The sequence below is a fragment of the Astatotilapia calliptera genome, chromosome 7, assembly GCF_964374335.1.
Source record: "Astatotilapia calliptera chromosome 7, fAstCal68.1, whole genome shotgun sequence".
Lineage (NCBI taxonomy): Eukaryota > Metazoa > Chordata > Actinopteri > Cichliformes > Cichlidae > Astatotilapia > Astatotilapia calliptera.
The window spans coordinates 48175743-48752458 of NC_137428.1; the positions used below are offsets into that span (position 1 = coordinate 48175743).

Consider the following 576716-nt stretch of genomic DNA (forward strand, 5'->3'; position numbering starts at 1 on the left):
CTGGTTAACCAGCCTTCCTGCTTTGGAACACTTCTCAGTTGCAAGATGTTTCAAGCCCAAAGATTTTGGAAATGATGTATTTGCACAACTACATCACTTTGCAGATGCAAGTGAGGATGCATATGGCTCAGTCAGCTACCTACTCATGCGTAACACGAGCAATGAGACACAATGTGCATTTATGATGGGCAAGTCCAGAGTGGCGCCTCTCAGGCCTCCTACCATACCCCGTCTGGAATTGACTGCTGCTACAGTAGCCATTAGGATGGATAGTGTCCTGAGAAGAGAGCTACAACTGAACCTTGCAGAATCAGTTTTTTGGACAGACAGTACGGTGGTGCTCCAGTATCTCCGGAATGAGACCACGCGTTTTCGTACGTTTGTGGCAAACAGAGTTGCAGCTATTCTGAAAGGCTCTGATGTGGAACAGTGGAAACACATCAGCACAGACAAGAATCCTGCTGACTGCGCCTCAAGAGGGCAAAGAGTAGATGAATTTATGAAGAACAGAACGTGGGTGTCTGGGCCAGATTTTCTTCGCAGTCCAGTAGAGTTTTGGCCTAACACTCCATTGAATTGTCCGGAAATCACTTCTGGTGATCCTGAGATCAAGAAGGCCACAGTAAACAAAATAGAGGTGGAAGAAAATGTTGCTCCATTCAAGAGACTGATAAATTACTTCTCATCATGGACAAAGTTGAAAAGAGCGGTGGCGTGGTTCCTGAAACTTAAAGCCTTACTTTGGAGTCTCTGTCAAAAACGTAAAGCGCTATGCGTAACCAGTGTGGAGAATAGCTTTGACAATGATCGACAGCTGAGGCAAAGTCAGATTGACAGTTTCAGGACAAGCTTTAAGCCTACACAAATTTCAGTGGAAGACCTGAATCAAGCAGAGCTCGATATAATCAGATTTTGCCAAAAGGAGAAATTCTCGGAAGAGGTTTCAGCTCTTCACAAGGGACAAAGTGTGAAGCGCAACAGCCATTTATACAAACTGAACCCTGTACTACAGGAAGATCTGTTGAGAGTTGGTGGAAGATTGAGCTGGGCAGCTATGCCGGAAATCGCTAAGCAGCCTATTATCCTGTCTAGAGACTTTCACATTTCTGACTTAGTCCTCCAACAGATACATGAAGAAACTGGGCATGGAGGGCGCAATCACATGCTCTCTGAATTGCGACAGAAGTTTTGGATCCCAAGTGCCAACACAGCCATTAGAAAGATCATCGCAAAGTGTGTGACATGTCGTCGCTTGCATGGGAGAGTTGGGAAACAACTGATGGCTGATCTTCCACAAGAGCGAGTGTTGCCAGATGATCCACCCTTCACCCGGGTTGGTGTAGACTACTTCGGCCCATTCGAAGTAAGACGTGGAAGAACCATCTTAAAAAGATACGGTGTTATATTCACTTGTTTAGCGGTTCGTGCAGTACACATAGAGCTGGCCTCATCATTAGACACAGATTCATGCATAAATGCAATCCGGCGCTTCATAGCACGGAGAGGACAAGTGAGGGCGATTCGCTCAGATAATGGGACAAATTTTGTTGCTGCCAATCGTGAGCTGAAGGAAGCAATCGCTGACTGGAACACTTCACCGTTTCAGCATCTATTTCAACAGCATGGAATTAAGTGGACATTTAACCCTCCCACTGCTTCACATCATGGCGGAGCATGGGAGAGGTTGATAAGATCAATACGAAAAGTGCTGAATTCTACTGTGAGAGAACAAGTTCTGGAAGAAGAATGCCTTCATACAGTCTTATGCGAGGCAGAGTCGATCATCAACAGCCGACCAATCACCAGGGCATCAAGCGACCCAAATGATTTGGAGGCTCTGACACCTAATCATCTTTTGTTGTTGAAAACAAAATCTTCATTGCCTCCAGGATTGTTTGACCAGAATGACCTCTACTCACGACGTAGATGGAAACAGGTGCAATATATGTCCAATCTATTTTGGAAGAGATGGACTAAAGAATACCTACCTCAACTTCAGGAACGTCAGCGGTGGGCCACAGCATCAAGAAACTTTGCAGAAGGAGATGTTGTTCTTCTTGTGGACGACTGTGCACCACGAAATTCATGGATTATGGGAAAGATCATCAAAACAGTTCCAGACAAGAAGGGTCTCGTTCGCCGAGTACGGATAAAGACAAAGACTAATGTTTTGGACAGACCCATCACCAAGATTTGTCTGCTTGTGGAATCTGAATGGGCTAGTGGTAAAGACTAAGCCCCTACGATGAGCCATGTGCTAGCAACCTCTGGCTCTTTCCTTCTTTCTCTCTTTCCTTCTTTTCTTTCTTATTCTTTTTCACCTGTTCTTTGGAAATGGACAGAAACCAGCCTTAATATACTTTGCAAAGCTGATTGGCAAAGTATTGGACAATTCATTTGTCTATAAATAATATTTTGTCATGTGTTTAAACATTGGATATGTCTAAACGTGGTTCATATTAAGTTTGTAAAGTTAAAAAATGTGGTAATTGTTCTAAGGCAATACATTATTAGAACAATTAGGGGCCGGTAATGTAAGCGCCAGACGTCTGCTTTATATTTTATTTACGATTGAGTTCATGTTTGTTTTATTATTCATAGATTCATTACATAAGTGCAGTAGTAGCATGAAACCCTGCGTGAGAGGGAAGGGGAGGAGCATGGACAGAGAGGTTAGGAGTCTCACGGTTTTCTGACCGTGTACACAGCTAGTATTGGATAACTGCTATTTTTTGGAATTTTCATGCCTTTTTTTGGAAGGAGTTCATTGTTACATGCTCAGTTTGTAATAAATAAAACAGTCTTCAAACCATAATGCAACTGGAAGCATTTCTTTTGGAAACCAGGAACACGCGTCAGCCATAGACTCTCCCTTTTTGAACTTGGTTTATTGGAAATTACCCTACAAAAATCTTCCTGCAGGTGGCGGTGTTGTCATGTCCCACCCAGTGTTGCCAATTTAGCGACTTTGTCGCTATATTTAGCGAGTTTTCAGACCATCTTAGCGACTTTTTTTCTGAAACGCGACTAGCGACAAATCTGGCGACTTTTTCTGGCGTTATTAGAGACTTATTTATGACGACTTTTTGGCGTGAAAGCGCGTATCGCTCTTACTCTCAATAAGCAGCGGGTGCTGCGGTGGGCACCTCGCTCGTGCCAAAGCGCTCACAGGCGGAGGATAGTCCTCCCCCAGCTGCTATCAGGGCAGGGCTCCTGCACTGACTGTAACGCAGTCAGTTCTTCTTTTACTGTTATGTTGTTTTGTGGACCACAAAGTTTAAAACCACACACACACACACACACACACACACACACACACACACACACACAATAACTCCACCAGAGTGCCTGCTTCGGGTCACTTTTGCCGGTCCAAGCCCGGATAAAGGAGCAGGGTTGGAATTGTGACATTAAAAAAACAATAATTGCTAAAAGAAATTTAATTTGTAGTTCTAAATAAATTCTAAATGCATTTAAGACGTTTTTTACTGACTTTATGTCTCTTCCACGATGTTATTTCTCTCTCCAACAGCGTAGGTTAGAATTACATTAGCATGACCAATTATGCAAATTAGGCGATGACATCATTTTCGCTAAATGATGTCATCGCCTAATTTGCCTGTCCCATTTGGTTCTTTAGCCGTGAGAATTGTTGTCTGAAGACCAACAAGGATACCCAATGGATTTATTTTGCCAAATGGATCATCGTGGCATTGCCGTATTGGTCCATTTGATCGACCTTTGTTTTTATTATTTATTTTATTTTATTTTCAGCTGTTACAGACGGGACGGACATGAGTGAGGGATAGGAAAGGGAGAAAGAAAGAGGAAGGAAAAGAAAAACAGAAGGGGAGAGGGAAAGTGAGAAAGGGGGGAAAAAATAAATAAATAAATAAAATAAAATAAAATCTCCTGGATCACCTGTTGAGAGAGAAAGAATCGAAAACAAGCACAAAAAAAACCAAAGTAACATACTAAACACAACACCATCGCATTAATCTAGCTAAGTGTAAACAGCAGTAAATACTAAATATTCAATGTTGTTGTGCAGCACGCAGGACAGACAGCGCACAATGTGCTTTGAAGTAGCAGCCAAGAAAGGTGTAATTTAAGTCTACGAATAGTGAACACGCGTGTGCACACCTGTGTGGATCAGCGCGCTTGTATTCAAATGGTTTCCACATGTAATGGTCTGCAAGAGGGTGTAGAGAGCCATAGCCCTGTCCCCCAGGGCATGAAGCAGGCATGGAGGAGATCCAGGCCCCAGACATCCAGAGTGCGAGAGCCCAAGGAGGACCACCGGAGGGGCATCCGTGCCACCTTCATGGGAAGGGCTAAGGATCCCCAGACGAGGCGTCACCCAGTAGCCACCGAGCAGAAGCCAGAGGGGCTGCACCGGCGTGCCCGCCGGCTCTGCCGGCAGCCAGCTGTGCCAGAGTGAACCGAGCCACAGGCCCAGAGGCCGGAGGGCTGAAATCGATTTCCATATACGTCATCAACGTGTGACAGCGGGAGAGCGTAAGGTCATTGACCTCACCTGAGTTTTACTGCGGTTCAGGCTCCTAACGACACAAGGGCTGTATCCCAATTCAGGGTCTGCAGCTTTAAAGTGCGCAGCCTTAACGGTCCACAAGGGCCGCGTACTTAAAGGCCGGAAGTGAGAGGCTTGTGAAATGGGACAGTCTAGCCTCCGTCGCGCTGCCCTGGATGCCTAGCAACCATGATACTAACAGCTGGAAACGTTTCATACAGCTTTGTTTGACAGAAATGAAGGAGAAAATCTTTTGTTTGTTTGTTTGTACATGAGCTTTGATTTGATAAGTATCTGAGGCTGACTGTGAAATCATGATTATTGGGCTTCACGTCTGTACTGAACAGTCATTTAAGATTACCTAGTAAATAACAATTAGCTAATGTTGTTCATGAGACTAAAGTCATCTCACTTTGGTAATGTAAATATAATATGGCCAATATTAAAGTTATAATTTCAATCATTATTAGTTATTACAGCAGTGAATGAACTCTGTTTCAAATACTGAGCTTCAGTAAAGATTCAAGCTGCATTTATTTATATTATTTATATTTCCTGTCACCTTAAATCTTCACTCAAAGACAGGTTTCTTTGACACAGTATATATAACTGTGTTATATATATGAGAGACAAATATTGTTCTTTTAATATGTTGGCATTACTAAATTTGTCTCAGTGCTTAATTTAAATATCCATAAAATCATCACATTCTCTGTAAGATTAAGGTCAACTATTGAACGGCGTATATTTTAAAGTAAAGGCTTTAAAACCAAGTTAGTACAAACATCGCTAATGTCACATAACTTTGCCGACATTTGGCCAACAGTAATGTTTTAATGTTCTTCGTTATTAAACATTCGCACATAAATAAGTAACATAATATTCAGTTGTAACACTTCCAATTTCTCCAATCAGGGCTAAGTTTCAAATGATGTGACTCATCCTGTGCATGCCCAATTCAGTTCTGCTATCACATGTGAAAAATCAGCACATTTTGTCAAACACAGACAATTTAACATGAAAAAAAGTAATTTGTATGCCAAAAAGTAAGTTTTTCTACTTTATTTCAATGTTTAATAGCATTATCTGCTTTGCAGTTAAACTCATCAAATTTAAATTATGTTATTTGTATGTCTATGGGGATATATTCTGTGTAGGTCTTTAGTGCTAATGTTTTAGCCGTTGGCTGTAATGTTAGCTAGTTCATGGCTATAGGAGTCTGGGTCAGTTGTAACAGCAACAGTCTGGGTTAGTTGTAACAATAATGCAGATGTTACAACTTACCACACTATTACTTTAACTTATATTAAACAAGTTGGGGCAACGACATCAGCAGAGAGAGGTTCACTGGTCACTTTTGTATATGCGGTTAATGCCATTGGCAACACAATTCCTCCACTGTTTGTGTTCCCCACACATACATTATGCAGACCACTGTGTCAGAGATGGACCAGTAGGAAGTACTGGTAGTGGAAATAAATCAGGATGGGTGCAAGAAACAGATTTCCTCATCTTTCTGAAGCACTTTGCAAACCACACCAAGGTAAGCCATGATAAAAAGTAATGGAATTGCGATGCTGGTGAACAACTACATTTTTTCAGCTTCATTGTTATGTTCAAAATTGGTGCAAGAGTTGTAGGTTATAATGCCCACTGAGCCAATGAGGCCAAACTCAAGGAAGACCAACCAAAATTAATGAAATATTCAGTTGCAGAAAATTCCATAATTTGTCTTTTTTGGGGGGTTGGAATATGTTCAAAAGCTAGATTTCTGCATTCTGTCACACACACACACACAGCTACATAAATGGCTCTAAGTGCATTCATGTGTTGAATAAACAAAGATTACATGTTAATGTTTTGTTAGTACCCTTATTTCATTGTGTTACATTTCACCCCAGGATATGTTACAACTAACCCAGACTATGGGGTTAATTGTAACATTTCACTCTTTGTGTTTGAGGCCATACCATGCAATGGGTAATTGTGCTGCAGAGAAAATAGCTGCACTATTTAATAGCAGAGACATGTAAATACTTTGCATTACATTTTGAATCCACTACCTTAAACGAGCTCCAATTTACAGACAGAAATGTCAAAAATGTTACAACTATCCCCGGTCTCCCCTACTTTTAAAAGTTTACTCTTCGGTTGCCCGTCTTCCGCCGTTTTTTTCCCCGGCAAAATTATCCACACCCACCGCCGCGCTATGCATTCTGGGATATGTTGGGCCACGAAGTCTACACTGCCACGGCCTTAAAATTCAATGAAATGAAGGACAAATTTGAGGACCGCATTTCGAGCAGCCTTTGAATTGGGACAGCCTTCGTCGTGTCGCTGTGACGTAATTGGCCTTAAAATGCGGCCTTTAAGGCTGCAGACGCAGAATTGGGATACAGCCATGGTAAGTTAATAAACTTATCTTGGCCTGTATAGAGGCCATCCTGCTACACATGAAACACATCAGAGTCATAATTGTTATTTTAGTCACGTGTTTGTTTATTATCCTTATTGTTTTATTGTTTTAAGCAACAACTTCAAGAGGAGAAAAAACATAAACATGAGGCAGAAAATGAGATTGAAAATATGAAGAAAGAATTGTTGGAAACTCAAAAAGTGTTGGAGGAAGAGAAAATTAAAATACAGGAAGCAAAGAAAGAAATGGAAGATACAAAGAGTTACACTCAAAACATGAAGAAGGAACTGATGAAAGTGCAAGAAGAACTTGCAGAAGACAAAATTGAGGTGAAGGCATTCAAGAAAGAAATGACCGGCTCTGCGGTGACCAGGAAAGACTGCAAAGACGCACTTAAAGAAATACGAAAGCACAAAAAGGAAGCTAAAGAGCTCCTCAAACAGAAAGTGAAACTGGCCAAACAGCAGCTGAAAGAAAAATTTAAAGATGCCGAGGAGCAGCTCAACAAAACCTTAAAAGAACTAAAGGCAAAAGAAAAGAAAGCCGAGGACAGGAGGGGATTCTGGAGCAGACTGCTGAGAAAGAACTGACCCAGCAGCATCAAGTTTGAGGAGATCAATAGTTTCTTCCTCCTTCCCCCTCTCTCCACCTTTCTTTCACCCCATCCTTCTTCTTGGGACGTTTGTTTGTTTTTTAAAAACTCTAATCTAAATACATGTACTGAAATACACAAATAAAATTGCCATAACTTGACCTCATGTTGCCTGCTTCTTTTCTTGTGTGTCTGTGGATGTAAAACAGTAACACACTTTCTGCTATCTCTTTAATTGTAAATAAATGCAATATGTTTTCATTTTAAAATGAAGTGCAAAAAACTTCTGCTCTAAATCTTTTTTTTTAGCAGAAAGCTTTTTTTTTTGCCTGTTGTGGAAGTTTTCCATTTAAATAAAGCCTGCAGATGAGCGGTGAGCGGTAGCTAACATTCTTTAATCAAAACACACAAAGAACAGACAACCAAGCTTGATGAAGTCCCTGCATGACCGCGGGACAGACGGTCAGCAGAGTCTCCCTGAGCCTAGCATGGCTCTCAGTTAAATACCTTCTCCAGGAACAAAAGGCAGTACACAGCTGTTTCCCACCTTAACACTAGAATTACTACCCTACTACTAGATTTACTAGCCCTGCGCAAATTTGCGTAAATTCCCCTGGCACTGCGTTGTCTTTACAGTCCCTGGCACAGCAGCTGCAGCAGCTTCAACAGCCTGCGTCTGTGCTAATATTTCCTTGTGCTACATGAATCGGCAACGAAGTTCCTGAGCTAGAAGACTCAGAAACAATCTTCTTTTGCCTGTCCACCCTGTACATGCCTTGTACAAAATGTAGGCATTCACCGCCGCCAGGTCCAGCATATTGTAGAAAACTGCTACTGACCACCTGCGTGTTGCTGCTCTTATGGAATACATCCGCACAAGTTGAGTAAGTTCATGCCAGACTTTATTCACTGTGCCCCATAACGGCGTTTTGCGTTGCAGCAGTCTGTGCGACAGTGACAGTGAAGTAAAGAAATTGTCTGTTGTGACGTTTCTCCCATCATCTAAAAACGGCTCCATCAGTTTCATGACCACGTTCTCTGCCAGCCTCTCTCCCTTCTGACGACTGGGGTCTTTTCCCAAGTAAGGAGATGCACTGCAGACATATTTGGTGTCCAAGTCCATGGCCATCCAGAACTTGATCCCAAATTTGTCTGGCTTGGTTGCGTTATACTGTGTGAATGGACAACGAACCTTGGTAGGGAACAGCTGTTCATCTATGGTCATGTGTTCTCCTGGAGTGAAACTCTTAGCACAGTTCTTGTTGAAGCGTGTCCAGATGTCGGAGATCGCCGCAAATTTATCTGTTTTCACCCGTTCTGCCCGCGTGTCCTTGTCATCAAATCGAAGGTGTTGCATAATTGAAATGAATCTATCTCGGGGCATTGTCTCTTTGATTACTGGCACCAGAAATCTTTCTGACCAGCAATCCACAATGGCACCAACAGGACACATGATTGCTCTTACAAACAGGATTGAAATGAATGCCATCAGTTCATGAACTGACAAATTCCAGTCCGGCTCTATTCTGTGGGCTTGATGGACCGTACACTCCCTGATGGTCTGCAGCATTCCCACGTCTAACAGGCAAAGGAAGCTTTGGAGCACACTTGTAATCTTACGCTGTCAGAAGATAGACAAATAGAGAATGGTAAATTTACATGGACCTCACTCTAAATGGGTTTATATAAATATCATGTGTAATATGGCAGTGACAAACCTTAGCAGACTCTGTGGGTCCAGCTTGTGTAGTGAAGCACGAGCGATTTGCTACTGCACTGGGCATTTCAATGTCCAATGTTTTTTCTTGAGAACTGAGACCTGACAATTTTTTTGTCTGATACCTGACAAATTTTTTCTTGAGACCTGACGATGTCCTAAAATGTACACCGTAGTGCTCACTTACATCTGGACGAGAATTTCCCTAAAATTTGAACAACATTACATCAAAAATGTTATTCTTTCAATACCCTCTATACCGCATATTTATATTTGGTGTCCACAGCTGTGAGTTGTTTTGGTAGAGAATTCATGTTCCCCTTAACTTAGTTTTTTTTCCCCAGAACCATCAATTATTCAATTATTTGTACTTTTTGCCAGTAAACTGGCCAGCATAGCTACATACATTCATTAACGAATTTGTACTTGCTGTTTCTTGTTTTGATTTCTATTATTATGTCTTATAGCTCATAAACGGCTTATAGCCACACTTTGTGTAAATATTTGAATATAGAATATATGAAAGTTTATCATTCTGAATTAAATGACCAAAAAAACCCTTTTTTCCCCCCTATTTTTTTGTGATGCCGTAGTACTTAATATACAGAGTGTATTAAAAAAGAATGGTCCAATTTCAAAGTATAATTGAAAGTGTTTTACAAACAATGACATTACCTGCTTAGAATTATCAACCATTTTACAGGGAGTGCAGAATTATTAGGCAAATGAGTATTTTGTCCACATCATCCTCTTCATGCATGTTGTCTTACTTCAAGCTGTATCGAAAGCCTACTACCAATTAAGCATATTAGGTGATGTGCATCTCTGTAATGAGAAGGGGTGTGGTCTAATGACATCAACACCCTATATCAGGTGTGCATAATTATTAGGCAACGTCCTTTCCTTTGGCAAAATGGGTCAAAAGAAGGACTTGACAGGCTCAGAAAAGTCAAAAATAGTGAGATATCTTGCAGAGGGATGCAGCAGTCTCAAAATTGCAAAGCTTCTGAAGCGTGATCATCGAACAATCAAGCGTTTCATTCAAAATAGTCAACAGGGTCGCAAGAAGCGTGTGGAAAAACCAAGGCGCAAAATAACTGCCGATGAACCGAGAAAAGTCAAGCGTGCAGCTGCCAAGATGCCACTTGCCACCAGTTTGGCCATATTTCAGAGCTGCAACATCACTGGAGTGCCCAAAAGCACAAGATGTGCAATACTCAGAGACATGGCCAAGGTAAGAAAGGCTGAAAGATGACCGCCACTGAACAAGACACACAAGCTGAAACGTCAAGACTGGGCCAAGAAATATCTCAAGACTGGTTTTTCTAAGGTTTTATGGACTGATGAAATGAGAGTGAGTCTTGATGGGCCAGATGGATGGGCCCGTGGCTGGATTGGTAAAGGGCAGAGAGCTCCAGTCCGACTCAGACGCCAGCAAGGTGGAGGTGGAGTACTGGTTTGGGCTGGTATCATCAAAGATGAGCTTGTGGGGCCTTTTCGGGTTGAGGATGGAGTCAAGCTCAACTCCCAGTCCTACTGCCAGTTTCTGGAAGACACCTTCTTCAAGCAGTGGTACAGGAAGAAGTCTGCATCCTTCAAGAAAAACATGATTTTCATGCAGGACAATGCTCCATCACACGCGTCCAAGTACTCCACAGCGTGGCTGGCAAGAAAGGGTATAAAAGAAGAAAAACTAATGACATGGCCTCCTTGTTCACCTGATCTGAACCCCATTGAGAACCTGTGGTCCATCATCAAATGTGAGATTTACAAGGAGGGAAAACAGTACACCTCTCTGAACAGTGTCTGGGAGGCTGTGGTTGCTGCTGCACGCAATGTTGATGGTGAACAGATCAAAACACTGACAGAATCCATGGATGGCAGGCTTTTGAGTGTCCTTGCAAAGAAAGGTGGCTATATTGGTCGCTGATTTGTTTTTGTTTTGTTTTTGAATGTCAGAAATGTATATTTGTGAATGTGGAGATGTTATATTGGTTTCACTGGTAAAAATAAATAATTGAAATGGGTATATATTTGTTTTTTTGTTAAGTTGCCTAATAATTATGCACAGTAATAGTCACCTGCACACACAGATATCCCCCTAAAATAGCTAAAACTAAAAACAAACTAAAAACTACTTCCAAAAACATTCAGCTTTGATATTAATGAGATTTTTGGGTTCATTGAGAACATGGTTGTTGTTCAATAATAAAATTATTCCTCAAAAATACAACTTGCCTAATAATTCTGCACTCCCTGTATGCTCAGTCCTGGTTTTCAGTTAACTGGACATACATTTATTCCTCTGGCTGTGGTATGGGGCCTCTCTTCAAGTGTTCTTGGCTTCGCTAGTTGTTTATTAGAAGTTAATTTTCTTAACCATAGAAATCATTCTGAGATCATCCACTTCCAGGTCTTTTGGTCTTTACTGAGCTGGGCAGCGCATTTATTCTTTTTAAGAAGGAACCAGACTCCATATCCTGAAGTTGTTTTTTTTTTCTATCTCTGTAACAGGTTTATTTTGTTTTTTTCAACCAAATGATGGCCTCCTCATAATTTCATACTGTATTTAGAGTGCCTCTGACATGATACCAAATACACGTTAAACACTTGAACTCTACTCCAGATCTTTTACCTGATTAATTCATCACAGAATGATCAGGGCCTCATCTGGTCAGAAAACTGCTGTCAGTCAATCATGCAATTAGTTTTGTGCCTCTGAAAATGGGGGACTGTGTATAAAAATGTCTCTAAAATAGTTAATCAGATAATAAGACCTTGCTTTACAGCTGAATTGCTTAATTGCTGGAACAAACTGTAGTGGTGCACAGAGACAAAATCACAACAACAACAACAAAAAATCATAAAACATGTGTACAGAAACATACAGCAGATGACATACTGTATGTGGTCTCTCATAATTCAGTTAGATTTTAGTGACATTTTCAAAAAAGAAAAAGAATTAAAAAAAACACACAGGGACCACATTTAGATTTCATATATTTTAATTGATGATCACCAGGCTGTTTCCCTTTTACAATGAATCTGCAGTAGTTCTAGTTTTACCAGTTAGATTTAAAGAGACAGAGAGATATTGAATATTGCGCTGCGGAAGAAACCATAAATTTAATACAATGCAAAAAATAAAAAATAAAAATAAAAATAAGAGAGAGAGACAGAAAGAGAGAGAAAGAAAGAATCAAACAGAACTACCAGTACAGTGTCTTTTTTTACAACATGTTAATAGGGCAAGCAATAAAAGCACAGCCCAGTTTTATATTAGGTCAGTACCAGTTAAGACAATTAGCTTTTTTTTCAAATATACTTCTTTAAAATAGCATTGTATTTTTTTCATTATAATTATTATTGTTATTATTATTTCAATGTTAAACAAGTACATTCAGGATATAACTAAATAAATCACATGCAGAAAGATTAGATGGACAGATGACACCATACGTTGATTGTGATCATTTTAATGCAGGAGATGAAATCGAACTGAAAGATGCACTTTTTTTTCTTTCCATATCTTATCAGCGTTTTGTGTAGCTTCAGCTGTTTTTGATCATCCCGTCACATAAAACTGCCTAAAATAAACAAGATTCGCTTCTTCGTTGTATCTTTCAGATTTGCTCTTTCCAGAGCGATATGTACAAATCTGTGTACAGCACACAAGTGTGCGTGTAGCATTTTATTGAGTTTATCAATTTTATTAATGGTGTTTTGAGTCTGCATGTGTTTCAAGTCATTTTCAGGAAAAGGAAAAAGTTGCAGCTGCAGTTAGTACTATGTTACTGTGTTACTGTTAATATGTTGCTTGTGGGATCTCAGTTTCTTTCTTGAACCTTCCTCTTTCTTTGGAACAGAACTGAGACTGCAGTATCTGCTCGCCTTCTGCACGCCGTTACATTTATTTCTGTCTAAGTTGGTGTGAATGTTTTTTTTGTATTTGCATTTTTTCTTTGTTTTTGTCTATTGTTTTTGATCCAGCAGCATTCATATGGTAGTACCAACTCTACATTCAGAAAAATAGATCTCCTGTATAGTGCATTCAGCTTCTGTATAGCAATACAGTTCAGTATTGAGTGATTCACAGCGTTCTACTTAATGCCTCAGGAAAAAAATCTCAAGGCCGGGTATTTGGAATCTGCCAACTTAAAAACATTATTCAAAGACAGTACAACAAATCAGACCATCCATAAAATCTGATTCGCACATTTAATAAAAAGCTTCTTCCTGCTTTGATCCCAGCTCATACAGCATCGAAAGGAGAAGTGAAAAGGACTTTTTGCTTGCTTGATCGGTTCACAGACATTTAAACATGTCTTCAGGGGAGTCATTTTAAAACCTTCATGCTAGGCTGGATATGTACTTGTGCGTACGCAGATGTTTGATATACAACCTGCATCAAACTCAGAGATTCTCTGCAGGTGTGATTTGTTTTAAAAGAAAGGAAAAACACACAGAAGCCATGTCTGCCTCTGAAACAACACAAGCATGGGATGCATATCAAGGCTTGTACAGTGCATAATGGATGAGGGCTATGATGAAAAGAAAAGGAAAACAACATTCAGTGGCAGCTGTGTGAGTTCGCCATCTTTGATTTTAAAACTAAAGTAGAGCGGGCAGAACAGCGAGGCATTGGAAGATGAGGTATAAAGTAAGGAGTCTTATGAGCAGCAAGATATTGGCACTGGTCCCAGGCTAGCCCGAGGTGATGATGCGGTCTAGCCTTAGTTTCTTCCGTGTATTGAATCCAATTGAGGTAAAGGACTGACTAAAGTTTAGCTGTGAAAGCTTTTAATAGCAACATCCTGACAAAAAGGACTTTTTGGGAATCAAAACCAGCCATGCGTCCTCCATCCTGGCCCTCCTTTTTAGCTTTAAATCAGCCAACAAAAGAAACATAACAAAACAACAAAAAAACCATAAAATATTTCTTGATTTTATATCTCAAACAAAGAGCAAATTAACCTCTGAAAAGTAAATCGGAATTGGATTTGCTTTGCAGCACCAAATTTAAAGGTTAAATTGTGAATATCTTTTAAAAAACGTGCATATAAATTAGGAAATGAAACATGGCCCAATGTGAATATGAGCTGCTCTCGAGTCTGGCTGTAAACAAGCAGAAAGACCTTTCACAGTGAACTCACAGAAAACTCGCCTACAAAACCAAAACCATGCTGCAATTAAAAACAGCTACTCAGAGCGTACTGTATACTCAAGCACACAAAAAACTACTTCTAAAACATTCCTACAGTATATCTGTGACCATAACCCACATTCATGCTCATTCTCTCTCTCTCTCTCTCTATATATATATATATATATATATATATATATATATATATATATATATATATATATATATATTACTGTGACTAACATCAGGCAATTGCTTCATGTTGATCTCGTCCCTCGCTATTAGCAAGCTCAGTCTGGAGGAACGTCCTGTACATAGTTTAATTTATATTATTGAAAACTTCCTCTCTGCTACTACACAAACTCTCTGTGCTTCGACTTCAAACAGCGCCCCATCCCCGCCTCAGAAAAGTGCATTGCTATTTGGTGCAACACGTTGCTCTCAGACATTCATATTGGTTAGAAAGTAGTATTTTGATATGAGGATTTAATGCTTGGCTTGAATTATACGGTTCCAAAGTTTGAGCAGTGGGAGAGTACTATATCGCAGTGCAATTTACAACTTTACTGTATGAAGAGATTGGTCCTCAGTTTTAAAGTTTTCTACTTGGTTTCTTTCTTTTTTTTTTCTGACTCTGCTTCAAAATGGCTGACATGTCCATAAAACATCCTCCGCTCTCTAAAGGCACGTGAAAGAAGCCTCCTGTAACATGTTTTTGTTGTGAAAAGTACCCCCCTCCTTAATAAATAGAAATACTGCAGTTCCCGCTGGCATATCGTTACCACTGAAGGGACGAGCAGGCAAGCTTTCGTTGCTACATTTGCCACAGGTCACTGCTTGCTGTTGTGTTTTTTTCTTTCCCATCCCTTTGTGATACTAACGGAGACGGTACATTGTAGCTAAACAGGAGGAAATGACAAGAATTAAACCCTCTCACTTAAAACGCTGCGTTCGCCTCAGGATCAAATCATCACAAAATATATAATTTATTCAACAGAAACTCTGTGTTGATATGAAACATTAATCTTATATGCATACTGGAGTACACAGAACCAACAAAGACTGTGATAAAGACTTAAAGAAGAACACCCAGCAGAGATGTGATTACTGTAGAAACGTCGTCCCTTTTGCCTGGCGCCTACTGAAATCACTTGAGCGCAGACAGCCAAACAGTGTAGTACTCTATCCACACTATACTGCATTTCACACTTGAAAGGCCGGCTAAAGAAAGGTTTAACCCTACGCAGTTCTCTCCAGAAGAGTCCGAGCTAAAACACAAGCAACATGCACCAGCTAAGCTGTGAGAGCCAGAAGAAGAAAGAGTTTTCCAGGCACCTCCTAAAACTTCACCACAAATCACAAGAAGGAACTTTTTTGTTGTTTTGTTACATAACATCAATTTATGCCGTTATCGAGTTAATCAAAACACTACTGTAGCATGAGCTGAATTGCAAAGGATGCATTTTGCTGTGTACGCCGATGGAAAAGAAAGGTTCGGATTAAGAAACGAAAGCTTTTCTAGTCTTATAAAAACACTTTGCGTATGATCTTAAGAAATAATTGATCACGGATTCGTTTAGACACCATTTTGGAGATGATGAGAATTCCTAGTTCAGTAGTGTTTTGGCACTTGTTTTGACCACTTGGAGGTCTAACTTTGCAATGTAATTTGAGTCACCTTTGTAAGAGCTACACGTGACTAATCTTGATCTTTAACTGTGGCATTATTATTCCTTTGTGGGATAATGATCTATGTTTATCTGTCAGGTGTAAATATGTTTTTGAAAAGTATTTAAATTTGTTCCACAACTGCTAGCGCTTCTATAAGAAATGTGTAAGGGCAGACATTTAACTCACAGAAGAAAACAAATATAAAAAGTACGGTATTATTTGCGAGATAGCCCCACTATCACAAAGCATATACCCAGAATTTTGACTAACAGAATCTAGTGTATTGAGGACTGCAGCAAATGGGTCTGAGACTGGTACCATGAGAGAATGAGAAGCTTTGAAGAAGCAGAGTACTGTTCGCTCTCGCTCTAACGTCATGATGAGGAGGGAGGGGTTGTTGGCGGCGGGAAAAGCGGAGCGGTGCCCTCGAAGCTCAGAACTCGATCTTGCAGGCGGGGAAGGACTCATCCTGCATGACTACGGTGCTGCTGGAGGCCAGAACCATGATGTTCAGGTCCTGCTGCCTCTCGTGCGTCTGCTGATACCATTCCCGGGTCACCTCTGTGTCATGGGTCGGGATCAGAGTAACCTGACAGAGATATAACAAAAGGAAATGAGAGGCGAGCTGGCAGGAAGGGAGTAGGACAGATTGATTTGGAGAGGACTCTGGAGTCAGAATTTGTACAGGTCCAATGGCTAGTGTTTTAACTAACAGTACATAGTCTCCAAACCATTCTCCAGACAGATCTACCTGCCAGAGATGTCTTATATCATCAATGCTGTTCATACGTGCCACAGGGCCACTGACTGTATAAGACAGCGTCCAAACCGAAAGTACTACTATTGATCCACTCAGTTACGCTCTGCACTCTTCTATTTTTGACTGACTGAGCCTCTACCTCTAAAACAGTTCTTATAATTCAATTCAATTCAATTTTAGTGATATAGCGCCAAATCACAACAACAGTCACCTCAAGGCAGACTCTGAAATACAAAAAAGAACAACAGGAAACCCTTTTCTTAGAAATACAATAGACGTGATATAAATTTTATTAGCATATTAAAGATACTCCCTCTATATCACCCTTCTGCCTCTTATGGATGCATCATATATTGCTTAGAATTTGGATGAGAAAAGGTGTCCAAAAAAATGGAGATTTGTACGTGGATAGTAATCTTCTGACAATTAACCAGTAATCTCAGATATATGAGTTTTGTCAAAAATATTTTCAAAAACATGCAATTAAAACATCTGATATCATCAAAATATAGGCAATGTGAGCTGCCATGATGCCATCTTGGGTACTCTATTCTTCACAATAAGAACAGCCTTGTTTGCTGCATAGTGGTGAATCCAGTACTGACATGTGTGACAGAATACAGATGAAAGGGAGCGGGGACGGGGACGCTTTAAAACCAAATACTTAATCTATTCAAACTAGAACGAAACTGTTAACATACAAACTGCTGATGAGGAATTATATTGCACCAGTGAACATTTCTAACACATGTGTCAAATGTTTGAGGGAAAAGCCACTCTCTTTCACTGTGTATGGGACTATCCTAAATTACAACTATGCTCGAAAGCAGTTGTTTAAATTTTATCAACTGTAAATTTAAAGATTCGCTATCAGGCAATAAATGTACATATTTGGTAAATAACCCAAAATTTTTACTGTCTTAATTAATTTTGGACTGCAGTAGAACAGGAGGCCAAAACTGGATTTACCAACAATACATGCATGAGTCAAAGAAATGGCACGGCACTCTGACGGAAAGACTGACTTAGATAACAAGAGGAAGAGCAGGAGACTTTAAAACACTGTGGAAAACTTTAGCTGAATTCCTTGGTCGTCAAGGTGCACAGTTATTTTTAAAGTGCTCTGTTGCCGAGTGTGTGTTTTCTTAAATATGTTTAGTTCATAAACCATGTGAGCCAAAAGCTCAGGCTTCAGATTGCTCTAAATGCTCAATAGCCTTAATAGGGTCATGTTGTGCACACCATAGACAGCGTATAAGGTGGACATGGCTATCATGACATCGCCAATCGGTTTCTTAAGTCCAGTGAGTTGGGAGGAGCAGCTAATCAGAAGAAAGTTGGCTTAAAAGGAAATGAGGTAAAACAGCTTTTTTTAGACAGTAGGTTAATTGAGGGGCTGCACCAATTAACCCCTGAATTTATCTCACACAATTAACTGTGTGAGATAAATAAGGTTTACTTTGAGCTGTGACTCACACAAAGCTACTCTTATAGGAATATAAGAAAGGAGTCGGAAATGAAAATAGCAAACGTTTAATTTTTTTATTACAATTTGATAATTGATAATGTGCTCACTTGAGCTATAGCTGTCTTTTCTTTAGAGACAAGAATGACGTTCTAGTTATATTTGCTGCTGTGGGCCACAAGGTCAAGTAAATGTACACATTAGGTGCTCTGCAGGATACAGTGAAGTCATCAGCCTTATTATGATTATTATCCTTTTAGCTCAGATGTCTACCAACTTTTTTAATAAGAAAGTGTTGATTCCATGATTGGTTTCCCAAAGTAATGAATCTATGCTGTGCACTTCATATATGTAATCCAGCGGTCCCCAACCTTTTTTGCGCCACAGACTGGTTTATGTCCGACAATATTTTCACGGGCCGGCCTTTAAGGTGTTGCGGGTAAATACAGCAAAATAAAACTAGTACCGGTACCAGAAAAAGAACATTTATTCATAACACATGGTAAAAGACCCAGGGAAACAGTTAATGATAAAAACGATTTAAAAAATAACGATAAAAACGATAAAAACCCTGAAAACCATAAATTTCACACCCGAGCCTCAACTCTTGCTGATGTAATCTATCCATATATTATAGAGTACATATATTATAGTCATAGAAAACGTGAGAAAATATCAAAAGAGAACAAGATGCTGAAGCTAAGGCAGCGAGGGGGCAAATACCTGCAAATTGGAGCCCCACTGAGCTTTGCCTTCCAGCAGGGCATCCAGGACTCCACGGCTAGGCTCTCCACTGCTTGGGTCATTCCCACTCACAACGTAGTATGCAGCCCGCACTCTCTTGAAGAATTCCTGGTCCACATTCTTGGCACTGCAGTGGTTGGGCACATAGGCCAGGTCAACATAGACAGGTGGTCCAGGGGGGACAGTCGAACTGGATTTCTGGGCGTTATTACCTGGAAGTGATCAAGGATACAAAATAAGAATTCAAATATTAAAAATGACTTTCCTGAAAATGCACAAAGGAATAAGCGCTTTCATCAAGTGAGATAATTATCTAATTCATTCATATGACGAAATTATTTTTGTTTGGATTTTTAAATGTGATCCGATTGGGACCTGAACATTCTCCATTTTGTTTGAAGTGCTAATGTTATCACCACCTGAGGAGTTATCGCTTGAAGTGATTTTTCTTAGAAAAGCTTTGTAAGTAATGAGTTCTATTGTTATACAATCAACCTTGATGTCACTGTTTTGTGTGCAACAGCCATAGACTTAAAATTCAAGACAAACATAGCCAATAATTTTTCAGCTGTGAAGCCTCAATTTGAGCATTTTTGCCTTTGTCACTTTGGCTTTTTGAAAGCAGATGCTACAGGTCTGACGAAGCTTGCCCTGCTTAATCATTCTTTTTACTCTGATGAAGGCATACAAAATGAAAAATATGAACATCATGTTTCATGGACCCCTTCTGGCCATTATAAATAATACAGGTTAAAGGAACCTTTTCACTGGCATCACTTTTCAGACCCAGAAGCTATTTCCATCAAACAGTAATACAGCAGGTAAATAAGTATTAAAAAAATCATAAATTTTCTAAGAAAAGAGGTGCAGAAAGGCATGGAAAGTCACGACACCTACTGAAATCTATCAGTAATTAGATAATGAGCTCTCTCAAGACCTTAACCTTATTGAAGAGTTGTCCAAGAGCCAAGGAGTACTTGTGGAGCGTTACAGAAAGACCTGGAATCAGCAGGTACAATTGTTTCAAAGAAAACAATAAGTAATGTATTCAACCGCCATGGCCTGTATCATGGCAATGGAGTCACACAAGACTCCATTGCTGAAGAAATGTTAATGCATGTTAAAGCACATTTCAAGTTTGCTGAACAACATTTAGACAAGTCTGTGAAATACTGGAAGGATTCAGTCTGGCTAGATGAGACCAAAACTGAAGTCTTTAGATGCCACGATATATGGAGATCAAAAGTCACTGCATTTCACCAAAAAACATCATACCAACAGTGAAGTCTGGAGGTGGGAGGTGAAATCTGTTTTTTAGCATACAGTACTGCTTCATATAACAGAAGGAAGGATAAATGGGAAAATGTGCCAAGATATTCTAGGTATAAATCTGCTGCCATCTACCAGGATGATGAAGATGAAACAAGTGAGAACATTTTAGCAAGACTGTGCGTGTGTGGATTGGATGGGCTGTTACTGACGTCTGGTGATAATTTTATGTCAATAGCACCTTTAGAAGTTTCTTTACTTGGAAAATTGGTGACTTGTTCGATGCTTATTTTACCTGCTGTAAATGTGCAAAGTTCTTAAAGTGCTCCTTCTGAATATGCATTACACAGTAAAGTGAAGGTCAAATATCTAGGGGCAATAATGATAATAACAGCTCTCCTGATTAAATTTGGTTTTCCAAAAGCTTAGTGTTACCGAATGTTAATGATTAACCTCACCTGAACTGCTCTTGATGCCATTGACCAAGCCTTTCCCAGGGTTGAGGATCTCGCTCCTTGAACCATGGGTTTCAGACATTTTGATGAGCCTGGAGCTTCTGTCTGTGTCCTTCCTCCTGAGGGAGGCTGATCGCGGCGAGGCAGAGTCCTTAGACTGTTTCACTGGAGTAGAAGACCTCTTCCTGACTTCCCCCTTTCGAGCAGGAGAGGCTGACTTGGGTTTCCCCTTTCTCAGGCCCTTGGTGGTCTTGTGCTCCTTCTTGAGAATTTTCTCTGTACTGCTGTGATCATTGAGAAGAGCCTCTGGATCCACCATGCACACATCTGGGTGAGGTGGGTGGGGTAGAGGGTCCTTCATCGGAGCGGGAAGGGGATCGTGAGTCTTCTGAGATGACCGTGGTGATGAAGGATGGTGGCCACCACCAGCTCCAGATAATTTGTCCACCGGCAGATGCTCAGCATCTTCGTCTGAGTCCAGATTTCCCTCTGCCGTTATTGATGGACACTCCTCAGTTTCTGGAGGGACATCAGAGTCGGACGGTGACGGCAATGACTCGCTCACTGATGTCGGTGGTGTCTCCTCACCAGCTAAAGTCACAGCCAAACCAGATGACATTGCACCAGGCAGCTGGCCTTGTCCCTGTCCGGCATCTCCATGGTGACTCTGAGCATGGTGGCGCCTCTGCTTGTGTGACCTCCTTTTCACAGAGTGCTGCTCTTGATCATCCTCACCCCCTTCCTGGGAGTGGCCACTGCCACAATCAACTTCACCCTCATCACTGGAGAGCTGGTGAGGGCTGGGGTTGATGAAGGATGGAGAAAGTTCGCCTTTGCGATGTTTGTATTCACAGGAGGAGTATCCTGGCGGGGATTCAGAGGAGGAAGTTGCTCCAGTGTTCAAATCCGAAGGGCGATCAGTCTTTACATCTCCTTTGCTGGATGTTTCTGTGTGGTACGTGTCTTTTGAGGTACTGTGGGCACTTGCCATCCACTCCATTCCTTCCTCATCATCATCACCATAACCTGGAGGGGGGGCACTTGGAAAGTCGTCCGGCCTTTGTAGAAGCTCCCAATCAGATATACTGCTCTTTCTCCTTACCTCTAATCTCTCAGACGGCATCTCCAATAAGCTTTTCTCCTCCGCTATTTCGGCCTCCCTTTGTTTCCCATCTTCTACCTTTTCACTCAGTTTGGGATCACAAGTTACTTTTTTCTCCTCTGTGATGTCTTTAATGCTCTTTTCCTCTGGTTTCTTTTCTTCTATTACCTGTTTGAATTCAGTGTCTTTCATTTTGTCTGCCTTTTCATCTTTTTCACTTGATTCTTTTTCTGACACCTTGGCATCATCCTTTAGTGGTGCAGTATCCCCAGCACTCTTTTCTTCTTTTACCTGCGATTGTTTCTCTTTCACCTCTTCTGATTTGGGCAGGTCTGTTACGGCACATGAGGTTTTGGTAGTGTCAGTGTCACTCACCGGAGTGACCGATGCTGCCTGTTGAGCTGTTTCCACCGTTGCATCAGGTTTAGACACAGCGGTTGCAGAGGTAATGGCGACTGTCTTTGTTTCTTCAGAGGATGTTGTACTCTGTGCGACACATGATTCAGTTATTAATGAGAAAGTCTGTTTTTGCTCAGCTACTTGGATTTTTTGACATTCGATACGACACGGTAGGGTGCCATCCTCCATTTCAAGGGTATCAGGTTCCTTCTCTTGGGACTGTTTGTCAGAAGAGTCAGCCCTTTGGAGGGGAGAGACATCAAAGCGTGCTTCTGATGTGGATGAACTCTCCTTAACGTCTCCTGTAGTTTGTAAAAATGGTGCTGTTGTGGATGCTTTTAACACAGGTTCAAGCATATGAAAGCTGTCAGTAGAAGATTTTGCATCTGGCTTTACAGAACTACTTTGATCTTCTGGCTGCTTGGCAGTAGTAGACAAGCCTGGAGATGATGGTTTGCTCTCTGCAAACTGACTGGGCAAGGACTCTTTTGTTTCAGGTTTTGTCATTACCTCCATGTACTCGTCTCTTTGAAACCCTCCAAAGCAGGAACTTGTTGACGCTGCCGCAGTTGATGGTTCCTCTTTGGCCAAAGATACTTCAGAGGTTGATAATTTATAAGGTTCATCTTTGCCTCCCAGCTTTTGGCTCAGATGGGTAGACCCTGAATATGAATAACTGTACGATGTTGAGGAGTACGTCGAAGCGGAGTATGTTAAGCTTGTGTATGGGCAAGGTGATGAGGTAGAGTCCTCGTGTTTTTCTGTGATACCAGAAGTACGCCTCACATCTTGACTTCCTTCTTGGACATCTCTTTGGCTTAAATACTTATCCTCACTTTGCTGGGAGGCATCTGAGAGCACAAGGGTGTCTTTCCTGTCATCCTTCAATGCTACTCCATTCTCTTCACTGTAGTAACTCTCATACCTACTATGTCCAATATCAGCATAGCTACCTGTTAGCGGTGAGGATGGACTGGACGTAGGCTTTGACATAGAATCAGTTTGGTCTGTTGCCAAAGAGCTGCCAGTTAAGCTACTCGTGGATGTCGGATGACAGGTTTCCTTTGATGAAAGACTTGACTCTGGTGATGGAGACTCTTTATCTTCAACTCCTTTTTTTGATTCTAGTACATCAGATGAAGAAACACCCTCTGCTGACGACAACCTCCTCTTTGTGGATGGCTCAGGGGACAAATGCTTTTTGTCAGTATCCTCTAATTTTATTTCTTCAGTATGTTTGGGTGTAACTGTTGGAGCAACAGAGCTTTCATCTATTTTCTGCGCACACGTGTCTGTTGATGAAGTTGTTCTGCCTTCGTCTTTACTTGCTGCTTCAGGAGGTTTGGATGTGCTTGTATCTCTAGCAGTGGCCTCCTCTTTAATTGGTTTTGGTTCAGGTGCTTTTTTACTTACATCCTGGACTTCTTTATCCACGGCTTTAAAAGCTGAGGCATCATCAGGTGTCATCTTACATACAGTCTCCTCTTTAGTTGAGTCAGGGACCTGTGACTTTTTATTTGAGTCCTCTACCTCTGCTAACCCAGCACTGTCACCAGAGCTACGTCTGCACATTTCCTTCTCAGACTGTTCTCTCGCACCTTTTTCCATATCTATGTCACTTGACTCTTCCTCTTCTTCATCCTCCTCCTCATCCTCATCTTCATCTTCGTCATCATCAACGTTAAAATCCTCTCCCTCAACAAGTAATCTTTTGTCTATCAGGCTCTCTTTTCCTTCAGCACAACTTAAGGATTTAGATGTAGCAGAACTGCTAACTTCGCTATAATCAGATGCCAAAACATTATCATCAATTTCATGTCCTATAAATGTGGCCGAAGAGGGACTCCTTGAATCACTCGATGCATCCTCTCTCTCTAACACCGATGGCTGCTGAGGTAAAATGTCTTTTTCTGCAGGCGAGTACCGACCAGATGGAGATCCCTCTCTATGGTCGCAGGAGTCAGTTTTGTCTTTGAGTGACTCCTCAGATTTTTCTTTGTCTTTTTCTGTTGCTTCCTTTTCTCTGAATTCTCCAAAAGGTGAAGCAGTACCTGATGCTTGTTCACCAAGATCTGTCTGGCTCCATGAGGGAGAGGGTATTTCTTGTCTTACGCCTGCTGATTGAAGAGCAGCACTGCTGGACTCTAAATCACTTTCTACTGGTGCCTGTGTTTGAAAGGCTGCTGCAGCACCTTCCTTTATGTCATCTTTCTCTTTTTCTGACCTCTCTGGTTTGTCTTCTTTTGGAGTGAAAGAATAGGCCTCAGCAGCTTGAGACATTTTGTTGTCTTGAACCTCTAAAGCTGAAAAGCTTTTGTCAACATATGGTGTGTCTGCCCTTTCTTCTCTCTCACTCTCTTCCTCTTGGCCTTTCTCACGGTCTTCATATCTTGGGGAGTCACTTCGACTGTGGTGGCTGCTTCGCTCGCTCTCTGTGAGGGAAACTGGGCTGTAGTCGACTCTGCTGAATGAGAGAGGTTCTTCTTTGTACTGCTCATCCAGGAGGAACATGGCTCCTCCAGCTTCCGCCTGGCTTGATCTTCTGTTATCATCAATACAGATGTCAGAAGCATGATCAAAACCAAGAGAAACTTCTTGTGAGTCCAAATCGTGATCTCCTGGAATAGGTTTTTCATATGGATCGTACTTAGAGGCGCCAAAGCTGTGCTTCTCGTCTTCAAGCCTTCCACTGACAGTCTCCTCTGTGCTCAGTTTTTCACTTTCCACTTTTGCTGGGCCAGCCGTGCGTCTGACATGTTCAGAATCTTTGTCCAGCATAAAATACGAACAAGGTTGTGATAATCCCGGAGACGCCACCTCTCGTTCTCCTTCCATCTCTCTCTCTGTTTCTTTTACTGGTTTCTCATCCAGTTTTGTCTTCTCTGGAGCACTCTGGATTCCTGAGCTCACCTCAGCTGGCATCTGTTTCTCTTGATGTGGCATTTCCTCCACGCTAGATTGGCTTTCAGTACTTGAAAGTGTGTAGCTCATAGGTTGGCTGTCTGTGCTTGATATTGCTGACAGTGCTGGCTTTTTCTCAGATGAGTCTGACACTGGTTCTGTTTTGGCAGAGGTTGTCTCCTTTGATGTGGGAATATCAAAGGATGGCTCGGGCTTGGCGAGTGGTGCAGGTGTAGCTTCTATTTTTGCAATATTTTTGTCTGCTTCAAGGAAAAGCATGGACTCCTCTTTCCCAAACTCTTTGAAGTCCTCATCCATAGAGGGTTCCTGCATTGTAAGTGTAGGTATAATCACTGTGGGCTGTTGAGATGTAGGTGATTTTGTTTGATCACCCATCTGTACCGTTTGGGTTAAAGGCAAACCTGCAGAAGAGATGTCATGGTCAGATTTTCTAGGCTCCACTGACAAAGGTCTGGAACCTGCTCCTCCCATACAAATGTCTTCATCCTCTTCATCTTCTCTGTCTTCATCAGATGACTGAACCACAAATGCAGGTTTGTACTCTAACTTGGATGCCGATACTTCCTCTCCAGAGAGCACCAGAGCAGGTTGCTTAATGGTTTTGTCCATGTCCTTCTCCTGTAATTCCTCTTTCTCCCATTTCTCCTCTTTGGTGTGGTCTGCATCAGAGACATCTTGTTTTTCCTTCTCTGAGAGCTCATCGGTCTTTACGCTGGCAGAATCCTTTTCTTTAATCATCGTTTCGTCCTCTGCTGTCTCTTTCTTTTCTTCTGTGATGCCTTCAGATTCGTATGTGTATTCTTTTTCTTGCTCTTTTTCCATTTTCTGTTCTTTGCTCAGTTCCGCAACATGTGTATCATCTTTTTCTTTTCCCATCTTGTCTTCAACACCAATAATGACCCCTGATTCTATATCTTTTTCTTTTGTATCCTTTAAAATTTGGTCAGGAGATTTACAAACGTCATCTTTTACTGACGTTGCTGCCAAAGAGTCTGGTTGTTTTTCGACTGATGCAGCTCCAAAAATATCCTTCTTATCTGCTTCAGGAAGCTTATCAGAGGTCACTCCATGTTTATCACTAATATCAAAAACATCATCTTTCTTAGTCTTCTCCTCTTCCAAGGGCTGGGTCTGTGAAAGACCTACTAGTTTTCCATCATCTTTCCTAGATTCTGGCTCAAGAGGGGAATCATCTTTTATTTCCTTCTCTTCTTTAGAAACTGTTGGAGTGTACACCTCCTTCTCCGGTTCCTGTTTGATAGATTCTGCATCACAAATGTGATGTTTGACCGTATCGATTGTTTCATCCTTAATGGTTTCAACTTTAGATGGTTCTGTTTTTTTTGCATCTGTGGGTTGCTCGTCAGTGGTGTCGGCTTCTTTCTCTTTTGTTGCATCACCCTTAACAGTTTCTTTATCCTTCAAATCTTCCAAAATAGCTTTGTGGTCATCAGTATCACTCTTCTCCTGCTCTTTAGGCTCCTGCTTTATTTTTTGTTTCTCAGAAATGTCACTTTTTTCCACAACTTTGTCATCCTCAGTGGGTTGAAAGTTGGTATCATCAGTGTCTTTTTCCTTCATCTCCTTTATGGGTGCCCCTTCAGAAATAATCTGTTCATCCTCTTTTTTAATATCTTTATCACAAGTTTCCTCCTTTGGTATTTCTTTTGCCTCTTCCTGGATGAGTTTTACATCTGATGGAGCATCTCTAAGTTCAGCCTCCTTTACCTCGTCTGTGAGGGACTTGACACCAGCTGTGTCTTTGGTTTCCTGCACTATGGAGGGTTTTGCATCAGAAATTACATCTTTAATAGCGTCTGTATCTTTTTCTTCTTTCTTGGTGGGTTCGATAGCAACACTATGATCCTGGATTGTCTCTTCTTCCTTGGACAGTTTGACAGTCAGCATTTCCTCCTCACGTGTCGTCTTCCTTTTTCCTTCTTCTGTGGCTGATTCCACAGCACAAATATCTTTACCATTTTCTCTGTCTTTTTCGTCCTGCGCTGCTGGTGTAGCACCAGCTACAACAATTTCTGTGCTTGTTTTGACAGGAGGAATCTCTTTGCTCATCATTGCATCCTCTTCCTCCATCTTGGCGGGTATGGCAGAAGGAGTTACGTCTTTACTCAATACTTGTTCCTTTTCTTCTTCTACAACCGGTTCGACGGTCTGAAGTGTTTTCTCTGTGTCTGCTTCAGTTGGTGTAGCTGAGAAACTATCGACTTTAGATACGGTCAGGTGATCTTTTTCCATCTCGGTAAGTTTAATGGTGGCAGCATCTTTACTTTCCTCTTGTTGCTTTTCTTCTTCACCTGCTGGTTTAACACCAGAAATTTCATCTATGCTTGTAAGTTTATCTTTTTCTTCTGCCAAGGTAGGTTTAATAGCAGGAGGAGTCTCATCTTTACATATGCCCTCCTTCTTCTCCTCTTCTACAGTGGGTGTGAAGATGTAAGCGTCGTCCATGTTTGTTGTTATATCTTTAGCCAGTTCCCTGGGAGCTGTGGTGTCATCACTCTCTTTTTTGTCCTTCTCTAGCTTTTCTGTGGCTGGTTTAGCCACAGAGTCATCTTTACACACTGTTGCATCCTTTTCTTCTGACTTGGTAAGGCTTGGTGTAATATCCATACTAATCTCTTGCCCCTTTTCTTCTTTTATAGTAATGGCTGATTCATCTTTTTTGCTAATACTGTCTTCTTCTTTGCTGACTTTAGGAACAGTAATGTCAAAAATCTCTTTTTTCTCCTCTTTCTGCTCAACAGTAAAGGGCTTGGCAGCAGAAGAATCTATCTTATCCATCTCTTTTTCCTCTTTATTATCTTTGAAGACTTGACTAGTATCTAATGTTTCAGTCTCCTTTTTCTTCTCCATGAAAGGGAGATCTTCTTCCTTTCCCTCTTTCCCCATGTCTTCCTTCTCAGGCTTGATATCTGAAAGGTGGATTTCTTTGACTTCTTTTTCTTGAATCTTAAAAGTGCTACTATGAAGGGTGTCACTCTTTTCTGTCTCTTCCTTCTCCTCCATCAAAATCTTGCTATCAGACACATCCTCCTTTTTAACCTGTGTCTCCTTAACCTCACCTGTGGTTTTGAGGTCAAAATCATCTTTTTGTGTTTCGTCTTTCTGTTTCTGTTCATCTGTAAGTTTTTTGTCCTCAGGAGCATCAGTTTCTACCTCTACTTCTTGGGCCACTGGGGTGTAGTCTTTTTCTGGCTCCTTGTATTCATCTTTAATATCAACAGTCAATGTGTCCTTAGCCACTTCCTCTTTGACAGGTCTAGCATCAGAAGTATCATCTATCACTGCCTCTTTCTGTGTGTTCTCATCTGTGACAGATTTAATGGCTGAAATGTCTTCTTGAATGACAGATTCCTGCTTCTGTTCTTCCTTGATTTGTTCAGCATGTAAAGTATCGTCATTTTCCATTTCCCATTCTGCCTTGATGGTTTTAACTGCAGGTTTATCATCATGATCGTCATCATCTTTCTTGTTATCATCATCATCATCGTCCAGGAAACGACTCTCCCTGTCTGGAAATTTACCTGTTTCAGGCACTTTAGGTTCTTTCTCTGTGAGCCTGTCGTCAGATTCCAGTGAATTGCTCCCTAAAACTGGTAGTTGTACATCTGTTACAGGTTGTGCAACAACAGGTAAAGTTTCTGCCTGTTTTCCTTCATCTTTTGGCGCGAATGAAGCGTCTTTTTCTTGGTCTTTGATCACTGGAGCCTCTTTCATGTCTTTTTCAGATAATTTGTCCAAAGATTTTGCAGATTCTACTTCATGCTGATCTGCTTTCTGTTGATCAACCTCTGTCTCAGTTTTTGCATCATCTTTTGCGCCTTTTTTGTCCTCAGTTGTGGTCACTATATCGCCAAATTCCTCTTGCTTTTGCAGCTCCAAATCAGGGAGCTTCATCTTGTCTTCCACTGGTGACTGACGAAGTGGAGAGTGAGCTGCGCTTGAGGGTCCAGACTGCGGAGGAGAGGCCATTTTCACAGTGACATCATCTGGACTGAAGCAACGCTCTTCGCTCTCTGAAGTCACTGAGTCGGATCCGAAAGGTCTAGTAGGCACAACAGATGAAATGTCTTTAGGTGTAACTGCGTCAATATTTTCCTCTTCAACTGGTAGATGGTCAGGTTTGAGGTCTTGTAGAGACTTTTCAGGTGACCCCGAGCTAGCAACTTTTTCAATGTCTTTCTCTTTACCCTGCAACAATTGGGTTGAAGCGTAGCCCTCTTGGAGTTTTTCAAGTGAAATTTCAACATTAGGAGTTTGGTCTTCTTCCTCCTCCTCCTCCTCCTCCTCCTCCTCTTCCTGAGTATCTACAACCTTAGCTGCCATTTGCACTTCTGCAACAGGAAGTTGTAGATCATCAGATGGAGACTTGGACTGTTTGTCTTCTTCCAAAGAAGGTGGTGAAAGAGTTCCTGCAGAAAGTGGCTGCTCTTTGCCTTGAGTAGAGTCAGGCGGAGTGGACAGGGGACCTGGAGTTTTAGGCGGCTCTTCAGATTGAGGTGCTGCAACGGATGCCACCGACTGATCTTCAGCGATAGATGTAGGAAAGGAGGATATTTTGTCGTACTCTGTTATGGATGTTGCAGAAGATACATGCTCTTCTTCTGCCAGAGGAGCAGTGATGATGTTGGTGAACACCGATACTTGCTCTTGCACACCTGGAATAAAACCTTTCTCTGTCATGGCTGCAGCTTGTATCTCCCTCATGCCGTGGATGTTTACAAATGAACCCGTCTGATCTGGAACAGAGATGTCGTAGGCACCGACGTCATACTGAAGATGTGGTATTCTCTCCTCTGCCTCCTCGTGAATCTCCTCATCAGAGATAGTCTGTTCTGTTTCAGAGTAACCAGGAATAGTTTCATCTTGGATGTAGGACATGGGTTCAGCTGCAGCAGCACCTTGAGCTACTGAGGTTATAGGAGCAGTAGCCCCTCCAACATGTGATAGGTAGCCTTCCTCCTCTTCTTCTTCTTCTTCTTCCACTTTGACCTCAGTCAGAATTTCTGTGGTTTTGCTTTCATCCATATGTTCAGGTTTGATCTCTTCATCAGCTATTACATCTAAATCTTCCACCTCCTCCAGTTCAGCCTTCTCCACTGCCTCCTCCTCTTCCCTTGATGGAATCATCTGTTGCTCCTCTTTAGTCACAACCTTGGCTAAGAGAGTTTCTGACTTCTCCATTTCCTCTAGCTCGTGTTTTCTATCAAATGCTTCATCTTTTGCCTCCTTCCATTTTGCCTCATCTTCCTCCTCTCCTATTCCCATGTCTTCTTCCACCTCCTCCTGTATTTTCTTTACAGCAGCTGGGGGCTCTTCCTCTTCTTCCTCATCCTCATCCTGAGTTTGTGCTCCCTCATCTTCAAACCTTTGAGCGTCTTCTAGTTCTCGCTCCTGAGTCACTTCCTTGTCTTCGTCTTTAGCTTCAGCTTTGAGTTCTGCGGCTGGTGCTTCCTTTTCAGGGGACTTTGTTCCAGGTGGGATTTCAGACACTTCTTCGTGTTTTCTTTTCTCTTCCGTTCCTGCTTGCGGCTCAGAAGAGACCTTATTGCTGTCCACCAGCTCTGCTGAAACCGTTTTAACTTGAGTCTTTTTAAGTTCTTCAAACTCCTTGGTGAGGTCTTCAGGTGTGGAGGGAACAGATGTTCCCTCAACAGCTCCATTTTCTACCGGTTCAGGTTGTATAACTTCAGGTTTGGACTCCTCTGCTTTGGGTTCAGCGGGTTCAACCTTCACCGTTTTGCTTTTGCCAGTTTTGGCTTTACTTGACACTTTAGCTTTATGTAATGTCTTCCTTACCTCTGGTGTAAGTGGTTTCAGGTCAGGCTTAGTAATTTTTCTTAGCTCAGGTTTGGATGAGTCCTTCTTCTTGTCATCCTTGAACTTTGCATCCTTCTTGTCATCTTTTTTGGCAGAGTCATCCTTCTTCACTTTCTTGATCTCCTTTTTTTCCTTGTCCTTTTTCTCATCCATCTTTGACACTCTTTCCTTGGAATGTTTTTTCAGTGATTTTTCTTTCATGATTTTTTTCTTCTCTGGCACTTCAGTTTTAGATTTTATAGTCTTAGTGGGCTTTTTCTCCTCTTTTTTCTCTGATATGTTTTCTTTCACAGAGTCACTCTTTGCCTCTGTGGTGGCTGACACATCATCCTGCCCCTCGACTTCTTTCTTTGGGGCCTTTGCAGTGGTCTTCGGAGAGGATTTGAGACTCTCTTTGCTATCCGTTCTTTGTTTTAACTTGGTTTGTTTTATAACAGAGGGAGGAGCTCCTGAGGCAATGTCCTTTTGTGTGGCAACAGGATAGCGCAAGAAGTCAAGGTGCTTTAATTTTTCAAGGCCCTCTAGGATCTTGTTTTGTGGCGCATTCCCGGGGAACAGCACCCTAACAATCTTTTCTGTAGGGCTGGCAGGAAGCCATACAACTAAGGCTGTGACTGAAGTCAGGTAGGGCACAGATATTTCTCCTTCTTTCCCGTTGGGCAGCACAATGCCAGTTTTGGCCTTGCTGTTGCCAGCCCACTTCTGCATTAAAAATTGCATCTCTTTACTGTCTTTGACGGGGTTGAGAATGTACATGTCTAACCGGCCCACTCCCATCTTGTGGAAAAGTGTAATGGGCTCAATGGTGTTGCTGACAACTCGAAAGAGAGGCTCCGGCTTGACGCCGAGTTTGTTAAGGTACTGCAAAGTAAGCGAGGCCTCTTCGATGCTACGTTTCACTTTAAGATTAGATTCTGGCATGCGAAGCTTCTCTGGCACGTTGAAGAACACAACACCTAGTTCAGGAGAAATCAGGTTCTTCATCCAGTCACTATAGTTGGTGGAGCCTTGTGACTGCTCCTCTTCCTGTTCTGCTATCTTCCTTTGAAGAAGCCCATTGATGCCCGGGAGATTGTCAGCGCCGATGTGTGTGAGGAGTATTGAGTCGATGCGGTCTAAGTGGCGGACCAGCTTCCAGAAGCAGGACTTTCGATCGGAGCCTCCATCCACTAAGATGTTGAAGCCATTCACAGCAAAGAGAGCAGAGTCTCCTCTTCCGCCCGGAAAGATGTAGCAGCATGGCTTGGAAAGTTTCAGGAAGCCTCCAGAAGTGGGAGGCTCCAGGAGGTCAAAAGGTGAAGGGACATCGACGGTTTCAGAGACGTACTCTGTGAACTCTGTGACACCCTCCATCTTGGGCAGAACAGGTTCAGGGTTTAGTTTGTATTCAAAGAACTCCCGCAGGGTCTGCTGCTGTCCCAGGGAGCTCCAGCCCACCTCCCCGCGGCAGGACACAGTAAGTGTAGCCTGCTGCTTGGGGGCTGATGTGCCCAGCAATTCACTGACCTGCAAGAAAGGCACACCCAGACATGTCTGAGTCAGTGATCATACGCATAGAAACAACATAAACTCTTATGTCAAGGGAAGAAATGACAAAAATGATATTTCAACTAAACGAACCACCAAAACTGCCTAAATAAATAAATAAATAAATAATACAGAAAATAAAAATAGGCAATTGGGGATTTCAGTTTTTAATTTGATTTTGTATTATTTTTGTGTTGTAATGAGATGCTTAGACAATGACTTGCTTAAAATTATTTAAAACTGAAGGTTCAGCTGTGTGTGCATGTATGCTGCTAATTGAAACAGACGGTAAGTCAGAGCATCCACACGAAAAAGTAAATAGTCCTGACTGACTGCACTATTTTCAGCTAGATTAGCTAAGCGCCGCAGCTCTTCAGCAATCTCCCGACTAAAGGAAGTCATTTCTGCTGTGAGCCTGGCATTGATCAACAAAGGTGACACCATGGCACACTTTGAATGACAAGCCCTCATTTCCATAATGCAGAAATGCAAAAAGTGTAAAAAGAAATAAATAAACATCTAAGGAAGCAAACAGGAAACAAAGTGAAGGGTAAATAATTAGCAAACAAATTAATTATAAAGTATTTTATAATTAAAGTGAACTTATGATAAAACAAAGGCAAATAAATATAGAAGTAAATTATACAGATTTTTTAAATATAAATTAATAGACGACTTTATTTATTTATAGTGCTTTTTATTTAATAATCGATTGACTTATTTCTTCTTCCTCTTCTTTCGGCTGTTCCCTTTACGGGTGTCCTGTCACACTGCATGTCCTCCTTCATTACATCCATGAAGCTCTAAGGTCTTCCTCTTTTCCTTCTACCTGTAAACTTCATCTTCAACATCCTTTGTCTGCACATGTCCAAATTACCGCAGCCTTGTGTCTCTAACTTTGTCTCCAAGCCGCTCAATCTGAAACGTCTCTCTCATTTCTAATCTTGTTCATCCAGGTACTACCCAATGAATATCTTAAGATTTTCAACTGCCACATCCAGCTTGGCCTCCTGTCTTTTCTTCAGTGTCACCATCTCCACACCATGCTTCATAGCAGGTCCCACTATCATCTCAATAAACCTCCCCTCTCACTCTTGCTGCTATCCGTCTGTCACAAATCACCCCTGACACTCGTTTCCACCCATCCAGTACCACAGTTCTTCTCTTGGCACCCTATCGTCTGCTTTCACTAGACCTCTAGTCCTTCTGTCTCCATCACCCTAACTTGCTGCACATCCTTTTCCTCTTCCTTACTGTACAGCCTAACATACAACTCACTACAAGCCTTTCTTTTTGTCACTTCTTTACACCTAGTCTCACTACTTTCTTCATCTCCCTAACTATCCGACTTTATTTTGTTTTTTTGCTAATCTTTTCCTTTAACTTACTTCCTCATTCCACCACCAAGTCTTCTTCCTCTGTCCAGAAGATCATACACAAACACCTTCTTCACCTCTACAGCTGTGTTTTCCCAGTCATCTGGTAACTCGTCCCTACTACCCAGAGCCTGTCTGAACTCCTCTCTGAACTCTGTGCAACACCCTTCTATCTCACTTAATTAACATATTTATTTGTTTAATTTTATTTTGCGAGCTTTGATCTTTTTTAAAAACTGAACGTTTAGAAAGTTGGGACAGGAATACTTTCAATTCTCATCATCTTTTGTGAAATATACAGTTATACATATTGTTTGTCTTTGTAGTCATTTTACAACTGATAAAAATTTGCATTTGTCCTTTGAGAGTAAACAGTTTTTAACCACACACATAACTGTGAATGCAAAATCTGAATGTTGTTATTCGTTTCATTATTACCAAAGAACAGTAGATGGCTTACCCCAGGATCAGTAAAGACACGTGAAAAGGTCTGGGAGGTGAAAACACCAGTTTGAAGGAGGAGGGCACCGTGATCTGAGCTCTGCCCACTCAAGACCAGAAGCTTGTGTCCTGCTGAGTCTGTGACTAAAGACTGGATCTGGGACACACACAGAGGAACAAAGGACAGAGAGGGACAGAGGACAGTTAAAGGGGAGCCAACACAGCCAAGATAGATAGAGAAATACCTGAATTAGTGATAAATAAAGATTCACTTAAACTGTGTCAAGGTTAACAAGATTAAACATTAATGGCCTGATTTTTTTCACGCTTCTTTCCTTTCAAAAGGGACAAAAAGATAATGCCGAATACTTGATTTAAGCAACTGAAATAATTTATTTTGTGTCATAGAAAGTCATAGAAACAACTCAAATTTGTGTGCAATAAAGAGATGAACGTAACTGAGGAAAATGACATGGAATAAAGAATTTGAATTAAGTGTATTCGTGGCCTCACCACTATGCTTTAGCTTTGCCCCAGAACCTTTGTACTTATTCTACCAATTGGGAACTCTAAAGCAGTCATAACCTCGCCAATTCCACACTACATTTGGGTAAACATGTAATATGGCTTAACATCTGTGGAAAGGTCTGCCATTTAAAAGAGGACTTTTAAGAAGAAAACAATCTCCATCTGTTAGCATAGTTTAATTTCAACATAGTTGTTAACATACATCTGCTCAAACATGTCTGAAAACCATCTGAGCACAATGAAAGCAGAAACCTCTGGAGCTGAAAACAAAATGTGACGCTGGTTCCAGAACATAGCTAATCCCCAAAGACTCCCATGTTAAAATGTCCGACTTTACTGCAATAAAAAACTGGCAAGGTTGAAATTTTTTTTAAGCGGAGTAAGGGGAGTGGTTATATTGACACGTGTCAGCAGAACAAGCACAAATGCAAATATCGCTGATTGTGTGTCTGCTAAGCGTCATCTCTGCTAAATGGTGTCGCTGAACTGGAACTCTGTTTTGTGCATTTTTGGAGCCCTTTTAATGGAGTTATCAGACAAATAATGTGGCTTCATAGATGCTGACTGCTAACTAAGTTTGCTTGCACTGGCTGGTAGCTTAGGGCTTCATCTTCTCGTCCATATATAGTAACTTCTGCCTCCAAAAACATGGGGCAGCCAAACTAGTCGGTGAAATCACAGTGGGTACATCCATATTTTACATCACCTATGGTTCTGATAAACTATGGAAGGAATAGTAACAGCTAAAACCTAAACCAGAAGAAGTTAAAAAGTTCATGAATGTCATTATCCTCAAAGAGGTTTTCCATAAAATGGTAAATGGCCTGCATTTGTATAGCGCTTTTCTAGTCCCTAAGGACCCCAAAGCGCTTCACACTACATTCAGTCATTCACCCATTCACACACTGGCGATAGCAAGCTACATTGTAGTGTTACGATTCGATGTTGTCAGTGTTTTGTTTTAGGCGTGACTGTTATGCGTTTCCTGTTTTACTTTGAAGGTCTGTCTTATCTCAGTGTGTTCAGATTACGCTTCGTTGTCTCGTCAGTTCTGATTTGCCCCAGCGAAGACGGACGAAGGCCGGACAGGCCCCTCGGACCCTTCAGCGAAGACAGACGAAGGCTGAAGCGGTCCCTCCCTCGGACCCTCCAGCGAATGGACGAGACCCCATTTATGTTACACCCCAGCCCAGGGAACCGGCATGCGACATAAGGAAAATAAAAATAAGGAAAAATGCCCCCCCACTCCCTGCTCTTAAGGAGGATGAACCAACAAAAAACAGCTACCATGGATTTCACAACAGCCAGTCAGTTTATTGAGTCCCAAAAGGTAGCAGGCATCAGGGTGAGCATGGCCAAAACAACAAACAAAAACCCTAGAAATTAAATGCAGCTGGCTTACCTTCACAGAAAACCCCAAACAAAAATTACAGGTGTCTTACCTGCCTCCCTAACCAAAAACAGGAGAAAAGGTTCCCAAAGAAAAATGGCTTCTCACCCCTACAGCTTCCGAGTAAAAACAGTATAGACAACTATTTACATCTATATACAACAAACTATTTACAACACAGGGGGAAATCACAACCATGACAAACTGAAACACAGGGCTTAAATACATAGAGGGAGCAATCAGGGAATGGACAACAGGAGGGAAACACAGCTGCGGCAAATCAGAACTGACGAGACAAGGAAGCGTAAACTGAACACACTGAGATAAGACAGACCTTCAAAGTAAAACAGGAAACACATAACAGTCATGCCTAAAACAAAACACTGACAACATCGAATCGTAACAGTAGCCATAGCTGCCCTGGGGTGCACTGACAGAGGCGAGGCTGCCGGACACTGGCGCCACCAGTAGGCTTAGGTTAGTATCTTGCCTAAGGATATTTGACATGCAGCCAGGAGGCAGCCTGGGATCAAACCACCGACCTTCTGATTAGTGGCTGACCTGCTCTGCCACCTGAGCTACAGCCACCCCCCCATAGTTATAAAGGAAAGTTAGGTAAAATAATTAGGTAAAATAGGACTGCTAAACACAGATGAACTCACTATAAGCATCTCCTTTTCTCACATCAATAAACGTAAACCAGCAAAGAACAGCAATTCAGAACATGCTGCTCTTACCTCTGATAAAACAGTGCCTTCTGAAGGGTTGACGAGCACTACGGTCTCTAAGACATCACTCCTGTGGTGGAGAGTCCTTTGTCCTGAAAGAGAAGATGGAAAACCTTTTAAAAAATTTTTTTAATGTAACAAATCTGAAGAAAGGTTATGGAGGCCCGAAAGGTCGAATGAGGTAAACGACTTGATCGAAACTGCTGGCAGACATTCAGCCATCTGGTTTGAAGACATCCTGTTTGGATTGCATCCAGACCTGATCTGGAAAACCTCTTTGAGTCAGAGAGATTTACTGTACTGCATTCTCCACTATATGTGGGGCAGTCCCTTTATAGAGACAGGCAACCCACTTGTGCATCAATGCAAGAGCAAAAGTTGGAATAAGAAAGAGGTCACAAATGTCTGTTGGGTGAAGTTTAAAATTAAAGCCTCAAGATTTTATTCGTTGTTTCTCTGCGCTCGTCTTTCCTCCCTTCGTTCTCTCCTCACCACAACCTGGTGAGGGAGATGGCTCCCCTCCCTCAGGCTGGTTTTGCTGGAGGTTTATTCCCATTAAAAGGGAGTTCTCCCCTTTTTTCTGCAAAGTTCTCGATTAAAGGGAACTGCTGGGTCATAAGCTTGCTGTATGCAAGTTGCGCTAGGATGGCTAACACCATTTTATACAGTGCATTACAGAACTTGGGAACAATGTCCGTAAATTGGACATCATTTTTCTCTATTTTTTTGACTGAATAGAAACAGTATTTGGACATGGATTGAAAGTAAACACTAACGCACTTATACATAGAGGACATAAAACAAGCGAAACGCAAGAAAATTGAAAACACTTCCTTACATTTTTTTGTGCATTTAAATTTTTGATATTATGTGTCTCCCCCAAAAGTACACCACAAATTAAAAGTTAGGTTTTATCTCACTTATTAACAGAGAAACAATCAACACTTTAAATTCAAAGATTTAAAACAGCAGCAGCATGTCAGAGTCATGTCATGTTTAGCTAGAAACAAGCCACTACAACAGAGGCTGCTGTCCCATTTTGGAGAGCTCAGCCTAGAGTTTATATTTTAGTTAATGTGCAAAAGTTACATATGGCAAAATTCCTATAGCTGCACAGGGAGTCTATGGAGATGCTGAGATCTCTGTTGCACTGATGTTGATCACAGTCAGCTTGACTATAGTATGAGTTACAAAATCTTTACATGGATGATGAGCAAAATATTGTTTTATATTTGTGCAGATCATTTCATCAAAAGTCTTTGAGTGAATGGGAATGAATGACACAGGGACAGCGGTCAGCTTCCCTGCGTTCTCGTCTAATGTGTTAGGCTGAGGTCTGGCATTTTGTTAGCAACTGACAGCTCTACTCACATGATTGGTAACCAATGTATTGTTTATGTAGTACTAGGTGACCAATCCAGGGCAGGGCTTTTAGAAAGGTCTAGACAGGAGCTAAACGTACAGTATGTAAAAACAAAATGACATTTTAAACATTAACATTTAAAATAAAATAAAAAAACCACTTACCGTATTTTCACGACCATAAGGCGCACTGTGCTAAAAGGCGCAGTCTCAGTTATGTGTGCCCTTACTGTATTTAACACACACATAAGGCGCACTGGACCATAGGGCGCATACAAGTACCGTATGCGTATTTAAAAATAAAGCGGGAGCAAACCTGAATTCGGTACCTTACTCACATTTCTATTGCCGGTAATCGTCATCATCAACAACACACAAGCATACAAGTGTGCCTATTTAAAAATAAAGCAGGAGCAAAACAAAGTTTGGTACTCACATTTTTATCATCAATCAAACCCATCGAAGTCCTCATCCTCTGTGTCCGAATTGAACAGCTGCGCTAAATCTCCATCAAACATGCCAGGTTCACTGTCTTCACCGTCAGAGTCACTTTCCGTGCCGTGCGGCTCCTCGGAAATGATGCCGGCTTTTGCGAAAGCTCGAACAACAGTGCCAGCAGACATGTTAGCCCAAGCATCTACAATCCATTGGCAAATTGTGGCGTAACTCGCCCGGCGCTGCCTTCCACTCTTAGTGAAACTGTGGTCTCCACCGGTCATCCATCGCTCCCAGGCCGCTCGCAGCCTTACTTTGAACGGGCGGTTCACACCGATGTCCAGCGGTTGGAGTTCCTTTGTCAGGCCTCCCGGAATGACAGCAAGCTCACAGTTCATTTGCTTCACAAGTTTTTTCACATCGGCTGTGAGATGGGCACGCATAGTCACAGATCAACAGCGATGGTGATGCGTGGAAAAAACCACCTGGTCTCCTTACATACACCTCCCTCAGCCAGTCTTTCATCATTTCCTCATCCATCCAGCCCTTTTCATTTGCCTTAATGATGATTACTGCTGGAAACTTCTCTTTAGGCAAAGTCTTTCGCTTAAAAAAATCACCATAGGCGGCAGTTTCTGTCCATTAGCATGGCAGCCAAGCACAACAGTAAAAGAAGACTTTTCATACCCCGTTGTGCGTATCGCTACCGTGCTGGTCCCCTTCTTCTCCACAGTGTGACTCACCGGGATGTCAAAAGTGAGCGGGACCTCGTCCATGTTTGTGATGTGGCTGGGCTGGATGTTTTTGTCGCCGATGTGTTTGCTGCAGTAGGAGCGGAAGATGGCCAGCTTTTCCTTATAATCCGCTGGAAGTTGCTGCGCTACCGTAGTCCTGGTCCGGATGGAAAAATGGCACCGTTTACTAAAAAGTGAAAGTGAAACTGCTTTTAGCCGAATGGTGACCGTCGAAACGCTTCTCCCGCTCGCGCTTTGCTCGATGATCCACCGCTCGAGTCTTTCCTCCAACTCGAGCCACCTCGCCTTATGTCCGCGGAAACTCAGCTGCGTTTTCTTGACCTGCCGGAGCTTGTTTTCCAGCTTCCTCCATTTGCGAACCATCGATTCGTTAATCTTAAATTCTCTCGCCGCTGCTCGATTTCCATGTTCCTCCGCGTAGCTGATGGCCTTCAGTTTAAACTGTGCTTCGTAAGCGTGTCTCTTTGCCATTTTCAGGGTTGTTAAAACAACGATGTCCTGCATAATGCACATACCTGTTCTTTTATACAGGTATGTGCGATTGTCCCGGTATATACGATCAACGCCCACACTTCACCCTTTAACGTTCTCATGGTGTTCTCTACTACGTCCTCCTTACAACACATAGGGCGCACCGCGCTATAGGGCGCGCCGCACTTTTTGAAGAAAATCTAAGACTTTTAAGTGCGCCTTATGGTCGTGAAAATACGGTACTTACTAAATGAGCATAAAAATGGGAACTATCATATTTGTTATATTATGTACATTACTCATTTTAGAGGTGGTGTTAAGCTTTTAATTCCCCTTTGTTTCAGTGCAAATTAGATATCTCAGAGCTCTATTAATAGGAGGATCTCAGTGACTCCACCATCCGCCGGGATCTTCAGTGCATCCCCCGAGTTTGCAGAACTTTGCCTTCCTCTTTGCGATCTGTCACGTGTTTTCCATGAAAAGACTAATGTAAATCACTGCCAGCTTAAGATACCATGCTGCAAAAAGAACAGCATTAAGAAAAAACAAAGTACTGTTAAGATGCAGAGGAGTTTGAATGAAACAAGTAATTTAATACATTAAAGAGAAGCTCTGAAATTATTCCACTTGAATATCAATAATGCAATCAGTGTGATATTAAGTCTAGACCATCTGTGATCACAGGAAGAAGCACTCAAATATTATATTGCACACAATAATCACAGACATATTATCTGTTTTCAGCTGATCTGATTCATCCATTTATATCCTTTTTTTTGTACCAAATGATATTAGTATAATTTTGAAAAAAAGAGTGAGCTGAACTGAATCATTTTGTATTCAACCACATTTTTCTCTTTTCTACAAATCATCTGTGACATTTTCAGAAAATGTCAAGAGTTATTTTCTCTCCTCACAGTGATTCTACCTATTCTGAGATCATGAACTCTTTCACACAGGTGATCTTTTTGTGGTGCGTCATAAGAACTAAAAGCTGCATATCACGTTTTCAATAGCAATAACAATGGTTCAACGTAGAGTTAATAAACGTTATATTCTAATTAAGCTCCCACAGTTTTAACACCAAAAACCACAGCATATATACTACTATTATCAAGGAGAAGACAGGCTCTCTGGATATTTACATTAAATTACAGATGTTGGTTGTTACTTCAGGAAGTGAACAATGAACTTTCAGACGGTCTAATTGCTTCTTTTTGATTCAAATGTTGTGGTTCATTAGGAGTTACACAGGGATATGGTTGATGGTTTTTGATATCACCATTTCATAAACACAATATCCTTTTTTTATATTTGATTTATGTCATTTGAGAGTAATAATTGTGTTTAAATTACTGGCACACATACGTCAGCTTAATCTCTCTTCTGAGTGGTCTTGGAAACAAAAGCGTTTGGACTTCTTTAAGATTCTTGAAGATGTTTCCTCTCTCATCCGAGAAGCTTCTTCAGTTCACCTCTGAGTGAATGTTGGAATGTCTGAGGTATTTTTTTTACATGTAATTTATGTGCATAATTTAATAAACGAATACATGCCCATGCTACGATATTGGTTGACCTGTTCTTGGAACTGGATAAATGCAAAAACTGAGTCATTTTAGCCCATTGCTAGGTGGTTGCTAGGGAAAATGATGACATCATGCTATCTGATATAGATGAGACCCTTATAGATACTGTGATTTTTAGTTATCATCTATTTCTATTTTTAGTCATGTTGATATATTAAATTGTGTCAGTGTCCTTATATAGAGCCCTTAAAACTGGCTAGTTTAAAGTAGCTATACAAATAAACAAGACTTCTGCTTGCATTTAGCATTCATTATGTTTTGATTCGTTTTAGCATTTTAAGCTAATTGTTATTGTTCATTAAGCTCTCCTGTTACTGGTGCATTAAACTACAAACAGGAAATGTGAGCTAGCAATACTACTACCATAGTGAAAGACTATTTTCATCCAAAACCTCTTGCATCTTGACTGATTTATCACAACTAAGGATGCAAACAGTTTAAATTATGAAACCCATGTGAACCTATAAAGTGGATTTATTTTCATATTGCAATGTATTCTTCATAAGGCAGCATTCTGCCAGCATCATTCAACCAAATTAGAAGATGTGGCTCCCTCTGTTGATGTTACCATAGGAACACACTGCAGACCAATAGAAAGCAACGATTTCTAATCAACTGACAGCTTCATAGGGTGAGTGGCGATGAGAGGTCACTGAAGGATTTAACTGAAGAACGACACCCCTTGCTGGGACAGCAGTCAGAAGTTCTAACACTCCAGCAGATCTGCCCACAGACGCGTCCGGTTTCACAGCACGATGACTAAGCTGCGAGGGTGAGCCATGATTTGCAAGTTTGCTTTGATACTTTAATCCCTGGCAAGAGCAAAACGCAACACCGAGCAGCCTCGTCGATATGGACAATAGAGACGCTGGAACCACAAAGCTGCAGGATGAATTTGTTAATTTGCTCTCACAAGAACGAGGCCCATACACTTGGTGCTTTCCTTTGACCTCCAGGTGAAGCAGATGAGGAGAGACTCCATTAGCTGCTGCCGATGGCTGCCCGCAAGCTGATTGTTCGCTGACACTGCAGACTGGTACGACAAGATACTACAACAACAAAGACACTCTCTGTCAGTGTGAAATGCTGATGTTTCTCCTCGGGGTCACAGCACATCAACAAGCCTCTCAGAGGGCTCGCTGTCACTGCAGGATGAGATTTCTCAGACCACGTCACCTTTACTCCTAATTACTGCTAATGGGGATAATTCTGTGTAGGTGACAGTGGTGCACTGGCAGGTTAAAAGGCCCTCCAACACTCAACTTTTAGCATTTTGTTATTATGTAATTCAGGTGAAGACCCCTCCCCTCTTATGTTTTAACCCTCTCAGGCCCGAATTAATTTTTTTGCTGCTAATGCACAACCAAGTCCTGCAGTGGTACTTCTGAGTAAAAAAAACTCATAAAATATGTATGTGGGATAATCAGGTTGTTAGGTCTTAACTGTTGCAAATCTGCAACGTCTGCCTGGAGAGGGTTAAGGGGATTTAATTAAAAGAAAATGAATTTCAAACAACATTTATAATCATTTCATATTTGGAGGTATTTTTTTTAAGATGATAAACATTTTTTAAAGCTGTCCATATAAGAAAATGTGCAGCTATTTTTTGTTTTAACTATAAAAAATATAAGATTTGGGTGGTATAAACTGGAAAACCTGCGAATGGGGTACAGCAGCAGAAGACACCAGGTCGCTCCTTTCCGCTGAGAACAAAAAACTGATGCTACAGTTCATAGAGGCTCACCGAAACTTGACAACAGACTGGAACTGGTGCCAGGTCTCATGAGTCTGATTTTTTTTTCTTTATGTTAGAATCAACAACATGAAAGAATAGATCCATCCTTCCTTGTGTCAACAGTTTATGCTGGAGGTGGTATAATGATGTGTGGGATGTTTTCCTGGAACACGGCCTCTTAGTACCAACTCAGTATTGTTTAAGATTACAGCCTGCCTGAGTATTGTCTTCCTTAGTCGTCTTTCAGTGACTGCCTCTGTCACAAAGCTCAAATCAGCTCAAACTAGTTTCTTGAACGTGACAGTGAGATCACTGCTTTAAAATGGCCTCCACTGCCACCAGATATCACTTCAGTAGAGCACCTTTGGGATGTGATGCTGGGAGATTTGGATCATAAATGTAGGGCCAACAAATCTGCAACAGATGTTATCATGTCAACATGAATCAAAGTCTCTGAGGAATGTTTCCACAACCTTGTTGAGTCTATGACATGAAGACATTAAGGTAATCTTAATGCGCTAGACTTAACATACAGACATGCACAAGATAAATGTAAAAAATGTAAAACAAGTAGCAGGCAGAGGAGTTTAGATGGTTGTAGGCAAGTGAAGGTTAGGGCACCGAGTTAGTCATCCCTCCTACTGAGGAGCTGGAACATCAGTAATGAAAATTTCTTGTCCTTTAAAAAGACAAGGTATTACTACTACTGCACTATACCAAGTCACTGTTTTATCATTATCTTTATTTATTTATGTTTTTACTTTTTAACCCAATGTGTCCTAATACATGCTGTTTCTCTGTGAATTATAAAAATTCTCTTCACATACACAGTGAAACAACCGGGTCAGCATCATTATATTCCTGTCTCCAAAATAATGATGTAAGCTACATTATGAGCCAAGGACATAATGTATTTCCATAGTGTCATCTGTATCTGTCTGAACATGGGATACATCAATGCATCAGCAGGACTTCTTCAAATAAGATGAAACTGACCAATGGCAGTGGCCAATTTAGCAATGGATAAATGACTAAATCTGAATGAAACCGTTATAATAACGATTGTTTTGTTTCACAGTAAAAAAAAAAAGAAAAAAGGGTAATACATAAAAACAAAATAAACACACACAAAAAAGAAATATTGTGAATAATGCTGCAGCTTCCACAGCTATCCAGCCTGTAGTTCACTCCAAAACCACAAATACCAGCATGTTGCTGTACATTCAGGGCACACCATTTACCTTCAGGACAATGTTGGTGTTCTTCATCTAACCTCAGTTTTTCTTTGTACACAGGCAGGCTCAGACCCAGACACCTCGACATTCAACACAAAATGTCAGCTTGCTCCTTTATTTTCTATCCTGTCCTAACTTTTAATTCATTGTCCTGTCATGTACTTATTGTTTTACTTTTGTTTCTCCTCTGTGTGCTTGTCCGTGTCTCCTGTTTTGCAGTTTTAAAACCTCCCAAAATGAAGCTTTTACGTTCAGTTGGGTAGATGTGATCTCTTACATTCTGCCTCTATTCCTCCTGGTGATTCAGGCTATTCCTGAAGCTCTATTTTCTCCCACACTTCTGATTTCCCACGCTGTCAGAATCACCTCATTCTCAATTTCAGCATCACTACTCTTGTCCAGCGAACTTTCTGCCTACGCTCTCCGAGCCAATCAGCACCCACTCCCTGTTCTTTAAATTCATTCTGCGGTAACTCTGCCTTTGATCTATTTTGTATCCATTCTCATCTCATCCAGGTTGTTCAGGACATCCATCATTGATTAATGAGCTCTTCTTATAGAAACTGCTGTTGTCAAAAAGACAAAAGTGTTACACTGATCGGCCACGTGGACTACGAATCTGCAGGACAGTGACAAATGACAAAGTCATGTGCAAGTCCTGCCAAAGTTTCTCACTTATCTAATGAACATGATCAGCATAAAGAAAGCTGTCAAATGCTGGTGGATTTTTCAGTGGTTTAAATTAACACACAATTAACACATATATAAATCAAAATATCCAACTTTCAAGAATTTTCAAGCATTTCCATGTATTTAAAGAAACTAAAGGTAAAAAAAAAAAAAGGTTAATGACAAACATCATTGTTCATATCAGCCTTTTAACCCAGTGCCCTGTGATAAATTCCTATTGTAATAAATAATGAGACATTTACTGGAAATTACAGCCCGGTGATGTGAGTCAGCCTTGTGGGTCTCAGTACACCGAGAACCAAACAGTGCGAAGCTAAAGGCTCCTCAGGCAGGCCAGCGTCTGCTCCACAGCTTAAATGTGTTTGTTTAAAGAGCCCTATTGAAGACAGCAATGTTCAGCCAAGTTGCCCTCATCTATTCATCCCTGTGGCTTTCTTTTACTGGCATTGCAGCCAGCGAGGAGGCATCATCCTATCACATAAAGTGACGTCCAAGCAAAGGCAGTGAAATGAAGACTCGCGCTGTTCAGACTGGCTGATTTTCACTTTTTTTTTTTAAATTTTTAAATAACTCATATCTCTGCAGAGGCTTTACTGCTTTTAGAAGGTCCCGGCTTTCCGTCTGAGCTGAATTTGTCTTAAGTACTAATGACATACTCGTATCAAATCAGCGCTCAGGCTTTGTGATGTGTCTGCGATTTTAACATCAAAGCAGTGCATTAGAATATCATTGTCACAGATTTTACTAAGTCCACAACAAAGACTGCAGCCAAAGATAAATCTTCCTATTTGTTAGCAGTCGCTTGGTGAGTGTCGAAACTGCAAAGCACAGTTATTTTTTTTAAACAAGAGCAATTATTTTTTTATCATATATAGTGTAACAACGGTGGCCAAATGTAAAATAATAATAATAATAATGATAAAGTCAAGTAATCCCCATTAACCAAAAGGTTCAGGCTTCAGGCTGCTCTAAACTCAGTTGGTTTTATATAATGATAATGAGAGTGGATACATGTTGTCACCTCTGGCACGCAGAAGCCCCGCCTAACACAGTGGATGAATTGAGAGACTGCTCCAGGGCTATAATTAAGGATTATTATAAACAGTGAGTCATGCAAAGCTACTCAGTCTGAGCATAAAACTATGGAGATGAAAATGAGCAGATATTGAAGGAAATATTCAAGGAAAGCCTTTCTCCTTGGTGGCCGTTCTACTTAATCATCTGTTAAGCTTCTTTTTAGGTAGACAGTTTAGATGATGCCACCATTGTTAAAAAAAATCATCTTAATAATCATTTAAAACAATCAAATACAGATAGACTGACCGATGTTGTTTTTATTTCACATTTTACAATGTTACTATTTTACATTTGACTATTTTACTAAAACTGGCCTATTCTTTAAAACGATATATTAGAAGTATAGCCAGTAATGAACAAGCTTGTACATTTTATTGTATTTGGTGATTTTTTGTGTTGTTTTTTTTTTAATTATACCTTATCTAGCATTGTCTTTTAACTTATTTTGTTTCTATATTTTTACTTTATTATTATTTAATTAAATGTATTTGACACACTAGGCTGCTTTATTTGATGTTTCATCTTTGATTGTTAACTGCTGCACATTATTTGTTTTGTTTCATTACATTTCGCTCCATCTGATTATCCGATTGTCACCGTTAATTGCACTAACCTGCAAGAAAGGTGTTAGACAAAGAGTTTGATTAACTAAATTGAAACTCTGCTCTGAGGTTTTTTTTTTGTTTTTTTGGTTCTTTTAAACAGCAAATACCTCGCAGGGCCAAAGTATTCAAAAATAAAGTTTCCTTTCTTATGAAAACTTTGTGATTACTTGCAGCATCTGGGTACAGTGGTTAATATTCAAATAGGAGCACATTAATTTAGCAACTTCATATTTTTTGACAATGTGTGACAACAGTGTCTCTAAATAAACAATCCATTGAGTGGATTTTGCTTAGAGGGCTCACTGCAAGGTGCAAATCTGTTAAACTTCTGTTTTTCCCTATGTTTGTTCCTTGTTTCACCCTGAACTTCAAAACTGTTACATATAAATTTCATCAGTTCAAAGAAGTACTCGGTAATCCATCGGAGACATTCGTGCTAACACATGTCTGCAGTGGTCCATCTTCTTGACAAAAATAACTCTGGCAGCAGGTTCCATGCTGGGTGTCATCTGTCCTGCTTCCATCGGTTGAGTTTGGGGATCTTGGGAGATGTGAACTCTTCGCTTCCCCTCAGTTTTTGCACGACTCTGCATGTCAGGCCCAGAGGAAGGAAGGTCATTTGTTAGACAGGACTCAGTGTTTCAGCTCTCGACTCTCTCTTCTCAGCTGACCTGCTTGATATAAATATCCACGTCTGAACTCCCAAAATGAGAACGCTCTGTTTAAAGGCGACTAAAACGGAGCACTGATCGACCGAGGCCCAGCCACTGCACTGCTCCATATAGCATGTTCCACATTTACAGCAGCGGGCTGGCGTGAGGGGGGGGGGTTCAAGGAATTTAAAGACAACAGCTTAAAAAAAAAACTTCTAGGGAGATTGGTCTAACAGAGCTTAGAATATTGGGTTTTATTTATAGTGGAAAACAAACTTGAAAAATGGACCACAGCATTGGATCAGAGGCTTTAAAGCATTCATGAGGAAAAGAGTTGAAAGTGATTCGGGAACAAGGATCGCTACTTTTTTATATTTAAAAAATAATCATAAAATATCTACAGGGAGATATTTTTTAATATAAAACCACTGAGTTTGAGAGCGTACCTACAAACCTTGCTTCTGTACCACCTATGCTATTTTTTTACCTCGACCACGTACATTCTTTTAATCAATATGATACATAAAATTTTTACCAATTAATAAATTAACAACTTAATTTCTATTACTTAACATCTTTCATGCCTATGGCGTTAGAAGAAGTAGCCTCAGTTATTAAGAAATATAATAATGTTAATTTAAAAAGAAAGCCATCACATCATGAGAGAGTCACTGCTGGAGTTATTTTACAGGATCTTTAACATCAGATCAAACCTAGCGTGACTGGAGGTGACTAAGATACCGTAAATTTCAGAGCAGCCATCAGAAAGGTGTGAGAAAATCTGGGATATATACTTTATGTGACAAATTAAAATAAATAAATAAATTCAAAAACAGCACTTGAACCCTACAGTGAGGGGATATGGTGGCTCTGTTATGTGGTGTGGGGTGTGGGGTGTTGGCATTGTTTTGATCCCCTTGTTCCCTTAGCTCAGTGTTTCTCAAACTTTTTTTCTGGCATGCCCCAGTTTCCAAGCCTAAAAAAAGTTCATGCCCCACAAGAGTAACAATCATTAAGGATCCATAATGAATTTCATTTTAATGCTTAGCACAATAACACTTCTTATTTTTCACCTGGTTGTTCCTGGTTGCTTAGAAATTGGTACTGCAAATCACTACAGTCACTGTTGGTTCTGAATGATCACCTTTATCATACAATCAAACACAGGAAGGGAGTAGACACTCAAAGTTCTTCTTTGGATGTTGGCTGGCTTCGATAATAATAAGGTCGGGGATCTGGGGAGGCCACTGATCCTGCTTCATTGCGTGTTTTTCTATCCAGGTATGCTTTTGCTGCACTGACAGTATGTTTAGGATCACTGTCTTGCTCAAACATAAACCTTTCACCATCAGACACTTTCCAGATGGTATTGCCTGGTGGATCAAACTCTGTCGGCCATTCTCCGAGTTCATAATACAATTAATGTAGACAGGAGCCCCAAAACCACTCACTGAAATCCAGCCCCAAAGCATCACAGAGCATCTACAGTGTTTTACAGATGCCTGCAGATATCAGTGTTGTGCCTCTCTCCTTACCTTCTCCATGCATATTTATGATGATTTCAACCAAAAAGTTCAAATTCGAATGAGTTCATAAGACCTAGGCTGAAATAAGAATTTTCATTCAGTTCTACAGTAATGTGGCATACTTCAGCTGTTTCTCTCTTTTCCCCTTCCTTAAGAATGGTTTTGTGACAGCTAGCTAGCTAGCTAGCTAGCAACCAGCCAGCCAGCCACATAGATTTCATACTCAAAAAGGTAAAAAACAAGCAGTGGTAGGAAGATTTCAAAATCTGTGACGTGTGTTCATGATTATTTGTACTCCATGAACATCAGCAGAGAGCTGGGTCAAAAAACCAAGCACTGGCAAGAAAGCAGCTGGAGTCTCATTAGCTTAAAATGTTATGCAATTTAAGCAGAAACATTTTTGATTTTTCTGCTAGTTATTTTCTCCACAAACTATCGTTTTCATCTATGAAAAAAAGAAAGATCAGAATTAACAATTTTTCAAAGACCAAGATGACATCTTAAGATGCATGATTTTCTCAAACCAACAGATAGAAGATACTGAGTTTATTATCGTGGAAGATGAAAGAAATCAGCAGAAATTAGCATTTAAAAAGAGTCAGTTCATTTTTGACACTTCTGATGAATAAACGTCTTAAATACTTTGTCATGACAGGCCAGGACTTCTTGCAGCTGTAGGCCTGGACATGATTTCTCCCGAGGAAAATAAAGTTAAAAAATCAACGAGTTAATGAGGAAGAACCGATGCTTTGGGCTTCATCTTTATATCCCTGTCAGGACAGCAGAGGTTGACTGAAGCAACATCACAAAGTCATTACCCTGCTTTTAATCTCATTTGCCTAATGTGAGCTTATTCCTTCCCTAGGACCGAGTACTATTGTCTGTACTTATAGATAAAGAGGTGTGAAGTGGGCTGGAAAATTAAAGAAGTCAATACAGACATTGCTTTTCCCTGCTCATTTCAGGACTGTGTCGGCTTTGAGCAGTAAAGCCATGCATCAACACTACAAGGCCAATCGTCTGTTTTTATCTAAAAGCAACGAGTGACTGCTGAGTCAATGTTGCAGTCTGCAATCCACTGAAACAGAGCTGCTATAGCTGTTTAAGTTTTAGTAGGTTTTCATCATTTCTAAAGAGCGCTAACTGAATGACAGAAATGAAAATTATGGGATGAATACTGATGAGAATAATTAGCTTCACACACACAGATTTGTCCTGTTCTTTGAATCTAATAGCTCAAATCAATGTCATATTTCTACACTGCCGCTTACCGTGTTTAAGCTGACTGTGTAGTTATGACTGCCTCATCCACTGTAATTAGCCCTAACCTCAGCTGCTTTGGGTTGTTCTTGTTAATATTTTCAAGGACATCCAGGCATCAAAGCTAAGGTATCAAACCAGCTCCTCGAACTATAGTCATTATCATCAGTTTACAACAGCCACAGAAAGCCACAGTCTTAGTTTCTGATGCTAATCCAGGTTCTGTGATTTAACATCTGAATGTTTAGGATGATAAGCCAGATAAGTGTCTGTCAGTGACTGCTGGGTGTCAGTGTTGGGGATTCACTGTATTTAATTTGGACAAAATCATAGATATTTTCCACAACTTGCACATTAATGTCTTTAGGTCAGTGGATTAGGTTCTGTTATAGTAATTGTTAATCTTCCTGGAGTCACCACTTTAAAAATGACTAAATAGAAAATAACAAATGAAAATATAGACAAAACTGAACTAACAAAAATTAAACACAGCTAATGTCATATAAAACACATAATATAAAATGCAATATTGTGTCCAGGGGCAAAACAGTGTGCTTGAGCATCAGAGCTCAAACTGATGGCTGGACATTCTCCTTCAGGATTTTCTGGTACAGATCAGAATTCATGGTTTCATCAATTGAGACAAGTAGGGATGGGTATCGTTTAGGTTTTATCCGATACCGGTGCCAAATCGGTACTTTTGAAACGGTGCCGGTGCTCAAACGGTGCTCAAACCGGTGCTTAAAGAATGGAGAACACAAAATTGGTCCAAAAACCTCTCATGGTCAGCTGGTTTTTTGTAAAAAGATAACAAAGTTAGCCTTTTCTGCAGCTATGGGGCATATATGGTATCACTCTTAGCTGGAAGCAGTGCTTAAACAATGGAAAAAAACACAAACTTTGTCCAAAAGCCTCTCATGTTTAGCTGTTTCCCTCTTTTTCTTTGGTCATTTTAGCCTTTTTGGCCAGGGTGAAGGGAGTATCTGCCATCAAACAAGAAGACAGCCGCATGTAGCTATGATGATGTTTGCTAGTTCACCTTACATGCATTAATGTAATAACGTGGTTAGCCTACTCAACGTAAATTACACACGAACAACATTAGGCTACTCACGCAGAGAAGAACGGCTGCTGCTGCCATCAAATACGGCGCATTTCTCGGCTTTTAAAAAAAAACAAAAAACGCTATGCGTCGCCAGGTGTTTCATCGGATTCGAGGTGTTACTTCCTTTCACAGTATCAGCTTAAAGCACTTGTTGCAGGCTGCTGAGTTTGCATCTTTTGCTGTGAAGTACAGCCAGACTTTTGACCGCTTCGCCTTGGGCATTTTTAATCTGTAGCTCTGCATAAAAGAACTCACGTACCTGGCCCCGCCTACTATCCTCGGAAACGTAAAATGATTGGCTAGAAGTGTATCACAGCTCAGGAAAAAAAAGCACCGAAATAAAGCACCGAAATGTGCGCTGCTTTTCGGTCTGGTTACTACCGTTTATGTCAGAACCGGTGCCATCATGGCACCGGACACCGGTACCCATCCCTAGAGACAAGTCATCCAGGTCCTGAAGCAGCAAAGCAGCCGCAGACCATCACACCACTACCACCATGTTTGACGGCTCGTCTGATATTCTTTTATGAAATGAAAAACTTCCAGAAAGTTTTGCTTTTGTCTTGTCAGTCCACAAAATATTGGATCATGTGCATCATTTTTATGACTTTTGAGACTGTTTATTTTTAGTATTCAGACTATGTTTCATGTATGTGTCCTACACGTGGACTATAAACAGAAACCTAAAATGAACATTTAGCTCTTTGCCAGCAGATTCTTCTCTTGTAGAGAACAAAACTGCAAGAAACAGTACTACAGCACTTAGTAACTGTGGAAACATATTTAAAATGAATGCGGGTGATACTATTTCATATTCTTATATTGTTTGTAGGAGTGGGGTAATGGATACTGAACACAACAGAGTCCACTCAACTTTGACTTGTAATGCAGGAAATCCTTTGCAGCATCTTTTTCGAGTCAGCTGGTTTAATAAGCGGACCGTGTGTGAGCTACCAGATATCCAAATCCCTGCAAACTCTACAGATTTCCCCACAGGGATTCATTAAAGTGTATCTTATCTTTAAAAAAACACTTAAGTCCCACTTGTCACAGCCTAAATATGTGCACAGAAGTGCCAGTATTGGATTGTCTCAAAAGTAATCTTCTACTGAACTCATACCAAGGCCCATTGGTGATGATAAATGGTCTATTATAAAAGTACAAAGCCAGCGCAGTGATGGCTTCAGTAGACTTGGCTTGCTTAAGACTCCAGTCAAACAATAAGCCATGAATGTAGTGAAATGCACCTTTAACACTCTGAAAGTGGTCGAATGCATCACAAATCTGGTTAAAAAAAAGGTTTTGTAACTTCACACGGGAACAATAAATGGCATATGATTACGACAAAATTTTAACTTCAGTTAAAAATATTCACCTGCCTACTGTAACTGTTTTTTCTAAATACCTGCAAATCATTATCACCATATGAGTCACTCCCAAGTCAATAAGGGAGATGAGAACACAAAACATTAGGCCACCAATTGCAAAGTGCTTCACTAACTTTCCCAGTGTTTCTGAAGTGGTGAAGCATTAGCTCACTGTCATTATGTCTGAAACAGTGAAAGGAAGAAATCAGTGGGAAGAACAAGAGGAGACTGAGGTCAAAGAACCATGAAGGAAAGAGACACAGCTCATTGGTGCTTCAGTATGTAAGTATTGCAGCGTTTTGAGTCTAAACGAACTTAGTTTCATACCAGCCTTCCTTTCTGCGCCCTCCTTGAAGGGCCTCTGAGCTGCTTTTGGAAGCCTATCATTCAATCTTTGTTGCTGCAGACTGCCATGGTGATGCCTCGCAGCTCAAACATCCACACACAAACCCAGAGTACCTGCGCCACATGCCTTTATGTGAACACTGGAGTCTGTATACTAAAAGTCTTTTTTTAACTGACATTGCAGATTCACTATCTACAAATACTGTTTTTTATTTAGTAGAATATTGACCATAACACTGGCCTCAAAACAGGCTATACTATTTTATATGCCCAGAATTTCACTTTTTATTCTTGTTACAGAGAAAAGCCTCTGAATGAGGCATTTATAACAATAATTAAATGATGGCTCAAAATAGAAATAATAATAGCAAAGCCCCGAACAATCGCATGCCTAAACAACATACTAAAAATAGCTGTTCAGGGATTAAAGTAAAATGTTTAAATTGTTTACGCAGCAGTGGCACAGCCTGCACAGGCACATGCCAAAACAAACGCTTTAGATTTCAACCTTCAAAGTGAACTGTAGTAATGATGCAGATTATTTAAACCATTTTAATAAGTCTAGCTTGACAAAAGACCTTTAAGGCAGACTTTATAGGACTAACAGAGAGTGAGAAAAACAACCAGGCCAACACGCCGACTGACCACCCTGAAAGTGAGGAGCGGCATGAAAAAGCTGCTGCTAGAAAAGGGCAGCGGGAAGATATTGGCAACGTGTCATCGTCTCTTAGAGTCCAGTCCACAGTGTGCCAACTATGACATCATTGCTACCCCCGGTACTCAGACCATCTAAATGGCCCCAAATAGGTGCTCAAAACAGTAAACGTTCAAACAACATACACACATAAAGAGACACAGACACACACACATGCTGCCAAAAACATCACACCAAAATGTGTCAGTCCATCCTTTTCAGGCCACCACAAACAGTTTCTGTCCAGCAGAGAGGAAGACCCATTCAAACATGTCTGCATTATTTGTCCTAAGTCAGCTTGTGTGGCAGTGTGTATGTTGCAATGCCAAACTCTGGGAATTATAAAATCCAGTTAAATCCAAGCAGCAATCCCAAAGCTGAAGTGATAAAACTGCAGTTCCTACACATGACCACTTGAGGCTGACTCCAAAAGTGAGCCATCATTGACTCCTGTGTTAAAAATGCCAGAATTTAATGCAAAAATGAAAATGTTTGTATCTTGCTACAAAAAGCAGTTCTGATCTGTACAGTGGGCGATTTTTTTTAGGTTTAATGCACTTTGAGTGATATATACCACAATGGGTGGTATATGTCAAAGTAGCATCCACATGGACGGCAGGACCCAAGGTTTCCTAGGAGAACATTGCTCAAAGCATCACTCTGCCTCCGCAGGTTTGCCTTCTTCCCATAGTGCATCCTGGTGCCAGGTGTTCCCCAGGTAAGTGACGTAGATGCAGGCAGCCATCCACGTGATGTAAAAGAAGACATGATTCATCAGACCAGACCACCTTCTCCCATTGCTCTGTGGTCCAGTTCTGATGCTTACGTGCCCGTTGTTGGAGGTTTGGAGGTTGTTGGAGGTGGACGGGGTCAGCAAACTGTGATACTCCATGTATTCTGACACCTTTCTATCAGAACCAGCGTTAAGGCTGGAAGGGTGGACTGAGCTAAGTTGCTAAGTCTGAGTTAAGTAACTGAGACAACCTTTCACTCCCCTCATGCATAAATGAGCCTTAGCTGCACAGTTTGGCCCTCAAACTCGCTCAGACCCTTATACTTGTCCATTTTTCCTGCTTTAAGGGCAAAATGTTCACTTTCACTTTCTCCCTAACATAGCCCATCCACTAACAGGTGCCATGATGAAATCAGTGTTATTCCCTTCACCTGGCAGTGCCTGTCCAACAACTTAATAAACATGCTATTCATTTAATATCATATACTTTGTGATTACAGCAAACATCTGTATTTTTATCGTTTGTTAAAAATACATATTTGCATGGTACTTTCATTCTACTTTTTTCTCTTTGAGCATAGTTAATGGCAGCTTTGCATGTAGTAATTCTTATTACTTTGTATTTCTTTTCAGAACAAAGTGAAATATTTTAAAAACATTTCATTTTTCATTGTGGCATAAAAATATATGCACATTTACGCACAATCTCACATGCTTCTGGCTTGTTTTTTAAAAGGACACTGCTTATTTTTCTCGCTCAGGTGTCAGGAGGTGAGGCGCATTGATAATAAACTAGCTGTCAGCAATATATTGACAAGATAAGGCATCTCATTCATCATGGAGATGGCCACAGGACAGGCTCCCTGGGTCGCATACATCCAGGTGAGTGAGAAGGCAGTTTGGAAAAAAATGTGTGTCAATGCGACCTTACCTCACACAAGGACAGTGTATTTAATCCTCCAAGGTGGGGAAAGACAAAACGAAGGGCACGGGAATGACAAAGCTTTCCTTGTCTGTTTGAGAAGACAGGCCTGAGAGAGAGTAAATGGGAATGGAGAGGTGGGAGAAAAAAGTGTCATTCAGAAGTCACAGGCTGTTAAATTGGCTGCAGATAGACTGCTATTTGTTTGGAGCTCTTTCTGCGGTAGCTCCTCTGTGAGAGGCTTTGGCCCTCAGGGATTTACTCTCAGCTTAAGGTGCTTTTCAAACCACCAGAGCACAGGTTCAAGTTACTGGCTGGTTGCTTGGTAATAACTTGTCGAAAACAACAGCCCTGTGGATAGATGTCTCTGGGTGGAGGATGACTCACATGGTGATCCACTCTAACACACGCAGAAGTTTCTCGAGCTAGAAGTATATACTATGACTCTGTATCTCAGAGCTTTGCCAGGAAAAGCTGATGGAGCTCCAAACTAGATGAGCTTGAAAGAAAACTGGAGCACACAGCTTCTGCTTCCACTGTTATTTATTGCCTCCATTGATTTCAAAGTAATAACGAAAGAAAAAAAGAGGTGTTCCAGTTTCTTTATGGACCCAGAAATTCATGCCTTGAGAGCCTATGAGGAGTAACGCTTGAAGCTCTTTTCTGAACTGTTTTCTATCATATTTCAGGCTTGCTTATAGAACAAAATGACAGAGTATGCCTCAGACGTTAGTGAGAGTGGTCTTTGCCTATGCAGCTATCCTTGGAAATCCCCAGAAACTATTCGTCTTTACTGATATATGTTGAGGTGACAAAACTCGTCACTACAGGGGAGATTGTCAAATGTTGTGTTTATGGGGGGAAAGAGTTAAAAGTCTGGAGAAACTTCAAGATTTAAATTAGAACTGTATCTATTCAGTATATGAAAAATTCAGTCTTCTAGTAAAGACTTAAAGACATCAATTACTCAAGGCCTGTGGACAAATCACCTTCAATTTCAAATGCAACAGAACAGAAAAGTTTGTTTCTGAAGTGAGTATTTTTAATCCTCACCTTTTTTTCCAGGTTAGCTCAGCTTTCTTATGAAACATAATAAACCAGTCAAGCTATTTCACATTACAACAGGGTTAAGTGAAGGACAGGTTGCCATGGACACCTCATTAGTTATTGTCTCCCTCCTCATTTGCATCTCCTCGTTGCAAAGCACATTCAATCCTGCAATGTTCAGCAACATGAAGGTCCTGAGGTTAAGCTTCGTAATTTCTTACTTGCAGCGTTTCTTGTCCTTGCACAGTCTAATGACTCACTGTGTTCACTTCAAGTGCAGGAGCTTCATAAAAGAGAGGCGGTAAAATGCTGCTCTTTGAACCGCTGCACATTTAGTCCAAATTTAAAGAAACAACCTTGGCCACAAATATATCTCCTAACTAAACTTCTCAGTTTATTAAAAATGAATTTGCCAAGTGTGGTAATCTACTTCACTGCTTCTTCCACCAGCCTGCATTTTGTACACCTACTTAAAACAGCATTTCCTCCAACTCCCAAAAAAGCCCTTCAAAGACGTCCAGGAAAAAGCCGACACATTTGAGCTTAGGGTTAATACTACAGGTGGTAGGCAAAGGCTAAGGCCTGGGTGTGTAGGCACTCAGCATCGTAGGAACCTGAGCTAGAGATGGAGTGCTATTGACTAGAGACAGACCTCGAACTCACTGGAGAGATTATCTCTCTCATCTGGCCTGGAAATGCCTCAGGATCCCTCAGCACACAACAAACCCTACTGTTGTGTGCTACATATGAGAAAGGAAAACTGCAGACAAAATTAAGACCTGATTCTTCTAACTTTGTCAGAGTTCATTTATTAAAACTATAGATATAAAAGATGGACGTAGCCATACTGATATCACTGTTTGGACTGTGCATTTTGAAGGCATAAGGTCATGACTGACCGACACTGTTGATTTTTTGGACATTGATGTGACCATATTTGGATGACAGGGTGGATTGCTATGTTATTTGCTAAGAAATTCTATGGATGCACAGCAGAGACACACATTTCTGCTAATTAGTGCTAAGTAGCAGACTAATAAAATACTAGAATGGTACTCATAAATACTAAAGCCGAAACTATTTGGATGGGCTGGACCCAAAGACAGACATATTCATTTAACATGAATAGTAACTACGACAAAGAGGTCCACTTCTGTGAGGTCTAAGCAGCAAGCAACTACACACCATACCTGCCAATCAAATGTTAATGGACTGGTTCTTATATTGTGCTTTTCTAACATACTGGAGCACTCCCAGTGCTTTATACAGCTTGCCTTATTCACCCATTCATACAAGTACTTTTCTCTATACATAAGTGCTTTCCATCTAACATTCACACACAATCATTCTCCAGTACAGAGAGAGCAGCTTGGGGTTCAGTATCTTGCCCAAGGACACTTTGGTCAGGTATTGAACCACCAACTTTTCAATTAATTAGTGGGTGACCTGCTCTACCTCCTGAGCGACAGCTACCACTAATTTTAAGCACAATCCAAATGTATGACTTATAAAAAATAATAACAATGCGTTATGAAGTCTGCAACTATCCTTAAAGCATTTTATCTTTACAACATTTTAACTATCTACAGAGATTAACTCACTTTGGAGCCGGCCACGAGTGACCACTGCAGGAAATGCAGCTTTCGTATTGACTAAATAGTTGATTTAAAGTGATTTAATTATGGCTCAGTACAACTTTACTCTTTTAGATGCCCATCTTTTTTTTTTTCTCAGAGCATGAGATGGAAAAGAGTAGACTGGACAGCACCTTCACTTCACAGCAAGAAGGACCAGTAGGTCCTTGCTATGTTCTTTCTGTTATATGGTTCCTCCCACAGTCCAAAGACACACATGTTAACTTGTACAAATCTCATTTCAAGTTCAGTAAGAAAGATGTTTAATCAAACATCTGTCTACTACCTTTGGTGTTTGGTGGCTAGTCTATGATTTTCATCACTTCCTCTTTCTCATTGCTGACATCATCTGTACCAATCCTCTTTCTGCCCGCCATCTTCAAATCAATTAGCCTACACTCCACGTACTTTAAATCTCACTGCTCACAAATCGTTCTCCCTTTCAGACTCTTTCGCGCAATCCACCTCCTCCCCATTTCCACCTCTTTTACATTCCTCAGAGCTCCATCTCAGCCTCCATCTTTATCAACACCACCAGCATCTACACTCTTGGGGGTCCTGTCTAATTCCTATCACCACTGGAATTTGTGGTGAAAACCCTGCGCTGTGGCCAATCGCTAAATAGCTTGACTGAATTCTGTTTATCAATAAATCGTGTTAAATCCATCCTAACAATCTCTCCTTATTAAACTGTTAGGGTGGACCTTCTTTTTTTCCCCCCAATGCCACATTTTGCAATGAAGTCTGATGAAGCACAAAGCAAATGTGGCTCATTGCAAACTTATCCTGCAACATCTTCCATCTGCAATGCAGCTACATCAAACTAAAAACACTTTTCCAAAAAAGAAAATAAGCCAGACAACAAGAAGCACAAGAAAATGTCTTGTCTTGTTTAGAGGTGTGCTAAAACTCATGGTAAAAAAAAAAAAAAGGTAAAACAATTTATTCAGATTACACGGCTGAGAAACTGGGTGTGTCGGGTGCACTGCACACGTGGAAGCTCTGTCAGCAGTTCAGAGGGGACAAAGAGATGGAGGATGAGGCAAACAACTGCTGAAGGAGGAATCAATGTTTACTGCTGCTCTGCACCATCAGGAGGCAGGGGGAAGGCAGCAGACACCGTGGCATCACCAATATGGCTACCCTCAGCATGAACTGACTGTGGAGTGACAACTTTCCCTTACCCTGCCCTGTTTTTATCATTCAGGTCATTCCCCGTCAGTCTGTTGTTGTCGTTGTTAGTCAGGCCGTCTTTCTGTCAATTTAGAGCTTCTCTCTCTTTTTCTCTCTCTCTCTCTGTTGTGTCATATATTTATTTCTGTCCTCTTCTCCTTCTCCTATCCTTTTGCTTCATCATTCACACTCTTCGGTCTTTGCAGCGTTTTAATGAACCTTCAAGTGACATAAGATTTTCCTATATCTGTTCCTCTCTATTTCTGCTCCACGACCCCCCAGGGTGCATGGAGAAAAAGATGAAAACACTTGGTTGTTAACCCTCTATGTGCCTGAGCTGCTGGCTAGTGGACTGCATGTTTCAGAATGTGGGATGAGGGTTGCACAGGTCCACAAGTATAAAAAAAAAAAATATATATATATATATATATATATATATTTTTTTTTTTAAACAACAGATTTTTTTTAACGCTGGTAAAAAGGCAGGTGGAAAGCTTCTGCAAAAAGCTCGTCAAGCAGAACGAAGCAGAGGTAGAAAATGAACAGAGGGACAGAGACAGTGATCTACATTTTCTTCAGAGCAGAAGACATTTTCGTCTCAGCAGGAGACATCGTGAAGGGTCTGTCGCACATTGGTCTGAGCTGAGGGTCGAAAGGGTCTCTTTTTAGACAAACATAAGACAAACACAGCGAGAAAAATTTCTGCATAACTGTACATTGTCTCTCTGTTTCTGTGTGTGTCACACACTCCAGCAGCAGAGAGAGCTGGCAAAAAAGCAGCAGAGCAAACAGGGAGGTGCAAAAACACTGCAAAGACTGCTCACTGCTGCATTTTCTGAGCCAGAGCCTCCCTTCTTTTCTCTCCATTGTTGTCGATGAGTCCCGAGACTCTCGCCTCAGTACCCCTTCTCTCCGTGCTCCTCCTTTTGTATTACTGAAACAGCGCAGTGTTTTCACAGGCAGAATAAGATACGGATGGCCATTTGTGCTTGGCTGTCATTCAGGTACTGAGCTCTTCTATTTTGGACATGAATGTCATAAAGAGATAGAACTTGTATTTTTTGCTGTGAAAAACAAAGCAGGCCATGCAGCGGTTTAAACAAGAAGAATTTTGACAGTCTTTTAAACATTAACATGTTCTGGAAATGGAAATTTCATGGCCCCAAAAGTACAGTACTTCATGTTCGTTCTGGCACATTGGTTCAAAAATCAGACACTAAAACTGCCCACTCAAACCAGGAAACAAGGCTTAGGCAGGCCAGACACTCCTTAAGTAGAGTGATTTTTCTAAGTCTCTGAAACTGGAAGATTGGAATATTAATCTTTCTCATTTGGTGTCTTGATGCTCCTGTACATGTAGGTATTCATCTGGATCTCAATCTGTGATTCACATCATTATCAACCCCGTCAAACAATTCCTTGACACCGTGTCCTTGTGCCTTATGGGTGGGGTTGTCGTCCTGAAAGAGACCACTTCTGTCAGGGAGAGTCACTTTGTACTGATTAGCAGTGACTATTTCCCCCAAAGGAGACCATCAAAGTGTCCACCAACAGCATACCATAGCCACCAGATGCGTGCATACCTACTAAACAACCATTCATGAATACAAATCTATGCCCTACTGGTTTAACATCACTCTGCACTAAACAGAATCCAAAGAAAATGCTATATATGCAAATGCTGACAGCCAACATCACCGTCAGCAGTTTAAATTTGTTAACTGGTAATAAAACTTTCACAGACAGCTTCAGTGTAAATTATTAAACACCCTAATTTCATATTTATACAGCCATTCATTGGATCTTTGCTAGCCCTCAGACTTACTCTATTCCAAGCAATGTCCACCCAAATCAAAGCCAAACAATGGCTCTGTCACAACAGGACAAAGAGTCTACAGTCACACTAGCAGCGCTGTAAAGTTGTACTTGGGCACAGTGTTGCTTTCAGCTGTATATTCACACTGGCATACTACTAAGACCATAGTAACAATAACACAGTGTTACAGATATTTTTACTACATCCACAATGTTTGTTTAATGTCTGAGCATGCTAGCATTCGAAAACTGGCACCAAGTGGCTGACAGAAATCTAGTTAATGGACCTGATCATGAAAAGTCCGAAACTCACCAGACGTAATCATGGTCCCTTCAGGAACAAATTCTATACGATGACATGAAAACACAATGTAATTCAATGGTAATTCATCATCAAATTGTAAATGGACTGCTACCAGTAGGGCATGTTTCTACTCTATTTGAGCACTCAAAGCACTTTTCACTAAAAGAATCATTCACCCAATCACACACACATGTTCATTCAAGCACTTTTTCCAGACCTTAGCAACTTGTCTAATATTTGTGCTACACTCACACCTCGGGTCAACTCAGGGTTTAGTAACTTGTCCAAGGATATTTTGACATGCAGATTGGAATAGTCAGGGATCGAACGGCTCCCTCTATTACCTGAACCACAGCTGCCCCTCTAAAGTCAAATATTCCCAAAGAACAGTTCAACTGTTATCATCATTACTAAGATATTCCAGTGTTTTATCAAAGTCATGGACTCCCACTTCCACGCTACCATCCTTAGAGCTTCTACCGAGGCTACCTTTGGCGTTTGTCCTGTGTAGTTGCCCCACACAACTGGCACTACCGAACCTACTGTTCATAATTGAAATTTAGTTTAGTTGAGGATAAAAGTTTCTATGTAAAAGCTTTAAAGCATCTGTGAGGCCAATGAAAAAATATCCTGACCCTTAAGTTTTTTAAATTAATCTCTGACATGTTGTGTTTCCATATAGCACCTGATTCCTCATGCATGCTTACAGGGAAACTGACACATCTGGTGTGGAGAAAAATAGGCAATGTATTCTATTTACATTTATTTTTAAATGACCTGCTGGAATATAAGCCAAAAATAACTCTAAAAATAGATTTTTGGACGCATGCTATAACCAATTTTGTAATGGCAGTGAACCAGCAGCATGGTGATGCCAGTTTTCTGGACTGCCCTTTATGATGTCGACACACTTCATCTAACAATGCAACACAGTCCTGGTATTTCTGAACATACTGTTGAGGATAGTGAATGCTCTTATCTGAACTGAGCAGGTAGGGGCTCAGTGTCTGCAGAAATCATGGAAGCCGCCAACAAAGCTGGGACTTTCCTGCTAGACATCTGCCTCTCTAAGAAGTCAGCTGGGCCTGTGGAGAGCAGATAGTAGTAACTGGATGCCTCACTCTGTGAGACAGGAGAGAGGGGAAAACAGAGAAATGTCTGTGCAGGTTTTTTGCAGTAAGTAGAAGTAATAGTAGTGGTTGTAGTAGCCCAATTAGCAGATCAGTGGACTTCGTTACATAACGAAATAAGTGTTTTGTTTTGGGGTTTTTCTAAGAAACAACAGGTCCTTTCTACAACCCAAGAGGATTGTTCAAAGTCCAGTTAGTAAAAGAACAAAAACAAACAGGTTCAAGCTGATTTCAGCTGCACTTACATAATCTGGTTGGTCACTAATTGGAAAGCTATCTAATGTTCCCAACCGAGCATTTACCCAGTGACATAAGACGGCTAATACTTTAATAAGATGGCCCAATGAAGTGTGTCAACGATCACAGTGGTCGCCATCTCGGGCTCTGCCAAGTGGTCCTGCGAGAGTCACGGGGGCTTCGGGGGGCTTCATAATGGCCAGCAGTTAAGCCTTTTAGAGACATTAAATGGGATCAAGGTGGGTGGGTGGGTGCCACATATGAGTGAAGCTCATGTGTGGCACACACATGTATGTGTGGGTGTATGATTTTAATCAATAACATTTATATAAATGAGGTGTTTGGTCTGTCATACGATCTGCCCCAACCCCCACCCCACCCCCCACACGCATTTCCCTCCCCTCTGTGTTAAGCTGGCCAGCAGCTAATCCGTGAGCAAGCACAGCTCATTGTCTCCATCACAATCCCAAATCCTCACAGTTTAACAAGCAAACACCTTCTCTTTCGGCTGAGAGTTAGTGATTTGAAAACATACAGTGAGGTAAGTTGTGTATAATAAGTGAAGTAAGCATAACTGCATTTTAATAAACAAAGATAAACTCGCATTCACAGCTTTGGTCACTTGAGAATCACCAGTTAACCTAACATGGGGGTCTGTGGACTGCAGGAGAAAGCCAGAGTACCCAGAGAGAAGCCACACAGGTGCAGGGAGAACATGCAAACTCCAAATCCAAAGGCCACAGCCAGCCAGTGGATTTCACCCCAAGCGTTCTTACTATGAGGGAACAATACTAACCACTGCATTGACCTTGTGTAGCAACACAAGACTTAATCCCTTTACTTACAATAAATTCAGATAAAACTCTTAAGTCTATTTTTTATGCATGACTCTCAAGCATTCTCAAGCTCCAGCAAACTATGAGAAACTGAGAGAATTTCTGCTTTTCTTCAGCAACCTGAATATCTTTGGAGTTTTTGTCAGAGAAATCAAGCTTGTTGTGATGGACACTATCCCCCCAAAAAACAGAACAAACAAATAATTGATTCTTTAACATAATAAATAGCAAAATAATGGTTTTGGTCCCGGTGCGTAATTGAGCAACATCCATGTTTTTCCTGGGCTATCGATGTCATTGCAAAGACCACTGAAGGTTAAAAAGACTACTTCCTACTTCCTACTTGTTGGTTGCAAATTTGCTTCTGTGATGGCTCAATATAAATAATGGGGAATCACAAAACATGCAATTTTGATCAAACAACTCTGAACAGCAAGATTATAGTTTTGTCATACTTAGTTTTTGACCCCTTTGCTCAGAAACAGCAGCAACTTCTTAAGTGTGTTGAGAAAGCCACACACATGAATAATTATGTGTCCGTGCGTCCTATCAGCAGCTCAGGTGAAGCAGTTGAGAAATGATTCACTTTATCAGACGAAGCTGATGAAACACACCAACTGCTGACTCATTAATTTTTCTTTCCCAACACAGATTAATATCATGCAGTCTGTTCCTCTAACCTGGCGTAGCTCCAACATATTAAACCAGAAGACCAGATTCAGAGCTCTGAATATCGACTTTTTCTTTTACAATTAAAGATTCACACAACCGACCAGCATCTAAGACATCATTTCATTTGACAGCTCATCTAATGATTTGTTTTTCCTTCACAGGTCATCACAGTTTTTAGAGTTCATGTAGAAGCTCTGAAATTATGTAGAGGCATGTGAAGACTGAATCACGTGAAGCAAATGTCACAAAAAGTGATTCAGCACTCTCACCACCGCTACTTACAGTTGATTCACTGGTAGCCAAAGTAGCCAGGACTGTATGCTATTCCTGAACTTCACTGATCAGTGACTGAGAGAAGCTCTGAGGATTTAAACCATGCAGCTTTAAGCATATTTTTCATTGTCACCATTGTATAAGAACATGGATAGAACCAGCAGGAATGTTACTTTAATGTACATTTAACCAGGTACTTTCAGCTACTGAAATACAGGTTTACTGTTCTGTATTTTATTGAACTATTTCTATATTATGCTACTTTCTGATACTAAACAAAGAAAAAATGTAGAACCAGTGGGAAAAACTAGCTAATATTCAGTAGCTTGTAGAACTACATATAGGATCAATAACTTTTTTTGGCCCACTCTTCTTCACTCTTCTTTTGCCAAGCTGTCAGGCAGGTGGTCCCACATTTTACTCTGGTAAACAGAGGAATGCATGATCTGCTCAGTGATTGGAGATCATGATCTGTGTCTGCAAAACAAGCCGCCACCATGCTCTTAGCATAACCGTAATTATAATTGCATCACTAACTGATAAATATAACCCATTCTTATTCATCATAATTAGTGTCTTTACTGTACTCTAACTTTTGCTCTATGAAGATAATTAATTAGGATTAGAAATTTGACTTAAGTGAAAAGTAAAAAGAAAATTTCCACTTTGCAAAAGAATTACTCAGCATAGAATGACGTTTAAACTCTTGTGGAGCACCACTTGAACACAGGGCTGTGCATAAACCTGAAAACCATGCCCAAAGTTTTGTAGATCATTTTCTACACAGATTTTACTCCTGATGAAAAGTTCTGACTTGCTGTTAGAACGTCCTTCCTCTTGCCCCCGCTGATGCGACCTTATTTAAAATCATGCATTATAAATCTCTCTCTTACTCCTCGGCACTACCTAGTCTGTGGATTTTTGTATACTTGGAAAGTTAATCCATGTGCCTCCACTAGAAAGCACTTTGGTTCAACTCCAGCTGTGCTCTCTGCCAAGGAGTGTTATGTGATTGGTTCAGTCTGTCTGTTTGTTTTGTCTTTTAGCAGAATTACTCAAAAAGCTATGGATGGATTTGCATTAAACTTTTTCCAGAGATGGGACTTGTTCCAACTTAGAAGTGATTAATTTTTGGAGTTGATCAGTATGAGCATTTTGATTCAGGAATTCCTTCCCACTGTAAGATGGACATAATTATATTTTTTGAATATTAAAGTAAGTAAAATCAGAGACATTTATTTGATGTTCCACAGAAAATACCACAAACTAATTAGGATGCAGATATCCGGGTGGATCCAGGGATTCAATTTAAGCACGGCATGAAGAGAACTTGGAGCTGCTCTGTTTAAATGTGGTATACATTTATAAAAGTGGCTTTACTTAACTTGACCTGGTAACAGCTGATTGGTTTGGCAGTCACGGCTAAAAGTTTAGAGTAGCCTGGCGATCAAAGCAGTGCGACGGATTCCCAGAAAATTGCAGATTCCTAATTCTGCTTAAGAGAGCATCAAGGTGTCTCAGTGTAAGTTTTGACACAAACTTTGACACACACACACACACTACTGCAGGACAGTACTCATCAGCTAATTACAGCTGTACGTCTAGCTACTCCGAGATAGCAGCTAGTTAACGTCAAGCAGAATATTAAGATATCATCTTCCTATGACTTCATAAGTAATGCAAAAATAAAATATAAAGTAATGCTGCGTTTTACAAAGTCACTAGCTGATGGGCAGCTTGACCAACAAAAATCAAAGCTGCACATCAGAGGAAATGTTTCATGATATATGATTAGAGAATCTGATGGGTCGATTTTACCCGAAAATGAAAGTTGGGATTATTACACTGCAAAGTAATTACAGACACAGCCATGCATGCAGACAATCACAGTTCAGATCGCAGAGCTAAAATCATCCTGCATGCAGACAGACACTCATTTAGATCAGTAACAAACACACACACACACACACAGATACAGATACACACAAAGAGCCTGGGTCGAACCACCTTTGCTGAGTCACTGGAAACATTCAGTACCAAACCTGGTACAGGAAACTGGAGCAGACTATTACATGATGATAACTTAATAGCACAGGATGAAAACTGACTAATGGGGAAAAATAGGAGCTTTTCCATCTGTCATCGTCACAGACAGCCCACAACACACTCGCAGACACACACTCGCAGACACCATAGAGGAGGATGGCTTCAGAGCAACGGCAGTGGCAAAATGCTCGGCATGAATGAATCATCAGAAACACAGTTATCTACCCTAGAGTACAAATGACTGGTTGGTTGTTTTGCCACCGCAACATATAACCCTTACACACACACACACACACACACACACACACACACACACAGTCTCAATCTCCTTTTGTGCTCTCAAGTTTGGTTTTACATGGTCATTTGTCTCGTTCTGGACAAACACGCAGACAACATCAGTCTTCCCAGCATGCCAAATGGAAACCATAGCAATGTCTCAACTAACACAATACAGACTCTTTGTTATGTTTTGATTTTTTTTCCACCCCTCTGGGGGAGGGGGGAGGGAGCAATGGGTTCATCTGCATCACCTGCATGTAAGGTGTCTTTCAGATTTACGCACTTTAACTGGCAGTGACAACACAGGAGAGAGTCATTTCAGGGAATCAAACCTGTGTCCCTGCATACACAGGGCAGCTGCCACATCCACCACATCATCCTTTAAACTCTTACGTTTTGCCTACCGTTCTTTTGATTAGTATTTCACAAAGAAAAGGAGGTCGCTGTGTTGGCTTTTAATGATCTTGTGCCAAACAGACGGTGTATTTTTACGAACAGGTTAAAGGCTCGGCTCTCCTAAACACCTGCATTAATCCCGTCACTTGGCTAAGGAAAGGACTTGCTTAAATCCCCGACTGAACCTTGCGTGCTTCTTCTTATGTCAAGGTAGATTTAAGAGGACCGGCTGGTTAACGAGTTTATGTGCTGTCTCATGCCCTAATTTCTTCCAGACATTTCTCTTTCCCCTGTTACGCACCACCAAAGGTAAAAAAAAAAAAAAAAAAAAAAAGCACTGCGCATAAAAGTAAATATCTGGCTACCGGGTGATGTATGCTGGATCGGAATTATGCAACAAAACCAGACGAAACGAAAAACCAGCTCACAAGCAGTGGTTTGAGAAGAAACGTCACGTCTGTGCGGAGAAGAGGAAAAAAATCTTAGCTGAGGACGGAGGGGGGGAAAAAACAAGCAACATATGCAGCAGTCGCTCCACAGCATCCCACTCAAGCAATCTGTCGCTGTAATCAACTCCGAGAAGAAGAAAACAAGGCAGAAAAACACACAGCATACATCGTTTTTTGGTTTTTCACAAACACTTTACGTACCGTTATGGGTGACGAGCCACTTTAGCGGAGTGTTGTGCGTCTAGAAACCGGAGAGGAGCGTCGGCGGTGCTTGCGTGTGTGTGTTTGTGTGCGTCAGGCGGACACAGGAGGACAGAGGAGGAGATTTGGCACATTTGGAGAGGAACGCAGCCTGGTGGCGGAGCGCAGAGCACCGGGATGCGGCAACATCCGTCTGCAGACGACAGACCAGCGGCGTGCACTCCTACCAGGGAGGGGCGCACCAGGCACACACACACACACACACACACTGCACCAGCAGTAACTCATTCACTGCCAGGGCGGTGTGGGTGGGTGGACTGCTTTTGCAGAGACAGAGAGAGAGAGCAGTTCGCCGTGTCTGTGTGCGAGTGTGTTCATATGCGCCATATGTCACAGCTCTTTATCAAAACACCAGCTCGGTTTAACACTTCTATGACGATATTCGCTGACAATTACAGAAAAAATACTTCTGGACGAAAAAGCAGCAAATTTAAAGTATGACAGTAAAAATCTCATATATGTAAGGAATAAAACAGGACAAGTTCCACATCAGGTCTACAAAAGTGATCTTTTGTTTCTGTAAAAGTTTGAAGTAAGGTTCTGGCTCTATACTTCTACGTAGTCTTTAACAAGTCGAGTGCTGTCTTTGAAAAATAAATGCTTTTTTTTTTTTTGGTGCTACAGGAAAGATCTGAGTCACCCAAACTATTGTAAATCGGGCAAAGAAAGACTATGAAATCCAAATGTCATGCCCACAAGCACAAGAGGGTTACAAACAATTACCAAAAGGATAAAAGCAGCTGAACACACAGAAGAGTCTGGAAACAAAAAAGGAGGCCCCATGCCCCTTCACATTTTTCCTACACTAAACACAGATTAATAGAGAACATGCAGTTTGTAGCACAAACGCCTTTAACTCAATGACTTACTATGAGAGACTGGGTCTTGAGATTGCTTTGAAAGTATACGAAATGCAAAGACATGTTGTTCCTGCCGTTTAATCAAATCGCCACAGTCACCTCAAAGCACTTTAAATTGTAAAGTACAACAATAGAGAGAAAACCCCAATGATAAAATGCCCCCTATGTGTTAGGATGCCTGGGTCGTTGACCCAGGGTGTTTGAGTTTATGTTATTATTTATACTTTCTAGTTTTTGGTTTCTTTGAGTTCCGTCTTATGGCTTATGTCTCCCCTATCACCTGCATCCCCTTGTCTAGTTCGCGTCTATGTGTATCCTAAGTTCCTATATCCCCGTGTTCAGTCAGTGTTTGTGTCTGCCCTGTTCCCACGTCTCTGTTCCCTCTGTAGTGCCTGCATATGAGTCTGTGTCTTTGTTCAGTCTGTGTTATGTGTTTCCTGTTTTACTTTGAAAGTCCATGTCTGATGTTAATGTGTCTGGTTTTGCTTCCTCTTGTCTCATTAGGCCTGATTTGCCCCAGCTGTGTTTCCCTCCTGTTACCCATTCCCTGATTGCTCCCTCTGTGTATTTAAGCCCAGTGTTTCTCTGTGTCTGTGTTGTGATCTACCGTTTTCCTAGCTGTGTGGTCTGTCATTTCTCTAGTTTAAGTTTGTTTTGAGTTTTTTCAGTTATGTTATATTTTTGAGTACCTAATTAAAGCCTTTTTGAGTTCACGTCCGTCTCCGGAGTCTGCACCTTGGGTCCTATTCCTGCCTGCACACAGCCACACCTAACAGAAGATCGCGACCAGAACATGGACCCAGCAGACTCCGTGTGGTATCAGCGACCCGCAGTTTCTGCCTTCCTCAAGGAGATCATGAGGGAGGAAGCTGAGCATGCCCAGGAGCTCCAGTCACCCTTCTATGGGTCATGTTTGGCTTTGGGAGGACCCCGCAGCCTCCAAATGGCTACGGCCGAGCCAGCGTCTATGCCTCGGGCGATCAGGTTGAGCACGTGCTCCTTCTCTCCAGTCGCTACACCTCCGCCTTCACCCCTGGATTACCAGTCCGACAAGAGAGTTAAGCGGCGGAGAAAGAGAGATTATGTGACACCGGACGTTAGACTCACTCCGCTGCAGTCCTTCGCTCTGTTTTTGGGTCTGCCACGTTCTGAGCTTCACAAACTCTCTGCTTCCTCATCGCAGCCCGGTCCTTTGGAGGATTCGCAGCCCAGTTCGCCACTTCCCGGAGGAGGCGACGCTCACACCGTCACCACTCTTTTTCTGCGGAGCAACTCCCGGTGGTGAGTTGTGATTGCTGTCGTTCCTCGGAGCTGGAAACTAATAATCATATGAACACTGCTAAGACTGAGACTATTAAGACTGTTAGACGTGGTGGTGGTAGGAAGTTAAAAAACGTTTTAGAAGAGTCTGTGTTTGCTGAGCCTGCTCCTTCGCACCATTGTGTTCCTGCTCCCAGGGCAGCTCAGGCCCAGCATTCCCCTGCACCTGTTTCAGTGCTTCAGGTGAGGGAGGCTGAGGTCCAGCTGGTCCCTGCTCAGGTGTCTAGGCTGGCTGAGCCTCTGCCTGTCGCTGCACCCGTACCAGCTCCTCGGGTGGGGACTGCAGCTGCCCAGCCGTTGACTGTGCCTGTCCCGGCTCCCAGGGTGAGGATGACCGGGAACCAGTTAGCTCCTGCACCCGTACCTTCTCCTCGGGTGGGAGTGGCTGGTGTCTGGCAGGTACTTGCACCTGTTTCTGACCTCGCTGGAGGCTCAGGTGAGCCCGTCCAGCAGTTTTCTGTAGGATCCGTAGGCTCAGACAACCTAGTCCAACCATCTGCTAATCCACCACCTCACCCACCATTACTGCCATCGTTACAACAGTCAATACAACTTAAACTTCTCTCCATAGCTCAGACATTAGCTCACCTATCGGCTCAGTTACCGCCTCAGTTGTTTGCTCAGTCACCTGTCTCCACTGGAGTGTCCGAGGAACCGCTTCAGCCTCCTGTCTCCGTTGGGGGGGTCCGAGGGGGCCGCTCAGCCACCACCGGCTCCGTCTGGTCCGGCCTCCGAGTCTGCAGCTCCGTCTGGTCCGGCCTCCGAGTCTGCAGCTTCGCTTGGTCCGGATTCAGCCTCAGCCTCTGTTCCTGCTTCGCCTCCGCCTGGTCCGGATTCAGCCTCAGCCTGTGCTACGCCTGGTCCAGCTTCGGCTTCTGCTTCGCCTGGTCCGGCCTCAGCCTCTGCAGCTCCGCCTGGTCCAGTCTCCGAGTGTTCAGCTTCGTCTGCTCCTGAGGTCTCCTGCTGTCTGTTCCTGCCCGGCCTGCCCGTCCTGCTCATCCTGCACGTCCTGTCCGGCCGATGTCTGGACGTCGTTGCCGTTATGGACAGCCCTCGGAACTACGCCGCCGTCATGGACGGCCCCCTGAACTACTCCTCCACCAGTGCCTCCCGCCCGGCCGGCCTCCTGATCTGCTCCGTCGCCACCGGTGCCTTCTGCCTGGCCGGCCTCCTGAACTGTTTTCTGGGCTCTTGGACCATCAGCCTCCGGGCCGCCCCCCTGAACTTTTTTTTTTTTTTTTTTTTTTTGAGACTATTGCCTGGGCCTCTGCGCCTTTCGTGAGCTCTTGTTTGTTTGCTTTTGGACTTTGCCTGGGCCTTGGTGCTGTTGTTTTGGACTTTGTTTCTGTGTTTTGTTCTGTTGCTTTCTGGGCTCCAGTGTTTGCACTTTTTTGTTTTGTTGTTTCTGGCTCCTTGTTTTGTTTCGAGCCCTCCATCCTGTTTCTCCCGCCGCCCACCCTGGTTGGGTTTTTTTTTTTTTTTTTTTTTTTTTTTGATGTTTTGGTTTGGGCTGTCTGGAAGCCAGCCCTTAGGGGGGGGGTACTGTTAGGATGCCTGGGTCGTTGACCCAGGGTGTTTGAGTTTATGTTATTATTTACACTTTCTAGTTTTTGGTTTCTTTGAGTTCCGTCTTATGGCTTAGGTCTCCCCTATCACCTGCATCCCCTTGTCTAGTTCGCGTCTATGTGTATCCTAAGTTCCTATATCCCCGTGTTCAGTCTGTGTTATGTGTTTCCTGTTTTACTTTGAAAGTCCATGTCTGATGTTAATGTGTCTGGTTTTGCTTCCTCTTGTCTCATTAGGCCTGATTTGCCCCAGCTGTGTTTCCCTCCTGTTACCCATTCCCTGATTGCTCCCTCTGTGTATTTAAGCCCAGTGTTTCTCTGTGTCTGTGTCGCGATCTACCGTTTTCCTAGCTGTGTGTTCTGTCATTTCTCTAGTTTAAGTTTGTTTTGAGTTTTTTCAGTTATGTTATATTTTGAGTATTAAATTAAAGCCTTTTTTGAGTTCACGTCTGTCTCCGGAGTCTGCACCTTGGGTCCTATTCCTGCCTGCACACAGCCTTAACCTAACACTATGAGCAAGCACTTGGTGACAGTGGAGAGGAAAAACTCCCTTTCAACGGAAATAAATCTCTGGCAGAACCAGACTCAGGGAGGGGCAGCCGACTGGAGTGACGAGAGGGAGGCGGGACAAAAAGACACACTGTGGATCACATGACTGTTTTTCACAATGCTCAGCTGGCCAATCATGTGCAAGTAGCAAAAGGAAGCAAACTGCACTTAAAGCCATGGATGTTTTCTGAAAGTTACACAGAACTCTTAACTTTGGGGAAAATCGCTTTTTAAAAAACTTAAAGTTGCTTATCAAATTAAATTGGTTAAATTAAATTCGATGTGGAGTTTATGTACTGGTGACTGTTTGAATTACAATTATGATTCCTCTCTATTTATTTAGAGGAGGCTTTTAAAAACCTGCCCTGGAGGCTTTAACATGATGGTTGCTGAGCGGCAGGAGAACCTCTGACAGATTCCAACATCTCATACAAGGACATGCTTTAGAATTAGCTATGAAAAAATGTAATGACTGTGTTTTTCTTGCTCTAGTTGAATAGAAAACTATAATGTACACATAGCCCTGCTGTGGTCTGACCTAAACAGGCATAATCATAATCCTGCATGCATAATGTACACCCACAATACTGATGAGTCTATATTTAGTTGCTGAATACGTATCATGTTGTGTGACAAGCAGGACCGGCCCACCCTCATGTCGTTCACGTTTGCTCTGAGCTTTTACACCTTGCTCTGCCTCTGTGCTGTTTTATTCTTTGCTCCTCTCTTCTATATAGCAAAAATATCTTATAGTTATTTATAAAAGTGATGACAATATTTACACTCCAGTAAAGGGGACTGCAAATGTGTTTGCTTTATAAGCTGGATGAATAATAATGTTTGGATCCTGTTTTAGTGCATGCCACTAGAAGCTGGCCGTTCTTCTGTGTGCTCCTGTACTCTTGCCATAAAAACACGGCACAAACTGCAGTCCAGTTTTATCTCATACTTTAAAGACCCACATGCCATCCTTTTCCAGACCGTATATAAATTTCTCACCAGAGTAAATTCTGTCAGTCGATTAGGTCATATTTCACAAAGCCCATTCGGGAGATGGTGAGACTGCGCCGCTTCACCCGGCATGCCCAGCCAATCGAAAGAAGCTGAGTGGCTGCTGGATACGTCCCTGAATACATATAGGGGAGCAGTTTCGAACAAAGTTTCTCCTTCCTGTTCTTGGCAACAAAGCAGCTTAGTCATGCCCGTAGGTTTGCTGTAGCTCTTCCTAATACCCAAAAGGCTGTAGCCTGTAACTATAAATACGCGTTAGCATTTCCATGATTGTTTTATTTTGTAAGAGGTTGTTTTGCAGTATTGCCACTGAGAAACTGAGAGCTCAAAAAACATAAACACCCAACAAACACACTTAAACACCCCCCCCCCCCCCACACACACACACACACACACACACACACACACACTTAAGCTTTTTAAAACAGACATCAGGGACACTGGCCTGCACGGTAATTAGCTGATGACTTTTCAGTCACAAAACAAAGCCTGCTTCATCGTCCTTTTTGACTACCGACTTAAATTCATGCTGCTTTCAACAAGCCTTAAACCTAGTGACTAAGACCATAAAACTTGCCATGAAAATGTTTACGGAGGTCACAGAGCACACAAAGTGAGGGATATTTTCACAAAGGGTTCTGCACAGCTGGACAACTCTTTGCGCAAACAGAGGAGTCGCCCCCTGCTGGCCATTAGAAATTATATCACATAAGCAACTTCCACGCTGACCCAAAATTTACATCCAATCACAAGTCAAGGAGTTAGAAGATGATACTTTTGTTTTGGGACAAATTTCCAGATCATTTCTTAATAAATATTTTTGTGGGTTTTTTTTTTTAATTACCTAAGCATGTGTTTTTATTATTAGCCATTTGATTGTGTTTATGTGCAGCCACCACTGAATAGAATAGAATAGAATAGAATTCAACTTTATTGTCATTGCACATGCACAGGTACAGGGCAACGAAATGCAGAAGCAGTCTATACATGACAAAAAGAGTGTGGAATAGGATAAAGGGCCCTCTTTAAAATATGATTCATGAGTTTAATTAGTCAACACTGGGTAACACTCTTCTTTATTTTGAATTTGTAGTACTTAAACTCATGCATTCTGCTGCCACAGCGCTAATTCCTTTTCACACTGAGGCAGTACTGCTCCTTTGATCAATCACTATGCAGAGTAAAGCATTAGGACAGCTGGTTGTTGTTCAGCAGTACATCAGTTTCTAACATTTCAGTCTTTAAAGTTAGTGTTTCTCACTTGATGTGGTAAACCCCGACTGAATTTTCCCTGATGAACCTGTCAACCAGGAAAACAGTCCCATGGAGACTGACTCGATGTAGGAGTTGCTCTCTATAAAACCAATGCTGATATAAAAGACTCAGGTTTTACAACATATTCTAAATGGATCATGTGCTAAGACCACCTTACTGTTGGCCCTGTAGGGACACCTTTCATGATATGTGAAGTAAAAAGCTCTTCCCAGAGGGATAACATTTATCCTAAATATTTCTCTCTTTACCTTCTCTTCTAAAGCACTTTCTTTGTTCTCTTAACTTCAAAAGTAACTTTACAACTTTAAGTCTTATCTCTGTTCTTCAAAGCAAACTTCCCCGGTGCTGTTCTCATGCACCATCTTTGTCTTATTTTGTTTTCAGCAGGTTCCCCCACTTTCATCAGTGCAATCTCTCTTACAGTATGCACGTCTCTTTCACTACTGCTAATTTCCTTTAGTTACTTTTTCTCTCTCTTCTTCCCTCTCACTCACTTTCTCTCCATCCCACAGACTGCAGCGATGGCAAGCCCTGGGATCAATATCAAAGCTTTGCATAATTCAGCAGCTGCTTCAATAATGAATGACGCAACGAGCCACTTTGGAAGGAAGGCTCCCTCTCTCGCTCCCTCGTCCTGACTCTGTCAGTGTCTCCCTCTCTCTGTCTCGCCTGGCCTCCCTTAGCCAGATGAAGTCAACCTGCTTTACTGTCTTCATTAATGAAAAATAACGGGCATAGATCTGCTAATGAAAGCTGGAAGGCTGCACGTCTGACTTCCAGATTAAGGAGTTAAAATTTTAACAGTTAAAATTGTTCCTTCTCTTACTTAAATACCAATGACTCAACAAAATGTTATACAACTACAAAAAAAGTGGGTGACTCACTGAGATGTGAATCGTTGTGTTGAACGTTGCCTCAATGCTACAATTAGCAATTTTACAAAGATTATCTTTGAGGGAAAAGAAGGTTTGATTCCAGATTCAAAGTTGTTAGATGAGCTGCAGCTAGGACAATACAGAATAGATGAGTACTTACGTTACCAAAGGTTCACAAATTTCACAAATTTCAAAGTAAGGCAACAATTTTGTTTAACCCGAAGAAAATCTTTATCTTCTTTAGGACAGAAATTTAAGTTGAAAAATACGTCGTAACAACCTCATTTGCGCCCATGTGGGAAGGGTCAGGCTGGTGGCTGAACCACCTAAAAGAGATTAGAGTAGAGCTGTCTGTGATGACGCTGCGCTCTAAGCACTGCTGGATTAGCATTAGTATAAACGCAGTTGTAGATTGACTCCATTCAGCACCCACGGGAGCAGCTTAAAATATATCCTCAAAGATCTGAGCTTTTTAAAAAAAAAAAAATCTTTCTGAGGACTCCTTCAAAGAGTGACCTGTTATCTGCAGTTACTGCGAATCTGTGGATTCATTTGAGCCTGCCAGTCAAAAATCAACCACCACAGCGTGTTTAGAAAGCTACTACGCAGAAGGACTTTGATGCATCCATTAATCACAATGACTCATTTCAGACTGTAGCTTTTTATTACCAATGGTAAATAGCCTCTTACTTTATTCAATGCAATGTGAATTGATTTTTTGTTACAAGTGAAACTTGAGAAGTCCTTATCTTCCTGTGGCTTCCAAGAACTTAATATAACCAAATAAGTAAAGACCCTGACTACCAGGATTTTTGCCAAAGTCTGACAATATATTTTCCATCTTATTCTGTGTTTATCCAAAGAGTTTTTTTTATCCAGTTGCAACGTATAATGTCACCCCCCATTTGAAATGGGATTACAGTTGGCATGGCTGTTTGTGCCACACTGCATTCCTTTGCTTTTTCCCACACTCTGGCTTCCTAGCAAACCAGCAACAAGGATGTTCACTAAAGACATAAAGCAAATTTGACAATTAACCTTGGTTTATGCCTGGTGCTATTAACCCTGCAAACAGCAGTAGACACCAAAAGTGGCTACCGCTGCTAATGTATATCTTGTGTTCATTTCTTTTTAGCTTCTTGTAGAGGTTTCAGTTTCCTGGCCTGGGAATCGTGTTGATGAGTGTTCAATCATGTTGGTTTTCACTATCATTTCAATTATATATCAGTACGGAGCTCAGAGGTTTCCAGGTTACAGAGAGGGAAATGCTGCAACAGTTCAAAAAGATGAGACTTTCTTGAGAAAACTTTAAAAAAGATGATTTCATTGCTTCCTGTTTCAATTTTGTCAATTCAGGAGACAAGTGTGATGACCCTTATAGCAATGCAGTTGGCAGTCGGCGCATTCTGTGGTGACCATGTGAAGGCAACATAACTTACAACACAGGTAGCAAAAAAAAAAAAAACATTAAAAAAAGTATTAGAGAAAGTGTGACTGTTCATTCGTGCTGTTTGTCTATACAGAAAATGAACAACACAGATTTTTGATTTACCAGTAAGTCACGTTACCTAAAATAACCCCCTCCTCCCTCTTCATAGCTCGTGTTCATAGACAGTGAAATGATTTGAAATGTTCCTCAACAGCACTCGTATGGGACTGCATCTGGTGAAACTATTCAGGCGAACCTGCCAAAAACACGAATACAAGAAATAAACATGAAATTTTCATGTTCCACTAAGCGACAGAAGCCTGTGGCACTTACGAACTTTTCACCCTCCTCACCACCTCTGGTCGCTGGGGAGTGTCTTACTAGAAAGCACAAGACAAGACGATGTGCAGAGAGGCAGAAAGAAAAGAGTCGACTCGGCGCAAACAGCCTTTCCACACTGGTTCATCTCAGGGCCAGAGAAACGGAAACCGACAGCTCCTTGGATGCATTTCCAGCGATATGGCTGACTCTGGGAGTATTTGTAGAGCAGATTGTCCTGCAAATCTAAGTGTGTGTGTTTGTGTGCCTGCATGAACATAAGCATATGGTACACACATTGGGACTGCTGCATGAGAAAGAAGCATCTATGTGAGAGTGTGTGTGTGTGTGTGTGTTCCTGTCCAGCTATCTTTGTGAGGACCAAAATCTGCATTCTACTATACTTGTGAGAACCAACAGTCACTTGTGAGGTCCTCACAAGCTTGAAGGCCTTTTTGAGGCTGTTACGTTCCCCCCGAAGGGGTCTAGGCATATGAGTGAGGGGACCAGTAACAAATGAGTCCGGAATCAGAATGAAAAGGAAAACAGACAGAGTTGTTCTGTATTAATAGAACTTTATTACGAAATGGTACAGGTGGATTACAAACGACATTAACATTAACTTAAAGGGCCGGCAACGCCGTCTTACCAACAACGCCAAAGAAACAAAGAAAACGCTCGCAGCCACGAAAGGCAGGAAGACTACCAAACAAACACAATAAAAAAGGCGGCACTTCCCACACTTCCTACCCTACTCCCCACCACGGGGAGACACTCTCAGGGCCCACAAGCCCGTCTGCTCACTGGTCAGAAAGAGGCTGTCTGTCCAACATCTAGCACCGAAATGCGTAGAGCCACCGAGGAAAAAAGCCACCCTGCTCACAGCTCATCCTCAGTTTAAATAGCCTCAGAGGATGATTGCTGACTGGAGTCAGGTGGCAAACGAGGCTAATCAGCAGCAGCTGTGTCCTGGGGAGAGAGGAGAGTGAGAGAGACAGAGAGGGGTAGGAGTGGCAAGAGGGGTGGAGGCGGGGAGAGTGGGCAAACACCCCACCCACACACTCCCACAGCCTCACAGAACGTAACAGAGGCTTAAAATGTGGTTTTAGTGTCAGTGTTACAATTAAGTTATGGTTAGGTGTAAAGAGAGTTTGATTTAGTTCTCTTTTGCTAAAGCTTTTGATGCACAGTCCTAGGGGCTGCTGGATCATCCATACTCTCCTTTAAGGTTCCTGATAAACTTTTCTGCTCCCCTTCTCCTTCCCTTGACGTTCCTCTTTGGTGTATACTGTAGTTGATCCCTTCTGACCATGTATTAAGTTAATGCGGAAATATTCAGCTTTTGAGTAAACAGAAAGAGTGGTATCTTAGGCATTAATTTTTAATGGTTAGGGTAAGGGGCTAGGGAAACCATTATGTCAATGAAGGTCCTCACTAAGATAGCTGAATGGGCTTGTGTGTGTGTGTGTGTGTGTGTGTGTGTGTGGTCGGCAGGTCTTTTTAGGAAGGTTAAAGTGTCCCGGAAGTGAGTCGGCATGCCGCTCTCCTATTAAAGCTGCGACAAGGTGAGAGGACAGAACTGCTGTATCACTGTCAGGACAATGTTACACAGCAGAACTCACTGAGTGTAATTAAAGCCAGCGACACAGCCGGGATATGATGATGAAAATGAAGATGATACTAAATATTATAAATCTTTTTATGTCAGGTTTTACCGGTGTAGTAGACTTCCCAATGACACCATCTGTGATAAAAAATAGAGCACCACCTGTGATTTGGTGATGAAATTCACAGGGGGTTAGCACTTTTTGCTATGTGTCTTCATTCTTCAAGACATTTCACGAGACATTTTGTCTGCTTCCAGTCATTTTCCATATTCAGTTTCTTCTGTTTTGACTGTACTGACCACACAGTTTAGACTGTAGAAGCAACACAAGTCTGCTTTTATTACTTATCGAGCCAAAAAGTTTTACCCTAATCATCCATCCAGTTTTCCAGGCCCTTGTTTTATCACACAGCCACACCACAGTTCATGAACACACTTCATATCTAACAATTCAATGTTCAGATAAAGATAAAAGGAGAAAAGGTTCATATTTAGTGGCTTGACAGTGACATTAATTTTTTTCCCACTCACATCTGGAAGACTGCTGTTTGAGTCCCAGATGGAAATGATGATTTTTATTTTGTATGCTTTAGAAAATAAAACTACTTACTTGGGAAAAAGCTACAATGGTTGCCAGGCACCAGTTTTGCACACTTCCTCTGTTCTCTTTCATCTCTGCTCTACACCCCTGAACTGTTAATTAAAGGCAAAAAGCCTGAAAAAAACACGGTTGCCACTTTTTCAAAGCTCTGATTCGTTGGTTGACAGGATGACACGTCAACTTTGACTCTCAACAACAATAACACGTGCTGCTAACACTGCGCGTACTTCCAACTCTTGTGAAAAAGTGGAGCAATCTGTGTCCATGCACATGAAAAAACACAACACGCTTTGTTGTGGCAACTTTAAGTTTGGTATTAAGACCAGACTGAAAGACCAGAACAAAACCCAGAAGCTGTGCAGTTTACCATTAGCATGAACAGGGAAAGCTTTATATTTCTACTTCTGAGAAGCATAAATAAATAAAAGGTTGACACAAATTTAGATTTTTTAGATTTTTAAAAAAAATAATTGTTAATTAACTTCTGGCGACTTTTCCATATGATCCCCATGTGTAGCTTAAACAAATCCCCAGAACAAGCAGAAAATAAAATCCTGCACTTTGTGTGACTTTGTCCTGCAATAGCAATAAATACATTTAAAGCCACTTATTAGTGGGAAATCTGGGGGTGGTACTGAGGACACTGGAGGGTGAGATGTCAATTGTGTAAAGAAAAACATTGCACTTCTTCTTCATTTAGTTCTCATATAATAAATATCTCTACGCCTACATGTCTGGCCCAAATTCAGAGACTAAGACAGCAAATCACTGTCAAATAATAGCAATTCAATTTTGGTGTTCAGTAAAGATCCAGTTCTGTCTTCCCTTTCTTGTTTAGTTTCTTGGGGGTTTTTTATGTTAAAGTACCAAAAGGCAGACAAAATGCAGATGTGACAACCTTCCATGGTCCTGGGGGAAAAACCCTCTGTGCTTGCTAACCATAACTTCTTCTCCTACCGCGCTCAATCGATTTCTTCAAGGGAATCTAGCAGTGATGAAAATGTCTCCTTTCTACCATCCAGTACACAAGATGAACACAGAGATGGACACAGGAAGAAATATTTCCCACACTGGAGGTGATAGGCGAGGACAGAGCAATGATGCCGTAAAATTTAGAAACAGCTACGTTTTTATAAGTGTTTAGACATCCTCTCACTGTCGTCCTTCAAAAATTGGTACAACATGATGAACATCACACACGTCACTGGCAGAATGAAAGCTCTGACTCCAACAAATCTCAGGACCAATAAGTCAGTGAGAAAGCATGACCTGGATGAAGTTTGGATTGAATTGTAATTAGGCAGTCCACCTTTTCTTCCCTTCCAAGATTTTACCACATACCATAGCTGGCAAATTTAAAAACATAAAACAAACAATGCAACCTGAAATCCCATGCATCCCTGAATAATTGTGTATTTTTTTTTTTTATCAAAATTGCATGGAGGTTTCAAATTTTAGTGCAGAGGTTGTTCTCCTTTTATGCTTCCCTCAAGTATGTAGGAGAAAAAGAACTTGACAGAAACATCAGTATTAGATAGTACAAGATTTCAAAAGCATGGCATGGTCCTTGGCGCAAGACAGGTTGCTGATCTACTGGCATTTTCTGGGATCAACTATCTATAGGGTTTACTGAGAATGGTCTGAAAAAAAGAGAAAATATCCAGTGAGCAGTCGAAGTCATGTCAGAGGTCATAGAGGAATGGCCAGGCTGCCTTAAGCTGATAGGAAAGCAACAGTAACTCAAATATCCATTCATTGCAACAAGGAAGAGCATCTCACAACAACGTGTATGCTCAACACGTCAAACCTTAAAGCAGATGGACAACAGAAGACTGGAAAAAAACTCCTGGTCTAGCTGATTTCTGCAGCCTCATTCAGATGTTAGACTCAGAATTGGGTATAAACAACATGAAAGCATGAACGCACCCTGTCCCTAACAATATTTCAGGCTGGTGTTGTTGTTAGTGGTGGTATAAGAATATGAGGGATATTGTCTTGGCACATTTTGGGCTTCTCATGGCTGCTTCCTGTCATGAACTGGACGGATGGCAGGCAGATAAACCAAAGTAGATTTTAATTCACAGCTTTGTTTACATTGAGAGCTGAACAGGAACTTGAGGCTCAGACACCATCAGGGAGGACACCACAGAGAACAGAGGGAGACACAGACAGTGTATACACAGGGCAGAATGGACACATCTGGGTGCACAGCTGAACAGAATCTAACTAACTAGACAGGGGACAGCACACACAAGACAAGTGACAATCAGAATAAAACACAAAGTAACAAACAGACACAAGACAAAGGACTATCAAAATAAGACACAAAGTAACACACACACACACACAAACACACACAAGATAAGGGACTATCAGAATAAAACACAAAGTAACAAATAGACACAAGACAAAGGACTATCAAAATAAGACACAAAGTAACACACACACACACACAAACACACACAAGACAAGTGACAATCAGAATAAAACACAAAGTAACAAACAGACACAAGACAAAGGACTATCAAAATAAGACACAAAGTAACACACACACACACACACACAAACACACACAAGACAAGGGACTATCAGAATAAAACACAAAGTAACAAGGATCAGAAACACGGAGATAAGACTGATGACCACAAGAGACACTGAGGGCAAGACACAAAGACAAAACTAGGACAGACTGGGCATGAAAGGCCACCAGTGTTGGGACTAACGCGTTATTAAGTAACGCGTTACAGTAACTACATTATTATTGTGGTAACGAGCACGGTAACTAGTTATTATGCCAAAACCAGGAACGCATTACTCGTTACTGGGATTTAGATAGGGTCGTGTCAATGGAAAATTGTATTTAGTAGTCAGTATAATCTTTTAGTGATATAAGTTTGCATATGATAGAATACTGCATGTAGTTATTTGTATTAGGAAATATTCAACCATGTATACTTAGAGGCATATAATCAATTGTGTGTGATCTCTAACAGGCTGCAGGCTTGGTGTGCACTCCAGGAATGCACCCCCACGTCCTGGGAGCATGAGAGTTCGTACCTGGTTTTATTGTTTTATGGCAGGATTAACGTAGCTACGTTTGTTCGAGTCTAAGTGCTTTTTGTTTAGATGAACTGCAGGACTTCCTCACCGTGTTATCTAGGGTGAACCATCTAGGGTGAGGGGGGGTCTACCCTTTTCCTCTCCTAGGATGTTTGCCTTTTGTGCTTTTATGTATATGACCCTTTGATCAGCAGTAACACACACACACACACACACACACACACACACACTGAAGTATAAAATAAAGACCAGGGCAAAGCTCAGCGCGAGTCACTGAGACTGCCCTTGCTAGCAAGAAGTTCTGTGTGTTTCTCTTCTCTGAGTCTTTACTGAAGAAATGTTTTAGAATATTTTCCCTAACAGGTCGTTATTCGTTACTTCGTGTGGTGGCTATCGCGGAGCTTCCACAGATTCAGTAACATTCGCAAGTGGTGGAAGCCAGCAGGTGGATGAAGGAAAAGGGAGGCAAGAGGAGAGACCCGAAGCGGCCGCTGGTCCGAGAGTGTCAGGTGAACTGAACTTCAGGTAAGAAGTTATGACCTGCAGTCCATCTGGGTCCGATATGAACCAAGTTTAGGTGGAGTTTATTTTCGTTATGCTGACTTTTCCGTACTGCGTGCTAGCTAGCATGACGGAGTTTCTATACAGCTGGGTGGGTGCTATGAAGTTAATGACGCTGAACTTTATTTTGTTCATAGGTTAATTATTAGAGTTTCCAACCGTCCCGTAAAAAACGTAATCGTCTGGTATTCAGAGAAAAGACACAAAGCTGGAGTTATTCTGTGTTTACGCTGCACAGCTGCCTCTTCTTCTCTCATCCGCTCACCCTCCCTCTCCTGATTCTACTTCAATCATGAAACTGATCAATGATCAGCTGATCGGCTTTTCTCTCTTGTTTGTTTATCGCCCACTTTGCGCCAGAAAGAGGAAACCAGCGGATGTCGCGCTAAACAACAGCAGCACGTTTAAGCTTGATCAGCTGTTGTTAGAATTTATTTAATATTAATTTCTAGTATCAGCTGAAGTTTGCTGGAGCCACAGCTGTAAACCTGCTGGTCATAAAGGTTTGGTTATGTGATGAGAGGGAAACATGAAGATGAAACCAGGACATGTCCTTACTGAATCATCAGAGCTGTGATGGAGAAACAGGTTTACCTTTTAGTTAACATGAATGAGTTGAAGGGAAGTTGTGAACTGTTTCTGAGAGACAAATAACCCCAGGATCCTTTTTTTATGTAGCTGACAGCTGGTAACTGTGCAGGGGCGGGTCTAGCAAAGTGTTGCCAGGGGTCCATGTAGGGCATTAAAAGGGAAAAGGGGGCACAAAGAAATACTTTCTCATTCTCATTTAAAATGTCTCACTTTTAAAAAAAAAATTATCTGAGTCTTGCAACAAACAATTGATAAATTGATACATATATACTAGGGGTGCAACGATATTCGTATCGATATTGAACCGTTCGATACAGTGCTTTCGGTTCGGTACGCATATGTATCGAACAATACAACATTTGTAATTTATTTTATCAACTTTCCTTCTGACGATGCTGTCTGTGTGGAGCGCTCAGTGAATCTGCGTTCGACTACTCCGCCTAGGCTGCACTGTCGAGCGCAGATCCACTGAGTGCTCCACACAGACAGCATAGTCAGAAGGAAGAGCGCAGGGCACCTCCCCCACCCTCATTCAGATCTGGCGTTTGGAATTATTTTGGTTTTCATGTGACGTATGACCCTGAAGGTAAGCGAGTCATGGACTAAAGTAAAACAGTATGTTGGATGTGCCATGCAATGCTCAATTACATGGGTGGGAGCTAGTGTGTTAGCGCAGTTAGCTCGTTAACGTGTTGGCCGTCTAGCCCCATGCACGGGGCGATCGGCGGTAGCTCGTTAACGGAGATTTGCCGTGTTGTGGTGTTAAGGTCATTTCAACGAGATTAACCTGAAAGCACTAGTGGGAACACAACGAATATGACTGCACATTTACGCTGACATCATCCTAGTGCAAAGACAAAAACAACAAGCATGCTACTAACTTTAGCCGAGTCATTTAGACAGCTGTTAGCACATGATTCTCCTTATGCTGCTGAGAATATAGCCCAGAAGAAGCGGATAGTATAGCTTTTATTTTGGAAAGAGACATTTCTCTGTAATAAACTCTCTTTTCCAAAGATGAGTGATTCCTCAATCAGATACAGGGCTTGCAATATCGCTAGCCTGACATCCTGGGGCTAGCGATTTTTTCAGTCGGGCTACCCTGCCCGTCGGGCTATTGTAGGAAGGAAAAATATATGTCAATGCTTTTGCATTCTTTCAGAAATGTAGCTGGGTAATTATGTCATTGGCATCGGTGAGCCACTGTCAATATGTGACATATTGAAATCGCGTTTGAATTTGCGCTTGTTTTTTTGCTTTCACTTTGCAATCGTGCGAACTGTGTATAGAGAGCGACAGCACTGATCTGTGAGTGATGATAATTTGCGCACCAATTCCTCTGACATCGTCTTATTAATCGTTAGCTTACTATGCAAACATGACAAGTGAAATCTCAGCAGCAAGCTTAAACATGTGAGAGGTTGATCGCGCAGAGAATCGCTGAGCTTATGTGAGTGAGTGTGTAAAAGCATTTCAGTTCTGCTGAGCCAAACAAGACAGGTCAGGGTGAAGAAGTGACAGCCAAAGAAAAGCTTACCACAAAACGGAGAAGTTATGACAAATCAGACTATAAGGCAAAGAGAAAGTGCAGCTTTATGGTTTCATGGACAAAATAATTTCTGTGGCTGCAATATGACGAGCTAAATAACCAGGGCTGCACATAAGTGGTCCGCAGGTGCGCATTCGCTGTCAAAATAAAAAACACGCACAAGGGTTAGGGTTAAATTTAAAAACGGTACTTTTGAGTTAAAATATATATTTATAATTTTATTAAATGACAAATTAAAAATGCATGAACATTTTTTTTGTATCGAAAAAATATCGAACCGTGACACCAAAGTATCGAACCGAACCGAACCGTGAATTTTGTGTATCGTTGCACCCCTAATATATACCATCAGAACAGTGTACATCACTGTCACAACAGAGTTTATTTTCATTCAAAGGCTTTATGATTTTTCCTATAATGGTGGGCCAGTCTCTAGTCAAAATACCCGGGCTAATTTTCTGTCCCAGTCCAGCCCTGTAAGCAGCTCATCTGCAGTCTGGTGTTACCTACATCTTCCTATTCAGAAGGCAGAATTTCCGAGTTCTGAGTACAATCGAAAGCACCACGACTGCAGTTTTTGTGTTGGATGTAAAAAGCAGGCTAGGATAGAATCAGGCGTGGGATTTCTCTTGTGGAAATGTGCACATTATTTTTTCCTTTCTATTGGTAGGTGGCACAGTGCACTTGTGGCAAGTAAGCAAGCTAGAAGACTGGCAATCTTGCTGGGTATCCAGTTACGGAAGCAACACATTAACAAGAGAATTCTGAGTAAAAACAAAGTTACTTTCCCTAATAACTCGTTACTCTGAAAGTAACGAGTAACTTGAAGTAACTGAGTTACTTTTGATAGAAGTAACTAGTAATGTAACTAAGTTACTAATTTAAAGTAACTTATCCAACACTGAAGGCCACTAACATAATTATAAGAGCATAGAGAACAAAACTCAGAAGCACTGGGAAGCAGGGAACAATATAATACTTAACAAGGTAATCAGTTATTATTCAATATGTAAGGGGGCTGGTACTACATTGTTCTGTGGAAACAAAGAAAATAGTAAATCAGAGTGGGTGCAGTTGTAAGCTTAAGATATGTATGAAAAAATGAAATAAAAACAATGGAGTTGATTTGCTAACCTCTTTTTTACTAGAATTACTGCCAATTAACCTCTATTTTACCTTTAAGTTATTTCAAGTAAAGGTGTGACCTAATAAAGTGGTTACTTAAGATAGTTGCACTTAGTCATTGACAGGAGGTAACAGCTTCCCAACCTTTTTATTTACCACTGCAGCAGGGAGTGAAACCACTGGGCCTCAACTCAAATCCTGCTGGATTACATTTTTCTCGTGTCTCCCCCTCACATATTTCCCCGACAGCTCCTGTCTATGAAAAGAAATAAAAAAATATGGGCAGACAAGCAATTTTCCCTTAAAAAAAAAAAGACATCAGAAATGATCAGCAAAACTGTTATTTGATGTTGAGATGTTATTGAGGTAAGAGGTCACGATGCTGACTTTTGGTCAGTGCAGGTTTTTAGTACGCACAAGTGTCAGAGGAAGATGAAAGCTGTGAAGTATGGGCCACAGCTCTGGTGTGATTAGAGCTCTGAAATCTTTGTGGCTTTCCCTCTCACATCCACATTCAAAGTACCGTCTCCAGCATGAATGATCCTAAAGCTCCAACCGTACAAGCAACTAATACCGGACTGATTCTGAATCAAAAAGACCCAGAGCGATGGTATTAGAGGTTAGAGAGAGAAAGAAATAATATGGAAACTGAGGAAAGAGAAAAAGTCTTAATGCAGCAGTTAAAGCCATCACCTGCTTAGATTTTAGGTGTAAAACTATCAATTTAAATCTAAAAGGACAAAATTTGATAAAAAAGGAAGCGAGAGCTCATAAGAGGGTTGCTTTTGCTTTCAGATAAGCATTTTTTAGAGCCATTTAGATTTGAGCCATTTAGATTTGAATTTGGAGAACGTCACAATGGGACGTGAGATAATGCTTCCAAAAATTTAAAGCAGTAAGACTAATAAGACTAATGAAAGGCTGACCACATGATGAACTTTCACATTAGCTTAAAAAATGATGATTAAAAGCTCACAGCTCAAGCTAATACTTCAGAGCAGACTGAGCAATAGCAAAAGGTTAGCATTAACCAAAGTAAGAAGATTGTTTTGAATGAAATAATCAGAGATTCAGAAGGCAAAAAAACTTTAATATCTTTGATTAAATATAGCATCATTAGGAATAAATGACATACGTAACTGCCACATGACAGGGACAATTTTTTGCTGCATAGCCTACTGCAGACCAGAAACAGCCCGACACAGAATCCAACCCACAGTGCGTAAAGAGGACTCTCCATTTACATCAACAAATTGGAGTCTATTAGATAGATATCATTCAAACCACTTCAGCGCATTACATTTAATACCTACAGCATGCTCTAATCACTTTTATAAATATAACAGTCAACGGTATCAAATGCTACTGGTGCATGTGCAACAATATGTCTCAGTTTTTCCAGTTTTGCACAATATGTCCACTATCCCTCCTCTGCATGTCGAAACCATCTCAACAGTGTCGCTTTACAGTGAAGTGTTCAAGGAGGAGAGATGTTGAAGGTACACGAGTTTAAATAACTGGGGTCAACCATCCAAAGCAACAGAGAGGTGAAGAAGAGAGTGCAGGCAGGGTGGAGTGGGTGTCAGGGGTGATTTTTGACAGAAGCATAGCAGCAAAGTGAAAGCGACAATTTACAAGATGGACGAGACCTGCTATGATGTATGGGTTTGGAGGAGGAGGTGCTACCAAAATGAGAGGAGGTGGAGCCGGAGACGGCAGAGCTGAAGATGTTACATTTGCAATGGAAGTGACCAGGATTGAAAAGATGAAAAAGAAGAAGAAGAAGATTTAGTGTGAGTGTGGCCAAAGGTAAAGGGTTTGTCAGTAAGAATGCTGTAAATTGGTTGAATCCAACTACTTGCTCAGATGAGTCAGACTGATGACGTGAATAATTCTGAATAATTTCTAACACAATGCTCTCAAAAATTATGCTCTTCTTCTCTGAGATTTTTTCCCTCTACAAAGGCATCCAGTTCATCAGATGATGATGACAATGAAGCTCATCCAGTTACTATAAGCAACCGTTTTTTTCTCGTCTTCACAATGAAGATTTTTACATAATATGCAAGAATATGTAGAACAATATGTTGTAGATGATCATAAGCACAAAAACACCATGCACTTTTTTTATATATGAATTCATGATTGCCCCAGGATAATTCTATTGACTTTGGTAATTCCCTGAACTGCCATCTTTAATAAATACCAAGTTAAATTTTCACTTACATGAAATATGACTGTAATCGTTTTTTAAGATTTTACGGCAATAACATCCACTCTAGATTAATTTTTAACTTAACCCTTAAATTTTAATTTGGCATCTCTATCAGGTTAAAACAGAATTGCATCCACTTGGTTTGTGACCAGTCCTCTTGACACCACCAGCAGCCTCAGTTGCTCTTTGTGTTTATTGGTAACTATAAAACATTAGAAGACTAAACAAGCTTTGGAATGCCAGCATTTTACATATACTATAGCTTTTGAATGCGGCTTAGCCTGTTTGACTGGAGCTCATTGTTCACATCTTAATTTAAAGGAACATACAGTCCAATGTTTTCCAGATTTGCACAAGTAGACATTAAACTCAAAAATATGCCTATCATTCACAGCGAGGCTTTAAAATTTTCGCACTCATTAATATCACGTTGTACCTGATTACACATTAGTGATTACACATTTTGGAGCTCTTTGAGCTGCAGATTATATCATATTTCTCAAACCAATACCAGCTAAAGTGCATCCTCTTATGGAGCAAGGTCACGCACGGTGCCTCCTTCTTGTGACCTTCAGCACGTGCTCTGCCCATCCTCAACCAGTTTGACTTTAGCCACAGTTAATCGATGAAGGTCATGCAAACCTCTTTAACATTTCATCTTTGACACCTTCAGGGTCATTAGAGCGTTATTCCACTCGGGCCCTGATGGTGAGGTTGCTACAGCAACAGTCATGAAAGGCACATTTTCCTGGGCGCCAGAGCTAATTGGCTCCACCATCAAATATGAATCTTTAATCACCCGCAGCTAACTCTCACCTCGACCACATCTACGTCAGGCGCCACAGAGATGACGCTCCGCCGTGTGTGTGTGTGTGTGTGCATACATACACAGGTCACACACAGGTCGGGCTGAGGGAAACATGTTGGAGGAATTGAATTCTCAAATGATTATGTTTGATTTTTTTTTACTGTATTCATCATAATCATGTTGAATTCATGTATGTATTTATGCATTTTTCATGCTAAGAGGTCACATTTAGATGCAGTCTAAGTCCAGTAATATGACTACCTTCATGAATTAACTGCAGTAGTTGTAAAATGACGTCTATCCTGCAGATAATTTTGGAAGCCTCTTATTAAGGATCGGATCAACTATGTAGTCTATCATGAGCCCCCCTGCCTGGGTAAGCCATCTTACTGAGCTCACCCTGCCTCTGCGTGTATGAACGTGTGTGGGAGGGAGGATCCAGGCGTAACGACTGCATTGAGTTTATTCCCACCGATTCTTTCACTTTTCTCCTTTTTCTCCGCCCACACCTCCCTCAGCAAGATTGAGCAAAGGAGAGAGAGTCAGGAAGAAACGAGGAACGTGATGCTTCACATCTCACTTCAAAGCATCTCTGGACCTTTGGGACGTTCAAACACGTTTCCCGCTAACCCAACGCACAAATTCTCACTACCTTGTTCACTGTGTTTCAGATATGTTCCTGCGTTGATGGACTAAGAGCAGCAATACATGCCGTTAAAGCTGCTCTCATTTTAAGCTACCTTCTAAAGGTGTCTCCTAAGAGTTTTGATGTGCTATTGAAACAAATGTGCCTCTATTTAGACCCTGGGAGACGTACATGCTGCCAGCTAAATAATAAAAACCTGTTTCAAAATGTTCTGATTTGTGATCTAGACACACTGTTCTTTTCCACAGTTTGACTGCGGGCATATGAAATAAGACTGAAATTAAATAATAAATAGACATACTAATCATTACTAGAGTCATATATCTCGCCTTTGCTTCACTTCATTTAGCCTAGCAGCTTTACAATGATTCCTGTTGCACAATGAAGAAAACACTTATTTCATAATCAGGCCCAAACATTAAAAAGATCAGACAGACAGAGCAGTTCAAATAATAAATCAAAGTAAGAGCTCTGATACTCGAAACTCAAACACTACAAATGACACGCACAAGTAAACTAATCAAAGAAATTAGGGACACACGCAGAGATACTTGTTAATTCTAAATAGGAGGGTTAATCAGTTTAAATCGCTCACACAGGATCCTCAGGCTCTCTCACCCGCTCCTCACCTGGGTATCTGTGTGGCAGACCCTTCGTTGTGTGTCTGTGTGTGTTTGTGTGTATGCATACAAGCTACTGCTTCACAGAAAGTGCATCACTTAAGGGCTTTTTGATTTGTCATTGTTTAAAGAGTAGGACCAGAGAAGTAGGCAGCGTCTCTGTGCAGAAATATCAAGTCATCCCTGCAGTACTCCGTTTCAACACTGGGGGGCCACTGTGTAATATTAATAGGCTGCAGAGTGGATATCTTGAGTACAGCCTGTGTTTTATAAACGTCAGCTTATAAAGTGAACCCTCAAACACCTATCATCAAATACATTGCCCTCAGTTTCTGACACGTCGTTCTGCTTTTTCATCGTGACAGGCAGATGTTGTAAAGCACACTCGAGCATCTTTTTAACTGGAAAGGTGATTGTGTTCCCTTAACTGTAAGGCTCTGTATTGAACAGCAGTGTCATCATGCTCCTACTGAATGCACCCATTAAATGAAAAGCGATCACCATGGAAAACCTGATGTAACATTTTATATGTTAGATCAATTTTCTATCTTCCATATTTAACCTCAACTGTATTACAGTAACATAAAACTTCCCAGTATGGCCCTTCAAAGATGTTTCTGAACTTCAAATACAAAAGCACTGCAGTGGGTGTTCCACTTATTTAGCAGTATAGTTGGCCTCTGCTTTCAGGAGATAAAAACAGACCTGAAACATATCTATAGACAAACAGCAGCTGTACTCTGGATACAGTAACTGTATCATGTTATCAGTGGGAATGGGTAAATCTCGTGGGTGAATCCCTTTGCATCCGTATTGTGATGTGACCTTAAGATCAAGATAAAAGGAAGCCACCCTCCTCATTTCACAAGAATGCACAGAGCTTCATAGATGTTTATTACAGAAAACAGAGTACTGTGAAGTGTGAAGACATAATTCCAGCTAGTTTTGAACAGCATGCTGTGTGATTCTAAATAATAACGGTGATTAGAAGTGCTGTACTCTTCCCATTTAATGACACACTAACAAGCAAAGCTTCCAATGCTTTTGTTAGTTCACACTTGGATATGGTTACTAATGCAACAAGGAGGCTTCATATCTAATTGTTGACAGTGCAACCAACCTTGGTTGTGGTAGCACAACCTTGATAGTTAGCAGGATCTGAATAATCCTGCAATGTTTCCGTTTTCTCTGCAGTTACCATGAAGCTCAGAACTGGTTTTGAGGGCAGCTAATCTACGTCTGAAAATATAAGTGACACCTCCATATACTGTTGTCCCAACTAGCTGACAACAGCCCCCTGGAGAAAACCGTGCTTTCATTACTGAGAAGAGACCAGCTGCTAGAGCGTTATAAGATAAATGTCCCCTCACGGTGTTTTACCACCAGAGAGTTTGGATACAAAGAAGAAATCCACCAAAAAACATTGTGCATTTCAATGGGGCTGGCAGCACAAAGGCTTATCTGGAAAGGAAAAATGGTAGTAGAGCTGTAAGTTTCAGAAACAGGCTCACATTGGGCTGCTGACTTTTTAAATGTTCTCTTAATACTTCCTTTGCTTTAAATATTTCCTTAAAAATAAATCAACTTTACGCTATTTCAATTAAGTTCATTTCAATTATATTTATATAATGCCAAATCACAACAGTCCCCCCAAGGCCCTTAATATTGTAAGGTAACAACAATGCAGTAATACAGAAAACCTCAAAAGACGATTCCCCATCAGCAAACACTTGGTGACAGTAGGAAAGAAAAACTGCTTTTTAACAGGAAGAAACCTCCAGCAGAACCAGGCTCAGGGAGGAGCAAAACAGGACGAAAGACACACTGTGGAAGACAGCCAGAGATTGATAATAACTAATGATTAAATACAGAGTGGTGTATAAACACATAGTATTTCAAAAGTCTTGAATCATACATTCCATTATATTTTGAGTTATCTCGACTTATCTTGAGTGGTCTTGATCAACACTTCTCCAGGCTTTCTGAAGGTCTTTCAGAGTTTTTTCTTTGGGCATTAACACTGACCAATGAATCATTCAAGTATAAATTGGCACCTTTCTCAAGGGATGAGCCAGCGTTACTTCTAAACGTAACCAGAAAAAATTAAATTGGGTGGTAATTTTTCATGTTTAACAATTTCATGTTTCTATAGTGAACATAATTAAATCATGTAGGATCTGCATGAAATTCAACAACTTAATTTGTTCTTGTTGAGATGACATGATGCAATCTAGTAAGTGGTCAGTTGCCTGGACAAGATCACCTGAGATTTCAAACCACAGGAAACTCTCCGGGGGAAAGACAACCACAACACAGACAACACAATGCCTGTGTATGCTATTGCTATTTATTGTGGTTTAACTTGTCAAGGACAAAAACGTAAAGAAAAGTTTGTATCAAGTATTGTAACCATAGCTTTCCTACTTTATTTGTCCAAAAACTGGACAAGTGGAGGACAAAAGGAGAAGTGGCAGACCTAAAAAAATGGCCAGAGGCAGAGCTGGAGGAGATGACCTGGTCTGGACATCTCTGTTGAAACTACTGGAAAAGTGATGAACTGAAATTGAACTGTAAACAAAAACATATAAAAATGAATACAAATCAAAACAAAAACTACAAAACCAAACTGAACTATAATTTGTTTGTCCCTGGCACACCTGCAAACAGCAGTCTAATACTTTAACTTAAAAGGACTGCAAGATGACATCTTGACAAAGCAGAATATAATCGATGCACCCTGTTGACCTTCCTACATCTGATCAGAGAAGCGATTGGCCCTCCCTCGCCGTATCAGCTCATTTCCAAGAGCAGCCCACAGGGTAGCACTACTGCCGATTTCCAACAAGGGAAATTTTCCATCAACCCAACGAAATGTGATCTCCACATCTATTTCTGCAGTGCAGCCATTGGATTGCTCTGCATCAAAGTGCTATTGATTTAGCTTGTTGTCCTGCACTGAGGAAAGGATGGTGGGATAATCAGGAGCAGTCAATACTCCCAGTTTCCATCCTCGGCCCTCTGGTCTCGGTGGCCACAGTTTTCAAAAGGGATGAGGGACTTTCAGTGATCTCCCTTATCAGTTGTTTGAAAGCACGCCATTGCTTTTCAGCACAATGTACAGCATGTAAGAATGAATAAATGGTTCTTTTTATAAACGTAGCCCCTAAATACTACAGACAGTCTCACAAGGATCCTGTAGTCAGAATTAAAAATACACTCCCTCTACACATGGTTAAGCATTGAGTTGTATCTGTTGATATCACAAACACATGAATTCATCAACAACAGGGAGTTACACACTTCTCCTTCACCTCATCTCTTTTCCAAACAAGAAAAAAAAACCAGCCATACACTCAGTGTGTTTACATTCTTTCATGCACCGTGTTAGTGATCAGTGCTCACTTTGAGCACATGGTTTACACAGGAGATGGCTTTGCTAGATGTGTGTTATGATCTGTGAAAAGAAAAAGAAATAAGGAGCCTTTCCTCGGCTCCCTTAACAATGCCGTTCCTATAAACAGTCTCTGCAGAGTCCTGAGATTTAGGAGACGGGAGAAAACACAATCTGAAGCTTAAAGGTACAGTATGTATATTTAACAGCTAGATGCTTTTTCCACTGAAGAGATACCATATTACATACATTATTACATGGATTCTTTTTAAAGGAAACCAGGTAGCAATTCGTCTGGTAGGAAAGTCTGAGAAAAACACCATATTGCCAAAAGTATTTGTTCAACTACCTTGACACATATATGAACTTGAGTGCCATCCCGTTCTTAATTAAATTAGGGTTTAATATGAACCTTTGCAGCTAGAACAGCTTTAGCTCTTCTGGGAAGGCTTTCCATACGTTTAGGAGTGTTTATGGGAATTTTTTATCATTCTTCTAAAAGCACATTTGTAAGGCCTGGCTCATAGTCTCCATTCTAATTCATCCCAAAGGTGTTTTGTCAGGTTGAGGTCAGGACTCTGTGCAGGCCAGTCACGTTCTTCTACACCAAACTCACTCATTCAAATCTTCATCTTTAATCTCTGTGAACTGGTGTCATGTTTAAACAAGAAGGGGCCATCCCTAAGCGGTTCCCAAAAATTTAGGAGCATGATATTGTCCAAAATGTCTTGCCTTTCCTTTCACTGGTACTAAGGGATCGAGCCCAACTCCTGAAAAACAATCCCACTCCATAACCCCGCCTCCACCAAACTTTACACTTGGTACAATGCAATGAGACAAGTACTGTTCTCCTGGTAACCACCAAACCCACACTCGTTCTTGAGTAATACCACTTTGTGTATAGTACATTTATATCACTACCAAACTGTTCTCAGTCCAACACGAGAGGGAAAAAAGTAGCGTAGTTTATGACTAAGACCTCTCAGTGAAGGAGAGGTGGTCAATAAATTAAACAACCAATAAATAAAACAAGGATCAAACCTCCGACTGTACCTATGCTTCATCTCTCCTCTCAGAGAACTAGAGGCCTGCTTGGTTTTTTGGGGTTTTTTTCTGGTCCATAAAAAAACATTTTTTTCTATATAATATATTAGCAGTATATAATACTTTATATGTTGCAAGTTAGGATTCGGGGGGATTGGGGTCTTTTGTTTGTTCTGAGTCTAATCCCTAATAATAAGTCATCCTTTATTAGTTTTAGAGAAGTATTAGTTTCTTTTTTTTGTCTTCATAATAAAATTGAAGAATTGAAGTGACTGAAGTTTTGAAATAAAGCTACAAACTCAGGCGTGCTGAGGGTATCACCGTTAGAAAGAGCGCCGGAGCAGGTAGAAAGAATGCCTTCCTTCACATTTCTTTCAGTTTTATGCTAACATTTAAGCCACATCAGACTCTGAACAAAGTCATACTTTTATTTTTTTAAATGTAAAAATACTGAGTGTGAGAAAAAAAATCATTAGTTGGTTCATTTTATCCACTTTGCTTCACAGGTGGGCTCAAATGGTGAAAATGCCATCCATGCTGTATGTTTTTCATTTGAAAAATATTAAAATCACTTGTAAAAACCTAAAGTTTAAATAAAAGCATTTTGTTAAGTCAATGAACAGCCTTATTAAATAATCGAGATTACACTTAATGACTAAAAATACTGGTGATTATGTTTTTTGATGTATTTGAGCACAACTTCTGCTGATTAGTTAGTTGTGGTTTCTAAACTCTTTCACTTCCACTGATTTGTTGCAATGGCAGCATCCTATTACAGCACCACGCTCAAATTAATAGAGCTCTTCAGAACAACCCATTGCTTCACAGTGTTTGGAAAAGCAGACTGCATAGCTAGGTGCTTAACTTTATATACCTGTACCAATTGAACTGAAAACATTGAATTTAAAGATTAACAAGTGTGAACAAGTGTAGCATAGCAACAGCTGTTTTAACATAACTGACACATCACTAAGACTCAGAGCACAATAAGAGGATATTGAGGGTATGCAGTGATAAGATAGTTCAGGTGCAAGGTTTGTGGATAAATTCTGACAATCTCCAAAGAAAACACAACTTACAAACATCCAGTGTGCACACAAAAGGATTCAGCAATGCATCCACGGGGACAATGTCTCTCAAATCAATGACAGTTAGAGTCATAAATCAATACTGCTTCTTTCAATACAATATGACTGCATTCAAGATGCATTCAGTGTCAAAGTAACACTGACATAAATATATCCAAAAAAGTGCTGGGGCTCGCTCGGGCCACTTCGGAGGTGGGGTGCCCCCGGCCTCTCGGCCTGGGGCTCGGTCACTCAGGCACAGCTGGCTGCCGGCGGAGCTCACGGGCGCGTCACTGCAACTCCCCCTGGCTTCTGCTCCGCGGCTGCTGAGTGAGCCCTCATCTGGGACTCTCCTCAGCTCTTACTGGGACAGTGGCGCGGCTGCCCCTCTGTTGGTCTTCCTTGGTCTCTTGTGTTCTGGGGGCCTCTGGATGTCTGGAGTTTTGATCTCCTTGTTACGTCCCTCTGCAGCTTCTAATCGTCTCAGTGTTTTCAGCTGGTGCTAATTGGCCACACCTAGTCAGGTGTGGATAAAAGCATACCTGAGGCAAGCTTTCCGGCAGTGCACTAGTCTTTGTCTTGGTGGCACCAGCCATTTTAGCCAACCTGGTTTTCCATTTTAGGATGAAACCTCTTCTCACCCACACTCTGTTGTTCGTCTCCTTTTTTTTTAATGTTGCGGCTTTTGAGCCGGGTCGTAACATAAGTGGGGGCTTGTCCGGGATAATTGAAAAGGGAGTTCTGTGTTGGATTTGGTTTTTTTTTGATTATCTCGCTTTGGCACCTTTTAGAGATTCATAACTTCCCAGTTAAGGTAGGTGAGTGTCCAGCTGAGCTTAAGTTCCTCCTTCGGGCACTCTTTTGTTATTTTGCCTTTGTTTTTGGAGTAATCCTGGGTGGGGATTAATTCTCTGTCGGGGGTAGGCAATTCAGGGCTCCGGTCGCTGAAGTTCTGCCTTTAAAGTTGCCTCGAGCCCAGCACGCTCCAGAAGATAGGTAGGTAAAGTGTGTGTGTGTGTGTGTGTGTGTGTCTCAGAAGGTAAGTTGGTGGAGAGTCCTTTTGTCCCTCTGTGGGGGGTTTCTCCCACTAGGTTTATATCTGGGACTCTCCACCATTTGACCTTAGAACTGAAGAAGCTTCTCGGATGAAAGGTGAAACGTCTTCAAGTAACTTAAAGAAGTCCAGACGCTTTTCTTTGCAAGCTCCTTTGACAGCAGCTTTAAGCACAAAAATAAGGTGAATCACACCGATTCAAATGAGTGGAGGAGTCGTTCCTTAGAAGAGTAACCCTTTAAGACAGACTGCATAACAGATGGTATGAAAGACAGTAATGTTTACTGTTTCACAGGAATTCCAGTGTTTCCTTTGAATGTGTTCTCTTTGTTTAGCAGTTGTCTTGAAAAACGCTGTGTCACTTTCTGCTGACTGCAGCTCCTGCTTAGCATTTGCCACCTGTGCAGTTTTGCTGGTCTTTCTTCTGCATATTTGTATATGTTTGATCCCTTCAGGCTCTTACCTGGAAGATGATTGAAATAATTCCCAGTTCAGCATCCACTGCATGCTCAGCCTGGGCTCTGAGCCTAAAGTGCTGCATTATATAGATGGGTGAGCAAGCACTCTCTCTCACTCTAACACATGCACACATACATCTAACACCACAGGTCCACAGCTCTCTGCAGAGTCGCTGTGGTGATTATAGTCACCGCACAGCTTTGATGCAATGCAGATAAATTAAATGCCTACATGATCAATAGCTCAAATAATTACAATAAAAATTGATTTCTGTGACAGTAGTAGTAGTTTGATGTGCTTTGTTATCATTTAAAATCCTAATAATGAACTAATCATGGTTAGCAGTAAGGTAAAAACTCTGAAATGATGTAAATTTTTACCAAAAGATCTCAACATATCATTTTTTTAGAATAGAATAGCCTTTATTGTCATTGTACAGAGTACAACGAAATTGGAGTGCCACTCCCTTGGTGCAAGTTTCAATAATAAATATAAATGTAAAATATAAAAAGTACAAAAAAAAAACAAAAACAATCGTAAGTACTCAAACAATAGTATGTACAATATATACAGGGATAGCAGCATTAATATAATCAATGTAATTAAAAATACTTAAGTAAATAGGTTAGGCAGGCAAATAAAGTCATCCAATTCAAGTAAGTGTCACTAAACCTCAAATAAGCCTTAACCTAAATTTATTTTTTTATCAACAAATCTGAAGCAATATTAAAGTGGTCCTGTTATTCTTTTCCTTTTTTGCTACACAGAGGGCTGTGAACCATATTCTTATATTGCTTCACATTATTTTAAATTTTAGACAAGGATAACCTGAGAAAATATAAAATGCAATTTTGAAATGATGACTTTATTCATTAAGGGTAAAACTATGCCATCTCAATCTGATTTAAGTCCAGACTTTAACTAGGCAACTCCAAAACCTTTTGGGGGGTTTTAGCGATTCGGAGGCAGACTTGCTGGTGTGTTTAAGATCATCGCCCTGCTGCAGAACCCAAGTGTGCTTCAGTTTCAGGGCATTAACTGAGTTGTAGATTGTACTTCATGATTTTCTGGTAAAGAGCAGAATTTATGTTTCCATCAATTATGGCAAGTGGTCCAGGTCCTGAAGCAGCAAAGCAGCCCCACATCATCACACTACCTGTTGGTCTCTTTTCATGAAATGCTGTGTTAGTTTTACACCAGATATAACGCGACTCAAACCATCCAAACTGTTCAACTTTTGTCTCGTCAGATCAAACCACCAACCTTCCGATTAGTAGATGACTTGCTCTACCACCTGAGCAATTCCAGTGAGCTCCTTAATGAGCCGACTGTGCGCTCTTGAAATAGTTTTCGTAGCCCACTCCTGGGAAGTTTCACCACTGTTCCAAGTTGCCTTTGGATAATGGCTGTCATTGTGGTTCACAGGAGTCCCAAAGCCTTAGAGATGGCCTTGTAATCCTTTCAGGACTGATAGATGCTAATGACTTGTTTCTCATCTGTTCGTGACACAATGTGTTGCTTTCTGAGATCTTTTAGCCTACTTCACTTTGTCACACAGGTTCTGTTTAAGTGATTTCTTGATTTAACAGGTCTGGCAATAATAAGCGCTGGGTGTGAAATTCAGTGCATTTAAAAAAAAGATTTAATAAGGGGTAGCAATTACTTTTTTTTACTGCACTCACTGTATACTCTCAGTGTATACTGTCAGTAAGTGGACACTTAATTATTGTCCACTTACTGACAAATAATGAGGTCTTCCCATTGTGATTATGATGATTGGGATGAAGCTTTCCATGTCTGCTGGGGGCATGGAGCTAAAACAGCTAATTTCAAAGATGACGGACAGGCCCAGCGTGAGATAAATAACATTATTTTGAAATGTGAATCGTCCAAGGTTACTCTAGCAAAGTCCAAGAATAAAAATATGGAGTTGTTGTTAGTATAACAGACCCCCTTTAATGATCTAGGTGCGTTTGGCAGCTTTGAATGATAGCATCTATTGACCGGATAAAGAAAAAAATCCATAAACTGAAAACTACACACTAGGGCTGGGCCATATCATACCGTTCACGGTAATACCGGTATAATGTTGGGCAACGGCAAGAAAATGAAATATCGCGATAGGATATGGGTAAAACGCGCATGCGCAGTGCCTTTGTTTACATACGCACATGAAAAGGGCACGGCGGCAAAGGGCGAAAGCGGGTCGTTGAATGAAACGGATGAACCAGAATTGGTTTGTAAAAATGCTGCAACTTCAGTGGTGTAGAACTGGTTTTGTCCGTCAGATAGACAACAAAGCACAATTTTTGGTAGAGCATGCTAGTGGACCGTCGTTATTACCGTGTTTTTTGGAAAATACGGCACACTTAAAATCAATCCTTTGATTTTTCTGAAAATCGACAGAATCCTGTGTGCCTTATGTATGAATTCTGGTTGTGTTCACTGACCTCAAAACGATTTTATGTCGTACACGGCGCTCGAAAATCCGTCAAATGTTTTAGTACGACTTTGCTAAGCTACAAACCCGCACCGCTTGATGGATTGTCGGAGCATTATGGCTATATTAGGCAGGAGCCTCGCGGAGTGATACGTACGGTGCTTCAACATAATATTACCGTATTGTGTGTTTATAACCTCTTTTTAAGTTTTGTGGATATTATACATGGTTATGCTGAGGATATGTCGGGAAATTTCCACTGGAAATGCCTTTTGGTTAAACTGTCAGCAAGGAATTTGCATTTGCACTGTTACATTTTTATATAACTTTAATGCAAAAAACAGCTGCTTGTTTAAGTGAAAATGCATTGATGGGTTTTTTGCACTAATAAAATTGTGGAGTTGTAAAGTATTTTGTCTAGTGTCAATTATATTGTCGGTTATATCGTTATCGCAAATTTTCAAATCTATATCGTGATAAATATTTTTGGTCTTATCGCCCTGCTCTACTACACACAGAATGCTCAGTGGTGAACAAATAAACAAAGAAGGTCCCACTTTGTCAGTCACTGCTAGCCTAAAATCCATCCAGAAACACACAGAAACCAAAAAAGATCTTCACTTGATTAAACTGAGCACATCTACAAAATATCACACAGGTCGATAAAACACTAATGATTTATTCTGTATTTTATATCTACTTGCATTCAGTTCAATTCTTGCTAAATGTTGACTTTAAAGACTGGAGCTACATCGTCACGATAATACAAAAATATACAAGATAATAAAAAAAGCTTCATTGTTTAGAATGTTATTCAGAATACGTTGCTGGTTTCTGTCAAGTCATCTCCAGGCTCATAAAGAGCCACATCACACTGACCTCTGACCTCGGAGGAGAAGTGGGCAGAGTGGCGAGTTATAAACAGCTGCAGCTGCTGATCAAGGTCGCAGCACTTGAGGTCGACGTCCCAGGATCGAATTCCTGCCAGGAAGAAAGACAAAGATTGTTCAAGGACAACGTGATGCAGTGAAGCACAGGCATTGGTGAAACTAAGCAAACTTTTCTGAGCCTTTCTTTTATCTGTGTACTTGAGGTAACCTTTTATCAGATGCTGCTGTCGTGTCTTGACTTTCCTCAACTCGCTTTCTGAATTCTGTTTGGGTTTTGGGGAAGGTCAATGACCTGAAACCACTTCATATGTTCAAAATGTCCAGAAACTCAAAGCATCACGTGCTTTTCTCATTTCAGAAATACTAACCTTAAAAACCAGTGAAAGCACATTATATCCACAGCAGTATTACAGCCTGTGATGACTTTTAGTCAGCTAAAGGTTTCTGACATGACATCATGCACACATTGCTTGAAACTTGTCCACTATATTGGATGTAATACATTTTTATGAGAGTGTGAACAGGGTCTTATTCACTTTACCCTAAAAGTGAATAAAATGCCATTGTGTCACATGTCCAAAATGGCAGACGAGTTAATGTCACATGGCTAGTGGTCAGTTCTGTGTGGTAAAGGTAGATGTGGAAGCTAGCTGCTCAATATTGATGGGTCTAGCCTTGATTTTGGTTTTGGGGATTTTATGAAGGTCTTTTGAACAGTTTACACCCTGTTGTATGCTAATCTGCCTCATTTGTCTGGTGAACACTGTAAATTAGTTACACATAAGGTGAAAATAATTCAGAAATCCAATCCGTTCTTAGATTTCTTTAAAGCTCTGAGTGTTTGTAAAACCATCGGTGGGCTTATTAATTGTAATTGGAAGCCACAGGACTTTGCCTAGAGTTGGATATCTGACCAAACTGAGTAGAATAAGAAAAATCCCACGATCGCCAAGCTTTAGACGCCCTCTGAAAAGATGGGGTAACATAACAGAGAAATGAGCATCTCATCACACCTTTTCATTTAGGCTTTCATAGCTGACTAGCTATGACTGCCTACTTAAAATATGGTAAACTATCTTTAAAAGATTCTGAGAGTACAACAAGACAAATAATTGGTCTTCTTCTGTAACCCTTTCTAACTTTTGTTATGACATTTAAGAGTAAGCAGGAGTTCCTGTATTCTCTGGTCTTACAGGTCAAAAAATAAACTGTTCGGGCAGTTTTGTGTTTGTCAGCTATGTGTCTGACAAACACTCACCATTACCTGGCTAATCCCATTCCTACAGTATAGCTTGTGATAGTAGCAACATGTCAGGGGTAGGCTAATCTAAACGAAATCTATATTTGGAAAGAAAGAGAGAGAAAAAAATCCCATTACTCCAGCAATGCATGTGTAAGTCTTTCTTTGTAAGAGCACAAAAATCCAAAAGGGGCCACTTCCATGAGAAAAAACAAAACAAAACAGTATACTGAACATGTATATGTACTGCTTGTCCATTTTTTTCCCATATGGGCAGAGAGGTCCTTGAAGAAAACCTGCTGAGATTGATCCAGTTAAGTTCAAGACTGAATCTTATTGACTCTTCAGTCCTTTGAATTACAAGGCTCCAGTGCATCTGGCTACTAACCATGTGTTAGCTTGTTAATATGTGTAAATGGAGTGTTGATGGCTTATAACAAAAAAAGGCACGCTTCAACAGACAATAGATATCAAGAAGGTACTGAGCAGGTACTGCATTATTATCAGATAATCGGGGCAGCTCTCTCTCTCCCTCTCTCTCCCTCTCTCTCTCGCTCTCTCATCGTCAAACTTCAGAGGGAACTTATGTCAGATCTCATCCAGCAGGACGGAAACCAATGCACACGCCTCTCTCATCTCACCCACTTCTGGATTCCTTTACTCACAGCAAGAAATTAGATTTAAATTTTTTTCCAAATCCATACCCCTCTGCTTAAATGCCCTTAACAGAGTAGAAAATGTTCCATGACTACAGACTGCAGTCTGTGCACAGAGATGCTGTATCACTCTTACTGTTCTGTCTTTCTTTGCACTACCAGATGCATAAAAATGATAACCTTCTAGAGGCACAATATTACATTTTCATCACAATCCCCATGACAACATAACTGTTGGCATCGAGAGAAGACTAAAGGACAGGGCAAATTATGATAATAACAAAGGCCTTCTTATTTTTGATCGACCCATCATAGAGGATGACATCTGTCAGCAAGTTAATAGAGTCAACATTTCAACATGGCGTGAGGAGTTCCAGTCGAGTACATTTTTAGGCGTTTCTAAAGAAACCTCCTTTGTGTCTGTGCAAAAAACAGATGTCTGGATATGACGCTGCAAAATACGTAGGCAAGGAATACGATCTCTGGTACTGGAAGCTTTCTGGGTTTGGCTTCAGTTTGTAGTTCACTTTTAGTTTGTATTTTACTGATCAGCCACGTTTGAACAGGTTTTTGGTTGCATGCAGGTAAAACTGTCAATGTGGAGAACAAAAGAGGAAAACGCTTTTGCAGGAATGCAGTCTCAGAACCATCTGCTGTAAACTGACCAATTTAGCTTTCTAATAGCCTATATTTAATATCTGAGCAGCTGGGGCTGAAAATTGCCTGTTAGGCCTCACCTTGCTGATTGAAGTCACTGAAGTGGGCGTCTCGATCGCGTTTGTGTTACTATTTTGTTTGTTTTAATGGAATTATCTGTCAAACAATAATAACACTGAAAATAATAAGAGATGTTTGTGCTTTAGCACTGGAGAATGAAATTCTACAACATTATTATCTGTTGCTTAGCACTGACTTGTGTATCTGTGCACCGAAACCACTCAGTTTGCCAGCTAACGTCTCAGCACTCCACCCTCTCTTCCAGTGTGAAGAGTTGCTGCTTGTATATCACAATAGATTTGATATTTTTGGGTTTTGGTTTCCCCACATCTTTGTAACAATAAAATAAATCATTAATTTAAAAACCTTAAAAATATTTACTTATTTACATATCTATAAAAAGTAATTCGTTAACTGAACCCATTCACAAGTTCAAATAAGTCACCTAAACTAATGAGAAGCCTGGTTGGACTGACTTTATACATGCAGAAGAAAACCTCTGACTTCTGGTTGTCGGCATCTGCTCAAAGTGAGTCTCTCAGACAGTCCACGTTAATTTCAAATAAATTACTTATTTTTAAAAACGAACAATGCTCTTCATCACATGGATTGTAAGTTAATCGTACCTGTAGTTCCTAATCTTACTGTATGTAAGGTCTTCTTGTGAAACCTCTCCAAGTAAGGCATAGTTTTCATTCCCATGTTTAATGAGTGGCATTAAAATATCCTTAATGAGGCTAAAATTATGAATTAAACAGTTCAGCACACTGCAGAAAATGTGAAATATAAAATAAAGTCATTTGGTTTAGTCTTGTCAATGTGCAGAGTCAGTAGTGGGTTTATGAAAAATTCATGTTCATCTGAATAAGACCTTAAGCAGAGCACGGCCAGTAAAGCTGGCCAACAACCACCCTGTGTACTCTGGGAATGTCCCTATAATACAGTGTTTGGAGCTGCAGCAGGACAGGAGAATGGGAAGGTTGTTAAAGGCTAATAATAGCATAAAAACAACATATAGTTTTTGAATGAGTCATTTACTACACTATGTGTAGAATATTTCCTCTTTCCCCACTTTGAGATACGGAGAAAGGATTATAACTGCTTAATGCTGCAGACTGCCTACAGGTAGGCTTTATAGCAAAGTTTTTCAATAGTGTCTAAATGAATCAAATCCAAAATATGAACTTGCAGTTTTTTTCCAGCTCACAGCACATTTGAAGAAGAAATTATAGAAATGAAAGGATTTAAACAGAAAAGTTGGGCACTGATTCTGATGTAATAATCATTAAGCTGAGCGAGTGGTCAGCTTGTGTTCAATAATAAATACAAGTTGTTTCATGAACTACTGAAAGCCTTAATACTTCAATATCACAGGATATATAATTGTTTTTAAAAGCCAGCCTCAGTGTTAACTTTCAAAGCACCCATGGGCAGACTGGGGGCCAATAACCATCACAATCATACCTAACTAAACACCCCCGCTAAACATTATATTAATAAATCTTGCAGTAAATGGCAGTAATGAGTCTGTACTAGTGTTGATTTAAAAAAAAAAGGCACTACACTTGTCATGACCCTCTGAAACAAACTGTAGATTAAGTATATAGGTGTATGCATTAGTCTATATGTATAACAGAATGTGCACGTAAGAAATGAGTTAGATCTAGGTGATTGTAAAGGCTTATATGACATTTACACTAAGTGGATTGTTTTATCTAAGCAATCTTTTCATTTTTAACATCAGAAGGAGCCAGATACCCTGTAATCTGTAAAAAGGTGAATTTGGTCAATAGCCTCAACCCCAACTGGTGGTGACAGATGGCCCCGCCCCTCCCTGAGCCTGGTTGTGTTGGAGGTTTCTTCCTGTTAAAAGGGAGTTTTTCTTTGCCACTCCTGCCAAGTGACCCCAACAATCAGACAACTCTTGTAGTTTTCTGATTGTCTGGGTTTTCTCTTTTTTATTGTAAGATCTTGTTTTGATGTGATGCTATATAAATAAAATTGAATTGATTAGTAAAATAATCCAGTGTGTCTGCTGCATTAATGGAGTTTTAGAAAAATGCTTTATCTATATCTATATCAATATAATCCTCGGGAAAAATGTTGCCCATCCTTGTTTTAAAGCGCAAATGTCACTTGCTACATGAGCACCATGTTTGCTGATAATATAAATCATAAATGACCAAAGTGCTCAGGGGAAAAAATGGCATAAATGTGACATTTGTCAGTAGTAGGGAGATGTAGATCTCAGTCATTCAGATTTCAGTCAACTGATTTCGCTGTCTTACCCCTCCCAATAATCCTAACTACAGTGGTTACTGTATATATAAAAACAAGTTTTTTTCCATCATGGCTGGCCAGCGTGTTTTCTCCAATAGTTTGGACCAGATCCATATCCCCTGAGATCCCTATCGGTGGAAGACTGTTTACCTCAGCCGCCAATGCTGCATGAGAAGCATTCCCATCTGTTCACATCATTCTGGAAAAGGCTGTAAAATTTTGTGAAAAGAGTCCAGGTATGGAGTCAAAGAACCTCACTTCTGACTGATGACAGCGATACTGAGGTGAGCTGTTAAGGATATCGAGAACTTTTCTGTCAGTAAGCGCAGCTGCTGTTAGCTGCTGTTAGCTGCTGTTAGCCAGTGTAAGTGAAAGTACCTTTGAAGAAAATGTAACTCATATGTTTGTGAGAATGTAATCAAACTCAGAGGGAAAATGTGATTTTTGAGGCAAATAAACCTAACATTAGTTGGTATATTGTTAGTTTATAACCTGCTGTTGTTGGTGTTTACTCAGCTCTTGTTTTGGCACCTGTCTGCAAATCTATCTCCCTTTGCATTTTTGCTTCTTTGATGAAGGGAACTCCTTTGATGATAAAACAGGTATGATGCTTCATATCTTAAATTCTGAAGGTGCAGACAGGAATTGAACTCTCCCTCCACATGGGAATTTCTACAAACTGCAAACCCACTCCTCTGTATTTTAAATGGGTTCAATGTAAGTTCATTGAAACACATCAATTTGTTGGAAGACATAATCATACACTACTCAATGTATGTTTGTCAGTGTATGTCCTTTTTCTATTAAATCACCATAAAAACATAAACCGGCTGTACCTTTAAGATGATCATCTGTTTATCTCATTATTTTCATTCGATCTTTTTTAGTTATTGTTAGTTTAAAAAAAACTGTTAAGGATGTAATCATTTTTCAGTTCCTAACTTTTATTTTTCTTTAGAAAGGTGCCAAGTGTACTATGCACTTGCAAAACTAACCTAATAAAATAAGAATATAAAAGAACCTGTCATTATTTTTAATTTTTCAGTGTTTTCACATCAAATTCATTATCAGAACCTGTCTGATGAGGTTTTCAAGTTAACTGCCTTCATAAAGATCAGCACTGCAATGCCAATTTCTCATTATATTCTGACCTTTTGTATAAGCATTAGCCTGTTGTTTCAAAAGACTTGGGGCACGTCATGTCAACCAAAGGATTAACCAAAATGTGGCCATTTAACCAGCAATGAAATGAACCATCAGCTTTAGCAAAATGAAGATTCTGGCCTTTTGCTTTGATGAAATTACAACACTGCAGTAAGGGTGACTTGTTGCAGGCCTACACGGGGACCCTGCAGCTGAGGTGTAATGTGAGTCGACAGCAGGTCTTTTACTTTGAGTCACGCTTAAAACACCGACCTGGGAAAATCGATGCAGTAATGAGCTGAGTGGGTGTGACACTGAGCTTGTGATCACAAGAGGAGGTCAGACGGGACGCACAGGGGTTGATATGGCGTTGCAACGGGAACAGCTTAGATTGGCAACGGTGGCGCAGAAAATAGCTGACAAGCGTGCTCCTGAAACATCTTTCACACAACAAAGCATTTACTCTCTAAACTTCAGACAGCCCTCAGTGACAAGAACGACTGCAAGCTGCTGCAGTTCCACAGGAGAAGGAAGAGGAGGAGGGTTTCAACTCAGAGTAGCGCTGAGATATTCACCCGAGTAATGATGGCAAAATAATCAGTCCAGCAGGAAACTGAAAACTCTTCCCTCATTGTGTCTGGGAAACAGTTGTGTTCTTGTTGCTGGGCAAAGCCTACAAAGTTTGTGTGTTTACTGATTTGACTTGACATCACTGCAACAAAGAAGGAAAAAAACAAAAAAAACAAAAACACTATAGTGACACTCCAAGCACAAAAACACACTCGGATGCCTGAAAACACAAACTATTTTCTTTTCTTTTTAACTAAAGACTTCCTGTGCAGATTGTGATCTGCTGACATGCTGATTTATGTCTCTTTATCTGGTAAATGGTGAGTGTTTGTAGGTGTTTAGTGCAGTATTTGGAGCTCCAAGAGAGATTTTGGCCAAACTGCTGCACTATTAAATTCCATTCTGCCTCTTATGAGTCTGCAGTTTTTACAGCAACACTCTGTGGGTAAGGAAAATGCGTAGTGTCCCATGGTGCAATGCTGCAGTAACGGCTTCTGCCTATGGATACTATCCCATCATTGCGTCAAAACACGTCTCTCCTGTTGCTGTTCCATGTTTGCTGCACACTGAATCACGGAAGACACACGGGTAATAAAGCGGATGGACGTCCGTCACTCACCCCGCTCTATCTGCGCTCTGGCGGTGTCCAGCTGGTGCTCGGTGCCGATCTCCCCAATCACTAGCAGCATGTAGTAGCTGCCCCGGTTGAACGGCACCCCTCGCCGGCGTCTCCCCGCGCCTCTGCGGTGCCCTAATCGCCCCTCGCACCCCGGCAGCGGCGCGCTGAAGTCCTCGTCTTCCTCCACCACCGGGAGCGCACCTCGCACGGGGATCTCCATGGCAACAACCCCCGGAGCCGACGCCGGGGCTGACTCCATCGCCATGACAACTACCGGTGTGAACGAGGGGAAGAGCCTGGTAGGGTGGGGGCGGGAGTGGAGGATGAGGATGGAGGACGCTGAGAGGTGAGGAAGGGGAGGGAGGTGAAGACAGGTGATAGCAAACGGGCCAGAAATCCAAAAGAAATTTCCGCCTAAACTTTCAAAATAAGAGCGCTTTCGTGAAAGTGCTGTTTTATACATTTAGCAAGCCGGATCCAATCCGTTATTTTAGTTTTGTTACATTTGTGATGTTTTACTTATAAATCATATAAAATTATATTCAAGGTGCGATATGTGGGTGGGGGGGGGGGGGGGGGGAGAGAAAACAAATCTGAGCTGCTGTCAGTGTAATGTTTATCAATTCTGCAAGTCTCAATTTAATTTTATTTATACAGCACCAAATCACAACAACAGTCGCCTCAAGGCGCTTTGTATTGTAAGGTAGACCCTACAATAATACACAAACTTGAACTATGAACTTGAACTAACGTCAGATGAAAAAGAGCAGATGATTCTCTGCTACAGAGTTACGGTGAAGGAAATAATAATTTGATGATTATGATGATTATGATTATTCTGAATTTTCTCACCCTCAAAGAAAGGAACAGTCTACAATGTTAGATTCATTTTAATAGAGGGAGACAAAGTATCAATCAAAAAATTCACATTAAATATAAGGTATTAACTGATTTGTGTGTCACTGAGTGAAATAAGTATTCCTTCCCCTACAATCCAACCAGAAGTCTGGCTCCCACAGATTGGGTGTGTGCCCATGTGATATACGGTTTACAATCAATTAATCACAGATATACTACACTAAATTGGTTTAAAATCTTGAAGCACCTGCAAGGTCCCACTGTTCAAGCAAGCAGCAGTACAGGTCCATCTTAAATCTACCAGTAAGTGCTAAATGATTCAGTGAAGGCTTGGGAGAAAGTGCTGTGGGGGGAGAAGAAGTATAAATTGAGTTATTTTGCATAAACTAGACCCGCAATGATTGGAGAAGACAAATGCTTAGTGTTGTAAAGGTTCACCTTTCAGCACATTCACTTCACTGGATGCACCTTGTTTCTTTTCCTCACCTTTGATTGGGTGTGGTGCTTTCCCTTAATTGCGCTCACCTGCCACTCGTTATATAAGGACTGCACTCACCTACAGCTCATGCTTTCTTCACTCCCACATGGGGCAGCAGCTGAGGTGAGTTTCTGTATTATTTTGAGTTACTTAAAATCTCACTATTTCCTTTCAGAGATAGCATTCCATGTGTGTCTTTCCATTGCTCATTATTCAATAAAATGAAAACCCTGCAAGTGATTGCTGACTGTTCATTCTCATCCTGACCGGATGAGCCCCTGATGGTAACAATCTCCAACCTCCTCTGAACCTTCCTCCAAAACACTTAGTATGACCAAAGCTTCGAGTTACCAAGAAACTTAAAGGATTTAAAGTGTCTAAAAATAGGAGTGAGCCAAAATCCCTCATGAGATGTGTGCAAACCTGGTGGACCAAACATCTCACTGCTGTGCTTGCCAAAAAGGATTTCACCACCAAGTCATATTTTCACTCAGTTACATGCAGTGTTGGTCAAGTTACTTGAAAAAGTAATCAGTAACTAATTACTGATTACTTCCCCAAAAAAGTAATCCTGCTACTCTGATTACTTATTTTCAAAAGTAATTAATTACTTAATTACTTTTTAAAAACTATTTACAACCTGAATAGGTGATAAAGCGATAGATCTTTCAGCCCAATTCTACCATCATACAATGTAATCAAATGGAAAAGTCCCTTTTTAAAACTTGTGTTATTAGTTTTAATCTTTATGCATCAAGCAAAAATTTAATTAAATTTTATATGCAACATTCTCTGACTGGAAGAAATTTGTTTAATATTTAAACCTATTTTCTGCACATTCCAGCACATAAACTAATTTTTTGTGTTTACACTCAGTCTTTCAAATAGATGCAAGTAAAACACAGCAGAAAATAAAGTCAAAGACTCAGCGGTCCTTTTGCTCTATTTTCACCTGTAAAGCAGGAGTTGGGTAGGCGGAGGTTTACCCTGGTGCAGGTGTGCTGCGGTCAGTTGAAGAATCCGCGAGTTTGAGTTTCCCATTACGTCATAGCGTAATGGGAAACTCAAACTCGCGGATTCTTCAACTGACCGCAGCGAGTTTGAGTTTCCCATTACGTCATAGCGCACTTGGTGCTTGCTTGGAAGTTTAGGGGTTTTTTTCGCTGTAAAAAGAAGTTTTCTTCCCACGCACGATGGACGCTAATGTTTTTGTCACTTTTTATGGAATCAAACTCAAAGTAAGGTCAGTACTTCCACGCTTTAAACGCTGCACGCTCATACTCTCTCCCACAATGATATATTATCCATTGTTGATCTGCACACAGCTGTTGTCACAAACATCGCACTCGCTTACGTTTTGACCCTATGCAACCCGGATCCGATCATGGTATGACAGTGTGAACGGCACAAATCCGATATTTTCAAATCCCATCTGGGTCACTTTCGTATGTGGTAGCTACTGAATCCGAAACATATCCGATGTCTTAGAAAGCGACTGCTGTTTGAACAGTCATGTCGCATTAAATCAGTCTTTTACGTCACTGACACAAGACAGACGCCAATTATCAGCGCCGGAGAAGACATCGCAAACGCTTCCTGGCCAATAAGTGTAGATGTTAGTGAAACTGTTGGGAAGACAACAAACGTGAACATTTTATTTGTACTGTATAATCTGCAGATTCTGACAAATCTGCAACTATCCTTTGAAACACCGCTCCTCTAAAACAGCAATAAGGATCATTATTAGGTCATCTACATTATGTAAATAACAAAACTTAAAGCAAAAATTGGGAAACGTAAAGTCCGAAGTCTTTATATTAAGGGCATCAGTCAAACAATATTGTTTGCTCTGGGTCTAAACAGAGCACGTTGTGTGTGACGTTCTTTTGCGCATGCGGGCCGCTTTGAGCGTTCACACTAGAGCGCGTTTGCTGTCGCAATTTATTTGTAGTGTGAACAAGCAGACAAAAAAAAAAAATCTGATTTGATCAAAAAAAATCGGAATTGAGCATTAACACCTGCAGTGTGAACGTAGCCTAAGGAATGTTGACAACGCAACCCGGGAAGAGAGTTACACCTCAGGAAAGATTTTTATAGCCATATAGATATTACACTAGCTACCAAAGCCCACAGGCTCGTTATTAACAGCAGAGGTGAGGCAGATCAGTTTTACAAATCAAAATTAAGAAAAACTAAAAGCATAGAACTGTAAGATCAGAGAAATTCTTAGGGTAGCAGGGCTGAGACTGCAACACTCTTATTTAAAACACTTTATTAACAAACAGTGATTAAAACAGGCTCGCTACCACAGTGCTACCCTAGTAAAATAACTCAATAAAATAACTAAACAAAACGGTGGAGACAGACCAGTTGAGGAGGCAACCTACAGAGAGGAGCGTCCAAGGGTGCCACCAATTACTCACCCGTGTAGTTCCACTGCAAACCTCACTGTCACTCACATTGCACCATTTAGATTTCAATCTACCCATGCCCGGTGTGTACACTCATGCATCGGGGAGGGGATTCCACCTCACGTGCCTAGCCCCTCAACAAGCGGCCGCACCTCCACTAAAGCAACAAAACAAAGCAATAACTAGTTGAACAAATTAGTAAAAGATGAATAAAACAAAGACACCCTAAGTTACAGTTCTTTATAAAAGATTGATTAAAATGTATAAAACAATTTGGAGTAAAAGACCATAAAACCAGGAGTCAGGTGAGGCCACTCCATAAACGTTTGTAAGATGACAACAAAACAGAATAAAACTAAACAATACAGCAGCAGTATGGCACAATCCTGTAACAAAAGAGGGAAACAGTCGTCAAGGTCCACTCTACTACACACAAACACAACACAAAAGTCCCACTGACCACTATCTAAAGGGCAATACTGAAATGAGCAGCTTTCCTGAGATCTGCAGTGCTTAGCTGCCTAACGCTCTCAGCCACCTTGGATGGGAAAAGACTACCAAGTGCCTCCACATGGTTGTGAAGCACAGCTGTTTCTTATAAGGTTGCTAATTATCAGCTGGGAAGGTGTGGATGTTAGTGCTGCATTTGCGGACATTATGTAAAATCCTACCCCAAAATCTACTTCACTACATTTGTAAGTGTGCAATTTTACAGTCACCAGGGGATCAAACAATTACTTCCCCCGACTGTAAATCATATTGTAGAAGGTAACAGCAAGTATCAAAGATTAAAGATGTCTGTCTTTGTGGCATCAGTCTGTTAGAGAAAGTGCTCTACTGCCTGTCCAGTAAGTGGTGAAGAGGGGGGTCAGGATTATCCCTGATGGATAACAGTTTGTTCACAGCTCCAAATGTTTCCATTTTACAGCCAATCACAGAACCAGCCCTCCCAATCAGTTTTTTCAGTCTTTTGGTGTCACCAGCTTCAATGCTCATCAGACCAGAGCAAAGTGTCCTGTCTGCCACAACAGACTGACAGAAAATTCCCCGCATTTTGATTGAGAAGTTGAAGGATCTCAGCTTTATGAAATAGTGCACTGTGTTGGTTTCTTTGTACTCCTCCTACCCTGCACCTATACATCTAACCACTGCAGAGTATTTGTGTAGGTGGCATGGCCTAGACCCAGAGTTGTACTGGAAGTCTTAGATGAACAACATTGACGATTTCTGTAAATATTTGTAAAGTAAGATGAGCTAATGACAGCCAATCACAAGTATTTGCCCTCAGTGTCAAAGTCACATCCACCACTCACTTTTCATGGACTGATTCTGTATATAGCACTTTTCTACTCTACCTGAGCACTCAAAGCGCTTTATACAACTTACCTCATTCACCCATTCAAAGGGATTGAACGATCAACCTTCTGATTAGAATGTGACCTGCTCTACCTCCTGAGCTACAGCTACCCCATGCTTTCAAAACGCCAAGATGCTAACACCGAAAACACTTAGCTCAGAACTTCATAACACGACTTCACTAACCAGTGGATGTCATGTGACCGTCTTCACTTTTTATACCATCTATGGATGCAGCACTTACAACGGTTACACGTTTAATACAATATCAAAAGCATCGAGTGTGTCGTTCACAACATTGTTGTAGATTTTCTCCGGATAACCCTCTCCCCACCCGACACCATCCTTCAATGGTAGCCTGACTCAGCAGAACACTGTGGCTCAACCAAGCCTCCAAATGCTGACCCAGCCTTCCAGCTCCCCGTACTTCAGTCAGATTGAGCATCCATGAGAAGTATGAAGGTCCAGACTGGCAGCACACAAGTCACAAAGTCCTGGTGTCAGAAAGCACACGTTACCCCCAATGTCATGTATCCATGTGCCAACAGGTCAGAGCTTTTAACTGGCACAAAGGGGACCTTACACAGATGGTTTACGTGTAGCATGTTTATGCCCACATGTCTCCTCTTACACTGTATGAATGTTCAATTAGGTTTGTTTTTTGTTTTTTTGTTTGTTTTCTTTGTTTTGTCGTGGGGTTGTTTTTTTGGAGGGGGGGGGGGGGGTTAAAAGCAAAACTCTAGGCTCTAGGCAAGTGAGAGTTATAGAAGTAAAGCTTGATCAGACTGCTCTAAACATCAGTCAGGCACTAATTCTGCCTCCCAGTCTTAACTCTGGATTCAGATGGTGTCTAGTAGAATGGATGCAGTGCAGAGGACTTATTCAAATGATCTGCAGAAAATTCAAGTTTCTTCAGACTTTAAATGTCTTTAGCACACAGTGAGGACAAACTGATGAAAACACAAAAAGAACACAGCATTAAAATAGGCTTCCTTCCTTCCTTCCTTCCTTCCTTCCTTCCTTCCTTCCTTCCTTCCTTCCTTCCTTCCTTCCTTCCTTCCTTTCTTTCTTTCTGCTCACACAAATGATCCTCATTCAGCTTTTTCCTGGTTGACCTTGAGCTTGGCACATTTTGGAGCGTAGTGGAGGGAATCTCAGCATAAACTGTCAGCACCACACTGAGAGGATAACACGAAGGTTTGCATCAACTACTGGCTTTTGTCTCCCTCTACCTACAAACAACCTAATACCTGGCAGGAGCTGGTGGTGAAGGACTGAACATATATGACTGTTTATGCATTTACATCTTTTTTGCTTTTGCTCAATAAGCATCTTTCGATGCCAGTGTTAAAAATAAAAGCAGCACTTGCGCTTCATCATGTTTGGTAAGGTTACTGGATATTACAGTTAGCTGTCTGTAATATCCAGTAACTTTACAGGAGCTCCAGTCAAAAAAGGCAGAAATAAACTGTGTGTAGCATCCCACCCTGTGTGGATACCTCACCACAGGCTTTTGCTGCAAGTCTCTCTGACAGTGAGTCAGCACTTCTAACCACACAGCACCTAACCACAGCCATGCTTCCCTCTAGTGGTAAAACTACAGTCTTTTGTCTCACCACACTTTAGCAGATGATGTAATCCATGTGCAGTTGTATTATGTCAAGGCTGACTCACCTGAATGTACAGTGCTGGCTCTTTTTATAAACTGGAAAGCATTTCTTGGTGTATTTGTTTTTCTCCTCCGATGGAGGAGGAGGAGAAATGCGTCTTTCTTTAAATAAATTGACGATTATTTTATTCACACTGACTTGCTGCTATTCACTTGGGGATCCGATATTCTGATCTGGTCAGTACTTCAGAGAAGTAGCAGAGAAGAACATTTTGATGCACAGTTAAGATTAAAGCAGCTAACGTATAGCAGGGCTCTACCTCGCCATCTTTTGGACAAACTGTGTTTAAAAGCCATTGTTGTCAAACTGATGCTGAAACACTGCATCTCTGTGACACAGCTGATTACTTTTTTATTCTACACACATCAACCTCAACCCCAGAGAACTTTTTAAAACTGGCAGAATTTATATGTGACTCAAATGTTGTGAAACAAGTTGTGAAAAATATCAATTAAGAAGCCTTAAAAGTGCTTTTAGTTAACTGTAAGTACATATATTTTAATAGTTGTGCAAATATTTTTTCTACCTTGGCTGAATTGACTCTTTTCATTGAGAGTACACTGGAATAGCTGCAGGATGTGCACAGCAGTTCCTAGTGGATTACTGTTTCCTTCTGCAGCTTTCACCTTGCGCTGCAGACGTTGATAAAGAGAATCTCTGTCTCCACCTTTAATAACATTAACAGTGCCTGTCTGCTCGGGCAGCCATGCTGTCTGGTCCCGTTGTCGATGGCTTTATTTGATGGAAAGTAGTTTCAGCTATTTTGAGCTCCAGATGGAGGCTGGAGAAAGCACACAGACAGGCAGGCAGATGGTCAAAGGAGAGCGGTCATGGTCTTAGCGCAGACTCTCCACAGACTGTCTGGATCACTGCAGACCCAACCTGGTCACGTAGGTCTCCCTCTCCATCCACCGAGGAGGGGGATCTATTAAAGACCACTGTTGTCTACAGTATGTTGCATTTAGTTAAATGTGCTTGCTAATTAAGATTTTAATTTAAATAATCTTATATCGATTCATTAATTCCTGAAATCAATTTTTAAATATAAAAGTATTTTTCCGAGTATGAAAGAGGTAGCCACCCAGGAGTGAAGTAACCTGGCTGCACATGAACCATCATGGCTACTCCACTGAAGGCGCCACCAAGCCTTCACTGTCTCCAGTGAAAAGCTGGACAAAAGCAAAAGCATATGGAAGATGTGCAAAATGGAGCTGAAATACTGTGGAAGTACCACAAATCTCAGAAGTAAATAAAAAGCTAAATAAAAAGTGCATTATTGTAACTGCTTTAGGATCTGTTCTTAATTTTAAAATTAATATATTTAATTTACAAGCTTTAAAGGGTTCTTTCTACAGCACATTTCCGAGATAAATGATCATAATTATAATATTTCTGGCTGAGTTAAAATTGAATTGAGTCGAATAAAATTGTGAAAGAGAACTGAATTGGTTGTAGAAATCTGTGACAATACCCAGCCATGCTCTGAGGCATGAATGTGAACATGAGTGGTCATTTGCCTCTATGTGATGGTCCTGTGATTGACTGGTGACCTCTCCAAGGTGTACCCTGCCTCTCACCTTATCTCAGCTGCTGTTGGACAACTCAGTAAACAATTTGAGAAATGGATGGATGCCGGTAACACCTCAGAACTCTGATTAAAGCATCCGATGTGATATCCCTGCAGCTCTAGTTCACTCATTGCCCCTCAGCCATAAAAGGCTAATGGGTTATTGGCATGGACACCCAAGTTTGTGAATGCGATAACTTGAGAATCAGACAATGTAGGAGTTTCAAATTGATGCCATAGGTTTAGCCACGGACATCTCCGATAAGTCTGAATCTGTGACCTCAACCTCAAAGTCAAGGTCAGAGGTCAAGCTTTCAGAAAATCTTCTGAATGAGATTGAGAATGAGTTTTCATATCAAAGGTGCATCTACTAGGAGGCTGAGGGGTAGCACTGGTGTCCACAATACAGATAAATTTCTGTTACATATTGTAGCAACTAAGCATCAATATATCAACTTTCTTCCCCCAAATTTTTGATTTGCAACACTAAGCAAAACATTATCTTTGTTCTATCATACTAGTTCAAATTGTTACCCAATTTAAAGGTATGTGACATTTATGGATTAAAATACTTAAGCTTTAATAATATTCAAACTCATATTGATGCAGTACCATTGTCTTCACGTCACTGGTATTATGTCTCCTTTGATCATGTCAGATGTTGGGCTAATGCTAATGTGAACCGATTACTTTTTAGATAACATGTACTTTATTGCGTCCAGATGCAGGAAATTCTTTTGTTCATATCCACCATCCACCCTCCGTACACGTCCAAACCTTCTCAACTGTGTCTCCATATTGCTCAATCGCTAATGTTCTGTAAAACTAAAAAAAGGAAAGTAAGGAAAACAGTTTTAAATTAAAGCAAAGAAATTTTAATAGACGCTAAAATACAAAATCCAGATCTGCATTCAGAAATGTGTGAATTTAAAACCATATTTACTATACATGTGTAAATAAGCTCAAACCTCCAATCAGACTGTTATGCGGTGCAGGAACGTCATAAAAAAACATTCAAATTTGCACTTGTCATTTAGGAACATGTTACATCCAAGCTGATGCTTTGAAACAGTACAATCAATAAACACGCACACACACACACATGTTTTTTAATACATGAAATCAGGTAGAAAATATACACCAGCACACAAATAATTTAGAGCTCAGTGGACAAGTTACAGGAATACAAGGAAGATGTTCCACTATTTCCAATAAGAAATGAAAATACCGCAGCTGTTTACTGAAACTGGATGTGTTCTGAGGAGGATGAAATGTATCATATTCACACTGCTTTGGCACACATCTAATCAGATACATATCTGATTTCTCAGAAATCAGAATACCCGACTTACTTTCTGATTGTTGTTAAATATTCACACCGTTTAAAAAAATCATTGCAAATTTTCTAACATTTCTCCTGCATTAAATGTTAGTAAATTTAAAAAAATACTCTAGCTTGGATGGACTCAGTCCATTAAAGAATCTATATGAAATATTGATCTACTTATTTTAATCAGAAAAATGTTCCATTTTTATATTCAGTACTCGTTTGGTTTCCTTAGAAACATCTCTTAAACAAGGTAGTGAGAAGACATAGCTGAAGCTGCTAAAAAATAAGAAAAAAATGAATGTGATCCTGATAACATTTGTAAATATTACCAGTTCAGCAAGAATATTCAGCTGGAGAAAAACAAACAAACAAAAAAAAAAAAAGGACATCAGAACCTCAGTCTGCCGAATTAGATTAAAAAAAAAAAAATCTGAGTACAAGCATGAAATGATGTGGAGCGATGTGGTTTCCTCTGTGGATGCACTTGGTTATGTAGAAATCATGAGCTAACTACCAAGATCATCTTACTCCAGGTTTAAGTCATTTTGTGCAATAACATCCAAAGAATATCCAAAACTTTAAGGCCACACAGATTACAATTAGCACGATCTGTCAGATCCATTTCTTCCTCATTAGACTGAAAACGTGCAGCAAACAAAAGCAAAGAGATATGCTTCCAGGACAAAATACATGTCAATCAATGACAAACACTTCATCTTATTTATATTACAGGATATTCCATCAGTGTGGAGGACCGCAAGCTCACTGCACCCACATGAAATGTAAAATATTTATATTTTATGTACAAGAAATGCTGAAATAGCACTGAGTCAACTTCATGCTTTACACTCCAGTTTGCACTTTCCCTCCACTGCTTGCCTTTTTGTTTGTTTGTTTTTTTTTTAAAAACACCCACTTCAGACGATATAACTCTGCATAGCACACACTGAAAGTGACAAGCAAAAGGAGATACAGGGAAATGCTGATGGTGAAGGGTGAAGGAGCTTAACCTGGCTCAGGGTCTGTACATTATGAGGTCAAATTCTTATTTCCAGAAATCTGGCCGATGGCTTCAAAAGGCTCATTTGTTCAGCTTTAGTTTAATTAATTATCCAGACCTGATAATGTACAGACATTGACCTGCTAAACAAGCTCAGTTTAGCTAAATCTACCATTAGTTGTTTGCCTGGAAGGCTCCCTGGGCAGCAGAGGAAGCTGTTCCAGCAGCAGCAGTTTGGAAGGTTTTACTGGTGAAGACGCCCTGAGAGAACTCCTGCTGCGCCTTCTGGAAACTGGCCCCAGTACGTCGGTACATGCTGTGGACCTGAGGAGGAAGAAATTGTGAGAAAATTGCTGTTTAAACAGGTAGGTCATCCCTGTATGGGAGGAGACACCAAACGAGCTACAGTGGGGCAAAAAAGTATTTAGTCAGCCACCGATTGTGCAAGTTCCCCCACTTAAAATGATGACAGAGGTCAGTAATTTGCACCAGAGGTACACTTCAACTGTGAGAGACAGAATGTGAAAAAAAAAATCCATGAATTCACATGGTAGGATTTGTAAAGAATTTATTCGTAAATTAGGGTGGAAAATAAGTATTTGGTCACCTCAAACAAGGAAAATCTCTGGCTCTCAGACCTGTAACGTCTTCTGTAAGAAGCTTTTCTGTCCCCCACTCGTTACCTGTATGAATGGCACCTGTTTGAACTCATCATCTGTATAAAAGACACCTGTCCACAGCCTCAAACAGTCAGACTCCAAACTCCGCCATGGCCAAGACCAAAGAGCTTTCAAAGGACACCAGGAAAAGTATTGTAGACCTGCACCAGACTGGGAAGAGTGAATCTACAATAGGCAAGCAGCTTGGTGTGAAAAAATCAACTGTGGGAGCAATCATCAGAAAATGGAAGACATACAAGACCACTGATAATCTCCCACGATCTGGGGCTCCACGCAAGATCTCATCCCGTGGGGTCAAAATGATCATGAGAACGGTGAGCAAAGATCTCAGAACCACACGGGGGGACCTGGTGAATGACCTGCAGAGAGCTGGGACCAAAGTAACAAAGGTCACCATCAGTAACACACTACAACGGCAGGGAATCAAATCCCGCAGTGCCAGACGTGTTCCGCTGCTGAAGCCAGTGCATGTCCAGGCCCGTCTGAAGTTTGCCAGAGAGCACATGGATGATACAGCAGAGGATTGGGAGAATGTCATGTGGTCAGATGAAACCAAAGTAGAACTTTTTGGTATAAACTCAACTCGTCGTGTTTGGAGGAAGAAGAATACTGAGTTGCATCCCAAGAACACCATACCTACTGTGAAGCATGGGGGTGGAAACATCATGCTATGGGGCTGTTTTTCTGCCAAGGGGACAGGACGACTGATCCGTGTTAAGGACAGAATGAATGGGGCCATGTATCGTGAGATTTTGAGCCAAAACCTCCTTCCATCAGTGAGAACTTTGAAGATGAAACGAGGCTGGGTCTTCCAACATGACAATGATCCAAAACACACCGCCCGGGCAACAAAGGAGTGGCTCCGTAAGAAGCATTTGAAAGTCCTGGAGTGGCCTAGCCAGTCTCCAGACCTCAACCCCATAGAAAATCTGTGGCGGGAGTTGAAAGTCCGTGTTGCTCGGCGACAGCCCCAAAACATCGCTGCTCTCGAGAAGATCTGCATGGAGGAATGGGCCAAAATACCAGCTACTGTGTGTGCAAACCTGGTAAAGACCTATAGTAAACGTTTGACCTCTGTTATTGCCAACAAAGGTTATGTTACAAAGTATTGAGTTGTATTTTTGTTATTGACCAAATACTTATTTTCCACCCTGATTTACGAATAAATTCTTTACAAATCCTACCATGTGGATTCATGGATTTTTTTTTCACATTCTGTCTCTCACAGTTGAAGTGTACCTCTGGTGCAAATTACTGACCTCTGTCATCATTTTAGGTGGGGGAACTTGCACAATCGGTGGCTGACTAAATACATTTTTGCCCCACTGTACCTCTGCTGGAAAATAAATCCCGCTTCGGCCTGGTACTGCATGAGGTCTCTTCCTACTAAAAATCATCAAGTACGGCTCATAGGGGATCAACTGATTTTGGCTTCTCTCTAACATAAAGCAATTTGCAATGACAATTTTGATCTGGTGCTATAAAAATGAAGTGGAATTATTATTTTATTTCTAAATTGAATTTAGCAGGCAGCACAACAAGAGGGTTCCTGGTTCAAACATGCTGGCCAGATGGGTTTCTCTCTGGATACACTGGTTTCTTCCCACAGACTAGAGATAAGCATGTCGTATTTCTAAAAATGCCTTAGATGTGAGTGTGAATGACGGTCTTTCTCTCTGTGTTAGCCTTGTGACACAATGGTGACCTGTCCAGGATCTACCTTGCTTCTTGCCCTATTAGAAGCATAGGGCTGGGATAGGCTCCTGAACTGGACACACATGTAAGAATGAATGAATGGCTGGAATTCCATTTCATTGTGATTGGTGCACTTGAAGGATTTGCACTGGTGTTAACCAAAAATCAACCATAACATTACACAGACATCTAGCAACTGTTGATTAGTGAGTCAACAAGTAAAATAACCAGAGATAAAAACTGTGTTCTGAAGAAAATTAAGAAAAAAAGAAAAGAAAAGTGAGGCAACTCTTACCATCTTGAGCAGAATGACAGACATCACAGCGCACAAAGTGAAGAGGATGGCCACTATGATCATGATGATTCCCACTGCACGGTGTTCACTGATGATAGTGAATGCAGAGAGCCAACCACTGCAACAAACAGCAGAGTTTTAGGTGATCTTATGAACAGCATCAGTGAAACTTAAAATTGTATTCAACAGAAGGAAACATACAACATACAGCGTACAACACATGTACGCTGCTATATTCGATTTGAGGAGAAGAGAAGAATGTGTTTTGGAAGCAGCCGGACAAAAACAAATGCCAACCACTGGTTAAATAATTAACGTGAAATAAATGAACATCACTGCCCTCATTTTCTGTTGCTCTTATTCTTCTTTTTACCTTTAAAACTCTGTTTGACTTTAATACATTTATAATTAATTTGATCGTAATATTAAGAAGTTAAAAAAATAGGAAAAAAAACAACAACAAACAAACACAAAGTAAAAAACAGCAGGTTAGTATTTAAAATGGATCACTGGTTAAAGAGCAGAGGTTATGACACCGTATTCTGATGCAGTTTAAGCTGAAACACATTTAGATTGGGAAAAGAGAACAAAGAAATGGTGGGGTAACAGACTGCAAGCAGCAGAAACTTACAGAGTTACCCGCAGACAGAGAGGCAGCAGGCTAGAGGCTGAAGAATGGAAAGTTTCTGTCGTGAGAGATGAAAGATTGCAGAAAATGAAGGAAAGAGAGAGGACGGCAGCTGACAGGCCAAATGACCGGTAATAGTTCTGATTATTTAACGCAACAAATCACAAGCACACAAAACACTTTGTCAGTCAGGGGGACACGATCACAACGTGAATACTCCCGCGAAACCAGTTATTTTATTATCTATTCATAAGCTCTTATGAGATTCATACATACTATGAATTAATATTAATATAAACATAATTATTCTGTCAAAATTATATGTTAAATTATAACATTTGTTCGAACTTGAACTTAAAATATACTTATTGCAATTTCTGGTGTTTAAAAATAGTTTTTTAAACTTCTAAATTTCACTAAAGCCGCCAACAGAATATGAAATAACTGTTACGACTTTATATCCAAAATGTCTGTGGTTTGTGATGAAGATGCACAAACTGAAATTGAAATAGGACTCTGATTTACTTTCATGCAATGCATATATCTACCATAACATGCTGGACTAATATAAGCTTTATTTATAGAGATATGTAATTAAATACAGATTAGAGTTTAAAAAAAATAATTTGAAATTTGCAGAGGGTAATAAAAAAAAAAGCTATCCTATTATATCCTTAACATATTATTTCAAGTATATGCTTAAAAACCATAAACGTAATGCCCACATATTTACTTTTGAAGAAGCCATCTGGAAAACTAAAGTTTTTATTGAAAAATAGGACATACATGACACTCACCTGTTGCCCCAGTGAGGTATGCCTATTGACTGGATGATGAAGATTACCACTTGGCAAAAAAACACAAAGAAGAACAAGAAGAAGCTGAAGGAGCTGTCAGTCCTGAAAAAAAGAGGAAAAAACCATCCATTAAACTTTCAGACTTAGAAAACACATTTATATCAGGAGTACAGTTATATGAATGTAAGTGACATGTGCAAGTGCAAATCTTTACCATGGCAACGCTGTAATATAAATGTAATGTGTGAAATACACACTGTGACAGCACAAAAATTACAAGGGAAAGCGAATACATCTGGCGCAGACGCATTATCGTTGTTACAAAAAGTATCAAAGTTATCAGACATTTTTCTTTTTGTTCACAGCAGTTGATCGAAACTTAAAAATAAACTCACAGGGTTTTTTGTTAAATTTATACACAATACATTTGGGAACAAACATTTCAAAAGCTAATGCATTAATGTACACGTCTGTAAAATCCAGATGAAAAAATGCCTTTTAAGCAGAGTTCTTAAAAACACACATCACTGTCCACACACGGGGTCAAATGATGCATACAGTACCTTTCATGATGGGGGGACTCACCTGAAGGCCTTGTAGACGGGTCGGTACCAGCAGAGGAAGGAGCAGGGAGCAAAGAGGATGAGCCAGAGAATGGAGAGACCAAAGTCCACACCATTGCTTGAAGCCGTGGTGAAGAAAGCCAAACATGCCAGCAGGTTGAGGAACAGAGTCACACAGTTGACTGAGGACGACAGTAGAGAGAGTCAGTGATTGTATTCTAGTCAGAATTTCAGTATCATGTATGTATACAGCAAAGAAGAACAAAAACTAAACAGTACTGGCTGGAGTGTTTTTCCCATCACACCAACCGGTGTTGTTAAGAAGTGATTTTAGGGTACATTTTTACACCGATTCAGAGCTTCAAACCTTCCTGAAAGGTTTTTACTTCTCAGACTTCCAATGTCCGCCCCCCTAAAAATGTAATGTGCTTACACATCCAGAGGTAGTACATCATCTTGCAGACTCTCTGGCACTCTGGGGGGATTTCCTCTGAGAAGTCCTGGTAAAAACATGGTTTGATGGGGAAGAACTTTGGAAGTGGAGGCCAGTTGTTCTCTTTACCTGTCGAGTCAAGAGATAACATCAGCATGGCAAACTATAAATACAAGACAGCAGATATATCATGAGCACGAATAGAGTTTAACAAAAAGCAACCGGTGGTTATTTTTAAAATACTGACACATTCATCTGAGTCATTTACTCAAGTGTGTGGGAGTCAATGTACAGCAGCATTCCTACCTAAGCAGGCTGGATAATGTCACTGCTGTGCCTCTGGAACATAACTGCACTGTTTACATAAACCTATCTAAGCATCTGCTTTTTAAACTAAACTAAAAACTTATCACCGCAAGTTTACATCAGCAGATGCAGCACATGAAGACACATTTCACCAAACATTCAGTCATTCACCAGAGTTGATAATTAACAGATAATGATCTTCATATTATTGTTATAGCTCTTTGCAGACCTATTGATATGAATATCAGAGCCAAAAAAAAAAAAAAAAAAGCCAGTGAGTGCAAGGATGTAGTTTTATATTTGTCTTTGGTACATAATGCCCACGTTGCAAATCATTGTCTGTTATCAGGGCGCTGTGCTGAGGAGTTTTGTTTTTAATGACCTGTCGGGCCTCTGCTCTGTAGCTCATGCTCTCTGCGGTCCAGCTCGGCAGCTTTCCTCTCCAGCTCTTCCTGCTGCCTCAGCAGGTTGGCCTGAGCTGCAGCAGCAGTTACCTGAAAAAGGAGGAAACGCTTCACTCAACCACCACATTAGATGCACAGAAAATTACCTAAGCCACTGTCAGGAGACTCCGATTTCATGCAGATAGCAAGGAAACGGTGCAGAAATGATTCACTTCACATATAAGCTTTCTAGTTTCAGTTTTTAACACCCAAGACAGCAATCAGTCGCTGTGAGCCACTTCAATAAACACTCTGAATTGCATCTGTTTTCACAGGCATCTAAAAGGGTGTACTTGACTTTTAAATGACATATTACAGGAAATACATATTCATGGTTATCATATCTGATCTCTGACTTGCCAGGAAGAGGTAGGATGCAGGTGATCTGTTTTGCTATTCATGAATATTTATAGGACAGAACAAAGAGCTTCATTATAATAATGTGTAAAGTGAGTAGATGTTTGTGTAGCAACCACACATCCTGACGTAAGGACCATACTGAGAGTCTGAAGGGACAGATTGCCCTTTAGACTCATCCAGTTATTTTAGAATTCTAAAATGAGCCACGTGTTGCTAAAAAATGCAATTTCTAAACATTTTAGAACGTCTTTGTGCTGAATCCGTGTACCTGCTCTCATTTACTGTCTTAGCTGTTTGGTGGTTATTGAAATTTTGTGATTTTTCACCTGAGATTCTGGCATTTCGGGCAAAATAAATTTATATTAAAAAAACGATTCACAATTTTAATGAATCGATTTCACGTTATCCAAGCCAGAATCGATTTTAATCGATAAATCGATTATAAAAACCAACCCCTAATTAAAAGCTCAGTTTTGTGATCTTTTTGGCAAAATAAGGTTTGGACATTTAGTTCGATGTAGCAACTAAATGGCTTTGAGTAAAAGAAACGGCTACAGCATCTGTGTGAAAAAATAACTGTTAATTAAACAGGCAGGATAAGTAGAATTGGAACTTAAGAAAATACTCTTTCTTAGTGGTTTCCAAACTTTTAGTACCCAGAGCACAGCAGAGGGCAAGACAAAATGCACACCTCCATTCACACTGTCACTAAATAACATCCAATTGTCATCGTAGTTATTATGAGTTCTTCTAAATGTGCTGCAGTAGGAATATGTGATTAAGAGCCCATCTGTGATATCTAGACCTAGGATAAGAACTGAAATTTTTTAAATGTATTTATTGAATTTCAATAAATGGTCTTGCTCATCTTGGCTTAGATGTAGTGGTCTTCTACAGTAGGTTTGAGTTGCTCTCAAAAATGTTTTACTACCAGATGTATTTTTAGCTTGCTTTGCACAATGTTAGCATTAGCCAACCTCTCCTGACAGACTGGGGCCGTCTTACAGCTTCAGTAAACTGCAACTGAGTCTTATTCTGCTCTTTGTTGTCAATCAGGGCTTCGATGTATCTCAATCTCATAATTCCCACCATCCATCAACTGAAAAAACAGAGTGAGGTCACATAATTGTGCAATAATAATGCTAGATTGTTATAAAATCTCACCCACACCTGCTCATTCACCTTCATAAAAATATTTTTTTTAATCAGAGAAGTGGTGGGTTTGGTATAAATTCTCACCTGTGGACTGGGCTCTGTAGATGGCTGTAGCACAGCAGGAGATGTGGTGTGAGCTGCTAGTCCATCCTAAAAAACAACAATAAGCAAATAAAAGATTCAAATGCAACCAGTAAAAGAGAAGGAATACCAGGAAAACAAGGCTAAGAAGATAAAGGGAATGGCGACATAAGCAGGCCAAGACCAAAAAATTGAAATGGTGAACTGAAAGATGGTGAGAAAAAACAAAAGATACAATATTTTGACAGGAAAACGAAATAATGAGGAAATGTGCAGATAAGACACCATCAAATGGTTTCAAAACCAACAAAATGAGTAGAAAATGTAGCTTCCAGATGTCTTACACTGGGTTGAGCAGAGAAAGGGTTGTACTGGTCAACTGGTTCGATGTTGGATTTTGTCACCTGAGTGACAGAGGGATCCTGGAAAAACAATAAAAATAATAATAAAAACACGTGCGCATCTTTATCAACTTATAATAATGAGTTACCTGAAAATCTACAAATACATTTTGATCCAATTTCTGTCTATGATGACAGCTTGGAAGTATTTCTTATCTTTGAGCTAAAAGCTGCAGAAATAAGTGTAGGTGCTATGCAGTAATGAAAAAGAGGCCTCTTGTACCAGGTTTGGTGAGCTGCTATTAGAGGTAAGTGCATTTACATGGCTTAACTGACATGGCTTAACTGAACAGTTTTGCAAGAATATAAATAAATATAAAATAAAATAAATATATATTTATAAATATAAATAAAAAAAGAATATCAAGTTTATTTAGACTTAAAATCTACAAAGAAGAAATTCATTTAGTGCTGTTCATTTTCTCTCCAGAAGAACTCTTTGTTATAAGCTTTACCATTTCCTGAAACACTGAAAGCAACCCTCAAAAAGAAAAAAGCCGAGATTATGAAATCTCGTATCATGCTTTGCCAAAGTCATAAAGTAAAGTACAATAACATCCAGCAATAACCTCTGAGGTTCCTGGTAATATTACCCCTGGAGAAGCACTGGTAATCATTAAATGACTCTAGTGAGCTCACTATTGATTTAACCACTCTATAATATGAGAAGGCACTGCTTATTTTGACACGTCTGAGAAAAGAAAGTCAGGACCTGATAAATTCCATCAATGCAGTTCAGTACATTTTACACACATGCACGCAATTATAGATTTCTCTCAAAGCCTTTTAAGACCTTTTGGAGACCTTTTAAAGGCTTAAAAACATTATATTCACATACAGTTTTCTTCCTCCAATAAACCTTTTTATTAAGGAATTAAAACTGTAAAGCACAACCTAAATCTAAAATAAAAAACTAGAAAGCATGTTTTGACATCTGCACTGGATGATGACACTATTTTGGCAGCTTGTGGCATCCCAACACATGACCAAAAATTTTAATGATGCACTTTATATTGGCATGCAAAAACAAATATGAGGGGGGTAAAAAGGTACCAGGAAATTTTTATTCACACCAAAACTACAACAGTAACTGTGAATTCCTGCCATACATGACGCCACTTCAGCCCAACAGGGTCTCTGGAGCCTCCTGTGATGTACCGGTAACACGCATGTGTCGTGATGTAATTCAACAAGGGTCTGTCCTATTTGAAAGGAAGACGGTAAGATTTCTAGGATGTGCCAACAGCTTAATTGCAAATTGTCCTTTTGTATTTGTATTTAAGTGGTTGTCAGTCAATATCGGTAAGGACAACCAAAGAGACCCTGCAAAGAAAAATTACAGTCTCAATTAAACTTACACAAATATTTTATTGTTCTCCATCTTCCTGACACAGCTTCAGCTTCTGTTTAACTTAATTGCTACCACTTGTCCCAGTTACACCTGACACAATTATTTCTGATTTTTTTCTCCTCTCCAATCTATAGCCCCCGACGACGATGAGATTCTCTGATCCAGTACCTGAAGTTTTTAGACACACCTTTACACTCAGCAGTTCGCTCAGAATAAAGGCTCAAATTCAGCCCAGCTACAAATACCAGCTTTGAAAAAAAAAAATCCAGGTCTTAAAATGGGACACAGCTCAAGATGTGTCGGGGGTGGGGCCCGTAGGCTCAGTCTGGAAAACTTGGCCTAGTTGTTCAGCAGCAGTAGTCAGAGTCTGAATCAGAGATGTCTTCAGGTAGATTGGAGAGATTTTTTTTCCTCCAAAAGGTTCAATAACTATAACCTACATAACCAGTGAAGGGGCTATCACAAAACTGAGTTAGCAGGTTTGTATTCTTTTCCTGTGTCCTAGTCAGAAGAGGTTCATGGTTTCTTTACAGAGGATGAACAGAAACTCCATACTGTCTGCTCCATGGCCATGTCTTGAGCAGACACACCACACGACATAGGCTGAACCAGCTTGTTTCTGATGGTGGTGCAACCTCTGGCCTGCTCTTCACGTCTTTCAGTAGGGAAAGTATCTGAGCCTTGATTTCTATGAATATCCCTTTGATATCTGGATTCTTCAGAGGGCTGGGCAGTGGAGTCAAACACTCCTTGTATTTGGAGCCCTAGTCAGTTCTTTTCTTCGTGAAGTCTAGCAGCAGCGAATTAGTTGACAGTTGACAATGGAAATAATGGCTTCCTAAGGCTCAGTTTGTTAAGCCCTCTGGGACTGAAAATTGAAGCAGCTGAACAAGTTCCAAAAACTGCAGTTCTTCTGATGGCCACTTGAGGTTTACTCAAAATGTGAGTTACAGTGGAAGGATATGCATATTTGATTTGGCACAGATTATTACATATTGTGTTTGCAACCCTCCCAATGACCTTTGTCTACTTCAGGTCTCGATTTCAGCAACATACCAACATGGCAGCAGCCACAACAGCAATATTTAAAATTCAGAAAGCAGAGGGTTATGCAACAGTAGCTATAACCACTGTCATATACATATATGAAATAAACAATTTACTGATAGGGTGTGGTGGTTGCTACTATGTTGTAAAATGTAACTTGTGCATATGTAGACTCATACCTTGTCCTCATTAAAACATTCCTTATAAAAGGTTTGAATGTAACTCAACAACCTGTGATGTTCTGGAAGAACCTGAAACTATGCTGTAAATTACTCTGACAAGGTCTCAGAGATAATCCCAGACTGGCACATAAAAAGAAACATCTAAACACATATATATACACACCAATATCTAATATTTACACTAGAACATATTGTAACAACTAAGCTTTTATTTGGAAATGATGGTGTACAATGCAGTCCTGAGAAATGCTGCATCTGCAAGTTTGTGTGAACTCGGTGGGTGATCAAAAACAAAAACTATGACACAGTAACAACTTCCAGAATCACTTCAATAATCTGGGACAAATTAGTCCTTCCTTTAAAAGGTTGACGGAACGAGTACTTCACATGACTACGTGACACGTCACTCACCAACAGTGTGATAAGAGCTCGCCTGCTTGTTAATATGTGCTTGTGACACACCTGTAAACATTCCCAGACGGCAACATAGAGACGTCTGAGTGAGATGATCAACAGCTAGCAATATAAAGGGAAAAGGGTGAATGGAATTAACCTCTAAACCCAACTTAAATGACCCATGATACATTTTACGAAACAACTCCTTGTTGCCTGCAAAGATATTCAAAGGCTCTCGTTCAAAACGTCTTTACCTAATTGCACAGGTAAAAAAAACATATGCTTAGTAAACAGCGAGGAGTGGCTTATTATACATCCTTTAGAGAGACAAACCGACAGCAGTGAATAAAGTAACTGATGACAGCAAACTTACACAGTCTCTGAAATGAAAACCGAGCTGGGACAAGCCTCAAACAAGAGGACAGCATCTTCAAAACAATAGACAGACATACAAAGATGCAGTTTTCCATATATGCCGATATATGGAAAACTGCATAAAGTATATAGATGACATGTAAACATGGCATATTTTAATACAAAAATAATACAGTGACTTTAACGTCTCTGTACAAGGAAACCGGACATGCTCTCATAACTGCTGATTCCCTAGGTGTGGCCATTTCAAAATAGCAGCTGGATACTACTACATTTTACATTAGATACCACAGCCATGGGGTGCAGGTTTAGCTCACTGGGTGAACAGGTGACCAAAAGCAGTATGGCATGGGTCCGTCTCCAACCCGCGACCTTTTGCTGCATGTATTCCCCTTTCTCTACCTGCTTTCCTAACCATAGGAAAGTGACACACCTGTAAACATTCCCACCCGTAAACATCTTCACTGCATCTGTCCAGCAAAGGCCCAAAAATAATAATTTAGATACCACAGTGCTACAAATGATAGAAGCACATGCTCAGAAAGGCCTACAGGGGGAAAAAGCAGCATAGTGCAGTCTGCAGTCCACAAACATGCACATTTTAACATTTTTAATATTCTTTCAAAGGTTGGTAACATGTTAAATATTTAATGTGACCACAGACAGCGAGCTTTTATGAATAGAACTGCTTTTCAGAGTACATATTATACTCCAGCTGCTACTAGGGTATTTATCCAGTCCACCCACCAAACAAACAGAAGTCTCCACTGACGTCACACCTATTGAACACTTGAGATAACAAAAGTTCCATTCTGCAATACTGTAAAAGCATAATGCCACTTAAATCTTACACAGAATAGTACCCACAGGTCATTGGTTTTGATTTGGAGTGTGATAAGAGCAATTTACTGTTAAATATGTCACACTAAATGTGAGGCCTGGTTGAACCTTGGACTCTGAATGCTCCTATAAACTGTTGCTCTCTCTGCAATAAGATGGATTTCTTAACATTTGGTAGAACTGAAAAACCCTAACAACAGCACGTGTGTGTTAACAGATGCAAACACCCACTTATCTATGCGGTTATTCAAATCTGACATCATGATCAAGCCATTGTGATTAATCTGCTAAGTTTCTATTCACCTTTTATGTTGCATTTTATCTAATTCTACATTTTCAAGAATGGCCACTGTTACTAAAATGTTACACTTCATTTCAAAAACTGTTAAATAAGGAGAGTTATGACAGGTTTAATTTTGTTTTTTTTACTTTATGAATTTCATATTGCATAATAAGAAGGAAAGATGGAAAACATAAACAGGTTCTTTACTACTGCAGAAACTAGGCTAACATATCTAGCTCATGTCCTAGAGAAAAAAAAGAAAACTTGTGGAGTGTGAGATAATTCCTGACAGACTTCAAAGGTTTCCGTGAAAGAGAAAGAGAAAACCTGATATAAAAGGACTGTTTCCCTGCATGTACATGCACATGTACAATAAATCATGCATTCTTATATATACACATATATATGGATAAAAAATAACAAGCAAAAGATGATGGTTAACATTTTTAAATTGGTGCTCTTCCATTGTTGGGTTTGAAACTTCTGTGTGTTAAATACTGTGTTAAAGGAGTATGAGACACAGTGACAAAAACTAGGTTTTTAAAGAGTAACTTACATTAGGGATTAATCAATGTCAGAGTCTCCCTAACTGCTGCTGCCTCTGTGTCAGCCATTTATTTCATTTTCATCCTTTTTCTTGGCTGGCATAATATTAAATCACAGACTGGTGCATTTAAAGGGGTTGTCTACTCTTACTGAGTACTCAAAGCACTTAAAGACTAAAAGCCACATCTTCCTTTTCACACACATATTCACATTGTACTTTATTCTACTTGTCTTTTTCTATGACTTCTGTTACTTTCTTTCATTTTCAATTTCAGATGAGGACTAGGCAATAATGGAGGTAAAATTGCCCAAGGACACTTTTCCATGCAGACTGAAGCAGCCAGGGGTCAAACCACTTCCTTTATGAATGGCAAATAATTCTAGCTCCTGAGTGTACTACAAAGTACAATTAATGGGTCAGTGAGCTTGTCAAACCTAACGTGACAGTTTCTTGTGTCTCAAAAGTGGCTCTCTTCATAACTGGCCAAATTACCTTGGTAACTTAGACTGAACACATAGCCTTGTCCGGAGCAGTAACCACCACTGTGATCCCCATTACCTCAGACTAGGGTTTTAGGTTTTGTCAAGCCTGCTAACACTAAGAAAACCTGGCTGTGTTTACAGTATACCCCTCAAAGCTTCAACACGTCTTTGTGAAAAAGCCAACAGAAACATTAATGACCAAATGTGAAATTCTGGGCTTGTTTCAGTTATTAACCCATTTTAGTGCAAGGGAACAAAAGAAAATCTATAAAGATATAGCAACTAAACACTCTTACTCTCACTATTTCTGAACATTTATCCAGAGAAAAATGTATGGGAACATGAGGATAAGAACATTCCCAGTAGGCTTTCCTACTATAAATCTGTTCATATAACTAAATATTATTTCAGTGCATATAAAGAAAGACCTTAGTTTGTCGCTCGCCCTTTTTAATATTTTAAAGTGAAGGGAGGACGTTCCTATTTCCACAAACAACTGGCCTACTATCAGACATCCTGTGTGCTAGAAGCTCTTTGTAGAGAGAAAACCAACAGTTTCGATAAACGTCACATTACAAACCACCAGAACTAAAACAAATCACGTCTAAGACATTAGAAATACACACAATAATGTACATTATCTTCCGAAGGAAGCAGAAAATAGGTACTGTGGCTTAAAAAATATATCTGACACACATTTCAAGTTTAACTTCCTGCAACTAAACTCACAGGATATGCAGCCGTTTTACAAGCCACGTGATTGGTTAAAAAACTGTCAGTCACACTTCCTGCCAAATGGTTGCAATCCTCAAAGACGTAGGTTCCCGCCCCGACATCCACCCAACAAGTTTCCTGGCGTGCTGGCTACCGTTTAACTGCCGCCGTTTGATATGTCACCGACTGCGCCTTATAATCTCAGTCCTCGTACTTACATTGAAAGGGTTTTCGCTGGCAGTATCTGCGAACGGGTTGGTATCAAATTCCGACATTTTGAAAATGTTGCGAGGTGTTCTTTTTGTCTTCTCTGAAGGTGGAGTTAACAACAAACTCTTCCCTATCGCTTCTGGTGCCTGTCCTACCACTTCCTCGAATAAAGTTTAAAGCGCATGCGCACTGAGCCAGTTGGACGATGACGTGTGCGTCAAATGATGCGCAGGTAATCAAAGCGCGCCACCTGCAACCCCTCTCGGCGCCGTTTGAGATTAAAAGCAAATTCCAGTTGTTATGTCTTATCATTTTTATTATTATTATTTATTTTCTTTACCTACATGTTAACCTTGTTTCTATCTTACTTCACTATATTGTGCAATTGTTAACCAGAATCAGAATACTTCATTGATCCCTAGGGGAAATTATGTTGGTTACAGTGCTCCAGTACAAACAGTAACAAAAATAGACAAAACAAGAAGTAAGAAATAGCACAATATATACATACATATAAGTCACTTACGACTAAATATCTGAATAAGAAAGAAGAGCATGTGCAAAAAGGATGTAGCTATTGCAGTATACAGTGTGTTAGGTGGATGAGTTGTACAGGGAGATGGCCACAGACAGGAATGATTTCCTGTGTCGTTCAGTGGTGCTTTTTGGTAATCTCAGTCTCTCACTGAACGTGCTCCTGTGGCTAGCCAGCATGTCATGGAGTGGGTGGGAGGAATTATCCAACATTGTCTTTATCTTGGACAACATTCGCCTCTCCGTCACCACCTTAAGAGAGTCCACCTCCATCCCCACAACATTGCTGGCCTTGCAGATCAGTGTATTGAGTCTGTTGGCATCAGCAGCCCCTCAACCTGCTGCCCCAGCATGCAACAGTGTAGAGGATAGCTCTGGCCACAACAGACTTGGAGAAAATCCTGAGCATTGCATTGAGCATAACGATGTTGATATGAGTCCATGGCTTATATTGTAGATGTTATTTGAGTTTTTGTTATTAAAAACCCCCACAATCTTATTTACCCAACAAACTGATTACTAAACTAATAATGACAACAACAACAACAACAATAATAATAAAGTATTAATAAACTATTTGTGAATCCTGTGGATGCCTCTGCATTTCTTCCTTTGCTAAATCCATGAATCTTCTCTGAGGTCTTCCTCTTTTTCGCATCCTTCTGTAGTTACAGTTTGCACATCACCCTTGTTCTTGAAAATTCATATCAGTGCACTTCACCTCCTTTCTTCAGGCATCCTCTCATTCTCCAAGATTGTGTCAACCAATCTGGTCAGTAAGACAACATCTCCATACCTCCACAGGTATGTCATTTGGACCAACCACATTTCCACTCGTAGTTCGTTTCATAGCTGGCTCATTAAATTTTCTGAAAAATGTGTAATGTATTTATAGAAAAAATATATATAAGAGAAGACTTCTGTAAAAATCTCATATGTATGAAAAGTTTTAATGCATAAAAAACTCCATACTCTTTTAGTTCAACTTTAATTTACTTATTATAAAAAGAACACACACACTCACACACTCTCTCTATATAGCTATAGATATATCTATAGATATATATGTTTATATGTATATTGTTCTTGTTGTTTTATTTTCTTTCCATTTTGGGTTGGTCCTAACTGTCGGATGTCCTCGTAGGGCATGTCCAGAATGCCCTGTGACCAGTTATGGTCGAATAAATATTAAAACAAACAAACAATCTGTGGCGTTTAGTTTTAATTTTTTGCTTTGTTCTTTTCCAAGCAATTATCTCTGTGGGTAAAAAGATGAAATTATTCAGTTGAATTATTCAAATTAAAAAAAAAAACATCTGCCACGTCCGTCGTGACGTCACCAGCAGCCGTCAGTCGACGTCGCAGACATGGAGGAAGTGAGAGGTGAGAGATTTACTCCTTTTAAACTGTCTGAAATGATCTCTTTTACAGATACATACTCAGCTAGCTAACAGCAGATGTTTGTTTACGCTGCGTGATGTCCGGTGCTGCTCGGTAATATGACGGGAGGCTCGGCGTTACCCGAAAAACCACCTCATTGTTTCAGCCGGCGTTTTGATTGCTTTACGTGTGGCTCACTGTCCTTTTCACTGTGCTGTTAGCACCTCAGCCACAAAGATGGAGTTTAGTATTTTTTCCCTACCGCATATAAAACCTTTACTTTCAGCTACATTTGTCTGAAACCGGCAAACAGAGCCTGCCAAACGTAAAGCTGCTTACTGTGTGTTTCTGTCCTGTGAAGGCTGCACCGTCAGCTGCCCGGTGTTCTGATTAAAAATGTACCCCCAGCAATCCGTTCCGCTTGTCTTACTGGTTTAGCGAAGCAGGTAGTTATTAGAAATCCAGTGAAACTTGTTTAGTTCAAACTGTGATAAGACAGAAAGAGAGGTAATGAGGTAAAGATATATTATTTAAATCAATCAACTCAATAAAAAGTGTTATTAAATAAATTAACATCATATAAAAAGCCGAATATAACACAACAAAGAGCCTAATAAGTAAAACTATGAGGTGTAAGGTAGAGGCGATTTTCCTGTACCTACATAAATCTAATGCATTTTAATATTTTTATAGATGACTTTAACGCAGGTTTTTTCTGATGATTGGTATTGCATTATAAAGGATTACTGGATCGTGGGCACAAAAAACAATTATTACCATGAGCTTCTGATGATATTTAAAGATAGCTTGTTGTTTGAATGATCTTAGAGCAGTACAGCTATCACCATTAAAAGCTCGACATGGGTCTCACTGTGTGTGAAGATGGAAGCCTAATGTGTTATTGTCTCAGTTCTGCTGCTGATAAACTGGCTGCTGTGTGCATATGCACCTGTCAGTAGAACATTAAAGAGGCTCATACTAGAGTTTTGTAACTCACTGTATGTTTTTGTTTTTTTTGTTTTTTGTAATATTTATACACTTATTGCACATTAAATGTTTCCTCCTCAGTGTTTCCCCTGACCTGTGCTGTGCAAAATTATGCATGGGGCAAGGTTGGACTGGACAGCGAGGTGGCCAAGCTGGTGATTGGCGGAGATGCACTTGCTGTCGTAGAGGCTGATAAACCTTATGCAGAGGTAAGGCCCAGAGATATTTGGGGTACCTGTTGGAGGGAGGGTAGTGAACATTTAACACTCAGTATTGAAAATGTACAAGCATGCATGTGATTCATTCTTAAAAGTTAAAGAAACTTAATGTTTTCAGGTTTTCTGAAAACCTGAGACCACTTTGCTGGAACAGAGCTGGAAACTTGGTTTTCACTCTGGTTTTCTGGAATAGGTTTGAATAGAATTGTAGGACTACCATTTCTTGAGATAGCTACGCTTGAGTCGTTTGAGCTTATTTACACTTACTGTCAGCAATGAGGGATCTTTAACATTTGAATTTAGCTCTGTAGTCTTATGTTACCGTTAATGATACACAACTCCTCAGCCAAGCAAAGATAACGTAATCATTTTGGTTTTAAATGCAGTCGTGTCCTAGGCTGTCTTGGCACAGGCTCGGTGCTGTGCAATGCCTTTAATAAGTCTGTCTTTATTTAGCCACAACAGCTTTGCAGTGTTTGTCATAAAGGTCATTAGTTCAGGTTACGATAGTGCTGATATTTTCACGTACTGTGGACCACATCCCTTGGTTGTACACATTTTCAGAAGGATGACTTTGATCAACACATTATGTGACATGTCTTTTTGTTTAACTGACTTTTGGTGTTTTATTTTGTTTTGTTCTTTTTAAGGGACTTGTCACCATAATTCTTCCCACAGCTGTTGCTTTTTTCCCCACAGACTTCCTGTTATAGTCACAGCCATTGCCCCCTGGTGGCTAGTAAAAATAACGCAGATTTAAGGTACCTAAGGCTTTACGTTTCAGACCTGGGCCTCTAATATGAATAAACATTCACGCAAAACTAGTTAACTGGCTAAATTATCCCAGGCATTCCCCTGCCCGTTCGCATAAAAGGGGTGGTCTTGGCACCACCTGACCAATCTAAAGGGGGCATTTCACGGGTTGTATGACTTTTCTTTTTTTTTTTTTCCACAGAAAATGATCCCTATCTGAGCCACCTACTGCAGAGATGTTATCAAATGGTTCTCACTGAGAACCAAGAACATATAAATATACTATATAAGTATGCAAGATTGCAAGATATGTTGTAGAAAGTTATTAATCTGGTTATTTAGCAGTAAAAATAATCATTTAATTCCAGTTATTTACACATTAGAGTCCATTTAAACTTTAAAGCTACACAGCTTGATAAACAAGATGTGGAAACCAATTCAGTTAGTCATGGATCAAAGTGAAATTAATTGTACTGGTTGAACAGGTATTCTCAGTGTGTTTTGTGTTCTAGAACCAGTGTAAAAAAGATTTAGAATCAAATTATAATCAAATCCAACTATATTTGATTTTCTAAATCTCTGAATCATTACACACCCATTCTGTGATATATTCCATACAACACACAGTTTGTGCTTCATTCAGTGGTTTTAGGCACAGCTTAACAAGCAATAGAAAACAAATTCCCCCAGCAGACAATCTATTAAACAACCATGCTGTGAATAAAAGACTCCATAAAAACGTCATTGATTCCAAATGGAAACTCTGGAGGTAGCCTGATTAAATATAAAAACACTATTCAACCTTAGTGTGCTGTCAAATTTGATATGAAGTCAGGAAGTACAGTGTAGGTGTCTAGTTTTTGGATCATCTGTTTGCTCACTGACACGTGACTTTGATAGAGCTTGTCCTTTATTTACAAACTGGAATAGCGCTCTGATCCCGTAGATTACACTCTCATAGTTTGGATTCCTTCCTTTTCACTCGCTATAAATGACCATGGTTTGGAGTATTGGATTAATTGGGTCCATGTATAATCGCAGGCTTTTCTCTCAGTCAGCAAGACATCTGGGGCCTCTCATAGGTTTTTTAGAAAGTTTCAAGGCAGATAAAAAGAAAATAAGGAGAGCTACAAAACTGTGGTTTTTATTATTAAGATTTAGTACTTAGGAAATGTAAAGTGTGCCCACTTTTGGAACCTCTTGCTGCAACACCAACAGGAATATTTCTAAATAAAGTAAATAAAGTATGAGCTGTTATTCAGCTGAAAGCTGTGCTGTTTTCTCCAGCTGTGGATGGGCGCTCATCCAAAAGGTGACGCCCAGATTAAGGACAACAGGATTGCACAGACCACCCTGGGCCAGTGGATCGCCCACTTCCCTGCATGTCTGGGCTCAAAGGTGAAAGACACCTTCCAGGGTCAGCTGCCTTTCCTCTTCAAAGTTCTCTCGGTCAACACGGCTCTGTCAATACAAGCCCACCCCAACAAGGTGAGTACACGGACTCCCACACCTGCTCAGAGTTCAAGTTCTGCTGAAGCTGGCTCATCATTGTGAACTGGCTGAAGTTTATGGGTGGAGGCAAATGTCAGCTGCTTTATTAAATGATTTATCAGGAGAAAGCATTACTCAAATCTACTTGTATAGCATGTAGTGATACTAAACTCATTATATTTTCAAGTTTTTTAGGATCAAGGACATACTTTTTTCCTTTGTATGTGTATGAAAACGCATGTTTTTTTTCTATAATGTTTTGGTCAGGAATTAGCCACTCGACTACACACTCAGTTTCCGGAGCACTACCCAGACACCAACCACAAACCGGAGATGGCCATTGCTCTCACCCGCTTCGAAGGCCTCTGTGGCTTCAGACCAGTGGAAGAGATCCTGGAATTTCTTGAAAGTGAGTTTTGGATTTTTTGTGTCAAACCAAAAAACATGTACTCTGCTTCAAATGGTCATAAAACAAAATTAATCTGTGTGTGTTTATTTGTCAGAGGTCCCAGAGTTCCACACTCTGGTGGGTCACGGGGCAGCACAAGAGCTGCGGGGCGGCGTGGGAGATGCAGACCGTACGAGCCAGGCGCTGAAGAGGTGCTTCACCAGGATGATGGATTGGGAGAAGAAGGTGGTGGTAGAGAACCTCAACGAGCTGGTGAAAAGGGTCACGGAAGACGGTGAGAATTAATTTTTTTAAATGATCGTCAACAGGTTTCATGATGTGTATGTAGATATGTGTCGTTTAACTATTACACATTTCTGAGGCAGTTTTAATGTAAATTACACAAAAATTTAATCAAGGCCACTGAAGGCAAAAAAAATATTTTGAAAACAGTTTATTAAAAAGAGATTAATTTACAATTGTAGATTCTTTAAAAGATCTATACTATATTAAATTTAAAAAAAAAACATTGACATTGCAGAGTCAAAGTCTGATTTGCAGTATTTGTTTTTATAGCCAAGGATAATTTTTAAAACTAATCTCTTAATGCGCAATTTTAAATGTATGTTCTTGTATACACAGCTTACAGCTATCTACTGTTATGTTTGTAGTTCTGGGTCTGTGAAGGTTCTCAGTCATCCATGTCATCGTAGTCTAAGGAGCTTGGAAAGAAAAGCGTCTGGACTTCTTTAGGTTGCTTGAAGACGTTTCACCTCTCATCCGAGAAGCTTCTTCAGTTCTAGGGTCAAATGGTGGAGAGTCCCGGATTTAAACCCCGTGGGAGTTTCCCCCCAAGGAGGGAAAAAGGGACCCTGGGCCATCTGACCTCAGGAAATCACATGATAGGGTGGGGCTAGGTTTCACAATGAGCTCACCCGAAACCCTGGTTGATGGTGACCCACACCCGTTTTCACACCTTGGCTCATGTGATTAGGTAAAGGATCATCAGGGGGTCCTTTTGTCCCTCTTTGGGGGGAAACTCCCACTGGGTTTAAATCTGGGACTCTCCACCATTTGACCCTAGAACTGAAGAAGCTTCTCGGATGAGAGGTGAAACGTCTTCAAGCAACTTAAAGAAGTCCAGACGCTTTTCTTTGCAAGCTCCTTAGACTTTGTAGTTCTGCCCACATTTTAACCAGGACCTACATGTTGAAGATCGAATCTGTGTGTCAGATTGGAGTAATTACTAAAATTATAAAGGCTAAGAAACCTTTGTGTGATTCTGTTGTATACTGGCATTGGATAGGAAGGTTTCTCATTAGCTAGTGATGATATTTTTAATCTTGACTCCCTCAGGCAGTCGGGGCAGATGGCCGTCCCTCCCTGAGCCTGATTCTGCTGGAGGTTTCTTCCTGTTAAAGGGGAGTTTTTCTTTCCCACTGTTGCCAAGTGCTTGCTCCTATGAGCAAGCATTTGACTTGAGGCATTTGATTTAGCACTACATAAACTGAATTGAATTGAAAAAGTATGTAAGACCTGAAAAAGTGTGGTATCCGCTAACTTGAAGCATTTACTAAAACATAATTGCTGAAGTATAAATAATGTTTTGAGGGTATTTGTGTTAGAATAAATAGCTACAGTGAAAGGGTAGGGTCCAGCTGTGATTGTGTTGCCCTGAGTTCACATCAGGGGAACGGTGCTGTGCGTTCAACACCTAGCAGTGTTAGCATCTGGCAGCAAAGTCGACCATTCTGCAATTATTCAAAAATGACTTTAAAACACAGAGAAAAATAAGAGCTCAGTTTGATCTTATGTTTTGCTAACACAGTCCTACCTCGGGATGTTTGTGATCCTTGCAGCTGCAGCTGGAAAGGACACGTCAGGCATCAGTGGTGACCTGTTGCTCCGTCTCCACTCTCAGTACCCTGGAGACATTGGCTGCTTCTCAATCTACTTCCTCAATCATGTGGTCCTGAATCCAGGCCAGGCCATGTTCCTGGGAGCCAATGAGCCTCACGCTTACCTTTATGGAGGTCAGTAGATAGCATTTACATTTATAAGATTCTAGTACAATAGAGCTCCAGATTCAGTTGAGTGAGCGTGACTGAAACTGTTGACTTTCCAGCGTCGCTGCAGTTCTTCTGCATAACAGAGCAGCAGATATGGCTTTTAAGAGCTAGTATGGGATTATTTAGCAGCTTAGGCTTTTCTGTCTGAACGACCAATTTGACTATGCCAAGACTGGCTTCTGTCTGTCCACAAGACTCACTTCTCTACAGTATTGGTCAGAATTTTAGTCAAGCTTACAACACACTCATCACCTAATGGATCACATTTGTCATTTTACAGTCAATAACCTGTAAATTGTGAAGGTGAATAAACTGGATGAGCTATTATGTCATAGAAGCGCTAGGTCTTTAATCCCAATCATAAAAATGAACAATGTTTTTATCCATCTTCTGTTACTCTCAACGTCACGTCCACTGCATCTCTACCACAAATCTTAAAGTATAGATCATAAAGTCTCAAAACTGCAGGCCTCTGTAGTTTTGAGAAAATGCTACTCAAATATTGAACTACGTTCAGCTACAGATTAATACACAGGGAGTTTTTAAAGGAGGATTGTGCATTTTTATTATTTTACACTGAAGAACCCTGAAGTATACTAAAAAGCTTGTGACAGAGCAGAATACATGTTGTTGTACAGTCAGAGATGTTTAAACTGGAATCTGTCCAACTAAATTATATCAAAGACTGCCACAGGAGTGAACTAATCAGTCTGCAGGTAGGGAAACACAAGACAGGACGTGGTCTGCCAGCAGCTAATGAACTTTCACAAAAAGTGGTGTTTGTCTGACAGTAAACAGTAAATGGTGTCTGTCTCTTGGGAGGAGGAGAAAATAGTAGGCAGAATAAATAATGTTTTGGGTGTCACTAACATAACCAAGTAGCCAACTCCAGTAAATTCTGTGTGTATTATTTGATTCCTTAGATGAGTTGATGTTAAATACATCGATTTAGTTATTTTCAGCAGATGACGTGGAAGCTAGTAAAACTGTCTCATCCACTGGGAGCAAACTGCAAAATGCTGAGAGCCAGCCTTTTTTTTTTTTTTTTTTTTACCAGAAATGTCGAGCTTTGGTGTCATCTTCTTTGAAACATGAAGCATACACAAGAGCTTCTCTGTGAACTCAGCAGTCTGTGAAGCACTGATTTACCGCAGTGTCTTTTTTAGCAGCTGTCTCAGCAGAATAAAATGCAATCCGGCTATGAGATGTGTTGATGATGTGTTCAGCTCATCTTTATCTCTGGAAAATTGCCCTGTTCTGTTGTTCGCCCACATGAAAGCATCTGAATCTGTTTAACATTGCAGGATTTTCTGGGAATTGATTTTAATATTTGATTTTCTATTTATGCACCCATCTAGACTGTATTGAGTGCATGGCCTGCTCAGACAACACTGTGAGGGCCGGACTGACACCCAAATACATCGATGTTAACACGCTCTGTGAGATGCTGAACTACAGCCCCGCCCCCGCCTCCTCGAAAATCTTCCCGTGTCTTCAGGACCCCTCTGACCCCTGCGTGTCCATATACAACCCGCCCGTGCCAGACTTCACTGTCATGAGGATACAGGTTAGAAAATTGTATAGTTGATCTCATCTTTAAAATAAAACCTTGTCATTTGAGAAAAAAAACAACTAACTTTACGTGATATATTGACATTATATACAAATTAGACATAACACTGTGACCGCTGCTAGTTAAAGTGAATAATGCGGATTGTCTCTTTATCAAGGCTTCTGTTAGTGGGTTTGATATATTAGGGAGATAGTGAACATTTTGTCCTCAAGGCTGTAAGTGAGTTTGAAAAGGAGTGATGGCTAGATGACTGGGTCAGAGGATCTCTGCAGCTCCTGTGGGCTGTTCCCCATCTGCAGTGGTCAGTATCTATCAGAAGTGGCCCAAAGAAAGAACAGTGCTGAATAAGCGACGGGGTCATGGACAACTAAGGCTCATTGATGCATGTGAGTGAAGGCTGGCCCGTGTGGTCTGATCCAACAGATGAGTAACTGTAGCTCAAACTGCTGAAAAGGTTGATGCTGGTTCTCATAGAAAGACATCAGAATACACAGAGCATCACAGTTTGTTGTGTATGTGGCTGCATAACAGCAGACCGGTCAGGGTGTCCATGCTGATCTGCATCAGAAGTGGACCAAGGAGCAATGGAAGCAGTGGTCTGGTCTGATGAATCATGTTTTATTTTCTTTTACATCACGTGGATGGTCAGGTGTGTGTGAGTTGCTTACCTGGGGAACACCTGGCACCAGGATACATAATGGGAAGAAGGCAAGCTGGTGGAGTGTGACGCTTTGGGGAATGTTCTGCTGGGAAACCTTGGGTCCTGCCATCCATGTGGATGTTACTTTGATGTGTACAGCATTTGATAGAAACAGCATTCTCTGCTGACTGTGGCCTCTTTCAGCAGCATGATGCTCCCTGCCACAAAGCAAAAAATGGTTGGACCACAGCAATGAGTTTGAGGTGTTGACTTGGCCTCCAAAGCCCCCAGATCTAAATCCAGTCATTCTGTGGGATGTGCTTGACAAAAGAATCCATGAAGGCCCCCTTTGCAACTTACAGGACTTAAAGGATATATTGCTAACATCTTGGTACAGATACAGCAGCACATTTTCAGAGGTCTAGTGGGGTTCATGCCTCGATGGGTCCGGGCTGTTTTGGCAGCAATACGGGGACCAACACAGAAGTTAGGCAGGTGGTCATAATGTTATATCTGATCAGTGTATATAATAACCAGTTTTTTTTGTTGTTTTTAATTTTTTTTAGAATTTAGTTTAAAATGTAATATTTGGCATATTGTGTTTTGTGTTTTTAAAAAGTTAAACTTTTACTCTCAACCCATGTGCACTCTGAGTTGATATTATAGAAACCTTCCTTCCATCAGTCTGCCTTTGTGACGCTTTGACACGTAGTTTGTTCAACTGATAGAGTGCGAAAACAAATTTGAAAGAAATTAGAGTTTCTTCTATTTTCATGTATTTTCCAAAGTGGCTTTTATTATTTGAGTTTAGTTTTTGTAAAACTGCTTAGTTTCACTTTAGTTTTTACTAGTTTCAGTATTCGTTTTAGGGGTTTGATTTAAGGAGTTGCAAATTAATCGTGCAATACAAACACAACACTTTTTGAAGGCAGCTGAGTCACAGTTATGTGACTCTAACAATCTGACCAAATTAACCCTTTCACGCATAGTGGTCACTACAGTGGACAGCTATGCAAAGGCTGTTTTCTTGTATTTGGGTCAGTGTTGATGGTATACTTGCACATAAACCAATACATTGGACACTGATGTGTCACTCCATACCCTGCCATCCACTGGTCGCTTAGTGTGACTATAGATGTATGATGTGTTTCATTGTAATTATTGTTATTTAACCCTGTCATGCATGAATTATGACAACCTCAATCAGGATTTTTTCTTAAGTATTTTTATTCATCTTTTCATGCCTAAAGATGAAGGAAAAAAATCCTGATTGAGGTTGTCATAATTCATGCATGAAAGGTTTAGCAAAGATCAATGAATACTCATGCTAAACTTCACTGATTTCAGGAAGTTAGGTCCCAATTACAGACAGTAAAGTAAAAGTAAGGAATCGCTTAAATCACCTTTCTTCCCCCCGTTGATGATCAGTCTTCTTAACCATATCTACATCCCTAAGTACAATGAGGTGCCGACATGTGACTGATTAGATAAGAAGCAGTTTAACATGTGTAGTTAACTGTCTGGTGAGTGTATATGTGTCATTTTACTTTTTCATGTGTCTAGATTTTATTTGATTCCAGTTCAGCAAAATGGTTTTTCATACCTACCTTTAGTTAATGATAAACCATTATTGATGTTATTACAACACCTGTGATTTTAATACTGTTAAAAATACACATCTTTGATTGACATCCAAACTGTCATTGGACTATTGCAAGCACCACCTTTAAACAGAAAGTCTCGAATGTTTTCTTTCGTTTTTTAATGTTTGTTTTAAATACCGACTCATTGTCACCCTTCCATCCTGCAGATCCCAGCCTCAGTGAAGCAGTACAATATTTCTCCAGTCGACAGCGCCAGCATCCTCCTGGTCATTGAAGGTGAAGCCACGGGAACCTCGCCTGCTGCTCTCTCCGACCTCACACTGACGCGGGGCAGCGTCCTGTTCGTCTCGGCCAACGAGAGCGTCTCTCTACACATCACCTCGCAGTCGGGGATGACCCTTTTTCGAGCCTGCTGCCTTCTGTAGTTGTGGGTCTGTGGTCGTTAAAGCTCATACTACCTGTTTGTTTGTATTTGTGATTTGAAGTGTCGAGGTTTGTCCTTGTGTTTTACCTGAGCTCGATGACTCGTGCACTTTTTACAAGATAGTATAGAAGCTAAAGGAGCCTCATCGGTACCTGCTGCTCCCCTTTAACCCCTAAAATGTAACATGTGCCCTCTCTGCCACCTCCAGCACTCTTCTCTAGCTTTAAACTCCAGTTTTAATCCAATGCTGATGGATTTATTGGTTCTTACCCTTTTCGTGTGTGCAAGTACTCATAAAACACAGAAGATCTGCACATCCAAAATTCTTTATAGGTGCTGGATAGAGGGCAGAATAAAAAGTAAAATATGTCTGTTTAGTTGCTGTTTTGGTGTTTAAGGTCCTTAGTTTGCTCAAAAATAGAAATCTGAACATCTGCCGTCCCAGGACAAGTGAAGAACATCCAACATGTTTAAAAGTTTTCAATTAGCTGAAGGTGGATTGTAAAAATATTGGTGATAACTGGAAAAAAACATCAAGTACAGTTAATTTCTCAATTTTTTTCCTGCATGTTATTTTATACCCTGAATTATGAAGGTGACACACACTAGCTGTAATGAACTAAACAGCATTGTGGGGCTGATGTTTACTGTTGTACACTTCACCACCACTCAGTGCTTTGAACAGCCAGACAACCAACCTGTTAAGGACAACAAAGCACATCTGTTTTATATGCCAGCTACTGCGTTCCAGGATCAGTGTTGTCATTTTAACTTTAGCTCAAACTGGAGAATATCCACCTTTCAAACTTAATTTTAGGCAAAAAAAAAAAAAGAAAGTAAAAGAAAAACATTAAAAAGTACAAAGTGTGATACTGAGATGCCTGTGCATGTTTTAGAGCAGTAGCACTCTCCAGAGCACCTTCTGTGATTACTATATCAGTGCTACAAACCAATCACAGTGAAGCTAAGCCTGCTGAGTGTTACTGCTTCTGTTACCAGCGCATGTTTTACAGTCTGGAAACATCCCGTCAAAGTGGTGAAAACTCATGAGTATTAAAAATGAATGAATAAAAATAAATAAGAAGCGGGCATGAAGAGCCATTTCCATCTCTGTCCCATAAAGCATGACGATGTGGCAACCATGTAGGGGTGTAACAATTCTGAGACCGAAACCATGATACAAACGTCCACCATACTGTGTCATGTAGGTACTCTGGGATTCACGTAGAGCAGTTAAAGCATGCTAACTTTATGAAAGATGTAATAAAGATTGTTCAAGTAACAAGCAGGGACGCCTGCTATTTGTCGACTATACATAAAGTCCAGAAGTACTAGAAGTGCAGACTTTAATTAGTGCTTTAATTGGATGCAAGTTAACTGTTGATTTGAAGAGTTTGTTCAGTCACCCATAACAGGTGGGAGTACGTTTTGCATTGTGCTAATCTGGATGTATCAAAGAACTTTTGCACTGATTTGATTGATTTGATTGGTAATTTATTTCAACATGTGAACAATATACAAGTACATTTAGAAAAGAAAATAAGAGAGAAAAAAATACTATGCAAATTACATACAAAAAAACCCGTTCTGATTAATTTACATGTTGAAAGGGAGTGGGAAGAAGTACACACTTATTTAATCCCACCCCTTTGCCATAAATTATCAGTTAATATTTAGTCAGCTTCCTTACTGATATAATTTGTAATAAAAATAGCGAACAGATTTCTGATATACTTTATACTATAATATCACATCATGAGTTTTTTGTTTGTTTGTTTGTTTTTAAATAGAGACATTCACTTAATTTCAATATTTTCCTTGTCTTTATCGTTCGAGAAGATCATATTTTTATAACTCTTTTTGAACAGTTTTATGTTTGGACATTGCTTTAATTCCATATTCAGACTGTTCCATAGTTTCACTCCATGAACAGAAACACAAAAGCCTTTTCTTGTAGTACGTACCTTCATTGTTTTGAAGTTACAAAAACCCCTTAAATTATAACTTCCTTCTTTCAAAAAAAACATACTCTGAATATTACCTGGCAGTTCTTTATTTTTTGCTTTGAATAGAATTTGTGCTGTTTGGAATTTCACTATATCGTCAATTTTCAATATTTCAGACTGCAAAAATAGTGAGTTTGTATGTTCCCTATAACCTGCATTGTGGATGATTCGAATTGCTTTTTTTTGAAGAGTAAAAAGTGAATGTAATGTGGTTTTATAGTTATTGCCCCAGACCTCTGCACAATAGCGTAAGTATGGTGAAACCAGTGAACAGTATAGAATATGAAGTGATGTTCTGTCGAATACCTGCTTTGCCTTGTTTAGTACTGCAATGCTTCGTGATACTTTGGAATGAATATATCTTACGTGAGCTCTCCAGTTAAGTTTTTCATCTATTATTACCCCCAGAAATTTATTTTCACTGACTATTTCAATATCAACACCATTTATTTGAATCTTTGCATTTGTATTTAAACTACTATTTCCAAATAACATAAGTTTAGATTTATTCAAATTTAATGATAATTTATTTTTATCAAGCCAGAACTTCACTTTACTTATTTCATTAGTCATATCCTCCAATAAATTCTGCAGTTCATCACCGGAGCAAAAAATGTTTGTATCGTCAGCAAAGAGAACCACTTTTAATACACTGGACACTTTCTTCTTGGGGAATCAAATGTTTTTGGGACAACAGCTGAAGCTGTCGGACAGGACGGGCATTGAGACTGTCTGAGGGTATATAGAGCTGAACGGGTAAACTTCACTTTGCGGAAAAAAGTGAGGGAACTCATGCAACCTAATGGATTTTTACACCATTTTCAAATTTTGAAATCACTCTGACATGTTTCCAGCTATTGGTTGTACTCCTCATTGTCCTGTTAGCTGTTAGTAGCGTAGTAACTTGAAGTGTTACATTAGGAAGGGTATCTGGCATAAAAACTGTGCCAAATCAAAAACTCAGATCCATCCGCTGTGGCAGCATCTTGGGGAAAAAAGAAAGCAGCTGTAAATACCTCATTCAGCAGTTTTCAATGTGCATGAATTCACGCAAATAACTCACGGCAATACTTCACTTTGTCTTTGGTGTGAATGCAAAAAAAAAAAAAAAAGGTATGAACCTTGTAGTTTGGGAGAATTGTTACACCTCGAGAATCATAAATGCATACCGAGTCAAACATCTTGTTTGTCAACTAACAATTATCTAAACCTGCTTTAAGGTACTTATTGTAATTTCCTCTGTTTTGAAAGTGTTTTTAACACCTTTTAAATTTAAATGAAGCTTTCAGCAGAATGTAAACAATTGATCGGCATGACTTTACATCCAAAACACTGATATATTTTTTTGTTGAAGAAATATAAAGAGAACCTTAACCAGGGCTGGACGGCAATTTTGTGTAATACCAATTTGTACCACAAGATGGTGTATCAGCGTAACCTTTGTTTAACCAGGCAAGCCATTAGAACAGTTTGTACAAAGGCATTTACTGGTGAAATACTGCCCCCTGGTGATAAAGGTTTTAGTTAACATTTGCTGCAGTTTAATTACAAAAAGTACCTTTAAAAGATTTTTTTGTCTTTTTGTACAGTTGTACAACAAAATGCTGCATTGAATTTTATACCTTATTGTATTGGAGAGATTTTTTGACTGTTGTTTGTAACGATTAATCAGCACGTGGCGATACATATGAAGTAAATGGTTTTACATGTTTATTATAATAGCTAAACAGGTTTCTTTTCCTAAAATATAATCTCTTTTGGTGACCACTTTACAACATGTTGGTGCAGTAGTAATAGTAGATTATTTCGGTAATGGTGCAAACTTCTGTGTAACTTTCCGGTTCTAGTACCAGGGTCGATCTGAATTCACTCAATAATGATGTGCACTTTCTTCTCGTAGTAGTTTTTATAGGCTCTCAACTCAAATATTCAATGATAGGTCCTCTATCAGCCTGCCAACCTACCACTGAACACGTTTTTCAGAGTGAGTGAAGCCGTGTTAATGCTTTATTATCACGCTTGTGATGTAGGTTGATTGTCCCCAGTGCAGATGCGGTAAACCTTTACTTGTTTACTGTTGTTTTTTTAAAAAAAAAGAAGAGTATTAAGAAGGATGTGAAGTTATTTTTAGATCACTTTTCTTGATTACCTCAAATCATCCTTCTGTAGCTCAAAACACTGTTAACGAATCATCTCTTGTTTGCCATGTTTTCATGTTATCTTTGTTTTGTGGAGTACTGTATTTAATGTAACTTCTGATTTAATGATCACGCACCTTTTTGTTGCCGATCTTGCTGTAAGTCACATTTTCATTTGAATACTGGACACCTGAAGTTTGTGGCTCTTTTTTTCCTTACTGTAAACTAATGACTTTCAAATACAGTTTGCATTGTTTTCTTTAACCTTTTATGGGAACATTTACTAGAATATGTCTGTAGTTAGGGCATGGTTGAGTATTTTTGAATGTGGTGATGCTGTAGCATGGTACTGCAGAGAACATGTATGTAAAAACGGTTTAATAAAGCCAGGTTCTGTTAACTGTACGGTCTGAACTTGTTTTTTATTTCCTGCCTCTGCATGAACATGAACAACACACACAGACTTTTACAGCCCCCCCCCCCCGTGTGACAGTACTGTATTGTAGCAAGTATTTCTATTATATCATAGAAATGTTTGTTATAACACAATGTCATAGAGTGGCAAATGTGTAGCAGACTGGGGTGACCTGATGATGTTCTCCACAGCCTCCCTGGAAAGATCAAAGCCTTAAGAGAAGGGTGTGTCTGTTATGCTCTTGATATTTGAATGGGCAGCAGGTCAGACCCAGGACACGCTTATGAACACCTCAGTGTCAGCCCTGAGGAGCGAGAGGGGAGGGCGGTGTAGGCATCTCTGATTGGAATGTTTTACATGCTAGTGAGCAGAAAAGAGCATGTGAGAGTATACAATCTGGAACAGAGTAGAAATGCAACACATTTATTAATGTCGAATATAGCTTTCTATAGAACACATTGAAACATTAAGTATATGAAGTTTCTTTTGTCATAAAGCTGGTAGCAAATATCTGAATATAATAATGAAAGTAAAGCTGCTAGGTCAACGATGAGTAAGGCATTTTAAAATTTACCCCACACTGCCTAAGGCTCGACCACTTATGTTGTGTTGTAGAAAAGTGCAATAAAGCTTTATTTCCTTATATCCAGTGTACAGGTTTTCATTATGTTTACTTATTTTCTTTTAATATTAATTTCTTAAGTCTCAGATAATGAATTAAAATTGTATCAGGTTCTGTTATGATCCTCCGTAACGGTCACAGTCTGTTTGAAGTGCTCCCACAGGGGGCGCTGTCCTGGTAGTCTGCAGTGCACTTTGGCAACTGTGACAGGTGTTTTGTCGTCCATGGTGTCCAGAGTAAATCTGTGCCTGCAGATCACTTCCGGCTTGGGCCGAAGAACATCATACAGTGCCTGTAAAGCCCGCACGTCCTCCAGAGCATCATGGGCCTTGTAGCTCACGCCCAGCAGCTTCCTGACCAAGTTCTCCTGTCGAAAACTCTCCAGCCCATAGTCCTTCAGCACCTCACGTGACAGCGGCAGAGTGTCAACGTAACCTGAGACCAAAGACTCAAACTCTGCTCTGAGACCAAATTCATCTAGCGCGCGAGCCAGAAGCACACAATCAAAGCGGCGAATGTTGTGGCCGACGACGAGAGGGCGGCCGAGCATCTGAAGGAAAGCTATAAAGGAGACGAGCACCTCTCTGAGGGAGTTGGTGAGAACAGGCTGCCGGTGCAGGTACAGCCTCTGCCTGTGAACCTTGAAGCCAGTCACCTTGGAAGCTCCTTGCTGCATTCGACAGCGAGGGACGACGTAGAGGTTCAGCGAGTGGCCTCCACTCACCGCAGCCAGCTGGACGATCTCACAATTGGGATCTAGAGGAATAAAACATGAACACTTTCATGTGCTTCAAATTTAAATGACTACCTGAAGATTTTGTTTGTTTGTTTTTTAGCAGAAACAAGAGCAATTTTAAGAGCCAATAAATGAAAGTAAAATAAATAAAGAAGAAACAGAAAAAACACCCTCAAATAAGTTAATAATTGTTGATGTTGCACAGTTTGTTTTCCACTGTGCAGCTTCCTGCAGCAGACATGGGCTTAGCATAAATGGGTAAAAAAAAATAACTACAAATAATAAACCTGAGGGACATCTGTTTGTGTTTTGTCTTTGAAAGAATAAATAACTCAGCCATTATACTGGAATATGATTTTTAAATAATCAAATATCAGTCCAAATCTATATTATAGCTTCAACTTTCTGTTCTTAGCTCACAGGAGTGGTCTTTTGCTGCTGTAGCCTTCAAGGTTCAACATGTTGTGCATTCAGAGATGCTGTTCTGCACATTTTCTGCTATTTAATAGTTGTTTTTTTCTTTTAAAGAAAAGAAAAATGACCAAAAACAAACAAACAAATGAGCTATTGAATATTTTGGCTCCATTTATCTTCCATACATGTGTGCACGGTGCGCTTAGTGGGTCAACCGTGTGTGTCTTTCCAACTTTTAACCGCAGTTTACAACATTATCACCATGATACAGTTTTATCGGTCATAATAACTCACGTAAAACAAAGTTAGATTTTGACCGTACCCAGTCCAGTCGTCTCCAGGTCAAAGAAAACCAGCGACTGTTGAGCGCCTTCAGCTTCCTCAGTTTTTTGCATCACGAATAAATAACTTCCGTTAGTGAGAGCAACGGAGAGGTTAGCTAAAAAAGTCCAAAAGCGACTATCATCATTGGCCTAAAGTGTTTAGCGATAAAACATTACATTTGGTCGGCACAGTTTTACTGTACACCGAGTCTGTCAAGCTTTCCCCGCCATGTTTTAAAGCACCTGCGCAGTGACCGACCGGAAGCTTGAAAGTTTCAAAACAAAAGCCTCGACGAAAAGGACCATATTGGACCATACAATGAAGATACATGAAAAACACAACTAAAAAAACTCGCACGCTTAGGTATAACATGCAACTGAAAACCGAGAAATAAAGAACCTTCCCATTTAACTTTTTTTTGTTATTTCTTCCTCTTTGGAGCTAAAAGAGGCCACACATACACATGAGATGTCAATGGAAACCCCAGGATGTCCTTATTTTGTACATCAGGACTTGGTAGGGTAGCTTAAATAAGTCAAATGATATAGACCAAAAACAAATGTCCATTACAGAGGACATAAATGAATAGGCTGGTTCTAAGGAGGATATATTTGTTTGACATACTGATTTTTTTCTGCGTGAGTCATGCAAAAATTTTGAATAGTAGAATGCTCCCATCTATAAGAGACAAAAAGATAGCAAGTCATCTATACAAATTACAAGCTATGTTGGGCTCCACCACTGACTAGAAAAAATAAAATAAAATAAATCTTTGATATAATCATTGGTGTTAACCAGCAAGCCCAAGGTTCACAACTATGCCCTCTAGAGAAGAAGACGGTTCCATATGCTTGTCTGTCTGTCTCTTTGTTAGCAGTCTAGCTTCTACAGTTTTCAAGAAATGAAGAGTCAGCTGAGACAGGATACGGTGCAGTTTAAAGGTGTCATTTCCTGCTCTTATAGAAACCTGGGATAAAACAGAATCAGTTGAACCTTAGAAACCACAGAGAGACACTTTGTAGTAGCAGATCTTTTATTAAGGCTGAGAAAGATGTGGCTAATGCTCTTTTTTTTTTTTTAAACAAAATATTTTGCAGACCCAATGCATTTTGGTCCACAGAGGCTACAAAAAGGCATCAATGAGATCAAAGGGAAACAGAAAAGGAAGATTGCACTGCATGTGACACATTACATTACATTTAACAGTAAATAAGTTAAATCTAGATAACTTATGACCACACATACTCCATTTTATTTTCCACTGACCTGAACATAACAGCAAATAAAAGGTCAGCTTTAACATTATTTATTTTATTTATTAAAATTATTTAATATTTTTGCTTTGTCCCGAAGGTACAATTGGAGACGCTAAATGTGGTAGGTCTCCAGGCCTTGTACAGCTCCTGCAGCATTTTGGCATCCTCCACAGCATTATGAGCGTCGTAGCTTTTTCCCAGGAAGCGCCGGACCATGGACTCCTGGGAGTAACTGCTCAGACGAAACAGGTCCTTGCTAAGCAAGAAGGTGTCCAGGAACCCAGACACCACCTGTTGGAACTGCTGCAGGAGGGAGCAATTCTGCAGCCACCTGGTGAGCACAGGTGCATCAAAGCGCTTTGCATTGTGGGCCACCAGCAGCACTGGACGGTGGAAGGAGCGCAGGAAGGCGATGAAATTAGTGAGAGCCTCCGCAAGAGGGATGGTGTCCACGGGAACCCCGTGGAGAAAGAGGCGGTTGTTGCTGACGGTGAAGCCCGTGACACGTTTTGCGCTCTCTGTGAGAGGCTGGCGGGGGAGGATGTAGACATTAAAGATCCTGTCTTCACAGATGGCGCCGAGCTGAATGATGTCACACACCGTGGTGTCTGAAAATAGAAGACGGGACAAAAGGAAAAACAGATAACCACAAGTTATAATAGAACAGTCTTTTTGCAGAAAGCAGTGCAACATGAACAGGATGATAGCTTCCCATTTAAAAGCAATAGTTTGTCAGGTTATAATGTTAATATTTCTATCCTTGTCAAGACTTAGATGAGAAATCTTACACCACTCTTAACATCTGTCACTCACATGGATACCTTGACAGAAATGCTGAAAACAGTACTGGTGGGCAGATCTATCGCAATATCGATACCAACACTGGTATTGGATCGATACTAACACAATCGTATGTAGTTAAAATCCCAACACTGTTGTGTTGGTGTTCATTAAAATGTACTCAGGAATAAGCAAATTTATGATAATTCAGCTAATAAATCATGACACACAGCTCTGACCTACATAAGCTCCCCTTATAAGTTAAAGGTATCGGTATCGGCAATACTGCTCTTAATCCACTTGGTATTGGATCGATACCAAAATTTACAGTATCGCACAGCACTAGAAAACAGACAGTCTTGAGGATGCTACAGAGCATGCAAGTTTTTGTGTGGTTAGTTTTCAAACAAATGGGAGAGGTGCCTAGACATACATTTGTGCAGGAGTTGGGGCTCGAACATTCTCTTTGTTGTGCTGGATGATAGTTTCTGCACCTTTCAGGATGTTACGCCTGATAGGGATAACCCTTCTTTCTATTTTGTGAACTGAACAGTTTTTCCTTCACATTTCAGGGCTGCTTCCAGATTGAAATGACTGAGTGTGAATCAGAAGATGATGGAAAACAGCTTATTGTATTTTCTGGATGCAAGTCCACTGGAGAATTACGCAACATTAAAAAATGGCCGGTAGATGTATTAAACATAAATAAATAGACAAAAACACATAATGTTTGTTATCAGGAAGTGATAACAGATAATCACTCCCTATTTGTAGATTACAGTGAAAATGAAAATATCATCAGCTGCTGTTGTTAATCTTCAGCTCTCTGCGTGCTGTTCTTTTTGTCCTGCAGGTAGGGCTGTTTGCTGATCCCGCTTATACTGACGTGAGTAACACGCCTCTCTTTAATGGACTCCTGCCAAGACGTGTGACACCAACATGCCTGGCCTATGAGGCCATTCTCACACCCACGCTAGCTCAAATCACAGAAACGAAATCAGCATCTGGTTTCATCTATGGCGTGTCTTATGTCCCAACGATGACAGGAAATATAATTTTGACTGACTTCCTAACTGAACAGTGCTGTGGTTTCCACTGAGTAATCTGCTGAACTCTTTCTCAAATTAACTGCAGCCATGCAGTCCTGAAACACGAGTGTGTATTTAATGTTAAATGTACTGTTCATATAATGCAGAACATGTATGATACTAGCACGTGGGCACAGCTGTGGTTTCTGTGCTTTTTGTTTGTTTGTTTTTTGTTTAAAGCTGCCTGACACTTTTTATAATCCCTCAAAGAGAGCTTGAGGAAACGGAAGGCTGACAAGTGTAAGATTAGATTAGACAGCAGTAAAAACAGAAACTACCACCCTCCTTATCGCGTAGAGTAAGGGCTTTACATGATGTGCACACGCGTGTGTGTTGGCAGGTAAAGCCTTCAGATTGGATTGGAAAGACATGATGGATAATATCAGTACATTTTTTTATGTGTGAACAACACAAGGTAATGTAGGGGATCACTGATCTAGGAAGTTTGTCCCATAAAATATTTATTTATTTATTTTTTAAAACAAAAAAACTAAGTGCAGCAGCGGCCGTCTATCAAGTAAATAAAGTGATGTTTTGGTGCTTAAAGCGTGTTGTAATTCTGTTTTGGTAAATTGGTGAATGCAGTATTAGGCAAGGCACAGAGTTGCAACTGCATGTAACTACTGCTTTCATTTCATTGACATCCAGTGATGCTGAGGTTTAAGTTACTCCAAAAAAGCTCTATCTAAAATAACATAAAATAAAACAAAATACAACAAGAAACGTTATATTATTAGATTAGTACCTAATCCAGTGGTTTCCAGGTCAAAGAAAACAACAGTTCTGTCTTGAGCCATCTGCAGATGAAAAATTAAAACAAAACAACAACAAACAACAACAGTCAGTGTTTAAACGGAACCTTTTTAAAGTTAATTTTGCCTCCTCAGTCACAGCTGTAGTCAGTCACTGAGAGCGTGTATTGAACTCACCGTGCAGCCTGCAGGTTGCTGTAAGTCTGCTGAGCCTTGTGACAGATGTGAAGTCAGCTGGAGAGAATAAATGTACTTATGCGGACTCCTCAGGGAGGGCCCAGCAGGTGAACCCCCGCCACGACATTTCACAACTTAAAACTGCGCCCTGCTTTCATTTTAGTGGAAGAGAAACTCTTTTTTTCTTCCTTCTAACCAGTCTCCTTCCTGCTCGTTCGGCCCGCTCTGAACGTCCGTGAATGTGCCAGCGGTAGAAACACACTCACACGCACGTTTCTCGGTAAACGTGGAAACTTCTCTGCTGTTCGTTCACTTTCATTTTTGAGCCGCTAGATGACACACGGTTTTTGTTCTACGGCAAACCGTAGATTTGAATAGCCTATGTTATATAAATGAATAAATAATAATACAGTGACTGTATGACACAAAATACAAATATAAAGAAATTCATATTTTTAAAAAGTTACACTATTAAGCGAAACTTTAAAAAGTAGAGTGTGACCGTAATGATTTTGAAGTAATTTGAAATAAAAAGTTTTTAAAAAGCTGTTAAAGACGGTAAAAAACACCCCCCCCCCCCCCAAAAAAAGCAAAACAACATCAACAAAAAACGTATTCTACAGTATTATAAATATTCTGCGAAGTATTTTATTTTATTTTATCTTGCGCTCGTTTGCTGCCACCTTCTACCAACCAGGGATGCTCATGATTGATCATTTTCCTATAGTCCAGTATAAACGTTTTCACAGCCCCTCTGCTGTTCTGTGAAAGTTTGTAGACACCTTCAGAAACAGTAACTTGATGTAATTATTTACTGTGTGACTTTATCACATAGTAGTGAGGAAATTGTGGTCCGCTCTCACAGCGGTTAGTCTGTTTCGGTTCACTGAGCTTTATGGTGTTTCATTCATACACAGCATTCCAGTCAAGCTGAGATCTGGACTTTGACTGGATCATTGCAGCACCTTGATCCATTCATTTTCAGACATTGTAGATTTGCTGCTGCACTTGGGGCCATTGTCCTGTTGCACAACCCAGTTTTCTCCAAGCATTAACCGTTGGACACACTTGACTCACACGTTAGAGAACTTTGGTATTCTTCGGTTTGCCAAGTTGCATCTGAGCAAACCACAAGAGTTGTTGAACCAATGTCCTTTGGATAGACGAGAGCGAAGCGGAGACGTTTGGCCAAAATGCACAGATCTACATTTAGAGAAAATTAAATGCAGCATAACAAACACTTCTTATCAACTGTCAGGCACCGTGGCGGGGGGATGGTGATTTGGGCTGGGGACCTTGAAGTGACTGACCAAAACCTCCTCAGGCTGTACTGCCATGTCTTTTGTTTGTTTTGTTTTTTTAGAAATCAGACCTTGGGTTGAAATTACTGGGACATTCTGTTGACTATTTTTCAGCTGTGAATAATCTTTCTCACTGGACCATAGATGTATAACCTTTGCAGGTTGATGTGCAGCAGCTCATTGCTTCTCTAAGACCATTGTCGATGCCTTTCCTTCTTCACATTGTGTTAACAAACACCTGAGTGCTCCAGACCTGCAAACAGACAAAACTTCTGCTTTTATAGAGGAGGTGACATTTTCTGCTACTTACTCTCTTTATTCCTATGGAAGTGCAAAGGGTGCACTTAGTTTTTCACACTGTGGTTGTGAAAGTATCATGCATTCACTTAAAATAAGGCTGGTTTTTGTTTCTTTTTTATGTACTCGGATAATTATATGAGTAATTCAGTGGTACGTGGCTTTAACGCATTATGTTATTTTAGATAAAATTTGGAGAAAAAAATCCCTTCACTATTAGGCTATAACGTAAAAATCAATATATTGTATTCAGACCTTTTCTATCTGAACCTGAGCTTAAAAAAAACATACCACACATCACTCAAAACACATCAGCATGAAGACGATCACAGAGGTGAGAAGGTGTGGTGCCAACACAAAAAGCTTATGTAACTGTTTCTGATTGCAGTTTCCCCTGTTTCCTCTGGAGCAAATCTTATTGGATAACTGTTGTAGAAAAGAAATACTCTGTGTTAATAAATTCTAATTTTTCTTTTATTCATCTGGTTTACCCTCTCGCACCCTCCATGTCTTTCTCTGCACTGATGGTGGCACTAGAGCAGTGTTTCCCAACCTTTTGGAGCCACAGCACATATTTCACATCAGAAAAATCACACCAAACAAAAATGCCACAAAAGCATATTGATAGTTTTTGTTTTGAATTGGCTCGGTTTGTCCCGAGTATGCCCTTCTCGCTTTCTTCTGACCACTACTCATGCTAGGGCCTTCATTTGGGTAAGAATTTTCTCCAGCACCCAGGTCAGATTGACTACCTTTTCTTTTCAAATATTTATCTATTCCTTATACGCACTGCGTTGCCTGACATTATGACTATTATGTAATTTCTTCTTCCTTCTTCTGTTTTACTGGCAGTTGGCAACCAATTTAATTAGAGCAGGTTGTACTGCCCTTTAGTAGAAGATAATGTAACTGCTCTGCCCATTACGCCGATTGCTTAGAGTACTAATCAGGTGAAACCAGATAATCCTCCACGGCACACCTATGTGTGGTTGGGAAAACACTGCACTACACTACAGCCCAATGACGCGTCACCAAGGGCGTAGATTTGGCATGGACGGAAGGGACATGTCCCCACCAATCGCTGAACCAGATTATTGAATTGTCCCCACCAATAATTTGATCTATTCGAGTAAAGAAAATCAAACCCGATAGAAAGAAAACAAAAACGATCTGTCAACGTCTCATTCACCCAGCGGTGCAGAAAGAGTTAAATTACGTCCTCTACTGGAGTCCTACCTCATGTGACAAATATGGCCAATGTGATTGGCTGTGCATTTCATGGAGCTCTGTTTAGTTTTAGCAGCGGCAAACCTGCGCTGCGAGGAGGATGGCAGCAAAAAGGAAGAACCCGGATATAAGTATTTTTCAAAGAAACCTGTAAGTCACTTAAAGCCAAATTAACTCATAAAATGTGTCCGTCATAATAACATTACAGGCTATGCTAGGCTTTGGCCCACATCAGTCTAAAATTGTATGTAACCACGAATAATGTGTTTTGAAAACTAACTGCACAACATGCAGCACTATTAGTTCTCTCAGTCTCAGAGTAGCATTTCTAATTTTGACTGAAACTGTCAGAGAAAACGGCAGCTTTGAGCAAGTCAGGATATTAGTTTACAGAGGCTGTTAAAATTATATGTCTAACGTTAAAATGTTGGTGACACAATAATTTCATCCTAATGGTACTGACATATTCATAGGGTTAATTTTTGAGACAAAATGTCATGAGGTAGTCATGATTTTGCAAATATCCACCTTGTATTGCAGTTTGCACAAATTGTTTTAAAAATGCACTCACCCTGCAAACATTACTGATGAGTCAAGATCTGCACAAATTGACAGAAACACTGAAGCAGCTCCACATTTTATTGTCATGTATGTCCTATTTGTCAGGTGACAGAAGAACCAACACAAAGCTCAGAGAGCAATGGTGATGCAAGATCACAGGTGAAATTGGATCATGAGGCACATATGTGACTGCATGTATGTGGAATGTCTCACTGTTATTCATCAGGTGACAGAGGCAGCTCTGCCATGTTGTAGCTCAGACAGAGGTGAAGAGGCGAGGTCACAGGTGACTGACTGATGATTTGGTGCTATAGATTAACTAGTATTTATTATCATGACAATAATTGTTAGGCTGCTGATGTAAATTGATTCACTAGTGTATATTTGACAAAGAATCTGAATTGACATGTCTCACTTTTTATATGGCACGAATCAATGTGTTATTTTATCAGGTAGCAATATGTCCTAGTGCAGTCAGAGGGGAAGAGCCAGGGCCAAAGGTGAGGCACATCAAGCACAGAATAATAATTGTAATCTGAGGATAAAACGCAGGTACTGAGGCTGAAAGAAGCTTCAGTGCTCTCAGAAGACTAAAAAGATGGCTAAGGTCAACAATGACTCAAATGAGATTAAACAATGCTGCTGTATGTCCACCAGGAGAGACTGGACAGTATAGATGTAAAACAAATATGCCAGCAGTTTATCTCAGTTAACGAGAGGAGCAGGCATGTGTTTGGCTCCTTCACATAGTGGACATCGAGTTGTTGTGTGGGACACCAGTAGTCCATGTCTGTCGCTGTAACAGTAGTTCATGTTTTGAACAGAAAATCTCAGCTCACTGATTTGATCGGGGCAATTGTGCCTAAACTGTTGCATAATTTTGCTGAGAGATCTTTTACTTTGTGGTAATCTTAGATGAGTAGTTTTCTGGACAAAAACCAGCAGGTCATTCAGTGTTCCCTTAGTGCCAAAGTATAACAGATGTTGGTGTACTGTAACTGAAGTAATGATGTTAAGTCCTTAAAGTCATATTCTTTTATTGTCATGACTGTATTTGAAGCTATTTTTATTTTTGTATGATACCTGATTTATATGGATTATGGCTGAAGTACACTAAAGCCTAAAATACTTAGTCATTTGTTTAATAGTAATTTAACATTATATAATTCACATATAAAACTATGAATTGTGATTTTAAATGGTTTAAAAGCACGTAGAATAGTATATGTAGGCAAGTATATTTCTCCTCTTTTTATTAAGAAGCAAAACAAAAACAAAAAGAAAAAGAAACAGGGCAGAGTTCAGTGGTTGAATCATCCGTCCCCACCAATGCCAAAACCAAATCTACGCCCTTGCGCGTCACAGAACATAAATGACAATTCATAAATATCTGGAGTAGATGAAAGCCCTCTAGCTCAATGAATTAATATGCTTCCTTAACAACAAATGTTTATTTTAAAGATTTATACGTTCCTCTTAGGTTCTCAAACTGTGGGACAGTTCCCACTAGTGGTGGGTGGTGGTACTGCAGGTGGGCTCTGCACAAGCGAAGACGTCTCTTGTGATTTTATTTCAGGTTGGATCTTTGTTGGTGTTGACCGAGTGAATGATTGTGTGAGCTTCTTTTGGTTCGTGAAGTCAGGTTCAAAAGATGACTCAACTCACTCGTGCTTGGCTGCAATTTTGCTTTTTTAATAAGCAGATGGATTTTCCCTCATAAAGTCTTTTTTTTCTTCTTACAACCATAGACATGTTTATATCATTAAAAAAAAGAGGAAATGTAACACAAATCGCACCTTATACATACATACTGTGATAACTGTGTCCAGAGTGGCGCAGACAGACACAAGGCTTTTTTTTTTGTTTTGTTTTTTTGCTTTTTGCTTTATAGCACAAAAAATGAGTGACTGAGTATGGCCTGCTAAAATGTCGCCATGAGTAATAGTAGATAATGAACCGTACACAGGATAATATATCCTTTTATAACACCTTTTTATAACAGATTCTTTTTAAATCAATGTACATCCCAAAAGCATGATCATAAATAGCACATACACTGTGTATAAAAGAGGAACAAAACCAAAAAACAACCAAAGAAAGCAGAGCATGCCTTCCAGTGATAGGTACATTCACTTTTTCCTTTTTTTTCTTCTTTTTTCTCCACATGGACAGCTTAGACATACACAACAAACATCATCCCATCAAATATCAGCTAAAAGACATTTGACCAGAATCAGCCATGCCCTTTCAGCTCAACTCCGAAAACAGGTTTTTTTTAATGTCTAAATGGTTCAAAGTGATACTAAAAAAAACCAAAAAACACACACTAAATCATCACTGAGACTTCCAGCTTTTAAAGTTCCTCCAGAGACGCGGCAAGCAAAGAGAGATCGCAGCTTTATCACGGAGACATGATCGCTGTTTAGCTACTGAGAAGAATCTCAACATCACACGGATACTGTTTGGATACTTTATGGACAGAGACAGGAAAGAGAGGAAGAATATGCAGAAACACACGGACGGTTTGAGTTAGTTGCTACTAGTTTTTTTTTGTTGACAGGTTAACAGGCAGATTAAATGCTACTTATCACAGCCAGAGCCGGGAGAGAAGAGGAGCTACTGTACTGGTGAAGAAGAAGAACAGGCATGGCTCAGAGGACATCGCGGACGGTTTGAGTGCATGATGAGTGCAAGTGTTTCCCCACAGGTGCAGTAAAGCTCAGACTAACCCTTGTAAGCTCACATCAGTTAGTTTTAGTGTCACACGACGGATGTAGAGCTGCTTCTTCTTTTCAGTCCTTCCATTAAGCATATTTACGGAGGAGAGGCTAAACATGCACAAAGTGGGAGCTGATAAAAATGGAAGGGATCATTCACTCGTTCACTCACTCCAACAAATAATAAAGATCGGAAAGAAAAAACAAAACGATGGCTTTCATCTGAACAAAAACTATTGACAGCAATACCAACATGTACACTATAATACAGCAATAATATATATTAAAAGAGAAAAAATTCAAGTTCTGACGCAGTAACACTGATGTTTCTGAAATGTGGGGGTGGGGGGTAATAAAAGGCTGCGGGCAAAGAAAGACAGAACAAAACACGTATGGCTGACTGACATCTCAGGTCAAGTTCGCGTGACACCCGACGCTCTGCGCTACAACCGCAGGTTGGTGGCTTTTTTTTCTTTCATTTTTTTTTCCAAATTCTTTTACGACTCAAGAGTGCAACCAAAGTGCTCTCTGTTCATTGTGTAATATTAAAAAAGAGAGAAGCCAGCAGTAAACAGAGGAGAACCGACACAGAAACAAAAGTGGAACCTGAATTTCAGATACTTATATTTGCAAAACAGGCCGTAGAGACTGATCACCGATGAGCAACCCAGCAACCCAGCAGCAGCACTGGACTGTCTCTTTATGTACACCTTTTTTCCTCCTCTTTAATATAATAATAACAATAATAATAATAATTAACATACAGCTGTAAGAGACAGTTCCTTCAAACTGAAGAAAAATTGTGATGGAGAAGCATGCAGCCTCTTGGCTGGTGTGTCCTGTGTAAACGAGAAAAGCAGACTTAGCTTGGTGCTGGTTACAGACAAGTTGGTTGTCCGCCAGTTCGGTCAGTATGGCTACATTTCTTTTGGGGGGCTTTCACCATCTGCCCGCATGCTAAAAAATAAAGACGAGGCTCTGAAAGGTTTGGCTTTGCAGGTGTGGGTGTGGTGTCCTGTGTCTCGCCACCCGTCCTTCCGTTCCTCTTCCCCCACCCCTCCCTCTCCTCTGACTGACCCCTGGGGCTCCAGCAGGGGTCAAACGGTTCAGATCAGAGGATCAGCGAACACAGTTAAACTTGTCTTTTTGCTTCTCTCCAGATTTCACATTAGTCGTCAGTCATCCTTCAGTGACCAGCTGCTGTTTTTGTCCCTCTCTGTCAGAATCGCCTTCCTGCTTTGACTGGACCAAGGGAGGAGGTAAGGCTGGGCACCAAGGAGGGGCAACAGGCGACTCTTGGCGTAAACCTTGCCCCATGACCAGCCTCATTCTGCCCTAAACTCGTCTTCCTCCCGTTCTCACTCAGCCTCCCGCGAATGGTCGTTTCGGGGTCAAACCATGAACTCGTTGTTGCCGTACAGAACCAGCTGCTGCGGCCCCGAGCCGAAGTCCGACTCCCTCCGATGGCTTCCCGAGGGCTCCCGTGGCGAGCTGCGGCTCAGCCTGAGCCTGTGCCGCGTTTTCCCGGTACTTTGGCCCCCCTCTGCCTCAGCCAAAGGGGTCCCCAGGCTGCAGGAGGTGAGTAAGGGCCCGGAGGAGGAGGAACGGAACCTGTAGTGAGGGGAAGGAGAACCAGACGCGTTGGAGGAGAGAGAGGAGGAAGGGTGATAGGAGGAGACGGTGGAAGTGGAGTCTGCTGAATCCTGGGAGTCGGGCTGGCGTCGCAGAGCTCGCCTGCTCTTCGCCTCTGACTTTCTGGATCGGATTGTGCCGCGATCTGTGAAGAAGAACACACAAAGATGGCAGTGATAAGAGAGAGTTATTATTATTATTTATTACACAAAAAGCAACTAATTGAATTACAAAATTAGGAAAATTTACTTTCATGTAGACAATTTCACATGGTTATCCTTTATTAGACATAAATAGAATATGATTAGCTGACTTTACCTGGAGCCATTAAGCCATTACCTTAAACGAATATAAGGATGATGAAGGTTGAGTGAGAGTGTGAGTTGGCAGCATTTATATAGGATCTTTGGATTACATCGTTACCTGCAGTTAGTCACAGTAAGCAGGGACTGAAACATGAACACAAACACTGACACGCACCAGAGGGGTCAGAGGTGGCTCCCTCCGTATCCATGGTGATATTCTCTGAGCTGTCTGCTGTACCGATGGAGGCTTCAGATTCAGGAGTTTCATCATCGGATGCTCGCGGCTCCAGGATCAACATTTCATAGGTCAGCTCCTCCCTGTTGACAGACACATTAAAGGTCATATTTTAAGTTTTGGGATATTTATTACTGTATGCAACTGACCCAAAGCCATCCACATAGAAGCACACGGCAGCTACAAGACAGAACAAAAATAAATTTTATGTTTGCTCTGAGTTTCCAGGTGACATTAGTTACATTAGTTTTTAGGTGGTTTTAAAGCCTGCACTGTTGTCTGACTTTAAATATGTAACATGTGTAACAGGAATGCACAACTTAAATGTAACAGTATGACCACAGAAACGGCATACTTTTCTTTCTGCAGACTCTCAATCTGCTCTGCGAGGATTCGCTCCTCCTGCTGCATCGCCAGCTCCTGCTGGTCATTGAGCACGGCCTCTGCTGCGTCCTCCACTCCTCCTCCTCCTACGGCAGTTTCTCCATCAACCCCAGAGGGCGCTCTGGGGCTGAGAGGAGGTGAGGTCGTGTGGGTGGTGCTTTGCCAAACACGGCTTTTGCTCTGCAAGTACACACACACACACACACGCTTATAGAGACAGTGTGTTAGCGGAAGTCCAAAGTGACCAGAATGTTCAGGGAGAGACAGTGATGAAGCACACAAAGCTAAGCTGCTACAGGTGTAGGTGGATGCTCTGACCACATACTGACTAGATAGACTGAGCACAGTTCACCACATCACTGCTAAAAAGAAAGACTATGAGGTCAGGTGATAATCACTACGAACAGTTACACACAATCACTTCATACACACACACAGGTTGGCATTACCTTAACTTTAGCTGTGTTAGGCTGTACATTGTAAAACAGAAACAGAAAGCAAAGAGCGATCAGTGGGGCTACAGTTAGTGAGCTGCCTTTTTTGAGAGAAGCATAAACATTCAGCAGTGATTAAAGAACAGTGACGGCAGCCGTGAAGCTGTAGAAATGCACACTACTGCTTATGATGCAGCTCTGCTAACCTGAAATAGTTGATGTTATTAAGTTAGCCTCAATGCTTTCGTAGCCGAAAGCATATGCTTTCTATTTTCAGGGTTTATTTATAGTGCAGTTTGTTTTTGGAAATGTTAAACGTCAAGTGTGAACACGGCACAAAGTCTTTTAATGTGAGAAGATGTCTCCTATGGAACATCTGGATGTAGCTATATATATATATATATATATATATATATATATATATATATATATATATATATATATATATATATGCTTACTATGTACTAGTCAAGATAATGGCTTACTTTGCCTCCCTCCAGACTTCACAGAACATCACTATTTATGTTTATATTAATAATTAAATCTACACAAACAACAAAGCTACAGTACATTATCTGAGAAACAATGTAGTGTATAAATACAGTTTATACAAACAACAATGCTTGGAGAGGCTACACTGCACATAAACACTGTTTTGTGTTTAAAATGCTGTGGCTTATTTGACTTAAAGGTCAGTTGTTCAACTTTTGCTTGACTGTAAAGTCAACTTTAGACTGTAGCAGCCATTGATTTAAAGCGTCAATTTGAACATTTCGTCTGCTGTTGTCGAGGCTTTTTGAAACCAGAGACAGAGAAACTACGGACACCGTATCCTCATGTAGCTGTGGACTGCTGTGAACATAAAGCAGCCATTAGCTAAAGCACAAGCTGCTTTGCCGTCTCTTGTAGTCTAAGATGAACACCAGGCTTTATGAAGGGTATGAAGAAAATGTTTACTGAGGTCATAAATGACTGTAGCAAAAAGGTCGTTTTTCCCCATTGACTTCTACAGTCTGATTTCTTATGGCAACCAGACGAGCTGCCCCCTGCTGGCCAATAAAAAAAAATCCTGATTTAAAATAGTTCATCAATGGCTACATCCATCTCTTTTATACAGTTTTATGATGTTGAAGTCGGCCTCTTTTGATATACTGCTAATGATGACGACAAACCAGTATATTTAAAAAGAATTGAAGCAATAACTTATAGCTAATATTAAACGTAATAATACTTAATATTAATACAATAAATAAACGAGCTAATGTTTTTATTTGAGTACAGTTGTGCTTACAGACCCTCTCCACCTTCCTATACTTCTGATTATCATCAATATAATCAATAATCAGTTGCTAAACAGAAGACATACATTACATACATTATTTCAAATTACAACTGAAACTGTGAGAAAATGATTACCAGCAATGTTAATTATTTAATACAAACACCCGACCTGGCTGCCAGAGGCCACGTTGCTATAATAAACGATATAACAATGCCAGCTGAAAGACTTCTGGTGTTGTATGATTTGCTGCGCTGCATGTTAGCCAACCCACTGATAACAAAACAGCAACACAAACAAAGAGTCAGACACCTGACATAGAAGTAGCTTACAGGTATATGAGATGAGTGGTGTTACAGACGGCATGAGTGGACGGAATTAAGAGACTGATGGACAGGACAGGACTGGTGGTGGGCGGGTACATGTTGTGGGAGGGGCATACATACCGGGGTGGTAGTGCGGGTAATGCTCATAAACCTAACGGCAATTAGTACGGGTTTCTGGAAGGAGGGTGTGGGGGAGGAAAGGAGGAAGGACAGGTTAGGATTAAGGAGCGGTGAAGGTTATCATTTTAGTATGGATCTGGTTATTTTACAGGTCAAAAGAGGTTTCCAGATTAAAATGAGCTACAGTTGGTTAGAAAGAGAAAGATCTGAAGAAATCTTCCCAACCAGAAAATACCCAGTGTAAAAAGACGCCGAGGGAGGAATTGATAGGCAACTGAACAATGCTGAGGTTCGATTAAAAAGTTAATTAACAGGAAATTCCTAAGTGGGCAAACGTGAATTCATGATTCATACTAGGCTGAATGCAAGTCTTTGTAACAGCCTCAAAAGACGACTTTTCACCTTTCACTTTTCAACAAAGATAAAACTCAGACATTTCTGTTTCTCTCACCAGTTAATGTGTCTTTGCTTTTGTTTTTTGTCCTTGGTGCATTGCAGTTTTATGACAGCAAAAACTATGTAAGAGCCCAACAAGGGTCTGCTGTGGGAAGTTGGGAACTAGGGTCTACTGTGACTGGCTGACCAGATCTGGCCCAGAAAACAACAACCATGGACGTGTGGCACTTTACACATGCTCTACCTATAAGAACAAATCCAGGCGAGATAGCTCTGAACCTGCAAATCATTAAAAAACACTCTTATTTGGAAAGTGTGGATCCATGTGGATGCTGGAGGAATTTGGTTGTCCTGTGAAGCACAAGTTAGCTCATCTTCCCGAATAATGCTTTCCAGAAAGACAGATTACACAGCAGGATGCTCCTTAGGGAGTACAATAATTGCATTCCTGGGTGAAATCATGTAATAGAAGGTATACTGTATAATGTTACATACTGTATTTAGGCATGAGCTGCTTCCTGCTGAAATTTTCAATTTCTCCAATTTTGAATCTTTTGTAGCTTTTTTTGCCTAAATGAACCTCTTATCTCAGTTTCTTGCCGATTACTTGCATGAATAGTGGCTGCATCATCACCATTTACTAAAACTACGCAGTTGGAAAGTACGTCAGTCCACTAGGGTGCTTTTGAGAACTTTACACTTTTCTTCTGAGGTTATTGTTTCCCTGGTATAAATGATCTTATGTGTCCCAAAGAGACCTTTGACGTAAAGAATTAAACTCCTGTGAGGTATTATTACAGCAGAATAATTCACAAATGAATGATTCAAACAAGTGTCCATCCCCTTCAAATGCTTTTTTTGGGTCACCTTTTTGCATGTGTAAGAAAAACACAGCAAAAAGTGTTGATGACACATGTAAAGAAACACACAGGAATGAACTCCTGCCATGGCGACAACCATGCCAGCTGCTCGTGGAGCTGAAAACGGATCCATTTTGATGAGGAGTGAGAGGAAGGAGTAAATAAAAAATAAAAAACTTTCGCTCAATGACAACCTCAGCCTCTATGCTAACACCTACTGCACTTTGATCTTACCATGGACCTCCTGATGTGGGTCAGCCTGCTCTTGGCTTTGTTCTCTGCAAACTCCAGACTGCTGATGTCCTTCAGACGAGCCTTGTACTTGCTCATCTGCTCGTTGATGATCAGCTCCACACACCTGCGGACCAGAGAGCCATTTAAATTGGAAGCAAACAGAGCAGAGATGCTCTGGTACCCTATGATAGGCTTGGACACACTTGGATAAGGAGATGTTTGTTTTTCTTGAAAACCCCCTTTTCAAAATGTAAGAGGCTGAAGTTTTTTTTGTTGACATCAGCCCAAAGATGCAGTTACATTTAGATGTTATTAAGCTGTAATTACAGCAGTATACCAGGTTTCTGGCATTTAATGAATAATGACTGTAAAATTGCAGGGTCAGTTTGTGAACATACGCTGTGGTCTTGCTGATGTCTTGGACGCTCTGCAGTGGGTCAATGCTGTCGGGGCAGCGAAGGATGCAGGGAGCAAACACGATGGCGAGGGCGTTGGCTGACATCCTGTTTGTCTCCTCCTGCAGGGCAATCCTGTAACAGCATAATACTTTTAATCCTGATGTGCAATTCCCACTGAACACAGCTCTAATCCAGTGTGTCTGACGACTAGTGAAAATAATAATATATATAATAGGCCCTGAAACCTCTGCAGCTTCGACCTGATGCTCAAAAACATGATTCAGATCTTATTATAAAACCCTTTTTTCCAGGCACAAGCTGTTTGCCTGGTCATATTGATTCAAGTCATCACTCACCTGACCAGATGGAAGATGAGGCGCTCCAGTGTGCTGAGGTGTGTCCTGCTGAGCTGGTCGATCACAGAATACACTCCGTTGATCACCTCCCGCTTGTCTGGCTGACCTGAAAAGGCAGAAAAACACCACAGAGTTCAGGCAAACGCATTTTTTCAAGCTAACTCGGTCCTGGGCTGAAAACCAGCAAACAGACGGTAAAGAGCATAAGCATGAGTTTACCCATGGCTCTCAGGAACTCCTCGTAGAGTTCAAAGGTCATGAGAGGGCTTGGCAGGTCACGGAGCCACTGTTTGAGCACACTGGCAATAACGTGGATATTGTAGTCATCCAGATTCACGCTGCTGACATCTGAAAGAGCATGATTTCAGACAAGTTAACATGGTTTCTCTTTGATCTTTGGTCCAAATGATGCAGTAGTTCATACATGTAGTTTAAAAATCATTTAATAAACGGCCACGAAAACTGGCAGGATTCAAGTTTATTTTAGCTTTTAGTCCTCATTAAAAATTCCTTTTTTTCCATAACAGTGCCATCTGTCTCAGCTGTACTTTGTAATTAGTGATAATTAGTCACCAACTAAACCACATTTTTATGACAGTACACATTTTCACCCATAAAACCAGCTCATTAGGATGGCGACACGTACTTTTTAGGATCTTTATTTTCTCAATTTGACTTTCAGACTTGTTTCACACTTTTAAACGCCCCGGCAGGAATCCTGTAATATGTATTTGGAATGTGTGTCTCATTGATCTGTGAGTCAGCCTCACCCGTGTCCAGCCCCTGTCGGAGTTCTTTGATCTTATTGGTGGAGCCCGACTTCCTGTAGATGCCCTCTGTGTAGAGGCCGTGCATCTCGATGTAGTTGATGAGCTTCTCCACCAGCTGGGGTACGGTGCGCTCCTCGCTGGTCAGACGCGACAACTCCACGCCGAACTGCCGTGACGACAGCTCCGGGTCGTACTTGTTTGCAAACGTAAATAATGCTGCACATTAAACTGAACCACTGGCAGGCTGCACAGACCAGTGACCGTTACAGCTCGATGATGAAGGATGACGTAAACGTAAACTCCCATCTGCATTATACAGTAATATCTACCTAAAGCTGGTAAACATCTGTGTGTACTGATGACGCACGGGACTTTTTATTTATTATGACTTCCTTTCTTTCAGGGCTAAAATTCTTTCAGTAGGATTAATGGAGAAAAACTTGATACAAACTCCTTTAGTCATACTGTAACACATTCAGACGACATCAAACCACAAAATAAACCAAAAGGGCAAAAGGTGATTATTTTAGCTAATGATTATACTGCGCTGTGATTTCGATTGTTGGCTACATATTTTGAACGGCGGAGAGAACCCGTGTCATCTTAAAACAAGTGTCACATAAAAAAAGGAACTCCACCTACCTTCTTGCTGCACTTCGTGGTCATTTTGGAACAGCACTTCCTGTGGCAGGCGTAGCGACACACTGTAGACAAAACAAACGACAATCAGACGGGAGGCATTTCTACAAACTCCTCACAGTCACGACAGCGGCAGTCGGTGCTGTAGACATTTACCACCTCAAAGGCTAGGGCAAGCGTGGAGGCGGCAGAGAGCCGGGATGGGATGTCTGCTCTCAGAGAGTGCAGATGGAGCTCTGTAACTAGATCGAAGACGGACTCATGAAAGGAGAGGGAGGTTTAATCGAATTCTGCAGACACTCAGGCACGCAGGGAAAGTGTGTTAGTTTTTTGCGTATGTGTGTGTGTGTAAGGACTGCCATGTGAGTGGAAAGAAAAACTACACAGTTTTGAGTGTGAGTGGTGTGGTAAGTGAGTTAGGAGAACATTAGGATCTGCGGCTGGTGTGTATTTTTGTGTGTGTGTGTGTGTGTGTGTGTGTGTGTGTGTGTGTGTGTGTGTGTGTGTGTGTGTGTGTGTGTGTGTGTGTGTGTGTGTGTGTGTGTGTGTGTGTGTGAGAGAGAGAGAGAGAGAGAGAGAGAAAGATCCTGGGCAGACAGCTTAATGCTTGATTTTAAACTGACCAGCGGACAGCTGACAGTTACTGACAGAAAAACTAAAGCAACAGTGCTGAAAAGTGTCACCTCACTATGATTTTGCATTAAGATAACAGACGTTATGCACGTAGCTCTTATCCCTGCAGTTTTAAAGATAAAAATGCCTGCTGCACCTGTTTATATTTCACTTTAAGACCAGAAACATTGTGCAGTGGTTAGCACTGTTGCCTCCAAGCAAGCAGGTCCTGTGTTCAAATCTACCCACTCACTATCCACTATGTCCTGCTTTCTCCATGAGTCTGCATGAGCTCTCCCTGGATTTCCATCAACAGTCCAAAGATATACGTGTCAGGTTAGCTGGTGATGATAAATATGCCATATGTGTGAATGGCTGTCTGCCTCTGCTTTAGTCCTGCAATAAACTGGCGACCTGTCTAGGGTGGACCCCGCTCTCTACTGGAGCTGCTGCTCCTTCACATTGAGGTGTTTGGGTATCTGATAAGGATGACTCCTGCGCACTGGGAGAACAATCAGGGTAGACACAGGACATGCTGGAGAGGTTATGTCTCTCGGCCAGCTCAAGTACGTCTTAGCATTCCCTGAGAAGAGCTGGAGAAGGTGGATGGGTGGAAGGAGGCCTGGGTACCTCTTCTTAGACTGATGCCCCTGCAACCTTTACCCAGATAAGCATCACAAAAAAGGTGGATGGATGTGTATATGGGTGGATGGACTGTAGATAATTTAGATGTGATGTTTTATCTCCTCGAGGCCAACTAACAAACTGAGAATTCAACAGTCTTGTGAGCCACACTTTGTGACATTGCTCTAATAAACATAAGGCTCTAATAAGGATAATTTGGCACTGACACATGGCAACACTTCCTTCGTTATTTGGTCTTCATTTTTATTTTTGGAAGCTAAAACACTGTACCCCCACCATGCTGAAGGGTTTCTGGTTAGTTAACCTTTTTTCCCCAATGACAACCACAAAGTAGTTTTGAAAGCTGGAACAAAAAAATCCTACAGCACCTCCTGTGCCCTCCACATGAGGGCGGACCCAAGGAGCTTTTTTTAACTAAGCATAGCTGAGCCACAGAGGCTCGCTCTCGAGTCCCTACCCCAGGCCTGTCTCCAGGGTGGTATCCTGGTGACCTGTCCTGGGCAGGGTAAACTGGAGCTTTGACTTCAGTTCCTAAATGTGTGTTTTGGACAGATGTGTTCTGTGTGTAGTGCTTACGTTTGCAGACACAGGCTCGATCCATCATCCAGATGAGGGAGGAGCAGTACTCGCAGTAGGTGGGGATGCTGTACTGAGTGGACTTGAAAATGTGGCCGTTGTGTTCCTCCACCTGCAGGGGGCAGCAGACCTGCCAGTCAGCTCAGTTGACATATGAAGCAGAGACTGCATATAAAAGATGTCTGTATCTACTAGGGGTGCAACGATACTCGTATCGATATTGAACCGTTCGATACAGTGCTTTCGGTTCGGTACGCATATGTATTGAACAATACAAAATTTGTAATTTATTTTATCAACTTTCCTTCTGACGATGCTGTCTGTGTTGAGCGCTCAGTGAATCTGCGTTCGACTACTCCGCCTAGGCTGCACTGTCGAGCGAAGATCCACTGAGCGTTCAACACAGACAGCATTGCCAGAAGGAAGAGCGCAGGGCAAGCTAGCGAGACAGAAGTTAAGCTATCCTTGCAACATGGCAAATTGAACCTCCCCCACCCTCATTCAGATCTGGCGTTTGGAATTATTTTGGTTTTCATGTGAAGTATGACCCTGAAGGTAAGCGCGTCATGGACTAAAGTAAAACAGTATGTTGGATGTGCCACGCAATGCTCAATTACATGGGTGGGAACTAGTGTGTTAGCGCAGTTAGCTCGTTAACGTGTTGGCCGTCTAGCCCCATGCAGGGGTAGCTCGTTAACGGAGATTTGCCGTGTTGTGGCGTTAACATCATTTCAACGAGATTAATGCTGATAGGACTAGTGGGAACACAACGAATATGACTGCACATTTACGCCGACATCATCCTAGTGCAAAGACAAGTGGAAGCAGACAAAAACAACAAGCATGCATGCTACAAACTTTACCCGAGTCATTTAGACAGCCGTTAGCACATGATTCTCCTTATGGGGACCTGATATGTTTAATATTGTGGCGAGCTCAGACAAGGAGGAGACGGAGGTTTCGTTTGGTCTTGCTTCCCGTGAGCTAGCCAGGGAGCACAGCCGTTTATTGACATCTGCAGAAGAACACTGCCGCTAGCTAACTGCTCAGCGCGGCAACCGCATAGCAACAACAACACACAGGGCACCCTCTGACCCCGGAAGGACACACCGTCGCATCGAGAGGGCGTCACCCGTCACTATGGCAACATAAACAAAACATAACTGTACAAACAGAACCCCGAACAGCCCTGACCCGCTACATAGCCCACACCTAAGGGGTCAGTCGTCCCCGACGACCCCATTACCCCACACAAAGTCCTGCAAATGTCCAGGTGCCTTCTTTTGGCGCACCGGGGAAAAGTCACTCGGGTCAGAACATGGGGTGCCACCATCATCCCACTTCCGACACCAATGTGGCGAGCTCAGACAAGGAGGAGACGGAGGTGTCGGTTGGTCTTGCTTCCCGTGAGCTAGCCAGGGAGCACAGCCGTTTATTGACATCTGCAGAAGAACACTGCCGCTAGCTAACTGCTCAGCGCGGCAACCGCACAGCAACAACAACAGCAGCACACAGGGCGCCCTCTGACCCCGGAAGGACACACTGTCGCAGCGAGAGGGCGTCACCCGTCACTATGGCAACATAAACAAAACATAACTGTACAAACAGAACCCCGAACAGCCCTGACCCGCTACAATATGCTGCTGAGAATATAGCCCAGAAGAAGCGTATAGTATAGCTTTTATTTTGGAAAGAGCCATTTCTCTGTAATAAACTCTCTTTTCCAAAGATGAGCGATTCCTCAATCAGATACAGGTGTTACCGCGCCAGATCCGCGGCCCCGACCGTAGTAAGGAAACCTCTGGCAGTTACTTGAAGGTTCCGTAACTGACTCGTAGCCGGCAACAGCTTACTATACAGGTCAACTCCGCTAGCAAAAAGATCGAAGGAGGCGTAGGAAACTGCTTCACCGAACTTTATTTCTTCTCTAAGGCACGAACACCGCATACAGTGGGCTGAAACAGTTTACTCACAGCGAGCATCGCCGACACAACTCTGGCTGTCGAGGGAGTTATTATATTCCTTTTATTTCTTTTCTTTTCGTCTCTTCTGTAGCTAACCGTTACTTTTTCCCCTTCTCCGCTCTCTCTCTTCACACACACACCAGGCAGTCCCGCTACACACATCCCGAATACATTTCCCATCAGGCTTCATCCTTAAAGGGCCATGCCTGTAACACAGGGCTTGCAAAATCGCTAGCCCGACGTCCCGGGGCTAGCGATTTTTCCAGTCGGGTTACCAAAATCTATCTCTGCCCTGCCCGTCGGGCTATCATAGGAAGGAAAAATATGTCAATGCTTTTGCATTCTTTCGGAAATGTAGCTGGGTAATTATGTCATTGGCATCGGTGAGCCACTGTCAATATGTGACATATTCAAATCGCGTTTGAATTTGCGCTTGTTTTTTGCTTTCACTTTGCAAATGTCCAGGTGCCTTCTTTTGGCGCACCGGCCGGTCATGACCGGCGGGGGAAAAGTCACTCGGGTCAGAACATGGGGTGCCACCATCATCCCACTTCTGACACCAATGTGGCGAGCTCAGACAAGGAGGAAACGGAGGTGTCGTTTGGTCTTGCTTCCCGTGAGCTAGCCAGGGAGCACAGCCGTTTATTGACATCTGCAGAAGAACACTGCCGCTAGCTAACTACTCAGCGCGGCAACCACACAGCAACAACAACACACAGGGCACCCTCTGACCCCGGAAGGACACACCGTCGCAGCGAGAGGGCGTCACCCGTCACTATGGCAACATAAACAAAACATAACTGTACAAACAGAACCCCGAACAGCCCTGACCCGCTACATAGCCCCCACCTAAGGGGTCAGTCGTCCCCGACGACCCCATTACCCCACACAAAGTCCTGCAAATGTCCAGGTGCCTTCTTTTGGCGCACCGGCCGGTCATGACCGGCGGGGGAAAAGTCACTCGGGTCAGAACATGGGGTGCCACCATCATCCCACTTCTGACACCAATGTGGCGAGCTCAGACAAGGAGGAAACGGAGGTGTCGTTTGGTCTTGCTTCCCGTGAGCTAGCCAGGGAGCACAGCCGTTTATTGACATCTGCAGAAGAACACTGCCGCTAGCTAACTGCTCAGCGCGGCAACCACACAGCAACAACAACACACAGGGCACCCTCTGACCCCGGAAGGACACACCGTCGCAGCGAGAGGGCGTCACCCGTCACTATGGCAACATAAACAAAACATAACTGTACAAACAGAACCCCGAACAGCCCTGACCCGCTACAATATGCTGCTGAGAATATAGCCCAGAAGAAGTGTATAGTATTGCTTTTATTTTGGGAAGAGCCATTTCTCTGTAATAAACTCTCTTTTCCAAAGATGAGTGATTCCTCAATCAGATTTATTTTTTTAATTACTTTTGTTTCAGCAACATTAAATTTAAAAACTGTAATTTTGAGTTAAAATATATATTTATAAGTTTAATAAATGACAAATTAAAAAGGCATGAACATTTTTTTTGTATCGAAAAAATATTGAACCGTGACACCAAAGTATCGAACCGAACCGTGAATTTTGTGTATCGTTGCACCCCTAGTATCTACCACTCAGGTTTGTGAAGCCCTGTTTTAAATCTTTGCAGAACTGGTTGCAATATCTGCTTTTTATGATTGATGGTATGAAAGTAATTTTTTCTTTGAAACTAACAAACTCACAATATCAGTTTCCTTCTTCCTTGACTTCTTGCGTTCTCGTTTTGGAGCCTGAAAAAAGCAAACATGACAAAATTTGTTTTCTCTGTATTTCTTACCAGTAATGCCTTAAGATTAGCAATTTTATGATGTTATATCCTATGAAAGAATTTCTCTGTTATCATTTAATGAATTCATCCAGATGTTACTGGTCTTACCCTGCCGATGGTTCCCTCCATGGGCTTATACTCCGTCATGAATTCATCCAGGAACACCTTGAACGTGTTGACCCACACCTTCACGGGTGACTCGCTCCAGTCTCTCTGCTCCATACGCATCGTCTTCTCCAGGATGTGCTCAAACAATGCGTACAGATCCTTGTAACGGATGCTTTTACCATCATCCATCTGGTGGCGAGGAAAAAAGAAAGGAAAGGACGCAGAAAATGTAAATCTAGTTTAAGTGGCAGCATCTCGGTTTTTAAAATCTTCCTGGTCGTGTGACAGCAATGACAGAGTAAAAGAGGGTGTCAGACTCACAGCGAGGGCAGTGGAGTACGAGTTGAAGATGTTGATCCTGAATTCCTTCAGCGCTTTCTTAAAAACAACATCCACCATGGTGTCCTTTTTACCATCTTCAGAATCAAGATCGGCAATCTGAGGGAGCGAAGCACACCAAAATAATCTATATGGATCAATATGTGAATCGGAGTTTGGGGTGAACTGTTCCTTTAATTCTGTTTGATGTTTAATTTACACAGACAACCACATACGACACGCTGCATGAGAATTTAAACGTTACGTACTACGAGGTAACCCTTACAACTCTATGAACAGCGAAAACACACAAACACTGCTCTTTGTGTGAGTCAGTGAGGCGTGTGCGGCCTTTGCCCTCTCACCTTCTTCATGAGGAAGTCGTTCATGCTGCGATAGTCGTGGGCCGAGGTGAGGATGTGCAGCGCGTCATTCTGCCACTGGGCAGGTTCCAGAGCGATGCTGCTGATCTTCACGCTGCGACGTCTCTTCATTTTGGGAGACGGCTCCTTGTTCTCCTTACTGTCTCTGACCCCCCGAGATGAAGCCGCCTCCAAATCTGGACTGTGAGGAGGAGATGGGCCTTCTGCTACACAAAGACACCAAAGGTTTAGGCTTAATTCATCTAGGAATAAAATACACAATTTTTTTGTTTTGTTTTCCATTAAAAACGACTATTCCTTATGCTATACTGTGCACTTCTACTCTTCACAAATTTATTACACCATGTCTCAAATTTACTGCCAGAACAAATTCATGCTTGCAGCTCTGATCCTGTTTTTATTCACTTGTGTGTACCGCACATGGGTGTGACCAGGATATTCTGGAAGTAGAGCTCCTCTTGGAAGTCTTTTTCAACATTTAACACAGCTGCTATTTATGGATCGGTCCTGTTCACTTGTGCCTGGTGATCTGTGTCAGAGGCCCATCTCTCTCTGCAGTCTTCTCTCATCAGATGGCAGATGGCCGTCCCTCCCCGAGCCTGGTTCAGATAGAGGTTTCTTCCTGTTAAAAGGAAGTTTTTCCTTCCCACTGTCGCCAAGTGCTTGCTCACAGCGCCATCCGATTGTTGGGGTTTTCTCTGTATTATTGTTGGGTCTTTATCTTACAATAGAAAGCACCTCGAGGTGACTTTTGTTAATGTGATTGCAACTGACTAAAAACTAGTGTGCTCCTGGTTGCTCTGCCTTTAAGCTTTGAAACTCTTGAACTGCTGAGACACAGCTCTCTCATCACCAGCAATGATCCTTCATATTAAACCTGCTGTTCTCTGCATATCCACATCCATGAAGAAATCACAAAGCAAGAGGAAGATCCAGAAAGCGATCTAGAAACAGCAGCAATGCTGAGGCTGTCCAGAGCTAATCAGGTGACGTATTTCATTTTTATTTACAGTTCAGAGATAATTGTGAGCACATCTAGCGTTTGCATGCTTATAAATCTGCTCAGAGGCTGTATGTGGCATGCTGAATAGCTTTTATTTTTACCATGTGTTTCTCCAACTTCACTCATGATGGCCTGCTTCTCCCTTGACAGTTTTTTCTCACTGTGTTTCGTTTTACTCCAGAATCGCATCTTCCCTCTCATCCTGCTGAAAAAACAAAACAAAACAAAAAACTTCAACATCTAGCATAAAAAGTAAGATGTGACAAGAGAAAGTTGAGGAAGATCTACCTTCCATCTTGACTGGAGGTTTTCCTGAGGATCTCCATCTTGCCCAAGTCCCCTGATGACATGGTCTTATGGATTTTCTTCTGGTCTTTGTGAGACGACTGGAGAGAAAGATACAGTGAGTGAGAAAGACCACAAAACATATTTATAATCTGTCAGCTGACACGACTGTGACATGTTTTGATTAAGAATTCTGCAGAGTTTTATGGTTTTAGCAGAGTTTATTTGCAAAACTACAACTACTAAATTACTACTTCGAATAAATAAATGATCACATTAACTTCATGTGAAGAAACTGAAAAAATCGGCACCATAAACATGCACAGGCCTGATAATGAGAGTGTGTGATAGGCAAACAGAAGTCATATGTGTTAGACTGTGTAGGAAAATCTCATTGTTAGTGAGAAGTTACTCTGGTCCAGCTTTAATTGGCTCCAGCATGCAGGAGCAGTGCCGTGCAGTGCAATACGAGATGTTTTGTTTCAAGGACGGGTCAAGTTTGGGAGGTCAGAATATGAGAGAACAACGTCTTTGACCACATCACACGAGTCAAACAAGTTTGCGCTGGGACAGTCTGCGTTCAGTGCTGTAAAAGAAGAATATCTAAATAAACTCATTCTGAGTTTTAGCATTTTATTTTTCCTTCATGACAGATGCAAAACTGTGAGCAGTTTGGTCTAAGAGGATTTGTAATTTAACATGGTGAGGGGGACAACCACAGGTAGATAAGCTGAGGCTTCACCTATCATGTTGAATTTTCATTCACAGATACCACTGAGCTGTTTTTTACATCTTCTACTATTGTGAACCTATTGTGCTCAGTTTTAGCTCCACACTGTTACACATACCGTTTTCTCTAGCCAAGCTCCATTCTGTAGTCTTGCCCTTGCTGTAGGTCATTAGTTCAGTGTTTGACCTACGCATCTTTCTTTTGATTGGCTTACGCTCACAGACAAAAGGTTTAAATGGCAGGTGGGTGTGGCTTCTGTGCTGAGATGACCATATTAGAGATGATATTATCCTCTGTAATACGTCTGAGATGGAGGGTTTAGAGCAGTCTGAAGCTCACGCTTTAGGCTTGCAGGGATTACTTGATCTGTGGACATGTTTGATATGAGCTTCCTTCATTGTTTCATTACATATTCAGGGCTGGAGCTACACACCGACTCAAATAGCTGCTTGTTAAAACCACAGTGTGCTTCCATCACGTCACAAAGCAGAAATTCTCTCTTTAACATCAAAGTGAGCTCACTGCACTCAAACGACTTCCACAGTCGCCAGATCTCAATCCAACAGAGCACATCTGGAATGTGGTGCGACGGCATATTAGAATCATGAATATGCAGCACATTTATGCGTGACACTATCATGTCAAGATGGATCAAAATCTCCAGGAAGTGTTTCTAGCACCGTACTGAATCTGTGCCACGATGAATTCATCAGTTTAGAAGGCAAGGTAACTAATGACCAATGAGTATATATCACAGGAAATATAGGAAAGCATAATAGGTTCAGGTTACGAATAATTATGAGCTTTCAAAACTTGATGACTTTGCACTTCACTCTGTAAATCTGTAAATTTTGTATCTAATGAAACAATGCAAGCGAAGTGACCCTGTTGCATTTAGAACCTGTCTGAATAATTTAAGGATGATGACATTTTTGCAAAGCACATATTATCTGAATTAAACTAGCTGATAGAGCAAAGTGAAAACGGTAGTGTGGTCGAGAAGCTTGGACTTAGTTTCAAACTAGCAGCCACCAAAGCAGTGTGCAAGGCCATTCACAGCACCAAGTGACCTTTATCAGCACTGAGGAAAAACACAAACAGCGCTGCCATATTTAGCAGAGAAACATGTTTTTGGTCTGACAGCGTTGAAAAACTGAAAGTGGGGTTAGCAGTGTTAAAAGGCTCGTCCCCCTGTCGTGTGGCCAGATGCACATGAGAAGAAGGTAGAGAGGGGGACCGAAGTGGACAGGTTACTCGCACGGAGGTCAGGTGACCGCCGCAGACCCGGTATTTTACCATCTCGGAGTCACTGTGACAGTCAGCGTCGGGGTGGGAGTGTGGGGGAGACAGAGAGGGGGGCAGCGTGCAGGAGTGGGCGGGGATGTAGTATTCATCATCGTCATCCGACTGGGTCGCCCCCTCTGAGTTACAGCGAGTCAGGAAGTCGGAGCGCGTCCGGGACATTCGGGCTTTCTTTTTGGGGCCGGGGCGGCCCACCTGCTTCCAGGCAACCATAAGAATATATCAGCTGTGTGTGTATGTGTGTGTTTGTTGGCGTGCTTGTATTTACTTGTTTTGTGTCTTAAACTTGACTCAAAGTAAATAAAAATCTCAATCTTGAGTCTGAACTGAATGAGTAAAGATAACAATAATTACGATGTGCAAATGAAATTAAAGTGATGTGTAGAAGCTGCAGGCTCCTACCTCTCTGCTTCTGGATCCAGCAGACTTGGAATCATCTCTGAACATGGCGAGAGATCGTTCCTGGTTCACCAAATCCTTATCGGACCTGCATCAAATCACCACAGTTTAAAAGGTCCTACTTTGAGTTAACTGGTCTCTTTAAAAAGCGCTAATGAAGTCGACTTTTTTTTGTAATGAAGGAAAACTGGTGATACAGATTTGGGGAAATGAATCATTAGCCTTTAAACAGCACTGCAGGCTTGCAGCTGTTCATATTGCACTTTCAAAATAAAATGACTCGGATTAAGTGAGTTGATTTTTGGCATCTTCTTTAAGCAATTCTTCTTAAGCATCTTCTTTTGGCCATCACAATATTTAAGGGTTATGTTCACCAGCTCCAAGGGATGAAACTGTGCACCTATCTGGCCCAGGTTGTTCTATTGACACCATATGAAGACCTAGCTTAACACAACTGTGCAACTATCCACTGGGACTATTCACTCTACACGCCTCCTGCTTGTCCTGGCTAACTCAAAAAGATTCTCCCTTCCAGCAGATAAAGACCCCTCCACCCCCTCCATGGAATAGACCACGAGGTAAACAGTTTGCTTTGAGGAGTTTTCTTCCATTCAATCGAAACAGAAGAGGCACTGCAGGTGTGTCCATTTAAATAGCTTCAGTGCACTCTGGAGAGGCAAATATACGCCTCGGCCCTGCTAAACAAACACAAAAGCACAGTTTACTTACTTGGAGAACGGCAGCTTGCGCCTGGGTGGGGAGAACACAGTACTAGAGGGTTTCTCCACCATGTTCACAATCACAGTCTGGGCGTTGCTCTTCTTCTGGGCCTTTGGAGGTTTGGTGTCCAGGACCGGGCTGGGGGCCTCCTTTGCTGACCTAATCGTCTTCCTCTCCTGCAGAGTGGGGAGTACGGCAGGAACACTGCATGTGGGCTTCAGGGCAATTTTGATGTCCATCTCTGCGGAACAAATCCCTGGACCTTCCTGACTCTCTCCACGAGTGAAGGGAGCCTTTGAAGACTTACCGACCACAAATATGTCTCTCTTGGCTTGGGTGGAAACGCCGAGAGGCTGCTCCCTGTCTGATGCTATCTCAAGGCCTGCAATAGGGGTCATTTGGGCATTGGGTGCTCCTGTTTGAGAAGCTCTTTCTAGAGTTTGGGCTGCCAGCAGCTCTCCCTCTTCCAAAGGACTCTCTTTCTGCATACTGATCAACACCACTACAGGCCTTCGAGACGTGGACTCCCTTCTTTCTCTGTAAGAACTGCTGGGGCTTTCAGATTTTGGTTCATGAGCTGGACTTTGGTCAGAAGCAATATAAAAAGTTGCCCTCGGGGCCTCCACTTTGTTTGGCAACTCAGTCACAGGCTTTTCATTATAGTTGGAATCTCTCAGCCCCTGCTGAAGTTGAATATCCAGCGTCTTGGGCTGTTCCTGAAGTACACTGAGCTGAGAACTATATCCTCCGGAGCCTTCAGTTTCCATGTCTTCCACACTGAGAACTTCAAAACTTCCTTGACTAGCCGGGGACCCTTGGGGTGAATGTCTGTGATGCTCATCCTGTTGAGAGCTGCTGCTGCTGTTTGGGACCGGGTCTTCTGGCAGCGAACCCCCCAAGCTGGTACTTCGGACTTTAAGAAGCTCCAGGCTGAACTGTGCCTGCTCCAGCTCTCTCATTCGTCTGCTCTCTCGTTTCGACCGGTTCTTATGGCTGCTCTCGTCTGTGCTCCTGCTTCGCTCCAAGTCATCTTCTTTTTCCATCTCTGCTCCATAAAGTGAAACAGACTTAGAGTCTTCGGGGAGCTGTGCAGAGATGTCCTGGCCATAACTCTCCAGTCCGGATGAGGCGGGCTCTCTTCTTCCTGCCTCCATCGCTGCTGACAGACTTGTTTGTTCACCAAGTCTCTCGTGCTGCTCCTTGAAGTCTCTAAACCTGGAAACAGTAATAGTGAGGAAACAGAAGCCTATTATCCACATAGGCACCACCATGATTTTACTTCCTGTGCCAAAAACTTGGGTTTCTACACATTTTCACATAAAACACCACTTGGTGGCAGCAGATACAACTGTGAATCCTAGACTGTGCATACAGACAGATAGCGCAGGTGTCCCTTTGGATTGTTTGAAGTGTGTTCAAGTTCAACACTGTTTTGTTTTTTTTAAACCAGCAATAAGGTCTCCAAAGTAGCCCTGGTTAGAATTCCTGTGTAAATCTCATTGGCTGCATTTTGTTTAAATGCAACAATGTTAATGTGTCAGTGCATCAGTCCAACTATACAAATAAACACGCTGTATTTAAAAGACACTAATCAGTTGATTCAAACTACCTACAAGCTCAACTCCTTCACTCACCTGAGTCGAGCGAGGTATCCTCTGCTCCTCGCCTGTAACTGTATCATCGCTGCGTGCGTTCTGTGGTAACGCCTCCTCTCCCTGGATCCCTTCCAGGCTGTCTGAATTGCAGTAGCTGCCAGAGCCCTCCGATGGCAGCAGTTTTTCCAGCTCCTCTGTATGACGATCGCTGAATCCCGCCAGTGCAGGAACTTTCTCCTCTCTCTGTAACCCCTCCAAGCCGCCTGCAGACACAACGCCGCTCCCTCCTCTACGCTCAGGTCAATGGTGGACTGCCTGAAGAGGCAGAAACGCCACCATCGCTGAAAGAGAAAGAAAAGCACGGTGAGACAAAATAGATGTGAGGGAAAAAAGTCAGGCTGGGGATCCTTGAATATGTTGAGCTAAGCTTTGAATATTTTTTTTAAAAGAAAAAGATGCTCATCCCCCTTTGGGACCACCTAAAATATGTGCATATCTGTGAGGCTAAACTGACGCAGTTTATGTAAGAGATGTATGAAATTTGACGCCTGTTATTCATTCACTATGTCAAATCAATATGATGCAGTATGACTGACACCGCAGGAATGTTTGATTCAGAAAACTCCTCACGTTATTTTGATTAAGCCCAACTCCAAAACTTGAACTGTAATCTTGGAAGGCCCACGCAGAAATGCAACCAACAAGCACAGAATAAAAATCCCACATGTGACAGTTTATGTTTCGATGCTCTGATATTCTCTCGTAAAAGTTATCTGTGCCTGAATGGATCCTGCTCTGGAATGACCTGGTGTGTTTTCTTTCAGTCTCATGAGGATTTGGACAGCTTCTCTCCAAGAACTCTTCCAGAAAAAACAGAAAGAGCAAATTTGTTGTCTTTCATCCTCTCTCTACCACTTAGTGCTGCATCGTTTTTTCCACAGTATTTACTCTGTAGCACACGTGTTATTTCTTTCTTATAACTCATTAAAAATGTAACATATTCAGTCATCATTTAATACAGTAGCTTTATACTTAATTTCATACAATTTTATTCGTATAGCACCAAATCACCAAAAACCTATCAAAAGCTTTCATGGCTTTTGCTTCCACTAGATCGATCGTGCTCACCAAAGTAAGCTAAATAGCAACTGACTTTGGCCTTTTAGATGAAAACACACTGCTCTGGATTTATAACAAGACAAATGAAAGCTGAATACACTCAGGCAAAGGCGGTGCCTGACTCAGGACATCCACTGGAGCATTATCTGGTATATGGATGCAATCGCATTAACATGGATTTTGTGTTAGAGACTTTGCTAGTTAAAGACCAAGAAGACAAATATCATACTTTATATCCCGACGCAGCATCATTGAAGGTCAGAGCTCTCCTGTGAGGACACAAGTGCTTATCATCTCAAAAGGAGAGACTATGTTTTAAGAACCATGACACTTAAAGAGTTAATACACAGCTATTAATCATCTAATGCTTAAACAGTCCCAGACTGGATTAGTGATACCCTTCGAGCATTAAGGAGAACAGAGGAACAAAGCTACAGAATTGGACCACTTCTTAGGCCCATCCCATCACAGCGTCTCACCTGAATGGTGCACGCAGCTCGTCTCATGTTGACAAAGTGCTTCCTCTCCAGAACTGCCCTGAAGCGGCGCTGCAGCATGACGATTCTCCGCAGGACCTCCTGGTGCAGGAGGGTCTGAAGACGCTGGCGCTCGGCCTCGCGCAGGAACACCTGCATCATACAGAAACATTAGGTAAAGTGAAGTTGCTGAAGTCCACTGCATGGGACATTTTAAAAAAACATATAGAGAGAAGGACAGTCCATTTATAATTTCCAGAATTCGTACCATGGTGCTGCCCACTTGGTACCCAGCAGGGGGCAGGTGGATCCGTCTGAAGAACTCCCTGACGCCCGACTTTGTGGGGCTAGTGCCCCGAGGCAGCAGCACATGGAAGTGATGCACAAAGTCCTGAAAAAAGGATTTTTGTATGTTCATTTTCTGGTGATTCATTTTGTGATGAAAATACAACATTAAAAACGTGTTTTGTTACATGAAGACAGAGTTCTGGTTAAGATTAAATACAGCAAGGAAATCTAAACATCATGACAAATGTTATTTTCTCAATAAAGTAAAACATCTTTTAAGCAACATAGTGATAACATGGCTTTGGCTGTGGATCTGCAGCGCAGTTGCGTTAGGAGGGGATTACCTGAAAGGTGTACTTGCTGCTGTAACCTGATTGTCTGATCCGGACGGTTTCCAGCATACCTGTGTACCTCAGCTGTCTGAGCACCAGACTGTCGTTGAAGCGCAGCGGCAGCTAAGTGGGACAGAAAAACAACAGGAGCGCTTAAACACAATCCAGCAGTCGGTCACTAAGAGGAGTGGAGGCTATTCTGCAGGAGCGATCACCTTCTCAGCGTTGGAGCGAATGCACTTGACAAAGTACGGCTCCGACTGATCCAGAGTCTCCATCAGCTTATTGAGCGACGCCTGCACACACAAACTGAAATGATCACACTTTTGCTCTTTGTTGTTACTGATGCTGCTGCACGTGCTCGTGCTGCGGTCTGCTGTGTCACCAGTGTTGTTGTAATTCTTTGAGTGCTCCAGCAGAGGGAGAAAGCGGCACTGACCTGGAACTGAGCGCTGATGCTGGGAGGCTTCTTCTTCTTGTGCAGATGAAGCAGAGACTTGGTGATGCGGTCGTGGAGCGTCACGCTGCTCAGGTAGCGCAGAGACTTAATGTCCAGCAAGTGCTGCGCACAAAAACCCGGATCATTTACAAACCTGTGTATCACTGAAGTGAATGAACACCTACTAAGTTTTGCGTAGTGTCAGGTCAGCGTCTTACCTTGGGAAGAGTTGGTTTAGTTTTGCAGTTTTTGTTTCTCCTGAACATGAGAAATTATAATTAGCAGATATTATCAGCAGACTCAACAGCTATTAACATCTTTTATTTCCTCTGTATTAGTGCTGATACGCTCTCTTATCCCTTCTTACAATCCAGCCTTACAGGCCTTACAGTATGCTGGGGGAAAGCGCCTTAAAAACCATTGCTTTAAAGACAGCCTATTATACTTGTCTGTATTTTTTGCCGGCTATACTCTATACTGTTACAGTGACATTATATTAAACATGCCAAAGTTTTGATTCATGAAGTCTGTGTGTGTGGATAATCCCTGTGACTCACAGTCTGCTCAAAACGGCTGCTTTTAGACAGCTATTTCCTTCCTTGGCTCTGTATGATGTTAATGACTGCAGATAGCCCTCAAATGGGCACGAAGATCTGGCTGTCAGCACCAGAAGCCTGACACATCTGCCGTTTAAACCTCCAGTTTACAACTGGGGAAGCCAATCAGAAGATTCAGACAGCGTATGAACAGCACCAAGTTAGAGTGTAAGATATCCAAGGAGTTTTTAAAACTGTGACTGACGCAAAGCTACTTTAGTAGAGTCCAAGAATAAAATTAGTTAGCAGGAAATGAGCAGAATAGGCTCCATTTAAAGCGTATCACTACTAATATTAGACCAACAGGGGCGGGCGAAGCTCAGGAAGTAGAGTGGATTGTCTACTAATTGGAAGGTCAATGGTTTTAAATTGCTCCTGATGTATTGTGTGAGTGTGTGGGTGATAGATAAAAGAGCTTGAAGTGCACAGAACAAAGCACTGTATGATTGCGTGTGCATGGGTGAATGCATGCTTGCAGGGTAAAAGCGCTTCGAGTGCTCAGCGTGATATACTGGATTGAGAATTATCAAAAACAAACAAGCAAACAAAAAGACTACTGTGACTTTGTGATATGTCACTCACATTAGAATTCCCTGAGCTCTCTCTAGGAGCTTGCTGTTGTTCGAATTGAGGAAGATCCCATCTTCTTCCAGCGCGGGGCTTCCCATTGAAGAGAGGCGACCCGACCTGGAGGTGCGACCATTACATCCAACGCTGTAGCCATCCCTACAGGGAGGGAGGAAGAGTGAAGATCAGCACAGAGGCATTTTATTTAATACTAATAATACACACTCGAACTTACCAGCTGGCCTTCTCATTGAGGGCGTTGGTGCCTTGAAGATCTGACAAGGGGGTGCGGGGATTCTTCCTGGTTATACCTGGATAGGAAGTGGTGAAGGGAGGAAAAGGAAAGGAAATACAAAAAGGAGTCAAAGGTCACAGGGTTTATCAACACCTACATCTCACTCACCCCGTGTTTGAAGCCACAGCATTAAGATCCAGCGCTTAAGGGTCTCCACTAATCCCCTAACTCCAACTCTCTACCGTTCTTCGTTTTCACTGCTCTAACACACTTCTTCTTTATACATGACAAACAACTATCTTCAGGGCAGTATCTCTGTCCCACTTGGACTCTATTAGAGTGGCTTTGCTATCTGAAACAAGCTATTTTAGCCTTCTTCTGATTGGCTGCCCTAAACAGCAGGTGCAAAAGAAAATTGCCCAGATTACCCGTAATTTGGGCATTACAGATATTATCTTAACAAGGCTCTTTCAAAGCAAAATATAAACATTACAGTATATGACTGTTTTCACAGGCTTACTTGTAGTAACCATGACTAGTATACAGATGTCGAGGTGCAAAATCATCAGACTTTCTCTTTTACAGGAAAAAATAAAGACTTGAGAAATTCTCTTGGGAATTTCCTTTGAAATGAGTTGCATTGCTGGAAAGCTGCTAAATCCCACTTCTGCAAAGTGCTGCTTTACAACATTAGGATACATGACATGAATAAACACACTTGAAGTATGCAAAAACACACTCAGGCACACAAATGTGATTATCAGTGCTGAAAGGAGTGATAAAGGACGGCCAGAAAAACCGTGGGTGTCATTAAACCCTTCTGGTCTACAGAGACCTGATTCATTTGTCCGATCACTCATGCGTGGGAAAATTTTTGGTTATGAGCTTTGCTCCTAGGCTGAGTCAATCTGCCCAGAGCTCAGAGTGACCCACATACCTGATTTCTTATTAATGGCTGCAACAGAACCAGTTTACCGGGCCTCAAAACCACAAGCCACCCATTATGATCTATACAGCACAGGATTCATTCCTTTCATTAGGCCGAGCTATGTGCCTTCTTAACTCACAAGGAATCAATCCATTTAAAAACCTCTTTCACAAGGATCACCTTCCAAACTCTACTTAGATATGAATCATAACAATTCAATATAGTACCATTTAATACATAAGTGAAGATAAAACACATTAAACCTCAAAAATTACATCAATTTTCAAAAGAATGCCTCTCATATTCTTAGCAAATTGAATTTAAATGATCAATACCAAAAAATATTGCACGCTCAAATAAGTGCTGACCTTTCAGTTTTACAGAGGGTCCCTATTATTCTGGCTTCAAATTTATTGAAATATTGACCCTGCAAACCTATCTTTAAAATCTGACAAAACAAATCCACATATGAGGACAAGCGAAATCCCACATCCTTATTATTTATAAGGATAACACTCATCATACGAACGTGAAGGGTGCAATATGCAAGATTATATATGCAAGAAATATAGCTTTGTGTCAAAGACATCTGTGTTGTATATCTACTGAAGTTGGGATAGTATTCAGCTAGGACCAGCTGTACCTTTCCGTAATACCAATTTATAGCTCAAGAGGAGCTACTGACTCATCCTAGTGTCCAGTCTGTCGAACTAACACGAAAAGAAGAAGCAGCGCTCCCCAGAGATTGTTTTTCACTTTTATACAGTCTATATACAAAGCAGGCAGTCAATAAATGAAACAAAAACATGATGACTGCAGATCCTGGGAACCAGCAGTAATGTGTGACCTGCCTTGGATTGCGTTGAATCCATGCAAAGCCTACCAGGTTGCCTATGCAGGCAGCTGATGTTGTTGCCAGCTTTTATACTTCTGCATGACACAGTGTACTGGTGTAAATCCCAGTGTGTAGGTGATAGCATGTACAAAACTCCTGCTAAACTGCTAAGACTAGCCAGACTCTCAAACTAATGTGTTTGTAAGTGCTACACTTTTTAGTGACATTCAACACATAATTTGTTTATGTATTGTTTTTGGGAGATTTTCTTTCTCTTAGACTAGTCGACTTGCCTAAATACTTTCTGCTATTTAAAAAACTAGCGTCCAAAGATTAGCATGGTAGGCTAGTTGGCGATTCTAACTCAGTTGTAGGTATGAGAAATATAAAGTGCTTTAGGTGTATAGACAGGGGTGCACATAAGTGGTCCACAGGTGCGCATTCGCTGTCAAAATAAAAGACGTGCACCAGATAAAAAGTTGCAACGCGCGTTTGCGTCCATATAAAAAGCACTGTTTTTGTCCGCTAGAGTCGGATTTTCACGGCATATTCTGCACCACATCTCTATGTGTTCATCATTTGTTTGAAGCCAGCTCACCTCCTGCAACTACTTTTCCGAGAATACACGCTTCTTTTGTGGTTCGGACTCCTTCTGACATTTCTTTGGAGGTAGAGGAACACCAAAGTAATTGCTTAAAGGAGCTTCTTCGACATCTTTAACAGTTCTAAACAAATGTCTGTCCTCCTGAAAATCTTATGTACGCAAACACGCGTTGCAACTTCATATCTGGTGCACGTCTTTTATTTTGACAGCGAATGCGCACCTGCGGACCACTTATGTGCACCCCTGTGTATAGACTGACCTGCCGTATGAACATATGGTTCATTATAGTTGATTTGTAGTTTTAAGTGCCTTGAGTGGTCAGTTAGACTAGAGTGCTACAAAACTGTGTGTAGGCTGCACTTTTAGCCTAGCATCGCTTACACCCGCAGCAAGCCTAGTTTGCCTTTCAAGTCAGTCATGGAGGTTGGTTGTTGACTGATGATGTAACAATTATTGGCAAGTGAAACAAAAGAAAGCCACACTAAGAAACAAAAGTAACACTGCCACTTCTAGGCTAAACTGTTTCACATATTCCACCTTTGCAAAACAAAAAATCATAAGTAAGGTGAGGAATAGAGAAAAACACAAATAACTAATACAAACTGTTATTTCAGTTTGATCAGTCTCAATTTTTGGTTAATAATCCATAAAACATGAAACATGTATGAACAAAATACTGCAAAAATCCATGACAATCCTTTTGCAGCACAAAACCGTATCCATGGTGAAATCACAGTGTGTGGGACTGAACTGAGGCTGCACACAAGTCTCTCCAACTTTCTTCCCACCGTCTATTAGTATGAATGTGTGCAGGAAACTCCGGTTACTTACTGTATTTCTCATCTTTGCATCTTTGAAGGATCTCGAGGCTCCGCTGGTGAACAGGGTGGTGAAGAAAACTGAAGCTGTCAACGGTTTTAACAACAGCACAGGGAACTGCTGCATCATTCCCTAAACCAGAGAGAGGGAGAGAAAATATGACAGTAAAGTCCAGTCAAGCATCTATCAGGAATATTAAACATAATAATGGTTATACTGTGAGTGGATTAAGTCACTAAGCTCTTTGGAGTTTGGAGGTTAGATCTACACAGAGAGTAGATAAGCTGGGAATAATGAACCAACTCCATCACAACAACCTACTGTCATTCAAAACCATGAGTCAAATGCTTATGAATGCCGACTATTGATTTTTAATACTGAAGGTTTGACGTAGTTCCTCTGGTGCCCACTGTAGTGGTACCGAATCTGTCCTCACAGAATCTATAAAAGATTGAAAACCTTGCTAAACTTCCTAAAGCGAACAAAAGGCAAAGCAAAATTTTCAATTGTGGAAGTTTGTAGCCGAGCTCCTGTTCAACCATGAGCACACCCCCCTGCACTTTTTACATAGCCTGGCTACTTGAGTCCCGACTGAAGACAGAAAGTTTATTATGATAAGGTAAATACACCAACTAACCATGTACAAATATTTAAAAAGGCCCACATCTTAACAATCAATCATTTTTCTGTAGCTCCTACTGTCAGCTTGGTTAATATTTGCGATGCGCAGTTTAGCTTATGGAAAACAATACTACACACCTGTATACTTAATATATTTGAATGTATAGCTAGTCACTGTTATCCTCATTTTGGACAAAGAAATGTTATCAAATAGTAATCTGAGACAAACTCCGAAAGTTTCTGTAAATATAATTTCTTCTGAAAATGAATGCAGAAAACACCATAAAAGTATCTGTAGCACCTGCAGGTAAGTTAGTCTTTCGTAACAACTATAGGGGGAGAGAGTGCTTTTACTTCAAGTCTTCATACCATAATTACCTGACATCTAACATGGCTTGCTGTGCTGTTATTTGTACACACAGCCCAGCCAACAGTTTTGGATTATGAAATAGTGTTTTTGGAAGGTTTCCATGTCTGTACACTGCACCCATAAGTTTTCAGATGCAGCTTGCTAAACCAAGCTTTCCAGTGTTAGCTAACAGCTTTAACAGTCTACTCTCTCACCCATGTGTGGTCACATTTAGCATAAAAAAGTTTTTTATTTTTTTTAAAGAAGTTGTGGCTGCAACAGCCATCTTTTATATACAGTCTATTATGGCAGAACATTTTTTTTCCTGGCCTTTAACTTTAACGGTTTACTGCATATACTGAACCTGCAGGGTGTTCTTCACCTGTTTTTTTGTGGGTGTGTCTGCGTCCAGCCTCCCTGAACGCCACATGAGCTCTGAAGTAAGCGCGGAGCACGGCCCAGCGAAAGGTCGCCACGGGGTCGATTCCCATCAGGCCGCAGATGAAGGCGTTCTTGCTGCTCTTGAGCAAGGCCACAATGTCGGGACGCATGTGGTCAGTGTTCTTCTCCCTGAAGTCCTGGATGAAGGAAAGACGTGTTTTCAAAACTGAGTAACAGCCTATTTCTTTCATTTAAAGAAGAACGTTAGGCAACCTTTGTAGGACTAAAGCATGAAAGCACAAAGCTGAAGTATTACAACAAACAAGGACCTTAGTTATTGCTGTGGCTGCGATTTTATTTCTTGTTTGTAAAGCTGTGGAAAGGCACTTGGCAGCAGAGTTTGCAACTATTTATGGGCAAATGTTTCACCTCTTTTCTTTACTCAGTTGTGTGGATAGAGTTAAATAGCTTGCATGATAGCGCCATCGATTTTCATCTAAGACTTGGCAAGAATGCAAATACATATTAGTATCTAAAATGTCAAAATATTGCTTTAATCTTCAAAGCCATAATTAAAATGAAGCAGTTTTACAGCCTGTAAATATGTACTTAATTCACGCTTGTTGTCATGCACCTTTCGCTTCACATTAAGCACGAGGTGAGGAAAAATCTTCTCACACATCCATACGAGTGGAGAAACACATGCCCCACGCCCTCTGCCCCATCTGTCTGTAAGGAATGAAATATTCCAACTTGAAGTGGTGCTATCATAACAAAGCTTGAACTATAAACCCTTCTCTGTCCATATGAAACAAATCAGCTGTGCGCTCGCTGCCGAGCCAACGTCAGGCACATTTCACGTCTGCGGCTCTCGCTGCACGGTTTGCACCAAACGACTCACTGGCTCTGAGCAAATATAAGATATTTTTCCACAGCTGAGATAACCAGCTGTTATGGATTTATATTATACAGTGAAACAACAATACGCTCGATCCAGTCCAGCACATGTGCTTCTTATCAAAACGCAGCTGGGAAACGAGCAGAGAATTAGATCTAACTGCAAAAATAGGTCGACAGAACAAGCAGATCTGCGGCAGGGTTTCAGGATCCATAAAGACTCGAGTGAAGTGAGACAGCTCAGACTATCAAAATCTCAATTTGATGCAAACGAAAGGTAGAAAAGTGGATGTCAGATTCCGAACTGTAGTTCCTGGCTTCATCAGTAAATTGATGTTATCACTGGAGACATGTCTCCTAACACTTTATTTAAAATGAAGTCCGCAGCAAAATTAACAGATATCAGTGGAAAAAAATCTCTTTTTTTCACGTAACTGTTTGTGCCAGCGTGCTCGGTTTAATGCCTAATTTTGGGTTCATTTGCAGCTATTAGCAGGTGGGGCCGTTCTGTAAATCCAGGGCAGCAACAGAGCAAATGGTACATAAATCCTGGATTACTGTTACAGTTGGCTGCCCTGAGATTATAAGCAATTACCAACACGTGCAGGGTCGGGGACACGGTGAAACTACAACGCTGAGGCTAGGATGATCATCGGTGGTGACGTGCTACTGTAAAAAGCAGATCAGATCTTTTGCATGACAGCAGAGACTCGTCTTACCTTGACTCCGTACTTGACTTTCCCAGCGTAGTGTCTGATGATGAAGGCAGGCTCCATGACAGTGGGGAACTCGATGTAGCTGTTTCCTTCATGCTGACGCTTGAACTTGTCCAGCAAGGTCTGATTGGAAGCTTGAGGGAAACTGCAAAGACATTGATTTCATCAGGCTCGCATTCAAAGTCTCTAAAGACCAAAGTGGACACACTTTGGTCTTTAGAGACTTTTTATCTTCTGATTATTTCAGGAAAATAAAAAATAAGTTACAAACATTACCACCACCTGCCACATTTTTCCCACACATCTGCTTTCCTGCACTTCTCAAGCGCTCATCCCATTCCTCTAACCCCAAGAGATTAAAACTCCCTGTCACATATTTAATCCCATGATTTAAATTTAACCACAAGGGTGCTTACGAGGCCTCCACTTGCACATTCTTCTTTGGTATTTTCACCTCTGCTTTATGGACATTTAAGCCATTAACTACTAACCTCTGCTGGCTGGATCAACATTCCTGGAGATGTTTCATATCACCTCTCCTCCCTGCACCTCCAGACCGCCCTGCCTACCCAGGTGGAGGTCCTGAAGTTTGATGCTGTTAAAGTCAAAATGAGCCCCCACACTCGTCTGATTCTGCAGTAACATAATCCATCTCTCCAGAGGCCCTGAAGGCTGCACTAGCTGTGAGTGATGAGATCTCCAAGAGACTTTCCTTCTTTTGCTATAGTCATTTAGCATGAAGCTCCTTCCTGCGGCAGCACAAACCCTGGGAGAGATCCTGTCTGCCTCATTTTTTTCTTCAGAGATCCCCCTTTGACCCTATTTCTTCAAAATTGCTTCCCCACACCCCAACACGCACACACGCTGTACGAACAAATACATACACGGCATTCGGTCCACTCCCAATGTTATTACATCCAGATGAAGCAGCTACGCTAAGTGGCAGGTAAGATGACAGCTAACATAGATAAATATGGTTCCAAAGATGCACCGCCTGGTGTGTTTTTCTATGCGAGGGGGCTGGGGGAGCATTTGATTTGATTTATGAAGAAGAAAGATGCCGAGACAGAGAGCTGACCCGCAGTACAATGTTTCACCATAGGAAAGGCAGAGAAAAAGCACAACCTGTTACAGTAAAAGTGGGGGAGGAATCAGTATATCTTTGGTTAAACCCTGGTACGAGTCCCAGTGTTGGTATCGATCAGGCTAATGAATGAAAAGCCTGCAGAGGGAGCAATCGGTCTCTTCAGTTTAACAGATGCACGAAAGTAGTTTCCGTGTAGTGTGACCATCATTGATGAAGCACACTGCAAGGGGACAAAGTTTAAAAGCAAGAACCAAACTGCAAGCAATAAAAGACCTATCTATACTCTGCTCTTCAACTGGTTTCACCAATAATCAGCTACATTTATATCCTCTCCTCATGTTTAGTGAAAATCCCAATAATCAGACAACCCATTTGAATAAGCACTTGGCAACAGTGGGAAGGAAAAACTCCCTTTTAACAGGAAAAGAAACAGGAAGAAACTATCTAACGCAACTGGTTAAGTGTGAGGGGAGGGAGACAGGACAAAAGACACACAGATTAATGATAACCAATGATTAAAAGCAGAGTTGTGTATAAACACAAAGAGAGCAAAAGCAGGTGAGTAAAATAGAAACACTCATGGGAAGCCCCCAGCAGCCAAGGGTCTATTGCAGTATAACTAAGGCTACGTCTACACTAGCCCGGATAAATTTGAAAACTGTGTTTTTGTCTGAAAACGCTCTGTGTCCACACTAGCGTTTTCAGTCGTTTTCACAGAGTTGTGCGTCCACATTGAAACAGACGAAAACGCTTATGTTCCAGTACTGCGCATGCGTGAAACGCAAGAAGATTCGACCTGCCTCGTTTCTGTCTGCCGTTTATTTACTTTCCGGGTCTTTGAAACGTTGCGGCAAAATGTTGAGGAAAAGTTTTTTTAAATGGACTAACAATGAGGTGGAGTTGTTGCTGCGAGTAACACAAAGGTACAAAGTTGTAAAAGCGAGTGAGAATAAAATAATTTGAAGAAAAGCTATCTGGAGCATGTACAGACTGATATTAATCTTTAATAGGGCTGTCAAAATTAAGTGCAAACAAAACAACTGCTGTATAATGCCCTCCGCTATCTTAGTTTAATTGGTCACATGACTGCATCACATGACTAAAATGTGTCATCCGTTTCAAAACGTCTCCGAGTTCGCTGTCCACACTGCAACGCGAAAAACGGCCTTTTCAAATGTATCCGCTTTGGAGAGCTTTTTCAAAACGCTGTGTTTTCCTTTACCGAAAACGCCGTCTCAGTGTGGACCAGAGGCCAAAATGGAGAGAAAAAGATGTGTTTTCAAACGAAAACGTATTAGTGTGGACATGGACTGAGGAAGGGTCACCTGAAGCCTCCCTGAGAACCCATGCTCAGTTTTCAGGTCTCTGATTCCATTTTATAGTTGATAAAATACACCATTTCCCTTATAACACATGGAGGAAACCAGCAGTTGTGCAATATCTTGCAGAAAATGGTTCGACTGACAGTTTTAATGATTATCTAGTAAACAAACACGATCCATGCTAATCAACAGGTGCCGTACTTGCACTCCTCGTCCAGCAGGTGGAACAGAGCTGTGGGTTTCTTGCTGATTAGGTTGATGCAGCCACTGTTGTCGATGTAGTCGATGTTGTGCCAGGTGATGCCCTCTGCCCTGTACTCTTCCTGCAAGCAAGAACAAACAGACAGGAGAAGGATGGTCAGTAACTTTGCGAAACACAAATGAAGCGAGACAAAAAACCCGTGTGTTAATGTCTTTGATCGCTATGTAGCTAAAGTCTGACAGGATTTCTTGCATATGCTGTTCTTCTGAATTGCTTTCATATTTTCCCACAGGCATATCTATCAATCAGTCTCTAGCTGCACTACAGCACGAGAGGTTAAGCATCTTACACACGCAGCAGAGCTGTTTACCAGCACTGCAACCAAACATGTTCTGTTTTGCATGAGATTTTGACTTTGATAAGCATGGTTCGTACAGGCCAAAGAGTATGCTTATGCTTGTGCTGGCTTTCCATAGAACTCAATCAGGAAGTCTTCAGTGATGATTTCATTCCGCTGAAAAACCTGAGCCACCATTAGGAAAACACCTGGCTGCTTGCAGACTGTCAGAAAAAGCCATTTGGCAAGATCTGTCTGCCTCTGAAAGATATGACCCTGGTACCCTTGACACCCCTAAGTAAGAAATCAGCGAGCCTCTGCCAGCTGGAGGCGGAAAGCATGAAAAGTTGATTGGGGCGGGATGAGGTTAACGTTCTGCTCTACTAAGAAAACTACTGTTGAGGTACATTTGAGAAAGTCATGTAAACAGGTCCTGCTCCAAAACCTTGCAGGTTAGAGAGTGTCTTTCAGTTAGGCTGCTGGAAAAGAGGATGCACACTCAGCAAAAGGTTTAATGGCAAGCACCACCAAAGCAGAAACCTGGCTGAAAAAAAACCACAAGAAAAGAGGGTGGGGGTATCAGATTAATCAGCTGGACAGCATTAAACAAGCAGCCAATATCCAAAGACAGTAAGAACAATGAATTGATAATTGTGCTACGATTAGAGCCTTCATGTTCGACGACACGGGCTACACTGCAAACAAGTCCTCAGAAATCTCCTGATCACTGAAAATGACTGGATTGGTTGTTTGCATGAGCTCTTAATACGAGTTTAGCGACCTCTAGTGGGCGTGTGTGAGCTCATGTAAAATGAGCACTTATATCGCTACCCTTACACCTCTTTTGCGCAGACACAGTGTGGGTCCTGGTGCTGAGCCAGACTGCCTTTTGAGAACATTATTACACCTTGTCGCTAGCAGAAGTTGGAGTCAATCACATCAGCCAAAAACTGCTTTCTTACAGCACTGAGCAGTCACATATTTTTGCCTACCAAATTTGTGGTGGAAGCTTTTGCTTTGAACAGATTCTAGACTGGGCCCCAACCATAGGTAAGTTGATTGGACATAACGTTTTTAGTGGGAGAAACGTTTCTGTCGCACGACAGACAGGCGACCTGCCCATGATGTACTCAGTCAGATATCCCCGTGGCAGCTGGACTCAACCCTGAATTGGATACATGGAAGAAAATGGATGGATTCAAAGACTTCCTAAAGCTTTCTTACCATGTCTAATCCTCAAAAAGGGTTTACTTGAACCTAAAAAGTACTCAACAAGTGAAAATTCCTCACCACACTCCATCTTCTGTTTCCCAGCAAAAAGTTGGGTGTGTTTGTACCCTGGCAATAAGTCAATTCAAAAACAAGCAGTAACACAGGAATGTGCATAATGATTAATGACTAATCCTAAAATAAACCCAATTGTAAATGTGACTGTATGGGAACAAGTTCAGGGTTTATGTGTGCTTGGCATTTTTAGGTGTCATAGTGTAGTTCAGTCTTACATTTACATGTTTGCATCCTTTATATGGCTTTATTAGAGAGCAAATATAGTGGAACATATGCTGGCCATTTGTTAAACTGAATAGCGATCAAAAATTCAAAGCGGAGCTGCAACATAGTTTCACATATGCAACATGTCTGCCCTGTCCTTGTTTTAGGCTGCTGAATCACCGATGAGGCATTTAGAACATGTGGCGTGTTTTGCTTTTATTCCGAGGTCGCACCGGATCAAGTAAAATAAAAACAGAGGCGTAAAGAAGTTTAAATCTCTTTTTGTTTAAATCTCATCAAGGACGAGCGCCGGCACTGCTGGCCGACGCGGTTCATCTGGCTACATTTGTTGTGTCTGTGAGAGTTTGTGAACATGCACACTCAGTCAGAGAGAGAGGGGCAATTAGATACAGACACTCTGATAATGAGATAAGCACACACACGCAAGCACTAATCAGCCATTTTATTACATAGGCACATTAACGTAAACAGCCCGACCCAGCAGACAGAGGACTACAAAGTGGTGACTCAGTATGTGAAGAATGTACAGAAGGTCTTTCAGTCATGATTCAACCAAACAGCAAACCAGATCCGACAACTTAGAAACAGCTGCTTTAGGAATTTTCTTTATGCACTGCAGAGCGACCCTCTAATTTTTATATGCAGGACCCTATTCATGGAAGTCCTGTTAACACAGTAATTGAGAGTAGCAAATAAATGCCAATCAAGGTCTCGTTCTAGTTGAGCTGGCAGAAAGGAGAGCTCAGATGAAAAAATGCTAACAGAGGAGACGCACTAAAGCTATATCCAGTCTGATATGTTTTTATTTTAAAGTCGTTTTTAAAGTGGAAGTGATCCCTGCTCATTGGAGCATTTCCAAAATGATTTCTACCTTTACTGACACGTCTGTTTAAAAATATTACACTGACCATTCAGTGGGCACAGGTGCTGGTGTAAACAGGAAGCAGATGGTGGGTTTGCTTGGAGAAAATATAACAGAGGAAGAAGAGAAATGGCTAAAAGAAGAAAGATTCCTTTGCCTGGACCATTGGTCTCAGGATTTGCAGCTGAGTGTGAAGCAGCTGGGATGAGAATTAGCAAGTCCGAGGCCACAGTTCTCAGTGGGGAAAAGGATGGAGAGCCCACACTGGGTCAAGAAAGAGTCACCGCCCCAACAGGAGGACTTCAAGTTTCTCAGAGTTCTTGTTCACAAGTGAGGGGAGAAAAAAAGAGCGAGACGAGCAGATTGTGTGGTACACGGAGGAGAGACGAGAGGCCTGAGCGTGAAAATGTTCATTTACTCCCTAATCTACTACTCCTAACCTTACCTGTGCTCACAAAATCTTGGTAGAATGACATCGAGGACAGAAGTGGGGGAAACAAACTTCCTGCAAAGGGTGTCCGGGCTCTCCCTTTGACAGGGGGGGAAGACGATCAAGGTCACTTGCCTGCTTGTTTTTTTTGTGACTGTACAGATTTGTTCACGGAGTGTCTCCACAAAAACTCTCAGCTATCTTTGTGACGCCTGTTATTTGGGCAGCTATTAAAAAACATTATCAAAATTAACTTAATTTTAATCAGTTTTGGGGCACTGAAAAAAGTACTTCTACTACCTTTTCTGTGGATGGGTGTTTAGTTCTGATTTAAACTCATACCAAGTTTAACTCAGACTCTGTTGAGGGCCATCTTTCTGTCTTTGTCTCTGAAATATAAGGCTGATAAGATTTCCCCAGTACAATAGAGGCTTCAGATCCTCCACAAAACATGATGAAATAAATTTGGCAAAACCAAACCACTGTAAACAGAGAGAGATGTAACTGATATTGGACCCCTAAAATCCAATCTGCAAGCAATAAAAGCCCTCAAACCTCCCGCTAAGTCGAAAGTGAGCCGGGAGTTCTGTTGCGGTCGATGAGGTTGGTCAGGATTTGTGGTCATCCTTCCATCCATTAGTCAACCATGTGTCTGTTCTCTCCTGCGTAACTCAGTGCAGCATTCAAGCAACCCAGATTGTGTTTGGCTGAAAGCCCCGGTGTAGAGGTGAGGGAGGGTGTGTGTGTGTGTGTTTCTCGATTGCTCCTGCTATCTCTCCACTCCCTCCGTCTTTATATTTCTAACTCACTAAGCTCCCTGTCTCTCTTATTATGACAGCAGAGTGTTTTTATTGAGCGGACAGGAGGAACAGTGGTGCAATAATTGGAGATGGAGCAAGTTCTTGTGGTTTTAAAAGGGTGAGGAGAAAAAGACGTCAAAACTGGCAGAGATGCAAAAAAAAAAAAAAAAAAGACGGGCTGGAGTGTGTGCTTTGGGGAAAAAGGGGCATCCAGAAAGGAGAAAACTAGCAGAGACCAGAGACCATGAAATGTCAAAGAAAATTCAAAGACTTATCCATTAATGTTGTAAGGTTGGTGGGTCCTCAGTTAAAGTTTTGCATTCGGCTCCAGTTAGTGTCATTACTGGCAGCATGAAGCCATAAATGGACACTACAAAGGTTGCACAAGTAGTCCGACTGCTCCAGGATGGCACATCAATATATGTTTATTGCCAAAACGTTTGCTGTGTTTCCCAGCACAGTCTCAAGGGCATGGAGGAGATTCCAGTCAGGTAGTTACTCTAGAAGAGCTGGACAGGGCCGTAGAAGGTCTTTAAGCCATCAGGACTGGTATCTGCTCCTTTGTGAAAGAAGGACCAGGATAAGCCCTACAAAATCACCTACAGCAGGTCACTGGTATGAATGTCTTTGTGCTCGCTGCCCGGCACCATGGAGCCAATTGCCATTGAATACTAGAACTGGGAGATCCACTACAAGCACCCTGTGCTTTTTCCTGGAGGATGAACCATTTGATATCATCGACTGGCCCTCATGCTCACCTGACCTACATCCAATTGAACACCTGTGGGACATTATGTTTCTGCCAGGTTGCACCTCAGACTGTCAGGAGCTCAGTGACTCCCCTGGTCCAGATCTGGGAGGAGATAGGACACCATGGACACCAAGGCCGTCTCGTTAGGAGCATGTCCCGACGTTTGGATTCAGTCCTTTGTAGGCTGATATTTTTCATTGTGACATCCTTTCCTTACCCGGTCCATAACAGCATAAATATCCATCCCGATTGTTTTTATGTGTGTTTTTATGGTTTCATTGTAGGTGGTCCAAAAGATTTGGACTCCAGCGTTTTCCTCTATCTCCTGAGCCACAGCCGCCCCATAAAAATGAATTCATGAGTATGACCATTAATACAATAAAGAGATTGTTTTGGTAAAATTGGCACGTTCCTAAGGATCCTATTAATTCAGAGAAATACCTCGTTGCTTTGTCTGAGGAAAAAGTAAGCTGCAGAATTCTCTGTCAGATGACGATAAACCTTTCCACATGTTTTTTATTTCAGTTCGGAGTCAGTGTGATATCTCCCAAGGTAAACACGATACTGTGTTTGCCTTAGGCGGTGGCCATCATATATGTTTTCTCACTTTGATACACGGTCCTCGTACAGACAAGAAATCAAGCACCAACTGGCATGTAGAGTGTAAACACTAGACACTCACACCCTCCTCGATCCAGCTGAGGGCTAAGGTTGGTGCGGCGCTATTAGCTTTGGCTCCTGTTCCAAAGATAAACACGCAGCACTGATAAGACCAGCTGGTTGGCTAGAGCGGATTGTAGCCCAGAGGGAAGAGAGGAGGAAAATCCCCTTGATGGAGAGCTAAAACCGCCTTTCAAAAATGAGGCGTATGAGCTGACAGAAAGCATGCATTTTGCTCGCATTCAGAAAACAGCTTACATCTTTTCTGGACACATGATCCTTCTTAAAAATGAGCACAAACAGTAGATCTTTATTACAGCTCAATTAATGGGCTACAACCCAAGCACGGAATCCACAAATGGCTCCAGTCTTTGAAACTTAAAGGTTGAATAGAAATTAATTCAACCTTAATAGTAAAAAAATAGATCACATCTTCAAAAATACTAAAAAAATTAAAGTGAAAAAGAAAAGAGTAAAGAGCTGCAGTTAGTTGGAAGTAGACAATATGATCTGTTTTATTTCAATTGCATCTCCATTTCATTTGATACTACTGTTAATACTCAGAGTACAACTCCAACAAAATTAAGCAACGGCAGTTCAGACTGCACAACAGTAATCTATTAATGCCAGAAATCTTAGAAAACTCTCAGAAAGGCAGAGTTTTCCTCTGGGATTAACCAGGTAATCTGAACCCCACAAATAAAACTTGACATCAAACACCCCACAACACCTACAGGGTCATGATTAGTGTTTAGTTACCTTCTAAAGGTGAGTGCCAGCTGATCTGAGGTCAGCAGTCAAAGGCTCAAAACAAAGCCACAGGTAGGTGTGAAGAGCTTTCTCTCCGTATCACATCAGAGTAAGGCTCGCAATTTTATTCAAACAAACGCAAATCAGTTGAGATCTGGCAGCTCTTTATTTTGAAGCTCTACCAGCTTCCCTCAGAGGGGCCCAACACCACCTCAGCTGTTGTTCTGTTAGATAAACTCAATGATAGCCAAAGTTTCAGAGGACACCGGTGATTAAGGATAATAAACATGAACTCTTTTGAAACAATATTTGATGCAAGACTGGCCATCTCAGGAGCACTTTGACTCTTACTAACTCAATGTAACAGAGGAACACGCCTTTAAATGGAAGCACCTTACAAACCAGAGATATTCATCAGTGACAGACCAAACTAAAAATAAATAAATTTACTGTACTTTTAAAACGAATAAGATGATGACTTATGTAATTAAGGTAATCTTTTATTCTTACACGGTGCTTCAGTTGGTAGAGCTCAACTACAGCACTGCAGAAAAACATAGTATGCATAGTTTCTTTCAAAGAGTCTTAACTGGAAATATGTTAAGGCCACCAATGCTATGAAAACACATTTTTTCTACTCCCAATTTCTTAGTTTTTTGCATATTTGTCACACTTTAAGGTTTCAGATCACCAAACAACTTTTTATATTTGGTAAAACTAACCTGAAAAAATACAAAATGCAGTTAAATCAAATCAATCAATCAAATCAAATCAAATTACTTAAATAGATCAAGTGAAGTAGGCTAAAAGGTGTCAAAAAGCAAAAGATCATGCCAGGATATAAAAAGAGCCAAGAACAGGTGAGAAACAAAGTCAATGACAACTACGAGTCTGATAACGGTTACAAAGCCATTTCTAAGGATTTGTGAAGTCCGCCTAAGCACAGTGAGAGACACTACATGCCCACATGGAGGAAACTTGGAATAGTCGTGAACTTCCCCAGGAATGGATAGGCTACCAAAATTACTCCAAGAACACATCAATGACAACATGGAACCATGAATTCTGCTCTCTACCAGATTATCCTGAAGGACAACGTCCGAACATCAGTTTGTGACCTGAAGCTCAAGCTCACTTGGGTTATCAAGCAGGACACTAATCCAAAAAACACCAGCAAATCCACATTTGACAGGCTAAAAAATACCCAAAATGACAGTTTTGGAGTGGCCTAGCTGAAGTATGGCCTTAAATCCAATTGACATGCTTTGACATGACCTTAAACATATACATGCTTAAAAATCTCCAATATGGTTGAATTAAAACAATTCTGCAAATAAGAGTTGTCCAAAATTTCTCCACAGCAATGTGAAAGACTCATTGCTAGTTATTACAAATGCTTGATTGCAGTTCTTGCTACCAAATGTGGCACAACCAGTTATTAGTTTTAGGGAATAGTTATTTTTTAACCCGGGGGCAGGTAGGTTTGGCTAGTTTTTTAAATGAAAACACCATTTAAAAAAGGATTTTGTATTTTTTTGGGTTATCTTTATTTAATATTAAAATGTGTTTGACAATCTTAAACATGTAAGTGTGAGAAATATGCAAAAAACAAAGAAATCAAGAAAGGGAGGAAATACTGTTTTCACAGATCTCTATAAATTTGAAGTCAAATGTGCAAAAAACATCACATCTTGAGTTTTTAGATACAAATCACTCTGTCAGATGTTGGATGCAGAAAGACAGATAAGGACTTATTTTTGAAGTTAGGTTGCAATCCGTTCTGATCAGTCCTGCCAGTCTCCTCTCTGAATTGTAGAAAAATACTGGCTGGGTTAAAATGTTATCCTGCATGTGTGTGTAGCCTGAGGGCTAACAGTGAGAAACAGATAACAGCGCCATTAGCACTGGCTGACTGCCGGTTTGTTATCTTCATTAAGACTGAAGAGACGTTTACTGCACTTGTTTGCTGCCATTATTCTTTTTTTTTTCACACTCCCTTCCTCTCTTAGCTTCACCGTCAGCCATCAGCTAGCATGTTAAATTGCCACGGCCTATCAGTGTTCAGCAAGAGGGAGAGGAGAGCTGACAGCTACTCTGACACAGTCCGTCTGATTTGAGACTCATAATCTCCCCTAAATGATCTTTCTCTATTTTTCCTTCTCAGTTCTGTTGTCCACTCGATGTGATTTGGAAACAACAACAGAAACAACACGGCACGCAGAATATTACGTGGGTTAGCAGTTGGCATCCAAATAAAACAGCATGAATATATAATGTAACTGATGTGGGATTTTTTGACTCATAGAGGCTAGTTTTGATGCTGCAGATGAGTTTGCTCTGAGATGCAGCAGTGGTGAAAGAGAAGGAGGCATGAATAGTAAACAAGTCAATCCAACGACCTGCACAAAGCTATGTTAGCAGCACTAAGCTGTCAGATCCATGCTGCTCAGCTTGACTCATGCACTCTAACCCAGCCTGTCAGCCTGTTCTGAGTATTCAGCACTTTTTCCTCTGACCTTTCACATTAATAGATGTGTGTGCTACCCTAGCCCAACTGCATAATTACAGCTGCTTTCACAGTAGTGTCACAGGAGCACTACGCACGCTCACCAGAGGAATACAACCGGCGTGATTAAGGCTGATGAAGAACTAAAGAGTTTCCCATGATCATGTTTTCAATAAAAATTATCAAGTTATCAACCAGCCTTAGTTGTCATGTCCAGAATGTTCTGTAGATGACTACTTAGCAGCTGATGCTTCCTAGCATCTGTCCAGATCTCAGCTTTTGATGCAGTTGCCCTTGATGTATCAGGATCGGCCTTACAGTGGTTCTCTTCATACCTATCTGACAGATCTTTTTTTGTGGCTAGTTTTAAGTACAGATCTCCCCCTCCAGTTCATGTTGGTGTACCCCTTGGTTCTGTTTTGGGGGCTCTGCTGTTTTTATTGTATTCGCTCCCCCAGGACACAGACTGTTAACCTGTAAGGATCTCCTATCACTACTATGCAGATGATATTCACTTGTACGCCTAATTTCACCCAAATGAAATGCTTAAACTCCACAGTTTATGAAAGACTTTATTTTAGTTTAGTTTATGAGACACTGTTAAACAGTGGATGGCAGACAGTTTTCTTCAACTAAACCAAGACAAAACTGAAATAATTATCTTTGTGCCAGAAAAATGCACATCTGGGATAAAGGAGACACTTATACCTCTTAGTGCTGCTGCCAGGCTTCTGACAAAAAACAACACAATGTGACTCAAATGGGACTCCAATCCTCATGCAGCTACACTGGGCTCCGGTTTATTTCAGAGTGGAATTTAAGATTATTTTATTGACTTGGAGAGCTTTTCACAGACAGGCACCAGGTTATATCAGAGGGCAACTGCATCCATATGTCCCTGGCAGGTCCCTGAGGTCCTATGACCAGGGCCTGCTGATGGTCCCCTGCACTAAGCTGAAAACAAAGGGAGACAGAGCCTTCTGTTCAGTGGCCCCCAGACTCTGGAAATCTGTTCCTTTGGATTTGACACTGGTGGACTCTGTGGTCTCTTATGAAAACCAGTTACAAACATATCTTTTTAAATGTGCTGTTTTGCCTTTTATGCATTGTTGGATCTTGTAAAGCATTTTGTGATTTTATATCTTGAAAGGTGCTATATAAATAAAGCTTTACTTACTTGCTGTTTGACTGTAAATGAAGTAGACTTTGACACATGTACTGACACATCTGACTTAAAAGGAACCTGCACTGATTTTGCACATCAAAGCACTTTTCTTCTAGCACCTCTTTAACATACTGCGTTCAGAGGTTCAACTAAAGAGGAAGCCATGCGTCACACATCAGAAAAAATTACTAATGTCCCTCCACCTCACCGCTTTGAGTGCGTGCATATGCAGACGTCGAGAAGCAGATCCTGTTTGAATGTTTGCACGTTTTTAACGTCACTGTAGTTCCAGCTACACACAAAATGCAATGACGTGTTATCAGCGGCTGCACAATGATTATTGTGTGGAGGAAAGAAAAGGAAAGGAAAAACAGTAACATTACCCTACCTGCTCCAGTTTGAAGATGTGTTGGTTGAAATAGTGCTGAAGTCGTTCGTTGGCGAAGTTGATACAGAACTGTTCAAAACTGTTGTTCTCATAATCCTCAAAGCCAAAGATGTCCAGCACTCCTATAGACAGGATCTGGTGGAACAGGCAGACAGCAGACCTCAGATTTAATCAGCGTGATTTCTTTTTAAAGGAAGACTCTTCCCTTTGAAACACTGTAAACATGAGTAGAAATGCATGATGCTTTGACCAACAGCATCTTTATTTAGAGATGTTTCCCTTTACGTCCCACTTGCTCCAGCCTCTCACTTGCCCCCCGGGTGTCAGTAAGATTCATGTCATCATGCATCATTAATATGCACCATCTAAAGAAGGCATTCACTCAGAGAAGGCCTTTAATTATGAAATGGACTGTAAAAGCTGCTTCTCATTTAATTGAATGTTATTCAACAGTGTTTTATTTCCCTCTGAAGGCTCATTTTTTATAGTTTGGCATAAAAAACATACAAGAACACATGGCATATATATATATATAATCTGGTATCTGAACATAAGAACAATGACCTTGATGGAAATTGCACCCTCATCGACCCCTGACAAACACACAGACAGATGATGTCAGTGCCAAGGGAGGCACTCACACGCACTCCTGTTTTCACCATTTCAGAGGACGCTGCATTGACTTACATTCATTTCCTGCAGGCTAAAGCACTGCTCATCAATACTCGAACCTTAAACTAAGTCCTCAGCCTAAAATCAAATGATTTACATCCTGTGGACTGTTTTTCCCCACAGAAAGGGGCAAATTCCCACAATGTGACTGTGTAAATAGATTTATGCCCCCACGATATGAATAAGACAAGTACACACATCCACGCACACACAGGCAGAGTGCTGGGACATCAGAGGACCATGGGGGGTAAACCGAGCTGAAGGGAACTTGATGCCATCTGCCCAAATGTTCCTAGCATACACACACACACACACAACGATCTGTTTTCCAATTCCTTCGATGCACCCACTGGGTTTGGCTTGCCAGCTGCCAACACACACACACACGCACATGTATACACACATATCACACCCTCTGCCTCTAGGAATAAAACAAAAGGCAACAGAAATAGAAGAAAGAACAACATGGCCAATATTTACTCAGTGTAACGGTATAATCGTTTAATAATAATAATAATAATAATAATAATGATAATAATAGTTGTCTAACAAAAGTACTAAAATCAGGTTTAATTACTACAGTTCATAACAGCTCTGTTCCATTTAAGGGTATGAGCCGGTGGTGTAACCTAACTAATATTATTAATGACAATATTTGAAGGATATTTCTAATATGAATTTTGAGGGAGATCACTTTATTTGGACACTTGGACACACACACACACACACACACACACACACACACACACACACACACACACACACAGGTGAAATCAAGACGACAATAACTGGAGGAAAGGCGATCTAATCAGAGATATCCAGTTTAGACCTTGTTAAAGGTGTCTGACTCTGTGTTCGTGGAGTGTGTTTTCATTCCTACCTTTGAACTGTCCTCCAGGTCCTTGTTGTTCAGCAGGGCATGGTTGGTCCTGAACACAATCCAGTCAAACAGCGCGCTGTACAGTGACTTGGCCATGGAGTCCCTCACTGTGCCTGCCTACACACAAACAAACACACACACAGACAAACAACGTGATCAAAAACATATGGATTTTATAATCTGAAACAGAAGCTAGCTCTGTGGATGTTTACCGCTTTCACTCACAGTCTTGCTCAAGTAACTTTTTTAGCTTTTTTTCCCCACTTGTTCTGTTACTGGATCATTGTAATGTTAAATGTGTAAAGTGGGCAGAGAAAACGTTCTAATAAAATCCTGCTGCAGCTGAAACATTTGATGGAAGAGATTAAACAGACAGAAAAGCAATGGAGAAAAATGAATCAGTGGATGGTGTTTTAAATAAAAAACTGCTCATAATTTGGCGATGGCTGCAACAAAAACCTCATCCAGATTTTTCTGAAAACAACAACATTTATTCAAACATTAACTTTGATCTGCCTAAAGACTCAAAGCACAGGAAAGAAGTTAGCCTGACTGCAAGAATAATCTACATACCAGAAGCTCCAACTTTAAATGACTGATGTTATGGTCTTCTTAGCTTAATCTCTATGCACACAAAAGTACTGAATATGCACGCAAAGACATTTTATGTGTAAACTCGTTCAGCTGCTAGTTAATACAGATATCAATTCAGCCAGTGGACACGATCAAGACAACCTGCTGAAGTTCAAACTGAGCATTAGAACGGGGCAGAGAAGTCATTTAAGTACTTTTAATGTGGCATGGTTGTTGGTGCAACAACAAACATTGCTGCAACAGTCAGACCGTAGTGTCAGAATTTGGTGTGAACAGCATGAAAGCATGGATCCATCCTGCCTTGTATCATCAGGTCAGGCTGGTGCTGGTAGTGTAATTGTCTGGGGAATTTTTCCTGACCCTTAGTGCCAACTGAGCATCCTTTAAACATCACAGCCTACCTGAGTATATTTGATGCTCATGTCTGTTGCCGTATGAACAAAGTGCACCCAATCTTCTGGTGGGATAACACACCACGTCACAAAGCTCAGATCATCTTAAACTGGTTTCCTGAACATGAGAGTGAGTTCACGGTTTTAAAACGACTTCCGCAGTCACCAGATTTTAATCCAACTGTCATGGTCCGGGTGAGTACGGGGTTTTTCCACTCCGCTGGGCTCCACCTTCAGGCAGAGACTCCAATCAGCTTCCACAGCTGGTTCCAATCAAGTCACCAGCATATAAGACCAGCATTCACAACAGACCTCTGCCAGATCTTTTGCTAACTCACGTTAGTGCTACACCGCCAAGCCCTTGTGAGAGCCCCTTAACTACTGCTTTTCTCCTCACCGTGTTTTCTTTGTCATAGGACCCACCTGTCAGTCGCACTTCCCAAGCTAAACTACTCACATCTCCGCCTGGATGCTGGTTCTGTCATCTGGTTGCTTCCTTTCCATCATTGGACTACACCTGCCTGCCTCCCTGCCAAGTCCCTCACTCCAAGTATATTCTGGATCCTCTCTGGATACTCCTCACCCGGAACCCCTTGGACACCCCCTCCTCGCATGACACTTTAAACTACAACGCTGACTGCGTACCTCCATCCAAGCCGCTGCCCCTTTTTCCATTCCCAGGATCCATCCGTGAAATCTAGCACCTAGTCATAGCACTCAGAGTTTCATGTTCATAGTTTGGCCTCACAATTCACAGTTCATAGTTTCCACAGTTCATAGCTTCCACAGTTTCCTGCTTTGTAAGTTCACTAGGCACTGTAAATAAAGCACTGTGTTCACGCCCGTTTTGCCTCCCTCTGTGTCTGCATTTGAGTGCACACACACAGCCTGGCCCTCTCGGCCCTAACACCAACAGAGCATCTTTAGGATGTGGCAGAGCAGGAGATTTGCATCATGGATGTGCAGTCGACAAATCTGCAGTAACCAGAGATCCAACGTGGTACTACCAAATATAATGGACACTAAGTGTATATGATCATGATTTATTATTATTATTTAGATGAGCAGAGGTGACTGGCATTGTGTTTTTGCAATGCATTGCTAGTTTTTCTCTAGTTGCTAGCATTGATCCTAAGCATAATCAAAGTCAAAGTTAACTTTATTGTCATCTCTGCTATATACAGTACAGTATATAGAGAGACGTGCGACAAGGCTCCAGTTCCATTCAGTGCAAAAAACAACAATAAATATAAGAAGAATAAGAATAAATATACACTTAAGACTGAGGTAAAGATAAAAGGAATAAATATACATTTTAAAATTAGGGTAAAAAGGATCAATAACAGTCTAAGTTTCCAATTTACAGTTGAATCATTTAAAGTGACCTTGAAGTGGTTTAAAATGACCAGCGTAGCAGCTTTGCAGTTTACAGTATTGAGTGATTTAATGTTACAGACACGTGAGGATCAATCCTCTTATTTCAAACCTAAATTAATAACCTTTGTTCCATTAATGTATAACATGGTTATTTTATTTTTAGGCATCAAAACATCAGGATGTATAATTACAGCAACAGGCAACTGAAAAGAGCCAGCAGTCAACAATCAGAAGTTGCTTAAGGAAAAATAATCGAGCTACTTGCTTGAGTAAGATTGAGTAAGTTACCATCAATGTTAACAGCCTATCAGTGGCTGTGCTACTGTAACTTAGAAAAGGCAATGTACCCGAGGCTCCTGTTATGAATAAACTGTTAGGCAGTATAACAGCCACTTTGTATTTAAAGGGCAAACAGAGCCCCTGTTTAAGTTCCCTGTCTGCTCAGAGTTAGTGGTCTTATGTTTTGTAGGCTCGCTGTGCACAGTGCTGTAATACTTTTTGAGTTTTCAGTCATGAGCCAGAGCCTTAAGTATCTCCAGACCTACAGATTAGTATTTGCACAACATTTTTTATAGTTCACTTTGTGATCCATTAAAAAAACCCAACCCACTGTGCCTCAATGAGCAAAACAGCAACTATTCTTTCTCTTTAGAGACGATGAAAATCATGCTAAGCTAACATAAGCAGACCTGACTTGGACACCAGAGCATGTTCTCTGTCACTAATAAGTGTTATGATTGAACAGGGAGTGTAATGACACAAAGGAAATCTGCTTCAGCTAGGTCAAATATTTTTATGCCAGGAACCCCAAAATATTTGTGCAATACCCCAATCCGAAAAGGCTGCTAAGTGTGATCCAATCAGAGAGGATTTCATCTATGGGACAATCAAAAAGAATCACAGAATCAGTTGTGTTGTTGTAAATAACTCTCTCATCTTGATGTAGGTTTATCCCTCACAGAGCCTTATGTCATGTGACTATCGAAAAGCCCTATGGCAAATTCAAGTCAGTCAACTTCACAATTCAACATATATAATGCCTAAAAAAAAGTTGCCTCAAGGTACTTTATATTGTAAGGTAAAGACCCTACGTTAATTAAGAGAATACCCCAACAATCAGAAGACCCCTTATGATCAGGCACTTAGTGACAGTGGTAAGGAAAAACTCCCTTTTAACAGGAGGAAACCTTCAGCAGAACCAGTTATTCTTATACAGTCCTTTTCTACTCTCGTTTTATAAAGTGATGGATACAACATTTTTAAGTGCTTTCTATGTAACATTCATACACAGTCATGCTCCAGTGGATGCATCGGAGAGCAGCCCAAATATCCTTGGGCAAGATAGTAACCCCAAATATTCCTGGCAGGCAGACTGGAATGATCGAACATTTACCATTTTTTTATGGGATGCACTAATACCAGGCTAGCTAAGCATTTATTGAGATAAAAACTAGATTCTGGCAGATAGGATCTGGAGACTCAGTATTCCTACACATGCAGTTTTAGTCCTATAACAGTTATATGCAGAATGTAGATAAATCAGAAAGCTACCAGTATTGTTAGCTAACTATAGCAGTTTGCTACCTAGCAATTAGGAGCACGGCGATCCACTGTCTTCAGAATATCAATGGCATTCATTGCCTTCAAGCAGCAAGAAGTAAAATAACTGCTGGTGCAGGCTCACAAGTTAAGCCTTTCTCAGCTTTGAGGGGAGCAGTTGAAATGACTTCCTATGAGAGTAAAGGTTACTACTGATTACCATGAGGGAGGTGTCAAAAACATTTAGAGGGTTAGCTAGGTGTTCTTCCAAAGGAGGGCATGTTTTTCTCAGCAGGGGTGTTGGTCTCCGAGTATGTCTTTTTGCTTTGCTGCTATGTTAGTGTTCTCCTCTCAGATCATACACTTATTGTTGATATCTGTGGGCTAGCTGAAACCATAAGAGATGATAGTTTCTACTAAAAGTTTTTTGGGCCTATTCTAACCACTATTTTAATAACTGCAGAGGCCGAGCACACCAACGCAGATGCACGAAGGACTGAAAGTCTTGCAGCAAACCACTATGATGAAGCAAAAACGTGCATTTTTAAAAGCTGCCTCCTCTCTTTTACATTATTGATTGCTTGTGATATATTTTTAGCAGGCAGGCCTGTGACGTCTCTGTGCCCACAGACTTATGTAAGATTGATATGAATAATACAAATAGAATCACAATTTAATTGCTGCAGCAGGAACTTGGGATTGGCAGATCTGAAGTGAACATTTGACATGCCCACTGAGCACGTGTCGTCTCTGTATTTTGCCATGTCACTTAATTATTCATAAAAATGGGACAAGTTAGGAACTAGAAGGGAATATGGCTGGAAGCAAATGCGTAGAAAATGTTTCACTCAATGCCCACCTAAGCAACAGATGAAATAATTAGCAGGACTTTATCGGAGGCTTTTGGAAAGTGCAGCAATACGGACTGTTAAACTGGGTCTTAGCTGGTGTTTCTGATTATAAAGCCCTGGAAGGGGAACTTGTTGTTTTCTCTGTCTCCATCTCTTTCTCTCGTTCCTCCTCCTTGAAAAACCACAGGAGGTGTGAAACACCAGCATGAGCTCACACTGCACGTGGCCTGCTAGCTTCCTCGCTGCAGGATGTTTTATCTAGGTATTTCACCACAATATGCCAGTATGCATATGTTTTTCATTTGCATTTATGTACTTGTTATCTGTGTCAGTGCCCATATATGTATGTTTACTGGGTGTTTTTGATGCATTTTACAATCCATCACCAATAGGGGAGTGGTTTTATACTTCTCATCATCATATAGCTTAAAACTATCATAAAGTGACGCCTCATAGATGAATGGAAGCCATTTGAATGAGGGTCTGATTATTCCCCACCATCAACGCCTGATCCCCGCACATACACTTCTCTTTCAATATGTCTGTCTTTCAAACAGGAAGAAGGAAGTGGTAGAGTCAAATAATCTGTAGCCACATCAAAATTGTCAAACCGCTTGCCTTATCGTGACCAGCATGGACCCACGCATGCTTACAGACACACACACACATGCATGCAATCAAGATCTCACACATGTACACACTCGCTTCTAAACCCAGACTAAATCACACTGGGGTCAGAGTTATGTGCATCCAGCTTGGATAACAAAGGATATCTATAATAACAGCTATTTAATAAAGCCCATTAATTTTTTCCTGCTCATCCAATTGAGGGTCGTGACCGGGCTGGAGCCTTGATGTCAAACAAAATCTTTTTTCTTTATTTCTTTTGTTACAAAACAGTATTTTTGAGCAGCAGATGGCCTGTGTGCCTGAGATGACCGTACCCCCTTTTTATGACATCACATTCTTGACCAACAACCCTTCTTTTTTCTTTACGTTTCACAACTTAAAAAACGTAAAAAAAAATATCCTGCTTTCACTATTAGCTTACGTCTGACAGCTAATGTATATATAAAGATGGTTGAAATGTTACTGAGATACTGCTCAATGCAGGCTTCAAATTTCCACACCAAACTTGTGTGAGTTACCTTTTTGTGTGACTGGCTTTTAAACTATGTTTAAACTACGTACAACTAAGATAGTAAAAAATCTGCAGCTCAAAACAGATTTCTGCTGAAAGAAATGTTCTACTTTCAGCAAAAGAATCTGAAAACAATCTGTCAAACTCTGAATATGCATGTTTATAAACAATGTCCAAAACATATTTTTGAATGTGAAACTTTAACATTTAGTTAGACATGACGAACAGTAATTGCACTATTTCTCTATTTGTGGCACAGCCAGCTTAAGTAGTAGGAGTAGTAAGTCATAGTAGTAGTAGTAAGTAACTTCTTGAGGAAGCTTGAATGACAGAACAATAGCTGCCAAGCACAATCTTCCTGCTTGAGCTGGGTTTTACTTTTACTCTCATTATTCCTCTATGATAAACCCCAAGAGCTACATGATTCAACCAGAGATCGTCCACTCAGGTTCGGGACTGTCTGCGATAAAGTTAGAAAACCAACATCTTCCAATCCGCAGCTTGCTGAGGTTCAGCAGGTCGAACACCTCATCCAAATTTCCCCACCTCCACTGCGGGTGGATGGGACAGCTGCCTAGCACATTTTCTCAACCATTCTTATCCAAGCAGGAAGAAATCATTTCTGAGAAGAACCAGCAACATCTGCCAGGTTCTTTTTTCCACATTTCCTTTGTATAAAAACAGGCGTGTTATGGATTCCACAGGTGGCCTCGACTCGCTCCCACGACCCTCCGTCAGATCGGGGCAGGTTTTCACTTCTAATTTTACGTGGAGTGTGATTTTCTGGCATTATGCTTTTACTGATGCCGCAATGAGTGGACACGAAACTGGGGAAAGAGTGTGGGGGGATGACATGCGGGAAATGGCATGGCCTCTGGTATTTGATTTAGTTTAAAGGCTGAATTAAGGATCGCTGTTATAATGCTTATGGTGGATCCATTATACTTTTCCTTATTCTCTGTGACACATATACTCTTACAGCTGAGGATGCCCATCTTGAATGTGGCCAAACGTTCAAATAATGAGGACAAACAAACTCTATGAGCCAAAACCTCAGGCTTCAGACTCTAAACTCATTTTTTCAGACAGTTTTTTTCTGCTCTTGGCCCTGTGCGATACTAGAAGAGTAGATCTCCCTAATATGGTCATTCCCCTACAGAGGCCAGGCTGAATGACACAGTGCATTTGCAGCAACATCCATGTAAAGCTAGCTAAAAGCTAAACTGAACTCTTTACCTCCTGAAAGGCTACAAGGAGTAACCCTTGAAACACTTTTTCTGAACTGAGTGGTTTCTTTCGTATTAGACCTGTTTAACGAACAGAGGTTAGTGAGGGTGGTCTCTGCCTGTACAGAGTTTTTCTTGGAAAAACCAAGAAACTATTCTAATGGTCATCGAGCCACGTCTTTATTGACATAAACTGAGGTGTTAAACGTCGTCTTTATGGGGTAAAGAGTTAAAGCTAGCATGAAGTGCACCAGTTTGTCCAAACTTGTGCCTTATTTATATATGTAATATTAATCTAATGTTAAATGTTAATTTCATCATTATGAAACATTTTAATATTGTTTTAAAAAAATATTTTTAATAAAATATGTTTGCGGTCTACATATATAGTGCGAAGTAGTAATCATTATCTGTTATGTGCTGCTACTTGATAGATAACAATGTTCTGTACGCAATCTGAATTAGAGCAATAAACCGAGTCTGCCCTGTCTCCATGGATTGCATAAATCTTGGCACAAATTAAAAGTAACATGTTATATATGACACGTTTTTCTTTCTTTGAGTGGATAGTTGAGGATTTCCTATAATGCTAATCTGCTGTTGTTTTCGTTTTTTTATTATTTTTTTTACCACTTCCTCCACATAGTACCTGAAGGTTTCTGCAGGTACCCGTGAATCCTTTTATCTCTTGCTCTTCTCGAGATACGACCACCTCAACAAGGACAGAGGGGGAAAACACCAGAAGCCAGAAGCGAACATCATTTAATCAGAAATGCAGCTCTAATCCAGGAATAGAGTTCTGATCACATCGTCTGAGCCTGTCTCACACAGCCAGTCCAAAAATAAGTGAATTTATGCTTTGAAACATATGCGACTGGAGGAGAAAGAGACAGACAAACAGACTGAGGCAGGATCGTGTTTCTGGCCTCTGTGCTGTATATTCCAGTGGAGGTTGCACATTCCTAAGACAAGAACACATGACTGAAGCAACGGGGGTGTGGGAGAGTGGGAACAACCATTGTTGGGTGAAACTAGGCTGTGGATCAGATGGAGAGGTGGAGCTTAACGGGGTTACAGGCAATCAATGTGTAGCATTTCCTTCCTCAGACAAAAGGCCCTGAAGCCACAAGCACAGAGCAGGACTATGCAGTGCTTTGCTGAGCTTGGAGGGAGAGATAAGCAAACTTCACTGAATATTAATATTCAGCAGCACTCTGATGCCCTTCAGTGGAGTTTATCTAGGTCAAAAGAGGCAACAAAGAGGTAAATTCTTCAGACTGTGAGTCTAAAGAACATGGTTAACTCAAACCGCCACTGCTTGGCTTAACAGGAAACAGGAAGTTGCAGAGGAAGACCCCTATCAAAAGAGAATGCCACAACAAACTCCCCAGACAAACTCTAAAGCAAGCAAACACAAACAAAGAATCTCCAGTACAGATGACGCACTTCAAAACAAAACGTTCAGCAACAACGTGCTTTTACTGAGACTCACTGGATGTGATGAAGCCACGCTCCTGCTGACACCACAGAGCAGCGCCATCAAGAAGCAGAACAGACGAATATTGTTTTGCTGCATTTTCTTAAATGTGTCGTGGCACCGAAGGACTAGAGGTTCATAGAAGATTTAGCAGCTTTAGACGGTAAGACAAAGCCACTGCATTTGGGGCACGTGTCTCACTCTGGTGCGGTTACCTCTGCAAGCTTGTAGGGCACTATGAGCCTTTCTCCAACAGTCACCGTCTTCCTGGTTGTCAGTGCTTCAAGAAGCATCTCCTCCTTCACCTGTGCACAAAAGAAAAGCAAGAATAAAAGTGTCATTTTCAAGGAAGACATCAGGGCACTCACTACTGGACTTATTAACAAATAATCAGTGATGACAAAGGGATATCACCCACAATAGCTATAACACAGGATCACTTCTACTCTATCAGTAAAATGTAACCTGAAATGAGATTTACTGTTTATTTTACAGGCAATGATGATGATAACATTGATTAGGAGACTAATGAAATAAGACATTCAGCAAAGCTGGGGGGATTTACAGGAGACAGATTGCAAAGATATGGGAGCAGAGATATGGTGACTGACTATGTATCCTACAGTTCCCACAGTGAGGTTGCACTAGGTACACAGAATAAAGGCCTTTTAAACTTAGTCATTATGCATGTTTCACCAATATGTCCCTCGTGGTATCTATTACAGCCATTTAAAGCCACATTATACCATATATTCACACAGCATTCATACAACCGCGGACAGTTTGGAACCAGCGGTGTCTTTGGACTGTGGGAGGAAACTGGAGTACCCAGAGGAAACCCACACAGGCTCAGGGAGAACATACACACTCAGCTCCAGCTGGCTGGGAGGTTCAAACTGATGACCTTCTTGCTGTGAGGTTACAAAGCTAACCGCTGTATCACTATGCAGCTAATTTATAAGTTTACCCAATCGGTACTCTTTCACTCATTTGATGAAATGTCAGCAAGTCCAAAACAGACAATCCCATTTGGTTCTATTACCTATACGCAGATGATTGTTTGATTCAGTTGTAGTGTTTGTCACATATTGTCTGTATGTATTTAGCTGACCATAACTCTGACATCTCTTCCACTTTTAACCAACGTAGCTGACACAAAAGCAGCACACATGATATTCAGTACAGTACTATATGACTTTCCATTTGAGTTTGTGTTCACTCTAAAAATGGCCCCAGACAAACCAGCGATGACAGGGCCACACTGGGAGAAGCAGATGTCACTGCACACATCTCCTCCATCTACGGGGATTATGGGCGTGGGCCGAACAGCTGCTCCTGAGACTGTGTGTGTGTGTTTCCGCGTGTGTGTGTATACATGTGAGAACAAGCCATCGCAAGGCTGCCTGATGTCTTCATGTTTAAAGAGCAAGGGTGTCAATGTTATAGTTAATACCATTATGGATCTATTTCTGTCAGTGGCCTCTAAATGCTTTGACATAAATTTGGGGGGGGGGGCAGGACAAGTCAACTCTGCAGTGAGTGGGTTGGTGGGGAGCGGGGGGCATAATCAGACCTCATTTCACACTGCCTGGTAATCCCTCCACAAAGAGCAAAGCCTATTCTGCAGCTCAGTGATTGGTCTTCAACTGGTACATTTCCATGTATTAGTTGCTTGGTGACAGGCGCGATGCCCTGTCATGATCACAGATCTTAATACTCTAATAATCAGAAGTTTGTAAGCACCAGTTTGGGGCCAGTGATTCTGAACTGAAGTCAGCCATTTTTTTGGAGCACCTTTAGATCCTAGTGAGGACAAAAAGTAAAAGCAAACACAGCAGAGCCGCCTGATCTGAGCATGACGGTTTTCCAGAGACATTGCACACAAAGAATCCTGAATAGAACTCTATAGGAAAATATGAGCCAGTGATATTGCATCTGCATATTAGAGGTTCACACAAGTTTCAGCTGTGAGGTGGTGGGCCTACTGTAGTAGAGCCACAGGTAAGTGTGCCTTCTAGGTAGGGCTGGGCGCTATGACCCAAAATTCATATCTCGATATTTTTTAGCTGGATGGCGATATAAGATATATATCTCGATATTTTTTTTTTAAAGCCATAAGTTAAGAACAAAAAGAGAGTTCTTAGTCACACCGTGTCCCAGCTGTCACACGGGCACTTTTATTTACATACAGCGTAGATGTACATGAAGAAATTACTCAAAAATAAATTATCAGCATTTATTAAATAATCATGGTCCATAAATAAAAGAAAACAATGTTGTTTTTGTGCATAACAAAAAGCTCACAATTGTGCAGTCAAAATGTAAACTAATAGACGCTGAGCGTAATAACAAAGAGACAGATTTCACAGCTGCACCACGTCTCTGAACAGGTGCCATTTGTGGTCCTTATACACACACAGTACATATCACTCCGCGAGGCTCCTCCTCGGTAGCCGTAGTCCTCCGACAATCCATCAAGCGGTGCAACTCCGTAGCTTAGCAAAGTCATATTAAAACATTTTTTGACAGATTGCTGAGCGCTGTGTACCACATAAAATCGGTTCGCGGTCAGTAAGCACAACCAGAATTCATACATAAGGTGCACTGTCGATTTCTGAGAAAATGAAAGGATTTTAGGCCGTGCAGCACCTCCGGGCTGCATGTCGTTAGCGCGGTTAGCTCGCTAACACGTTGACACCGTCCAGCCCCACACACGGTAACTCGCTAACGGAGATTTTCCGCTTTCATCTTGTCATTGCCTGCAGGTGAAGCTATGGGGGAGGCGGAGTTGTGTTCAGTGAAGGAGAGGCGAGGCCGAGTAACGCAGCGTAGAGACAAAAGTGGACGAAAGAGAGGCAAACCTGCGGCTCCACAAGTATAATTATAACGTAACATAGACTATATCGATATAAACGATATTGTCACATCTTATATCTCGTATGAAAATATATCGATATTTTTAAAAAAACTCGATATATCGCCCAGCCCTACTTCTAGGGGTGGGGGAAAAAATCGATACTGTGTAGTATCGTGATATTTTTTTTGCTAATAATGTATCGATACAGGGACAGCAGAAATCGATATTTTGTTACAAAAAAAGTTTTTGTGCTCTGACTTCAGAGCATGTTGATCCTTTTTCTGAGCAAGAATCCTGACATTCCTTCACTGTCCAAATATGTTTAACTTTTTTATGGCAGCAATAAACATGACAGTTTACTTATTTTAATTTAAGACACGTTTTATTTTAATTACGTTTTAAACTTTTTTATTTAGCATTCAGTTAAGTTGGACTAGACTGTAATACAAACCGTTCAGTTTGTCAACAATAAAACTGACTGAAATGAGAGAAAGACTGAGTGTGAGAATTTGATATTAGATAAAATGAATATTGATAAAGTTTACCTTTATGTACAGAATCTGAATATTGCAAAATATTTTTAAAAATTGCAATAATATCGTATCATGCGTTAAGTATTGTGATAATATCGTATCGTGGGATGTATGGTGATTCCCACCTCTAGTGCCTTCTATTCTCTCTCAAATCTGCCATTCTTCTCCCAAAACCCTCAAACTCCTGCTCTCAGGTCCTATACTCTAGCACCATACTCCATAGCAGCTTTGCTAGTAAAGGTTCAAATATGTTTCCACTGTTTCCACTCTGCATCGGTCAAGTTCTTGTATTTCTCTGAATGTTTAGTCTCATAATGATAATTCAAATTGTAATCCTTAAACATGGTAATCTGCTCTCCACAAACCAAGCAGATGGCTTTACCTCTGACTTCAGTAAACGAATATTTAGCGGTTTATGTGTTTGTTAAAAACTCTGCATGCGGCATCAATCTATCTTTTTGTGCGTGTCAGCTAAAGCCTGTTGGGGCTAGAAAACACACTTCTCATGAGCGTCAGTTCCATTGCTTCCACAGTGAGACTGCAGATGCATGAGTGCAAAGAAAACTTTCAGTAGCCTTCAAAATAAAAGCAACAAAGTTATATTGTGATTTCACCCTGAAACAGAATTTCTGGTGGGGGGGGGGGTGTATGAAAGAGTAATTGGCAACCGAAACAAGACAACTGCAAGATTTAGGTTTGAGTCCTGACTTCCTGTTGATGTGTGGCGGGCTGGTCAGGGACACTCATGGGGCAGGAGGTGGTCAGGAGGCCGTATAATGCCCAGGTCTGTTTTGAAAGGACTTTAGGCTTTCCCTGTCAACATTATTTATCACCATTAATGTCTAAATTGACAGTGTGATTTTGCATTAATAATATGCAAAGCAGTGTAGACCATCGTCAACCTGTTGTAGGCAGTGTCAAAAATGTGTGAACCAATCAGTCTGTGGTAACTGGACTATTATTGGTACTTTAGCATCCTGCTGACAAGACACAATTTAATAATCTGCAGCCTTTTTTGATCTGTCCAGGTCCACTTTAACCTACACAGAGAGTCCTCCCCATCAAGCTACATGCTGTTTATTGAAAGATTGCACACATTGTTGGATCCCCAGAATGCTTCACTGTAATCAAATGCCTGGAGAAACACACAGTAACGCAGTGCCATGCATCTCACATACGTTTTCTCCTATGCAGACACACTATCATGGTTCAAAGATCATTTGAACTGGGCTAAAAGTGACACCTGGTAGCCCGTCTGTGTCCTAATGGAGATCTTTTTATTACATATCAAAACCCAAAACAACACGATAGCTGCTTTGGGTTTGAAAAAGGGTCCTGGATGCTTACAGGGCCCCTCTGTTTGCAGTTTGCAGTTTCCTCCAGGAGCCCCAGGTTTGCCTGCCAGCAAAAACATGCAAGGTTGAGTCTTCTGTTACTGCGACCAAGCTTACATCTGGAGTTGATCCCACTGCTCCTTGTACTTACAGAAGGATGAGTTAAATGCAGAGAATGAGTTTCCCTACTGGAGTCAATAAAAGATATCTATCCTCTTTTCGTAAATGTCCAGAGTAGATTAATATCTGATGCTGTTAGTAAGTTAACATCAGATATAAGAATAAACTGTGGCAACTGGTTATTGTAAGGGCAGAACGCAAACGTTAGACAGCTGGTTTTCATATTCAAAACTAAATGCAGCAATTAAAAAGCAAAATAAATAGCGAATGTCTAAAATAAAGAAGAAAAAGAAAAAAATAGACAAAAGAAAAACTGTTTTTAGCATTCAATTACCATCAGCAGTTTCAGGCTTCAGCGCATTTATTCAGACAGAAAGCTTCTCTCTGTAAGCTGGTTTCCAGTTTGCACAGAAATGTTTCTGGTTAGGTCAAATTACTCAACTCCAGACCTCAGAGGATCCAGTCTGTCAACTGTACATCAGCCTGTACAAGCTCTACTTCCTCTTCCTGTTTCACCTCCACAGGAAACAGGAAGTGGCACTTGGCTTTATTCCCATTTGTGCGTCAATCTACACAAGGTTCTCTTTGAAAGGTGCTTTGCATTAATATGCCACAGCAGCAGTGAGTGCAGCAGTAAACATACCTCATCCTGCCCGAAACCATTTTACACATCAAACGCTGGACATTCATGCAAATTAGGACTCATTTAGAGCCAGAGTTTGCCTTCAAGCAGTCCTAGCCTCACATGACTCAACATGAGACTTCCTTCAGCTGACCTGAACAACCTCTTTAACCATTTAACAGACTCTCTCACACAGTGCCTTAAAGTAAAACCATGCACCATCAATAAAACATAAGTGCTAACGAGTTTTGATGGTGCCTGTCTGTAGTCTAGACACTCATTCAGATTCTTAGCGTAAAGCTAAGCTTGCAAGGATGAAACAACATCACCAATTTGCATAGGTCATACTAATTCAGTATATCTATATCTAAATCATAGGCAGATCAAGGAGCTTGTAGTTCTACTGCCAAGCTTCAAAGGGTAAATATTTAAACTCAATCTTGATTCCCAGCAGGTCCTGTTATTTTTCTAGACTGTGTACATTAAATAACACTACAAGTAGTATTTAAACGTAAACTCTTAGATCACCTAATCTGTCACAGTCTTTAAACTTCTCTGCCTACCTGATTCAATGGTCACATAATGAATGATAATATTTTCCCATCATCCAACCAAAAGACTGCATCTCACCACAAATGTTAATGCTTAAGATCCACTCAAAACAGGGATTCATTATGAGCCCATCTTTCAGGTCAGCACTGTGCTTTCTTTCTTTCCTTCTCTTTCTTCGTGGCTTTTTAAGAATATCTTATAAGACCCAAGAGACAGACAGCCAGAGGCTCTGCATCAAATAACAGACATCCAAATAAACTTGAACTTAAAAAACTGACCCCTGAGCATGTGGCCTACATGTGGCTCAACTCGCCGCACTGCCACTCTGGATCCCTGGGGGAAACAAAGAGACCAGCCTGGATGTTACAGGCGAACACTCCACAGTCATAACATCCCCGCTGTGCTGTTGACAGGAGTCTCCGGCACACTTCGGACATTGTTTTGTCACCGACTCAACAAGCGCATCCGGCTAATTGTTGCAGTTTGTAACAGGGACTGGGAAATGACACGTCCAAGCAGCATGTGGGTATTTCAGCTGTCCTTTCTATGTATGTGTGTGTGCATGTTTGTGTGTGTCTATGGTCTGATTTCAACGTCAAGAATGAGTCCAAATGCAGCTCAACTTCATAAACTTATAAACACTGTGTGGCACATAAACCCTGCCAGTAAATGTTTTTGCAGGTCTCTATTTTCCCCAGGAGAGTTAAAGAGTCACCAGCAGTTGAAATTCCACAGACGCTTAAAGTCATGCAGTACTGAACAGGTGAGTGAAAGAGCCCGCAGCAGAGTAACAGGCTTCACCCGCACTCAAATGTTGCTAAAGGTTAGCACTGTTTAGTAGGTATCTACGTCTGGGTGATGTAGTTTGTGGACGAACCTTTCTAACCAAGCTAGCTCGCCTTAGCTGACAACATACTGTATGGTCACATGTGGTTCCTAAGAAACAAGATGGTAATGATCATGATGCTCTGCTTTTTAAGTTGGGATTTTAAAAGCACACCTGCAAATTAGTGGGTGCTATCTTTCTTATACAGTCTGTGTATGTACACAAGAGCATCTTTTAAAATGTGTTAATTTTACATTATTAAATGTTAACAAAACAAAAAGATGGTTATAAAATATCTCAGTCATTAGATTACAAAAAGGAGGAATAACAAACAAACATTCAACTGCTTTGTTTAACACCAAAAGTGTAGTTTACTCAGAGCCACTACAGTCAAAATAAGAGTGACTTCCTTTGTTCTATAACGCCCTTCCATATGCATATGTTGAAAACACAGGATGGGTGGAGCTACCAACAGAAGGAAGAGCTTGGGTGAAAGTGGCTTGCAAAGTGGCTTGCACATGCACAGCAACTATAAGCAGGTTAGACAGTAGATCCTAACATAACATTTGCCAGCTGGATGCTGAGGTGGATGTCAGCTGAGCCACCAGCTGATATGGCTGGGACTGAGATCAGCTGGACTGCAGCGACTGCTGCAGAGCTTGACTTCTGCCTGGCGTGAACTAATGTTATTCTTGAGTCTATTTTTAGTCTGAGTTTTACTGCAACAGTCTACATTATTTTTGCTGAAATCAAAGGCTGGATGAACTCTACTTGAACTTCATCTTCAGAGACAATGTGCTCCCAGTATGAAAACAAATGGCCCGAGTGTAATGCTGAAGAAATGACAAAACAAGCCAAAAACAACCGTTTTTTGGTTTTTAAAAGGGAGCGGAATTAAAGAACAACAGTTGTTAACAAACAAATGAATCACAATGACCCTTAACAAAGCTTTTATCTGTATTTAAAATGCTCCTACAATAACTTAAATATGATTAAACCTTGCAGTTAAAATTGGGACAGTAACAGGGACTCATTGTTCCTGGTGGGAGAGCAACAACAGACCAGGATAAGAGCTCTGAAAATAACCTCTACACAAACAGTACTTTGTGAAAGTACTGGATGGGTGGACGGCTCTTTGGGACCTGAAGCACCTCTTAACTTCCGCTGTCACCACAAGCTGTGCTTGTATACCTATATCCTCAGCTCTCTAAAAGGCTTTTTGTAAAACCCACATTGTGGGAGGAATCACATTTTTCTCACAGCTTTCAACAAAAACAGAGCATAGAAAAACGCCTATTTGCTCGAGCGGATGTTACTTATTTTTAAAGTTCATGAAGTCTGTGAGAATAAAAAAACGGCAAAGAAGGAATTTTGGGAGAACAAACAAGCCCTGTGGTAAAGTTCAGCTCCAATTCTTCATTTTTTTATTACTCTTCAAAGTATCAAGAGTTTTGCATTTCAGCCTAAAGTCAGCACCATAAATTCCTCAGATATCTTAATGTGCAATTTTTCCATTTGATTTTCACAGAGCAATGTTGGATATACACAGCTCTGTGACATTTATTGATTCAAAGCATAAACTCATGTCTGCCAAATCAACTTTAATGCTGCTGATTCAGTGTTGGCGGACAGATGTCACGATCTGCACCATGCCGCTCACCTCTAGCAGCTCTGAGACGATGGGCAGGACCTCTGGGTTGCAGATATCGATGGAATCATCCCTGTAGGTCTTCTTCTTGTAGCGGATGTTTCCCAGGTGGAGGATGGCTGACAGCAGGGAGAAAATCCTGAAAAGGAACAAAGGTACTTTTCTTTATCACATCAACAAACTCCACCTTCTTACTGAGCAGGCTTTACAGTGGATATTAGGGCATCATGAAAACGTATTTATACTTAAATACATATTGTAGGGACTGAAAAACTGAAGTAATTAATCCTATCGATTAATTTCCAAGAACTGTGGTTTACAAAACATAGGTATTAATATGAAGCCCTATAGAAATAGTTTTGGGAAATTTGGGAAAATGTATTTATTTTTTATATATTTTATTATATAATTCATATGCTTTCTTTTCAAGAGTAAGATAAGAATACACGCTTCTTTTTTTAGCTAAAGCTAAAAAATTACACTTTGCAATAATTTTTTTTAGCTAACAGTTAGTTCAGTTAGTGATTTAAATCTTAGAAAGACTGTAAAAAAGTAAACAAGAAAGCACAACATGCTCTGAGCTGCTGAGACAAGCTGAAGCACCTTGTGAGAGACTAAAAATGCTTTGTGGTGAAAACATCAAGAGGAGCAGGGGTACTGAGGGAGCGCTAGTCTGCTTTAGTGTGGTAACATTATCATAGCTAGACAATTCCCTGTTTTTTGTCCCAGTGCATAGGTTTCTTCAAAAAAATAAAATAAAATAAAAAAAGTACTGAGATAAGTTTCTAAAAGCGTTCAGACTCTGACTGTTGGCTTGTAGTTCTTTAATCTTACTCAGTTTTACACAAGAACAGGTTACAAGCTAATGGTTGTAGCCATGCAGCTAATCTTACTGTTTGCGTGTTGTGGGCAGGAAGCCAACCATCTCCATAGCCAGCTGCAGCCGCTCAAAGTCGTGTTTTAGATCTTCTCCTTCCACTGTGAAGCAGTCCTGCTGGTGTCAGGTGGAAACACACAAAAACAGACGAACACATAATCACTACAAAGCACATAAATTCAACAAAAACAAGATTCTTTATATTGTATCTGTTATTAAAGTGTGTACCAGAAGCTAAAAGACAGCATGCTGTCTTTTTGTGACACTAAGCAGGGTTTCCCCACAGAACTTCTAATATAAAATGTGCCCGATTTCCTCAAATTATCAAAGAAAGTTGCAAAATAACACTGAACCCCAATAACAAGACCTCAGCTCTCCTGATGAGATTTATTTTAAGTGCTTTTTCTAAAAATGCAATTAAAATAATTGTGAATTATTGCAATTTTCTAACGTATGTGCAAAAAGTCAAAGATTAAAATATTAGATATTTGTGTCTTACTAATGTGCTCTATTTATAAACTTATTGGACACTTCATTAGGTACACCAGTTCAACTACTTGTAAAAACAGACAATAACAAAGAAGCAATTCAATAAATCAAAATGCAACAGAGACTTAATTTTTATGCAAGTGCCTTTGAACGCAGCATGACTGTTGCTGCAAAATTAAAAAAAACTGCTGCTCTATTGGGATTTTAGCACAGAATCATCTCTAGGGTTACAGAGAATGGTCAGAAAAGAAAATATCCACTGAGCAGCATTTTTTTGTGCCAAAATGTTGATGCTAGCCATAAGAGAAAAAAGGCCAGACAGAGCATCACGTCAAGCATTGAAGCAGATGAGGTTTAGCAGCAAAAGACCACCCCTAGGAAATAGAAAATAATGGCAGCAGCCAGTTTAACCCTCAGCCTCCTAGTAAATGCACCTATGGTATAAATTTGAAACTCCTGCGTCACTTCATTCTCAAGTTATCAGATTCATAAGATTTTCAGAAAACGTAACCTCTGACCCCTGAACTTGAGGCCGAGGTTACTCAGATTTGAACTCGTCCGAGATTTTCAGTAGTAGTCCTATGTCTCTTCATTCTGGAGTTCTCACATTCGCAAACTTGGGTGTCTATCTCGCCCGGCCTCCTGCCTGCCCGCCCAGCAGGGTGACGACAATATCCCATCAGCCTTTTATAGCCTCCCTCAAGTTGAATCTTGCGTCTTTAGATTCATAAGTCAAGTCTAACATGAGTTTATGTGACACATGGCAGTTAATTATGAGAAAAGCACATTCACTGGGTTGGACCACAATGTAGAAACTGAACTTTAAACTGTTTTATAATCATGGTCATCAGACTCAGCTAAGCAACTAACAGCAATTATTTATAGAAACTGCACATTCCTTTGTGTAATGAATGTAAAAGAAAATACAGTTTACAGGGTTTATTTCAGCTGTTGAAGGGGGAAACCCTGCGAAGTGAACACAAGTACATTCCTGTGTAATCATGAGCCATCGCACAGTGTTTGAAAGTGTTTTAACAATTAATGAGTAAAGCAAAGGAATGAGCAGCGCGAGGATGTGTACGTATACAATCATAGCGTGTGTGTTTGTCTCTTCGAGCCCTCCAGTTAGTCGGCGTGTCTCTGCTCCAGCAGCGAGCCTCTGTCAGGCACATAATTAGCACATACCACAGTGACCGGCCGGCGAGAGAAGACACAGGAACCCATAATCCACACTCTGGATCTGCCTCTTGTACCCTTTACCATTCAACGCTCATCTGCTTCTCCATTGTTTTCCTTTGGCTTCGAACTTGTCAGGAACTGCAGAGCCAACAATCAGCGCATTTCTACAGTGAGCTTCTCCAATTGCAACAAAGGGGTTTTGAGGCTTCTCGAGCTACATCGAGACTCAGGAAAAGCCAGTTTTCAAATTGCCGGGTATGTTTTAAATCGGCGCCAAACAGCACAATGTGATACGTTGAAGGAAGTTGAGAAAATAAAGAGATCAATTTTGGCAATTGCAATGGAATACTTGGGTTGAAAACCAAAACCTTAGCTCGTGGTGCTCAGACAAAAGTCGAGAAAAGAACAAGGGATTGTTGAGTGCAGTAAAGTGATGATTAAGAAACAATCTGTTCTTACTTATTTTAAACAAAGAGTCTATTTTCACTTCAGAGCTTGAAATTGTAATTTCAGGCCAGTTGCAACAGTTCTGGTGCATTAAATCAAGCCGGGAACCCTGCTGACTGTGCACATGAAGCTTTTTAACAGATCGCTCGAGGATTCTGTTAAAACTGAACGTGCGTCCAGTCAAGGCTTTCCTGTTATTTACCATGACTTTAGTCAAGATTTATTCCATGGACCAGCCATGCAAAAAACATCAGCATGCCAACCCATCTCTAGACATTCCACACAGCCAAAAACCAGAGATACCCAAACAAGCGCAAAATGCAAACCAGCAGCCACCGAGACCCAGAACCAAACACCAGACTGCACACATCAAATGCAAACATCCAGAAAATGTTTGGTCTTTAGGATCTTTAGTTAAATACTCAGATTTTTCATTCACATTCATTGTTTAAGTGGTATTTTAAGCCCCAGACGCTGCATCTGGAATCTGTACACACTTGTCACTGCTCAAAGTGCGTCTCTATTTACTGCAGCACACATTGACCAGTGGTAGAGGTCAGAGGCCAAACAGGCCCAGAGGGTTGGTCAGGTCATCAGGCAGCTGTCAAAAGCTGCCACTCTTTCTGTGTGTGTGTGTGTGTGTGTGTGTGTGTGTGTGTGTGTGTGTGTGTGTGTGTGTGTAGACACTGACATCATCTCCTTGGGTGGTGGGGTCTCTCATGAGGTCATTCAATGACCTCTGGGAGAGACAGTGTGTCAGCAAACAGTGAGATGGGAGGATTGTGCGAGAAAGTAATAACAGAAAGGAGCCATTTACTAAAGCAAAGCTTCCAAGTAATGGATCATAATGAAAAAGACAGTCAGCTTCTCTAAGTATTTGGACTTTGGCACATTTGTGTAACATTACCTCTGTATACCACCACATTCTTTTCTTGGTTTCATTACCATGCAAAGAATTCTGCGATCATGCACTTTAGTCCTTTGTGGGCTTTCAGCACTTTTGGTACTGCTGAGCTGGCCGGTGCAGTCACTCTTCGTAAAGTTTGTTATGTTTTTCTGGGGGGGGTTTCTGTTTTTTTCCTGGCTAATGACGGCCTTCCTCATGCCATCACTGGCATTTAAAGGTCCAATGAACAGCTACCTAACGCTAGATTAACACTTGGAATTAACTACAGATCGTTTATCTGCTTCATGAAATAAAGAGGGAACAGGCCATGAAACCGCTTTTCAGTCAATTTTCCCTTTGCAATTTCTGCCTCTGAAAATGGGGGACTATGAATGAAAATGGCTGTAATTCCTAAACAGTTACTACAAACCTTTGGTTAAACCCTTGAGTTAAGTCCAAACTTCAATCACATGTTGATGGTTTGATCTAAAATTGGTGATGGTGTACAGAGGTTAGGGCCTAACAGTATGCCTTTTTGCTTCCCTTGCAAAAAATATAATAAAAGAAAGAAATCTAATTAAAAACAGTCTATTAAATCTAAGATTAAAAAAGCTACACTTAAGTGAAACCAATTTCATGGAAGATTGCTAACTGGTCCGGTTCAGCAACAACGTCATAGTTTCACGCCTGGCTTCTTGGATCCTTGTAGGATCTCGTGTTTGCACCAATTTCTTGAAAATCCAATGGCCTCAGAAGCGTAGCACAGTAATTAACGTGGCTTCATAACATTTACTGTAAATGGTGCAAATGATGCAGAGATACAGCATGAATCAAATGAAGAGAGGAACACAAATCGTATCTTAAAAACCTCAACAGAAATTTCTCAAACCACTCCTGCAGCAAAAGCCACATGTTCAGCATGACTTAAATGATTCTTCTTATAAGCAGTTGTTAAGTATGCTACCTCAGCCAAGGAGCTTATGTTTCTGGTGTTTGAGCTCATGGTTGACAAAAAAGCCTAAAAACTAAAGTACGATTCGTAGTGTGGTGTGTATTGCTAACATGCACAAAGTACAGTAAGACTTAAAATATGTCACGTTTTACCTCTGAACTAACCTTCAAGGTCAACAGTTTGATCTGAAGTTCAAAGTAATAATAATATTACCTAGAGCTATATTTACAACAATGTTTCTTACTGCCATTGTTTGTACTGACAACATACAGGCATGCAGGTAATAATATATGGGGATTGTAAATATCACGTTATTTTATCATGACTTTGTTATGGGCGTGCAGTAACAGATTATAGCCGTTTAAAGACAAAAACAAGTTGAGTATAAATGTATGCTATCGCTGTACTTTATGTTGTTAAATGCCTCCAAGCAAGATATGAAGTAAAGGATATTCTGCAGGTGTGGTATGAGAAAAGTCCATTAGCTTGTAAAATTAATAGGGATTCACAACGCCAATGAGAGCTTTTTAGAGAATACTCAAAATATTTGTTTTCATTCATAACAAAAAGAAATGTTTCAGAGCTAAGAAACAAAGAGTTGAAAAAGCCAAAGTCAAGAGTGAAATACAGTAAGTCCACAGGTCGTATTTATACTGACCAACTCTCATGTCAAGTGTTTGCTCGCCAGCAAAGTCTAAGTAACATAATCTCCCATTAGCAGATACAGGGGCCTTTAAACAAACACAACAAATCCCACTGACCAAACATTACTCACTTCAGGTGGAGGCTGGCAAGACAGCGGGCAGGCTCAGAGACCAATGAAACGGCAAAAACACACACAAACACGCATAAAACGGACCACACAGCTAGAGGGAAGTTTCAGGATGTGAAGCTAATTGACCACTGCTCAAGCTGACTAATAGACTTAGGAGTATTTTACCAATTGTTCAGGTCAGCGCTTGCCCTATCTTTAATGTTACCGCGAAGCATGAAATTATGTTAAATTTACATCCTAGTCAACATACTTGAAGGCCCTCACCACAAATGCTTGTTTAACATTGATGGAAAGTGTCGCTGCTGCAAGTCTGCTTCTCGTTTTGAACATGGTTACTAGTATCATTTGGATCAGCGACACTTTTGAGTGCTTGAAGGTTCTTCTTACTCCTTTCCCTCCTTACTGTGGTAAGCAATCGATGCTATCAATATCAGCAGTTTTTGTGGCTCTGTGATAACAAACCAAAACTGCAAAACTTCTGTCATACTCACATTAAGATCCTGAACCTTCCCTTTAAAGATGGTAGTGTTGAATTTGTCACCTATTCCCCAAAAGCAAAGCACGCAAAAGCCAAAGGACAAGTTTAAAGGGATGCCTTATTGTCCGAATACTGTTAATAAGCATGTCGTCACCCGTCATTTTATTTTTTTTAAACGAGAGAAAGAGATTCATTTACTTTGAAAAACAGGCAAAAACCTTGAGTTACTGGACAAAGTACAAAGAGCAAACGTCTTGAGACGGAACAGCCAAATACAGTCAAAAGATTACACTAAGGAATCCCTTTAAACATTTTAGAGCACAACCGGCGGAGGTCAGCCCAGGTCGCCTCCATCTTTTTCACTGAAAGCGGGCGGGTGTGGAAAGCCAAGAAAGAACAAGACTAAGACTGGCACCAAAAACCCAGTGTACCACGACACACCCATGGACACAGACGTACACAAACAGCTTGTCATCCACACGATACTGACCAGCTCACTCTCATAGTAATTGTCCCAGTAGAGTTTGTGCGATTTCTTTGTCATCTGGAAGTAAGGCAGAGCGGGTTAAGAAGGCTTGAGTTACACATACGTACAGTATGAAAATGCAATCTTTAAAAAGACTGAGGAAGCAATGACGCATACTGTTAAGACGTGAGGGGAGAAAAAGAATCTCACGAAAACAGACACACATCCACAGAGTCACGAAAATGAAACCCCGATGACCTCATCAGGGTTTGGCATTGGAAAAAAAACACACCATCTGTGGTGCAAAAAGTAGTTAGATATTTTATGTAAGTAAAAGTAGTGGCAAATATTAATTAATTACAATTTTGAAAGCGTTTCCTATCTAAATTAAAACTACTACAATACTATCATAGCACAACTGGATAAATGCTGTTGATTCCTTAATGTTATAGTTGTGTTTTTAATCATTTTGCTTTTTTTTAAATTCAGACTGGTTAAGTTAGTGATTTATTTATCCTAAGTTATCCTAAACATTAACTTTAAGCTTAAATCTGTATCACACTGCAACACCTTCTAATGTGTAAATCACAATCAGTAAAGGAATTAGTAACTAAAGCTATAAGCAGAAATTAATCCAGTGTGCAAGTGTCAAAAACACCCTTCCTAACATTGGGACAGTGTATCCGTTATGATGTTATGATGGTATCCCATACCATCATAACATTGTCATTTGCAGTGATCATCGTGGATGGACAAACTACGCTGTGATGTCTTAGCCTTGACATCACAACATGGCAGAAAAAGGGGAAAAATGCCTGTTTATATAAAACTCTCTTCTAAAACAAAAAGTAAACAAGTGTTTTCTTTAATAATTAGCAGTGTAGCAAATATATTACTGAGTAAGGTTTGCTATAAGCTAAATTTACTCGTGCTAGCATCAGCTAACTTCTTGGCTAATGCCAACTAATTGTTCAGATAAAGTGATTGGTCAGTTGCAATGCTGATCCTGGACCAGCATTGTTATGATGATATAGGAACAATACCAACACAGGGATATCGGATAGACCACTGGAACTCAATAGTTTAGATTTTGTGAAGTCTTAAAGTTATGAAATGTTGCTGCTTTGACTGACACGTGCTAAGACATACAGAACAGACGTAGCCACCACGATGTAACTCAGTGGTAAATGAAGTCTAGTTAGGAAGCCTTGAGCTGAGGAGCAAGACTCACCAAAAAAGACTGGCTAGCAGCAGATTGTTAGCTGATGACAATATCCTGGATCGCTTTCCGTTCTGATTCAATGACCATAAAATTTACCAGTTAAATCCACAAAATTAACTTTGTGTTCTGCTCAATACGACCTGGAAGTAGCAATTCTGCACACTAAAGGTTTCCTCGTAGGCGTCTTATAAGGAAACCAGTGGTGTTGTTGCAAGCAGAGGAGACATCCCTTTCTGGCCACTGAAAGAACTGATGTTTAAGGCACTTTCACACTGGCTTCAGTCAGCAGATCTACACTCTCAAAATCACAGTAAGTTAAGTGCACTGCACAGTAAAGAGGGGGCACAGCTTTGAAGTATTTGAGCAAATGTACTTCAGTCAAAGCCACCGAGAAACACAGAGTAACACAAAGAGCTAAGTACGCACAATCGCTCTGCTCTTCTGTGACATCGGCGTGTGCGTAAGTGCGCACCACTACACGACTGCCGGCAGCCTCTGCGTGAGTCCTCGTCAGCGCCAGACTGAGTCGTGAGTTTTGCAGTTGCCATGGAAACAGAGCTGCAAAGTAAGCTGGCAGCTAACAAGAGGGGGTTGTTGTTGCTGTTGTTGTTGGGGAGATTAAAGAGAACGGGGGAGAAAAATTTTATTTTTTGGGCAGATGAGGAGAGAGAATCTTTTTTTCATCTTTCCAGTGTGCTACCTTCATGGCATGGGGGAATATGAATCCTCACACATCAGCTGCCAAAACACACAGATGTACTGCAAAAGATACACACCCCCCGGGGGCTTTTGGCATGTGACCAGGCATGTCTGCACACTCGGCCGCACATACATGTGAGAAAAAGAGTTGAATTTCTGGCAGTCAAAGATATGTATGTGTCCCAGTTGAGTTAAGTGAGTAAATAAGATCCAGCAGAGATTTTTCAGCTTTACTAATCAATAATAACTTAACCCGGTTTTCATTTGGGATGAATATTTGCTTTTTTTTATGAATCATTTACATAAAATTAGCATTTTTTTGCCCTACATCTTTTAAAAAAAGGCTTTGATGCACATCGGTTAACATGCTATCAGTTTAAAATCTTTGTAGACTCAAGCTTTCCATCCCTGCTATAATGATTGTGTCTTCATTTGTAACTCATTATCTCATCTGGAAATTGTTTATATCTGAATTTTTGTTGTTTTAAATTAGAGGTCCGGATATATCTGATTATATCTGATAATAAATACATCCTGACAAAGTCTACAGACATATTTCTGTCTATAGTGCTATAGTACTGCATTAGGCTACGGTAAATTAGGATTTGTGGATAATCCTGCCTTAAGTGAGGAAGGTTACTTGATGTTCATGTTAGATATTTATATTTCATAGTTGTATCATTTTGATGGGCTGTTTATGTGTAATTTTAAAAAAAAAGTCTTTTAATTTTTTCCCAAAATGCCATCAGTTATATTATTATTTTAATATAAGATCACACATTTTACTGATCACACTACATACTATTTACTACATGTAAACTGAATATAGCAGGCAATGAGATATTCTAAAACCAGTGTTGGTTTCCATTGGCAATGATGTGCATTAAACCACAAGCACGTGCTCACTCCATCCTTATTCGTGCCTCACTGATGACTGTCTAAGTTGGACATATATGATTGGTTGTTTTACGTAAGCTGTTTAAAATGTTCACTGTAACCTGTTTGGTGATGAACCAAATTGAGGCCTTTATCCAAAGCTTATCAGTCAAATTAATAAAGCTGTTTCTTCACATTTCAAGTGCTGCTGGAGCTTTAATCGATTCATATTTTAACAGACAGAAACTGGATTTGAATGACTTGCCAGATAATAAAATATAATAGAATAACGTGAAGCTTTTCTAGAAAGCAGCACCCACTTTGCTATTTGTATCTATGTTTGGGCGTGTGTGTTTTTGTGTGCGGACCTGGTTGAGGTAGTGATATTCCTCAGGTTTGAGCAGGTGGAAGGCCTTCCTCTCCTCTTCACTGGCTCCAGCCAACAGGTAGTAAAACACATGGTAGTTCCTACAGAAACACACAGAAACACATTAGAGGACTGATGTCAAACTTCTTTATATTTTTCGTAGGTCACATCCAACTCACTTTGATCTTAAGTGGGCCAGACTGGAGAAAATCCCATTTCTGTCAGTGTAAAGAAGTTTAACTGTACGTTTAATCCCTTGGATACCTCAGTATGAGAAAAAGAAGTGATTTTTTGTACATGATAAAGAATTGCTGCTGATATAAATGTGCTTAAACTGTAAGAAATATATGTGTAAAATTACAGAAAAAGCCTGACTGTCCTGTAGTTTTAAAACAGCACGATTTTGTTAATTATTATTTAACTGTGGACACGTTGTACAAAAATAGAAATGTCTGTAGTAAATACTGAAAAGAAGCAAGAATTTTTCTTTGTTTTAAGTGTTTATCTATTACTTGATTACAGTCTAAAATTTATGCCCCCCTTTATATTTTCCAAACGCATCCAGTGGGCCGGATTGGAGTTCTTGCCAGGCCGATTCCGAGCCCTGGGCCTTATGTTTGATACTCCTGAGTTAGACGGTGAAGAAGGAAAAAAAAGAAAAAGATTTATTTTTCTTGTATTAATTTCTTTTAAATTTCCTCAGAGGTGAACTAAGGACAGCAGCTTTCATATCTCCCCGCTGTGCCGAAACGGCCCCTGGGGAGGAGACTCCTTTCGCGTTATCTGCGGAACATTTCTTAAAACAAACCTGCAACATGTAACAGATAAGTCACCCCTCTGACCCGGCGGTCTCACATTTCAAGACAAACAAAGCGGCAGTGTGGTGTGTGGGCTCAAGGTAACGAGTTGTGATTAACCGTGACAAAGGCTGGGGCTTTGGCCAGTGCGCTGAGAGGTAATTCTATTACAGCTGGAAACGAGTTTCCCTTCTCTGCAGAGGGACACTTACTGTTTGATGGAGTGGTGGAAACTTATAAAACCCACGGAGGATATTAAAGACTCCCAACCTGTAAGCTCACGTTTTCTATCATCGCACCTCTCAAATAAAAGATGCTATTACATAATCTCTACATCCGATTCCAAAGTATTGCGATATTTTACTCTGAGCTTCATGAACTGCATATATACAGGTTTGGTAAATAATACATGGACTTGGCAGTAATGAGTTATCCAGATGAATCCAGATAAAGTTGCTTAATGAATCCAGCTGTTACAGGGCAAAGGTTACTCGTCATTTGCCCTGAACGCAACCGTAAACACAAAAGAAACAAATGCACTCAACCCCAAATTATTCTTTCTGACCTTCCACAAAGAACTGTTTTACAACCTTTTTTTTGCCACAGAGTTTTTCTTCACACTAACCGCTGACCAGAATACAGTATCAAGTAGCAAACCTCGTGATCAACTGCTTTCAGTCTTTTTTGGGCTTTTATTTTTGTAAGACCAGAAAAGCAGAGTTCATGTAGGTAAGGTACCATGGCTTTGCCCAGAAAACTTATGTAATCCATCAGGCTCTCATTCAAATACACCAATCAATGACTTGAATGCCTGAATGAAGCAGTGAAACATAAATGGGAGGCTATCAGCTGAACACTGTATTAAGTATTAAATCTTCAGTTTAAGTTCATTTGTGATTCCACACGAAAGATTCCAGGGTGCATGTCTCCAAAATCATCTTCTGGTTCCACAGAAGAAAGGCCTGATTATTCAAGATTGTGTATGAGAGGAGAAGAATTTTAAATTCAGTTCTGCATTTAACCGGCAGGAAGAAGAAAATAATGTGGGAAAAATGGGGTCTCTCATTCAATGCGTTAGACAACATAAAACAGGGGCAACTTATAAGATAACAACAATAACAAAAAATACCAACAAGCAAAAACAGTATCCACACTTGGGATTTGCGTGACGGCTCTTGAATACAGTAAAGCCCCCTCCCTTGTAGTTTCTGCAGAGTCATTAAGCCCCAACAGTATCCCTGGAAAGTTCAGCTAGTTCACTCCCTAGTGCTTTTTCCTCTCCGGTGGGATCGTACAAAGGCAACCTGCCACTGAACCGACTTTAAGATTTAAGATAGTTTGCAGTTTATCATCCTTCTCCCCCACCTCTGTGGTTCAAGGATGAACCGTCTGGGAGGTCCTGACTTTAGTTTCTATCCTATCAATATGGCCGCCAGAGCCTGTCATCAGGATGAAACAAAAAGCCCAGACCAGTCAGGGTTAGAGCGATTAGATGACTGTTGGACAGTTCCCCTCCTCCCCACGCATGAAGCTATTATGCTGGTGGGATCAGTGGCTTTTTTTTTACTGTCACCTGGGAGCGATATGATGAACTGTTAGGGTGTGTCTCTGTGTTACCTGAGACAAGTAAAGCTATTTATAGGATGTGGGTGCAGGTGGAGACACGTGCATGTGCGTGCATATGCCCAACGTCAGGTAGATGAGTTCTTCATACACATGTGAGTATGTTTATACGTATAAAAAGTAAAAATAGACAGTTTTACACTGTTATACTGGACAGGAAATATGACTCCTTATGTAATATCTCGAAATCTGTATCACAGTATTTGTCCCATTCTGTGTCAATAAATGCCTAAACTCAGAGGAAAACCTGAGAGTTAAACAAAGGGCAGAGGTTTCAGTCAGATGGCCACCTGATATATCCTTGCAGGGGAAATGAAGACTATTTCAGCATTGAGTTTCTTAGACAAAGAGCATGTGAGCGAAAAGATACGCATTTAAGATCTTAGCTTTCAGGCAAGTGGAAGTGTCTCAGTGTTTCATGTATCATATTTAGATTATTTATGGCTGCACCACCTCTAGCTGCGCTTATTGAAGTTCGTTATTTTCACCTTTTAGAAATGTTCACAGGAAAAATTGGATTTCCGTTAAAGGTGGAGTCAAAGCTAAACAGATTATTTTTGATGGATTTTAAATCCACACAAAGCAAAGACTTGGATTCTTTCTGATTAACAAGATGTTATTTACATACAAAAGCATGAGAGCTGCTGCTGAGTCATTCTAGGTGTGATAAAACAGCGATCCATACTGATGAAACAATGTGGAAAGTGAGCCAAGTGCTGCAGATGACAAATCTTCTAATGATGTCTGTATGGGTTTATCCAGCAAAAAAAGAAGAAGAAAAACAAACAAACAAACAAACAAACAATATGTGATCTGCACTCACCTCTCATTGTGCTCCTGGTACACCAGACGTGATTTCTCCAGCAGGTACTTCTCTACGTATGCGCTGGAAATAAACATAAATGCAGCCGCACTAAGTCACAAGAGTAATTTAAGAACAAGCTGCTGTAATTATGATCAGAAATGAACAATGTTTCAATATCACATGGACACTGAATGTGCTTTTTTTTGCCATACTCATCCTAAACAGGGCGTTTTAACAGATTAGCAGACAATAGGAAGAGGTAAGAGGTATAATTATCTGAATTGTGGTTTTTAATAGTTTTTCAAATGAGAATTTACATAATCGCACGTCAATAATGGCTGAATGTTGTTTTTTGTAACTTACATGTTTATATTTATAAATCATAGCACAATATTAAGAGATATATAAAGTTAATAATAATAATATACATAAATTGTAGGCATTATTCTGCTATTATATCTGTTATTAAATTATTTCTCAAGTCAGATTCATTTTTATAACACCTTTAAAAACAAAAGCTGTTGACCAAAAGTGACAGACAAAAATAAGAAAACAAAACAAAACAAATTTTTGATTAAAAAAAAAAACAAAAAACGAGTAAAACAACATGAAATGTGTATCTAGTAGAGCTGGAACGATATATTGATTTTTAAGACTGATAACAATATTTGGTGATTCTATTCAATTCAATTCAGTTTTATTTATACAGCGCCAAATTACAACACTCGCCTCAAGGAGCTTTATATTGTAAGGTAGACCCTACAATAATACATACAGAGAAAAAAACCAGAAATCATTTGACCCCCTATGAGCAAGCACTTGGGCGACAGTCGGAAGGAAAAACTCCCTTTTAACAGGAAGAAACCTCCTCCTCAGGCTCAGGGAGGGGCGGGGCCACCTGCCGTGATCGGTTTGGGTGAGAGAAGGAAAACAGGATAAAAAACATGCTGTGGAAGAGAGCCAGAGATTAATAACAAGTAATGATTTGATGCAGAGATGTCTATTAACACATGGTGAGTGAGAAAGGTGATTGAAGAAGAAATGCTCAATGCATCATGGGAATCCCCCAGCAGCCTATGATTCTAAAATCATATAAATGGCCCAATATTTTTTTTTTGTTTTAAACAAAAAGCTTTTAACTAACATTTCATGCATGTAGTAATTTATGACTCTTTATTAACACAATATGACAATAAGCTACTTTCGGCTGCTTCCTTTAAACAGCGAGGACATGTAATCTTGTTTTATTGTCAAAAGTCGTGGATCGCTTGATGCACTGCCCGACTCTGCTCGGATCAGCTCGTTGTTTTGTTTGTGGTGTTCCAAGCACATGTTGCCAACAGCTAAGTTGCAGAGCGCCCTCTGTCTCATAAATGCCGATACACTGGCAAATAATATCGGTCCAGCTCTAGATATGGCTTCTATAGATGTGTTTTATATGTCAGCATGCATCTCTCACCCCCTGACTGTGCCACTCTCCTGATAGTTGACCTGGATGAACTTCCCAAAGCGGCTGGAGTTGTTGTTATGGGCCGTCTTAGCATTCCCAAAGGCCTGAAGAGAAAACAGAAAGGATTACATATCAGCACGCACAGGTACAAGGTGCTGGCAAGCTATGATTAACAGTTTACACCTGTAAGATAAACCAAGTATCAACAGGTTAGGGTTAGCATTCAGATTTCAGTAGATGTTATATCTACCAGCTCTGAAGAAAAGTAAAAAAAATATGTTGAAATATGTTGACATATGAAGGGAAAGCTACCAATCACAGCACTGTAACAGAGGCCATGAGGCACAGGAAGGGGCCTGCAAAAGGGGCACACACACAAATACACAAACACGCAGTTAAAACTCACAGTCAGACACGTCAGTCACGCACTAAACTGCCAAATTCCTCTGAAGGCAAACACTGCAACACTGAAAACAGACACAGTCACTGCTTGTGGGAGTCTGTGGGCATTTCTGCTAACACACACACACACACATAGAGAGAAACTATCATTAGAGACCCCTGGAGGACTCATTCAGGTTCTCATTAGCAGTCTGATGGGCCTCGCTGGGTTGGTTAGTTAGGCAGAGGAGAGGAGAGGCAACAGGAGAGGCAACAAGGAAAGGGAATGCACCACAGAGATACAAACGAAAGGGAGGGACAAGAAAGAAGACAGAGCTCAGACATAAAACAAAACAAAACAAAAAAGACCAAAAGAGTATGAAGAAGGGATGATCATTTGTGAGAGAGGACATGATGAAAAGAGAAAAAAATGGGGAAAACTAAGTGAAAAGAGAAAAAAGAAGGAAACAAGCCCACAGATAAAGATATGGCAGGAAATAAGAAGATTTTTCAGAGAGGATAAAGTGGTAGCAACGGTAAATTTTCCGGCTGATGCAATCAGTATTTTGGAGCGATGATAAATTACTTCATAAAAGCCAGCAGAGTAAAAGGGTGGGGGAGAAGGGGAGCGGGGGAGAACGGTGTGGGCGACGGATAATTGATTGTGGCTTCTGGGTGAATACTACAGCTCAGGAATAACACGGTTAATAAAAAGTAAAACCCTGCTCCAGAATCAGGCTTTGATCTCTGTGATGATTCATTTAAAAACAGAACTTGACACACATTCAGCGAGCCAACCGGGACAAAGCAGCCCGAAGAAAGAAGCAACAAAACAAGGTTTAAGTAAGGTTGATGTCGTTCTTTTTCCAGGCCTTTCACTTTCATACCAAGCAACAGCTTCCCCTGCACATCCATCTTTTAGACCCCTGTTGGTCTTTAATGTGTGCCAGTCTTGCAGTGGTTGACACACAATGGTAACTACCAAAAAAAACTAAAAGGAGGCAAAGGCGGAGAGTGGACTGGCAGTGAGATCTCCTTTGATTTCCCGAAATGTAAATCGAAACTGCAATTCAGAATGATAATGACAGAGCTTTCATCCTCAATCGTTCTGCTGTGGGAAATACTTCCAGTTTAAAGTCTGAAGGGGGAAAATCCACTTCCTGAAATGATTGAAGTGAGCAGCCCTAACAGAAACTGTCACTCACAATCATTAACAAAAAGAAGTGATAAATGCACTGGTACGATGTATGTGAAAAGGACACTTGCCCGTCGCACATCTGTTTGCATGCATGTGCTAAGCCCCACGCAGTTTGTGCGTGTGCTTTCTGTTTATGTTTGAAAGAGATTAATAAGCAGGGCGGCACAGTCTGGATGATTTACTGTTGAACTCTGCTTCATGGTCAACGCCTGCTGCGACCACAGCACAGGAAAACACACGCTATGATTAGTCTGTGCGCGTGTGCGTCTATATGTTCGTGTCTGCATCAGTGTGTGCTCAATGTATGAACGCGAGGAGACGAAGCGAGAAAACAGATGCAAAACAGAGACAGAAAAAAAGGAAAAAACTAAGCTAATCAAGAAGAACCTTAACTTTATTTGGACTATTTATTAATAAATAGTAAATAAAACAGAGACAGTCTTTGTTGCCACGCCATGCCCCGCTATCTTATTTTCTAATTTCCTGTCTTCACTGTACTGTTTCGGACAAAGCCCCCAAGCAAACCGTATTTCCTCAACCGGTAGTCAATTTGAAGTCAGACAGGAAGGGGGTCTGGTAAACATGAACAAACACGGGGGAGGGGACACAACAGTAGTCATATGATATAAAATAAAAGCCCTATTAAGAAATGAAGGGTTTCTATCGGGAAAGAAAGATTAGCAGTACAGTATTAATCATTAGAGTGCTATAAATATAAACAAGGAAACTAGATATTTTGATACTAGTCTGCTTCAAATGAAGCACATTTAAGTCTTGTGCATTTGAGGTAAAATAAGGCACCAGCAACTATTTGTGAACATTTTAATTTAAAGTAAATAAATAATTAAAAATCATTTTAAGTCAATAGCAAAAGAAAGGTGGCAATCCCTGACAAGGAGGAGGCTGGGGTGGATGGATGGACCTAAACAGGAGAAATCTTCATTTTCTTTTTTAGAAACCAACAGCGACTTAAAAACTTCCTGTCATGTTTATACAAATGCAAACTGTGACCTAGTTTTACTCCGAACTGGATTTAAACAACAGTTTCACAGGTATGAGAAAAAAAGAGGCTTCCACTGTCACCTATGAAGGGAAAACAAAAAATGAATAAAGCTGTTAAATTATTAGAGGGATAATATAAGATTTACTCTAAGTGTTTGAAATATTGACTGGTTATATTATGTACTGATGACCTACTTTAGTTAAAAATCCCTCTGTTGTTGCCGGGCAGATAACAAAGACTGATAAGGAAAGATGCTGTGAAAGGAGGGGAATTAGTTTAATGCAACCAGTTGAACAAGCGAGGACTAAAATATCTTAAGTCATACTTTATCACATTGTTTTCTTCGGATGCTGTCAAAATACAAGAAGCATTTATTTGATTGAATATATAAGTCAGTTCATTTCAATATCAAGCACCAAAAATTAGACAGGCTTCTTTGGCGTTATTGGTGCATTTAGCAGTAAATTGCATGTCACAAACATTCGTAAATCAGTTTGCACGCTTGATTTTATTGTTTGCCTCCCTAAAGTTTGCACCTTGAGGAAGGAACTCCCAGAAATACACAGGAACAGGATATGTTGCAAAAGTATTCCCACATCTTACACCTAATTTTTCACTGTGCTCTCTGTAAATAACAACAATACCTTTTTTTAAGGTTTGTGCCGGTGCAATATGTTAGTAAATCTGGCCTCAAATTTGAATTTGAATTGAAAATCCAAAGTGACTCAACATAATCTGAATTAACCCCAGCCTTCAGTGCATAGCCTGTGGGACCATATGGAGTACAGAAATAAACAACTTAAATGTGTTAAAAGCAGCTCACCACAGCGTCCACTTATACAAATGAAAGATACACTGCTTCCCGGCAATATGTCACATTTTATGCCGAAGCAAATGTGCTGAGCCCAAGGCTTAATCCAGCTATAACACTGTGTGCGTGTGTGTAGGTTTAAGTCCAAGCGTCATTCTAACAATATGTTAATGAATGCATATGTGCTGTGGTAGCCCTGGCGGGTCCTTCCATGCTGTCACATTACGTTAGGAGCCACTTGTTTTCTCCACTCCTGCAGAAAGCCCGTGCTCTACAAGCACTGAGGAAGCAAGCAGTGGTTCTCCTATTTTGGGATGAAATTTTGCATTTTATATGTTGAAGTGGAGTGGGGGCGAGATGGGAGCTAGGATGGTAATTAGCATGTCAAGCCTTTCCTCAAAGCGATGGCTAAAATTGGTTTGGATACCAATTCTAATAACATGCTTTCTCCCTCTCTGTTACTTTCTTTCCCTTGTTTCCCAGCAGAGCCACAGTATTTCCTCGTACACTTTCAAAAATCATTAGGTGACCTAGTTTATGAAAAACAAGTGGAGACGTGCCAAAACCACTGCTGGGCTAGCTTCCATTAGATAGCTTTCTGTGTTTCAGGGAGCAGTGAGTGCTTCAAATGACTGAAAATGGTTTCAATTCCCCAAGTTTTTAGTTTTAAGAGAGAAAAGTTTTCATGAATGAGTCAATTATGAATAATGAACCAATGGAACGAAATCCCTGTTTTCCTTGTTATTAGTAACAATCATTACTTTTTGTTTAATTGGATCTTCTTTAAGCATGCTACTAGCCTATATTTGTACAAGTTCTTTATCTACTTTCTAGGCCAACCACAATGATGAACATAAGACATTTCTTCATATTGATTTAATAAAACATGGAGGCTTTTTTTCTTGTGCCAAATATGTTCCCTCTAAAGGTTAAAATGCTAATAACATTAGCATGACGAAGAGATGTAGTCCGTTAGTTTTGGTGGGTTGTTAGCTCTGTTGTACTAAATTGAAACAATGAACACTGATGAATTAAGCATGAGTCGCAATGAGTCTAAGTCATCGGGCAAATTCACTACAAACAAAGTGATGCACAGATAAAATGATGCCAGCGCTATTTAACTTGGTGTCCATCTCATCCCCTCCATCCTTACACTGTTGATTTTCTGTATGACGTGTGGTTTAACAACATCTGGAGCAGCAGAAATACCCCGAAAACAGTTTTTCAGGATGACTTCATGCTGTGTGGATTCCTCCAGAAGGCTACTCATAAGCCCAGAGGAGTTTCTTTTTTTTCCCCCCTCCGCGGTAAGTGCCCCTCACTCACAGCTGAGATGACATCACATTGCATTCCTCTGCAAGCAGGTGCAGCTCGATTTTACATGGCAGGCTGGGAAAAACAGCATATCTGTGCAAGTGTGTGTGTGTGTGTGTGTGTGTGAGGATTTGTGTCTGTGGTTGGGGATAGCTTCAATGCAGCCCTTATTCTAGCTGTGCAGACGAGGTTGTAACGCACGCACATGCAGCCGACCAGGTGGTTGTGGCAGTGTCAAATGACAGCATTGTGCAAGTGTGTGTATGTGTATGCAAATGTGCGTTTTTATTCATCTCTGGATGTTCCTGCTGATCAATGCACTGCTTGTAAACAGGAGGGGAAAATGAGATACGGGAAACAGTTTCATGTATATTGCAAAAAAGCTTGTATGTCGCGTTATATATAGATGTGATGTTTGGTGTATGACAGTTTTGTCCTCATACAAGAAAAAAATAGCACGATGGTTAAATTTTTTTAAATTACAGCGTCGTTGTTACGCTCAATATGTGCAAACATAAACACAGGCAGAGCTTAAAATCTCCTTAAGTCTTTAACCACATCTAGTATAAACACACACACACAGAGACGCACTAAATTCACTTCAAGAAACAGATGACAACATTTAACCCAGACTGCTTGGATCAAATGTAAATAAACCGTTTATCTCTAAAACATCAAAGACTCTAAATTACATAATAAAGTTAAGCAATAAGATCTTTGCTTCATCTGCATCTCATCTTCTCTTTTTAACTTTCCTCTGTCCTCTGAATCCACTCCCCCAATCCTTGTGCACTCCTCAACTCTTTTTCTGTCCTTTCCTCTGGACACATGGGATGAGCTCTCCTTTTCTGGGAAAAAGAAAGGTTGGGAGTGAAAAAGAGGTGAGGATGGAAGAAGGAGGACTGCGGTTATGTAATCACACAAGGTAGGCCTTTGTGTGATTACACACAAAGGTCACACAGCAAAGAAGGGGCCACCGCATAACAGCAAGCATGAGGAGAAAGGACATGGGGTGGTTTAGGTAAAGGAGAAGCCAATCTTATTATAATGATCATAGCACATGTATGTACCCGAACTCCTCTAAGATGCCTTGATCAATCTGGATGAAAGTTACTAAAGAAACTGCCTAGGGTAACAGATGTTGATGATTATCAACATATGTTTAGCTTTTGGGAATTAATTTGTAAACATATGAGTGTAATAAAATTATATACATTATGTGGAATAGCTGATCTCAAAACATGTGGTGACATGTACGTTCCCACGTGTTTGCAAACTCTCCTCGCATTTATCGTACATGGATTGAATTCTTGAGCTTGCACATTACCTTTTTTCAACATATCTTTCTCACGAAAACACACGACAGTCACAAAGTATGATTCTATATACCGGATTTACAATACTTCAGATACATGTTTGTGTTTTAACACACAAGTAAAGCGAAAAAGCAATAAAATATGGGCTCTTAGCAAATATATAGACATACATGCACACACTCAACCCTCTTGTCTGTAGAATATAATAAGAGTGAGTGCACTAGCTTAATAAACACCAGATAAGAATTTTTACTGCTAAAATGAACCACAAAATAATGTTAGCTGATTATATTAATATTAATATCAGCTAGCTAGGACAACAGTTACTAACCGATAGCTAGCTCGGACAAACCATTAATACAATTAGTATGTGTATATATATATATATATATCTTATTAAATTAGCTAGCTTTTCTGTGCATTTCCACCCATCTTGTTATTTCATAAGCAATACAGCATTAATGCTGTCAGCAGGGATGTTCCTGCATACAAAACGTTTCGACACCCACCACAAAGATTGGGACTTCCTCTAAAGAAAAATCGACAGAAGTGAGATAAAGTTTTATTTTTGTAACAATTTATATGTTCTGTTTATTTCTTCTTCTTTTTTTAAAAGTGTGGTTTCATTTACTCAAACAGAAAACTCATTGGTTTGTTTATTAAATGGCTGCAACAGAGGTCTGTGCAATTCCTGTTATGTAGGGTAACATCAACTGTGCCAGCTGCCCTTAGTTAGCACCCTAAGGCGCATTTCGAGCTCAGAAAGGCCCGTGTAAGTCGCTGTTACATTGCATTCTTCCTCGCTGCCTTTTTCACCAATGTTCATCCAGAGTCGTCCCGTGTGTAATAATTCTTGTCAGTCCTACTCCAACGCTTAGAAATAAAATTTGAGCTTGCTATTTTAAGCTAGCCATTATATAATCAAGATTATATAATGCTGCTAAAACAACTGTGTGGAATTAGCATTAGTGTTTCCTACAGTATATAGTGAATTTTTGAAATATAGTTTTAAAAAAAAAAAAACAGCTTTCACTATGTTATGTCTTGGGGTTTTTTTTCCTCTCTCTGAGTGAGTTACAAATCTGCTTGCACAGAATACAAACAGGGGATCAGCTCTACAAGCCAAAAAATGACCCCCTACCTCTTCTAATCACTAGTAATCACTTTTCCTTGACCTTTAAGGAAAACATGATTAGGTTATGGAAGGGTGTGAAGAAGACTTAGGAAAAGAGAAGTACAGCACGTGTGCGTGCCATGTTTTAACCACAATGTTCAAAGTTTGGGCTCCAAAACACACACCTTACTTTACTGTAAGGTGTGGTTACGGTTTGGTTTCATGTAGGTCACATGCTGTGAGCACTAAGCTGCCACACTTGTTTTTCCAGGTTAATTCACTCAGTCAGGAACATTCCTAAGCAAACATCACCCCAAGGCTCATTTTTTTCTAACTGCATTCTTAAATTTGGACACCGATTACTATGCAAACAGTCAGGTCAGATCCACTGTACCACATGCTCTGGTTTTACCTTTCGGCTTCATCGCTACCCTCCACGGGGCTGTATTTAAGGGCTAATAATGCTCTGATATTAGGTGACACACTCTGAAATGGTTTCTTTCATGTGGTGAGCATGAGCCGTTAACGTCATGGCTTAATGGCTGGTGCTTGACATGAAAAACCTTACTGAATAACAACGTCCTCCAGTTGATAAAATGCCCAGAATCTATTGCCCAATTTGACCACAAGAAGAATTAAAACCAGGGAAACAAGTTGACATTGGCCTGCTGATTCACAAACGTGTCTAACAGCTGTGAAAGATAAAAGGCTTATTCTCAATATATATAGTTGCACTTGTGTGGATTCCACTACAGAACATTATTTAACACAAGAAACACCACAAGTGCGCAACAACATTAATCCAAAAGATGCAGCAGAGTGTTTCTGCTCATATCTGGCACACTCCACGCTTGCATTAGTCATCTGCAGCTCTGTGCCTGTGCCAAGATCATCATGTTAAAAGGAGCCCATTATTTCATTCACACGTACACGTATAAACACAGTTGTGTATTTATGAAGCCCGTTCACTGACTCATATTCACTTCCTGGAGGCTTATACTACTACTAACTCAACACTTAGCCTAACCTTAAAACAGACACTTGTGTTTAATGATTTAACCTATAAGAACTTGGTCTTTCTACCCATATTGTAATTTTCTTTTCACACAACAACATGAGTAACACCTTAGAGTATATCAGCATATCCAGGCTTTCTTTACATTAGCTGGTTTGACAGTCAGAGATAACAAGTATCATGATGGTGGCCATCAGCTTTCTTTGTTACCCAGGCTTCCTGTTCCAGGCTCTGTGTGCACTCACATAAAAATGATGATGAAATGATGAAACTTGATCAGCTGAGCACTGCCTACTCCAATCATTCACACATGAATGAGTGTTAAAGCTCTAAAGAACGCAACAAATAAAGTTGTAACCAGGAACTCTGGTGCAGCAAATAAGATAGGACAGTCATGTGACTGAAAATGGGCATGTGAATTCACGAGTGTTTATTTTAACACTAACATTCGTGTTCATTATGCTCTTGATGCTGCTGTTTACTTCTACTGCGATAGCTGCACACTGGAACTTCTTGGTGATAGATAGCCTTTAAATATAATAATAAATAAAATAAAGATCAAACATTAAATTTACACACATAGATAAGCTTTCACTATTCACCCGTCAACATTCGATAATTTAACCTGATACTGGAAGAAGAGAAAACTGAGAGCATCAAACTTTTAGTCTGTATGAAGTGGTTTGTATACTTAATCACTTTCCTTTCGAGATGGAGCAATTATCTATGTGTATTTCCATTCCTGCATGGTAATACTAACATAACAAAGACGAATTGGCAACATATATATAATATCTTTTTTTATGATGTAATTACTGACTTCACAGCAGTTTCCACACTTAACAAAGCCATCAACTGGATCCTTTGAAATTCCTATCTGGCCCTTGGGGCACATGTTTGACACAACTGGCCTCACCTTTTCCTATCATCACAATAAGGCTGATGGTAGGGAGAAAGCTAATGCTAGCTAAGTGACTCCTTTTAATTATAACAGCACAGGGCTCTGCTGCAATGGTCAGTGACTCAGCATGTACTGAAATAACATGAATGACATTCAACACAAAGCAAAATCAGTGTATGTGATGACAGCGTTTGGGCTCATCATGTCTTTATTTTTGAACTCATGTATATTTGGTGTTCAGGTTTTACAAAAAAAACCAACCTAAAAACACAACACGGCTGAGTGAAGGGGTTGCCGTTAGCTTGGACTACCAGTAATTGCAGCATGACAAGGCTGAGAAAACTGTCAAACTAAAAAGAAATATCAGAACTTTGGATTCATCATCTGGACACAGTGTTTAAGTGTTTCAACACTCATCAAAGTGGCTTGTTTAGCCTCAGCTGACTGCACGTTTCTCCAGCCTTATAAACAGTACAGCTGTAAAACAGCCAAAACCAGCACCAAAGCCTAACAATTAGCCACAAGTTCAGTTTCATGATTGTTGTACATTTTTTGTGTGTTCACAAACGTTTTGGTGCGTGTCTCATGTGTGTCCATCCTTCAGAAAATAGTGCCTGAGCGCATCTGGTGCTGTCACATGGGCAGAAAAATACACGTCCCACGCAGCCAAACACATGTGAACACGTGTTAAAAAGAGATCCAGAGCACACTGAGAAGAAGAAATATCACATCTTTGTCACAGGTTGTCTCACATGCATACACACACATTCTCTCTCTCCATAAATGGCTGCTGTCGTTGTGTGCCGGCAACACATCTGGATCCTATTGGCCCCAGGAAGGGCTGAACACTCAATAAAAGCCTCCTTCCACTGCAGAGGACTGTCAACAGGCCGTCCACCACTGTCGGCGAGGAGGAGGACAGAGAGAGGGACAGAAAAAGAGGGAGGCTAAGGGGAAGAGGAGGACAGGAATAAAGAAAATGGACAGAGACACAGGCAGCAGGAAACGTAGAAGAAGTAGCAGAAGGGTGATTATAAAGACAGGGAAAAAACAGCTCAAACTGCATTGCCATTTTTATGATTTAGTACCTTAACCTTTCATCACAGTAATACCATGTTTTATTGGATATATTCAATTTCTAATTTATTTTATTTAAAGAGTGCCAAATCACATTTGCGTCAATGTGCTTTATACAGTACGGTAAAAACCCTGCAATAATAATTATATAATAGAGAGAAAATCCCAACAGAAACCCACTATGAGCAAGCACTTGGCAACAGTGGGAGGAAAAAACTCCCTTTTAACAGGAAGCTATGATGGGTAGTCGTCTAATTATAGAACTAAAATAACAAAAACTGTGTAGATTGTTCACCTTCAGAGTAAAAGTTCTCAACCTCACAGCGCAAACCAGCAGGTTTCAAAAGGCGCGACTTTTAGTTTGAAGTTTAGTTTAGTTTTTCGTTAAGTTTTTCTTGCTCACAAAGTAGGAAAAATGCATAAATACTGCTGTATGTGAACGTGCAGAGACAGGGAGAGAGAGGCATGCAGGTCTGTATTTAACGCCTCCTGAAATATTTATTACTAAACCTATTCTGAAGAACCGACTTGAGCAGTGTTTGCTTGTGTGTACTGCATACCTATTGTTTTTCTGCAGATAAAAACAGACACCTTTCAAGAAACGTGAAGGTGCCCAATCAACCCCAAACCCCCTTCAGTTGGATCCAGCGCTCTAACACACCACAGCTTCTCAGGCAAACCCTGTGAATATGTGGGAGTGCGCTCGGAGCTGGCGGCGATCCTGTAACGCAGCGCGGTGTGAATGACATAAAATGTAACTCAGCATGCGAGGTGGTGTGGGAAAATCCCACGACTGAGCGTGTTGAAGTGTTAATCCCCCGAGAGCTGGACCTCTGCATGCTGCAGTGTGCAACTGTGTGTGTGTGTGTGTGTGTGTGTGTGTGTGTGTGTGTGTGTGTGTGTGTGTGTGTGTGTGTGTGTGTGTGTGTGTGTGTGTGTGTGTGCGTGCGCTGCAGTGACAGATGATTAATTTGGGGATTTGACTGGGAGGAGTGTGTGTAGCCTGAAGTGCATTTATATTTGGATGTTGCAATGCAGTCTGTTTATGCATTTGTGAGACAAAAGTTTCCACCTAGCCCATGAATGGTGTAAAGAGCAACATATTTCTTCTGTGAAGAGTTTACAGTAATATTGCTAAGAAAATGGGTTACTATAACAGTTACTACCGACCGCACAGATAACTTTATAAACAATTTTTGAAGAAAATAAACAACCAATTTATTGCCTATTATTAAGTTATGAAGCAGCATTTCAGCATGCGTTTGGCTCAGTGGCTAAAATCACACTTAAAAGGTTAAACCTCTAATGGTCTAATAGTAATTCACACACTTATGAAAGTGGAAGCCTCCGTCTCTGCAACTTTTTGGAAAAATGTGACAAAATCAGACATTATGATGATATTTTAAAAAAAGGACGGACAAGTATTTTTAATCTCTGACGCTACTATTTTCGCCCTGTATTCTTTGACAATAAAGACAGAAAGGAAAAAGGACACACAGCCTTACTCTGATCACATGACATTTGTCTAAAAACACTGTGGTAAATTCAGTAATCACATTAAAGTTATAAATCAAACCGTTATGCTGTTACTTGAGCTACACGACTTCTTTTATAACCTGCCAGATGAAAATGTGAGTACAGTTGCGCAACAGGTGCATAACTTTAATTCAAGCAGGAGGAAGAAAAAAGTTGGCAGAGTGATCTGCTTTCGAGGAGTGACCATATACACATCATTTCTAACTAGCAAAAACCCGCCCTGCAGGCAGTTTTTGCCAAGCCAGAGGTTCTTGCTCGCTTCATTCATGTAAGAAAGCATGTTAAGGTTAACATATCATGTTAATTATTTTATGTTCATTATAATACTAAATATAGTAAGATGGCAAAAACGGCTGTTCATAAACATCAGACAAATGAATAATAAAACCAAATGTATTCTTCTTTCTTTGCAAGCTACATATTCATGGTTACATATTCAAAGTTATCAGTTACAAGCACTGTTAGCATCACTGTCTGATGAACGCTTATTTACAGCTATGCATGAAAAAACTTTCCAATGATCCAAAAGTGCCACTACACTAAAAATATCCATCCATCCGCTTCCACTTATCCTTTTCAGGGTCGCGGGGGGCGCTGGAGCCTATCCCAGCCGTCATAGGGCAAGAGGCGGGGTACACCCTGAACAGGTCGCCAGTCTGTCGCAGGGCCAACACACAGAGACAGACAACCATTCTCTCTCACATTCACTCCCACATTCATACCTATGGGCAATTTAGATTAATCAATTAACCTATCCCCACTAACTGCATGTCCTTCGACTGTGGGAGGAAGCCGGAGTACTGGAGGAGAACCCACGCAAACACGGAGAGAAGATGCAAACTCCGGACTGATGGTGGAATTCTTGCTGTGTGGCAACAGTGCTAACCACCGTGCTGCCCCACTAAAAATAGTTTAAATATATTTATACACAAAATACATATTGTAAACTACTATACTTGTAAAGATGAGGGAACATACAAACATATGCTATGATCATTATACTGAGATTTATTGCAGGGAAAAATCAGGAACTTGACTATAAAGAGACGACAATTCTTAATCTGGAAACAACAACAATCCACCGCTGTGAACACTTCCTAACAGCTCTACAAGCACCTGAAGCAACGTGCTAACCTCTTTCATACACCTACAGATCCAGAGTGATATTCACGCAGAGCGTTTGCTGACATCGACCCAGCAGCTAAACCTTGATTTTCACCAGGTAACATAAGCATGAACATGCTTGCAGGATTGTACATTTCTGCTACGCTGTGAGCTTCATGGTAAACAGCCAACTAAGAATAAACAGCTTTGTTATCTCCTCCTTAGGACGATGATTTGCGCAAATACGTTTTAAATCACTTTCAGCGCTTGAAAGTAAAGAGTAAACTTTTCTGGTATTTCTGTAGCTTTCATACAGTTTGTAATTCCTAATAAAGAACGCAGCGGTGCTCAAGTAGTAATCAGTATCAGCTGAGACAGTGGAAAAGGTGTCAGCAGACAAAAAGACAGATCTGTGCATCTGTTCTTACACGGCCGCTCTGGAAAAACATTTTCTTTCCAAACATCAGACTTGAAGCTGCGCAGCTTGAAATATTCAAGTGAAACCTTTCTGGACATGAACTCACTCTTCAAAAACACAGCTCCTTATTTATGACATAAACACAAAAAGATTTATAAGTACAGTATTCTGGCGAACAGGTCCACTTTCCACACTCTCCAAAAACACAAATAAATAACGTCGGCTGTAACTGAGAGTTACCTCACTGTTCATAACTGAGCGATAGTAACTCGGTCTTTGTGCACTCATGGATAGAGTATTGTGTTACCGGAGCGCCGGGGGTAAAGAAAGAGTCGGGAAGCTAAATTAGTGCCCTACATGAACTGTGGATTTGGCAAACTAATTCAATAAAGGAGTGCAGCATTTCCTGTCTTATCTGTGCCTGTCGGGGGGAAGGAAATTTTTGGAGGGAGATGAAGCCACCTAAATTAAGACAATCTTGCCTTCCTGCGAGGCTGCACTATTTCCTCTTTGTCTTCCTGAAATTAAGAAACTGATACCTCTTCTAGCTTAACATGACAGTCTAATATTAGCCCTACGTCTTTCTTTTTCTCCCTTCCTTTCAGGCTTTTCTTCTACTTCCATCTCCCCCATCTGAAAGCTTCATTGCCTTGTTCCTCTTTCTCCTCCCCTCTCTAGCTAAGCTCTCTCTGAGCCCAAGTGCTTCAGACGGTGTTTCACTCGGCAGCAGAAGAAACCTGAGCTATTTTTACACCGATCCCGCAAAAATTTAGTGCCAGTGTGAACAGGAGCCCTGGAACGCTCACCGCATGTAAACCCAAAACCAAAATACATGCGTACAGTGAGCTATACAGTGACACAAGCATACATAAAGACAGTGGGTAAACCCACAGATGCTCAGCCCCTCTCGCCATGCTCGCTATCAAACGTGTCATGACGGTGCAGTGATAGCAGTGTCGCAGCTTTGTTTCATTGAACATAGTAAGTAAACATGAATGTGATGAGGTGGGTGGCACAGAAGAGCCACAACAGTGTTTGACTAGTGTGGGGACATTATTTGTGAGAGAAAGCGAGCTTGAACAAGGCAGTCACACATTTCTTCACGTCGTTTGTTTACAAGGTGAACAAACAAACTGCTGCTGAGGGGATAAGAGTTTTGCCACCCACTTTGCCACCCGGAGGAATCTCTTCCACTGCACGCCTTTGCCTCTGAGGACCATGGAGACGGTCTTTAGGAAGAGTCAAATCTGTCGCCATTACCAGCCTCTGGGGCACTTGGGAGCCATGCTAACTTGAAAACGATCCTCTCGCTCTACATTATTTAAGCGCGAGATCCTCTCATCTCCCTCCTCCTCCTCCTCCCTTCCTTGACTCTCCTCTTTCTCTATTGTCCTCCCCCTTTCCTTTTTTTATCTCCGTCGTTCCACTGTGTGCCTTCGGTGGTGCTGTAGCAGAGTGGGTGGGATAGAGAGAAGATGAAGGCAGAGAGGCAGGGTGCTGCAGCAGAGTGCTTTCATCCACTCTCTGCAGGGCTGTTGCATCAAGGAGAAGTCACACCAAGTGGATGCAGTGATACACCAGAGCCAGGGCACCATAACTGTACGCTACATGCATTTTTAACCTGTCATCGTAACTGCTGGAACGTGTTACTCACAGGCAGACATATTACATATTTCAGTAGCTATAATATGAGTCACATGACATGAACCAGGGAGATGCTGCAGTTATTTCTATTCATTCAGCCAATCTGTTTCCTGCTAATCATACTGAGAGTAAGAGCACAAGCATGCAGACGTTTTTCCACAATACATACTGTCCCCCTTAAAACACACTACAGTTTGTGTTGTCACGTGACTCTGCCCCGTCCATTCTGCCACATGGAAACATCGTATAGGAAAAGTCAAACACTGAGCTGATTGCACAACTCGTGCAGTTCGGACAACATAAAAATGCCGTGTACGTTGTTTGAACGCACTTTTACACAGGCAACATCAAACAAAAAGTCCAAAATGTCCAGCTCTCTTAAGGTCCCACCACAGCATTTCCTCGACTGGGACTTTGATTGGGCCATTGCAGAATCTTGATTCTTTTCTTTCTTATATATCCTGTTATAGATGTGCTGCTGTCTCAGTGTCCTGTCGTGCGACTCTGTTTTGGCAGACTTCAGCTATTAGACAAATAGTCTCACATCTGACTCTTTGGTGTGTACAGAGAAGCTGACATGGCTGATTTATGCCCTGTTGGTGCAAAACAAACCCAAATCATCATCCCTCCACCACCGTGCTTGACTGTTGGTATGCGCTTTACTTGTTTTTTTTGCCAGAAGCAGAAAAATGATATGCCAAGATGATAATATTTGATATACCTGAGACCTGTGGAGCCAGACATGACAGCTAATTTTTTCAGCTTTTTCAACATTACATGGTTTGACCTGGGAGAATTTGCTGGGACATCCACTCCTGGGAAGATTACACGAGTGAAGGTTTCAGATCAGCAAACTGCCAAAACATCTGCGTTTATAGAGGTGATAGTTGGAACTGGAGATCATTTATCTGAATTTCAGGGGTTGGGCCACACCTTATGCATTCCCCTTCAAATCCTATGCCTCCAGTATATATGCCTTCCTGCACTACAGGATGTTTGTTTTCATTTTCATACCCCACCCTGCCTCCCCCATTCTCAGTTCTCAGACCTCTCATTAATACCTGGGGATCTGCCTGGCTCGCCAGCAGTCCTCACTGAGGCTTACCCTAAATCCCACTCTCAGTCCTACATCTACACTTATTCCATATACCTTTCTCTTTCAATAAATGTCTAATCTAATTCTGCTTGTGGTCCCTGCTTGGAAATTATTGCTGTAAAAAAACAAAACAAAACAAAAAAACAGCAACCCAAATGTAAAAGCTGCATCTGAACAACAATAATAATAAGATCTGAAGGACGAAGATCACAGATAACTGGTTAATAAATCCATGTATGAGACATTTGAAGGGGAACATCTCATACTTTCTAAATAAAATGTGGTTGTTTAGGATGTGGTTAAAAAAAAACAAACAAGTGAAACCCTAAATAATTTACTGGTGAATCTCAAGCTCATTGTATATGTACAAAGACAATAGAGGCTATCCTATTCTATTCTATTTTATTTGAATAAAGAGAATCTTAAAATAAAGTTGACACAGATTTATGAATAAAATATAATTAGCAGAAACCAAACTGAACACTGCAGACTGAGCAAATTGTCAGAAAATAAAGCAGCTCTGATTCCTTGAATAAAACGGCAGTTTTTAGGTGTATTTAGCACTGGGCACCTTGCTATTTCATCACAGGTTATGGCAGCAGCATCAGTCAACTATGGTCTATTAGATTAAATTAAATATTAAAAATAAATGAAACTTTAATGATGCCCGTGGGGAAAATCAGGTCATTGCACCAGCCGTGAAAAGGATATAGATCAGAGCAGAACAGACAGGCACCACTGAGCAAATACATCAAAGAATTACAACTGGAAAAAGCTTGAAATAGGGCGTATTAGGTTTCGATTTAATATCATAAGCTTTGATTTATATCATTATTATAACTGAAACTGAATGTTATGATTGTTTTCACAATGCTGCGTCTTCTTTGGATTTTATAAAGTTAAAGAAAATCATTAGATTAAACTCTATGTTATGTTGTGCAGCACAAGTGTAAAGGGAAGGCTTGTAGACACAAATATACTGTAGTTTGCCAAATGTCATCAGTGCTGCCTCATTCATACCAAGCAGTAAATACTGCACTGAAACAATACAATACAAACGCAAGCAGGCATGTGCACCATGCACCGACAAACCAAACCAAAGCATCACCTGTCAGCCTCAGTCTGAAAACAAGTTCAAACCTCCACCGGCCACTCCCGGTCTTTTCACGCACCCACCCAGTCCACACACACTCAGCAGAAGGACTCTCAATGGTACAGCTGTACCATTCATCCCTTCATTCATTCATTTATCCACAGCGGCCTACTGGGCTTTGAATGGCTAGACCAAGCATGACTGTACTTCACTTGAAGTATTGGGGTGTCTGGTTTGTTTCAGTGGATTTCAACATCAAAACCTGTTGAAACCTGACAGGTGAGCGTCATGTTCATGTGCTTGTTGTGTAAATCCCTGTTTTGTGACAGCGTACAAAGACAGTGATTAGGACTGCTACTGTCTGAAACTTTCACAATCACCCACACTTACAAACACAGACAAAAACAAGGCAGTGTGTGTTCTCCACAGACCATTAGTGATGACTTCATGCCGATCTGATAACACCACTATTACCCAGCTTGCACAGCAGCTGAACTAAAATCCATCAAACTGAGAGTTAAAATGAAAGCAGACTGATGCCAGTGTCGCTTTCACGGTCAACTCTTTTCAACACAATACTTAAAACTCCAGCAGCTCCTCCCTGCACCCAGACTAGATACGAACACGCCACCATTTTCTGGCTGAGAGCCATGGCCTCAGACTTGGAGGTGCTAATCCTCATCTTAACCGGGTCACACCAGTGCGAGCTGGACGTCACGGCCTGATGAAGTCAGCAGGACCACATCATTCGCAAAAAGCTGAGACAAGGGTTAGGGTTATGTTTATGCAATTTGCTGTGCCTGAAATTCAGTCTAATAAACAGAATTAGTGGGGAAAAAAGCAGCCATGGTGGAGTCCAACTTCCACAGGAATGGGGCTGACTTACTGCCGGCAATGCAAACCAAGCTCTCACTGCAGTCATACAGAAACTGGATTGCCCAAAACAACAGACAAACAACAATAATATCCAAAGTCCAGGCCAAGAGGAATCCTGATTGCTGCCTGGATCACATCATCTGCCTCCTTTCAATGTGGAAGAACAGCAGCTCTACTTTAAACACCTCCTAAATGACTGAACCTTTTTTCTATAAATGAGTTCTGACACTGTTCAGATGAAGCTTTTATTATTTGTGTATATCTGCATTCAAAACGGGCTTTTTTGACATGCAACATTACAAACGCTAGCAGAAAGACATCCTAAGGGCAGGTTTTGCAAACTCTACCACGATGGAACCATCAGGTGACTGTTATATGTAATGTGCATATAAATGTACAAACATTACGGTACAAATGATGCATTTAATGATGCAGTTTCTTCAAACAAATACACAGAAATATTTTTTTTATTTGTAGTGAACCCCGTATGGACGTTACAAAACTTGGTATCCTAGCTAATTTCATTAAGTTTCATGACGACTGAACCAGCAGATGATGATGATTAGATTCAGCAGTACTTATCAAATGTTAGCAAGCTAGCACTCTAAAAAGTGGTTAAATATGCTGAAAATAATACATAAAAATAACACTTTAGCACTGTCATGTTAGCATTTAGCACAGAGCAAAACTACAGAGCTGCTGACATGTAAATGGACTCTCAGCCTGGTTTTAGAAAAAGGACTAAACAAATATACAAGAAGCTCAGGGAAAGATATAGAAACACATTTCTAAAATGTAAAAGCAAAAATCCTAAAAAACACAGAAATCAAGTAGCTAAAACATCATGGAGGCAAACTGTTATTCTCTGTGAGGCTAGAGAACATGTGTTTATCAGTTAGTTTTAGCTAGCAGAAACTCTGTGGGATACTTTGGGTAGTAGAAACTGAAGTTGCTGATGTAAAGCATTAGGACAACTGGGTGCAACAGGATGTTTCTGCTTCTTTGTATGTAGTATCTATTTGTTTAAGGTCCTTTGAAAGGTAAAGAATTCAATAATAATAGTGAAGTAGTCCTTAAATAAACACGCACATTCCTTTAGTTATTTAAATTCAGTGATACGTGCTATAAGAAAAAAGGAAATCAAACACCTGCTAAAAAGTGCTTTCAGACTCACCGAGTCAGTCTGTGACACAGATATGTTTCTCAATAAGGAATGACAGAATTATAAAGAAGAAAAAGCAAGCAGGAGGGTTTGTGGGGAGATTTAAAGTTGTGATTACTGCAGCAGTGACGTGAGCAAAAATGAGCCAGATTTTAGCTGCATGGGGTCTCACCACAAAACCCCCCATAAAACAAATGGAGCAGCCACAAGAAGCCAGTATCTGCAGCATGTAGTTAGGCAATACCTAAGTTACGGTATCTTTTTGGGTATATATATAAAAATAATAATTAAAAAAATATCTTTATGAAGAAAAGCTTTCCAGGAGTTTAGTGTAAAGCCAGACTTTTTAAAAAAAAATTTCATCCAAAGGAGAATAGCAACAAAAAAAAATTAGATGCTAATTTCCTTGAGGGTATCCCAGCTACTTGTACATGTCATGTTTCCTGTGGTTCCCATTGGCTTTTAGTTATGTTTCAGTGCATGTTAATTGCCCTTTGGTTACTTCCTTCTTCTTTTTTTTTAATAGTTAGCTTTTCTAATGTGTCCTGTTGCAGTTGAACTTCCTGTTTTTGTTCCTTTGTGATCATCTGGCCTGACCTGATTAGGTATGATAGGTAGGATTAGGTAGGTTTGATAGGCGACATCTTGGATTGCGAGGTTGGGGTCAGTGTGGCTGCGCTGATCTTCTGCGGTGGCGTTACAGTTGAAAACTCCACTTAAAATGGATGTAGCCATAGCCGTTTTCTTTCACATGCACGTGCACTTTTTTTTTTGCACTAGAAACCCGATAATACCCAAAATCTGATTCAGATTACAAAATGACATGTTTTTTGTGTGAACCCTAAAGAAAAAAATAGCACTGTCTCAACTCTGATGAGGCATGTATAGTCTCTATCATGTGTACACTCTTCTGCATTTAAACAAGCACTTTACCTCAATGTTTATTGCAGCTATTAGTTGAATATCCACCTTTAGATAAAAATAACAACTGTTGTGCAGAAACATACCATGCACACCAACTGAACCCACCCCACACATTATTCCTTTCTTATGTTTGGTTCTCTGTGTAACACCATATGCTGCTGTTATGCACCAAGGCTACCAATTATTCTGAGGCAAGCCTCCTCCAGAAACTCGCAAACAAAGGCAGAGTTTGTTGTCTTTACAGGCTTAAAATAACTTTTCAAAGGCTGCTTCACAACCGCATGATGCTGGGACAAAAGGTAATGAAAACCAAGCCGACTCGTGCACGTTAGAGGGTGAATGGGGAAGATGTTAATTTTAACAATTGTGGAAGCAGTCTTGAAATGACACTGAGAATCCGCGGATGAAAAAACTGAAGAGATAAACAGATATCTGTATGACAAATTAAAACAAACAACTTTTTTTGGGGGGGCTCAGTTTCCGTCTGATTGATGAAAGTCTAGTTAACGGTTTCAAACAGACAAGATTACAAATGCAGATCTAGTTTGCTCAATAGCCTCCATAAAGCCCAGATGGCCTTGTGTCCAACTAAAGCTGCACTAATGTCAGTAATCTCATCTGGGCCTGATTGCTGTGACACCACATAAGCAGAATCAGATTGAATCAGGCCCGTTTTAACTATCAATTTCCTGTCGTGAGCCTCTCGCTAAATCTATTGGGCGGAGTCGCGGAGAGTCATCAAGAGAAAAAAGACACTGCTGGCAGGGAGGAAGAAGAGGAAATCACCGCCTGGCCATACAGCATTGTGTGAAATATTTGTGTCAGCTATTGTTTTTAAATGGGCACATCCATTCAGTGTTACTGTCCAAAAGACAACAATACAGATTCCACTGCATGAAATGATAGGTACTTATTATTCTTTGACGCATGCATGTGCACAAGAATCCTTATATGGTCACTGCAGAAGCTCCGCTCACCTGTTTAAAATCACCTGTTAATGAGGGGCAGATAATCAGAAGCAAGTTAGCTTTAAGGGAGAGGAAAACGAGCTAAAACAACTTGTTGTTAAGGCCGAGTATGAAGTAAATAAGGCTTATTTTGAACTGCGAATCATGCAAAGCTATTCTAGCAGAGTTCAAAGATAAAAATGAGCAGAATAAAAACAGGATCCTTTAAGCTAATAAAAGATGACAAAGAAAAAAAATTCTCAGGATGCAGAAAGGAGCAGCGAGAAAAGGAAAAAAAACTTGGCTGATGATATTACACTGAACCTTGTCCAGGTCAACTATATGTCTACAGAGCATTTGAGTACACTGTGTACAGCTGTCTGAGGGGATAAATGCTGTACTGAGCTTCCTGAGAAAGGAAAGCAGGAATGCTCCAGAGAAAGAGTGCATGAGAGGGAGATGAGGATAATCCAGTGAGCAGATGTTTGGGAGCACATCGAAGAGTGCTCGCTGCCCAGAGGATACCGATTATAAGCGGATGGAAGCGCTAACAGGAACGCTTGGGAGCCAAGGTGGGCTACACGATTAGCCAACGCACACCTGCTAAGGCTAGCCAGAGTGCGATCCTGAGATGTAAAAGGTAGCCGTTGTTGTTAAAGCACATGTAATGAGAGAATTTCACAGAAGTAGCCACTGGCAAAAGAAACACTCCAGATGTCACACAGAGAAGACTCCAGACATGTGAGAGTGGACGGAGCTTTGCTTTGTACTTCTTCACCATTTAATCAAGAGGAAATAGCTCATTTAGTTAAAACTCTAGCATGCGCTAAAGATGAAGGAGAGGTAATGTGACCAGTGAGTGAGGGTGGGACAGCAGCACAGAGGAGAGCACTGTGCAGTAAAACCAGCCTGTCCTCTGCACTAGAGCAGCTCTGGCAGTACAGAGCTTTCCGATGTCTCATTGTGATTTAAAGACCAAGGACACAGTCAGTCATGAGTGAACATCTCCTATTCCCCAGCTCCTGGGAGAATAGAACATGTTCTGACAGGCACCTCTCCGGTGCACAGAGGTTAGCGCTGCACACGCCATGCAGAATAGTACACACACACAGAGCAGCGGTGCCCTCATTCAAGCAGAATAAAAACAGCACCTCCTGCAATACGCACGCATCTTGAGCGATGGTGCTATAATCCATGCATCCTCTATCAAGCTGCCAGCCTTATAACAGGCCTTGCAGTTCTCACCTGGTTTGTGAGGTTCAGTGGGTTCACCCCCAGCAGCTGTGGCACCATTGCCGTACTGTAAATGTGTCCATATGCCCGGGGAGTACGTGCCGTTTTAACCCAGGTAGCTGTCTCCAATCCCAGTTTTGGTGGTGCTGGATAGGAGCACCGGACAGGTCCTCAAGCCATTTCACACTCATACTTAATGACGCACGCTCCTTTGAACCCACGTTTTGTTTTGTATCAGAGTGCTGAGGTACTACCTGGAGCCATCCATCAGCCACAGGAGACAGAGCCTTTCCCTGAGGGCCTGGTTAAGAGCGGGGGGGGGGGGGGGGGGGGGGGCATCTGGATGGGAACCATCTGGTGAAGGGGGAGTTTGTTCTGCTACTCCTGCAGCAGGCAGGCAGGCAGGTCTGCCGGCCACACCACCAGAACAAAGGCAAGCTGTAATGTGGTCCCCGCGGCCGAGGCGGGGGAGCTCTGTCTGCCTGCCTCCCCAGACAGAGCAGCACACAGCTGGGGTCAGTCTCAAAGCCTCACCTGGCCTTCAGGACGGATTTAAGATGCAGACGTCTGCTCGTCATGCGAGAGACTGCTTCACTTTCATGGATTGCCTCCGCTCTTCACATGACAGTAACTCAAACACTAAGATTTTAATGACTCACTTTCTCTACCGCTTAGTTGTGGAGGACACAGCCGGCAGCCTTTCAGAAATCCCGTCCTTCAGTCAGATGACGACTCGATATTATTTACCGAATGTGCATGTTTTCCAAATGTGGCACACAGAACGGCTGCTCCACATACACAAAGCTTTTGGGAAACTGAATCTTTTTAGTTATTTATTTACTTTTTGCTTAAATGTATGGCTCTGCACAAAAGTCTGTCCAGCTTACGTGAAAGTGAAGGATTTTTTTCATCATCACTCAGTTTCCCTTCCTGCCTCTAAATGACTGATAATCCAACATAATGTCAGTGGCCTCTTTATTTTCAGCAAGCCTCTGGGTTTGATCTGATCTCACAATCAAACAGTCAAATAATAGTCAAATTTCACCTCCTGTGTATCAGCTCTCCGAAACTTAATAGGCTGCAGGGGACCAAAAAAAAGAACATCTCATCTGATATTACCTGACTGCACAACTACAACTGGACTGCTAGACACAGACGGACACTGGAAGCCAAGTCCTTCCCATCAGCCTGCCAGCTGTCTTCCCGTCAGCGCTCTCCCGCTGTACGCTCATATCTCTGCCGTCGCCTGCCTCTGAACGCCGCTCAAATTACACACGACGGCAGTTATTGGACATCTGCGGCGCATTATTAAAGGCTTTTACGCGACGAGAAAAGTTTCCAGCGGACGATGACAGCATATCATGAATACTTGGATTTGACCGCTGGCGTGATGCAAGGAAGACAGTCATTGTTAGTCATGTGTCTGCACTGCTGTATTTCTGAGACGCATCACACAGAGGCTACAGAGGCTGCACTGTAGCCAAAAAAAAAAAAGAAAAAGGTCACAAGACTGAACCCCTGCAGCGGCTGATGCAGCAGCCGATGAAGAGCTGAGTGGTCATCAGTCACTAGAAATAAAGCTGTGTGAGTCTTTAAGCCTTTAAAACCACACACACACACACACGCACACACACACACACACACACACACACACACACACACAGTGTCCTTGAGAAGGGGGTAAAGTCAGGCACAGCCTCTTCACTCACTGCAGCGTGCTTTACCTTGAGCAAAGGTGAACAATCAGGTCACTGTGATGCAGAAAAATGCACAAATATGTGCAACAGGGTTGGCTATTAGATCAGCCCAAACTTCCAAAGATCTCCAGCCAAAAAATACAAATCTTCACTTAGGTTCTAACAGGAATCATCACAGCGTCGCACTGAGTCCCGACAACAGCAGTTACTTAGCTTAATGAGGAAAAAAAGCGTTCACGCAGCCAGAAGTAGCCGAGCATGTCAGTGCAGGGGCGCAGACAACTTTCAGACGAAGTGCAGACGGCATACTAATCCACGGATTTAATACGAGTAAACAGAATAGTATAAACAGAGTACTCGAAACAATAGAAAGTCTTTGGACAGACAGTGTCATCGGCAGTGAATATGAACTTCAAACCAAAAGAAATGAGGACAGATTTGGGCGTTATCTGCCTGTAAGGACTGCAAATACTGTGATATTTGACTACGCAAAAGGCCAGTTACACGACAGCCCATTAGGAGGTTCAAATAAACTCCAAAGCTACCCCAGCAGGCCGCTGTAATCTTTTCGTATGTTTGGAGCCAAGTATTTTGGTGCTTTTCTCTTACTATTTTTCCTGTGCCCTTGTTTTGCAGGAATGTCTTGTGTGCATGAACACATCTGCCGAGGTGTGCAAAAGTACAGTTCTCCACACTGACTCAACAAATGACTAACACGCGTATAGCTTTTGTCTCCACTGTTGTTAACCTAGGAATTTCACAGTAGCCTCCATGTACCAAGAGCAAGCCACAAGCTCAAGCTGCACCAAGTGTGGCTATTTTATTGTTTTACCTTCACGCTGACTAAAAGCCCACTTTGTCTCATTTCCCTGAGCACAGGAAGAAGCTTTCACTGTTACAGCTTGAAAACTGAAGGAAATAATCCCAGCCTGGATCCTTCACGGCCCACCTGGTGTTTCCATTTAAATCTCCTTTTAATTTTGTCAATCAAACGTACACGGGAAGGCCTGAGATTTAATATAATTGATTTAAAATATTTATAAGGAACAAGGTTTAAAAAGTAATTTTTCACTCATCTGCAGGTTGCCCCCCCTCCCTCCATTCATCCAGTTGGCAGTAAGCCTCTTACACCAATCCAAAAAAGAATGATTTATCTAAGGCTACGGGCTTTTATACAAATGTTGTCAAATCAAGGCCCAACCGCAGCATCTTCTGCCAGCGAGAGATATCTCATCCTGCAGTGTTTTCTTTCTTCTTCCAGACCTCTTCCTGACATTAATGTAAAAATCTGGACATCTGCTTTCGTTATTGCTCCGTCTCAGGCAATCTATAAGAAAAATCTAATGAATCATTATGATGTAAACTAACCAACTTCCAGTCGCCACAGCAGGTAGCTCTGCATGTTTGATTTGGCGGATTTTTAAACCCTTGCTGACAGATTTGTGTCACCTCCATGAATTAAACCAGGGATCTTCTCCTTGTTAGACAAATGTGTAAACCACCACACTATGAAAGCAATTTAGAAGATACTGGCAGCCACCTGTGCTAGCCCTCAGCCTCCTGGCAGCAGAATCCTTAGTTAGCGCAAGTACCATAGAAGCAGAATTTCTAGAGCACCTGCCTGGTGGGTCATATTTGTGGGCCGATGTTACCAAAATTCAAACTCATCTGAGACTTTTAGTAGATACATCTATTGTGTCAGGCTTTACTAAAGTATCACGTTCACCAGATCTTCAAAAAACACTTGACCTCTGACTTTGATCTGAGGAAAAAGATTCATGCTTGCCTGAGATTTTTAGTAGATGCATCTAGTTAGCGTGGGTGACAACAATACAGTATACAAACTGGCAGATAGAAATACCGTAATTGTCGGGCTATAAGCCGCTACTTTTTGCACAAGCTTTGAACAATGCGGCTTTTAGTCAGGTGCGGCTTTTCTATGGATTGTCCGTGATTTTTGTCATATCGTAAGACGATTTGTTTTGTTTGTTCCACTGTTGTACGGCACTACGTTGCCTGGCGGAAGGGCATGTGATCAGACACACAGTATTGGGGTTCAAGAATGGCATGTTGGTCACATGTCCGTCCGCCAGGCAACGTAGTGCCGGTCGAAGTAGCGCGAAAAACAAACTTCAAAGTAGCGCTACGCGTTCAGTGGGAGGCGTGGATGACGAGCGGCGATAAACTTGCGAAAAGCAAGTTATGCCCAACTCCACCAGTGGATTCTGACAGCGTGGAAAAGTGTTAAAAAATCCATGATCACCAACGGATTTCGAAGGGCTGGACTGCTGCATGATGGGGAGGAGGACACCGCCACGGCCCTTCAGAGGGTGTTCGACTCTGACACTGACAACGAGGATTTCTTTGGTTTTGAAAGTGACAACGAAGGAAAGAAGCGGAGAGTGGATGACGAAGCCATCCTGAGCCTGTTGGTATCAGACACTGGAGGAGAGGACTTTGGTGGTTTTAGTGGGCAGGAAGAAGAGAAAGATGGTGAATTACTGACTTTTCTTCTTGTTAAAGCCGTGTCACTGCACCTGAGCCTAAAAGGTAGGCCGAATCAATTGTTCTGGTGTGCTGTAGGTTATTGTTATATACTACATTTGTTACTCATTTATGAAGCACAGTACATGTTTCGTACTTGTAATTACCGCTACTTGTACTTGTACTTGTACCCTAAAAAGTTATGCAAATATGTACCCATAACTTGTTTTTCAAAATATTAATAAAAAGGGATGTCTCCAAGAAGCCATCTTTTTCCTGACAATTCCCTTTGTGCATATTCTCTTACATATGATAAGTCAACATTGAAACACCTGTGGCTTTTAGTCAGGTGTGGCTAATGTATGTACAAAACAGGATTTTCCCCTGATTTTAGCTTGTGCGGCTAATATTTGGGTGCGCTTTGTAGTCCGGAAAATACGGTACCAAAGAACTGTGTTTTGTTAGCCTTGCCAGGGCAATTTAGATGTAAAACAAACAAAAGAATCGAATGTCATCAAAGGCCTTCAAGGAATTTATCAGAAGAATACCAAAAAACTGATTCGATGCATTTTTTGTTATTTTCATCTTAATACATTTGAAAATCCCCAACGTCTGGGAGAATCACATCATAGTCCAACAGTCAGCATGACTTATTAAACAGTGTTACAGGAATACAACAAAAAGCGTTGCATTCAGTCTTGACACACAAAGTCAAGGTAATAGTGTTGTTTATATTCAAATACCATTACACTTTTATAGACTGCTTATAAAAGTCAGATGAAGCCACAGTGATGTGAGCCTCTGGTCAGCAAAGTCACGTTTTTTGTGCTGTCCAAAAATCAGTTGAGGTAGGATCTTCTAGCTTCATATGGCTCTTTTGCATGTTTCCACTGATTCTACATTCAACAATTTGGAAACTGAAATGAAAAATTTAACCTAGACACCAAATTTGGGAGAAAAAAAAACAAAGCTGAAAAAGTATCACAGCTTCTGTCTGCTCTACCTCTTAATTTTGCTGAACCTTAGTGTTGGTGGTAAGCATGGATGTATACACTTAAATGTCTAGGCTTAAGTTCCTCTAACTGTGTACTTCAACTCCAAAAAAGAAAAAAGTTGTACATTTCCTCAAAAACAGCTCTTTGGATAGTAAAGATTACCAACCCAAGGTAGTCCCACCGTGTGACATGCCCTACTTCATTTGGATTTTTTTTAATCAAGGTCTTTTATTGAAAGAGATTTAATAAAAGTACCGTTACAAACAACAAATCAAACATACAAGCGGTTAATGCGGTTATGGCGTTAACATCATTTTACCAAGATTAACGCTGACAGCACTAATTTTAATATTTTGGTGTCAACCAGCAAACTCTCTACCTAAATTAATGCAATCATTTGAATACTTTGGTCGATTATCGAGTTATGATGAGTAAAATACAACTGCTTAAATACAATTATAATCCATCAGAAGAAATTAAAAATAAGTATCATTTAGCATGGCAAACAGAGTAAAAATATTTGGGAGTTATAACACCTAAGGATCTCGCAGTTTCTAAGTTTATATTTGAGAATAGATTCGATTAAAATGAATATACTGCCAAATTATTATATTTATTTCAAACATTGCCAATGGAAATAAGCCAGAAACAATTTAATGAATGGGATAAAATGTTGTCAAGATACATAGCAAGGTAAAAGACTCCGAATTTGATTTAAAACCTTACAACTGGATAAAGGAAAAGGGGGATGGGGCCTTCCTTCTCTCAAGGATTATTATTGGGCAGCACAATTAAGGCCTATGATATGCTGGTGTAATCCTTCATATGATGCTCAGTGGAAAGGCATTGAGGAGGGTCTGACCTCCATTCCCTTACAAGCTATTATAGCAGACAGTAGCCCGCAAGATTTAATAAACACTATTTAAATGGATCAAGCTGACTTTTAGTTTGGGAAATAATAATAAAAGAGCATAAAGGATTGGTGACTTTGCGCATGCTAATGGAGGAATGTAGACTTCTTCGTTTTGAAAAGGTTAAAGAAAAATATTCATTAGAAACACAGGATTTTTAAAGATACCTACAGATGCGGCATTTTGTCAGCAAAAAGGTAAAATCTAAGTCTGAATTAAGCAAACTGCTGTTACACTTATTTAAAAGGGCATACAGCGCAACTAAAGATAGAGGCATCATCTCAGGCCTGTATAAAGGGTTAATAAACATGAAATCACACTCGACCCTATATATTAAAACTAAATGGGAAATGGAGGGAGCAATAGATATAACGGAGGAAGAGTGGACAACAATATGGATAATATGGACATATTATCCATATTGTTATTGGAAAAGCCTGATAAGATATTTTATTGCACCTTACCAAAAATCTCACTATGACAGTAACCCTCCCGTTTGCTGGAGAAATTGTGGAAACACGGATGCAAATCGTTATCATATTTTCTGGGACTGTGATGCTATTAAAGCTTATTGGAAGGGAACACATGTAGCAATACAAGGGATATTTGGAAGATATTTGCCTTTAGAAAGAAAAACTTTATTTTTTGGACTCATCCCAGAATGATGGACAAAGAACGATAAATATTTGTTTAATATTTTATTGGTGGCAGGCAAAAAAGCCCTCATAAAAAAATGGCTTTCATGTGAGAGCCCAACTATGAACATGTGGATGGAGGTCACAGTGGATATTTACAGGATGGAGAAAATGACAGTGGATGTGAAATAAAAGAGGGACCTGTGTGTATCACGTTGGAAGAAATGGATGAACTATATAATAACACGCAGGCCAGATTTTGACTCGTTAATCTTAGTTAAGATATCATTTATATTACTGGTAATTAAATCTCACTCCCTAACTGTTTATGCTTTTTTGTTTTGTTTTGATTTTTTTCCTTCTTCGGTCACAGGTGTAATGGGGAGTGACAGTTGGTTTAAATAAGCTTTTCAAAGGTGCTTGGAATTGTTAAAATATAAACTAGCCAAGTGGGAGCCCAGTCCAACACGTCTTACTCCAATGTCGGCTCACTAGCGCCCCCTTATTTTAATTTTTCACTCTAAAGGGGACCGCAACATGAGTAAGATGTTGTATTAAATAAAACTTTAAACCATTAACTGAAACCATAAGTTTATTAGTACAGTGTTTACTGAAGTCACAGATCAAAGGAGCTGAAATCAGCTTTCACACAGATTTTTTTTCGCAATCGGACTTCTTTTTGAAACCAGAGCAGTCGCCCCCTGCTGGCAAATGCTGGAAAGAATAAATTTTAAGAAACATCTGCATAGGCTTTGCTTTTAATCCAGGAAGAAAACATTTAACAAACAGTAACAGATTTACACATCAGTTTGTTTTATCTGTAAATAGAGCTGGGCGATATGAGATTTTTTCATATCACGATATGTTTTTTTCATTTCAGTCGATAACGATATCTATCACGATATAAGCCAAATAACTATATTTGTAAGATTTAAATGTGCCGTTGCTCACAAGTAAAATGTGAAATAATCAGCAGCTTGTTTTTATTTAAATATTTATTTCCCATAATAAGTTCAACAGGGTAGATGTACTTAAGGAACATGAGACTTTTTCAGATAAATAAAGGCAAATATTGCAAACTACACAAAAGGCAGCCGCTAAAGCGTTTAAGTTTCAAAATAGAACAAACGAAACAGACTAAATTGTCAATTCCACTTAGAAACAAAATATTAATTCTAAAAACAAATCTTAGTTTGTTTTACAGAAGAACAGACAAAACTGACTAACTTTTGTCAATATCAAATAAACTGAGAACTAAAAGGAAATTCTCAATCTCTCCTTGTTGTATAGCTGAGCTTTTCAAACAGTTTTAACAGTTACTTTAGTCTGACAAAAGCCGAATGACGAATTAGCGCTTCCAGTCAGAGACTGAGGCTACGTCCACACGTACACGGGTATTTTTGAAAACTGAGATTTTCCGTTTTCGTTTTAAAAAATAATCCCGTCCACACATAAAGGCAGAAATGAAGGAAAACGCTGCTATGAACATGCCAAAGCAGCAGGTGGCGCTAGATTCCTAACCGTGCAGAAATGTTGGCCAATCAGAAGTCTAGAAGCCTCGGTGGGAAAAAGTAAACAAAGCTGGGGCATAGAAGCAGAACCGAGTCGTATGTGTGGAGGGACAGTAACTGTGTGTATATGTAAGCATTTAAACACTGCAGAGAGTAGAATTAACAGTAACAGTATTGTAGAAATTCATTTCACCAGTCACAATAAACTGGTGACGCATGCACCAGTTTATTGTATTTCCAGACTTGCTTTCGGCACAATTTACAGTGCACGCTACTCTGTTTTTTGTCAGACTTGAAATAGCCGAAATACCTTCACACTACGGAACTTCTTTGGCTCTTCTGTTCGACAATCTCTCCGGCATTGGAACCATCATCTGTTTTCTCTTCGGTCACGCTCGGTTGATTTTTCTAGTCGGCACACTCATTTCCTCCATTACCCGCTGGCTGCTTCCCAAACAAACACACGTGCGGCTTGGCACTTGTGCTGTACGTAACAAGTCACGCGACGTGACGCTGCGGCTGTGATTGGTTCGGCTCTGCGCTACCTAATTTGGATTGGCTGACCTTTTTTTTTTTTTTTTAAGAGGACAAGAGCGGCGAGGTCTATCGCGATAGCTTAATTTCTCTATCGAGTAAAAGTTATATCGCGATACATATCGTTATCGTTCTATCGCCCAGCTCTATCTGTAAATTGTGAGCTGATATTACAAACACATTAGACAAAAAATAAAAAAATAAAAAAATTCTGTAAAAGCTGAAAACTGTTTGAATGCAGCTCTGTTTCCTCCATAATGATATCACAAAATTGCCTTAATGGTTATCACTTTTTTGTCCTTCCTGTTATCATCATTACATCAGCCTTTAAAAATCCCCCATTAGTCAAGCTCTGATTGTGAGGTCAGCACTTCAGCAGCCAGCATGTGGGGATAACACTTAACTGGTCAGTAAATGTATCTGTCAGAACATGTGATGCGTAGATGTGGAAGCTGGGTGGTAAATACACATTAATTTGATTTATTTGGGCTAAAGTCACAGATTGGTCCCAAAGCATTTTTTCAGTCTATACAACAGGCAGCTTTGACTGAGCTCTGGCAGTAATTTATTAGAAAAGTTATGCACTGTATTAGACAGTATCCAATTTACAGGCATGAAGAGGGAAGACGTTCAACAAAAGGGAGATAAAACTACTGAGAACCAAACAGAGTGGCTAGAATTTTAATAGTTCATCTGGACCGGCATGCATTTGAAATCAATCTAATAAGCTTCTCTGACCTCATATTTTCAGCCTGACTCTGCCTCAGGGGCACATTCAAACCACCACAAAGCCTCAGTGCAGCAGCAGCATCTGACCGAAGCAAATGGTTCTGTAATTGCCATTACAACTTGTGGAAACCAAAGAATGGAACCAAAGCACTCTTGTGCCCTGCCTGCTGGTAAACTTTTTACCCCAGAAATCTGCTTCTCCTTATATTGGGGAGGCGCCGATCTTCCCATTGAAAGGAGAAAACACTCGATGTTTTCCTGCTTTCTCATTTTAAACACATTAAAAGCTATTCTTTGCACGGTGGTTTAATGCCATGTGACACATAACTGCTACCGATTCATCTTTTACACTACATGAAGTGCATAGTTTCTTTTTTTACATGTAATGACACTGCATGCTTCTCTTTCATTGTTTAGCTATAGTGACCCCTCGAGAAATTCAACATTTTTCTTCTTATTTTTCCTGTTACTGTTATGTGTCTTTTGGCCTTCTACCAATGTAAATGCTGTGAGCTCATATTGAGGATGACGAGTGGCAGCTCATCAAATTAGCTGACAAAATCCACCTACTAGCATCTCTAAAATGCTCACTAATCATAATCCGGCTGGTTTAATCTGACATTTCGCCAGTTTACAAGAGTCTGTCAGATTAAAGAAATTAGATAGCCACATGAATTTGTGTGTTCTGAAAGTGACAGAAAAACGATCTTTATGCCATCTTGTTGGTAACACAACAAACTACAGCTGCTGGTATTTAACAGTTTTTAGATGCTGGCCCCTCTGTTGATGAGTTTTTGTTTTCTACCGTTTGAAATCCATCGACAAGAAAAAGATACCAGAAATAAATGACTGATTACTGGTGATCAAAGATGCCGGGGTTTTACCATATTTTTACCGTTTTACCAACGTCCTTTATTTAAATATGTTTAAGACTGGCGACGTGTCCAGGGTGTAACCGGCGCCTCAGCCTATCACAACTAGGATAGGTTTCAGACCCTCTGACTTGGATGAATGTTAAAAGTTGTTACAGTATTTTACTGTAAAGGTGTAGGTTCACACTAAAATGCTGACAGCTCTGGTAGCTAGCATTTTACTTTATATCATGTGATCTTTAAAATGTTGCAATGATTGGACTGAGGACAATTTAAAATGAACATTTAGCATCTATTCATACCTGTTTCAACCTAATTTTTTACTCAGATGAGTTATGAGCAACATAATGTAGCAACAGTAAAACTCATGCTTGCTGTTCAGACAGAAGCACCGATAGTATTTAGAAGTATTTAAGCCAAAAAAGTGTATTAGTGTAAAATCTTTAATCTTTAAACATTCCAAGTGCGCACCTTTTTTGACACACCACAGTCAGACAGGTGATTGATAGGGAAGTAATTACATGGGACACAGTCACAGCCTCCATAATAAAGCACATATGCAGCCAAATAGTATCTACTTCCTCAGAGAGTACTGTAATGTTCCTCTATCTGTGTTATTATTAAACAAAAAGAGCATGTCAGTTTTTGTGGTGATGTCGCCCCCGGCAACTGAGCTCTGACAGGTATTCAGTCAGCCTGCAGATCAAAGCAGTTGTGTGTTGAACCACAGCTATGTGGCTAAAAAAGAAAAAAGCATTTCTGACACGTGTAACATAACCTTCATTCTGTTGGTGCACAAAAACCTCTCAGCCATGTAAGGTACATGAAAACTGTGTTTCTCCAAAGATTTTTTTCTGAAATTTGGAACAAGAATGAGCGTCTCACACATACCAGAAACCTTTATTTTCCCCAAACCAGCTGCAGTAACAGGTTTCTTTCCCCAGAGGCAGCGTGGGGGTCTTTAAAGGTGATTCATGATTTCCAGCTGACAAACCGTATTTCTGACTGAGTGTACAGCAGATTTATTTTACTGTACAGACTTGCACGTGGGATGCATGTGGTGTCAACATGCACAGCTGCATATTGACATGACATCCCCATACATCCTGACAGGAAGCTGTGAGCTGAGGAACAAAATGGCTGCCAGCAAACAACAAACTACGGGTGGGCACATATCCCACACAGAGTCATGTTTAGGCTGAAGAGAACATGCTGCCCTTGAACAGACCAAACATGGAATTCCCAATGAAATTCCATAATCCATAATCCATTATTGATTTATAATCCACAGCAGATTAGGCAGCATTCCATTATTTTTCCCCCCGTTCTCCTGTCAATGCAGAGATTGGACACTGCAGAAAAACAACATATCTAGGTCACACAATAAATATTAAGTATAAGGAGTCATATGTGGTAAAGCTGTTGCTAAATATAGGTTTCCTGCCTGTTAAGGGATTCCAGCTTCAGAGGGACATTTCTATAATCCATTTCATGCCTGGTCTCATGAGCTGACATTCCATCACCAGAGGGGGGAAAAAAATTCCCACTGACTTCTCTACAGATTTCGTTGGCCTTTTTATTTTGGTCACTTCCTTTCTACACACAGGGCGTCTTAATGAACAACATATGAACCATATTCATCTTGAAAACAAGTCAGCTTGAACATTTATGATGTTTTCTGAAGCATTTTGGGTCTGAGTCTTGCTCTAACTATCAAACCTTTCTAGTCTCGATGCCCAAATGAACTGCACAGCTTTACACGAAGTTGACAATAGTGACAAAAAACGTAGTAAATGCAGTAAAGCTTAAACCCAAATGGGATCTAGACAGAGAGAATGTCTAGATCTATGGATCAGTGGGTGATTTGCAGCCTTGGTCACAAAACACACCCTGCGACACGATTCAGACAACTCTACAAACCAACCAATCAGAGTCAACCATGTAATGAGACAGACGTTATTAGCGAGCACAACATTTGCCAAGCTGCAAAGGGCTGTGGTACCAAATGTCATCAAAAAGAGTAGCAATCCTCTTCAAATCAGACTTTACATGTCGTCAGATACTCATCTTAGACTTATGGGGCATTCCAGTTATTTCAGAAGTCCAATATCGGAACTTAGAGTGACTTCACTCAGTTAGTGCATTCCAACAGTAAAGTCGGAAAAGCAGGGACTCGCTGCAGAGGCAGCTGAAAGTCCACCTGATGAGTGGAATCAGTCACTTATTTTAGAGACATACTGAATAGAATCAGTATGACCCAAAATACTATATTCAAAATTTTGCAAATTTTGCATGTTCCAATTTGAGAAATGAGGATTATCCATAGTATGCTCATTGGCTAATGACTTCTGATTGACAAGTCCTCAGCTAGTGTGGTTTCACTGGTTAACTCAAAGCTTCAAAACAGGACTTAGCTAAGTTATGTATGACATCATGCTAGCTACATCCATCTTTTATGCTGTTTACCTTTTTTTAGTAAAGTTTGTGCAGTGGAAGATGACTGCTAGACTAAGTTTTGTGCCTTTTAAATGAAATCAGACAGTCAGGTATCACAAAAACGCCACTGTTCATTTTAAAAATACACCCATGTGTCCTCCATTGGTCACAAGGCAAAATGCTAACCGCAGTTTAGTTTCTAATTTAGTTCCTTACCTCTAACACAGGCCCCGCTCCCAGGATGATCTGCTCCACCCCACTGGCAAAGCCCTTCTGGCTGAGAGCTGTCAGGTGATGGATGAGGAAGTTGGTGCTTTGGGTCTTCCCAGATCCACTTTCACCAGAAATCACTATGCACTGGTTCTTCCGCCGCTGCAACATGGCATGATACGCCACATCTGCCACAGCATAAATGTGGGGCTCCAGCTTCCCCAGCGTGTGGTTGTCGTACATTTTGACATATTTGGGATTATAGATTGGCAGGAACTGGAAGGGGTTAATCACGATAAGAATACTCCCAACATAAGTGTAGATCTTCTCCTGGCGGAAGCGTGCACGGAGGCTCTCCAAAAGGGCGCGCTCCGTTAGCTCCGGGAGAGCACACAGGTCACAAGGTGGGTCGCTCCCTGCAGGCTGGGGGAGGAAACCCCGTTCGACCATGCGCCTTCGTTCCTCAGTCACCCGCAGCCACATTTGCAGGCTGCCCCCGTAATGAATAGATCCATCCAGGTTTTTCTCCCGCAGGAGGAAGCGGTAATCCTCGCCACTGCACAAGCCACTACGGTTTTCCAGGGCGGTTCTTGGCCACAGCATCATCCGCTGAACCGGGCAGTCGCTGGGATTGAGGATCCACTCTTCCCCACCGAACTCCTTCACCTCGGCCAACACGTAGCATTTGGTACGGTCCAGGTGTAACCGTTCGATGAGGCACTCGATGGCTTCAGCAGCAGTGGTGTTCTTGCGGGCGGTGACGGGGCAGTAGATGGTGCCCTCAGCCAGGGAGCCCGGATAGACGCGCAGGGTGAACTCCTGGTCCTCCAGGCGCCGCCGCATGCTGCCACTAATGGTGGCCATATTGGCGCTGCCGGTGTAGCTGCAGCCGCCATCTTGTAGGCTCATGGCGGCGCAGCAGGTCCCATCAGCAAGCTGCTCTCAGGGACCAAGGGACTGACTCAGGACATCCCAACTAGAGGAGGGAGAGAGAGAAAGATGGAGGCGGTTAAGACATTTTTGGTTTCAGACATCAGTTCATGCCCTCACAGCGTCAAACACTTCCAAGTACATTGAGTCACAACAGGGTCATCAGAGTCAGGGCGACACAGTAGTCCGACTCAATGGGCTTTCTGTTTCGTATCGTAAAGGGAACCACTATGAGAGCCGCCACAAAAGAAGAGCAAGAGCCCGATGCTAAGGGAGAGTCGAGAACTGATAGTGGGCTGATAGTTATTCAAAACAATGAGGAACAGTAGCTGCTGCATGAATTTAAAGGCTACTGGCCACAGCTTATCAGAGCCACATACACTCTGTGTGTGTGTGTGTGTGTGTGTGTGTGTGTGTGTGTGTGTGTGATAATCCAAGTACTGTAGCTGTGTGCCAAGATTAACAGCTGCCACCTTCCACACAAAAGTGGCTGTAATGAGAGCACAATGGTGCAATTCACCACTTCCCTGTTGATAGTGGACACAGGACTCCATTCTCCCTCTCAATCTTTCACACACACAAACTTCAAATGTCACACTTGAAAATTTAAAGTGCTCTTCCATCGATTAATGATTTTGGGAGACAAACCGCTTTTAAATTCAATTGCACAAACAACAATACTGTATATTGTGTCTGGGACACGATCAGAAACAGACTATAGCACTTCTGTGCTGCACTAGATTAATATAACTCTTTATATACAGCATTTTTTACCTGATTTTTAACTGATGGTAACGGTTTATATTTACCTCTCTGCTTAAATGTGTAACTGCTTTTTCCTTGGGCAATCAAAGCTCCAGCATTACTTATAATATATGGAACAGCTTTACTGTCAAACTCTGAAGTTGTTCTGTACACTACATGTGTTGTTAGTTTGGACTTTATCGCTTGAGAAGTAGGTGAAGTTGTGCCAGAAATCTCGACAGTGTTCAGACTGCATCCGTTTGATGGAGCCACTGAAATACTTCAAGGTTAATTTAACTAACTATTCTTTTCTTTTCTGGAGCCAGTTCACCTCAATGTTTCCTTCATTCTTTACTTTCTCTTTTTTGGTTGAATTTTCTAATCTGCTACATCTCTCTCATGCCTTCTCTATTTTTTCTACGATACAACAAATACGCACCAGACAGCCAAAGTCAAACGTCTGTCAGGGCGGCTGTTAGCAACACAGCTTCCTTTAGTTGTCCTTTGAGCTATGTGTACAGTATGTGGCCGACAAACACAGAAAGATAAAGACAGGAGAGGAGAGGATGAGCCAGCCACTCGCCCTTTGAGCGCTCCAGACAGGCCTTCCTCTCCCTCTTGCTTGTCTGGAGTAATCTTGAACACCTACAGGAGTCTGCAGCAGCCCACAGACAAACAGGGAGGAAACAGACAGCCGAGTGTCTGTAAGACACAAAGAAGTGAGCTGTGAGGGATGAAAGACAGGGCAAAGGCAGAGGAGGCAGAGCTGAGAGACAGGCAGAGATGACAGAGAGCCTGGGACTTAAGATAACTGACGCAATCACTCGCTGGGACACTAATGAGCTGCTCAAATAGGTAGAAGGTCAAAGTTTCAAGTCTATTATGCAGAAATGCAAATAGAGTCAGTATTCATCACGGTGCGTGTACGCTGTGCTGGTTTCCTTTTGGGAATTTCTGGTGTTTTTACACAAATATACAAACAAACACTAAAGTTCCCTGACACTGTGGTCACAACGATGTGAGTAATAATGGCAAAAATGCAATCCAAGGCTTGATTTATGGATGTTGATGCAATTACACTGTTCCTCACTATAGCCCCTCCTGCCCACACACACACAGTTTACTTGGATGGGCCACCCAGATTTAGAACCTCATTTTGGCATTTTTATGTCCTCCAAGAGAGCGACACCAACCCCTTTGCTGTCACTTTAAAGGCTCCGTCTCAGTTCAGAAGGTAGCCCCGGCTCTTCACATGACACGTTTCCTTACCAGCAAGTTCACCGTTCAGGTCAATTTAATTCCAATGTCTCTCCAGTGATTCCCTCCTCTGTGGTTGGACATACACTGTCAGCTAAATGAACCTGGAGCAGGTGGAGAACTGGCACACGTGTCACTGCGCTGTAATAAAACAAGAGCTGGAGTTTGAGTTTACAGCCGTGGATTGAGACTCTCACTTGGAGGGGCAGCTGATTGTTTTAGTCTGATGTGTTATTTATTCATCACAAACTAGTTGGTTATTAAGGTTTCTGCAAAGGATAACCTCATAAATGGTAACATTTATTTTTCCTTTGAGTAAGTGGATGCATGCCTCCATTTATGTGGAGACACAATAGAAGCTACATCTTGTTCATCCCACCTTAGTTCCACCCTCTGGACAGACACTGCGGGACACATGCAGCCACACATAAATGTGACGTAATGACACGTGGAAAAGGAAGTAGTAAACACTGAATAGGGAATGGATTTTGAGGAATTCTACTTCTATAACATGAGAGCTTTTTAATTGAATGTTATTAGCATTTAATTTTTAGAAGCATCTTATAAGGGCTCAATGGTGAATTTTTGCCTGAGGCCCAAAAGACTATAGAATCGTCACTGCTGCACATCCTTACTGATGCCAAGTCCAGACTGATTTAATTTCATATAAAGTGCCATTTAAAAACATATGCAGATGTGCCAGTTTAGCTCGCCTGGTCAAGCAGGCAGCCATATACTCCAAGGAACCTTCAGATGTGTCTTTCACACTTTTCTCTCTAATCTCCACCGCTCACAGCATTAAAAAAAAGAAGTCTGACATCTTAATTTACTGGATAACTACTGAGCAGACTAGTGTGTGCCTACTCTATCAGCATAACGAAGAGGTTTGATTCACAATGAGATGAAGCACAGTCTTGCACATCGCTGTAAAGCTGCTGCTGAGCCCAGCTGCTGTGGCCTTCATTCAGTTCTCCAGTTGCTTCGTCTTCATCAGCTCTCTGCAGCTTGCTGAGCTCAGCTGCCAGTCCAACTCAGAGAGTCATTAAACTGGAAAGCAGCAACTTATGACTGCTGTCGGCATGTCTTCCTGTCACAGGCCAAAAATGAGCCACTGAGGGCAAAAAGCATGCATATTTCCCAATGAGAATGGATGACAAGGAGACGCAGGAGCCTGGGGGAGACTGAAGAATCTTTCCACATTTCTCCATATTGGCAAACTGCACGATACATTCTTACACATCAAACAACGCTACAGCAGAGAGTGAAGAGGGAATTAAATACACTGAAATCAAATCAAATCTTCAGTGAACCCAGAGCAACAAAGTGTGCAGATCTCCTTTGATGTCTGGCAGGTGGCTTCCTGAAGGAAAATCAGTTTGTCTGGAATCAGCAGAAGAAAACGTCGCCGCCTAAACAGAGCAAAACTATAACTCAGCTCCCGACGTGTGGTCGCTGGGAAATACCGTTTGAAAAACACTGCAGATGTCACCAAAATAAAAGGATATTGTGGATTAGGAGTTTAAAGGGCAATCCAAATCCCTACTTCGGGTAATGACGTCCCCGCCCCACAAATATATATATGTGTTGCTTTGCTGCCTCGAAAGCTAATACCACTGGCTTCCCTTTAAACCTTTGCCCGAGTCAGCGGACTGCAAGTCTCCAGAGCAGAAAATGAACCTGTTCGCCTGCATTTCAGCATTTAGCCTTGCAGAGAGTTCATGCAGGTTACACTGGACGCTCCTGGCCAGAAGGAGGTAGAGACTGCTGGATGGTGCAAAGGTCAAAGTAACTAGTCATGGTCACAAATCACACATGGTAGAGCTGCGACCTCGCTGCCAACATTTTTTGGGGGGAGATGGAAAAATCGTTTCTGACATTTCCTCGAACAGCTGCACGCGGTGAGATCATTCGGGGAGGAACTGGATGACTTTTAGAAAACAAAAGCCTTTAATAATATAGCTGGACATGACCTTAACTGTATGTTCAACATCTACTCTAACTATTGCTGACAGAATTAAGGAGGATGATGGATGAAGCTGGAAATTGATACAAGTCGGGTATGGAAGAGAAGGGAGGAGATGAGATGATAGAAAGCAAAAGTGGTGGAAGGAAGGCGAAGCACAGGACGGGGCTGAACATCTGTTACGTCTTGTTTTGACATGGTTGAATCTGAAGTGCTGACAGCGTGTTGAGATAAGGACGTAAGCTGACATGGTGGAGAAATGAGCTTGTAGTTTAAAAGTAGAGAGACTGAAAGAGTAGAAGATGTCTTAATGAGAGCGTGGAAGTCATCTGACTTGCCGGATAGGTTCAGCCCAGGGTCACGGATACGCATGTGGAGTAAAACTGCAGATGTTTTAAAACAGGGCTCCTAAATAGATAATTAAAGAGAAGGAGACTGAAAGAAAGTAGTGAAAAAAAGGAGAAGGATTTCCTGTAAGCTCCTAAACTGATTAATCTGCCTACCAATCCAAAATTCAAAATTAGTTTTTGAATCAATTTAAAAATCAGCTATTAAAATAACTGTTGATAAAATACCTACAGATTAACTAACTGATCGGATAGGAATCCATCGGCTTATCTGAAGAATCAGCCTCTGAGGTAACAGCCAGGATTTTCCGGCTTCCTGTGAAGCCACCGGACATCTAAACCAGTTTTCTACTTGCATTTAATCCCTATGATTTCCACGCCCCGTTTCCATACAGTGCTGAAAGATATATTTGAGCTATAGTCTCAAAGCTCAGACTATAGCTGCAATTCCTCTTCAGGTCTTCTTGTGACTGTTCAGTATTTGCACTTTCACAAAGCAAAAATGAATCCCTATCTTATTGATTGTGCAGGCTTCTGTTTATAGAGATGAACTAACTGACTACTTGTTTCAGCTCTAAAGGAAAGAGAAAGCTAATGGTGCCGGGTTGTTGTGTACAAGCAAATATAATTCTAAAGATATTTAGCTGTAAATATTAATGGAATTGCATTTGTTAAATAAATAAATAACTTGACTTCATGCGCTTGAATAACACTCTAGGTTTGTTGTTTGCGTCCCTTAAAAAAAAAAAAAGGACTTCGGGTACTCTCAAACATTGTTTGCCGAGTTATTATCCACCATGACTTCCCATAAAACCATAGCGCCATCTCTTCAATGATGTTGACAAGTGTGCAGTGCGGCTGCAAATATCCATTAGCTGTTGCATTAGAATCATATTAAACCCATTTATTTGTTTTTGAGTTGAAATATGGTCAACATTAACGTTTGCCTCAGGCTTTATTGACTTCAGGCAGATTATTAGAAATCTTCTTAAGTCAAATGTTGTGTGCTAAATTATACCCCGTGCAATCCATTTGATAAATGCAAAATATAAGTCGACATATTTGTTTGTCTGTCTGATGGCAAAATAAAAACAACATTTCAGACAAAACTGCTGGAAGCTTCATCTCTTTTTCAAATTGTTACCCATCATAACACATGCTGTGCATCCTTGTTTGAGAGCAATTATGGTGCACCACAGTTTATATGATGTTATTTGACCTGATAGAGGGTAGAATAACACTTATTAGATGCTAAGTGGACACTTTAGATTGCTACTTTACTGTAATATGACATGTGTTGGCTGGTTGCTAAAACAGACTGTGTACTGTAGAAAAGTAGCCATCTTGAATTTTGGAAACAGATGTGACAAATTAGAGACGGATCTCACTGAAAAGAGAACGCTGCACACCAAGATCTTCTTACAATGCAGATGCACCCTTGACTCACACTGTTACATTTTTTACACATCAAGTAATTTCTGTGTAGCACACAACAATAGCACACTTGGAGCCAGCACATTTATGAATTATCCACTACGTTTGGAGACAAAAAACTCCTCTCAGGGCTCAGCAAAAATATGTTCCTTTTGGATAAAGTAGATACTGTTAAAGTTTAACTTTGAGGACATAATTTGCAGTTGAAAAAAAAAAAAAGGGTGCAATAGATGTTACCGTAACAGCCAGAGTAACAAAAGAAAACAAAATGTTCAAAATCGCAATATTAGCCAAACCTGAGAGAAATATTGTGGTGTTTCCCAGCTCTACTATTCACATATCAGCACAGTCAAACATCAGGCCAAAGACCAGCTAATGTTCAATGTTCCTTTGCGTTCTTACACACACCTCTGTCGGGTGATGTCTGGAAAAGTTCATGACTGTGCTACATGTGTTATAATCAGTTAGCTTGTCTAAATGGGACGCTACTTAACAAAATAAACATCACATTGTGTTTAGGAAGAGTTGAAATGAATGACTGAGACCACGACATCATGAGTAAAATGTTTGCCAAGTTCATAATTCAAGTAATAGGTAGAGTTCTTGTCTCATAGATTTACATACATCTAATGTCTTTTTGCAGCCAAAGGATCGTCCCCCTGCTGGACACTAGAGAGATTGCAGTTTTAAAACACATCTGCACTAGCTTCATATTTTCACACCTGCAGATACAGCTTCCATCTTGTATACAGCCAAATATAAACCAATTTTTATATAAGTTTATGAACCTGCAGCTACATTTGCTCGTTCACATCTGCACTCCCATGCGCCTGTGTGCACCCAGCCTCCTCCCAACACTGCAACTAAATTCCAAATGTGTGGGAACTGGAATAAGAACTGTTTTACATCAGCAGTGTAGCAAATAAATTACTGTGCTGCTGCAAGGAAGGCACTACAGGAGTCGGATAGTCTTCAGGATCACAGAAAAGTTTGAGAAACCTGCCAGGAACGGCAGGCACACATCCAAGATATTAAATGGAGATGAGAAGCTCAACTAGTCTTGCAGGTCTAAACAGTAACACCCACTCCTCTCCCACAATCGGTTCTCACCAATACACCAGCAATAAACATCAGACCTCAGTAGTCCCCCTGCACTGTTAACGCACATAAACACACTTAACGTACAATCTTTCAACACAAAAGGTGCACTCTTACCCGTCCCAAAACTGAGTGCTGTGCTAATAAAACTCAAGTGGAAGAATGGGAACTACAGGGTTTAATTATACTTTGAACTGTGACTGCACATCAAGTCTTTTCTGCCTCCTTACAGACACACAGACTCTCCAAGCCAGGATCACTCGTCACTGAAGATCATTTAAGGATTGCAGGCACAGTGTTACTCTCAGCAGGCTCACTCTTGATCTACAGTATCATAGCAAGCTTAGCCCACACACACACACACACTCCCAAAGCATCACCTCAGATGAGGACCACACCTTATTATTGTCCTCAACAAAATATAAAAGAATATATCGAAAGTTCAACCTACACAAGTTTTCAAAAAATAATAATCTAGGGCTCACGAATCATTTTCAAATCCTGCTGTTTGAAGCCAGAGATTCAAACAGTTCTTGTTCTCAGTTCCTGAAATCCTGACATTTTAAAGGTCAGGATTTTATATCTGCTACCGCAAAGCTGCTATTTTGAATTCCTGCAACATCTGAGGAAGATAGAGGAAGATAATCATCTTTTTCACTCTGTGTGTATCAACAGCTGCTTATTTGGACAGAAACTCATCAAATCTGCATCTGCAGAGGTGCTAAAGAGTGTCAGTATATATGCAGGTGGAAAAAAATAACTGATAAACACCACATGCATGAAAATCTTATACTTAAAAGAAATCACTTTTGTACTGGTGGTTAGCGCTGTGGGCTCCTAGTAATAATCCAGTCCGGGGCCTTTCTGTGTGGAGACATGCATGTTAGGATCGGATAAATTTGAGTAAAGATTGTTCCAAATCCAGTTGAAATTGACTTCTTAATCAAGTCTACAATGTGCTGAAATTTGTGCAAGACTCGTCAAACGTTCTGTGAAAGGCGCCAGGGTTTTTTGCCCAACTTTAAACTGTTGCAGAACTGAACAAATAGAAAAACTTTCACCTTTAGACACAGATCTGTGTCGTACTTTTTAACAAGGCATCTCACACTGAGTGTCGTGTTCCTCCCGTTTAGTGTTTACTTTAAGCACAAATGTGACGCAGAGAGTTACTGCAGAACAAAAAATGTGTTCAGGCAACTTTCCGTAGAAAGTTAAAGGTTGAAATAAAAAAAGCAAAAAAGCTTAATAATAATCGCCCTATGTGTGTGTGTGTGTGTGTGTGTGTGTGTGTGTGTGTGTGTGTGTGTGTGTGTGTGTGTGTGTGTGTGTGTGTGTGTGTGTGAATTCCTGAATTCCAGTGGGCCAGCAGAGCTCACAGGAACTGAGCCCACACAGACACAAACATCTGCCAGAAACCGATGCACACAGTGCCGAGTCAGTTAGCGAAACACTCTGAGGCTTGTGGACTGTATGTGTGTGTGTTTGGGGGGGGGGGGGGTGCAAGACGCCACTTCTACACTGCACTGAGCTAGAAACAGGACTTTCTCATGTTAAGCAGAAGATCTGGTCAACACTCTATGGGTTAAAGCTCAAGTGCAATGTAATAGGAGAATGATCCCAAGCACAAATAGGTCCTTTATTTATCCAGGGCGATCTGGCCACTTCTGAACACCTCAAAAAGGATTCAATTAAACTTCAGTGCAGACCGAGTTGAAATCTGGACCTGAACCCCAGTGAAATGCTGGTGAAAGACTGCAAACCCTTCAAACTGGCAAAAGGGAGTGGTGCCAAAATACTATGACAGCAAAGTCCGAGACAGATCTAAAGTTATTGGAAATACTGCAGATATTGTACATAAAGGTGCCACAGTCAGCAGTGGCATGTTTTCAAAATGCAGAATTAGCTTTTCTATTTGACAAATGTGCATTTTGTGACTTCACAAAATGCACATTTGTCAAATAGATATATATTTTTACACAGCACACACTACACAGCACCAGATCCTTCAATACTGTGTGATGTATGTTTAAGAGCACCATTCTCTCTCCACTCTTAGATTTCCCACTGGGGGATGACATCATCTCAGGCCATCCGCCCTTCTCCTGGCACACAACACACACAGTTATGTATCCATGCCTTCAGTGGACCTTCCATTAACTTACATTCATTGTCTACAATGTAAGCAATACCTACTAGCACAGAAACATCACCCTCTTTGAAACGTCGTGAAAAGCCCATCACAGCACTCTTGCTGCTGCTCTTTTCCCAAACCACACCCTCACTTTGTAACACGTCTTCACTTTCAGTTATTTTCATTTTTTGTGTTCTGTCCCCATAAGGAACACATGTCCCCATAGTGTGAGCACAAATGCAGGTCCCCACAACATTAGTAAAACATGACACACACACACACACACACACACACACACACACACACACACACACACACACACACACACACACACTTTAATGGAGCCGCAATGGGGAGCTCTATTGATTGAAGACCCCGCTTCTTACTGCAATCAAACATTAACTGTGATTCTCTGTTGCCATGGTAACATGGTAATTGAAATCAATTAGCATCTGAGCGTCACGATTTTCCCAATGTGATGTTTTTGTGCATGTCTGGTGTGTATGTTGGCACACAGAGCAGTGAGAGCAGCAATAGTAGTACTGTTTTGTTTTTTTTATTTCAAAAGGCAGCAGAGTGAGCTGTAAACCAGCAAAATTATGAATGTGAGTCTATGTGAGGAAATCTTTTATTTTAATGTGTTCTGCAACCCGCTAGATAAGCTCGCCAAAGAGCCAGTATCATCTTTCGCTCTTTCTTCCTAGCTAACCAACCCCCAGGAGACGCCTATGACTCCATAAGTGATGAGCAAGCGAGTCGCTATTGATCAGCGAGCAGAGACAAAATGTCGACCTCCACCATCGGGGAGTGTGCTGGAGGCCGACTGCCTCAGGTTTACCCTAAAGATGACTGACAGGAACTGGCCTGAGACAGACAGATGTCGGAGTGGTTTGGGTCTGTGTGCGTTATGTCATTTAATGTGGGACCTCAAACATCAACACGGGTGGATAAATGTGTTCACAGGACGTTACTGGTTAGCACCTTAAAAAAAACAAAACCTGTCAAAACCAATGACGATACAGTCATCGGTCAAAACGGAGGGCACAACTGTTACACAACTCATGTGATTTCATAGCTGCTACATTCACACCCTTCTTTCCTTCATTCCCTCTAATCTCACCTTTTCCTACCTTTTCCCTCTGCCTACTCCTTTCTCCTCCTTTTTGCCTCCATCCTTTTTACAAATTTTTTTTGTTTTCACTCCTTCCTTCCTTCCTCCCCTCTCTCTCCTTCCCATCTCTCTCTCTTTTCATCCTACCTTAACTTAACTCTTCACCTGCCCTCCACATCTTCTCTTTTTTTCCCTTCCCATCTTCTCCCTCCCTTCCCTCTTTTCGCATCATTCCATCCTTCCCTCTTATTCCTCCCCTCTTTCCCTCTTACTCCTCCCCTCCTTTCACCCCTTCTCTTCCTTTCCTTCCTCTTTCACTTCCCTTTGCCTACTCCCTTCTTCCTTGCTTTATGTTTTGACTCCATGCTTTTTCCATGTTTTCATCCTTCTTTTCTTCCTTTCCTGCTTCCACCTCCTTTCATCCTTCCTGCCATTTTTCCTTGGCCTCCTCATCTCTTTTTGCCTATTTCCATCTTCTTCCCTGTCTTTCTTGTTCCTTTACATCTTCCCTCATTTTCCTTCCTCCAGTAATCCAGTCTCATTATTCCAAACTGAGTGTAGACCTATTCAAAAAAGTCATGTATATTGAATTTTACAGTATACAAAAGACAAAAACAAAATAAATCAGGGAATACCCAAAATAAATGAATAAATAAAAATAAATGTCTGTACAAAAACATTTTAGCTCATTTAAGTCCAAATTTCAAGTGATTAAGTGAGTAAATTAGCAAATGTAAGACATCTGTAAAAATGTAGAAAAATAAAAAGTCAAATAAACAGGGTGGGAAAAAAGTTATAACACAGATTTGAACCAATTAGTCCAAGGTCCAAGCTTTAATATCAGCTTGCTGTGCTGAATAAAAGCACTTTTGAGGAGAAGACGGGGGTACGATTGGTGTGTATTTCTCTCCCACAGCCTGAGTGAGGCCAGAGAAAACACCCCCTTCCAAGTCTATTTGCATTAAAGCTGCTTGTGCCCTGGACTTGTTCATCAGAACGCGAGACAATCTGCCCACAGTTTTGGCTCTCAGGGTGCGGTCAGCCAAGCACCACTCAGAGGAGCTAATGCTGAGTAACTGCTGGACGCCGCAGAGCTGTGGAAAATGAAAGAGAAGAACTTAATAAGGTGAGCCGGACCAGCAGACGGGCTCGCTCAACACAACCGAGGAAACGGGCGTCTGAGATGTCAACAGACTGACCACAGAGGTACCATCAGCTGCAGCCCACGGCGCAATTACCAATCATCAATATTCCCACTTTTCAAACAATGCTACAAGAACGCCGTCTCCCCTTACAGGGTCACCGTGTCACTAATGGCTCCATCATACCTCATTGATCCTCCAGTTTCCACCTCTGTTTGCTGTTCTGTACTGGGATTTGTGTCCGCAGGACGACAATCAATACCATCCTCCATCCTCTCCCTCTGTTTTGTGCATTAGTTGTCCGCATTTTTTCTTTTTAAAAAAGTCAATGCTCAGATGAACTCAGGTTGTTTTGTTTTATCTGTGCTGCAGAGCCCTAAATGTCAAACGAACGAAACGGGTTAGGCTAGGACATCAGTATGAGAAGTTTCCATTAAATTAAATGCAAGCATTAAGACCAGAGATATTCAGAGTGTACGGCAGGCCTAACATCATCCTGCATTACTCACTTCGAGCTGGCCTGTTTAGGAGTGTCCATAAAAGGTCTGGGATGTAAAATGTCAGTCAATTAAATGGCCTCAAAGGATGCTGGCCTCTTTTAACTCTTAATTTAAAACCGCCTTTTTTTCCGTCCTCCTTCTGCTACTTTCCAGTCATACCAAAAAAAAAAAAAAAAAAAGAAAGGGGGGGGACTCGGGCTGAGTAATGCTCGTGGACAGACCGTTCCTCATGCATAATTTCTGCACAGTAATAAATGGTGAGGCCGTGGCGTTTTGGGGAGATCAAAGCAAAGCAAGCCTGGCCCTAATAATGGCTCTTATAGCGCTGGACCAGAAAGAACCAAAGATGCCACAGGCAGCAGGATGTGTGCGTTTGTTTGCCAGAGAACAAGGAACTACACTTTTGGATACAAAAGCTCTCATAAGCTTTTGTGTTCCGATCTGCTGAACAGATGAATGAAGCTCATAGATGAATGAACTCACAGCGCAGCCCGACAGGTAAAGTGATTGTTCAGCCTAAACAATCACCTGCTTCCTGTGCAGCTCTGTCACTTTGCCTTCAGGGCAACAGCCCGCCACACCTTCAAGGCAGACAGACAAAAATAGGTCAGCAGCTAATGCGTGTATTTTTTGTGCATTCTCAAGTGTGAGTGCATGCATGTGTATATGCAGTCGCCATGGATGTGGTAGCTGTGAGATGAAGGGGTCCGCAGCACTCCAATAAAAGTGGGCTGAAACACGACACCGATCACCACACAGCCAGGGAGGAAAAAAAAGGCAAAGCTCAGCAAAACAAGGGTGCCACAAACATTACCAGTAGCATGTCTTTCAAACCATTTGACAATCAGCAGAGGGGATGTTGAATTGCATGTTTGCGCCCACATTTTGGACGTTGCCTCTGACAGCGGCTCTCAAGCTTCTGCGATCTGAAATGACATGTCGCCTGTTAGAACACATGTTAGTTTTCCCTAACTGTCTCTCTGAGGCCTGCGTTCTCTTTGATCGGGGGTTTAACCTTAAAAAAGGATAAGGCTGGCATTCTTCAGCTTTTAATTATCCAAGAAGGAAATAAACCAGCGCTGAAATGTTGCTGCGAGCGGTGACGAAAAGGGCCGGAGCAGTTCAGGCAGGGTGCAGTCACCATGTTAATGTTAATGTAGTCGTCTTAAAAGCAAGCCTGGAAGCACAATTAGGGAAAAATCTTTCTTTTTCTTATTAATTATTACAACACCACCAGTGGGACAAATGTCACAATGTTTTAAGTCGTCTTTGAAATAATCCCGAGTCCATGCACCAAGTCTCCTTTTGATAGATCAAAGCGTTCGGTTACGGCCTCGCTTCCTGATTGGCGGTTTCGCTGCCAGATTACATTTACTGTGAGAGACAAATACCTTTAAGAACCCATGCATTCATCCATCCATTATCAGCCACCCTTTACAGTCGTGCTGCGGTGGCAGCAGGCTATTCCATACGTCCTTCTCCATGGCAACAGTTTCCAGCTCCTCCTGGGGGATTCCGAGGCATTCCCAGGCAAGATTAGATAAATATTCTCTCCACTGAGTTCTGGGCCTCCCCTGGGGTCTCCTCCCAGTTTGTAGTATGTGGATAATCTCCACAGGGTGGTGCCCAGGAGACATCCTAACCATGTTCCCAATGGCTGGACCACCTCAATGAGCTCCTTGAAGTACAGAGGAGAATTGGCTCTATGTCTATGATACCAAAAACTCATGGTCACAGCAAGAAGGTCCTGGGTTTGAATCCAGCACTAGGCCAGGGCCTTTCTTTGTGGAGTTTTTACATTCTGTCCATGTCTTTGTGGGTTCTCTCCAGGTATTCCAGTCCAAAGACATGCAGTCAATAGGGTTGGGTTAAATTCTCCATGGCTGTGAGCTTGAGTGGTTTTGTCTTTTTATCTTTTTATGTTAGCCCAAAACTGCATAAGCAGAAGAAAATAGATGGAAAAACTAAAAAGAAAGATTAAATGATTGATGATTGAAAATGATTAAAAACGTAGAAACACTTAGATACATTAAATACAAGTTTCACAGCTTGGCACTTACAAAACTGGAATACTCCAGAACAGAGCATTTCTATTTTTTACTATTCAAACTAAAAGTGATGATAGTTAAAAATGTTGATATGAACAATTACAATTTCATAGAGTTGCATAAAGCTGCAGTGAGTCAACCTATCTGCCCATCTGGAAGCATTGCAACAAAACAGCCCCACCAAGCAATTTCCCTACAAGTACTCAGACACCACTCAGAACTGGACTGATTAAGGATTAGAGCAGGGCAATATGACCAAAAATATTTATGACGATATACATTTGAAAATTTGCGATAACGATGTAACTGACGATATAATTGACACTAGACAAAATACTTTACAACTACACAACTTTATTAGTGCAAAAAAAAAAAAACCCCATCAATGTATTTTCACTTAAACAAGCACCTGTTTTTTTAAGTGCATTAAAGTTATATAAAAATGTAACAGTGCAAATGCAAAATCCTTGCTGACAGTTTAACCAAAAGGCATTTCCAGTGGAAACTGGCCGACATATCCTCAGCATAACCATGTATAATATCCACAAAACTTAAAAAGAGGTTATACGCACACAATACGGTAATATTATGTTGAAGCACAGTACGTATCACTCTGCGAGGCTCCTGCCTACGATAGCAGTAATGCTCCGACAATCCATCAAACGGTGCGGCTTCGTAGCTTAGCAAAGTCGTACTGAAACATTTGACAGATTTTCGAGCGCCGTGTACCACACAAAATCGTTTCGAAGTCAGTAAACACAACCAGAATTCATACATAAGGCACACGGGATTATAAGGGACACTGTCAATTTTCAGAAAAATCAAAGGATTGATTTTAAGTGTGCCGTATTTTCCAAACAACACGGTAATAACGACGGCCCACTAGCATGCTCTACCATAAATAGTGCTTTGTTGTGTATCTGACGGACGAAAGCTAAACCAGTTCCACACCACTGAAGTTGCAGCATTTTTACAAACCAATTCTGGTTCATCCGTTTCATTCAACAATCCACTTTCACCCTTCTCATTCTCCGTCATCGCCATGCTTTTTCCGCCATGTGCGTATGAAAACAAAGGCACTGCTCATGCGTGTTTTACCCACATTCTATCGCAATATTTGATTTTTTTATCATTGCCCAACATTATACCAGTATTACCGTGAACGGTATGATATGGCCCAGCCCTATAAACGATTATCAACTCCTCTTTTGTTTCTTTAAAAAAAAAAGAAGAAGAAGGACACGGAGTACACATACTGAAGCACGTAGAGGCACAAAGATGACCTTGATAGGACGCAACAGATGAAGAAGACAGGAGGCTTCAGGGGACTTGGCGTCTGCCACTATGAGTCAGGAGACTGACTATGGCAATCGGGTTTCGAAGAGTGTCATTCCTCTGACGGGAAGAGGAACGGTCATGTTCTCTACAGTCAGCAAGGACGGGACAGCGGAAGAGCGATGGCTGATGCATCAGCTGTACAAGGTCAATCCACTTAAAACCTCGGACTTCAGATAAAATGTAAAGAACATTTTATGAAAGAAGTTGGATATATTTTAAAGATCCACAGGTTAAGAACAGTGGATAAAAGTGGACAAAGTGCAACACATTCTCAGGGAGATGGGAGATTTCTAAGCCCCATGTTTAGCATTATTGCTGTCTGGGCCTTAATCCAACCTGAGGCAGAGTTCATGTTTGTAAAGGGAAGGGAAGAGGAGGTCGTCCAAAAATCCCAGTTTACAGGACAAAAATAAGAAGAATGCGCCTCGACCAGATGTCTGAATTTGAACAAACTCTGTTTATGACCTTGTAAACGCTTCACCCGAATGATGAGGTGGCCCTCAAACACAGCAGCGACCTCTGACATCCTGCAGGAGCTCTGAAAACAAAGGTGACAATGTGTTTTGAATGGCCGCTTTTTAAGCAGAGCTGCAAGAAAATACGGTGTTTCATTAAGGGGAAACCGAGCACTGTGCGCAGCTAAGTGGTGCTGCAGTTTCCGAGAACTGTCTGTTTGACGTTTTGATTTGTTTTCTGAGGAAAAGCCTGCATTGTTTGCTCCAGTCCCACCTCTATTGTGTGTCCCAGACCTTGCGTTTCAGCAAATTCAACCAGGGCTCAACACAATAACAGTGTGAGGTCTTTGCTGCTGTACGCGTTCGGTCGCTCACATCAGCTGGGCCTCTGTTTTTCGCTCGTTCTCGGTAGTAGAGGTTTCTCTTCGGCTCTCAGTTTTCATTCAACCACGTCAGCGCGCCCCTCCCTCTCACCCTGAAATCCAAAAGGAAATGACTATCCAATTAGAGAAAGCGGAAGATGGTTCAAGGTCCCCTTTTCGTTCGGGTGAAACATGACACGATAAGAGGCTGAGGGGAAAACACTGCATTGTGGTCACTTTCACTTCCGCTTCAGGGATTTTTCAGCCACAGAGTTTTCTGCCTCCTCCCTCCACATGAATCATTTTCCTGTGACAATCTGTTCAAATGTACAGAAGATTAGCACATCCTCCTCTTAAACTTCACTGTTTCTCGCCTGCATGAGCACTGGATAGTAAATCCCTGGAAGCTCAAGTCTCGAGCTACAGGATGGCCTAATTTATCAAGCCTCCTTGAAAACCAGCACCGCTATCTCTGATGCCGCGGTGCTTGGAGCAGGTCACACAGACATGAGAGTGGACAAAAGCAAGTAGAAGAGACAGATTTCTGTGGGGTAATGACAGATAATAATGGGGCTCTAACATAGGCTCCACGGCTGGTTTAACCCTTCATTACAACACAGGGCTCTGAATCTAAAAGAACTCAGTTGACTCAAGCTACTCTGCAGAGATGATGGGGGAAAGACAAATAATGTGAACGTGAAAAACAAAACGAAAAATAAAAAGGTTCCAAATCTCTAAAAGTCAGTAAAACGATTTTTAGATTCTCATCTGTCACAACAGTGAGAGGAATCTTACAGCGGAGCCCTGATCTCAGCATGTGATACCACAAGTTTTGGCGATACCAAGTAAATACAGGGCCAGTATTGCCCATACCAATACCGATTCTTTTTAACCTTATGTATTGGAGAGCAGTGTGTCATGATTTATGAGATGACTCATTATTAATTTGCCAATTCTGAACTAATTTTCATGACAACTAAATCACTGTCATTTTTACTTTCCACAATAATTAACGAACACAACAAAACAAAAACACCCCTTTGAACCATTCAGCTGGGTTTTTCTGGATCTGGCAGGTAAATGTGACCTGTCTCTAAAGCACTTGGGGTCACTTCTATTAAAAAAAAAGATACATGTGACAAACAACAAAATAGTACTGCTTAGTTTGTTCAGCTTTTTGGGTGTCTGGGCTCTCCCTTAGAGATAGTGAGGAGCTTCGTCATTTAAGATTCACATATATAATCTCTACTCACTGGAGAGATTATATCACTCAGCTGGCTTGGAAAGGAGCTGGAAAAGGTGGCCAGGGTGAGGGAGGTCTGTCGGAAATGCATGGACGGATATTCCATGCAGTGGTTGGCGTTTACAGTTACATTTGAGTCTTGATGTTTTAGTTTATTCAAAACTTCCACGACATCCTTTTGTGTCTTTTCAAATCTTCCTCTTAGGTTAGTATTCAGTTTTGTAGTACTTTCTTGCTTCTTGTTTTAATTCGTTTCAGCTGTGTCCCATGACCCTCCTGTGTCCACTTACCTTGATTACCTCACGTGTGAGATTTTAAACCCCGCCTTTTGTCCGTTTTTCCTCCCAGTGTGTTCCTGTCTACTTTGTTTGGAACCTGCTTTCCTTTTCCTGTGGACTTTTGTATTCTGTGGATTTTGTACCAGCCATAATAAAGGGCTTGCTTTTAGTTATCCTGCCTGTCTCAAAGCTTTTGGGTCCTATTGTTGCGACCCGTGACAGTGGCCATTGCTTAGTTCTGCCCCATCAGTACTGTACAGGCCTTCAACACAGTTTAAAACAATTCTGATGATGATTTGATTTGATTTTTTTTCACTCTTTTGGCACAATAGGGAGAATGAATTACAATTTTTACAAAGGTATGGCTGTACAGTTTATCCTTTATAGCAACAATTACTACATTAAGGATTGACAGGATGAGTGACATTTGACTTTTTAAGACATGCAACAACATGCTGAAGAGGGAGAGTTCTTGGGGTTTTAGAAAATAATGAAATATTTCTGATATTCTCACCTATCTTCCTTCTCCTTTTCCCTCACACTGAAGCCAATAGTGTTAGAATTAACTGTATAACAGTAATGGTGTGACAGCACCAACTGAATGTGGAGCTCCTCTTTGTGGACCGAGCGATTGTATTATTAAGCGAAGACCTCTGGCACTCAACGCTCCGCTGCGTCCTATCATTGAAAAATGGATGACGTGTCAAAAGAGAGTCAGCGGTATGTTTTGACCCTGGAGGCTAACGTGGGACCACAAAAGGGTCTTTGGCGAAGATAACTCTAAATAGGGTCATAAATCAAGGTCTTAGCTCAACGAGATCAGCACATGCTGTAGTTATCAAATCCTAAAGATCCTCAAGCAGAGAAGTACAGTCTTAAACTGTCCTTCAAAGACAGATTGATACTGAAGAACAGGTGCACACAAAATTCTCAATAAGACTACAAATGCGATTAATATCTTTTAAATGCAATATCCAAAACTATAAACAGATCCTCTGATGTCAAAAGGGCTTTGAGGCTCATTTTTATGCTTCTTTGGTTTCAAGACAACCAGATTTTTCCAACAAAATCTAAAACCTATGGATTGTTATTATTATAGAAAACACAGATTTTGTTCAATAAGATAATCTTGATAAACACCACTTTCATGATTTTTCAACGATATCACCGGAGGTTAAACTCTAATGTTCGGATATAAACTAACAACAGCAAGGTCACATGACTGCAGGGTCAACACCACTAAGCCTATATGCTCGCCATGATGACAATGCATGTGCCTATCTTCTCGTTTGGGCACAAGTGAGATTTTATTGACATATTTCATGTCGTAAAACAAATGTTGGGTGAACTGTCTGCCTTCTTTTATACATCCAACCACAAACCCACTGAAAAAATGACTAAAGAGTTGAGAGAACCAGAAGTACAGTAATGATAACTTATTTCCAGCTTCTAGGACTCATTCTTATGTCACTGTCTTGCCACATCACAACAACCAAACCCAAAAAATCATGTCCTCATTGACTGAGATACAGAAATGCTTCAATTACATCTCCTTCAGTTTTTCCTGAAACCAAATGCCCAGTGACTCTCCTTGGGCCACGAGGTTACCATAGCAGCAGCTGTGTCTCAGTCACCCTGTGTGCCCTCCCGAGACCAATCCTGTACAGATTAGATATGACCATCAAACGGAGGAACTTGATCCTCAGAGGATTAGAGCCCAGAAGCAGAAACTATGTGACAAACTCGCAGCTTTCTGTTCGCTCCTGCGACTCCGGACTGTCCTCCAAAACTCCTCAGAGGATGTTTTGAAAATGCTCACATTGCCTCTAGCCCACATATGTGTTTTATGTCAGCTACAAAGGGGAAAAAAAGAAAAGAGGCAGTTAAGGCCAAAGAGGAGAGAACAGAAAAAAAAACGAAAAACAGCATCAAATTACTCTACAGCGTCTGCCAAATCCTGCAGGATGATGTCAGAGATGTTCAAACACATTTTTTAATACTGTAATAAGGCTTCATGGCCGCCAGCTATTTTAGATTATTAGCATTTAGACAGATCACATTCATTATGACATTTTAAAGAGCAGAGGTTTGCAGGGACGGCCGAGGGTCCGTCTGCAGTATCAGCCACCAGTCTGCTTCCTACGCAGAGCCCCTGAGGGCAGACATGAGTGCTGTTAAGAGTGTGTGCATGTGTGCATTTGTGGCGATATCAGTGACGTGGGATTATGTACACTCAATTTAGTCCCAAGAATGCAGCCATCAGGCCAAAATAATCTCCCACAAGGCCTCAGGGCACGTTTTAGAAAACAGGGTGGGACCACAGACAATTTAACACTTACAAAAATATCATTGGCATGACTGAAACACATCATTGAAAAATCTAAACATGTGGCCACATTCTGTGAATTTTCACGCTTTAATATAAATAATACAAAAGACGTGTGTGAATCCTCTCTGGGAACAAAGAAGCCTATTACATCCTCATCAATAAATCACGTATGGATGCGATGGTGAAACAGATAGTCTGTTTCCTCACTCAGGAGGGGGGATGAAGTGTGCAATTTAAAGGTATAATAACATTTTCTTTTTTAAGTTTACGTTTCACTGCATCGTGACTCTTATTTTTCCTCTCCCCCCAAATTGAGAGACAGCGTAAAGCAAGAAAAAAAAAAGAGGAATAACTAGTAACATCTGCCTTTAGCAGTCTGCAAGTGTGACCTGAGTATATTCATTTTCTGTACCAGCCAAGAGCAGCGAGACAAAAACAGACACAGACAAAGCTCTCTACACTTCCCTTAAAGTGTAACCACAAACTCTCACCACATTCAGCAGACACAGACACACTCGAGGTAAATAAAGCCACAGACTACGTCAAGATGTGCTGCAGAAAACAAATGCAAATCATCAACAGACACAGCCATGTTGAGATTTTAGTTTACCCTCAGTATCCTCCTGCACCTAAAGCAGCTGTGTTCCTATCAGGGTACAAATAACAACAATTTCTTACCCCTGAACTGATTATGCTGTATAAGTGCATCATAAAGATCTATTATGGCTGCCACTACAACATATCCTACAGGCGGGTATTGGGTAGGCTCCACTATGCTGGGGTTAGCCCATAGATGGAAGTTATTATAAGAAGGATGTGCAGCACCAGGACCTGATATAATCTAAGCCTAATAGCTGACAAAGCCAAACAGGACTCAAAACAAGGGGCTCCTAACAGCAGGTACTCATCCAGGCAGAAATAACACAGGGCAGAACAATCCTGATCATAAAGGATCTCTACATGGGTAAGATGCCATTGAACTACTGGCCAATTACCTGCCTCTCCACAACGTGGAAGCTCCTCTCAGGCATTTCAGCCAACCTGAATAGGCATAAGTCTATACATGAACACAGCTCAGAAACACATTACAAATATCCCCATAGGGTCAAAGGTGGTTATCAGAACAGTACTAGGACTCTAAGGCCAGGCAGGCCAACCTGAGCACTGCCTCAATCACCTAAACCAGCCCAGCACTAACAGTAGATATGGATATAGATTCAGAAGTGGAGTGACCATCAGCCAGACATCGACTCACTGATCCATCTCACCAGCATCCACCAGCGTTGGAGCAACTGGAAATATATAATAGCAGAGATACAGTGCAGCTACAAGTACCTGGGTATCCCACAGGCCAAAAGGAACCCAGATACCCAACTGGAATAATAAGCTGGTCACAGGAGTAGATGGATACCACTGATGACAACATATGAAAACTGACAATGCACAGAGGTCTCCACGTGAAGTCCAGCACTCTGAGGCTCTATGAGCAACTGAAAGAGGGAGAGCAAGAAATACAGGGACTTGGAGCATTCACAAATAACATCAGGATGAAGCAACTGGAGATAGACAGTGATGAGGAACAGGAGGAGGAACTCTCATGGATGACCAACCACCTGTGTGGGATATACAATCGACAGAGGAAGGACCCGAGATGAAGAAATCCTAATAAAGGACAGCTTAAAGGACAGCACAGAGAATCTGATGTCGCTGCACAAGATTAGACCCTAAGCAGCAGATCCAAAGAGGCAGAACTCTATCAAAACCAACAGGACCCAAGTTACAGACTGTGCAATGGTGCTCCAGAGACCATCCACAACATAGCAGCACAATGTAAGATGCAAGGTGAGACACATACACTGAGAAGCATAACTAAGTGGTTGGGAAACCAGACAGGAACATATGTGGTGCATATGGACTAGAAGTCCCCAACTCCTTATGGGAGACCACCAAAGGGGGTCGAAAACAACAGGGCTAAGTTCCAGTGGGACTCTGAGTTCCAGACAAACCTCATGAAGAAAGGAATGATACATCTAGGCTAGGCTTTTTTCAGTGTGGGATATCCCCATCATTCATGACAAAAAACAAACTTTGAGAAGCTGGAATAAGGAAATGTGGAGCATTTCACCCCCAGCAACCACCTCCAGCTTTAGGAATACAGAGTCATTCCTATACTACCAAAGAGACACCTGACCTAGGAGGGGACCAGGAACATCACAGATGCTTGAACCACTTCAGATTAGATTGTCTCAAATTAGCTCTACTTCCCTACTTCAGTCATTCCCAAGTTTAGTCCCTTGGGAATAACTGAACCTCTCACCTGTCTAAAGCTGAACTCAGACAATCTTCAATACAGGGAGTGCAGAATTATTAGGCAAATGAGTATTTTGTCCACATCATCCTCTTCATGCATGTTGTCTTACTCCAAGCTGTATAGGCTCGAAAGCCTACTACCAATTAAGCATATTAGGTGATGTGCAACTCTGTAATGAGAAGGGGTGTGGTCTAATGACATCAACACCCTATATCAGGTGTGCATAATTATTAGGCAACGTCCTTTCCATTGGCAAAATGGGTCAAAAGAAGGACTTGACAGACTCAGAAAAGTCAAAAATAGTGAGATATCTTGCAGAGGGATGCAGCAGTCTCAAAACTGCAAAGCTTCTGAAGCGTGATCATCGAACAATCAAGCGTTTCATTCAAATTAGTCAACAGGGTCGCAAGAAGGGTGTGGAAAAACCAAGGCGCAAAATAACTGCCCATGAACTGAGAAAAGTCAAGCATGCAGCTGCCAAGATGCCACTTGCCACCAGTTTGGCCATATTTCAGAGCTGCAACATCACTGGAGTGCCCAAAAGCACAAGGTGTGCAATACTCAGAGACATGGCCAAGGTAAGAAAGGCTGAAAGACGACCACCACTGAACAAGACACACAAGCTGAAACGTCAAGACTGGGCCAAGAAATATCTCAAGACTGATTTTTCTAAGGTTTTATGGACTGATGAAATGAGAGTGAGTCTTGATGGGCCAGATGGATGGGCCCGTGGCTGGATTGGTAAAGGGCAGAGAGCTCCGGTCCGACTCAGACGCCAGCAAGGTGGAGGTGGAGTACTGGTTTGGGCTGGTATCATCAAAGATGAGCTTGTGGGGCCTTTTCGGGTTGAGGATGGAGTCAAGCTCAACTCCCAGTCCTACTGCCAGTTTCTGGAAGACACCTTCTTCAAGCAGTGGTACAGGAAGAAGTCTGCATCCTTCAAGAAAAACATGATTTTCATGCAGGACAATGCTCCATCACACGCGTCCAAGTACTCCACAGCGTGGCTGGCAAGAAAGGGTATAAAAGAAGAAAAACTAATGACATGGCCACCTTGTTCACCTGATCTGAACCCCATTGAGAGCCTGTGGTCCATCATCAAATGTGAGATTTACAAGGAGGGAAAACAGTACACCTCTCTGAACAGTGTCTGGGAGGCTGTGGTTGCTGCTGCACGCAATGTTGATGGTGAACAGATCAAAACACTGACAGAATCCATGGATGGCAGGCTTTTGAGTGTCCTTGCAAAGAAAGGTGGCTATATTGGTCGCTGATTGGTTTTTGTTTTGTTTTTGAATGTCAGAAATGTATATTTGTGAATGTGGAGATGTTATATTGGTTTCACTGGTAAAAATAAATAATTGAAATGGGTATATATTTGTTTTTTGTTAAGTTGCCTAATAATTATGCACAGTAATAGTCACCTGCACACACAGATATCCCCCTAAAATAGCTAAAACTAAAAACTAACTAAAAACTACTTCCAAAAACATTCAGCTTTGATATTAATGAGTTTTTTGGGTTCATTGAGAACATGATTGTTGTTCAATAATAAAATTATTCCTCAAAAATACAACTTGCCTAATAATTCTGCACTCCCTGTAGAAGCTGATTTCTCCTACATATATAAACAATCATGTTCCTTCTGTCTCTAATCAGGCACGGTGGCCATAAATAAGGGTAGGAACATAAACTGCCCAGTGATTTGACAGAATTGCCCTCGCTCTCAGTTATCTCTTAGATAACAGACAGTGTTATATCAGATGCAGATACAAATACAGCCTGAACCCTTAAACATGCACACATATGGCTTTTAGCTTTACCCACAAGGTCAGTTTCATAAGTAATAGCCCAGCCCTGCAACTGTCTGTAGAAGCTTTACCGATCAAAGATGGTTTACACTTCAAAAGCTTTCTAAAAACAATGATAATAAACCACATTTTCTTAAATTACTATGATTTTCTATCAGTTATATTAACACCAGATTTCAATGCTTGTCTGCATTAAATACACATGCATTTGCTATTAAATGTAACCTTCCTGTTAAACCTCAATAATTTCATTGCATCCAATTGATTTGTTGGTGGAATGACCCAGTTTCCCCACATGAAAATTTCATCTTGAACAAACACGCATGTTCAACACATTGCTGGCAACACAAAATCACTGCACAGGATTAACACTCACACATCATGAAAACAAAAGGCACATCTAATCACACACACACACACACAGAGTCCACAAGGCAATCTAGACATATAGCGCAGACGCCGTCTCCCCTCCCCCTCCCTTTTTCCTCCGTTTCTCCATCCAGCCACCAAATCCACTTAGAGGCCAGTGTGTGACTCGCTGATTGTTTTCTCTGTGGCAGCAGCTGCTCTGCCTCCCTCCTCTGCCTCGGTCACCTAATCAACTGTCAGTCAGCTGGAGAAGGACTGAAGAGGTCGGAGATTAAAATTTCCTTCAGTAATGAACACATCCAAGGTCTCTAATCCTTCAGAGCCCAGCCTACAGATGAATTTAAAGCAAGGATCCATCAGATTTTCATGTCTTTTATTTATACAAATTATGTCAGAGATGTGGAAAGCAGACTCTGCAAAGACTATTCACCAAAAACAAACAAATAAATCAAATAAACAGAAAAATAATGCAATCAGCAAGGCTCACTAGGGCTGGGGTTTGCTTGGATATCCTGTGTTTTTCTGAGAGTAACAAAGGTGGAAGACCTAATCTACAAACAGGAAGTAGCAAGTGGCTTTAGCGATGATGCTGAAGAGCTTTTTTTTTTATTTGAATAAAAAAAACAAAAAAAACCTAACAGACAGCACAGAGTAACCTGGCACTTGATGTTTGGCTTTTGAAATTTCCGGGGTTTGTGGTGGGGGAGACAAACAAACTCAAAAAGCCTGAATGGAGGTTGCCAATATAGCATGTACTAATGAGGATGATTGTACGAGCATGAACCACATCTAACCTGTATCTGTGCTCATTTTTATTCAGTTCAGACACACAAACAAAAATGTTCATTTTATAATCCTGCTTTTATAGCGCTGAAACAATACGTCATGGGGTATTTTATATATTTGTTAAAAAATTTTTTAAAAGAAGCTACTTAAATATAAATATGCTTATTTTGATAAAAAGCGTATCTCAAGTAGGCCTGCAATGTGCAATAACAATATGACTTGATATAAGTAAACAAATATTAAAGATTTATCGTAAAAACTAATCTAAAACATTTAATTTACAGATAAAATATTACATGGTAACTTCCTCTGGTCTGTTTTTAGCCATCCAGCCACTTTCTGTAATCAGCTGTTCAGCTCTGGAGACATCAGTGTACAGAAATCTGTCGTCTCTTTAATATAATGAAACTAAACTGCACTCCTCTTTTGGAAAAATGAAGGAAAAAAAAAAACACAAACTCAGCAACCATCTTTTTCTAGAAACTATGAAACAGGTTCTCAAAATAAAATCCACAAACCTCTGAGCAGTTTCAAGTAGGAACTATTTACTTTCTGTTGAACTAAACCCAGCTGAACACAACCCATCCCTTTAAAGTGTGCCAAGTGCGTCGCCTATTTGCACACTTTTTGCTTTAGTAAATACACAACTGACACAGACATGCTTAAGCACAATTTTACGCAACAAGGTCAAACGTTTGTTTAAGCTTGAGTGCGTGGCACATGCAAATCACATGACTTTTGTCATGTGATTATGTGCTAACCGGTGTTAGCCAGTAGATCTCATCAAGTTTGTGTAAAACTGACTAAACATCTTTTGTATTTGTTTGTTTGTTTTTTACATCTACATAATCAATGATAAATGCAATCCAACAGATTAAAAATATATTGTATAGTTAAGATACATGGTGTTGCAGCAGATGCAGATTCACATGGTCATTTTTCAAAATGCAGCTATGCAGGAAGATGACATCTGACACGTGATTGTGGACATATGTTATTAGTGTGAGTGTGTGTGTGGGTGTGTGTGTGTTTGCTGAGCGTGTTATGACTCAAAGACCCTTTATTCACCCCCATGTAGCCACAGCGGGCCAGCTTTCACACCCTCCTCAAACTAAATTAAACCCCACTGTTTCCACCTTGATCTAAACTAGACACACACACACAGTCATGCATCTGTCCTGAGCTTGATTTGTACACACTCTCTTTCTCTGGTGGACTTTTAAGCGCCGTGACAACAGCCAACCACAACGCAGCTACTCCGAACCCTCGAGCCAATCACTAGTCTCCCTTCGTTTTTTGCCGCCCAATGAGAGCACTCCCTCCATGGATGGTTTTATACCAACGGCTTTCATCATTGTTCCAGATGAGATTGTAGCTCTGCTGCTGCTCGGCTCTCCTCTTCGCACCAAAGAGCATCTGCTGCCTGAGAGGAAACTGAGAGCTTTTCATTAGCGCCACAGCTGCAGACACGGCAGACTCCCTGATGAATTCATACTGTACGTTTCACAAAAAATATTAACTGTCGCTCCTTCTTCATCGTCTCTGCAAGCTGTTTATCACTCATCCTTGCTACGTTACACTGGTTTCCATCATTTACAGTGTTCATCATGCTTTACAATGTTACAATACATGAAAGTGTCCACTGCTCATTAGGAGAGCAGCACACCATTATATTTGTTAAGGATTCATCTATCAACTCGACATAATCAGTATCTTAAAGACAAAGACAACTAGCAAGCACTGACATTTTAGAAGCTGAAACCTGTGAATATTTTGGCAGTTTTTCAAAACAAAAAGGATTCACTGTAGAGCGAATAAAAACCATTTTCAATTTTTAATTGTCCAGAAAAAAGAGACAAAAATAACCCACATTTAAAGCTGCTGTCTTATATCTTTCTATCTGCTGATGCCATCATTTACTAATGGAGAAAGAGAAAAAAAAACAACCCAGACACAACTGGAGATTTCTTTAGGACAATGTGGAGGCGGATCTAAAAGCAGCACCTGAAGACAGTGAAAACATTTTTCATCACAATAACAGACATTTAGGTGAAAATCCATCTTACCTGATGCACCTCTGTGAAGCTCATCAGCAGTGTCGGGTTATTGTTACCAACTAGCTGCTTATTTGAAAACGAGCGAGCGAGTCTGGCTCCTAGCAACTGCTGCCTGACGGGGAAGGTTGAAGAGGTTACGCTGTCACAAGGACCACAAGCCTGAATGAATGAACAACGTGCAGCAGAGAGAGGAGGAGGAGAAAGTAGAAGAAGAAGAAGGACCGAGCTTTGACCGCCTGCACATCCAAACACTAACTAATTGCTTTATTAACATATAAATAAAAAAAGATGAAAATAAGACAAAGGAAAGGGGAAACACGGGCGGCCATGAAAACACAGCGGCTGCAGGCTTTTGTTGTTGCGGCCAGTGTTTAGAAGCCCAAACAAGACAGACACGAGCTAATGAAGAGCCTAATAGAGAGGACTAAGCTGCTTCATTGGTATGCCTTTATCAGTTATAGGTGGTCATCAAAGAATCAGTTGATTTTTTCCAAATGTTACAAAAAGGTACAAAATTCTCATCAAAATCTTCATCAAAGTCTTCAAAATAACCGTTCAGCTCTAGTTTCAACAACATTGACAAGTACATCTATCAGAAAAAATGATACTTGGATACTGTTAGTACAAATTACTATCAAATTAGATACTTTTTTGCAACAGTATTGATACCAACACTTCTGTGTTCACCTCCTCCAGCTTAAACGGAACTTCAGATAGCCCCTCCCCTCAATAGCAGCTGAACACACATCAATAGTAGCGCAACTAACATGACACTGATTTTTACATCTTTAAGAATTTCAAGAGGTCAGTAAAGCTCTCATGTCAGCAACATTGAAGTATTAAATCTCTATCATAAATATTACCTGCTCAGCATACACATTTAACCGTTAACCTTTTAAGTGTTAACAATTATCTGTTCAGTTACCATTAAGATGATCATTTTAGTCTCGTAAATGTCACAAAAATGGACAATATTCTCTTCAAAATTGTTCAAAGTCTTCAAAATAACCCATTCTGTTTGACCAAAGCCCCCAAATTCTCCCAAAGTCCTTTTACAAAGGATTTCCAGAGGTCAGTAAAGCTCTAGTTTCAACAACATTGAAGTACTAAATAGTTATCATAACTGTAAACCTGAGAGAGGACTAACAGAATAGGTGTTGTTGTGGTAGATTATGTAGCAGAAGAAGATGCACTGACTAGTTTTTGGACATCAAGTAGGATTTATGCTTCTGTGGTAAATCTCCACCGCAGGTGCGTCATAACCACCAACACTTTTAAAACTTTACACCATGACCGGACATGCACCTCCGCAGACATGGTGGGTACATTTCTAGGAAAGCTTTGACCAAATTCTTCTAATGCTGTTTGTGTGTAAAATAAAAAAGCTAAATCACATGTACATGGGACCTGTGAGACAATGTCACTTCCTGCACATGCAACACATGATTTGGTAACTTTGGGCTATTTACAGCAAACTCCAGTACAGGACGATGACTGAACACTGAGACAGAGACGCCGTACAAACTGCATCTATAGATCCCGTGACTAAGGCCACCGAACCACCGGATCCTACCTGCTATATTCGTATTGTGCCGTCCCAGTTTAGAGTCGTGCACCAAAGTAGGACAGGCTGCAGGACAGAGCAACTTTCAGACAACCTTGGCAGAATGACTACGCTTTTATAGCCACACAAAGGAAAGTGAGACGCAAGAAAAGAGGCATGGAAGAAAATGTGACCAAGAAGAAAATGAGGGCAAAAAGAAAGACTGTTAGGACAGGAATAGTTTACATTTTTTTACACTGATCTCAGCAAGACACCTTTGACTGTTTTTCCTTTCAGAAACACAGAAAACCTGAATTTCTGACTAAGACTAAAAATCATGTCAGGGGTGTTAAACTCATTTCAGTTCATGGGCCTCACAGAGCCTGATTTAATTTTAAATGGGCCAATTCTGTGAAAGCATTGCACAATAACTTGCATTTTTAAAAGAACATTTTTCTCTAGTAGGAATGTGATCAGGACCAGTACTTACAGTACCTTTTGAACTGCTCAAAACACAAATCTACTTGTTTTTATTGTAGGGGTTTTTCTTAGTGTTCTCAGAAAAAATGACACTCAGATACTAACTGATCTTGAAATTTACTATCAGATTAGATACTAATTTGCAGGTATCGATAAAAACAACTCTGTGATAACCGCCTCCATCTGAGCAGTCATCTGAAAGTCACATGGCCCCTCCCTTCACTAGCAGCTGAACACATCAACAGTAGTCAACAGTTAACTTGACACTGATACCCTGGTCTTTATGAAGAATTTCAAGATGTCACTAAATCTTTCCATTGTTTTAACAACATAGAAGTATTAAGCAGGCATCATAAATATGAATATATATTATGTGTATGTATATTAATATATTAATGTTAACTTGTCATTAAGGTAGCAGCCAGCAGCTATGGCTAATTATAGAATAATAACATTATTTGTGGGTTTAGACAACAATTGTTATGTTAATAGAAAATATTAATTAAAACAATAACACAATTATTTGTGTCTAAAGAGTACTATGTTTCTCTAAATCTCCCAGACTGAAGCTAAGGAAGGTCTACCAACAACTACACAGACACAGTGCCAGCCTGCCTTAACAGGTATTTGATCAGCAACAAAAATACAGTCACAAGTAGGGCTGCACGATTAATCGTTAGAAAATCGCGATCTCGATTCATACTTATGTGCGATCTCATTTCCAAATGACAACGATTTAAAAAAAAAAAAAAAAAAAAAAAAAGACGATGACGATTGTACCGCATTTTGATCCGGGACGTACTCTGCATGAAAACAAGCGCTCACTCTTCCTGCTCAACAAATGACAAGGGCGGAGCCTTATACCACGTGATACAGAAGCTGTGCCGTGTGATGCTAAAATTAGCAGGGAAAAAAAACAACGGAGAGCACGTCAGGGATGACGAGAAAGTGACAGGAAGAAGAAAATCCGTCCCGGTCAACCACCCAAACATCAATAACGGGAACCTTATACAGCGCTTCCCTATACGCGTCGAACTCCCGCAGGCACAAAGAAATTACGGAGGCTATCACTTATCACCTGACCAAAGATATGGCTCCCATCAACACTGTGCAAAACGAGGGATTTAGGAAAATGATCAACACCCTAGACAAACGCTACACAGTGCCGTCCCGCAACTATTTTTCTATTGTTGCGCCACCTGCTCTATACACACAGCGTCGAGCAACGGTGGAGACAGAATTTCAAGCAGTACAACATTTTGCGGCAACGACAAAACGTGAGACATTTGTTGTTTTTATGTTTATTTATTGTTTTTATGTTCAGTCTAAACTGTTACGAAGTTGATGTGCAGTTAATAAGTGCAATAAATATTTATACTGGAAAAGAAAATCGTGAGAGAATCGTGATCTCAATTCTAAGCCAAAAAATCGTGATTCTCATTTTATGCAAAATCGTGCTGCCCTAGTCACAAGGCTGTGGCTAAATTTACATAAACCAGTACTGCTGTAATTTTCTTTTTTAAAAATGATTTCTCTTAATTTTGGCTTTTTTAACTCTGTGGTATTGAAAATAGCATTGAGTACTGAGTATTTCCCTGGGTGCAGGTTTTGATTTTGACATTATAGTGCTGTGACAAGCATGCTCTGTAAACCATCTTCTTAAAATGTTTACCTGGGGCATAATCAAGATTTTAAGAAGCAAAAACCATAATTCCAAGAGAAATACACCCGTTGCTCCACTCCCTGAAAAATATGACAGCATTAAGCGTTCTTTATTTTTTCCTCATTTAATGAATAGCTCATGTATAAAACAGATGAGGGACAGCCTGAGATGTCTTGAGATAAATAAGTGTGATTTCTTATCTTAGTTTTTTCACAGTCATTCAGTCTACATGTAGCTGCAGTTTTTTGGAATCGGTAGGAAATTTATGCAATGTTTGGTGACCAGAAGAAGCGTTGAGTGTTGAGAGAGCGGCAATCCAGCAGCAAGGATCCCGACTTCATCAAACTGAAAGCGCCACACCCAACTCTGGTCACAGACTGCTTTGTTCTGGCTCTGGCCACTACTGTCTCTTTCTCTCTCTCACACACTGCCAACAGCATACTGCAACAAAGCAGTGGCAGACAGCAGGTCACATGGTTGTCCTGCCTGCTTGTCGTACTGTGCATGTATTCAAATTCCTCTCGCATGTATATCGGCTGCCAGCTCCCTTCAGCAGGGCGTCATTTGGCTACGACTCCCGACCCGCAGCCGAGGCCGCAGTGACTGAAGCCAGACTCTGCAGCCTGCAAACTAACTGACAGAACGAATATGAAACAAGCACTTATTATAGATGGTAGTTCAGCATTTAGGGAAGTGACACAAGCGTGGAATAACGCAGCCCCCCTTCAGTCTGTAGGCACCATGTCAAAAACATTTAAAAAGCGAACCACTGACACACAAGTGAGATGTGACATTATCGACTGCCTCGGAACCCCAAAATGACACGGTGCTAATTGCAGAGGGGGGCAAGAGTTTTTCTTACTACTGATTTAACCTCACAGGCATTTTCACAGGCAGAGTCTGGCAGACTTTAGGGGAGAGTGGCTGGCTGAGCTAGATCTGTCAATCTGGGCAGCGACTCCATCAATCTGGTGTTAACACAGTGAGACAAACAGTGCAAGCATCAGCATCATGAGCAGAGCTAAAACACACGGCAGGGCCTAATACTGGCCACCTGAACTCACTCGAGGGCTTTAAGTGCATGTTCAACCATTTTCAGTTGCTGCTTATAACTTCATATGAGCATAATAATAATAATAATAATAATAACTGAAGGAATTTGAGATTTTTCAGCATTTCTGGATAACTTCCTCTGAGGTGCGTCCATTGTTTCCAAGAGCTGAGGTTTGGATTCTGGCTCCCCTCAGCTGCTTAACACATAAACTCAATAAAACAAACAAACAAAAAAAGATCAATGTGATATTTTATGGATGACTCCAAGGAAATGGCCTTTAGTCGCCCTACTAATCTACTCAAAAGCCATTTGAGCTCTAACACAGTGAACTTGCAATCTTAAGAAATGAATGGAACTAATGACTGACAGACCACTGTTCACTTAAATGTATGGTCTGGGGTCATGTGGATCATGTGAGCACTAAGCCACACAGAAGTGGACAAGGAAAGGGAGACAAACTGGAAATGTTCACAGGGAAATTCCACTTTCATACAATTTGGGTTTTATATCAGTTGTGATAACTCTGCTCGCTCCCAGTTGATAATCATGAAAGAGGGTAAATGGCACCAATATTAACACAGTCCTATAGGATTTGTTTATAGGTTTTATGTACCCAAACTGTCAATTGTGATGGATCTTTTCAGAGAACATGTTTCCATTTCATCTTTAAATGGCTCAACGCGCCTTTACAAAGTATGCAAACAGTTTTAGAGATAATTACAGCATTTGAGTGTACTCACTACAGGCATAATTTCCAAATAAAGTGGTTAAGATAATCTGTGAACCAGACTCATTTGACTACTTGCGTATTTCGCCCTGCTAAGCAAAAGCCATAAAGTACAGTAGAAAATGCTACTTTAAAGATACCACAATTATTTTCTTAACTGTATGTGACGTAAAAGACGTCCTTTACTTTTACATTTTAATGCTCGTTAGCGTTTTGGTTTTCTGGCATACAAATTCAGTGTTTTGATCGTTCTATTCACAGAAATAACAGCCAGCTGAAACTGTTGCACTTGGTAAATGATTTTAGGAGAATTAAGAGAGAGAAAATGATACATGTGTGCATATATACTTGAATATGCAGCAGTCTTTAATATAGGACTTTAGCACAAACTCAGACAGCAGTATCTTATCTCCTGTCCCAAATTGTTCTTTGTAGTGGTTCAGTCCACAGGGAGTAAACTAAAACTCATGATATAATTCATTGGAGGCTGCCAGCTGCATTATTAGGACAGGTCTTTACTGGAGCCAGGGACAAAGCAGTTTAGCTAAACGTAACGTGTAGCTGGCGAGGATCAGCTTGAGTTCTTGTGGTAAGTGACACTGTTTCCAGGTTCTTGGGCCAAGTCACATTCTCTGTGGTTAGTTTTTGCAGAACTGCCAAAAACCTGAAGTTCCTCCAATGGCTACTTGAAGCTGTTTCCAAAACTGAATAAATCCCATTGACTCCCAGGCTAAAATGCCAAACTTTAGAGGTGAAATAAACACTTTTACAGCCTGGTATAAAAATGGTTTTGGTCTGTTTAGCCAATTTCACTCACTGTGACTGTTGGGTAAAGCTTAAAATTGTAAATTATTATGGGCAGTCCACTGTTGGTGATCGATGGGTGACAGTAGATAAAAACACTGAGCTGCTTGGTTTCTCTGATACGCAGGTTTTGTTTTAAACCTGTTTCTACACAAGCCTTATTTAGCATCCTATTAATCAGCCTTAGCTGTCCCCAAGTCTACCCTCTCATGCAGTAGTTGACAACACGCTGACCACACACAGCTTTTAAAGTCAGAGTTCCACCGAAAATTCCTCGTTATATACCATAAATATACTGCCTTCAGAAACTAGTAGAGACATATAAGGGTAAGAGACAGGGTCTTAATCTGCAGAGGGAGTCTCACTGCTGGCTGATTTAAAAGGAATCCTTCAACATGTATCAACGCCTAAACTCGCTCACTTAATGATCCTCGTTCCCTGTCAAAGTCTCTCTTGCTGCCTCTCCATCTGTAACCAGCTAGGCAGGATGGAGGGGAGAGGTGCCGCTGGCTGCTCTTTGCCCCCGGGCAGTGCCAGGGGACTGATCCATGCCCTCACCGGCTGCTACCTACTGTAAGAACCACAATCAAGTGTGCCTATTCTCTATGTCAAAATAAGCCCACCAATAAAACCAAGACGTGTTTATTTCCACAAGGCGAATACTCGTTAAATGGTGCCTAAAGCAGTGACAGCCATAGCATGAGGTTAATGAATAATACAAAGGAGATGTGAGAAGCGATAATGGATGCAGAAATCCACGGAGAGCCGGGCTTTGAGCAGCTGTAGGAATAACAAACAGCGGAGCCCCCACCAAGAAACAAGCCATGTTGGAATCAAAAGGACTTCTGCTATCATGCTAACAATCTGCACCACTGACACTTTTTATACTGCAGTAAATCCTTTCAAGAAGCTTCTGGAGAAAACAAAAGTGAAAGGTATTTTAATCTCATCAGACAGCTGCACAAAAGAGAGGTAGGAATTCTCACCGGCTGTCTCTTTGGTTTGGACGCAGCTCCTTTGAATGTTTTTCTCTAAATAACACCTAACAAGTAAAATGCGCTCGTGAATTAACCCCACCTGCAGATGACGGACGTAATAAAGGGATAAACGTGTCTGTGTGGGGATTATTTGTTGGATTCAGGAGTTTGTGAGAAGGACTTCAATCAATGAAATGAAGCACTTAAAGACTCTGTATCTGACAGCATCCACGCTCTTAACAAGCCAGCTTCTGTCTTCACGGTGCACATGTGTGACAGAGGTCAGCAGGTCACAAGGCGGCCTCAACTAACAGCAGAAGTGTGACAGCAATCGTGTTTGACTGAGTGATCCAGCCGGCTGGAGAAAATGTGCGACTGTTTATTTTAATGCACCCGTGTGCTGGTGTATGTAAAAATGAGTTTGTTAGGAGCAAATTGAAGGACACAGCAACATCAGATGCACGAGACTACAAGCTAAACCACCACTGATAACAGGATTTACACAATCAATACTCTGCCAGTGCTACATTGTATCTTCCTTCAAATCATTTTGGGAATAAGACAGATTAGCGAAGGCATTAAAGAAAGCCAAGACAGTCTTCTTTATATAACATTTTAAAATGTCTTTAATCTCGTGGCATGAGTATGTCGAATCTAAAATGAAAACGTCAGCGTCTTCCAGCATACACTCCTTCATCAGGCAGTGAAACAGATTTCGTAAAAGCACCGGGTCTATTCTAGTGGTGTTCCACCAACACATTGTGGCAACAGTGGATGCACCACCAAGAGGAGGTCTCTTCTAAACATGGATCGAGTGTAGGAGTTTAAGAGGGGGTTAACACAACAACTAAAGCTTTTATTCTAGAAAATAGATAAGAAATGAAGCTTTATAAACTCCTTTTAAGAAGACCAACAAATATGTTGGTCTCTACTACATTTGTGCAGTGTTGGCAAGGATTTCCCTTGCTGCCTTAGGTTTGTTGTAGATGGCTGCGCATAACTGGAGAACCCCAAATGAGATAATGCTTCAGGTTCAGATACAGATGTGCAATCTGCTGACAATACGCAACTGCAAAAATGATGGGGAATAAACAAGCATGTTTCTGCATGTTTGCATGTGTTGGAGTCCCGACTTCAGGTCAGGAGATGAGGCTTGAGGTGAGGAGGAAGAGGATAAGATTTTATTCAGTTGGTGGTCAAGTTGTCTATTTTCTCTATGTGTTTTAATTTTTTTGTTCTCCGATGATAAAATATAGATATGATTTTTCATAACTTGAGTTTACAGGTGCACGCAAATGCCTCAGAGTTCAACATGGGAGTCTATGAAGACTGACACACTTTCGATCTAATCAGGCTAACTTTTTTAACATTTTCTGGACAACAGTTGAGGCCTCGGACAAAACCACAACATGTATTTCTTGCTTTGAACAGACAGCTTTGGTTCTTTCTGGGATAGCGCTATATCTTTTATATTATGAATTTATATCTAACAGATGAAAAAAAACACATTACTTTTTATGTTCATCAGAATCTAATAGTAAATGCAAAACGTCAAACTGTGCACAGACATGCCTCGGTGCTCCACAATGCATCGCAGTGACTGTTTTTTGAACAATGTCTGTGAAGGTTTGTTTCCTCTCACACCACAACCACCACAGTCCATGTGGGTGACACCTAAAATAAAACTGTGAGAAATCTCATACTATAGTTGAAGCAGACAATAGAGGGGTCTAAATACAACGAACACATAAATAAATATGGAATAGTTATCAATTTAAGGCCTTCATATTTTCATTTACATTTGTCTGATCAGGGTTAGAAAATGTGAGGGCAAAACATAACAAAAAAAAAAAAGGTGCATAAACGAGCCATGGCCATGGTAAATAAAATAAAACTAGTGACAACTGAAATCTGACTAGTTAACTGCAGTATCTTTTCAAAATCTTTTTGTCAGCGTGAATCCAAAGATAGATGCCTCACACACACGCATGCACACACACCATTCACACCATTGTGAATGGCTCTATAAATACACCTGCTTAGAGATGCACATAGCTGCTGACATGCTATATGTGGCCTTAACCTCATCCTGATATTGTTTTACATGAAGCCTTGAGTATTGCTGCAGCAGGTTCAAGAATGAGTCAGCACCTCATGCAAGGACAAAGAGGGTCCAGATTGTTCACACAGAAGCTATTTCTCTTCATAAATGTAGTTGTTCACGGACTTAAATCCATTTGAACTGAATTAACTCGTTGTGCTTAAGCTATCAGTCAAACTGTCTGATCAACAGTCTTTTAACGTGCTTATTTATGACAATAACAATAACCAATTTTACGCTGCAGCTGCACAGATTTGACCCGTTTCTTCTTTAAAAATTCAGACACTTGGCTTGGTAAATATTCCCTATTCATACTACCGTATAAGCCTCTCTTTTCTAACCCTTCCTTCACACCTTTCCATTTGCTTTCCTGTTTCACATCAACCAAACAAACTGCAGATGTGAGAGCAATGAACCACAAGACTATGATTTATCCATTTTGCATTAAAAAGTCAAGAAAAACCCAAATCTAGACACATTGGTCCAGAGCCTCAAAACAGCTGTAGAAAATAGATTAAAGACTTCCACTGTTTATGAATTATTGAAATGACTGGTATTGCTCTTTTAGTGCCTTGAGTGCTCTGAATGTGTTGTAGTGTTTATATTAACTTGTGAGGAAAAATAGCCTCAATGGCTGCTCTTCCGCTTTCACAAATGTCTTCATCTGCCACAGATTTAAAAACGAAACATCTCTGGGCCGCTTTGGAGCTCCTTCGGCGCACTCACGAGCCCATTCGCCAGCCAGCTGGAGCTGTCAAAGCAATGTTTTCAGTTCTGCTCTCAAGGGCCTCGCCACTTACATAATGACTTGCATGAAATGTTAACGTCAGCAAAGTTGACACTGCAAAAAAGCAGCATGTTCCTTATCCCGAACCGGCAACGGGGAGAGTGAAACCAGACAGTTGAGCTCAAGAGCACCCGGAGGTGGTGAGAAGTGTTTGTCTCTCCTTGCCTGTCAAAGACGTCCACCCAAAAGTGCTGTTATCTGTTTTCGTGAAAGTGCCATCACTGTGGCATTTCATGCAGATTGCCACAGGGAGCGGAGGAGGAGGGTAGAAGTAGTACTGGGGCTTTTGGAGCTAGTGGATGGAGACCTTGATGGCACCGGTGGTCTGACTGAGGCCAAGCAGGCATGTTTTAACCTGTCAGCTGGTTTGAAATCACCTCATTTTGACTCAGACTCTCACTCAAGCATTATTTTATTTTCATCCTCAGCCCGACTTAACATCACAAAATGGCTTGTACTTTTTGGTATTACATCACACCAATATTTCCTCTACCTGCTCTCTCATTCCAATCTGTAACAGGCTTACAGCTTAAAATCCCTCTTTGGTGTTGACAGCTCTACTTTTGTCGACAAGAGTTGTGTCAGACTTGTTGATCTGATGGATGTGTGTCAAATTAGTGCATTCTTTAGTCACTAAATTGCATTAAAAAGTTGAATTACCTACGTTTCGAAATCAAACCATTCGGAATCTACGATCAGGCCGGAATCAAAGTATGTTTAGACTGAAGGTAAAGCAGAACACTGCTCTAAGTGCACGCTGATCAACAGGACATAATACAGGATCTATACTGAGCCTCGTCCACAGCAGCTGAACATCATCCTGCCCTGCTGTAAAAGAAAAAAAAAGCAGCCATGCCCCATCAGCAGCAGCAGCGTGATGTCAGCAAGCTGAGAGGCTCGCGCTTGACGAAAAAAAATTTCACCACCGAGCGTCATGGAGCTCACAGAGCGCGTTAGCAGGGAGGTAGATGACACAAAAACAAAGCCCCGCAGCTGCAGCTCCAGCAGCCCGTCCTCTGCGACACAGAGCCCGCCCGGGTCAGCGCCTTGTCCGTTTACACCAGTGCGTCACGTTTATCTGCTGCACCCCGCCAGATGTGGAGTCTCGCATCCACCAGCCAACATCTGTAACCGTACCCGCACATTTACTGCATTATGTAAGAAAACAGGGTGACATTCATCCGAGGCGGTGGCAACGGTGGAAGAGAGTGACGTGAGAAAGGTGTAGGGTGTGTGTAGGCATCATAAGGTGGAGGGTATTTTTGAATGACGGTGTGGGTTAAGGTGTCCTGGTGAAACATCTGAACTGGGGTGGCGGGGTGGGGGGTGGACAGGAGGCTGCAGCCGATGAGCTGACTGATCGGGGCAAACAGCAGCTCCGCAGGACGGAGGTTTGGCATTCCTCACCCCGGTGTCTGCTCTTACTGACAGCGGGAGCTGAACAACACAGAGCTGAAAGAAAGGAGAAAAGGAAGGCTTACCTCCTCCACCGTGCCTTCAGTCTGAGCACAGCCCTCCGCCACAGACTGTCCTTTTTGAAGAGGAAGAGCAGACCTCCTCACCAAAAACACCCGTGCTGATTTTTTTTTTTTACCGCAGGGAAAAAGCCGCCGTCGTTAACAGAGCGCGTATCCGGCTGCTCAAATCTCCAAAATGTGCCGCAGATAAGATCCGGTCCCTCTGTCCGTGTCGTACTCCCGGCAGCTTCTGTTTTGGGTGCTCCCGTCACGTCTGCCCTCCTCCCACAGCAGCTCCTCCAGCTCCTCTGTGCTCTCTTCTCGCTCTCTCTCCCTTTTTTTCCTCTACGAGCCGCGGTGCTGTTACCGCGCGTGGACTCGCGCTTGCGCGTTCACGTACACCGTAGGATGGGCGCTTTATAGCAGTGATGCTGGTGGGTGGAGGTGGGAGACTGCTGTGAACCAACAGCGATTGTTTTCACGTCAAGACCTGAGCAATAAAAGTAGTTTTTGTTAGTTAGTTTTTTTCTGAGAGGAATTAACGTGTTGGCTCTGAGAGTGTCACTCAGATCATGACGTGCTGAGGGGTGTGGCCAATACTGACACACCCAATATACACACACAGGAAGATGCATAAATTGGAGTAAAATATCTTTGTACTTCTGGAAGATTTACGACTGAATTTAGTGGAGGTTTTTACAGTATGGTGTTTTGCATTAAGCCAGTTATAAAATGACCAATATACAAATCAGTACTACCTGCAGAATCAAGTACTTATTTTGAAGATGAAATCCAAGCCAAGGCTTACCTTATTTATTTAATACAGATCACTGAAATGACACAGAAAGCTTAATTTTACTGTCTGTTTTCTATTATTGTTTTATAGATGCAATCATGTAATTCTTATCGACGCGTCAGATTAAAAATCTTTTGTTTTTCCAAGACTGACTGGGCCAAAAGGGCAGCAGAGAAATAACCATTAAAAATGAAGAAAGAAACAAACACAACTGACTCACAATACAAGCAAGTGAACGCAGGTCTATGTCTGGGCCTTGATGTGCTTCCAGCTTCCCAGTGTGTCCTTAGTAGAACTGACTTTACTGACATGTTTCTATTATTTTGTGCATGATTAAAATATGCCACCAAAGATCTATTAGACAACGAGGCTGAATGTGTTGTGGATATCTTACATCCTTCTATGTGGGATAAACCAAATGTTGAGTGTGGAAAAAAACAAACAAACCCAAGGGCTGTCAGGGACTTTTTATAGTGTAGCATGAGTGTATCATTGATTTAATTACCACTTGCTGTCAGAGACATGTTACCAAGAGACCTAATTATGTGCAGACATTCTTGTGTGATGCCAGGATGGATTCACATCTCTCACGACCTGTTCTGTGACATCTCAGGCACTTCCAGTGTTGTCTTTGGGCTGTTTAGAGAGCCTCAGCGACGTCTCCGATGTCTGTCAGTCTACCACTTTGGGCCAAGACAAAACATCTCGGCATCAGTTTGATGGCTGGCCGCAAGCATTAATGATCCCCAGAGGATGAAGCCTAATGACTTTGTTGATCCCTAATACTTTTTTGAGCAGAAACCCCTGTGTGCTTTTCTTTTTGGTTAAAAGTTAAGTGTCTTAACTAGTAAATGATTTCCTTGATGATGATATTTATTGGCTGCACATATGTTGTACTCAGGGACAGTTTAAAATATGGGTGTGGACACCAAGGCATCAAACACTGATTTTGAACTACAACTCACAATGAAAGCTGAAGGCAGGGGCGCCACCAAGGGGGGGGGGGGGGGGGCAAGGGGGCACTGCCCTCCAAATTTGCTGACATTACCGGTAAGTTACTCCATTCTGGGAAAGTGAATGTTAAGCTACTTCCACTATGAAAAAATTCCAGAGGCACCCCTGGCTGGAAGCTGTTTTTTTTGGGGGGGGGGGCAAAACTGATCATAAAATAGTGTGATGTGATGTTATCAGTCATAGGAGTCGAGCATAAGGCCTGGGCCAGAATCAGCACAGCAGTGAATCCAATACATTTTGGAGTTTTAACTGTAAAAGTTTTACAACTTTTCCTACTGGTAAAGTAATAGATAAACAATGAACTGATAGAAAAGTTGCTTTTCCCCCCGCTGTTTTATTTGTGTTTTTTTTTTTACAGTGGGTCAAAAAGAGGATATTGTCTGTGAATTAATAATAACTTTGCTTTATAATAGGACAGTCTGGGCGATGAGCTTCCAGAACGTTTCACTGTAATTTAACACATTTATTTCCTTAAGCCCAATGAGCGGCTTCTTTCATTTACTACAGCAACACTTATTAAAATTGAACATCTTTCTTATATTATGCTATATTATATATTTTAATATAAAGCTCCTTGAGGTGACTTGTTGTGAGTTGATGCTATATAAATAAAACTGAAGTGAATAAAATATTAAGATGTAACAGGGAGTAAAAGTGTAATTCGATTTCTTTACACTGACAGAAAACAGATTTTCACTGCTTAAGATCAAAGTGGGCTGTATGTGGCCTACAGTGTAGAATCAGTTTGACGTCCCTAGTCTTCACTGGCAAGTTTAGTTAGCAAGATACAGCCATAAACTGCACAGACACAATACCAAGGAGCACACTGATTAAATACTAGGATTTCACTCACCTCAAACTTCCGTTGAGTTAGTATAGAGGGGAAAGTTATCTAATGGGGGGTGAGGACTGTTTTTGTAGCAGGTTGTGCTCATGCTTTTGAATGCTCTAAAGCTGGAAATTTCAACATAGCAGTCTTGACCTCAAGTGGCCACTAGAGGAACTGCAGTTTTTGGGACTTGGTTTTTGTTGTTGTGTTTTTAGGCTGTTACTTGGTTGTACCTACATTATTTCGTATAATACTTTTCTTTTAAATGTAAAAACAAACAAAATGTGTTTACTGCTAAATGATAAAGAAAATAATTAAGTTAGTGGTTGGAATAGATGAAAGGGCAAAGAAGCGATGCAACTGTGACACCGGTAACAGCGGCATTTTTTCATTTCCTTTTTTTTAAACTTAATGTGTGAAAAATGTCACAATAATTAAGCAAAGACAGAGAAAGAAACTACAGGTTTTTATCAAAGTCACAGATCACCATGCTTTATCATAATCATCTGATCTCCTTTTCCTTCCCTGATAAACATTTTGATTTTCTAAGCCTTTGTAAATCTTTTCAAACTAATCCTCACAGCACAGAACACAGAAAAACCTGTGCTTTCTAAAACACCTGTGCACATGTGGACAGAGCCATACCTCAAAAAACACCTAAAACTCTCAACATAGTGGCATCAGATTAAGGAAATGCATGTGTCTGTTATCAGTTACATATGTTTCTGTTTATATTACCTCTCTTATATTACCTAAACCTCTGTAATGCACGCTGAAAAGCTAAACTGTATCTGGTAACCTCAGTACATGGATCCAAAGTTGCAGTGAATTTGGAGGATTTGTAATTTGTTGAAGCTTTTAATAACAACAAACTGATCAAGTATTGGTCCCTGGTCGCAGCCGTTGGAATCAAACAATAAATTATTGTCAGAGTTATAAAAAACTCGGAGTATACCGGAGCATTTCTGCTACGTCATTATAAGAATTAATCACAGGTTTTTTTCTTCTTTGAGGCGTGTGATGACAGCGGGCTGGCTGTAAGTCAATACTGGCTTCACACAACACACCTTTGTGTCATGATGGATTTGTCATTGGAAAGGTCACTGTCGTTTCATTTTCGTTTCCACCGCAGGGGTGTTCAGTGAAATGTAACTCCTTTTGAGGTACGGACACACCACACACAGTAAATCTTTGAGAAATCTTATGAGAGAAGATTTAGCAGCCGATCTCAGATAAACTGCTCCAGCGCTGCTTACTCTTGACAGATAATACCTTTGCTGGCAGGGAACTAACTCTCTTTACATTCAATATGTGTGTGTGTGTGTGTGTGTGTGTGTGTGTGTGTGTGTGTGTGTGTGTGTGTGTGTGTGTGTGTGTGTGTGTGAGGGAAGAAAGACAGATCACATGCACTTCTGTAGCGGGTTTGAAAACATCCCACCTGTTTTTCACAGGATCGGTTTCCAGCCCGGTGACATATTTACCAGCCAGACATGTTGAAAAGGAAATCCTCCCCTCGGCCCTGAAAGCTGGAATCCTACTCCGTGTCGTGGGGCCCTCTGCTCACGCATTCAGGCTAGCGTCAGCGTCCAAAATGACAGTAGCTCGACATTAAATTAGAGGATCAGGAGCTGAGCGAAGAGGCCGGGGTGATGGAGACAGTCGACTAGAAACGTTTAAATGGAGGGGAGTTTAGCCAGGAGGCCGACAGGGCTCTACTGACATGAGAAACCTGAGATAGGATGAAGAAAAAAATCAGTATCCTCGGGAACAGAGGAGACAGTAACAAAGACACCTCTTGCTATTTGACACTTGGAAATTTTTCTATTTAAAACAGGGTGAAAATTGGCCCCGTCTCACAGTGGCAACATCTGTATACCAGCATGAACACACACAAAGCAAATAACATATATTTTAGTTCAAACTAATGTTTTTTATATAAAATTTATAAAAGACGGGAATCCACTCTGTTTGGGTTTCCATTAAAGTCCTATTTTTACAGCCAACCTGATGATTTTTTTTTTGATTTTTTTTGCACTTTTACATCTGACTGAAATAAGACTGAAAGTGCTGAGTTGTGGTGGCCACAAAGAATGACGTAAATGTTGTTAAATATTCTGTCTGGTGAACAATTATTTCCCATACAGTATATCTCAAATGTGTTCTGGGGAAATCTTCCAGTCTCACACCCACCTGATATGACACACTGTCTAATACCTGTCTCATTTCCCAGCCGTGCAAATAAGTCGGGCATCCCGTCTTTTCATAATCTCCTTTTAATTCTTTCTTTGTGTCACAGTTAATAATATCTCATGATGTGACTTTTATGACTCATGAAACTAAAAAAAAACACTGCCGGTCTTTACCTCATACTTTTTCTGGGAAATTCGTGGATGGAAGCATAACTGGATGAAAAACACGAGATGAATCAAGTTAATCACAAAATAATCCCTGGTTGTACTGAAGCACAACGGAGAGAGAAGGAAAGAAACTACAAGCTTTCTTTAACAACATGGTTCACCATGCTTTACCCAGATGATCCACTTTTACTTTTCTACACCGAAAACAATCATAAAAATAATCAATAGCATTAGCCTGTTAAGTTTCCACAGAAATCTTCTCAAAGTAATTCTTGCATCTTTGAAATGAAGATAAAAGTTTGACAACAGAAAATGGGTTATTAAAATAAAAATAAACAATTTTAACTTCTGTTTTCAGGGGTTTTTTTTCAATCTTTAACTTATTAAACTAATAATATTATTTATTCATACTTAAACATTTTATTTTATATACCTGTACACGACTTCTCTAATAACTAGGGTGGTGAATATAGAAAATGTTTGCTAGCTACCTTTGCTAATATTAGCCTGCTCACTAAAATGTTTTAGCTAAGATTTAATACAGCGATATACGACAATACATTTAAGTTGCAACAGACCATATACACCAGCCACTTTGTTAGTTAAACCTTGTACTAGTACCAGGTTGGACACATTTTACCTTCAGGAGAGACATAACTCTTTTTGGCACAGATTCAGTAGGAAAGCATTCCTCTGAGATTTGAGTTCATGTTCACACAATAGCATAAAAATGCTGAAGGTTTGCTCTCTGCACCGCCGTAATGCACATATCTTATCCAAATATCCAAATTCTGGCCCTACCATCTAAATGTCGCAGCAGAAATCAAAATCGAGACTTGTCAGATCAGAAAAGGTTTTTATGGTCTTCTGTTGTTAAATTTTATGAGCCTGTGTGAATTGTAGCCTCAGTTTCTTCTTGTTTCCTGACAGGAGTGGTACTTGATGTTGTTTTCTACTGCTGTAGTGCACGCGCTTTAAGCTTATGTTAAGATCTTCAGAAGTACTGACTGATGGAGTTTTATGACAAATGTTTGGCTAGCTTTTAGCTACCTGTGTTTTTATTTAAGCTAGCTGCACTGTTCTCTGTATTGCTTTGTGCCAAATGACTTACACAAAGTTTAAATCTTTGTTACCAGTTCTTTACACTTACATTGTAACTTATTTTACTAATACTTCTAGACATATATTGATTTATGTTTATGACTTGTCTGATAAGCTTTTAATTTTGTAGTACTTTCCCAAATGGCGAATCTTTTTCTGGAATGAATGAAAAATTCCCACAATCTTAGATACACCTGTCTCACACCTGCCTCAGTCCTGACTCCTTGGGCATCCCACCATTTCAAAATCCCTTACGAATTTTGCACCGTGTGACTGTTTCCGGATTATGTCTGATGATCAGTGCTTCATGACTCATGAGATTAAGAACAAAAATAGAACAGAGCTGAAAGGTAGATTCAGAGGGCCACCATGTTTCCTGATGTCTGGGAAATGTGGGGAATAAACCACATGCAGATATTTTGGAAGATCTAGAAAATCTGTCACCAAATACACTAAGAGATGTGATGTGATAGTAGTGGAGTGGACCTAATTGCAAAATGCAGAGACAGTCGAGACAAAAACAAGTCTTTGTTGGCAAAAAGAGCTAAAATTAAAGATATAGATCAAAACAGAACATGGGAGCTGAAAACAAAAAGAGATCAAGCATAACAAAAGACCAAAGGAAAAAAATTATTTACACAAATTATGTTTTTCCTTGTTTGTCTGTTTGTGACAGCATGATTTTAATTTTACTGGATAAACTAAATAATACATAAAATTAAATATACAACAAAGACTAAAAAGATTAATTGCCACAGTTCAGGATAAAGTTGTAGAAAACCCCTGTGATTTGTGTATATAGACTGTTCCACGGACCCCCTCTAACCACTGCTAAGATGGTACATTCCTCCCATCCCTTGTTTGTGTTTGCGCTGGTCCACCTTGATAGCGCTGGTGGAGCTGGGCTGTTGTACTGAACATGTGTAGTGCGTGTGCGTGAATGATAAGTAAGTGCCTTGTATTTGTTTGTTCTATGGTTGTAACTTATCATATACTTAGCTATGTACATTGGGTGATGCTTAGTAGAGTTTTCCAGCTGTTCGTGTAGCCACGAGACACTGTATATTCACGCTGATTTGACCAAAATGGCGCTACCCTTGTGAACTGAGCTGCCCAAAGTAAAGATGGAGTCTATCCCTGTGCAGCAGCCCATTTGTGTCCACCAGGGGGTGGTGTTTAGTCATTTCTGTTCAACCCTTTCTGTATTATTTAGACCAGTTTGGTTGACTTTAATTGTTTGCTAATTGTAATTTCTGTTATTTTACAGAACCACACACACACATATACATATACTCACACGAATTCACTTCTGGAGATGTTTGGATTAAAAGAACCCTAATTATCATTGCTGTGGACCCTCTCTTTCATCATATAAGTCACCTGTGCCTTCTGACCGAGGATAGGAAAATCCTGCTGTAATTTGCCAGTCTATTAAGCACACACATGTCCAGTTCAAGTGGTCCTTCGAGCCGGATTAATTACAGCATTTCCTAACATGGCGGCATCCCAATATGATGAAGAACAACAAGGTGCCCGGCAAAGGAGACCACATAGGGCTCCAAGATATCTGGATGACTTCATCTGGACCTATCCCCCACAGCCGACTAACCCAGTTCCACCGAACACTAACGCAGCTACTCCAATACACCAAATCGCTGGCATCGATGGCTCACCAGAGATGGAGAGAATAAGGAGGATGGAGCAGTGTGTTACCCAGGTACAGGAGCAGATGAGGGAGATACAGAGCGCTATACAAGTGTCTTTGAACTTTGGCCAAAGAACCCCCCAAGTACAGTTACAAACCCAGGTCCGGAGCCATAGTATGCCTTTACTAACTGTGGATAATAATCCTACACAAGCTCCTCCTATGGGCGGACTAGAAAACATCCCCCCCATATCTCCAGTAATACCTGGCCCTCAGTTTCATACTGTACAGCAGACCTCCCCTTCCACAGCTCATCATGTTGATAACCCTCAAATATTACAGTCAACAGCTCCTACTCTCCCTGTTAACCGACCTATTCCTCAGCCCCCTCTATACGTCCACTCTTCCATGACATCAGCTGCTCAGCCAACACCAGTGGTACCCCGGTCTGCATCTACAGCAACAGAACAGCCACATCCTCCCTGGTATCAGCAAAGAGACCTGAATTGGCAGTCATCAACCCCACAGTGGTCTGTGCCACACAGTGCTGCTCAGTTTAGTATCCCTGGCACTATGCAGTACCCTGTCACGCTGCCGCCTGGCATGCCCTCTCCAGGCTATCCACTTTGGACTTCAGGCCCACCTCTCAGTCAGCCATACGTTACACCAGTGCTGCCACCTGCTGTTAGCTCACAGTATACCTATCGGCATCCTGCTCCAGCTGCACCTGTCAGTTCACAGCATGATGTAATTCAGAGCAGCCCACAACACTCCTCATTTCTGCTTTCCTCTCAGAGACCGAACTTGATGGAGATGGCTATTTCCTCTTCTTATGGCATCCCAAAACCCAACCTGATCCGCTTCACCACAGGAAAAGAGAGTGATTTCCTGCTACTGAAGAAAGGTCTGGATGGAGTTTTGGGACCACACCCACACCTGTCTGAGGATTACAAATTCCAAGTACTTCTGGATCATCTAAAGTTTCCTCCTGCGTTTCAGCTTGCAAAGAGGTATGTGCATGACACTATGCCCTTCAGTAAAGCAATGCAGGCTCTACAGCAGCGCTATGGACAACCACGCCAATTAGTCCAAGGTGAAATTAACAACATTTTGAGAGCTCCCACAGTGAAAGCTGGAGATGCACAGGGGTTTGAAGACTTTGCTCTATCAGTTAGTAGTTTGGTGGGACTACTAAACTCCATGGAAGGAGCTGCTAAGAGCGAACTAGAGTGTGGTTCCCATGTGGACAGGCTTTTGAGTAAACTCCCTTTCTCCTATCAAGACAGTTTTGCTGAATATTGTCTTGCAAAGGGCATCTTGCGGAGTGACTCAGCTAACACCTATACTCTCCCTGACTTTGCACAGTGGTTGGAGAGGAAGTCACAGGCCATACAGATATCACGAAGGGCTACAGAAAGCTACATATCTGATAAACCCCGCTCAGATCGTAGAGACAAGTCATCACGACCATTAAAGACATCCTCATCAGTCTACTATGGCACTGACAAGCCTACAACACCGACGGCTAATACCACTTCAGCCCCTACTGACAGTAAAGAACCTATGAAAGGGAAGAAAAGAGAGAAATTCAAGCCCTACTGCCCCTTCTGTAGCAGTACAGAACATTACTTGAGTTCCTGTTCTGACTTCAGTAAGCTGAGTACTACACAGATTATTACATGGATTAATGACAATAAGAGATGCTGGAGATGTGGTCGGAGTCACCAGCCTGACAGTTGCAATCTGAAGAAACCTTGTGCCACCTGTGGAGAACAACACCTGCAGATCCTTCATGAAGCTGCCTCTCGCCCAAACAAGAGTATCCTGACATTGAGTACAGCCTCCAGCATGGTGTATTTGGACCAAGTCACTCATTCAGGCAGAGTCATGCTTAAAGTGGTCCCAGTTACCCTCCACAACAATGGGCGATCTCTGTCCACCTATGCCATTCTTGACGATGGATCAGAGCGGACTATTGTTTTATCTGCAGCGGTTCATTACCTGCAATTAAATATCACAGAGGAGTCCCTCAAACTACGAACCATCAGGCAGGAGGTGTCACAGTTACAAGGCGCATCGGTTTCTTTTGAACTGAGTGCACCCAGCTCTCCCCAAATCAAACATCACATCAGACGTGTTTTCACTGCTAAAGAACTTAATCTGGCAAAACAATCCTGCCCAGTGGACATACTCCGTCAGAGATATCCACATCTGGCCGACGTTCCCATCAAAGCATTTAAGGATGTGCAGCCTATGCTTCTTATAGGCTCAGATAATGTCCAGCTCATCACCCCTCTGTCACCTGTCAAAGTCGGTCCACTAGGCAGCCCTGTTGCTGTCAACACTAACCTCGGTTGGGCCATCCAGGGACCAGCTACCTTTCTACATCTACCTACTGAAGCTTCATGTCTGCACACATCCCTGTTACCATCTCCCTCTCAAGCGCTAAGACAGAATGTTGAGAAGCTGTGGCAGTTAGATGTGCTCCCCTTTCGATCAGAGAAAGAGGTAACTCGCTCTAAACAAGACAAAGAGGCACTGGAGTTACTGCAGAAAACCACAGAACGTGTACAGGTGGATGGAGTAGCTCGTTATGCTACTCCTCTGCTCCGCCGCAGAGACTCCACTAAACTACGAACTGACCATGACGCAGTGATGGCTCTCCTTCGGTCCACAGAGAAGCGCCTGATTAAAGATCCTGATCTAGCGGCTGTGTACAATGCAGAAATACACAAACTGGAACAAGCAGGTTATGTAAGAAAACTCACTCCTGAAGAGGCAAACCTCACAGATGAATCCTGGTTCATTCCCCATCATATTGTGCATCATAACAATAAGCCTAGGATAGTTTTCAACTGTTCCTTCCAATATAGGCAAGACTGCCTTAACGATCAGCTGCTACCAGGTCCAACTCTCGGTCCATCCTTAATAGGTGTCCTGCTGAGATTTAGGGAGCACCCTGTTGCTGTGAGTGGGGACATACGAGGTATGTTCCATCAGGTGCGGCTTCTTCCGCATGACCGGCCCCTGCTGAGATTCGTGTGGAGAGATATGGAAAGAGATCGGAGCCCGGACATTTATGAGTGGTGTGTCCTGCCCTTTGGAACCACATGCAGCCCCTGTTGTGCCACGTATGCCCTTCAGCGCCATGTGCAGGATCATAAAGATGGCAATGAACAAGTACTAGACTCAGTGCTGCGCTCATTTTATGTCGATAACTGTTTGCAATCTCTGCCCTTTGCTTTGCAGGCACGACCACTTGTCGATAACATCAGAGAGTTGCTATCTACTGGTGGTTTCGAAATCCGACAGTGGGCAAGTAACTACCCAGAGGCCATTGCTCATCTCCCCTCTGAAGCAAAGTCCCCTACCTGCGAGCTGTGGTTGACTGAACACCAACCAGATCCCCAAGAACCAACCTTAGGCTTGGCATGGCACTGCTCCACAGACCAGATTGCCTACAGATGTCGGCCAGTGGTTCCTCAGGAGTCAACCATGAGAAATATCTACAGCATCCTCGCCTCTCAATACGACCCACTGGGCTTCATCATCCCCTTCACGACCCGGGCAAAGGTTATTGTTCAACGTCTGTGGCAGAATGACAGGAACTGGGATGATCCCATCGAGGGCGAGTTACTCCAGCGGTGGCAAGAGTGGGTGAGTGAGTTACAGTATCTACAAGAAATCTGTCTGCCTAGATGCTACATAGCCCCAGCAACCCAAGAGGGAACTTTCCAGCTGCATGTATTCTGTGATGCGTCAGAGAGTGCTTACGGAGCAGTGGCATATTTGAGATTTAAATCGGCAGAACATGAGGTCCACACTGCCTTTATCATGGCCAGATCACGTGTAGCTCCCCGCAAGAAACTGTCAATTCCCCGTTTAGAGCTGTGTGCTGTACTGGCTGGGGCACAACTGTCTAGACTCCTCCTCAGTGAGCTTACTCTGCCCATTAGTGAGACTACTTTATGGACCGATTCTACCACTGTGTTGAACTGGATCCAGTCCGAATCCTGTCACTATAAAGTGTTTGTAGGTACTCGTATTGCCGAAATACAGGAACTGACTGAGGCCGCCAGCTGGAGGTATGTCCCCTCGGCTTTGAACCCAGCAGATGACATCACCCGGGGAAAACCATTACGTGAGCTGTCAAAACCTAGCCAGTGGATGGATGGGCCCCCCTTCCTGAGACAAGCATCTGAGCAGTGGCCAGCACGACCTACTGTGAGTACAGACACTGAAGATAATACTGAGTTAAAGAAATCAGCTTTCTGTGCCTGTGTCACTACAGATTTGGCACAGTCTGATCCTGCATACAACACCTGGGCTGATTTGGTGCAGGCCACCCACCTGTCTTCTCACGGGGCGGCTGGCCTCCCTATGTCAGCAGCACAACGACTAGAGACAGAAGTTCAAATTCTCAAACAGGCGCAACAAGAAAGCTTCCCTGTTGAAGTACACACCCTTAAATCTGGGAAAGAGGTGTACAAAGACAGCAGACTGAGCAACCTTTCTCCCGAATATGACAGTCAGCTTGGCCTCATACGAGTAGGTGGACGCCTCCGGCGAGCAGAGCAGATGGATGTTGACACTCTGCATCCTATCGTGTTGTCACCAGACCATCCTACTACTCAGCTCATCATCAAAGACTATGATACACGTCTCCTGCATCCTGGCCCAGAACGTGTCTTTGCCGAATTGAGACGCAGGTATTGGATTTTAAGAGGCAGACAGGCCATAAGGAAGCATCAGTATCGCTGTTTGGAGTGTAAGAAGTGGAGAGCCAAGCCTGTTTCACCGAAGATGTCCGATCTCCCTGCTACCCGCTTGCGATTAAATCAGCCGCCATTCTGGTCCACAGGAATTGACTGTTTTGGCCCTTTCACTATAAAGATAGGCAGGAGACAAGAAAAACGGTGGGGCATTATATTTAAATGCCTTACGACCCGCTGCATTCACCTCGACCTTCTCACTGGTATGGACACTGACTCCTTTCTCATGGCTCTGCGCAGATTTATTGCTCGAAGAGGAAAACCCTTTGAAATACTGAGTGATCAGGGCACCAATTTCAGAGGAGGAGACAGAGAGCTGCAGGAGGCATTCAAAGTGATGGAGCCACGACTGCAGGAGAAGCTCAGTGAACAGAGCATCACTTTCCACTTCAACCCTCCGCATGCTCCACATTTTGGGGGAGCCTGGGAACGGGAGATCCGTTCAGTCAAATCTGCACTTCAAGTTGCCCTCAAAGGTCAAGCGGTGCCAGAGGATTTGTTGCTTACTGTTCTTATTGAAGTAGAGGGCATACTTAATTCCAAGCCACTGGGATACGTTTCCTCGGATATTGCAGATGTTGACCCGATCACGCCAAATATGTTGCTCATGGGGCGGCGCGATGCTTCCCTTCCCCAGGCAGTATATGGCACCAGAGAAGAACTTGGAAGGCGAAAATGGCGTCACAGCCAAGTCATAGCGGACCGGTTCTGGACTCAGTTCATTCAGCGCTACCTGCCTGGACTGCAGCCTCGCCAGAAGTGGAACCAGACTACTCCACCTTTGAAAGTGGGACAGACTGTCATGGTGGCGGACTATCAGCTCCCACGGGCTTCCTGGCCCGTAGGACAGGTAACACAGGTGTTTCCCAGCCCGGATGGACAGGTGCGAGTAGCTGAAGTCGCTATTGGGGAACATAAATACCAACGGCCTGTGTCAAAACTTATCATTTTACCTGAACTGTCAGCTGAACGTCCTTAGTTATACTCACATGGGTTTTTGATGTTTACTAATGTGCTATACACATTAGGGGGCGGCTGTAGAAAACCCCTGTGATTTGTGTATATAGACTGTTCCACGGACCCCCTCTAACCACTGCTAAGATGGTACATTCCTCCCATCCCTTGTTTGTGTTTGCGCTGGTCCACCTTGATAGCGCTGGTGGAGCTGGGCTGTTGTACTGAACATGTGTAGTGCGTGTGCGTGAATGATAAGTAAGTGCCTTGTATTTGTTTGTTCTATGGTTGTAACTTATCATATACTTAGCTATGTACATTGGGTGATGCTTAGTAGAGTTTTCCAGCTGTTCGTGTAGCCACGAGACACTGTATATTCACGCTGATTTGACCAAAATGGCGCTACCCTTGTGAACTGAGCTGCCCAAAGTAAAGATGGAGTCTATCCCTGTGCAGCAGCCCATTTGTGTCCACCAGGGGGTGGTGTTTAGTCATTTCTGTTCAACCCTTTCTGTATTATTTAGACCAGTTTGGTTGACTTTAATTGTTTGCTAATTGTAATTTCTGTTATTTTACAGAACCACACACACATATACATATACTCACACGAATTCACTTCTGGAGATGTTTGGATTAAAAGAACCCTAATTATCATTGCTGTGGACCCTCTCTTTCATCATATAAGTCACCTGTGCCTTCTGACCGAGGATAGGAAAATCCTGCTGTAATTTGCCAGTCTATTAAGCACACACATGTCCAGTTCAAAAGTATTTTATTTGGATGTCCAAACTCACTGACAATGTGTCACACATAAAAAAGGTATAGAAAAAGTATAAGTATACCTGATCAATGTTTATTGACCACAGGACTGCTGAGCTGAATTGTGAACAATGATATTCTTTTAGGCCATGAAATTAACCCACAGTGTATTTATTAGCTTTTTAAGGTGACTTTGTAGGCCATAATAATGAGAAGAAATGTCATCAAAGTCAAAGAATGGGAACATAAAAATCTGTTCATATGGTTTGGGTTTTTTCTCTTGGCATGAGTTAAGGATAGATGCAGAGCTGTAAATGGACTGGTTCTTATATGGTACTTTTCTAGTCGAGCACTCAAAGCACTTTATATAACATGCCTCATTTGCCCATTCATACAAGCTCTTTTCTATGTTTTTTCTACCTAAGCGCTTTGTATCTAATATTAACACTCTGATAGATGAATTGGAGAACAACTTGGGGTTCAGTATCTTACCCAAGGATACACACAGGCTGGAACCGAACCACCAACCCTCCGACTGGTAAAGGCTCATTTAAACAGACTTTTAAACTGAGGAAACTAACACAGATACACTGTAGACTTCAGTTATATCGTATTTCTTTCAGTCCTTTAACTAATACTGTTTATTATGTTTTTGTCTACATTTTGTAGTAGTTTCACAAGGACAGCAAATTTTAAAAGTGTGTATCTGAGCAACATTGTAGTGTATATCACAGCACAGCAGGTGTTGATGCTTTAAAAGATGATGACCTGGAATTGGCTGCAGTTCTATACGTTTGCTAGCTGAATCCGTGTTGCCAACTCCTCAGTAAGGCAAATCGCTATTGGCTGTCCTAAAAGTCGGTAGAAGTCGCCAAATGACGTCATCGCCTAATTGCAATAATTGGTCATGCTAATGTAATTGTAACCTACATTGCTGGAGAGAGAAATAACATCATGGAAGAGACACAGAGTGAGTAAAAAACGTTCTAAATGCAGTTAGAATTTATTTAGAACTACAAATTAAATTTATTTTAGCAATTATTGTTTTTTAATGTCACAATTCCAACCCTGCTCCTCTACCCGGGCCTGGACCGGCAGAAGGGACCTGAAATTGGCACTCTGGTGGAGTTACTGTGTGTGTGTGTGTGTTTATAAGTAGTTTTAAACCTTGTGATCCACAAAACAGCATAACAGTAAAAGAATAATTGAGTGCGTTACAATATACAAGAATGGACATAAGGGGCTTCTTTCAAAGAAGATGTTAGATGGTAGGTGTTATTTTATATATTATGCTTTGTATGTTGTTCAATATATTTCTATGCAAAACAAGAGGAATTTCAATACACAGCAGTATATTCACAGTTTAAACCAGATATTTACATACACTTTATGGAAAACACAAGAACATTTTTTTACTGTACAACATCAATTTAGAGTAAACTTGTTTTGTTTTGGATAAGTAAATATTGAAATATCTTTTGAATTAGTCAAATGTCAGAATAAAGAGAGACAGAGCTGTCTATTTTTTATCACTTTCATAAAATTTAGGAGTACATATACACTAAGTTTATTGTTAATTAATAAGAAAACTCCAGACGATTCTATTCTGAGCTGAAGAAGCTTCTGATAGGTTAGTAGAGTCCATGTGAGTAAATTGGTGGCACAGCTGTGGATGCATATAAGGCAAAACACAGAGCCTGTTTCTGTGACATGGGAACATCAAGAGATGTCAACCAAAACACCAGGAAAAGAAATGTGGAGCTCCATAAGTGTGGCTCAAGTTTGAATACAATTTGGTGCCATTTGCAATTAAGAAACACAGACAATTTCTCTCTTTACTCTTAAAGTTAACAAATATGTTTTTATATTTATAAATCTAAAAAGAATAAACATTTAGTCTGATTTGATGTTACAATTAAAAAAGTGTTTGTGTTTTGATCTGAAGAGTTTGTAAATATCTGGTTTCAACTGTAGATTTGATGATGTTGGTGTTTGGCTTGATTGTCAGCACAAAGAGGGAGAGAGGAGCAGAGAGGGAGATGGAGAATGAGGACAGAACAGAGAGGGAACAAGAGCAGGTGAGACACACATGTTAGTCAAATGGTTGTTTACCAAAAGTATCACCGTATCATAGGTCCTCATGTATCTCGTACCTAGTGTTTCTTATATAAACCTTTCTCAATCTAAATAGTGTACTTTGGTAGAATTAAAAAATAAGTGTAGTGCAGGTCTATGATGATTTTTAGTGCTACTATCATCTAGTTCTGATTCTTGTTCTGTCTTAAGTCCTCAGTAGTCCTGATTTTGAACTGTTGTAGTCCTGTTTTAATTCCAGATCAGTTCTGGGTCTGGCTGAATTGTGGTTTAGTCCTCGTGTCTTGATACAGCCCCGACTTTGTTCTGCCTTGCTACTTAATTAAAAACCTAGTTTAAGGTGTCCTTCACATGTGATATATTTTTTCCCTATATGAAGTCATTCTTTTTTGAACAAAACTCAAAACAGAGCCTATTAATCTTTCAGTCATTTCTAACCCCCCCCCCCCCCCCAATCCCACATGCATACTACCCTTTAGGGCTAAGCCCCGGGTGTATCAAATGTCTGCCTCCGCCTCTGCTTCACAGTCTCCTATTTCACCTGAGTGCTGACACTAAAATGCCACTACACCAATTTTTATAAGAGACAATAAAAATCCCTTTGGAGCAGACTCCTTTAGTGATACCGTACAATTAAAGGCAAAAAGAGGGAACTTGATAGCTCAGAGCTGCCACTCAGCCAAGAGCTGGTTTGTCAAAACAATGTCAAAACAGATTGTCAGGAGAGACTCCTCCCAAAAAGTCACAGCGTGGTTGCTTTGGATTCAGCTCAGATGTCAGAAATTTGAAAAACAGAGCAATTGCAATAAGGTCTTTTCAGATGAATGAACAGGGTGCCATCATTTGTTTGTTTATTGAGATGTTGTGAGTGGTTGTAACTTTCTACTTTCCTGTGGCAATCCCCTGAGTGCAATGTGATGATGTGATTATATCTGATAACCTGGCAGACGTTCACAAAGCTGGGCTGTGCAATAGAGAGAAAAACCTCAAACAGGAAAAAAGGTTTCTCCTAACACGCTACGGTGCTGTGTACACGATCAGCTACAATCTCTGCTTTTACTGATCAGATCTGTAGAAGTAAATGAATTCCCCCCCTGGAAAAACAAAACTTTAGGTGTGTTTAGTATTTGTTTAGGGCTTTCAAGCTTTCATGGACTTTCTAAAAATGGAAACTTGACTGATAACATACAGTGAGCTGACTCATCGCACTGACAATAAACGTAGCAGGCTTGGGGGGATTTTTCGTGACTAAAGCTGATTTTTATCTGTCCAGTTGAGTGAAAAATCCCAAAAATAGTTTTTGAATAGATTGCACTTGTTCCTGCAGTACATGCACATTCACTTAAGGCGTCACAGACCTTTAACCTGGATTGTGGATGGCACAGTGAACTGTGTTCAAAGACAAGGATTTCTGGACGTGTTCCTGAAGCCATGCAGTGATTTCCACGACAGGATCCTGCCTGTTTTCAAGGATGGCATGCACGGATATCCATCACTGATTTTCACTCTTGTCCCTTGTGTACAGAAATTGCTCCAGAATCTCAGAATACTGTGATATTATCTACTGTAGATGATGAGATATTCAAAGTCTAGACATTTTTATGCTGAGGTGCACTTTTCTGAAACTGTTGCACAATTCGTAGATACATTTTTTTGAAGACTGAGGAACCTCTTCTGAAAACCTGACCTGACCTGTTGTCAGTTAACCTAACTGGTTTCAAAATGTTCCTTCAGCTGTTTCTTTTAAATACCACTTACTTTTCTAGCTTTCCCCCCCTTTGTCTCAGAGTTTTTGAGATGTGTTGTTTAAAATGAGCTTATATTTCTTATTAATGTCAGTTTAAACAGCATTTGATGTGTATACTGTGAATAAACCCGGTTCACGAGATTTGCAAATCAATGATTTCTATTTTTATTTACATTTTACACAACGTCCTGTTTTGTTTCTTGTTTTTTTTTTTTTTGGGGGGGGGGGGGGGGATTCTGCAATTCTGTTACTGGTCTATTACTTTAGTTTGTCACTCCCCAACATTATAGCTCTTCTCAAGAGCCACAGCTTCTTGAAGTTGCTTCAAGCACATAGGAGGAAAGATGATGGTGTCACAAGATTCCTGAGCTAATCTTACCTAATAGGACATCATTTTTTCTAACACACTGCTGTGTTTACTTTCACACAAAGTAAACACCTGCTAAAAAAAGCCATTTTCTGCATGTTCCCTCTTTATGCTCTCTGTGAAAGTCTTCTCCGCTTCCCCTTGTCTATAAACGACTGCTTTTCCTTCCTTTACCTGCCTCCTTTTAATATACATCTGAATGATTGACCTGTCAAACCCAATATGGGTTTTCCACCGATGACATCGATGGCTGCTCTCTTCGTCACTTCAAAGGATGTTGTGTCTCACTCTGCTTTCCTTTTGTAGTTTCCTGGCATGACTGCTTTTCTGCATTATCTAACATGTTAGGCCACTTAGGGACTCCAGGTGGAAACATATGTATGATTATAATCGGGTGCAAAGCAACATCTGGTTTTCATCACAGAAGGATTTGGTGTACTTGTACACTGTCCCAATAAAATAAACTCACAGTAAACCAAATGAATGATGCACTAATACCTTGAAATACCAGTTTATACTTCAGAGATTTAATTTCACTTCAGTGCCTTGTAGTACGGTGAGTTGAACCACTGGTTCAGTTTATCCCACAGCAGCAGCAACACAGTGTGTTGGCCACCACCAGCACCAGCATGTACTGTAAATAGTTTCAGTCACATTTGCTTTGATGTAGCAGTCATAAAATCTGATGGGCTACAGCTTTTAAGGTAACTGGTGCTTATCATATACCAGCTAAACCCACTGGTCTGTACTGGCCCTCTTGCTCTTCAGCTTATTCAAGTGTTATAAAGGATTTAGAAGCTACTGAGCACATGAGCTGCCAGGGTGAATCTCAGGTTGTTGTTTTATGCAGCACCGCCATCTACTGTTCAAACCAATGAATTAGCAGATAATGTTGACTATTGTCTCCATCTTCCACAAATTAAACATTATACACCCCTTCATGTTTACCGGGCCAACTATACATTACACCTACAGGAGCTGGTTGGCTATGGAAACCTATCCCATGAAGCTCCTGGTTCTCACTTTCTGTGCTGGTGCCTTTGTTACCAAGTCAGCAAAGCTTTGGTTATGTTGGTGACTTTTACACACCGTGCGTAGACAGATGATTATGTGAGAAAATCCCAGCAGATCCCAACAACGGTACCATGTTCAAGGTCACTTCAAACTACTTTCTGTCAGTTTCTGATGCTCAGTTTGAACTTCAGCAGGTCGTCTTGACCTAAATCACAATAGACATTAGCAAGAGTGCTGCACTGCAAGCAATTAAAAACTGATTTCTTAGACATTAAATTAAAAAAGAAAATTGCAAGGCCAATAAAAAGAGTTTAAAATAGACAATAATATTAAAAACAGCAAGAGGAAATAAATCAAAGCGATACCGACACAGTTAGACCTCATTTTAATGAGCAGTGGTGTGTTTTAGTGTGGTGAGGTCAGCGTATGCACAAGGACGATTAATTACATCTCTAAATGATGTGGTTAATTGTCTCCTAGAAAATTTTAGATCCACTGCAGAAATATTAATCTTCAACCAATTTGATTTGAGCGTGTGCAGGCGAGTGCTGATCATTTTTGGGTAAAGAAAAACCGTGAAGGTGTACTTTTGGTCAAGATTTTAACACTAACCAAGGAAAAATAATGAGGCCCATGAAAGTGTAAGCAATCTCTGTAAGCCAAAAACTGTTCTGAACTCATAGAAGTCTTTTCTATTCTAAAATCTTCAGGATGTCAAAGAGAGATGATATCCCCAACATGGTTCTGTTTCTTTTCTCTTTTTTTCTTTTGCATTAATTTATTTATATTATGATAAAAATTAAATGAAATCCACAGTTTAAGACTGTAAAAAGTTCAGTAAAGGCATTTATTATCTACAGTCAGTGAGCAATGCTGTTAAATAACCAAAATAATCATGCAGTAAAGAAGCAGCCCTGCTAAACAGAAACCTGGAGAAATAAAAATAAAATGCATTTCTAAATAGTGACACTAGAAGGCGCCACTGCTCAGTGTGTCTGGTAATGACAAAGACTGGACGCTCACAATAAGCAGACATGCTGTGGCCTACTTAGTGCTGACTCTTGGGGCAGCTAATTGTGCAACTCTAAATTCAGGCTGGCTTTGCTGATCTCTGCAGACAAAGGATTGTGGGTAACAGCCTCTGCTGTGCATTGTGTCCAAGAAGCCATACAGTAACATGAGTGCGCGCAGGTTTTGTCCGAGGAGGAGAGACACCTGATCCTGACACACAGTGAGCTTGTATGAGAGTCGGCAGACAGTGAAAGTGTACATGAGAGGATGAACACTGTTTCAAAGGAAACCTTCAGTTCTACATGTCTCTGAAGTCCTGTTTGCACACATCTACACGTCTGTGAAGTCTGCATCACTAACAGGGAGGGTGATGGGTTTAAACTTTGTGATAACAGTGACAGTAAGAGCTTTTACTGTCTTTCTCTTCACCTACTCTGCTCAATTCAAGGCTGCTGTGTCAATGCTGAAGCAGGACTAGAGGGAGGGAGAGATTACCCTTTCCTTGGCCTTCACTCTCACCATGAAAGTGCTCAATAAAACCACGACGTCAGCAAGCTGTCTGTAGGGAGGTGCAATGTTTAAGAAATCATTTTTATTCAGATTTTAACAATTTAGTGGTAAAACTGCAAAAATAAGGCCATCCATCCGCTTCCGCTTATCCTTTTCAGGGTCGCGGGGGACTCTCGAGCCTATCCCAGCTGTCATAGGGTGAGAGGCGGGGTACACCCTGGACAGGTCGCCAGTCTGTCGCAGGGCCAACACACAGAGACAGACAACCATTCGCGCTCACATTCACTCCCGCATTCACACCTATGGGCAATTTGGATTAATCAATTAACCTATCCCCACTAACTGCATGTCTTTGGATGGTGGGAGGAAGCTGGAGTACTGGGGGAGAACCCACGCAAACACGGGGAGAACATGCAAACTCCACACAGAAAGACCCCGGCCTGATGGTGGAATTGAACTCGGGACCTTCTTGCTGTGCGGCAACAGTGCTAGATTAATCCAAGATTAATCCATTATAATGGGCAGCAGATAGGACAGACAACTGTTTTCACGACTTTGAACTCCAGTCAGCGTAGTGAAAACTGTTCTCTCACTTATTTACTGAAAGTTGATTCGCAGTCGATTACAAGCTACAGATGCAACTTTCTCTATGCACGTGTTTCCAGAATAGTTGACTTGGTGATAGAGTAACATTTTTAATCCAGCAATAGTTTGTTCTCAAGGCAAAGTTAAAATAAATAAATAACCATCAGCAACATACATCAATATGATTAAGTTCTTCTGGATTATATTATGGGATATCCTTGCTGTAAAAAGGCAGTTTAAGCCTGTGGACCTTTACTGACCAAGATTTAACCCATCAGCTTCTGACATCCAACAACAGGGCAAAGGTCTTATGGGAGAGGTGATTGACATGGAGGAGAAGATAGATGAGGAATCCCAGCTGACATTAGCATCACAAGGAAAGTAGACTGAGAAGTACCAGGGACTGAAGGACTAACTAGACAAGATGTGGAAGGTGAAATCCAAAGTAGCCCAGTGGTAATGCAAGCGTTAGGAGCCGCTATTGTCATCAGCATGTTTATATTAAATTCAGCAGAAAGCAGAACCCAAGAAACAACCAGCAGAACTCAAAACAGACATGAGCTAAAGTTAACAGTCAACACAAGTTTACCAGCTTTATATACACAGGACGTAATCAGGGAAAATGGAAACATAGGGGTAACAAGGAACAGTGGAAACTAACCAATGCCACTGACAAAAAACACTAAAACTTATAGCAAAGCACAAGAGATTGAGGACTCACCAAAATAAAATAGGAAGTAACTGAACAGGAAAAAACAACCAAGTAGACTTGACAAAACATAGTAAACATAGTAGAATGAACTGAAACACGAGGAATTCAGTATAAACTGCAACTCAAGTCAAGTAACTAGATTTCATAAAGCAGCAATAACTAAAACTAAACTTAGAATACAATCATAACTAAAGCTTTTTTTGTACTACATACAAAGAATACAAAATTTAAAGGGAACGAGGGGTGGCTGTAGCTCATGAGGTGGCACAGGTCAGCTATTAATCAGAAGGTTGGTAGTTTGAACTCTGGCTCTGCTCCAGCCTGCATGCCCCAAGTTACTCTCTGATGCATCCATTGGAGAATGAGTCCATTTACTGTTTAACGCCATAAACACGGGAATCAACAGGAATAAAGAATAACTAAGAACAATGAAACACATGTCAGAACCAAATATTAAGTACAGACATAAAACCCAGGGTCAATGATGCACGTGTCAGATTACAAAGCAAAATACACATCAGGTGATGAACGCTACTTAACCTGTTTTTAATAATCGTTATCAGTATTATATAAAGTCCTTAACTTTATATAATGATGGCCTGGATTGTTTGTCACCTTTTAGACCCAAGTGCTTTTTTCTAGTCTTTCAGATGCATTAAAAGCTTCTTTAGCTTTTTCATTTATTAGGATTTATGTGGATTTACAGTTAAAATCAATATGGGATTAAAGCAAATTCAGTCTTAGGCCAACACAGCTGGACATAATGTATTCTGCATGAATGTTGTAATGGATACTTTAAACTGCTATGAAATGGGAGATGGCAATTACACAATGAATGATATGTTCATATTTGCTAAATGGGGAAATGCTACGTTTAGACTGGATAAGAGATGGTCGATCAGGACGTGATGGTTGTGGCATTCCTTGTTGTGATCGATACGTGGCAGTCACACTCTAATGAAGATATAATATTGTTGAACCTCCAGACATTTATCAGTTGAGTCTGCAGCTTGAGTCAGCTTTATAGTGATGTTTGTATCTTTTAGGCTGTCATCCTGCAGCTTTGCAGCTTTTTAGTCACTGTTGCTACTCTCGTGGCTGCCTTTGGGTTGCAGCAAGAGAGCAGTTTTGGAGAACAGGCTCTAAAATAAGTTACGTATGTCCCATTTTATTCCCTGGCCTACCAAAAAAGATATATCAGAATGTGCATGGAAAGTTTTAGAAAAGGGGGCCTTGGAACTTGGAAGTGTTTTAGTTTTGCATCGGCATCCTGGAGCTACAGTATTTGGACATTTTTTGCCAGCACAAAAACGAACATTTAAGTCATTATCTTGATGTTCTTCAGTAATGCCACACATTAATGCAAATCCACACAACAAGATCCAGGAATTCATAAACACACTCCTGTGCACAGTGAATTTTCAGCCTTGGAGGTTCACGGTCTCGGACAGTTCTTGTTTTGATCTGCAAATCATGCAAAGCTACTCTACAAGAGTCCTAGATAATAAATATAAGGTTTATGAGCCTAAACTTAGACAGTTAGTCCCTTAAAGTACTGAGAAAAAAAAGATCACTTAATGTGACAGAAAGGGCCGGAACAGCTGATAAAAAGTGTATTTTTTGTCTGCAGTGGTGAGAGTAGAGAAGCACAGAAAAGCAGATTTTATTAGAACATCCGATCTGCATCAGTTTAAATGCTTTCTGAAGGGATTAGCTGTCCACTGTCTGACTTTAACTCGCTACCCAGTGCTGGAAACCGAGATGGGAGGACGCAGGTACATGGGCAGCTTCTGAGAAGTGCTGTGAGTGCAGCTGATGCTGTAACCACTTACTTGCCTCCATCTGAGGTGACTTTACGTAAAGCCAACATAAGATTAAGGCCAGGAGGGGACGGCCTGCCTCTTGACGTTTAGTGCAGGGGATTAGTGACACAGCTTTATTTTAACATGCGAGCTGCTGTCGGCCATGGAAGAGCACGAGCACTTAAATGGTGCCTCAAGCAGCAGCTAAACATGAACACACAGAAAAAACTTTGTAGACTATACAGGAGTGTAGAGGTTAATTTGGGAGTCTTACAGCTGGTTATAGGGTATAATATCAGCTCATCCTCTGTTTGAGCCCTTTTGCTTCCCTCGATTGGCTGCCCAACACAAACAGAAGGTGGGGATGGCGGGTGTGATGGGCCACTCTTCCCCCAAAGACGTGTGGCTGAGATCTGTGCTAGGGATATCTCCTGTTTTTGACATCATACAGATACAGAAGTGAGAAACATAACTGAAACTGGATGTATGAAACAGCCTGCGTTCAGCTCACAGAGATTACTGTGCTTATGGTGAAAATCTATCACAGAAAAGAAAGTGAAGATCAGAATGTTGAGTTTTCTGCTTTAGGAAGTGTTTTGTATTTTGCAGCTCAGGCCCACCACAGCTGAAAATAGTCCTCTTGATCAACTGACCTGAGAGCTGGTAGCGATTTTTGGTGAGGAGTCAACAGTGATCTGTAGGATATAAGTGTATGTGACAGTGGCTGTCTGAAACTACTGACAGCTGATTAAAAAACACAAACAAAAACAAACTTTCACTTGCTCAGATCAGCCTCATCACTGCACTGTCTCGGTGTTCACGAAGGTTTCACACATTAAAAAGCTCTTCTTGCCTCCTGTCTGTTTTCTCTGCAGCGTTTCTTTGCTTATACTATTACAGCAAGTCAGTGCATTTAGGCATGTGGACACAGTCAAGGGAACCTGCTGAGGGTCAAACAGCATCAGAATGAGGAAGAAAGGCAATTTAAGTGACCGACTGTGGCTCTGGTCCAAATATTTCAGAAACTGCTGATCTGTGCTGGGTCTTTCCAGCACAATCATCTCTGGTTTTTACAGAGAAACATCCAGTGAGCGGCTGTTCTTTGAGTGGCTGCTTCTAGACGACAGAAAGGCGCCATTAAGTCAAATAACCACTTGTTACAACTAAAATGTGCAAAAGATTCAAACCAATTTTATTTATATAGCACCAAATCACAACAACAGTTGCCTCAAGGTAAAATCCACCTTTCTCATACCAACAATGAGCTAAATTTATCAAATTCAGTCAAATTCAGGTTTTACGCACTATAACTTTAAACTAGTGACTGGTGTTTTTCCCCATAGATTTTTCTATCATTTCTATCATATCTTCAGTAAACATCCATGTTTTGTATGGCCTATTTTAACATCTCTGCAAGCAAAATGTGTGTTTCTTTGAAGGAAAGAAAACAGGAAGCATGTTTCAGTTAACAACCTTTATTGATTCCCCCTGCATGAAATACAAGTGCGGATTGTCATTGGATGGTTGCCAACTAGTTAGAACAAAAAGTAAAACCCTAAAACTATCACCATAGAGAAATATACATAAAAATATACCTCTGGAAAACTTCATATAGACATTTCCTAACAGCTTATAGTCAGGGCTCAATCAGTAGCAATAAAGACTGGTATGATGTGAACACAGAAGAAAAAACAAAACAAAAACAAGGCCCTGCCCCATCTCACCCAGACACTGGACAGACGGTCATGTTACAGGAAGTATGGCTGACGTGGGGAATGTAGGTTAATATTGCTTTACATAAACACAAGCTAGGTTCAGATTAGCTGGATTTGAACTGACTGCAGACAAACTGAATTCTTTGGCGTTTTATTCAGAGTACTTAAAACCATAAAACCAAAGTCTGAAATGGAAAAAAGAAATAAAAACTAAAAGCGCCTGCCTTTTAACCGTTCTTGCATATAGGATAAGCACCTGAAGAGTCCCTGCTTGTACCCCGATGGCGAGCTAACGTTCCTCTCACACAACATGCGTCTGAAACTGGGGTGAAAAATGGACACATTCCTTCAATAAGACTTGAGTGTAAGAAGCATTCGCACTCTCATCTTGAGGCACTGAAAACCCAGTTTCGATCAACACTTTAGGCGGTGCTGAAGAATCTGCGGGACTGAACGAGCGTCATTTCCGGCCTCTCATTGCACCTTTATCATATTTGAGTCACAAAGCCGATTGTTCTGTTCTCAAAATGTGACATCTCCAGATCAGAAATGCCTGACACGAGTCTGCTCAGCTTGTTTGACAATTACGTCTTAAAAAAAACGCACAAATTATGGCTGCTCGTCACGTTCTATGAAAACCAGGACGCTCAGACTTAAATGTCATCGCAAATTGTGAGGATCTGCTTCTGTGAAGTGAAGCCGTCTCTTTCTCCAGCTTCTTAGCAACTCACTGACATAATTAGTGGGCGGGGGAGAGGTGAAGGCGATGGCATTGAACAGGCTCGCTGCTTCTTACTGCAAACACTAACAGAGTGTTTCCACATTTGTAGCTAAATCGTTTAGAGCAGGAAAAAAAAAAAAGAAGAAGTGTGAGTGACGTGCTGGAATGATGCCTCGACACATTTGAGGAAGATTAAAGAAACGTTTACATGTGTTTAATGCTAAATGTAACAGATCATCGTGTATATTATAAAGTAAAACCATACCACACCCCAGGCTTCCCCCATCAACACAGCTTTAAGATAAACAGCACACAAAAACACAAAGTCTCCTTTCTGCAACGTTACAAGCTGTCAGGAGAGATATGTTGAACTTTAACATTCTCCTGGATGTCCAGCAGTTGGTTGTCCTGTCAACCGCAGCATAAACAATGTGGCCGAGAGAGGAAGCAGGAAAGAAAAAAAAAAAGAAAAGAAAAAATCCCCACGTTGCATGTGACAACTTAGTTCAAGCTATGCTGCTTCTTCACAATACGGTTATCTTCAGAGAAGGGGAGATAGGAGGGTGAAGCAGCAGTGTCTGCGCTCTCTCGCACAGACACGCTGCCGCTCCTGAACACCTCCTTAAAATAAGTCTAAGAAAAAAAAAAACGAAGAAAAAAAAAGTGACACCTCGTAGAGGAGGGGGAGGAGAGGTGTGTCAGAGGGAAAGTTGAGGCAGGTTCGATTGTTTGAAGAGGAAATAAAAACGGTGGAAAGGAGAGGAGAGGGGGGTGAGGGTGGGAAAGGGAGGCGTCAGGGATAATGTGACAGTCACTCCTCGTCAGAGCTGCTGCTGTTCTCCAGAGAGTAAACCATGAAGGCCAAATCAGGCCGGGCAGGTACCATGGGGTTACCCGGCTTCACCATCTCGAAGCCCATGTAGTGGAACGTCTTGATGATGGACACTGGAGAGGAAATGAGGGAGAACGCTCAGTGTATTTGTTGAGGTAACATTTAAGCCCTAAAAACTGCAACCAAATCAATTTTGTGCCAACTCCACGTCTCAGAATGTGAAGCTAAACATCTCATTTTTTTTCCTATGTCTATATCTATTTATCTATCTATCTTATTTCAATAGCAACACTGCTCCATTTAAAGATCTGACACAGGAACACTGGATATTCTATCCATTTTTCTGATAATTCACTGGAGAAAACCTCAAAAAAGTAGTTTTTGTATCTTTTAAGGAGCTGGGATATACTGCTCAAACCAACATATGATAAGGTCTCCTTTTTATTTACACTGAGACTCACACCAGCCTCATATTCTAGCTCAGATTCCTTCTTTAATACTTTTCTAATATAGGAAAATATAATGGAACTGCAAATATTAAATGATCTGAGTTGGAGTGTTAACCTTGACTCTAAGTGGTCCAGTCTTTGTGCATAAGCACCTCTCAGTAAATGATGATTTCATTTATTTAGGCCAAAAAGTCATCCAGACTCACCTGGCCCTGTGTGAAAAAGTAATTGTCCCCTAATCCTAATAACCGGCTGTGCCACCCTTGGCAACAAAAACTGTAATCAAGCGTTTGTGATAACTGGCAATGAGTCTTTTATGGCGCTGTGGAGGAATTTTCTCCCACTGATGTTTGCAGAATTGTTTCGGATCCACCACACTGAGTGGCCTGTTTAAGATCATACCAAAGCATAGGGGGCTTTTTTCCCCCCTTAATAAATGAAACCATTTAAAAATGTTGTATTTACTCTTGTTATCTTTGTCCAAACGTGTAACTGTTAAGAATACACAAAAAACTAGTAGCACTGATAGCGTATGAATACTAGCACTGTATTTATACACTCTTACTATTGGCTGTACACCTGGATAAGGTCTCTGCATCAGTATACAGTGGTTGGCAAAGGCAAATCGTGCTTCAGAAAGAACAAGGGAAGTGCATTTTAAAATAACAGGAGCTCTTACATCGATCCTCTCTGTTTTTATGGAACCACAGGAAGACGTAGTTAACTTTGAGCTTCTCTTCTGCAAACTCAAGCAGCACGGTGAGCCTGTGGATGACATGAACACAGAGATACAGAGTCAGCCGCTAAGCGAGGGAAGAGACGAGCGGGGATGACGCACAGAATATTTTCCCCCCCCCTCTTTTATATAAGCACTGCAACTTTACATAATAATGCAGTGGCAGCTGCAAAGCTGGCTGTTTTTAGGACTGGCAGGGTGCCTGCACCAGGCAAGGTTACTCTGTCCCACCATTGATTACAGACAAAGACAAAGCCAGGCTCTAGAAGCAGAAACTTATTAGCACAGCCTTTTAATTTGTAGTAGATTTGAAGCACCATGATAAATAGCTTCTCATAAACAACTTACATCCTGGCATAAAACCTGCTCTGGTGGAGAACACTGGGACAGTATGTCAACATTTCTAAAACTAGACCAACATAAGAAATGTCCCATTTAAGCAGCTTTATGACCCAGAACTCCAGAAGAAGAAGAGCTTGTGTTTTGCTCGTTTTTCTGCTGGACTCAGTAAAATATGAAAGATTCACAAAAGCCATTTCTGTCTTAACAGTGTCCAGTTTTTTCATGTCACGACTTTGTATTCATTAAGCAAGAAAAATTGTTTCGAAAATGCCAGAAAATGTACTCTAACACAAACAATGACAGGTTAATGAACCTAATCTTGTAGTTTCCAACAATAACTAACAGTTCAAATATAACAAATGTAGAAAAATGTGTCCTGTGAGGGACCCAAACTCTCCTCTCTCCAGCCTCCAAACTTAAACCTGAACTTCCATTGAAACTAAAAGTGGAATAGGAAGAGGCAAAAACAATGTTTTGCATTATGCTTAAAATGCTTCTACACATCTGAGGCAAAGCTGAAAATGACTCAGAAATTTCTTCCTGATGAGACAGTTTAGAGTTTTAACAACAGCAAATAAAAAGCAGGGTGGCTTCTTATTAAACCACAATAAAATGAGGAAAGTTGGAACTTAAAAGATCGTCTTATAAACTCTGTTCTCCTTTATTAAAGTCACATTTTATTGTCAAAGAACAGTGTTGGTCAGGTCTGGCATTTTGTGCTTTTCTAACAATATCCCTCTTGAACTTACCCCTCCTTGCTGCCCTCCACCAAAGGTCCAGCAGGAATCTCCAGAAAGAGGCTGTCTCCTGATAGAGCTGTATCCCAGGCGGCTGAGCGGCGCTCGCTCAGCTGGTAGTGGAAGCGGAGCAGAGTAGAGCTCCCACTCACTGAAGAGGCCTGAGTCACAGTTAACTTTTCATCCTGGAGGCACAGGGAGGAAGAAGAGATTTAGAATAGATCCTAATCCAGCTTTGTGAAACCAGAGTGAGATGCTATATGATACACTTTCTAAGGACAATAAACACAAACACCACCCCCACCCGGTTCCTCCATAAAGGGGCATATTTTCAAGCTCCTACTCTGTTTTTTTGGGAATCTGAGTTCTAGCAGGAATATCACATCCACGCGTACACATCTTTATCCTGGCTGTGCATGCCAACGTTTTGAAAGTTTGAGGGGTGAACGAAAGCTGAAACATCAAACTGCAGCACACGCCTCCAGCTGTGGTGTCACTTTTGGTGCGAGGGTGAAGCAGCAAGTGTAAACATGCCAGGAGGCTGAAAGCTTGGCAAAAGTCTGAAGAAGACTTCTCTCTGTCTGAGAACTGTGCTGAAATGAAACCAGTTAAAGAGGAAGTGGTTAAAGAAGCAGCAGACAAGTGTGATCTTCTGTGAACTAGCAAACCATTTGTCTTTACCAACAAGTTAGTGGCGCACAGATCTTTGTTTCATGAAACTGAAACTAAACCAAAGCATGGCAAACAGCAAAGGTAAAGTCTTGGTTCGTTTTTTAATAGCTGCCCTTCACAGGATGCTGTCCATTTCAGGACCTTTGATCAGCAGCGTCACTCTAAATAGTCATGCATGACTCTCGTGTGCCGAAATAGAAGTGAAAGTGTGAACGCGTTCAGCATTCTGTGCTGTTGCTGAAGCAGTAATATTAGAAAGGGCTGCACACTCTGCACAGATGAAGATGTTAATGACAGTTTGTGACTGATCTGCCTGATCCTAAAGCTCTAATCCTCCTGAGAGTCAGTTACATGTCTGGGGAGCAACCTGACATACACACAAACACTGTTGTTTCCTCTCTATTGTTTGTGAGTTTGTGTGCAACCCCACCCAAGAAGTTCACAAATATGAGACAGCTATAAAAGTATACATTTTCACTTGGGTGCTTTTTTTGTGTTCTGCATGGCAAACATACCATTTGAGCATGTCCGGGGGAGAGAGGACTACAATAATTTTGTTAAATCCACTGTAGGTGCAGACGAGCAGATTAAAGGATTTTTTTTTAGCTTTAAATAAAACAACTTTGGGAAATGAGGGTATAACTCGTTAGACAGGCGCTCCTGTGTTTGGCTCAGTGAGTCAGAAATGACCTTGAGCGGTGAAGCACTTAACAGTTATGACAGAAAAGCTTATAGTGAATTACAGCAACACGTGCCAACCCTTTCCCCCAGTGTTTACCCCCTAAACCCCATTCAGTTTTATTAAACCCAATTTAATCTGAAATAAAGACCCTGATGACTAATGTAGGACTCTCACCACAGCAGCATTAAGAGGCTGATATTTTGCATGCATTATGGCAGCGGTCCCCAACCTTTTTTGCGCCACAGACCGGTTTATGCCCGACAATATTTTCACGGACCGGCCTTTAAGGTGTCGCGGGAAAATACAACAAAATAAAACTAGTACCGGTACTGAAAAAAAAGATGATTTATTCATAACACACGTGAAAAGACCCAGGAAAACAGAGTTAACGATAAAAACGATAACAAAATAACGCTGAAAACCGATAAAAACCCTGAAAACCACACATTTCACACCTGAGCCTCAACTCTCGCGGCCCGGTACCAAACGACTCACGGACTGGTACCGGTCCGAGGCCCGGGGGTTGGGGACCGCTGCATTATGGCACCACTTTGCATGTGTGTTGGTTAGAGTGGCCACACGTGGAGAAGATGATTTACAAAATTGGACTATAGCTCTGTGTGAAATATTGAGGACCTTCACCTTGTGCAGTAGCACGCCGAGAGAGTGATCCCTGACCGTCCCTCGCCCACCCGGGATCTTCAGCTGTGGGTGAGGGGCATCAGGAGCACCACAGAGGCCCCGGAGCCTGAGGGATGGAGCATGGCATCAGAGACCCCCCTAACCAGGAACTGCAGAGAGAAGCATGGAGAAACATTTTTCAATACTCGTGTAAATTAAAAAAAACAAAAAAAAACAAAACAATTTTGTATAAATTTATACAACTGCCACAAAATAGTGAGAAGGAAATGTTTTCAAGACATATGTTTCCTGCCTTAAAGTTCTTGTTTACTGTGACTGTACTTCACAGAAACTTAAATGAAGAGCTGCAAACCTGCCAAACTAAACTGGATGGAAACGATTGGCGCTCTTCGATCTACCCTTATACCTGACAGAGCAAAACAGAAACCATCAGCGAATGAGGAGAAACCAGAGTGCATTATTAAAATCTGCAGAGTGACTAATCACCAAGACCACAGCTAGATAAATGAAGTTTTATGGGAATGCTTTCACGCACTTACAACACTGCAGGGCATCTCTAACTCAGACAGACAGAAGTGAAACTTGGGCACTCATGACTAATGGCTAATGAGCCACTGCTGATGTAAACCTCTTAGCTTGTTACTTCACACACACCTTATTTTAACTTCATTAAGCATGTTCATATAACTAGCAACTATGAAGCACCTGTAGCAACAAGCTCGCAGAACGAGATTTAGCACGATACTGCCCGCTCGTTTGTTGGATCCATTTAAAGCCAGGGATGTCAAACCTGCTGCCCAGGGGCGAGAAGTGGTTACTGGAAAGCCTTGTGAAGTGTGATTCAGCATTTAATTACTCAACACGCTTAGTAGACACACTGGAATGTGGAAAACCTGACACTGCTGACATTTATTAATTTTTTTAAAAACGTATTCTACCTCAGAGATGTTAGGCTCATTAAAAATGAGGACGCTTCATTCCAACTTCTGATCAGATATCAGTGTAAAAATCCATCAGCTATAATCTTCACTGTGAAGAATTATGCCTGATGCTGCTATAAACATTGCTTTACTAACTTTACAAATTAAAAGCTAAAGAAATAATAAAATATAGCAGAATAATGAGTTGAACAGGCCTGATATAAATGTGGTAACATGTTTGCATTTGTCTCACTTACAGCAACCAAATATTAGCAACGCTTTTGTCTTTTCCTGAGGCTCCTCACACAGTCGGTATAAATGAAATCAGCTTGTGACAGGTCATGTTACTGCAAGCACAACAAGCATTTCCCAACAAGTGTCACCAGTGTCCTTCTACTGTACTTCACGCTGTTATAATGAGCTACTTCAAGGTCATCTGATATTTGCTGTGCTAGTTTCTCTTCATTCAGTAAGGCCTCAGTCACACAGGCATAGAGTCTGGTCTGCAGCACCCTGGCAACCAGTGGTTGCTATGGAAGAATGAATTCTGACATGTGATTACTGGAGGTTGCTAGCAGTTTCTGGGTGCAACTAGTTGTAAAGATGGTGCTTCGCCAGAAACCCAGAACTGAACTTTGCCTTTATACAGTTTTCCCCATATAGGTTCTCATGCATGTGGCCAAATAAAGTAAGTTTTAACATTTCTTTGAGGTTTGGAAAAAAGAGAAACTTAAATTACATAATTAAACATAGCTTAACAGAAACTCCTACAGTCGTTTTTGTATATTTGCATCAAACTCAGAAGCAGAAACAGCCTGACTGCAACACTGTGGCCTTTAACCTGAGACTCAGTGGTCTGCATGGTTATATATAGAAAGTTCTTCACTGCTTCAAACCTGTTACCACAATTCAAAGTAGAGCAGGGCGATATGACCAAAAGTATTTATCACGATATACATTTGAAAATTTGCGATAACGATATAACTGACACTACAGGGAGTGCAGAATTATTAGGCAAGTTGTATTTTTGAGGAATAATTTTATTATTGAACAACAACCATGTTCTCAATGAACCCAAAAAACTCATTAATATCAAAGCTGAATGTTTTTGGAAGTAGTTTTTAGTTTGTTTTTAGTTTTAGCTATTTTAGGGGGATATCTGTGTGTGCAGGTGACTATTACTGTGCATAATTATTAGGCAACTTAACAAAAAAACAAATATATACCCATTTCAATTATTTATTTTTACCAGTGACACCAATATAACATCTCCACATTCACAAATATACATTTCTGACATTCAAAAACAAAACAAAAACAAATCAGCGACCAATATAGCCACCTTTCTTTGCAAGGACACTCAAAAGCCTGCCATCCATGGATTCTGTCAGTGTTTTGATCTGTTCACCATCAACATTGCGTGCAGCAGCAACCACAGCCTCCCAGACACTGTTCAGAGAGGTGTACTGTTTTCCCTCCTTGTAAATCTCACATTTGATGATGGACCACAGGTTCTCAATGGGGTTCAGATCAGGTGAACAAGGTGGCCATGTCATTAGTTTTTCTTCTTTTATACCCTTTCTTGCCAGCCACGCTGTGGAGTACTTGGACGCGTGTGATGGAGCATTGTCCTGCATGAAAATCATGTTTTTCTTGAAGGATGCAGACTTCTTCCTGTACCACTGCTTGAAGAAGGCGTCTTCCAGAAACTGGCAGTAGGACTGAGAGTTGAGCTTGACTCCATCCTCAACCCGAAAAGGCCCCACAAGCTCATCTTTGATGATACCAGCCCAAACCAGTACTCCACCTCCACCTTGCTGGCGTCTGAGTCGGACTTTCAGCCTTTCTTACCTTGGCCATGTCTCTGAGTATTGCACACCTTGTGCTTTTGGGCACTCCAGTGATGTTGCAGCTCTGAAATATGGCCAAACTGGTGGCAAGTGGCATCTTGGCAGCTGCACGCTTGACTTTTCTCAGTTCATGGGCAGTTATTTTGCGCCTTGGTTTTTCCACACGCTTCTTGCGACCCTGTTGACTATTTTGAATGAAACGCTTGATTGTTTGATGATCACGCTTCAGAAGTTTTGCAATTTTGAGACTGCTGCATCCCTCTGCAAGATATCTCACTATTTTTGACTTTTCTGAGCCTGTCAAGTCCTTCTTTTGACCCATTTTGCCAATGGAAAGGAAGTTGCCTAATAATTATGCACACCTGATATAGGGTGTTGATGTCATTAGACCACACCCCTTCTCATTACAGAGATGCACATCACCTAATATGCTTAATTGGTAGTAGGCTTTCGAGCCTATACAGCTTGGAGTAGGACAACATGCATGAAGAGGATGATGTGGACAAAATACTCATTTGCCTAATAATTCTGCACTCCCTGTACACAAAATACTTTACAACTCCACAACTTTATTAGTGCAAAAAAAACCCAAACAAAACCCATGAATGTATTTTCACTTACACAAGCAGCTTTTTTTAAGTGCATTAAAGTTATATAAAAAATTTGCAGTGCAAATGTAAATTCCTTGTTGACAGTTTAACCAAAAGGCATTTCCAGTGGAAATTGTCCAACATATCCTCAGCATAACCATGTATAATATCCACAAAACTTAAAAAGGTTATACACATACAATACGGTAATATTATGTTGAAGCACAGTACGTATCACTCCGCGAGGCTCCTGCCTACGATAGCCGTAATGCTCCGACAATCCATCAAGCGGTGCGGCTTCGTAGCTTAGCAAAGTCGTACTGAAACATTTGACAAATTTCCGAGCGCCGTGTACGACATAAAATCGTTTCGAGGTCAGTAAACACAATCAGAATTCATACATAAGGCACACGGGATTATAAGGGGCACTGTCGATTTTCAGAAAACTCAAAGGATTGATTTTAAGTGTGCCATATTTTCCAAAAAATACGGTAATAACAACGGCCCACTAACATGCTCTACCAAAAATAGTGCTTTGTTGTGTATCTGATGGACGAAAGCTAAACCAGTTCCACACCACTGAAGTTGCAGCATTTTTACAAACCAATTCTGGTTCATCCGTTTCATTAAACGCTCTTCTCATTCAGCGTCGCCGCCATGTGCATATGTAAACAAAGGCACTGCGCATGCGCGTTTTACCCAGATTTTATCGCGATATTTCATTTTCTTATCATTGCCTAACATTATACCGGTATTACCGTGAACGGTATGTGATATGGCCCAGCCCTAATTCAAAGTAAATTAAAATCACAAATGTCTGAATATCAATCATGTGATGCAAACCAGCTACAAACTCTTAAATTGCTCGTATTGAGCTCCAGTTCATGGACTCTCCTCCACGGGCTGTTTGTTTACAGCGAGTCTGTCACTGACAGAATTAAAGCCGATGATTTATTACAGCTTCAAAGAGCCACCACATGCAGTGGAGGGAATGTATCATAAACAAGCGCATGATCTGTAAACACCTCTGCAAATAGCCTTCATGGCTTTCGGAAACAAGCATGGTCTGCGTTTCGAGTTACAGTCGTGCATCTCACACCAGACGTTGGCAGACGGCCGGCGCTGCCAGAGTCGGGCCGGGACACGGGGAGGGCTCCCGGTCCTCATGGCGTCAAACTTTAGGTAGACAGCTATGCAACAGCGCCTGACTCAATTCTGTCCCCGATTGCCAGTGAAACCTGACACGTTCTCTCTTAAACATGCATCAGATGGACTGATCTGTTTGCAAGTATACACACATATCCAAGTCATGTGCAACAGAACAGTCACATGTATCAAACAAGCATGTGCCTTTCATGAGAGGGAGGTGCCACAGTTTCCCTGCAGACCAAACAGGTTACCCCCACGACCTGATGTACAGAGCTACAGAGCAATGGAAAACAAAGCGTATTATGCCTGTTCATGTCTGCTGCACACACCCTCTGTTTGCTCGTCTCATTATTTGTGCTTAGCTGTGCACAGGAAATGTGCCAGTGCATTATAGTGGGTAAAATTTTAGGACCCTCTAACTGGAGGTTACTCAGTTTCTTTAAATAATCGTTACGTAATCTATAAAAATTGGTCATAGACTCTTCATCAATAGAGCATGTCGATTCCACAGAAACAAAACTGATACCGACTGTATTTGGGTCAACAGGTAGGACACAGATGGAGGGAGAGAGAGCAAGATGCCAAGGCAGGCTTCTTTTTCCATCTTCCCTTTCAGACAGTCTGCCCTTGATGGAAATGCCAGCTTGTTTTGAAAGCCAACGCTCTTGTCCTCTGACATTTCAGCCACACTCTAAACACCCTCCTCTACACCCTCCTATCCCAATATGCCACTCAAGCTGAAGGGCTGTGGCCTTTAGTCGTCTCCCAACAAATCACAAGTGACAAAAACACCATTTAGTTTACATTTTTCCAGAAGGTTGACTTTATGCTCTGTAGACCATTAATGTGAAGACTGAGCACGTTCACAAGCCTGTGCTGCATTAAGTTGCTAGTGAGGATCATCTGTGTATTGCAGAGAGATGCGTTATCATCATTTTGGCAGGACTGGTGAGAGTATGTTTGTATTCAAGAGAATTTATTATTTTATTTTTAAAGCGGATGAACGCTTGCACTGCCAGTTTGCGCTTCCTGAGGTGCAAGTTGTTATGAGAACTGATTCAGGTGAATTGTTTCACGGGGATGAATACCTCGGGTTGGACAGGCAGTTGATCCAGAGTTTGGCTAAAAGCCAAAAAACACACAACTCAACCAAAACAGGAAGCTTTCTGGCAGGTCCTCCAAGAAGCCCAAGACACACCAAACCAACTTTTAACGCTGTAATTACAAGATTAGTCATGGAAAACGACTCGACTCAAATCCACACTGAACATAAACAAGCTTCCTGGCTCCAGAAAAGCTTTGGGAAAGGGCTTTAGGTCTTACACATGGACAACTATTTACTGTAGGAAAATAAGGACAGTCCTTAGACTTTTGCCGACACCAGTAAGTCTGTCAGAGCAACATGTCGGAGAAATATCGAGAAACAGGAAAGGCACACGTGCTCTGAAACGTCAGCGTGAAAGGAGGCGTCTCTGCCAAAACATAGAACTGACCCCTGCACCTAAACTGTATGTGCTGAAGCGGTGCTAGAAACTTCAGATTTAACCCAAGATTCATTTTAAATGGTGTATTATCTATATAGATGTCTGTACCCCATTTCTCCGTAACAGTTGGACCAATCTCAATAACCTTTTCTGCAAACATCATGAAAAACAAACCTGAATTGCGATGATTTTCTGAGAATGCGTTCTTAAGTTCTGTTTGTTTCACATGTTACTTCCCTACGTGCGCAACTTAGCAGTCATCAAATTGTTGGTCAAGTTACTACTGAATACAAAATGAACCTTGATTTGTTTTGGCTCTCAGACTGTTAAAAGCAATCTGGGCTGAACATCTAAACAGTCATTTACTGTAATCTATCAGATTGTCCCGTGTCTTAAAGGTAGAGCTATGATACTCACAAGTCTTATCTTGCACAGTATTTTTACCAGATTTCCTTCCTGGTTTCAGATATGCTGGAGTTACGGGTATACCATCTCTTTTCCCATCTCACTGTCTAAAGTGCTTGAAGCTCAGAATATCATACAGCACTTTGTGCATTACAGTTATGTGTAAAAAAAAAAAAATTAAAAAATTCAAAATTAGCTGCTCTGCTAGCAGCAGCCCCTTCTGTGTTTCTGACTGGTCATATGATGTCACACCTCCTCTTATAGAAACTACACTGGGAAATCATGGGTTCATTTATCGATCACCTTTGTCTGACTGCTGCCTTCAGTTCTGATTTTAGGGTGGGAAAGCCAGAAAAGTGAATAAATCCTGGGTATGTTGAACATGTTTCATAGTAAAATCATCAGACAAACAGTGAAGTACAGTGGAGACATAAATGTAACGTTTTTGTTACTCAGGAACACGACACATAAGGTCAATATTTAACCACAGTTCAAAACAGAGCTGAAGGACACAATCCGAACAATCAGAAGATTTTAGCTTGTTATATTAACAAGATAACAGATATATTAATGAATGCATCTGCTGATGATAATGACAGGATGTGCATTTGAGATGAGATATGCATTCAGATACAAGTGTAAAAGCCTGTATCTGCACTAGCAGCTCTGCAACACTGAATGCAAGCATTGCAGTTGCTTAAAGATGACCCATTATGCTAATTTTCTGCTCCACATTTTTTATTGTTGGATTAGAGTACCTTTGGATGATTCACAGTTTAAATAATTCTTATTTATCTCACACCGGGCCTTGGAGCAGCTCTACAGTTCAGTGTGAAACACGATGTCCTGGCTCCTCGACCTTCAATCCTTAAGCAACTGAGCTATTTTAACCAGAAAAATGACAGTGGGGCCATTTATGTTTTATACAAATCATTATTAAATTCTATCTTGATTTATCATACTTGTAGTGTTGTCTTTATCCATGACAAATGGTCTTAAATGTTCAGAATGACATACAAAACTGAACCATGACTAAAGGGAAAAGTATGCATGCTCATGCCTGTTGTGCAAGCAGTTTGACATAAAACATCAACTTATTTATCCAACAGCAAAAAGGGTGTTTCTGCTTCAAAAGACTTGAGGGAATTTGTGTATTGGATGGGTATCTCATTAAGTGCCTGCCTTTCTGCTACTACAGTATTTCTGTGGCTGACAGAGAGCGCACAGACTGCAGCTGAATCAGAGGGACTTTGAGACCCCTTTCATGACAGAAAACACCAGCAGCCACTTTATCAAACCATATCTATAATCAGACCTTTTACTTTTGATTTCAACTACAGACCTGTAAAGTTTTATGATACAGTCACAGTCACAAAAATCAGTTGATCTACAAGTCAACAGACCAACACAAACATCCACCAAAGTATTTGAGATTGTGCCAGCAGTCAAAGGCATCTACAGGACCACAAGTTCTCTCAACGATATACAGCCGCACAAGGTGAAATCAATACCAGCCATGCAAGTGGGGCTGGTAACAAACCTGAACAAACCATTGGTCCTAATATGAAGCCTCAAAATAACCGGTTTTTCCCCGTCACCATCATATCTGATGAGACATGGGTGGATCTTCGGGGTGGGGCTGAGAACACAGAAAAATAAATACTACATACACATAATTTTATTGACACTTGCAATAATAATATATTTATTAGTGTAGGTAAAGGCAGAGCATTTTCCAATGAGCCACTCTCACTGACATACTTGCATATTTGAAATGTGAATCTAACGAAAAAAGGTGTCCGCAGCTGCAAGAGCATAATATCCAGTGACACCATAAATCAAGAAAATGCAATAGCTAACAACTGACTGCCACTAGCCAATGAGCATATTGTGGATAATCCAACTTTCTGACATTTAAAATGCCCAAAATTTAATGAATCAGCTTTTTTTTTTACTCAGTGTGACCCCCCCAAAAATGACATTAGCACAGGGCTGGGCAACTCCAGGCCTCGAGGGCCGGTGTCCTGCAGGTTTTAGATGGTTTTAGATGTGTGATCCAACACAGCCGATTCAAATGGCTAAATTACCTCCTCAACATGTCCTGAAGTTCTCCAGATGCTTGGTAACAAACTAATCATGTGATTCAGGTGTGTTGACCCAGAGTAATATCCAAAACCTGCAGGACACCGGCCCTCGAGGCCTGGAGTTGCCCACCCCCGCATTAGCTGGGGGTGTAATTAAGCTGTAATTAATAAACAAATTAAGCAACCTTTCTCATCACAATCTCCATCTTCAATCTCATGCTTAGTCCAGCCAACAGTTCAAACCCTGTGGGTAACAGGCTGACAGTGACTGTGGTAAAATACTCCATGCTTAAATCTGAGAAGCGAGCACAAGCAAAGCAAAAAAATAAAAATCTTGCGTGACAAATTAAGAATAATAACTGCTACTCATTACTGCTAAATGACCTATGTGATTAAGCATTTCATCTCCAACTGCTTCAAAACCATCAATGTCTGTTTCATGCTGGCAGTTAGGAATTCGTCCTGTTTATGTAACCAACTCCCTGCGGACAACTATAAAACCGGCGGCTGTTAAAGCCAGATGTCAGCTGATGCTGCTTGGCACAGTTTTGGCTTTGTTACGAAATATTGAACATGACTGATCCAGGATATACCAGCAAACAGCGCAGAGCCCAGAACCACTGAATTAAAAAGGCACTTAGTGCACTCAGGTAGCACAGGTTAGAAAGTCCAGCCGTTTCCGAGTGAATGCACTCCTAGACACTTTCCACATGCAGATTCCATTGATTCTTGGGAAGTGAACCAGGGGAGAGAATGGGGTTATGCAACTGCTCTAATGTAGGCCAGTGCATGCCTTCTGCTGACAAGGCCATAGCAGTCAGAGAGCTAATATAGTCACTGCTCTGGCTCACAGCATCAATGGACCTCTGCCTTCTCCCTGCTCTGCGTGTCAGATGATAAACACACAGGACAAAAACAGGCCTTGTTTCGCTCTCTTTTTGTTTGAGGGCAGAGGCATACAAAGAAAACACACAGGCTACAATTAAATGCTGCAAATGCTCATTTAACCAAAAGGTCAAATAGTTATTTAACGTCTAACATTGTAATCACTCCCAACAAGGGTTAAACAGGTGGGTGCTGCATAACAAAAGACAAGACACCAAATCCCTGTAGGACTATGATGATGCAATAGCAGGAACATAAGGTGCAAAACACCACCAGTGTAAACACTCACTGAACAGCCACTGTACTACACACTCCAGATAAAGTGAAGATAATATAATTCTCTTAGCGCTTGCATATCACTATGCACACAGAGGTGGGGAAAACCAGGCACAAACAAAACCACACACGCTGCCACTAATTGTTATTTTTATTTTTGATAAAGTCAAAATAACTGTCCAGACTTCCCACAGTTCAGTGAGACTTAGCTGACACCCTGGCAGTCTACACAGAAATAAATCAGTGCATGTGTTGGGTAATAAGGAAAAATATCAGAGTTCATGAAAGAAAAACAAGAAGAAAAAAAACAGTAGTATCTCCAATACATGGTTTGTCCACCAGAGAGCACTGATTATTTTCCAGCTAAAAGGCATCTTGCTTCCTACAAATCTGCTCAGTTACTTAATAGTAGGTGAACTCCCCATTAGGAAAAATGTCATGAGGTTCCCCCAATAAAGACCTTATCAGCTTATAAAACGAGATGTTTCTATTATTCAATTAAAACAGTGATATTATTAGAAGTGGAGGAAAACTAAGTCATCTAAATGATTCCAGGATTGGAAACAGCAAATATCCAAATAAATAATTAGCTGGAAAAATGCCTTCAATAATCTGTTAGGGCTACTAACTTTCTACTGAAATAAGGTGAGGAGTACATTACATCCGGAAATGTAATCACTTAAGGAGTTGGATTAAAAAATTAATATGAACTATATGAAATCTGTGAACCAACTAAAATAGTCTGGGTCTGGCTGTTTGTTTGTTTTTTTAAGAAAATTTCACAGTTGGAGCTCATTAACTTCTAGCGACTAAGGAAGAAACACTAAGCACAAAACACAAATTAAAAAAAAAAAAAGGTGCAGATGCAGGCCTATATTTCCTATATTTTCAATAACAAGAATCAACTTGTTTGCTCCCGGAAGAAAGCTAAAAAGTGGTGTAAGGGGGCTTTCACGGCCTTAAAGACCTCCACCTCCAACAATAAAACAGCGTACAATTGAATTCACGTATAGCTCACAGTTAGTGGATGCTTACCTGCTTTATACAGCGGGAAAAATACCGTGTAAATGTGGCATAAAGCAGCTTTAACACTGTTAGAAACGTCTGGGTGAACTTGTCCTGCTTATTTTTTAAAGACGGTAATAAAATTCGCCATTAACCTGCTCGGTAAATATCATAAACCTAAAACCTTCAGCTCCTTGTGTTTACAGTGGCTCGACATCTGTCAGGGGAATCATTTCTAGATGCTTCCAGCCTTGCTAACTGAGCTCCGTGCTAACTAGTTGGTTGTTTGTTTGTTTTACAAACTAAGCGCCTTTAACACAGAGACAGCGTTAATATGAGCAGCTGACAGCAGCGCAAACATCTGCTTTCAGTATGTCGATAAAGAAAAACAAACATCCTCATACCTTTCCTCGGTGTTCAACATGATGGCTTCGAGGAAACGCGGATATTTACTTCTTTTATGACAACCGAAGCAATCACTGTTCAACAAAAACTCCGCAGATGTATTCACCATTCGGGGACTCGGAGCAAACTTGGTGTTTGTTAAGTCTGTAGTTCCACTTTCTGTAGATGAAACCACCACCCGACGGTACAACTACACTGCTGCAGCCCGCAAACGAAACACGGCGCTTTTATAGTCGCGCGAGGCATCATGGGTATTCTTCGCAGGTTTTTTTCCCCCAGCTCAACAAAAACAAAGTGAACAAACCGACAAAAACAGACTAAAGCGCCGAATAAAACTAATCACGGATGAAATTAAATGAGAGTCGTGATGTGTCATTTCTGTTTCTTTGTTTTTATTCTGCTTCCTTCCCTTAATTCACCTTTTTTGTAAGACATAGGCCAAAGAGCCGAGGAGCAATTTTAGCAATATTCCTCAAGTTTTCTCACTTGTTACTTATCTTTCCTAAGACATTTTAAGTTTTTCACATATGGATGTTTTAAAGAAGACTTTTAACGTCCTTACACGCCTATAGATCTGTCTAAAAAGTATTCGCCCTATTTTCTTCTTTCTTTTCTGTTGGAAATTAAGCTTAGATCTTAAGAAGAAACAGATCTTAAGAAGCTTAGTGTTTCAGATCATCAAACAAATTTTAATTCTAAACAAATATAACCTGAGTAAATACAAAATGCAGTTTCTAAATAATGATTTTATTTATTAAGGAAAAATCTCTACCTACCTATGCAGACCTACCTAGCTATATATAACAAGTGATTGCCCCTTATTAACCTAATAAGTAGCTGTGGCAACCTTGGCAGCTAGAGATAACTCTTTATTGTCATTGCACAGTCGTACCTAGTACAATAGTACAACGAATTACTGTGCAATGACAGTAAAGAGTTATCTCAAGCTGCCAAGGTTTCCAAAGCAACTTATTAGGTTAATAAGGGGCAATCACTTTGTCATATATAGCTAGGTAGGTCTGCATAGGTAGAGCAGCAGCTAAGCGTTTGCTTTGCAGGATTTTTTAAAACTCATGCCAAAGCATGCAACCAGATTTCCTGTGCAGGCCTCATGACAGTAAAATTGGAAAAAAAAGTCAATGAGTGAACAAGACTTGCGTGGAAAAGTTGACCACTATAGGCTCTTCTCTCTAAAAAGAACAGGTAACCTGGCATAGGTTTGCAAAGATCAGTTCAATTCAATTCACTTTAATGCAGATTAGTTTACATTGCCAGTGCCAAATCGCAACAACAATCACCTCACGTTGCTTTATACTGTAAGGTACATCCTACAGTATTCTGGAGAAATTCTTAACAACCAAGCCCCCTTATGAGCCATCACTTGGCAACAGTGGGGAAGTAAAAACTGCCTTTTAACAGGAAGACACCTCCAGCAGCAGCAGCCTCAGGAAGAGGCGGCCACCTGCTGCAAATTCTTCGGGGGATGAGGGGAAAGAGAAAACAAGAAAGACAAGAGGAAAGAAATGATCCCTGATTTAAAAAAAAACAAAACAGCAAAGGGAATAAAAAACTAAAATTTAAAAATGTCTTCTCTGAAGTCTCACCCTCCAGTGTATGTGTAAAAATGATTCAAACAAAAGTGCTCATCAGATAAGAAGCTTATTTTCGTGTTTTCCGACAGCTCGCTCAAACCAGTTATACCGCAAAGGTGCACCCTGACATGTAAATAACACTGACGTTAAAGGTAAAGCACGCACACTGTAGCAGGTTCTCTCCTCTCCTTGCCCAGCCAGTTACATAAGAAGCACACAAAGAAAAATTCTCCAGTTTAACATAAGTAACCACTATTTTTTCCAACCAATGACTATATTTGCATTAACCTCCTAAGACCCGAACTCTGCATTTTAAATTTTTCTTTGATATTTGGGCATATTGGGGCCCAATTAATGTAAAAACAAAGAATTACCAGATTTTTTTTTTTACCTTATTGTTGTTTTTATGAAAAATCAGAGCCACATATGAGGATATTCGTTTAAAATTTTGATAGAACAGTAGCAGTATAACGTCCTCGTAAGTGGATATCAGGCCCTTGTAGAGCAAAATTGAGTATTTTGGTCTAAATAACCCAAAATGTGATGTTCACATATGTGGACGCCAGGTCCTAGGAGGTTAAATACGTTTGCTTAACCAGTAAGCAGAGGGGGAGTTTGAGACATCATGACATATCTCACCATCAAAGTCCCTCTGGAAACATGTGCTAGTACGAGCTGGTGTGCAGTGACACTTTGAAACTCCATCGGATTTAAATTTGGCCTTATAATAAAGTCTGGGGTTAGAGTTACTCAGGTTAATTTATTAGGGTCAGGTTTCACTCATCCAGTGTGTATCCTGTCTGAAGAAATTAATGTACATTTATAGACTAGACTAGAGCATATCTGTTTTTAACTAGTTATGATGCCTCTACATTTACTTAAGTGCAGGTTTAAAACATTTTCCTGATAATATTGTGGAATATTATAGTTTAAAATGTAGTTTAAATGTCCTTCAATTATCTTTATATACATTTAGTATTTCTTGAGTTGTTTTCCCAAAGTGACTGACCAAAACTCTTAGTTTTTATTCTTTTTAAATCAATACTCTTCAGGATTACCTTATTCAGGCCCTGACTAAAGTTTCTGCTTACAAGCTCTTTTAAGAAAAGAAAGTCACCGACTTTACACACAGGCAAAATGCAGCGTTGCCAGAATTAAACTAATGCCTTCTTGGATGATACTCCTCCCCGATCTCCTGCACTGCAGTGTATTGCAAAACCACAATGATTAAGATTAGTTACAAAGATGAATCAATTTGAACAAATAATATCACACAGTCTAGCTGGCTGAACACTGTTCACACTCTGGCAATTGAACTCTCATTCTTACAATCGTAGTCATGCTTTGATGCACACACACACACACACACACACACACACACACACACACACACACACACACACACACACACACACACACACACACACACACACACACAGAGACTGAAAATACAGTATCATCAACAGCTTTAGGTCTAGAGTCAATAAAGCCATGTGGTAACGTGGGATATAAGGAGATCCTACTTGTCATTGGTGCAGATCATGATGCTCCAAATCACCCTAGAGCTGTACATTATAGATGACTTTGACCTCTGACCCCTTCTGAAGAAAGAGACAAATTTAACTTACACCCCCTTAAAGTGACGGCAAAGCCCTGCTCTTCCTGTAAAAGTGATAGTCTGTCCCTCTCAGTGGTCATCTTGGCCCAGTATGAATCCCAACATAGACCCAGTTATGTAAGGAGGAATGGAAAACAGCTCCTGTGCCAAACAGATTATCAGATTAGTAACAAGATAGTTGCAGCCAGGCTACTTGATCCTGGCACATCACAGCGTTACTGTCGGAGGTCCGGCCTGTCTGGACGAGCAGAGGACACGGGGGGTCATTGCCCCCCGCCAACCACCATGAAACAGCTCTGTCGTGATGCAACCGTGTGCGAAACCCTGTTGTGGAGTCCCTGTGGTGTAAATGACAGTATCCAGAGCATTTTACGGCACGGCTCATTGCTTTTCTCAATAAAAATTCCAAGAAACACTAAATCTGAATGTTATATAAGTTGTAATGGCATTAAAGTGAAGGCAGCTTAAAATGTGGAGTTAAAATCTCAAGTGTGAAATTTATCTCTTAGTCTTTAGCTCCTCTTCTGTGAGTGATGGAGATTTAAAAAGAAAATTATAACCCACTAAACATGGCTGAAATAGCATAACATTGTCTCCTTGGTCAAACCTGTTCTGGGTATGATGCCACAAACAGGGTAAATGGATGGATGCTGATGTTGTTTCCCATGTATAATATTAACTGATCAGAGTGTGTTTACATTTCGCTGTAGGTCATTTTTCATTAGTAATGTCTGTGCTTGTATTGGGAGCATTTATATGTGGGCTCATGAATGAATTTTTCCTTTGGTTCTGCGTGAATAAGTGACAGATGAGCAGAATTTTACTTTGCTCATAGAAATTTGAATCAAGGAGTAGGAAAGCACTGACGCGGGATCATCTCTGTTTCTTTTTATTGGCTATATGTTTCTTTATCTTTAAAATTCCAAACTCAGTGATTAGGTAACTATGTGACATTACCATGCCCACCATTTTGGTGGTGGCAGTCTATGGTCACCTAAGTCTAAGTGCATAAGGCCAAAGTCACACCGGCCTGGGGAACAGTCAGTGACCCCCTGACTCCCTGAGCTTGGTTCTGCTGTAGGTTTGCTCCTGTTAAAAGGGAGTTTTTCCTTCCCACAGTTGACAAGTGCTTGCTCAAAGAGGGTGATCTGATTCTTGGTGGGGGTTTCTTTGCATTACAATTTAAGGGGTCTTGAGGTGACTGTTGGGATCAGGGACTTTAAAAATAAAGCCAATTAAGGTGCCGGTTTAGTTCAGTGAGCCAGCAGGTGACCAAACCTGCTGTTATTTTGTTCACGTCTGCCTCCTGTGTCCTGCATTTGGGTCTTGCTGTACATTTTTAAAACATTAATGAAAGTATCTTAAGCAAAAGCAAAGAAACCACACACATCTGTGGCATTCACGCTTACATCCTAAGAAATAAACATTTGAGTAATAAAAACATAGATAATATATATCAAACATGCTTTACAATATCGATCAGGCTTATAAATAAATCCATACTGTAATGAGACCCATAGACTGATGGCCTATTTTTTGTATCAGGCAGAAGTCGGACGTTTTCATTTCTTTCACGCTGAGACGGCAAACAAACACCCAGGCAGAGCTCAAATTCTTGGCCTCGTTATTTGTAATGCAAAGAAATGCGCTGGGACACTTTTCCCCTACTGACCTATTTATGTTGTTTTCTGACTCAAACACTGGTGGGCTGCAGCTGTTTCCACATGACAAGCTAAGAACCAGTGTGACTTTATGGGGAATGTGGCAGAACAATAAAGTTTAGAGTCACACTGATTAGTGGTTCAACCTCACTTGCACGTCGTGTGTTTGCAGCTTCAGTTTAACTAAACAAAAGTTCAGTCTTTTCAGGTAAAAACAGATAACTAACAGGAAGGTGAAGACAGAGGGAACAGAGTTAACATATAAGATGACATTAGCATACTAGATTGAACTGTTCCTGTTTCACCACAGACTGCATGAACGATGACATGCTAGTCGCCCCCTGGTGGCGGAGTATAGTCTCTATGTTAGCAGCTGGAAATTACCTCAAATATACTAGATTTTACTAAATATAGTGAGAATGACAGATTAAGTTCATTTTATCAGTTGGTCAAATGTTCAAATTCCTGATTAGATTAGAAAGAGTTTTGAGAACATACAGTTTTTTTCAGTAAGTTTTGTATTTTTTAAAGGATAACTTAATAAGTTGATGCTAATGTTACAGTTAGCAAGCAAAAGTTCATTGACTAGCTTAACCGCCTTCATTCTGACTCCTATTTTATACTCACTCTTTTCACCCTTGTGAACTGTGGCATGCATTTCTAGTGAGCCAGGTTGAAGACACTAGAACGTGGTTGTGTTAGTCTTAAATGCAATTTCAATTTGATACACTACTCAAAAAATTAAAGGGACAGGTTTTAATCAGAGTGTAGCATCAGTTCAGCTAACCTCTTAAGTCCTGAAGTGATAATCATGCCAGTTTATTAGCAGACGGGGTGCCATTGCCACAAGATTTGTTGTGTCTCCCACTAAAATTTCAAGATTGTTCAAGATTCCAGGAGATAGGCAGCACTCGAGGAGAAGGACCTTAGAAGGTCCTTAACCCATCAGTAGGACCGATATCTTCTTCTTTGTAAAAGGAGGAACAGGATAAGAACAACCAGAGGCTTGGTGGTGAGTCAGTGATGGTCTGGGGATGTATATCCATGGAGGGATTAACAGATCTCTACAGGCTAGGCAATGGCACCCTGCCTGCCATTATCAGGATGAAACCTTGCAGTCATTGTCAGACTGGGTCCTGGGTTCCTCCTGGTGGACGACAATGCCTGGCCTCATATGGCAAGATGCAGGCAGTTCCTGGGGGATGAAGAAACCTCATTCAGTGGACAGACAGACTGGTACTTTAGGACTGTTTAACGTGTGTTTAGAAATATTACATTGCATAATATAGAAAGAAAACAGGACATGCTTGGGGTAGATTGAAGCTTATTGGAAGATTTAAGAAACACAGGAGAGACTTATATGACCTAACCAAAAAAAGTACTATATTAAAATACAAAAAACTATTTTCACGTTTCTGTCTTTTATTTGACGAAAACATTCGCACAGCAGCGAAAAGGAATCTGAGCCTGGGCTCAATCTCAGATGACCTTTAAACCTCTTAGTTTGCAGGACAAAATGTCCCTCCACTGACCTTCATCAACTCCGGTGCAGTATCACAGAGTTTCATATGAGAGTCTGACTGAAAAACAAAGCACGTCTCATGTTTCAAGCTGTCGTCCTGATGCTGTTTGAGACCGACACTGCTGACGTGGTGTTTCACTCCTCACACTAAAGATAAAGGGGTAGATCTCGTGAAGAGCTCGGGACACTCTATCTCTGCTTTGAGGATGAAATATTCAGCAGCAGCTCAGTGGGGAGTGAGTACTGCAGCTACAGGAGACTCCTCCTGCTGCCAGATGTTGAAGTTTCAGAATGAAAACAGGACCAATCACAAGTGGTTTTCTAGCTCAGGGTGTTTATGATTCACATAACATTTACTTGACTATTAGCATTTTGCATTTTGACTAAATTTGCAAAAAATGAAGAAATACACTAAACAAAAGACAAACTAATATAACCCTTTAAAAGACACTACAAGCAACAACATAGGGATTAAGCACTGTATATAGAAGATGTACGTAAACGCTTTTTTTTTAGTAATCAGCCAAAATGTTCAAAGTTACTTGAAATAACTTTAAATCAATTTCCAGACCGTAATCCAACTTCCATCTTCCAATCAAAACACAGCTGAAACCATCAAAGTCAGCTTCTCAGCCTGCATCAGAAAACATGATTTTGTACAATAATTTCTCATGTTCCTTTGTAGGTGTCTCAGTAGTTCAATGTGGACGTGGCTAAGTGGGAAACAAAGAGGTTGCATGCTAACAGTTGAACTTACACATTCACAGATGGAGTAGATCAGCTATATATATTTTTTTCATGGCAATAAAAACACAAGTTTCCGTTCTGACCTGACGTCTGTAAACACTTTTTTACTGAGGTTATGGGCTCATGTCACTCATGTTATGTCATATGGAACAAAAATTTAGTCTAGTTTGTAAATATTGGTCATACTATGTTTCAAAATGGATCGTTATCATTGGTTTGATTAGAGGATTTTTTTGTTTGTTGGTTTTTTGTGGGTTTTTCTTTTAAACCAAGATGATGACAGTGAAAACACCAATCTCAAGGCTTCAAAACGAGAGTTCAGAAATGAATGTCTACAATCCACCTGTTTATAAATGTTACTGTCAGTTGCTCATGAGTTACTGTACTGAAATTCTTTGTAATTTCATGATCTCACATTGCAGCCTGCACAAGGATCAATGACCAAGTCAGATCAGATTATAGAAAATATCCTGATTATACTTCCATATGCACGTTGTTTGGAGGCAAAAAAAATCAGAACAGTGAATTTATGTACCTGTCAGGGTTAGTGCCTTTAAACTTGTTATCACAACCTACCGAACAGACAAGAATACAGCTAATGTCTTAACGCGATTGTGTTCTTGGACACACAGGAATGCAAGCGTGCACGGATAATCCCTGAATAAAGTTTTGATCTAATTAAAGTTTCCATTGTTCCTCATTGGCAGCGTCCCATCTTTATGGGCGGAAGATTTACTTGTGTAGGGTATCACAACAAACACAACGACTCTATGAAGTTCAGGTTCAAATATGTAACTTTCCTCATTTTCTATTTTTTCTTTCTTTTGTCTCAATGCGTCGTCTGTGTTTTTTGGGATCTTGGGACAGCATTTCTTGGAGTTTGGATAAGAACTCCGATCTTTGCCAAATCTTCCGTGGAAATCATGATGACAGTGATTGTTGTGGGCGAGGTCCTCGTCAACAATGGAGCAGAGCGTGTAGGCGTCCGCAGGAAGCTGTATTTGTCCGCTTTTGTTTTTGAGAAGATGTTTCCAGAATGTTCTTTCAGAAAGTCACATGGGCTGGAAGCTGCCATCCAGAACATGTTATGAAATATACAGATTTTTGATGGTGTTTGACCAAGGGTGGGACGGCTTATATAAAGTAAGTGAAAACACTCGAATCCAAACATGATGGTTGCAGATTACAATAAAAATCTAGCTAACACAGATCCACTTAAAGGCTTGTATTGCCATTGAATCAAGGCTATATGTTGGCTGACGTGAAGCAGTATACTCCTGTCATTAAGGTTCCTTCATGCTCAGGATATTGTTTAGATTTTTTTTTAGGTTAAATATGACCATGCCATGAGAATAAAGGCAAAATGAAGGGAAATTATTGCATTTTAAACACTGCATTATTTAAACTAATATCAATATGAACAAATTGCTTTTTCTATAGGAAACAACCTGAAAATTGAGATTTTATGACAAACACATGACTTCTCATAAATGAATGGTGTTGTTATGTATTACTTCCAAAGAGAAGGCACCACTCAGGTGTGGATTGGATGCCCCAAGTGAGCGAAGAAGAGTATCTCAGGAGGATCTGACGGTTGATTTTTGTGATGTTAGCAGTAATGTCTTATCTTAATGACCTTGTAGTACCATATCACCCTATTAGAGCACTTCGCTCTCGCTCTGCAGGCCTACTTGTTGTTCCTAGAGTATTTAAAAGTAGAATGGGAGGCAGAGCCTTCAGTTTTCAGGCCCCTCTTCTGTGGAACCAGCTTCCAGTTTGGATTCGGGAGACAGACACTATCTCTACTTTCAAGATTAGGCTTAAAACTTTCCTTTTTGCTAAAGCATATAGTTAGGGCTGGACCAGGTGATCCTGAATCCTCCCTTAGTTATGCTGCAATAGACTTAGGCTGCCGGGGGATTCCCATGATGCATTGAGTTTTTCCTTTCCAGTCACCTTTCTCGCTCACTATGTATTAACAGACCTCTCTGCATTGAATCATATCTGTTATTAACCTCTGTCTCTCTTCCACAGCATGTCTTTTATCCTGTCTTCCTTCTCTCACCCCAACCGGTCGCAGCAGATGGCCCCTCCCTGAGCCTGGTTCTGCCGGAGGTTTCTTCCTGTTAAAAGGGAGTTTTTCCTTCCCACTGTCGCCAAAGTGCTTGCTCATAGGGGGTCATATGATTGTTGGGTTTTTCTCTGTATCTATGAAGCGCCTTGAGGCGACTTTTGTTGTGATTTGGCGCTATATAAATAAAATTGAATTGAATTGAAATTGAATTGAATTGAATTAATGTGCGTGTTGTGCCATACTGTTGTGATCAAGCAAGGGTGAGCCAAATGGTGGAGCTCTCAATTTACCAATCCATCTTATGACAGCTTAATTTTAATGGAGAGAGACAGAATATCAAAACGTGATTCAGTACTTGGTAGAGAAATCCTTTTTGGCCAGCACAGCAATGAGATGTTTCTTGTAGTTGCTCACCCGGTTTGCACACATCTCAGGAGGGATTTTGAATGATTCCTCTTTACAGAAACTCTCTGAATCCTTTAGGCTTCTTGGCTTCCACTTGGCAACTATAAGCCTCGTCTCCCTTCACAGTTTTTCTATAGGACAGAGGTCTGGAGATGGGCTAGGCCAACCCAACCTTAATGTGCTTCTTCTTTAGTCACTCCTTTATTGAATTTGTGGTATGTTTGGGGCCATTGTCATGCTGGAAAACCAACCCATTATATGGAGAGATTATATCTCTCCATCTTCATTGGAGGACCTCCGGATCCAGCTGGAGGGGATAGAGTGTTAGTCAGAGGCCAATATAGAATACTCTTACCAGTCCACCCACACATTAACCCTACTTTGAATAAGATGAAAACAATGGATGGATTACTAGTTTCAAATTATGACAAATCTGTCATCAAATTAATGCCAAAAGGAACTGATCCCACTGCTCAGGTTTGCTCAGGACGTTACCTTTATGTGACAGAACTGATCATCATGTGCTTTGTGTTGCTGAGAGCCTCACTCTTCCTCCTTTGCATTCATACTCAGAGCCTTTATAAGCTGATTGTCTCCATGTAATGCAGACCTCCACGAGTGTGTCACTGTTTCCAGCTAGGGCTGTCAGTGTGACCTGCAGCTGATCTGATCTCCAGACACGTGTAATCTCACCTCATCAATTAATGACAGCTAGTGCGCCACAGCACTAATCGGTTACAAGGAGATGGGACAGGTTCTTTTGTTAGTCTTTGTTTCTCTAACATACTGACAGGATAGAATTGATGTCATAATTTTGCGGAACAATTTCTGCCAATTGTTTAAAGGATATTTAAAATAATATTTTTTAATTTATTTGTCTTCAAATAAGGAAAAAATATAAGTCAGGTTGAACGTTAATGGTAAGAGTTATAAGCAGATTGGACAGGTTCCTTTGTTACTCAAAGTGACTCTAACTTACTGACAGAATCAAAGTAATTGCATTGTTTTGTCAAACAAATTTTGCCAATTGTTTCCAGCAGAACTAAACAGTAGGTGTCTTCAAACAGAGGAAATCAGCATGTTGCCTATGAATATTTTGACAGTGGGACTGCAAGAGGTGGGAATTAATCTAACAGGTAACAGGACTTGGTGCTGGTTAGAAACAGCTTGACCTGCTTTAGGTTTGCCATTAGCATGCAAGACACGGTAGCTAGTTAGCTAGTTAGCACTGCTGGGATGTAATATTTTCACAAGCTAACATGGGCTACATACATGAGTCCACAGGTACAGTACATAGTCAGAGCACTGGGGACATATACCACGTTTATATGAAAAATATACAGTATCCCTTGATAGTCTTCATATAGCTTAAAAAAGTGAATCCTTATGCAGCACAAGCATGTTTTTAAAAAGGTCTCCTAAGCAGTGCAAGTCTGTGGCTGCCGGGGTGTTTCTCTTCTCTCTTAACCAATTACGGATCTCCTTACATTGGACCACATGGCTAAATAATGTAGAAGCTAATCCAATAGCAAGTCCAATAGTTCATTCACTTGCAAAGAGTTAATCCAGAAGCTGAAAAGAACATGGAACTGAAATGAATATATATTCTATTTATAAGTGAATTATATGTATATATATATATAAAATTCCTTTATAAATGTCTTTGGATATATAGCATGCTATATTTATAAAATATAATTTTATTGTGCAATTAGGTTTTAATCCACAAAAAATACTTTATTTCTACACATTTTCAATGGGAGCCAGAAATATGTTGACATTTATGATTAGTAGACTCCATTAAGTAGTGTTGCTAGCTGAGGTTGACGCAGTGAAGACAGAGTACTACTACGCAAAGGGTGAGCACTTTTGATTCTGTTGCAATTCAACTCATTACGGTTGCAAATTCAAACCCTCACAAAAAAATCTGGGAAAATCTTATTTCTTGACTTATTGACTTATTGACTTATTCTTAACAAGTTAAAATGAGTTTTAGTTTGACTTGCTTTTTTAAATACATAAAATAAGGCCGCAAAATGAATTTTAAATATCAAAATGGCCAGCAGAACATCACCAACCTTCATTTTTTCCTTTAATTTGTTTGTTCCTCAAATGATGTAGGCAGTATCTGGACTACAGGATCACGGGCCTCTCGGGACAGATGACGCAGTCTGCAGGAACTGTGTAAGTGGGTAATCTCTCAGCGGGCTCCATATCGACTGTGTATTCCGTTGCCTGAAGTGCCAAGCAAGCGGCTCTTTCTAAAAGAAGCCCATCTCGCCCCTCAGCTATGAGATTTATTACGCAAGTCCTGCTGCCCCATTTCCACTCACCCATGTACCCACACCACAGAGCATGACCTGGAAGGGCTGAGAAGACTTAGTGCAAAGATACCAAGTTTTAGTCCTTATTTCTGTTTTTTGAGCCTATAAATATTACATTAAGATCCAAGCACTTACTTTCAGTTTTTCTCTTATTTCAAACCAGATGTGAAAATCTGGCACTAGAGCTACTGCCTGCAGAACTACAGTTTGATTAATATTTCACAGGCTTACATAACTCCATCAGTTAGCTTGTCACCATGAACCCGGTGCTACTACTATTACCCAACTCCATTAGACGAGCAGGAATGCGGCAGAACTTTTATTGTTTCTGGAAGAACACTTGATGACGTCCCTCCCGTCACAGCTTTATCATTTTATCGTGTCGTCAGAATTCAGGCCAGGAGGTGGGGGTGCAACTTTAATTAGCTGAGCATGCTGGACTGAGGATATAGAGCATTAAGAACACTCTTTAAGAAAAGTTGGAGACTTCGTCCTTTGTGATTGTACTTACTTTTTAATCATGAGGTTGAGATGAAGCTGATGAAGATTATATAAAAATGTGTTTTAAGGCCCCAGGAACTTTAAAATTATAATAATAATTTAAAAAAAATACAGTGATAAAAGTTTGACTTTACTTTTTGTAGCTGTATAACCTCTCTTGAGTTTTACTTGCCTCTCTCAGAGCCTGGTCCTGCTGCAAGGTTTCTTCCTCACTGCTGTCACCAATTGCTGACCCATAGGGCACTAACAAATCTTAATTTCATAGGACGCATGACTGGCATAAAACTGTTTCCACCTTAAAAAGTAAAACACCTTATTTGTTGAATTCCCAAAACTCTCATTGTAACGACTTTTTGCTTTTGTAGAGCTACTCCTATAGATAATGCAATAATGTAATAAGACTTACTGCTGAAATCTCTGTGTTATAAATGGATGGATCACTGAAAAACAATGTTTACTGACTTTTTTACATTAAAAGAAAGGTAGATTATTATGAAGTTGTGTTTGTTTGTTTGTTTGTTTATTTAACTGGTCCACCCCACTTCAGAAAAGAAATACAGTGATCCAGATTGCCAACAAAATTTTATATCTTCTTCTTTTGGGCATGCTCCAGCCAAACAGGCAGGAGAAAATGGAAGTGAAAACATGTTTTTATCCTGTTCCTTCTATAAGCATTAGTTAGTCGCAGCTGATGCTGATGTGAATATCTGTGCAGATACCGATAAACTGAAATACTGCAAACCAGTGTTAGCTTTTGCCATCATAATTTTTGAACCTTTTCTTCATAAATCTATGGCATTTATACTTAAGGGGAAGGTGATAACCAGTGGATCTCAAATCAGCCAATTTTCTGCTCAACCATCTCTGATTTGCCCATAAATTTTATTGTTTGCACACATGATTGCTGTGAATTTTTTTGCTTCATATATGGAACACATCAAGAGATATTGGAAAATGATCTGTCCAACTAGTTTCAGACCAAATGAATTCAATGTTTGAATATGAATATCTCAGAAGCTATTGAAGATTTAAGCTTTAAATTTGTACTACCCTTTCTTGTAATTAAAATGAAAGAGGATATGGACATAGGGATAACATAACATAAAATTCTTCTTCTTGTGAGGCCAAGCTGTTGTATTTATATGGCATGTTTGGTAGTCTTATACAGGATGCTAACTCTAAACCTCTAACTCGCTAACCCAACCCTAACATGAATGCCATCAGTGCTACAGACAAGTATGTACACCACAGAGCATAACCTGAAAGGGCTGAGAAGACTTTTAGTGAAATAGTCCTCATTTCTGTTTTGTGGGCCAGTAAATATTACATTAGTATACAAACACTTACGTTCGCTCTTTTAAGCAAATGAGAGACGCTCAACAAGAAGATCCGTGTTGAGATGGAAAACCCCCGCTGTCATGTTGCCCATTATCTCTGACTGAGGTTTTAGGTTTGCTGAAGCCAACTGCCACAAAGCCTATGCTGAATTCGTTTGATGATGTCATGTTATAGAATGTACATACAATGTATTTTACTAACTTAACTATGTAAACATTTTAGAGGATAAATGTTATGTTATTTTGTCTCTGTTCTGTTCTTACGTTTTAACATTAGTGTAGCATAAGTTGAATCATTACGCCCATGTAAGGGTCCAATGGAAGACATTAACCCTGTATTGCCCCAACTAGATTTCATTTACCGGGATCCCTGTTGGAGAAGCATCTTTGAATAATTGTGTTATATCAACTCTGATGTATTTGCTGTAGCTCTGCAACAGATTTATGACCTGTAGAACATGCAACCCCTGTCTCAGTCTGTGACAGCTGCAATAGCATCCAGTCACCAGCAGTCAGGCAAATGGATGGATGTATCATGGTGGCAGTGTGTAGGAAATCTGGGGATTATGTCGGGGTATCAGCAGGGGGTCAGGCTGGTGGTCTTCTTGATGTAGTGGTTTACTTCTGAACTGGTGCCATTATATGAAATATTTGTCTACAGATTGGTAGACCAATTTTACATGAAAACTACAAGTATGGCTCTGTATTTTGAATCAAATATTCATATCCAGCTTCTGATAAAGCAACTCCAGCTTCAGTCACTGAGAAACATATCAAATTGCCATCCATGTACACACACACACACACACACACACACACACACACACACACACACACACACACACACACACACACACACATATAAGTTCTACACATCATGTTTTATAATGCTCCCTCACCCACTCGGCTCAAAAACCCACCAAGCTCTCGGTCTTCTGGGCTTTTGAGTTAGTGTCGTCTACACTGAGCTGGTTTAGTCCTACAGACCTTGAAACTACGAGAAAGATGTGCAGCATGAAAATCTGTTGAGATATTTCAATTGCAACCTAAGTAGCCCACCATTGGATTAGCACTGCTGGTCACTACATTGTAAATATGAGCAGAGATTATGGAAAAATGAGACCTTGAGTTAACCTCCTCTGGAAATATTCCCACTATTTTTCCATATTTCCGTCCTTGTAGGGACATTTGTGTCGCACGAGCTTAGTACACGCTCATAACTTATATGTACTCTTAGTTACAGAGAAGGCACCAGCTCACAGTCTTTCACGTAATTCTCATGTAAGACAATGGAGAGCCAGCAGAGTTGCTTAAATTAGCACGCACTCTCAGTGGCCTTGTTGCCCTGTTTTCCTGTCCGGAGCAGTGAGCAAGTAGTGACTCTGGAGGAAGGGCAGGAGATCGTGGGAACCAGCATGTCACCACAGGCTGGGCCACGTCCCGAAGAAAACTCTGACAGACTCTGCAGGCTGCAAAGCAGGGGAAGAGAAACCGGAGGGGAAACTGGAGAACAATGAAGAAATTAATGTGACACTGCTGCTCGTATATAGGTCTGGGTGGGAACCCAAAAGTCTGTTGTCCCGGAGTCAGAGCCAGGATTTCTAAAACTCATTGACAAAAAATAAGCCCCAGTTCCCACACTGACCTTTCCCACGCCGCTGCTAGTATTGTATATTTATACTTGTGTTGTTGAACTGCTTCCCCTCTGAGTTGTACACTGCATGTTTGGCTTTCCTTATCTATGTGAACGTGCTTCGGCTGTTATTTTGAACTTGATCTCAGCTTTATTTACATCTCTCCGCCGCAGAGGTTTCTATGACGTTTGTGGCTGGGCCCGCAGTTGAAGAGAACAAGCAGTGCCCAAGGAAAAGTTTGGCCTTTTAAAGAACATTTTCACTTGTAAACCCTGCTTCTTGGAAGAGAAACTCCCACTAGCTTCCAGCCATCTTTGGACAGCAAACTCATAATATGCATTCTGCTACAAACAGGTTTATCAGACCTTCTTGCCTAATGCTGTGAGCTGAACTATGAAGCAAGTTCAGCGTACCCAGAATCATTTCTTCACCACTTAGCCTGACTGCTGATCTTAGGGTTAACATGGCTAAGCACTCACATAAAGGTCTTCATAAACTTGATACATCAATCCAGGATCTTCCGATCTAGCTACTAGTGTGTTACATTGGCGGCACATAACCAATCACAAACATGGACCGACCTACTGCCAGATGAGCAGCTGATAAGCTATAACATCAGAAAATTATGAAGAGTTTAAACACAAAATATGAAAAATGCAACGAATAATATCGCTTCCAAGAATCTATTTTCTTACTGATGCTTTTTCTTACTGATCATGAAAATGATAAAGATACTAAAGCTCTGACAAGGCCCCGGAGTGCAGTGAGCTCTGTCATGAATACAGAACCACCGAGTTGTGTTTGACATCCAGCCAAACTGAACAAGAACAGCTCTGCCTGGCCAAAAGGTAATGACTGCAGTCTATTCAATGCTTTATACAGAGAGCAGATCACAGGAACCAAGACATGTGACCTCGGGCTGGAGAGGAAATTTAAATTCCTGGACAAGAACAATGCAAAACACAAAGAAAGACGACACTAGAGCGTCTTCGGATGTGATCCCTTTCACATTAAGCCTTAGAGTCTCAAAATATCTGTAAAAACTAAAAACAGTCAAGGTCTAATTCAAGAAAAAAAAAAACATCTTCCTTAAAATCAAATGTTTAATGAAAATAAAGTAAAATACAGCAAATGCTGCTGGGTTGTGTTTTCTGATCACAAGAGACATGAGGAAACAAAGAAGTGGTGAAATTCTGTCAGAAAAATGTAGATATCAGACACACAGGTTCAAAATATTATTTATTACTAAGGGAAATCTGTCATAGTTACTAAAACAGCAGAGTCTACTTTTATTAGGATAAAAAAAACATACAGGAAATATCTTAAATTTTGTCAGTGTCGTCAAATTTGTCAGCACAACCAGTCTGAGGAGCATATGGTTCATGTGTTTATGGGATGTCTGTGTGACTGTGTCTGTCCTTGTGCTTTGTTCAGTGTTTGTTGAGTCTTTGGATCCTGTTTTGATTTTGTGATTCATTCGTGTATGTTTTTAGTATTCAGTATGTTTGTGTTTCTTGGCGTCTCCGTCTTATCTGTGTTAGTGCCTCCATCCCTCTTTGTCATCATGTTTCCCACCCATCCTTATATGGATGTATTCCAGTTTACATGGGGTGGCAGGTTTTCTCGGTGAAGATGAGTCTTGACTTTGTTTTTGTGTGATTGTCTGTTTCTGCACCTGATGTCTCTTCGGCTCCGGCTCATTTTGGACTGCCGGTTTTGTGCTAGACTTTTTTTATTTGCAGAAAACAAGTTAAAGGCTCACATTTCATTTTGTTTATTTCTCTGGTCTGCATTTGCGTCCTCTTTACAACACATCTCATGACAGCATCATATGTTTGTATAGCAGTGATGTTAGATGGTATTGTTAAGTCTTACAGTTTGAGAAATACCATCAATGTATTTGTCAGGCAAACTAACATTCAAACAAACATAGAAACTAAACTAAAACTAATCAATAAAGCCTAAACTGAAACAAGCTAACAGGAACTAAACTCAGTTGAAGACACTTTGAGAGCGCAAACCTCTGCCAAGGGCCCTCAGTCTCAGGGCAGTATTTACATATTTACATTTAAGGGAATTGTTCTGTATTTTCTGTGTATTCGTTTTTTTTATTTGTTCTTTTTAAACATACTTTAAGAAGTTTGCAGTCCATGAAAAACAAGTGTGAAGTGCAGGTTTTGTTATTCACCTTGTTAAGTAACTTGAGCTCTTAAACAATATGATACTACAGTATATTTCAAACTGGGTTCATTCTCTTCCAACTGACAATACTTTCTTTGAAGGTGTAACGCATTTGGGTTTCAACATGAAAGAAAGGCAGATGTGAAATGTAAAAGTGAGGTCAGAGGTCAAATATGGTCAATATGACATAATATTTAGCGTCTCCATATATATTTTATTTTCTATAAGGCTGTATGCTGCCAACACAAACAATAGCTGTAAGAAACATGGTTTTAAAACCTTGAAGGAGAGGTCAGACGTCAAATGTGACATCATATTTTAATCATTATGTGCAGGTTAGGGCTTTCTATATGTTGATAATGCACATCACTTGTAAGAATCATAGTTTTTCAGTTATAAGGCTTTTTGTCAATTTATGACCAATGAATCATTAAGTTGACCTTGAAGGCCTTGATGGATATAAAACTAATTTTAATGGATTATTAACATGACCCCGCTCTACAGCCTACATATTTTCTCAGAAGTCATTTGAAACTTTCCAAGCTATCGTGCTTATAGACAAGAAGAATGACACACACACACACACACACACACACACAATACCAAAAACGTAACCTCCTTGGCAGAGGTAACTATACAATTGTACTTAGGCACTGATAGCATTTGGTTTCTGTTAAGGAAATATTAAAGTGTGCGTAAAGCAGAAAGTAATAGACGGGCCAATCATTCTTATATCTGTATTCACCCCCTAGAAGCTCATTTTGAGCCAACAAGAAGCTGCTATCAAACCAATTTAATGTGTTTTAAACCATCTGGCCAGGTTTTAATCATTAAACCCATCATCATGACCCAGTTCATCGATAATGAAATACTAAAGCCCTGACAAGGCCCCCAGGAGTGCAGTGAGCTCTGTCATGAATACAGAACCACCGAGTTGTGTTTGACATCCAGCCAAACTGAACAAGAACAGCTCTGCCTGGCCAAAAGGTAATGACTGCAGTCTATTCAATGCTTTATATAGAGAGCAGATCACAGACACCAAGACATGTGACCTCGGGCTGGAGAGGAAATTTAAATTCTTGGACAAGAACAATGCAAAACACAAAGAAATAAAGTACTACTTTCTTTACGTCCTGAGGAGGCATTGCCTGTGTAAAGACATGATGCCTGTTATCTCAAGTGTTAGGGGCTTAAAATATGTCAGTTTGTATATTAACTGATAGTTTTTTTTTGTTTTTTTAAAGTGAACAAACCTGAGGCCTATTTCAACAAAAACTCATCTGTTTTCAGCAAAATGTAAAACACACACCTTTGACTTGTAAATGGTAAATGGCCTGTATTTGTATAGTGCTTTACTAGTACCTAAGGACCCCAAAGCGCTTTACACAACCAGTCATCCACCCATTCACACACGTGTGTCTGTTAATCCACAAACCTTTTACTGAGAATATAAACAGAATATTTTTCAAAAGGCAAATAAAGCATATATGACTTCGGGCGATATTGCCTGGATTATGTTTTCTGATAACAAAGATGAAATGCTGTCAGAAAAATGTTGATACCAGACATAGAGATTGAAAATAAAATTTGCTTGATGAATGAAGTTATAGGTTACTAAAACTAAACTTAAAAAAATCAAACCAAAAATTACTTAACTGAAATAAAATTTATGTAAAGCAGACTGTAAAAAAACTTGTTCAACTTTCATGCCAGGTTGAGCAAATATGACAAGTTGCACCCACAAAAACAAAGCTATCGGTCTAATCTGAACAGAAGGAAATCGTGGAGTTTCCAGATGGGCCTCATAAAACGTTTTTTTTTCTATAGCCAGCCCTGACATCATGGAATATCTTTCAATACTAAAACTGAGGCAATTTAATATCTGCGATTTAATGTAACATAAACAAGAAGGAATAGGAATCAAGAACCAGTTCCTGTGGCAAACTGGTTCCCAGTAGCTCCGTATCTTGGACTTGTTACCTATTGATTGCTCTAATCAGTTCCACTTTCAGTTGCACTAATCGGCAGATTTTAGTTAAGAGGATGAAAAGGGTGGTGCAGTCTACAGAACGAATAAGGACATTACTTTTACTTTTAGTCACAAACAGATGAGAGCTCGAATGTAAGAGAACCAACTGCATTACTAACACAACTTAGCTAGCATGCTAAGGCTAAGCTAGCCAAGAACCCAGAGTGACATTGAAGCCGAGTGAGTGCCGAGCCCAGCCCTGTAGCCTCAGGATTATACTGTTAAATGGTAATTATAAGACAGTGTGCTTCAGGTTACTTTACAGAGAAACGTGAAAGTCAAGTTGTGTAATGAATCATTTTTTCCCTGCATTACATTTAAGAAACGTGTGATTATATGTAATAATTACTTTATGATTTACTGTATGATCCTGATCACAAAACTGAACATTTGACCACAATGCAGGCAATTATTTTGCAAGAATGTAATGTTTTTGATATGCTACTTAGCAATGGTGGTGACACTCAAAGTGGAGTCAGTGAGAGCCCAATGAGAATCAATAAGATATCAATAAGGAATTTCATTGATATGTGATATAGATAATGGAAGTGTAAATATTAAATTCTTATCAATTCTCTCCCTATAAATAAGCACGGGTAACCTCAGTGTTTTATCGGTTTCTTTCATAAATGGACTGGTTAAAGTTAGAACAACATTATATCCTACATCAGCACTCAGAAGCACAGAGGATCTTTCTTTTCAGATCTGGTTCATCTTTAAATAAAATGACCCCATGTAGACCTGTTGTGTATTTCCTGCTGTTAAACTGTGGCAGAGAATAGATAAACACGATGGCAAAAGGGCAGGAGGAGGACGTTCGGCGCTCCTGTGTGACCGAAAGCTTCCATGCTTCTTGTTGTGATTCTCTCCAGTGTTCGTTTAATCTCTTTGACAAAGCCTCTTGCAGGAAGCTATGCCAGATATGTCCGGCCCGTCATGGCTTTTCCAGCAACGCCAGTAAGTGAAGAATAACACAGTTTCACTGAACAAATCCCAATCGTCACAAACAAGGCCAAACTGAACAACAGAGGGTTTAACCAAGACCACGGTTGTGCCAACTCTGGGGCATTCTTTCCATATTTTGATTCTAATGAGTCATACAATGCCTGAGTGAATTTGAGCAAAACAAGGACTTCAGGGCCCAGATCTGCTATTTTGGTCTCCTAAAATATTTTCTTTTGGCCTGATTGTTGACAACCATTTAAAAATCATTTCCCTTAAGGGAGGCCTAGATTTTAGCACTGAAAGCTGTTTGGAGTCTGAAGTTGGAGGACTATAGCTTCACATTACAGTGATTTAATCTTAATTACACTCCAATCAAAGCTTTTCCTCACTCTGTAATTATGCAACTTCACAATCAACAACATCTGAAAATCAGCTTTGCTTTCCTAGTCTTTCCAGTATGCAGGTACGGGGTGTGCACCTGTAGTTTGTTTTTGTTCAGATGGCTGAAGCTGAAATGATCAAAGTTTACACTAAACTGGGAGCTGGTTCCACAGAAGAGACGCCCGGAAGCTGAAGGCTCGAGCTCCAATTTACTTTCACATACTCTAGGACAGCGGTCCCCAACCCCCGGGCCTCGGACCGGTACCGGTACCGTTTGGTGCCGGGCCGTGAGAGTTGAGGCTCAGGTGTGAAATGTATGGTTTTCAGGGTTTTTATCGGTTTTCAGCGTTATTTTGTTATTGTTTTTGTCGTTAACTTGGTTTTCCTGGGTGTTTTCATGTGTGTTATGAATAAATCTTCTTTTTTCAGTACCGGTACTAGTTTTATTTTGTTGTATTTATCCGCGACTCTAGGACCCACAAGTAAGCCCACAGGCTGAGAACAAAGAGCTGTTTTTGGGTGATACAGTATTATGATGTCCTTAAAATAAAATAGGGCCTGATTATTCAAACCTTGTTTGTGAGGAGAAGGATTTTAAATTTCCGGGTTTAACAAGGAGCAAATGAAGAGAAGCAGTATGGGAGAAATATGCTCTCTCTTTGTAGCCTAGTCACTATTCTTGCTGCAGCATTTTAGATCAACTGAAGGCTTTTCAGAGTTTTTAGGACAACCTATAATAACATGAGTGAGTGAGTTTCACACACTTGACAGGATTTTTCTCATTTTAGACATATTGTGCAACACAAGAAAGCAAGAAAGATATCCTGCATATTTGTTTAACATGTGCATTGAAGGTCAAAATTGACTCCAAGATTCCTCACAGGAAGCCAAAGTAATGAGATTCAGAGCAAGTATTTGGTTAGACACATTGTTTCTAGGATCCTCTCCTTTCTTTCTTTCCCTTTTTCATAAAGAGATTTTTACTCTATGTTTCAGGGTGTTTACACTCCTTGTGGAAGAAAACTGTAAGCACACCATCAAATACTATACATCGAAAGAAAGATGTGCTGGGCATGGCTCTTGGAACAGAAGCTGTTTTTGGTTCACAAGCATTTTCCCACTCCTTTCCTCTCCTGTTATCAACAGGAAAGCTGTGAAGCCTAATATTACTTCCCATGTTTCCTTTCTACTCACAATTGCAACCTAAAGCAACACAGTGTTGCATCGTTCAAGGACATTTCATATGCTGCTCGTGTATATTAATGAGCTATTTATGTGCTTCGTATTCGGGGTACATTTATGATTCAAAGCAAATCTTTAATCTAAATGCAAAAAAGGTGAACAGTTCCTGTTAATTTTAACTCAACAGACCGCACCTGTCTACAAACGTGTTTAGAGCGTTGGCTTTGCCACAGGAGCAGCGTGATATTAAAACACATCCCTACTCTGTCTACAGAGTGCAGCTGCTCTTTATTACTCTGCTTCTCTAAAAGAAAAACAGTGGTTACTGGATATAACTCCAGATCTATGAGTAGCCAGTGTCACTGGAATCCAGAACTCAGGTAGATGATGATACCCCATGAAGGTAGTGAGAGGTACTTCATTTTATTTTTTGGAAACTATCCCATGATGCAAAATCTTCGTGCAAACGATGTTTCAACACAGCTAATCAAACATTTATTAGTCATAAAACTTATTTAGGCAAAATTTAGCCGTCTTACATTTTTAAAACCTCGCTGGTGGATTTCTTATGCTCATTCCTGTTTTTGACTAGAGGATGAGGAGCCAAAACCAACTAATTAAATATATTAAATTATTAATTGAATGTCTCAATAATTAACTACAATTACAATTTTGATTAAAACCAAGTGTGGCACAAATGCCACCAGCTGCTGACAACTTTAAATTCCTTTAACTAGAAGTGTCCTTTAATTGTGTTTAGAGGTGAGGAGCAGGAGCACAATCACATCTTTGTATGTCTGACACACATGACAATGAATGTGTGTTACTTAATTCTCTATTTTTTCCCTTTTTAGGCTCCTTTGTGAAGAATTGACCTCAGTGCGGCTTCCTGGTTATCAGCTAAACTTATTTCTGTAAAAACCCATACTTTGAGAAATTGTTGAAAATTGTACTTTATTCTGCTCTCTGTGGTGCCGCACTGAGCTTCACACTCTGGTTTCAGTTCCCTGCGATAACAGCAGGCAAGTCGCTCCACCTAGTGCTCACAAGAAGAACTGCGTGACTTCATAAAAACCTTGTGTTAAAACCAAACCGATCTTTTATGTAAATGCATTAAATACATGAGCTTCAAGGAGACCGCAATGAAATGTACACATCAGTTTAACAAAAACTGAAACCTTTATTTCAGATTTCATTTCCTTTTTCTTACAAAAAAAGTGCACCTTGGAATGCTCGTTGTTAAATGGACCCAGTATGTTGTCACGGTTGCTTGAAGTTGATCCTTTTCTGGTGCATTAAGACAGCAGCCACTGAATTACCCCAAACCCCTCCCCCTGGACCACAGAGCCGAGTGTTAAAACGAGGTTGCCTGCACGATTTCTCCTTAAACCCACCCACTTGCCCCCTCCTTCCCCAGTCCGGCTCTCCTAGTTAACGTTACAGCAGCGCTCTACTCCTTGGCGACTGCGAATGGCTTCTCCACTTCAATTTTTCCACAGTCGTGAATGATGACATCTTTCAGAGGTTTGTCACGCCCGTCGGTCTTCGTTTCCTCGATCTTCTTCACCACGTCCTAGAAGATAAAACGATGAACGTACAGTTACATTTTCCCCCTCAACAAGACAATAAGTACATAAAATCAATACAGGGTTCATTTGAAAGAAATGTACTCTTCTTTTGGTCAAAGTTGAGCAATGTACAGTTTAACCCTGAACTACAAAATACAATTTTTTGAAAGCTTAATAAAAACATTTGCATAACTTTATATATTGCTACATGCAATTTATGGCCTACAATGCATAGTGCACTTTATTTACAGTTTAAAGAACAAAGTACAGTACTGGAGTAATGTCCTTAATTGTCCATATCTAGAAGTTTAGAAAAAAAAAAACACACTGTATGATAAATTATAAATTATGTTGTGCTGCTTTGATGTGCAGAGCACACAGTGGTACCACTTTCTACCTTGCATTTACTTTTGATCTCACACCCAGACACGTGGAAAGCTACTAGCAGTTTTCTAATCTTTGAGCACTCAAAGCACTTTCTTACTGCAAGCCTCATTCACACAAACATTTAGTGCTTTTTTTGTTTGTTTTAAAAGCCACACTCACACACACACTGATGATGCCTCAGAAGAAACTCAGAGTTTAGATATCTTGCCCAAGGATACTCTGACATGCAGACTAGAGAAGCCAATGAGGGATCAAACCGCCAACCTCCTGATTAGTATACAACCCACAATCTCCTGAGCTACAGTTCCCCCATCGGGTCAGTAAGCTAGCTCAATGATCTCATGTAGTCTGTAGCGCCCCATTCTGGTTTTCTTAAAGTTTGTGAAAAGAAACCAAACTACGGGAAAAGCAACAAGTTTAGAAACTCAAACCGACTTCGTATGAAAGCATCGACTCAAAAGGACACAGACAAGCTCGCGCCAGCCTGCCGAGAATTCCAGGCATGTCTGGACTTGCGTACATCCGCAGTGACTCCTTGGCGTCACACATGCCTAAACTGGGTCAAAGATCTGGGAACAAAGGCGGCGGCAGCAGCAGCAGCATGCAACTGTTATTTATGTTTGCACGGGCTCACCTACAAAAACTCTATACAGTTTAGGCAGATTTTACTGACTGGGGCTGTTTTAGTTGTCTCGGCTTAAACTTAACAGCACATATGTGTGCCTGATTTATAAGAAGGGAAATAATTTTATTGCAATTATTTTATTTTCCCCAATTGCTAAACCTGAGTAAGAAATTGAACAATAAACTGATCAACTGTCTGTTTTAGTAGCTCAGATCAGCTCCTAGAATTCATATTTCAGGTGATAATTTCCCCTGAACCCCTTCAGCCATTTACATGACTCGGTGTCACACTCACCATGCCCTCCAGGACTTTTCCGAACACCACGTGCTTCCCATCCAGCCATGGAGTCTGAACTGTGGTGATAAAGAACTGGGAGCCATTGGTGTCCTTGCCAGCGTTGGCCATGCTGAGCCAGCCGGGCCCGTAGTGCTTCAGCTTGAAGTTCTCGTCAGGGAAACGGTCTCCATAGATGCTCTTGCCTTCAAAGAGAAAAAGGTTTATATATTAGCCATTTCCACTCCCTCCCTGCACTGACCTTTGCAACTCATTTGAATGGCCTGATTGCTGCAAACGCTTATCTTCACTTTAATTATTCAGGAACGCTGAAAGCAGTCGCTCTCGGAATGAACTCGACCAGTAAAGCCACAAAAATGGTAAAGGAGTGTTTGTGAGCTGAACAGGCTCTTAGCACACAATAGATATGTTGATGCTGACTGTCTTTGGATTTGGCTAGAATTGAATGAGTAACCTTTTACTTGCCAAACCAATGTGCTAACCACACTATGGACAGAGAGACTTAACTATGTCGGCAGATTGTGATTACGTGCCTAACCCCAGCCCTGGTACATTGTAAGCCCAGGACAGTGAAAATGCAAATTAATTCCTGCTAGAAAAAAAAAAAAAAAAAAAAATCTGTCAAGTCCTGACGTCTCACCTCCAGTGCCGTCTCCTCTGGTGAAATCTCCACCCTGGATCATGAACTGCTTGATGACTCTGTGGAATTTGCTGCCCTTATATCCAAATCCTTTCTGTTCAATTGCAAATTACAAAAAATTATCATGAGCACCACTTGAAACATCTGAAATGAATGAGCAGAGAAATACTGATTTTAGTTTCTGCCCATTTTGACCAAATCACCTCCTTCAGTTTATTCACAAATAAAATGGTCAATGGTGACAAAAGAAATGGCTTCTCACCTCTCCTGTTGCCAGGGCAGCAAAGTTGTCAACTGTTTTGGGAACGGTTTTCCCAAACAGTCCGATGACAACCCTTCCAACGTCTTCATCACCAATTCTAATGTCGAAGAAAACCTATTAAAAATACATTTAAAAAGGCAGTTAATAAAATCATTTTACACATGTTTTTGTTTGTTTTTTCAAAAAAATGATTTTTTTAATGGATTTCCATCCATCCACATTCTTCTGCAGGCATGACGGTAGTACTCCAAGCAGAGTAACCCAGCGCTCACTGTCCCAAGCTACCACTGCCATGATCTTCAGCAGGACACAGACAGACAGCATGTCCTCCGTCCGGCCAGAGAAGGAGGCGTCCAAATGCTTTAACATTTGCATCATTTTAGGCAAATGCAGCGGCTCAACTCTGAACCTTACGTTCCCTGCCCCCCAGTTCCACTATTCACCAGAAGACTGGATCCAGAACTCAAGCTGTGTGTGGAGGTGAGCCCAGCTACATCTAATTTTAGTTCTCAATCTCTTGAACTAGCTCTGCCTCCTTCCTGGGAGAGGTGATGTCCTGATTCGTGACCCAAGAACCAGGTTACCAACCCAGGATCAGTGCTCAAAGCCCCCTCCCCCCCTCCACAGCTTGAGCCAAGTCACTGATATTTAACAAAAAGTAAAAACTGGTGGGTCAGAATACTTAAATAGGTAGTTTATGTTCTCCACAACACTGAGAAGATTAAACTCCATGTAATTTAATGAACTGACAGCTGCAACCTAACCTCCCCGAGTAGTTTTCCTGCAGACACTTCCATGTGAAATTATAAGACTTTTAAAGACTGCTCATGTAAGCAAAGCAAGAGGAATCATTAGACTGAAGTTTTTTGTGCCTTTCTTCCCTTTGAGGTTGTCAAGGCACTTGCAGTTATTTGGTGGTAGGTCTGAAGAACACATTTAGTACATTTTTCTTCATCTAATGACCAAAAACAGCAAAATGCAGATTTTGAGTCTGGGGAAATCTCGCTACTGAAGGACAATTTTAATTTTCAAAATATCCCTGGTGTTTGTTTTTTTGTTGTTGTTGTTTTGGTTGAATATCAATCTTATAAGACCTGCAACATAAAAGTCCCGATGGTTAATGTGTGAAGTCGTATAAAGACTAAAAGGGTTTCCCCCCTCTTTTTTGTATTATAGTATAAAATATAACACCGAAATATCGTTTCAGCTGGCTTCATTATTGCGAGAAGTCTAACTAACATGTTCAGCAGTTTATTTATTCACCTACGACATCCTTTGATTGCATGATAAAACCACGGGAGGAAAAATCTTGCTTAAATTCAACTCTGACCTATGACACCACATATTATACATTTATCTAATAATGAAAGCAACTACTTGATGTTACTTATCGGGTTTTATAGTGAGTCTGTTCCAACACGATGGCTCAGTTAACGGCCAGTTTAGAGCCTTCTTCAATCTGTAGACGTGGACAAACCAGACACAATATGCCAGACAAAAACACCCGAACCCCACACAGCTGCAGTTTTATCTCTTTATATTAGATAAATAAATGAACAGATAAGGAAAAGCCAAAGAAAGGTGGGGCCATTTATGAACAATGTGTTTGAGATAGTTAAGATAAAGGCCTAACATTCTTGGCGAGCTAGCTCCATGATCTCCATGGACAGCTAGCTCTGGGATATTAGTCCATCAGCGTCAGTTTAGTCCTGACCTCACGGAGTGCTCTATAAATGCAATCACAGCTGATATCGGAAAAGCTTAAACGTCTGCTAGCTTAGCCAAGCAGACGGCGTCCTGCAGGCCAGCTTGGTTGTGACGTGGCTTTATAAGCTGCAGCTTCCCGTTAGCATCAGTGCACAGCGAGAAATAAGAGCAAAGATTTCTGCTAAGGCTAACACCCACCTTCGCTGTTACTTTGGGGCCTTTCTTCTTCTCGTCAGCAGCCGAGCCATTCGGGAAAGCGAGAAAAATCAGGGATCCCACAATAACTGTAACAGCTATGAGGAACTTCATCTTTCTCTCACAGAGTCTAACCATCAACGAGAAAAAAAATTAACAGCCCGGGAACGGCCTGTTAGCGATGCTACGTTTATAAAGGGCCGGGGGGAAGGAGTGAGTGGGTATCCGGGGGTGGGGACTGTGGAGGCGCCCTCTCCAAAGGCTACAGGCCGGCTCGACCACACAGGGGCGGAGTTTCAACCCTGCGCAGAGACGCACGGAGCTTTGATTGGATCACGTACCGGATAAGCCAATCAAATGTAGACGCGTAACATTCATTTTTTTTTCTTTTTTGAGTGTTCAAGTATTCCTAACAATGGAAAAGAAATGTTTCCGTAAGAAACGTATGGACGATGGGTTTTCTTGTCCTTACACAGACCAGTTTCTGCCAGGCTCACTTTGTTACCGATATCATTCATCATAAACAAGGTTTTATACCTGCAGATAAAAATACAAGTTGCCTTAAAAATGTGTTTTGCTTTGTGTTTTTCAGTTTTAAGTTTTGTCATATGCAAGTTAGCACAGGGTCAACATTGCAATGAAATGTGTTTGAGTCAGCAGTCACTCAGCAGCATGATACAGTAGGAGAAAATATAATAAAATAAAATAATAAAAAATAGAAAAATAGTAAGGAGCAAAATGTTAGAGAGACATTGTAAAAGAGAAAAGATGACTAAATATATATGTATCTATAAATATAAATATATGTACACTAGTGATTAAATAAGAAAATCTTGAAAAGAAATATGACGGGAGGGCAGATGGGATGTTGCACAGGAATGAGCAGCAGAAAATTACAGTATTGCACTTTTAAATATAAATATCAATAACAATAAAGTGAAGTGACCAGTGCAGATTAAACAGAGTACTTGTGAAGCTGTAGGGTAGCTTCTGAGTGCTGTGTTGTGTGTGTTTAAGTGTTGTGGTTGAGGTGTCGTATGGCTTGTGGTAAAAACTGTTTTTGAGTCTTGTAGTCCGAGCAGACAGGCTCCTGTAACGTCTGCCAGATGGTAACAAGGAGAACAGCTGATGTGCTGGGTGGCTGTGGTCCTTGATGATGCTGTGTGCTTTACAGAGGCATCGCTGGAGATAAATGTCCTGAATGGCAGGAAGCCTTGTGCCAGTGATGTGCTCTGCTGCCTTCACCACCCTCTGTAGTGATTTACGGCTGCTGGCAGAGCAGCTTCCGTACCAAACTGTGATGCAGCTCGTCAGCAAGCTCTCAATTGCACACCTGTAAAAATTTGAGGTGATGTTGGCATTCATGCTAAACTTCCTCAGCCTCCTCAGGAAGTAAAGCCGCTGGCGAGCTTTCCTGATAGCAGTGTCTGTGTGAAGGGTCCAGGAGAAGTCCTCAGCGATGTTGACTCCAAGGAACTTGAAGCTGCTGACCCTTTCGACCTTGACACCGTTGATGTGGATGGGCTGGTGTTCTCTGACTGGTCGTTTCCGGTAGTCCACTATCATCTCTCTAGTTTTGCTGATGTTGAGAGTCAGGTTATTTTCCAGGCACCACTCGTACAGTGCCATCACCTCCTCTCTATAGGCCGTCTCATTATTGTCTGTGATGAGGCCTATGATGGTTGTGTCATCCGCAAACTTGATGATGATGTTGGACTCTTGTTTAGCAACACAGTCGTGTGTGAACAGGGAATATAGGAGGGGGCTAAGCACACAACCCTGTGGCGTACCTGTGTTTAGGATGAGTGATGAGGTGTGCTTACCAACTCTCACCACCTGGGGCCTGTTTGTGAGGAAGTTTAGAATCCATCTGCAGATGGATGTGGTGGTCTTTAGGCACACAAACCACTGATACTGTAGACTACTGAGACAGCCAACCAGGGTCTCAATGAGTCTGGCCTTATTACACTAATACATTTATGTAACTAAGGAAGAGGAAGGAAAAAAAATATAAGGTTGGACTAGATTCAAACCCAGGACCTTCTTACTGTGAGGGGACAGCACTATTCACCCAAAAGTGTAACACAAAACAACCTAAATGATATCCTAAAGGCCACAAAGAGAGACAAACATGATCAACAAGACAGAAAACAATCACAAATACAGAAGAGATGCAACAAAAAAATAAAAAACTACCACAAAAACACAAAGCATGCACATGCAACTAAAGTGAGAAGCAAAACAAGAGACAGAATATCTACAAACTAATGGAAAAGCACCAATAAATGAATAAAATGACCAGAAAGCTATGCAAAATGCTGGAAAACTAACAAAAAAAAAAAAAAAAATCATACTAGTGTGGCTTGAAGAAGTCCAACCCCTTTCTTTCCAAGCTCCTTAGCCTATAGAAAATTTCATGTCACATAACACCAGAATGGGAATCAAATCATGCAGTTCAAGTACAGAGGAGACTCAGATTTATTTATTCGCCACCTAACAGCACTGATCCATCAACACCGTGTTTCTGGACCCTTTACACATTTATTGAACCACAAATGCAAATTACCTCACAACAGCATCTAATTTCCATTTTAAGACAAATGTTCCACTGTAAGTTCATCAATTGATTTTATTTTAGCAGGTAAATGATGAGAAACAAATAAAACAAACCCATTAAGAAATAAAGGGGGGAAAAAACTTCTTAAAATTCTGTCTATCAGGACTCATTATCTCTTACAGCCCACACAAACACACGTAATATTCTGCATCACCAGTCGCACGACACACACTTCTCTCTCTCTGTATACATTTTAATGACAAATGCAAATGACAGAAATGTTAAAAACATGCAAGACGTAATATGAAGTATGTGAAGTTGAACAGATTGTACTTGCTCAAAAACAGAAAGAAAGAAAGAAAGAAAGAAAGAAAGAAAGAAAGAAAGAAAAAAGCAGGAGTTTTGAGAATTCAGCTTACATTCACCTTCTCGGCAAACCTGCCGCCTCCGCTAGTGCAAAGAAACGGTCCTGCTAAACGAAAATGTCACTCTCGTCTGTGTCATAGGGTTGCATTAAGACTCCATTATTATTATTGCGTGCCTTTAGTGGCCGTCTGAGGTATACAAAACATTATTTTACATACTGTAAGTGATACAGAAACCAGTAACAAGAACCCATGAAGAAGAATCTCCTTATATGCTAGGGCTGTAAGCAGAGGAGTCATACTGGCCAGCTTTCACTGATTCAAGCCGATCGTGTGACATGATTAGAGGTTGTATGACTGAAACAGGAAAAAAAACTGCAGTAACTCTGACAACGTCTTTTACTTGTTTTATCTCTAATGAGGAGCTACTGTGGCAATTACAGTCTGAAACAAGCGCCTTTTGGATTGACTGCCCCTCGAAAATAGAAGAATTAAACTACAGGTCTAAGCCCTCAGTGACATCAGATAGAGCCAAGAAAGAAAAGAGAAAAACAAACAAACAAACATCCGAAACCAGGTGTTTAATGCAGCCCAAGTTCAGCTTTTATCTTACGGGGATTACCTGAACGTAGGACGTCATAATTTTTGCAATTTTGGCCCGGTTTAATATGAGCATCAACCCTTATTAACAGTATACACGGGACAGATGAAAGATAAGCAATAACAGGTCCATTTTAAGTTAAATAGCTGGTATCTCACTGTAAACAGAGCTTTACTGCATAAAGAAGGACCCGCTTCAGAAGCATATTTCAAGTCGCCATATGAGACTTTCTTATTCATTATTAAAAAAATAAGGATGTTGCTGTAGAGGTTTCAAGCTTAAAATGTCATTGTATGCCAGAGTGTTTTGGTCAAACACTAGAAAAACAAACAAACAAACAAACAAAACACAAGTTGTCACAGTCTAGTGTTTTCTCTGTGCTAAGAAATAATATAAAGTCAAAGTCAAGTATGCTTAGATAACATAGATAACAGTTCTTAGTGTAAATAAGTCAGACACTGAGTAATGCTTGATAAACATGACAGAATAACCCTTTAAAGCTGTTCTATTGACTAAGCTCTATGCACCCAAAGTTGAAGAAGCAAATCTATCGCTTAACTCTACCACATGGTCACATGTGCATCCGTTTCCAGTTTCAGCTGTTCGTGTCACAGCTTCAAGGTCATTTTTGTTTGTTCAGCTCTATAATATGGATAAAATATTTAACAATAACTTCTCGTGTATTTTCTCAAGGCACAGCATACTGAAGATATGCAGGTCAGAAGGAAATTTTGCTGAGCCGACAAAACTCTTTGGAGTTTGCGAAGATGGCTTTCGAACTGCATCCAGTGCATAGCCTCAAGCCTCAGGCCACCTCGCGGCAAAGTTCGACCTTAGTTTCTGTGTCAGCCCGAACAAAATGAAGGAGGGACAACAGAGGGGATCAGGGCAGGCTGGATGAGTCCAAGGGCTGGATTTAAAACTGGAGATCTGGCAACTCCATCCCGTCGACCACGGTAGGAGTTGAGACCTCTCCGGTTCTTTTAAGCTCCTCTCACCGTCTGCCATGCTGACAGTCTGCTGGAAGCAAACCTCAGAAAGGCTGCTGGGGAAGTAACTCTGAGTAAAGCAGTCCCTCTGCTGAGATGGCATCCCCGAGCCCAACTGTCCGAAGCGGGCGCTTGCAGACCAGCACCGGTGTGAAGTAAAAGGTGACGTTTCCGCGGCGCCACACTGTAACAGGCTCTGCTGGGTTCAGGGACAGCTGCTCCCGGGGCTCCATGTGGGAGCTATAAAACTCCAGAGGGGCTCTGAGCTCCACCTTGCTGACATCGACAGACTGGAGGCCACAGGCCTGATTGCAGGCCACCCGCGCTCCGGCCATCACCGCCGCCACCTGGTTCCCCCAGTATCCGTCTACTGTAACCAGAATGTGGTAGGCCAGCGTGTGGAAGTGGATCCGAGTGAGATCGGCTTCTGACGATGGCTCACTGCGGCCGTGCTGCTCCAGGATCCACAGGAGGATGTCGCTGACCCGACCCACATCCGGGATGCCTTTCCAGGCCTCCATTTCTGAATGAGGTCCCTCTCCGGCCTGAGAGAGGAAGAGCAGCTCCTGCTCGTTCAACCCAATGGAGCTGACAATGGGCATAACCTGCTAACAGGAATCAGGAAAACAAACAAACAAACAAACTTTAAATATACAGAACTCCACGGGGATGTGAAGACACTAAGCACATGAATCTTTGCTGGAAGAGATTTTGTTAAAACTCAGAGCCACAGCTGCGCTCCACATGTACCTCCTGCATTATGCTGTTCATGTAGTCTTTGTCGGTCATGCTCGCCAACTCCAGGTGGATGGGAATGTCTTTACGGATGTCAGATATGGCCGAGACAGCCTGCAGACAGGAAGCAAAGATCCCAGAATTATATAGCATAAACCTTCGTCAAGGCAGCTCAGTCTCAGGCCGGTGTTTACGTCTAAGGGAACGTTCTTACACTTATTTGGATAAAAACTGTAACATGACAGTTAGAATCCACATATATCATTCCCTATATGCCTACGGTGTCACTACACACACCAGCAGTGAGAAACATAGTTTTAAATAGATCTGTATAGCAATATTATCATTTGACTTCAGATCAATCTGTTGATCTTAAAGGAAAGGTCAGAGGTCAAATATGACATGATATTTTAAATCTTTACTGTCTATATGGCGACACACTTGTAAGAATTATCAGGCAGTTATAAGGCTTTTTATCAATTTATCAATCATGAAGTTGACCTTGAAGACTTCGGTGGATGGCAGCCAAATTTGAATGTATTATCAACATGACCTCGCTCCACACATCTACAAAGTTTGATCAGAATTCGTTCAAAACTTTTCCAGCTATTGTGTTTACAGACAGAATGACATGCACGCACACAAATGCTGCCAAAACCATAACCTCCTTGGCAGATGACCTCAGATTATTTTAGTCATGAACACACAGATAAACTGATGAATAATTGATACAAAGCATCTTCTATCCCCTCGTTACAACAGTGCTTCAAACAGAACTGAAATAGATTTGTGTAAGAAGTGGGTGCAAGGCTGTGTGTGTGTGTGTACACGTACGAAGAGAGGCACTTTTTACATTAAATAAACTCAATCAATAAATAAAAACATATACACTTCTTTCCTGCTGGATATACTGCTGTCTCTCTATTATTGCAGGGTCTTTACAATATAAAGCACCGACTACCGTGAATCTGTGTTATACCAAGAAAACTGAACTGCGTAACAACAAATAATAATGAAGATTAAAGTTTAATAAACTAAACATGAAAGCAGAAGATGAGCTTAAAGCCAGCTGACCTCTTTCAGCCGCTCCTCCCACAGCTCTCGGCCCTGACCGTCCATCATGTGGAGCCCAGACAAGACGACAAGCTCGGGCTGGAACTCTTCCAGGCTTACCACAAAAGTCTCCAGTGAGCTCATCTTCCCGTTGGACATGTCGTGAGAAAAGATGAAGCGGTTGGCTTGAGGTGCCTGAGTTGAACCCCATTTCTCACCTGGAGACAGAGAAGAGGAGCACATGCACACAGCTGTGATATTACTCATCCAGGCTGAAGTGAGGGAAGAAATCTTGCCCGGGCTGCAGCGTCTTCTTCTTTACCTGCTTTATACTCCAGGATGAGGTGAAACTCATCCGTCTCCTGAAGGGAATCTGGGGGAACAATTATCTGCTCATCCAACATCTCGTGAAGTTTAGGACCAACTGGACCACAAAGCAAAACCTGTTACATAAAACAATATTTATAAGCTCTTCATCCAGATACTCTAAACTTCCCCAGCCTGGCTACCATTTACTTATTTTTGTGCCACTTGCTTAGAATAAATTCCTGGATCTGTGACAGAGATGCTCTAATATCCAGAATTACAGTGTTATAGCGTGTTTGGAGGGCTACCAAAGCAAAAAGCTAATGCTTCTAAATAAATGAAACGTTGTGTACGTGTTTAAGACAGAAATATCAAACTGCTGGTCTACCATCAGATCAGGGTATGTTGCAAGCTTCTGAGCAATCAGGGCAGCATTTCCTCCCACGTAGAACTGGAAGACGACACAAAGATTTTTTGAGAAGGAAGTATTTATTTTAAAAAACATTAAAAGAAATAAAGGAAACAGCTGCCTGAGGAGTAAAGCAGCCCTCTTGCCTTTGCATTGGGGTACTCTGCTGCTGCACGCGCAATCCTCTGAAAAGCCTCCCTGTCACTGAAGAAGCGCTCAGCGGCCGCTCCACGCCCCATGTAATGGATGAAAGCTTCCTTCAAGTCCTCTTTGGAGTGCAGCACTTCGTGATCCTGGCCGATGCCAGGATCCACAGCCAGAGCCTGCAGGAGTGAAACTCCTGAGACCACCACGTCCACGCAGGCATTTACCCTTAGAGAGGCAAGTACAGACTACGGGTTATTTCACGGGTAAATCCGACAAAATGACCAAACTGGTGATGTTAAAAAGGAGGCAAATCCACCAGTGTGGTGTCAGTGTCACAAAACAAGTAACAATTCCTTCATTAAAAACATCAGGGTTTTGTACAGATGCAAGGAAAACTTGCTTTAAAGGTACTTTTTGTAGTTCCCCTATCACATTTAACTAACACACCAACAGGGGGCAGAATTACACCAATGGGTGTGTTGATGTTTTTGAATGTTTACTAATTTCTTTAAGCCTTTAAAACAGAGGTTTGACGTTAATGGCACTTATGGAAAATTGTCATACCCCACGTAGCCTGTGGGTCACAGTAAATGTTGTATTCTTTATGTTAAGAGCAAAAGTAAGGGAATTTGAAACCTGCATATTCTAATCTACTAACACAGGTGAATAAAATGCGAGTGGATACCAAACAGCTCAACTGTTTATTTAAGAGCAATCACAAATCTTTTTTGGTATTTTGTTTGACTTTTCCTGATTGGTGGAGACAAAACACTATTAGTGTTCTGCAATTAATTGAAATCATGGCTTGCAAGAGTAATGAGAACGCTCAAAACTTATAAAATGCAAAATCAAGAAAATTGTATTTGAGAATCATCAGTGGACATCCAGATAAGCTGAATTGGTTTTACCACTCATGTTAAATAAAGCATCTCTTCCTGGCGTCACAGCAGTCCTGGATGCAACTACCGTATTTTCACGACCATAAGGCGCACTGTGCTAAAAGGCGCAGTCTCAGTTATGTGTGCCCTTACTGTATTTAACACACACATAAGGCGCACTGGACCATAGGGCGCATACAAGTACCGTATGCGTATTTAAAAATAAAGCGGGAGCAAACGTGAATTCGGTACCTTACTCACATTTCTATTGCCGGTAATCGTCATCATCAACAACACACAAGCATACAAGTGTGCATATTTAAAAATAAAGCAGGAGCAAAACTGAGTTTGGTACTCACATTTTTATTACCAATAATCGTCATCATCAACAACACACAAGCATACAAGTGTGCGTATTTAAAAATAAAGCAGGAGCAAAACAAAGTTTGGTACTCACATTTTTATCATCAATTAAACCCATCGAAGTCCTCATCCTCTGTATCTGAATTGAACAGCTGCACTAAATCTCCATCAAACATGCCAGGTTCACTGTCTTCACCGTCAGAGTCACTTTCCGTGCCGTGCGGCTCCTCGGAAACGATGCCGGCTTTTGCGAAAGCTCGAACAACAGTGCCAGCAGACATGTTAGCCCAAGCATCTACAATCCATTGGCAAATTGTGGCGTAACTCGCCCGGCGCTGCCTTCCACTCTTAGTGAAACTGTGGTCTCCACCGGTCATCCATCGCTCCCAGGCCGCTCGCAGCCTTACTTTGAACGGGCGGTTCACACCGATGTCCAGCGGTTGGAGTTCCTTTGTCAGGCCTCCCGGAATGACAGCAAGCTCACAGTTCATTTGCTTCACAAGTTTTTTCACATCGGCTGTGAGATGGGCACGCATAGAGTCACAGATCAACAGCGATGGTGATGCGTGGAAAAAACCACCTGGTCTCCTTACATACACCTCCCTCAGCCACTCTTTCATCATTTCCTCATCCATCCAGCCCTTTTCATTTGCCTTAATGATGATTTCTGCTGGAAACTTCTCTTTAGGCAAAGTCTTTCGCTTAAAAATCACCATAGGCGGCAGTTTCTGTCCATTAGCATGGCAGCCAAGCACAACAGTAAAAGAAGACTTTTCATACCCCGTTGTGCGTATCGCTACCGTGCTGGTCCCCTTCTTCTCCACAGTGTGACTCACCGGGATGTCAAAAGTGAGCGGGACCTCGTCCATGTTTGTGATGTGGCTGGGCTGGATGTTTTTGTCGCCGATGTGTTTGCTGCAGTAGGAGCGGAAGATGGCCAGCTTTTCCTTATAATCCGCTGGAAGTTGCTGCGCTATCGTAGTCCTGGTCCGGATGGAAAAATGGCACCGTTTCATAAAACGAAGGCACCAAGACGGACCTCCTTGGAAATGTTCAATGTTCATCTCTTCAGCTAGTGAAACTGCTTTTAGCCGAATGGTGACCGTCGAAACGCTTCTCCCGCTCGCTCTTTGCTCGATGATCCACCGCTCGAGTCTTTCCTCCAACTCGGGCCACCTCGCCTTATGTCCGCGGAAACTCAGCTGCGTTTTCTTGACCTGCCGGAGCTTGTTTTCCAGCTTCCTCCATTTGCGAATCATCGATTCGTTTATCTTAAATTCTCTCGCCGCTGCTCGATTTCCATGTTCCTCCGCGTAGCTGATGGCCTTCAGTTTAAACTGTGCTTCGTAAGCGTGTCTCTTTGCCATTTTCAGGGTTGTTAAAACAACGATGTCCTGCATAATGCACATACCTGTTCTTTTATACAGGTATGTGCGATTGTCCCGGTATATACGATCAACGCCCACACTTCACCCTTTAACGTTCTCATGGTGTTCTCTACTACGTCCTCCTTACAACACATAGGGCGCACTGCGCTATAGGGCACGCCGCACTTTTTGAAGAAAATCTAAGACTTTTAAGTGCGCCTTATGGTCGTGAAAATACGGTATCCTACCACTTCAGTGGGACTTCCGGTGTATTGTTTCACTTCTCCCACTTTAAAAAAAAAAAAAAAGGGGGGGGGGGGTTCCATCCCCCCAGTGGGCCGTCCTTCAGCTTCAGCCAATCATCTTTTGCCATGTGATAATCTGGTTGCGTTTATTGGCCATTCCAAAGCAGGCTACAGGTTGCAAATGACTTAATTCTCTTAGACACCTCCTTCTCCTCAGCTCTGACTCATGACAACACATTCCTTCACACTGGCAGAGCAGACTACAGCCTCTTCATGTGCACAGCACCTTCAGGTGACACGCCTGAGTAAATGCACAAATCTATTTCTTACAAAGACCTCTGTTAATGTTTAACTCTGTGACTCACCCCACTGCCACTCTGCTCCACTGCCGGGTTGGTAGAGTTATCAGAGCCTCCCAGGCGCTGGAGATCACCCGCTCCAAGCTGTTCTGACTGTTCAGGTTTTGAGATGAAGTCTGGAAGTTGGGCAGGCTGATGTACTGCAGGATCTGCTCCGGCAGCTCTGGACTGCCGTAGAAATAGCCAACGGCTAGTGCCAGCAGGGCCGCTACCAAAGCCTTCCTCCACATGATGCTCTCCCACACACTCCTGAGACAAAGGAAGTCGGACACTCTCGCTTTAATATTAACCATTGGTATTCAAAACTCATCCAGTCATGCAGGAGATGTTTCATATATTTATACAAGCTGTAACATTTTCTTAATCTTGCAGGTTTCTTAACTAAAACTATTTGGTGTTATCTATTAATGGATTGACAAAAAAAACAAAAAAACAAAAACAAACAAAGAGCAGCTTTTTAATTATTTTTAATTTTAAAAAATGTAAAAAAAAATAAATTAAGAAATCAGATCACCGTAAAAGTCTAAATTCCTCTAAATGTCTTGTATCACACTGGAATTAAGACAGGGGCTCCAACAACTGCAGTCCCTCCAATGGCCACTTGAGGAATCAGTCCTCTACTAAAACATCAGGTTTAACACCAAAATAAATAGGTTTACAGCCTGGCACAGGACAAACAAACAAACAAACACACCCACAACCTTACCTCTATGGATAGTGTCCTTCAATTAAATCAACATTAGATGTTGTTGTTGTTTTAAACATAACATCGATTTGCATTTTGCTAAGGCTCAAAGATAAAGGTACATTTCTGTTTCGCACAAACTTGCTACTTTTTAACTTTTAAATCTGCAAGTTTGTTTATTGTAAATTTCCACATTTGTTTGTGGACATTTCTTTCATCCAGTTATGATTCGTAAATTGATTTATGTATAATGAACTATACTATACTACTATACAATGACCCCCTTCAGTCCCCCAGCCTCTTATTTATTTATTTTAACCTAATACAATTCACATTTTCTGATTCAGATTGTCTCAGTTGATACGATCCAGATTGACACCAAGATGAAACTGCAGGTTTAAAATATGATCTCCGTGTTTCGTGCTAATAATACCAAGAGTTGCTCTGGTAGGCACAGGGAGCCCATTGCCCTCTAAGCTGCAAATATACTGTGCACATTAATGCATAGTATGCTGGGTTAACTTAGTGCAAACGTGGACACACAGAATGTGTTAGCTAACACGCTAGCAGCCCTCAGGCTGTATGTTTGCTCACAGTTTAGCAAAGATAATCTGCATGTAGCAAGTAGCTTTAGCTAGTCGGGGTTATTCGGAGATCTCATTTAGAAAGGAGGCTCGCAGCCAAACACTTGCTGTACAGTCGGATCAGTTTAACAAACAGCTCTTGTTACAATCGAAGTAGCCAAAGCTTCACTGTAAGTTGTCAGCGGCACGTACCGAAAATCTGCTTTAAAGGGATTCAAAGTCTGTCAGTCACGAAGAAGATCCAGCTTCCTGGTAAGTCACACAAAGTAGGTCCAGACACCGGAAAACTACCGGTGTATAGAGGGAGCGGCAGCTGAAGAAGTCGGTACAAGTCATTCAAGGAACACGGAGTGGGGAAAAGACGGTAGACCGCCAGCAGCGGCTTCCGTCTACCGTAACGCGCATGCGCTACTCCACGCTGCATTGAGGTACTGTTGTTAAAGTGGGAAGAACAGGAAAAAAACGTTTCTACTTAGGAGGATTAAATTTTACTCATCAATACAAGATGGTTATTCCAGCTCAAACCGTCAAACTCGGTTTAGTTTATAATCCCAAGTGACTGGAACCAGTTAAAAAAATAATGAAATTTTAATTGCAGTTTTTACTTTTATCTCATTTAACTAATGTCACTTCACTGTAATAGCCTAGGGCCTGAGACACAACCAAGATCACAAGCATTAGTGAAAGACACTCCTTATCAGACTGCTTTAAAAATCCCAAATGACAGAAAGCATTATTTATTGTTAAATCCTTTGGTGAGGATAGGAGGAGGGAGGTTGGCCCGCTTCAGGCGTCTCAGGAAGTGGAGGCGCTGCTGGGGCTTTTTGGTGATAGAGGTGGTGTTGGTGAGGTGAGGTCGTCTGAGATGTGAACTCCCAGGAACTTGATGCTGTTAACAGTCTCTACAATGGAACCTCGGATGCTGAGTGGTGTGTGGGTGGAGCGAGTCTTCCTGAAGTCGAAAATCACCTCCTTGGTTTTGTCCACATTCAGTGACAGGTTGTTCTCGCTGCACCAGTACGCCAGCTGCTGAACCTCATCTCTGTACGCCGACTCGTCGTTGCTGCTGATGAGTCCAACCACGGTTGTGTTGTCAGTGAACTTGATGATGTGGTTAGAGCTGTGTAGGGCGGTGCAGTCGTGTGTCAGGAGAATGAACAGTGGGCCGAGAACACAGCCCTGAGGAGCTCCTGTGCTCAGCCTGATGGTGCTGGAGATGTTGTCGCCGATTTGGACGGACTGAGGCCTCTCTGACAGGAAATCTAGTATCCAGTTGCAGAGAGAGGTGCTCAGTCCCAAACTTGCTGAGTTTAGCTCACTGATATCTGTGCATTGTATAAGTTTTGGGTTGTAAGGTCATACTTCCCATAAAGCCCAAAGAAAGCATACTCTTCTGACTTGATTGGTTTGTTTCTTTTATTCAGAGTGAAAAGGTTTGACCTGGTTCTGAAACAAACAAAATAGGAAGCCACTCAAAACCCCAGCCATATAACATCTTTACAAGCAAGCACAAGTCCTGCCTGAACTGCTTGTTGTTACTTCCTACTTCTTACTTCAAGCAAAGTGGGTGTGGCAGCTGTGCAGAAAAATAAAGACTGCACTTTTTTTTACTGTATTTGCCACACTCAATCACTAATTTATATATTTTAAAAAAATGCATTAGATTGGGTATTCAAATTATTTCAAAGCCTTTGTGGATATCAATATTGTTTTTAATCGAAACACTTGAACCCAAACCAGGCTTTAGAAACAAAGTTTAGAAAGTTTCTAGAACGGAGTGCTGCCAGAAACATTAAATGACCAAAGACAATAAAGTACAACTTCAGATGCTTGGGGCCAAAATATGAAATAAATATGAGTTAAAGATAAGGGAACCCAGAGACCAGAAACACAAACTAACCCTTTATATTCTTAACACACCTTAGGCGGATTTAAGATTTTCTTTTCAAATGTTGATAGAGGGGAAAAACATGGTCACCTGTGCAGAAGAGCAGGAGCAAAGCAGTTCTCTGCATAAACAGAGCAGATAAGCTAGTCCATGTGTATTACTATATCAATGAAGACCCGTGCAACAGTGTTGTGCATCAGCTGCAGATGGAATAGAGTGGATCCGGTAATGCCTGTTTAATGCAGTAGTTCAGTGTGGAGAAGATTGGTGCCGTCTTAAGCTTCAGTTTCAGAAAACTGTTATTAGTGTCTAGTTATAGCCACTGTAGTATTTGGGGGACCAATAACAAATTCTGAAAGCATTTGTTGTCACTCCAGTAATCCTATCTCCGTATCCACAGGGGGAACTGGCTTATGATTGTAAACGGATACATTTCCAACCTAAAGATAGAAAGTGTCTACACAATAATTCTCAGATTGTTACTTCCTACTTCTTACTCCAAGCAAAGTGGGTGTGGCAGCTGTGCAGAAAAATAAAGACTGCACTTTGAGAAGAGCAGGAGCAAAGCAGTTCTCTGCATAAACAGAGCAGATAAGCTAGCAGCTAGCAGATAAGCTAGTCCATGTGTATTACTATATCAATGAAGACCCTTCTAAGTGTCTACACAATAATTCTTCCCCTGCCTTCAGCTGCTCCATCAAAAGAAAGTGCATTTTCTTGTTCTACATGTTCATAAAGAAAATTCACACGAGACCAGTTCGACTCTTTATTACAAATTTACTATAAACATGGTACAAAAGTTACACATGTCAAACCTTTGACTGAACAAATATGGCTTTAAAACGTAACCTCATATTTAAAATATATTACAGTCAGGATATTAGACATTGTATGCACTAGCTCTGTGCTACTCCTGGTTATGACTCTACAGGTTAAACGGTTACGAGCATATCCTAAAATGTGTAAAGTGTTTTCCTAAAATATTTCATTAAACTTTGAATCTAGCCCTTTGTTTTAAAATAACTTCCCACTTGCTTAGACACAGTGAATTATACGAGAATTGAGGCTGTGGTTTGAATCAGTCAGTATGAACAACACCATACTGCCTGATGCTGTCCATCATGTTCACAGTGTAAAAAAAATTAAAACGGCTCTATGAGATATTGTGTTACTTGGTTTAAATACGAGAACGTTAAATACATCTTTTCCACTGACGGTGCCCAATCCGGAACATAGTTTCAGCATTTCTACTCTAAAACGTAGATCCCTGTGGCGACAGCACGAACTCCACTGATAATGGCACATTTAGTCTGCCATGATTTTCTTTCCCCTAAAATTCCATCAACTTCCGCCATTTATGCGCTGTTATTTTTCCCACCAGTCATCTGACCTACTTCTCAAATCTGCCACAATGTGAGTTGGATTTCAGAAGACACTAAAAGAGAAATAAACCATGCGCCGTGTCTGTGCTGTAGTAACAATGGGTGGAGCACTGCAGCAACAAAGCCTGGGTGACGGGTTTCAGTCCCACTGGGTCAACCACACAGAAACTCTTCTTTTGCTTTGTCTTGTTGTGCTGATGGTTTTCTTAAAAAAAACTATTTTTGAAAATCATGTGTTTTTAGCTATAGCTCACTTTAAGTTAGAACATTAGGCTTCTGGGTGGGGCCAGATGTGGGGAGGGTGGGCTCAGGTTCAGCGATTGTGGGGGCATTGAAGCTGACCCGGACGTCCCGGGGGTAAAACCCCTGAAGAACCCCATCTACAACCACATCTGGAAGACCTGCAAGACAAACTTTGCTTTAAAGAAACTTTCCATATCTGCAGTAAAGCACCAAACAACAAAACTAATTTCTCCATGCCGTGCGTTCACCCTACCTGAAGTGCTGTCGGTGAGATAAGGATCCTGAAAGAATCCCAGCACTCGCTGATTGGTAAACTGATAACTGAGTAAGCGAAAGCAAAACATAATCGATTGATTTCATGCAATGAGTGTGAGTTGGAACTCAGCTGTCATCATTCATATAAAACACTGTTTGCACAAATACTGAGAAACAGGAAATACCAGTAATACTCCCACCTGTCATCTTGGCTGTCAAGTTCATCAAGCGATCTGAAATCAGAGCAGATAATTACTAAATACTGCCAAAAATTTCGAAATGAAATGCTTTGTGATGCTGCATAGTTGGCCATTTTATACAATGGAGTTTGCAGGGATGGACGACTTTTAAAATGAGCCACTCGAGGGACTGCAGCTTTTGTCACTTGCTTCAGATTCCCAAAACCAACAGGTAAAAGAATGGTGGCTGGTTCCATCTTTTATATACAGACCATGTTTTTAAGGATTTATTACATTTACAGTATAATTTAAAGAGACACAACTAATAAAGACTAGTGTGCCTACATATAGCACACTAGTCTTTATAATTAGTTGTACCCTACACATCCTGTGTGTTCTGTAGGAGCAGCAGGGACTTAACAGAGCCTCATTAAATGCACTGTGGGGTAGAGTCAGGGTTGCTACTGCTCCAGATCGCTGTTTCTGAAGATTTATTATGTTGTCACATTGCCCCCCGTGACCATTAATAGAGGCGCTAAATATAGCAAAATGTCCGGCTTCTCCAGACTGAAGGACTTACTCCATGCTGCTCTTGTTCCCCGTGTGGAAATGTCTAACGTGGAGGAAGTCCAGCAGCACCTGCGGCACATCTTCATACTGGTAGATGACATCCTGGAGAAAAAAAAAGAAGAAGAAGAAAAAAAAAAAAAAAAAAAAAAAGAGCATGTTTTCTTTAACAGTTTTTAGGGGCAAAACATACAAGAAAGGAAAAAAAAAACCCACCTTTATTTAGACAGTAGTATAACCACATAATATTATAAAGTGTGATCTTTCATCAGCAGAAATATACATAACATTTACCCCGGAGCCCGTCACAGGAAAACACTTCCTCAAACCTGAAAAGTGTTTATTAAATTCAAAGTTTCAGGTCAAGGTCAGTGTAGCCGAAATCTCTGAATTCAAACTGTTCTAAACTTTCAGTTTCAAGCAGTTTTTTCTGTGAATAATGCAAAACTAAACCATTAGAGTACACAAATATAAACATTTGGAGTTACAAAATGAGAATCACAGATCCATTGAACTAAAGTTTTGTGCGTTACTCAGTGAGGTCCTTGCAAATTTCTTTGATGCCGAGTAAGTGTCAGCTGATGGGGTTTTATCTAAATCTAGTCACGGTTGAATAATAGTTCAAAAGATCAATTCTATACAGTTCAAGGAGCACGATTTTACATTTGGTTCTGCATTAAATGAACAGATGAACAGAAGCCAATATGGGGGAAATATGCTCTCTCTTTCTAGGCCCTGTCAGTACTCTCGCTACAGCGTTTTGAATCAGCTGAAGCCTTTTCAGGGAGTTTTTAGGACATCGTGATAACAACAAATTACAATAGTCCAGCCTAGAAGTAATAAATACATGAAGTAGTTTATCCAGCATCACTCTGAGACAGGATGTCTCTAATTTTAGAGATATTGTGCAAATGCACGAAAGCAGTTCTACATATTTGTTTAATATGCACACTGGGGAACAAGTGAAGTTGTTCGTTCTTTTTAACACTTTCTAGTAAGAGAAAGTTTGGGTTCAAGGATAGTTTTCTACTACTTCTGTATCAATATTAGAATAAATTGAGATAAACAACACGTTCCAAAGAGAGGAAAGCACACATCAACACTTTGAAGCCCGTTTCTCATCCTACTGAGCTGTTTGTCTTCACACTTAATCAGTCACATTTTTATGATGCTAACAGCAGGAACAGATGGGCAATTGTTGTGCTGGTCCAGAAAGGTTAGCTTCACTACCCAACAAATTAGAAAGAATTTAATTTAGAACATAAATAATAAATAATCTGATCTAGTTCTCACTTTGTAAGAAATCGTCAGACCATCTACTCTACATGGACATAATGTTGACATCGTTCCATTTACAGATCAGTTTTTGCAGTTTCACACTGACCACCTGTCACCTGGGAGCAGTGTTGGTCAAATTACTTGAAAATAGTAATTAGTTACTAATTACTGAATACTTCTCCAAGTAATACTATTACTTTACTGATTACTTATTTTCAAAAGTAATTAGTTACTTTATTACTTTTTAAAAACATGACACACAACCTGAAGTCAAAGGAGCTTGCACAGAAAAGCGTCTGGACTTCTTTAAGTTGCTTGAAGACGTTTCACCTCTCATCCGAGAAGCTTCTTCAGTTCTAAGGTCAAATGGTGGAGAGTCCCAGATTTAAACCTAGTGGGAGTTTCCCCCCAAAGAGGGACAAAAGGACCCCCTGATGATCCTCTAATCACCTGAGCCAAGGTGTGAAACTGGGTGTGGGTCCCAATCAGCCAGGTGTGAGCTCTTTGTGAAACCTGGCCCCACCTTATCATGTGATTTCCTGACGTCAGATGTCCCAGGATGTGAGTGGGCGTTAAGGCGTCTGGGGAGGGAACTCAAAACTGGATTATAGATGGCAGAGAGTTGGTGTCATAAACCACCGCCTCTGTTCAAAGATGGTCGCTCACAGTGGACACAGATGGCTTCTTTGACGACGATGACCTGGATGACTGAGAACCTTCAAAGACGCAACCTGAATACGTTATAAAGCAACTGACCTTTCAGCCCAATTCTTTTATTCTTCTATTTTATATTCAATATAACATTGAATCAAATGAAAAAGTCTCTTTTTAAAACTTGTTTTATTAGTTTTAATATTTGAACGTTATGCACATTGCATGAAGCAAATTAAATTATATGCAACATTCTCCGACTGGAAGAAATTTGTTGAACATTTAAACCTATTTTCTGCATATTCTGCATAATTTTGTGTGTTTACACTCGCTCTTTCAAATAGATGCAAGTAAAACACAGCAGAAAATAAATAAACTTACTAAATGACTTTGATCTGCGACTAAACTGATGCTCCACATCTCCTTTATCAGGCTGAGGTTTATTTTTCAGATGTCTCCAGTTTAAAGTCTCAGAGCTCTAACGTGCAGCCGTCACATTAGAAATAAACAGCAGCACATTCAGCAAAAAAGTAATCAAATTAAAGTGTTTATTTTACTGCTCTGTGCGCTAAATCACCAGATTAATGATTTACTGCAGCATGTCCTTTTATAACAGTGTTGCATTTTCTAATGTTCTTTAGAGATTTTTAATCACCGCTTCATTTTCATCTGATTGGAGTAGGTAGCACTCATAGAAAGAAGAGTCATTTGATCTTTGAAATGCCTTTTTTTAGATCGATCAGATGGTGCCAACACACACCTTTCACATGAATGTGCAGGGGAAACTTTGGTTTTACTTGGCCAGTTGATAACCAGCGTTGAGTGACTGCATAACCTGATTTCCACTGTTGGGGTAAGTGAATCCAGATAACGCAGAAATACGTTGGTTATGTTGAACCCGCTTCGTAATCCAAGCCTCAGATGTCTTACCTGGACATAATCTTCCAGCTCTTGCCTCCTCTGCTCCGGAGGTTTGGTCCTCAGATGTTGGTTCCTTTTGCTCGGGAAATCTGGAGTCTGGACGATTTTCCTGAGCTGTATGTGGTAGCAGCACAAGAAGCCTCAAACATTTCAAACAGACAGATCTGGGTCCCATTTAACATCCTTATCATAGTAAAAGCAGCTCTGGTCATAAAACAAAGATCATACTTTTCTGTGGAGATTTTGAAATTCACTGTTTCTTCTCAGCACAAAATGTTTCCTCTCGTTGAACAAGACTTCAATTCTGAAGAGCTGCAAATAAGAGAGCAGGACACACACAGAGGATTCATTCTTTAGTCACTACTGAGGCATGTGGGTCTTTCTAAAAGGTGGGAACTAAGTGGTAGAAGTTGCGTTAAGTGTTGTGCTTCTCTAAAATAAAATGATGAGCAGGGATTAGGTAATAGCGGAAGAAAATGCAACATGACAGAACCTGCTAAACTTCAAACCGAGCATCAGACTTGGGAAAAGGGTGACTTTGTTGCTAGCAGTAGTCAAAGCTCGTCATCTTAATCTGGTTTCCTGAACATTACAAAGAGTTTGCTGCACGGAAATTTTAGACCAGGCACCTCTGGGATGTAGTGTAACAGTAGATTTACATCATGGATGTACAGCAAACAAATTTGAGGCAACAGCGTGATGCTGTTACATTTATGAGGCAAAATCTCTGATCTCTGTTTCCAGCACCTTCTTAAATAGAAGTCTGCTCTGAAAGCAAAAGAGAGTCCAACTGAAAATTGTAATTATTTTTCCTTACTAAGAAAAGCATGTAAGCCAATTGTCTTTTAAAAAAACCCCAAAAAAACCCAAATGTGTATGTTATGTTTTAACAAATGATTTTTATTATAGTGCAGTTCACTTACACTCAGGTTTAAGAAACAAAAGAACAACTGAGTGAGACGAATCCTTGAGTTACAAAAGTCTATTCAGAATGACAATTTTTAAACAACTAATGAGAAATTTCCTGCAACTTATGAAAAAACAAAAACAAAAGAGGGCCTCTCCTGGTACCAGCAAAATGTTACTAATGAAGTGAAACAACAATCAGGCGACTGTGGGGCTCCACTTTGAAATAAAGACATTTTCTTTTGTATTTCACAGACTGGTTCATAATACAAGAACATGACTTCTCCACTAGTCGGAGGCACAGAGCTTCTGATTTCACTCTGCAAATTCGATATATCCACTCTTTCTTTCCTTCACAATGATGAGTCAACTTTTAAATAGAGTTAGTATGCTAACATGTACATATCTTATATATGACTACTTTGTATGACTGTCTTTTGCTATTTTCTAACATGGAAGTAGTCCAACGTCGTTATAAATAACTACCTGTAATTAAAAAAAAAAAATTGTTAAATAACTTCAAAGAAATCTGAATTTAACGTGTGTAAGCTGTGATTTTATTGTAGCACAGGGAATTGGAACAATCAAGAACAATTATAGTAAAGATGGAAAACTAATTAAAAAACAATTTAAAAAAAGAGAGGACATTTTAGTGTTTGTTAGTTTGATAAAATCTGTTGTCACAACCCGATGAGCTGTCGGTGGATTAATGAGACTTTGAAGGTCTACAAGGCTGCGAATCACCTGCTTTCAAAAGTTCTGGTTTTATTGTACTAAACATTAATATATATCGGCATACAATAGCAATATAATAAAAATAAGAGAGACTAAAACTCTGAGGTTAATAAAAACTAAACCACTCTGGAAACCAAGTGAAACTAAACTGAATGAAAAACATAAAAAAGCTCAGGCTTCACACGGCTCTGAACGCTCAGCTTCTACTCTATGATCTGTGTGATGTCAGAGAGACAGGATATTCTTAATATGGTCATCTCAAGTGACCAGCCTGAGTCAGTGCTACTACATGTTTTAGCTGTGTAGATAGCATTAGCCTTTAGTCATATATGAAATAATCATCATCATAGGATTAATACATTCACACACATTTATAGTACACATATTACTATTAAGCAGTTTGGTTAAAAGTGGCATTAAACAAACTTTATACCGGTCTGACTTACAGTTTGGTACCCTGCATCTTCTTTCTGAGGATATAAAACTCTTCATACTTGTGACGTGCTTAGACCAAGTCCTTTTGCACTTCGCTCTCCAATGTGCGCCTTTTTCTTGTTTTGTATATATTCCTCTTGGCTGTATATATGCATTCTTCTGTTTGCTATTTTTTTCCTGCTGTCTTTACTATTTATACTTTTTGACTCCTGTGCAGTTGGCGTGGAACACCCATAATTTCGTTGTACATGTACAATGACAATAAAGGACTATTATAATGTATTCAATTCTATATCCTTTAGATCCTTCAGGCCCTTCAGATGTCTCTTGTTGTGAGCGTGCCAATTATCTTTCCAGGCTTTTTCATCAAATTTTGAGTTTGTGATGTGAGCTTGACAGGCAGAGTGTCACGAATATGGGGAACAATGGGACTGTGGGCTACTCTTGATTGTGTTTGAGATGTTGTTGATCCTTTCATTTATGGCACAGAAACCATAACAAAAAGCTTCTTTGCAGTGAAATGAAACCAAGTGTTTAAAAAAAAAAGTGTCTGCTGCCACCACGGTCTGAGTTGCTGTTTCAATCTTTCAGAATTTTTCCACGGTTCTTCCTCTTCTGGTTGATCTCTACTGTCACTATATTTCAAGCCCACTTTTCAACCAATCAGCAAACTGCTTACACACAGCATCATCAGCCTCCTCATACCCTGTTACTTGTTTGGAGAAATGCATGCAAGCATGTCTGCTTAGGCTGCATACCCAAGAAACCTCAGTCTGCGTGAACAGGGCACAAACAAGGTGCCATCGTTTCTGCTTCAGAAGGTTTGAATGGCAGGTTATTGGAGCACTGTCTCCAATAACCTGCCATTCAAACCTTCTGTTTGTGACAGGCAGCCAATCACAATGAAGCTGGCTTAAGAGAGAGAGGAGCTTAAACTGTTTTTTTTTGTCCAGACAGAGTCATCCTCTGTCTGGGGAATTTAGCTTTGAGGGATTTAGAATATGACCAATATACCAATAAGGATTATTTTGAACAGTGAATGCAACGTTACTCTAGTAGAATCCAGGAAAATAAAGAAGATAAAGCTGAAATGAGTAGAATAGGTCCCTTTTAAAAAGTGCTATGATGGTTTTATATTGCTATTTTATTGTGAAGCACTTTGGTATACCGTTGGTTTTTAAATGTGCTATATAAATAAATTTGTATTGTATTTGAGAGTCTGACCCCTTCTTAAAGATGTTCCTGCAGCAGAGGAAGTATAACTGAAGTCTTACATGCATATCTAAGAATTGATCGTCAGTTTAAGTTTTCACTTACAAATAATATAAAGATCTGATAAATTTAAAGAATAATGTGCAGAAGGATTGTATAAATAAATAAATAAATAAATAAATACCAGCTCAGCAAACTTCAACCTTAAAGTGTAGTCCTCAGGTTAATGCATCAACAATTACATCTAGTCACATTATAAGTGAGAGCGGCTGGGCTTCAAGTATTTACAGTGTAAAATCACAGCAACTAGGGCCACAGTTACTGTGAGTTGCTGCTGCGTTTACTGAGGAAATCACCTGAACGCATTTAGTAATAAGGATAATTGTATTTGTTGTTGCAAGAAAAAAAATTGCGTAATTCTTGCCACTCTGGAGTGGAAAAAACCCCTGAGCTGAACTCACTGTCACTCTTCCTGCAGGTAGCCCGGCTTACCTGGCGTCCCCGGAAGACAAAGTTTTACTGATTATCAAGCGAAAAAAATTGCTTGTGTCCAGATAAACCGCAGTCGTAATTTCATCCCGCTGGATTTGCGCAAAAAAACCCAAAACAAAAAACCCCGATAACACTAAAATGCCGCGTCCTCACCTTTTTAGTCTTTCCCGACTCATCCACCTCCTTCTCCATCGATGGTATCGACACTTGAATCATGGGGAAACTTTCCTGCAACACCATCGGACAGCGGTCTTTATAATCTACTCGCTGCCGCTGACTGCAGACAGAGCGGTAACTCCACGCACTGTTCTCCGTGTCCGGAAACTCCGGGATAAGGGTCAGTGTGTGCGCTCTGTAGGTCTCCGCTCGGTTTCCTCCTGCGCCCCACCTACACACTAATTGGACAAACCCATCCACGAGCTCCTTCTGGCACATTAAAGGCACAGATCAGATTTTAGGACCCGAAGCGTGACGGTGGGCAGCGTTGACTGGAGTTTCTGCGCCAGTCACGTGTCCACCACACAGTAGCAAGGATGCAGTGTGTGAGGGTTTTAGCGCTCGTGTAGTTTTCTGTAATTTTTCGGCTAACATCAGTATTACAGTATCTAAACAGTTAATAACAGTGTCTCAGCTTGGTAACTTCTGTCTGTTTGTATAGCCTCACCATACCATACTGGCTACTTTGTTAAGTATAACTAATACACTTATAAGAGGCACCATATTTCTTTGTTGCATGAATTCAACAAGGTGTTGAAAACATATCGCTGAGATTTTGGTCCTTGTTGACATAATAGCACCACAGAGTTGCCGCTTATTTGTTGGCTGCGCATCTATAATGCAAATCTCCACCACAATATATCACAACTTTCCCCTTTTCCTCTGGTAGAGTCGGACTCATCCAGAGGAAATATTCCTGTTTACCCTCAACTTTCTCAAGATGTTTGTCCACTTTTCTGTTGGATTGTGAATCTGAGTCCCGTGAGCTCACTATCATGTTCAAGAATCCAGTTTGAGTTTATTTGAGCTTTGTGACATGATGTGTTATCTTGCTGGAAGCAGCCATCAGAAGATGGATATACTGTGGTCATAAAATGATGAACATGCTCAGCAACAGTCCTCACTTTTAGTAAACTGACTTAAAGTAAAATGACCTGGGTAAACTTTATTTTTATTTTTTAACAGCCCTCTGTATCTTTAGCATCATTATTACATCCATACAATATTGATTGTAAATAAGGTTAGCACGTTGTTAAAGCAGGCCATACAAAAGGCGTCATACGTTTTGTTGAGCCGTTGTCCAGTTTTGGTGAACCCATGTGAATAGTAGCCTCGGTTTCAAGATTGATGTATGTTCAGAGGTGCTGTTCTGCGTAACTTAGTTGCATTTTGTACTAGAGAACCACCACGTACTGGATATTTTCTGTTATTCAGACCTCACTCTGTAAACCCCAGCAGATCAGCAGAAATACTCCAAACATCCCGTCAGGCTCCAAAAACTATGCCATGCTTAAAGTCACTTAAATCACTTATTTCCCCCATTCTGATGCTCAGTTTGAACGTCATCGTCTTGACCATGTTTACATGCCTAAATGAATTGAGCTGCTGCCATGTGATTAGATTAGAAATTCAAACATTCTGATTAGGTTTGGATAAAACAATAACCTCACTCAAAAGTTTAAAAGCACCCCAAACTACCTTTCTCTAGTAAAGCTGAATCAGCTGATCGATGCATATAACAATCTGTGTTTAAACTAACTGTTTAATAAATGGACAATGGCATAACAACATGCAGTTCAAAGAATGGACAGTGTTATTTTATGTCATGTTTCACTGATGTTTTGGCCAATTAAATCCAGCTTAGATTCACCTGCAAACACAACTATGCTATCAGTCAGTTATATGTTTATGGGTCAGGGGTGGGCAACTCCAGGCCTCAAGTGCCGGTGTCCTGCAGGTTTTAGATCTCACCCTGGGTCAACACACCTAAATCAGATGATTAGTTCATTATCAGGCCTCTGGAGAGCTTCAAGACATGTTGAGGAGGTAATTTAGCAATTTGAATCAGGTGTGTTGGATCAAGGACACATCTAAAACCTGCAGGACCATGAGGCCTGCATTTGACTACCTCTGTTATAGATTATGGTTTATGAACACAGTCATAAATCCTAAACCTCAGAAGACCACTGAGAAGATTTATGGATGGAGTGAAGGAGGACACGCAGAAGGCTGGTGTGAAAGAGGAGGATGCTAAGGATAGAGACATGGTGAGGCTGAGGCAGGTGATTTGATGTGCACACACCTAAAAGAAGAAGTCAAAACAAGAAGAAGAAGTTGTGCTTCATGCAAAAATCTGTGCACATTTTACTATCTCAGTGGTTCCACTTAGGTCTCTATGAACTCTTGTTAGAAATATCTGACTTCTCTAACCTCATGACTTTTATTTACTTTTGTCACAGACAGGTAGATTACACTGGGGTTTTATGCAGGGCTGAAAACATGTACGGTAAAGCTTTCACAGTAATATAAAACTGTAAACTTGTAAAAGCCAGATGAGGGCATGCAAATGTCTAAGGATATGTTTTTATCTTTGTTTTTACTGGTAAAAACTAATAAGAGGGCCGTGAGTTAAGAGCTATAGCTATTGCTATAGAAAAACTATAAAAGCTTTGGAGGTGGGTGCATTCCCTGTGTAAAAAGATTATCACAAATCTACCAGCTCTCAGAAAGCAACACGGTCACATGTCACTTTCAAATCCAGGTTCACTTCCTGCTGTTTTCTGAAACTCAAAGTAAAACAAAAAACTGCTGGACATAAAAAGGGATGTAACCCCGGACCACACGCAGCACACAACTGTACTCAAATCCTCTGAAAATCACAGCTTAAACATGAAAACCAGACTGCACGCCCAAATCCTTTTCCCCTCAACAAACAACAACACGTAGCTGCATGTGGTTCTTCCACCACATGCAGCTACGCTTCATGTTTTCATCTCCTCCACAGTCACATGCTCTGTGTGTGACCTGTCATCATGGGATTAATATCTTCCCATCCCTATTGTTGCTCACTGCGTTTAAATGTAAGCAGACAGCAGAACTGACTTAAGCAACATTACGTGAGGATGTGTGACTTACAGTCATAGATCAGAGTGGGGAAAAATATAACACACTCGTCTGCCGCTCACGTCATCACACGTTTAACTGTGGTGAGTCTTCTGCCTGCTAGGACAAACTCACTGTGCCTGAAATCCTGGCGTCAGCACACACACACACACACACACACACACACACACACACACACACACACACACACACACACACACACACAGGCCCAATACAATAACAAAGAGGAAGTGGTTGGTTTTATAGCTGTAACACCATTTTTTTAAAATAGTTCTCCTGATGGATTGAATTTAAAGAATCCAAACTCACTGAAAACATTCTGATGAGCTTTTGAATAATTTTTTATTTTATAGGGCTGCTTTTTATACAGGATTTTATTGAATTTTACTTTTACTTTTAATTGTATTTTTTAGAGTTTTACTTAGTGAGCTCCTTTACTAACTGAAATTCTACTTCCCATCTCAGATATATTATCAAAGCTGCTTTTTTACATCTTCTTTTTAATGCTGTAACGCACCAACTTTACAGACAAATAAAATGATCTTGTGCTTGTCATCTTTTTGTTGCCGAGGTAACCCATAGCATTTACGATCAGGTCATACAGTCAGTATGGTCAATCAACAGTATTCTTTACCCTCATTGGTAGTCGCTTCAGTCACTCATGTCTCGTCACTTCACATCGTCAGCAGTTGCTTGAAGTTGCCAGATATCGTCTACTTTTTACGGTCTCTGGTTTCCATGTCTCTGTGTAATTGTGACACTGGTTAAAATACAGATGTAGTTTCCGGGTTGGAAAAGTAAAGCTGCCTAAAAAATGCCCAAAGTCCTGCATTCTATCTGAAGGCCACCACTTTTGTTGCCATTTTAGGCTAAAATGGCAACAAAAGAAATGCTCAGCTCAAGGTTTCAAAATGGGTTTCAAAAAACTTAAAGGTAGCTACACTCAAAAAATATATGTCCAAAATTCTTACTTTAAAATTTACAAATATTTCCATGTAATTCTGTTAAATAAGTACAATGTAAAATGTTACATTTAATGGAATCTGGTCAAATGAAATGTTGGTGGGTTGGTATACAGTCAGTCTTTGGCAAGCATAGTTTCTGTAATAATTTAAAAAACTTTGACTTTATATCATTCATTACATTTTACTCTATAATATTGCCAAGAATTGTTTTTTTTTGTTTTGTTTTGGTTTTTTGATTGCATGTCTATCTTCCGTACTGTCCGTGCTCCCAGGTCTGCAATGTCATACTTCAGGGTTTTATTGTTTCCTTTTTTCTGTTCCTCCTCGATTTTCTGTCTGTGACCCTGAAATCAAGCTCCGTCTGCCATGTTGAAAGTCGGCACAAAGCCTGAAAATCACCCCATAGGAGGCAGCAGCAGCAGGAGTTATATCGCAGAGGTGTATCCATTGTTTTTACCTGAGGGTATCAAAGAGACACTGCACACAGCTGCAATATACAAACCATGACATCCTTTAAATTATTTTCTATGTTGTTCCAGTTATTTAATGTGATCCTACTTTGTGCCCTTCACTGTTCAATGATATAAAAAATGTAGCTAATGTTTTGTCACACTGTGCAAAGTTTACTTAAATATACAGCGTGGCACATACTGGCACATATGAGGTCTAAAGTACAGCTCTGTTTGGGCTATAATAAATTTATACCATTTATGATGCACCTGTACCGCACCTTGTATTTAATTGTGAGTCGGTGTAGCTGTGGCCATGTTATGATGTTTGACCTTTGTAAACAACAGGTTTGAACAAACAGCAGGGGGGTGGAGCTTCTGTGCCCACAGCCAGATCTGTGTGCATGTGTTGACCATATTAGGAATAGTGTCCTTTTTTTTTTTTACAATATACAAAACCAGGAGTAGAAACAACAATTTTTGTATTTTTGTGCGTGTGCTGACCCCCCTTTTTTTTAGAAACTTAAAAAATTAGTCTGTGTTTAAACATCCATCATTGCAGTTTTATAAATATATGACAGAAAATTAAAAAGTAAAACAGAGTCCCTTTAAATGAAGTAAGCATTGAGCATTTTTCACATAAAGGTTCATTTGGGAGAAATGGTGTAACTTAATATCATGAAAACAAACTCGTTTTGGCTCATGTCTGCATGGACTGAAATCTGAGCCTCTACATTTGGGTGCATCAGTGTAAATATGCTTTTGCACGTGATGTTTCCTCATGAATTTGTGTGTTTTGTGTCCCTCCTTTTGAAGCTCTCTGCTGTGGAATGTGGAGGCGAATCTCCACAACTTCACAAACTGAAGTTTGTCACTGACAGACATACCAGCTGGTCCTGGGAGCGTGATGCATTTGTGCAAACCAGTGCATGAATGAAAGAAAGCACTGTCATCCAGAATAACTGTGTTAGCTGACGCATTCTTGGATTTTGTGCAAGGTTGGACTGGAAGCTGTTTACTGCTACATAATGAAAGAGCACATCCACATATACACCGGAGCCTCACGCAGACTTCAAAATAAAACAGCAACACTTTGCACTTTGACCTGCTATTGAAGACTTGGTTCCCATTAGTGTCCTTAATGGAGCTCCTCCGTACGACTGTAAACAATAGTGTTCTTTGTTATCCTGTAAGAGAGACAACACAGTTTTCTCATTGATTGTAATCTAACATTTCAGTCAGCAGTGTCATCGATTTCTCTAGGCTCTTGTTGTTTTTGCACTTCGAGATGTAAACATGCAACTGTTGCTCTGTTTTATAACTACTAGATGAGCCTTTTGTGAAAGAATAAAGTTTTATATATTATTATAAAACTCTTTTGTAGATTCCTCATTTAACAATGGCCTGTTTACTGCAGCTTGTTATAATCACTGTGAGATGATTTGAACTTTGTGACATAGCACCAGTAGGATAAGGTGAAGATCTGTACACTGTGGGCATAAAGGAATGGAGATGGTGTTTAAACGAGGCAGCTCAGTTGACTCTACGGGGTCTGTGAAGAATACGCAAATGCAGGTAAACTCAGTAATACTCAGACCAGTCAATCTGGCACCAAAAACCATCAAAGTCACTTTCATCTTGAACATGTCTACATGTCAAAATCTTTGAGCAGCTGACATGTGATTGGATGATTAATAAACAATTAACAATCAGTTGAACATGAAGTAGGTGGCCCCTGAGTGTCTATTAGATCACTGTTCACGTGCCAAACAAGTACTTTTATTCTTAAACCTTAATTATATAGTTGAATTGTACTCGTAAAATGATTCTTGGTGTACAGGTTGAGCCATTTTTGTATTCCGGTTGGCAAAGAATGGAGGCCCAGCCCCACAAGTGAACTAAGCAAACTTTACGTACTCTGTAATTTGAGTCAAAATCTAGTTTAAGTACTTTTGATTTAGATTATATTTGTTTTCAAGTTTGATTTATTAAGCACCAATACACGTTTGAAGTGTTTAACCAACACAAACATGTGGAAATGTAGGATTTATCCTTTTTAAAACAATAGTAAAGCAACATCTGACAGCTGTTTCCTTCAATAAATGATGGATTTTTTTGGCATACTGTATCAGACATATTTAATACATTCACTAACTCACAAAACTGCTCAAGGCAGAAAACAAGCATGAACGTTTCTGAGGATAGTTTTGTGTCTGCGTTTATAATTTGATCATTAAAGGAATAAGGAATCTGACATGAACTGTGGGCTCAGTGGGGGCCCAACAACAGCTTTCAGCCCTGGGATCCCTGAGGAGGTCACATTAAGTTAAACAGTAACTTTCTATAGAACATGACATCATTCACTTCTCCATTGAACATCGAAATCTCCAGAAATCACTTTTAAACAACATTTTACAACATAGAACTGAACCATCACATTATTACATCGATAGTTTTAAGTTATTGTGGTTGATTCAGTGGAACATCTAAATAGTAAACTTGACTCTTCAACCCCACAATTTGTGTTTCTACATTTTCCCTGAATGCCCTTTGTCCTTTAACTTGAACACAAAGTGTAGAAAGTTTGAATTATTGAGACGTTGCGTGATGGAGCAGTGAACTGAGTGATTCACATCATGAAAAAACTGTAAAATATATATCTGCAGTGTTTGGATAAATCTGTGAGCTTTACACAGCACATTGTTGGTACAGATTCATCAAACTTTGGGATGATTTCATCTCTAACAATGTATCATATTATATTACTTTGTCAAAGGAAACCCTGTAAAACCTGAAACTGCAGAATAACTTGATTCCACTGCTGTTAAATACATGTACAATATTTCTCTTTGCAGTATAGTTCAGCTTAATGGGGTATTAAATTACAGAAGTCAGCAGTTAATGTTGTAACTGGTTGAGCTGAAGCTCAAATCAATTTCAAATTCAAATTTGTCACATACACAGTCATACACAGTATGATATGCAGTGAAATGCTTACACAACTGCTCGTGACCTAAAGGAAAAAAAGGCTATGAAAAAGATAGGAAATAAATATGAAAATTAAAAAGGGTCAATTTAACTAGGAAGGAATAAAATAAAATATAAAAATTAAAGTTAAAAATGAAATAACTGTACAACAACAAATTAGAATGAAGGGTAAATTTAACTGGGAAAGAATAAGATAAAATATATAAATTAAAGTTGAAAATAAAATAACTCTACAACAAAATACACAGTATAGAACTATATAAGAATGTATGAAGAAATATATATATATATATATATATATATATATATATATATATATATATATATATATACATACAATAACAGCAGCTGTACAGTATTAAGTGGAAATGAAGAAATGTAATGTCCAGTGTTGTGCAATCCACATTTGTAAGTGTCTTGTGCAGTGCAAATATGCTTAAAGAGATTTAGTGATGAAGTGATTCGATAAGATGACCACGCATCTAATCAAATTAGTGTAAACAATGTCCAGAAAGTCCAGTGTGTGTGTAAGAACCATATGTGTGGATCAGTACTGTGTGGTGGTGTGATTGAGAGACCGTATCGCCTGCGGGAAGAAGCTCCTCCTCAGTCTCTCTGTGTTGGTCTTCAGGGAGCAGAATCGCTTTCCTGACCTCAACAGAGAGAACAGTCTGTTGTTGGGATGGCTGAGGTCCTTCACGATCTTGCTGATCTAAAAGTGAAGAATATTTGTTGAATTAAATCAAATTACAAGTTCCTTGTTAGTGTTATTAAATATTATATATATGATAATTAACAAAGATTCTTGAACATGAACATGTAACATATTTAAATGTTTCTGGTCAACAGTTGAAACCGGTTAACTTTATTCTGTATAACTGGGTAATAACAAAGTAGGAACTACTGCAGTTTTATAAATGCAGTAAAGTCATGAAAGAGTTAATTGTTTTATGTATTAATTAGATTTAATTTTTCATATTTATCAGTTTGGTTTTAATTAGTTTATAAATACGGCACTTTTCATGTATTTGACTTCTCTATAAAACGAATAACCTTTGTATTCTTTGGCTAAGCATCATATGTTCATTAAAACTGACTGATTGTAACTGGAAAGTCACACCTTGTTCCCACTTAGTTCTGTGTTATATGTCAGTCCCAGTCTGAGAGGATCGAAACCTCCTATGAATGTGCGCCACAGGATCCCAGTCGGAATCACTTTATCATTCTTCTGGACGAGTTCAGACAAAAACGCCGCATAAAACCGACTCTGTCCGTAAGATGGACGTCAGGGAAGAACCCAAACAAGTAGTAGAAAGTATGGAGTCAGAAGGGCAAGCACCCAACCCTCCACCCTCTCCTCCTGCTTTGCCGGCTGGACTAGTGATGGTTACTCCAATCAGGACAGATAATTAGTTATTTTAAACTTCCTTTATTTTCTCCACACGGCTCACTCCACTCGCCGTGACATCATCACTAGTTTACAGAGACTAGAAAAAGAGACAATATCCAGCGGTGGCTCTCTGTGTAAAATAAGAATGATTTGATTGCTTCAAGCTGATGGGAAGAAAACGTAGCTTGTTACAATCAATGCAGAAGAGCATCTCAGAATACATAACAGGTCCAGCTTTGAAGCAGATCGGCGACAGCTGCAGAAGACCACACCGGACGCCACTTCTGTCACCAAAGAAGAGGAAGATTCTGCAGGTTTACCAATATTAGATAATAGAAGATTGAAAAACAGTTATCTAGTCTGATTAGTCTCACTTTTAGCTCTGATATTAGATTGATGGGGTCAGAATTTTCACATAAAAAAAACCATGAAAGCATGGATCCATCCTGTCTTCTTGGCACATCTGATTATTGTTTAAATCTTACAGCCCTCCTATTGTTGCTGAACATGTCCAGTCTTTCATGAACACATGTTAACTATCTTCTGATGGCTGCTTCCAGCAGGTCAAAATCAATATGGAACAATATGGGACAAATAATTAAGTCAATCCACTATTTTAAATGTAAAAGTAACAAAGTGATCTTGAACTTATATGTATGAAGACAGCCCCACCTGCTGGTAAGATTGTGTGGTATTCATATCGAAAAAGTACATCATCAGCAATGCATGATGCAGAGTAATGCTTCTTGACTGCAATATGTGACACTTTAAACTCATTGTTGACAAAAGTCTCTGTGTTTGTGGGAAAAAGAATCACATCAAAGCTTGAGAAAGACTGGAAATGATTAAAGGTCAAAGGTCAGATTTCTATTCCACGTCACTAGTGCATGGAATCACATTTCTTGACTTGTGCACTATTTATTTATCCTTTTCAACATCCATTTCATTGTTTTTCAGAGCGAGGTTTGGGATATTTTGTTTCCCATCATTAATGAAACTTTTTTAACAATGTAAACATTAAAAATGACGAAAAGATGATGAGACTGAGTAACTTTTGAGGTCTGGTGGAGCAGTGGGAGTTTAGGTGTTTTTTCAGATATAAAGCAAGAATGGCCTCATTAGCTGCCAGCATTTGCAATGTAAGCAGTATGTGTATAGTTGGTTTACTTAGGCTGTGGGACTCACATTCATGTATAAATGTATACATTCGCTGTTATGTAGGCAGCAGTACTTGTTCTTCATTTCAAACAAAGTGGCAAATACAAAGTACTGCGCAGAGCTGCATTTCAGTGAGATAAATAACAAAAATATGGACAAATCAGCTACAGGTGTTACAGGTATTCCATGGGGTCTGTTTTTATACAGAAAAGTAGAGACAGGAGACATGAGTTGCATTTGGTCTGCAGGCTCTTCCTCCTCTGAGGTACAGAAGCGTTGCAATGGCCTATCGCGCTCACAACTACTTCTCCCTTGTGGCGTTGCCACGCAATCACGTCTTCATAACTTTAACTGAAAAGTGCAATACCACCATGAAAAAATGCTTTTTACATTAATAAATGTTTTACAAAAAAATACAATTGACCATACACTTGTAGGTGTCACACAGGCATCAACAGCTCATTGTTATCAGTAATTTGGACCTGAAATCCTCCATAGCTTCATTTGAAAGAGGATAATCCCTGGAAACTGAAGCTGTTGTTTTTTAAAATGTTTTCACACAGATTTTTAAAAGAACAAACTGCCCTGCTGTGAGTGGTGGCTGCTCATTGCTATAAAGCTATAGCTATAACCAAAGCTACCAGACAAAACAGCAGTTGCCTGGGAACAAATTACAAAAAATGCCACATTTACCCAAGTGAGTCCTAGCTGACAGACAGCCATGATGCAGCATGGTGATTTTTGACCTGTCAAACAGCAGCAGTCTGACCGCTTATCTATTTACAGCTCTTTGCAGTGACAGTTGGACGTGTGGCAACATTCTTAGGCTGAGGAAAGAGATAGTCAAGTATCTTCTGTTTTTCTCTTCCCTGCTGTTTTGAACTGGGTGTGAGGAGGCATTAATGCTGGTAAGGAGTCAAAAGTGTTTTCTGTTCATAAGTTTAAACTCACTGCAAGTCTTCTGATTTCTGTTGTCATGTTAGCATTGTTGTCGTGGAACAAAGCAAATGATACGGTTACCCATATTTTATCTAACAGGAAAGGTAAAGCTTGACTTTGTCTACAGTTACCGCTGCCTGGGTAACGGGATCTCACAGACTGGCTCCACGGTCAACTCTGTCGTCACAGCGCATTAGTGGAAAAGGTTAACTACAGACTAACAGCATGGCCAAGGGAACGAAAGCCAAAAGAAAGACTAAAAGTAAGAAGATCACCTTAAAAATGGCCCAGAACTGCGTGGAGCTGACATTGGATGGTAAACGCCGACTGGATCTCACTTTCAAGGGGATTACAGCTGTTCCAAAGTGCATCCAGAAGCTCTTTCACATGGATGAAGTGGACCTGAGCAGGAACATGATCAGAAAAATTCCAGATTTTATTGCTCAGTTCATCAAAATGACTGTTTTGGATTTGCACAGCAATTATGTGAGTGTGACAGATAATGTCTAATGTTTACAACAACTCTTTAAAAGTAGGTAAATAAATGGTAGCTACTGTATAGCAGCAATACTGTGGGGCTGCTACACAGTTGTTGTGTCACACTATTTTAAATAATTTTAAATAATTAAATATTCCAAATATTTAAAATTAAGCCCATTAAAAAAAAAACAACAACCTCTAGATTAAAGTACTAATCATCAAAAGCCAATCATTAAATAATCACAAACATACGGGGACACCTTAGAGACCCGCTAACTGTAACTAGCCTGTTGGCAGCTGTAGTTTGCCCATTTCAAAATTGTACCATGGTTCGTAACTATGTCCATGTTTAATGCACCAAAATCACCATCTGTTAAAAAATGTGTTATTGTTTCTAGCTGGAGGAGCTCCCCGTGGCTATCGGCTACCTGCAGAACCTTAAGGTTTTAAACCTGTGCAACAACCGTCTCACAAGCCTCCCAAGTGAGCTCGGCCTCCTGAATAAACTCCAAACACTGAACCTGGGTCTCAACCAGCTGGAAGCTCTTCCTGCCTCCATTGGTGCACTGGAGGACCTCCGCCACATTGGCCTTTTTGACAACAGATTCACCCGCCTCCCCAGCTGCCTCTTGAAGCTGAAAAAACTGGAGAGTATCAAGATGGACAGGAATCCAATTATTGCTGAGAAGATACCCACTGAGAAACCAGTCAGTATTTCAGAGAGCTTTTACCTAGTCAAAGAAAGCTTCCTGTGCAAAGAGTGTCTGAATAGGTGCCAAGCTGAGAGGAAGGAGCTGAGGGAGGAATAAATACCATACTGTGTTCTTAACTCAAGAGTGCCTTTCACTTACAGTACTGCATGTTACTCTGATCTGTACTCTACATAGTACATAGATTCAATTAATATCAGACAGTAACAGAAAACTTTGCAGTTTCCCTTGTAAGTGTATTTAAAGAATTATATTTTTACACACATTTTATGCAATTACTATGCTTATAACTGCATGATAGTTAGATACAAATAAAGTGTTTTGACAGTCTGTTCGGCCTAGAGGGCAGCAGAGAGCACCCTTATCTCTGAGTACCTGTCACTGGCTTTAAACATTTAAACATATTTCATGTTATTAAACATACAAACGGTATCTTTTCCATGTGATCATAATTCATTCATCATGATCATCATCATATATGGAAAAAATTATGTTCCTGAAGTCTCTAATAAAATAATAATAATAGTAATAATAATAATAATAATAAAAGTAACAATGTTTTATGTACATCTCAGTCAAAGGTCTAGCAAGAATGAGGTTGTTTATTCATTTGCTTACAGTATTTCACATTACAAAATATCTCAGTATAATGTAGCATTAACTTGACTTTGAAATTATCTGTCAGTGATACAGTAAACAAGATACAACAACTGTTTATGTACACTTGGGGTCTTTCATGTCTCCTTAACAAAAACAAAAAACAAAATCCTCATTCAGATATCTGTCTTCCATTCGATGGTATGTGTGTGTATGTGTGTGTGCGTGTGTGTGTGTGTGTACACTTTAGTTTTTGACAATATAGTACTTAAAGAAACACACTCCACGTTTTTTGGAAATAGGCTCATTCTCCATCTCCCTCAGAGTTAAAAATGCAGCGTCTTCTTTCCGTAGGTTAACAGGACTTTGGAGCGGGATCTTAAGGGATGGGGCGTGGCCGGAATTTTTGCTCGAGGCGCCATATTAGCAGGCCAAACAAATGCTTGCTGTGTGGTCCGTTGTACACACACAGACACGCATGCACATTTACACACACATACCATCATATAGAAGAGAGATTTCTGAATAGGGATTTTTTTTGTTAAAGAAACATGAAAGACCTCAACTTAAGGTTAAGTGTATAAACTTGAACTTGAAACATCTTTATGATGTAACCGAAAGAATCATGAATCTGAAAAGCGACATTTCTGGATTTTATTTTTGTCGACTTATGAAGTTATATATATTATTTTGTATATTTTTGAAATTTCTTAAGGAGAAGATTGCTGTTTGGCTAATTGGTCCTAACCAGTTACTGTATAAAAGATGAACACTGTGACAGCACTTCCTCCCATTGTGCGAAAATGAAGCCAAAATATCCCGCTTGTGGGCGCTGCCATGTTCCACTTTTGGAGCCAGAGTCTGCTCAGTAGTAAAGTGTGGTGGAGCGTCTCTGGACATGACCGCGAACACGCCCCTTTACGCTTTTTACATAGCCCAGCTGCTCCGTCTCTAATTCTGCAGGGTATGATGACTGTTATTTAAAGCTACTAATTAAAGTGTTTATTTAGATTAAAACTTATCATACAAAACATGCACTCAAAAAAGGTCCATCTAAACAAACCTGTTTGAATCAACAGGCCTCTGTACCCTGTGTTGCAAAGAGTTTTGTTAAACTATATAAAAAACATGAATTTATCTTGCTGGAGAGCACATAATACACATGACAGATTACACATCCAAGCTTTAATCATCATGTCATGCCTGTGGGAGTTACCTGGAAAAAATGCAAAGACTGACTTAACATTAGACGGAGGCATGTTGTCCAACATCGGTCTAAGGTGTGAGTGAACCAGTTTTTTTTGGTTGTCATTAATAAGACTAAGACTAACTAATAAGAACATATCTGATAAAAAATATGATACTGTAAATAATCCTTAGTTTTAAATTTTTGTTATAGGAGGGAACATATGTGGTATTTTAGCATCAGACACTTAGTTTTCTGTTTTCTGATGAAGTTGTTCTGCATTCATTTGTGCAGATGATGTCTTTTATTTAACGAAAACACAAATCAGACACCAGCTCACAACCTTAAACATGATTATTGTGCTAGCAATTGGGTGTGATCCAGTGATGGATTCATGATTAGCTAACAATGAGGAATGGCAGGGATTTTTTTCTTTAGCAAAAGAAACAATAAAACAATGAAAAGACCTCGGGAGACATAAAACTGTTTTACTGTCAAGATATCAAAACTAAAGCCAATAACTTTGGTGATTTTCTCTATTTGTGCAATATTGATTAGCGTTACTGCTCTTTAAGGTAAATATCAAAACTATTACACTGTTTAATCCACAGCGATGCATCCTATTCTGTAAAATCATATTTTTGTATATGTTGTCCTGTGAGGACATCTGATCTCTGAAAAAACAACTGTTAATGAAGCTGGAAAAACAAACCCACATCTTGATCCTTAAAAAACATATTAATATGTATCTTAACAAAAACAATCACAGCTGAAATAAAAGGCTTCAGCCTACTAATATTAGTTCATAAAATACATTCTCGGCGCCAAAAGCGATGAGTTAAGGTGCCCATGGAGGCAAGGGTGCCACCAGGCATTTGGCCCCGGGGCAGACCCAAGACAGGCTGGAGAGATTATTTCTCTCGGCTCATATTCATATTAATATTCTTATTCTTCTATGACAAAAAGTACAAGTGTTCATTTAAGGAAATAAACAGAGCAGTAAGAGATATTTTTCAATTTTTTTATTTTTCTTATTTTTGATTTGCTGCCAATTACATGTTTTTATTTGTAATTTTTGTAGTGCTCCCTACTATGTGAACCCAACTGGGTCTAGACTGGGTCTAGAGAGTACTTTAAATTCAGGGAATTTAAAATAGAAAGTAGCTCGTCCACAGAAGGACTGGTAGCTCCCCTTACGATAAGGGTTCAGATCGTGCGAACAGGTGTGAAATGTGTGTGTTTAGTTTGTTTGTTTGTTTGCTTGTTTTAATCAATTTTAAATCATGCTTTTTATTTGTTTTTGTTTCTAATGTCTCTGTAAAGCACTTTGAATCACCTTGTTGTTGAATTGTGCTATACAAATAAATTTGCCTTGCCTTGCCTTGCCCTCACCTGATGTTTTATGTTTATTAGTTTAGTTTAGATTCTAAACTATCAACCCCAACAATCGAATGATCTCCTTTAATAGCAAGCGCTGGGCAACGGTGGAAAGGAAAAACTCCCTTATAAAAAGGGAGAAACCTTTGACAGAACCAGGCTAAGAAAGGGGCAGTCATCTGTCGTGACTGGTTGGGGGGTGAGAGGCAGAGGAAAAGAAAAAAGAGAGCACATGTTAGCTATATGTTGCTCACATTGCCTAAAATGAACAACGTATGGTTTTCTGGACTGTGAAAGAAAAGTCTCAAGTCAGTTTTCAGTGACGTGACTGAAGACTTTTCTGGATGGCCGTGCGGATGCTTGTCAGAAACAGTTCATTTCCTTTCTTGGAGAAATGAACTCCACCACGTAAAAAAATGGAGTTGTCGAAAAACCTGATTTGCGGATGCTCAATAATCACTCCATCGAAGTGGTCGACAGCCTTTCTAATGCTGGCATTCACAGTGTTCCTGTCCTTATTGATTTCGCCTGGATTTCCATATATCCACACTTGACGCTCGTTGATGGATGAATATGCAATTGTCATTGAGGGGAACTCTGTGTGCAATTGCATTAATTCCTTCTCAATGACAGAAGAAAGTTTATAAGCAGAAAAGAGTCCCAAATCATTGCCCCCAGCATGGATTACCAGTATGTCAGGTGGGCTCTGTGTGGATAGCTCCTTATAAAAACGAGGAAGGACTCCCCACCAGCGCATTCCTCCTTTGCCAAACCACTGGACTTTGGTATTAAGTCCGAAATTTTCTCCGAAAATCTCTTTTGCTTCACCCTCGGCTCGTCTGATGTAACTGGACCCAATGATCCACACATTTGTTTCTCTCTGGTCTTCTGGGCTCTCTTTCTTTTTCGGTGTGTTTTCACAGATGTTGGTATCACTCAAGGCTGTATCGTTTCTTTTCTGACCTGGGAGTCGGATAGTCCTGGACCAGGGACTTTTTTGGATGCTCTGTGTCACTGCTGCTTGTTCTGGCCTCTTGTTGTCTTTCAGTGTGTTTTCAGAGGTTTTGGTATCACTCAAGGCTGTATCGTTTCTTTTCTGACCTGGGAGTCGGATAGTCCTGGACCAGGGACTTTTTTGGATGCTCTGTGTCACTACTGCTTGTTCTGGCCTCTTGTTGTCTTTCAGTGTGTTTTCAGAGGTTTTGGTATCACTCAAGGTCATATTGTCAATTTTCTCAACTAGGAGTCGGATAGTCCTTGGCGAACAACTTTTTTGGCTGCTCTGTGTCACTGCTGCTTGTTCTGGCCTCTTGTTGTATTTTGGAGTGTTTTCAGAGGTTTTGGTATCACTCGAGGTCGTAATGTCAATTTTCTCAACTACATGTTGGGTAGTCCTCGGCGCATAACTTTTCTGGCTGCTCTGTGTCACTGCTGCTTGTTCTGGCCTCTTGTTGTATTTTGGAGTGTTTTCAGAGGTTTTGGTATCACTCGAGGTCATATTGTTCATTTTCTCAACTAGGAGTCGGATAGTCCTTGGCGAACAACTTTTCTGGCTGCTCTGTGTCACTGCTGCTTGTTCTGGCCTCTTGTTGTATTTTGGTGTGTTTTTAGAGGTTTTGGTATCACTCAAGTTCATATCGTTCTTTTTCTGAACTTGGAGTTGGATAGTCCTTGAAGAAGAACCTTTTTGGATGCTCGGAGTCACTGCTGTTTCTTTTTTCTCAGTGTCTATTCTCATCCTCTTTCTCTCTGGAGAGTAGCTCTCAGAGTTGTTTTTGCTGCCTTTTGAAATCTGACTGTATCGTCTTTTCAACACAGTTTTTTCTTCACAGATTCGTCTCTTTTTCCTTGGTGGAGAGCAGCTGTCGGGACTTCTGCAATTCTGTGCAGCATAATCCGGGCCTCGCTTCCTCTTGAGTGGAAGCTGGAAATGTGTTTCTTCAGAATTTGGCTCTGGATTTTGGTGGTCCATTGTAGTAAAGCCAGCGTAAGCTTGTTGACCTCCGCCGTGTTTACTCTGAGACATGTTAGAGTGTTGATGAAGTGACTGTGTTAAAGATTCAACTGTTTTAAAATGTTTCTCAGGTTTACCTTTGAATGCTGCAATCTCGAGTGTTGCAAATAAACTGACTGAAAGTTTGGAATTCTTACCCCTACTTAAGGATTCACTGATCAAAGGCATATGAAATGCCTTTGATCATCATAATGATGTCATAACATAATGTAACAGTAACATTCGTTTTTTTTTTTTTAAATTTGGTGTTATCGGGCTTTGGAACGTGATGTCACGGGAGGGGGCGTGGCCGCCGGGGCGCCATTTTAGCTGGCCAAACAAAGGGCTTAAGGAGCGAATGCATCAGCAATGGTTCGCTTTGCTGTGTTGTGGGTTTTAATGTTAGATCGCACGATCGGGGAGGGAATAAGCTTGAAAATAGGCTGTCTTTTTATTCTTTCCCAGCCTGAAAGCAACGTGAGGGAGCTTATGTAGTGGTTGTTACCAAAAGAAGGCATCTAGCCTGGATAGCAGCTGTGAGATGAGTTGATATCCAGTTCTCTACCATCCACAGATATCTGTTGTTGTGCTACAGATAATTTCATTCTGGTAAGTTCTAAATAAGTTCATATTAGGGCTGTTCGATATAACGATATATATCGGATGATGATATAAAAACATCTATCGTTTCATTTTACACTATTGTTTGTTTCGTGCTATCGCAAAATAAACTGTTTATGCTAGGGCTGCTCAATTAATCGAATTTTAATCACGATTACGATCTGGGCTTTCAACGATCATTAAAAATGACTGAGCCGATTATTAGCCCCTCCCTCATTTATCCGCGACACCTTAAAGGCCGGTCCGTGAAAATATTGTCGGGCATAAACCGGTCCGTGGCGCAAAAAAGGTTGGAGACCGCTGATTAAGAGGACCCGAGGGAAGCTCGGAAAGCTAAGCAGAAGTTATTTGGAGAGGAGCGTGACTGCTGTTGGTTGAAAAGAGAGGTAAAAAAACTTCAGTGGTGTTGCACACTATGTTATATTATTTTTTAAAGTCATTGTTAACCCTTTAAATCCGGTCAGAGCAGCAGGCTCCGTGTTGTGTAACTATTTTTAAATCCCTGTAGAACCGGAACCGTGTAAGCTAGCGCAATAATTTGTTTTGCATATGAAACCGGAGGAGTTGTACTTACATCTGATGCCATCAGCTTGTCCTCGGTCACGGTTTCCTTCCACATATAGCTTTGCAAAAACTGCATAAAAAGCGCTTGCAGGAACAAAAACATAATACTCCAGAAACACGCTTTGCCGATCCATCAGCTGTTCGTAACACTTCCCACAGTGAAATGATGCACATGCTGTTTTCTTTGCAAATTTGCATCATAGGATTGTTTTTTGTTTTTCCTGCAGTATATAAAAACTGTATCTCCAAAATAAAACTATGAAGACACTCAAAATAAATTTCCTGTTGTTGTAAACTATTTTTTGCAACTTTATTGTATTTAAAGTTTTGAGGGATAAGCCTCTTAAATTTCTCCAAGTAGAAATATATGTAAACAAAACAAAAGCGATTTTCAATTTTTTTTGTAGTTTATTGCACTTTTTTGCAATTTATGTAATTACTATGGACTTAATGCATACATATTATTAAAATATGGGCTATAACAGTTGTATTGATGTATAGCAACTTGAAATGCTCCCACAAATGGCACTACAGCATGTAAAAAAAATAATATAAGCTCTGGTGGACTTGGTTCTATAGTAGGTCTTAAAGGGTTAAATAAATATCGTCAAATAATCGTGATCTCAATTTCAGTGAAAATAATCGTGATTATCATTTTTGCCATAATCGAGCAGCCCTAGTTTATGCCAATATTTTTTCATCGTTTTGATGGTCGCTGTAGTGGCTATATTAATTTCTTACAGTTCTCTCTTTCTCTTATATTTATTATAACCACACTATGGACGGATAGGCGACTGTTTTAATGTTGTCATACGCCATGGGCATAGCTGGACTGGCCATCGGGCATACCGGGCATTTGCCCGGTGGGCCGCTAGCGATTTTTTGTTTTTATGGGCCGATGGATTTTTTTCTTTTTTTTTGGAAGGGTATAAATAATGAAAGGTGTTGGATTGGCCAATTGGTCATGATCGACTCTGGGCTGGACCTATTACAGCCGAGGAGGTCGGATGCACCCTCCCCCTTGTTTAGCAATCTTATAGACGAGCTAAAGAAAATGGAGAACAAAAAAAGGAAAGGAGGTGCAGAAAAAATTAGGGCCAAAAAGAAACAAGCCCTTCAGGCAGACGCTGCCAAATGTGTAAAAATAACTGAATTGTTTGGCGGTAGCTATGGCATAGCTTCCACAGATTTAGCAACATCAGCAAGTGGTGGAGGCCAGCAGGTGGATAAGGGAAAGGGGAGGCAAGAGGAGGAGAGACCCGAGGCGGCCGCCGGTCATAGTGGCAGAGGAACTGAACTTCAGGTAAGAAGTTATGACCTGCTGTCTCTCTGTGTCAGATATAAGCCAAGTTTAGTTGGAGTTTGTTTTCGTTGTGCTGACTTTTTACAGTCGCTTAGAATAACTGGTACTGCGTACTAGCTAGCATGACGGAGTTTATATACTGCTGGGCGGGTGCTATGAAGTTACTGGTAGTAAATTTTATTTTATGCTTAAGGTTAGTTTCTCAAACTCCTCAAAATCTTAACAAATTGTGCCAATCCTTACATGTTGCACCAGGCTGATTTATCATCAAAAGTGGAGAAGTCTGTGACAGAGGAGACAAAAGCGCAGCAGAGAGAGATGGAGAGATGACTTTATGTCATCCATGAGGGATGCATTTGACATATGTTTCACATATTATAGCCCAACAAGTTACTTATAGCAATTTAAATACGAGCAATCAGTTTTTGGCAAATACCGGAAATCACTTTTTGGCAGACAATCACTTTTTGGCACAACACCGGCTATTGCAGTTAATAATACAACAGCTTCTTGCCATTTTTTGTGTTTCTTTTTATCGCTGTGTAACTGAGTTCAATTGACTATGTGCACGAGACAATGCTAACTTCCTGGTTTGAGACCGGATGTGGGGTTGTGCATTTCCGGTAGCTTTACTTTGCGGTCAATCGCTACTGCAAAGATATCCTCCAAAATCATGTCCAAAACTCGAAAACGGAAAGATTGCGTTAAGTTACAAAGCGCAGAAGGTGGGAACACTCACCGCTGTTGTGTCATAAAAAAATCTAATGGTCAATTTTGACATTTAAAGCGTTTAGATCGATCAGTTGTTTACATCACTCAACACAAGCAGAACTGCATTACTGCAGCAGAAGACACATCGTCCACATTCAGAATCACATCTTTGTATAGTGACGGGTCTTATGATTTAAACAGGCAAATGTTCAGCATTCAAACTACAGGTGAAGAATAGTCAAACCAGATGTTTCCCTGTTATGTTGATATCAGCTAGTCAAGTACACACCTACACAGCATGTTAACAAACCGTGAAAAAAGCCACACAAAAAATGAATGATTGCTGGTAACGGTTTCTATGCATTAGTATTTACGAAGGGTATGTTGTGACTTACCTTCAAAATTACAGCGGTCCCTCGCTATAACGCGGTTCACCTTTCACCTGCTGTTTCACGGATTTTTTTAGTGCAAGTTTGCATGCTTTTTTTTTACGTCACATTGTGTCCTGCGTCCTGATCGCTGCAGACGATCTCCTCCGTGACGTCTCTCCTGTACAGTACAGAATCGCTGCATTGACCGCTAGCAGTGTGACTCTGAAGTGCAGTACTGTATGTCCACGATGTCCACCAAACATTTTGCACCGTCAAAAAATAAATTTGGCTACTTGATTTCACCTATAGCTGGTTATTTTTAGAACATAACACCCGCGATAAACGAGGGACAGCTGAGAAATATAACATTTGAATCCATTTTCTCTTTTGCCCTGAGGCGCAGGGAAAAAACATCGACAAGTCGATGAACATCATTTACAGATATATTGGGTAAATGCCCAAGACATCTATAGAAATGTAAATCGCCACTTGATTCATTTGCTTAACTTGTTTTGGACCGTAAACCAGGCGCAAATAGGACACCGGAAACAAAGCTCCCCACAGGAGTTTCCGCACCGGAAGTAGCATATGCTAACGTGCACATAGTCAATCGAAAGCCTGCATGCGCTAGTACCTCTTGCCACAAGTTCCCAGAATCCTTTGCGGTTTTACCCCTGAATGACGTCACATTTTTGGTGGGCCGGTCTCTAGTCAAAATGCCCGGGCCGATTTTTTGTCCCAGTCCAGCCCTGCCCATGGGTGTCCGCTTGTTTATTTTCCCCAGCTCGAAACACTTCACGCAAGTCGAGCTGCCCGAGATTCACAGAATTTACAGAAAATATTAAATTTTGTGATTTATATCGTTATTGGGACGATATATGTCTTATATCGGGATATGAGATTTTGGTCATATCTCACAGCCCTAGTTTATATTACTCTTTATAGCCTATTAGTTTTATTTTCAATGCGCTCTGAGGTCATAGCAAATTAGAACAAACATCCTAATGAGTGATTTTGTAGATATACGTTATAGAGTTGCTAATTGTTTTTCATTATTGTAGGCAAACCAGCCTATGAAATGAATGAAACAAATCCTGACTGGGTTCCAATGCTACATATGGGGCACTACAAAATCCCAGCTTCAAACTACATGCTACATACCACCATGCCAATCAGATTACATCTTCCATGTGAGGGTGAAGAGGTGACCCTTCTGGATAAGATGGTGATTTTATGTGAACATTTTATCATTTGTAAACTATACATGACATTGATTCTACATTGTTACTGGTGTGATGTTCTACAAAGTGGTTTTAATTAAAAAAAAAAAAAAAAGGCAAACATTTATTTGTTTCTTTATTCAACTATTGAACAGTGGTACTTAGTAAGTACATATTCAGTAAATGCAAATTATTTAGATGGCAATGCACTTCAGGCACAAATGTAGACCCCCTAAATACAACATTATGGGTTATTCAGAACAGAACTATGCTTGGAGAAATATTTTCCCATCAGTTGAAACAACTCCTCCACAGTAACAGGTGGAATTTCTTTGTATTTCTTTTGTTTTTCTTCTACGTTGGCTGTATCCCAATTCAGCCTTAAAGTACACAGCCTTAGCAGTCCACAAGGGCCGCGCACTCAAAGACCGCTAAGACAGGAAGTGCGAGGCTTGTAAAATGGGACGGTCTAGCCCCCGTCGCGCTGCCCAGGTTGCCTAGCAACCATGATACTAACCACGCTTCATATAGCATTGTTTGACAGAAATGAAGGAGAAAATGTTTTGTTCATTTGTTTGTTTTTACATGAGTGTAACGTTTGACCCGTTATCCATACGCTGGACACGAGTGTGATGACAGCAGAACTTTTATTTACAACTGTGGTTTTTGTTTTGCACTGGGACACAGACACTCCCGCTCTCTGCTGTCACGTCCACTCTCCTCCATCTCCGACTGTCACTGTGAACATATAAAGAGTCACAATAACCTTCAGATCCCAGCGCACCTGTTCATCCCGCCCTGCGCCGCCCCGGAAGCTCGCTGCGTCACCCCTCCTCTGCAGCTGGCCAGAGACCACACCCACGCCACAATGAGCTTTGTTTGATTAGATAAGCATCCGATGCTGAGACCACGAGACTGTAAAAACATGATTTTTGGGCTTCATTTCTGTACTGAACAGTCATTTTAAGATTAGTTAGTAAATAACAATTAGCTAATGTTGCTCATTAGACTAAAGTCATCTTACTTTGGTAATGTAAATATAATATGGTCAATATTAAAGTTATTCCATTAATCATTATTAGTTATATCAGCAGTGAACTTGAACTCTGTGTCAAATACTGAGCTTCAGTAAAGATTCAAGTTGTGTCTATTTAAATTTCCTTTCACCTTAAATCTTCACTCAAAGACAAGCATCTTTTACAGTGTATATATAGATATATTATATATAAGAGACAAATATTGTTCTATTATTATGTTGGCATTACTAGATTTGGCTCAATGCTTACATATATGTGTAAAAAGAGAATGTACGAGCTGTGATGACTGTTTCTGATAGAATGAAGAGTAGACTGATATATGAAATATTCCTTTATTGGGTGAGAAAATCAGACCATGTCATCACTGCTTTAAGTCATACAGAATAGATATCAGAGCCTTAAACAGGCTGACTTCTGCTAAATGGGTCAAACTGGGCAGAAAGCATACAAACACATAACATCCTTATGGAACATGATATAACACAATAGATCAACTTACCTCAAAATATATAAAGCATATAAACAATTACAGAAATATGATACAACAAACACAGCAGTACTAATAATCCAAAATACCCAAAGCTTCATAGAACTGAAACAAACATTTATTTTTAGGTCCATTCTGCTGCTGATACATACTTTAGGTTTCTGAATATCAAACTTGTTGCTGCCTTTCATAGTGTGTAACTTGAAGGCCCTGAGTACTTTCTCCCACACTGAAAACACTGGAATCATAAAATTATTTGAACATTACCTAATAAGGCAGATTCAGGATCAACATGGTACCAGCTCACCTGAACAGTTGGCCAGGGGCTGATATCCAGAAACAGGTGAGAGACCCAGAGGTAGTGACAGAGTCGTTAGAGTTGTATTGATAAAAGGTGCTTAAAAGTGTTGGATACTTCAGGCCAAAAGAAAGAAGAACAGTTTTATTTGAATGTAAAATCAATCTGCTGTCACCTTCCTTTTATTTTACCTTTGTGTAACTGTGCTGTGAAGCTTCGCTGATCAGTAAACTTAATCATTGTCTGTAAATCATAATTCAAAAGAATAACTCAGGAGAACAAAGTCAAGCTATGTATGAATGTAGTTTTGCGCACGTTCTCCTCCCACTGATCACTTCCTCCTCCTAGTGGATAAATGATAGTATTGCAGCTTGTCTCATCACCATTTCAAGTGTAAAATCCTGAAGATTCCCAACAACATGGTTCAGTACCTGCATCCTGTTGGAGAACAGTATGTAAAACACACAAACACACAAGTGAACACAGCTGCTGAACATCTGCATCTTCATAAACTCGTTCTGTTATCTCACATCTGTCTCTTTGCATCTGTGTAGATGTGAGAGAAGATTTCTGAGAATTGCAGCGTTTTTTCATGTGATATGTGATAAAATTGAGACAAAAATGTGTTAGAAAAAGAAGACTTATTGACTTTTATTACTTTGTGTTGCAGTGTGGGCATCTAAACCTGAACAGGAAGTTCAGAAAACCAAGAAGTTTTCCATGAGCCCAGCTCAGATAAAGCCATCATGTTCTTATTCATTTGTGACACAGAGAGCCAGGTGTTACTTACCTGCCTCACCTGCAGTCAGTGTGTGTGCAGCTGACAAACACAGAGACACTAAACAATACAAATCTACACCTCCCTGCATCCACATCCTCTTCTGCTGCACCCCTTCAGCTCCAGACAGAGACCACCTTTATCAGAAACACTGGTGAAGACCTGCTGCCAGTCAGTGCTGGAACATCATGTGCTTTCATTAATTTTACTGATCCTATGAAGCGTTCCAATAAAAACATTTTTTCAAACACTTTCAATCTTCTTTACTTTTGTATCAGTGTCCACTAGGTGTCAGTGAAACGCTAGATTAAAAACATTGTGGGTCTGTGGGTCGGTGCTCATATGATTTACTCATAGATATCATAAACTGTTTTTTTCATTCAAAAGATGCACAACTGATGTTTGTAGAGTGATTGATCACATGCTGGTTTCAGGCAGTTGAACTGCAGCACCTAAAGGCTACCTTTGCTAGAAAAAGAGGTCTCACTATTAGGTGTAACTAAGCCCCACATGATTGCTATTTAACAATTTTAAGTGGCTAGTAATTCCTTGTTCAGTTCCTAGTGTTTTCCTAGTTTCGGATATCTTCCTGTAAAATCCAACAATAAAGCTATTCTCTAGTTTAGTTCTGCTCAAAGTTAAAAAGGGGCGCACAGAACCAGGCTGAATGACAACAACTCACATACATCAAGGATCTAATAGAGAATTGCATCATACTACATCATTGTGATCAGATGGGGACAATGCAAAGTAAACTTATGCCTGTGTTTTACCTAATGGGGTACAATGTTGCTATTGAGGGGTTGCTGCTGCTGATGGCGCTGGAGGGCAGGGCTGTGTTGGTCTGAGACTGTAGAAAGCCGGTCAGAGCAGGCACGCTCCATTTTGCGTAACTATTTTTAAATCCCGGTAGCACTGCAACCACATAAGCTAGCGCAATAATTTTTTTTTGCATATGAAACCGGAGGAGTTGTGCTTACATCTTATGCCATCAGCTTGTCCTAAGTCACAGTTTCGTTCCACATATAGCTTTGCAAAAACTGCATAAAAAGCACTTGCAGCAACAAAAACATACTATTCCAGAAACACGCTTTGCCGATCCGATCAGCTGTTTGTAACACTTCCTGCTCCATCAGCATGAACTATCGCATGTCCGCCATGTCCTGCCCAAACCTGGAAGTGACAGCATTTTGCAGAAATGTAGTTTTTTACCATCAGGGCCTTATGAGCCTATACTGGTGTTTTTAAAAGTTATGTTTGACTTTATGACTTTCTGTGTCGTTTCTGGGACGCTTAGGACTCATATTGCACTGCTGGAAATAGTTTATTTTGATGCATATGCTGGTTTTTTTTGCAAATTTGCATTATAATATTTATTTTCGTTTTCCTGCAGTATATAAAAATTGGTGTATTTCAAAAATAAAACTATGAAGACAGTCAAAATAAATTCCCTGTGGTGGGAAACTATTTTGTGCAACTTTTTTGTATTTACAGTTTTGAGGGATAAGCCTCTTAAATTTCTCTAACTAGAAATATATGTTAAAAAAACAAAAACGATTTTCAATTTTTTTGTAGTTTATTGCACTTTTTTGCAATTTATGTAATTACTATGCACTTAATGCAGACATATTATTAAAATTGGGGCTATAATGGTTGTATTGATGTATATCAACTTGAAATGCTCCCAAAAATGGCACTACAGCATGTAAAAATATAATATAAGCTCTGGCGGACTTGGTTCTATGGTAGGTCTTAAAGGGTTAAAAAGTCCATAGGAGAGATGGTAGTTGATTAAACAAGTGTTATGAGATAATAATAAAATACAAAGATTGGTGACAGCACTTGGAACCGTAATGCAACAGATTAAAAAAATAAAATAAAGAAAATAAAGAAAAAGAAAACACTGTGGGGAATAAATTAGGCTCTGCCTGTGACTCACTCTTTGCCTCTCTTCCTCCTTCCATCTCATCTCATGTATCACTCTCCACTTGCTTTTCATCTGAGAAAAGGGCGCAATTTGTTATTGCTTTAATAGTAATAAAGTCATAATTAAGTAATGATGGAATGATGTTATAGAACCAAAACACTGCAATTGTGTTTATTATTGTTTTTATACTTAAATACCTCTGCAATGCAACAACTGGTACATGTGTTAATGTTACCTGTGCTCTTTTTAATTCAACTGGTGAGGGATCCACTGCCTTTAACAGCCTCACATAGCTACCTTTGTCACTGTTTTCTCCTCATGTCCTTAAAAATCTATACACATAAAACACATACATATGCACATACAGTGACATTTTTATATCTTCTCCAGAATACTGTATATACCATGGCCACAAGTTTGCATCATGGTGCTGATCCAGAATCCTTCTCTTGTTATTTATTCCTAGTGCTATAACAATAAAGTAATGAGAATGAAAAAATAAAGTAATACTAGCACGCTCTTCTGTCAAGGGTGAGCATTGGTTAATGGTTGTCATGTGACTGATACAAGCCAGATCTTTTTGTTTAGCAAAATTGTGATTAAAATGTTATTTTTGAGGGGCACAGGCGGGGCTCCACATGTACACAGACACATAAAAAAATACCTCAAGAAAAGGGCACTTGGGGCATCCATCAGGAAAGGGGCAGGTGCTCAAGCCCCCCGCATGTGCCTGTACCCAAACACCGCTGCACACTGAGTACACTCTTTCATAGGATCAGACAGAAAGGAGCTAGCTGAAGCAGTTAGGTAAAAACAAACTCACTGTATACAAGTCAGTGGATTTGATCTCTAGCTAGAAACCAGAGTGATGCACCTGGAACTGACAGTGTAAACTTACTGCAAGATACTGAAGATCATCATTCCTGGTTTTTCCAACAATTTGAAAAAAAATTATATCTCTGCTGGGTTGATTTTCTAACAATCCCACACATAAATCCTCACACAGATTGAAATACACACATGTGGACTGAGATTCACAGGCACAAATGCGTTTGCTACAATAATAGCCCCATGCAGCAGGTCCTATACTGTTAGGGACAGCCAGGCTACCATCAGGTCAAACTTTGAAGTCATAAATCCACCATGATTGTGAGCGACTAACCAGATTCACTTGTGTGTCATGACACTGAACTTTTCAACAACTTTAAAGTTAATGGCAATGTTTTCTTCCTGAATTGGTTTCACATCATTTTTTATTTATTTTCCAGCCTATGTCCATTTGATTTATTTCAGTTTATTTTGGAAGTACAGCCTGAGTGTGAGAGAGACCACTAGTTTTAGCAGTGTAGGGGAGAACGGGGCCGGTGAAAGACTATCTACTATACTCTACCACATAAGAAGTTGTGTGTGTGTGTTTTGATAATAACAGGTTTCTAGAGTTAATAGTTGAGATAATACAAATTTTCAACTGCCTGTTATATAAAAATGTATGAAAGAAAAAAAAAATATACACATATATATGTATATATATGTGTATATATATATATATATATATATATATATATATATATATATATATATATATATATATATATATCCCGGGGGGATCCAGAAAAGTCACGTGACCTCATAACACCCCCCCCCGCCCCCCAGATAACGGCGGTGTGTATGCGCCTTTAAGAGCCGTGTATCCCGCTGCCTTCTGCACTGAATCGCCGTCGCTGCTGCTCTTTGAGAGCGACAAGAACAAAAACACAAACACACTGAAAGACACGGCTATGTCTGCCAGCTCCGCTTTTAACGATGAGAAGGGCGGCTCGTCCAGCGTGGGGGAGCCGGAGTACGGTCACGATCCGGCGAGCGGAGGGATTTTCTCCTCCGACTACAAAAGGTACGAGCTACCTGCCTCGGTGCTGCCTGTTACTGTTTCTGTTTGTCATATTGTGGGGAGGGGTGTTATGGGCCAGCTTATGGTGGGGGAGGGGCAGCCTTATGTCCGCTAACACGTACATAAAGTATGCTGTAACGTCAATAGATAATAGACAGCATGTTGAACTTTGTTGCTACAGGCCCGTGATTGAAAGCAGCGCCTTCGTTTTCTAGTTCTGAGTCTCGGGCTGTGATTTGGCCGCAATAAGGCTGCGGTGTGCGGCTCGCTGCTGTTTGTTGTTCGCTCCTGTTATTACATTTCTTTGCTCACGTGTGTGAGGCTTTTAAGGTTACGGTGTTTATACGTCATGTTTGTGAAGTGGGATGCGAAAGGCCTGTCACAGGGGGGATACGAGGCCTGAGCTCCAAGGTTTCAGCACCACCCCTGCTGGACAGCGGCAGCAGCTCAGCCTGGTGGCGGCACACAAGCCCGGACCGGAAGGAAGTTCCACATTACAAGAGAGAGTACTAATACATGAAAATAAAACATCATGAGGTCATCACAAACAAAGCAAAACCAGCTAAATAATCATCAGTCATCAGTCCTGACTGCAACTACATTGAGTCGCATTTTTTCAGGAATATTGCATCCTGAACAACTGTGAAAAATGTGTTTAAAAATGTTTTTAAATAACATAGGGCATAATAACTGGTAATCTGGAAAACTTTGACCTTTATTGGGGCACACAAACAGGGAAAGAGGTACACACAGCTGTACAGAGGCAGTCTGTGATTGCACATTAGACAATGAACTTGTTAATTAAGCCATTTTTAATTTAATGGTATACACCTGTTTCCTGGTCAGCATGCTCCAGCTCCTTCTACATGTTTATTTAATTTAAGGTTAGTGTTTAAAGTTACAGTGAGTAATTTTTTCACATTTTTAATTGAAAATAAAAAGAATGTATTCAACACAGTTACTTATTGTCAGCAGATTAGAGCAGGGGTGGGGGAACTCCAGGTCTCATGGGCCGGTGTCCTGCAGGTTTTAGATGTGTCTTTGATTCGGCACAGCTGATTGCGGGGGTGGCTGTAGCTCAGTTGGTAGAGCAAGTCAGTTACTGATTGGAAGGTTGGTGGTGATGCCAAATATCCTAATCCCCAGTTGCTCTCCAATGCATCCATCGGAGCGTGAATGTGTGTGAATGTTAGCTAAACAGCACTAAAGTAAAGAGGGTTATAGAAGAAAGTGCTTGTATGAATGGAGGTGATTGGGTGAATGTGGCATGTTGTATAGAGTGCTCTGAGTACTCTATGAGAGTAGATAAGCGCTATATAAATGGCTAAATTACCTCCTCAGCTTTCTCTCTGAGTTTGTTCACCAGTGTCCAAGTCCAACAACGTTAGATCCACTTTAACGAAAGTTTCACTAATACCAGCTAACAACATCTTATAGAGGCTCATAGCTTAAAGCATTTAGTCATTTAGCAATAGTTTTTTTCTTTGTTTGTTTTGTTTGTTTTTATTGAAACTACTGCTTAACTACAGACAAATTTCAGAAAGTTATTATTTACAAAATAATTTTTTTCACTAGCATGCAAAGTCAAATTGTCATGCGTGAAAAATATCTGATGAGATGGGATTAAACGGTGCAATAGAAATGACAATTTAACACACCGTGCACTCCTACAGTTTTATTTTTGCTTTTTACGACTTTTCCCTCCATGAAAGCCTGATGGGGTATTGTTCTCATTCTGCCAGGGCAGCAACGACACACTGTAGGAGTTTCAAATTGATAACATAGGTGTATCTGCTAAAAATCTCAGATAAGTTTGCATCTCAGTGAACTTGTCCTCAAGGTTATAGGTCACAGGTTAAGCTTTCTGAGAATCTTGTGAATGCAATAACTCAAGAAAGAAGTCACCTAGGATTTTGAAATTAATACCTATGTGTATCTACTTGGAGGCTGAAGAGTACCACTGGCTGCTGAGAGTATTTTTCATTTTGGACATGATGAGCACAAAGGTGACACATTAGTGCAGTGGTTAGCACTGTTGTGTCACAGCTTAGACTAGGTCACTTGGATCCTAAATTGGATGTGAGTATGAATGTCAGTGTGAATGAATTGGCATTGCTAATTTCACTAACGTATACCTCCTCTGTCCCTTTGCCTGTGAACTAGATATCAATCTCAGTATGGCATGCTAAAGGGTCTATCAATCTGTAAAATGCATCTGGAGGCGAGAAGAAAGAGGAAGCTTGCTGCAGGAGCTATAATCGAGGGTGGGCAAGCGTACCTGCAGCATGTACATGAGTCGTAACCCCTAGCTGCAATGTACAAACCACTGCAAGAGGAAGACTCATTGAATAACTTGTTTTCAATGTTTCCATTATTTAAGCTGATCAAACTGCTTCTGTGTTGGATTAGAAAAGGTAAATCTTTCACATTGTGCCATGTGGGTCCTAAATATAAAAAACTCCAACATGCACTATTAAATCTGATAGCGTGAACGGCAACAGTAGTCGGGTTTTAAATAAAACAATTCATGATGCGGTTGTGCCACGCATCAAACTCTGCAATGCTTTTAAAATGAGGCTCCAACGCAAAGGATGTCTCATTTATTAAATCCCTGTTACCTTGGTTTCTCTCTCCTCGTGTCTCTTCTGCTTCTCCTCTACTCACATCTTCGGTGAAAAGGGACAGAGGCACAAGGAGAGGAACTGAGGATACAAGAAATGAGGATATTGTATCTGTGTTAACCCTGACTGGCGACTTGTTGCTCCAATGGAAAGGGCAGTAAGCATAAGAAGACTGTGTGGGTGAAGCAAGAACATTCCCCGCTCAGTTTCTAATGCCTTCAGCGTCACCATAATTCACCAGCAGAGGGAGCCATGTGTCTATAGATGGCAGAATTTCAGGCTCTGAACTGACTTTGGATGTGGAGGAGGAGGAGGAGGAGGTTTTGTCTCGAGTTTGTCTGGCAAACATTAGTCATTAGTGCAAAACTACTTGTGATTAAATGCCACCCTCTTTACTGTTTTTCCAGTGTAGGCTGGATATTGTTGATATAGAGATGTGTGTGTGTGTGCAGAAGTCAAAATTTGCTCAGTGAAGGTGGGTTAACCGGTTTGTCTGCAAACATAATGGTGGAAGCACACTAACACGACCTTCACTGTTGTTGCCTTGGAGACACGTTGGATGTGAAACGTTGCTTCGGTCCTCAGATCGTGCCAATCTTTTTGTATATTATCATCCAGAGAAAAGATCGGCTTTCTTCCGTTTAAAAGTGTACACTGTCCTTCAGCACGTAAGACAAATAAATTATGACTTTGAAAGGACCAGAGACTGATGCAGGTGACTATTTGTTTGCAAGACTTAACGAAAAAGGCCTTGGCTTCTTTTTTTTATTATTATCGTAGGTCAGTGTTCTTAAACAATAAAATCAAAGGTTTTGGGTGCCAGTTTAGCTCAGTTGGATGTGCAGGTGCCCACATACTACATGGTTAAGAGCTGCCGGCCTGGGTTCAAGTCTGACCTGTGGCCCTTTGCTGCATGTCTCTCTTTCCTGGTCAGTCTTCACTGTATCTGTCTAGTAAAGTCAGAGAAAGTCAAGTCTTACAGTGGGGCAAAAAAGTATTTAGTCAGCCACCGATTGTGCAAGTTCCCCCACCTAAAATGATGACAGAGGTCAGTAATTTGCACCAGAGGTACACTTCAACTGTGAGAGACAGAATGTGAAAAAAAAATCCATGAATCCACATGGTAGGATTTGTAAAGAATTTATTCGTAAATCAGGGTGGAAAATAAGTATTTGGTCAATAACAAAAATACAACTCAATACTTTGTAACATAACCTTTGTTGGCAATAACAGAGGTCAAACGTTTACTATAGGTCTTTACCAGGTTTGCACACACAGTAGCTGGTATTTTGGCCCATTCCTCCATGCAGATCTTCTCGAGAGCAGTGATGTTTTGGGGCTGTCGCCGAGCAACACGGACTTTCAACTCCCGCCACAGATTTTCTATGGGGTTGAGGTCTGGAGACTGGCTAGGCCACTCCAGGACTTTCAAATGCTTCTTACGGAGCCACTCCTTTGTTGCCCGGGCGGTGTGTTTTGGATCATTGTCATGTTGGAAGACCCAGCCTCATTTCATCTTCAAAGTTCTCACTGATGGAAGGAGGTTTTGGCTCAAAATCTCACGATACATGGCCCCATTCATTCTGTCCTTAACACGGATCAGTCGTCCTGTCCCCTTGGCAGAAAAACAGCCCCATAGCATGATGTTTCCACCCCCATGCTTCACAGTAGGTATGGTGTTCTTGGGATGCAACTCAGTATTCTTCGTCCTCCAAACACGACGAGTTGAGTTTATACCAAAAAGTTCTACTTTGGTTTCATCTGACCACATGACATTCTCCCAATCCTCTGCTGTATCATCCATGTGCTCTCTGGCAAACTTCAGACGGGCCTGGACATGCACTGGCTTCAGCAGTGGAACACGTCTGGCACTGCGGGATTTGATTGAAAATATAAGAGAAAGAGAGAACTTTAAGAATTTAATATAGCCACTACAGTGTCCATCAAAACGATGAAAAAATATTGCCGTAAACAGTTTATTTTGCGACACCACGAAACAAATGATAGCGTAAAATGAAACGATAGATGTTTTTATATCGTCATCCGATATATATCGTTATATCGAACAGCCCTATTGTCAAGCCATGTTTTCATTGATGTATACTGAGTGGAGGTCATCAAATGCCATCTTTATGACAGAAAGAGTGAAATAGTTAAACTAAGATATGAACATGATATCTTCACAAAGAAAAAAAAGTGAGTTACCTAAAATGTGACGTTGTAAAACACAACCAGGTTGTGTTAATATGCTCACCTTATATCCACAAAGTGTTGTCTTTAAAGTTTTTGTTCAAACTGAACAGTGTTAAATATTATTGTTTGCATTTACTAGTCTGTACTATACTGTACTACTGGCTCTGAATGGGCTTCTGGGATTTGACTTGGCTTCTGGTGACTGGAGCATTGCTGTGTGGAGTTTGCATGTTCCTTCTGAGCTTACGTAGTTTTCCTCATGGTTCATCCGTTTCCTCCCGCAGAACAAAGAAAGGTAATCAGTGACTGGGATGGCTTCACTCTTCCCCTTGAAATTAATTTGGATAAGCAGCTATGAAAATGGATGCATGCGTCTTTTTCCACAGTTTGATTTGTTAAAAAACAGCTCCTAAATTGACTGACTGTCAGGCAACACAAGTGCTATATCAGTGATAGCCAGTAGTGACCAGTGCTTCCTTGGGTTTTAAGGCTTGACTACTGGCTGTGATCTTATATTTAGCATAGTAATGACATTGTTAATAATATTTTCATCAAACTCGAACACAATGTAGGTACCAGCCTTATCTCCATTGTGGCCACACAGAGCATGAATATGAATCATCCAACTTTAGACTATATGAGAGTTTATTAATTTATGTCTTCATATATAATTTTGCTCTCATCCTCCTTCATTTAGAGGGTGTGATAGCACTGCACTGCACCTAAAGATCAGACAGAGAAAAAAAGACAATCTAAGTTAAGAAAAGCCAGCAGCAGTGCTGTGTCGTTGCTGTCACAAATCAACTGTATTTGGATGTTTAAAAGAAAAAAATGTGATGTTCAGCTTTTGGCTTTTTTGAGTGCTTTAAACTGAGAATCAGGAGATCAGAGTTTGAAATGTGTTAAACTGTCAAATGTATTTTCTGAAAAAACTACAGCAAATTGCAGATATCTGTAAATCTTCTGCATTTGTTTTTGTTTTTTTGTTTACTGTAAAGATGCTGCCGGCGCAGCAAGCCCAGGGTTTGCTCCTGATGACATCATGGATAAAAATCTTATTAGTCTTAAGCAAATGTCAACAAATTGTCACTGAGCTACTGCAGATCACAGGAAGCGCGTTATGTCAGTTGTGCTTCAAGGCAGTTTCTTTTTTTTGTTTAGAGCCACATAGAAATATAGCGAGAGAGAGAGAGATGTCCTCATCACGACACTGCCAAGAAAGCTGAGTCATGTAAGATGAGAGAAAAAAAGAGGCACAACGATGGCTATAAAAAATGAATAGGATGGAAGGTTTTTAAGCGTAATGCGCGAGCGGAGGGAGGAAATATTTCTGCAAAGGCTCGCTGGCGTTGAGTCCAGGTGAGGGCAGATAAAAGAAGCTGTGATAGACGGCGTGATAGCGTGGAGGGGAGACGTGCAGTTTCTAGCTGTTAATGTGAGGATTTGGAGCAGTGATGACACACACGAGGAGAAGCGAGTGATAACGTGGCAAAAGGTGGGGAGAGGCTGTGTCATTGTTGGTGAGCTGGGATATAAATATATTGTACACACACACACACACACACACACACACACATATGCGTAAAGAGGAAGAGAGTGACTGGTGCGGCAACAGGAACCACATGAGCAGCAGGGAGGAGTCGCGAAAGGAGAGGCGTCACGGCAGATAAAACTCCACGCCCCTCGCTGCCGAGCATCCATTTACTGAGCAGCTGATGTCTGCTGCTTCACTCAGCAGTAACAGAAGACAGCGAGAGAAAAAAATACAACAGAGCTCTGGAGCTACCGCTGGATTTTTAATGGGGAATAGGCAGCAACCTCTCCTCAGGATGGAGCATTTATGAGGAGGCTTGCTGTGCCAGTCTTGCAGGAAATGTCCACATACTTAGCCTTAGAGGGTACGAGGATTTCTAACAGAGTAGCTGACGCTGCTCTTTGTGGCATGAAAACTGTGTGAGGAGCTCCAGGAGAATTTCCTCCGATTAACCGGAAAGCTTTGATCTTCTCGCAGCTTTTTTTTTTCTTTGTTTTTTCTCTCCACGTGATCCAACCTGTGGTTCCACAGGTCAAGGCGAAGTTTAAAACATGACCGCCATGCAAAAGCTGCTGCAGCTGCCGGTGAACGCGGTGAACATGGTGAAGACCGTGCAAAGTCAGGTCCAAGGCCAGGAGGAGGACAAGAGCCCCGTGCTGACTCCCGATAGCGGGCAGCAGGCTTGGTACAGCGCCCTCCAGCCTGATGAGCTGCGCCACCTCCGATCTGGAGGTACAGGTGGAGGAGGAGGAGGTGACCAGGAGGAACGAGCCCCACTGGAGGAAGGTGGTGGTGGTGGTTTCCAAACTCAACCGCTGCGGTAGGATGAGAACTCATCAGTGCTAGAGTTAAATAAGAGAGTATTTAGCTGCTTCTCTTCCAGGGCAGATTTCAGTGAATGCAACTTGAGAACAAGATTAAAATGTCAAAAATGGGCTAACAGGGTGCTTAACAGTGTAAAAGTGAGTGTTAGCGGCCCGATCCAGTCTTTACTTACTATGTTTGCCTCCTGTTGCTTAGACGTCCTGTAGAACAAATGGCACGGGCTTTACAGCAAGGCATTAGTCTGCTGGTTAAACATGGAGGAAATCTTTTCCAGGAACACCCATGGAAAATTAATTGATTTAGCCGAACTGATCTTAATGTCACCTGACCATGTTGACTCACTCAAATACTTCTCCATACTTGCCACTTAGCTGGCTGAGCAGTAATCCAATCTTCATGTTCTTTAAAGATCTGATCTTTAAAGTTTGTGTAATATATCATATATTTATGTCACCGTTTTTTTGTCCTATTTCTTAAGAACATCACTTTCAGATATTATTCAGCTGCTGTAAATAGTTGTTTCCTCAATTTTTGGAAAGATGGAAAGCACACTGTACCAAAATATACCAAGTTTTAAGATAGTAGTTCTTTGGAAATCACCTTGTGAGTGCAGTAATGCTATTTAATGACTGTCAAACTATGTTTTCTTTGGCATTTTTCATAGATCAAGTAATGTGAAGTGCCTAAGAATACAACTTAAATTTACTAATTTGTCTGTTATATGTAGACAAAACACTAGTTCATCCCTGGTGCCTTTTTAACGCTCAAATGATTTAGCATTAAGTGGCTTAACAAACAAAATCATTCCCTTGAACATTGTCAGTTACAAGAACTGGACCAAAAATGTGTGCAAAAGCAGCTAATACCCAAAGGAAAACTGAAGAAAGTCTGGAGAACTGCTGCTTAAGAACCCTTTAAAATATTACAAGAAAGTCTGGCTCCTTTGACACAAAAAATAAACAAATGAGATGACAATACTTTTGCACAGTATTGTGCAGAAAAAGTTTACTGCACATTCTGAGATAGCTAGTACGTAGAGTGAATAAATAGACTGTAGACCTGCTTCTGAAAATTGGCATCATCATCATCAATCTGCTGGTTGTTTTCTCCACTAATGGCCTTGTCTGATGGCCTCAAATCAGAAAATATTCAGTTTACAAAAACATAAAAAAAGAGACGAGTAGAAAATGCTTGACCTGGAAAAGGCGGAAACAGAAAATGTCTAAAGGAATTACTTATTAAGCTAGTTACTCGTTAATTTCCTACTGAGGCACTAATGAAATAAAAGCGCACTATCTAGGTTCAAGTCTATAAGAATCATAAGGAAGCATTTCATGGACATGTGCAACATGTGCAGTGGTGCAGAGTAGACTTGGCTTTAAAAAGAAGGGAACTGCTATCACATGTCATGGTGCCCCGGGGACCGGGTTGGTATAAATGCAGATGGATTTATTAAAGAAATTAGAAAAAGGAGTGCAGTTGTTTATTGGAATTAGACTGAGTGTATGAATTAAAGGCCATAGAGCTACTATAACTAATTAGACTGCAAACCACTAAAATGTAAAGTCAGTGTAGCGCTCTTCAGAAGCTGTTTTTTCTTCAAGGGAGATGTAATTATACTTTCAGATTTTTATTGGGTCATACCTACCAGCTACAGCAGTTTCTTTTAATTTTACAAGACTGGAGAGGCACAGAAATTCTCTTCTGGTTGGCTTTAAGAGGCAAATTCTGCATCTGTAACTGTGGAAAAACAAGACGCGGCTCTGCTAAGAGAGACGGCTTATGTAAAACAGCTGCTTATAAATTCAAGCTGCAACTCCTCAATCTTTCACTCGCCGCTGATTCATGCAAATACATTTTCATATCTTTTGCTTTTGGTGTTATTGCACCCTGTTCTTGATGAACAAACTGACATTACACCTAAAAGTGTGTCATTAAACACATGAAACACTGGCCAAATCCCATGGAGACTTTCCAGAAGGAAGAGTCCCGCTGATCTCTTGGCGATGGTGGCAGGTAACCTGACCGCCCGTCAGCTCTGTTGTACCACACTGGGCTAAATAATTCAACGCTGGTTTGTAAATTCATCTGTTGTTCAGCAGGACAGGGTTTCCAGAGAAATGAGAAACCTAGTGCTGGTATTGAATTACTGCAGGTCCTTTGAGCTCAAGCTGGGACGTCTAAAACCAGTTAGAGGTTTATTTGTCCTGAAGTTTCTCAATATAGTCTTTTAATTTTCTTTTTTTCTTGTGTGTGTGTGTGTGTGTGTGTGTGTGTGTGTGTGTGTGTGTGTGTGTGTGTGTGTGTGTGTGTGTGTGTGTGTGTGTGTGTGTGTGTGTGTGTGTGTGTGTGTGTGTGTGCAAATAATTGAGCATTCCTGTTTGACACATTCAATGTTTGGCCACAGCAAATGTAATGAATGGTGCAGGTTCAGTTTTAATTAGGTCTTCTAAAGGCTTGTTTGTCATCAAACAGGCCACATTAATCCCTGTCACTTTATTAATTAGTTAGGCTGATCGGGGGGGCAACACAAGCTGGAAAAGCAAATTGAGCCTTTGATAGGGAAGTTTCACCGTGGCTGCTAAATTTTAAAGTTGACTTTGTCTTTAAGTCATAATTTACTGGTTTCCTGTTTTCTAGAATTGTTGCTGATAACTATCAGTAGAAGTACCACCTCTTTGCTTTCAGCCACAGGCTTTAATTAGAGGTAAAAAGAATGTGTAATTTAAGCAGTGGAAATTTGTCTCATATATGGTTAATTTCTGTTATGAAAATACAGAACTTCATCTCCCATATGAACATATTTACCTTCACAGTCTAGGACTTGGGTTCGACTAGGATTAATCCTAATGACTTAAATAATTTGCTGACTTTCCTTTCGTGCCATCAGCAGGTTAAGGTTTACTTTTCCAGTGAAATATCTCTGCATCCACTACTTGGATGGTTCCCAGAGGATGAATCTGAATGACTTTGGTGATCCTCTGGTTTCAGCACAACCATGAGGTTAACATTTGCTTCATATCCATATGTGACATTTAGACAAACTGATTTGAAATCACAGTCGTACCTCCCACCAGATAAAGGATAATGACTTTGATACCCTGTGAAGTCTTCATTTAGACTCTAGACATTTAGACAAATTTGCACTGTCATGAAATCTAATTTTTCACTTTCAAAAGAAATTGCAATAATGCTGTCATTCAGAGTCAGCGTTCGATTTTTTTACCAAAGTTGGCAAGAGTCTGTGGCCATGACTGTACAAAAGCATACAAAAAACAATTACTCTTTGACTTACTGTATTTTTAAATTTACATTGTTGAGACATTTTGTGATTTATTTGCTTAAAAACACCATTATCGACAGTACACAGTTATTGCGACAAACCTGTTTGCACTATGACCCGACTGTTGCCATGGTAAACCACATATGTGGCCTGATATGTGCTCTGATAGCACTTGATAACTGTACATAAGGTACATATTCTGCCATTAGACGCTTTTATAGCTGTTGGATGTCTTTTGAGGAGCTAGAGCAGGTCAGCGACTAACCGGAAGGTTAGTGGTTCGATCCCTGCCTGCTTCAGTATACTTAAGTATCGTTGAGCAAGATACTGAACCCTGAGTTGCTCCCACTGCATTCATTGGAGTATAAATGTTAGATAGAAAGCACTTAGGTATAGAAAATGTTGCTGTATCAATGTGTTTGTAAATGGGTGAATGAGACATGAATAAAAGAGTTGGCATTTTGTTTTATACGCCAGTTTGAGTCCTCAGTTATAGCAGAAATAAACTATAAAAGAACCAGTGCATTTACCATTTTGAGACTTGCCTTGTAATATTTTTATCTGTTTTTCACTTTTAAAGACAAAAAGGTTTTTCCCACATCAAAGTAAGTAGAAGTTGAGGTTTCAGGCTGTGTTGATAGAAATGATCACTTGTTTTAGCCAAAGGCTGTGATTCATTTTCATTATTTTAAAGGATGAAATGAGCCACTTCCTTCCCTTTCTGCTGTAAATCAACATTAGGCTGCAATATCCATTCATTTATTTTCTTGTTTGTTTTGACCAAAATATAAAAAAACAAAACAGCAAGAGTTCTGCACTTGCATCCAAAAATAATCCTTGCTGTGGTGTCTTAATGTGACAGTCTTTGATGAGTGCAGGTTTTTGAAGTGTGTGACAGAGTGAACTATATTATTCGCAATGCAGTGCAATTATTAACACTTTGATGCTTGGCGGAGCAAAAAGCAGAGGCTTTTCTTAGCACACAGACACACAAACGCCTGCGCACACACACTTTAAACTCGGGGCAGAGTCGTGATAAACCGACTGTGTTCTGCAGCAGCCACCTCCTCACAGACTGCAAGCCTCCATTCACTGCTGTCACATGACCAAAACAGATGAATTATATCGTGCACCCCAGCAGCCTCCCACTCTCACAGCAGAGTAAGTAAAAGTTCTGCCTGCAGTTTGATTATCTTCTTTCGGAAGTCATTTGTAGCACTGGTTGGAGCCTGATTTAAATAACATGCAGTGTTGGGAGATACATTCACACTGCACAGGATGAATTAATCACAACATTGTTTTAAGATCATTTCCTCATACATTCTTTGATTTTTGAATCTTTCAGGCTCTCCTGGCTCTCATCATGCCTGGTCTGATTCATTTACCTGTAACAGATATTCTGAAATGTTTACATTTGTAAAATATCACATGTACAAATTTATGGCTCAATCACTTGAAGGTTAATGTCAACACCCTCATAAGGCTAAATTTTAAAGTTATGAATTATAAAACTCCATCTCGCAGTCCATCCATTTTATTAACTGCTTCTCGAGCTCAGGATCATGTGGAGCTGGAGTCTATCCCAGCTGTCTTAGGGCGTGAGGCACACTTGACAGGTCCCCAATGTCTAATGACTGAGAGACTATATAAACCGCGAGGGTCCAATATCTCAATAGCTTTAATTTTAATCTGAAGGAAAATGTTTTGATTTTTTTTAATTTAAAGCATTTTGGACACAACTTCATTTACGGAGAAGATGACAAGATCTGAGGAAGTTACAGCTCTAGCAGTATTTGCAGTACTGCTTGACCAATGTGTTTTGACTTGTAACTCAAATGCAGAGCACACAGTCATATACATCCTTATACAAATCTGCCAATGAGGCACCAACAAGGATGGGCTGAGTCTATGATTGTGCGGTTTACTGTTCCTGGCAACAAGGAGCTCTAGCGAAAACTTTGTTGGCACTTTAGCCGAAAGCTGGAAAAGTACAGCCGAGGGGTTGTTTCCCAGTTATGCCATAAGATATGGAGAATACATATAACTGCACATCAGTAATATGTATGCACTTACTGTAGTAATCACTGAATATCTGTTGATTTAATTTATTAAATTGAAGGGTCTCACATGTAGGTGAGCCTCTACAGAGTGTACCACCCATTGCAGCTGGGATAGGCTCCAGCCACCTCCAGTCTGAACTGGAGAAGGATGAATGGATCTGACATGAATTATAGAAGTGTAATGATGTCTTTTAAAAGCTCATACAACTAATAACATATTTAAATTTTGGTAGCAGAAGCTGTATATTGCAACCTGCATGTTGTAGTGATATAAATAAAGAACAATATTTTACATTTGCGTCTCACAGTTTAGGGGGTATTAGCCAAATTCGAAGGCCAGCACTATAATACAATATAGATCCCTTTATTTTTCAGATATACTTCAGTTAAAAGAGAAGCTTTAAGAAATACTCTCAATGCCAGCAGCGAGGTTGTTTGTGTGAGGGGAAACCCCAGTTTCGCCACATCTGAGCCTCCCATCTCTCACCTGTTCTAAAACAAGTGTGCAGTCACTCAATAATTTTCAGAGACTCTGGACTCGGTTGTTAGAGTCGATGATGATCCCACGTGGTAATACTGTCAGATGCAACAAAGGCTCTCCGGGAAACCGGGAAATCACTTAACTTCATTTTATTGCATTCTTTGTTGCCTTGGAAACCCGCTGGGGGAAATGTGCAGCAATCACGCCACCCACCACCAACTGAACTCCACCCTTCTTTTCCCATACCACCAAATGACAAGACCCTGATTCGTAATGAAAGGTCTGTCTGCTGAGAGAGTTGTCCTGTTTGGTGGTTTTAGAGTAGTTTACAGTTTTCCTTTTGTGCTAAGTAATGTCAGATTTAAAGAAACTTACTGTATGAGTGCAACTGTTTCCATAATTAGATGTGAAAACATTTCAGAAGCTGCTTTTATTGAATCATATTGTTATTGTGGGTAATTAAACAGCTGGCTGAAGGGCAGAAATTGAATAATACCCACATAACACTGCCAAATTTATATATATGTACACTGTTACTATTAAAAGAAAATAAGACTTACAAGTTGATTTAAAGTGGTTATGATTGAGGGTATTATATAGACAACTCCTCAAAGTTGTCATGCATTTCTGTATTTGTGGAATGAAAATACGTGAAGTCTTTTTGTATCTTATTTATGGGGAAGCAGCCGAATGAATGCTAAGGTTGCATGAAAATGCCATCCATCAGTATTTCAGAATTCAATTAGCCTGGTGTGTTTATCTTGACAGCTGCAGCAGTTGTTCCTGTCTGTATTGTTGTGTTGTCTTACTGAAACCAGTGTTTGCAGGTTCTCCTACAGGCAGGTTTGGTAGAAACTGTCACTGCCGTTTATTTGTGTTTGTTTTGCAGCTGGGTGGAGATGCTTAGATCTACTCAGACTGCTGTGTGAGCTGACCGCTCTGTTGTTTCTGACAGTAATGATGGATGAGCAAAGCTGGAGAACAAAGCACTGTTATACAGTAGTCTGTATGCAGATACAAAGCACAGCTGTTAGAAAATAATATACAATAAAACAATAAATATACTTTAAGTCAGAATTCTGACTTTAATCTCAAAATTCTGGAAACAAAAAAAAAAAGACATGCCCACTTTTTTTTCCTCCTCCGTAAAAAACTGATATCAAAAGTAATAAAAGTAGTAAAAACTAAATCGAAAACTAGCTTTACAAGCTAAATCCGAACACCTCAAATCTTTATTTGGTTTCTGTTTAGTAATCTAAAAACCTGAAGTGGAAAATGAACATTAGCCAAAGTACAACTGCGCTTGAATAAAATAAAACAGCAAAAGCTTTTATACCCAAAGAACAAGTTAATAGGAAAAAGCTAGTAGACATTCTCTGCTATGGTTTAAAATCTTGTGGTTTAATAGCAAGAATCATCATTAAAGTTTATATAGAGTCAACTGGAGAAGATGACAATTGCTTTACAATCTTATGTTTATATTTTTTGGTCAAGTACAAATATGATAAATTATAATTGTTTTGAATTAGTAATACTTTTCAACTCTGCAAGTGATAACAAAATATTTTACTTGATTTGGTCATCGTTTTGTTGATTTAGCGTGGTAATCATATGTTCTTTAAACTGCAACATCAAAATCAAAAACCAAAGAACAGCGATAAACCCTTGCATATGACGATCTGCAATTAGAAAATGCTGAAGAAATAATATCATTTATCAAACAAGCTGCTGATTCACAGATCACTGGCCCATCATTTGGCTAATAAAATCACTAGACTGTTTATTTAAATAATAAACAACTGTATATGATACTGACAGACCTAATGTATTCTATTTTATGTATTGTTCTACTTCGCTGCATCCAAAATATTTCTAACACTCGTTTCTACCCATTTATCAACAGTCTGTGTTTGAGAAGTCATTTTGTTTTAGCGATTATGCCACGTTCCAATTATCCAGGTATTTTATGTTCAAATGTTTCTTTATTTTGTGAGGCTTTCCTACTTCAAAGAGAATAATTTTGGGGTCACAGCTGTAGTCTTTGATCAATTTTGAGCTTTAAAAGTAAAACATATCAGTACTTCTTGTTGCATTCTGGGTGTTTGGTGGTTTCCATGCTGTGAAATATATTTTTATAATGTTTTCTTCCCACAGACATGACGACTTGAAAGAGATGCTGGACAGCAACAAAGACTCCCTGAAGCTGGAGGCAATGAAGCGGATTGTAGCTGTGAGTATAAATCAGATGGACACAATGGGGAAATTAGGATCACATCAAGAGTGAGCCATGAAGTTTATTATCATGCTTTAAAAAATGTCATGGATAATACTGTTGTATAACACTATTTCAGAACAGAGAACAGAATAGAATGTATATGTACAATGAAATTGTGGGTGCTCCACACCAACTTTGCCGCAATACAATATAAATAGTAGACAACAGGAATAAAAACGTACAGTCAACAGGGATATATACAAAACAAAATAAATATATACAAAAATAAGTCACGTTTACTGTGGACGATAAACAAAAGATCCTCATAGCCACCATGTCTGTCATTACTTCAATTTTGAAGCCTTGAGCTGAGCTGAGTGTCTTTGCAGTCTCCATCTTGATGATTAGCAACAGGTAGTGTTAACTGTGAAACCAAGGCACACAGCTGACATCTGATTAGCCAGTGAGCATACCCATAATCCTCCTTTCTGTCTCTAATAATGACCATAATTTTTAAAAAATTACTTTAGTTATTATTTAACTGATCTTGTCTGATGATGTCACTGATGCTGTAACGAGCTGATGAATAGTTAACTCATTGGCCTAATGAAGTGGCCAGTGGGTGTAGATTCACATAAAAACCTGGAAATCTTTATTTTATTTTTTAACTAAAGTAAGTGGCTAGCTGGAACATTAACATTGCAGAAAGGGGCAGATTTCCCCCCCTTGAGATTTCACTGATCAGCGGGTACACAGGTGCACAAGGTCAAACCTTTAAATGCAAAACATACAATGCATAATGTTTTACTTATTCTGAGACTAAGAAAAGGCCAGAAGCATGCTCTCTATACCAAAACTGGCGATTAATCTCATGGTATTATTGTCAAAATGCAGTCATTTTATAAAACTGTGCCCTGAGCCATAAGACAAAGGCTGCCTCCAATGATTTAACTACTGTGATAAGAGATGCAAACTGTGCAGTCAGCTGTTAAATATTCATACTCTGTCAGATTTCTACTTCTGAGGCTCCACACCCATCTTTTCATTCATCATTCCTGCCGGGCCAAGAGCACAAAAAAAAGCATCAAAAGATAAAATAAAACATAAAAAATGTATTTTTTCTTGCCAACAATTGAAATGCTTGAAAAATGCCATCTTGTGAAATCTTTGTTATGCTTTTTGGATGCGTCTTTTCTCTGCAGATGATTGCCCGAGGTAAAAATGCATCAGATCTCTTCCCCGCTGTGGTGAAAAACGTGGCTTGTAAAAACATAGAGGTTGGTAATGAACCTAGTCTCATGTTGCTTCATGTGCTACAGGCTCTGCACTCTTCATTTTCCTTCCTATTATCTTATCACATTTTCCAAACCTCCGTGGAGTGCAGTTTTATCTCATATAAACAAAATTGCAATTTCCTTCTCCACTTTTGCATGTTTTAATAACTGTGCCTTACTGGACTCATCTCAGTGAAAATAATTAAGCTAATACACATAGGTTGGATGAAATTGTTAAAATTTAAACGATTACATTTGTTTCTTCTTTCCCTCTTACTGTTCGTCTTTCCAGGTGAAGAAGCTGGTCTATGTTTACTTGGTGCGTTACGCTGAGGAGCAGCAGGATCTTGCTCTGCTTTCAATTTCCACGTTTCAGCGAGGTCTGAAGGTACAGCAGTTTATATATGTGACAATTTTTTAGATTTGAGATAATATAAACCATTTTTCTAAAGCCTCGTCTTCATATTATACAAAAATTAGCTGCAATTCACCTAGCTTGCACGATAGTCCTCGTTAACTATGAGTGAATGGCTCTAAAAGCCTAACTTGTTTACAACATTTGGACAAAAAAAGCTTAAATGAAACTGAATTGATTGCTTAAATTAACGCGTTAGCGCGGTTAGTTCGTTAACGCGTTAGCACCATACAGCCCCATGCACGAGGCGATCCGCGCTAACTCACTAACGGAGATTTAATGCGGTTATGGCGTTAACGTCATTTTAACGAGTTTAACGCTGACAGCACTAATTTAATTGTTCTCTTTCACACCATGTCTCTCTGCTGTCTTCATCCACTTACCCCCAACTGGCCACAGCAGATGGTCGCCCCTCACTGAGCCTGATTCTTTGTGCAGTTTCTTCCTCTTAAAGGGGAGTTTTTCCTTCCCACTGTCACCAAAGCGCTTTCTCATAGTGGTCATATGATTGTTGGGGCTTTCTGTTTTCCTTGTATTATTGTAGGGTTTTTACCTTACAAAATAAAGTGCCTTGAGGCAACTGTTGTAGTGATTTTGCGCTATATAAATGAAATGAAAATGAATTGATTTAAATATCTGGAATTACTGGATAAATTGGCCTGAAATCACGACCAAATAAATAAAATTTAAAAAACATTTTATATTAGAACCAGCGATGGCAGTGCTGTGTTTTAGTGCTAATTTCCTAAAAGTGGTAAGCTACTTTACTTAACAGTGTTGTATTTCATTACTGACTGACCTTTATATTATTCATTGTGATCATGTTAGCATCCTGAGTTTAGCATAAAACTGCAGGAACTACTAGCCCCGGGAACAGCACCACAGAGCTGCTAGCATAACTACAGATTGCTCCTTTAGATTTTATTACTATTTTGCGATGAACAAAATGCAACATTTCACCACCTCTAAAAGTGTATTTTTCCACCACTTTGTACTTCTCCAGGATCCGAACCAGCTGATCAGAGCCAGCGCCCTGCGAGTCCTCTCCAGCATAAGAGTAACAATCATCGTTCCAATAATGATGTTGGCCATCAAAGAAGCTGCTTCGGATATGTCTCCGTATGTCAGGAAGACCGCAGCACATGCAATCCCTAAACTATACAGGTACGAACCCAAAAGGACAGTTTTAGGTTTATAAAACAAAGTTAGCATGATTTATTGAGTTGCTAGCTCTTACTGTATCAGTTATTATAACGACTAATGATCATATTTTTTTCTCACAGTCATTATAAAGTTTTGGTTATTTATCCACAGCTCTCCTAAGGTCTCACCACTAAATTTGAACTGGGTTGAGATCTGGACTTTACTGGGTCATTGCAACACCTTGATTCTTATCTTTGTCACTCATTCTGATTTTCTGGTGTATTTGGGCTCATTTTCCAAGTTCATGGTCCAATTTGGGACAAGAGTTTGCTGTTAGTCAGATGGCCTCATAACTGACTATAAAATACGTTGATATACAGAGAAGTAAATGGTCAACTGGAAAGTGCTGCAAGTCTGGTGGCTGCAAAACAAACCCAAATCATCACCTCTTCACCAGCATGCCTAACAGTTCCGGTGTAGTCTTGGGATTTTAGCAACTTCTCTGAGCATTGCACGGCTTTATTGTATCAGGATAAACCCTTTGAGATGTAGCATCTTGTTTTTTAGGAGCCCAAACAGACATTCATACAAAAGAGAACAAATTTTCTGGGGTGGATTTCAATATTGTGTTAACATACATCTGAATTCTCCAGACCAGCAAACTAACAACTTGTCTGCTTTTATGGAGGTGGTCATAATTCATCAAGTGCATTTGATTAGCCGCACCTGTCTGCTACTTACCCTCTTAATTCCAGTGGAAGCAGTAAGAGTGTGCTTAGTTTTTTTTACAGGACTGCGTACAGTCCTATTGAAACTTTATTTTTCATATGACCATTTCTCTTTTTTTACAAACTTTAACACAGTAGGAAATATATAAATTTGATAGAGAAAAACACAGTTTTTATGAATTCTTTGTTGTTTTTTCTTTGTGGGAGCCTTGATTCCCAGTCTGAGAACTACTAGGCCTGCTAGATCAAATGTTCATATGACTTGCTGCAACTGTAAAACTTTAGCAGTAAAAAATAGACTCCTGAGAACCCATTGCTGCTCTAGCAGTAAAATCCATTTTCTTTATACCCTTGAGGATGATTACTTACAGTTCCTGGAACAATTTTTCATGCATTTTTACTGATTTATTCTTCTCTCCTCTCAGTTTGGATCCTGAACAAAAAGACCAGCTGATTGAAGTCATAGAGAAACTCCTCGCTGACAAAACCACGGTGTGTTTTTCCTCTCTTCTCTTTGTTGATTCAGTGTTTTCTCCAGATTTTATTTCCAGCAAAGATAAATACAATTTTGCAAACCACACAGTGCACAAAATATCAGGGACCAGCTGCTGTGCACAGCACCAGATTGCGTTTAATGCCCCGGTTGTTTCAAGGCTTATCATTTGTTTAACCAGTCTCCTTTTTCACCTTGCAGTTTTTGCATTAGCTCTTTCTCTGGGAAATGCAACAAAACCAGAAACAGACTGCAGAAGTCAGTCAGTAGTTACAGGTTTTTTGTACCGTTGAAGATTTAATTGTACAATGCATGGATATTGTTAAAATCCACAGGGCTAACTTGTAACCTCCTAAAGGAAGATTCATGAACTTTATCTTAATGTGTGTGGTCTGAAATGCACTGCAGTTGGTGGCAGGAAGCGTTGTGATGGCTTTTGAAGAGGTGTGTCCGGAGCGCATTGATCTAATCCACAAGAACTACAGGAAGCTGTGTAATCTCTTGATTGATGTTGAGGAGTGGGGGCAGGTCGTCATCATCAACATGCTAACCCGCTACGCCAGAACGCAGTTTCTCAACCCAAACATCAATGTAAGTAAGCAACACACAGCACGAGAAAGCAAGCAGGCCAACAGCTGTTACATTTTTGATGAGTAACATATAGACTAATGTGAAACTGTTCTTATTATCCTTGGTTATTCTCGGTTCTATGTGAGTTTTTTCCTTGTCCGTCTTTCACTTTTTGAATGTGGTTTTCTATGTTGTGACTTCCCGCTTTCGATCTGTTCCCACCCTACTTGGTTCAAGTGTTCCTTACCTAACCTAAGCTCGCTTCCTTGTGCAAATTTATTCTGAAGGTGCAGGTGAGTAACTGAAGAGCAGTCCAAAAAATTTCCAATTTCCAACTTTGCTCTTTCCAATCTTCTACCTCCTTTTCCTAATCACGTTGACTTGACTTCATTGGAAGAGTTCATGAGATCACGGTCGAGAATTTAAAAAGTCTGATTCATCTAATCCTTATTATCCTTTCCTCTTAGTGTATGTTTAGTCTGTCTTTGTCAGATTGCCATGCGTTCTGTCGTTGACGCTCTCAGTTTAGGGGATTTAATCTTATTGACCATTTTGAGATGTTCATTTTCTTTTCATTGTTGTACAGCCTTTTGTGGCCTTTTTTCACTCTCTGTAAATACATCAAGTTTTCTGCTTGCACTTGGGTTAACCAATTCCTCAGTCTGACAGTCTTCAGTTTTTATTTAACTGAGAGTGAAGTAAGAAACACAGAAGCAGCAGATGTTCACACTTGAACAGGTAAAATAAGAGATTCATAGGTTAGAGTCTCATCGAATACTTTCATTACTAATTTGTGTGTTACAGAAACGTGAATTTATACTGAGGAGCAGTAACACCTAACATGCAGACTCTACTTGTATCGATGAATTTTAGTACATAATATAAACAATTTTTTTTTTTTTTTTACCATATAATATAAACAAAATATCACCGGCTTCATCACTGCCTGTTACAACGCTCCACGCAAACTTACAACCCTAGAAATAAGTTTAGCCATTATGTTTTGTCACTACTTTCTAATTTGCATATGAATCACATATTGGGTGACTACGGTGCAGCAGAGGTGTATAGGTACATTAGCTACTACTGTGACTGTGCAGTGGTACAATCATCCTGTCATTTCTTTTCCTCTCTCACTGCCACCTGATTTCAGTATATTTATCAGTTTTTATAAACACACCTGTTGACTTATTTTTGTCAAAAGTGACTAGGCCCAAATGGAACAATTTTTTTCCACAACATTGCTATTGTAGTAATTACCCATAAATGTGCTGCAGCCATTTTACAATAAGGACATTTTTCCACACTGCGCTCCTTTTTCTCCATTTCATGACTTTCATAGACGATTTAAAAAGGACCTATTATCCATCCATCCAATTTTCTGCTGTTTTTCTGGGTCGCAGCAGGAGCAGTCTAAGCATAGACATCCAGACCTTCCTTTTCCCGGCCACCTCCTCCAGCTCTTCTGAGAGGACACTGAAGCATTACTAAAGCCAAAGCCAAGAGATATAATCTGTCCAGCATATCGTGGGCCTCCTCACAGTAGGATATGTCCAAAACACCTCAACTGGCTCCTTTCAGTGTAGAGGACTAGTCCCTCTAGTCTGAGTCCTCTAGTCTCCTGAATGATAGAGACTAGGGCTCCACACTCTATTGCTAAGCTTTGTTCCCGACTTGTGAACAAGACTGATATGTATGTCACACAAACCTGGTGGCTGCTCCTCCCTGAGTTTGGGTCTGGCAGAGGTTTCTTATTGTTAAAGGGAGTTGTTTGCTCGTGAAGAATTATCTTGTGGGGGTTGCTCTCTATTAAAACCTTATAATATAAAGCACCGTGCGGCAATAGACATTATATAAATAAATTGAACTGAGATCAGTTCTTTATGAGGCCAGAAAGACCACATCATCTGCAAAGTGCAGCGATGAGATCGTGGACTACCAAACCAGCTGTATAATTATATCTGCAGCTATAAAATTTTTATTGGCATTGAATTGTTTAGATTTAGGTTTAAATGGAGACAATAAAGTAGGGAAAAAAACACCCCGACCATGACTTGTTGTTGATCAGTGTAGTTTTTCTACTGTATATTTGCATATTGCATATATAATTCACTCAAACGGAACTCAAGATTTAAAGTGTTATTGAAATGCAGATGGTTTGTTTTGCAAGAGATAACATGCAAGGTATGTCTAAATAATATAATTTGTCTTATATCATTTACATTTTCTAAGTCCTAACATAAAAAACATTAAAAACCAAATTGGGTGTCATTAGAATATCTTGAAATATGTCTCATATATAAAGGAAACAGCGTAGGTTCAGTACAAACTCACTTAAGAAGAAGATATAAAAATAAAAGTATTTAATGAAACCATTCTAACAAGAAGACATTTGGTCGCTCGAAGGTTAAACATGGCTGAAGTTTCATGTAAGGTCCAAGTAATCCATGTGAGCCAAAACCCCAGACTGCTCTTTGAGCTCAGTTTCAGACACATTCTCTGCTCTTGCCTCGTTGTGATATCGATGAGAGCAAACCATGTTTTTGCAAGGGGCAGCCAATCAGCAGAAAGTTGGCTTAAATGGAGGATAAAGAGAGGAGGAGCTAAAAGCATACAGATGATGAACTGAGGGCTCAAGTATAACATAAGCAGTCAACAGACGAAAAGAGCCAGCTAAAGAGCAACAGCAGCTAGTTTTAAGCTAACATAATGGTAGCTAATGATAAGCTTGAGTATCATAAAAATCAGACTGATACATTTGAAGCTCAATATACATCTGATAAACAGTTTGATTACATTCTCACATTGTATGAGTTTATTCCCTAAAGCATCAGGGTCCCAAAAATTGTGTCCACTACAACAACAGTTTTACTAACACCGGATAACAGCAGCTAACAGTATCTAACAGAGGCTAACAGGTTAACAGTAGCAAAAACAGCAGTCTTTCACACAGAAAAGTTCAAGTATCCTTAACAATTCAACCCAGTATCACTGTCATCGGTCAGACGGGAGCTTCTCTGACTTATTGACCTTAAACTCCTTTCACAAAGTTATATAGCCTTTTCCAGATTAAATAGATGCAGACACCTCTCACACAGCATTGACAGCTAAGGTAAAGCGTGGGCTGACAGCCTTCTAGAGATACACGAAAACTCTGGGGCAGATGAAGATGTGATCCAAACAATATCAGATCATGCCGGCTGGCCACAGCCATTAAGGGGTGTAAATTTAATGCTTTTTATCTCTCTTAACTGACACATTAGTCCTACAGTGGCCATAGAAGTTAGGATTAAACACTTGAATTGGGAAGGATGAGACAGCAGAACTCTTAAGTATACATCTACTTGCATCTTGCAGTGAAAATTTTATTATAACTTGAAAGCACTCCTCAAGAATCACTTTCTCTGCAGGAGTCCCTGCTGGAGGAGGGAGGCAGCGGCGATAAGACCTTCTACGGCTCAGATGAAGAGGAGGATGAAGACGAAGAGGAGAAGGAGAAGAAGGCCGAGGCTGCTGCCATGGCTAAGAGGAAGCCATATGTGATGGATCCAGACCACCGACTGCTACTAAGGAATACCAAACCGCTCCTGCAGAGCCGCAACGCAGCTGTGAGACCTCTGCTCTTTTGAATTATACACACACATTCCTGCAGTAAAACTCAGTCTATTGACTCACTACCATGGAAAGTGGCTGTGCCCTCTAAAATCATTTCTTAATGAGTAGATGAGGTCTTCATTCAACTTATAAAGCCTCTGACACTTAAGCATTTTAATGGTAAGTGTCCTTGTGTACAGCATTTAATCTGAGCTGACCTCTTGCTCAAAAATGAGGGCAATTTCCCCAAGGAAATTAATAAAGCATCACAATGCATTAGTGCTGCTGTGGTCACCTTGAGTAGCCTGTTTTGACCCATGTTAGATATTGTGAAATTCTGCCGTCACACACATTATCCAACCTTTGTATTGCTGTAGGCGAGCTGGTTTCTTGTGGTGAAATAAAATATGAAACACTTTTCCCATTCCTGAGCCAACAAGTGTTCGCTTATCTTGCATGAAGTGGAAAAGTCAATCATGGAGCTGTAATTGCTCTTTATGTGGTTACCTGCTTTGCATCAAACCAATGAAATGGAAAACCAAATAGTTTCCTTTTCCAGTGATGACAGTTGCATATTTGCAGGTATCAGTTCCAACCAATGACTGTATATAAAGTTTTCTACAGTCAATTCAAATTCAGTTCAATTCAAAATGTCTTTGTATAGCACATTCAAAAACAACAGAGTTGACCAAAGTGCTTCACAATTGGTTAAAAACAAGAAAAAAAAAATAGAGAAACAAATATAGATAAATAAGAAGGCAGTGAATTAACAATAAAAACATAAAACAGGCCTGATGGTACTCATACTGAACTTGAATTAAAAGCCAAAGTAAAAAAGTGAGTTTTAAGATGCGATTTAAAAGACTGAATAGACTCTGAAGTACGAGTCTCCTCCGGCAGATTATTGCAGAGTCTGGGTGCTGCTACTGCGAAGGCCCGATCTCCTCTATGTTTCAATCGAGACCTTGGTTGTGCTAAAAGCATCTGACTAGATGATCTCAGTGCTCCTTTGGGGTCATACATGTTGAGGAATTCATTTAAATAACTAGGCGCCATATTATTTAAAAGTATGTAAAAGAATCTTAAAATTAATACAATATTTTACAGGGAGTCAGTGTAAATTTGCTAAAACTGGAGTGATGTGTTCATACAGTCTAACACCTGTTAAAAGACGCGCAGCAGCAAGCGGACTAAGTGCAAGCGATGGAGAGACGAGTGTTGAAGACCCAAATAGAGAGAATTACAGTAGTCCAGTGTAGAGGTGATGAAGGTATGAATAAGTGTCATTGGTTCCAGTCTGACTGCTCTGACTTTGATGCAGACCAACAACCTGGTCTTTTTTACTTTAAAGTTTCCAGCATTGAAGCTTAGTCTCATGGTGACAAACCTACAGACTATCATTTTTTTCAGCTCTGCATCTCTTTACAGCCCATAAATTTACCAGTAAACAATCAGAAATGGTCTGTGTCAATTCAAACTTCTTTCATGAATATCAACTGAGATTCAGGTGTCTACCCATGTGTCTACCCTTTCTTGAAACAAATAGAACATTTCCAGTTGTCTCCTGCTGTGTGCTACATATAAGAAAGGACAAGGACAATACTCTGACCTGATTCTCCCAACATTGTTCAGAGTTCTTGTTTAGAGGTGGCTGAAGTGACTGACTGATGAGGAAGCATCCTGTAAAGGGTTTAGGGCCAGATTTACTAACGCATTGCACCAACACGAACTGGGTTTGGGTGTAAAAAAAAAAAGGATTATCAGCATGTGTAAGAGAACTCAAACCACGAAATATAAGGAGGAGAATCAGGTCCGCAAAGTAATGTTTGTGACATGCAATTTACAGCTGATATTTAATGCCGAACTATAGAATCTATTAACATTTGAGCTTGATATGAAACTAACTAAAAACAGAGCAAGTTTTGTGAATTACACATGAAATCAACCACACCTATGAACGCCTCAAACATTATTTTCTCTCAAAAGACTAGCGTGGTTGTGCGTTGGTCCTGTGTGATCCAGCCATTGTCTACATGTTGTCGAGTCAACAGGACTCATTGTTAAAAATATGTGGAATAAATGATGATGTCTGCGACACAATTAGAATAAAACTCAATGTAAACAGAACAAATGCCACAAAATGTCACAAAAAAACCTCACAAAACATATAAGGAGTGTTTTTTGGGAACAGCTGTGAAAGTGACAGGCTAACAGTAAACGGGTAATAACAAACATTCAAAAACCTTTTTGTGTTTTTTCTACAGCCAATGTTTGTTATTCAGTTTTGGTTGTGTTTTCTGTGGTTTCGCAGCATTTTTCTATTTGCTGGTGTTTTCTTAAGTTTCCGTGCATTTGAACTCTCAGGGTCACCATACAGGAGTGAAAACATAGGAAACTTTGTCATAAAGTGAAACAATTAAAGCTGTCCACTGCTCTTGGTGCTTCTCATGCTGCTTTTTGAGCTTTTTTGTACTTTGTCGTCTTCATGGGGAACTCCAATATTGCTCCATTTCCTATTCAGGCCCACTTTTCAACCAGTCAGCATTCCAGTGCATATGCGCTTTTGGTTTTTTTAACATGCTGCATTGGATCTACACAATTAATTCTGCTTTGTAAGAACTGTTTCCAATGCATATTGAGCATCTTAAAACTCCTGCCTCTTGAATGAACTTTTTACTGCTAGAGCAGTAAATAGAGAGCAAATCTGTATTTGCTTTAGTTTGTTCATGTATATTTAACACATGAGCAGAATAAATCCAAACACATTCGTCATCTCCAGTGCAACATAAGCATAAGGTAGTGATGCCTTGGTAATTAACTGCTGAAAATGAATGAATTTTCAATAGAGAACAAAACTCATTAATGGCCCAACACTCACCATTACACCTCTTTCTTTTTTTTACATTGGGAGGTTATGTCACTGTGTGAGACTTAAAAGTTTCTGTTTTCTCATTCTTTACACAATCCAGGTGGTGATGGCTGTGGCTCAGCTGTATTTCCATCTGGCCCCTAAAGCGGAGGTTGGTGTGATTGCCAAGGCCCTGGTCCGTCTCCTGAGGAGCCACAGGTGAGCTTTACAGTCTATAATTTCAAAATAAATTGCTTTCAAATCACTGTATCGCCATTTTCCAAAATTAAAACACCCTCCCCTCTGGAGAAAGTAACAGGAAACAAGTTGAAATGTCGAAAAAATACACAGCTAAATGGGAGGGGAAAAAAGATTTAACAACCACAAAACTCAGCAAAGTGGAAAACAGTATGACAACAAAATAACAAGTGAGCGTAATAAAATGGATCGCTGATGCCTAGAAGCAGAAAGTAAAATTAAACAGGGAGCCCAGTGAAGCTGAAGTAAGCATGAACTCATAAACCATGAGGAGTGATGATCGCACATCGGTGGCCTGTTGCCTGTAAGTCCTGCACACTGTCAGCTTTTTATTGCACAAGTGGTCCTGTGGCTCAGGGTGTGTTGTAATGGGATCATCAATCAGCAGCGACCAAACACCAGCATCTCTCTGTGGGAGAGTCGTCCAAAATTCATTGTACCATACCTTATCTTTCATTAGACTTATTGCTATTGACTCTGTGGCGTCCGGGCTCGCATAATAACCACATGCATTTACTGCCTTAAATAATAATGCGCTGATGTTTAACAGGAATGTTTTTAAAACATTTGTACTTGCTACGTTTTGTGGCGTACAGGGGTAGCTACAAACGTGCCAGAAGTTTCAAGTAGAGGCCAATTGTGAAACGTCTCTTGGAATTCTTTTAGTTTTTGCATAAGATTAAGAATTATTGCTTGAAAAAGTAAGCTAGGTCACATTACCCTCAACATTTTTAATTTTGAAATCCAGATGTTGAAGCTGTTACTAGCAATAACAATATGTTCTTTCTGACAGATCGGACAAAAAAAAAGTTAAAATAAACAGAAAACACAACTCGTAGAGATGCCACTTGTTCTGCCTTAAAGCTAGAAATTCAGCTGTTAGCACTCTGGCGGCTAAGCACTGCAAGCAGTTTCAATTATAAGTGAGAATAACATCTTTATGAATCGTGGTGAAATTTAATACTTCTCTTAATACTAATGATTTCCTTGATACAGCTGCAGAAGAGTTTTGTTTGTTTTTGTTTTTTGTAATGACATACCAAGGGAAGAAGAACAAGTCAGAGCAGGTCCATGTAAAATCTAAAAACTCTATCAATCACTTAAAAGCTGAGAGATGCAGGTAAAGAATACAATTCATTTGTTTAAAGTGCCATGTATTGATGGAGAGAGGTCCCAAATAAGGCACTAAAGTGGGTTAAATAACAACAGGGGAACAATTTAATGGCCGATGCACTTGATGCATGCGTCCTGCGTCTGTGATGGTGTGATTTCAGTCATGATCAGTGACAGAAAAGTCATGAGGATGTTGAAATGATGATAAAAAAGAATCAGGATTGCATATTGTCATTTTTTTTAGAGACCTCCTGAAAGCTCCTCCTTGTCCCTCGCTTCTTAGCCTGTCTCAGACAAAAATTTTGTTTTCTTCTGACAGCAAAATAATTACCAGTTATCAGGATAATAATCCTCGATCGCTACTTACTCTGTGTCTTCTTCTTTTAGTGAAGTCCAGTATGTTGTTCTTCAGAACGTGGCAACAATGTCCATTAAGAGACGGGTGAGCTAAAGCTGGTGTTTCTGTTTTCTTCTGTTTTATATTTATGTGTTTAAATGGTATTTTTATTCTAACGAAGCTTCACGGAGGTTGTTCCTGTCTTTGTGTGTCACAGGGGATGTTTGAACCATATCTGAAGAGTTTCTACATCCGCTCAACAGATCCAACTCAGATCAAAGTCCTAAAGGTTGCTTTCTGTTCTCTTTTTTTGAAGATGGTCAGAAGTTTTTAGCAGTTTGTGGAGATATGAGAACATGATGGATTCTTATTATTGTTATTTGCAGCTGGAGGTTCTAACCAATCTGGCCAACGAGACAAACATTTCCACCATCCTCAGAGAATTTCAGGTACAATTAAAAAATATAAGTCATGTTTTAGGAAGAGCAGTCAGTCAGCAACCAACTTTGTCTTCCTGTATGAATTAATATGCAGAGTGGCTGCTTTTTTCTGGCAGACATATATTAAAAGCATGGATAAAGACTTTGTGGCTGCAACAATCCAAGCCATTGGTCGCTGTGCTACCAACATCAGCGAGGTGAGGGACACATGTCTGAACGGTCTTGTGCAGCTGCTCTCCAACCGAGATGGTGAGTCTTTTTATTTGTTAGTATAAGACACTCTTTAAACTGTACATATTGTATGAACAGATGGCAAAATAACATCAAAAACAAGACTTAAAAGTAAAAAGAGAAAAATACATTCCAAAAAATCTAATCAAATAGATCGAGACCTGATGACTGTGGAGTACGGTGAACTCGTTCTCATGTTCTAGATATGAGTTTGAGATTGTTTGATGTGTGTGATGGCATGTTATCCTGCTGGAAGCAGCCATCAGGAGATGGGTACACTGTGGTCATGAAAGTGGTAGACATGGCCAGCAACAATAATCAGGTAGGATGTGGCATTTAAATGGTGCTCAGTTGATACTAAGGGGATTAAAATGTGTCGAGAAAATATCCCCCAACACCATTTTACCACCAGGATCCTGAACAAGGCAGGTTGAATCTGTGCTTTCATGTTATTTTTCATGCTCTGATTGTTGTTGAATGTTGTTTCATTAATGGAGAGTCATCGGCCCAGGCAACATTTTTCCACTCTTCTATTGTCCAGTTTTATCCCGTGTGAATTACAGCTTCAGTTTCTTGTTCTTGGGTGTCAGTACAGTCACCTGCTGTGGTCTGAAGCTGCTGTAGCCCATCTGTGTTATGCATTCAGCGTAACTTGGTTATAGGTTACTGGTTATGCAGGAAAATCCCAGCGGATCAGCACTTTCTGATACTCAAACCAGCACGTCTGGCATCAAGACCCATACCACGTTCAAAATCATTTAAATCACCTTTCTTCCTCACTGCATTGCTCGTTTTTTAACTTCAGCAGGTTGTCTTGGTCATGTCTTAATGTCATGACAGTTGAACAAATATACAGAATGAAGTGAACAGTGTGAATTTCTAGTGTGAATGAACTGGTAAATGAATGCTGAATACTTTCCACACATTGACTCGGAGCAGTAGTGATGTTTAAAAGTATGTATTTATTGTTCATTTCTGATTTCAACGAGTGACTCTTCTTTCTTTTGTGCAGAGTTGGTGGTTGCCGAGTCAGTGGTTGTTATCAAGAAGCTGCTGCAGATGCAGCCGGAGAAGCACAGCGACATCATAAAGCACATGGCGAAACTGACCGACAACATTCAGGTAAGAGTCTCTTTCATGACCTGCAGATGGTAGCTTACCTCAATGCCTCATTCAGTATCTATTATTATAAACCAGGTGTCAACTAAGTGTTCACTAATTGACTCGGGCTCTTGAACCACCGTTTACATTGACGGTAAACCTGTTTCTGCCAGTCATATCCCTCTGTAGTAGCAGTGTTAGTTTGCTATCAACCTGTGTTCTCAGGTGCCAATGGCACGGGCAAGTATCCTGTGGCTGATTGGAGAATACTGTGAGCATGTACCTAAGATCGCCCCAGATGTTCTAAGGAAGATGGCCAAGTCATTCACTAATGAAGAGGACATTGTGAAGCTTCAGATCATCAATTTGGCAGCCAAGCTATATCTGACCAACTCCAAACAGGTGGGAATGGCATGTTTTTCTGTCACTAGTATTTATGGCTGTCCTTTTGTTCTGTCTCCCTTCCCTCACCCACAAATTGGTCACAACAACACAACAAATGGCTGCCCTGCCCTGAGCCTGGTTCTTCTTCAGGTTTCTCCCTGTTAAAAGGGAGTTTTTCCTTCTCACTTTCACCAAGTGCTTGCTGATAGGGGGTCGTCTGATTGTTGGGGTCTTCTCTCTTATTGTAGATTCTTTACCTTACAATAAAAGCACCTTAAGGTGACTGTTGTTTTGTTTTGGTGTTATAAATACACCAGTTTCAACCCCAAAAGTTTGAATTTATTAGAAACAAACTTGTGGCAGAAGGTACACCTGAAAGGAAAGTCTGACCCATTTGTATGAACATTTTAGAGGAAGAGGAATTTAATCCAGAATAAAAACATTTCAACTCACACATTTAATTTCACTTCACAGAATAAATTACTCAAATATCCCCTTTGTCTTGAAAATTCAAGTCAGCAGTGATATTTGTGCTAGTGAGCAAAGACACTGTTGTAAAGGCAAAATCTAATCTTTAATTAAATTAGGCTCATTGCTTACAGCAGCAGGGTGCAGCTGGGAGGATTCAGGATGGTGATAGTCTGGCTGCCTCTCCCTGATAATAAGTGTGAATACACATCAACAAGGTCTGCTGATTCAAATCATCACCATCACAAAAAAAGAAACATTTGAGATTATATTCAATATCCAACGTGTTGTTTTTAAAAATGATCTTGCAGTATTGTGCATAAATGACTGAGCATGATGTTGGCTTTCATTTAGTTTGTGTGAACAAGGCTGCTGTCAGGTGACAGAACGCACTAAACACACCTCTATGGCGTCCACACACGCTCTTCTTCCTGCCTTCTCCAGTCTCACCTGGGACATTGTTGCCACCTACACTTATGCACTGTGTAAATTTGCAGTCTAGAAATAAAGCCAGTGACGCTCTTACACAGTCATTACGCTGCATATCTTCATTAAAAGTGCTCTTAGATTTTTTCTGCAATGCAGACCAAGTTAAAGAAAACTCAAATATGTCACATTCAGAGTCAATTTTCAAATGGTTTCCAAAAAAAGTGTTGAGCTTTATCATTCAAGTAAGCTTTCAATCAGGGACTCTGTCTTCTTATAAATTAGTTGCAGACTAGTTGCAAACCTTCACCAATCTCCTATCACCAATTATGTTTTTTTCTTTTAACGTGATGAGGTCTTACAGGAATCCATGAAACCAGAAACATGTCAGTGTATCCAGATATTTACATGCCTTTGGTTTTTCTTTGTGAAAGTTTCATACCAGGAAGTCTGTCTGTGTTTAAAATGTGTTCATTCATTTAACAAACAGACTTGAGTCATTTGAGAACACCTAATTCCTGTTTCTAAAGAGTCGTTTTTTGAAGTGGTCTTCAGCAAAAGTTCTCCAGGCTTTCTGGAGGTATTTCTTTTCCACTTATTTTCAGTCCAGCGCTCGTTTCTGACTGCTTTCAAGTACCTGTAAAACATCATGGAGGCTCTGTCATGGTATGGGGCTGCATTTCAGCCAGTGGTGATGGAGATCTTCTTAAAACTGATGGAATTACGAATGCAGAAAAAGACTGTCAACTTTGATCCACCATGCAGTACCATCTGATTGTCTGACCTGCAATGGCTTAGGTCCTTTTTAGCAGGACACCAAACACATTTCCTGTACAGTAAAATCATACCTGGATAAGAAAACACACAGGTGTGTCCTCGTAATTGTCAATTATGGATTGGCCTTCCTAGAGCTTGGGCCTCAGCACTTCTGAAGCAGTGTGAGCTCATCGTGACAGAAAACTGCACCAAAGGTCAGCCAACATCCATAGAAGGGCTTTGAATGTCCTTCAAGAAACAAGGAGAACTGTTCTTGAATAGTGATACCAAATACTGACTTTCGAGCTTCTTGTTTTTGCCTTATACAGTATTCCCATGTATGTTTGCACATTTCAGTGAGTCACATCTTTTTTTTATGTTCTAATAAAATATTACGACACGAGAGGTGGCTCAAGACTAATGCAGTAGTCCTATCCTCTTAGACCCTCTCAAACAAATCCACAGCTACATACACTCCCACACTGCACATGCACGTAACGCAGTAGATAAGGTGTTGTTTTACTGTTCTTCCACCTTCCTTTCGTGTCCCTTCACCCCTCAGACTAAACTGCTGACGCAGTATGTTCTCAACTTGGCCAAATACGACCAGAACTACGACATCCGCGACCGGGCACGCTTCATTCGCCAACTCATCGTGCCCACCGAGAAGAGTGGAGCCCTAAGCAAGTATGCTAAAAAGCTGTTCCTCGCCCTCAAACCTGCACCCGTCCTTGAGTCTCCTTTTAAAGGTACAGAAGCAAGTCAACAGTAAGTTTTGTTTTCTAGTTTGTGAACTTGTATTGCGGCTGTTTGAAAATTATAATGGCAGAAATAGTTTGAGCAATGTTATTAGCGTTTAATTACCATCAGTCATGAACCGCCTTAACAAACATGAGACAGTCACAATCAATTAAACAGAAAATTGACAGAAAATTGAGCCATAATTTCCTGCTGCTCTGTGTCTCTCTGTACGTTGAGACACCTGAGGCAAAAACAGCTAAAGTGAAAGAAAGAGGAAGTTATGGGCTGTTTTGGTCTACACAGCCAGCAGATGCAGCTGCAGCAGCGGCTCCGCATCAGATATAACGTATCCTTCTCAGAGTCATAACTCAGTCAGATATCAACACAAATAAGATCCTTTTTTTCCACAAGTATTGTGATTTAAGCTTCCAGGGATTATTATCTCAATTTCTTCCAATTTTAAATCTACAAAACAGCTTGGAAATAATGAACGAGGGATTTTTTTCCATGTGTCCAAGAGCTGTTTGAGGATACAGTTTTACAAAAGCCAAAGGTCATCCAGAGCATTCACGCATCTTTTTTGTAACTGAGTCTGTCCTTACACCGGGAGCATTTTTATTCTTCACATGAACATTCTGTCCATCTTTTTATTCATCTAAAGTACATCCAGCGGTTTTGCCTGCAGCTCTCTGATCTTGACTTGGCAGCAGCCTGACAGTAATCATAACAAAGACAGGAGAATCCACTCATCCTCATATTACAGAGCAAAGTCTTGAGATTTGAGATTTTAAAAGTTCATCCCGATTTCCTCTTTGAGGTCATCTCCTTGTGCTCCTCTGGATCACTTCCAGGGTGTCTGTATTTCCAGAACTCTCCCTTGCTTTAATTCCCTGTTTGCCACTTTGTACCCTCTGTGATACACACTCTTCTTCTTTGAAACAGCGATCCTCCAACTTTGGGACGGAGGACACAGTTAACACTTAGACACTCTTCTAGCTGTTTGTCCTTTGTTCTTTCTCCCTCCCCTCTCCCTCAACCTGTCGGGCTAAATGGCCGTCCCTACCAGTCCCTGGTTCTGCCGGCGGTATCTTCCTGTAAAAGGAGTTTTTCCTTCCCACCTGTGCTTGCTCACGGGTTGTCATCCAGCTGTTGAGGTTTCCGTCTGAATTTTGTACAGTATAAAGTGCCTTGAGGTGACTGTTGTTGTGATTTGGTGTTATATAAGTAAAACTGAATTGAATTGAATTCCACTAATAACTCCTGTTTGGTCTCTGGGCTGTAAATGGAAGTGGTCCACACAAGTTAATGTTTTCTTCAGTTTGAGTTCACATGCATGTAGTCAAAAAAGGATTTGGGTCCAGAGGTGCACAAGGAGATGACTTTGAAGTGGAGCTTAACTAAATTCAAAGCTGTTGAAGTTCTTTCTCAGAACTTTGTGATTCTGTGTTATGATAAGAGTGACTCTGCTCTTTCTGTTGCACTGATCTCTGTGTGTGCTTGCATTGTTTTTCCTTCTTTTTGCAGATCGAGACCACTTCCAGTTGGGTTCACTCTCCCACCTGTTGAATGCCAAGGCTGGGGGCTACCAGGAGTTGCCTGACTGGCCTGAAGCTGCCCCTGACCCCTCCGTGCGCAACGTGGAGGTGAAGGAGTCTGTGCGTGCAGTGGGAACAGTAACACACAGAGACACAGGGGCCCTCTGGGGGCCCCAAAGAATGGAGGGGAGCGAGAGTTGCTCCTTCCCCAGAGCAGTGCCTCAGAGGGGTTGGACAGAGTCACCAGAGCCTGACACTAACTCCAATATAACATTGATTCCTCTTTCACTGGTCATCTTTCATTTGCTTACAGCTCATTAGCATTAACAGCTCATCCTTTTTGGTCTCCATCTACTTCAAAATGGATGCTGCTTAACAACTTCCCCATCCATGGAGGAGAATGAGTCACAAAGGAGAAAAGAGGATTATTTTCATATTAATGAGAGAACATGTTAGACAGAAAGTGCCTAATTTGAGAACACCCGAATCATTATAGAAACAGTCAGTGGCATGAAGCTCCACCTCATCCTCTCTGCTGCACTCGCTTCTGTTCAGCAGCAGCTCACTCGCCCCATCCAGATGTTTCCTGACAGCTGTTTGAGCCAATAGCACATGCGATAGAGAAGAGAACAGATTTTAACAGCAGCATGCTGACAGTAGTATTAATGTTTAGTCAATACTTAAAACACAAAAGTCTGTCAGCCCAAATCTCCAAAGCCTCCTCTTCTTCTCCATCCCATTCACTCCATGTGCCATCGGTTCATCAGTTAAATTAACGTGAAATCAAGACTTGAGTGTTTTCACTACTCCATCTAAAAAAAGAAGAAAAGGAGACAAAACTTTAAATTTCAGTAGTGACCTCAAGGCTTGATTTTGTTGTGACATGTGTTTCGTAACAATAATGTTGCTTTTTAACACACAACGCAGTAATCCATGTCGTGTCTCTTTAAGTGTGAAGCACATTTCAATGTGGTGCTACAGGCGCCTTTCATGTTCTTGACCATGATGTTTGTACAGTTTAGCCGGTTAAACACATCAGTGTTTTCCCAAGTGGATCTTTACTTTTAGAAAATTGTTGTTTTGTCATCAGGATGGCTTTTTATCGTGTGGTAATGCAGCTGTGACTAAGGAAAAATACGTGTGCAGATTGCTGAATGTTTGCTTAGTCTGTGGAGGACTTACTCGCACGGTGGTAGTGAAACATGAACCAGAGACTGTTTGCCTTCAAGGTAAAAGCTGAGTCTTTTGAAATGTGCTGGTCACAGCAGTAAGGCACAATTTTTTACTTTGAAGGAGAATTCTCTGCTTTTCCAGTTTGCGTCATATTTCTCACAGTTTCATTGCTGCTCGGCTAGTTTTCTCCCTCTGAGTGATCTGGGAATCTCTCAGCGTCTGTGTTTTTATACACAAACTGAGTCGCACCGGCCGTGACACCTGCACGAGGTTACAAACACGGAGCCGTGCACGACCAGCTGAAATGACAGCTTTGCCAGGGCGAGAGCAGCAGGTGCAACAGGCTCATCACTTGCCTTTGCTTGAACCTGTCAAATTCGTAAATATCTATATATAGTTATCAATGTGCAAATGTACAAAAAAAAAAGAAGAAAAAATGAAAAAAATTTCAGGGGGGCCATTTTTGCCTTTATTTGATATTGGACTAAAACCACTGCGTTTCTGCTGCATTGCATATCGTCACCCACTCAACCAGTGGGCTAAACTAGCACTCTGTAAGTGTAAAAATTAAGGAATCACTAAAGCAAAAAAAAGGTTATGAGCAGTAGATTACTAGAGTGATTTATGAGCTGTTACACGAAGATATAAATGCATGCAAATTAGTCAACAGGTTGTTTTTTTCCATACAATACTTGTGGCCAGCCTTCCAAAAGCTGGGATCTGCCAGTTTTCCTTGTTTTAAGAGTATATTTAAGCTTATTAATACTGATTATGTTCAGTTAGGTGTGTGTTTTTATATCCAGTCAGACTCGTTTAATTCCCCTCTTGATATCTCGTGGCTAAAATGCAGTTGTAATCAGCAGCAAAGCTAAATTTCACAAATTTCAGAACATAGGGAGTGCTGAGGGAAGAAATCAGACCGAAAAGCTATAGTGTGCCTTTCAAATCATTATTATACATCATTTGTAGTTAAAGAGCAAAAACAAGCAGAGCTGTAAAACACTCAGTACTGTCCTCTGAAGTTCAGCTGCTGGAAAAACCTCTCTGGGTTATTCTGAAAGTCTCGCATTGCATCCACTCAAGTTGTGGCTGTTAAAGTTGGGAGGGTCAGTGAATCTTCTGAAGCCTCAGCCTCTCTGACAGACTCTCCTTCTGCTATACGGTCCTCCACAGACAGAGGAGGTCATAACCACCGGAGAGGGGCGGATCGGCTTACTAGGAGACTGGCGAGAGGTGCCCCTCCCTTTGAGTTTGGAAATGCAGTGGTGTTTGCGTTGATGACTGCTCTCTCTGTTTCTTCCCTGCCTGTCAGTTAACGTCTAAACTGCTGATGTTGGCATTTATACAAAATGATTTACACATTTCATATCACACAATGATCACAGTGTGTGAATGGGTGGATGACTGGATGTGTAAAGCGCTTTGGGGTCCTTAGGGACTAGTAAAGCGCTATACAAATACAGGCCATTTACCATTTAGGTGACATCAAATTTCCCTCGGGATGAATAAAGTATTCTGATTCTGATTCTGATAAATCCTCTGTCAGTTCACACGAAGTAAGACTGACCACTGTGTTTGTTTCAAGCAGACAGAGTTCAGCTTTAAGGGGTCCAATAAATTGTTTAGTAATAAGCAGTGGGATATAAGTTTCTTTAATTTTATAAACAAAGCTGATTCTAATTTGTAAATGAGACCAGTCAAAATCAATTCTTAATCTCAGGAAAAAATCTTCTAGTCTCAAGATTTACTTAATCATTAAGCTCCAACAGGGGCTTCCAAACATATCACACTGTCTTTATCAGCAGTTTTGGGACTTCTCTTTCATATTGGCTGAAAATTTTAAATATATAGCGAGTTTCATGAGAAAAAATCTTCATGTTCTTATCTTAAACCTCTCCACCTGCCAGCTTGGAAAACATGTACCTGTGAAGCTTACAGGTGCATGCTGTCCAAACCCACCTGATGAGTGCCTCCTGCACATGAGATTTTTGTTCGTTTGTCCAAACACTGCCCTAAAACGAGTTTGAAGCAGTAATTTAGTGGCAGGAGTGAAATTAAAGGATCTACAAGAACTGGAAAAGATTAATATTTGGCAGGAAGGTATATTGTGAGAGCAGAGCTGTAGACGTTAATCCTCTGACAGAAAGTTATTCATTCTTAAAGACTTTTTCCAGGCTTTGCTTTAGAAAGCAGAAGTGCTGATGCTCAATGCCAGGCTAGTTCTGCCTCAGTGCCTTTTGATAAGCAGCCAACATTTAGACAGGGTAGATTACTGAAATGAACATTATGCTACATTGTAGAAGCTCGGGGAGCTTCCATGGTCTATAGAAAATAGACATCGTAGGAGTGGTCATGTGACACGTGAAGATAGTACAGTAGTGGAAGGATGAAGGGTGTTTTGCTTTGGGGTTAGCTAAAACCTTTTTTACGTTTCTAAATGTTAAAAACATCTACACTACTAAGGAACAGATCTGTTTATTTTATTGTTTCTCTTTCACTCAGGTGCACTTTTTAGTGACGCCAACATAGAACAGAAGCCTTGTGAGAGCTTAAAGCAAAACAAAAGATTTTGACCTGCTGACGGGGACTCCTCCAGGTCTCCTCCCGTCCATCTGCTTGGTTTTCTTCATGAAGTTTGTGACTCGCTTGCTGATCACGTCACAAATGTTGTCACGTGATATTTTTTTTTATTTTTGATTGATGTGATTTGTTCTCAGATTTCTTCCTCTACCCCTCTGCTGCTCCACCTGTGCTGCTCTTCATTCTGCCCATCTAACCCATGCTAGCATATCATACTTTGTTGCTGGTGAAGACTAAGTGCATTTCATGTATTTTTTTTGATGTATTGGTGAAGTAGTGAATGCTAATGTTGACTTTTAATTTGACAGTATGAGTACGTATTAAGGTATATCCAGTAGTTATATTGGAGTATGTTGATTTTTTTACCAACAGAAGTTGTCCTTTTGATTACTTTTATCAAATACTGTGTTTAAAAGTTATCATGTAATTAAATTTAGGATTATTCTTATTATTTTGTCTCTGTGATATCCAAAACTGTTCTCACACATTCTTATTTTTTAGCCCCTGAAACCTTCCTGTGCCTGTTTCTCTTGCTCTCCTGACTTTTATTCTGAAAGAAACCACTTCCTTCTTTTTTCCTCATCTCCATCCCAATCTTTTTTTTCCCCTACGTCTGCCAGGTTTTTACGCTGCTTGAAAGAGTCACAACATTAACAAGTGTGAGTCAGTTAGCGGCAAACAGCCACACGTTCTTGAGCCTCAACCCATATAGCCGCAAAAACCCAAGTGCTTTTAAACTGAACGCCTCCCTCCCGCATATAGTAGTCGCTGTTCTGTGCTTAGCTCAGCCAAAGCTACCTGAAACACAGCACCCTGTTCCTCAGTCTCTACCATTAAAGAAGTGATTCTTTCAGCAGGCAGATCGGTGCTCAGGCACGTCACGCAGCATTAGGCTCCTTGTGGGTATTAAGTGGGGCTGAGATGTCCGTGCTCATTAGCAGATGGCTCTGGTTAATGAGTTTGGTCACAGAAAAAGCAGATGGCCTTTTCTTTTTAAGTGTAGGAGGATAGTTACTGCTCCTCAAAGATATCACTTCTCTTAATGGAACTGCTCCTATATCATTACAAGAAAAGCATTTCTGCAACTGGTCATGAAGGCAACACCTGGTGCTAATGTCTTTGTGTGCAAAAACAGAAAACTCTAATGCAAACAAGTAAACGACTCGCTCCATTGAAGCATTGGTGTAAATTTGCTCCCTGGCTGTGGGATCTGAGAGCAGATCTGCAGCAGCGATGGCTGGCTTCTTTTGGCTGCATCACGCCCAGGCAGAGGCACTCATGGCCATGCTATCTGCCCACGTTTCTGCTTCTGTCTGAGGGTTTTCTCTCTGAGGCGGGGCTGGAGGCTTACTGTTTGTACTCTCGCTTTTTCCGTTTTGTTTTATGCCAGGTGCCTGAGTGGACCAAATGCAGTAGCCGTGAGAAGAGGAAGGAGAAGAAAGTAGAAAAGCCGTTCTACACCGACTCAGAGGGAGAGTCTGGTCCTACGGAGTCTGCTGACAGTGGTAACTTTAGGCTGCTGGCACTGATAGCATGGTCATTTTTTTTTTTTGATTCAATAAGTAGTGCTCACAACAGGGGTGTGTGTTTGTGTGAGAGACTTTTGAGTCAGTGTGAATGATCTTGGTAGGGGCTGGTAAAACGAGACAGTCTCAAAAAATAAGCTCATTATCAATTGAATTTTATTACAAATCACAACAACTGTTACCTCAATGTGCTTTATATTGTAAAGACCCACAGAATAAGTCCTAATAATCATATCACCCCCTTTGAGCAAGCCCTTGAGATTTGTGTTGTTGACCAATTCTATAAAAATCTAAAGAAATAAGGTCCATCTCTCAATCCTTTCTAACTTTCATACCCTGTTTGTGGCACTCAGGTCCAAGTCCAGCTGTATAAATCTTTAAAATTGGTCATAATGCCCTAAGACAACTAGAGACTTCAACAGCAATAACAATATTGGCTGCAGACTATTTCTCGGGGGGGTTAATGCACATTTAATGTATTAACAGAAGAACGGAAGAAATGTATTGTACTTTGATTTATTGGCAATGGAAAAAAATATAGAATGTTACCAGATGAAAGTATCAGTACTGAGTTTGAATTTATTGTTTAAATATGTTGCATAAAACTAAACACAGAGACCAATCAAGGGTTGATGGTTACAAGTCGATGTGCAGCGATTTTCCAGCAAATTCAAATGAGTGTGTGATGATGAGGATGTGGAGACAGACAGCAAAATTTGTGAGGGAGCGGCTGCTGATTTTTATATAGGAGTGTGTGTGGAGAGCTGGTCAATGCCAGGGGTGGTGACATCGTGACATAAATGGAAAAGACGTAATGAAGAATTTCAGAATGTCAACGGCTGCTTTTAACCTGCGTATATATGGTGCTGTCTCATGACTTCTCGTGAGGTTTCAGGACCTCATGATGTATCGTGAGGCAGCAAAAGTCAAATCAATTCTGCTTTTATTGAGGATCATTATCTGAGGACCACATTTGGAGGTGACTCAAGGCAGAACTGAAGAGAAACAAAACTTGTCTTGTTCATACATGGACCTCATTCACTCCCAGTGCACAAATCTGTTCATCCAAATGTTTTCACCTGCTTTATTCTGCAAGTGCATTAACAGCAACAAGCACGCCTGTATAATTATGCTGATCCTGATTTCCTAATGTAGTGCATTATTATCTTATTTTAACATTTAAAAGCAGTTCTGTGAACATTAGTAAAGCCACGATGTTATTTTTAAAAAATAGATTTGAATCATATAAGTAAAATAAGACACTAGGTAGCAGTTTATAATGCTGCCTGTGTAATTTTCCAAAATGTTTTCTGAGTTTAGTGTGGAATTTTCAGTACATAGAAATATTCCCCATTAATTACAGCGTGAGATGCGGAAGTAGAGCTACTAAGGAATACATCCCTCAACCTTAAAATAACTCTAATAACACCTTAAGATGGGGAAATATAGAAAAGCCTCATTACTTCCAGTATAATTTTGTCTCTTATTGTCTAAAATACACCAAAATCACTTAAAAATACAAATAGGGTGAGGTATATCACCAGTTGCTGCATGTCGTCCTCCTGCTCTTCCTCCCAGCCTTCCCATCTTTTCTCCCCCGTCCTGTTTAAATAAAGGCTAAAAAGCCCAAATAAACATATTACAAATTTGCTTCAAGAGTTATTAAGCCTCAAGTTTAGGCACTGAAAATTACATCCTATTACTTTTGGGAAATTGCAAAATACGTTGTGGCCTTTGCTGTATGAAGTGCTAATTTGGATATTATCCCTGTACTCTGAATATAGTTTTATGTTCTTTTAAGAGCTTCATATTATTCTTACTTTTAGCAGTACTGACTGAAACATCGGTACTGTTACTAGCTTTTGAATATCTGTTGACCTCAACAGTATTTCACATTAAACAGAAAGTAAACCCCTAAATGTCTGATTCCATCTGATCAGTTATCTTTAATTGATAATCTTCTTTTAAGAAGATTATCAATATTCCTCACTATTACTGCTGCAGAAACTATCATCGGCTACAATAATATTATAGACAATATGCAGTTTTGTGAGTGCGGGTGTAGCATAAAACACCTCTGTCTTTAGTTGTTTCTGATGTGTCTGCCTCAGCTTCACGCTGAAAGAAAATCTGAGAATGTCAGTTAAAAGTTCTGCTTTATCTTTTTTTCTTTTTCCTCGCCTCTGGAGGAAAAAAGTGTCTGAGGCATCAATAATACAAAGGATAATAAAAGTTTGATCTCCTCTCTGGTTTTGATGAGCTCGACTCTTTTTGATGATAAAACAGTTTAACACGCAGACTCACTCAGTCCCAGCTGCTTTGTTTGTCAGAGGACGCCGTGTAAGATGTGAATACCAACAGCCTTCAGATCACACTTACTCTGTGTAGCCTTTCTAACCTCTGACCTCTCCCTCCACAGAGTCAGACTCTGCCAGTGGCTCGGAAAGCAGCAGTGGCAGCGAGGAGAGCGGGTCGGGATCAGAGAGCGAAGAGAGTAAGGAAGCCTCCGAGTCTGAGGAAGAAGAAGAGGAGGAGGAAGAGGAACAGAAGAAGAAAAAAAAGAAAGATCTAAAGAAGCCAGTGCAAGAAAGCGAAAGGTAGACTGCTTTACACTGCATGCCATGTCAGGCATATTTGCTGGACTATGGATGTTATTATTAGAATTGGTGGTCGCTTTGTTTGTAGAAAATAAAGTTTGACTCCTTGGGGGAAGTTTGACCTCTGGTTTCCTTTGACAGTGAGCAGAGCAGCGAAGAAGAAGAGAGGAAGCACCAGAGGAAGAGTAAACCGCGCAAGAGCGAGTCAGAGTCTGAATCTGACGAAGATGAGGAAAGCGAGTCTGAAAGCAGCCAGTCAGAGTCTGAAGACTCGGAGTCAGAGGCTGAGGTCAAGAAGAAAAAAAAGGTGCAAACCAGGGTTAACTACAGAGAAAGTGCACAGCAGCAGGGTGCATCAAAAACAATCATCAGATTTAAAAAGGCTGGGTTTTCTTTTTTAAGTAATGCACATAGAAGCTTGCAATAAATATAGAAGTACATGACTGAATATAAGGTTTCACACAGCCCCTGCTGTTGTTATGCTACCTACCACCAACCATGTGAAGCTAAGGAATCCGCTCTTTCCATCGGTGCGTGTTTCTATCGTTAGCGGTGAATAAAAGCACTTTTAAACCAGATTATTCTTTTTGATACAGCCTGTATCTAAGAAGCCACTAAAATTCTCATAACCTTAGCATTTCAAAATACAAGAGAGCGCAGTTGTGCCCCTTTTCCTATACAGCAGCATGAACAGCGTCTATTCGTGACAGTTTTTCTTTGTTCTCCAGACGGCTGAATCTAAACCTCCTCCCAAGCCTCTCAAGAAAGAGAGCAAGAAAGAAAAGAAAGAAATGTCTCTGCTCGACCTTGATGATTGTAAGTTGTTTTTGTTTCTTTTTCTTGATCTTTCCAGCTTTTCTTCTCAGACAGTAGAAAATGTATGGCACTCTCTTTAGAACGGAAAGCAGTCTAAGCAGAGGTGTCCACATCTACCTCTTCCCAGAACCGTCTTCATCTCTTTCATCTGAGAATCTCATCCCATTTCAAAATGCACAAACCACTTCTGAATTAGATGCAGTTCAGATGCCTGAACCATCTCATTAGCTCTTTTTGAGGAGCAGCAGCTATAATCTGAGCCCCTTTTAGATGACTGAGCTCAAGGGTTTGGTCACCACCCACAGATGTGTCCACAGAATAGTTAGGAAAGTAGAGCTTCCATTAAACCGATGCTCTCCCCTCATTCATAAACAAACCGTCCAAGATACTTAATCTCTCAACCAGACTTGGAGATGCTAATTCACACCTAAACCCCTTCACATTCTACAAAGATGCCAAAGGAAAAAAATCCATTAGATGACTGCACACTGGTCTGAATTTGGGAACATCATCCGTGTCTTGTTTCTTTCTTTCTTAGTTGAACCTGCTCCCTCACCACAAGTCACACCGGTCAACACCTTCCTATCCAACAGCCTCGTGACCGACCTGGAGGGGCTGTCTTTGTCTGACTCTGTCCTCTCCCCAGCAGTAAGTGTTTCATATTATTTGCTTGTTGACATCTTTATTCTCTGTTAGTGAAGCGATGAAATGAAAATGAAGAGGGGGGGGGGGAACTAAAGCAGATGACAAACCAGAGGGGTCTTTTTACAGACCATTGCTCCCTCCAGCGCGCTGAAGAGCTACGAGCTGCTTCACCGGATCACGGGTGAGGGTCTGTCGGTGGAGTACTGTTTCAGCCGGCAGCCTTTCAGCCCTGACGCCAACATGGTGGCGGTGCAGATGCAGTTCACCAACAGCGCCTCTTCCGACACCAAGAACCTGCACATAGAGGATGTGAAGCTCCAGTCTGGGATGAGGGTCAAGGAGTTCCCAGAGATCGGTGTGTGAGATTGTCCACTGTGTACATGCACGGACATATGAAATACAACCCTGCTGGCAGTGCTTGGAAACTGCACTGTTCATTACACCAGATAAAACAGACGTACTTGTTGCAGATGTCGGTGTTTTTTCTATTACAATAATTTTGCTTCAGGGAAAGCTGTCAATAAGATGCTGAATTTTTGTGACTATGAAGTTGAAAATTCTAATTTAAGTTTGTTCATAGACAAGAAGGGGACCATCAGCCTGCTACATATTAAAATATACATATCAGCACATTTAAATTCCTCCATTAAACTTATTATCAACATGAAATACAAGTTTGATGGATTTCTGTCCTTTCACCTAACGGCAACAGGTTGCAAGCTGCCTCTATGACCTGTACACGGGCAACCACATAGACACCAGTATCCTGATAATTAGTGTTAAGCCACAAACTGATAAAACACTGTAACTTTGTTCACCAAAATGTCTTGAACTAGCTCTGCCACTCAGTAACCAATAATATTACTCATGTAATTCTATCAAAAAGCTGCAAAACACCATAAATATGGGCGCAGTAGTTACAGTTCAGTGACTTGAATGTCCCTACCTGAGGCCTGACATCAGCTACAGCCGGCACACATGCCACGAGTTATGTGCCCTTAAATTTAAACCTTAATAAAACCCAGTCTGTAAATAATGTTGCCTTCATCACTCGAGTTGGGCATTTTAACATGTCCATCAGGGTTGACTTGACTTAGAGAAAAACAAAGTGTGGCAGTTTTGAAGTTGTCAGCAGCGCCTCCATCTCAGTTTTCTTCTTAGAGGACACTTTTTGTACAAGGACGTCTCAGATGTTTCAGTATGAACATTCACATCCTAATCTTTGTCTCGGTTTTTCATGTGACTTTTAAGAGTTGTGCCTGTTTTTTGTGTGGAAACACTAAAGGCTTTTTCTTTCCTCCATGTCCACAGAGCTACTTCCGGCAGGTGAGACGGCCACAGCTGTGATGGGCATCGATTTCTGTGATTCAACGCAAGCAGCAAACTTCCAGCTGTGGTGAGACGGACTCTTGATTACAGAGGGTAGACCTCCTGTGCAGTCCTGCTTCTGGTTGCCGGTCTGCTTCATTTTTGGGATTTGCTAGATTTGCATTTGCTCTGCAGCAGTTAGTCTGCTAAGCCACTGATACGTTGATATACAGACAGGAAGTTAGTTAATTATTTGGAAAAACTCTTGATTCGATTCAGTTCACGTTTAATAATATCAGAGAAAACACTCCAGTGGTTTCTGAATTTCTATAAAGCTACAGGCAGTCATTTTGATCTGACGACATGAGTAGTGCACAGGTGTACCTCAGACTGCCCACAACAAAAGGCCACCCTGGAATGTGCAGTTTTGTCTCACAGCAAAATGCCACAGATGCCACAAGCAATGAGGGAGCGTGCAATTGGCATGCTGACAGCAGGAATCTCAACCAGATCTGTCGCCCGTGCATTGAATGTTCATTTCTCAACCATAAGCCGTCTCCACAGGCGTTTCAGAGAATATGGCAGCACATCCAACCGGCCTCACAACCACAGACCTCGTGTAACCACACCAGCCCAGGACCTCCACATCCAGCAGGTTCACCTCCAAGATCGTCTGAGACCAGCCACCCAGACAGCTGCTGGAACAATTGGTTTGCACAACCAAACAATTTCTGCACAAACTGTCAGAAACCGTCTCAGGGACGCTCAACTGCATGCCCGTCGTCCTCATCGGGGTCTTGACCTGACTCCAGCTCGTCGCCGTAACAGACTTGTGTGGGCAAATGCTCACATTCGATGGCGTCTGGCACGTTGGAGAGGTGTGCGCTTCACGGATGAATCATGGTTCACATTGTTCAGGGCAGATGGCAGCTGAGAATGTCCCAGTTCTTGCATGGCCAGCATACTCACCGGACATGTCACCCATTGAGCATGTTCGGGATGTGCTTGACCGGCGTATACGACAGCGTGTACCAGTTCCCACGAATATCCAACAACCTCGCACAGCCATTGAAGTGGAGTGGACCAACATTCCACAGGCCACAATTGACAATCTGATAGACTCCATGCGACGATGTGTTGCACTGCATGAGGAAAATGGTGGTCACGCCAGATACTGACCGGTTCTGGGTCCCCAGACCCCCAATAGTGCAAAAAACTGCACATTCCAGGGTGGCCTTTTGTTGTGGGCAGTCTGAGGTACACCTGTGCACTACTCATGATGTCAGATCAGCATCCTGATGTGGCATACCTGTGAGGTGGGATGGATTATCTCAATATGGCAGATGTGCCCACTACCACACATTTGGACTGATTTGTGACCACTGTTTGGGAGGGATGGTTATATTGTGTATCTGGAATGAATTTTAGGTCTCTACGTCCATCCCATGGGGAATGGGAGCAGTAACAAAGGTGTTGCGTTTATATTTTTGTTGAGTGTATGTTCTTAACATATCTGTTAATTCACTCGAAGTTGGCTTTTATTTTGAAATCCGGTTTCCCTTCCCGTAATACTTTGAATACACAGGGAGCAGAAAACAAACTCGAGGCTGGCTTGACTGCAAGTCTCGAATTGGAGGCTGGCTTGACACAATCTCCCCGGACGTCCAGGGCGTCCGGGGGGATTTTCGAGATTGATAAAAATGTCCGGGTTTTTCCTACATTCCGACAGAGGACCCATGTGTTTGAAGTCATCCCCGAACTGCTGCTTTGTGAGCACTTGTAAGTTTTTCTGCGCTCACAGAAGGGACAGACAGCGCGCAGGAACGCGCCTAATGATGTTTAAAAGATCCCAAAACGCAAGTGAATCTTTTCAGACGAACTGCAAAAGAAATTTCCCTCGTACCGACCCAGTACTGGTAATTTTTCTTATGCACATGAGGCATTATTTCTGTACCATTATTTAATTCCAGAGGTTTTTAAGTTATTTTCTTTGCACTTGTTGACTTGTAAGGTCCTATATGACAGATTTTATTTCACAATTCATTAACCGCACAGATAGAGCTGGGCGATATGAGATTTTTTCATATCACGATATGTTTTTTTCATTTCAGGCGATAACGATATCTATCACGATATAAGCCAAATAACTATATTTGTAAGATTTAAATGTGCTGTTGCTCACAAGTAAAATGTGAAATAATCAGCAGCTTGTTTTTATTTAAATATTTATTTCCCATAATAAGTTCAACAGGGTAGATGTACTTAAGGAACATGAGACTTTTTCAGATAAATAAAGGCAAATATTGCAAACTACACAAAAGGCAGCCGCTAAAGCGTTTAAGTTTCAAAATAGAACAAACAAAACAGACTAAATTGTCAATTCCACTTAGAAACAAAATATTAATTCTAAAAACAAATCTTAGTTTGTTTTACAGAAGAACAGACAAAACTGACTAACTTTTGTCAATATCAAATAAACTGAGAACTAAAAGGAAATTCTCAATCTCTCCTTGTTGTATAGCTTAGCTTTTCAAACAGTTTTAACAGTTACTTTAGTCTGACAAAAGCCGAATGACGAATTAGCGCTTCCAGTCAGAGACTGAGGTAGCCTCAGTCTCTGACTGGAAGCGCTAATTCGTCCACACGTACACGGGTATTTTTGAAAACTGAGATTTTCCGTTTTCGTTTTAAAAAATAATCCCGTCCACACATAAAGGCAGAAATGAAGGAAAACGCTGCTATGAACATGCCAAAGCAGCAGGTGGCGCTAAATTCCTAACCGTGCAGAAATGTTGGCCAATCAGAAGTCTAGAAGCCTCGGTGGGAAAAAGTAAACAAAGCTGGGGCATAGAAGCAGAACCGAGTCGTATGTGTGGAGGGACAGTAACTGTGTGTATATGTAAGCATTTAAACACTGCAGAGAGTAGAATTAACAGTATTGTAGAAATTCATTTCACCGAAACAATAACGTGGCGCAGTGTGACGCATGCACCAGTTTATTGTATTTCCAGACTTGTTTTCGGCACAATTTACAGTGCACGCTACTCTGTTTTTTGTCAGACTTGAAATAGCCGAAATACCTTCACACTACAGAACTTCTATGGCTCTTCCGTTCGACAATCTCTCTGGCATTGGAACCATCATCTGTTTTCTCTCCGGTCACGCTCGGTTGATTTTTCTAGTCGGCACACTCATTTCCTCCATTACGCGCTGGCTCCATTACCCGCTGGCTGCTTCCCAAACAAACACACGTGCTGCTTGGCACTTGTGCTGTACGTAACAAGTCATGCGACGTGACGCTGCGGCTGTGATTGGTTCGGCTCTGCGCTACTTAATTTGGATTGGCTGACCTTTTTTTTTTTCTTTCTTTGAGGACAAGAGCTGCGAGGTCTATCGCGATAGCTTAATTTCTCTATCGAGTAAAAGTTATATCGCGATACATATCGTTATCGTTCTATCGCCCAGCTCTACGCACAGAGAAGGCATCGTTTAAATATGTTTCTTTAAGCAAGTTCTTCATGACTGAGCCAAGTGTCCTCTTTTTTGGACATCAAAATATGGTCACCCTAGCTTAACTGACTAAAAAGCTCAACAACTCGCCAAAGTATTGCTGTTATCGGACACAAGCTTTAATAGTTGCAGCTTTTGAAAGTTTGCATTGACTCTTTACTAATCTTTACTGATTTGAATCTTTGGGGGTTTTGCATAACATATTGATGACACCTACTGAAGCTTTGAGAAATACTGATGGACATTTTCAGTTTCCTGTTGTTTTGAAAACAGTCATAAAATTACCACCAGACTGTCAGACCAGATATTTTACTTGTATAATTAAAAAAATCTTATTCCACTTCTGTCATCCCACCAGGGTAAGGGCTGTTTGGGAAACTTTGAAGTTTAAGAACAAAAGACGAAATACAAATCCCTGACACTACCGTTCCTCCTTTTTCAGCACTCACACCAGGAAATTCTTCGTGTCGATCCAGCCACCTGTCGGGGAGCTGATGAGGCCCGTCTTCCTGACAGAGAACGAGTTTAAAAAGGAACAAGGTGAGTGAAAATAGGCCACAAAATATTTCTGATGTCCTGAATGTTGCGACCCTAAACCACTGTCTCAGTTGCTGCTTTGACACCAACACATCTTTAAATGTTGCATAGTCCAAACAGGGAGCTTGTTAACATGTTAACCAGTGAGCTAATGCTGCAGCACTGCAACTCATAAGTTTTGTCCCTGAGTGTTAGTAGTCTACTCTGAATATACACTTCATATATTCTGTTCAAATATAGCGCTCATTTCATTAGACTGTGAATGAAATGGGGTTGTGATGGGGTTAAATGTTTGAAGTCGTGTGGGAACCACATGCTGAATATCTAAAGTTAAAAAGTTAGCACATACATGAAACTTCAGGTTTGACTTGATTTGATAGCTGCAACTTTTGAACAGTCAATCAATGAAAATACAAATGAAAAAATTGCTGCTGATCAAAGACATTGAGATCTGCACTTTGATCTTTAACAGTTACGCAGAGAGGAAAGCATGCAGTGATGCTCAGTCACCCGTTGATAATGTGCATCATATAGTGTGACACGATGAAATGAGGACCTTTTAATTAGAAAGTATATTTCACTTTTCCAAATGTGTGTTTGGTTTTGTTTTTCTTTTATAACATTGCGAGCAAGTCATTTGCCACATGCAGTAAACATCAAAGTAACTGCCTGATGTTTCTGAGTCTCCACATCATCCTTCCTCCAGAGCAGGAAACAGTTTTTTGTCCATCAGCTACATTCAATCCACCAATACAAACCAAAGGTTTGCATTAGACGGTGTATGGTAGAGCAGCTGCAGACAGCAGTTCCCAGCATGTTTCTGGTTTCTGGTGTTCGTTTTCCATCCTAACAGTGATCGAGTTTTGAGCTCTAACAAGCCCACAATGACTCTTTAAACATGTGTCATATCCACGGTTCCTCCCTCTCCATACTCTCCCCAATAGAGAAGCTATTACACAATCTAGGTAAGTTGGCTTTAATAGATTTGTTGTTCCCAGCTGTCTGTGTGCCACCTTTCCTATAGCCAAACTCATCCTCACACAGACCACCCCCTCCTCCCATTCCCCTCCTCCCTCCTCCTTTAACACCTCGTGCTGACTCCCCCTCCTCCCTTCTTGCCTGGGTAATCAACACTTAACTGCATCTCCGGGTCTGTAGCTGCAGACACCTGCAAACCTGCCGCTCACACTCTCCTGCTCCACCAGGAATGGCTGGAAATGCTCATCCACTGATCCTCATTCAGTCTTTCACATATACATCTGGCTCACAGCAGCACTCGATCATGTGCTTTCTGATAACCACCAACCATGCTGGGAGTTTGAACTGTTGGTCATCTTGTAGTGCATCGGTCTAACTGGCACTGGGTTTTGTTTTGCAGGTCAAAAGAGGTCTTGACATCTCAGTTAAAACCAGGTTATAGTCATTCAAGAGGAAATGATAATGTCTTTAATTCGTATTGAGGTCTAGTTTTTAAATCAGCAAATATTTGATTTAGTTCAGACTTTTGGTCACTTTTAAACAAAACTTCAGCCCCTTTTTAACCAGTTCCAGGAACTAAGATCAGGATCTGGGAACTGAAGGAACCTATTTAACAAACTATTGTTAATACGTTTGTTAAATAGTGATTTACACCCTTTCAAAATGAGCCAAAGATATTGACCTAATCTAAAGAAACAGATTAGCTGTGACTTTAGGTCCAAAACATCTGAGTGTTGCGTTGAGATATCAGTCAAAGCTGAACTAGTGCGGGACCTACTCTCCTGTAATACCAGGTCATACCACAAGATGGCGCAATAAGTCCATGTAACCTTTCATTCCTTGCATTTTTATTTACATTGGCAGTCTGATTCTATACACTGTTCAGTATATTCACTCGTATACATGAGAGATCAAGCATGTGGATCCATCTGTGTGACCCCTTGAGAAAAAGGCCAAAAGTAGCTAAAGTCTGAGAGAGCAGCACACATCCAAAAACATTTCACCACACTCACTGGTATAACACTGCCCCTGGTGGTGACAGTTGTAATAAAAATGGGAACCATTCTCAGTTAGGGGGAGGGACTTTGTGGTTGTTCCTTAAATATCTGTTTTATAATGCCTGTGCTGTGACTTGAAACAATCCTTATGCAGGTTTAGTTCTTAAATACTACAAAAAGTTCCTGCTGTGGAAACACTTTATATCTACCTGTAAGTGTAATAGAGAAAACATAAATTTCTGTTTGTGGGGAGCAGTTAAAGTAAACGTTTGACTGGTTTTCTGTGGGACCCACAACATTTTGTGCAATTTAAATTTTTTTCCCCTATTTTGTTTTTTTGTGCTCCCTCACACAACTTACTGCACAACCTCTTGGCAAGGAGCTACGATTTTATTAAATTTGGGTTGGTGTTATAAAAAAGTTCAAATGAAGCATGCATAGACACTAACACTACGAACGGACTGCAGTCTGTTTTAGCTAAATTTTCTGAATTTAAGTTTTCTGTCACTTGACTTATTATTGCAGCGATTTTAGGACTTGTTTTACATCAGAGCAGTATTGATATATAATACTGAAATACTAGTTTTAACCTGGACATCCAGGCGTCTTTTGACCAGCAAATCACCAAACAGTTGCTCTCTACAAGCCATCTTCGCACAAGTGAGAAAATTAGTACTGAATACCTCTTTCAACCAGAATTTCTGTCTTTGGAAATACTCTGGAAAATGGTGACTCGAGTTGGTTAGCAGTCAGAAATTTGCTTCTTTTTTGCTGTAAATTCACCAACAAAATCCTGTGTTCAGTGGGAAGCATGAGTACATTCCCGTGTTAAGTGTTAGTAGCATTTACAGTTCTTGATGTACTGAATATTACATCAGTCCCTCTGAGAACTTTAGCAATGTTCACTGCATTGTACAGTATATGTATATAATACTGTACATGTCTGAAGCTAGCAGATACCCTGAAAAAGAATAGCAATGGTTAAAAAATGAACTCTGTTACTGTACATGTTGTCTTCTTCTTCTTCTTATTATTATTATTATTATTATTACTACTATTATTATTAAGATTATTAACTGCTTTGCTTGTTTTGCTGCTGGGAGGGAGAGGATTCCTGTCTGACCAGTGCTCTGCTCCTACAACCTCCACAGGTCAGCTGATGGGCATGAACGAGATCACAGAGAAACTAACTTTGGACGTCAAGTGCCGAAACGAACACGCCATCGTCCAGAGAGTGACCACCGCTGCCAACCTCAGCAGAGTGCCCTGTGGGTCAGATAAAGAGTGCAGGTGAGAAAAATCACTCCTGAGCAAACACGTCTTGTTATCTGAGCCACCTTTTAATGCAAATAGCGCTCTGGGTGGTGTTTGTCTTCTGCGAAGGACACGGAATCATTTGGGAACAAGATCTTTGCCAAGATCAGCTTAAAAAATCACCTTAAAAGTGTGGCTTCACGTATTTTACGCAGATTTTAAAAATCCACTAAAGCAGTGGTTCCCAAACTTTTTTTGCTGGGCCCCCCTTTGTTTTACAAGAAAAATGCACACACACTCACACGCACGCACACATCCTCCAACCACACACACCCATATTTTGCTCCACTGCGGTTTATTTCACACCTCAAACATTTAGTAAACAATTAAGCAAATACAAGTAATCTGCAATATATTACAGGTAGCAATAAAATAAACTACTAACTCTTTTACGCTGCGTCCACACCTGCACGGGTATTTTTGAAAAGGCAGCTGTTTCGTCCACACGTAAACGGCGTTTGGAATCACCGAAAACGGAGATTTTTTTAAAACTCCTTTTTTGCGTTTACGTGTGGACGAGGAATACAGAGTACCTCACGCAACGTCAAAGGTATGTGCCTTTTTTCACGTCACGCTGTGCGCCACGTTATTGTTTACATGAGGTGAATTGCAGAATGGCAGATATTCAGATTAACAGTATTTTGTCTCTATCTGCAGTATTTACACGCTTACACATACACGCGCAGTTACTGTCCCTCTATTTAGAAAGGCAGAGGCGTCATGTAGTATTTTATTTTACATGTAGTTGTTTTTTTCCTGTGTAATAATATTCAACATTGCTATCAATACATTTTTCAAAAAATGCCTCTCTGTGCAAAATGGGCTCCTCAAGGAGGATAAATAAACAACTGTGGGATACTGTTTGTCCGGGATTTGAACCGGGGGAACAAATCGTGGCAGGATCAGGAAAAGCAATTAAGCAGGGGAGACCTACCTTTGCACTTGTGCAGGTGAAGCCAAAGGGCAGATATGCTTCACCATATTTTCTAGTCTTTGGCTTAGAATGAAGTTGGTTTGGAAACATATTCAGCGATGCGTCATCTCCTGCTTTGCGTTTTTGTGGGCACCCCGTGCTAGCAGTGTCCAAGCATTGCTTTTGTTTTTTGTTTTTTTTCCCTTTTCATATTTTCATACCCCCCCCCCCCCCCCCCCCCGCAGTGGCTCTGCCCCTAGGGGGCGGGCCCCACACTTTGGGAGGGTCTGCACTAAAGGAACAAAGTGTACATTTTTCAGACACCTATAGATTTTAGTTCCAGCTTGAGTAAAATAAATGATAAAGAAGCAAATGCTGTCAGGAGGATCTACCTTGACATGACAATAAGTAGGCTGTGTTTTTTATTTCTCCATCAGATCCACTTCTCCTTTGTGACATCTGGTCTCAAAAATCCAAGATACAAGGGGATTAGCATTTATGACCACAACGACATTATCTACATCACAGAACTAATAACATTTAGTCCTATTTAAATTACAATGTGTGCTTGAGTGAGAGGAAATCTGAAAATCTTAAGGTCATAAGTAGTTGGACTGTTGTTAGTTTAAGTTCAGTCCGGTTTTATTTATATACCATCAAATTATAACAACAGTTGCATCAAGGTGCTTTATATTGTAAGGTAAAGATCTACAATAATAGAAGGAAACACTAGAAAAAAGTTGCTTCCTGTGTGGACGTTAAACATGATGACAGACACCAGGAAACGCAGAAAGCAGAAGAAAGTAACAAAACCAACAAATCTAACACAGACACAAAACACAAGAAATACATGACAAAAGCCTGTGACTGTGACATTCAGGAACCACTACATCATCTGTACAAACCTGATACGGCATCAGCTGTTCAAGCTTTTAGGGGGGGAAAGGGTTACACATATATTCACAATCAGCTGACTTGAAGTAGGATCTGATGCAGTTCTGAGAATGTTGATCAGAGTATTCTAGAAAATTTCTAGAAAAGAAAACCAAAAACATTTTTTTGCACTAATTTTGCACTCGTTGTGTTTCACAGATGATATTTTTGTCTCACTGACTCACGCGATGTGTATCCCTTCTTTGTTCTGTGGCTTCATCTTTACTTCTTGATCTTTGCTGCCTTGACCTCAGTCCTCCTGTTCCTCCTCCTGATTATCCTGTCCACAGGTTTGCAGGCAGGACGGTGACCAGTGGCAGCTTGGTGCTGGTCACCGTGGCAACCAAAGAGGAAGGAGCCGCCCAGCTGACGGTCAACTGTGAGAAAATGGTGATCGGGACGATGCTGGTGAAAGACATCCTCCAGGCTCTAACGCAGTGACGCGAACCAGCTCTCCAGCTTTGAACTCCGCCTCCACCTGTACTTCAGCCATCCCTCACATATCATCTAAGACTTGTCAGTGTAGCATCTCCTGCGAGCCGTGTCAGTGAGGAAGCTTCCACAACATTTGTTTTGTTAGAAGAGCCCCAAACCTTTAGAAATGACTCCCAGAGACAGTGAATGCCACACCTGGACCTGACAATTAAAACTGAACCTGAATGTTTTTACTTGACTTTCCAAAAATACTAATTTCCGAACGTTTTGGGGTTTTTTTTCTTTCCTTGAGGAGCTAATTGGACTTACTGGACTCACATTTACTTAATCTAAACCTTCTTTTCTTTAGTATAAAGTTAATGTCAGAATTTGTTTCCTGGATAAACATTAATCGAGGCTGCAGGTTTATTCTTGACTTTGAGAAAAAACAGTGGCTCTGAAACGTTCAGCCACAGCCTGTGATCTTCCTCAGTGGAGGCAGTTGCTCAGTTGTCATCGACAAAGACTGAATAAACTGCATTTTTCATCATTTGTGAAATCAAAATCAGCTACAGCGACGACTAAGTCATCCGTGATATTCAAATCCAATTTGTGATGCTAGATTTTTCTGTGCTCTCACCTGGTACATAATAAAATCTGAAGTAGGACACATCTTCAAAAAAAATCCAGAAGAATCTTCAATCAGTAGTAGTAACTGGACTCATCCGCCTTCTGTTAATGCTGTAGTCAGGCTTTACAAAGATTAGGTGAGCAAAAAATAAACAAAAACATGTGCAGTAAGATGTTCACTAGGTTCAGGCTATTAACACTGTGCAGTAAGAATATGTGACTCTTGGCGATCAGGACACTTTATTTTCCCAATAAAGTGGTCCTACACCATAAACGTCGCTCACTCACGAGCTCCCTTGATTTTTTTTCTTTTAAATCTCAGGCTAGATTTAATCCATGTGTAGGAAACTGAAATAATCCCATCTACATTGCGACTGCTGGTTTTATATACTTTTTGCTTTTATTCCAACTTTATGTATATCAGGTAATGACTAAACCATCTCTATGACAAATGAGCAACATCATACGCTGGGGAAAGACTGGACCTCCACAGGTTTTCGTCGGAACTAAAGGAGGTCTTTCTATGGTGTTAACATGAAGATGAGACAACTTTCAGTTCAGTTCATTTTATTTATATAGCTACAATTCACAACAAAAGATAAAAATCTTACAACAATATAGAGTAAATCCCAACAATCAGATGCCCCCTGTGAGCAAGAAAAACTCCCTTTTCCTCTGGATGGGCATCCATCTGCTGCAACTGGTTTGAGGGGCTATCAAACTGCTTTAAGATGGAGAGATACTCTGAGATAGACGGAGTGGGTAAAAGACTATCATATTCCCTCAAATCGGGTGGCACTGTCACAGTTATTTGAAATCATTACAAGATACAAGAAGATTGCTGATCTAAGACGGCTACCATTCAACCTCAACTATGTGATTTTGGTATAATATTAATGAACAATTCCCCAGAGTTTTATCTCATAATTTGGTGATTTTTAGCATGTGGTTAGCTGTCAAAGTGCACATGTTCATCACAGTAAGTGGGGCATTGATAAAAGCTGAAATGTATACATGCTGTTTTATTGCAACATGCAATGCAGTACTACTGTAAGGTGTGGTGTGTGTCTGTGTGTGAGTGAGTATCAGCCTAACAATAAGAAGTAGCGCTTTTGATTAAAAACTGTAACACTTGACTTGACATCATCATGAAGCACATTAAAATCACCAAAATCCTCATGCTGATTATACAGAAATGTTTTTTTGGTTGCTTTTCTCTGATTGCTGTGAATTAAACCCAGCGTTTAACCCCAACGCCAACAAAAATACTTAACGAATATCAGCAAATTATTTTCCTAATGATCATTTGGATAAATGATTTATCTGCTGGTGATATTCTCGTATAAGTGAATCGGGACTGTAAAAAATAGGATTTTTGCCCACTAAATTCTCAACTGAGTCTTGTAGACAAGCATTTACTGTAAGTCATTCTACATTTAATGAGGTGGTAGTTGTGTCTTCAGTTTGTTTATGTGCATAAAGGAAGTAATATATTGACCATAGAGCTGTAGCATATTTTTCTAATTTATATTAACTTCCGAGAAGGCAAAGCTAGCAGTTCTCGTGTTTTGTGTCAAGCTAATGGGTTGCTATCTGTAGCTATAGAGTTAGCTTTCCCAAATGAGACTTAACTGATTTTTGGCAATACAGCAAAGATAAATATTTGTCAAAAATATCAATGCATTCATTTAGATTTCTATTTTCAGAAAACTCAGCCTATATTTACTAGTAAATAACACAATGAAGCTTTGAAGTGAAATATTCACAAAAACAAAACTCAACCCATTCAGCTTTCCATAAAGTTGATTTAGTAAAGAAACATTTAGATTATGTTTGAGTATGTGCTGAAGATAATGTGCGTGATTTTCAAGTTAAGTGTTGCTTTTCATCTCAGTGGTCAGGCTGGTTTCGTGGCTAATTACATTTGATGCCCCTTTTTTCCTTTTAATATCCTCATCTGTGCTGCAGACGCATGTTTCTTAATTCTAGCAGTATCTGTGCACTTCTTTTTACTGTTGGAAACTGTAACTGTAATCTTCCAAAGCTACAGGAGTAGTGAAAGGACTTTATTTTGGCCTTTAACGTACTCCTCGCATTGTCTGTTATTTGCCCGTTCGCTCCAGCAGCCATGATGATGATGAAAGTAAACAATAAGAAAGTCTACTTTCAAAAGTAAAAATACAGAAAAGAGTGAACTCTATTCTCCAAATCATACGTAGGGCCATATGTTTCATCTGCTTTCAAAATATCCAAAGTACAGTTCCTCATACCCGTGTGTGGTTGTGAAATGTGGTCCTGAGGTATTACAAGTATAGTTATACAAATAAAAGTACAGATATGGTGTTGCGTGTGTCTACTTTTTTATGGTCTTTACTCAAATCGACCACAGACAACTGCCTTAACTGAAGGAAGCAAGACTGGCATTTTGAATAAGGAAGAGTAAAACAGAAGTTGTAAAAAGCCTGCTGTATTTGCTGAAATCGAACTCGTCCATCTGTTCGGCATCTTTGTAGTGACATTTAAAACCCTGGAGCACAATTTCTTAATTACTAAATTTCAGCGCGAAAGTTAAAAGTAACAAAAAGCTGGTAAACAAAGTGGTATTAAAGAGAAACAGCTGGATGAACATTTTGCAAATAAGCTAGCAACACATTAGTAGCATGACTGCTTCTCTTTTCCTAAGACCTTAAAAACTTTCCTTCACACCTTTCCTTGACCTCATGAAGTTGTTCATCGACGTCATGGTAAAGAGACGTAGGAAGGATGTGGGAAGTCTTTCTTGTTTTTTATTTCATACAACAAAACAGCAAAAACACACATGTGAGATGAAGAAAAAGCTGCATTTATTTAAAAACCTGATTAAGGCATTACAAAATAATTGTAAATCTGCTTTAAATTTTTACAAAATCCCTGATAGGATCATCGATGTAGTCTCTCAGGAAGATATTAAGGTAGTCTGTAAATGATTTGGTCCTTTCCCATCACTGCACTCTGAAATCTTTGGTTTTCCACTCAAACTGAACTAAACTTGCCCGATCCAGTTTGTGCAGGAAAATATCAGACTGAACCTACTAAAATCTATTCTGTGCATAAGTATAGACGTTTTGGAACCCATTTGCTATGATACTTTGGCTGATTACACCACCTATGCAGGTCATGAACCTCCAAAAACATCATACAAGGCCATTTATTCAGACATATATTTGAAGGCAACTTATTAAAACACTTTTTTTTCTAGCTGCATGGTTTTATTCTTAGATTGCACTAATACAGCTTAGCATGACTCACAGTTAAAAATGATTAAAAAAAACAAAAAAACTAATAGCACTTATCTTACACTTGGCCTTGTTTTTTCACAATTCAAAAGAGACATGACAAAAAACTGCAGCTGCTTTAAGTCAGCCTTCTCGGATTGGCTGAGCCTCACATCCAGAAGATTTGAATGCAGCCTGAGTGAGGGTTTGCGTGCTCAAAGCCAGAGCCATGTCCCTGAGTAGGTCCTATTAGGGACAAGGCATAAGACTAAATTTGAGCATCCTCCACTGTGACATAATATACATTCACTGGCCCCATTATTGAGTACACTTGGTTAACTGCTATTAAGGCAAATATCTAATCAGCCAATCACATGACACCACCTGAGTGCATTTCGGCGTGTAGACACGGTCAAGACGACCTACTTAAGTTCAAACTGAGCATTTGGACAGACAGCTGTTTTAATTGAGTTTCCTGTCGGATAAGACATCAAAATTAGAAAACAGAAGTGTTGGCTGGCCTGATGAGTCTCAATATCTGCTGCAACATCTGGCTGGTAGGGTCAGAATTTCGTGTAAACGACATGAAAGCATGGATCCATCCTGCCTTGTATCAACAGTTTGGGATGGTGGTGATGGTGTAAACATGTGAGGGATATTTTCTTGGCACACTTTGGGCCCCTTAGTACCATCATTTATATGACAGAGCCTACCTGAGTATTGTTGCTGTCCACGTTCAGCCCTTTATGAGAACAGTGTACTCACTATACAAAACTAGTTTCTTAAACATGACAGGAAAGCAAAAACACAAGACCTACAGTCGATCCATCACTCTTCAGTAAACCAGATAATAAGGCCCCATTTTCTCACTTTGAATATAGGGTTTTGTCATTTACATAAACTTTTTACAGGTGTCCAGGATTTTAATAACACACTGGCACTTCTTTCTCAGCTTTCCAACGCAGTAATTCTTGGAAGGCAGAGAGAGCCAACTGTTGTTTAACAATTTGTTTTAGCAGTGGAATTTTTAAATTAGGCACCATAGAAAAAGATGACAGAAGGCACAGGATTCAACCAGGAAATACAGAGATTACAGAGCTTCAAGTCGTTCTACCCATCTGTGAGGATGTTAAGAGGAAGCTGAATCCATTTAAAACAACGCGAATGTTCATGTGAGCTCTGTCTGCCTGGTTTGTGGAAGTAGAAGACCCACCAGTCCTCCAGTGAGCAGCAGGGCTGACACCAGCAGGATGGGGACAGCACAGTTTGCATCCACCAACCTTCCAAAGACCAAGTTACCCATGATCGCTGCCACTCGGCCCACGCCTGTGAAGAAACCAAGAGCAGAGGACCTGAGAGAAAAATGGAAAGAAAAGAGATTCAGTATATGTGCATGTGACCTCTCTGAGTTAGAATAAAACACCTCGATGGATGAGTGAATCAATTAAAAAAAAATACAAAAAAAGAAATCTTAGTTTGATTTACATTTCTATACATGGCTGAATCTGAGTTTCGAGTTACCGTAGCTTTGTCGGGTAGAGCTCAGTTCCTACGACATCCAGCGCATTCCAGGCGATCACGGACACCCCGCTGAAGATGCAGGACAGGATCAGACTCTGAGCTTTGGTCTGAACCACATAGATGAAGAAGACACTCAGACTGGACAACAACAGGCTGCCGGCTGGAGAAAGTAACAAAGATGAAGAAATGTATGATTTTTTTGTTAAACACTGACTTAAAGGTGGGTGTTCTGTAGCAGCTCGGTTTTCTGATTTTCTACATTTGTTTGTAGTGTGAGAGCTTCTTTAATCGTGACTCAAAGCTTTTGAAGATGAAGATGGAGCGTTTGCTTAACTATGAATGGGTTGTGTTAAAGACAGTGATATGCAGTGACGAACTCTAAAAGGACAAATTTTATGCTATCAAGGGTCAACTCACTGACAAATTCAGAGAATAAATTATTTACAAGAAACAAGCCGGAAAAATAAAGCTGAATGTCCACTGGAGGTTGGCTCCAAACGCGAGTCAATTCTCTCTGACTTCTATGTTACAACGTTACAGCAGAACAGACTGTTACGAAAATAGAATTTCCTATAAACGTTTTTTTATTCTATTAAGCATGATTATGGGTGTTTTAATGACAGCTTAATTCATGGACTGGACCTCTCAGTTGTTTCTGGAGTATCTTTAATCCATTCATCTAAAAATAAAATTAAAAAAATACATGTGTTGCTCTATTTTGCCTTAGATATATGATTGGCATTAAATTTGCAAAAACTTAAATAACATCTAGCAAGATGTCAATTATTTTAGCTGTGTAGCTCCATTCACTCCATGGACTGTTTCTTGAGCACCACTTGCTGTGGCCACAATTTCTGTGGGTTACTGTGAAGTGGAATGGCTCTCCTGGATTGGCTCTGCTATGATCTTTAATTTTTTTTTTTTTATACACAACCTATGATTATATGCAACATGTATGGGAGAGTGTTAAGAAATGAAAACATATTGATTTGTGAAAGAAAAAAAAAACCTCACAAAGCAGAGCCTTTCCTCCGGTGCTGTCCATCACAAGAATAGTGAAGATGTTACCCGGCAGGTTTGCCGCGGCTGTGATGAAGCCATCCGTATATACTGTGAGGTAACAGACAAATACAGGAAGACGAGTGTGGACAGGAGAAAGGCATGTGGCGAGATATGGATGGACCAGAAAAAACAAATAAAACACAACACATTAATAGTTATTTCCTGAAATTTCCTGAGTGAGTCCAGTGTCAGCTGGTGCTTTAAGCTTGTTAGGAAGTCACATTAAAGCAGGTTAAAGAGTAAAGCAGAAGTGTCCTGCACTTGTTGCAAGTTTCAAATATTTGCTTTTCTCTTCCTTTCCAAGTATTGTAAAAACTGACTCCTGTCAATGTTAAAGCTGATTTCTTGGCCTCCGTGAGCAGCGATGCCTGGATGAAAACACTAATATGAGCATGAATCCTCTGAAACACACCTGCTGTCTTGACCGTGTTACAGGTCTCATTGGCCGCTACAGACGGGCGGGACACATTTGCGCAGGGCGAGCCGCCGTCTTCGGTTCTCTCAAACAGCTCAGGAAACCACATCCACAGCCCGTAGTAACTACACACACACACACACACACACACACACACACACACACACAAACAAAAGATTTTAACTTTTGATTTAGAATAAAGGGTGAAGTGTGAAAGTTTTAAAATGTAAAAAAAGAAGAAATAAGAAAACCACAGTAGAACGTGCAAATATGAGTTTGCCATTTAATTGTTCCCTATCACTTGATGCATATCAAATGGTTATCTCACATTAGTAGTATTATTTTTATAAGTCTGATACAATCCCCCAGCAGCTGAACAGTGTGAACAGAGCTGAAGCAAAGCCTGAATGTATAGGTGCCCATTTCTTACCCAAAAGATATTGAGTAGAAAATGATGAGAAGAGGGATACTCCTGGATCTGAAAGGGCTCTGAAATATCTTTTTAATGGGAGCCAAAGCCTGCAAGTTAACAAGAAAATTATTCATAAGTAAACCAACAAAAAACAAAGGAAATGCCTAAACTGCTCATGCACTGTCAGTGTTTTCACATTTACTCAATAGCTTAACAAACAAAAGCTCTTTTCCTTTTTGTTATATATACAGTTTGGTCCAAGTGGATACTATTAACCAAATAATCACAACTTGACTGAAGTCAAGATTTCAACCTTAATTCAAGGGGTTCACAGAAGTGTTATATTAACTGTTTAGGAATTAAGCCATTTTTATACAAAGTCCCTCGTTTTCAGATGCATAAAGCAATTGAACAATTTACTGCTGTGCAGTTTTATTGCCAGATAAGGCTTGTTCCCTCATTTTTCCGTGACTAATTGAGCAGATAAACCATCCGCTAACTGTTCAAGGTAACGCTCAATGTCAATTCCAAAGAGAGGTCTTTGAAAGTGAAGGCAGGGATCACTGGACTAAAAAAAAGACAAAAAAAGACAAAGCAAAATAAACCTATTGAAAAGATGGCACAAGTTTACGAGTGGCCAAATGAACAATCTGGTGCATTGTTAATTCACTGAACAAAAGGCTGGGAAAAATGACAGAAAACAAATCAAGTGAAGGATGACACAACAGCTAACCAAGTCAAGAACACTCTCAAGAAGTTAGGCATAATTTTCATATGTACAAAAAAGGATGCCGTCATTAACATAAACACAGAGGGTGTACAACAAGGTGCAAAGCACAGGTTACGCTCAAGAACTCAAGGCCATAAATGGGATATTCTTCAGTGGCCAGGTCAGCCACCTGATGTTAGCCTAGAACTGCATAATTTACAGTTACTGAAGACAAAAGTGAAGGCACAAATACCAACAAACAAGCAGCAACAGCAATCACTGACTATAAAGTAGTTTCATTAAAATATTAGAAACACCCCCATGTTACTTTCATCCCACTGAAATTCCCAGATGTATATAAAAATGTGTTTTTAATTCCTAAAGTTAATGGAATATTTTTGTTAAACCCTTGAATTAAAAATGCTTCACTTAAATCACATCTTGGTGTACAGAGGCCAAATGATTAAAAAAAATGCACTTTCCAAAGCCCAGAGCTGTGTTCATAAAACATTTTGGATACCTGAAATGATTTGTCAAATTAATTTACAACTATTTCTGGTAATTTTTCAAATCAAAACACAAAACAATCGTCACACGGGAGGATTGTTTTGTGTTTTGCTACTTTTCTCTCCTTTTTAAAATCTTTCAGGATCGAGTATCTTATACTCATATTTTACCATTTTCAGCCATTCTTTTTTAAAATAAACAAAACCCTAAATCTTGAAACCAGTACTACCAGACATTCTAAAAATCAGTTAAACTATTAATAATAACAAATTACATCACCTTTTTCAAAATATTTGCAAGACGTTCTTTACTTGAACCCAAGCTTCTGCTCTTGTCTTTGTCACCTTTTTGGGTAGAACTTGTACGCAAACCAAATTCCTACAAAAGGGTTCAGAGGACAGTTGTTACACTTACAGTACTTTTATACAATTGCATGAAGGAAGGAAATGTTGACTGATGACTGATGTTTCGTAAAGGCAAGCAAGGCAAGCAGTGCTTGCCCAGTGAGATCTAAAAATACACATTAAAGTACATTATAGTACTTGCTATTGTCAGCTAATTCTAAACATTTTTTAAACATAACTATAGAAGCGCTAACATTTCACAATTTTCAGCCAGGAAGGAGTTCAGACAGGTGAAGATGTCTATGCAGATTGCAGCAATATGTACAAGGATGTCAGCATATACAAAAGGATAGTCATGCAGCACAAAATCATGTTGTAATCTGGTCCAAGTTTTCTTGTTGTTGTGTTGAACACTGGAGAAATGTTTGTTCTCTTTGTTTGGAGGTGGAAAGGGCGTGGCCATTGTTTCTGCTCACCTTCCTGTAAAAGTCACTGCTTGCTACTGATTCAACAAAACTGTAGAATACCACATGTGGAATATAAACACACACGGTAGCTTTCACTTCTCTTTGATTTCACCTTATCTTTGTCAGTTGCATCACTTTGGCTTTGCTTTTTGTCGACTTAAGTTGGTTTTATTTTTGTTTAAAAAAAATTATTAGATATGTGCAGCAAAAATTAAACATATAGTAGTATACTTATTTCATACCGGAAGAGCCTTTTCTTTTCCTTTCATGTTCAGCTTAAACATCAATCTGAAAACCTGGATTGCTTCTTTCTCACGGTTAGCCTGGAAAAGACAGAACACAAAAAATCATCCTAAAGACAACTCAGAAGTAAAAGCATCCAAGCAACACAAACATTATTTTGGTCTTTCAATACCTCCATGAGGAACTTGGGGCTTTCAGGCATGAACAGCTTGAAAATGAGTGCCGACGAGATGCTGGGAACGGAGCACAGCACCACAAACACCCGCCAGCTCTTGAAGTCCAGTGTTCCCAGAAAAAATTTTACCCAGGTTCTGGGGATCACCAGCCAGGCCAAACCTGCAGACAAAGGCAAACACAGATGGTCAATATTTCACAAAAAAAAAAACAACTACAGTTTATTTTAAGAGAAGTTGAGTTTAACACCTTGTGCAAGTCTGTGCAAAATTTTAAACACCAAAACCAAAAACCCGGTAACACACACCACTGAGTATGTGCTATTTTTTTCTGAAATCCTCAAGAAGCAACATCAGGAACTTAAAAGAAAATCAAGCTGACAAAGAAATACCAAAAAAAACTGCAGTTAAGTTGAGTCTAGCTTAACTCCCATGTTAAAATTTCAAACTTTATAGAATTTAAAATCTTCTAAGCCTGCAGTTTCTGCCTTCAAAACAGTGGTCTCAAAAGTGAATTTTATTATAACTCATTCACCTGTAAACTGCAGTTAGGGGTGTGGTCACTTTGAATTCAATTCAATTCGCACCAACTACTACAGACCCACTATGAGGAAGCACTTGGCGACAGTAGGGAGGAAAAGCTTCCTTTTAACAGGAAGGAACACTGATAAGTGCCACGACACAGGAAGCTGTTGTCACTGTCTAAGCCTCACTTTTTGAGTTACTGAACTGAACTCCTGGATTGTATTTGTGCTCTTGGAGCCTTTTGGTGCATTTAAATTGAATTCTTGTTTAGTGGTACAGCCTGTTCAAGACGTTTGTACTTCAGTTTTGGTGAGTGAAACTTGAGTATTTTCTGGTCTTTTACATAGCAATGTTTAGCACTACCCAGTCTCTTTGGACTTGCATATTGCAACATATGCAACATGGTAACTAAGCTTGCTAGCATTAGGTAATACCTTACACTCCACCGTTCATTCAAATATAATAGCATCTCGCTAAAACCCACATGGAGGGGATTAAAATGCTAAAGTGTTAAAATGGGGCATAACCACAGTTATATAAATTTTTTATATGGAGAATACTCCTTGCTCCCACCTGCAGCCAGGATGTTTCCTGCCATCCAAAAGGTGGCCAGACAACTGATCATCGCACCTCTCCTCAGCCGGGGCATAAACTCTGAGAAGTAGGAGAAAATGACAGGAAGTGACCCGCCGACCCTGCAGAGGAGAACAGCATGGTGTTTATTCTTTAGCTGTTTTAGTTGTTTAACAAAGACAATTTAGATGGTTTTTAAATACAGCGTGGAGGGATGCTGCATGTCTTGTGCTATATTTGGGTATTTCAAAAATGATGACACTGAATAAAATCAAACCAGTCAATTACTAATCTGACTGAACTTTGTGCCCCAATAGGGGCATTTTTGTCCTCTAATGACACCAGAGGTACATTTAAAACAACTAAAAGAAGGATGCAGCTTCCCAATGTGGAACTGCCCTAAACTTGAATGTTTTTTTAATAGCCAACAGAAGGCAACTCTTCTGGTTGTAGTATATATGAAAACTGCCCTCTGTCATTAAGATTTTTTTTCCCAAAATGCCCTCCACAAAATAAATATTAGGCATTGTAGCAATACAAGTCACATCGTAACTTTTAACATCACCGCCTGACGTCAAAACCACACCACCTATGTCTCCTATAGATTCTAAAATTATCACTTAAATTCATGAATTACCACCATTATAAAACCATTTTACAACAAATATTCATACTTTGCACAAATCAGTGACATATAATATTCTAAAATAGCAACATTACAATATATACAAATCACATATGAAAACAAATCTACTCAAAAGTGGATATGAGTACAAGTTCATAATTCAGTCCTTCAAGTGACAATGTCTGCAAAGTGAAGTATAACTGGTATTATTCACTAATATTGTGGCCCTGGGAACAGTTGAATGTGTGTTAGCAAAATGTAAACTTGTACAGAAAAAAAGAATTAAAAATCATGTTTTTACCCAATGCCACTGATGAACCGCATCAACAGGAAGAGCCAGAACCATGGAGCCAAGCTAGCCAGACCCCCAAACAGCCCATTGACTGTCAGAGACATGATCAAAACCCTGCGACGCCCCTTCTGGTCAGCCAAGTAACCCCACATGTAGCCACCCACCATCATTCCTGGAAAACAGGAAAAAAAGATGAACTTGGTGTAATCAGTGGGCTCAGTCAGTTGCCCAAGACACTGAGTTACAGTCAGGGAAAAAAGTATTTGGACAATGACAGCTTTGCTCCGTATACAGTGGACTGTAAATCTGACAATCAACATGTGAATTAGGCGCAGATTTTCAGCTTTAATTGAAGGGATTTAATACAATTATTACATTAAAGTGATTTTATTGATAGTTCAACATTTTCAGAGGCTTAATAATATTGATAAAATGGTCGTATATTCAGTTATGGCTCCAGTTTTATAAGAAAGGGTTACAAAATAAGCAGAGAGCAGAGGCTAATAATGTCTTGTGTGTTTGGCTTGTGTAAGGTCTTGTGGTGTTACGTCACATAAATCAATCAACTTTAAAAAAAAAAAAGCTTCTCATTTCCAAGTTCCGCTTCAAACAGCTGACCTATTACCAAAAAAACAGTTGTTTCATTTTCTGTGAAGGGGAGTTTAAGGTGGTTGACTAAATGATTCACCGAGGAAAATGCTTGCTGTCAGCAGGCCCATGTCTGAGGAGCTCAGCTCGAGATCACAGCGTGCCGTTGGCAGCAGAAAAGAAACACAAAGAATCTCCACAGCATCGCTGGCATTGGCCCAACCACAAACCACCAGCAGCAGCCAATGGAACAAACCAAAACCTGAGAGCAAAGTGAATAAACAAAGGGGAGAAGCAATTCATGATTGACTTGTTGCATAGCTTTGAAAATCTTAATTTTATGTCATAACCACAAACACCCAGGTTTTACACCTCTAAAGGTATAAAGTGTATACCTAAAATCTTAAATAAGCTTATTTTTCATATGCTTTTCTCCTCATATTTACGATGACTAAGTGAAAAACAAAAAACATTAGATTACCTGCTCTTTCCACTGCTTCCTCATACGTCAGTTTCTGCGGTACGTGCTCACCAGCTTCCGCTGTTCTGTCAAAAATGACTTCACCTATAAGGCAGCCAAATACACACTGTCAAATTCGGTTCTTTTAAATTCCTTCACCGACAGAGAAAGACCCCGATTCAGTGTGGTCAAAGCTCAAAAAATCATCTTTATTCTACATTTCCGGAAAAGGAGAGCTGCAGACTCTAGCAAGCATCCACAGGTCTAAAGCATCACAAGCCAAATGCGTATATATAGTTCTGCTATACATTGCACACAGTCACACATAGTTGTGATCAAAACAACTCTGCAGTGCACTCTGCCTAGTTTCACTTTCTGTCCACATCCTGTCAGCCTCTCACCTAGTTTATACTCAAAGTTGTCCCTCTCTTAATTATATTTATTCCGTAACAACACAAACATGTATAAAGTTTTACTTTCATTGTACTAGCATAAATCGAGCCATAAACTTAACTTAATAAGACAAATAGGCTTGCCTGGGCCATGTAACTGGCTGATGAGGCTTTTTGCAGTTAGACCATTTCTTTCATTAAAACATATTAATGAAGTTACGACAGAGTTGTTGTTTCCATCTGTTTTATAATTTGATACATTTCTATGGTTGCAATGAAAATGTAATTAGCAATAACTGGCAAGTAACTAACTGTTATAATAATTATCTGGCTACAAAATATCACAAAATAATGAAAAATCATTAAAAAAAAACCAACAACATCACAATTTAGTCCAAAGTGGGAATGAAAGTTTCATAGTAGGATGACATTTTTTAGAGTGATACCAAAGTATAACCAAATTTCTGTAACGTTTATTATGTGTAGATATTTATGAGTCAATACTAAGATAAGACAGTGCAGTTTAAAAATAGCTTGTTTGCTTGGATCAGCTGGTTGTGTTCTTTGTAAGGAAGTTGCAGAGTGCCCTCTAGTGGGCAAACAATGGAAAATCAAAATGCGTAACACTGTTGAAGGGTGTTTCTCCTGTCTCTTCGTTACTTTTTTATTTTCACATTAGCTGTTGCAGCTTTGATATATGGTCAAATAGCTAACATTCGCTGATACACTGACGAAGCCAAAAACAATTTTTACAGAATATTACGCAGAAAACGAGGCTCTCAACACTCTCTGCAGCACATGCAGCAAAGTCGCATTTGTGGAAAATAATTAAAGTTAAATGTAACTGGATTATGAAATGTATTGTAGTCATTTTAAATTAAAAAAAAATCCCCCATCCTTTTTTTCTGTTGTAAGAATATTAGCAGATACATCAATATGAGCATTTTTTACTTCTTAAAAATCAATACATCAACTGTTAATCATCCATTACTTATCAGGCACAGATTTGTTTACCGCTTTAAATATATGTTGAGGATTAAGAAGTAAAAGTACAGAGTAATCAGATTATCAGAAATGGAAATTCTTTTCAGAGCCATTTCAAAGTAGTAACATCCTAAAAAAATATTTTAACATTTGATCTGAAAGAGGGCTTAAAACTACTTTTTCAGGTTTTACACTGCTACAAAAATATACTGGTCCAACTGTCCAAATTTTCTCTATTACTAGCATATTTACATTTTATACCACATGAAATGTTCCTGAATTTACTCAGCAAATGAATTTATAGGAGTGTGTTAATACGCACGTGTTATCAAAGAGAAGGTATGGACTGCCATTACCTCATAAGACTTTGTTGTTACACTATCTCTTACCGTACATTACTAAATCTCCATTTGCACTATTTGCACTACTCTGCCTGGTTTACACCCAATGTCATTTACCCATTATATTGTATATTGTATAGCTTTCTTGTTATATGTAAAATTGTATTGTATTTATTTAAATTTTTACTTTTTAATTATTTTACCTGCATTTTTTAATCACTCTTATATTTAAATGTTCATTTGCTATTTTATCTAGGGATTGAGAGTAACGTAGTTTCTATTCTCTGTATGTCCTGTACATGTGGCAGAATTGACAATAAAGGTGACTTTGACTTTGACTTTATTATGTATTCTAAAGATTTTTTGTTTTGTTAATATTTTCATAATTTTACATTGGCTGCACCATGTGCCCTGGAACATATACCATACACGTGGTGGTAAGCTAGAGCTGACCTAACCAGCCATAAAGATATACATACATATATATATATATATATACATATGTATGTATATGTACATATATATATATACATATATATATATATATATATATATATATATATATATATATACATACATATGTATGTATGTATAATATAACAAATATTATTTTTTACATCTTTATAGGCCAGGTGACCAGGTGAATTGCAACCCAATATCAGTTTACAGTGTCAGTAAGGGTAAACCGAGTGGAAGCCTTAAAACATCAGAGAAATATTCTTTTGAAAGGCTGATGAAAGAGTGACAGATGGTTTCCTAAAACAAAACAAAAAAAGGAGTAGTAACTAGAGGACCCATGAGGGGGACCAATTCAGCTACACAACTTATTATAAAGACTTAAAGCATTAAAAAAAAGTCTAAATAAAAAAAATAGGTGTAAAATATTAGTAAGCTTATACAGCAATAATAACGTTTTTTAAAAAAACAACTATATTAGGTAACTGAATTTGAACAAAATAAGGAGAGATGCCACTTACTTTTGTAAAAAATAAAATAAAATGACAATAATAAATAATTCTGACACATATAATTACTTTGTGTGTGTGTGTGTGTGTGGGGGGGGGGGTTATAGGAATGACCTCTTTATGGATCTTCGTATGCAAGTAAACAAACTGTCTGCCTTTACCTTCATCCGAGTCCAGCTCCCTTGCGTCCAGGCGATGTCCCGTGAGAAGCGGCTGGCGTGCCTCCGGATCTCCGGCATGCTTATGACGGGACATCTCCAGAGAAGTCGGGTGTCTCTAATCTGGGCACTTAAGATCTGGGTAGATTAGCTAACTTCTCTCCAGATCCGTCAAATCTCCGAGCGAGGTGTCCGATCCTATGACTGCCAAGTCTACAGGCTACAGCTAACACTGAAGCTAACCTGATAAGAAGTAGGAGGAGTAGGACCAGGAAGTGAAAAGACAGCGGCGGGTTTGCACGTCCTGAGCAGTGTCTGTTCTCCACTAGTCAGCCCAGTTTAGGTGTACACCCCCGTCCGGCCGAGGTAAACCACAGTGAGAAACGGCGAAGGTAACGTTAGCTGCTAACCGAAGGAGACACGTCTGTGTGACAGAGAGCAGAGGGGAGCAGTTGACGTTACCTCCCCTTGTGTTTTCAAAGAGAGTGAAGATGGCGACCAGCTCGGAGCGCAGTCCTCCCCCATTCCCGGACTCCGAGGACCAAGATGTGCTGGACGCTGAAGAAGTCCGAGGCCGCGACAGTGATGAAGACGAGGACCTCTTCGGGAGTACGGTATGTACTGGTGGAGTCGACCTAGCTGTTAGCGGTCAGGTCTGGATAACTCGTTAACTTAATGCAGAGTTAGCTAGGAAAGCTAATTAGGCAAAAGTTTTAGGAGATGTTGGCCGTTAACGTTAAGCAGTTGCACAGGGGAAAAATAACAAACAATGTTGACATAAGATATTGTCATCTCCAAAACTCTTAGTATTTCCTAATGTTTCGAAGCATTTGTTGTAGAAACTTCTTACTACCTGCCTACGAGCTTTAGGAGTTCTGCAAACGCCCTCGCTGGTATTGATTTCACCCTGAAAGTTGCTCTTTGAAGTTCTCCCTCGCAGTGATTCAGTTAACCAAACCAGGTAACGCCGTACTTCCTGTTTTGGTGCATGGAATGTGTGACCTCTTTTCATCTTCTAAAACTTTCTCGAGCTAACTTTTAAATCTGAAGGTGTCCTCAGCATTTTTTTTTTTTGACGTGCAGACTTTTCACGCCATGCGTAGGTGAGGTGAAATCTGCAGACAGTGAGGTCTGTGTGTGGTTTCTGTGAGAGCTGACACAGTAAGGAGGTGATAGTGTTATTTCACGATGCTTATTAGTGGGTTAAGTCAGCTTCCCCATTTTATTTACGTATTTCTCCCCATAAAATAAGGATTGTACGCTGGCTCGGGCAGCCTCCTGTCATGTGAGCGTGGTGTGGTCACATGGTCAGAACCCGGATGTTTTCCTACAGTCAAAGTTCAGAGGATACATGAGAAAGTTGCTGTCTGCGATTTTTTTTCTCCCAACACTGAACTCGCTGCTGCACGGAAACCCTAAGTCAGCATTTTATGGATGTTTTAGGTGTCAGAGCTCATGCCTGAAATGATGTTTGGAAATGTATCAGCAGCCAGAGTGACTTGACTTCCTATAAAAAGAAGTTTCGGGGATGTATTACTATTTTTTAAAGCATTTTTTGTCTAAAGAGTATAATTCACATTTTTCATTTTTAATAAGGGGTGACAGATATACAGATAAAATGGAAATATTTTTGGGACCACTAAATACAGTTATTAGTCATTGTACATTAATTTTCCACTAGTACTGAAAAAATGTAATACTGGCAGTTTCCCTGTATGTCACATAATAATAATAATAATAATAATAATAAATAGTAATGTGGAGTGGTAGGTTATCAGATAAATGCTAGCATTCTTGCTTGACAGGCTTATTTCTTAAACTGTATAGGTATGCAGATAATATAGACTGTATATAAAAGATGGAAACAGCCAATACGACAACATTCATTATTTAGCAAAACTCTATTATAAAACCTTGAGCTGAGAATTTTCTTTCTTGGCAATAAGCATAGTTCATCACGTTCCTAAATTGGATTTGATGAACCAGTAGAGCTGGGCGATATATCGAGTTTTAAAAAAATATCGATATATTTTTATACGAGATATAAGATGTGACAATATCCTTTATATCGATATAGTCTATGTTACGTTATAATTATACTTGTGGAGCCGCAAGTTTGCCTCTCTTTCGTCCACTTTCGTCTTTACGCAATGTTACTCGGCCTCGCCTCTCCTTCACTGAACACAACTCCCCCTCCTCCCCCATCGCTTCACCTGCAGGAAGCGACAAGATGGACACGGCAAATCTCCGTTAGCGAGTTACTGCGCATCGCCCCGTGCATGGGGCTGGACGGCGTCAATGTGTTAGCTAGCTAACCACGCTAACGAGCTAACCACGCTAACGCCATGCAGCCCAGAGGTGCTGCACGGACTAAAATCCTTTCATTTTCTCAAAAGTTGACAGCGCGCCTTATGTGTGAATTCTGGTTGTGCTTGATGGCCGCGAACCGATTTTATGTGGAACACGGCGCTCAGCAATCTGTCAAAAAATGTTTTAGTACGACTTTGATAAGCTACGGAGCTGCACCGCTTGATGGATTGTCGGAGCATTACGGCTGAGCCTCGCGGAGTGATACGTACTGTGCTTCAACGTAATATTACCCTACTGTGTATAAGGACCATAAATGGCACCTGTTAAGAGACGTGGTTGCGAAGCGGATTTCAAACTCCAGGCTGTCAGTCACGCAGTACAAGTTGGGAACAGAGCAGCTGTGAAATCTCTTTGTTATTGTGCTCAGCGTCTTTTAGTTTACATTTTGACTGCACAATTGTGAGCTCTTTGTTATGCTCAAAAACAACATTGTTTTCTTTTATTTATGGAGCATTATTATTTAATAAATGCTCATAATTTATTTTTGAGTAAATGTTATGTACATCTGCTCTATGTTAATAAAAGTGCCTGTGTGACATCTGGGACACAGCTTTGACTAAGAACTCTCTTTTTGTTCTTACTTTATGGCTTTAAAAAAATATATCGAGATATATCTTATATCGCCATCCAGCTAAAAAATATCGAGATATGAATTTTGGGTCATATCGCCCAGCCCTATGAACCAGGTGTTCATCTGACTTTAAAATGAAAGAAACTACACAGTCATTTGCTATTGACACATCGATAGCAAATGGGCATAGCCTTTTTGACTCCATTGATGACCATTACTTACAAAAATATCCTGCATGTTTTAGTCAGTATGACCTGAAACCATCAAGCCCATTAAGTCATCAGAAAAAGTCGTCTTTAATACAGCCAAGGTCACAGAGTAACGGATCCAAGAGTTGTTTTCACCTTCTGAATCAGCATCCTTTGAAGCAAGTCATTTAAGTTCATTAAGTCATTTTGTTTACTACCCTGTAAACAAAAACCTAAACACTGCAATCGCTGTTACATTAGACTGTTACATTAGTCTAACCCTAATGTAAAGGCTTATCTGATGAAATGGTTTCTCAGGAGATTTGCTTTGTGTTCTTGGCGAAAACATATCAGTTAAATCTGTTTCTCAAGCATCATAAAATGTTCCCTGCAGCTTTTTACAGTGACAAAGTCCTTGTTTTTTTATTTTGAAAACATTGTTTCTGCTGTCAGTGACACACCCAGTAGCTGGGATGGACATTGGATGTTTAGATGTTACCCAATATCCAATTTGGCTACCTAGAGACCAGATTGTGTAATGTGAAGCTGTTGAGATCAAAGAAAAGAAAAAAAAAAGCCCCAAAGGTCTTTAAAATTTGAAACTTTGATCAACTTGTTGCACGAGTCTTGGATTACTTTCAGAATTGTCTGTTGTCTACACACACGTGACATGACAGCAATTGACATTAAGCATCCCCTTTTTGGCCTTCAGAGCACATCACCAGTGACCGAAATGGACACCACACCGACCAGTGATGTTTCAATGAAGCCTCCCAGTGACATCATGAATGATCCTTTAATCGAGCCAATGAGCAGCCAAACAGGAAACAAGCCAGCGAGTGAACCCTCAGATGATTTTTTTGACCTGACAAACAATGTTAGCGTTGTAGCTGCAGCTGCAACAAAATCCGATGATTTCGTTGACATATTGGGAAGCGAAACTGGAGCTCAGAGAGGGGAAGTAGTAAAGGCAGATGTTACTGTTGAAGCAACAATTGATAGAAGTGAAGTAACTGCTGGTGTTATAGATCCACTCAGTCAGCAGGAAGCAAAACAAACGTCCACCGCTCCAGTTATCGACCTCAGTGGTGACTCACAGCCTGTTACTAGCAAAATTGCTGACCCTTTGGTTGACCTCTTTAGCGATGCTCCACCAGCTGCTGAAGCCAAAAAACCCAGCAGCGCAAACGTTGATCTCTTTGACGACGAGGAAGGGAGTGATATTTTTGCAGAACCACTGCAGACCAAGCCTGCCAAGCAGCCGCAGAAAAGCCTCTTCGGTGAACCTGACGAGGATGTGTTTGGCGAGCCGCTGGGTGCCATCTCAAAGAAACCCGTCCCTAAAGAGCTGAAGGAGAAATCTGTCACAACCAAAGTTACTGCTGGGGGACCGCTGCAAGACAGTAAGCCAGCTGATATCTTCAGTCAGGCAGCTGCCTCCACACCCAGCGTCACCAGCACCGTCAACCCCAAGACCAATGGAGTCCACTCTGAGGAGGACGGTGATATATTTGCTGGTGGGTCCACCTTATTTTATTCTATTTTTTATTCTCATTCGGTTTATGTTACCAAAGTTTTAAGCCTAGAGTTGGTCTTTATACTAAAGTCATGATTCAAGACAGGTTCAGTGAAGTTCATATAGAGGTTTGTGCATAATCACATCTGTATAGAAGATAAAATGAGCTCTAGGCTGGAAAAATGTTGATGAACGCATCCTAAAGTTGAAACAACAGCATGGAAAGTAATGTTTGCTTCATTGTAAATAACTGTTTTGCCTGCATTGAGTTTGAAACTTTGTACTGGGCTGTGCCGGTTATGGGAGAGTGGCTCAGATTACTTATAAAAAAACCTTTGAGTAGTAGCCCTCTTAAAAGTCAAGTACAGCAATGTTTAACTAGAAGCAGCTATCGTGATTTTCTGTGCATCATGCTGTTACCACATGGCTGACACCAAAGCCAGGATGAGGACACCTCAATTAAGAACATGGGACCATCTGAATGCAAAGTTCAGTTAAATCCACAGGTTTAACATAACCCTCAGTGTATATTTGTGTCAGACACCTGAGATGGCAAACACAAGTTTCAGTCTGGTGTAAATAAGTGATTAAGAAACCAACACAGAGGTCCTGTTGAGGCATGACAGAAGCAGCTCCAGTTTGTGCTCCAGATCACCACACATGGAACAGAACTCCGAATCTCTGTAAATACTTAAAGGTAGACTTTGGTAACTGTGGTAAAAGCAGCTCCACTGTACTAGGGAAATAATGGATATCTTACTGCACGTTTCCCCTCTAGCAGAGGCCACGGTGGAGCTCTCTCTCGACAGTCCGAGGAATGAGAGAAAAAAGGAGGCGACGGCCAAGCCATCTGCTCCCGCCCCCACCTCTCTGCCAGCAGCTGCCAGCCTCGCCAAGCCACAGCCTCCTGCCCTAGAAGAGGTGAGCTCAGATTTAAACCCAGACAAAGATTTTCGAGTGTGAGCCCATGAAATAGTTTCCAAGTATTTAATAAATATACACGCCAGTTTATTTTATCCTTTATTTATTCAGCTAAATGTCTCTTTGAGATTTATATATTGAAACAAAACAGCCCATGGAAAGTCTGAGGACATACAGAGATGCACACTTATTTACAGGAAACAGTGGTGTATTCAGCTTCTGAAGCCAGTAATAAAATATAAAGCACAGTGGCAGAGAGTGTCTAACATCTTTAGGTGCTGGTCAGGTGCATTCATATAGACTCTAATCCAGTAAAGATTCAAATAAAACATTTCCTCATCTGGAGGAAGAAACTGGTTTTATTTTTAATTTTTAAAAACATTTAAAGTTTCAATTTGGTTAGAAGCTGTTCATCTGATTGTTTTAAATTACAGATTTGGATCTATAGTTAACCTTGTTAAAACCTGTTGCTTTTAACAAGATTAAATGTTAACTCTCTGCCCAAACATCAGAATGAGAAAACTGGGGCAGCACCAGGTTCTTTCCAACTGCGGTTTAACCTGTTTAACATCCCACCACAACAAAATGTGGTGGGAGAAGCTGACTGTTCAGCCATGGTTTTCATGTCATGTTTCACTTTCATGCTCAAAATTTGTTTCAGTTGGAAGAAGAGGAAGAGGAAGAGGAGGAAGACAAATTTGACATCTTTGTCTCTGTCAAAGATCCAGAAAAAATAGGTGAGGCTTTTATTGTTTTTTGTATTGCTTAATGTAGCTTGCCTGATGTTTAAATATCAGTTCACTGAGTAAACTTTGTATGTATTTATACAGTCAGGGACATTTAATGATGTATGTATTGTTTTTTTTCAGGGGATGGTATGAATGCCTACATGGCCTACAAAGTATCCACACAGGTAAAAATGTGTCATTATTCATCATTTTACTTGAAGTTGGTTAAAGTTGACCAAAGATGAAATATTGATGAGTGCCTTGTTGGAGACACACCCGTGCTCTGCTCTTAGAGGGAAAACAAAGGTTGCGACACACGTGTTTAGTGGAGTATTGGAGCAAACACGAGCCTGCTGGGTACATAAATTCCATTAATGTGTGTTTCAGACCACACTGCCCATGTTTCGCAACAAGACATTCACAGTGAGGCGACGCTTCAGCGACTTCCTCGGACTTTATGAGAAGCTCTCTGAAAAACATGGACCAAATGGATTCATTGTGCCTCCACCACCAGAGAAGAGCCTCCTGGGTAGGCTGACGCACTCATCACATCTCACGCTTTCCTTAGAATTATAATGTAAAATCTGCTCTCAATCACAAGTGGTGATGGTCGTTATCTTGTGTAGGGATGACAAAGGTGAAAGTGGGGAAGGAAGATTCATCGTCTACAGACTTTGTTGAGAGAAGAAGAGGTGCTCTGGAAAGGTAAAAGAGAAAGAATGGCATGAGGTGCCAGTTAGCGCGGCTAACACAGAGTCCCAACCCTTGTACATTTCATTTCATTTATTTATTTCACACTTGGTACAACAGATCAAACAAACCAACCACACTTTCTATCAACAAAGCACTACAACCATGTGTGAAAAGGAGCAGGAAGAAGAAAATATTCTTATTAAACCCTGCCCCCTTCCCTGTACAGGAAGCATGATGTGACAAGAATATAATTAATGCAAAAGCATCACCACCACTTCCCCGTTGATGCTCTCGTGCTATTCTGATGTGGCAATTTCCAGACTACTCGTGAAAATCAAGCGTGTCCCTGTTGTCTGATTGAACAGGTATCTGCAGCGGGTGGTAAATCACCCGTCGCTGCTCCAAGACCCCGATGTCAGAGAGTTCCTGGAGAGAGAGGAAGTAAGAGGATTTTGTTTGGTTTCAGCTCGAGTTACTGCACTGAAGAGGTGTAATGCAGTTTTGTTTCACTTCTCTGTTTTTGTAGTGGATGAATGGTGTATTTGTAGTTAGAAACATTACTTTCATCACACTAGTGTGCTTTACCTAAGCATTAGTGTAAGGGTGTGCAGACAATGGAGGAAGATGGAGTTGCAGTAAAATATTGAAAACGTTCATATCGCAGTTTTAGAATCATCACAGCTAACACAACTAATGCATCTGCAGTTGCCTCGAGCAGTGAGCACTCAGGCTCTGAGCGGCGCCGGCTTCTTAAAGATGATCAATAAAGCGACAGACGCTGTCAGCAAGATGACCATCAAGATGAACGAGTCAGACGTGGTAAGTTCAGCTGTAAACGCGCGCTCATGTTCTTCACTGCGTTTTTCAGTCTTTATACTAAAGCAGAGACTTTTGGTGGAACTTTTGGGCATAAACAAAGCTGCAGTTTCATGGTTAGATTTTTGACAGTTATGGGATTTATCTTTGGTAATGATGCTTGTAGTGCCGTAGAGCTTACAGCCCTTGCAGCTAGTGTTGGAGTCGTACTAATGGTGCGTTGTGCTGCAGTGGTTCGAGGAGAAGCTGCAGGAGGTGGAATCTGCAGACCAGCAATTCAGGAAGCTCCACGCGCTGGTCGAATCCCTGGTGGTTCACAGGAAAGGTCCGTTGTCTTTTTTCCCATCTGTAAAGTGACTCATCAGTTATCATTCGGATGTGTTTGTACAGTTTTTGGCCACTTGGGGGCAACAGAGTGAAATGTGTTCAGATGTTAAACATTGTTAATTATAACACTTTTTAATTACTATTCCTCCTCTAATAAAAGCTTTTATAAAGATTTGAATGATGCCACCTAACATAAAATGTGTGAATGCACCTTTTAGCCCATAATTGCTGCTTTCATTTCTTGTATATGTTCTCGTATTCAAGTTTGTGTGAAGAACACTTGTCTTTGCATTGAAATCTAGAGCTGTCACTGAACACGGCGAGCTTCGCCAAAAGTGCGGCCATGCTGGGCAGCGCAGAGGACAACACCGCCCTGTCCCGCGCCCTCTCCCAGCTGGCCGAGGTGGAGGACAAGATGGAGCAGCTACACCAGGAACAAGCTGCAAGCGACACCTTCACCTTTGCTGAAATGATTGCAGATTACATCCGTCTGCTGGGTGCTGTGAGGGTACGGAGAGAATTTGTTTAGCTAGTTTCTGTAGATCACAGCCGTTTAAGTTTTGTTTTGCTTTTTTAAGTGGGTTTTTCCCCCATAGGAAGTGAAATGTCCAATATTGTTCAATATTAAAAAGCACGTACATGAAGGTAAAAAGATGTGAGTTTTGTGACCTGCAGGGGTCCTTTGATCACCGGATGAAGGCGTGGCAGCGCTGGCAGGATGCTCAGTCCATGCTGCAGAAGAAGAGGGAGACTGAGGCCAAACTCCTGTGGGCCAACAAGCCCGATAAGCTGCAGCTGGCCAAGGAGGAGATCGCTGAGGTACGACATGGGCCAAAAACAACAAAGTAAAAATAGCTCGGATGTGGCTGAAACCCTCGTTTGATGGGGCCTCTTCAAGTTTAGGAACAACGTTGTAGTAACTTTAATTTTTCTGATCCTTGGTTCATTCTTAGCTTGACGTTAATCACTCCATAGCTTTTGCTGCACGATCTCTGTATGTGAAGCACTGTATTTGATTTAAGACTCCTCTGTGATTTTTATCTTTGGAAACAGTGGGAGGCCAAAGTGACGCAGTACGAGCGAGACTTTGAAAGAGTGTCTGCAACTGTTCGCAAGGAAGTCATTCGCTTTGAGGTACCAGTGTTCATTCTTATTGGTATCCGCATCAGTAACTGCTCAGACAGCTGAACGGGCTGAGAGTGATAAATCCTTCTGAAAAATCTCTCCTAACAGAGAGAAAAGACCAAGAATTGCAAAAGACAGGTTATCACGTATTTGGAGTGTCTGCTTCAATCTCAGCAACAGGTGAGTGAGTCAGCATTTTCATATTCATAAACCTGTAAGTACTGCACTGGATTTAGGTCAGTTTTTAACTGTTGAGCATCACACAGATAATCTACAGAAGTTGACAATTTCAAAAGTAAATCATACACAAGGTAATAAGTAAGGTAAGACGACAGGAACAAGGCTTTACATACTTTTTTATATAAAAATTAAATAAAGCAGATAAAGAATATTCAAGTTTCTGTGTGGACCAAAACTCCCAAATTCAAAATAAGTAAACGACTCGGTAAATCTGCAAACATTTTTATTTTGTATTTAACTTTTGCACTTTTCACTCTGGTTCCCTAAATGGTATTTTCTTTACTATTCTTTATGCATGTGCTTCATGCTTTTTCATTATTGCAGTGAGGCTCTGGTTACTATGTAAAGTAGTTTGTTAGAAAACTGAGGCTAATCCAGCTTAGACTAATAGACAAAGTCATGAAAACTTTTATCAAATAAAAGTCTGAGCAAAATATTCACAAATAACCAAATATTTACATTCACTTCAATGGTTAATGAATATTAGAAATTAATTTAACATGAATGTTAATGTAACACATCATTATCAAAATCATTTTTTAAAAGATATTCGTGATTCACTGAAATACATATTATGTAAATGTATTTGTGTGCTTACTTTGGATTTTTGGAGTTTTGATTATTTATATGAAAGAGCCCAAAGTAGCAACTTTAAATTGTTTCCAGTCATTTACTGGACCCAGCTGACTGCAGGTTTCCCAACCTTATAAACAGTACCTTTGCACAATGACTGAAACTAGAGGGGGCTGGTTTCAATCATTATGCAGTCAGCTGAGACTGAAGAAGTCACTTGGATGAGTGATGAAACATTTCTCCCACTGAAAACGCTGCGTCCAGATGAACAGAATCAACCTTTTGGGATTTCCATCCTGGATGATTGAGCATGCATCAAGTCATTTAGTAGACAGCTTTTTAGATATAATAGGCTACATTTTTTTTTTTGTGATGTTTTACTTTTCAAAATTCTCAATTAATTTGGCGTCTAAAGACTCCTGTTTTTTCTTTGTTTTTGTTGTTGGTTTTTCCTCTCTCTCCAGCTGATAAAGTACTGGGAGGCGTTCTTACCAGAAGCAAAAGCAATCGCCTAATCCTCAAACACCAGCCCTCTGGACTACAACAGGCTGCCTTTTTCTCATACACTTTACCTCTTTTGCCTTTTAACCAAGGAAAATGTGTGTATTGTAAAGGGAGATACAATCAATTCTGTTTTTGTTTTTTTAAATCACCTTTAACACATAGCTCTGTATTCTATTGTATTAATAATTGTATATTTTCATTTAACCTTCCACAAATATTTTCTTAATAGATGAAAATAGATTGCATAAACAAAGATACGGACAAATGAAAAGAGGGGAAAAAAGAAGTGTGGATGAACGATTCCATTAATTTCCACAGGAGAATCATTCGTTCTCAGGATTTCCTCCCTTGTGTTGATCAGGAGCTCGTTCACATCAGCTGTGGTTCACTGTTTACAGCCTGGCTGCTCTCTCATCACATATTTCTGGGGACCCAGATGAAGAAAGTGGCTAAATTCTCACTGTGTTTCTTATTGGTGACTGAAAGGGATTAAATAAGTTACAAATTTGATTTATGAACGATTCCAGCAGGTGGATAAATTAAGTACCATCCATGTTTTTCTTTCTTTCTTTCTAATTTGAAGTACTATGATGCTGAGGGGAAATGGGTGCAGGGTGATGCGCGGCATTAGATTAGCAATTGTGGTCAAGGGCTTTGTCGCGTGCTGAGGTTGTGGGGTTAACGATTTCAAATTTCTTTCAGTAAGTGTGCAAACTTTATGTCGGTGCCTTTATAAAAGCGAGAATGGTGTTTTGGCTTAAGACACCAGTTTAGGAGGAAGTCGTAGAGGGAGCTGTGGGCTTGTCATCTCAGCGCTGATGTTTAAGAACTGCGGTTGCGCCCCATTTACTACCAAATAAAAATGGTTTTAATGTTTTCAGTCTGCCTTGCATATGAACCTGCAGAGACATGAACTGGATAATCTAGTCCCTAAAGGTCATGTCAGACTCTGTCTAGTTGCGTCATGTTGGACACTTTAAGGCAAGCAAACACAGTTTAGAGGAAATAAATGCTGATTGTGATTAACCAACTCGAGCAAGTCTAAGCAAGCAGTTTCATGCTGTGTCAGATGACACCCAGAAGCTTTCTGGATGGTAGGATTCAACTTTGAGGTGGTGTAAATAGAGCTGTAACTCACAGCAGTCTTACTTGTGGATTAGTCCCAAGGTGTAGTCCTGTTTTCGTCTGACAGTCCAAACTAGCCCTTTGTTATTCACTTCTAGTAGCACCGGAGGGCAATAGTTCTTGGTTGCGTATGCATGTTCTCAAACACAGTGCAAAGTCCTCTCTATCCCATAATGTGTACTGTTGGCTCCCTTTGTTATGAAAAAACAGAAGGAAAAAAAGTCCAGTGATTGGACATGTGAGAGTGGTATGTCTGCTAACAAGTGCAGCACTGTGGGCACAAATTAAAGGGTGACTACTGCTGAGTCCCACATCACTACTGTTCACTCATTTATTACTTCTGATGAACATCCAGCAGTTTACTGGATATTTTCACTCTAATTTTATGAATTTTTACAAAATAATGGACACGTTCAGGGCACTTATTCTAAATTTGGCCACACAAATAAAACGGTGTACAGTTGGTGAAGCGCACTAAGGGGAGTCATTTTTGACCACAGACTGTATAGAAAAGATGGATGTAACCTTGTGAGCTTAAAAATGTGCTGTTGAAAGTGTTTTAATCTGCCATTCTTTCTACTGGCCAGCAGGGGGCACCACCTTTGGTTGTAAAAAGTAATTAGATTGCACAGAAGTGTATAAGAAAATGCACTCAATCATTTTTTTACATTGGCAAATGCTTCACAATCGGTTTATTATCTTATTTACGAAAACCTTTTGGTAAATTTTGACTCTACAGTTTGTTTGTTCTAAGTCAGATTTACCCTTCATTTGTGCCATCTGAGTAAAAGCTTGCAAAATGCAGAAGTTTTGGCTTCGCATGGACGTCCTTTTTTTTTTTTTTTTATCCAGTTTGTTTATGCAGCCTTTGTCAGTGTTTTATGGCATTCATCGCTTTTGATCAAAAAAATCCAAGATGAAGTTTTCTTTGAAGCAGTGAATGTAAACACCCGTTTGTTCACATAAAGTAGCCACACAGTTCCTTTAATTTCAAAGGACATACACCAGACAAAACCCAGAGGAGGTACCACCAGATGTTTGACGTTTTCACTTGCTGATTGGCGTAAAGACACAAAATGCTGTCCGCGATTTAACAGAAAGGAGGCACCGAGATGTCCTGCAAGAGCCGAACTGGACTACTCGGGGCTGGATGGACGACGCTGATTGGCAAACAAAAGATTAATGGCTTCAGTACGCACGCTGACGGTGGAGTGCATTCTTTCTTAGTCTCGTGTATTTTTAACAAACCTGCGTCACAGCTTTACGTGGCAGGACTGCCATCCCTTTTGATTACAGCTTTAATGTCACATTTGCACTCATGTAAAAACTGAAGGTGTGCAGCGACTGCGCTTCACTGTATCCTTCGTCGTCATTACGGCTTTCTTTTAACTTGCAGACATTTCTTTGCCGGTTAGATAAATAACTATTTTTGCTTTTATTTTTACATCATTGAATAAAAACAAGGTTGTTGGTGTGTGGTTAAAGGTGCAGAGCAATGTCAGCAATATGCACTGTGTCATAGAAACTTAATTCAAATCAATAAAAGTTGCACTGTTTACACTTGGAAATTTCATAAAGAATAACGACTCAAGTGTGTAATGTTTTTTCTCCGACGTACCGATTTACTGTGACGTCATTTTAATATGACTTTGAGAAGTAGCTGCCTCAACAGGTGTGAAATGAAATAAACAGCTAGTCCATGCAGAGATTTGGATCTAGAAAACAAACTTACACTGTTTTTATAAGAACTACACTAATTTATTCTATACTAGGTAAGGCAAGGTTAGGTCTTTTTTTTTTTTTAGCAAGTTTTAAATGAGATTTGTTTTACTGATTTCATACATGCCGTTTTTATGCCTTGGTGATCATTAATATTAATTTTACACAAATGAAAAAGTTAAGTGCCAAATAATGATGAACATCTCACTGCAGAGTAGTCAAACATGGTGAAGTTTTAATTACACTGCTCAAAAAAAAATTAAGGGAACACTTGGTCAATACATTACAACACAAAGTCAGGCAAACTTTACGATTATCAGTCACTTCTGTTAGGGAGCAAAGACCAACAGGTTCATTGGAGAGATGACAAAACACAGGTTGGAGGTCTCTTTATACCTCCTGATTGACTTTTCTCTAATTTTGCTTTTTGTTGGTGGCCTATCAGACAGTACCTGCGGCCCATTCAGGTTGCACAGGTAGTCCAGCTCCTCCAGCATGTCACATCTAAACGTTCCAATGCTAGAAAGTTTGCTCTCCCAGCACAGTCTCAAGAGTGTGGAGGAGATACCAGGAGAGTTACTCTACGAGAGCTGGACAGGGTCGTACAAGGTCCTTGATACAAGATCAGGGCCGCTATCTGATCCTTTATGCAAGGAGGAACAGGACAAGCGCTGCCAGAGCCCCAAAACAAATGACCCCCATCAGACTACTCAGGTGTCCCAACTGTCAGACTCCATGAGGATGGCTTTAGTGGGACCAGTACTCTCTGCCCAGCAATGCGTAGCTTGACTGGGATTCAACAAAAAACACCAGAAACAGGAAGTTTCTGGCACCTTATTCTCTTTGCAGATGACAGCAAGCTTCATCCTGAGCACACGTGACAGAGTCTGGAGAAGCTGTGCCTACACCATCATCCAGCATGACTGGTCTGACAGCAGGTCAGTGATTGTCAGGGAAAGTTTATCCCTGGAGAGTTGCACAGGCCTCCATGTTTCAGCCAACAATACCCTGACTGAGTGTGTGATGTAAGTGTTCCCCTAATTCTTTTCTGAAAAGCTCATTTTTACTAAGCAGCGTCTCCTTCATTATAAGGCCCAGATATGTTTTGCAGCACCTTTTTTTGAGCAAAAACTGTTTATAAATCACTGTCTTCACTGTAAAAGTCACTCTAAGGAGATTCAACACAGTTCTTTAAATTAAGCTTCGGGCTCTGGCCAGCAGTCATTTCACTTAGCTTAGCAGCAAGAGTGGAAACAGAGCAAAGAGCTTACCTGGTAATGCTGAAAGAGTGTTTTAATTAACCTTTAATGTGATGCCGAGCACTGTCAGTTGTAATACAAGCCATCTTTATGAAGGGAAAAGACCAGTAACAGCAAAAAGAAGAAATGTCACATTTTTCCACAATTAAAAGTGAGACAAGTGTACTTTCTGCAACAGGTTTGATTAGCAAAATCTTAACAGCACTGAAAACAGGGAAGTGACATCAATTCTGCAAATTTCTGAAATTCATAAAATTCAACTTGGATGGTTTTTGTTGTTGTTTGGGGGGTGAAAGAGCAGTACTACGCTCTAAAAACAAAGTATTCATGCCATCGTACCTACCACCATCTCAGCCTTTGGCCAAATTCTTCTTCTTTTTTTTTTTAAAGTTAAATGAAGGAGGATCAATTTCTTTTTGGCTCATCTCCGTGTCGAAAGAAAAGTCCTTTCAGCATGATAAAACACCAAAAACTATGTTCAGCAGTTAGTCTAGGATACAATCTCCTTACTGAGTGACAGTCACCATTTTTCTCAAGCCTGGAAGATCTTCTGAGGAGAAAGGGTGCCCTTTTAAATGCTGAAACAGCTGTGTGTAGTGATTTAGAAGCTGCGGGGGTCTTAAAACTGACGTTCCGCTAAAGTCTGGAGACGCTAATCCAGCTCTGTGAGCTTTTCTCATCCATGATGAAGACATTAAATGCCAAGGGGCTGCTGTTCTTTCAGAGCAAAGTCCGAGCAACGTATCTGAGGAGCCCTCCGTGTTGGAACAAGATAACGTCCGTGTCGCTGTCAAACAGGGCGGTGACGGAGAAGGACTTTCCTTGGCTGGTCTGCAACAGAAAACACGAAAGACACGTTTCGCTTCACTCAGCAAGGAGACCCGAACATGACTAGTAAACTGCAGAGAGGGACTAATTTGTGGACAAACACATAAAGTGAGACTAAGAATTAAAATAACATTTTTCTAATCAGGATTTTAGCACATTTGTCACTGACATGTTTCATCATTTAGTTTAGAGCTTAAAAATAACTTTAGCTTTGCAGAGGCTAAAATGCAGCAAGTGTTGCATACCTTGACGGTAAGCTCCTGCCCTGGACTCAGGCTCTCCGGCAGGGTGATGCTGAATCTTTCCTTGCCACTGAGCTCCAGTGAGTCAGCGTTCTGGCCTGACAGGAACTGGAGTGGCATGATCCCCATTCCTACCAGCTGGTTCCTGTGCAGCTTCTCAAAGCTTTCAGCAATCACCGCACGCACCCCCTGCAACCACAACAAAAGCAAGGAAGTAGAAACACAGTGGAACACAGTTTGCTGAACATGCACGGCCATTTCCACATTCCACAGTGGGTCAACCTACTGTAGTGTAAACTCTGCTAAATTACAACTATAAAAACTGCAGCTTGTTTACCAGCAGGTACGGTCCTTTGGCCACCCAGTCCCTGGAGTTTCCAGAGCCGTAATCTTTGCCTGCCAGGATGATGAGGGGAATGCCGTCTCTCTGATAGCGATCAGCTGCCTCGAAGACATCCAGCTGAGCAGACACAGGAAGAGAGAGCAGTTATCTTTAGCTGCTCTGACACAGCAGAAACAACACAGTACCGAGTCTGGCTTGAGCCTGCAGCAATCAGCAGTGCTAGACACACAGATGGAGCCACCCAAAGGTCACAGACCCGCCCGGGGTAACAGCTAGCTCATGCAGCACGAGTGAGTACATCAGCAAAACCAAAACAGCCCAATATTTGTCAAAAGTTAAAAGGAAACCATTGAGGTTGTGTTGCACTTACTGTCTGGCCTGATGGAATGTGCAAAGTCTTCGGGCCTGGCTTTCCGATGAATCGGTTTTGGAGCTTGATGCTGGCAAACGTGCCTCTGGTCATCACGGCGTCATTCCCTCTGCGAGCGCCATATGAATTAAATTCTCGCGGTGTCAGTCTGAGGAACAATTCCAAAGTCAACAATATTAGTCAATATCAGGTTAAAAGGGAGTTTTTCCTTCCTACTTTCGCCAACTGCTTGCTCAGAGGTTTGTCTTGATTGTTGGGGTTCTCTCTTTGTTACTGTAGAATCGTTTTCTTACAATAAAAAACATCTTGAGGTGACTGTTGCTGTGATTTTATGCTATAGAAATGAAATTGAAACGAGTTGAATTATCTTTCAATTTTCAAAGTGAAAAAGATCTCACCATAATGCAGGTTTACAAGACTTGCTTTTCTTGATAGATTTCATTTGATCGTCTCTGCAAACATTACTTTAAATTCGAAATGCTGGAGGTTCATAATGTATGAACTCTGCTGAAAGAAACCCTGGATTTCCCTCCATACTCCTATGGTTGATTCAATAATGGTGACGGCTCGCCAACTGAGCTGATTTTTAATTCATTTCCTCACTGATGCATTAAACTGTTATTATCACCAGACCAATAAATCAAATCTGCCTCACTATAGTTTCATTTTGCATCTCCACACAGTTAGGTGAGAAATAAACTTGTGTTTTACGTTTGTGTGTTATGGAGGATGGATAGTGCTAACACAAACAGATGCACGCTAACCTCCTCTGCTGCTCTGTGATGGCGGCAATGCCACGAGTCGTGGATGATGTCACAGGGGGACGATCAGACCATGAAGCAGATAACTTAACTACAAATCCCTTTGCACCACTTATTCCTTTGGATTTTAAATATGTGCTGAAATGTTCTCATTTAGAGCGTCAAACATTTAAACCCAAGTTTTAACCATTGCCATCATCTTTGAAAACCTGACGTTGGTTGATTACAAAGCTGTCCAACTGAAGCTGCCTTGAAAGATTTAAGTGTATGTGTCCACAAGGGCTGAAGGCTGAAACTGACCGTTTGCTCATTAGGTACTTGGCAGCAGCGCTGACCCTTGCAATGCTGCCCGCTGGTGAAATGTGGTCCGTGGTCACTTTGTCCCCAAGGAACAGTAAGGCATGTGCGTTTTCTATTGACTGAGGAGGAGGCACCTCTTTACTCTGAAAACGGAAGCATTCAAACATTTAACACTAGGGAAGTAAAAACATCTCTAAGGTCCACACACAGTCAAAGGATGTGCAGCACAGAGCGCTCACCAGCTTGCTGAAGAAAGACGGTGATCGGATATATGTGGACTTGTGATCCCAGGGGAAAAGAAGAGAGTCTGAACATTCAACATTTTTCCAAAATGTGTTCCCTTTCTGAAAGACAGAAAGAAATCACATTAAAAAAAGAAAAAGCAAAGAATGTTTTCCAGTCATCCGTGTCACGCTTTTAGCAATTCAGGATCAATCAGTTTCCACACTCTCTCTCTCAGATTGAAAACACAAGGAAATGTTCTACTTCAGATCTGTTCAAACTACTGAATAAAAGCATTTTTTTAGGTGCATTGTTTCCAAATGTGCAGACAGACAGAAGGAGCACCGTACTGCTGCTCATGCTGTGCAGCAACTGCATTAGAAGTTGAAGAAAAGTAATAAAGCTCATATCCTGACCTCCATCCTTCCCCTTAGATCCTTAAAGATGGAGGAGAATACTGTGTCCTCTTCAATCTGTTGGACCTCCTCTCTGGACGGCCAGATATCTCGCAGATACACCTCTTTCCCATCGGATGTCAAACCTACTCAAACAAACAAGAAACCAAATTTGTAAGAATTTATTTAAGAATTTTTCAAGTTGTATTGAGAAAATGAAATAATGTAAATACAAACACGAGAGGATGTCTTTTTTTTAAATATTTCTAGCAATAAAGGTTTTCTTTGGCTTATACAAAACATAGAATCACAACATGCCCCTTCAGTGTAATCTGCCAAATCCTCTGACGACCCTCAGCTCTGAGGTAAAACCCTTTAATAGAGCGCATTTCTTACCTAAAGGCTCCTTCTCAAAGTCGACTCCCACAGTGCCTGCAATAGCATAAGCCACCACCAGGGGAGGAGACGCCAAGTAATTGGCACGCACACAGTCACACAGTCGCCCTTCAAAATGCCTGTTGCCAGACAGCACGCCGCAGGCCACCAGATCACCCTAGAACAAAAGAGATCATGAAGCTCTGACTGCTCTAACAGCATCAGCAGCTCCTTTCAGCCCGATGAGGATCCTACCTGTTTGATTGCATCCACAACAGCTTCTGGCAATGGCGCCGTGTTCCCCACGCATGTGGCACAGCCATATCCAATCACCTCAAACCTGTCATGGAAATGGCAACACAGGTCTGTTTAAAGGATATGAATCATTCCGGCGTCTTTTGCGTCACCACCTTAGCACACAAACCTTGCATCGAACAGGTAGTAATTAACACAAGCTCAAAGTTTTTACTGGTTTAGATCACAATGCTGACAAAGCTCCAAACTTATTACTTCTAAACCATGCAGCTATCTGGTCATGAACATTAATGCAAGAACTTAAAATGAACATAAAGTCATAAATACATTCATGAAGGGCTTTCGGTAAAGTTGATGTATTGTTTGGCTCTTAAAACAGTAATTTTGGGCAGATTTGTTAAAGGTTGTGTTGTGACAGTAACATGCCTTTTAGAAGCTTATCCTTATGCTTTCATGGTGAACCCAATTTTATAAACACTGGATGGGTGCAAAACACCGCGGCTAGATTAAATGTTGCTATACCCTGCAGCAGTCGGCAACAGACAAGATCAGTTCATTTAGTTATTCATATTTTATTTACATAAAAACGGCGGTTAAACCACTCGTCTAAGATGTTACAGAACACGGCCCACAGCACCGCTCTCTCTCACACAAGCAACGTGAACAACAGTCAAACAAATCTACATTAGTATGTAGGTTTATTTCAGTAAACTGGTACAGAACCGCTCAAATGGAGCAATTTGCAACCACATTGATCTGAAAGGAAAGAGGCCTGCTGGTGCTAGTGCTGATAACCTTAGCCACACCCAGAAAACTACTAACTGTGCTTCACCAAAAACCTCCTTATGATTGCTTTGTTCTCTGTAGGTTCCTCTGTACTACCAGGTTCTCTGTAGTTTGCATGGACGATAACAACTGCCAAATGGTAGTGAAACTTGACAAACTGCAGCGTAGACTGGAAACGGAGAGTGCTGATTCACCCAGTGATATCCAGCAAACTTTAGCAACCACTCGCCAATCAGTTAGGGATATAAATCTTTCCCTAGTGATCAAAGATGCCAGCCAGCATTTAGGCTTGTGTGACTGAGGCTTCATGTTTACATTTCTTTGTAACTAGACAAAACAAAGTGCTTTACATAAGACATTAGACTAACTTCACACAATACATACATATACAAAAACCTTAAGTTTTTGTAGAAATACACTTTTAACCATTTAAATACACTGATTCCTATACAGTGCTTTTCTACTCTCCTGGAGGACTCAAACCACTTTATTATGTGTTTACTACTACCTGGGCAGTATTTAAGTGTTCAGTTACAGGTCATACCTCCTCAGACCTGCAAATACCTGTTTATTCCAGGTTATTGCCTTGGTGCTAAAGAGATATTTGTGTCTGTCTGTGTTCTTGCTGTGTACATACACTTACCCCAGCTTATTAAAGTAAGGCAGGACTCCACTGGCATTGAGGTAGTGCGTGACCATGCCGCTTCCGGGAGCCAGGCTGGTCCGAATATAAGGCTTGACGAGAAGCCCGGCCTCTACAGCCTTTCTGGCCAGAAGCCCTGTCAATCACAAATAACTCTACGTTATGCAGTGCTGCAGACTGTAAAATAATTTAGAGTGCCAGTGAAAACAGGCAACATGATGCTGATATGGGTGTGCAATATAGCTTAAAAATTATTTCAAGAAATTTACAATAATAATATTCATATCAATATAAAATAATGAACAACATTTTGTTGATGCTTGCAGGCAGCAGGATTTATACGTTTAAATAAACGAAGATATCTTCCACTGAGCTTGCATGAGTGATGACACACCACCTAATTCAAAGTGTGACTCTATTAAAATAAAGTGTCAGCAGCAGCGACAGTGACACAACAAAAGTTAAATGTAACCACAAAAGTAGCCATTGTTTCCCTAGAAGTTATAAAACATTAATAATGAAGTGTAAAATTACTGTTTAACCCTTTAGCTTAACATTAACTAACCTTGTAACTCATCAGGAGCTGCACAATATTCTCACGTAATAAAAGAGACTTATTTTCTGTGATGTTGCATCTTGCGTCAAACTTTCTAATCAGCTGCGTTTCCACCATCTAACCGCTTCAGTAATTTCCATCCACTGCTAGCTCTTTCTATTTGCAAAGCATGGTGCTCTCTTAGAGGGCTGAAGTAGCTCCATTTTTACTAAATATCATTAGAGACTGTCACCAGGCTCTTGTTGTCAGAACAGGTCTGGGCTTGTCTTGTTGTGTTCACAAGGAAAAGTAAACACATCATGCTGCTATGACATTGTGATGTGACACTTTGATATCCCCTAAAAAATGATACCAACAGCTCCAAGCTTTAGAGCTTTTATGTTAGAATTGAGGGGAAAATGCACTTTTTCTGGCTCTTTCTTTGAGTCAGTCCTTTACCTGCAGTCAACATAACAGATGGATTGCAGTTGTTAGTACAGCTGATGACAGCAGCGATGACCACTGAGCCATGGGACAGCTGGTACTCCTGACCACCGTGCAAGAAAGGAACACGGATCTCCTGCTTCTCCTTAGCGACGTGGAAGCCTTTAAAACCCACCTAAAGACAAACCAAAGAAAATATAATTACACTGCAAATCCTGCAGCTTAACTGAAAACCAAAATACACAAGAGTTAACTTGAAAGTTACATTGTTTAGTTTTTGCATCTTACCTTCTCATCAAGACAACTCTGAAAGTCTTCTTTCATACTGCTGACAGCCACTCTGTCCTGCGGCCTCTTCGGTCCACTCACATAGGGCACCATGGAGCTCAGGTTGAACTCAATCACCTGCACAAAGATCAGCAGTTGTAATTTCTTTCATTATGACCTCTATTTCTGACCCCTGGGGTGCTATTTGCAAACATAGCTTTTATAGGGCTTGTCAGAGTGTCATTACTACATTTTTTAACTTCATAAAAACATTCATATCAACAGAACACCACAATCTATTACTTTTAATTCAAAATCACATATCTCCACATTTGTATTCTTGGCCTCAACTTAATTTACTTTAAATGATTCACAGTTTTACTTTTCATACTTTTTCAACTACAAATATATCTTGCCCCTCAAATTACCCACTGTCTAAAACAACCAGTTTTAGTTCCTCTTCCTCTAGCCAGCCATCTTCTGATTGGCTAGCTAAAGCGTGGGTGGGGCTTCTGTGCCAACAGTCAAAATTGTGTTCCTAAATCAATCATATTAGGCCTCGGTGACACAGGCCTTGAAGTCAGTCAGTAAGCCCCCCCAAAGGCTCCATTTGTTCCCCAACTGGTTGGCGAGTGGTTCCCTGAAGTTCCCTGTGATTACTGTGGTCTCTGCTAGACTGCAGCTGTTCCCCATAGTTTTCATGTATGAAGCAGACTTCTCTGATAAACACTGGCCAACTATTTGCTGAGTAATGAAACCTGAAAAGGTGAAGTAAATGTGGAAATCGAACCCGTTTACCTTTCAAGCAAAAGTTGTGCCTTATTGGCACAACCAACGTGTCTCAAAAGGCGCAGCTTTAACTTTGGAGCCGGACATTCTCTGTTTCCAGTGTGCGGGGCACGTTTCACAGTTCCACTGATGCTCGGCCAGTGGTCGGCAAGTGTTTGCAGACAATTTGGCGTCGTTCCTTCAGACTATGGTCAACCATGGCAAACTGCTACCAAAGCAATCCCAAGGAGGTTTTCAGTGCAGCGCAACATACCTCTTTGCAACCAACTTCACCTAGCAACTTGCCGACCAGTTGGGGAATACAGTGGTGGTCTGAAACTGAGTTTTAGGCTCACAAGGATCATTTGCAAAAACTATGACCTCATTATTTCAACCTTTCGCAATGTACTGTAAAGTTATTAAGAAAATTAAATCTCTAAAAGTCTGCACTTTTCAATAGAGACTTTTAGAGATCACATCTTGGACAAATTACCTCAGAGTACTGGGGGTCTTCTGAAGGGTCATCATAGCTTCGGAAAAGTTTTACAGCCTTCATGTAAGACTCCAACAATTCAAGTTTTTCCTGGGTAAAATCTGGAATGGTGTAAAATTACATGTTGGCCTGGGAAACTAAAAAATAAAATAAAATAAACAGTAAATAATAAAAATAAACAGAAGCTGTGACTAACTCACTCGTCTTTTTAAAGTGCTTGAGTGTGACTTGGTCGACAGGGAAGAAGCTGACAGTAGCATTGTACTCTGGGCACATGTTGGCAATGGTGGTTCGGTCGGGGACTGACAGCTGGGAGACTCCAGGTCCAAAAAACTCAACGAACTTCCCAGCGATCCCAGCCTGCCGTAAGTGCTGGACAAAAAAAATTTAGAAAAAGAAAGCACAAGAAATAATTACACATAAACAAACAAGATGACTTTTATACAACAGAATCATCCTTCAGTTTTTTCGTTGATTTCTATAGTTTACAATGATAAAATTACACTTTTACAAACACCTGCCTCTTACAAAGTAAATATGCACCAAACCAGTGTCGAAACATGTTCTTGCCTTACAAAGTACTGACCAATACCAGTGTTATACTGATTAATTGTGTTTCTCACGCTGTATCTCAATGTCAGGTGGCACCTAAATATCACCCTCTTGCTTCATAAAACGAATAAAAGAATACACCATTTTTATTTAGTAAATTAGATAAAGTAAAAAATTAATTTGATATCATATTTTATTTCAGATTTTATTTCATTACTATTTATACATAATCAAATCTGATTGGCCTGTTGCCATTGAAGGTCAACCTTGCTTTGTGAGTGAGGGTCAGAGTTATAGGTGATCCAAGCATCAGATCGGTGCATCCTCATACCACAGCTCTGCTCTCTCAACACATAAAGAAACATAAGAGAAGACTGACCTTTGTGATACCGAGGACGATGTCTATGGATGTGGTCAACGGGTTAATGGAGCCCACCAGCTTACAGCCCACTACTTGAGGGAGAGTCAGAGATATTGGTTGGCCCAGCATTATGGCTTCAGACTCAATTCCCCCGACTCCTGAGAGAGAAATATGGTAAAAATTGTAGAGTTTTTATCTTAATTTTTATTTCACTTTCTGTCTGCACCAGCGAAAAAAACTCTTCTGATGTTAAAAAGCTCCGGTCAATATTTCCTATAAGGGCGCAGCGTCAATATTGTGAGTGAAAAGTGTGGATATGGATGTTCTTTTAGTGTTTTTAGTTACATTTGTAACTACATTTAGTTACAAAAATTGTTTCACATTGAATACGTCTCTGCATGTCTTTTCTCAGCAGTGCACACACATAGAACAACTTTTATTTTTTAAGTGTGTTACATTATTGTCTGAATCCTACTTTACACACATGGCACATTAATAATTTCTTTCTGTGCATATGGATCACAATCTGACAGAAAATATTTTGTCTTCTTCTTCTGCACAACTGTCAACTGAGATTTGAGAAGATTTAAAGTTTACACAGTGGAACAGTCTAGAATAAAGCAACACTCCTCTAAATCCTCCTAAACAGTCAGATCACACACAGTCTTCAGCAGTTCCTTACAGACGACGTTCAACTTTTTTTAATCTGAAACATCGCAATGTTTCTAAAACACAGTGCATGCATAAAAACACACACTTACACTTGATTATTTAGGTTAGCATGTTGCTATATCCCTTAATGCATCTGCTCATTTTTGACCTGCTAATTTGTGCTGCTTTCATTAGTATGCTGGTCATTACCTAAACGAACTGACTGCTTCTGTTTTATGTAAATCAGTGCATCATCAGCTGCAGAACTTTACCCTCCCATCGGCACATGGCTACGATTACAACATCATACCAGTTTGACCTGCTTGCAAAACCTAATCTTTATATAATTTATTATCTTTATATTATTCATTAATCATTTCTCTAAGTGAGAGTCTCCATGGGCTTTCTCAGCCAAAATATTACACGGTGAAGGATCAGGTTTAAACCATCTAAGTCAGCGGTCCCCAACCCCCGGGCCTCGGACCAGTACTGGTCCGTGAGTCGTTTGGTACCGGGCCGCAAGAGTTGAGGCTCAGGTGTGAAATGTATAGTTTTCAGGGTTTTTAATCGGTTTTCAGCGTTATTTTGTTATCGTTTTTATCGTTAACTCTGTTTTCCTGAGTCTTTTCACGTGTGTTATGAATAAATCTTCTGTTTTTCGTTACCGGTACTAGTTTTATTTTGTTGTATTTATCCGCGACACCTTAAAGGCCGGTCCGTGAAAATATTGTCGGGCATAAACCGGTCCGTGGCGCAAAAAAGGTTGGGGACCGCTGATCTAAGTGGTGCAATTAATTGTTACATTATCCCTAGAAAATGTTGTATTATTTGAGTCAAAACTTCCACAGATTTCTGACCAAGGAATTGTTTAAGTGCCTTAAATACATCCTCCAAAATATGTTTGGTTTAAGGCAATGTGCCCCACAATTTCTCCAAGAATCATTTCACAGTGCTTAATTTACCCATTATTCCAGGATTTTCTAAAATGTCATAACTACCTTCTGTTTGAATTCCCTACATGTACTGCATACTGATGCACCACTTATCCTCTGTGGTGGATATATCTGCAATACATCTGTATTCATATCAGTGTCCCATTTTGTTTTTATCTAGAGTGTAAATTTAGAAGCAGAGAAGTTTGCATTGCAAAGTTACCGTCTTGGACATAATCCGGTTTTTGTATTTGCTGCCCTTTTAGTATGTGACTTATTTGTGTCTCTTTATCGCCTCCTCTCATTTCTCAGAATAGCTATTCAAACACAGGTGTACATTACAGCCACTGAGCATTTTCTCATGTTTACAAAATGCCAACAACTGTCAAAATATTGGAAAATCTCTTACCCCAGCCAAGGATGCCCAAGCCATTAATCATGGTGGTGTGAGAGTCGGTTCCCACCACACTGTCAGGGTAGATGAAACCGTCGCTGACTTGCACCACTCTGGACAGATACTCCAAGTTCAACTGGTGGACTGCACCAACATCCGGAGGAACCACGTTCACATTCTTAAATGCTTTTGAACACCACTGTTTGGGAACAGTATCAAAAATTTTAGCATTTATTCATTTAAAAATTGTTTCGCTACATAACCCATAACTGTGACTTCTTTTTTACTCAGTTATAAAAACTACAAATCATATAAAGACTGCAGCAGCAGCAGTCATTTTTCTTGTTTTACCTTAAAGAACTGAAGCCTCTCTTTGTTTCTGATCAGTTCCATTTCCTGATTTCTCAAAGCTGTTTCAACTCTGCAGAAAAAAAAGGAATATAAGTCATCAGCAAACATGAGAAAGGGGGAATTCAACTTCTACTGACGTATGTCAACTCATGATAATCAGATGTTCTCATGCTCTTCAGGTCATTTTGCAAACAGAAACGCCACATCTGCGAGAATTTCAAAGGCTGCACAATTTCCTCAGCCAGTAAAATCATCTGATCTAATGTATTATCAACACATAAACATAACTGCACAACAGCTCAGTTACTGTATTCAACTGCTGTTTTCATTTAATCATCCTCATGGTGCATATTAGCCCCTCCCCCCAGCATCCTTTAAAACTTACTCAGAGACGGGCTGCAGGTGGAAAGGGCAGAGGAGAGGTGTATTCTCAATCTGTTGGACAGAGGCTGGAGATCCACCTGGGGAGTCGCTGCAGGCCGCTTTACTGCAGGAGCCCCGCTGGCCTCCACACTGTGCGCCCCCTCTGGATGGAGGCCTGGAGTGTACTGAGCGAGAGGGCCCCTGGCTTGGACCCTCCCCTCCACCAGGGTTGGGAGCATTTTGTATGGCACTGTGAGTAAAAATGTAAAAAGAAACATTAAATTCATGAGGCAAGGCAGCGACAATATATTTTTACCAATCTGACTCTCCATGATAATCAACAGAGAATTCACATTCACAAAAACAGTTAATATAAACACAAACATACCATTTGCTATAATCAATCTGTAATGAGTGATCTACTATGAGGTCTGTAGGGCATTTAGGATTGACCAGGCTAGGATCCACACCATGTTTGGCCACAGCGTCTCTCATGGCTGCCAGGTCCACCATTGCAGGAATACCACTGTAAAAGGACATAAATGGAAATGTATATAAACACACACACACACATATATATCATATGTGTATACTTGTTTATGGCAGAAAACAAAGAAAGATGACAAAGGATCTGATAAGCTAATTGCTGGTGGGTCACCTGCGTCACCCACATCTTATCACTCATCTATCCATTCTGCTTTCTCCAACTGAAGATAAACTGATTTCATCTCATGTTTTCCCAACACACAGACCACAGCGCTGATGCAAAGAAAGCCCTGTGAAACTCACGTAAAGTCCTGCAAGAGGACCCGAGCGGGAGAAAATGGCACCTCGGCTTTATTCTGCTCCTGCTGCCAGTGCAAGATGTTCCGGACGTCTTCTTGTTTTGTGTAAAAGCCATCACAGTTACGAATTGCTGCCTCCAGTAAGACACGGATGGATAGAGGCAGCTTGTCTGCACAGAGCAAACAAAACAGTTATTTCCCACAGCAAACAGTGGGTAATTAGGCCTAACACTTTATTAACCGCCCCTGTTAGATAACTGTTAATTGTCGAGATGTGCTCTGAGAATTTGTTGACAAACGAAAGTGCCAACACACCGATGCCTCTTAAGTGTTACTTCAAGACAATCCTTTTACCTTACACAACTATCCTGAGACACAAAAGAGTTTGCAGTGTCTTTAAAACATCATATCCTGTAAAAACATTTCAGTCAGAGGGCCTGAACTCACCATATCGGGGATCGTTTAATTTGTATGGATTGAAGAACTTGATCTGGCCATCTTTCAGTGTGTCGATTAGATGGCTGTACGGGTGCTCTGCAGCAAGAAAGGAAAAGAAATAAAAATACACTCATGAAAATAAAACTCTGATGCCTGAGAAATATACAAATAGTCAAGTAAACTTAACTACCTGCTGACTCACATGAAGTACTCCATCTGCTCTAACCCCATGTTATGAAGGCAAGAAAATTGATTTTTATCTAAACAATAGTTTCAGTTATTTTTAGTTCGTTTTTTTTTTTATTTAGAAAATGACATCTAATACTTTGATCAGGTTAGGCTTTAGAGTACTTAAGGGACCACTAAGGCTGAAGAACAGTCCCATGCAGAGCTTTGATGACCATCATCAACATGTTTGAGCTGCAAACTCATCAAAGGGGCTGCGTGAAAAATATGTTGAAAAGCCAGTTTGTTGGCTACTATTGTTTCTCGGCCCCTTAGCTTAGCTCCTGCCGGCATGGGAACCAAAAAAAGTGAAGTGTTACAAACAATGAAAATTCTCCACTGAAGCCATTGTCTGTGCTTCTTGTGCTGCTTTTTTGATCTCGTTTTTTCCTATGCTTCCCCACTTAACGGTCATCTCCACTGTTGCTTTCTTTCTTTCAAGCCCACTTTTTAACCAATAAGCATCTGTGCATTTATCATTTATATGATGAGTTATTTAAGGACAAGGACACACTCTTTCCTCTCTGGACATCAGACCTGTTTCTAGAACAAAATGACTGTGTGTGACTGTGTGCGCAGTAGTTGGAGTAATGTGTACCTACACTGCTTACTTGGGCTACCCTTTTAAAAACCTGGAACTTATTGAACTTTATTGACATATACTGTCAAAAATCATCATTAAGAGTACAGGGGAGGTCACCTTTATGAGGGAAAGAATTAAGACACCTGACTGGCTGGAGGCTTACAATTGTGTTTTTACATGTCATGTGATAGTGGTCATTTGGCGAGGGGCTGTAGCATACCAATTGCAACATTGTGCAACATACTAATACTGAATTCTCTCCAACGTGTTCATCTAACTAAATGAGTGTGGTATAAAGTACTTTGAGTGCTCGAATTGAAAAGGGCTTCAAAAGAACCAGTCCATTCACAATCAGTAGCTGTGTATTCAAACTTCACTTTAGATCAGAGGTGTCAAATTCTTTACATACAAAAAATAACATTTTTCTTTTTTGTTTAGAGTAAAGAAATGCAGCCTCAAAATGTTCCCATTTAATGAACCATGAACAACCGGCCTGATGTGTCTTTAGAGCAGTAGGTGCAATTTGAAAAACATGTCTTGGGTTTTCCACATGCTGCCAGTCTACTGTCATGAGAAATAAAACATGTGAGCACAGCTCTTTGGTTTAACCATCTACCTTTAATGTGGTATAAAAGGTCATGGCTATAAAAGTGCTTTAATCAATTTTTAACAACTTACAACACTAAGCTTCCTGGCGTCATACTTTAGAAAGTGGATCCAGTGGGTCAGACTGGAAGGCTGGTTCTCGCCCTCTAGCTATATGTTTTACACCCCTGCGTGAAGTGATATTTTACATATGTTTCTTGGTTAGTCTATGACTGAAAAGCCACAGAATGGATGCTACAAATGAACTACATGAAAATGCAGTACAGAAAAAGAGAAGCAGACGATATACATTTTGTTTCAATACTTCTTTTCTCATCTTTAAGCATAGTAAAAATGACCCCTGTAGCATGTAGTTAGCTGAACCTAAACTAAGAATAAGCCCATTTGCACTTCATGACATGACAGGTTGGGATCAAAATCTTGAGGGCTGTCCAATCAGGATTTACCTGTTAAATATTGATTGAATTTGTGAAAAAATTAAGCTGAATGAGTGGTAAACCTCTACACGGAGAGCATTCTTGGCACAGGATTGCTCAGTGGTCGCTCAACAGGACATCATGCTGTAACTTTAACGCTCAGATTTCTAACTTTGAAAGCAACATTCTTTAAAAAAAAGAAAAACAACAGTTATTCGACACAGCAGAACTACCTTAAAACGATCCACCTTTAACATAAAGACTCCCTTGTAGAATTTGATTCCTAAATTCAAAGAGTATATTTAAGGAATCCTAAAAGGAGTAAAAGGCCCCGCACTTATTTTAAAATTAAATGTAAATAAACACATATAAAACCATTCAGTGAAATCCTACAAATCTATTTATATACATCAGTGGCATACTGGGGGTTTCTTATTGGCCTTATCTGCAATATTTCCTCAAAATGCATCCAATTGCTCCTGTTGCAGCAAACAAACAAGATGTAACTTAGCTCAGTTTTATCCATGCAGATACTAAAATACTAACACAAGAACAACGGATGGCCATCTCCAACTCCAGCATAAGGAATTAAATGAAAATATGTCTAAATATGAAATCCAAATGATTGGAACATCTGTGCTATATCTATCATTTTCATCACAGTTTATTCTTCTTTTTATGCACCAGTTCAGTTCTTAACCTCTAAAATTCCCCTAACAAATGAAAGATCCCTGGGTCGAGCCCAAGAGCAGACACTAATAGCTTGGAGGGCTTGCGTCAGGAAGGGCATCCGGTGTAAAAAAAACAATAAGCCATATCAAATATGCGGACCCCAACCCCATGTGATTACTGGAGCAGGTCAAAGTAGCTTCACTTTTCAGGCCCAGCAGGTATTCTCATCTCTTACAAACTGTATGCAAAAACTGTGAGGATGGACAATATAAAGAACATATTACAGACTATTAAACTCAAACACTGGCTCATTATGAAATCCTGAGAAGTGGAGACAGATCCTTTTGGAGACTTGTATCCACCGATAAAAGCAGCGGGCTTCCTGAAAGAAATATATTACTGCTACGCTGATTACAGAATTACTGCAAAATCAGCCCAAGCTAAATCATCGTCTGGATCATTTTTTTTGTTTTTTGTTAATTAATTATTTTTTTTCCATAGGGGGTGTTTGCCGGTGTTGTGCCAAAAAGTGATTGTCTGCCAAAAACTGATTTCCGGTATTTGCCAAAAACTGATTGCTCGTATTTAAACTGCTATCAGTAACTTGTTGGGCTATAATATGTGAAACATATGTCAAATGCATCCCTCATGGATGACATAAAGTCATCTTGAGCCACAAACAACATTCGTGTAACAAGGTAGAAGCCGCAATCAGTTTTTGGCAGTGACTTTTATATAACCTTTATTTAAACAGTTAAAAAAAATCTCATTAACATTAAAAATGTCTTTTGTAAGAGTAAGTTGGCCAAGAGGACAGCAGAAATGGCAGCAAATATTACAATATTTCTGTAAAAATATTTTAAGTGGGGATAAAGGACCGGATTGGTTATAATGTAAGTACAATAGCAGAGAGTTGTAAAGATACTTGAAAAACAGATATTGTTTTAATTCTCTATATAACCCCTTTGTAAACCCTGTTCACCGAAGTCTATTTACGAACATACGTAAAGATATTACACATAAAAAATACACAGAAACATTGGAAATCAATTTTTGGCAGACAATCACTTTTTGGCACAACACCGGTCGGTGTCACTGCATTGTATGGTATTGTATTTATAAAGCCGTTTTCAAAAGATCTCAGCCAAAGAGCTCGCACTGATAATATACCGTGAAATCACACTTTGTAACGATATTATTTTGATGCTAATGTTAATTACTAACGACATAACAATAATGTCTCCGTACATTATGTCACCTTTGCATGCCTCTTGATGACAAGCAGAGCAAGACGGCTTCAATGCTAACAGGCTGCTAACGCTGACTCTTATCGTGAAGCACACACTTCCCTAACCAACTACTTATCGCTCTACCGGGTGAACATCTTAAAGCGATAAGAAAATGCAAGGTACTTGACACAAACTCTACTGTTATATAGTGCACGCTACAGCTGTTACAAAACGGAAAGAAGAGAAAGACAACACTGGTTTGCGGTATGAGCTAATTTCCCTGTTTAGTTGTACACTGAGCATCAACGAGCTAGCTAACGTTAGCTTTTATGTCTCTGACAGTGTGACGCCGCGTACACTGAATATAATCTTAAAAAGCTAACGACAGCAGTTTTCAGTACATGGACGTGTTTATAAAAGCGGCATGTGTGTCTTAGGCTAAACGGTGGATCAGATATCAGCTCTAACGGAAGGTTAAGAGAAGAAATCCCTTTACCTTTGACTGGGGAAGTGTGCGCCATGATGACTTCTGAAATCAACACGACTCGTTCTCACTACTGAGCAGGCAGCACGGGGCCGACCAATCAGATCACAGAGATCTATGACCACGCCCATCGGTCGACTACTGACAAAATTAAAATAATTTTACAGCAAAATCTTATTGTTTGTTTGTTTTAATCTCATACACTGGTCATTTTTAAAATGTTGTGCTATTTTTCTTCCATAGCATGTCTTACAGACAAGTGGGAAGCAAGCATTCAAAATATATATTTAGTTCACTGTTTTTCAGTGTTTTTCAATGAGATCCTTTTGCAAATTTGCACATAATCAATGAGGTCTCATTTGCAAACTTTAACCGTAATTTTAGAAAACTTTCAACACACGAACGACGAGCAGACAGGTTTCACACAGTCTTTTGAGCTACAATATAGTGGTTTATGAGTTATATCAACATTTATAAAACATACTGTATAGCTTATTAAGTGAGGGTTGTTAACAAGAACATCGTTTTTCACCCATGCAGTGATAACTAATGCATCTGCTTGTAGAGTAATTAAAAGAAAACATCCGTAATATATATTTGGTGAATGGTTTTTGGTGTTTACCAATTAAACTGTTGTGTAAATTATGTCATAATTAGTAATTATTATTAATTATGTCATAATTAGTTGCATCATTTGCAAATTTAAACATAACATTTTAGAAAACCTGAAACATAAACAAGTAATTACCTCAATGTTAGTTGTTTCATTGTAATATCTGCTAATTTTATTAGCTCCCAAATAGTGGTATTCAATAAAAAAAAACAAAAAAAAAAACTCAAAATGAATGTCTGTAATGAGAGCAGTTATACTGGAGCTCTTATTACATGTAAATTAAGATGATGCTGATATTTATTAGCAATGTTGGATAACACATGCACAAGCAGAACAGATATAGTGAAGATCTCTTTATTTAGAGCATACTGTACACAGAACACCTGTGTATGAACTACAGGAAAGCAAGCTTAAGAAAACTTCATGTAACACATAATGACACCATGAAATTGTTGTTGAAGAGACTAAGGTGGCTCAGAGATGTTATACTGCTGAAGCCAGTATATTTAAAGCTTATCAAGAAATGTCATGTATAAATATAACTCCAAGCTTGGCCCTTCTGAGAATGTAATCACTGTGAGCTTAACAGATATAAAGTTTGTCCCTGCATGTTATCAGTCTTCACTGAGACAACAGTAATTTGGGTGTATTTTATTTGTTATCTTCTTTATTGTATTTTATGTGATTTTCTTCCTATCCACCATCAGTCTGGAATAAACACTGCCTGACTGATTTACTTATATGTGGACTTAGACAAGAAGCTTGTTAACCATGTTCTAATCGTATTATGATCAGCAGCTAAGACAGAGATGAAGGCCATAAAGTTATTATTTAATAAATTTCAATATAGGGAGTGTGTGTGAGTAAGGTGTGGCTGTTTGTGCATGTTTTAACATGGTCCATAAAGTCTTTCCAAATTATTTTAAATGTATCAGGAGCATCGCATACTGTAAATATTCTAAAAGTTGAGATGCTGTTACCTGCCTCAGCCACTGATTCCAGCTCAGTAAGTCAGGGTCAGTATGAGCATACACTATAAATATTTTATGGCATCATTTTTTTAATCCCATGCATGTGCAGTTGTTAGATGTCAGACAAACGTTTATTTGATGACATGTTTATACACTATAGAAAAAAACAAAGAAACACCCAAAATATATATTACTGTGACTGTTTTACAGTGAGCTGCGATAGGTCGCACCCCCACCGATCTTAAACTGGATGATTGTTGAATAACGGTTGGATGAATCTTTTATAAGTAGTTTTTGTGTAAATTAGCACGTAATGATTCATATTGTTAATATTGTAATAATATTATTATATAATATTGTAATTGCAGTGTAAAAATTAAGGGTGAATTAGCTTATGATTGGCAGACTGCCTTAATATGTATCGACTGGGGAATTTTCATTATCTAATAGCTTACTGACATCCAAATAGTGGTTTCTAATAAAAACAAAAGTTTTAACATCCAAGGTAACACTCTAATTTTATTTCTATCTATATTCTGAAGAATTTTACCTCTTTTAAAAAGGCCCTGTCATTTGATTTGTTTAATATTTCAAGATTATCCCAACTGGGTCTTCCGTTGGACTGAGGTCATACTTATTAAACTTATTTTTCACACTGGACCAAATTAGACAACACAAACTGATACCAATATATTTAAATATATCAGTTGTGCTCTAAATTAGTATATGGTGGGATTTGCGACGGCTTAAAACCAAGAAAAAATGTCCCATATGTCAAACATTAATTATTCAAAATGTATTTCATAGTTAGTTTATATACATGAACTAATGATGAATTCATTTGTGCACACAGAAGCACTAATATGAGTCACTGTGACTTTAAAAAGCACAGGCCCCACGTGACAGTATAGCGCCACCGTCTCTTTCCCTGCGACCTTCAATGCGCCTCGGACTATTCAAGGATAAAGTTTTAACTGTCAGTTACAGGTGACAAATTTATTGTGCATTTATAGACTGCCACCGGTAAACACAACAAACAAACAATAAACCACGTTTATGGATTCATTTTGATTGAGTAAAAACTTCTACATTATTAAAAATTTCTCATTGGTTGTGTGTGATTTGTTGGAATTCGAACGCTTTTTTCAGGACCTAAAGGCACCATCATCGTCGTACAAGCAGGTAACTACGTAAACACACCAGCTATAGGGGTCACCTGGAAGAGCAAACAGCTCTCCGTCCCCTGATTTCTTTAGCAGAGGTTTAAGCAGATTTGTAACAACAGTTTGCGGAAGAACACAGGTCATGACCTATCACGTTTGAGGGCATTTGTTCGCAGCACTGATGGACGGAAGACATGACCCTTCTTGTAGCAGAGCAGGCCGTGCGAGTTTAAGAAAACAACTCAGGTTTGCAGCAGTGGCAACGGAAGAGGAGCTTCGTGACCGCCTGCAAGGTTAGTTGGTGTGTTTGTGGGTGATTATGTTTAATCCTTGTTTCTTTAAAAAGGACGAATTCGCACAGCATGGAATCAGTAGCGTTGTTTGCTAGCTAACAAACTGCAAGTGCACACTGCCTTTGCACGTGCTTCCGCTTTTCTCGACCAGCCTTTTTGAAGGAGTTAAAGTTCGATTAGACGTTCACACAGGGCAGTGCTGCGACTCTTGTTGTGGACGTAAGGTCGTGTTAGGTCTTAGTGTACATGGCGCAAATAGGTCTATTTAGTTTAACTACCCCCTCCCTGCTCCCCCGTCACATAACAGAAAAGCGACGTTATGTACAGGGGCGTTCCCACGTTTTTCTTTCTAAGAGGTTGCACCAGAACAAGGGTGGGCACCATTTGTTTTTCTTAGTGTCAGACTCCTTGGATACTGTAATATATGTGATTAATTTGTGTCTTGTCTGGGTTGTGTTTGTTTATTTGTTTCGATTTTGTATGTGTCTGCTGAAAATTTAAGTTTAATGTGACCTGCCCAGATGATATAAATTAGTCATTTTGCCAAACATTTTGCATGTTTAAATTTTAGATTTGTTTGCTGATGTGCAACAAGTAAAGTCGATATTAAATAAACATTAAAAAAATAACTGTCACCTCAGAGTAATTACACTGCTGCTGTAGAGAACTCTCTCTTATGTAAGCTTCAAAAGGAGTTGAGTTTATCTATGATGAGAATTTAGGTCCCATCAAAGTTTTCAATGGAAAAAGTTGCTTCATCTTTTGTTACTGAGTGAAAGAGATTACTCTTGGTCTTATCTGACAAAATGACATTATGTTACTGCAGGTTTGAGTCTTGTTGTTGTTATTTTTTTCCTTGGATGGCATCCAAATAGGTGTGATTTACAGTGTTTTTTGTTTTCCCTTTTACACGTTATCAGCTATCACCGAAAATTCTGTGGAAAAACCTCTGCTCTGAAGCAACTACACCCCACCCCCAGAGCTAGATTGTGCAATTTACACAAATTGTGTAAGACTGTGTAAATTAGAACTCATATGTAAATTGTTTTACATTTTTTTTATTTTTTTTAAATTTGTCAGAAGGTTTATTAAGCCTTCCAGTTTAAAAAGAAAAAAGAAAAAAAAAGAACTCTCTGGCAATTATTTCAATGGTTCAGGCTTTGCAGGGATTAAATGACATAGTTTTGATTTACTGACATTTATGTCCTGGTGCAGAGGGTGCGCTCACTTCTTTTGTGTAACTTGCTCACTTATAATACAAAAAAGAAACTGTAGCATGCGACAATAAGATGATAGAAGAAAACTCCCAGAGCATTAAAAGTCAGCATTTTATTTTTTAAAGGAAATCACCTGTGAACTGTGAACAACCTTTTGTGGCGGAGGGGGTACTGTGTTCACCCTGCCAGTCGGGGGGCGTGAACACCCAACTTTATGAACATAATAACTCAAGAAAAAAGGATTTTAATATTATAGCTGCACGTAGTAAACATCTTGGTGGGGTTCGAATTCTGGTGACCTCAATTTCTAGGTCAAGGTCAGAGGTCAAATTTTCTGAAAATCTCGTGAACACAAAACTCAAGAAAAATGTACATAGATGCATCTGCCAGGAGGCTGAGGGGTCGCACTGGCATCTGCCAGTATTTTTATTTTGGAACTCTTCTGATTGGTTGCCTGTTGGAGGTGAAAGGTTAAAACAGCACGTCAGTGGGATAGCTGCTTACACAGCCAGAGGCACGTGGCTAAAAGTAGAATAGGTCTCCTTTTAAAGGAAAAAGTACCTGATATTCATTTGTTTGAGCTCTTCTCAGTTGATTTTCAGTGGAAGTGTATGAAACGGTCACACTAAAAGTAACGTCCCAAAATGCAGTTGCAGCTTTTGTTACTGTTTTTTTTCACCATGAAATTGTGAGGAAATGGTTATGTTTCCTATCAGTAATCTGGGGTCTAAATTCTGAATGAACAAATACATGTGTTCTTATCTGACTGCAGGACTTGTAATGGTGAGTGGTTCTGGTTCTTGCAGGCAGGATGGTGATCAGTGCTGATCTGCAGCTTTAGTGGTGCGTCGCTGCCCAGGCCGGCACCATGCAGCAGAAAGGTGCAATCCAGATTATCGAATGGGAGGACCTGGACAAGAGGAAGTTTTACTCCCTGGGTGTCTTCATGACCTTGACCACCAGGGCCACCGTCTACCCAGCCAGCGTCATCCGCACACGCCTGCAAGTACAGAAGGGGAAGAGCCTCTACTCAGGAACCTTCGATGCCTTCTGCAAGATTCTCCGAACGGAGGGTGTGCGTGGCCTTTATCGTGGCTTCATGGTCAATACGCTAACCCTGATCGCGGGACAGGGTTACATCACCACCTACGAGTTGGTGCGCAAGTATGTGAACCAGTACTCGCCCAGCAACACAGTGAAGTCTGTGGTGGCAGGAGGGATGGCGTCCCTGGTGGCTCAGACCATCACTGTGCCCATAGACATAGTGTCACAGCATCTGATGATGCAAGGACAAGGGGAGCACCTGACACGCTTCAAGGCCAAACCCAAAGTGGGTCTTGCAACCACGAAGCACAAACTGAGTTTCGGACAGAGCCGTGACATTACGGTGCAGATATTTTCTGCCGATGGCTTCAGAGGATTTTACCGGGGCTACGTGGCATCGCTGCTCACGTACATCCCGAACAGTGCACTCTGGTGGCCTTTTTATCATTTTTATGCAGGTAGGTCACTTTTTAAGCATCATGTAAAATACTCAGTAGGGCTGCACGATTAATCGTTAGAAAATCGCGATCTCGATTCATACTTATGTGCGATCTCATTTCCAAATGACAACGATTTAAAAAAAAAAAAAAAAAAAGACGATGACGATTGTACCGCATTTTGATCCGGGACGTACTCTGCATGAAAACAAGCGCTCACTCTTCCTGCTCAACAAATGACAAGGGCGGAGCCTTATACCACGTGATACAGAAGCTGTGCCGTGTGATGCTAAAATTAGCAGGGAAAAAACAACGGAGAGCACGTCAGGGATGACGAGAAAGTGACAGGAGAAAATCCGTCCTGGTCAACCAACCAAACATCAATAACGGGAACCTTGTACAGCGCTTCCCTATACGCGTCGAACTCCCGCAGGCACAAAGAAATTACGGAGGCTATCACTTATCACCTGACCAAAGATATGGCTCCCATCAACACTGTGCAAAACGAGGGATTTAGGAAAATGATCAACACCCTAGACAAACGCTACACAGTGCCGTCCCGCAACTATTTTTCTATTGTTGCGCTACCTGCTCTATACACGCAGCGTCGAGCAACGGTGGAGACGGAATTTCAAGCAGTACAACATTTTGCGGCAACAACAAAATGTGAGACATTTGTTGTTTTTATGTTTATTTATTGTTTTTATGTTCAGTCTCAACTGTTACGAAGTTGATGTGCAGTTAATAAGTGCAATAAATATTTATACTGGAAAAGAAAATCGTGAGAGAATCGTGATCTCAATTCTAAGCCAAAAAATCGTGATTCTCATTTTATGCAAAATCGTGCAGCCCTAATACTCAGTATGCAAAATAAAAACGAAACCATACAAGAGAGTCAGAAGGATGTCTTCAGTGGGCCGGAAGCTGGTAATGAAGATCGCAGCTTCAACAGTTGGATCAGGAAAACCTGTGGATATGAATCACTTTGGCCTTACGCTGTTTACTTTGTATCTTTTGTGTTCTCAGAGCAGTTATCCCTATTAGCACCAAGTGAGTGCCCCCACCTGATTCTGCAGGCTGTTGCGGGACCGATGGCAGCAGTAACTGCCTCTACTATCACCAACCCCATGGATGTTGTTCGAGCAAGAGTCCAGGTAAACTCAGATAACCCACAGCTGTGCGTGACACTAAAGCTAAAAGCTGTTTCACAGGTCCTCTGCATCCATGAGCTTTTCAAGACATTACCTCCCAGAGCTGTATGCGAGAACACAAATATGCATTTAAGTGTGATCCAAATAAAATGGATTTCATGCTGCCAGCTCATTAGTGCATGGTAATGCCTGAGGCTATGTGGAAATGGTGCACAGTGAGTGTAAGATAAGATAAGATAACCTTTATTAGTCCCACACGTGGGAAATTTGTTTTGTCACAGCAGGAAGTGGACAGTGCAAAAGTTATGAGGCAAAAATTAGAATACAATAAGAATAAATACAGTACACAGCTGTACAGAATAGAATAAAATAAAATACTATATACAGTAGAATAAAATAAATATACAATAAGATAAAAATAGAATACAAATACAAATACTATATACAACTGAGTAAAAATACAACGATGACAGAAAGGATTATTGCACTTAGTGTTATTGCACATGTATGGATGTGTGTGCTTGATCAGTTAAAGTCTTTATTATGGAGTCTGACAGCAGTGGGGAGGAAAGACCTGCGAAATCTCTCCGTCCCACACCGTGGGTGCCGCAGTCTCCCACTGAAGGAGCTGCTCAGTGCTGTCACAGTCTGCTGCATGGGGTGGGAGATGTTGTCCATCAGGGATGACAGCTTAGCCGCCGTTCTCCTGTCACTCACCACCTCCACTGGGTCCAGAGGGCATCCTAGAACAGAGCTGGCCCTTCGGATCACCCTGTTCAGTCTCTTCCTGTCCCCAGCAGAGATGCTGCCGCCCCAGCAGACCACACCATAAAAGATAGCAGAAGCCACCACAGAGTCATAGAATTTCTTCAGGAGTGGGCCCTCCACTCCAAACGACCTGAGTCTCCGCAGCAGGTACAGCCTGCTCTGCCCTTTCCTGTAGAGGGCGTCTGAGTTATGAGTCCAGTCCAGTCTATTGTTCAGATGAACACCAAGGTACCTGTAGCTGTCCACAGCCTCAATGTCCATACCCTGGATGTTCAGTGGTTGCAGTGGAGAATGCTTGTGCCTGCGGAAGTCTACCACCAGTTCCTTGGTTTTACTGGCGTTGATCTGGAGGTAGTTCAGCTGGCACCAGTCCACAAAGTCTTGGGTCAGACCTCTGTACTCCTTGTCGTCCCCATCAGTGATGAGGCCGACTATTGCAGAGTCATCAGAGAACTTCTGCAGGAAGCACTGGGTGGAATTGTGGGAGAAGTCTGCAGTGTAGATGGTGAAGAGGAACGGAGCCAGAACCGTTCCCTGTGGGGCCCCCGTACTGCAGACGACCCTGTCCGACACACAGTGTGTGACCAAACTGAGTTTTTCTAGTAGTGAGAGAAGAAGTAGTATGATAAATATGTAACCAGAATCCTTTATTTTTCTCTACTAAATGCTACAAAGACTAGTAAACATTATGGGGTGACTGGTTGAGTGTTCAATGTGGACCAGACTAACATAAAGATTTTGTGTGACACATTTTTGTCACCTCACTAGGAGGTATCCAGGAGGCATCCTTAGGCTTACTAGTTAATGCCCAAACCACCTCGACTGGCTTCTTTTAATATGAAGGAGCAGAAGCTCTACTCTGAGACAAAATCTGTGAAATTTCTTTGCATCTTGTTTCAAAGTTTTCTCCAGAAAGTTGTTAAAGCATGTTCCTCTGTATAGTCTGGGAGTCTGTGAGCTCCTGTACTGATAAATCAGTAATGCTGACACAGTCCATACTGCAGCAGCAAGCATAAATTAGGCATTAATAATGTTTTGTTGTTGTTTTGGTGAGTTTAAACCTCACGATAAGTTTTATTTGCACTTAGCAAAGGTGATGTGTCCTGTCTGTTTAAGGTGGAGGGACGAACGTCTGTTATTGGGACATTCAAGCAGCTGCTGGTGGAGGAGGGGGCGTACGGGCTGACCAAGGGGCTGTCTGCCCGCGTCATTTCCTCCACGCCCACGTCAGTGCTCATTGTGGTCGGATACGAGACTCTGAAGAGACTGAGCCTGCGAGCTGACCTGATTGAGTCCAGACACTGGTGATAACAGACGGGAGGGACGCAGGTCTGCCTCACAGCAGCCAACAGCTCAGAGATTTCAACAGGCGCCACATGGAGCAGCGTCATTTTAAAAGCGCACGTGTCGATGTTTGTCTGTAGGTATGCCAGGGAACTACAGCTTTTCTTATCTTGTCTTTTTTTCTGTTTGCTGCTGTGGAATCTAAAGTTAAGAGTGAAACCAATATTTCTGCCAAAACTAAACTCTTTTTCAAAAAGGAAATCATGGTTACTTTTAGAAAATCCACTGAAACGTAAAAATGCTACATTCGATTGCTCCTATATGGCCTGTTTTTGTTTTTTATGATTATATATGCAGAAAAATCAGGGTTTTTACTTGTTCCTTAGCTGGAGTATGTTGGCTGAATTCATATTTTAAAACTGAGCTGCTCAACAAAACAAATATATTTCTGCAGGGGGATTTCAGTATGCCAAAGTCTGGAGACAAATGGCCTAGTTTCTCTACTAAGAAGCGTAAGAGAGCTTGTAACCAGAGCGCATTCCAGTGACAACAACAGTGTAAAGGATCTCTCCGGAGTTTAAGCCTAAATAACATGCAAATGTCATTAGATTATACACAAGAGTGGAAATTCAAGCTAGAATTCCCAAACTATAATGTGCTCAGTGTTCTGTTACAGTTATATTTATGTCTAGAGGTCCTTGTGAAACCTGGCCTATTATAATTATGTGCAGCTTACTTTTAACTCCTTTCAGTAAGCTGACATTTGGTCTGTGGAGTCAGTCATGCAGGTTTCATTGTGAATTTTATGCGTGTTTATGTTGATTGGGCCAATCAGGAAGGTGAAAAGAGTTTCTGCTTCTTTTGGTTTCTTGTAGGTTGACTCTAGGAAGCAAAAGTGAGTGTGAGGAGAGCTTTAGACCAACATTAGACCAACATGTCTAAGCATTTCACTGCATATCGTACTGTGTATGACTGTGTACGTGACAAATAAAATTTGAATTTTGAAATTTGAATTTGACATTAGAGATGGAAATCTGGTAGTTTCTTTGTGGTAATCCTGTATGCGATTTATACGGAACAAATCTGCTGCTGTTCAGTTACAGAAGGTGGTATTTTGCTGTTGGGTAAATGAGAGCAGTCAGTAAAGGCATTGGCACCACACCAGCAAACAAAAACTAAACTATGTAAATGCCTTCAGAGTTCACGGGTCATTTAATGAGTGTGAGGTAAGCTGTGATGCTCCGGTTAAAGCTGCAATGTTTTGAATTGACTTAACTACTGCCCAAAAAACTCCACATCTCAGCGACACCTGATACTGTGTACCCTTATCTTATTTTTTCTTTAAATAAACTCTTTCAGCATTTGCAAACATTGTTTTTCAGTGTAAATATGGTGTTCCTGTGAATAAGTGGACTCAACATGTCCTTCAGTATCACAAAAGCACAAAGTGGATTTTTACCTGTATGGAAGATATTTACCTTCTACCTGCCAAATATGAATAGTAAAAAAAAACAAAACAAAAAACTGAGTACCTGTGGACATTCGGTGAAAAGTAATAAAGGACTTGGATTCACCGGAGTGGCTGGTGAGGCTCAGTGTTGTTTTGTGGTTGTAGTACACAATTCCTCCCACTAGAGGGTGCTTTATAACCTCCTGTCGGCTTGCAATCCAAACGTGTTTTTTTGCCTTTTGCCAGAATGTTCTGTGACGTCAGACCTGCAGGATAAAGGATCAAGATGAATGATGAATAGTGGTCCATGAAGCATAGAGTTCATCCACCAATTTCAGTGAGCAACCAGCAGCAGAACTGGGGAGCTGACAAAAGTCTGTCACTTTGGTAGTTTAACAAAAGCAACGATTTTGACATGAAGCTGCCAAACTCACTGAGCAATGAGTAAATTTCCACACATGAATAATGGAATTGAATGAATGAAAAAAGTTTTATTTCATCATAAAGAGTAGAATTTTATCTATATATACTATTTTAAGTAAAGGATATCTAAAAGGTGGCTGTAGCTCTGGGTGAGAAAACAGAAGCTGTTTGGGAGCTAATACTCATTACTTACTGAATACAACAATTTTGTACATTTTTAGTCAAAAAGAACAATAAAAGCAGGTTATTCTTTAGGTATACCTATATCGTGATTTACAAGTCCTTACTGAACTGACCGTGCAGTGTTGCAGTTGGTTTCAAATGCCCTGAGATGATGAAAGAAGAAAATGCTCAGCTCAAGGCTTCACAACTGGATTTGACTAACAAATAAGGTGACCTCGTCTTTTATGTATAATCTATCGATGGATTGTTTAAGGTCATCAGTTGCGCTGTTAACGCCTATTTTCTGTTTCAAAATTCTGGTTTCATATATGAATAAAAATATCACATCAAATCGGACACTGCCATGAAACTGATTCATGACAGAGAGCGCTCCGTTCTGAAAGAAATGCGATGAACGCCAAAATACAAAAACAACCCTTTTATTTGACCGCACTCGGCCGGTGCAAAACAGTCCATCACATTTACAGCTTTAATCTCTCCCTCCCTTCATTATCAATTTCTATAAGTGATTTGAGTTGACAGCTGTGGAGGTCCTCTCTCAGCCTGGATGTGTCTCGTCACATGGGACAGTCGTAGATGTGGATGGCACGGTCGTCCCCAGCTGAGATGATCTTTGAGCCGGTGCTGTTGTACTTTACACTCCACACCTGTGGAGAGGAGGATTGATCAAAACGGGCAGCTCTGAGCTCCTTCACTGCATATGTATGACAACGCACACCACAACAGCCCTGTATACTGTACTATAATTTAACACTACTTCAGTATTTCTAACTGTTTTTTAGCTGAAGTGCATGTGTGTGTACGCAAGCTTTAAAAATATCTAAAATATGCTGTCTGACCCTAACTGAGCAGTGCAGAAGGCAGAAATGAATCCGAAGAGAGCAAACAGATTAAAAAGACCGATGTCTAAACAGAGAACAAAGTAAAGCTGAGCAGTTAATTGGCTGCAAACTGTCCCTGTAGATTTTCTGGTTTTGCCGTCACAAAAACAATAATGGCAGCTGCCTCTGATGTCGTCCCTGAGGACACGTGCTATTTTATTAAAGGCTTTGTTGGAAAACAGATCAAACTGCCCACAGGCATCAACCAGAGATCTAATGACAGCCAGGCTTATTTGTTTTCCACTCAGCTCAACCATCAGACAGAGGTCACGTGACGGGCCGCTGGATGACACCAGGCATATTGATTTAACTGACAGTAACAGGATTTTATTACTTTGAATTTGATTGTTAACACGTTAAAAACGCAGAGTCACCTGGTCTTGATGGTCGAAGAATGTGTTGATGCATGCTCTGGAGCCGGCGTCCCACACCTTCACACTCTTGTCAGACGAGCTGAAAAGGGGGGCAGAAATTAGAAGATCTTACAGATTTTATCTTGGCCAGCTCAGTTTGACTCAGCATTGTGGAAACTGAAAAACAGCTTTCACTGACTAAAGTTTCACACGAGGAGAGCAAAGCATGAGAAAGCAGAATGAGGAAACAGACTTTGAAATCCCTGACATACAACTGATGAGGGTGGATCTGCCATTATATTCAAACACATGCACAACAGCATCGTGTTTCAAGTCTCTTTCCTGAATAGTATCGTCACTTTATTTATCCTGTGTGAACATGAAGCAGAAAATATTGACCTGGAGGCAGAACTTCTAAATCACACGATGTCTCCAAGTAATAACAGATGTGATTTTTCCATGTGTTTTATTACAAAGTGCAGCTTTTAACTATCAGGATATAAACTAGCACTGTGCTACCATCTGAGGAGCTTCATGTTACCTTGAGACAAAATGAGTGTCATCAGGAGAGAAGGCGACACTGAGAACCCAGGACCCGTGGCCGCTTAGTGTGCCGGCCAAGTTGGCGTGTTGCCTGTGAAGTGATTCCAGCAAAGTTAATTAAGCAAACAGAATGCATTGTAATCTTTATTATACCATAACTTTGCTGTTTAATAGTAGCGCTAGCTTTAACTCCATGTCCTTCAGGATCAATGAACTCATATATCATCTACAGAGTTAAAGCTGCTGTCTGGAAGAAGCTCCCAAACCCACACGTCATATATTTTGATGTAGCCGTCGTCTGAAGCTGTCACCAGGAGCTGGGAGTCCGGGGAGAACGTGAGGGATCTGATGGGCATGGCATGACCTGCGGAGACGGTAAACACTCTGTAAGAGTTCTCACACATGTTGGTGATCTTTGTGACATACATTTAAAAACTTTGAAGCCCTTTTTATTCTTAAGACTATGCTGTCTGCATTTCCTTCACTGTTTAGCCACAATTTAAAAAAATATTTAATCATGTTTAGCTTTTAAATTTTAAACTGTGTTTACTTATTTATCATCCAGAGAGAACAGAAAATTCCTTGTGCCAGCGTTTCTATATGAGATATCCTGCTTTCCTGTGTTTTCTATCATTGTTTTAAGTGCTGACAATCAACAAAGCCAAACTGAATATTAATTTCGTTCACTGGTTGGCTTCCTGGCATTGACCTCGCTTATAATGCTGCTTTTAGTCCACAAATTTTAAATATGGCTGAGGTCGGGGCTTTGGGAAGACCAATCCAGAGGCTTAATGTTAGCCTGCCTTATCCACCCCAAAACCAGTACTGATGTGTGTTTGGGATCATTGTGCTGTTGGAACACTCAGTTGTGTCCAACTTTTGACCGTACAGATGTTAAATTGAGATGTAAATTAATAATTTGGAGGTATTCCTCCTCCTCATTTATTATTCCATCCACTTTGTGCAATGTACCAGTGCCACTGTCAGCAAAACAGCCCCAGAGCATGATGCCACCACTGCCATGCTTTGAAAGAAAGCAACTAGGACATATATAGCCTCACTGTCCCTGCTATAAATTAGGCCCATACCTGTGAGGTCTAAGTACCCCTAACCCTAATGCAGTAGGAATATGTCATTTCTGGCTTCTGAAACTTGTTTTGCAATTTCTTAGCAATAAAAGGGCCAAACAGGAAAGTAAATCAATAAATAAACACTTATTTTTCACCAGATAACCTGACTAGTGTTAGTCATCATAATCGATGATGACTCACAGAGTTCATCCAAAATGAGTAATGAAATGAAAATAATTGGTTGTTACTTTTAAAATGAATTCTGATGACTGAACCAACCTTCCAACGTGTGGAGTAGCTTTCCAGTGGCGATGTCAAAGATGTTAATGATTCCATCGATAGCTCCGCTGGCCAGATACTTGCCATCTGGGCTCTGAGAAGCAAGGACCAGTAAACTGATTACTTTATATGTAACAACTGTAGCGAAATGAGACTGGATCACATTTAACCTTTGGCCCTGGAAAGAATGAGTTAAGAGGTAAAACAAAGGGATACACTGTGGTGAATGAGCAAATCAAGATGAGTTACTGGAAGACTAAAGCGGTGACATCTCGTCCCTCAGAGACTGAGCTTGACAAAACACCACCGAGCTGACCAAAACCAGAATTTACAGCTCCTTACATAAGCTATGCTCAGGATGAATTTTCCTCGCGTGTCCAAAGAATATTCCTTCTTTCCGCTGTCTACACCAAAGATGTTGACCTTGCCAAGATGGCTTCCTGTGGCAATGTACTTGGAGTCTGGTGAGAAGGCCACAGTCCATGCATCCACTACAGAGGAGAGCAAAGAAAGATTAAAACCAAAAAAAATGCTTAAATCTGGACATCACCACAATCTTTGTTTGCCATTTCCACAAATGAACTATAACCCTGATTTTTTCACACATCATCAAAGTGAAAATACAAAAGCAGCAGATCAAACATTAGCCTGGCAAAGTGCATCTTAATGTGTGCTACACTGTTAACCCAGGAACTAAGATTATACAGAGTATTCCCAAACTGCAAATGTGGTCAAACTATTTCCTGCTCCAGAGCTACGTGTGAGAAAAGCTGCCCAAAGCTTTATCAAACCTTTGATAAAGGGAGAACTTTATCAAAGTCATGGAGGAAGAACCAATTAAGTGTTGGCGCCTGGATTACTTTTATTAAAATGATATGGGGAAAAGCTCTTTAAGAGTACTCTTGCAGTTTCTAAACCTTCACACTATCTGTACAGGACCTGAATGGATGCGTGCATCGAGGGAGCTGGAGGCAGCGATGGCCCCGTTGTGTCACAGGTTCAGGTGTTTTCACAAGTCTACTTTTAACCAAACGAGCGCTTTGTTCACTAATGTAAAGATCATTAAAGAATCCGATCAATATAACATCAATTCATAAAAATAGCAAGGAAACAAAGAGTTAGAACAGTGAAATTAATTGTCTTAAGGAGGGAATAAAGAAAAAGTCTGCAATAGAACCGCCTGCTGAGTGAAAGAGAGTGTCACTAATGTAAAGTGACATGAAGAACAGCTGGGCTGAAGATACACAACCGAGCGGACATTTCTGGGTGTAAGTGTTCCTGGAAGGTGAGTGTACAAAAAAAATTAAACAAACATGTATAGACTGCACAGCAGAGCAGGCAAGCTACCATCCTCTGCACGTTTGTTGAATACAAACTGGGCAACGGTTTGCTCTGTAGTGACCTCACTTAAGTGCCAAGTGGTAAAAAAGGCAGCAGCAAACAAAGTGTGTGAGGTCAGGTCTTACCTGGCCCAGCGTCCATCGACTTTATCTGTTTCCCGGACTCGAGGTCCCAGAGACGGATGTGTGCGTCGAGGGAGCTGGAGGCAGCGATGGCCCCATTGTGACTGATGTCTACTGACACCACCCCCAGCTGGTGGCCCTCCAGCGTCCACTGCAGCTCCAGCTTCTCATCTGACCTGCACGGACAGCACGACACTGAGATTATTTGCAGAAGTGGGAAGTAATGGAGTGAAAATACTCCATTACTGTACTTAAGTACAGTTTTCAGGTATCTGTACTTTACTTGAGTAGAGTACTTTTTTCTGACTACTTTTTACTTTTACTCCCCACATTTTTAAACAAATATCTGTACTTTCTACTCCTTACACTTTCAAAACAGGCTCATTAGCTTTACTTTAACAAATCTGAAGTTAGTAATTATTTCACGTCACTGCGGGCCTTCATAAATCAAATTTGAGACTAATTAGTGACACATGACAGGCAGTTCTGTTTGTGTCTTAATCACCAGGAGATGTTGCATAAAAAGAGATGACATGTGCCAAAGTCAGGGGTTAAGTGGGTGGTGGGGTTTTTTTGGCACAACACCAAAACTTCAGGTGTCCATAAGTGTGTGGTTGGGGTAATTCGGCATCTAGCTAGCCCTACAGAAGAGGAGCATAAAGGGACTGACTTTCTTTTAAGTGTCAGGTAATTTCAAATGCAGCGTTTCTATCAGCTCAACAAAAATCAGCAAACACACAAACTGTTTGTGTGCAGTTTCTCTCACAGTGTGTTGCAGCTCAAGGTCCAGCTGCTGTACTTCACAGGGACTGAATGAGAGCTAACTTCACTCAGAGATGGAGAAAATAAGAAAGACAAGACAGGAGAGGAAGAAGAGAGGTCAGATTTAAATGTAAGGGCTGCTCATTTAAAGCTTAAGATCTTGTGCTTTTAAATCACTTTTTGAGTCTGCACATGTGACATCATGTTTTTTCATATTGTGAAATGTGCTGCAAAACAAACTGAAGTAGACTAACTGTGCTATTTAAAGGTTGCATGAAAATCTTCTGCAGGTTAATGCAGGATAAACAGGTCTGTGTGCTGTACAGTGACGATTTAAAGTGTGTGTCTGGTGCACAGTGGCTTTGGTTTCATGGTGACCTTATGTATATCTCTGCTACAAAGGGCAGTAGAGATTAATCTGAAGTTAAACTGACGATGCTGAGACTCCTTCACTGAATTCTACCTTCATACCAACTTTAAACAGTCTAATGTAAAGACAGTAAACGGTGTTGTGTCAGTGTAGAGGATGGAAATCAGCCAGGAAAACTCTTGAAACATCTGCTGACATCTTGTTGAACTCAGCTGTGTACAGCCACAAACAGCAGTAAACCACAGAGGACTAATAGCACAGATCAGCTGATCACAGCCTGTACACTAAGAAAATCTACTGGAGTTTTCAACAGAAATTATTTTGAGTTGTGATTCTTTCTTTAGGGTTCCTCCACCTGCTAAAACCCCACTTTAACCCCTGACTGTGCTAATTTGCCTGTTTAGAGGCAAAGTCACCCTCTACAAAGCAGCAACAGAAAACAGAGCTATTTTGTTTTTAAACTTCCTTCTTTTTCTTCTATTTCAAACTGAGCACAATTAGAATTAAAAATCATGCTAAAGTTTGTATTCCCATCTTCTAATATTTTATTATTACATTAATAGAGTACAAGGCTCACTTAGCTTTGCATAAAAATATGTGGTAGAAACATCCGCCAAAGAGCAACTTTTTACTTTGTTACTTTGAAAGAAGAAAAGAAGAAATTGAATCAGTACTTCAACCTTTCCTGGAGTCTTGTGTAACACAAATATCTTAAGTACAGAATGTCTCTACTTTTTCCACCTCTGATTATTAGATCATGTCAAGTCAAATAAACTCCAGAGAAGCTCTTAAAGTGATGAGCAGAAAAAGTGAATTTAAGCAAACTGGAAACTGGCTTTTAAATGTCTTCTGATTTTTGTTTTTTTTAAAGGTTAGTACAGTGTTTTACGTGTGATCAGCAATAGTATCATCCAAATAAAATGCATACCATTTCCAGACTTTCACCATGTCATCGAGTGAGCCTGTGACGATGGTTTCTGAGCCGTCTGCTTCACTTTTACCCCACGCTGCTGTCCAGATGGCATCATCGTGTGCTGAGAGGATACAAATGCAGAAAAAATTAAATAAATGTGAACAAAGGGGTGCTTTATCACGGTGACAACACGTTACATGTGCGTGTGTCAGGGAGAGTGACTGCAATCACTCTTAGAGAGATTGTTGAAGAATTGCAAATAGCTGGGACCTGGTTTATCAATTCAGACAGACTCCCAGCATGTTGCCATCAGTCTGAATGAGTCTTTGTCAATATGCACAACTCGAGGGAGTGGTATTCTGTTCCTATATAACAGGAAGGTTGCCAAATGTGAATTTCTATCTATACAGAAAGCAACAGATGTGTAATTTTCCTTATTTATCACAGTTAATCATTGTAATATAAGAAACTGATTGCATGCAATTACCAACATGATCCCATTGAACCATTCCGCAGATATTCAATTCAATATTATTTACATAGTGCTCAATCACAACAGCAGCTTAGCATTGTAAGATGGAGACAATAATAAGATCCCAGACTGCTGCAGACTGACTGTCTTCTGGCAAAATTTATGTAAGATTTTAGTGACATTGTTGGTAGGCTTGACAATCTCATTTTCATGACACGACTATATCCTATTGGATAAAACAGACAATTTTCAGTTTAAAAAACGTGATAAAGACTGCAACACTGTCAAGAAAGAAAAAAAAAACACTCGTTCTTATATTATAACTCATAACGTAGTGGGACCCAGCATGTTTACTCACCGTGTTCTTGCTTGAACAAAATGCTGTACTGAAATCAAAACACAAATTTAGAGTTACTCTAATTGCGGAGAAAAACAACAAGAAAACATCAAAGTATGAGGCTGGTTGTATTTACTGCTTACTTGAGTGCTCATTGTTTTGGTCCTGGATATCCAGTTACACTCACTTCAACCTAAGATTAAATAAGAGTCAGTGGCAGCAACCCAAAATAACTTCTGAAATAATGGACTCTGGCAATGAATTTAACCTCCAACGCACACACTGGACGCCGGGATAGTCGAAAATTAAAGTCCTACTACTTTAACCCAACTCTGAAGACCCAGAAAAACGAACTTAGTGAGGAAAAACTGATGCTAACGCCTGTTAGCTCTGTCTACCAGCGGTTACTGTATCACTGCGGCTTAACGATGCGATGAAATGCAGCTTCCTGTCAGCTACAGCTGAGTAAACTGAGCTAAATGTGCTAATTGTGTGAACCTGCTAACTGCGGCAATATAAGCGATAATACGTACCTCAGAAATCCCTTATACAATGTTTTATTAAATTTTAGAGGCTAGGAGAGCTACATGTGAGACGCCATAATAACATTTGATGTAACTTCCGCTTTCAGCCGACTTCTTCTTCTGCATCATTTCCCCCCCTAACTTTTTTCTACCTTAAGAGCTCGCTATCGCCGCTAGCGGAGAAGAAGTTCATACAATTAAAAAACTGTGGGTATTATTTTCATATTGAATACGAATTTCAACGCAAAGCAGATTTATATTTTAAAATTTGCACAATAATAGGTCATTTGTGGTCATAGGATAACATTTTTTCAGTCAGACAGAAAAATTGATACTCTAAATCTGATTTGTGACTTTGTATCCAGTTTTTCATTTCCTGGTAAAAACTGAAATTAAAGTTAATTTAAATAGTGTTTGCAGTAAAACAAACAAAAACAAAAAAACCCTTAAGAGTGGTGAGACCTGCTTACAATAATGTGGCTTTGCATGTAAGTTGTAGAAGATGTCAGATTTGCATTGGGATCGCAAGGACGATATTAGAAATGAGCACATCAAATAGTTCAGGTTGGAGACAAAATTAGAGAGGCAAAGCTCAGATAATTTGGAAATGTGCAGACAAAGGAAAGTGGATATATTCGGCAAAGGATGTTTTTTTCTTGAATAAACTCAGACTGTACCTATAGGATGTAGCAGCTCTGATATCAAGTCCTTTTTTGAATTCTTTACTTGAGCATTTTAGCAATTGCCATATTAGTCCTGATTTATCTGTCTTTTTGCACACTAATGGGGACCATAATGGACTAAAGGAACAACATGTTTTATTCAGTAAGACTCTAATTTGGTAATGGAGCCCATTGGAAAAGCTGTTTAAGAGGTCATAGGTCACAGGAGTAGTAGGTTTGTTTCCCAGTAAACTTCTATGAACTCCTTCTGAAATCACAAGAGTCACCCCTAGTGGCTATTATAAAGGATGCAGGTTTAAAGCTCTTCTGCACTGGTTTCAGTTTTCAGACAGAGGATATTTCCATCTTTAATGTACAGTTAAGTGTGGGCTCCTATAAGGTTCATGTATGAATAAATGACAACATGGTAAAATACAAATGTAATGATATAATGTTATAACTTACTTTTCACTAATGCAGAAAAAGTAAATTAAAAATCTCTTTGCCAGTCACAGTTGCTTCATTGTTTGTTTAAAATGTTGGACATTTGTGACGATGACAACTGGAAACACAGACATAGACTTATAGGACAGTCTCTTATTGTAGGGGGGCTTCATCATACATGCAGAAGAAGGGGAAAGCAAACATCGGCAAATAGGAATCCGTGCCTCCAGTATTAAACCTGAAACACGCTGCATACAGTACAACGTGTGGACCTGGATTCTTTTCTCTCAGCCTCGACTGGAACGCACGCATGTATTTTTCTTCAGGCACTTGATGCAGCAACAATAATGATGCAGCTATTTTCAGCATAGATGAGTTTCAGGGAAGTAATAATGACGGGTAATGAACCTGTTGTTGTGGCAATGGCTGCATGCGGCGTACTGGAAGGAGGACAGCGATGTTGTCATTATGTTTGACATGACAAAACGAAGCACTGTAAGAGCAGAGCAGCATTGAATTGAATTTACTATTAACCCTGTTTGTAGATCAGATCAAGATTTTCTTAGATGAAGACAGGAGTTTCTATTTTAGTCTCGAAGAAAGAACAAACTGCTATTAATTCTTGTGGACTGAAAACTGAGAATAAAATTAGTGGCATTTACATTTAAAAAGAGATCAAGTCTGACAACAAACATCCATGAATACATCAGCAAGATGGCCCCAACCAACCGCACGCTCAGTGAATACCTCAGGCAGCAGAAACCCAAGAAAGAGGAGGAAGAGGAGGAACCATGATGGAAGGACAGGCCCCTGCACAGTATGCACCACCAGCAGATAGAGGAACTGCCTGACATCCAGAAGTCCTATTAGTGGCTAACAAAGCTGGACTGAAAGACAGTGCAGAGGCACTAATCATGGCAGCACAGAAACAAAATGGGAGACGCCTCCTAGGGTAGTCGAGAATGACTGAGCGAAGATCCTGTGGGACTTCCAGATACAGACGAACAAAATGGTGATGGCTAACCAACCAGACATAGTAGTGGTAGACAAACAGAAGAAGACAGCCATAATGATAGACGTAGCAATACCGAATGACAGCAACATCAGCAAGAAGAGAAGCTGGAGAAATACCAAGGGCTCAGAGAAGAACTCGAGAAGATGTGGAGAGTGAAGGTAACGGTGGTCCCAGTGGTAACCGGAGCACTAGATGTGGTGACACCCAAATAGGCGAGTGGTTCCAGCAGATCCCAGGAACAACATCTGAGATCTCTGTCTACAAGAGTGCAGTCCCAGGAACAGCTAAGATACTGCACAGGACCCTCAAGCTCAGGTCCTCTACCGGAAGCCTGGGAACCTGAGGGATAGACCACCTGCAGGGGCTAGAGTGGATTTTTTTGTATATGTATATATAGATTATATATCCTGGAGGGGTCGTGTAAAACTGTTTTATCAGAGTATCTGCATCTTACCAGGACACATTTAGAGACCACCAAGTCCCAAACAAGAGGGTTAGAGGGACTGTGGTGCCACAGGTTGCTGGTTTATGAATTGGACAGCTATGGCTGACGTCTTGTCTGGACTGCACTTTGTTATGAAGCGCCTTGAGGCGACTTTTGTTGTGATTTGGCGCTATATAAATAAAATTGAATTGAATTGAATTGAATTATCATTAACTTTTTTTTAAAATTCCTGCTTTCGTCCTTTGGTAAGGTTTAGGGACTAAACACTGCTTAGCAGTTTGTAGGGACATGATAAGGCTGTGCTGCGTCAGAGGACCTTTTCCAGGGTAAATAACAATAACATGCATCCACCACATGAGTGCTGGTTTGTAAATGGCACAAATACGTGACTTCCAGCAAGTCGACAGAGGTGTGCATGGGACCGCTGTATCTTTCACATTAACTTTTTACTTTTGCTCTTTGGTTAGGTTTAGACAACAAAACTAATTGGTACATGATCTCATGCTGTCCCTTTCAGACACTGAGGGGTCTATGAAAGGACCACTCGTGACTCAGCTGATCATTAACACAAATATGTAATCAGCCAATCACATGAGAGCAACTGAGTGCATTTAGGTGTGTTGGCATGGTCAAGACGACCTGCTGAAGTTCAAACTGAGCATCAGAATGGGAAGAAAGAAGATTTAGGTGACTTGAAATATGGCATGGCTGTTGGTGATATATGGACAGGTCTGAGTTTTGCAAAACCTCCAATCGACTGGTGTTTTCCCACATAAGCACCTCTAGAAAAGGATCTGGAACAGGGAAATATCCAGTGAGCAATGTGTCAGTTGCATCGGAGAAAATGCTTCGTTGATGTCAGAGGTATAAGGAGAATAGCAAGACACCTTTGAGTCTTTCTCAACAATCACTTGTTAACAGCAAAGTATTTTTACAGTCAGAATATTTTTATCCACTAGCAACAATTTATATGGGCTCACCAAAAATGCCCAGCAGACGATTGGAGAAATGTTGAGAGTGGATGTCTGCTGAATTTTTCTTGGTTCCTTGTTGAACCTGTGCCATGGAAGAATTTAACGTTTTAAAGGCAATCACAAGGTGTTACTAATGAAGTGGCGGGTCGGTATACATACATGCATGAAAATGGGACACAGTCACATCCTGACCAAAATTTTGTATATGATTGGCTGAGAGAGAGACTTGCATTTATGCGGGCAGCATTTGCCTGGGAAGCATATTACAGCCTTTTTGCCTTTCATGATCCAGCACTCTCTCCGCACCCTGACAATTTCCACTCACTCCCTCATGTTATTTAGTTTATATCATTAGCATGAGTGAGACACACAGACATCTGTTTTCATCAACTTTCACTTTTAGGAAATTTTGGGGTTGTTCTACTTCCTCATGTAAGCAGATTTCTCACAGCAACACATTTCTGACTGGAAAAGGCAAAAGTTCACAAGCTAATACATAATTAATGCAACACAATAGAATGCATAATAAATACATTGTTTGTTAAAGCCTGCGAGGGGATTACACAAGAACTATCTGAAGCAATAAGGAAAATCTTTGATCTGGGTTTGTGGTTCACGATGTGTTTTAAGCTCATTCGGTTTAACCTAATATCTCACAGGATCTGTAGAAGTGCACAAAAATCTGTAAAACCTGTGACCTGATATATTTTCTGCCTTTGGATCCAGCTTGTCAATTACTATGAAAGCAAACTTTCACACTATGGCTACTCCTAAAGCAGCTGTTGACAAGCTGCTGGTCTATAAATACTCTTTAAAAGAATGAATTTAGTCTTCCTGATCCCCAGAGAGAGCAGACGTGTCAGTCTTGTTCTCCTGTATTAATGGGACAGAGCGTCCGGGCGGTGGGTGGAGGGGGGGAGGGACCTGCACTGCCTCTCATTAAAGACAGTTGCTAAAAAGGAGCTGAAGACATCCAGCATCCAGCACACCGAGACGCACGGATGAAAAAAGCGGCAGGAGTGTGTGTGTGTATGTGTGTGTGAGTGAGCGTCTGTCTGTGTGAATAAAGAAACAGAAACAATTGGGTGTTAACAGTGTGAGCGGGAGGCTGAGCCCAGAGCAGAGGACACGGGAGCGCAGCGAAAGAGGAGGGTGAGAAAGAGTCAAAGAGAGACAGAGGAGAGATCATCAGAGCGTGGAACAGGTTCTTTCTGGAGCCCTCTCACTCAGCCTCAGCAGACATGCCTAACTTTGCTGGCACCTGGAAGATGAAGAAGAGCGAGAATTTTGATGAACTTCTCAAAGCTCTAGGTAAGCCCTCTCTATCCTTCCCTCAGTCTCCTCCACAGCCAGAGCCACATCTCTGTGCAAGGCTGACTATCCATCATGCCCATATAGGAAATGGGCTTTTCTTGTTCTTTGGGAATGGCATTCCTGACTTCCGACAACATCATATTGTTCGGAGAAGCTCCCTGGGAACAGGAGGCAGAGAACGGAGAGATGCTGCCGCAGGGAAAACCCTTGGCTTTAAGGGAGATAAGAAACAGTGGATGCTAAATTCCACCCTAAACAGACGTTGTATTGTTACATGGGGAGGAAAACGGGGGGTGCACAACATTATTCATGTTAAGCATTTAAGTAGGGCATGCATTAATGCCAGGGGAGGTCTCTGGAGCCCAGTGTTTTCTCTCGCCTCTGTTCTTTTTTCTTTGTTTTTTCACTCTTCTTAATCTTAACTGATGGTTGTGATGGTTTAGGTTCAGACCAGTTTAACTGGGTCATTCAATTGTGTTGCAGTGTTTAGTCACGCTGGCAGCGCCGAGGCAGGCAGAGCACGGCAAAGGGCCGCCTGTCTTTAGAATAATGCAGAACCCTTCAGGGAGAAGTTCCACTGTGAGAGGTTCCAGGAACTCTCCCGAACTGCTGACACCAAAGACTGGATTAAGATTCAAAATGTTAATGGACACTTCAGGTTTTAGCATAAAAAAAAATCATCCAGGTCTAATCTATGTCATTTAATATCAATATGGATGCTGGTCGTATCTACTGTATCTGGTCTCCTGACATGTTTGAAAAATGTCTTCTGGTTTGAACCTATAGCCTTAGTTGGAGATCACCGAGGCAAAGACTGAAACAATGCTGGTTTCAGTTTTTATGGATAAATAAATTAACATCACACTTCTTTCATTTCCAGCCTCTATTTATATGGAGTCATTAAGGAGTTTGGAAAGTTCACTAAAGCACCTCTCCAGCAACCCCTCCCCATTTTGCGTTTGACATTCACCAGGCAGCAGCTGATCTGGCCTTAACTCTAATGGGGAAATCAGTCACTCTGCTAGTTTAGCACCTCATCCATTCAGGAACACATTAACATCTGCCACGTCAGATCACCCGGTAGCTCTTACATAAGGACCCCATCAATGAGAATGAGAGAGGGCAGTGATGGGCAACTGACGTGGATGCCAGTGCTGCGACCTCCACTTTCCATCAACATCTTTATAATTATTTATTGGCTCAGAGGTTTCCCCTGAAGAAAGAGGGGACAATATGCAGAACGAAAAGACCTGATGTGTGCAAACCTGCATCCAAAGCATGTTGTAAATACTCAATAGAAACTTTAGTCAAGTTGTTAGCACCGTTAGAACCGTTTATAGACCTTGAGACATGCATGCAAATTAAATTCAAAGGAAATGCAGCCTTTTTAGACATGAGGGCAGCCTGCTGGTCGCACTGATCCTCATGCATATTTAATGCTAAAAAAACCCCCAAACCACTCTGTGATCTCCTTAGACCATGGGTGGGGTCAAGTAAACTGTCAAATGTGTTTTGAATCCTGACTGTTAACACAGCGGTTTGGGGATAGAATGATCTGAGCTAATTAGGGATTGGGAAATGAAACACTTGATGTTGTTTGCAAGCTTATAAACTGTCTATGGATGGAACTGTAAGTCGGCTGTTGGTAGGAGAAGGGCACTGAGACATAAAAGAGCCAGGGTTTTGGCAGGACGCAAGGCCAGATGGTCTTGCGGACTCAAACCGGGCATGCCAAACACTTGTCACACGCCTGCATGGAGCCACGTGCAGGATCACCACTTTTGCACCCGTCAAACAAAAGGAGAAAGTCAACGCTGACCTGACCTGACATCTTCAACAGTTTGTTTCCTTTCCTTGCAGACATGGCTGAATAATCCCTCACAGTGAGTTTAGTGCAGTTTAGTGAAATAGTTGTGGGCTCTGCCCGAGCCACAGAGCATTTATTGTGTTTTCACTCACAAATGCGTCGCTGTCATTCTTGGTTAATATTCAAACATGTTTGGATGCAAACACAAACCAATACAAGGAAACCTGCAGTCAGCTTGTCTCACTATATTTAAGGTCCTGAGCTGATAGAAACTGGCATGCAAGCCCAGAGAAGACTATCTGGGTGGGGCTGAGGGTATATCGATGGCTGGTTTCCTACATCTTGTTACTGTACAGCATAAACAGCATTTCCCACTTTTTCTCATAATGTGTCAAAATTTCAAAAAAAAAAATGAAACACTGTATCTTTACTAAAACAGACTAAAAAGACTTGTTTTTGGAAATCTCTATTTGACTTCTTTTCAAGTACAAGTCAAAACCCCAACATTTAAATGTCCTCCTTTGAGCAAGCACTTGGCGACAGTGGGAAGGAAAAACTCCAGCAGAACCAGGTTCAGGAAGGAGGGGGCATCTGCCATGACTGGTTGGGGGAGGGAGACAGGACAAAAGACACAATGATTAAGAGAGCTAGAGATGAATAATAACTAATAGTTAAATGCAGAGTGGTGTATAAACACAGAGTGAAAAGAGCTGAAGAAGAAACACTTGGTGCATCACGGGAAGCCCCCAGACCCCCAGAGGCCTATTGCAGCAAAACTAGGGGAGGATTCAGGTTCACCTGATCCATCTCTCACTATAAGCTTTATCAAAAAGGAAAGTTTTAAGTCTAATGTGAAAAGTAAAGAGAAAGTCTGTCTCCTGAATCCAAACTGGGAGCAGGTTCCACAGAAGAGCGGCTGAAAGCTAAAAGGCTCTTCCTCCCACTCTACTTTTGAATATCAGAGGAACCACAAGTAATCACACTGGCAGGCGTGTGGGGTGGCTCATTCCTTGGAAACGAAGACCATGCAAGACCATTTCTGACATCCATATTTCTGCCCTTGCTGGCTGCTGACCAGCTTATTTAGGAGCTGACTGATGGTCAGTCTCATGCGCCGAGTCAGACTCTGAATTGAAGATGCTGGTGTAGCTGATCTGGTTGAGCAGGTGACCCAAGTATTAAAGGCTGAGGTCCTTGCTTGTGGGATCTAGGCTCGAGTCTGATCCAAACCATTTCCTGCGTGTCCCTCACTCTCTCCCCTCTTTCCTGCCAACTGTCTGCCTTGCACTATCCAGTAAAGCCAAAAGGTCTCACAATCTGAAAACTCTTTCAAATCCTTCTCTCTTCTAAAATCTGAGCAGAGAGAATTTTTGCCATCTTGATCATGTGAGTGGAACCTTGTGAAGTCACTTAACTTGTTTTAATTTTTGCTTTTAATGGAAAACAAGCCAAAGCCAAAGAGCCCAACATTGAAATATTAATAAAACAAAAGAAATTTGGTTTTGGTGAACACCAAAAATGGGTCCCAGAGACAACAAGAGCAAACATAAGGGATAATATTGTGACTCCAAGCACATACCACTGAGTCTGGGTAGAAAAGCCACACCCAACCATTATTCAAACCTTCTGTTTGTGAAGGGCAACCAGTCAGAAGAAAGATTGCATAAGGGGAGAGGAAGTAAAAGGTTTTTTAGACAGTGGAGAGTTTGAACAACTTTAAAACATCATAAAGGATATTTTGAAACTATAAATTAGTGAAACCCAGCTACAATCGTGAGACTGACCTTTGTTTCTCCCTCTTGTTGACCTGGTTCGGGTCGTGTCCATCCAGGAGTGAACGCCATGCTGAGGAAGGTGGCCGTGGCAGCGGCCTCCAACCCTCATGTGGAGATCCGTCAGGACGGGGAGCAGTTCTACATCAAAACCTCCACCAGTGTGCGCACCACTGAAATCAACTTCCACATCGGTGAAGAGTTTGACGAGGAGACGGTGGATGGACGGAAATGCAAGGTAAATTTGGTGAGAAGTAAAAAAAAATCAAGTGGTAACCTTAAGTTAAACGTGGTCCAGAATAAAGGCTAAAACTAACTAAGTCTATTTTTTTTTGGCTTAGTTTGGTTTAGTTTAAAGGTATGTTTTAGGCCGTTCTAGCACGCTCAATTTTGTCTCAGGTTCTTGAAAATGTTAAGTTTGCATATTATTTGGCAAATTAAAAACAGAAAATAATGGGACGGTCTGGAATAGGAGCACCACTGTCAAAAGGATTTTATTTTCATTTATTGTCAAAATAAATAAAAAATCAGCAGAACTGGCTCTTTGAAAACAGTCCAGTTACTTAAAAAGAAAAATCCACAAACCAATCACTTAATGCAGAACTTATTTTCTTTCTGCTTTCTAAAACCACCTATGTCGGTGGTTTTAGAGACACAAAGGTGTCATAAATATTTATACCCTGTCACTAGCACAGCCCCTTGAGGTCCGCATGTCCTTCTGTAAAGTGGTACAAGAGGCAGGTGTAGCTCTGTAGAGAGAAAGAGATTTCAAAACAAGATGTGTGGATTTTACTGAGCAATCGAGTCATAATTTCTGGATGGAAAAAAAAGACACGGCTGTTGAGATTTTTCAATTATATTTGTGGTGCTTATGAGAACCACATTGCTTTACTCCCCTTCGCTTTCCCTTTTCCCCACCCTCATTTAAATGTTAAACTCTATCTTTTTCTGTTTTTTTCAAACACAATAATTTTTGTGCTGTTTTTCTGCGAAGCAAATAAGATGCGAAGCAGATGGTTTATGTTACAGTCACCCATGTGTTAGGAGAAGCTTGATTAATGGTGTGACTGTGGGACCACAAACCCACTGTGGGGACTCGCCTCCCATGTGCTGCAACAGAAGTCCCCTGAAGGTGGACATAGAAACTTTAAAAAAAATCAGAATTAGTTTAAGTGTAAGGGTTAGGATGTCGTGGGTATTGCCTCTGAACTGCTGACAAAGTGCCTTAGAGTTCATTAAAGTTGGCTTAAGCATTTTATACAGATCATTGCAGCTGTTTGAAAAAAGAAAAAAATCATGCACTAATGTGAGGTTTAAATCAGCAGGCATCCTTCAACACATTAATTTCATGAAAAGATGTGACATATAAGCACAATGTTGTAATCTTTGGTACGTCTCAAATAGTTGTCTTTGGTCTTCTTTTCCAGCAGATATTACACGCAATCGGCTTCATGCTTTAAACTGTCTGCATTGTTTGTACTGCTGGTAATTCTTTCTGTCTTCAAGAGCTTCAAAGCTGTTTCAAAGGCCCGAATGAGAAATTAATACCTCCTCACAGTCTCATCTATTGGTATCATGCTCACGTCAGAGCAGAGAGATTAAGGGCACTGGTGAGAGTTTCTCTCTGAACCTCTGCAGTCCCCGAGGGAGGACTCTTTCATCCTCAAAAGCAGCTAAAGTTTTGACACAGACATATAAATGTATATATATATATATATATATATATATATATATATATATATATATATATATATATATATATATGTGTGTGTGTGTGTGTGTGTGTGTGTGTGTGTGTGTGTGTGTGTGTGTCCCAGGGGGAGCAGAGTGGACTAAGGATGTAATAAAATTGTTCATTTAATAACAAATCCCAGTAAAGCAACAGTCACTCAATGTGTAATTCATAATTACAACAATCTGCATATCTGAGGGGAGGAAATGTAGACATCCTGAACTAACAGCTGTACTCTGTTGCTTGTGATGATAGTGAGCTCGTCTCTTAGAGACATCTCTCGATACGATCTGAACAACAAGGCATTTACATCATCCGTAAAGTGAATATGCAGGCTGCACAATTAAATAAAGAGGAAGCGGGGATCGATTAAGCCTGATAAGGCCCATGTGAAAACTGACCTTCTTAGAGCTGAGCGCCACCTGTGTCTGCATATCAACGAATAAAATGATCTCATATGATCAGTTGCACTCCTCTAAAGTTGACCTAATAGAAAATTAATCACTTTACTTTTGTCACTTACATCATCTGCATTCAGTCATTTCCTGATATTACAGAGATAATATTTATGTACTGTAAATGGAGACGTGGACGTTTTTCTACTTTATATTTGTTACTGTAATATCATTAGTTACTTTGTTTATGTAGTTTATACATGGTGTCATATTGTTTATTGCTATAAATGTCAAATCTGTGTGAAGGAAGGAAGAAAAATGAACTTTTGGTGAAGCATATCTGCCCTTTGGTTTCACCTGCACAAGTGCCAAGGTAGGTCTCCCCTGCAGAATTGGTTTTCCCTGTGTCGGGATCAAGCACTGGGCTGTTCAAATCACGGACAAACAGTGTCCCACAGTTGTTTATGTTTTTAAACCCATTTTGCACACAGAGGCATTTTTTGAAAAATGTATTGATAGCAATGTTGAATATTATAGCACATGAAAAAAACAAACAACCATGCGTAAAATAATCACACCATGAAGCCTCTGCCTTTCTAAATGGAGGGACTGTAACTGCGTGTGTATATGTAAGCTTGTAAAACCTGAAGATAGTCAGATTAACAGTATTTTGTCTCTATCTGTCATTCTGCAATTCATCTCATGTAAACAATAACGTGGTGCACAGCGTGATGGGAAAAAAGGCACATACCTTTGACGTTGCGTGACCAACTCTGTATTCCTTGTCCACATAATGCAAAAAAGGTGTTTTAAAAAAATCTCCGTTTTCGGTGATTCGAAACGCCGTTTGTGGACGAAACAGCTGCGTTTTCAAAAATACCAGTGTAGATGTGGACACAGTGTAAAATAGTTAGTAGGGGAGACCGGGGATAGTTGTAACGTGGGTCAGTTGTAACACTTCCAATTTCTCCAATCAGGGCTAAGTTTCAAATGATGTGACTCATCCTGTGCATGCCCAATTCAGTTCTGCTATCACATGTGAAAAATCAGCACATTTTGTCAAACACAGACAATTTAACATGAAAAAAAGTGATTTGTATGCCAAAAAGTAAGTTTTTCTACTTTATTTCAATTTGTAATAGCATTATCTGCTTTGCAGTTAAACTCATCAAACTTAAATTATGTTATTTGTATGTCTATGGGGATATATTCTGTGTAGGTCTTTAGTGCTAATGTTTTAGCCGTTGGCTGTAATGTTAGCTAGTTCATGGCTATAGGAGTCTGGGTCAGTTGTAACAATAATGCAGATGTTACAACTTACCACACTATTACTTTAACTTATATTAAACAAGTTGGGGCAACGACATCAGCAGAGAGAGGTTCACTGGTCGCATTTCTATATGCGGTTAATGCCATTGGCAACACAATTCCTCCACTGTTTGTGTTCCCACACATACATTATGCAGACCACTGTGTCAGAGATGGACCAGTAGGAAGTACTGGTAGTGGAAATAAATCAGGATGGGGGCAAGAAACAGATTTCCTCATCTTTCTGAAGCACTTTGCAAACCACACCAAGGTAAGCCATGATAAAAAGTAATGGAATTGCGATGCTGGTGAACAACTACATTTTTTCAGCTTCATTGTTATGTTCAAAATTGGTGCAAGAGTTGTAGGTTATAATGCCCACTGAGCCAATGAGGCCAAACTCAAGGAAGACCAACCAAAATGAATGAAATATTCAGTTGCAGAAATTTCCATAATTTGTCTTTTTGGGGGGTTGGAATATGTTCAAAAGCTAGATTTCTGCATTCTGTCACACACACACACAGCTACATTAATGGCTCTAAGTGCATTCATGTGTTGAATAAACAAAGATTACACGTTAATGTTTTGTTAGTACCCTTATTTCATTGTGTTACATTTTACCCCAGGATATGTTACAACTAACCCAGACTATGGGGTTAATTGTAACATTTCACTCTTCGTGTTTGAGACCATACCATGCAATGGGTAATTGTGCTGCAGAGAAAATAGCTGCACTATTTAATAGCAGAGACATGTAAATACTTTGCATTACATTTTGAATCCACTACCTTAAACGAGCTCCAATTTACAGACAGAAATGTCAAAAATGTTACAACTATCCCCGGTCTCCCGTAGTTTATTTTATTACTACCTGTAATTTATTGCAGATTACTTGTATTTGTTTAAGTGTTAACTAAATGTTTGAGGTGTGAAATAAACCGCAATGGAGCAAAATATGGGTGTGTGTAGTCGGAGGATGTGTTTGTGCGTGTGCGTGCGCGCGCGCGAGAAGGGGGCGGGGCGAGAACATTTTTCTTGTAAAACAAAGGGGGCCTAGCAAAAAAAGTTTGGGAGCCACTGATTTAAACATCTGTCTTTCTGGGCCTATAATTGATATAAAAATTATTGTATGTAAGAGGGAAAAACATATTAATTTGGGTTGTGGTACTTAGAGGAGACATACAACTGAGCATAAAAGTTAACATGACTAAATTGAGGATTTTATTTCCACACGTGCAGATTTGCAACGAGCATTTTAAAAGCAAGATAGTCACTTTTACATTTGCCTGTGTTCAACAAGAACTTGGAGCTGCACAGCATAAATCCTGCAGCTGGGAGGGATTCTGTATCTAGCAGTAAGCTGTCACCCTGCTATAAGTGCCAGGAGAAAAGTAGCTTGGAATAAGTGAGAGCTGTGCTGCAGTATATTCACCTATGTGACTATAGAAAGTGCAGTGCAGAGAGTTACATAACAGATGTGCGAATGAGAATCTTGTCGACCTTCTCAAACCTATATGAATTTGGAGATCAGTCATATTTTTAAAATACTTTGATAAGATATTGTCAAATATTTGTCAAATATTTGAACTTTTAGCTCCTCCATTTAAGACAACTTTCCTCTGATTGGCTGCCCCTCTTAGAAGATTTAAACAACAGGTGGGTGGGGCATCTGCACCTGACATCCCTATATTGGGAATACTGCCACTAGTTAACATCATACAGAGATTAGTCTTACCCACTGGCTCACTGGGTTTACTTGTACAGTACACACATGAACCTACATGAACTCCATATATAAAACTCTGTTAATGGTAATATTAGCAACCATCATTAAAACATAAAGAGGTTCCCTTTTAATGTTAATCTACTTCATTGCAAGTCTCATAAATGATCAAAAAACACGCTATACCTTTATCATCTATTCGTGAGGGACTGAAGTCGTTTAGAGACCTTTTTTCTTTTTATTAGAATTGGCCGTCGACATTCAGTAGCAAGTTTTCAAGCTGCTTTTCTTTATCCTGTATTACGTAATTTCCCCGCCAGCTTGCTCTTCCAAAAAGCTAGACAGTTGTCTGGTTCCATTTTCAAATCTGTAATGGAAAAGTTAACATCCCGAAACATTCCTGGGCAACAGGACGAGTGAAATTCCTGCTTGTGGAGAAGAAATTCTGCACACGGAAAGGAAACTGTGTAATTGCATGCATGTGCTAGTCAATATAATTCAGCCCAAAGCCTGAGAAATTGGAGATACAGTGTGTATTTATCCCAAACCACAGCATCCCTGTGGGTATTTGGACTGAACTCATTAACAGTTTGAGCCTTGTATCTCTCTCTCTCTGTAGCACTGCAGATAATACCTGAATGCTTTAGCTGCACTCACCGGATAACATGTGACACACAGACTTGTTGTCTTTACCTTTTGTTTTATGGTTTGATCTACATGTTGCAGCCAGGGGGAGCAGACATGACCCATTTTATATGACAGCGTTGGCTCCCTCTGTCTGAGCCCTGGGGCTGGGCTACACAGCTCTCAGCATCTCTGCTAGGAAGGCGACAAGTCAAGTTACCGTCACACATTTCTCACCTCTGGTTGCTTGAGCTAGCGCATCAGCGTCACTGCATTTAGGGGCGAAAGGCTTTATGAAAGACAAAAGGTACAGGCAGAGGTGTGCCTGACCCTGGATTTAAATGTAAAATTGTCTTTAAATTAAAGTGGCTGTCGGGCCACTTTAAATAGGGGTTTATATTTATTGTGTTTGGCTTAATCAAATTTGTGTTATAGCATGCACAGTAGGGGAAATAATTATTCAATCCACTTCTGAATTTGTTTGTTCACTCACGAAGAAATGAACTGTACATATTTTTTATGGCAGCTTCATTTTACTGGAGACAGAATAACAACAAAAAAAAGACGGAGGATAAGAACCTCCTTCCCTCAGCCCGAACACTGAAAATGGGTCATGGATGGGTCTTCCAGCAAGACAAAGACCCAAAACAGCCATTCCAACAAAGGAGCGGCTAAAGAAGAACACATTAAGGTCATGGAGTGGCCTAGCTAGTCTCCAGACTTCAGTCCTTCAAGTTGTTGAGCAGCAGCCAAGAAACCTAAAGGAGTCCACCCTGAGATGTCTGCAAACTGACCAACTTCAAGAAATGTCTTACCACCAACAAGGGCTTGTCCAAAAATTAGATAATGTTCACGTCTTTGCAAGACTTACAAATTCAGCACGGGACCAAATATTTTAAATTATAATATAAATAATAATAACAAAAAAAGTCTTCTAGCTAGTTTTGATGTGCAGCAAATTCTTCTCGTTCTGCATTCTGACTGATCCCATGTTTCTCTCCTGAGACCACAGAGTGCCTGAAACAAGTGAAAAAAGAGGAGATGGTTGCAAACCAGCAGGACATTTTCACAGAAAAGAAAATGACAACAACCTCAGTGTTGGACTGAGTTCAGCCACTAATTAGGGGTTATGCAAACAGTGCTGAACAAATCCCAGACACTCACGGGAGGCTGAAACTGAAAACACTGTATAGCATTGATGGTTCAACATTACAAGGAGAATTATTTTTTAGCAGTTGCCAATTTACAGATAAAGCAACACTATTATTTATTTGAAGCCGGTCTTTCCAATATGCACCCAATCTTAAGCTTATTTAACCACTTACTGTGTATTAAACTACTAAATAGACCATTATTACCACTGAGCTCCCTGCAGTTTGTTGCTGGCAAGGCTTTAAGTCAAAGTCAAAGTCAAAGTCAACTTTATTGTCGATTCTGCCACATGTACAGGACATACAGAGAATAGAAATTGCGTTACTCTCAATCCCTAGATAAATAGCAAATGAACATTTAAATATATTTAAATATAAAAGTGATTAAAAATGCAAGTAAAATAATTAAAAAGTAAAAATTTAAATAAATACAATTTTACATATAACAAGAAAGCTATACAATATACAATAAAAAAAAAAACAATTTAATGCCCCCTTTGTCTTAAAACAGCTGTTTAGCTTAAGGCTTTAAATCAAAACAGTAAAGCTGTAGGGAGATGAAAGGTGATGAAATGCCCCACATAATCACGATTTTATTTTAAACACAATTAAAAATACTGCTGCATATTTCAAGGTAAAAATGAAGCAATGGTGGTCAGCAGCAAGCCTGCTGTTCCCTTGTGTGGCAATTATTACACAATCCTAGAGCAAAATCTGCAGAAGGCAGGACCCGCTGACCCTGGCACATGTGCCACAGGGGCGAGAGGGAGTGCGCGGGTGTTGGCGAGGTCTCAGGTGGATGAGGTTGGCAGAGAAGCCCTTAGTGGGTTTTAGCCTTCAGGCTTGGCTGCACCAGTGGTTAAAAGGATTACAAACTGATCTGCACCTTGTGAAGAGCAGAGGGCTTATTAACACCACCACAAGGTTAAAAAGCTCCGGTTAATCTGTGCAAGTGTGGTAACTGATAAGGTGCTTCCTGTCAATGCCAGAGGTGACAGCGAAAGTTAAAGGAGATACGCTTTAGTGGAGAGAGGTGGTTATTATCAGGTAATTTACTACCTGCAATTGTGGTTTTTGCATTTGTAAATGTAAAAAATCATCTGAGCACAACATAGCAAAGAGCACTTTCTTCATTTATGCTGATGGGCAGCACTGATGATGGTGGTGTCTTTTTTGCTAACGAACCACTGTAACACCGGCTAATGATAAAAATTTCTTTCTAAGGGCGGACCGTTTACCTTTTGCTTAGTCAAGTTTCACATGACCTCGATGTACATCTTAGAAAAATACTGCTGTGTCAAACGCTTTAATAAATACCCAGTGATTTTCATAATTCCACCTAATGTTGTGTGTAGCACTTCAACCTAAAGAGCGATGCTTTCAATGACAAAAAATATAGGAAATGATGCAATTATGATATGTTAATCTGATGCAGTGGTATTGTTTGTACACCATCGTAATAATGCTGGTACAAGATCAGCAGTGCAACTGACCAATCGCGTTCAATTAGCACTAGCCTTAAAGCTAGCTAACGCTCGGATGTCAGAGCTATGGAAGCCCGTTTCCGCCACTAAAAAAAAAAAAAAAGCTAGTATCCATAACTCGAAATTTCGAGTTATTTTCTCGAAATTTCGAGTTATTTTCTCGAAATTTCGAGAAATATAACTCGAAATTTCGAGTTACTTTTCTCAAAATTTTGAGTTAGCTCTGCCAATCAAAAATATACGTGAATGAGGTCGCTTTCTTGTTACCCGGAAGCATATGGCGCAGGACCGCGCACTCAAAATCGGATCCCAACAAATTAAAGTATGTTTGCTGATAGTAACACCATGTGATTCAGCTAATAACACAGGGATTTCATCATTTGTGAAGCCAGGCTGAAAACACTCAGCAATCTGTGCATTCACGACTGGATGTAATACCGGTAGCTTAGCTGTAGCATTTGTAGCTGAGGGCTTCAGCTTCCGGGTAACATGGAAATGACGTCATTCACGTAGATTACTGATTGGCAGCGCTAACTCGAAATTTCGAGTTGCTTTTCTCAAAATTTTGAGTTAATATGTCGAAATTTCGAGATAATAACTCGAAATTTCGAGAAAAAAACTCAAAATTTCGAGATAATAACTCGAAATTTCGAGAAAATAACTCGAAATTTTGAGTTATGGATCCTTTTTTTTTTTTTTTTAGTGGCGGAAACGGGCTTCCATACAGATCGGATATGCTGCTTGGTAAAGTGTTTATTACATTGTATAAATTAATAAAGAAAAGAGTGGAAATGTTTACCATTTTTACCACAAGGGAGTTTTGTATAATCAATCACATTTTTTTCTTTTTCCCCACATGCAAAGCTATGACATCACAACAACATGATTGGTCAATTGCGATGTTGATCCTTGCTCAACATTATTATGATAATGGCGGAAGAACACTAACTCTGGGGTCTGAGACCCACCACAGTTACACAGGTTTACACTGAGATATTCATTGATGGATAATAATCTAAAGATTCTGAAATTTAACAGCCAACATTAGCTTTTTTTCTTCTCTATTTTCTCATATGCTCATATGATATTATTATGGGATACTGAAAAATATGCCCGCAAAAGCCATTTTGAAACAATGAAAAAATTGCAAAGACGCATATTAGATGAACGAAATGACAATTTGTGACCATAAGTTCCCGTGGGAATCTATCACTAAAGAGGTTGCGATTTTCTTTTCAAATATCTGTCATCTTTTTGTAGGAGTCCGTTTTAAACGGTTCTTAGAAAAAACTGTGCATCTGCCCTCTCTTTACCAGTCTGACACGTCATTTGTCTTCTGGCAGCTGCAAGGAAAGGCAAAGGATAAACACTGCCGTTAGAGAGATAATGTGATCAAACTGTGGGAGGAAGCTGAGCGAGAGTGTTATTTTGGGCTCTGAAAGAAAGCTTGAAAAATCCAACATAAAACTTTAAACCTTAACAGGAAATGAGATGTTTTCCCTCCACATCCCATCATATTATTTGCATCTGGTAAAACATGAGAGACTAAAAGAAAAGCAAAGACAGGGGATTTTCTGATAAGTAAAACACTACAGACAACACTGGAAAAGGTCAAACACATGCTGCAGACATTGGTCTTGGCCTCAAATGTGTGTACATAAGCACTTAGGATGCATGAGAATTTATCTGTGACTAGGAAAGCAAAAGAAAGATCAAATGAAGAAAAAAGAAAAAAGGCAAAGAGTGGAAAAAAGAGCTAAAGAAAGAAAGTAGTAGATGATCTGGCAGGAATATCATCAGCTGACCTTTTTATTTTTTATGTCAGCTGCACAGCTGTTACTGCATGTGATGTTTGGTAAAATCTGTCCACAGATATATAAATATGAGCACCATATAAAGTCTTTGTGGTATAGTTCCTGCTACAGGAAATCTCTCTAAGACTTGCTACTGATACACACAGAGTTACAAAGTGAAAAACCATATCAGCCTTGCTGTCGTGGCTGATAAACAGAGGGAACGCTGGAAGAAAGCCCTGCTGTTCTTCAGCTTGGCAAAGACTGTGGACGGCAGCCCGCGGGGATCTGTGATGGCTTTGGCTACCTTTGATATGGTGATTAACATTTGCCTCTGAGAAACCGAGGTGGCTGCTGAATTCAAATCAGAGGAATGGTGCTTTTTTCGAATTACAAAATAGCACAAACTATCAAACAAATGATCAGAAATCAAAACACAAATACTCCACCATGTGAGAGTTCATATTGTAGAGATTTTTTTAGGGTTTTTTAAGCTTAAATGCAGTCTTGGATAATGCTTTGACAGCTTTGATCAGTTCCAGGCTTTGGAGTGAGATCACTTAGCTAATTAGGATGCAATGCTGAAATGAAAAATGCAGCTGGTTGTATGGAGACGAAGCAAACTTCAACTGTGGGAAATCAGAGTCAGAGAAGAATAAGGCAGTGTTTTTATTCTTGAGTGACAACCTAGCCACCAGTTACACTCTGATATTTTGTTAAATTCAATAAAATAATGGATTAACAAAATAAAACATTTGGTGTTATAATAGAGCTGGTGGTACACTGAGTTTCCAGTCTTTGTGCTAAACTGCATACCTCCCTGCTTCACTCTGTTAAACCGGTAGATGCCAGTGACACTGATTAAACTAGAAAAAAAAAGTTCTCTAATTCTGAATTCTTCTCTCATTTTTAAATATATGAAATCTGAGTAAAATTACAACAAAGAGTAAATTAACATGTATGATGTAAAATGACTCCTCAATGAATTCGTATCCAGAAAGAGAAGCACATTTCCTAAAATATCATACAGTTTATTTAACAGAACAGCTGTGGAAACAGTGGACAGCTGAAATGAACTACAAGGGCAGTTTATGAGTCCCACACCGTCTAAATTATATACGCTGACCTTTTTGGGGTTTTTTTCTCTCAAGTAGGCTGTGTTGGATTTTTTAGCAAATGTGAAGCCAATGGAGGTCTGCCAGGACTGGCTGTAATGTGTTACATGCATCAAGTGTTTGTAAGCAGCTTTGCTTCTTGTTCTAATTCATGTGTGGCCGAATAAAGTTGTTCAGTCAGGTTATTGGCGAATACGTCCACTGAACCAGTACATGGCTAGACTGAAGATACATTAATGCTGGCAAATGAGTTTAAAATTGGTAAATGTGTAAATGTTCTACAAATCGTTGCTATATTGATATTTTAAATATACAGTAAAACATCAAGCTTGGGAACTATATATCAACCAAATGTGAAACCTTTATGCATTCACAGAGTTCTGCTGTGTACACAGTACTCTTACATTACTGTAACTCATCAACCATTTTGGTCATTTTTGGTAATTCTGTAATTTTGGTCATTTTACAGCCAAAATTTGAAACTAAGTCCATGTGGCCTGTGAGCTGTCTGGGTAATAAAAGGTTAAATCCTACATTTCTTTCTAATGGCGATTTCTCAGAAGTTTCTCAGAAGTCTTTCTCGTGTTCTCTGATTTATGAGCTCGGTAAAGATTTTCCTTGTGTATTTATGATCTCAGTTACTACTTTTAGTTATTGTTCAGCATAGCTTAATGTTCATGTTTGAAATTATTGCTCCCATTTAGAATGAAACTCATGTTAAAGCTGGACATGTTTTAGGGTGTGCTACCTTGTGATTGGCAAGTCAGCAGTGTCTGAACACACAGCATTC

The 576716-nt window shown here is 40.6% G+C and overlaps 18 protein-coding genes and 3 long non-coding RNA genes across 52 annotated transcripts in view; 9 read left to right on the top strand and 12 right to left on the bottom strand.

Moving 5' to 3' along the window:
* The first annotated feature begins 6744 nt into the window (after positions 1 to 6744).
* LOC145430141 (uncharacterized) lies at positions 6745 to 7700 on the top strand. Its single transcript, XR_013910560.1, has 2 exons — positions 6745 to 6935; positions 7061 to 7700. It is a non-coding gene; the product is annotated as an uncharacterized LOC145430141 (long non-coding RNA).
* Positions 7701 to 12243: 4543 nt separating this feature from the next.
* Positions 12244 to 108556, bottom strand: map1ab (microtubule-associated protein 1Ab). Of its 2 annotated transcripts, XM_026175173.2 has the most exons (7): positions 108277 to 108556; positions 101041 to 101142; positions 37024 to 37106; positions 34388 to 34525; positions 20767 to 32530; positions 19019 to 19251; positions 12244 to 16659 (listed from the first exon to the last, which is right to left on the bottom strand). In XM_026175173.2, exons 1-7 carry the CDS (start codon positions 108539 to 108541, stop codon positions 16504 to 16506), a joined length of 12741 nt encoding a protein of 4246 aa, XP_026030958.2. In that variant the 5' UTR covers positions 108542 to 108556; the 3' UTR covers positions 12244 to 16503. The 2 variants fall into 2 exon arrangements, with proteins under 2 accessions (XP_026030958.2, XP_080159920.1); XM_080303794.1 differs by lacking the exons at positions 101041 to 101142; positions 108277 to 108556 and adding an exon at positions 68063 to 68928.
* Positions 108557 to 118800: 10244 nt separating this feature from the next.
* On the bottom strand, positions 118801 to 133390 carry scamp2 (secretory carrier membrane protein 2). The gene is made up of 9 exons (XM_026175174.2): positions 133219 to 133390; positions 126727 to 126804; positions 126386 to 126451; positions 124726 to 124837; positions 124038 to 124166; positions 123627 to 123786; positions 123042 to 123143; positions 121617 to 121734; positions 118801 to 119270 (listed from the first exon to the last, which is right to left on the bottom strand). Exons 1-9 carry the CDS (start codon positions 133273 to 133275, stop codon positions 119121 to 119123), a joined length of 972 nt encoding a protein of 323 aa, XP_026030959.1. The 5' UTR covers positions 133276 to 133390; the 3' UTR covers positions 118801 to 119120.
* A 1598-nt stretch (positions 133391 to 134988) lies between these two features.
* Positions 134989 to 146553, top strand: mpi (mannose phosphate isomerase). Its single transcript, XM_026175175.2, has 8 exons — positions 134989 to 135127; positions 136193 to 136320; positions 138370 to 138570; positions 138841 to 138982; positions 139077 to 139256; positions 140821 to 140994; positions 142389 to 142597; positions 145054 to 146553. The coding sequence occupies exons 1-8, from the start codon at positions 135112 to 135114 to the stop codon at positions 145270 to 145272; spliced, it is 1269 nt and encodes a 422-aa protein (XP_026030960.2). The 5' UTR covers positions 134989 to 135111; the 3' UTR covers positions 145273 to 146553.
* A 3265-nt stretch (positions 146554 to 149818) lies between these two features.
* Positions 149819 to 152185, bottom strand: plex9.2 (PML-like exon 9.2). Its single transcript, XM_026175176.2, has 2 exons — positions 151925 to 152185; positions 149819 to 151208 (listed from the first exon to the last, which is right to left on the bottom strand). Exons 1-2 carry the CDS (start codon positions 151995 to 151997, stop codon positions 150559 to 150561), a joined length of 723 nt encoding a protein of 240 aa, XP_026030961.1. The 5' UTR covers positions 151998 to 152185; the 3' UTR covers positions 149819 to 150558.
* A 756-nt stretch (positions 152186 to 152941) lies between these two features.
* On the bottom strand, positions 152942 to 156256 carry LOC113027436 (DNA polymerase III PolC-type). Its single transcript, XM_026177050.2, has 3 exons — positions 155980 to 156256; positions 155796 to 155847; positions 152942 to 153790 (listed from the first exon to the last, which is right to left on the bottom strand). Exons 2-3 carry the CDS (start codon positions 155845 to 155847, stop codon positions 153255 to 153257), a joined length of 588 nt encoding a protein of 195 aa, XP_026032835.2. The 5' UTR covers positions 155980 to 156256; the 3' UTR covers positions 152942 to 153254.
* Positions 156257 to 161036: 4780 nt separating this feature from the next.
* Positions 161037 to 314098, bottom strand: LOC113026413 (unconventional myosin-IXAb-like). 13 transcript variants are annotated; one of them, XM_026175180.2, is made up of 45 exons: positions 313731 to 314098; positions 274076 to 275045; positions 238902 to 238996; positions 237461 to 237523; positions 234219 to 234318; positions 231078 to 231131; positions 225398 to 225498; positions 224517 to 224643; positions 216228 to 216317; positions 207416 to 207532; positions 205864 to 205998; positions 195702 to 195823; positions 193095 to 193236; positions 191480 to 191675; positions 190140 to 190259; positions 186942 to 187017; positions 186722 to 186865; positions 185762 to 185801; positions 185544 to 185666; positions 185320 to 185400; positions 185117 to 185227; positions 184753 to 184875; positions 184488 to 184637; positions 182929 to 183230; positions 181304 to 182509; positions 180578 to 180662; positions 180170 to 180373; positions 178147 to 178244; positions 177960 to 178063; positions 176838 to 177058; positions 176476 to 176592; positions 176155 to 176343; positions 175961 to 176008; positions 172284 to 172395; positions 170454 to 170515; positions 169812 to 170004; positions 169261 to 169389; positions 169042 to 169147; positions 168686 to 168817; positions 168288 to 168411; positions 166798 to 166851; positions 165088 to 165108; positions 164610 to 164818; positions 164195 to 164337; positions 161037 to 163859 (listed from the first exon to the last, which is right to left on the bottom strand). In XM_026175180.2, exons 2-45 carry the CDS (start codon positions 274976 to 274978, stop codon positions 163474 to 163476), a joined length of 7458 nt encoding a protein of 2485 aa, XP_026030965.1. In that variant the 5' UTR covers positions 274979 to 275045; positions 313731 to 314098; the 3' UTR covers positions 161037 to 163473. The 13 variants fall into 13 exon arrangements, with proteins under 13 accessions (XP_026030965.1, XP_080159921.1, XP_026030963.1 ...); XM_080303795.1 differs by having other exon boundaries at positions 176838 to 177061; positions 180170 to 180370; positions 225398 to 225495; positions 313731 to 314097; XM_026175178.2 differs by having other exon boundaries at positions 176838 to 177061; positions 225398 to 225495; positions 313731 to 314097.
* Positions 314099 to 327341: 13243 nt separating this feature from the next.
* Positions 327342 to 327828, top strand: LOC145430142 (uncharacterized). Its single transcript, XR_013910562.1, has 2 exons — positions 327342 to 327432; positions 327753 to 327828. It is a non-coding gene; the product is annotated as an uncharacterized LOC145430142 (long non-coding RNA).
* An 11406-nt stretch (positions 327829 to 339234) lies between these two features.
* On the bottom strand, positions 339235 to 356570 carry oaz2a (ornithine decarboxylase antizyme 2a). The gene is given in 6 exon segments (XM_026175190.2): positions 339235 to 341156; positions 342172 to 342257; positions 343320 to 343492; positions 345304 to 345384; positions 345386 to 345452; positions 356356 to 356570. Coding segments are annotated over 6 exon segments (651 nt in total). The 5' UTR covers positions 356466 to 356570; the 3' UTR covers positions 339235 to 341022.
* A 23079-nt stretch (positions 356571 to 379649) lies between these two features.
* ppib (peptidylprolyl isomerase B (cyclophilin B)) lies at positions 379650 to 384497 on the bottom strand. Its single transcript, XM_026175192.2, has 5 exons — positions 384171 to 384497; positions 382266 to 382379; positions 382004 to 382097; positions 381364 to 381548; positions 379650 to 380062 (listed from the first exon to the last, which is right to left on the bottom strand). Exons 1-5 carry the CDS (start codon positions 384303 to 384305, stop codon positions 379940 to 379942), a joined length of 651 nt encoding a protein of 216 aa, XP_026030977.1. The 5' UTR covers positions 384306 to 384497; the 3' UTR covers positions 379650 to 379939.
* Positions 384498 to 387655: 3158 nt separating this feature from the next.
* On the bottom strand, positions 387656 to 396206 carry adpgk (ADP-dependent glucokinase). Of its 2 annotated transcripts, none has more exons than XM_026175194.2 (8): positions 396003 to 396206; positions 394548 to 394790; positions 391329 to 391554; positions 391162 to 391224; positions 390790 to 390910; positions 390489 to 390685; positions 389430 to 389528; positions 387656 to 389284 (listed from the first exon to the last, which is right to left on the bottom strand). In XM_026175194.2, the coding sequence occupies exons 2-8, from the start codon at positions 394769 to 394771 to the stop codon at positions 388724 to 388726; spliced, it is 1491 nt and encodes a 496-aa protein (XP_026030979.1). In that variant the 5' UTR covers positions 394772 to 394790; positions 396003 to 396206; the 3' UTR covers positions 387656 to 388723. The 2 variants fall into 2 exon arrangements, with proteins under 2 accessions (XP_026030979.1, XP_026030978.1); XM_026175193.2 differs by having other exon boundaries at positions 387656 to 389287.
* A 2245-nt stretch (positions 396207 to 398451) lies between these two features.
* snx22 (sorting nexin 22) lies at positions 398452 to 407453 on the bottom strand. Its single transcript, XM_026175196.2, has 7 exons — positions 407108 to 407453; positions 403403 to 403486; positions 403184 to 403288; positions 400338 to 400429; positions 399779 to 399811; positions 399577 to 399644; positions 398452 to 399481 (listed from the first exon to the last, which is right to left on the bottom strand). Exons 1-7 carry the CDS (start codon positions 407387 to 407389, stop codon positions 399336 to 399338), a joined length of 810 nt encoding a protein of 269 aa, XP_026030981.1. The 5' UTR covers positions 407390 to 407453; the 3' UTR covers positions 398452 to 399335.
* A 10147-nt stretch (positions 407454 to 417600) lies between these two features.
* On the top strand, positions 417601 to 422327 carry lrrc18b (leucine rich repeat containing 18b). Of its 3 annotated transcripts, XM_026177052.2 has the most exons (4): positions 417601 to 417721; positions 417811 to 417932; positions 418063 to 418449; positions 418842 to 422327. In XM_026177052.2, exons 3-4 carry the CDS (start codon positions 418189 to 418191, stop codon positions 419250 to 419252), a joined length of 672 nt encoding a protein of 223 aa, XP_026032837.2. In that variant the 5' UTR covers positions 417601 to 417721; positions 417811 to 417932; positions 418063 to 418188; the 3' UTR covers positions 419253 to 422327. The 3 variants fall into 3 exon arrangements, with proteins under 3 accessions (XP_026032837.2, XP_080160707.1, XP_026032836.2); XM_080304581.1 differs by having other exon boundaries at positions 417644 to 417932; positions 418091 to 418449; XM_026177051.2 differs by having other exon boundaries at positions 417645 to 417932.
* Positions 422328 to 435308: 12981 nt separating this feature from the next.
* On the top strand, positions 435309 to 490609 carry ap3b2 (adaptor related protein complex 3 subunit beta 2). Of its 13 annotated transcripts, none has more exons than XM_026175205.2 (29): positions 435309 to 435514; positions 450663 to 450738; positions 451926 to 452000; positions 452290 to 452385; positions 453416 to 453576; positions 454709 to 454775; positions 455185 to 455367; positions 458757 to 458954; positions 461910 to 462007; positions 463547 to 463601; positions 463714 to 463785; positions 463883 to 463945; positions 464053 to 464185; positions 465180 to 465289; positions 465494 to 465670; positions 467865 to 468051; positions 469568 to 469698; positions 473952 to 473990; positions 474722 to 474836; positions 477277 to 477454; positions 477596 to 477761; positions 478183 to 478270; positions 478809 to 478918; positions 479042 to 479270; positions 480227 to 480311; positions 484176 to 484273; positions 485215 to 485235; positions 487398 to 487536; positions 489661 to 490072. In XM_026175205.2, the coding sequence occupies exons 1-29, from the start codon at positions 435402 to 435404 to the stop codon at positions 489845 to 489847; spliced, it is 3450 nt and encodes a 1149-aa protein (XP_026030990.2). In that variant the 5' UTR covers positions 435309 to 435401; the 3' UTR covers positions 489848 to 490072. The 13 variants fall into 13 exon arrangements, with proteins under 13 accessions (XP_026030990.2, XP_026030991.2, XP_026030992.2 ...); XM_026175197.2 differs by lacking the exon at positions 435309 to 435514 and adding an exon at positions 442271 to 442679; XM_026175198.2 differs by lacking the exon at positions 435309 to 435514 and adding an exon at positions 442271 to 442679 and having other exon boundaries at positions 469568 to 469686.
* Positions 490610 to 494165: 3556 nt separating this feature from the next.
* On the bottom strand, positions 494166 to 505602 carry sv2 (synaptic vesicle glycoprotein 2). 2 transcript variants are annotated; one of them, XM_026175216.2, is made up of 13 exons: positions 505464 to 505602; positions 502642 to 502725; positions 502261 to 502422; positions 501582 to 501744; positions 500656 to 500777; positions 499557 to 499720; positions 499384 to 499464; positions 498610 to 498708; positions 497133 to 497221; positions 496700 to 496827; positions 496240 to 496335; positions 495226 to 495385; positions 494166 to 495056 (listed from the first exon to the last, which is right to left on the bottom strand). In XM_026175216.2, exons 1-13 carry the CDS (start codon positions 505555 to 505557, stop codon positions 494873 to 494875), a joined length of 1626 nt encoding a protein of 541 aa, XP_026031001.2. In that variant the 5' UTR covers positions 505558 to 505602; the 3' UTR covers positions 494166 to 494872. The 2 variants fall into 2 exon arrangements, with proteins under 2 accessions (XP_026031001.2, XP_080159923.1); XM_080303797.1 differs by lacking the exons at positions 502261 to 502422; positions 502642 to 502725.
* Positions 505603 to 505712: 110 nt separating this feature from the next.
* Positions 505713 to 516908, top strand: snx1a (sorting nexin 1a). Of its 3 annotated transcripts, XM_026175214.2 has the most exons (16): positions 505713 to 505852; positions 505943 to 506074; positions 509302 to 510106; positions 510884 to 511026; positions 511688 to 511763; positions 511896 to 511939; positions 512142 to 512283; positions 512381 to 512459; positions 512813 to 512888; positions 513153 to 513266; positions 513495 to 513588; positions 513893 to 514098; positions 514266 to 514409; positions 514644 to 514724; positions 514824 to 514895; positions 515993 to 516908. In XM_026175214.2, exons 2-16 carry the CDS (start codon positions 505952 to 505954, stop codon positions 516041 to 516043), a joined length of 2250 nt encoding a protein of 749 aa, XP_026030999.1. In that variant the 5' UTR covers positions 505713 to 505852; positions 505943 to 505951; the 3' UTR covers positions 516044 to 516908. The 3 variants fall into 3 exon arrangements, with proteins under 3 accessions (XP_026030999.1, XP_026030998.1, XP_026031000.1); XM_026175213.2 differs by lacking the exon at positions 505713 to 505852 and having other exon boundaries at positions 505898 to 506074; XM_026175215.2 differs by lacking the exon at positions 505713 to 505852 and having other exon boundaries at positions 505898 to 506074; positions 510887 to 511026.
* Positions 516909 to 520162: 3254 nt separating this feature from the next.
* Positions 520163 to 537290, bottom strand: ireb2 (iron-responsive element binding protein 2). Its single transcript, XM_026175212.2, has 22 exons — positions 537217 to 537290; positions 532999 to 533085; positions 532556 to 532721; positions 532155 to 532292; positions 531789 to 532016; positions 531404 to 531473; positions 531068 to 531251; positions 529094 to 529233; positions 528363 to 528534; positions 528163 to 528263; positions 526923 to 527039; positions 526650 to 526809; positions 525656 to 525791; positions 524227 to 524311; positions 523993 to 524149; positions 523618 to 523742; positions 523219 to 523323; positions 522980 to 523122; positions 521919 to 522066; positions 521543 to 521665; positions 521209 to 521394; positions 520163 to 520966 (listed from the first exon to the last, which is right to left on the bottom strand). Exons 1-22 carry the CDS (start codon positions 537239 to 537241, stop codon positions 520856 to 520858), a joined length of 2907 nt encoding a protein of 968 aa, XP_026030997.2. The 5' UTR covers positions 537242 to 537290; the 3' UTR covers positions 520163 to 520855.
* LOC145429767 (uncharacterized) lies at positions 536844 to 537376 on the top strand. Its single transcript, XR_013910079.1, has 2 exons — positions 536844 to 536984; positions 537158 to 537376. It is a non-coding gene; the product is annotated as an uncharacterized LOC145429767 (long non-coding RNA).
* A 2584-nt stretch (positions 537377 to 539960) lies between these two features.
* Positions 539961 to 547723, top strand: slc25a44a (solute carrier family 25 member 44a). The gene is made up of 4 exons (XM_026175217.2): positions 539961 to 540244; positions 542268 to 542963; positions 543969 to 544096; positions 545978 to 547723. Exons 2-4 carry the CDS (start codon positions 542330 to 542332, stop codon positions 546167 to 546169), a joined length of 954 nt encoding a protein of 317 aa, XP_026031002.1. The 5' UTR covers positions 539961 to 540244; positions 542268 to 542329; the 3' UTR covers positions 546170 to 547723.
* Positions 547724 to 548604: 881 nt separating this feature from the next.
* On the bottom strand, positions 548605 to 556316 carry skic8 (SKI8 subunit of superkiller complex). Its single transcript, XM_026175218.2, has 11 exons — positions 556178 to 556316; positions 555788 to 555837; positions 555666 to 555693; positions 554851 to 554956; positions 552794 to 552966; positions 551670 to 551818; positions 551328 to 551421; positions 550249 to 550342; positions 549977 to 550069; positions 549457 to 549535; positions 548605 to 548848 (listed from the first exon to the last, which is right to left on the bottom strand). The coding sequence occupies exons 2-11, from the start codon at positions 555797 to 555799 to the stop codon at positions 548759 to 548761; spliced, it is 918 nt and encodes a 305-aa protein (XP_026031003.1). The 5' UTR covers positions 555800 to 555837; positions 556178 to 556316; the 3' UTR covers positions 548605 to 548758.
* Positions 556317 to 560531: 4215 nt separating this feature from the next.
* crabp1a (cellular retinoic acid binding protein 1a) overlaps positions 560532 to 576716 on the top strand; it is a 21314-nt gene continuing 5129 nt past the window's right edge. The window contains exons 1-2 of the mRNA XM_026175220.2: positions 560532 to 561019; positions 564661 to 564839. Coding sequence (XP_026031005.1) covers positions 560950 to 561019; positions 564661 to 564839 — 249 coding nt within the window. The 5' untranslated portion in view covers positions 560532 to 560949. The remainder of the gene's footprint in view (positions 561020 to 564660; positions 564840 to 576716) is intronic.

Excerpts from the sequence above, each read along its gene's own strand:
- map1ab (XM_026175173.2), bottom strand. The coding sequence starts at position 108,541 with ATGGCGATGGAGTCAGCCCCGGCGTCGGCTCCGGGGGTTGTTGCCATG. Across the intron at positions 34,526-37,023 it reads AAGGCACTGTTTTATCAGAG|ATCCAGTCTTTAGTCACAGA; the intron begins GTAAGAGCAGCA and ends TGTGTGTCCCAG. Across the intron at positions 32,531-34,387 it reads GTGTCTTTACTGATCCTGGG|GTCAGTGAATTGCTGGGCAC; the intron begins GTAAGCCATCTA and ends CCTTTCTTGCAG.
- scamp2 (XM_026175174.2), bottom strand. The coding sequence starts at position 133,275 with ATGTCGGAATTTGATACCAACCCGTTCGCAGATACTGCCAGCGAAAAC. Across the intron at positions 123,144-123,626 it reads CCCGTCTACAAGGCCTTCAG|GACTGACAGCTCCTTCAGCT; the intron begins GTGAGTCCCCCC and ends TCTTTTTTTCAG. Across the intron at positions 121,735-123,041 it reads ATACCTCACTGGGGCAACAG|TGGTTGGCTCTCTGCATTCA; the intron begins GTGAGTGTCATG and ends TGTTTGTTGCAG.
- mpi (XM_026175175.2), top strand. Across the intron at positions 138,983-139,076 it reads GATCCTGGAATTTCTTGAAA|AGGTCCCAGAGTTCCACACT; the intron begins GTGAGTTTTGGA and ends TTTATTTGTCAG. Across the intron at positions 139,257-140,820 it reads GAAAAGGGTCACGGAAGACG|CTGCAGCTGGAAAGGACACG; the intron begins GTGAGAATTAAT and ends TGATCCTTGCAG.
- plex9.2 (XM_026175176.2), bottom strand. The coding sequence starts at position 151,997 with ATGCAAAAAACTGAGGAAGCTGAAGGCGCTCAACAGTCGCTGGTTTTC. Across the intron at positions 151,209-151,924 it reads CCTGGAGACGACTGGACTGG|ATCCCAATTGTGAGATCGTC; the intron begins GTACGGTCAAAA and ends TTATTCCTCTAG.
- LOC113027436 (XM_026177050.2), bottom strand. The coding sequence starts at position 155,847 with ATGGCTCAAGACAGAACTGTTGTTTTCTTTGACCTGGAAACCACTGGA. Across the intron at positions 153,791-155,795 it reads CCTGGAAACCACTGGATTAG|ACACCACGGTGTGTGACATC; the intron begins GTACTAATCTAA and ends TTCTATTTTCAG.
- LOC113026413 (XM_026175177.2), bottom strand. The coding sequence starts at position 274,978 with ATGAGCCTACAAGATGGCGGCTGCAGCTACACCGGCAGCGCCAATATG. Across the intron at positions 185,401-185,543 it reads GCATCAGCGCTCAGTTCCAG|GCGTCGCTCAATAAGCTGAT; the intron begins GTCAGTGCCGCT and ends TTGTGTGTGCAG. Across the intron at positions 170,516-172,283 it reads TCGAGCCTGTGTCTGCAAAC|TGTGTCGCTACGCCTGCCAC; the intron begins GTAAGCACTACA and ends TTTTGTCTACAG.
- ppib (XM_026175192.2), bottom strand. The coding sequence starts at position 384,305 with ATGGTTAGACTCTGTGAGAGAAAGATGAAGTTCCTCATAGCTGTTACA. Across the intron at positions 382,380-384,170 it reads GCCCCAAAGTAACAGCGAAG|GTTTTCTTCGACATTAGAAT; the intron begins GTGGGTGTTAGC and ends TATTTTTAATAG. Across the intron at positions 382,098-382,265 it reads CTGCCCTGGCAACAGGAGAG|AAAGGATTTGGATATAAGGG; the intron begins GTGAGAAGCCAT and ends GCAATTGAACAG.
- adpgk (XM_026175193.2), bottom strand. The coding sequence starts at position 394,771 with ATGTGGAGGAAGGCTTTGGTAGCGGCCCTGCTGGCACTAGCCGTTGGC. Across the intron at positions 390,911-391,161 it reads CAACATACCCTGATCTGATG|GTTTTGCTTTGTGGTCCAGT; the intron begins GTAGACCAGCAG and ends TTTATGTAACAG. Across the intron at positions 390,686-390,789 it reads CATCCTGGAGTATAAAGCAG|GTGAGAAATGGGGTTCAACT; the intron begins GTAAAGAAGAAG and ends CTCTGTCTCCAG.
- snx22 (XM_026175196.2), bottom strand. The coding sequence starts at position 407,389 with ATGTGCCAGAAGGAGCTCGTGGATGGGTTTGTCCAATTAGTGTGTAGG. Across the intron at positions 400,430-403,183 it reads AGCTGGAAGATTATGTCCAG|GATGTCATCTACCAGTATGA; the intron begins GTAAGACATCTG and ends TTTTTTCTCCAG. Across the intron at positions 399,645-399,778 it reads CTTGACAGCCAAGATGACAG|TTATCAGTTTACCAATCAGC; the intron begins GTGGGAGTATTA and ends TCGCTTACTCAG.
- lrrc18b (XM_026177052.2), top strand. The coding sequence starts at position 418,189 with ATGGCCAAGGGAACGAAAGCCAAAAGAAAGACTAAAAGTAAGAAGATC. Across the intron at positions 418,450-418,841 it reads TGGATTTGCACAGCAATTAT|CTGGAGGAGCTCCCCGTGGC; the intron begins GTGAGTGTGACA and ends TATTGTTTCTAG.
- ap3b2 (XM_026175197.2), top strand. The coding sequence starts at position 442,411 with ATGACCGCCATGCAAAAGCTGCTGCAGCTGCCGGTGAACGCGGTGAAC. Across the intron at positions 450,739-451,925 it reads CAATGAAGCGGATTGTAGCT|ATGATTGCCCGAGGTAAAAA; the intron begins GTGAGTATAAAT and ends TTTTCTCTGCAG. Across the intron at positions 485,236-487,397 it reads GAAGCTATTACACAATCTAG|GTCAGCTGATGGGCATGAAC; the intron begins GTAAGTTGGCTT and ends CAACCTCCACAG.
- sv2 (XM_026175216.2), bottom strand. The coding sequence starts at position 505,557 with ATGTCCCGTCATAAGCATGCCGGAGATCCGGAGGCACGCCAGCCGCTT. Across the intron at positions 501,745-502,260 it reads GACAGCAAGCATTTTCCTCG|GAATGATGGTGGGTGGCTAC; the intron begins GTGAATCATTTA and ends CCTGTTTTCCAG. Across the intron at positions 496,336-496,699 it reads TAACACGGTCAAGACAGCAG|TATATACGGATGGCTTCATC; the intron begins GTGTGTTTCAGA and ends GTTACCTCACAG.
- snx1a (XM_026175214.2), top strand. The coding sequence starts at position 505,952 with ATGGCGACCAGCTCGGAGCGCAGTCCTCCCCCATTCCCGGACTCCGAG. Across the intron at positions 506,075-509,301 it reads AGGACCTCTTCGGGAGTACG|AGCACATCACCAGTGACCGA; the intron begins GTATGTACTGGT and ends TTTGGCCTTCAG. Across the intron at positions 512,889-513,152 it reads AGTTCCTGGAGAGAGAGGAA|TTGCCTCGAGCAGTGAGCAC; the intron begins GTAAGAGGATTT and ends ATGCATCTGCAG.
- ireb2 (XM_026175212.2), bottom strand. The coding sequence starts at position 537,241 with ATGGCGCACACTTCCCCAGTCAAAG. Across the intron at positions 523,743-523,992 it reads CTTTGAGAAGGAGCCTTTAG|GTTTGACATCCGATGGGAAA; the intron begins GTAAGAAATGCG and ends TTGTTTGAGTAG. Across the intron at positions 523,324-523,617 it reads ATCTAAGGGGAAGGATGGAG|AAAGGGAACACATTTTGGAA; the intron begins GTCAGGATATGA and ends TCTGTCTTTCAG.
- slc25a44a (XM_026175217.2), top strand. The coding sequence starts at position 542,330 with ATGCAGCAGAAAGGTGCAATCCAGATTATCGAATGGGAGGACCTGGAC. Across the intron at positions 542,964-543,968 it reads TTTTTATCATTTTTATGCAG|AGCAGTTATCCCTATTAGCA; the intron begins GTAGGTCACTTT and ends TTGTGTTCTCAG. Across the intron at positions 544,097-545,977 it reads TTGTTCGAGCAAGAGTCCAG|GTGGAGGGACGAACGTCTGT; the intron begins GTAAACTCAGAT and ends TGTCTGTTTAAG.
- skic8 (XM_026175218.2), bottom strand. Across the intron at positions 551,422-551,669 it reads TCATCCTGAGCATAGCTTAT|AGCCCAGATGGCAAGTATCT; the intron begins GTAAGGAGCTGT and ends CTTGCTTCTCAG. Across the intron at positions 549,536-549,976 it reads GACACTCATTTTGTCTCAAG|CTCGTCTGACAAGAGTGTGA; the intron begins GTAACATGAAGC and ends CCCCCTTTTCAG.